Raw genomic sequence first — 576,716 nt, 5'->3', positions numbered from 1 at the left:
TGAGAATTTTTATGAAGGGCCCACTGTGGGGACCTGTAGGAGATGAGAGTCGCTTCTGCTGAGAACCAGGCAGGAAATGGGGGGCTCAGTCCTACAGCTCCAAGCAACCCTGTTCCGCCTACCGCCCCGAGACACGGCCCAGCTCTCTACTCCCCAACACCCCAGTATGGTTGTCTGCTCACTGTAAGAGTTTAATGGGACCAGTTAGGAGGCAGTTGGATGTGTGTCAAATGTATACAGTCAGAGGAAGGCTGTGGAAGCAGGGCCGGATGTGGGAAATACATAGGAACAAAAGTCATGGAGTTGACGAATGACCAGACATTGGGGGTCAAAAACAATGAGGGTGACCTCCAGATTTCTGACTTAGGCAACTGGGGCTCCATAAGCAAGTTCACCACATTGTGGCCCGGATGTGTGTGTTGTTAGGTTAATATAGCAGATGCTGGGTTTGTCCCCCTCCATTAGCTGGTGGTCTAAGGGGGCTGGTAGCTTTCTTTATGCTGAAAGCAACATCATGGCTTCATCTGCTCCAGAGACGCTAATGTAGCTGATTTCAGTTTCTTAAAGCTGCCTTGGCCTTGCTTCTGACTGTGTCTTGATTTATATCGACACACTCAAAGCCTCCTTAATGTCACCCAGAGAAGACTGTCAACTGGAATATGCTCTCTGGCAAGTTTTCTCTCACCTCCTCTCGCTTTTGGGTTCGTCAAACAAGGCACATGTTTCTGTCATTGTCACATTACTGACACGCTCCACAGAAAGTATATTCTCATTAATTACAGGGCCGTGTCGGAAACACCTTGACTTTGGAGATGGGGAGGGCGCCCATTATGCATGCGCTAATAGCACACCTTGTCCCTGCTCCCAGAGCCCTGCTACAAAATGCCAAGTACTTGTCATCAGGAAGCCAAATCATTAGAGAGTATGGGTGGCTTTTGACAAGTGCCTGCCTCCATGTGGGGAACTTCCAGTGAATAGTAAATTAGGGCAGCATAGTTTTGGAGAGAGTGAATGCTTACAATTAAATGTCCATTTTTAATATGCATTGGTAAATAAAGAGAAGTCACTAGCTCTGTACGAGGCTAGAGCCCCTATCCCTTAACAACAACTTTTCTCAGTATACCCTGTTGGTTAACCCCCCAAAAATCAGAGCCAACAGGTCCCGGGATTCTATAGAAACATAAGGAATTTCAACATAAGAAATTCATAAGAAACAGAAAGTCAACAACGTAGGAACCCATATATATTTTACAAAATCCAGATGTGGCAAGAGGAAGGATGGATGTGACGAGTAAAACTTGAAGACACAGTGATCAGTTAGGGGATTATTTCTGGCAAGAAAAGAGGAAAACCCGAGCTAGACCGGTGATGATAGAGATTTGTTTGGATGTCAAGAAAGGTGATCCAAGCACAGTTTATTGCGTTTCTAGAATGCACAGGTATCATTCCCCAACTTAATGTTCCCATTCCTAAAGAATAGAATTTAACTGATATCACAGCCTTATCTTTGCTACAGTAAATCTCCCATCCCCAGAATCATCTCTCTACCCCGTTCATTCTGCTTTGCCTCATAGGACTAAACTTATCCACTAACAATTTTAGGAGTAAACTGTTTCTGCTAATGCATTTTTAAAAGCCATCAAATGTGTATTTATTGAGCACCTACTATATGCCTCGTTTGTTCCTAACGCCCTCTAGTCTAATGACACAACCACTTATGCAGTATTTCTACTACAACATGAATCAGACATCTGAAAATCAGTTAGGGAGGTAAGGCATCCATTTATTGAGCTCCTGCCATGTTCCAGGCAACGTGGTAAGTGCTGAGAATGCAGTAATGGACAAAATCAAGTGAAGGACCCACCAGCAGGGGACTTCCAGTCTAGGCAGTAGGAGCACAGTCAATAAAGAAAACAAATAAAATATTTACGGTGCTCAGTGCATCTCAGCAAAGTAATGGCATGGGGACATGGAGAGGGGGTGGATTAAGAGTGTCATCATGGAGGTGTGGGATTTTAAATTAGATGGTCAGGAAGGAACTTACTGCCAAGCGGTGTTTGGGCAAGGTCATGGAGAAGATTAAGACACACAGATATCTGAGGGGAGAGCATTCCTGGGAGCGTGTTGGGGTATCCCAGGGACAGCAAGGAAAAGCAGGGTGACTAGGCCAGAGTGAACATAGGGAACAGAAATAGAGACAAGGTGACACAGGGCTCAGTGTGCAGACCATTGTCCAGATTTTAGGTCTCAGAGCAAGAATTCTGAGTAGAAGAATAATACAATGAGACCCAGACGTCCAGAAAGCACCAAGATCAAAGCAGGGACACCAGCCAGGGGGCTCTGACTATAATCCTGATGAGAGACAATGTTATTGTGAGCTAAGTGATCATTGTGGAGGGGGAAGAATCAGATTCTGGACAAATTGTACTTTGCTTTCCAGATAAAATGTGGGTATTAGAGAAAGAAAGAAGTCGAGGAGAACTCAAAGTCAAGTTGTCCTTTACGGAGAAGGGGAAGACATTAGGAGAAGCAGATTTCAGGGAATAGTCCAGAAGCTGGATTTTAAACTGCTAAGTCTACCAGCCTTTAGACATCCAAGTAGGGATGCTGAGGAGAAAGTGGGTACACTCTGTGTGAGGAGGGACGACCCAAGCTGGAGGCAGAAATTTAGGAGCCGTCATTTTCACTGCTCAGTATGGTAGTCACTGGGTACATGTGGCCATTTCTGTGTAATTTTTTTCCAGTTTTATTGACAAGTCCTTAACATACATCACTGTGTAAGTTTAACATGATGGTTTGATTTGCGTGTTTTGTGAAATGTTTACCACCCGAGGTTTGACTAACATCCATCTTCTCATGTTGACACATGTACAAGAAAAAGAAAGAAAGGGGGGAAAATTCTGTCTGTGATAACTCTTAAGATTTACTATTTAATTAATTTTTAAAAATCAGGGAGTCCCACGAGCCACAGGGCAAGTACTTAGTGGCCACGATATTAGACAACTTAGGTGAAACGTTTCATAACCTCAGAACGTCCAGTTGAGCAACTGGATCGGTAGAATCTAAAGATGTAAGATGGGAGCGTCAATGAAATCACTATTTTTCAGCTTGGAGAGAGAAGCCTGTGGGGTGGGGATGGGGGTGGTGGTGTTTCGCACAACCCTGCACACAACTGATTGAAAAATTCTTCTGCTCTTGCTCTTGGAAATTTACCTAGTTAATGTCCCCTTCTCCCCACCCCTCCTCCTCCTGCCTTCACCTTGTGTTCCCACCTTCCCTGCCTCTGGCCCGGGTGGCACAGTAGCCTCCTAAGTCAGCCTTCCAGCTCGGATCCGTGTCCCTCATATGCAGAAAGTGAAGAGCCTCTGGACACATTCTCCAGTTCAAAAGCTCCCAGTAACTTCATTACAGCCTATGGAGTAGAGTCCAGGTACAGGACCATTGCCTATGAAGCTTCTAGAAGCCACCTTTTCCCTTTCTCTTCTGCCTCATATCCCATAGTCTCTCCAAATTCAATTTTATGATCTGACAGTAATGAACTCCTCGGAGTCCTCTTTCTAACCCCTGTTTCTTTCTCAACACCTTCTGATATCTTTTTGGGAGATAAATGCTGCCCTTTTGACAGACTTTTACCCCTTTTCTAAAGCGGAGCTCAAATGCCGCCCCTCTGGGTTTGGGTAAGATGTTGCCTGTCCGTGATCTTGGGACACCCTGAGTTCCTCGCTATCCAAATATCCGACACCCATCACTGAAACAATCCATTCATACATCTCCCCTGTGAAGACGGCGCTCAGAGCTTGGTGACTACTTTCTACCTCTTTTTACCTGCAAGGCCAATTTGACCTCTTACCTAGTCCATGGGAGGGAAGCAGTGGCCACTCCACAAAAACAAAAGGAAGGGAAGGAGACCATGGTGTCCTGGCACATCTGGGAATGGTTCTCGTGGCTCTGCTCTTGCCACTCAGGCTCTTTCTCCCTCGCCGAGTTGTCCTGCCTCTTCTCATCCTTCCAGGCTCAACGTACACGCCATTTTCTCCACGTGGCATGCATGTCCTCCTCCGGACAATCCCATCTGTTCTTCAGACAGAAGCCCTTGCCACCTTTTGTATGTCTCCAAGGCAGCACTTTGCACAGTCGTACTCTAGTCTCTTTGGCTCCTCTACGTAAGGTTATGAATGAAGCCAGTGGGCGCGATTCATTTACTACACCTTGAGTCTTGTGTACTGTTGAGCACACAGTACAGACTCAACCAGTTCTCTTAATTATCATATTGATTGACTGAGAGCTCCTAAAATGGACACCATTATATAAACAATTTGCTTCCAAATAAAAAATTGTTGTTAGAAGTACGTATGAATAGAAGTGCTTTTGAAACACAATTAAACCTGGAAGAAGCTTTGAAATTCATCTCAATTTCCAGGTGAAGAAGCTAATGCCAACAGAGTTCAAATCAGTTCTTGAGCCGGACAGAAGGTGTCAAGCAGCTTGGCCGTCACCCAGCCTCTGCCTGGCCCACTCAGCACCCCATCACGTTCATTCCCCCCAATTCTACCACACCTGGCCATTCACCCATCCTCCAGACTGTGCCAGGCTTGCACGGGCATTTGATATGAAGACCAAAGATAAATACACACCTATTTCCTGAGCTAAGCATGACAGCGGCATTTTGATGAGGTCAAGGTTTCTGCCTGAGCAGAAACAAAAGCTAACGCAGTGTTTAATTTAGAAATAACACGAATCACCAGCCCAACCCCTTCCTCTTGCTCAGAGTCTACAGCCGTCCTATACTTATTCAATAAAAAGGAATGGAACGATCAGGTTTCCTTCAATATGTACTTTCAGGCCATAATAAGGCTTACACAAAGCTTGGAGGTGCTCTGTCTCCTGAAAGGTCCATGACCAGCCACTCCCATATGGGGAACTGAGCTTCTGAACATCATTTTCTCACGCGCAAGTTAAGTGCCTGAGAGCTGAGCTTTCTAAGACAAAAACAGTCTGTGGACACAATTTCCACTATTTAATCACACACAGAGTGGACAAGGTACAGAAATAAATTCTAGTAATTTCCCCCTAAGAAACGACCAGAGATTTGTGTGATTATACTGAGAACATTAAGAGGCCTAATAATGGGCATTTAGCATGAGTGAAACTGAGCTAATTACTATTTTCCAATTAAAACCATTTGAACAAATAGCAAAATACTTGTAAATGTAATTGATTCAGAACCTTAACCTTCAAAATATGCATTTGTTCTTTTTCTTGAAAAGCAGTTGGGGGGGGGGAGGAGCACATTTCTAAAGAAATAACCTCTAAAATCAGTAAGGAAATGACACTTGGCCATAATTCTAAATTAAAACTATTAAGACTTTTTCTGGTTTCCAAAGAAACCTAATTATACCCTGTTTGCTTTTTATTTATTTATTTTTTGGCTTTATGATACCTTTGCTCCAAGATATTTGTCTTAAATAACTTGGTTTCAGTACATTTTTTCCTCTTATGAAAAATGTCATTTGAAAATACTTTTCTATTTTTGCCACATGTGGATAATGATCGTGAATACGATATTTACGTGAGCGCGCCCCCAGGTTGGTGCTTCCACTGCACGGGGCAGTGGGAGACAGAGAAGGATCCAAAAAGATAGATATTGAAGTTAGGATTCTACATGGGTACCCAGCCTTGAAATCCAGTGCCCCCAAACAGCACGGAATGGCTACTCCAGATTGACAGGTCAGGAAGTCTGCTCCCACTTCAAAGAACGGGCTCAGTTCAAGGCTGCATTGACTATGTTTACTCCCAGAGCAACTAATGTGTTGTGCTGTGAATTCAAACCAGACAAAGAAGCACTGCTCTCCATGGCCCCTTCGTATTCCCCTTAAGCAAGTCCTCAAGTCCCAAGGTCTCAGAGTCTAAGCGAAGCGGGAGGTCCTTTGGGTCTGAGACTCAGGGAGCAGTGGGGTCTCCGACATCCATACTCAGAGCCAGGTCAGCACAGAACAGCAGCTCCTATCCTTCTACTCGGGAAAGCCCTTCACAAGGCTCAATTCCACACAGTTCTCGCGATTCTCGTTTTACAGGCAGGGGACTCATGTCCCCATCTTTGTGTGTGCCTGACTGCCAACTCCTGCGGGCTTTTTACTTCACTGCAGATGGGGACCTCCCAGAGCAGGGCAACCACAGTTCCACATGCCCCAAGGAGGGAAGTTGTGCTTGCGTCCTAATGGGAAAACGAGTCTGAGCAGCAGAATTATCAGCGCACAGAGGCAAGGCCCTTCATTATTACCCCAGGACTTCTTCCAAGGCTAGATAACAATGGGTGAAAAACACAAGGAATGTAGGCTCAGTGTTCGCAGTGTGAAATGCATACAGGGACCTTCACATAAAGTTCTGCAGTGTTTCTTTGTTGTTTTTTTTTTCCCCAAGCCAGTCTTTGAAGACTACCAAACATTCCAATCAATGCCACATGTTACAACAGTTCTATTTTAAAGCAGAATCTGGTTACAGTAAGTCATTGTGTGTGAAGTGCTTTAAATTATCCAGTGGAAAGAAAACTATGAAAGGGGGAGAATTAATATTCCTGCAAACAATTTGGAAGTCTACCACCATGAATTACTTAAAAACTGGTAAGAGGCTATTTTACATTTCAGAGGAATATTTTACATTAGAAATGAAATATTCTTGTTCCAGAGGCCTTGTTGTAAACAATGGGACAGTTATTTCGACATGTTTTCTCTTGTCAAAAGAAAGGAATTACACAGAAATCTCCTTTAATATCCTCTGTAATGATGCTCTGCCACTTAGGGACTCGATTTATCCAGAAGGACTAACATCAGCATTAAAAGACTGGTGATCTGTCCCAGATTCTCTAAAACCGATCGATCGACCCGGCCATACCACCAAAGGCACAACAATTGTTTAATATAGCCAGGCTTCCCCACCTATAAAGATTGCTTTCCCCATTGTCCCTGAAACACAGCTTGGCCACCGGAACACTGTGCGATCTTTTCAGGGTATTTTATCACCGTTATCCTTGAGGATATTACAGGGGAAAGATGTCATATCAGAGGTGAAAACAGGGTGTAATAGGGAACACACAGGTGATGTTTCCAGCTCAGACTGGCAGAGACATTGAAGGGAGAACAGAATTTAGCCAGGCAAAGAATTGTTGATGAACATTTTAGAAAGAGGATGAGTTACATGGGAAAAAATAAAGAGTGGATATTTTACAGGAGACAAGGTAAGAAATGTTGACCAGGTTTAGGTTCTTGAAGTAGCTGGGAAATTGACTGAGCCTGGACTATATCCAGAACATTGAAATGAGTCAAAGAAGGATTTAAAGAGAGGAGAGAAAATGAACACCATTGTGTTTTAGAAAAAGAACTCCGGAAGCGATGCGGAGAAGAGATTCAGCCAAATTAAGACTAAAAGACTAAACTTAATTTAGAAGGAACTAAAATGTATCCTTTCCTCAGAGAGCAATGAGAAGTAACTAAATTAAGGCCATAGCCATGAAAAGAGAGAAAGGATGAATCCCAGAAAACTCCGCTAGACTGTGGACCAACGAGCTGGGTAAGGTAAATAGGGAGGAAGAAATTCAGAATGATTCTCAAGCAATTGACTGGAAAACTCCATGGATGATGCCACTATTCTGAGAGGCGTGGATGTAAGGAGCTAAACAGCACGGGATTTTGTTTGTGCGCTGGGGTGGGGGCGGTGCAGAGAAGTGAACATGATGAATTTAAGCAGACCAGGGGTTGTGAAATGATAGGGACAGGGTGGAGGAGGAAAACACTGACAGGCAAGAAATCTAGGTAGGTGACAACTATTTTCCCAGCCTCAAAAGCAACTATAGGTGTATACAGGATTGCTGAGATTAGGTTGCATAAATGGGTAAGGAACTCTCTTTTAATAGATTTTTATTGTTTTAGAGCAATTGTATGTTCACAGTAAGAATGAGTGGAAGGTACAGAGATTTCCCATATATCCTGTGCCCATATTGGAGTCTTAACATGTTTAAAAACTGTTTTTTTAGCATCACTCCACAACTATGAGTGGATAATATTTCTGCAAATTAAAGGAAATGAGGAATACAAAGGGCAAGCAATATGATTTCTAAGGGGAATTCCATAGAAAGAAAATTCAGGTTCAAGTCTGGAACGTGGTAGGGTTTGTTTGTTTGACAAGGATCCAAAAGATGTTAGTAGGTTGCTGAAGTGGCGTGTTTCAAAGTTCAAGGGAATTTCAGAGTTTAAGGGGCTGAGGGCCCAGAACATTAGGAAAGTTATTAGTGCAATTGTTGAAGTCACAAAAAGATAATCATGCAGAAGATGCACACAGAGTAGGGCAGAAGTAGGTTTACAGTTGTTTGTACAGAAAAACAATACAATAATTGACAGCACAAGAATAAACTGTGTTTTGTACACTCACAACTGTAAACCTACTTTTCCCCCACCTCTGTCTATCTGCATACTCATGCTTTAGGGAAGTTGAAGTATCACTCTTAGAGGAGGGGTGACGAGAGATTCAAAGGTTGGGGAGGTTGTGAGGCAAAGAATTCAGAATGAGAACAGGTAACTAAACAAAATAAAAGCCCTTTCAAGGAAGCGAGAAGCCTACCAGCCTCTCCTTGCATCCCGGATTCTGGAGGTAACTGCTCTACCCCGACTAGAAAGGCTTTAAAGAGAAATGCATCAGCTGGTTTGTCGTGGTTTAATAAAGGCCGCAATGGCTGAAGCTGTATTTGGAGAATTTCTATTGCCATCTCAATAGATATTTTTCTGAACTGTTTATTTCTAAGTTTCCTAGGTGAGTTGTAATGAATTTTTCCATCCCGTAGATGATAAACTCACTCATGCTCAATCTGCTTATCGTTGTTTCCCTTCAAACCCCAAATTGCATATAAACAGAAAAACTAATCAACTGAAGCAGAGACACAGTATCAATTAGGCCGGTGCCTGGGAGCTGAAAAAAGCGCAAACAAAATTAATTCCAATCAGTTTGGTAATAAAAAAATCAAAAATGTGTTATGACTCAAGATGATTATGCCAGAAAGTAGTTGCGATTTGACGAACGATTTTTATATATGTTGAGAATCCTTCAGATAGAATTCATATATGTATCTTGTTATCATTTTTTAAATTATGCTTGGAATCACTGTTAAGACAGTTAAGACTCCGAGGCAGGAAATTGCACTTTTCAAACATACATCTATTTCCCGTGTGTGGCTGTAGCCACATGTTGAAGACATTTCAAAATTTTAAGAAATTAACAGTAAATGCTCACTGAGCATTTATTATGTGCTTCACACTACCTTTAAAAACTGTGATCATTGTCACTCACAGCACAACAGTTTGTACTGTGTTAAGGGACCTGCTGGTGTCCCAGGGTGGAAGGGGGTCCCCATGTTGCCTTCAGAAGTTTCCTGTGGAAAGAGGGCAGATCCATGCTTAGCAAGCCAAGGGAGTACCAACCTTGGATCATCTGGAGAGCGCCAGGCAAATGAAACTCACCCAGAGCTGCACACCACCTGGTGAGAGGGAGGGGGGAGATGGAAGCTCAGATTCCAGGCAGGGAAGGTGGGTGGAGAATGGCCAGGTCTCCCTGCATCTGGCCGCCCACCTCCCAGCAGGGCCAGGCTCCAGTGTGGAGAAACCTTCAAGTAGAAAATGTGGATTATTTCCTGGCGAATTAATACATTTCACCAGAATGTGTTAGTTAAGAGTATCCAGAAAATGCATTGCGATTGTTCTTAAATCATAGAGTAGGGCCAACAAAGTGTGCTTACCAAGGCATTAAAAATAAAAGTTACAGCTGCCTTTTGGCTTTACCCTGTTTGTCTCTTTAGTGGAACCTCACGGTCACAGCTCTAATAAATCCAGCTCCTGAGCACAGCGTCCAAGGCTGAAAAAGACAACCACACTGCAGACGTTTCCCCAACATTCTTCTCTCCATTGGTGAGGTGCACGAGCGATTCCTAGATGCCAGGCAGTTTGGAGTCTGTTCATCCTCCAAGTGGTCGGTCTGATGAACTCCCTGAGAACATTCATTTGCATCCTACATGGCTACATTATCATTTTTGAAAAGTGAGAAACATGACCGTCATACAGATAGAAAATGAACTCCGGGGAAAAGATATTCTTTAAGTCATTAATAGAGACAGAACCAGTTAAGACATCCGTACCATTGGAAAGGCAACAGCAAGATATTTACATGTGAAATATGAAAAACAAGCACAGGCCCACACGTACACACACTAGTGGGTTAGGAAAGCTGAAATGAACAAGCACATATTCAAGAGGAGTCACTATCCCGTGTCCCACAGGGAATGAAAATGCAGTATTTAGAGTTATCACGTTGTGCTAAAGTTGATTGTATCTTTACTAAAAATGAAGCATGTCATTGCTATGACTACGAGTCCTCTGTGTGACTCAGTTTCCTACAAGTGAACTACTGCCCCTTCAGAGCCACAGCTAGCCCGGCCAGTGAGCAGTCAGCCATGGGTCCGGAGCCCTGGCCCGCTGTGTGTCACTCCACGGTCCCCTGGGAGGATGACAATCAACCTCTTCTGGCCCTTCCCTTGTCTTGGGTAGTTTTTCCAAAACCATTCATTTCCTGGTCAAAACTCTCTCCTCCTTTAAAACTCAGCCCAATGGCCACATTAGCTATGAAAACACTTTGAATGCTTCCAGGGATGCTCTTGGTTCCGTCTGTTATCGGCAATACTTCTGCTATATCACCCACATTACACCTGAGATAGAGAGAGTGGTCAGTTCAGGGGTCTCTTGCTCTCCCCTGTGACTACAAGTTTTCCTGGCATATCGACCCCTCATCAGGGTGGCTCTGTAACCAGCCAGTCCTGGGTTGAAGCCTGGCTCCATCATTTAGTAACTGCCTGACCTCGGGCAAATCATTTAACTGGTCAGAGTTTTAGTGAGCTTATCTTTTCAGTGAAAATAATGTCTGGCAGAAAGTTTTATTGTGCAGAGTAAATGAGGCAAAATATATAAAGACAACTATTACAATTAGCCTCTCGATAAGTAGTACTGCAATGGTAATAAAGATACCAGGAACACCGTGAATCGTAGGAGGAGGAGGAACTCAGACAAACAAGGTTAAATAAACACAGGAGCTCTGAGAACTTCTTGGATGGGGTAGTTTATGTGCAACTCTGTGTGGCTCCTAGACAGAACCTCGGGAAGAGCTTTAAATCAGAATCAAAATGTCAGTTTCAAGTCCTACTGACAGCAGATGGTGAAAAAGAACTAAGCATTTACTTTATTAAATTATGTTCATTGCTTTATCAAATTATGTTCATTATAGTCATTCACGAAGCAATTCAAGTTCCTTAAAAAACTGAGCTCTGCAAGAATTCCCCACACGATCCTGTGCCTTCTTAGTTGAGAAACTACACAAAATAAACTCTTGGAATTGTATCCTTTTCAGACCCTCCTACCCAGATATTATTAACATTTCAAAAGAAAAAAATGCATAAAAAATTTAATAGTTATCTTTAGGAAACCCTGGCTTCATCAGTGAGAACTTTTATTTTAATGATTGTTTTTTAATTCTAGGCATGAGGAATGATGCAGAAGTTAGAGAAGTTTCAGCAGACTACTTAATGCTCATCCGAATATTCCCGCAGTAGAAAGTACTGCACCATCTGATCCAGAAAACCTGCTCAATGGACTTTCTTCCAACTGTCAGCCTTTCCACTTTGGAGGGAGAAGGTTTTCTGGATCATGTGACCCTCCAAAAGTTCAGGGCTTTGCACACCAACCAAATGGAAGCCTGAACCATGAGAAAAAATACTTGAATTCTTCTAGGAGGTTTATCCTCAATCCAACCCTCCAAATAAGTGAAAATAATATATTCACATGTTCTCAGAAGAGGTGTACCGCCTCTGCACAATAGCTCAATTCCAGAAAAAATTTCTCTAAGTGGAGTTTTATAAGTGGAATCATTTTGAAAGCATGGGGAAGACCAGTGACCCTAAGTTATTCATAGTTCGGTCTGTTTTTGTAATACAAACATCCAATGGCGCATTTCTTTCCCCCAACTTATGAAGTTGTATTTTCATAGAACAGAGCGGGAGCTGGCCAATCAGGTCCCTTGTCCCGAACATCCCACATCCGGCTCCCAGGTTCCGGATGCCCGGAAACACCCATGAACTGTGTTATCATGAATACATATCTCTATTCGACTGAGGGCCTTCCTTGTGCCAGACCAAGGGCTTTGCATGGATTCTCACCTGTGAGCCTCATGATACACAAACAGGTACATCTTTTTATTTTCTTGATTTGACAGAATAAAGAAACAGAGATATGGTCATTTGCCCAAATGAAAGGAAGGAGCCTGGGTCAGACACAGTCAGTGTGAGACTATAGTCCTTAACAGACTACCTTAAAGAGCCTGCTAGGGTAGTCACTTTAAAAGATGAAAAAAAAAAAGAATTTGTTTATGAAATATCCAACATAAAATTCCTCATTTTCAGTGGCTTAGATTAAGTCAGTTTAAGAAAAAAGGACTATGTATTTCTCCCCTTAAGAGGAATTTTACATGCCCTTCTTTAGGAGCATGGTGAGAGTAATGCTTCCTTTATTTTTAGTTTTCCATTAAAGGACTTGGGTTGCCCTGACTCTGAATTTGCATAGATAGAAAATGCACTGAGAACATGGTTAAATGTATTATTTTCTCCCACTACTGGAGGGTCCAATGTTCACACATAACAGAGAGCAAATGACATGAATGTGAGCTTTCTCAAGTAAAATTGACAAGGTTCACGCAAGGGTCGGCTGGGTGGGGTCACTGGATGCTTCATCAGGATGGCTCCCGCTTTGGTCTCAATCTCATTTCATTCTCTCGCCACCAAAACTGCACAATTATGCATTATTTATTCAGAGGAATACATTAGACATCCTCAAGTAGTGACTAATTAACATGATGATTATCTCAGTAAACTCCAACCAATAATCAAGAAATTGTGTTGAACCTAAAGGGGTTGGAAGAACGAGGGCAAAGATCAGTGGAGGGAGATGTGGGCGGGAAGTAGCGCTCGGGGTTTATATTCTGGGGCTTCCCGGCCCTGTGTGCAGCTTCTCCTTTTACTAGCCCTCGGGGTGAAAACGCAGGCAGGAGGCATGTGACTGTCAGCATTACTTTGTCACTAGCACCAGGAAATAACAGAAGAAAACACCGTGGGGAACTGTCCAAGGATGGGCTGTCGCTATTGGAGGGATCAATTTGTTGTCTTGCAGAGAAGATCAGCAACCAACCCCAGCTTTCAGAACCCAAACTTTCGGTGTCTTTTTAAAACTGAAAGTTGAAAAGACTCCCTCTGGGCTCCTAAGCATAGAGGTTAAATTTTTAAATTTTGCAGAAAAAAAAAAGTGAAAAGAAAAACGGAACTAGGAAGAGGACCCATTAATAGAACGGGGAAATGGATAACCCGAGGGGTTTCAAAGCTTGCTGAGAAGAGAATAATTAATAACATTAGTTTGTGACCGAGTCTGCCATGTGTGGTGAGGATCAAAGTGTTTCACATTTTGGACGGTTAGCATATGAAACGGGGCTAATCTAGCAGTTTTAATTGCCTTGTCAATGAGCCAATTATTTAAACAAGATCACTTCTAAATCAGACTGAGAACCTGAGTCGCAGATCTGAGTGGCTTGAACCGGGCAGTTCCATTTGGCTGTTCTTACAAATGTGGACTCTTCCACACCCGAAGCTGCTTTTGTTGTTTGATAAAACCACAGGGGAAAGAAGTAGGGATTTGTGACAGCGTAAGAAACCACCCTATTTCTCTCTTCTCCAAAGGAGATGAACACGAAACCATTCCACACCCCTAATTTACTCACTGACAATAATGACATTTTCCGTCTTCTTGCTAAATGTAATTCGCAAGCCCAGCTTCCTTTTTCATGACACAAAAGACCACATCACTTAGAAACCAATCATTAAGAGCAGAGTGGATGCAACCCCAACCCAAGATTGATGAATCACAGTGAAGATGGCTTCCTTGCAATCTATTATCTCCAACTCAGCCTATAACATAACAAAAGCACAAAGGAAAACTTCATGTCCTTTTCATGGATAAAACATTACAAGGGGCATCGTGGTTTTTTCTTTCTCCATTACACATTCCAAAAAGAAAAGGGAAATTGGAGTGCCACTGTCTTCCAAAGTAATGCTAATGTATCTGCAATCAAGAAAGGAAAAAAAAGAAAGAAAGAAACAAGATTTTTAAAATTGTAATTATAACCAGTGCACGTTGGGATTCTCAAGCTGGAATGAGCACTGTGGAATAATAAAACAGAAAGTACTTCCTTTCATCATCACCATCAAAGTACACACAGCTAAGAAATTTGCCAGTAGATAAAAGATGAGCAGTTAGACCGATTTCCATGTTTATGTGATTCAGTGGCCCTGTGTGGTCTAATGTATGTTGGGAGATGCCTCTGTCACTGACGTCGCTGAAGGTCAGACAGCGAGAATGCAAAGTAACAGGGAGAAGATAAAAGCTTGCCTGTGGCAAAAACATTTCATAGACAAAGAAACATCTGGAAGTGACTATTATATTTCTGGGCCCGGAATCTATCTCAAAGTACTTCATGACAACTCATAGACAAAATGCGAGTATTAAAATGAAAAATGGCGTCAAATCTCTACCGAGAACATGTTCTTTACATGATACGAAACAATCGTCCATTTGTACATAACCTCGAAGTAGACGTTATTGATCAGATATAAGAAGGAAAATACACTAATAGGTGGGTAGTTACAGAGGCCCATTGCTTCTGTAACAAATTAGCACACATTTAGTGGCATACAGCGATGCAAATGTATTCTTTAATAGTTCTTGTGGTCCGATGTCTAAAATCAGTGTGTCGTCTGCAAGGTGTTCCTTCTGGAGTCTTCGGAGAGAGAAATATGCCTCCTCGTCTTTCCTGGAGCCTCCTGGAGCTGCCTTTCTTGGCCTGGGGCCCCCTCCTCACGTAATTCCAGCTGCTTTCTTCTTATCAGCCCATCTCCTACCCCCATTCACCCTTCACGCCTCTCTCTTACATTTAGGGCCCACCTCCATAACCCGGAGTAACCTCCCCATCTCCATACCCTCCATTAACCACATTGGCGAAGTCCTCATTGACGTACAAGGAGCAAATTCACAGGTCCCAGGCATGAGGACGCAGTCACCTGGACTGAGGAGAGGAGGTCAGTATTCAGCTACCACAGTCCCCTTGGAAGTTCCGCTCTGTCCTCCCAAGAGTCACATCCCAGCCACATATGAAAGGCATTTGCCCCATCCCAAAGTTCCTAAAAGTGTCCACGCAAGTCCAAAATCACAAGCCTTATCAGTTCAAAAGTCCCAAGTTTCACTGTTTAAATCACCTCAATGAGGAATGAGTGGGAGTCTGGGATCATCCATCCTGGGACAAAATTATTCTCCATCTTCGGGTCTATAGAACCAAAACACAAGTTATCTGCTCCCAAACTACAATGGTGACAGGCATAGGTTAAAGCTAGACATTCTTACTCAAGAGGAAGATGAGAAGGAAAACAGAAGCGGTCAGTCCCAAACAATTTCAGAATCCAGCCAGGCGAATCCCATTATGTTTCAAGGCCTGGGAGTTATCTTTGGCTCCAGCTGGGATGCCAGGCTCCTGACTCCACCCACTGGCCTCCTGACTCCACCCTTCAGACCCCTGACTCCACCCTCTGGGTTCATACCTACACCTTCTGACTCACGGCTCTGTCCTCTGGGCTGCAGCCTCTCTGAACCATCCTGCCTTTTCCCTGAAAGGACAGCACGTGTTTGCAACTGAGTCACCTCATTAGCCTATTTTCTTCCTGTAGAATGTTTGCAAGTCTGATCATCTCCTTTGAAATCATCCTCTCTCTGCCTTGGCCACCCCAGGTGGACAGTGTTTCCTCTGGAGTGACATTCTCAATGATCTGGGGGTCTTTGTGTGTGACTCAGGGATTCATTCATTCTATCAGACAGAGGCTCTTCACAGATCTTTCCCAGATGGCGTGACCTCAATTCCCTGCTTTGCAGTGGTGCCTGAGGGGACCCGTGAGTCCCATGCCTCATCTCTTAGAAGAGCCATTTGTGTCCTGAACTCTGACCTTTCATCCTTTGGAGAAGCGGGAAAGGGTTATCCAGCCAAGCTTTTGACTTTTTCTCCAGGGATTGCTTTCCTGACAGCAGTTCTCCTAATCTTTGCATCTTGTGTGATCTGGATAGGCCGAGGACTTCTCGCATCAGGTCCTGGTTTCTTTTTGCCTAAGAGATCTTCTCTCCATTTTTCTCTTCCCTCTTGAGTCTTACAAGAAGCAGCAACAAGAAGAGGTTGCGGGTGAATGAAAAAGTATTTAACTCAGACCGAGGAACAGGGGCAGGTCAGGAAGGCTCCTTGGAGAAGCCTAGGACTGACCTGTGAAGAAAAAGGTGGAATCGCATTCTAATATTTCAGAGAAAACCAGGAAAAAAGTTGCAACCAATGTTAAACAGCCCTTTCCCTTTTCTCTGTTGATCTGTAATGTTCAGTCTTAAACCAAAATGTGAATCCATTTCTGTCACCACTTGTTTCAAATGAGCCCACGGTTGCACATAGGGACAAGCACACACTTGCGGGCTCATTATTACCAGGTTGTCTTTCCTGTATGTTAAACTAGGAGAAACGTGGGCTGAGCTTGGTCGATGGTTGGCCCTGGACCTGAAATACTATGAGGCGGAGCAGTGGTATATAAGAATCACCGGTACAACTGCCGCAAATAAGGATGTAGGGGTATCCAACCCCCAGCCCCCTACAGGCTGCATGCAGCCCAGAACGGCTCTGAATGGGGCCCAACACAGAACTGTACATGTCCTTAAAACATCACGAGACTTTGTGTGATTGAATATACGTCACGATGTATTTAAGGTGTGGCCCAGAGATGCCGAAAGGTTGGGCCCCCCTGAATTGTACGACTGCGTAGTTTTATAATTGATGACATAGTTTTATATCTTGAGCTCCCACATAGAAATGGATAAAGTCATCATACAACAAAATGAAAATCACACAGACAGCTTTTACAATGAAACTATGGGACAGGATACCCCCAAATATCCACAGGTGGGGACAAAGTGCCATCGACCACCGGGACTGCTTACCACTGATGTGAGGGCCGATAGAAGCGACCTAATATCAACAGGCCCGATAACAGTCTGACCCAGAGTCATGGGGACTGGGGGCCGGCCAGTGAGGACGGCCGTGAACAGGGTCAGGAGCTGGGAGTCAGGGGGTGCAGGGGAAGATCCGCTGAGGCAGTCTGCCCCCTCTGAACTCTCAAGTGGACGCAGCAGAGCTCCTTCCAGAACAGGGATCTGCACTAACTGTGGGATCAAGTCTGATCAGGACAGAATGGCAGAAACAAAAGGCGGAAAGAATCCAGGAATCCAGGGGGGGAACAGACGGTCTCAATCCTGCCAATCATGTTGTGAGTACTTTTAACACTAGACACACACACACAGAGGAGAAAAACTCGGAGGGTAGACATGCCATCTAAAGCAACTCCCCTTCTACAAGCACAGGAAAAATAACTTCACAAAAAGTGAGCAACATATAAGCGCCACACTTAAATGCCATATAACCCTCCACATTTGATAAAAGAATCACATGGGATTGTCAAAAATACAGTTACCTGGTTCCTTTTCCGGGTGGTCCAGGCCATCAATTAGAATATTATCTGCCCCACAATATCCAAATTGTCTTCTTTGTTTTGCAGCTATTTCAGCATTATCTATCTTAATATCAACAATAAGCTTCTAACCACACTCTTTATGTGTGTATTTTGCTAAGTTAACTCTCAGAAGGCAGTATTTTTTTGTACTTTGTTCTTGCAAGTTCATCACATCATATGCATTGACGTGGACCATATTTATTCTCATAAAAAATAGCTTACACTTCCGCATGCGCCTTGGTCTACTTTAATGAGAAAATGTAAAAGGAAAGGAGCCGAGGTTAAATCTGGTCTAGACCACATAGTGAGTGAAATGTATTTCTAGACATATCCGAAGGGGTTAACAAAGAACTTAAATATATATGTATATTAAAGGAGACATGGGAAACCATTGTTTAACAGATATAAGAAAATACATCATGAAAACTGATTAAGCTGACATACTTTGACTATAAAGAACATAACAAAACATAAATAAAGATAATTCTGATATCTGGGGTTCCAAAATTTCTATGACAAATGTCCTGTCAAAGTTACTTTCTAGGTGACAGCTAAAAGCATACCATCACTTGGAAAATATTTTATTACATTTTATAGCTTGCATTTTTGGATTATAGTTCAGCATGGTTTAGGTAGATTGGCCTGAGTTGTATATAAAACCACCAATCTCAATATATTAAAACAAAGCGCCAGGGAAATGGCAGGTTAATATATAACCAAACAAAAAAATTCCATCTCTTCCAGTGTCAAATACATTTGTTACCAGGGAAATACTCAGGGTAGATGTTAAAATCAAATGATGATATGAAATGTTGCTCCCAACACTTAAATTATGCACTGAGGCGGAAGAAACTGAGCGTGACAGACATGCAGAAAAGTATTCGAGAACTTGATGTATAAAGTGGATTTCCTATGATCGTGTTTCTCACATTGCATTCACTTTCATGAATAGTCCCAGAATGTCTACAATTGCCATGAACAAAGGAAAACGCCCCTTTCAGAAGACGCTACCTCGTGTCGGATTTCTCTGTTCAGTCCACAAGGTACACCCGGTTTGTCCCAATCGGGCTTCTTGGAATTGCCAAAAACGGTTTTCTGACAAAGTTGAACTTGGCTCATTATTAAAGAAGATGCTTTGAAGGCTCCTACTAAACTCCTTTCTTTTGAAAAATTAAATTTTGAAGCTTCATAGTGCAAGGGGTAAGTTTTCTATTTATAGACTAATTGTACGACATTTACTGTTTTTTGTCTCTCATTTCCAATTAATTTTAAAGAGCAGAAACTATGCTCATAAATTTCACTTTGCTTAAATTTACCAGTATACCCACAGGTCACAGCAGAACTAGGACCATTTGCTTTGCTTTTCTTCTTTTTAATTGTGTTTGTTAGTCTATTTTGTTCATTCGATTCCACATATGAATGAAATCCTATATTTGTCTGTCTCTGCCTGGCTTATTTCACTTAGCATAATGCTCTCCAGGTCTGTCCATGCTGTCACGAAGGGTCAGAATTTCTTCTTTTTGATGGACGAGTAGTAATCCATTGTGTAAATGTGCCACAGCTTTTTTATCTGCTCATCCACTGGTGGACCCTTGGACTGCTTCCAAAGGCCAGTTGGATTTTCTTAATGATTCTTTCCTGCAACCTGCAGTCTGCGTCTGAAGGTGTGAGGTTCCTTCAAGTTCTGGGCCCAAGGCCCATAGTGTCCAGGGTCCATCAGTCCTCCCAGATGAAGGTCTCAAATACTTTCTCCATAAGTGACTAAGAAAAGCACTTGCTTTTCTTCCATTAAATTGAGGAGGCCTGAGTATTCCAGAAGCGTCCCTGGGAATGTGTTATGCATGGCGGGTTCCTCCAGTGTGAACATCCCTATTAGAGATCTTTGTAGGGTCTGACTTCTCCACTCTGTCTCCAGCTATTCTTTGGGAAGGAGAAAATTCTGGTCCCCTTCTTTGGCTACTGCAGCCCGAGCTGGTAGAAGCAAAGTGGAAGAGCCCATTGCTTGGGGCCGAGGCATAAAGGCCCGCAGTACTTTCTTGACTGTGAGAGGGGAGAAATCAAGCAAAGACGGAGGTGGATTGATGGTCTCTGCATCCCACAGTATATTCATGCCTCAGCTATGAACCTCGTTGGGCATCCGAGCACCGGACATCTGCCCCAGGCTGCAGCTGTCTGCCTGCCATGGCCCGCTGCAGTCTTCCTTCCCGTTCTTTCTCATCACTCATCTCAGGGGTTCATCTTGATTTGCTCACTTGTGCCTGATAGGATGGAACCTCTCACTCACTCCTTGCCATGTCTGCCTGTGTGAAGTGGTCATAAGCCTATAAATCGCCCCAGTGTCTTTCATCACTCCATCTTTATCTAAAAAGTCAGTGTCATGTTCTATAGTAACTTTGGCATAACTCTGAGCAGAATTCGGTGCTGAAGGGACTTTGTACTCTTTCGGGCTAGTATCGCCTGGACTGGGCATAGCGAGGATTTTCTTTGCCTTATGCCTTTGACTTAGTCTAGGGAGAACTTGCTAAAGGGGGAGTGGAGTTGCTGGTAGTGAAGACAAAGCTGAGAAGAAAGACAGGGCCAGGCATATGGAGGAGGCCAGCAAGCTGCTTATGGATAATCTCCCCCACACTGAATGTTTTGTTGGAATTGGTACCTCCAATAACTTTCTGTTTCTGATAATTAAGAAGCTTGTTGTTAACTTTGCTTGAGCAGTCATAAAAACGGAAAAGTTTTGAATAGGCTGATGGTAATAGACCTGTCATTTCGCAGAACTTCGGCATCACTGATTTGTAAGTCGCCGATGCTAGTTTCATCTTGTCTTACCTCTCCCAGTAAAAATCCTTCCTTCAGCAGTCCCCTTACAAAGTCCCCAAATACAGTTATGTTTAGAATGGCACCTTGGCAAAGGGTCAATCTGGCCCTGGCAAAAAGGTGAACCTCGGACCTTGGTGTGGGCCCTGGAACATCCACATAGGTGTGTATATGCAGATTGGTTTTCATAGGTAGATGAATATTTTACATATTTTATTAATTCAATTAAGATCCTTCATCTTTTAGGAGAGATTTTTTAACCAGTTAAATTTATTGTTGTTATTTATATGTCATCTTCGATAATTCTACTTTTGCTCTTATTTTATTGTTTCCTTACTATCATATAAAATTTACCATATGTATATAGTATTACAAGTTTTGAAATACCAGAATAGTCATTATACACATGGTCTTTGAAGAAAGAGATGAACCCTTTTAAAGCTTCTCTCTTGCCTTCAGACACTCTCCCTCTCTCTTGTTCATCTTGAAGGTAGAGTCCATTAATTTTTTTCTTTTTTCTTTTGTATGCTTTTGCCCCACAGTTAAACCAGTTAGTATTTTTTAAGTACCAATTCACCTTTAATTTTGGTGTTCTGTATTCTAATTAGCTTTTATTGGTCTTTTCCCTGTCCTGACGATGTTGCTTCATTAAATCTAATGGTCTCTTTTCAAAAACAACAGCTACATTTAGTGGGCAATCCACTGTTGGCACAACACTGTCCCTACACTTTGATATACCAGGATTATTTACCCTTGCATGCTCACCATTGATCCTATGAGCCTTTTCGAGAAGTCTGTGGGCATAGTGAAATAAAACCTGTAAAATATATATTTATACAAGACCACAGAATGATCATTTTGAATAAGTCAGGAATGTGTGCTAAGGGACCTAGGTTCTAGAAAATGCGAAAAGAAAGAAAAAACATTGTTGAGCTCAAACTGTGGAATTCTACATTTTAAGATTCTGGATTACTTCTCAGAGCGCTTTATTAAGGAAAAGGTATTTGGATAAATTATTTAATCAGTATTTGTTTGATATGTTATTCTGTTGTGTATTGACATTGAATATTATTAAAGTTAAAAATCGTTAATGTCTTTTAGTAGTGGTTTACATTTATACATTTACTTGGAATATACCTCTTCAGTTTCTCTCAGTTCCCAATCTTGGGAATTTGTTTACTTACTATACTTCCACAATGGCCTCTTTTCTCATGCCCTTCCTGACCCAGTCACTTCTCATTCTAGAATCTTCTCTGGGGATTCCTATCCCTTACCCAGTAGATTCTCATTTGCCATTTTCTCTTGCAATTACTTATGTGCACTTTTAAAATTATCCCCGTTCTCTGTGGCTTCACTGATTTGATTTTCCTTCAAGGACAGTTCTACTACACTAACTTAAATGTTTTCAATGCTGATTTTATTTTTTCTGTCAAAGAAATGGCTTTAGTCTTTTCTGGGTTCATCGCTAAAACCTAGTTTCAGTTTACTAAGCATAAGTATGAGTTGTCTTTTAAGTTTCTAGAAATTTGTCCTGGCCAGGTAGCTCAGTTGGCTAGAGGACCATCCCAATGCACCAAGATTATGGGTTCAATCCCTTGTCAGGGCACATACAAGAAGCAACCAATGAATGCACACATAAGTGGAACAACAAATCAGTGTTTCTCTCTCCCTCTCTCTTTCTTTCCCTCCCCAGCCCCTCCTTCCACCTCTCCCTTCCTCTTTCTCTAAAATCAATATTTTAAAATATTTTATTTATTTATCTTTAGAAGGGAAGGAAAGAAGAAAGGGAGAGAAATATCAGTGCATGGTTGCCTCTCATACGTCCCCTGCTGGGAACTGGCCTGCAACCCAGGCATGTGCCCGGACTGGGAATCGAACCGCGATTGTCTGTTTCACAGGCCTACGCTCAATCCACTGAGCTACACCAGCCAGGGCTCTAAAATTAATTTTTAAAAAGGTTTCTAGGAATTTACATGAAAGTTTCTCTTTAGGATTTCATATTACCTTTAAAATTCTTTTATTTCTCTTTTTTTCCTTGATGTTTCAGAAGATTTTGTCTCTTTGTTTTAAAATGAGAACAAATATTCTGTAAACTAATGCTCTCCTTATTAGCTTGCTTACTTCTGGGGAATGGGACTTGAAACAGACTTGAAAGCCTAAACATTCGGAATTGGGAAGGAAGCCATCTTAAGAAGTTTCCTTTTCTTGCTCTCAGAATTCAAATAATTGCAGAACACACCCCTGTGTTTTAAAAATATTAAAATACAGTTCTTGATTTCAGAACTGATTTCATACAGTTCTGGCATTTCTATATCCCAGGAAGCGAAGGAATGAACAGAAATGTGCTCACAGAAGCTGTGTTAGAATGTACAGTACAGCACTTTGCCCAATGTCCCCAAGCTAGTAAACAAATCAGCCAAACAAAAGCAGAAGTTCTACGACAACAGAGTGAATAAGTTGTGACAGAGTCATATGATGGAAAATTAAACAGCAGTACTAATGTACATACTACTAATAACGCATATACTCACATATATAATATTGAGCAAGAAAAATTGCAGACTCGCTGAACCAAACCTCACCCACACTGATGGTGTGACCTTTGGTGAGAGGAGAGTGTTGACAGGCAGGGGCACAGGGAAGCCAGCTGGGGATGGGCACTATGCTATTTATAGCTCCAGAAGGGGGTTAAATGAGTATGTTCACTTTGGGAAAACTTATTGAGAAAATAACTTGAGATTCGTGCACTTTTCTGTCCACATGTTATACCTGAGTGGGGTGCAGGGGCCAGTAGCTACATCACAGCTGTACCTGCTGCACAGGTGAGGCTACTCATCTGCATTTTCTGTGACTAGTATGTTCTCCAAAGATAACGTATCAGATGCCATAAGACAAGGACAAGTGCTGTTCCATAAAGGAAGAGAAGTTCAAACAACTCTGATGAGTAGTCAGAAGTCACTTCCTAAAAGAATGGTGAGTGGTGGGCACAGAGGGGGGAAACTCGAGGAGAGCAGTGAGGACCCCGTCCCAACACTCCAGAGAGACCCCAAGGCCTGGCCACAGTGCCCTGGGCTGTTCGGTGACTGCCATGTGTTTGCTAAGTGTGAGTAACCTCAGACCGGATGTTATCACGGACCAGAAACTGAGGTTATCACATGGGAGAAAGAAAAGTATGGGATTTTTCTTACCATGTAGACTAATTTTTGGAGAAACTATAGAAGTCAGGATAGGTTTTGGGGATTCTGACTTTTACTGAATAAAAATACACCGGGCACAGTTTTGTTTTGTGAAGTCATTAGCGCGTTGGGAATATGAGACAAACATCACCAAAATGGCAAAATACTTGCAAATTGCACGTTAGGGAGATTTCCAAGTCAGTGAACTCCTTACTGATTTATCTGTGCTCGTACACGTTTCTGATAAGAAAGATTAGCAATATTTTAAGCAATGCAGGTGTAAGAAAATACAAAAAGAAGAAAAACTTGTATGCGCCCACGTCTAAGGGGCCTCCTGACCGTGGACTGAACCTGTCCACTCACTCACTCACTGAAACAGCCCCTGCTGTGGGTGGTCTCATTTCACTCTCAGCAGCGTTACTCAGAGAACAAACAGAAATCTCGCCAGTCCACTACATGTGGACTTCGTCCATCAGCCAGCACACACAGCCCTGTCTATAACAAGTCAATGGTGATCGCCATGGGGTCGGGAGGCACAGAATCACACAGAAGGCAGCATTTTGTCAAGAGTAGCAAGGGGTCTGAGGCTCACATCACTTTCTCAGTTTTGGCACATTATACAAATATGCATCTGCTTTGAATACTTTCCCAGATCTCCTCCGCTCTCCAAGGAAGCTGGGAGAGCTTCTTAAAGAGCAATGGTGGCAGAAACAACCTCTGTTCGCTCACCCACAGTGGGCCACCCTGTTAAATAAACTTGTTTTATCACAGTCTCCAACTGCAAGCAGACAGAATCAAATGAGACATATGTGAAAAAAATAGAATGGATTCATGTGGGAAAGATCACTACACACATACTTAGTGGAAATGTTCTCGCCTTATTACAGTTGCATATCAGAACAAAATTAATTTCTAGGTTTTCAAGTCCAACCACCAAATCTCTGGCATTTCATCACCCAGAACAAAGCTCTGACTTGGTGGCATTAATCAGCCAGTGAAGTCTGCAGAGCAGCTAGAAGACCACGGAGCCTCACTTTGCGGCTCACAGTATAAATTTCACGGTAACCCTCCTATACCCACACAAAGCAGAGACTTTGAGCAGAAAGCCTTCAAAGTACTAGGACATTTTTTTGTTGCTGCTGGACTGACTCATTCCCAGGTTCCTATACTCAGCTGGATTAAAAAGGAAAGAAGAAAAAAAGAAAAAAAAAAGCCCCAGGAACAGCGGCTCAGGGAGAGAAATGGCCACATGTTTCATCTTGCGTTGGGTGGAGGGATGTATCTCATATCCTGCCCCCAGCACCTAGAATGGGCTAAGGGAGCTAGTGTACAGGATACATGCTACAAAAGGAAGGCAGTGCATTCAGCAAGGTCACGGTGCCCTTGCTGTGTGACTTTAGATAAATCATTCCCCTTCATCTGAACTCTACAGTGCACCTCTTGTAAAGGGTGGCTGAGAATAATACAGCTTCCTGGGATAATTTCAACACCATACTTAGATAATGCCTATGAAAGCCCTTTGTGAACCCCAAAGAGCTCTGCAAATATAAGGGGTACTGATTGGAAGCTGCCTCTTCCCTAGTGGCTTCTTCTCAGATATGCCCTGATACTAACATTTTAGTGGTTTAAAAAAAAAATAAAAAAGAGTGCTCATGTTTCTCCTGGGTACTTTTCTGCTGCAGAAGTTAAGTAATCTAAGTAGAAGGAATATATTTTTCCTTGACACTCCATAAAGCTATTTTCATTTTAATTGGAAAATAGTAGCACATAAACATTCTTCTTTTCCCTGAATTGACCCTTCAGGAGAAAATAAAGTTAACTGTTAAAATGTTGCTCATCACTTGGGGAAAACTCTGGAAGTCAAACAAACCCTGTCCTGGTCTTGCTGTCCCCTCTCTCTGTGTGACCTTGGACTTGTCACCACCCTTCCCATCAATCAGTTCTGTACAACAGTTATTTGCATAGATAACCACCAGGACACCAAGTTCTGCGATAAGCTCCGCCTGAGGAACGAAGAGCAAAAAAACCTAGTCTTCCACCCCTGAGAAGCTGACAATTTAGTGAACTGTTTCATGCCCCAAACGAAGTGGCAGTCCCCATGCTCCCTACTGTCGAGTGTGCTTTGATGCTGTGAAGACAGCTCAGGACAGTGCCCGCCAAAACTGAAAGGTGACGCATCGGTGCACAGCGGTGTCATTCCCAGCCGTGAAACCATCACCAGCACTTAGATGCTTACGGAATACTTAACAGAACGAGGCAGAGAAGGGATTCATGTTTATGGAGACCCTGCTGGAGACCCTGCTGGAGACAGAAGACCTACATGGATGACTTCATCCACACAACAGACTGTTGAGGGGGATATTAATCACTGCCTTGGACCAACAGGGCGATTGGGACTCATCAGTTGAACGACTTAGCCCACAAGTCAGAGCCACTTCAAGCCAAGGTCCCTCCGACAGCGCACACGCCACAGAATCCGCTGATACAGGTTGTGCGCGCTGCTGCAGAAACCCACGCGTGTTTTCACTGGGAAAAGGAGTCCCCAAAACTTGACAAGCAGCCCTAATCAGCTGTTGACATGGCCGTGAACGTACTTTTCTGAGTTATTTTGAAAAACAAATGCATTTGAAGGACAGGCATACTGAACTAACTTAACAGGGCAATTTAAAGGAACTGAAAAAGGTATTGTTGTCTTAACCCCTAAACACAACTGATGCCTGCAATAAAATTCAGGAGCAAAGCTGATGTTTTCCGAATCCTCGAGTAGTTTGAATGGATTGGACAGCTGCATATTTCGGCGCTCACATGGTTAAAAGAATCATTTCCGAGGGTTTCGTGGAATCAAAATTTCTGCAATGCTTTCCGTGTGGATTAGCGTGCGGAGCCGAATACAAAAGGGAGTTTAATGCCCAGCTATATTAAAGTCAAGAGCTTAACTTTAATATTCTCTCTCCAATCAGGTATGGATTTACAAAACATTTTACCACGGCTGGTATTTTTCCTAGGTAAAACTCACAACTTAATCCGCCAGCTTGAAAGATGGTTGAGTTATATTGGTATGGTTTTCAGAATTTGCTTTGAACCCATGGAGCAGGATGAGAGAGACTGCGGGGTGGTGCAAAAGCTGGCGCCGCTTAGAAGCAGCTACCAGGGGAACATACAAATCAAACAGCCTGGAATTATAAATATGTAATGACTGTTTCGGAAAAAAAAACCCGAAAATGACTGACTATTTTGCTGACCCAAATGGCTATGAATTAACATTTCTCCCTCACAGCAGGAAGAGAACTAATATTTATCTAGCATCTTCTAAATGCCAGACCCTGTGGTACATGCTTTTTATACATGATCTCATTTACTTCCCACAAAAAAAAAAAAAACCCTATGAAGCAAGAAATATTGTGTTTACGTTCCAGCTCCATGTTGGAGATTCCAGATGCTAGAGCTCAGATTTAGAATGCAAATAATGACCCGAAAGCACACGACTGACGGCCAGCAGAGCCTGGATTCATCTGTGCTCCTGCCTATTCCCGGCTCTGTGGTCTGCAGTCCGCTGGCATGGCCGGTGCCTCAGAAGGTCACATCTCCTCCCTGGGTGCCATTTGCAAACACAAAAGCTTTGAGAGGCAGTGCATCCCCGGATAGGTCCTCTCGCTCACTGAACAAAGAATGACTGAGTGCCCACTTTCTGCCAAGTCCAGCAAAGGGCACCACAGTGGGGAAGAGAACACACATGGCTTGCTTCTCATGGGGCCTGAGGTTGTGATTATCTTAGTTTGAAAACCCAAGGCCTCTCGCGATGCTCCAGAATTGAAAGGAGACTAGACCGCACATCATGAACCAGACGTAGCGAGTCTGTCACTCACTGTCTGGTGACTTGGGCTCAATAGGGAGCACCCTGAGCCCAGCTGTGCCATCCATAAAATAGAGATAATAAAAATTGTACAGTTTGCCTCATGGTGGTACTATGAGGAATAAATGACATAATTCATATGAAATTGCTGTGGACATTCAAAGCCAGACAGAGGCCTGCATACAGACAGACATGAGGGGATGGTCATTCTGCTCAGCGCGGAAAAGAATGCATTTTCAGCTTGTGTTTAAAAAGCAATTTTGTGACCCGGTGATAGTTTCTCCCAGACGACAAAGTGTGCTGACTCCTGCTCATGTAGACATGTAGATAGTAAATTGGAAAACAAATTGCGGAAGGGAATAATTCATTCACGATTTCAATTATTTGATATGATAGTGCCGAGGCAACTTGGAGTGTCAGAGAGTATAACTTTGGGTTTTGTACCCTGTGGGTTAGATACAGCCAATCAACCCACATCCTTCTGCAAACACGGCCCGGTAAGAGTGTGGATTAACAGAAAGATTTAACACAAAGAGATGTCTGTGGTCCATTGTTCCCAGTATCCCAGTGGGCAGGCAGTAAGGACGGAATGATGCACAGGAGATGGGCCGTATTCTCAAGGAACCTGGAATCTACTGAGGTATGGAAAGTGGCCAGACACTGCTGGCTGCTGTTGATGGCTAAAATAGGGAGATTCAGGCACCACAGGGGCGTGGTTGGAAGACACTTCCACTCATCCTAGTGACTAAGAAACCCCTAAACCGAAGACAGGGGTGGAGAGGCCGTTACCAGGTAAAGGCCAGTACTTGGTAGTGGGAGACTATCTCAAGCAGAGTGAAAGCCTAATGCAAACCCATGGAAGCGGGAGAAGGCAGGGGGTGCTGGAGACCAGACCAGGTCCTGGTCAGGCTGGCGGGAGTGTCGGGGGCAGCAGGAAAAGCCAGGGACGATTTGCAGCAAAACAGGCGACGGGGCAAGTTAACGAAGGAGAGGTGCCCTGGACACGAAGACTTGAGGATGCATTATGGAGTGTGAAGTTTCTGCTTAGTAATGTAACTGGTGCCAAAGAGGCTTCGAGTCTGAGTTTGGCTCGGGAGCAGGAGGAAGGGCACCATCTGACATGACGCTGTGCTGGTTTCTGGGTGGACAGCGGGCTGCGGGAGTTAAGCCAGGGGGCTGACCGGGGAGATGCTGACATCCCTGAACTGTAGCTGTTGCAGAGTGGCCACGACCCCCACGGACAATGAGTGCCACACGGATACATCATAAGCTGAGTAAATAGTTCGCCAAGGACGCTGAGCGGTAATTGAAAAGCCAGGACGTGGTGTAGAGAGGGAGGCAGGTGGTTCCTTTGGCCTGGGCCCGCAGAGCTTCCAGGTTGGACTGGAATGATCTCCCCCGACCACCACCAAGGCCTCCAGTTATACTTTCCTTTGCAATCCTCACTCAATGATATGTTTATTGCTTTTGGAGCAAGAAGGAGAGAGGAAGAGAGAGAGAGGAAGAAACATTGACACGAGAGAGAAATGGCGATCCATTGCCTTCCGCATGTGCCCTGACTGGGCATCGAACCTGCAGCCTTTTGGTGTATGAGACGATGCTCTAAACCACCAAGCCACCCAGCCAGGCCTCCAGTTATACTGGAGTGGGGGTGGGGTTGGGGGGGAGGCGCAGTGCGGTTGCCTCTGGTGAGTGAAATGCTAGCACCGCCTTGCAGGATGCTGAAGGCCCCCTGGGTGCCGGGCACAGCGTTTACTCAAAGCGGGCAGGGGGCTGCGCAGAGGGGGGTGCGTCCGTGGCTCGCAGCCCGTCTCTGCCTCTCCATCTGCAGCGTTCAGACCGTCTCCGCGCTACACACGCTGCCGCTGCTGCAGAGCAAGGGGCTGCTAGCTCCCCACAGGAAGGCAGATTTATTCGTTTCAGTGGTATCGTAACATTGAACAGCTGGGCGCTGCGTCTCACCATCTCGCCTCTCACACGCTTCTGCTTTGTCAGCCGCAAGTCCCACCGCTCAGCGCCGGCAAAACCGGAGGAAACATGTTGCAGAAGCAGCCGCACTGATCAACAAAACGTATAGGCCCTCTGGATAGAAGTGAAAAACCCATCAATTCATTTTTCTTATCCCTTTTTCCCCCAAAGCAAATTATAAAAACTAGCCAGGCTGATGTCGAGCTTTCTCTCTGCACGATCTCGTGTGTTTTCAGAGTTGCGAGGACCACTGACCGATTCAATGCGTGACTCCTGTTACACAACCAGGAAGTGACTATTCAAAATCCACAGATGCGTTTCATAATGGCCAGCACTCAAAGGCAGGTCGCTTGCTGGGGGGTGAACTGCTGGTTTCTAGAACAGGGCTGAAGGCTCTGATGGGCTGAACTGGAATACGCCCCCCCTCCCGACCTAACCATGTGGGGGGTGCAAAGGCGACCTGTGGTCTGAAGTCAAAGCCCCGCTGTAGGTTCCCCCACCACTTGGTATTGTCTGTGGGCTCTTTGTTGATGTTGGGATGGCGATGATCATAGAACAGTAACGACAAAATCATACGTGAGCAGCAGAGGCATCGTGGTTGGTGTCAAACACCAACAGTGCCTGCAGCAGCCACCGCGAGGTGACAGCTCAAGGCTCCGGGTGGGACTGTCTGGGCGCTGGTTCCCGCACCTGCAGACTCTAGGTGTCAGTCCAGGCGAGTCACCTCCCCTCTCTGTCCCCTGTGCCCTTTTTGTTTTTGTAATAACTCTGTCCTTCATGTATGAGAAAACACCACCATCTGACAGGGATTCGTTGTAAGGATTAAAAGAAGACAGACGTACCGTAATTTGCCGTGTATAATGCGTACTTTCTTTGCCCAAATCACATCCTACTTGGGTGGTGCTAATTCTGTGTCTATAGAAGTGTTTTCGATTCTTTTATTTATGCTTTTGCATTAAAAGTATAACTGCAGAAAGCAATAATGATATCTGTATGCAAAAGAATACCCTGGGATATGGTCATTGGTTTTGTTTCTAAATATAAATAAATAAATAATTGAATTAAAACATTAGAATGATTTTTTTCCCTGAAAGTTTGAGCCAAAAATGTGGGTGCATATTATACATGTTGAAATACGGTATGAAGTGCTCATAAAATTATCCAGCATACAGTGAATGTTCACTAAGTGTTGACTACAATCATTATTTTAAAAACATGTACATGTATCTCTATCATAGTGTTGAAATATTAGGATTATCATTGTCATTATTGTTATTTCTATCATTATGGTGGCGACAGCCCCGTGAGGTGGCTGAGTAAAGCTGTGTAGTGACTCAGCTGGAAAAGCACTGAGTCAGAGTGTGAGCCAGCCACACCCAGGACCTGTGTCCATATGGCCTCGTGCATTCGTTTCCTGTTGCTCCTGCAAACACATCAGCACCGACTCGGCAGCTGAACAGCACTCACTCCCTATCATGCAGCAGCAGAGGGCAGAAGTCTGGCAGGGATCTCACTAGGCTAAATTCCAAGGGTGGGGAGCCCACATCCCTCTCGTCTCTAGGGAGAAGCCATCCTCTTGCTCACTCAGGGTGCCAGCTGAATTCGGTTCCTTGCTGGCTATCAGCCGAGGACTGCTCCCAGCTTGGCCGGGCCCACCCTTCTTTGCCTCATGACTTCCTTCCTTCATCGTCACAGCGAGCGTTGCAGGGTTACGTCTGTCTTGTGCCTCCAAAGTCTCCTGCCTATTTGGTCGTCCCATTTCTCTGATCGGGTCTGCTGCCCTCCCTTTAAGGAGCCTGCATGGTTACATAGTGCCCATGCAGGTAGCCTAGGGGAGTCTCCCTGCCCTGTGGTCCATGACCTTGATCCCAAGTTCTTTCTACCAAGTAGTAGGAAATATTTACATGTTCTGGGGCTAGGGGCCTGGGCCTCTGCTGGGGGCCACTTTTCTGCCTCCCACACCGTGCACCTCTGATTTGTGCTGGGAGCCTGCTAGAGTCAGCAATAAGGCTGCTAGTTACAGAATAAGAGGAAAATGAACACTATGAACAAGAGGGTGAAATGAATCACACTTTCAGAAAGGCAGTTCTAACTGCCCGCCACACCTGAGGCCTCTGGGGAAAGGCCTGTGGGTCCGACAGGTCAGTTTTGTACGAAAGAAATTTAGAATTTATTCAAGTGGTAAAGAGGGAAAAGTGAAAAAAATGAAAGAAATGGTGTTTAAATTTTAATTTGACAGCGCTAAAGAAGTTTTTAGCTTAAGTGAAAGAATTATAAAGAAAAGATTAATAGAGTTGCAGATAAAATGGGTATACAATGAGGGATTAACACCAGAAATTTAGTAATATTGCTTATAAATCAGTAAGATGAAAACTCCAATAACCATGTGGTCACAGGAAGCACCGTCTAAACAGCCAATTCATACATGAAGAAATGTCAGCAGTCAATAAATATATGCAAACTCTTATTTCCAAATTATTCGCATATCAAATTTAGGCAAAGATAAAAATTTGCCTAGATGAGAACATTTTCCTAGTGATGGGCCTTCTAAATGTTTATGTCAAGAAAATAAGCAGAAATATGCACAAAATATGTATAAAGATAATCACCAGAGCATTATTTACTTATAATAGAAGAAATTGAAGCAACGGATACAAGTGACTAAAATTATTCCCTGTGTTCACAGTGAATGTATTAGATAATCATTGTTTAATGTTTGGAGCCAAACATGGGAACAATTTGGGTATTGAAAGTAAACAGGTGAAAAATCTATTCAAAGCATTTTGAAAAGAATAAAAATCAAGCTATTGAAATTCTCCTAAGCACAGGGATTTGAAAAGCAATTTAGGAAAGCCATCCAAGTCATAGTGAACCCAGTAGAAAGCTGCTTTAAACCCTTTGGGAGAGTTCAAGGTACAAATATAAGTAAAAATAAACTGGTATATAGGCTAAGACACAACTATGAAGAGCAAGCATATAAATGCATTTGGTTTCATGAAGATTAGGGCAAATATGAAATTTAGAAAGATGCTATCATAAATCGAGTTAGTTTCAGTCATCAGTTTTCATTTGATGATTCAGAATTAACAATGATTTTTTTATCTGATGAGTAAGATTTATGGTAGTATGAAAGATTAAAAATATTATTAATTAATATAAAAGGCTTGGTAGAGACATATGATCACTCACTCAAAGACCATTCAGAATTGGAAATGGAGCATGATTACTTTACATCCGGCAGAAATTTATAACACTAAGTTGATAGTAACACTTAACTATAGGAAGAGAATGTAAATTTCACTTGAGTTCACACTATGAGTAATGGATAATCAACTGAGGAATAATTGCCATCATAAAACATTATTATTCTTTCACTTTACCTTCCTTTCACTTGGCACCTTTGCACAATATCGAATACGATAAAACTTGATCAGAAATGGAGACATGGTCACTTCTCGCTGGCATCTAAAAGGGTCTCTCATTCAACAGCAAAAAGACGCAAGACCATGAATGATCAATTAATAAAGTGTGGGAGCTATAAGATACATAAATTAAAAGGCGTGTGTTTTTCTTCCTTCAGGATGTTTACCTAGAAAGAGGCTATTATAATTTTCAGACAAATTAAACATGAAGGCAATTTCACATGTAAAAACACAAGTGTTTGATCATTAGCATCTTCTAATGAAGAGAATTTCATTTTCTCTATTATTTCTCTTCTAAAAATTCTACTCTTTAAAAAACAAGTTTTCAGTGCTGTCCAAAAAATAATTACCAGTGATCTGCCGTTTGGATATTGTTCACATGCTGCAACATTAGATGCAATGTGCATACCCCCCATCCTGTGCCAAATTTATGTTTTTTGAGTCTTGAAGAAAGTGCTCTACTGTCTTATGGAAAGAGTACACCAGGAAGAACAAGAGGAATTGATGAGGAGACTTTTGAAATTTATTCTTTTTATCCCCACCTGAGGACATGCTTACTGAATTAGAGAGCTGGGAATGGGGAGAGACAGAGAGAAACGTCCATGCAAGAGAGAAACATTGATCGGTCACCTTCTTGCACTCCTTGCACTTCTTGCACACACCTCCAACAGGGATGCCTCAACCCAGGCATGTGCCCTGCCTGACCAGGAATCAAACCCATGACCTTTCAGTTTATGGGATGATACTCTAATCAACTGAGCCACACTGACCAGGGCTTTGAAATTTCTCCATTAGTCTTTCCGTTTTCTTTGACGTAGTAGTATTCAAGGAGGGGCTCAAAACCCCTGCCTCGGCCAGGTACTGAGGATGCTCAGGGGAGGTTAAAAAAAAAAAGACAGGTTTTCCCCAAAGTCCAGGAATACAGCCTTTGATTATTGGGGATCTTCTGAAGAGACATCATAAGAACATTTTTTAAATCAGCATTTCACTACAAGCTGGGGAGTTCATGTGGATCACCCAGGGGGAACTCTCTTAGGAGCCTCTCCAGGCAAAGTCCTATGGGAACATGCAGTCTGGGTGTAGCGTCATCAGGGAATGTATGACCCAAAGGCCGAAGGACTAAAATGAGAGTGTGACAACCCGCAAACATATGACAATGCATCTTAAATTACACTGGACCCCAAGGATGAGAAGAAGGGACAGACGATTGTTTCGGTGACTGAGAGCATGAATCAAGTGCTTTGCCCGCTTCAGCTCCACTGGCTAAACCCCAGCTGGAGTGGAGCCATTCCTAGGCAGCTCTCAAAGACTTCCGCTCAGGGGTCTGTCACAAGGTTGCACGTCCTAAAAGGTCAGGGGCCGCGAGGAGACGGTGCTAATGACAAAGCATGCTGTCGTGAATTCACACTAATAACTCGAAAACCAGTATAAACCACAGAACTGGTGAAATTAAGGGGAATACGGAAACACACAATAAGCAAATCAGCCCTACCTCATCAAGCAAATGTTCTTCCTTGCACACTAACAAAGATAATTGAAGACTGTGCTGGAATCACGCCTAACAATCTAATAAGTACTTGGCCATGGCTCGCTTGCTAGTCAGAGACATGACAAGTTCTAAAGCAGATGACGCCTGATTTGAAGCATTGGCCTTATTGTTTATTGATTTCAAATTTGCTTTAGAGGGTTATTTGCAAGTGGAAAAAAAAAGAATTTCAAGGGAGGAATCAATCAGCCACTGTGCATTTAACTTAAAGTTCAATCATGCCTTAAATTCTTTGTGGATTGCTCTGGAATCAAAATATTACTTTCTTATGTACATATAACCAAAGGAATACAAATCTAAGCAATCAGAGTGCTGTGGTCTCCAACGCACTGACCAGACACCAACTTTTCTGGGAGGGGAATTTGACTGGCTAGGGACCCCTGAGCTCCAGCTCTCTCAACTTTAGCCCACTCTGCCATAAAACACGGCTCACCTTGCAGGGTTGCCATGAGGACTAATAGAAATGCACGGTGATTTATTCAGCAGCCAATCAAAATCAGACACGTAGGGCCAGGGCTACCTCCCAGCATTCCTTTGCATGAGTCTATCTGAATGGAGAGTTTTACTTTTTGGTTCCTAGAGGAGGGAGAGGAGGGCTCAGGGTGCCCAGAGGCAGTGAAAATCAAGGTGAGAAAGCAAGAATACATTTCATTGCCCAGTCGCCTCAAGTTCTGAGAAAGAGGGGCAAGGCAGAAGATGAGGGGTCCTTCTGACAAAGGTTGGTGGGGGACTGTGCAGTCAGCCACACGGCAGAGCTCAGGGAACAGTGTTACAGAGAGCAACCCCCTGTCCATTTCTTTTCATCCAAAGTGGCAGCGTTGAGCCAGAATGTGGGACAGACTAGAGGCTCCAGCCGTGGCCGCTGTGCCTGGCAGGGAGGCAAGATGCTTCAAGGAAACCATTGAGAGCAGTGCTGTGGATGAAGATACCTCTCTCCACATGCTTCCAGGCAATGAGTGCTTAAAAGGATGCTCACGCAAAAAAAAAAAAAAAAGGAGAAGAATTCCCTTGAGCAGAGAAATGCCTCTTAGAAATTTCCGAGTCTTGGAAGGACTTGGCAGGTAAGACCCGAGGGCTGCCTGGCAGAAGTGGAGATGCTGAAATCTGGACCTTACTGTACTACGTACCAGCTGGGGCATTTGTGTTACCTGCCCTCCCCCATCCTATTCTTGTTTTTTTTTTTCCTTTTTACCCCAACTGTAGACAAGCTCCCAAAGGACAGATGTGTACCTCAAATGCTTCATATTTCCCACATCACCCAGCACTATTCTGGGCACAGGTCACCTGTTTAATACAGTCTATTGATGTTCATGTTGCATAGGGCAGAGGAAGTGATCAAAGACTAAATGAGAGGGGACTTTAGAGAAGACTGACAAACAAGGCATGAATAAATCACCAAGAACAGATGGCATCCAACCAAATGTTTTTAAAGCAGTCAGAGGACACTGGAATCGCTCGGGAGAATGTTCCATCCTTCACTAGCATTGGACACTGCATCCCCCATGGGCACATCACCTCACATCTAGAAAAGACTTGGGGAGTGACTGACCTTGGGTTTGGTTGGTGGCTACAGAGCTAAAAATTATATGATAAATGTATGATATGGTAAAATTGTATGGTAAATTATATGAGAAATAGTAGTGATGAAATAAGCATCTTTCAGTTGTGTTTAAAAAAAAGTGAAATGGGCCAGAAAGTTTCACTCAGTGGTAGTTATATGATCAAGAACAGGGGACAGAAGGGGAGCCCATGGAAATAGTTTATTTCCATACTTTAGTCTTGGGAAAGCTGCAGGCCAATCAAGTCCCCAGAAGGTCAGAGAGCAGCTTACTCAGGAAGAACTGACTTCAGTGATGGCATGGTCTTCTTTCCTTGTGTAAGTGGTGACATTGAGGGATGGTGACAGAAGACAGGTGTATGTAATAGCTTCATACCTGATTTCAAAGAGAAAGCAAATGACCTGCAAGAATAAGTGACCTTTCACCGAAGAGCGAAGACAGGGAGGGTAGATGGGACAACATGTGCCGAGGACGCAGAGACCGGCTGCTTCTTGTATTAGGGACATCGGGGCTCTGGTGGGAAGCAAGGGGCAGAGCTAGGCCAGGTCCCAAAGGCCCTTGGAAGGGTGCCTGTCATTTGGGGAAACAGGGATATACAGCATTTCAAGAGTAGACTGGAGGTGACCTGTTGGTGTGTTTCAGAAAATAATTTTGGAAATATATACGAAGGGAAGTTGGAAGAGGTGAAGAGGCAAACAAACAGAGATGAGCCACAAGGAAAACGTGGAAGTGACGGGCTTCTGATCAGTTTTGAGGCAGTGAGAAGAGAGCCTCCATGTGGACTTGACTGAGGGATGAGGCAGAGATAAGTAAATCATAGGAAGACAGTAGGCAGAGCAAGCGCTAATGAGTTTGACACATGTCCTATTGAAGAGAAAACTCAACTGACAGAAATGTAGTTTCATTAAAAATGAAGGATCTGAACTTATATATGGGATAGTTATGATCTCAAGGGTGCCCATGTTACACTAAAGTGTTCAAGCAGTCCTTATATACCACAGCACCGAGAACTTCCTTCCAATCTCTCCTTCCACCAGTTCTGAGTCAGGGTGTTATCATCTCCCTGCTGGGTTATTTGGATAACCCGTTTACCACTCTCTCTGCTTCCAGTCTGTTCACCTTGCACGTCATCTGCACCATGCAGTCCATGGTTCTCAGGTGGCGCATTCCCCCAGCTGGAGAAACACTGTCTGCTGTCCCCTCTCTGGGACATGTACATGTAACATCAGCACTTTCCGAAGGGCTGGGAGGCCCCACAGCTTGGAAATCTGCTTAGCTTTGTTCAATTCGGCGTTTCTCAAATTTATTTAACTGTGCCACACACTTTACTATTTATTTTTATTTTTCCAAGTCAGGTTCTTAATACTCAAGAAAATGACTTGGGACGACAGTCCACTAAATACAGTAATAAATGTGCCACTTTCTTCCTATCACTCTTGGATGAAAAGGAAGGTTTTCTAGTTTCCTGGGTCTTACAGAGTCAAGGCCCAAATGCACAAGTTGTTCACTCAACACTCTGGAATCAAACACAGATGTATCTTTTAGATAGACTCCCATTCATCTGTCAGCCTTGACCCAGCTCTTCCTGGGAATTAGGCACTTTGAGAGGCTACTCTGATACAGCTGTTAATACTAAAAACATTCCAACATGGCCATTTTAACTGAGAGTTAATGATGTGTTTGTTTGGTGTTTTGGTAATAGACAAGTTAAAAAAAACTTTTGACTATTTCAATTCTGGAAAACATATTTTTACCTCATCTTTCAGCCTCCCCTCATCAATAAACTCTACCACTTTAATGACCAATTCGAGGTCAAGAGTAGAATAACATGGTGGCCAGCCATGTGCAGGGCAAGAAAGAGATTAAGAGTGAAATGCCCATGACAATTGTCACAGGGGTGTCCAACCTACAGCCCACAGGCTGCATGCAGCCCAGGATGACTATGAATGTGTCCCAACACTAAATTACGTGTTTACTTAAAACAGTATGAGATTTTTTTCTGATTACATGTCACAATGTATTTAATATGTGGCACGAGACAACTCTTCTTTTTTCAGTGTGACCCAGAGATGCCAAAAGGTTGGACACCCCTGGTAGAACAACCACATAGAATCAGGAGTCATGTCGACATACTTATTTTTCTCAGGGACAAAAACCCGTTAATCAATATTAGCTCAGGGTTTGCCTTTTCTCCTCCATAGTTTGTATGGTCTGTCCCTCAGTCTTTGGTTTCTCACCTAAAATTTCCAGAAGGGACTAGATGAATCAAATAGCCAAATAACGGTACGTTTTGGTACCTACTTACAGACATGGAAAATTGCTCTTGGTAAGCTTCCTGCCTTTGTCAATGCTGTATTATTGAGAATATTAATTTGAAGGAGGAGGACCTATAGGGCAACAGGACAGAGAGTTGGGTCATAGTATGATTAATCTCAGCATCATTTTGCACAGAAATTTTTCAATAATATTTCTATGATTTCCCTTCCTACTTGATGGCAAATATACATTTTATTTCGTCAAATGTTGAAAAAGCATCGGGTGTTAAATTCTTAAATTGCTAATGTGGCATTGGTGGTTTTCTTGTTAAAAAAAAAGAAAAAAAGGAATGCTTCCTGAGTGGTGGGAATAGGGGTCAGGAAAGAAGTCAGAATCAGAGATGTGTGTCCCAATGTGACTTTCTAATAAAACAAGCACACAGCCCTGCCTGGTGTGAGTCAGTGGATTGAGCGCCAGCCTGCAAACCAAAAAGCCACTGGTTTGATTCCCAGCCAGGGCACATGTCTGGGTTGCAGGCCAGGTCCCCAGTAGGGGACACACGAGAGGGAACCATACGTTGATGTTTCTCTGCTTCTCTCCCTCCCTTCCCCTCGCTCTAAAATAAAGAAATGCAATCTTTAAAACACACACATGGCCCAAATGGGTCTACATTTCAAAATTTCCACCTTAGAGGCTCATCTTGGCCTTGTCCCATCTAGAATAACCCAAGTCCAACTCCAGTAGCCTTGAAAAAAAAATCGTGCAATTCTCTACCAACAGAATTACCTGGAAGAGCTGGGGAAGTAGCAGCAGCCCATCACCCAAAAACACTCCAGACGTCTTATCAGCCCCACTTACCCACCCAACTCCTCAAAAACCCTCTTTGCAAGACAACTGCTCCTCCTCAGTCTTTCTCTCTGAACATCAGCCCCCTTTCCAGATTCCTTGCCCTCCTAATAAGTTCTTTTCTTCCTTCACTTACTATATCACCTTTCTTATATGAACCAACTGAACTTTCCCTCCTTCTGAGATTCTCCCTAGTGGGAGACAGTGCCCACGATCTGATCAGCACAAGATCCAGAAGGTGAACAGAGAGAATGTAGCCTCCTTTTTTGCAGACATCAGAGAAGAAAAGCCAGCGAATACTTGCCATGTGATATTTTTGTCACTGTCTCATCTATTGTACCAGGACCATTCTGATGCAAATTCATCAAAAAGAACCCAAAACCCTACAACATCAAAATGGCCATACCAAGATGTCCTGCTTTGCATCCTGCTGCCCTTAATGCACTTTGTACTCTAGCCAACTACTTTCAAACACTTACTCTGTTACATCTGAGCTTCTGTTCCAGTATTTGACCCTGCCAATCTGCAGGCACTTCAAGCTATACCATGTCCTCACTTACTCATTCAACAGGAGTCTATCAAGGACTAGAGAGGGGAGATGCAACCAACCAGACAGGTACCAGTCTAGCTTTGAGGATATTTTCTATCCCACCGATGTGCAGTGGTCCAATAGCTCATGGGGGGCCTTTTAAGACAGGGTCAGAAGTTTGGATTTTATTTCACATGTAAGGAGAAGCTACTGGAGAGTTCTGAACTGGGAGATTATATAAGCTGGTGTATATGTTTTAAGCACGTTCCTACTAGTTTTCTAAATATAAAAATTACATGTATTCCTCAATGTTCAATTCATGCATTCCACTTCTATCATTAGGCCATTTCTTATAAATCCTAACCCAAATGTTTTCCCTTGTTATGAATTTTGCTACAACATCAGCTTGACAGACAAAATGGACTTGAAGGCCAAGTTCCAAAGCGAGGTAGTGTCTTGGATCCAGATCCAAATTCCAGCACTTAGAACCATATGACATTTAGAAACCTGCCTAAACTTGAGTGATGGCTCAATTATCTCTAAAAGAGACATGGTACTTTCTACCTTACAAAGATGTTAGAGGATCAAATGACATCATTTATGGAAAGTCCCTAGGAGCACAGTGTGTGGAACTTAGTAAGAGAATTTAAAAGATTTGTTTTCTTACTTCCACCCATTCCCACTCATTCAACAGATGCCTACTGAGTTCCCAGTGGAATGCAGCAGACACTGAAAGGTTATGACACTCTTGTCTTCACAGAGTCTTTGATCCCTCATTTAATAAAACAAAGAAGACATGTCGGCAAGGTCTATAATGTTGGGTTGGCCAAAAAGTGCATTTGCTTTTTCCCATAAGGTGGCTCTCATAGTACTCAGTTGTCTTGAACTTCATCCGAAACACTTTTGTTAGATTGTATTGTGACAACTGTCACATCAGCATGCATTAAGAAGAAAAAAACATCAAAATTGGTGAATTTTATACAGCCACTTTAATATTGAAGATGGAAGAAGATAGGCAATGTTTTCAGCATATTATGCTCTAATATTTCAAGAAAGGTAAAAACACCACTGAAACACACACACACAAAAAAAACATTTGTGCAGTGTAGGGAGAAGGTGCTGTGACTGATCAAACGTGTCCAAAGTGGTTTGCAAACTTTCTCAGTACTGCTGACATTTTGACCAAATAACCCTTTGCTGTGGGGCTGTCTTGGGCATTGGAAGGCATTTAGCAGCACCTCTGACCTCCACCCACTAGAAGCCAATAGTGGGAGATAGCAACATACTCAAAATATCCAAATCAATGAAGATAATGGTGAAAAAGAAAAGTGCTTATTTTACTTCACAGGAAAAACTAAACAGACTTTTTGACCAACCCAATACAAGGTATACAGTGGCAAATACTCTAAGTGAGGGACAGACTAACTCTGTTTAAGTCAAAATGAGAAAGTCCTTCTCTTTTCTGCATCTCTACCTTCCACTCTCCCTTCCTGCTGAGGCTGTGCTTCTTCATGTGCCCTCATTGTACTGGAAAGTAAATGGGCATGCTAGCTTCAACTGCCTTCTGCTTACATGAGACTAACAGTAACTTACAGTAGCAGGACACCCCCAAAACCCCAGGAAACATTTGATTGGCCAAGTTAAAATTACAGACCCATTCTATACCTGTTGCTGAGATAGAAAAGATGGAATACTTTCAATAATCTAGGTGTAAAAACACCTATTCATGAGGGGCTATAACATGTGGAAGAAGTCCCACCTAAGCCACTGGGTCCAGGGTGTGCAGTGGGTTGAGCTGTATTCTCCCTAAAATGACCTGCCCAAGTCCTAATCCCTGGTACCCGTGACAGGGATAAGCGATTTTATTTGGAAATAGTCTTTGCAGAGGAAATGTTAAAGATCTCAAGGAGAGATCATCTGAATTTAGGGCAGATGCTAAATCTGAACACTATTGTCCTTCCTGGATAAAGGAGAGGAACAGAGACACAAGGAAGAAGGCCAGGAGAAGACAGGCAAGGATTGAAGTCATGTTGTCACAAGGCAAAGGACACCAAGAACCACTGGAAGCCAGGAAAGGCAAAGAAGGAGCATGGACTTGCTGGCATCTTGATCTTGAATTTCTGGCTCCCAGAACTGCGAGAAAATACATTTCTGTGGTTTCAACCTCTGATGTCAGTGCACCGGTGAGTGTAGTACAAGGTCACAGCAGCCCAGGCAGACACACCAACATATACTACTGATTCTACAACGGCTTCCAACAACCAGTGCCCTTGTCCCCCTACAGTACCAGGCACTGCTCTAAGGACATGAGGGGTATTAATGAGCCTCCTGAATCCCAACAGAGATCTCACAGGTAAGCACTCTCATCCAACCCATTTTACAGTGAAGGCAAACTAAGCAACAAGTAAGGGGCGTGCTCACGCAAATGGAGATTTGAGGGTCTACCTTTGGAGCCAGGCTGCCCCCTGCAGAGTTCTCAGCATCTGTCCACCACAGTCTGTCAAACACAAAGTGCACCTGAGCTGCAGGCTGGCAACTCAAAAACAAGCAGCGTTTGATGTTTTTCAGAGGTTCAGTGCCCTCTCTGCCCTGTTGCTACCTGTCAATAGGCTATTTTTCCCCCCAGACCACGTTCCTTGGGAGGGAAGGCTATTTGCCCTGTTAACCTGCCCCTGTGATTTTGATTCCTTTTGCAAGTCCCAGGATGTAAAAGTTGCTATCTCCCAATAAAAAAAGAGCTTTGGCCATTGTTTCATGGAATAACCCCTAAAACCCAACCCGGTTTGGCATATGTGAGTTTTTCTGCTCTTCCTTATACCCCCCCACCCTCCCCACACATTACTTTCTTGCTAACTTCACAGTGTGGAGGCCAATTTCAATCCTCATTCAAGTTGAGACTGCACCACGGTTTACCATGTTCGTTTATTTATTTATTTATTTATTTTTGCTGATGTTTAGGATTGAAACTGCCGCAAACCCGTGTATTATTAAGCTCCTCCTTGGACTTAAAACTGTGCTGAGCCCTGGATTTTACTGAAGAGACAGCATCGCTGCCCTGTAGGAACCCTAAATATGAGGGGGAGTTCTCTGTCTCTCCAATCTACACACACAAGTACAAGTCAATCCATCTCCGCACCCAAGTTCAGAGGCGCAGTCTATCAAAGCCACGGCACTGTTTGGGGGTCACCATTTCCCATTTAAAATGGAGGCTAAACTCTGCTGGTGCAGTCGTTGCCTTGAAAGGAGAATGTGCCCTTTGCTGTTTATTCCAGAGGCAGCAGTTTTATGAGTTCTGCAGTAACACTATATTTTTGCAAGGGACAATTATGACCATAAAGGGAATTGGGCGGTAAAGACTACAGAATCTGCCGTTAGGCAAGAAGATGACCTTTTTACTCATCTGGCTTGCCAAGTTGGAGCAGGTTCTTAGCATTTAGGAAAGATTTATGGCCACTAAAGGAAGCCTGACTGCTAACCACAAGACCAAAAGTCCTTATTTCTTTAAAAAACAAAACCAAAATTCAAATGATGTGCAAACACTAACAACATGATTCATGTTAGTTCCAAAACTGTGTTCACTGGCCCCTTCTTCTTGGGCATGGAAACTTCTAGTTTCTTCCTGTTCCATGTCTGCCCCTCTGTGCCAGGTGGTTTCCTCTCCTCAACCCTTCAAGAGCACACCCACTTAGTGACTGTCCCCATACACACTCAGAACGGTGAGATTCTCAAGACCAGAATTTCCCAGGCTGGAAGGAATAGGCCTGGAAGTCTCCAAGTCTGCTTTCAAAGAATCTCTTGGGCATGCATTACAAATAACTTAGCCCACACCGATGACCAGAAGACAGAACATCAGGGCACCAGTCCAGGGCATGGAAGGGCCTGGATTACACATTGATTATGTGGGCAATGAACACAGTGCATTTCTTTACTAAGGGAGCACGTTAAAGGGCGTAAAGAATAACAACATCATGAAGCTCCCAATCAAAGTAAATTCTAGAACGATCAAAGTATCAATTCTTTAAATATTAAAAAATATGATGAACTAAAATGAGTGCATTGCAAGCTAATCTTGGGATGATAAATATATTAGTAAATAATATGGTTCTACATTTTAAAACTAAAAAGTACTATTTATGAAAAGTGAAAGGTTCCCAATGATTTTTTTAAGTATGAAGATTACCTTAAAAAATATTCACAAGCATATACAAGTATAGAGTTTACAAAACAACATTGAAAATGAAGACAAAGAGTGTAGTAAAAATAAGAAACTAAGTGTATGACCCAGCACTATGGGTGGAATTGTGCCCCAACCTAAACCAGGGTCTGGTGCCTTTAGGAGAAGGGAAATTTGGGCACACAGACACGCAGGGCAGGTGCTCATTAAATGGGGCCGAGATAAAGCTACTGCCACCACGAGCCAGGAGAGCGTGGAGACACCAGAAGCTCAAAGAGAGAAGAGCAGTTCCCACTCTACAGGTGGTGCCCGGTCACCGCAGCCCGTGGCTTTGTGGGGCATGGCTTTCCCAGCATTCACCTTCAAATTTCCGTCCTCAGAACCAAGGAAGAGCAAATTTCCGTTGTTCTAAGCAGCCCATTTTGGGTGATTTGCTATAGTAGCTCCAGGAGAGGAACACACCGAGCAAATGACATAAAAACAAGTACAAAAGTCGATAACTATGGAAAGTCTTTTGGAGCACTTTTTTCATGATTGCGTTTGCCATGTTTCATGTTGCCCCTATCTTTGCCACCCAATATCCCATTCTCAACAAACCAGCCAGAACATTCTACTTAAAAAGTAAGTGACAGTCAGTCAGACTCCTGCTAAAAACCAACCAAAGCTGCTATGTCAGGATCTGCTTAGTTATAAATAACAACAAACCTGACATCAGAGGCTTAAACAAATAATGTCACTCAACAGGGGACAGCAGTTATGTAGGTCGGGAACTCAACAGTGTCAGGAAGGACTCTCTGTCCTGTGACATCTATTACTGAAAGTCTAAAACCCTTGATCCACAGAGTTTGCCTTGTGTTCTAGTTGTTTAAAGTGGAAGTAAACTCTGGCCTTTGTAACAGATATCCAAGGTCCTGTAAGACAGAGATTTTGTGGTTGTGATACAACATTATGTTATTTTTCTGTAATTTCTGTCTCTCCTGAGATTCACTGTTTGTTCGCTAATGCTATTTTTATTTTTTGCTATAAATCCTTTAACATATTTATTATAATTATAGTCCTTTTCTGCTAATTTCTACATCTGGGACATATGTTAGTAAGCTTTTGTTGATTTTTTTCACGATAATCATAAAAATTATGGTTTACAATTTTCTGCCTCGTTGCATGAGCTAGTAATTTTTATTTGTATCTCATACATTTGAGATGTTTACACTCTGGATTTTGTTACCTCCTGTATATTGAATTTTGCTCTGGCTGGCAGTTAGTCCCCTATCCATTTATTTATCGATTTACTTATTGATTTGTCGGAGTTTGTGACTGACTTAGGGTACAAACCTTTGGTGCTTTTATGTGTTATAAATATCTGTTCCACACTGTGATTTACCTCTTAACAATACCTCCATCAGCTCCACCATGACCAAGTGGACTTTATCCCAGGAAGGCGAGTTTTGGTCAGCATTTGAAAATCAACACAATTCATCATATTAGCAAGTGAAAGAGGAAAAATCATATCTTTTCAATACATACAGAAAAAAAACACTTGATAGAGTTCAGTATTCATCAATGCCATGGACTAAATCTCAGCAGTCTAAGAATTCAAAGGAACTTTGTTCACTTGATTAATCTCCCTATGACCTGGAAGAAGTCAAGGGTGTCTTCTCTCATTCCTCCTACTCAACACTTAAACATTGGGCGAAAGATGCCCGCAAACACTTCGCCAAAGAGAGCATGTGGATGAGAAACATGCATGTGAAAAGATGCTCAGTGCCATGTCATTAGGAGAATGTAAACTAGATCACAATGAAATACCACAACATACACAGGGTCCGGCACAATTAATGCCCCTGTTTTATGTGCTGGTAATCTACAACCAAATCTTTTATTACAAAATCATAAGCACATAATTCTGTAACATATCAATGTCATACTCCAGCACACCATGTGATATTTTAGGTGAAATGTTCAAATTGTTGTCCATCTCGTGTGAGACATTCACGAACCATACTTCACGATGTTAACTTTTGCTGGACCCTGTGTATTAAAAGTGGCTAAAATAAAAAAATAAACCTGACCATTCGAAGTCCTGGTGAGGATACTGAGCCACCCTAGTGGTGGCAAGACAAAGTGCAGTCATTTTTCAAAAACAGTTTAGGTGTTTCTTACGAAGTTAAACCTATACTTAACCATGGGTCCATATGGTCCCCACCCCGTGGTATATAACTCAAAGGGGAAAAAAATGTACATCCGCAAGAAAATGTTCACAAACATTTATAGTGGCTTTACTATAATCACCCCAAACTGAGACTATCTCATCTCAAATGCTGGTCCTCTGGTAACTGATAAGTAACTATGATACATACGTAAAATGAAATATTACTCAGCAATGAAAAGGAGTCAACACAGCTTTGTGAAACAGCTGGGATGGATCCCAAATTCGTCATGCTAAGTGAAAGAAAACAGATACAGAATGCTGCCTACTGCCTCATTCTGTTTATATGACATTCTGGACAAAACAAAATCCTAGGGACAGGAAACAGATCAGAGTTTGCCAAGCACTAGGGAGGGGGGGAGACTGCTTAGAAAGTATCAAGGGGGAACCTTTGGGGGTGGGGGTGGTGGAAATGTCTCCTAAATTAGGGTGATAGCTGCAGAATTATATGCATTTGTCAAGACTCAAAGAAAGATATACCAAAAAGGTAAATTATTTTGTAGGAAAAGTGCTCTGTTTTATCTCTTTCTGCCTAACAATGTAGTCTAAACCTTAGAGACTGAAAACAACCCACTTTTATTATCTCATGATTTCTGCAAGTCAGAAGTCCAAGCTCAGTTTGGCTGGGTACCCCTGGCTCAGAGTCTCCCCAATGCATCACTGTTCACCGAGAGCCCAGTAATTTGCATGCAGTGTTTTATTTAATTTTCACAGCAGTCCCTGTGGGCAAGACATTGTGATCTCCACTGTTACAGAAAGGGAAATTGAGGCATCCAAAGATTAGGATGTGTGCTCAAGGTTACCCAGGTGGTGGTAAACAGTAGAGCTGAAATTAAAATCAGCATCCCGTAAACTCCTTAGTCCAATTCTCTTTTCATTTAGCATATTTATATGCAGTTCCACCATCCAATTTAGTTAGTTATTTAGGCCTTATATTTATGTGATAAATAGAATTTCTTGGTCTGATTTTGCATCTACAAAATTATACTAAGGAGTTAGTCATAAAGATAAACAAAGATTTAGGTAAAAGTGATGTTCCTCATGGTATCACTTAACAACCAACAGAAATATAAGCAGCTTAAGCCTCTAAAGTTGGCAAGTAGTTAAGAATTTTATGAAATACAAGGGCATTCTCAAGCACTAATAACATGAAAAGTGTTCACTACATTTGTGATGTTAAGTGTTTTTAAGTGCTAAGAAATTTACAAAGCAGTACCACGATGCATCATGAGATTCTACTCAACATTTGAATTTTTTAAAATGTCACTGTCAGATTCTAAAGTTTACCTGGTTCCAGGTCTATATAGCAAAGTGTGTTCCTCTTCTTTTCCCAAAGATAATTTCAATAACAGAACAAATACAAATATAAACACGCTCCATAGTTTCAAAGGAAAACAAGAAAGAGACCGCCCACTAAAAGCACTGAGGAATAATAAAAAAAATATAAAGGAGATTGCATTGAATTAAGGACAGAACCATAGAGCACCAAGAATACCATGCAACCCCATCAGGTAAAATCGGACCATTTCTGAGGAGAGGAGAATTGTTGGTAGGGAGCCTGGATCCAAGGTGTGAAATGGAGCAAGACTAAGCCAAGAAGTAGTCAATGTGGTTGTTCATTCAAAACAAGACAAAGGGGCCATGTGTCCAGCTGAGATGTTTCCCAGTGAACAGAGAAATTAACTGTTGAAACAGCGTAGAATATGTTCCTTGATAGACTGAAGCCAGAGAAGGAAATAAGTGAGCTCCTCAGGTAACTGTAGCTGGGAGTATTTATACTTTAAACTTTGTAAGTTCTGTCGGCAGAACTTACAAAGCTAGCTCTTTTCCTTCTAGAGAGCAGATTATTAAACCTTTACCAGAACACTACAAACAGATAGCTGCAAGGGAGGCTGGCAAATGGTTTTCTTTCTATACATTTTTAAAAGCTGAACACACTGCCATCCCATATTCTGCTGGCAAAAACAAAGAGGGGGATGAAATGGTACAAAACTAGCAGCAACTAATGTATGGGTCCGTGTAATTTTAGTTCACAGAAATGAAAAATCTGACTGCTAAAGTACTTTCAAGTCTCTATACAAAGACTGAGTTGAAGAACAAACAATACTTAAGACAGAATGAGTAGTCTATAAAGATATTATTTTCACAGTGTAGTACAAAATAAAAAGTAATATAAAATTATCAAGAAAATGTAAAAGACATGGAAGATAAATCTGAAAAATCCAGTATAAGTGGAAATTCATAAGCAATATAAGTATTCTATAAATAGAGAAGAGAAATAATGGAAGAAATTCTTCATATAGAAAATGTTCCCTTAGAGACACATGTCTTGGATAGATCTTTGTGAAATCCGGGAATTCAAAGGATGATGAGAAATTCCTAGCACATTCAGGATAAGAAAAATAAATTACTTACATTGGACTGAGAATCAGGCTAGACATATTCAACACTTGCTAAATAAAGAGTGGGAAATGGACATGCAGTTAGCTATGAATGGAGTGTCTATTGGGGGAATTTGGCAATTTCCACAGAAGTGTAAAAGTACATATCCTTTCAGTGATCAGTTGAGTAGCCTGGTATCTGTCCTTCACAAACATTGGCACTAATGAGGAAGGACATATGTGAAAAATCCCTGGACCATGTACAGTAGCAACAACTAAAGTCAGCCTAGCATTTTATTGGTTAAGAACAATTAAATTGATTTCAATATTTCCATGTTATAGAAACCTATGTGGGCCTTTAAAATGATAAGTAGTATCATGTCTGCATGTGCTGACTTGGAAGGGCGCTACCAGATACTGTTAAGTGAGACGCAGGTTGCAGAACAGCAGATGGAATGTGTCTCTGTAGAGGAAGGGCAGCAAATACAGGAGAAATTGTTAGTAGCCATCAACCTTAGAGTTGGTAAAGAAGAGAGGAAACTTCCACTCTTTATTTGATACACTTGTTTGATATTTGATTTTCTCACAAGGAGCAAGTCCTTCTCTTGTAACTTCTTAAAAGTTATAGTAGATTACATTCATGAGCAAAGACTTGATTTCCAAGCATTAGAATGTCCAAAGTGCTGTAAAAGTATAATAATAAAAAGCCTACATCCTTATGAGTTATAATTTTTACATTCAGGCATCAATCATGACACTTGATCAATTTGATTATATAAAAACTAAAATTACAAAACACCTCCCCTACACTAAAAAAAAAAGAGAAAAGGTAAAGTATATAGGCAACAAATACCATAAACTAAAAGACAAAAGAAGCTAAGAAGGTAAAAACATGCAACATGTACAAAAAGTATTAATTATATTTACCTGTGCATTTAAAATGTAAAATAGAAAAAAGAAAGTTTAAATAGCTCGTTACAAATTATACAGCTATGAAAGCACAGATATGGATTAAAATAACCATTTTGTATAAATAGATATGGATTTGGATATATAGAGAACTATTCCACACATAGGCATAGAAACTTCTTACATTTGTACATATTTTAAGAGGTGAGAATACAGTATATTTCATATGCTTGCATTTGTGAAAGACATAAGGTATATGTACATAAAAAGATGTCTGAGAATATACTAAACTCCAGCAATATGTATTAAGTAGCTAGCATTGCACAGTAGTTACACACACACTCTGCAGCTTCAGCGATACTGGGTCTGGCCTCTATGGGCTGTGTGGGCCTGGGCAAATCAGGGGTGCCCTCCCCGTGGGAAAGGATGAGAAAGGGGCCAGTGGGAAGGGGTGAGGCAGGGCAGTGTTCACCACGGAATTCATGGGAGCCGGTTTTCCTACCTGCCATGCATTGCTATTGTTTCAATTTTTGTAGTTAGCAGGAAAGTGCTACTACAATGAGTAACAGCAAAAATCTGTACATTTGCAAAAAGAAAAAGAAAATGAGATGTGACTCTCTCCAGTGAGTACTATGAGTGCTCAGTTTCTGGAAAAGATAGCCTCATGCTCTCATAGCCAAATTCAAGGCCATCTGCTTGTCGGGGCCCTCCTGAGAGGGGTCAGCAGTGAGCAGCATGTTCAAGGTTCTGTCTGGGTCGGTGCTGCCTTATAAGTGCTTCACTCAGTATCTTGCCTCCGCCCTCCAACCCCATGAGATTAGAAACCAGTTCCAGCATTAAGTGACTTGTTTCAAATTGGCATTTCCCTCACGTGCCAGAAATAATGAGCGTGGATGTTAAAAGTAGAAAATGAACTTGATAAAATGTTTTCCTTGCCTAGAAATGTTTTCGGTGGTTCATTAACTGCAAAAGAATCCCCTGCTGAATGCCCGAGATCCCGTGCAAGACCATGCCTGTGGGGTGAGATACTATGTGTTCACCTTTTAATCACATTGACAGAGGAGAAATCACTAACATTCAATACACAGTCTTTATGTAATGGAGAAGAACCAAAGCGTGAATAAGTCTAAAGTATCAGATCATTCAAAACATGTGTGCATTAGTTGGGTGAGTATAGCTTTACTCTATAGCTACTTGCAATAATTTGAGCATTCACTCCCACTCACATCATGGAACCAGAGGCCAGAAATCTGATGCAGGAATCAGGAACCTCTCTGATTCCTCTGGTCTGTCTCTCCTGGTCTCCGAGCTAGTGATTGATGGCACCCCTCCCTTCTCAGACTGTATTATAATTTAGGATTTGCCAGCACCTAAAAAAATTATAGCTTTCTTTTTATTTATAATCCTCACTGGAGGATATATTTATCAATTTTAGAGGGAGAGAGAGACAGAGAAAGAGAAACATTCATGAGTTGCCTCATGTACATGCCCCAACTGGGGTGCCACCTTGCAACCCAGGTATGTGCCCTGACTGGGAATCGAACCTGCAACTTTTTAAAGTATGGGATGACATTCCAGTCAACTGAGCTACCCAGCCAGGGCAGCTTCTTTGCGGTCAGGTTCACTCACAACTTGGACATGAGACATAGCTTATTGAACTGCTGTACAAACCTGCACCATAAGCCAGTCGAGGGCAGGAAATGATGTCGTATTTACATTTTTATCTCGAGAGAGTAATACAGAATTCACAGATCATAAATGTCTCTTTGTTGTTGTTGAAATCAACAGACAGTTCTAGGCCACAGTAACTTTACACTTCACATAGTATTCAAAGAGAAATCTACAATTTTATTTCAATGGAGATATCCTTCCTCTCCAATGGGCCAGGTAAGAAGGTCAGCAAGAATACAGTATAATTGCAGAAACTGGTTTCTTTTATTACTGAGTACCATTCAGGTCTGCATTTATATTTTCAGTTTTATATTATATCCTAATGTTTAAAAAAATGTGTTATTTTACGATGAAGCCAAAATTGGTTCCAATAAAAGGTTATTCATTATTCTGAACTAAAATGGGTTTTGTCCATCGGGTGGCTGTGATGCTCTTATGGAACCCTGAACTATTTGGTTCTGTTTGGCTTGAGGGGGGAAACAGTACAGAGAAGAGTAGGAGAGATTCCGTAAGATTAAGTATATTATTCATTCTGTACACCCCTTCCACCCTCAAGTCCACCCCCAATTCTATGGGGATGATTAATTTTTCTACAGAAGCAACACCAGGTGCAGAAAACCAGAGAGCAAAATATTTAGAGCCAGTTATCAGCACTGCCATTAACCCTGTGTGTCCCAGAGCGTTGCAGAGCATGTCTGTGTCCTGCCAACTGCTGTCTCTTTCCTGATCATTGTCCATGAAAACACCTTAGTGTGACATTCAAGTGCACGTCCATGACAATCTTCAGAGGTACCTCTGTCTATCCCTTTCATTCCTTGACATCCCCACCCCTGCAAAAATGTACCAGGCAGAGGCCCAGGCAATAAACCAAGGACATCTGGTGGCTTGATAGAGGAGATTTTTTTTCTTCCCGTACATCCTGCAAAAGTCAAGCCACTAGTCACTGTTGCTAGATGGATCCCTCTCTTTGCGTAGTGGTGTACTTCTTTGCCTTCTTTAACGGGTCATGGTTCTTCCCTGGCTCAAACAGCTATCTTTGGGTTTCACTGCCATGACTGGAAGGTTTTGCCATCCCTGTCCCAGCAGGAACTTCCCTTATGCATGTGAACAACAACCAAAAAAAAATCACCTCCCTCCACACCCGAGTCCCGAGCCTCCCAGTCTTGCCCACGCCGCCAGACCCGGTATCTGGAAGACTGCCCACCCACATCGGAGCAGCTATGCATTCACATCCAGTACAGCAGCCCTGGAAGTCCTTTTTCTCCTCAGACCTGGAACTTCATTCATCAGTGGCAAGCAGTTTAAAATTTTTAAATTACAGTCTATCCTGGTCTTCAGAATGTCTTCCTTCTGAGGCACTATTTTCATTTCACTACAGCTTTGTGGGTGGGTGCACCCTAGTAGGGAACGAAGAGCAACAGTAAGTTCATTAAATAATCATTTTGCACATTATAGGCACCCAAGAAATGCATTGGAAGACTTAAAATATTCCAGGGAGGATGCAGTCAGAGAGCAGTTTGAAATATGATTTGAGCAAGTATAAAAGTATATTTATCAAATGCAGACAGTGAATCTGTGTATGTCAAGGGAAAGCACTTTAAACTTTGACTTTACTTCTCATTCATCATTATCGCCCAAGTTTCAACCTTTCATTTCTACTGCAAATTTACCACCATTACTTTGCTTCTACTGTGTTCTGCTTTCAAAAATGTGTGTGTGTACACACACGCATACACACACACAAATTTTATAGCAAATATTAGGTGAAAATTAAACTGCAAATGCATTAACTAATGAAAGTTAAATGAAACAAGTTATTACACTGCACTATATTTTTGAATTAATTTAACAGCATAACATTATAATAATTATCTTGCCTTCAAACACATATTAACTAGTTTGTCATTTCTTTCTCACCAGTAAAGTTACATATATGCTGAAAGATGTCTGGTAAATTGGCATATTGAATATTTTGTTAGTGGGGTCGGCAAAAACTCGGTATTTAAAGCTGCCAGCCTCTGCAGATCTAATACTAGGAAACAGGTCTCCTAGGTATTTACTGGTTTTGCTTTGGAAAGAATCTTTAACGTGGCCTCTTAGTTAAAGAATTTAAGACAATAAGTTCCCTCTCTATGCAAAAGGCCTAGACTAGCCAAGACCACCCTGGAAAAGGAATAGAGTTGGAAGATTCAATTCACTCCCGTTTAAGATTCCACACAAGCCACTGTAGTCAGGAAACCACAGACAGTATTGGGAGGAGGAAGCCATAGCTCACACAGACCCACGCAAATATGATCAACTGGTTTTGAAAAGGAGCATTGATTCAAAGAAGAAAGAAGAATCTTTTAACAAATGGTGCTGGAACAACTGGATAGTCACAAGTTAAAAAAAATGAACCTAACCCTGGCTGGTGTGGCTCCGTGGTTTGAGTGCTGGCCTGTGAATCAAAGGGTCACCTGCTCAATTCTCAAATCAAGCACATGCCTGGGTTGCCGGTGAGGTCCCCAGTAGGGGGCACAGGAGAGGCAATCACACATGGATGTTGCTCTTCCTCTCTTTCTCCTTCCCTTCTCCTCTCTCTAAAAAATAAATACATATAATCATTTAAAAAATGAACTTAGATACAACTGGATGATACCAAAACCCAAGAATGCTAAAGTCCCTTATACAAAGTGGCATTAGACAATGCATACAGTCGGTGTCCAGGTCCCTGGGTGAACACTGTCTTCTGTTTGATCTACCGTTGGCTGAATGTAGGGATCCGAACCCCAGGAATACAGAGGGCCAACTGTATTTTTACTGAAAATTATCCCTGTTTAAGTGAACCTGCACAGTTCAAACCTGTGTTGTTCAAGGGTTAACCATATATGGCATTTCAAAGAGAAAAACAAAAACCAAAGAAAAAGATGTATTGCCCAGGCGTGTGGGGTGGGAAAGAGTTGAACAGGCGAATCTCAGGACTTTTTGTGCGTGTATGCATTGGCATGATATTGGAACGATCGATACGTGACATTTTGCTTTTGTTAAAACTCGTATAACTTTACAGCACCATGAGTGAACATTATTGTATGCAAGTTAAAGGAATATATTTAGAAGTGTAAAGGATCCTAAAATGGAATGCGAAAAGAAGAATCTGAATGTCTTACAACTATGGGGAATGCAGCCAAAGATGCTAACCTAGCAACTTGGGAGTGAATGGTATCCATAAGAGCCAGAGAAGAAGTGATCAAAAATAGGAGGAAAAAAAAATGATGGCATGGTTTAAAAGAGGCCCCAAAGCCAAAGAAACACTTTCTCCAAGTGGTCAAAGCTGGGATCATTTCAGCAACAAAATCTATGAAGCATGGACTTGAGATAATGTTAATAGTAACAGTAGTAATCATGATGTATTGACATTGGTTCATTCATGGTGACAAGCGTACCTACCACACTAAATAGTCAGTAATAAGAGAAACTGAATATGGAGTATATGGGAATGCTCTTTAGTTGTTTTGCAATAACTCTGTAAATCTGAAACTGTTCTAACACATGAAGAGACACACACCCTCCAGAGCTAAGTGTGTGTTTGCGATGAACTATAGATAAAAAAAAACAAAAGGGCATTCCAAAGGTTTCACTTAACTTCCAAGATGCTCAAAGTGCATCCGTAGCCTAAGCCCACTTTGTGCCAAGAGACAAGCCGCACAATCTTTTCAAAAACAATTTTAAGACAAATTTTTATGCATTAAAACAAAGCTAATGTGCACTTCCTGTCAAATTAAATCTTACTTTGCTTTTTATCTTTATTGCATGTATATGAAACACATTGCAAGTTTCAGAACAAAATTCACTTAGACAAGTAAATGACTTCTGTGCTGTATATATTGCACACATTAATAGCATCATTTGCATGCTAAAGAAGTGAAATTTTTATTCTGCTGTGGCCACCAAGGATTAATTTAATGACTTCAATAGAGTTCGGATTGTCTTCTGAGAGAGAGGAGGTTAAAAGGTACATTTTGCTAAATATTTAAAATCTTTAACCTTTGTGCTATAGGATCTCCATGATTTAAAAAACCAGGTAGGTGCTTAAAACACAGCTGCATTTGGCTTGAATTTTTCTTTTTTAAACTCAGTGGGATTCTATATGATTTTTTAAATTAATGCACAATAGTCCTACAAATGTTATAATTCTGCTATGGAAGAATTTCCAAACCTACTTATCAGATTTCCTATGATTTCTATTTCCTCAAAATGGGCAGCGTGGAGGGGTGACTTTTACATGTTCAACGATGCTGATTGGATGAATCTGCCGATTGGTTGACTAACATCAAATCCCACTGGACATGGAGATCTATTCCTCGCCCACATGGCAGGGCCCACAGAGTGGACAGTACGGAACATCCATGAATCCGTATGAGCTCACCCTGAATCGGGAAAGGGCACTGAGTGGCCAGACATCCACATTTTAAATGAGCAGAAGTTAGGGGCAAACCTCATCTGGGACTAACTCTGATGGTCGGTTTTAGCACCGTTCTATCCCCAACTCACACCTCTATCTAAGTAGAAATGTAGAGAAGGAAGGATGGAAATCTGAAACGGATTCAGAGAGCGGATTGGTGGTTGTCAGAGGGAAAGGAGGCAGAGGAGTGAAGTGGGTGAAGGAGACTGACTGTGTGGCTGTGGATGGTAACCAGACCCGTTGTGGCGATTGGTTTGTAGTTTGTGCAAAGATCAAATTACCGGGTCACACACCCGGAACTTATGTGCTATACCAATTTTACCTCAACTTAAAAAAGAAAAAGATCCCAGACCTCCTCTACCTACCCTATTTCAACAAAGATCACCACTATCAGATTTGGGTGCTCTTAAGATTCCTTAAAATTTTTCATTTAAAGAAACACCCCACAGCAAACGAGCAAAAAGTATATAAGCAATTTTGAATAGTCACATAAATCTCAATGCCAACTGATTTTAGACTCTTTCCTCATTGACCTTACAGCGCATCATCTCTAGTGACCTCAGGGCTTAGCCACCTATGTTCAGTCACAGCAAAGGACCAACCCCATATGGGGCTGAGAAGGTTGCAAAAGGACTTCCTCTTTCATCATTCTACCCCAGGGAACTTAGTGGATTCTTAAGCATATGTGTATCTATTGTGTTATTGAATGAAATCTGGAAGTCAGTAAAACACAATGCCAAACAAACTCAGCGTTACCTTACAACTCTTAATCTGCTTAACAACGCATGATATCTATTTGCCAATACGCCATAGATTTCATTACCCTCTTCTGCCCACCTTGGATGCCGATATGTTAAGAAACTCACAGGGTGATCAGTGATGGGTTAGGCGCCTGCTACTCTGTCCCCAGCACCATTGGCCCGATAAGAAAACAACTTAAGGCCTGTAGGAAACTATTTTTTCCAGTTTAAGTGGCATACAATTCAGCCTCTAACAATAATATAAAACCAGTTGAAAGTCCATTTGTCTCACCCATAATAACTATATTTAAAAGGTTTTGGTTTAATCACTGTTTTACATACTATAAATGTTTTAAGCATCCAGTTTCTGACCTGCCCCTGGGTAGGAGTCAGGGACCTTTGCCTTCTGCTTTTTATTAATTTAGGCATTTCCCTTCCCGTTTATGTGAGAAGGAAAGAGAAAAGGGAATTTTAAATGAGGAGGTTTTGTTACTTGAGTACAATGCCATTGAAAAGTTTGATATGGACTGAGGTGGAGAAATATTACCAAGCACAGTTTTTCTCCTTATCTATGGATTTCAATTATCCAGGGATTCCTCTCCTTTATTAGAATAAATAACTGTGAGTTCATGTAAATCATTTGGATGGAATTTAAATCTCACCATGCTCAACTTCATTATCTGGAACCGGGCTTTCATTTTCAAAAACTGAAGGGAATTTAGGAAATTGCATAATTATTTTCTCCTTTCTTTGAAAAAGCTGACACAGAGTGCTTCATGCATCAAGGAAGCAATAAACCAGAAAGACTGTCAGTTTGCCTCTTTTTAGTAATTTGTTGATTATCAGACTTACATTCTAGCACATTCCTGAAACTGAATAGTTACAATACCCGGGAAACATTTTGAGACATAAGACTATGCATAGATATACTGGTTTCACTTGTGTACCTTACACGCATGTACATAAATTAGCTGTAACATCAAAGTCTTGAAAAAAGTATAAACTAATAATTTGGTATGAAAAGAATCCACTGTTTTCCAGAATGGGGGTCCCACATCAACTCACAGCGTAAAAAGGTCTTGATTGGGTCACTGTGGTCAAGAACATGGGCCGAGGATTTTGATCATGACTTTCAGTGAGTCTTGACTTCTTTGAGCCTCAGCCTGCTTCTGGACAAAATGGATATAATAGCGGATTTGTGAGACATTATTTATGATCTACATATTAGCACAGTGCCTTGCACATAGCTAACTAAAGAGCGGTTGTGCTCCAGTTCTTATTATCATCTTCGACTCCCTTGTTTTCTTCACGCCTTTATCAAAGCAACTGACAAAATCTTCTTTAAAAGATGGTTGCTATAGTGTCTATCCAGTGTGTCCACTCCTTTCTTCCTTCTACTATTTTTACCCCAAACCATAGTACCCCTTCCTGGTAGACCATAATAGTCCCATAACTGTTCTCAACTCCCTGGTCTTTCCTCCTTTCATGTACCCACAGTTCTGCTAGAGAGACATTTTAAGAATTGAGTGGATCAGTTATCACTCCATGGAAGACAAACTTGAATACTTATTCAGACATCACTGAAGTGAGAACCTCGACTGAGCGTTCGAATCCAGTGTGCTCTGACCCACATTCTGGTATCTTCACCCTGTGTCCCACCTTTGACTTTCTCCCTCACCCATCACCCAGGACACCTGCTAAATCATGCTGCTGACCTGACAACAAGCTCTGCATTTCCGCCACTCACAACCCAGCTTGAAGTGCTTTCATTGCCCTTAAAATCCTTCCCTCTGTTTGTAGTGAAGCTGAGAATACCCTGTGGGGACACTTGGTTTTGAAGAATTCCAGAGCTTCCTGAGGTGCCCCCAGGCACTGATTCACATCCATCTCTAGAACTCGGGCATCGCACACTCTTGGCTGGAGGACTGCGTTAAAGCTGGCTTTCACCTCTGGGGACGCCTAGATTGGTACTACTTTATGCCTGCATGTCTGATTTTCCAACACAATTCTGACACTAAACAGAGGCTTTCAGATTCCTTAAAAATGCTCCTGAAAGAGCCTTGTGTCAAAAAGACTCCAGAACACCAGCCTTGACAAAGCATCCGAGTCCAATGTAGGTAAGAGGGGACCTGGGATAGCCTGGCCCTCTCTTCCCCGGCACCCTAAGGGGTCTCTTCCATCCTTCTGCAGAAGTACTGTGCAGCCCCTTTAGTTGGAGTATTCTCTCCTATAATCCCGTTAAACTTTGCATTTTTTCTACAACTCAGTTGACATATACCTTTTTCAGAATTTTTATATGTGTACCTTTTACTTTTACTATGTCACGTGCTCTTAGACAAAAGACTTATTGTACTTCCCATGATACATTCATCAGAATATATCTCAGAAAAAAAATACATGGTGAGTTGGACTGGTATAATAAAAATATCACCTAAGAGTCAAAAAAGACTTTCTGCTTTTTGAAAACATGACTACAGATAAAGGCACATGGTAGAGTAGGTAATAATATCAGTGACCAATCACAGATGAGAACCTTGTGACGCAGAGAGATGTGAATATATTACTTCAAAACAAACAAACAAAAAAACTAGTCCCAACTGCTAGCTCAGTTTTCCCACAATGGAGAAGATCAGCTCTGTAGTCTCAAATACAGCTATGATTCTAATGTAATAATTGTGGAGATAATAAACCACAGAAATCAAGTCATTGCCTTACATAGGCACTCTTCCTCCCCCACGCGGAAATCATATTATTGCTTATTGAGGAGGAAAAGGGCTAAAATAAAGGAAGACATGGCCGTACTGCAGGACACGGTGTAGCATTTGAGAAGGAAGATATAAAACTCAACGCGTGAACACAGAAGTGTCTCTGAGACGTGCGGTTGAGTTAAAAATTGTTTCCAAATGACAGGACAGCATTACCTCACTTAGATAATAAAACTATAAAATGCATGACACTATATATATTCTCTAGGAGTACAAATGTATGTATGTGTGCAGAATATGTGCCTACCTGAGAAGTTGGTACCTTGAAGGAGAGTCAAGGAGCAGTAGACTGAAGCAGGGATGCTGGTCATCAAAAGTAACTTCAGAGGGGTGTTCAAATTTGCATAATGTTTTAATTGTTTAATAACAAAAATGTATGCTACCTCTAAGCCAGACGTCAGAGTGTAAATCCTGTGTCTTTTACTAGTTGAGTGAATTTGAGTCATCTATTGTCTTCGCCTCTGTTTTTCATCATAAAATCTTATAAAACGTCTACATCGCAGGCAAGGCAGCCTCACGGGCATCCAAATACTTTTCAAAATTCAATACTTGGGTTTCAACAGCAGAATCTTTAAATTAAAAAATGCAGCCCCACTCCCCCAAACATATATTTTGCCTCTTGTATTTTCCATATCATTCCCGGGATGTTTATATATGCTGTAGATGAGAATCTGAAAGTGAAAATTAACTATAGCAATTGAGACATGCACATGAACTTTAATTACTGCATTGAATTATGTACAAATAGGTTAGAACATCTTCCAGACAATCCTAAAATATCGCTGAGATCTTCAATTGGAAAATCCACCAAAACTTAATATACTCTCTATCCATGTGAATAATTATGTTGACTCTTCCTTCTCTGTCTGGCGACATCCACTTCCTACTCTTGGCTCTGATTTTTCTTATGAGCAAGTTCCCCTCAAGGGTTGCAAGTTTATTTTCATTATTATTGACTTCTCAAGTATAGAAAGTCCTGACACCTGGTGAAATGATTTCCTAGAGTCTAAATATATATGTAAAGGTGGCAGAATTTGCTCAAATAATTAATACAAAGCAAAGCCTTGGTCGTGCCTACGATGGGTCTTAAAACCTGTCATGCAACATAAGGAAAACAAAGGAATTCCTGCATGAACCCTGTAGCCCTGTTCCTTTATCCTACATTTTTAGTTTAATTACAAATCAGGCAATGCTGGCAGGGATTGTCAAGCCATATTTTGCTCAGACAACTAAATGCCTTAAAAACTTTTATTCCCCATCTTTTTTTGCTTAATATTTAGTCATTGACAAAGCCAATAATTGAAAATATTTTGTTCATGGCGAACACACAGTACGGATGTGTACAGATGATGTGTTGTGGAATTATGCACCTGAAACCTGTATAATTCTGAACCAGGGTCACCCCCATCAATTCAATAAGAAGAAAAAAATATTTTATTCAGCATCAACACCCAACATGTCATGAGCATGTACTATAAGCCAGGATTGTGTTAGGTACTAGAGATATAGATAAAAATAAGTGATAATCCTTTGTAAAACTTGCAATCTAGAAAGAAAAACAGACAGTGATTTTTGTTTTCTTACTTTTAGGATTTATCTGCTAGAACTAAGGCTCATGTTTATATTCACACACATAGCCAATCCTTTAAAAGCAATTACATCAGTCCTTAAATATATTCTTTTGGGAAAAAAATGGCAAATTTAACCAAAATAATACTAATTATGTTATATACTAATTATTCATTATCAATGAGATTTTTAATGTCTGTTTCTCTGGCTGAAGGTCTTCATTTTTGTTAAACTCAATCTGTATTTATAACGATAGCCTGAATATGCTCCCAGAATGCCTTGCAGTGGAAGATATTTCAATGAGAGGATCAATTCACTACATGATTTCCTATTAAGCTCCGGCTGATCGAAGATGAGAAGACTCTGCTAGGTCTTGATTAGCATAACACTTTTTATGGAGGGCACACGGGATACCCCTAGCTCAAAATCTTAGCATTTAGGATGCAGCTGAGGATTTGTGAGGATTACTATCCCGTGGACACCGGTTATAAATCTGGAGTAAGCAATACCTCAGAAGCACCATATTCCAAGTGTTTCTCTTTGATATAATCAGGCCTGACCAGCAGTTTATGCTTCTGCCAGGTCTATTATGTATCATTTTTAGTTAATGTAATTCCCTTAAAGTCAGATCAGAGTGCTGAGTGGTACGTAAAACTCACTGTTCTTCACAGCAGGTGACTGTGTGATTACTCGTCCTAATTTCTTCTACGCCTGCCAAACAGTGCACATTGCCAAGGAGGAGCCTGGGTATGAGAGGCAAAGAATAGAGCATTTATGAACTGTAATGATGTGCATTTTATCAGCCATGGACTTGCACAAGGAGAGAACTGGTAATTGCCTGGTGGTGTGCCAGGTGACCTTTGGGTTTTACATCTAAAAGAATTCATAGGCAATAATGCATAACAAGTAAAAGTAACATTTTCAATATCGCAGCTGGACCAGAGCGACCTACTATTTAGTCAATTTCCAAGTGGACACTGAGTACAAGGGTTGGCTTTTTCATCTTCTTGGGGATTGGACTGCATTATTGGACATTTGAAAAGTTGTAAATAAGCACTGTGGTTGCTAACGTCAAGGAAGTGATTCTGATCTTGGATATTTTTGGTCATTCCATTCTCTAAGCTCCTGTAGTGTCTACAGTCTGAACCACTCAACCCAGCACTTAATTAAGTGTAAGCCTTTAATTGTGTTCTTGGCCATAAAACAGTCTTCATTCCCGTAACACTGACTGATGTACAAAGCATTGAAACATAGTAGGTTTTTGAAGAAACCTCACAATTGGCTCAGTTTTTCAGTTCCTGGCCCATCAGACTCACTATTCAGATGGTCAGAATGTGACGGCAGGAGGGGGCCGTCAGCCTACTTCACAGATGACAAGCAATTTTCAAAGGAAGAGTAGGTTCTTGGCAGAAAAAGAAACAAGCACAAATCTTAAGATCATTTCCTTTCTGCTGCCTAAGGAACACCGTGCATTTTAATGCAAGATTCAGAAGTATTGGGTTGGCCAAAAAGTCTGTAAGGTTTTTTTCTGTAAAATAAAAAAGACATTTTTTATTTGCACCAACAACTTTACTGATTTGGATATTTTGAGTACGTCGATGATCTCCTACGTGGTATAATGTTGATTGTTCTCAATCAGTGCCTCAATTTGATTGCTATTAACTTCAACTGGTCCACCCAACCGTGGAGCATCGTCCATCCCAAAATCTCCAGCAGGAAACTTCACAAACCACCTTTGACACGTTCGATCCTTCACAGCACCTTCTCCACACACTGCACAAATCTTTTTTTTTTTTGCATTTCAGTTGTCTTTTTGCCTTTCTTGAAATGATAAAGCATAATATGCCAAAAATATTCATTTTCTTCCATCTTCAATATTAAAATGGCTACATAGAAATTCACCAATTTTGAAGTTTTGTTAAATGCACGCCGATATAACAGCTGTCACAATACCATCTAACAAAATTGTTTTGAATGAAGTTAGAGGCAGCTAAGGGCTACTACAGCCATCGTACAGAAAAGCCAAATGAACTTTTGAGCCAGCCCAATACTTCCAAGCCTCTCAATGTTTTGCAAGAGTAATAAAAATGTGCTTTCCAACCTCAAGAAAAAAAATCGAAGAAGAAGACCTGGCATTCAAGACCACACTGAAAAAGCTATTGCTTCTGAATTAGAAAACGCCAGTGGCCCATCGCTCTAAAGTTACACAAACAAACATTTAGGAAAGTGTGAAGTAGGATAAATATTAAGAAGGCTATATTGGGGTTTTTTAATTAAATCAAAGTGAATTTAATTTTCAAAAGAAACCTTATTTATTGATTGCCTGTATTGAGCCTGGATAACAGTTTGCCAGAGGTACTCAGGGCCCAGATATCAATTTATTTCCTAATGTACCTCATGTTCTAGCCAACTTAAATATATATGAAGTACAATATGGAATCCCTATTTATCTGTAAAAAGTCACAAGTTCACAGGCAAGGCAAATTGTCCTTATTTGTAATGTGTGCCGAGCTATTCATTAAAACGAGGATATTCCGAAGGCATATGACAAAGTTCTGAAGTATTTAAATATGAATTGGACAGATGTCCAAAACTAAAGGAAAGCAAACCAAAATTTCTACGCTTTCACATAACCTTGTCCAACCCCAAAGGCCCCTGTTCCAACATCATCTCCTCCAGACGGCCCAGGAGGAATCCTTCGCTCTCTTTTCTTTCTTGGCAAATGCCTCTCACCACTAAAACCAGTGTGGTTTCCACTCAGTCCCTCGGGCCACTGAACTTCCACCCTTTAAAAGGTCACTCCAGAAGCCATGGGAACATTTTGACAAGAGATAGTAATTCACCTCCAAGCACCCTTCAAGTCTGTTAAATAAATGAGAGTAAGCCGGGCATTCTGTCGGGCTGCAGTCCAACCACTAACTCCAGCAGTTGTGAAGAGTGAAAGTGGAGAGTCGGCAAGTGGATGGCCCCCTGCTGTTCTCTGTGACAGACGCCACTGCCCCTTGACACGGAAAGGTGTAGCATTGTCACCCAATAAGCAGGCGACTTGGAAGTCTGGGGCTACAGACACAATGCGGTAGACATTGGTGGGCAGAGTTATGCTGTCAGTCTGCTTCCAAGAATAAAAGCTGATAACCTCTGCTTCCAAATGCACGTTTGCAGACCCGTCAGGCTAAGGTGGTTTTTCTGCATTAGTGGAAATAGCTGCCTTTTCCAACATCTGGAGTGTGGCTCATTTCTGTAATTTTAAGTCGAAATTAAAGCACATTCTGATTCTTAGGTTTACACGCATGCAGGAAGGACACTGCAGTTTCTCACTTCCAGGGATATTACGGGTCGTAAACATATTTTTAGGAGTCCTGCCCAACTCCATCATCAAGATCCTCTCTTCTCCAAACACCTAATGATCTATTATTCCAGCCAAAATGGTGTAAGCTTCCTGGTTTGCACTTATTATTCAGACCAACTGTCTCATGACTATGTAACACCCCATAGCTCGTCATTGTCTCCAGCCTGAGAAAAGTTGGCCCGGTTTTTCTCTCTTATTTGAATTGCAAAATTTCCATAAATGTGAACCAAGAGAAGACATTAACCCTTTTATAAAATTAGCTATTATGGCCTGCTGGCTGGCTGGTTAAAAACAGAAACTCTTCAATGAGAAACTATGTTGAAGCGGAAAGCAAATTCGTATGCAGCAGCCTCATTGGAAGTCAATGAGTGTGTAGACACAAACACGAGACATAGTTCCTGTTCCCAGGGGACTCAGCAAAAGGGAAGAACATAAAAGGAAAACTCTCATTCATCGTCAGCCGAAGAACACAATATAGATCCAGTCATGGACCAGAATAGGAAAAAATAATTAGGTTGGAATTGACTTTTATAGTATGGAAATGAAGCTTTCCCTATTTTTAGTTTAGAAAGAAAGAGGATTCTAGTGGGGTGCTAGGGTTGATTCAGCCTGAGCCTTTATCTTTCATGGAAAAGTTCCAAGGAATGAGCTAAAGGACGTTTGTACAAATCGTACCCTAGCATGACTACATGTGGCCCCCGCACCTTTGAGGCCAGCCAGCATTTACAGATAGATATCGGGAACCCTGTGACGCGTTGCGTGAATTCACAAGCCTCTCACTTCAGCAAGTTTCAGAGAGGCCAGGTCTTTCGAGCTGACACGTGGGAGATGGGTGATACATCGCGTTCATTCAGTAAAACCCCTTCCTTTCATTTGAGGTGGACCTTTGTCTCCACTCCAGACACCTCACACCGAGCATTTGATTTGTCAGCTCATTTAGTCAACTACCCCTTGAAACAGGAAGGGCTTAAGGAGGAGAGTCTAGCTCAAGTCTCAGCTGATTTCTGAAATTGGCCACGTGGCTTTCTCCTCCCAGTTTCTTAGAATCCTGCCTCTGTAGTTATTGTTCCCTCTGATCCATCTGGGACTTCAAAGTTCAGAGTATTCTCTGGTTTTTTTTCCTCACTAATGCATCTATCAGTAGTATGAGTTTTCCATATTCTGTTTAGAGCTAAACGTCAGAGTTTTCAGAGTTTGTAATTCACTTCCTCCAATCACATTCTTTTTGCTACGGTGTCTCTGCCTGAGAGTGAAGTTTAAATGTGCTTCCCAAGTTCTTCTGCTACAACAGCCGTGGAATATGAGTTTATTGTGGACAAAGAACAAGGAGAGATCAGGAGAAAATGTTAACTGCACACAAGCCTTGAAACCACCTTTGAAATATTCTGAAATTGGCTGTAAAGCAAATAATATTTGCAGTTTGTATATATAAAAACTTTTCATGTACAGCATTTTGCATCATCCTCATTGAAAGGGAAGTACAGTGATTATCAATCTCAGTATAAACTTACCTATGAAGAAACTGAGATTTTGATGGGTTAAGTAACTTGTCCGAGGTCACCCAGCTGGTAGATAGCAAAGTAGGGAATTTAACCATGTCTAGGGAACCCACATTACTCCCCCAAACCCTCTTTTTCTTGGTGAAAGTGAGAGAAATTGTGATTTAAAATGATAAGATACATTTTGAATTTATTCTTGTGCCTGGTGTAAGAAGGTGGTCTAGTTTCATTTTTCTGCACATAAATGGGACTACACCAAACTAAAAGGATTTTGCACAGCAAAGGAAGACATCAAGGAAATAGTAAGAGAATCCACAGAATGGGAGAACATATTCACCAATACATCTGATAAAGGGTTAATATCCAACATTCATAAAGTACCTACAAAACTCAACACCAAAACACAAACAACTTAATTAAAAAATAGGCAAAGGACCTGAACAGATACTTCTCCAAAGAGGACATACGGATGGTAAATAGACATATGAAAAGATGTTCAAAGTCACCAATCATCAGAGAAATGCACATTAAAACCACAATGAGACACCATCCACACCTGTCAGAATGGCCATCATCAATAAATCAACAAACAACAGGAGCTTGTAAGGATGTAGAGAAAGGGGGACCCTTTGGCACTCTTGGTAGAATGCGGATTGGTGCAGCCACTGTGGAGAGCAGTATGGAAATACCACGAAAAATTAAAAATGGATCTGCCTTTCGACCCAGCAATCCCACTTCTGAGAATATGTCTGAAGGAACTCAAAACACTAATTTGAAAGAACGTAAGCACCCCTATGTTCGCTGCAGCGTTATTTGCAATCGCCAAGCTATGGAAGTAGCCCAAATGCCCATCAGTAGATGAGTGGATAAACCAACTATGGAACATTGGACACAATGCAATTGTACTTGGCCTTAAAAAAGGAGAAAATTTTACCCTTTGCAGGAGTATGGATAGACCTGGTGAACATTACCCTAAGTGAAATAAGCCAGAGAAAGACAAATATCATATGATTTAACTCACATGTGGAATCTAATGAACAAACTGAACTAGCAAGCAAAACAGACAGATTCATAGACGGAGAGCAGACGACAGCTAGTGGGGGTGGTTGAGGGATTAGGGGAATTGAGCAGAAAGGAAAAAGGACTCATGGACCACAGGGTGGGGATTGCTGGGTGAAGGGGGCAAAAGGGGACTAAACAGTAATGAAAAAATACAATAAAGATGAAATTTCAAAAATAAACAATAACACAGTCAGACACAGATTCGCATCAATGAGAATAGGTAACACATGCAGTAGCTGAGGTCTATGGAGCTTGCCCAGCTCAGAAGAACAGGCAGCAAATTACTACAGGAAATGTGTGTGCCATAGCACTCAGAAAAAGGAAGGGTGTGAGCCAAACACGATGTGTAATGCTTCCTACAGCCACCCTTTTGTGACACTCACACGATAAACACATATTCAGTGTTTAGCTTCACCACAAGACTGTAATCTGCACCAAAGGACATACCCTCAATTCCCCTGAGTAGACACCCTGAGATGGAATATAAGGCGTTCTTCTCTTCCTTCCACATCCTGGCCGGTGTCAGCTCTCCAGTTCCCAGGTTGCCCAGGATTATACCCAAAGCCTCTATTTCGCTCCATGCACAACATTCAAGAGCAGGTTTATGTTTTAAACATGTGTTCTCTGAACAGTGTGCGGTATCCAACATAAGCCAACTTCCACTTAGTGAGTACTCTGAAAAGAATCCTTAAAGAGTGGCAAAGAATGGAACTGCTGAGAAATGGTAGGCTGTGTGGGCATGCGGGCATCATGAAAGAATGCTCTATGGAGAGAGCGTGATAAGGCCATGAAGCTATGCATAATTCAGAGTTATGCAAATTAGATGAAAGAAGACGGCAGAGTCTGGGGAGAGACAGGAAAAGTGAGTTGTCCAGGAGATGCCCGGCCGGAAGCAGTATAATGTGCTGGAAAGAGCTCCCCGCAAACCAGCTGCGTAGCTTTCAACACTCCATTTCAACTTCCAAGGCTACCCCCCACATTGTTCAAATGCTATAAAGACTGTCAGATACCACGCACGGGCCCCTTTAAAATGCAAACATGTGAGAAGTAGTGAGGGGTGTGCTGTAAAATGTTCTGGAGAGGCAATCGTATGAAAATCGACTTTGCTACACAGGTGATTTTCACTGGTCCTGATATCAGCATGTTAAGGGGGGTGGTGGGAATTGGCTCTTTGTTGCTATGCTGGAGAACACAATCACCACGTATCAACTTTAAATTTTGAAGTTCAGCAAACTCTCATTTATTCATACTCAGAATGGCCAATAACTAAAATGATGTCCCTCTGGTCAAAGTTGAACCCTCAATAATTTAAATGGTCTTGCAGTTCTAGCCACTGAAAGACCCTTGACAGCCATAGGCTATATCAAGGTGTGTTTGCTTTATTTATTTATTTTTATTTTATTGATTATGCTATTACATAATCTTATTTTTCCCTCTTTGCTCACCTCCACCCAGTACCCCCAACAACCTCAGGCAATCCACCCACCATCGTTCATGTCCATGGGTCATGTGTGTAAGTTCTTTGGTTACTCTATTTCCTGTGCTTTACCCTACATCCCCATGGCTAGTCTGTAACTATCTATTTGTACTTCTTAAGCCCCTCACCTCTTCACCCATTCCCTGACACCCATCTCCCATCTAGCAACCATCAAAATGCTCTCTGTACCCATGATTCCATCTCTGTTCTTCTTGTTAGCTCAGTTTGTTTGTTATATTCAATTGTCAATAAATATGTATTTATTGCCATTTCATTGTTCATAGTTTTTATCTACTTTTTCTTAAATAAGTCCCTTCAACATTTCAAATAATAATGGTGTAGTGATGATGAATTCCTTTAGTTTTTTCTCATCTGGGAAGCTCTTTAACTGCCCTTCAACTCTAAATGATATCCTTGCTGTGTAGAGCAATCTTGGCTGTAGGTCCCTGCTTTTCATGACTTTGACTATTTCTTATCAATCCCTTCTAGCCTGCAAAGTTGCTTTTGAGAAATCAGCTGACAGTTTTATGGGAACTTCTTTGTAGGTAACTAGCTTCTTTTCTCTTGCTGCTTTTAAGATTCTCTCTTTATCTTTAAACTTTGGCATTTTAATTATGTGTCCTGAAGTGGGCCTCTTTGAATCTATCTTGTTTGGGACTCTCTGTGCTTCCTGGACTTTGCATGTCTGTTTTCTTCATCAAATTAGGGAAGTATTCTTTCATTATTTTTTCAAATATATTTTCAATTTCTTGCTCCTTCTCTTCTCCTTCTGGCATCCCTGTGGTGTGAATGTTGGACTTCTTGAAGTTGTCCCAGAAGCTGCTTCTACTATCTTAATTTTTTTGGATTCTTGTTTCTTCTTGTTGTTCTGATTTTTTTTTTTTGGCTTCCTTTCATTCCAAATCATTGATTTGATTCTTGGCTTCACCCATTTTACTGTTGTTTTCCTTTAAATTTTTCTTTATTTCAATTAGAGTATCCTTCATTTCTGACTCAATCTTTTTTATTTTGCTGAGGTCCTCACTAAGTTCCTTGATCATCCTTATAACCAGTGTTTTGAACTCTGCATCTGATTGCTTATGTCCATTTCATTTTGCTCTTTTTCTGAATTTTTTAACTTGTTCTTTCATTTGGGCCATGTTCCTTTGTCTTCTTGTTTTCACAGCCCCCCTGTGTTTATTTCTATGTATTAGGTAGAGCTGCTTTGACTCCGTGTCTTGGTAGTGTGGCCTAATGTAGTAGGTGTCCTATAGGACCCAGTGGCACAGCCTCCCCTACCACCCAAGCTGGGTACTCAAGGTGAGCCCTTTGTGTGGGCTGAGAACACCCTTCTCTTGTAGTTGAGCCTTGATCGCTGTTGGCAGGTCAGTGGGAGGGATTCACCCAGGCCAGTCATCTACAGGGACTGGCTGTGACTGCTGACCACCACCCTCTACCTTCCATGAAGGATCAGCTGTGCTGGGCGGTGGTCCTCCAACAGGGTCTGTAGCTGTCCACTAGGTGTGCAGGCTCCAGGATTTCCCATGCAATACAGGCCAAGGTTAGACCCAACCTGTGTTTTGCCCATGGCCATCATGCCTGAGCTATAAAGCAATCAGAGATGGCTGCTACTTGTACTGGGCTTATAAATTTTCAGGCAATGCCAAACTGTGAATCTAGGCTGGCTGCTGCTAGTACCAGGCCTGGGGCCCACAGAGGCTAGCTGTGTCTTGTTTGAGAGGATTTAGTATGTTGTATAGCATGAGCCAAGACCAGTCAATCATGTGGAAAAGCAGCTTGAGTGGGCCCATAAGTTGGGTGGGGTGGAGTCTTAGGGGATCTCTGGGGTAGGGGTAAATAGTGTTAGCCAGGTTGATAGAGTCTCAGGTATGGTACCAGCTTGCAAGCTCTGTGGCTCTAAGGGGGAAGGGCTCATAAAAAGGACAACGGCCTTTGTTCACCTCGATGCTGGATACTTTAGTTCTTCTCTGTATGCCACTGGTGCCTTTCAAGCTGCTACCCTGGTGCTACAGCTCAGGGGAAGTGAGGCTGAGTAGGTGATTCTGTGTGTGGGTTCCTTAAGAGGAACTGCTTAGGGTTCTAGTAATTTCTTCCACCAACTCAATCCCCACTGGCTTTTGCAGCCAAAAGTTGTGGGACTAATCTTCCTGGCACTGAAACCCTGGGCTGGGAGGCCTGGTCTATGGCTGGGATTCCTTGCTCCTGAGACATCCCTCCCAAATTTCTATCCACCACACATGGATGAGGGACCAGCCCTTTCTGTGTCTGTGCCCCTCCTACCAGTCTGGATGGATGTGGTTTCTTTCATTCAAATGGAATTCTTCCATTCAACTTGATTTCTGAGGGGGTTGCTCTAGATTTTAGTTGCAATTTTCATGTGGTTGTGGGAGGAGGCAAGCCATGTCTGCCTACGCCTCCATCTTGACCAGAAGTCCTGTTTTGCTTTGTTTTGTTTGGTTTAGCGAGGTAAGGCTCCTGCTTTCCTCCCCGCAACAAAGATAAAGAGCCTGCTGTCCTGATTGCCATGGGGGATGTTGGGTCAAAGGAAAATGAGCATTTTAGATAGTGAAGTGATCTATCCACTGAGAACACATGCCCCCGATGAATGGGTTTGAAATGGGAAGTGACCACACTTCCCATCGTTGGGCCTAAGGAAAAATCTCCCTTCAGTGTCTTTACTTAATGTCATAAGGAGTCTTCTTAGAGGGGGACACAGTAGTGGTAAAAGCACAGCTCCGACTATGTCACCATAGGCAGCCTGAAGCCATGAAGTCCAGTGTGCTGAGATGGGGGGAGGCTTATGCCACCTTCGGTCAAGTTTTTATAGCCAAACTGCAGGTGGGGTTACTGAGAATTCTGGAGACCTTACATGCTGTTTTCTCTTAAGAGTCAAATCAAAGGGAAGGTGGATTAAAGCCAACATAATTTCCATTTATTTTTACCATGCAGCACAGTGGAGGTGGGGATATTAAACTTGGCCTCAGGAAACCTGGATTATAGCCCTCACTCTCTCAGTAAACTAAACTATGATCTTGGGAAACATGAATATAGTTTTAAAGGTATTTTAAATCACAATATTGCATTAGTCTTGATTTATCGTCTTGATAACTAAATGAATCCACCATTACTCATCTTTTGTTCAGACCCATGGCTATTTCTATGCTACATCTGTGCAGAAGGTCAAAAGCAGAGTCTAAATTCAGGCACCTCCCAAAGACACACAGCGTGGGGCAGCATCACCATCAGCTTATTCAGGTCATAGCTGAGGCAGGATCTAACGTCTGCCCTCCAGCTGAGCCCTGCATAGAAACTTTAAATCTGTTCTCTATCTTCAGATCTCTTCGTTTAATGTATGAAACCTGGAAACTGTAGAGGAGAGAGACTCACTTTTCGTTGTCAGTCAACACAAAGCCAATAGAATGTGTTGAAATGTGAAATGTTGGCACATCAACAATTGTGTAGTCTACCTGAAGCCAAATAACAACTGGTTGGGTTGATTTGTTTGGTTTTTCTTTGAGGACAGATTTGTTCAATTGTTGAAGCGTATAGATACTGGTCTTCCAGTAATCACACCTTTTCTTTTCTCCACAGAGTACAGACCGATTGTAAACATATTATCTCATTTTTATCCTAATGTTTCCTAACCACCCGGGCTATTTGTACAGCAAGTAGGATCCCGTTTCTTATAGCATAGGCAAAACTATCCCAAATAATTTAGTCTGTTCTTTAAGTGGAACTGTAGAAACTATAGTTTTTATACATCGAATAGTAAAGTATAAATTTTGTCTGGCCCAGATAAAATGTTCAGCAAATAGTACTCAGCACCTTTTATTGTCCGTCATCGACAGCAGAGAGTCCACATTCCTGTTAGATCCACACCTGTACATCCACAGGCAGGTGAGGGGCACCCTCACCGAATAGCCCAGTGGTGGACCAGCACACTCTTTCCCACTTGACACCCAGGTTTCTCTTCCTTTACCTCAAATTAAAATAGTTCTCCCTTCCAACCCATAGTTCCAATGGATGAGTCCAACCAGAATGTCTTAACGAACTTGTAAAGATATGGAAGCTTAAGAAAGTAATTTGGTCAGGCTCATTTGCTAAGTGCTGTATTCAGGAATCCCTGTCTATGTCTTCTCCCTGTCTATGTCTACGAATCCAAAGCCTTCTCTTTCAACCATTTATTAAAATAAGCCAGACAGAGAAAAACAAGTACCATATGATTTCGCTTATAGGTAGAATCTAATGAACAGAACAAACAATCCGAGTAGAAATAGACTCATAGAAACAGCGATCATGGGACGGGGGCGGTTCGAGAGGCTGGGTGGAAAAGGTGAAGGGATTAAGCAAAGGGAAAAAAAACTCACAGACACAGACAACTGTTAGCGTGATTAGCAGAGGGATTGGGGCTGGGAGGTAGGAGAGAGAGAAGGGGGATGAATGGTGATGGAAGGAGACTTGACTTGGGGGTGGTGAACACACAATACAATATACAGATGATGTATTAGAGAATTGTGCACCTGAAACCTATATAATTTTACTAACCAATCCAATCCCAGTAAATCCAGCACAAATATAAAAAGATAAACATAAAATACATTTTCATATTTTATGTCAAATCCTAAAACTCTGATCACTGTGGAGCTTCCCATGCAGGGCACCGTGGTTGTCTATTCCCTGGGGAAGGCCAGAGGCCAAGCAGGTGCTCAGTGTTAACCATCAAACTCAGTCTCGTAATTTACTTCATTTATTCCCTAAACACAGTGTTCTTGAAAGTCACGTATTACTGAACAAGCAAATGATTTTTTAAATTCCTTGGGCTCCCACGAAAACAGCGAGCACTGGTCCTAAATCTTTGGGCTGGATAGAGGGGACCTGCCCTCTGTGTTGGACTCACCACCAGGCTTCGCTGAAAGCCCACCACACAGATAACAACAGACTCAGGGGCCTTCCCCGAACGTGCCATCCAGCGCGTGGCTTGGATATTAACTAAGTAATAAGGAGTGTGATGTGCAGACCTGCGGGGTGCTGTCTGGGACGTTTCCCAGGGAGCCAACGCGGTCTGGGGCCCGGAGAAAGCTATTCATCCACAGTGACAAGGTATTTATCCTGCAACCTGGAGTGAGACTGTGAGTTAGCAGGAGGAGAGCAGAGTCAGGCAGCTGGAAAAACAGATTCAGAGGCTGTGGTTGGTTAGTTTTATGTGTCAGCTCAGCTACACTGTAGTTCCCAGTGATGCAGCTAAATATGAATCCAGGTGATGCTGTCGAAGTATTTTGGAGCTGAGGTTAACATCTCCTATCAGTCGATGTTAAGTACAGGAGATTTTCCTTCCTTATCTGGGTAAGCCTCTTACCATCAGCTGAAAGGCCTTCGGAGCAAAACGGGGGTTTCCCTGAGAAAGAAGAAATTTCATTTGCAAGCCGAAGTTTCAGCTCCGGCCTGAGGGTTTCTGCTGTGCCTGAATCTACAAATGTCAGACTTGCTATACCACAATTATGTAAGATGATTATCTGAAAGAGGTCTCATAGGTATTCACACACACACACACACACACAAATACACACATACTTTTCCCCCCACAAGTATGTGCACAGATGTATACACATGCTGGAACCCTAACTTACACATCTCGGTACCCAAAGTGGGGCACTGCTGTGGCAAACACCTTAAAATAAGGAAGTGGCTTTGGAATCAGATAATGGGCTCAGACTGGAAGAATTTTAAGGCACACAACAGAAAAAGTGTAAAGGATTATCAGTCACGCTCAGTGGTTTAGTTCGAGGTTTTCCTGACCCGTGACATGGGGTTAATCAAGTCCTAATGGTTCAGTGGAACTCGCCTAAGAACCTTTTCCAGAAATTAATAGGTATTGATTGATTATTTGCACTAATAAATGGATGCCTTATTTCTAAGCACACCCAGCTAGGCATATGACTGAATATAATCCTCAGCAAATGAAAACACCAAAAAGGAAGGTTCAAAACTCCACATGTGACTATATTCAGTAAGGAAAAGCCTAATCTAATCCTTGAAAACTCGAGTGCTTTTTGCCAGTTGTTTAATCACGTCTAATTTACAGTTAGGGACCTTCATTTTCAATCTTCATTAACAAGCACAGGGCAATAAAGATGGATTACTATATTAATAAAACAGAATTATTGTGTGTTATTTATACAGGACAGCAATAAAATCAGGCCAAGAAGATTAAGCACTCAGCATGCGGTAATTTATGTCAAAGTAATGTCCTACTTTGAAATCAGATTCTGGCTTAAACAATGAAGTAGGACAAACATTCAAAACAGCAAGCCGGGAGGGTGGAAAAATAAAAAGCCAGCTGCATGGAGAATATTGGAAATCTTTGGGCCGATGTAAAAGAGAGATCACTTGAGGAATATCATCTCAAACAGAGGAAGGTGACCCAGGGCTCACCTTCTCTCTCCTTAATCCTCCATCTTCAGTCAAGGTCACTTCCAGAAGCGACCTTCAGAAGAACAAGTGAGGGGAAGTGTGCCAAATGTCCCCTGGGCAGTCTCTGATGCTCCGTATGGCCCTGACCCTCTGAGTCACTAGCTGGAGAAGCACAGAGAAAGCACTTCAGTGTACTTAGAATATTCAGTTCTTAAAGGAAGAATCTCCACAATGAAAATATGGCTTAAGAAGGAAGCCAATGCCAGGCGCAGGCCGAAACCTTCCCCATCCTGCAGGCATCCTTACTGAACCTGTTAGGTAGGTCTTTGAAATGAAATTTGGAGAACCAGTGAACAGTATGGTGGATCGCAGTGTTCCTGATCTCCAATTAGGCTGGAATTTTTAATCTGGGGCCCCATGAAGAGGTGTGCCACAATATATCAGGAGAAAGTGGGAGCCGGAGGCGGAACTCTATTGCATTTCTCTGGTGAAACAATATCACGAAATAATTTTGGAGAAAAGTTTTTTATTTTATTTTTTACACTAAAGAGGTTTCGTCACACGCACATAATACCAAAATTACTTTCTGGGTGTGAGCCCAGAAAGCAGAACATCTTATGGGCAGTGAGTGACTGGCAGATTTTCTGCTTCACAGCTGCAGGTGAATGAAAAAGGATGAGTTCTCAGAGGCACAGAACAGACAAGGGCCTTGTCCTCGTCTGTAAAGTGGGTGTTTTTTCAGAGCTGGAATTTGCCATTTCGTTCTCCCGAGTCTACTTTTTTCTTACATACACACGCACACACCCACAAGTTATTGCCTCACCAAAAGGACCTCCCTGTCCTTTCACAAATGTGTTCAGATAACTTTGTGTAACATGTATGACCTCCATATTGTCATATTATAAAAGACCTATCTGTAAGAGTATCATGTATGTTACTTGAACAGTCATGCAGAAAACCCAACACTGCAAGGCTAAGTCCATATCTGGTGTCTGAAGGGCACCTATGGGGGTGGGGTGGGCGGAGAAGAGGGAAGGGGCTGGTGAAAAGGGGAGGCAATGCAGCCCCAGTGAGGCCGTGCATGGACTAGTGATGGGAGCAGGCCACACACACACTGAAGAGAAGGGCTTATTTAGTTCTCTGTACATATGTTCTAATCTTTTAATGAAAAAAATACTAGAGAAAGTGATGTATAGACTTTATAGTTTGTGTCATGTATTCTTATAAATTGCTGGTGAAGGAAAAAGTAGGAACCTTTTTGGCAAAAAAAAAAATACCCGTTATCAAGTATTTTCTGACCCTTGAGATGTGGCAAATGCACACTCAGCTACCTAACCGAGACTAGGCCAAGCTGGACATGGGTGCAGTGATGGAGCTGGTGCTGTCCCGCCATCACTATGGGGCAGTCACGGGATGGCCTGGTGACCCCGGCATTTGGGGGCAGGCGACTGAAACTCCTGCATGGATGGTGCACTGGGGTGAGCCCAGAGAGCAACCCAAAACCAGAGATGAGTCTGAACATCAGTATTAAAAATCTAACATTAAAAAGCCAATAACATTAGTCATTGAATAAAACAAATACAATAAACACTGAAAAAGAAGATTCTATAATGAACATGCTTGGAATCGCTCACAAACACTCGATTCTTCACTCACATTTGCTCACTTTGCCTGGAGAGGCATTTTAATTCTTCTATTAAGTCAGATGTGGGTAGGTGACTTACTTTAAAAAAAATCCTCTATGAGTCTCCTGCTTGAATGTTTCTTGCAATATCTGTCTGTCTGTCTGTCTACCTATCGTCTTTCTATCACTTACGTCTATGTAGCTATTTGAACCCAGATCCATTCCCTGTGACTTCTACACAATCATCCTGTCTTTTTCCCTTGAACAGACTCAAAATACAGCTCTTTCGGACACATCATTGCTCTTTGAATACTTTAAAACAAGTATCATGTGTCTTTTTTGTCTTCTGTTCTACCCAACCTCGTAACTTTTATGTGGCATAAATGTCAAAATCCTCACCATTGCTCCTACCTAGCTATTTCTCCAAAGCAGTGAGTATGGAAATCTTAAAATGGAAGAATCAAACTTTACATTGTTGGGGAAAAAGTATGGGAAACAGTTCTCAGCCTGGGACCACAACAAAACCCACACTTGGTACTCACTTTTCTTCATGATCACTTAAAGACACATCACAAGGTAGGTGGTCCTAAAATCAGAACGAAGGAGCCAGAGTAGGGTGGGGGATGGGAATCACTCTTAGTCAAAAGTCCGGATGCAGAGCCCACCTCTGCCCCTCTCGATTTGTTTGTTCCAGGACTAAAGTAACCTGGACCTTCTGAGGATGGGTTCGGCCAGCTCTCGCATGAGTATTCCGAAGACTGGCTTCCATGATACAGTATGGTGGAAGGAATTATGGAAATAAACCCAGAGAGTGCTGCTTCACGATGCTTGAAAATAATGCTAGAATATATTTCCAGAAAGCATTACCAAACTTTGAATCATACATTTTGACAAAATAAATATTTAAGCATAACTCTACCAAAAGTGTGAATTACACTCATCCAGTGGCAGAAATTATTTTTGAAAAGGCATGTCTCAGCGGCAGCTGTGTTAGCTCATTAACCCTCAAGGCCAAAAAAATAAAATAAAATAAAAAACCCTCTCTGCTTCTGTATTATTTTTCTGTGGCATTTTTCCCCCGTTTTTGTATGAACTATTTCACTGAGCAGGTCTTTGTGAAGGAAGGGATGCAATGTTTTGTAAACTTGGTTGACAGTTTGCAATTGATGGGCGGAGAAGGTTTCCCTTAAGAAGAGAACAGGAAGTCAATATAATAAAGACGTGAGATGCCCAAGAACTTCACTCATATAAGAAAGGTGCTGATTTTTATGGGAATTAGAAGAAAAGTTATTATTCTAGGTATAACAGTGCCAGGTGGTGTCTCAATCCATCGCGGTTACCTGAAAGGGGTCTTTTCCCCTTTTTTAACTGGTATGCACACACACCCCTACTATGTGCAGGAAGGCCCAATAGTAGGGCATCAGTGCGCACTGGCACCACGGAATTGTGGGAGGAGGACATTGTTGCCCCAGTGTGACAGCCCACGGTTGAAGGACTTACAGAGTAGTCAGGGTCTAACTTTAGAAATAGGTCGATACCAGCCCACGCAGCAAGGCAGAGAAGGACTTTGGTCAAGTCAAAGGACAACCTCAGGGGCCCAGCTTCTTGAGCCGGCAGAACTCGATCTCTTCCTGAAGAGATAAAGGGAAGAGGTGAGGGGACGGTCTCCCAGCCAGCAGAGCGCCTCTGCAGTCCAGTCCTGTACCCGGCCTTGCAAAGAGCAGCGGCTGCTGCCTGACCTTTCAGTTGGGGAAGAAAAAATAAAAACAAGTGGCCACAGCAGCCATAACTCCTGTTACTGCCAGAGAAGGGGACAGGGAGAATTCAGAATGGGAGAACACCGCGGCACTAAGACAGAGGTGCAGAGAATTGATGAACACCAGGCACATTTCCTGCCGGTCTCCCTCGCCTTTCCTCAAGAGCAACCGAGACTGATTGAACTGAGCCAACTATTTCCATTGACAAATGAAAGGGTGGGACTAGCTATGAATTCTTTTCTCTGTCTGATATGACTCATATTGCATTCATCTACAGAAGGCCACTCGGTAAGCGGTTAACCAGGATACACTTGGCATTGATGAAAGAATTTGTCACGTGGCAATGAAGCTTTTAAAGCCTGACCGCACAGTGTGGGCTCTGGCTTGGACCACGCCCCCACGAAGGCTGTCTGGGGGGAACGGGAAATGTTTTTATCCATCATGTACTTAACCCTGCTGTTCTCAGCACAGAGGCAAAGCAAGAACACCTCGGCCCCATTGCAGATGCAAGTTCCCAGCCCAACTCATCCTCCCATGGAATTCTTTAAAAATATCTCCACCGATTCCGTTGGCTTCAGTATTTAAGGATGACATTCATATTTCATGATCACATTAAGTACCTCGTATTTTTATTACAAATAGTTTCTACAGGTCCTCCCAAGTTTTTACCTGGACTCCGACGTTCTACACCAATGTGCGTCCTGCAGCATACTCTCACGTCACACAGAATGCCACCGACAAGGGCTGGCACAGTAAGGCCCCTCTCTTATCCCAGAATCTTCTCTTGCAAAATCGTGAGCGTGCAATTCTGGGGCTTTATTTATTTATTTTTAGAGAGAGGGGAAGGGAGGGAGGAAGAGGAGGAGAGAAACGTCAATGTGTGGTTGCCTCTCACGTGGCCCCCACTGGGGACCTAGCCTGCGACCCCAACATGTGCCCTGACTGGGGATTGAACTGGTGACCCTTGGGTTCACAGCCCACACTCAATCCTCTGATGGGGCAACACCAGCCAGGGCTAATTCTGTAACATAGCAATATTACACTCGAGCACACCTTATGACGCCTGAGGTGAAATGTTCAAATTAAAACTATGCATGATTACACCCACATTCTGACCCTACCAACCACACTCAAGCAGGCCTTCCTTTCCCCAGACCCTGCACATCACCATGAGAACATTCAGAAACAACCACAAACACCCCCAAATTTTCAAACCCTGGAAGGTTTTATGGTGTCAACCAATGGAACCGTAAGAGTTAAGGCACGCGCTGGCAAAGGAATGTTATTCTTAACAAATGAGTTTGGAGACTAGAGAATAATTCATTTCAACAAGTTGCAATGAGCGCTGTGAGAAAAGCAAGGGAGAGACCATCATGGAATGTGGGTAAGTGCCGTTACCACGAAGACACACACGAGAACCGGTTTCTAAGCAATTCTTGCCTTTAACAACATCACTCTATCTACCAAGACCCCCCCACCTTCAAGGTGAACTCTCTAAATTTGTGTTTGTCATCACGGGTCCTTGACTCATTTAGGAAAGCTAAGGCTGGCCGTTCTAATTAGTCCACAGGGTAATAACTTTTGACACATAAGAAAAATACTCATCTTTTCTTTTCAGCCCAGATAGATGAAAAATTATTTAAATGGAAACTACAGAGTCAATTTACTGTCAAGAAAAAAAAAGCTTAGAAGAAAGAATTCTGATTCATCAAGGCTTGCATTCACATAATTAGGAATAAACCGTTATACCCTGTAGAGAGAGGGGAATACAGCATCCTTAAATATATGTCTCCCGTTACACCATTTGTCGTTTAACACGCTAAAATACAACAGGATTCTGTGTGATAGAATGATACGTACGTCTCCCAGGCCACACCCGTTATTCTAGTCTCAAAACAATGAGCAACAGTAGCATTGGCAGGAAAGAATGGAGTCCGACCCCCTTGCCCCCGTCTGTGTGCCTGGGAGGTCAAGAGAGGCCATCCCCAAAGTCATTGCCAAATTCCTCAGCAGTGTGTCCACTTTCTGTGGGCTTCTAAGCGTTGTCCTAGAGCTTCAGGTTCCTGAGTGCTCCTTCCTATTCTAAATTGAAACAACACAGCTGACCTACTTTCAAGTACAGAGCTTGCATTCATCGGGGCTAAAGAGCCCCATCTCGTCACCTACCTCCTTGACAGCAGCCAGACAGAAACTCCAAGCAGAGCTCGTTATCTACAGGCTCCAGTCCACATATTAGCCATCAGGTAAAGCGATCATTATTTCCCAAGGGCAAGGGTTACTTTTCAAGTGTTTTTTTTTTTCCAAAGCCGCCTTTGAATGTGAGGCTAGAGCTCCCAACACATCGTCCTCTGGCTTGGTTCCTTTTTCTCAGCAAAAGCCGTTGGTGGGAGAGGCAGGCTGATGCCCAAGATAGAGTTTGTTCCTAAGAGTTTTTACATCGGGAGGAATTGTCCAGCAAGCGACTCCACAAAAACGGACAAAATCCATTTCTGATGTGTGCCATTTGTTAAATAAAATTCTAAGATTGCCTGCATTACTAGGTTTATTTTATTTGAATCCTTTTTTTTCGTAGGGATAATTTGCAAATCAAGGGTAAAAATTCTATTTTAAGTGCCCTCATTATACACTATCAACCACAAAATCTCTTTTATCACATAAGAATTAGAAGACACTGTGAACTTTCAAGAAATGTGTTTGTGTATGTACAGAATGTATAATTCATACCAATATATATCAAGTTGTCATTTTACGGCAATTCATTTTTTTGTTTTTGTTTTTATTCATATCAGGAGCTTTGATCCACTTTTTAAAACAAGCTAAATGTATGCATTCTATTTTCTCATCTTTGTTGGTCAAGACGGCACTTTCAATTTCCTTCAATTGATTATCACGATTCAAGTTCATCTATTTACAATTTATAATTATTTCAGGAAGGATTCCCATGAAACTTTGCCAGGGGAAAAAAATTTCAACTTTCAATTACCTTCTTTTATCTTTTACGCTACAAAGCATCTGGATTTTCCCTTTAGCTCTGCCTCGCTGCTTTCCAGAGCGACGGCTGGGACCCCCAGTTTCAGACCTCCACCCCGTGTGCTTTTATAGCTTTCCTCCTGGGTGCACTTTGCAAGAATTACAGAACAAACCAATTTAAGCTCTCATGCCTGACAGCATATTTCACAGGGTTGGTCTCTCTTTATACAATGCTAATATATGTGGATTCATCAGATACAATATTTAGAAATGGTTAGTCTTATAAGAGAAACTTTGATTACACCAATCTATTCCTGCATGCTCCCTCATATCCATATCTCTGTACATCTCTCATTATATTGTAGATCCAGATAGATAGAAAAATAGATCTCTCTCTCTCACACATACACACACACATTCTTAGCTTACTGCATGTAAATAAAATTGCCTGTAGCACAGCTATTTGTTTATCTAACTATCCTTAAGGTAATGGAAGCTACTGTGTGTGTGTGTGTGTGTGTGTGTGTGTGTATATTCTGTTCTTGTAGCTTTATTTCTTTCAGTTTATGGCTCAATAAAACAATCCCATCTATGAAACCAACTTTTAAAATTTGAATCGCCCAGATAAGGATGCAGTGAGGATGTTGTTACCCACTTGGTCAAGCGCAGTTTCTGCGGGAACTAAGTAACAAGTCCTGTGGCATTTGTACCCCTATTCCCTAATATCGTAACTCCTCTTATGCGATAGTTACAGGCAGATATAGGCAATTGACATATATCTGATAAAAAAATCGGAGAAACTGAATACTCCTCAATTTCTAAAACATTACCTTATTTATTCATGTCAGCGCTGAACCGAAATCTTTCATTGTTAGTTCACCCAGAATTATATTCTTGGGGATTTTTTAGAATTAATACAATGCCCATTTTGGTTTTGTATTAATGATTCTTTATGGTATTATTAACCTCATCTAGAGTCCACTTCAGTAATTTGAACTATTGTTTTGAGATTTTTACTCTCACTGATTTTGTCCACTTTGTCTTTCAATAAATTACCATGTTTTCCTTTGACTGTTTAAATTTGGAAACCACTATAAATCACTCATTATTACATGGGCCAAACTCTACAAAATCAGTGACCATTTAACAAGAACAAAGTTAGAAAAGAGCAAGGATGATTTTTTCCTCCATTTCGAAGGCCCTGCTCTGTGTCCCTCTGAGCTGCTGTGCCCCATCTCCCACCCCAGAGCGAGGCAGGCGCCTTCCTGCCTCGGTGGCCGCCACCTCTCCCGCTCCTGCTGGCCACCATGCTCTTCTCCCTTCTAAGGGACTTGACACTCGGTGCAGTTCCTTTGTTCCTTCGTTACCCTCCCCCCTAGTGGTTCCATCCCATTCAGTAGTCATGTTTGATCATTATGTTCCTTAAACTCGTTTATTTCTCTCTGTAGCATCTGACACTAGTATCCAAATGCCTGTAGTTAAAACGTCTGCCTCCCTCCGTTCTCCCCGAACCCTTACTCTCCTCATTCGAGGGCTTCCCATCAGTTTCCTGGCCGGCCATCCATTCTTACAGGTTGGGGATGCTCCTGGGATTCTTTCTGGGGAACCCTTCTCCACACTTCACATTCCCGCCCATGTGTTTCCTCCCAGCCTCACTGGTCCCAGTGCCAAGTTCGGGCTGGCGATTCTGCAGCATCGACCACCAGGCCTTCTCTCCCTCCTGTGCATCAGACCCACGGGTCCAGTTCCCCACCAACCCTCTGACCCAAATGTCCCACACACCTCCCAACTCGTCCTGTCTGCATTCTTCTTCTATCGCTTTTGTAACACACAATCACAAATACTGCACAGTAGCTTAAAACAGCCTCCCTTACAGACCGGGAGGTGGCAAGTCCTGCCATGGTGCCGGCAGGCCTGGGCGCTGTCAGAGACCTCCAGGAGAGGAGTGATTCCCTCGACTTTTCCAGCCTCAGCGTCTCCTCGCATCACTCCAGCCTCTGCTTCTTTCATTCTAGCTCCTCCAACTCCAACCCACCCGCCTCCCTCTTTCCGTGACTGATTTCGCAGGCCCTCCTGGACTGTCCCGCTCCCCTCCTTTTCTTGCGTCCTTAATTTAATTGCCTCTGTAAAGTCCCTTTGGGGGAATCACGACATGGACATCTTCGGGGACCCAGTATTCTGTCTGCCACCATGTACAACACAGAACCACTATCCCTGCTCTGCCCCCCAAACCTGTTCTTCCCCCAGCACCAACTTCCAGTGAACAGCACCATCATAAACTGGTTCAACTCGGAAATCTGCTGGGTGCTCCCGACTGTTCTTTACTGAACCGAGTCACAGAGTCCATCAGCACGTCCTGTGGACTCTGTATCCTGAGTATCTTTGGAACCTATTCGTCTTTCTCCATCTTGACTGTCGCTTACCAACTGTAGGTCACATCACCTGGTGGCCGATTCACAGATGTCCCCACCAGTGGCCTGTTATCACCTGTTCTACGTTCCTCAGCATCATTTGGATTCTGGCAGCTCGCTGCTTGAGATCCGTCCATGATGCTCCATTTCCCTCAATGTCAAAATCAAACACTAAGCTTATATCAGCGATTTCCCACCAGTTCACCGCAAGAATTTGTAAAACACGCAATACCTGACCAGTGAGTCAGGGGCACTGACCTCTTTTCCTTTAGATCCTTGAATTAAAAAGAGACAACAGCCAACAAAATAGTAGCCAGCTCATGTCAATGAATCAAAATTATGCCTAATTTTTAGTCTGATAAGCAAAAAAATATTATACATATTTTCCGTGGGGTGCAGAATTTTAGTGATTAGTTTATGTGCTCCATGAGCTGAAAACGGTTTTAAAAAATCGCTGGCTTAGAGCATCAGCTTCTTTTGTTTCCTTGTTAAACTGCATTTCTCGCTGTTCCAGCCCAGTTTCCTTCCTCACTGGACTCCAGAGGTCCCTGGGCTCTCCCAGCTCCGTGTCACTCATGGTAACAGCTGCCCATCCTGTCTGGGACACTTCATCCTGTCTGCAGCCTCGCACGCTTCACTGCAAGGGCTCCTGCCCATCCCCCAACCCCTGTTACCTGGAAGCCTTTCTTCACCTGTGTGTTTAGGCTGCTGGCCACCTCACCTCTGTTCCCATTGCTCCAAGACTTCACCAGTTTAGCATCAGCAGGTAATAGCAGGTTCCTTATCTGTACCTCCCTTCTTACTGTACTTTTGTTCTGTGGTAACTACAAGGAGGACTAGAGACTTCAGTGGAAAGAATCGCTGGGAGAGAGATTGCAGAATTATAGGCAGTAAATGAGATTTGGTGACTGCCCGTGTTGAGGCTGGGATTTGAAGCCAAGGACGCTGGCCTCCCAAAGCCACACTCCACCCTCTAAGGCAGTGTGTTCAAAACTTCAGATTTCTCACCTAACGTCTTAAAGATTTTTGCTAAGGCCATGGGCACCTCTAGTATTCCTTCATATGTTTCTGTAAATATGCTCCTCATTTTAAATCAGTAATTTTATGTTACAAGGAGAACTCACATCCTGGTCAGTGGTGGAATGTGGGTGTATGGAGTTCCACAAGACTCCCTGCAGATCGGAACTCTCTCCATCCTTCCAGGGGGAAAAATGGAATTCGCACCAGTAACTATCAAGCAATTGACACCGAGATACATGCCTCCATTTCCAAAACACAGATTATACTCAGATTGTAGCCAGGAAGGAAAACACGTACTCTTTCGGGAAACTGCTAAAAGACTCTTTCCTGGTGAGAAATTACACTGTCCAGTTTTTTAACAGTTATATTAGCAAATAGAGAGCAACTCACACCCAGTGAAAACCCTGGACAACATTGTGTCTCTGCTATGGGGAAACCCAACAGGTGTGCCAGGTGCTAGCCCAGCCCCGGACCCGCCTCCAGGGGGTGAAAACAGCTTCTCTGCAGCGAGTGCATGTGCCTGTCGACCCAGGCAGGGCTGTGAACTGAGTACCCAGCCTCCTCTAGTGCAGAAGGTCGCCCCCCTCCGGCAGGAGAACCAGCAGGGTTGCTAGTACAGCCCTGCTGTTCAGTGATGTCTCGGATAGAAAAAACAAAAAGGGTGGGTCAGGTGGGAGAGCAGTTAATCCAAACAAAAACCTGTGACTGCTGTGTGTCTCTCCTCTATGCCCGTCTCATTGAAACTGTGAGAATAAAAGGAGTGTCAAACTCAGAGAGGGTTCCGGGGAATCCTACCATGATTGTGGAAATGAAACAATGCTTCTGAACTCGGGCTCCATTTTATCTGTTCAGGCTTTGGCTCTGGGACCCGCTCATCCTTTTTTCGCAAAAAAGGTGATGATCTATTGTCACACCGATAGGAAATCATCCAAACACCCAAGATGCTGCTTCTCTTAACTGTCATCGGGGATCCTGGTGTTACTGTTTTGAGGGACAGGGAGGAAGGAGATAATTCCGGGAGCAGTATAGACAATCAGTCATGTCAGTGAGTTCACTTTAGAAAACTCGTACAGAAATGCAAGCAGGCAGGTGATAAGACTCTAACTTAAGTTACCAGGGGTTGAAAAACTAGACTGGATCATCCAAAAATGTTTCCGTGGGTGCTGGGGTGGGAGCAAAACAGAGAGGATCGGAGGAGGACCCAGAAGCTCCCAGATCAGAAGCCCTTTAAATAAGGATGTTGTCAACTGGGGTGGGGGCAGGAAGCAGAGATTTCGTGGGGACGGAGGTGTTTAGCGTACGTTTCTGGTACAGGTCAAGCACATGGAGAACATCTTGTTGGAGACATCCAGGAGGTGGCAGAGGTAAATGAGATAGGCCACAGAGGCACAGCTGAGCAAGAAGACGACCCAAGGCAGAGTCCTGGATTAAGTCCGCCACGGCAGGGGACCCCAGGGAAACAAGAAGCAGGCTGGCAAAGAACATAGAGGCAGGAGGACTGACGCGAACAAACCAAACGGCAGGAAAATCGGGAACTCAGAAAAGGAGCAGGAAAGCTTGGTGAGATACTGAGAAGAGAGGGAACAGGCTAAGAGTTAACACCTGCCGCACCTGATTTTTTAACCTGTGGCTCTACAAGCCACTGTGCTTTCTCTTCTCCTTTGTCTTTCTAACCATTCAGTGGTCCAGAGGGAGCACCTTGCCTCCGTGTCTCTCCTGGCTGATTCCTGCTCGCACTCACTGTGACCCTCCTGTAGGTTCATCTGCAGATTTCACCCTCCCATTGCCCTTTAATACAAGCATGCGCCAGCCTCTATCACACACTGGCACTCAGTATGGCCGCTCTCCTTTTCTGCTTCTTCTGCAAGTACACGAGCTCTCAGAAGTAGGGATGCCACATCTCTTCCTGAACAGGGCAACACTTGGCACACTACAGATGCTTCCAGGTCACTTCATAGCCTCTCACTCAGAAATGAGAGAGTTTGGCTGCAGGAAACTCATCTCAAACAGTTTCGATGGTATATTAATTGGAGGTGAAGGAGGACTTAGGCAAATGCTATTAGGAAAAATTATAGCTTATTCGTCAAGTGCGCACAAGTGAAAGTGAGCTTGTAGGCAGAGAGGGGAAAAATGACTAATTGCCTAATTTTCATTTCTGTTGCAATGTTCCCTAGCCGTTGAAACCACCAGCTTTGGAGAACTTCCCGTAATCAGCGTCTCTCTTCTCTGTCCCTGATTTGTGTTTCCTCGTTTGCCCGGCTCTGTCACTCTCGGCTCGCTGCCCTGACGTGGCCCACGGTCGGCACAGAAATGGGTAGCATGTTGGTGCCCCAGGACTGTGGGGACGTCACTCCCCGATGGGCCTCGCAGTGCCCTAGAGGGATCAATGTGTCTCCCTTCCAAGAAAAGGACCTACACTATTTTGTTGCAAAAAAATTTTTACCTATACTATTACTATTTTTTACCTATCCTATTTTCTTGCAAAAAAATTTTTACCTATAGTATTACTATTTTTTACCTATTCTATTTTGTTGCAAAAAATTTTACCTATACTATTACTATTTTTTGCCTATACTATTTTGTTGCAAAAAAAATTTTACCTGTTGTAAAAATTAATTTTGCCGGGCAGAGAGCCTCCTGAGTACTCTCGGTGACAACTGTATTGCAGTCCTTCCAGAACACGAACACATACGTGGGTTACTTCCGCTTTGCTTGAAGGGGACCTAATGCTGCATTTCCATGAATGGAGGGGCCAACACCTCAAGTCACTTCCATACCTCTCAAGAAGTATTTGGACCTTCCTTATGTTCTTCACTGTCTACTAGGGACATCAGATGAAGATTTAATTATAAAATAAATGAATACATAAATAAGTCAATACAAAACGGCAAGGGACAAGAAGTCTCTAACATTAATGTAATGGTTGGATTTACTGGCATTTGGCAGACAGACACACACAGATAGTTTTAAGTTTCCTTACAGACTCCATTAACCCTGAAAATCTCAGTATATGGAGAAGACTTTAAAATGCTCATTCACGGCATTTCTTTCCAGTGGCAAGCACTCCCTTTATGACATGAACAGTGCGGAAAGGATCCTCACAGCCACCTGTCCCTTTCATTCCTGTACCCTCCTCTTTCCATCAGTACAATGACAACTTGTCACGCTACTCCCCAGATTACGCACGGACTAAGCCCAGTTTTTTCACACGACCTGTGGGTTTGTTTGAGTTTTCATTACGCAGGCACTATGGACTTTCAGCCGATTCCTACCAAACCCCTGCCACCTTGATGTATTCACCACACACACATAAGCACTTTATACTTCGTGATATACAACCAGGAGTTTTGGTAACATACCATGACGGCGTACAAACATGACCTTGCATAAGCCATTCCAACTGCCAGAAAGCCTCTCCCTGCCATTTCTGCTCTCTCTCCGCCTTGCTCTCCTAAATCCTTCCTCCTTAGAGATGGAACTTCTCTCCGTTTGCATCCACCCCTCTGTCTCAGCAGGGGCCACCCTGGGTTTATTCATGCGTCTCTTCTGCTTGACTACAAGAGCCTTAAAAACAAAGACTGTTTATTGTGGTGTTTACACATCCCTGGTGCATAAACCAACACCTGGCATATAGTACGTACTCAATACACATTTTCTGAATAATGCATTTACCCACAAGAAATTTGTGCCATTAACAGTAATAAATATTTCACACAAGGCAATGATGCTTGAATAAAAGAGCAAGCAATAAAAGAACATTATTTTAAAACCAATTTGGCAGGGACTGAAATTCTATTTCTATAAAAACTGTCATGTATCAGAAGTTAATCTAGGGCACAGCAGGTGCAGTGCAGGTTCTGATGGAGAATTACAAAGCATAGGTAAGCAGTTGGCGCCTTTATTTCTTAATGGCTATGGAGATAAATTGGTGTGAAATGCTCTGGTTTATGGGGCTGTACATAATGCCAGAGACTACGTTCGGATGGTCCTTTAAGTAATGTCATTTACAAACAGAAGCATGCAAAACACTATGCTGAGAATTGCTAGATCGAGCCGCCTTTACAGCAAACTTAAAGCCTTACAGAATTTTCCTATTTTAATTTAATGTGTTTGTATATACGTCATATAAATATAGATATAGATATACATAGATATATGAAGCCTCCTATATAGATGATGTCAGAAAAAGCCCAGCCATTGTTAATATTACGAGAATGGTTTGTGCAACATCAGTGTAACCTGGCAGCCAAGGAGAGTAGACTGAAATGTACATGTGTGAACAATGGTCACTTCACTGTACTAGTCAGTGGGGACTGTAGACGCCGTTAAGTGAGCACGTGCCCTCTACGGCAGTCACATTCAAAGTGACTGAGCGAGTAGACCAAGGAATCTGCATCAAATTTTGCATTACGCGTGAACATTTCTCCATGGAAACTATTCAGATGGTTCAGAAGGCCGCAGCTGTGGGCAGCTGGTGATGAGCAGCTTCATCCTGACAATGAGCCCGCTCCTACATCACGTCTCATGCAGAGTTTTTGGGTGAAACATCAAATCACCCAGATGACTCAGCGTTGCTACAGCCCAGCTTTGGTGCCCTGTGACTGCTGGCTTTTCCCAAAACTAAAATCACCTCTGAAAGGGAAGAGATTTCAGACTATTGATGAGATTCAGGAAAATATGACAAGATAGTACATGGCAGTTGGGAAAACTGTGGGAGGTGCCAATATGCCTGCTCTGAAGGGGACTGAAGAGTCATTGTCTTGCGCACAGTGTTTCCTGGCTCTTGCATCTTCTTCAATAACTGTCTCTATTATGCATAGTGTGTGGTACTTTCTGGATACTTTTGGACAGACCTCGTATATACACAAGGGTGTGTGTGTATCACAATCATCTTACTGTGGCCTGCACTCAGAGTGTCGCCTATAGTAATACCAGACTTTGATGGCTGGTTTTCTGTGGAGTATCAGATGTACAATGAAGCCTTCAATGTGTGTTTAATGAGAAAGTTTAAATACAGATTACGGAGCTCCTCCGTGCAACACTCTCTGCTTTTTGCCACTGTTCTGGAGGCACTTCATTAGCACGTACCTGTTCTTTCCTCCCAGCCCTCGTTGCTGCAGACAAGCATGTGTTTAACTGAGGAAAAAGCAAGCTGTGACTGACTCAGGTGTACAGGCTACTTCTCTCGGCAAATTAAACCCAGTGAAATGACGGAGCCTTCCTGCCCACACCTTTCTGATAGCTTTAATGCCGCATATTAATTGTTCTCGTTGCCCCTGCTCTGTGGATGTTTTCCCCAGGATTCTGCTGTGGGTGATGGATGTTCAGATAAGTTCGACGGTTTCGCATAGAGAAAGAAAGATTAACGTGTGCATCTCTTGGGACTATGGACACCAGGTTACGAGGTCTTAGATTGGCCTAAATATTAACACAGGGTCTTGCAGGTTCAAAAAGGAACAGTCTGGTCAATAAAATTCAAAGCTGATCATCAGAAAGAGAATGAAACAGCCCCTGGTTTCTTAAGTATAGTTTCTAATACCTTATCTTCGTGACTAATGACTAGACGTGCCTGTCAATTTACCAGTTAAGCCAAATGGAAGGATAATTTTGGGGGCTGTGGCAAAGCTATGCTAACAGAATTGGGGGGGAAATACAGATTTTGAGTTTTCTGTTCCGATCACCATCACCCCGCCCCACTTCAGGGCAGCTTGCTGTTCTAGCTTATACTGCCCAGAGGCTCCTGGTATGTCTTTGAACTTGAACTTCACTGTCATATTTACTAGTTTACTACATATAAACGTAAGGGTGTAATTTTTATAAACCAAGCCTTATTTTCTTTTCCCACTGATCATTTTATGCAGTGTTGCTTATTATTGAGCACTTACTTTTACAACTAGCCTCACAGTCTTTATGAAATCAGGCCCAACATAAAGAAGGGATAGAATAGCTAAAGAAAATTCAACACTTTCACAGAGGAAGAAAGAGTAAAATTGGTAAATTTTCTTCTGTAACCATATTTCTAGTTTACCTTACTTTAGACGAGTATCAACCAAAGGTTTCTGTTTGGGGGCAGCTAGGAGTTTATGTAAAATGTCTTTGCTAATTCAGATTCCTTCCGGTGAAGCAGGGTCTCCTATGAAGTCCAACCACATCTTCATTAACAAAAGGCCATCACGAAGGCCGAACATCTCACAGAAAAAGAAAATTACCTTGGGTATAGACGCTCATCTGAAACCTACCTCATGAATTCGCTTATTTTTCTTGTTCCCTCCAGACATTAACAGCCAAAGCCATCCCACACACATTAATTACCCCAATTAGTCCCAACCGCACAGGCACATGCATTCAAGATTTATTATCTGAGCGGAAAAAAAGTGATGGGCATGGCACAAATAATACAAATGAGCAAAACATTCAAATCCCTTGTACTTTGAACTAATGGACGTGTTATATCTATTTTGGAACAGTGCCGTTAACTTATGCTTTTCTTAATTTAATAATGCAATTACCCTACATTTCCTTATTCCACCTGAGTAATGACAGGGTGGGGGAGGCAGGTCCGGATTTATAGCAGATTTGGGAAAAGCCAACGTACCACGTAAGGATTCTGTTATAGTCTTTTCCTTCCCCTTTATCTTCATATATGTCTTTTTTAATTTGGCTGGACATCCTTCTTACTGTGGCTTCGCTGCTCCGCCATGTCCAACACACGCTTGCAGAAAGATTATCCTCACAGGTGTGGCAGTAAGGGTTCCTACACGCATCTCCTGTGATTAAAGGAAGCTGGCAGGCAGCCAGTCCCAGCGAAGAGTCGTTCCCACTTCCGTTTCCTTGGATTTGGGGCCGCTAATTAGTTTTGTGAGTGAACCTTTATACATGGGGCCGGTGGCGATCGCCCATTGGAGGACAGCACAGGTGAAGTTCTCCAACTTCAGTGTGCACACCCAAGTAATTCGGAGAGCTTGTTAAGACACAGATTGCTAGGACCCCCCTCCCAGGGTTTTTGACTCAGCAGGTGTAGAATGAGGTCCAATAATTTGCATAATTAACAAGTTTTCCGGTGCCACTGGCACTACTGGCCTGGGGAACCTGACTTTGAGAATCGCTGGTGTGATGATTAAGAATGTAGCTCAGTGGGTTTCATCCCAGCTCGACTCGCTGTGTGACCTAGGGCAGTATACTCAACCTCTCGCTTCACTTTTCTCCCGTAACTATAGCAGTCTCTTTCGGAGTTCGAGTTGCTTTGGTGAAGAAGTGAATTACGCATTTAAAATGCTTACGGGGAATTCTGGTGGAGACGACGGTGCAGAAAAATACAGTCATGGAATCCGCACAACCACATCAAGTTCGTACCTGCACCACAGAACCACCGTTGGTCAGAACTGCCGGAAAGCGAGCAGGGTAACAGCCCCACAACTAAAGATGCAAAGAAGCAGCCACACCCAGACTAGGAGGAAAGGCAGAGACAAGGAACAGGCTGGTCCCACGCCCATGGCCCATGTGTGGTGGCTAAAAATAGGGAGCGACCTCTCAGCTGCAGAGGTCCCTCCTGAGGGGTGAGGGGTCCCAGGCCCACACCAGGCCCCCCAACCAAGAGCTCCAGTGCCAGGAAGGGAAGTCCTCATAAATCTGTAAAAACCAGGTGGGACCGTGGTTCAGTGACATGGGGGCTGCTGGAGTGCCAGGGGTTCCTCTTAAAGGGCCAGTGTGTGGACTGACTCGGACTCACCCCCTCCAGGGTGAGACCTGGAGGGGCAGCCTTCTCCCAGGCGGAAGTGCTGGCAGAAGCCACTGTTGCTTTGTTGAGCTGTCTCCGCACACAGCCCACAGGCAGGGCCATAGCTGAGTCTCACGGACCTGGCTCACACTGTTCACCAGCCCTGGTGGTCCCCTGCGGCCCCGCCCCACCCAACCTGCAGCCCACCCAAGCCCTTTCTGGTAGCTTTTGCACACAAACAGTTTTTCTTGGCTTATGCTACAGACTTTCCTACAGCCTCTCAAACAAGTAGCACTGGCCTCGTGTGCCCGGCACCTCTCACTAAGTGGCCCCAGGCTTGGCAATGGTGGCCTCCGGCCTTGCTTTGCAGCTTGGACTCTCCCTGGACCTCAGATTGAAAGACACACACAGACTGAACGGAAAGGAATGGGAATCATGTGTTTTATCCAAACAGAAATTGTTTCAAAAGCTGTGTAGCAATACTTACACCAGACAAAATGGACTTTAATACCAAGCCTGTAACAAGAGACAAAGATGACCCAGCGATTCCACTGCTTGGCCTCTATCCAAAGAAACCCAAAACATTAATTCAGCAAGACATATGCATCCTTACGTTCACTGCAGCATCATCTACAATAACCAAGATAAAGAAGCAACCTAGGTGTCCATCAACAGATGAATGGATAAGGAAGTGGTGTGTGTTCAGGGTTATGTGGGAATAATTGCTGGTATTATCTATTAACTGTTCGAATGAGGTTTCCACTGCTTTTCTTTCTCTGAAGGATAAGGGAAAAAAATTACATGCCCCATCTCCGCAGAGAGTCTCATCGATATAGTACCATTGCGGTTAGAGAATTTTTACCAAAGGTCCAGTAACACAGACCAAATACACTAGGAGCACTGAAAACTAAATACAACTGAAATTACCCGATTAGATTGGTGCCAAAAACAGAGAGAGAGAGGTCTGCCATGATTTAAAAATGTCGTTTGATGATGCTTTACTGGACTTCCCAAATGAAGAAGGTAGAGTAAACTGCACGTATGTCTTGTGAGGAACGCGAGCCGAAAGGTCGGGCTTCCTGGCGCGTGGTGTGGGAGGAAGGTGAGATGATGCAGGGCAATGTATTGCTGTCATTCATCTGCAAGGACAGGACGGTCTTTGAGACCATTGACTGAAGGCCAGTACATAATCATGCATTTCCCTGTGTCAGAAGCCAATCAGGTTGAGAATATACCTGAGCCCTCAGCCCTTTCTGAGCAGCCCATGAGCACCCTCTTTCTTCTCCAAAGCTGTGGGGTGGCTGGGGTGGGGCATGTCATACTGAGGGAGCCTGTGCTCTGCATCCACAGGCTAGACGAGGTACTTTTAAGCTGTGGCCCCTCTGCTAAGGAGCGGCCCCCACTCAGCCTGGACAGAGGTCCCTGTGGCGTTGGGAGTCTGCCGAGCAGCAGTGGAATGGGCCGACCTGGGCACTTGCCCTGCTGGGGCAGCACAGGGTGGAGCAGCCCAGCGTTCTGTCCCAGCCAAAGGCAGCCGTGCAGGTTTCGGAACAGAATATTACACTACTGAAGTACGAGCTGGAGGGGAGACAGGTGCGGAGAGGCCATAGCACCCAGCAACTCCTTTATAGCAAAAGTGGGGCAGGTGAGCCAAGCTGTTAAACCAGGCATCCTGGGCTTGTCCTCTGCCTCTCACAGTCCCACCCGTCTAGGACATGGGGGGAGGCCAGCCCTGGGAGGACTTCTCAGCCCATCTTCTCAAGGAGTACAGAAGCCACGGGGCCCGTAACTCCAGTAGGAGGTGACTGCCAGTGTGGGCATCTGGCATCAGAGAGAGGAGGCGAGGCAGGGCAGTGCCTGCTGTGAGTAGCCCCGCCTGGCATTGCTGACTGTCCTTATTTTTCCCTCCTGTGTCCTTGCAAGCTGTGCCCCAGCTGTTTTCTGTCTTCACTTTCCATCTTGAGCATCTAACATTTTCAAACTGGGGACAGGGGTTGGGGGAGCCACTGTCCATCCACAGTCAGCAGGGAGCAGCTACAGCATTATGACCCTCATCCCTATTCCCTCAAGAAGGAGGAGTGAAAATTTTCTGGGGAGAATGGCTAGATAGCACCAGGGTCTCAAGGTCTGAGCAGCTCTTACCAGAGGCTGCTCTTGCTAACTGTTAACTTGTAGCACAGTACTCTGCAGAGGCAGCTGTAAACAGGACGAGCTGGAGAGGAACGCAAGGGAATCAATGTAGCCAGCTGCAAAGATGAAACCAACATGCACTTGACAAAATAGTCTACACCAGCAACAGCCAACCCTGTCTTCAGGAAACAGAGCTTGGAAGGTGAAGCCCCTCCTTCCTTCCCTTGCCACAACCACATCTCATCCTTCGGTGGGAAACTTCACCCTCCAAGTGGGAAGTTTTCTGACTCTAACATTCTGGCCCCTGGATTACAGCCACAGTGACTTGGTTTGAATTAAATAGATAATGACCTCCTCCTCTTCCTCCTCCAGTCGCCACTGCGATTCAGTTGTGAAGTGTCCTGTGTACTAATGTTTCTCTTTTCTATAGTTTATGATGCTTGGACATCTTGAGGACCCTGCTGGGCAGGGAGACCGTTCATCCCAGGGATAGTTCATTCCTAAAGACCACAGAGGAATCCCCTCTGAGCACAATTTGCATATGCCAGTCAACCAATCAAAACCCCATATTCCCAACCACCTGCAATATCTAACTCTCACTCACCAAGCCCAAGCGCCCCTTTTACCCTTAGCCCCGGGGCCAAGTACCAAACATACAGCTCATAGCCCACTGAAATGACTCAAACCAAACATACAAACCCGAGACCGTGTGCCTTGCCCTCCCCTGCCTTCCCTGCAGAAACCACCATGGTGGCTTGTGCCCTTGCTTTGCCCTCACTCCTTCTGCCCCCCGCCCCACCGGCCTCAGAATGATCCCATGTGGCCCTGGATAGCATGGTGTGCCCCTTCTTTTGAACCCTGTAAGAAGCTCTTCTTTCAAAGGTAATTGTCACTGTGTCTATCACCTTACCCTACTCAATTAACTGTAATCCCAGTGCAAATGAAAACATTCTCGGGGTCGTTTCTGCAGTCGTTAGCATGGGTTCTCCTTCGCTCTTCTTTTGAGTATTTTGTTACACTGTATTGCCTGTATTAAATTTCTCAGTTCGTAAAATACTCATGTCGTTTTCTCTTTCCTCACTGACTTACAAGCAGCTACAGGAGGGAGGCTAAGAAAAAGCGTCACGTTGTTCAAAGATATAACCCACAGTAATGTTAAAAAGTCATGTGCGTAAGACTAGAGAGGTGAAGGGACCTGAGTCCAGCCATAGAGCGCAGGACAGAGATGATCTTACTGGTAGAAAGTCTCCCCAGGTGTGGAATATGAAGAACCACCTCGCCGCGAGGGGAGCCCAGGTCCCAGGGCTCCAGGGAAGGTGTGCCACCCTGAAGGCTTGCCTAGTGCTTTCAAGGGCATCAGAGCTCCTTCATGGGCAGCAGGACAGGAGACTGGGTTAGTTCAGTGAGCCGAGCCATTGCATCCTGAACGTTTTGGATGCGGTCAAATCTACCGTGTCGTGGATATTCCGGCAGATCTACTGGCAACTCTATGGCATTAAAAAATGCTGGGGAAATAGATAATACTGGACTATTCCTTTCCAGATTGAAGAGGTCTTTGACCACGCGATGCCACTGGTAGCCCAAAACGACCTTGGACTATCTTTGGACTCAGGGCATGTGTGAAAAGGGTGGACCTGACCCTTGACCTTGAGTCGAATATCAAAACTAAGAGCATCACCATAATCACTTTCCTTTATCTGCCAGGACTCCTCTACCTGCACCTGGGAGGTGGTTCTTTTGTGGCTACAGACGCTCCTGGGCTCCTTCTCTGAATAAGGTCAGACGATGCCAGGCACAGCTGAGGACTGAGCAAAGTTTCTTTCAAAGGTCGGGGGTCGTTGAGATGATAGTAGAAGTCAGAGGCTGGCGGTTATTTTCTATAGAAGGCTGGACAGTAAACATCCAGGCTTTGTGGGCCATATTGGCTGTTGCAAAGACTCAACTCTGCTCTGAGAGCAGGGGAAACAGCCGTAGACCATACGTAAATAAACCAGTGTGTCTGTGTCCAAATAAGACTTTATTTATGGACACCACAATTTGAGTTGCATGTAATTTCCTGTGTCATGAAATACTGGTTCGTTGGATTTTTTCTAACGCTAAAAATAAGAACAAAATCATTTTGTCCACACAGGTCATTCAATGGGATTAGAGATGTAGTTGTTGGTTTAGGTATCTCCCCGGGATTGTAATACACCCCAAAGCCCTTATAGTTACAAGAACAAGTGGCCGGAACTGTTTTCTCAACAGAGGTGTGAGTGTGTTGCATACAAAGTCAGCGATATCAGGGACGGGGCAGCCACAGACTCCGCAGCACGCAGGGATTCGGAGCTGAGAAGTGTGTCCTTGGAAACTCAGGCCCAGGGAGCTGCCGCCGACCCAGGTGGGCTGAAGTCTGCACGGTCCATTTCCAGTCTAGGAACCAGTTCTCTCTCCTGATGGAGAGCAGCCTCGGAAAAGGGCTGAGCTGCCATTCGAAAGAGCAGTGACACATTTCCACAGAGGGGGACAAGCAGGTGCCTGCCCCCTGGTCCCATTCCACACGACCCTGCTGCTGCCACACTGGGGCATGGCCTTGGCAATGACGGGGGACACAGGCTGTCTCTTTTGGGAGCAACTCATTACTCAAACTAAAGGGAAGAGACTTGAATGCTAAGCAACAGGGGTCCCCGGACCCCAAAGGGGCAGGATGTGCTGTGACCCTGAGTGCAGCAGGACAGCGGGAGCAGAGAGAGCTTCCCCAGCTCGTGACACTCCTCACCTATCAGGGCACACTTGTCATCTTCTCTAGGGGCTTGTGGATGTTTCCTTCACCCTCTGAAGCAAATCCTTCAACGCGACTACATTCTGGTCCTTCCCCCCAAGGACACTGCAGGCTATGCTTCGCTGACACCAGATGTCCAGATCAGTGTGTCTGCTCATTTCCACCAAGAACACTGCAATCACTCATTTGCCCTCCAGCACTCTCAGCTTCCGCGTGTTTAAAGGAAATGCAACTCATGCTGGGTCCGCTCAGCTGACCGGGTTCCATCCATTCCAAGGGGTGATTTTGTTGTTGTTGTTTTTTAAAAGATTTTTATTTATTTTATCTTTAGAGACAGTTAAGGACAGGGAGAAAGAAAAGGGAGAGAAACATCATTGTGTGGTTGCCTCTGGGTCGCCCCATACGGGGGACCTGGCCCACAAGCCAGGCGTGTGTCCTGACTGGGAATCAAACCTGCGACCCTTTGCTTCACAATTGAGCACTCGATCCATGGAGCCACACTGGCCAGGGTGATTTGGTGATACCTTAAATCAGCCTGTCAGCTTCTGATGTTTCAGGGTTTCTTTGTCTTAATGTAGCATTTTAAAGTCGAGAGAGTTCTCTTAAAATGCCATTTCTGCAAAAATGGAGGAAACTTGAAGGGAGATTTCAATACAATTCTCACAATCATTAGTCGGTACAACAGCCAAAAATTAGCATAGATATAAAATATTTGAGCAACAAAATGAAAATATTAACCTAATAGACCTATATCAAATTTGTATCCAAAATTCGAACAGTATAGTTGCACTTCTCATGAGTATTGATGTGTCCTGTTTTACTGTGACTCGGTACTAAATTCACATAAACTTTCCGCATAATTTCTTCTCTGACTAATGAATTCCCTAGAAGTACATTTTTTAAACCAAGCACCTGGAGGCTTAAAGTTTTATTTTTTTTCTGGAGTGGTATGCTTTGATCCCTTTATCTTTTATGTATCCACTATAGGTTTTGTTTTGTAGTTACAAGAGGCTTACATAAAACATCTTACGGTTACACAGTCTGTGCTGAATAGTCCACTCAGAATCTTGTGATAGTTTTCACCTGGGCAATAAATTGCTTTTCTTCTCTTGCTTTTAAGATTCCCTTCTCGTCTTGAACTCTTGACAATTTAAACATAATGTACCTTGATGTGGGTCTAATTGGATGCATCTTCTTTGGAAATATTTTTAGGCTCTCCGTATCTTGATCTCTCTTCTTTTTCTCAGGGAAGTTTTTAGGCATTATTTATTTCTTTGAATGAGGGTTCTGCTGTACTGTCTATCTATTTTCCTTCCGGGGACCCTATAGTGGGTATATTGGTCTATAAAGCATGAATATTGTACATATATTGATGATGTCCCTTAAGTCCCTTAACCTGTCTTCAGTCTTTTCCTATTCTCTTTTCCTTTAGATCTTGTACCATCTTATATATTTTTCCACGTTTTTATTTGCTTATTGCTTTCTGAAAATTGCCAGAAATAGCTTTCTTTCTTCTCAGTCTTCAGCAGGGTCTGATATACAGCTGGACGCACCCATGAAGTTTACACTGATTCTCTTCTAACTAATATGTATCCCCTTCTGACAGGTTCCTGGGATGGGAGTACAGCACAGAAAACTGTACTTGAACAATGAAAATGTAAAAAAATCTTTAAAAAAATGCCACGTAGCTATTGTACACACTTTCTCTGGCAATGACGTCCATTTATTCCCTGGTGATCAACATGGTTTGGTTCTCATCTCTTCCGGCTTAATGGCTTGGTCATCAGGAGTGGAGATCGTGGTTCTTTTAATTCACGGGACTTGCATCAGCCTCCTCTGGCAGACTCTTTCACCAAAACGAATTTGCTTTCGTTCTGACCACTTTAGAGGTTTGGGCTCAGAGTGGGTATTCAAGACTTAGCTTTGCACGTGCTTGCTTAGTTGGGGATCAATACCCTCTGAATCCAGCCGCAGAGCACCTGTGCCCTCCATCTCCCATCCTGCAGCTCCAGGTTGGCTTCCAGACGTGCTTTACCCTGTCTCGCTCTAAAATATAACTGCATTTTCCCCTCTTTCTTTTTTGTTTCACCCAGGAAGAAAGAATTACAAGGAGAATTCGATCAGTTATAGAAAAAAAAATAAAGAGGTTATCATTTTCTTTGAAATGTGGCTAAATTTTAAGCACAACAAACAGTATTTCTACTGAGCTAGGAAAGGATGTCAAAGATTGTTGTTGCCATGGTAACACTCAAAACTAGCTATATTAAACTCGTACTTATATATAAAACCATTGAAAAGAGGTGGATGCGAGAAAACCCCAGAGGGACTGATTTCCAGAGAGAAGAGCCCTTGATACATGACTCTCCAGCAGCGGTAGTTTCCGGAGGAGCAGAGAGCCAGCAAAGGCTGAGACGAGACCAGCTGGCTGCGGTGAGATCGGGCTGGAGCCACCGAAGTTCTGAAGAATCTCCCATGTGGCCATCACTTGCTTGATCGAAAATTTCTTTCCAGCTTCCTACTCCTGTTTCGCTTTCTTTAGAACATGGCGGTGATGGTGTAACAAGTAACGGTAACGCAGCAGAAAGGACTCCCCAGGCTCAGAGTATTCTCCTGGTGACGAGAAACAGCTCGCTGATTCAAAAGGTGAAACTGAGGCCCGACTCCCCCCGACCCCTGGTTCCAGGAGGACACGTGGACAAGATCAAAGAAACTGAACGTGGGCAGGAGCAGCTGTGGCCTTGGGAGGAGCACTAACTAGAGATGAGGGCAATATTTTAAAAAAATTTTTACATTTAGAATAAAGTCATGGTTCTATACCCCGACTTTCCATTTTTTTACACATTATGCTCCCATCTGATACAGCTGTATATATGTGTGTGTGTACGTGCATTTTTTACTTTTTTAATGACATTGATTGGGGTGGCATTAGTGAGGTTATATAGCTGTATCCTTCTCAGGGTCGAGTGTAATGATATTTCCCTGAAGTCAGAGTAGAACCCTACCTAGAACAACCTTCTGTCCCAGCAGGGACAAACTGCTGTTCCCTTTGCTATGGATATGGGCCAGTCAGTCTGCTACCAGCTTTCAGCCTGGGCTCCCCAGGATCTGGTATCGTAAAGGGGCTGAGAAAAAAACTGTGTAGGTTTCCAGTGCACAGCTCTGTGATACATCATCTGAACACTGCACTGTGTGCCCATCACCCAAAGTCAAGTGTCCTCCCATCACTATACATTGGACCCCCTTCCCCATCACTACCTCCCCTGTATCCTTTCCCTCTGGGGACCACGCACTGTTGTCTGTGTCTGTGGGGTTTTGTTTGCTCATTTGTTGCTTTGAGTTACATGACCCACATCCCAGTAAAACTGTACGGTTCTTGCCTTTTCTGTCTGGCTTATTTGGCTGAGCATGAGATTCTCAAAATCCATCCGTGTTGTCACAAATGGTGGCATTTCATCTCTTCCTACAGTACTTTCCTGGGGTCCCTCCTTAGGGCAGGCTGGCGGGCAGAGACGTCTTCTGTGCTGTCATTCACGTTGATGAAACCATTTTCATTTCTTACACTGAACTGTGTTTCTCTTCCCCAAAGCCTTATGGTGACAACCTTTTTGTTCCCGCAGGCAGGTGCCACAGCTGCCCCTGGTGCTGAGCCTGGCTGCTGGGTGGTGGCCTCCTGGCTCATGGCTGGGGTGACAGTAACTGGGGCTGGTGGTGGGACGGGGGTGGAGGGCTGCGGCTCTCCCCTGGGGTGTGGTGGTGACTAGGCTGGCAGCGGTGGTGGGCCCTCGGAGCCCTCGGGGGGTCCAGTCTCTGCTCCTGCTACCAACTGAACTGTGTTCTTAATTATTGGAGGAACCTTTATACTATTTCCCATAGTGGTTGTAACAGTTTGCATTCCCACCAGCAGTGAACAAGGGCTCCTTTATCTCCACAATAAGATCAAGCCAATTTTTTAACGTGCTGCCTAGGCCAAGATCGTGTTGATACTTGGAGGAACCTGAGTAATTACTGCCTCACTTTGGCAGCCGCACCTTGGTAAGAGATTACACACTATTAGAAATAAAAGCAAAGCAGAACAGTTGTATAAGGAAGACTCCGCTGTTATCTCTGTCCAATCATAAAACATTGTGAGGAATGGTAAGGAAATGAGAAACATAAAAAAATCAACAAACCAAAGAAACAGACCCACAGATGACACAGATATCGGAACTGGCAGAAAAGGAGTAGAAAACGAATATCATACATACTTCTAGCACCGCTGTGGGCTGGTTCTGTCCCTCAAGTGGAGCTCACGGCTCCTCTCCAGGAGACTTAGCCTGTACAATTTCGCCTCATCCCCGGTTTCAGTAACTGCTCCCTCGTTTTGGCTGTTAAGGCCCCGCAGTGGTGATAGTTCTGCTGCTGTAGCCCCAAGTTGCTTTGCCTGAGGTTCCCCTACACTGTGTAAATAGGTGTTTTTATGAATTAAACCTCTTTCCAGTTTCAAAAGTTTTGTATAAAGATAGATGGATGCACACAGATACAGACAGATGCAGATATAAATATATCGATAGATAGTGAGTGTAATGGTGACCCTGTGAGGAATCTCATAGAATATATACACATTTTTAAACGTAGGGAAGTCACAGACTGTGGTCTGTGAAACAAAAACATTTCGCACAGCATAATAACCACTGCCGAAGAGAGAATCAGGGATCTTGAAGGAAGGGCAGTAGAAATTATCTAAAATAAAACAATGAGAAAAAGATTGAAAGACTGATGTAACTCACTGAAGAGTGTCTGTAACTTGTGTTATAAACATTGAACTGGGAAACAAAAACAATTTTCTTAAATAGTGACAAAGTTTTTTCTCAAGTTGATAAAAAAATATCAATTCAGAAAGTCAAAAATCTTTCTAAATCCCAAGCAGGATAATTTTAAATGAAACCAGACTGATGTATATCAAAGTCAACATATTGAAAACCAAAGATGAAGGGAAAGTCCCAACAAGCATCCATAAAAAAACACGGAACACACAGAGGATCAGTGGTGAGAATGGTATTGGCCTTCTCGTTAGAAACATAAGCGGGAGGATAATGCAGTGACCTCTCCTCAGTGGGAAAAAAAACACCAACTGAGAATTTTATGGAAGGCTGGATGTGTCCGGAAACGGCATCCTCCAAAGATGCAGGTAAAGATCATTTCTGAAACACGAGAACTCAGAGGATGTGTTGCTCATAGACTCACTAAGAACTCCTACAGGAAGAGCCTTCAGATAAAGAGAAATGATACAAACTGTGAACTCAGACACACAGGAGGGACTGAAGAGATCTGGGGATGGTAAATAAGAGGAATATCTTGTTATGGCAAAATGACGAGTTTGTTAAAAAGGCATAAAAGTCCTGTCAATACAACTAATAAGACAACTACAAAATTCATAATGGAAAGATGAAAGATCAAAGGGAGAAATAAATCGCAATCGTGATTGAAGATTTTAACACACATTTGCTCAGCAATGAATAAAATAAGTGAACAAAAAGCAAGAAGAATATAAGTTTGAACAACACTATAACCAGCAGGACCTAATGCATACTCATTGAACACTGCACCTTATAAACTCTGAATATGTGTTTTTTTCCTGGTGCACGTGAAACATTTATCATCATAGACCATATGCTCAGCCACAGAGATGTCTCAGTGAGTATCAGAGGATTCAAGTCACTCTGAGCATATTCCCTGGTCACATGGAATTGAATTTGGACTCAATAATAGTGCCATCTAGAAAATATCTAAATATTTGAAAAGTAAGCAGCACAGTTGCAAATGAATGATCTTATCTCATGGGTTATTGAAGGGTTCAAGAGAGAGATTACAAAATATTTGAATGCAATGATATTAAAAATGCAGCATATTAAACTATGTGAGATACTTCAAAAATGAGCAAAGAAAATCTTCAGAGTTCAAAGGTTTGTATCCAATAACTCAGGAATGTTTAAAGTCAGTGATCTAAACTCCCACCTAACAGGCAAGAATAAAATAAACAGAGTAAACCCAACATATATACAAAATAATGCTAAAGATAAAGAGGAAATCACTGAAACGGAAATCAAGAGAAAAATCAATAAAGCCAAGTGTTTCTGAAAAGATTGATAAAATTGATAGATACTTAGGAAGAATGATCTCAAAAAAGAGAAAAACAATTATCGGTATTAAGAACAAAGGAGAGATATTACCACAAATCCTATCACTAAAAAGATAAGATGGATTCAGTACAAAAAAACTGTATGCCAATACATTAAAATATATAAGTTAAAGTAAAACGTTTGGTAAAAAAAAAAGCCTTTTACATGAGATAAGGAGATAACATATGACAAGCTGGTATTGATAAAATTTGCAATACCATGAATATTAAATATGAAATATAAAATATAGGGAACTGAAATAAATAACACATATTAAAATAATGTATTATGAAAAACCTCCCACAAAGAAAACTTGTAGTTCAGAAGGCCTGTCGAAGTCAAATGTTTGAAGAGGAAATACCAATCTTACAGTAAAACCTTTCAGAGCACAGAGAAGCCGTTCCTAATTTACTTTATAAGATCAACACATTTCTATCACCAGAAGCTTTCCAAAAGAAAAAAGTAAACTATTCACCAGTATTTCATATAAACATAGATGCAAAATTCTTAACAAAATTCAATAGAATCAGGCATGTATAAAAAGATCAGTATATGATGACTGTGTGGGCTTATCCCAGATAAGGAAGAGTTATTTAAAATGTAAAAGTCTAACTTTAGAGTAACTTCTTCAGTGTCACACTGCTGATGACCTGGAAGAACCGAGGTCATTTTGCACCCCCTCCCTGCACTTGGAGCAAGAGGGCCGCCCCTCCCGAAGAAACGCGAGAGCAGGCCTTCGGCAGCACAGATGCTGACCGTCCCATCCGCACAAATGTGCTGTTTGCGTCACAGAGGAAGCGGAGAACAAAATCAGAAGTTAAGGAAGAAACTCTGTGCCCGCCTCAACCAACAACAAAAGGCACCCGATTGCATTTGGGGGACAATCTTCTGAAATTCCTCTAGAGCATTTGGTGCTGAGACCCATGTCCCTCCAGCGATAAGAGATCATTTCACCTCCCCTCCCACCAAGGGCTTGACGGTGAGTCAGTCCCACTGGAAGGCTGCTTCTCACTGAGCTCAGCCAACTCTCCGTCATGCAGGCTTCGGGCACCAGATACACAGCAGACAGAGGGGCAAAGGGTGGCCATCAGTAGATCTGGGCAGACCGAGCGCTTGGCGGTGGCTGGCACACAGCAGTGGAATTGGAAATTTCACTTAAATGAGTGCACCAGGTTTGGGGTTTTTTTTTTGGGGGGGAGGTTGTTTGCTTTGTTTTGTTTACTTTCCACTACCTGATCTTAATTCTGCAAAGACAAAACTATGAAGAATGGAACAAGTCAAGTGACCCCAAGCAGGTGTGGGGGAATGAGAGGCTTCTTTGCAATGCAAGGACTCGTCTCCAGCAGGGTGCTGTGGAAGCAGGAGATAAAGTCCAAGGTCAGCAGGCAGGCAGCCGCAGGGGTCCTTCCCCAAGGCAGCCAGCCTGGGACAACTTACCCTGACACAGGAAAACTACCTACCTTGTCCCTCAGGCACGGGGACAAAGTAAATCACAGCAATAGTGAGGCGTGGCTGTGTAAGTGTGCTGCACCCCTGTTCTCAGGGGTTCGGGGTTCTCTGGTGATGCATCCGTGTGTAGATTTTGAAAGTAATGCATTACTATTAGAGAAAGGCGGGGACGTGCTACTTAGGGGCAGGGGGCTCTGGAGCAGAGAGGACTGTTTGTTAACATCCTCTGTCTGAGCGCTCCGCCCTCCCAGGAGAATTCCATCTGCTTTCATTACAGTCCAACCTGAACCTTAGTTCTGGGGGTCACCGAATCTGGGGGGGGTCACTGTGCACCGCAAAGTTGTAAAATATTAGCCCACTTTCCTCGGTGAAACTGGAGACCTGTGTCGGCGAGAAACGTTGTTATGAGGCATTAGACTTAATTTTTTATAAGGATTTTGTATCTTGAGAAACTTCAGAAAACAAAGGCAGAGAACCACCTAGGGGCCCATGAGCAAAGAAACCCGCTACAGATATCATGCAATCTCCAGGATCCTGACTCTGCTTCTCATGTCACTGACTTCCGGTCAAACTCTTCCTCCCTGTTGCTCCAGAATCTTCTATATACTAGAAACAAAATAAAACCCACAATATGGAACTATGGGATGTTGGAACCAAAACAGACAACTGGCTGAATCCCGGAGAAAAACACTGCACCTCTGGCTTTTACAAAGTCAGGGGCAGGAGTCCGAGGGTCCACGGGTCTGGATTCCCTGCCTAAGGTACTTCCTGCAGCGCTGCATTGACCCAGGGCCGGCAGTTCACGGGAAATTTACGTTGACAAGCAATAAATCTAGTTGTTTTTTTAAAAAGCACTATTTACTCCATGTTTCTGCACATCCAGTTCCGTCAGTAGAAAATGAGGGGCGTAGAGAGTGACAGTGATGTGGTGAAGTCCTTACAGAAATATTTCTCAGATCCACCGGCCATTCAGAAACTCAAACAAAGCACCGGGAGGTCCAGTGATAGAACGAGCAGATGGCGGTTTATTAATAAAAACAAAAACAAAAAAACAAAACCCGCCACCTCCCCTACCAGCAGCGACCTGTGGGGTTCAGGGCCTGCAGCTGCCTGCTCCCCGAAGGGAAGCCGTGCTGGCTGGTGTCCGCGTCCAGCATTCTGCAGGGATTACTCGGTTGTTGAGCTTCTTCCAGGCCACAGGAGATCTTGGGTAAAGACACCTGTGCATCCTTCCCTCGTACAGCACTCACCAAGCACCCGTGACCAGAACATTGTTTTATTCAGGACATAGTAATATGTTAGATAAATATTCCCCACGGCCCATATTGGGAATCCCTGGGCAAAGGCCTGGTCCAAGAAGACTCCACGAGCCCTTCTCTCCGCCTTTCAACCAGCCCAGGCCCTCCGTTGTGCCCCAACCCCACCTGTCCAACTGGTCCTCCTCAGTTCTCTGACAGTGCTCCCCCTGCCGGTTCAGGGTTGAGGGGCCGGCCCGAACTGGGGTGGGAGGGGTCAGAGGTAGAGAGTAGGGGACAGAGAAGCCCCCGCGCCCAGGGCAGAGGGGCTGCAAATCAGCAGTGACGCCAGTCCAGGGCATAAAGCAGAGCCATCCCTGGGAAAGTGGTGGGTGTCGCCCCATAGGGGGGGCTTCTTCCTGCTCCAGCAGTGACAGAGGCCGCCGCCAGCCCGGGAGACACTCAGGGCAGCTGAGCCCCAGCGCAGCAACTCATTTCAATGCCCGCCTCCCCATCCCCTTCATCTTGACATAAGGCCTCAGGGCTTCTAGGGAGAATTATTGCTCCCTTTTCTAGGCTTCTAGCTCTTTTTCATAGTAGTGTGTTTTTCATATCTATATGATATAGGGGGTCCAGCACAAACGACGCCCCTTACTAGAAAATCTTTCAGTACAGCATCATAAGCATGTAATTCTGTAATATAACACTATCACACTCAAGCAGACCATACAAGTTAGGTGAAATGTTCAATTTCAAACTATAAATTATTACCCCCCTATTAGGACCCTACCAACCACACTCAAGCAGGCGTTCCTTCTGCCAGACCCTGTATATATACATATATTATATGTGTGATACATAAAATATAAATATATAAATGTAGAAAATAAATGCAAAACTACATATTAGTGTATCTTCTATATACATATATGAAATTGTATAAAATACAGGTTTTTACATATCTTCTTGTTTCCTAGCAGTCATTTGCTTGCATGTCTGCCTGCCCAGCCAGAACGAAACTGCTCTAAGGTGGGAAGAACAGCAGGACTATTCACTGTCTAACTGTCAGGACGCTGCGGAGCTCATAAATGGTTACGAACGAACGAATGAATGAGAAATGAGGGGATGGATGAAAGCACAGCTTCCGGATGAACCAGCAGTTGCGACTCCTCAAATCTGTGCTTTCTGCCATTAGGATCCAGGGCCGTGAACTTGGGGACAACCCCTGACCCTCACACTTCAAACCGCTCTTTATTCTCATCCACAGCCTAACCTTCGCTTTGAGCTCCGTGACACTTGGTGTCCCAGGAAACCCCAAGAGATCACTTTAAATGTTTTAAGTGGAAAGATCTGTGTGGAGGGAAGGGCAATGCCTTGGGGACAGACCCTTTCGTGGAAGCAGGATGAGATGTCACAGGAAAACTGACCTCCTAAGGACACCCACAGACAGCCCGACAGCTGAGACACGCCACTCACGGGGGGGGGGGGGGGAGACTCATCTTCCTGCTTTTTCTTTTTTAAACCCTCATCTGAGGGCATTTTTTCACTGCCTTTCTAGAGGGAGAGGGAGAAGCATCGATGTGCAAGAGAAACAGTGACCGGTTGCCTCCTGCAGGTCGGGACCGAGATGGGACGCGCAACCCGGGCATGCGCCCTGGCCGGGAGTGGACCTCACTACCCCTCAGTTCCAGGATGGCGCTCCAACCAACCACACCGCACCGGCCAGAGTGACCCCTCTGCTTTCCGAGGCTGGACACGCCTTGCTTTTTCCCACTAGAGACGGGCAACACACAGAGAGCACCAGCGAGGCCAAGAGGGCTAGGCAATGAGATTCGGGAGGTCCTTAAACCCCATCGGGGCCTGCGGGCTCCAGGGGAGGGCAGAGCTCACAGGAGGCCTCAAGGCAGGAATGTGAAACAGGCGGTCACTGGTCTCCCGTCCACTGCAGGGTCAAAGTGGGTGTGTTGTTTTCTCTCTGAGGACTCAAGGAAGAAAAACAAAACCTGGACCAGTTTTTTGTTCACGCTGTTTCTCTCTATAACCACACCCAGTTCGTTCCAGGCGTGGGGAGGAGGACCTCGGCACTGCCTGCTTCGGGGCGTTTCCTGCTCTCGGCCCACTGGCATTTGATCCTTTATGTGTGACCTTCCCTCCGGGGACTGCGTGACGCTCTTTGGTAACTTGGCTTATAATCACAGGCCCTTGGGTCCACTCATTTTGTTCTTGCCCCTTTAGGGGGACTGCGCATATCTCAGTAAGGAGGGTATTTCCTCAGGATCAGCCGGGGGAGCTTCCTAAATCCCGCCCATCCAGGGTCTAATCCTGGGCTCTTGGCCCAGTCGGCTTCCCCGCCCCCATCTCCATTCTGATCTCTGCCCTGAGGCCAAGGCCACAGCTGCACTGTTAGAAAAAGCCGGTGAGCTGGTTCCTGGCAGCAGAAAGAGAGTAGCGTTGCTCATACAGAAAAGGTAAATCGACCTCACCAAATGCACCGTCCAGTTAATAACAGCCTGTATTCACTGAGCACTAATTATGGGCCAGGCTCTGCAGTGAGTGATTTACAAACATTATTTCATTAAACCGGCACTACAGGTTTATGAAGCAGGTACTTTTTATTAGTCCCCAGCTCACCCATGATGCAACTAAGATTTAGAGAGGTTATGTAACAGGCTCAAGGTCACGAAGCAAGCGGGTGAGCAAAGCTTATAATCCATATCTGTCTGGCTCCCGGAGTTTGTTCTTTAATCAATATTCTGTAATACCTCACATAATAATGCATGAAAATAAAGCTCTAAATAAATGATGGCCCATTTTAAAAACATGAGACACGTACTTGCTAAAAGTACGTGGGGATGGAATGTTTAAAAGAACTCGGAAATATCTCAAGAGCAGAGAACATATTAGCACTGCAGCATCTGGAACCCCGTGGGTCCTTAAGGACCCCCTGCAAGGCATCTTCCCAGGAATAAGGGATAGGGAACAGATCAGTCCGTGAAAGCTCATTGGAAGTAGCTGACATGCTCGTTAGTTAGGAAGTAATAACTCTTGGGCAGAGGAGCTAATGCCCCCGGCACATTTCCCTGTCTCTGCTTGCTCAGCTTCCCGGATCCCACGCTCCCGTGTTCAGCGTGGACTCAGGGTCCCTCCCGCCCCACCAGGCTGGTCAGCACCCCCGCCGTCCATTCCTCTGCTGACCCCTCTGGCGTCCAGAATCCCCCAGTAACTGCCCACGCTGCATCTGTTACCCTCTGTGTCTCTCACCTCTGGGTGGGCGTGTGGGCCTCTCCTCCTTTGCATTCCTCTCTCTCTCCTCCTGTCAGAATTTCTGTTGCCTTGAGTCTCCAGAATTCATGGAGACAGGGACCAGGGTTATAAAATATATATAAAAAACGAAGTTAAATTGCAATTTTCTAGATCAAACGTCGAACAATTTGTTAAGAATTCCACCCTAGACACTCAATTATTCAGTGTCTCTTAAGCGATACCATCCAGCTACTAAGTGAGGTTAAATCGTGAATCCTGTATCATTTATTCAGTCAAACCAAAATTATTATCCATCAGATGACACAGCTGAGAGCCATAATATCGTGGTGTTTTAGGGCGTGAGCTCTGGGGGCAGACCAAGGTCATACCCACGTGCACCCTCTCGTCCTGGGTGGCCTGGAGCCAGTTCCTGCACTGCGCAGTGCCTCGGCTTTCTCAGATGTAAAATGGGGATGATCACACTAGCCGGCCCGTAGGGTTGTTCGGACCATAAAGTGAGATAATGTAAAAATAACATTTTATGGAGAGTAGCTGGTTTCTGGTAAGCACTCAAAGACGGTATAATTATTGTAATTCACCATGTCAACAGACCTACTGTGATCAACAGATTTTTCTTAGGTGACCAAGAAAATGTATGTCTAGATTCATCAATAAACGTGGGCTTAAGATATATCCTCGGTTCATGCAGTCTCCTTGGCCTTACAAAGCAACAGCATAGAGGCACTAGTGCTTGCCCAAGGATAGAAGAGAGAAAAAGAGAATGAGAACCCCTCTATTTTAAGATTTTCTTGTGGTAGAAGGAATATGGGAGTTGAGAGCAGAAGATTTAGCTTCTACCTCTTAATATTCTCATTGATGAGTTTTGAGAACTTGAGACTCTGTTTTTAATTGCAAAAACGATCTTGCTAATCATAGCAATGTCCCACACTTAGGTCTACTAAAATGAAGTGGAACAATGGAGCCATGTTATAAATCGCAAACTGCTACATACTTCCAGTGGGTAGTGTGTTGCTCCTCATAAAGCGTTTTGGAGCATCCATGGGAAGCGACACACTAGTCACACAAGGCTTTGCGCCGGGCGACCTGGTGTGAGCTGGAGGGTTTAGTCCAGGTGCTGTGATTCCCACAGCAGCCGGCCACACGGATTTCATTATCTCTGGTTCACAGGTGGGAAAACCACGGCTCGGAACCATAGCAGAAAGTGCAGCTACACAAGGGTCATGTGACATTGTAACACAATTTTTCAGTTGCCAAAGTCCAGATAATGTTTTCGGGTATTTAAAAGCAGCCTCTTGATTGTATGTATCTCTTTACTGGTAGAACTGTTCACATACAGGCATGGAACACATAGTAACTTCCTTCGGAGAATGTATAGCCTACTCAGAAACAGTAATTAGATTTTTTAATCCTCACTCAGGATATGTTTATTGATTGTGGAGACAGAGAAAGAAACACTGATGTGTGGGAGAGAAACATCAATTGGTTGCCTACTATTCGTGCCTCAGTTGGCGACCAAACCCACAATCTATGTAGGTACTCTGACTGGGAATTGAACCTGTGACCTTCTGGTGCATGGGATGATGCACCAACCAACTGAGCCACCCAGCCAGGGAAGTAATTACATCTTTTTAATAATTGGAAACTATATGCAATCACACAACCGAATATATATTTATCAATGAACATGACTCAAATGACAAAATCAAACCCTAATCAGATGCAGTTCACTCTGAAGAAACTTGTGTCTCACTCATTTAACAACGCAATGGCTGTCTGGGGGCAGTGAGGGGCTTTGCACCCCACAGTCACTCATGGACCCAGGTTCCTTCCACCTTGTGGATCTGCCCTCTCCTTGGGCTGTGGAACCCTGCACTTTCAGCCAGCAGGAGAAGGAAGAAAGAAGCTCCACCTGCTTCTTAAGAAAGTCTCCGCCCAGAAGTGACACTTCTCACCTACCATCATGCCCTATCAGTGCTGGCTAGCCAAGGGATCGCCTCAGCAGCAAGACGGGCTGGAAACCATGATGCAGGGTGGACAGCAACCCCGCACTCCGTGAGCGGCCTCCAGTACCAGCCAGGGCTGCCAGAGGGCGCCATAGAAACTCAGTGATAGAAGCCCATATTATTCCCTACAGGCGAACTCTGGGACCAGCTGGGATTTAGAATTCAGAAACTGTCAGATCTTAGGAAGCTCATCCAGCCCTTCCCTGTGCCACATTACAGGTCACACCCACGCAGGAGTCTAGAGAAGATCCTTATAACCAAACAGTAGTATTTCTGCAGTGAAACAAAGTAATATTCACACTAACGAGTATTACATAAAAATATAAATCATCTCACATTGGTTGGAGTCAAGGTTTCACCGAAGAGGCCTTTCAAAGCCACAGGGGAGATGGACCAATGCTGAGATTTCTGAATTGCAGACCAGGGCCTGCCAGCTTGCATCAGGACTATTGATAGGATTCCCAGAAACAGAAGGGAAGGGTGTGGGTGTGTGTGGGAAGAACTCTCGTTCAAAGGGCAGAGGGTCAGAGGTGACTGGCCATGTACCATGTGCTTCAGCTCCCGGGCAAGTTCAATGCTTTGATCTCTTTGCCTTTCCAAACGCGCAGAGTTGTTGGGTCACGCAATAGATAGAACAGGCACTTGACCATTTGCGATGCACCCCAAGCAGCTGCTGCCCAGCACTTTGCCCCACTCACACCAGGTAGAGGAGCCGACACTCTGAAACCGACCATCAAAATGTCCCGCCCACCACGCACTGGCTCCACCAACAGGCAGCTGAAAATGAGCCAAAAACCTTTCAACTCAGTAGCCAAGCAGCTTACGTTTAGTTTCATAAGATCCCCTGTTGGACGCCTTCCTCAATTAAAAACGAAGAGATAATTTAATGTATGGGTAAGCCCCGAATATTCTCTTTGACCTAGGACGTTTCTCAAGCCAAATTTTTTGAGCCAGGGGCCCGATGCAGAGGACCACGCAGAGATGCACTATTTTTGCTGCAAACGACTCATTATTAGCCTTAATCTTCAGTGATTCAAGTCTGACAGTAGCAAAATCTGGCAATGTGACCTTGATGTTAATTTTTTTAATTATATAATTTTTTTTCCAAATATAGGTCAGTTAACTTTCTCATGACTTTAGCTGTGGTATCCAGTCCCCAGTGTTTTCACAAAGGCAGTAACCTCAGGCGATCTGGAGAGGCTTTGCTGCATGGTAATGAGAAGCCAAGCAGTACATATGAAACCTGACACTCATTTAAATAGCACCATGCATGAATTAAAGAAAAAAAACTGATAGATTGCAATATTCATCTCCTGACAACAAACTGGTGGAAAATGCTGTAAAACCTAAAAATAATGCACTTTAATTTTCCTAACAGCTTGAAGCAAAATTGGATGTTTTAAAATTGAAACCATATAGGGCACTGACTGGTGGGTCTTAATTCAAATAGGGAGGCTGTATGTGATATAGTATTTCATATTAAACCTGAGACTTCAGCTCAAATATTTTTTATACGGCTCCCCTGCCCCGAATGTTACCAAAGTCTTTATCAGATTAGTGATACTGACTTAGGTATATGAGATGTGCTTTTGTGACTAGCCGCCTGGAGATTCTCGAATGAATATATGACGGATATAAAACAGTAGACAGCTCTCTTTTCCCCAGCTGCCACTAAGGTGCTCTGTCCTTCTTAGGAAGCTAAGGCCACGTTGGGGTGAGACCCTCACTTCCTCCGGCGACTGGCACCACTGCCGGCAGCGCTCGCCCAGCCTTCTCCTACACTATGGCCTCCGTATCGGAGCTCGCCTGCATCTACTCGGCCCTTATCCTGCACGACGATGAGGTGAAGGTGACGGAGGATAAGATCAATGCCCTTATTAAAGCAGCTGGTGTAAATGTTGAACCTTTCTGGCCAGGCTTGTTTGCAAAGGCTCTGGCCAATGTCAACACTGGGAGCCTCATCTGTAATGTAGGGGCTGGCGGACCCGCCCCAGCAGCTAGTGCGGCACCAGCAGGAGGTCCTGCTCCCTCAACTGCTACTGCCCCAGCTGAGGAAAAGAAAGTGGAAGCAAAGAAAGAAGAATCTGAGGAGTCTGATGATGACATGGGCTTTGGACTATTTGACTAAACCTCTTTTGTAACACAGCCAATAAAAATCTGAACCTTAAAAAATAAATAAATGAATAAAAATAAAACACTAGACAGCTTTACAATGCCAGCTGGGCCCTATGGGTGACTTTGGGCAGGTGACTGTTTTCTCCTTGGTGAAGTGAAGACATTGGATTTATATCAAGAGTCCATTTCAGCTCTAGCCTCAATGGTTTCCAATACGATTATTTCAGGAGTAGGAATTGATTTTACTAGAAGGGGCGTGTGCAGGATTTTATGGCTGTTGTTCAAGCCACACATGTCACAGGAACTCTTTCTCACCTCATCCTACTTGGCCTGGGTCCTCTGTACTCACTGTACGTGACTCAGAGAGGCATCACATGGGTCAAACAGGCAAGGGAGACTTTATTTAAGGTCCCTGCAATAAAAGAGAGTGGTTGAACGCAACTCCCTTGAAACAAAAGGCAGACAGATTTTTAGGCACTGAGACTAGCTAATGGAAACATGCTGGAGGACTTCAGGAGCAGGCTGATCAAGGTGACTAGACACTCTGCGTTTGTTAGCTGATGCTTATCAAAGTTAGGCTCCTATCTCCCACTGATATTGGGAGTTAGGGTCCCTGGCTTCCTCAAGAGGCACATTTCAAAGGGATGGCTCCCAGGTCCCTGAGAAGGACATTCCCTGGTTGTATCTGATTTACACCTCCAAGGTGCAGAGACAGATTCACAATCTTGAATTTACTACAGTAAGTGTTAGTGAATAGAAAAGTCAGGGGTCCATAGGCAGGAAGTAATCTGCCTGAAATTTAGTCAAACTAAGGGGAATATGAAGGCCCTCATGGTCAAGTGCACCTGTAAAGGGAACATGGCAGGAGGGAGGAGAACAAACAGGAAATCCCAGAGGCCAGCAAGACCTGGGCAGGCCCCACGAACGTTCAGAGGCTCAGCTACGACAGGACACCGGACTTTCATCGCTTCCTGGGTGGCTTGTCCAGCACCTTAGCTCCAGGTCCCAGCAGGTGCCTGGGTGTTGCTAATACATTCATATGAGCACATATATAATTTTTGTATCACTTTATATGGATATAAGGATATATAGACTATAGCTAGCAACAAAGAACTGAGGAAGTCTAGAGAAAGAAGCAATTAATACTCAGTAGGTACTCTGACAGCTTTATGCCACGTTGGATCCTCCAAACCACCATTATTACACCTTATTAAGGAAAAAAAAAGTCACTCAGGATGAAGACATCCAGCAGTCACAGCTCTGTCTTAAGTATCCAGTCCAGAAACGTAATTTAAATTAAAGATCCGGAATTCCCCAAATACTCCCCACTCTGGTTATGAGTTATGTCAAAACTAAAGGCATCCTCTGATATGTCACATTTTTTCCTCTTCATAAGTCTGATCAATTTATTCTTTCAATTTTTTACTCTATCAATTTGTTTAAAATGCAGAACCTGTGTAAAAAACTAGGAAACTTGTCACTCCCTCCTCCGCACGTCTGCAGAATTTTAAATAATTCATCCGGGAAATACCCCTGAAGCATCTGAAAACACTCACTACACAACTAATGATTTTCTTCCTCTTTCAAGAAAAAAAATGGATCTAATACAATAGTTGTTATATACTATTATTAAGAAAGTAACGCCAACCTACATATGTCGACAAAAGAAACCATACATGTTGCAGATAACATTTGCAAATTTCTGAGAACCACTCCCCTTGTTCAGAGAGGGGCCTCTTTTGCTTCTTAATAAACGGAGAAGGGACTCCTGGGTAAAGCTCACTCGGATGCGCTTGTGAAGATGCTGTGAGTTATCGTTCTGGTCTGTTATTTATGCCCCGGAAGAGATCACATCTGCACATCTCTGTGCCCATTCAGAAGTCACGCCCTCACGCACACAGAGCTTGGCTGAGGCTGTGAGCAGACACCTCCCTCCACGTCCCCACTCTGCCTCCAGGTGAGCCCAGCCAGCGAGGGACCTGGGCCTGCTCCGACACATGATGGAAGCCTCCCCTTGGTGCATGGTGCTGAAAATCAAGGGTCGTATCTGAAGTTGCTAGTCCACCAGGCTTTTCACAACAGTCTCCCTTTCGTGTTCGCGTGAGTCCAGTATTTGTTTCTGTTTTTACGAAGAGTCAGAGTGAGGCCTTGTCCAGAGCAGGAAGTGTCCCCCAGTTGGGGAGGTTCTGAAGTGGCCCTGAGAAGACTAACAGAGTTAAAGATGAATTACAAAAATATATCAGGGCTAGACAAGCAGGTGCTGATGCTGACTACTCGAAATGAGCCTCTGTCCAGTCTGGAAGAGTTTGAGCTTGACGTGAGGTTTAAACTTTGAAAAGAAGTAGACTTCCAGGAAATCCAGGAAGCTCAAAGAGTCCCAAAGAAGTTGGACCCAAGAAGGAACACACCAAGGCGTATCATCATTACATTAGCCAAGATTAAAATGAAGGAGAGAATCCTAGAAGCAGCAAGAGATAAGGGGATAGTCACCTACAAAGGAGTTCCCATCAGACTGTCAGCAGATTTCTCAAAAGAGACCTTACAGGCAAGAAGGGGCTGGAAAGAGGTATTCCAAGTCATGAAATCCAAAGACCTACAACCAAGATTGATCTATCCAGCAAAGCTTTCATTTAGAATGGCAGGACAGTTAAAGTGCTTCTTAGATAAGATCAAATTCAAGAAGTTCATCATCACCAAGCCCTTATTATATGAAATGTTCAAGGGACTTACCTAAGAAAAAGAAGATAAAAAAGATGAACAGTGAAAGGACAGCAAACTCACAGTTATTAACAACCACACCTAAAACAAAAGCAAATTAAGAGGACAGCTAGATCAGGAGTGAACCATAGAAATGAAGATCACATGGAGGGTTAGCAACAGGGGAGTGGGAGGAGGAGAAGGGGGGAGAAGGTACAGAAAATAAGTAGCATAGATGGTAGGTAGAAAATAGATGGGGGGAGGGTAAGAATAGTAGGGGAAATAGAGAATCTAAAGAACTTGAGACACATGAACTAAAGGGGGGGAATGGTGGTGGAGGGGTGTGCAGGGTGGAGGGGAATGAAGGGGGGAAATAGAACTGTAATAGCATAATCAATAAAATAAAAATAAAATAAAATAAACACCTTTCTGGGAAGAAAACTTGCTATGGAGAAGGACGTCTTCAAATTTGTTCATCTGATGGAAGATGACACTATGGGTTTATGGCAAAAATTGGCAGAACAGTGAAAGCAAGAGAAACCCAGTGCTCTCAGGCCTGCCACCTCTGTGGAGGCGATGATGTTGGACATAGCCATCCAAGTCCAAAGCCACGGTTCCATGGAGTTCTCAGAAAGGCCAGGCTCTGGTCGAGCTATGCTGAGCCAGTCAGGTGTAACCTGGATCATCACCCTCCCCCACCCTCAGCCGTCCAGTGCCTGTGGCCTCAATGTCTTCACTCAACCTCAGAGTGAACTTACTGTCATAAAAAGGGCTTCACGTCTCCGAACGGGGCAGGTGTACTGCTATGAGTTGGGGTGCAGGGATAGAATGGCAGTGACCAATGTCTAGAAGTATCTGTGTGCTTTCCAGCCATAAAACATTGGAACGTCCATGGAATTTGGGGTGCTGACTTCAAGAACTTCATCACCATCACTGTTACCACCACAGAGCAGAATCGAGATGTCAGTTTGGGAAAACCAGAAAGCCCTTGAGGGGTTCAACCAAGCCCATTGGCTTCGTTCTTACAAGTCCTTCACATCCCTTAGCTCTCAGTCCATTAGATCTGCAAACTGCCGGCCATGCCCACTAGAACAAAACCTCCAATGCTTTGTGATACATTCTGGCTTAACATTTTCAACTTCTCCTAGAATTTGAGTGACAATCAAGCAGATAATTTTTCCCCTAAAATGATAGCAAGCTACCTCAATGCCTAGCTAGAAACTGATTAATCTGCCTCTCACTGGGCTATTAGAGGTGTGCCAACAGCTGACTTCTGGTTGAGGCTAAGGTAAACTTCACCTTGACCAAGGTCAGTGAAAGACCTTTTATTTTTCAGGGGCTTCCTGACCGCTAGACTGCCTGAGTCTCAAGAGACTCAGTTTCTGGCCTCAAAAGACCCCTTTGTCAGGGCGGACTTGCCTTAGAAATATGAGTTGTGAGGATAAATCTGTCTTTAAAACCTCACTGAATGACATAGACACCTTTCACAGGAGATTCGCCTACAAAAATTGTTGCTGAAAGCTTACTTTTCCTTTTATTCTTTTACATTTTATTGTTGTTCAATTACAGTTGTCCCTATTTTTGAAAGCTTATTCTTCAAAGAAGTAAAATAACACAGGACACCAAATGATCCACAGTGTATAGACTCATCAGTGCTTGTCACTCACATTTTTAGACTGGAGTAAAAGAAAACACTAATTTCAGAGGCATTATTCTTAGCTTAGTAACTTTCCTTTTGTTATTCTTTCTATTGTGTTATTTAAGTTATTTTCTAGGGGGAGAAAAGGAAATGTATCTTTGGGCTGTAAACAGAATTTGATGTACTACTAAAATTGAATGGAAGAAGTAAGACAATGCCAGGCCTTTCGACTTAAAACTTTTTTGCTTAATTTGCATCAAAAGGACAGGCATTTATTTTTTTCACAATAACAAAAAAAAAAAAAAAAAGGAGGAGGAGACATAATGTTCAATTTGCTACCCAGTGAGTGATACCCCGGGATGAGGTTTGCTACCGTGATAGACTTGTTTATCTGTGTCATCTCACATGGTGATAAAAAGCCATTTGGGCTTCTGTTTGCTTTTATTTAACTAAGTCCTAAATATGAAAAATCAAATATATTTTTTAATTTTTTTCCAATTAAGTAGGCCTTTAGTAACACATTTTGGAGATGCTTATGCACGAATGGAAGTCATTTAACACTGGCTCATTGAACTGAGTCTCCCAAGTGTCCATGGTAGATGGACACTGTTGGATGCACTGTCCACGGGGAGTGGGTGGGCCCCTTGTACCGCTGCAGGGGGAGGGTGTAGGTCAGCGAAGGGCCCTGAGAGAGAGCTGGGTCTCATCTCTTTTCTGTGCAGAGGGTCGTTGGGTCGTGTGCCAGGATGCACCGTGTTTTCCTTGGTGACTGACCCCGAGGTGCCGTGAGCAGAAGAGTTTGGCTCTCTGTTTCTGGTGGCCAGTCCAGTGGCGATCATTGCTGTCCTCCATGAACTCAGAGCCCACCCCTGGCATGCGTCACCATTGCTGGCACTTTGCTCAGCCCCTCCCTGACCTCCTAGATTTATAATGCCTCACTGTCTCCTGGCAGGGACACCACCACCCTGGGTCGGAGTCCCTTCAAAGTTTCCAGTGAAAGGTCATCCAGATCTGTTTTTCTGCCCCCAGGATAGCACCTTTTTATCTCATCTGTACACTCAAAAAAAAAAAGAAGAATCCTTAAGGGAAAATACCAGACTCTACAGCATGGCTTACAGGCAGGGCCAGGACAAGGGCAAGATCAGAGGGGCAGCTATGGCGCAACATTTATGGAGATACTCATTTTCAGTGTCCTGCAAAGAGGCCTTGCAGGATCTGATCTTGTCTCTTGCCGTCCTTCAGTGTCTAGGCCTTCAACCTGGTACCCCGAGTCCACTGAAACACCTGCTGCTTCCTAGATAAGCCAAGTTCATGAGTGCCTCCCTATCAGAAGCACCCTTCCCTTCCATCCAACTGAGTCCACTCCTCCCACAGCTTCCGAGCACAGGGGAGATTTCTGGGAAACCCTCCATCCGCCCAAAGTTGGATTGAGAGTCCTGACCTTAGTATAATACTTATCATGCTATATGCATAGTTTTCTTTTTAAATCCAATGTTTCCAAGTATAAGTTACATTCAATAAGAGCCTTCTATTTATTTCAATATCTCACTTCTCTGCAGTTTCATGTCATGTGTAGTATAGTTCTTATACATATTTAATTAAATTCATTCTTAGATATTACATGGGGTTTTTACATCAGTTTGAAATGAACACATTTACATAGCACTTTTTAATTTTATTTTTAAACTATTCGCTGCAGGTATAGAGAAATAAAATTGATTTCTCTGTATTGATTTTGTATCCTGTGATCTTGTGAAATTTGTTTTTAGTTCTGCTAGCATTTTTTTTTGCAGATTCTTAGAATTTGCTACGTACACAATTATATCCTCTGTAAATACAGATGCATTTGGCCATCTTTTCTCAATTCCTCTGCCTTTTATTTATTTCTCTGTTATCATGACTGGGACCCCCCAGCAAAAAGCTGAAGAGAAATGTTGAAAGTGGAGATTTGTATTTTTTCCCCAAACTCATAGCCATTAAGTATGATGTTAGATGAAGGGTTTCATTGCTGCTCTCTTTCCGTTTAAGGAAGTTCCTACCTGCTCCTGTGACCTTGAGAGCTTTTATCATTTTTTGGGGGGTTGTTTTGTCAAGTTCTCTTCTTGCGTCCAGTGAGATGATCACATGTTTTTATCCTTTATTTTCTTAATATGATAAAATACAGTAAGTGAGTTTCAAATTAGAAACCAACTTTGTACTCCAGAGATAAATTTCATTTGGTTGTGATGTATTGTATATTCCTGGACTTATTTTTCTTATGTTTTGTAAACATTGTGACATTTATGTTCACGAGAAGTATTCATCTGTAGCTGTGTGTTCTGCAGTGCTGTATTTTTGTAATGTTAACCTCATAAAGTAAGTTTGGAAATGTTCCTTATGTCTGTATTTTGTGAGTTTGTGAATGATGGATATTAATTCTTTCTTAAAGGGTTGTCTAGAATTCACAAGTGAAATTCTCTTAGACTGAGCCAGTTTTTAGTTGCAAATTCAATTCACCTCATACATATTTGTGCTGCTATTCAAATTTTATTTCTTCATGGGCCAACTTTTATAATATGTACCTTTCAAGGAATTGATCTACTATATCTAAAGTGCAAAATTTATTGATATATTATTAATATCAGAATACTCCTCCATTCTTCTGTTGTCTATAGGTTCTGTCAATTCTCCTTTATCATTATTGACATTGGTAATTTTTACCATTTTTTTCCTGTTCAATTTGGCTTGAGTACTTTTTAACTTTATTTTCTCTACTTCTTTTCCATTTTTCTTTCATCACCTTCTATTCTTATTGTTGCCTCCTACTTACTCATTACCTTCTACTGTTATTTTTTTTTACATTTAAGACCCTTTGTTCTTTTTTATTAACTGTTGTTCAGTTACATTGTCCTCATTTTTCTCCCCTTATTGTTTTTATCTCATTTGTTTATATTACTTTTAATAATATCTTCTACTTACTTTAGGTTTAATTTTTTGTAGCATTTGTAAAAGATGGCCAGATAACTTATTTTAGACACATTTTTCTTCTCTAAAATAAGAGCTGAAATTAATTATGTTAAAACTGTGGAGATCAGAACCCCGAGACAAGTTTCACAGGGTTAAAGTCAGGTGTGGCAGGACTGGTTCTCCTGGACACTCTGGAAGAGAGTCCATTCCTCTTCCAGCCTCTAGGGGCGCCCCTCCCCGACTCTCAACCTCAGCTTCCTGTGTCCGTCCCATGGCACATTCCCCCACATGGATCCTCTTACCGCCCTCTTGTAAGGACACTGTTCTTACATTAAACCCACCCGGAAGAGCCAGGATAACCTCTGCCTCTCAAGAATCTTAACCACACCTGCAAGGTCCATTTTGCCATATAAAGCAACATGCCCACATGGTCTGAAGTGTAGGACTTGGGCATCTCTGGGGGCCATCAGTCAGCCTATTACCTTTGGCCTGCCGTGTGCCCATCACAGAGGAATCCACTTACATGAACACTTTGGATTTGGGACTAAGCAGGAAGGAAGAGATTTCAGAACTGTTCATGGGCGTGGGCTAATGGATGGAGAGAGTAACACCCAGAGAGTGCCCTCCAGAAGTACAGGAGATGGCGGGAGGGAAGGACAGACAGGACAGGAGAAGACAAAGGAAAAAACACCCTGAAGAGAATAAGCAGAACCCAGCCTGCTCAGGTTTGCTGTTTTGAAAAGGTCATCCTGGCTGCAATAGGGAGACTCAGTGGGCGGCAGGGGGTGGGAAGGTGTCCAGATGAAGGTAACATACACCCACTGAGAGGCTGCTGTGGTTGTTCTGGGCCAGAAGTGACCTTGACTTGGAAATCGTGGTGAGGAAAGAAGTTTGGGTACCTGAGACATATTTAGAAGCCAAACCAACAAGCTTTTGCTGATAAATTGAACGTCCCCCATAGGACACTGGGCAGATTGATGGCGGTACCATCAGTAAGTGGGGACACCACAGTGACATGTCCCTGGGAACAAAGTGCTACAGACGACATACAGCGTGAATCTTCCTATATGACAAAGAAACAGGTTGCCCATAATGAGAAATGATGCTGCTAATTCTGGGACGAGGCATCAGAGTGTTGCTTGAATTTGACAGCAAAATCCAGAGATTACGGAGCTTGCTCTGCTTGGTTGTAGAGTCTGCAAGCTAGTGACTGATGTCACCGTTTATTCTAGAAGGAATAAGCACCCGACCAAATCAGAGAGCCGAGCGCCAGCTCTCAGTAATATTCTCATCAGGACGCGTTCTGGCATCAGACTGAGTTCCCCAGACAAATTTCCAACTTTTCCACATAAATTTCTCTTCTCCACGGTCCTCCCAGCCAAAGCTTTACCCTAACCTCCTCTAAATGTTTTTCCTGTCTTTCTTCTCTCCCATAAAATAAATGCCGGTACTTTCACCTCAAAGTGCCTCCTCCATTTTATTGCCTGGTTACAAATTCTCCCCAGTCTCCAACAGCATTTGTACTGAGAACAAAGTCAGAATAAAGCATCGTTACAGGTTAAGTTTTTTAGGGGATTTGGTTTATGAATACATAAATATCCCTAACCCCGGTGATGGCACCTGAGACACAGCCAGCATTTAATAAAAACATGTTGAGTAAACAATGCATGCTTGCATGCATGAATTTATTAATTAATTAGCTTAAATATCATTTTCTCGGGTCAGCCTTTTCCAAGCTCTCAGAAGAGGTCCTGTTTGAAGGAAACCAGAATATGTCATCTTCTAATGTGCCATTTTGGCATGTTGATTATTTCAAATCAGATACTTAAGACACAGCAGTGCAAGAACATTCTGACCCTATTGTTCCTTCCTAAAAGCAGAAGATAAAACTCCTTTGAGAAAGGTAACACTCCCTGTAGTGGGGGAAGGAACCAAAGATAAGGAATTTGGGGCTAGGAAATCTATTCGAGCAAACCTTGTTCAGCTCACCCTTGTATTCCAAGTTGGCTCTTCACCATTTACAACTCCTGGCCCAAGTCCCTTGGTCTTGTCAATTCTTCACAAATGTGCTGTTTCTTGGTTTGAAAGGTACATGAGTTTACTGTTCTAGTCACTTCTGCTAGTCTACATTCTCCTGTGAAGGCCCCCAGGTAAAATTTGAATACAATCTGCATGCTTTTCTCTTATCAATCTGTTTTATGCCAGTTTAATTCTTGGGCCCAGCCACAGAGCCAAAGAAGGTGGAGGAGAATTTTTCCTCCCCTGCAGCCCCTCCTGATCGCTCCCATTTTTCTCCTGCAGGGCACTAGTCGTAACTGTAATTAAGCAATGCTAGTGCATTGTAACTGATTGCATGTGATACAATGTAACTTATTACCTTTGATAGAATGCGCTCAGCTCCACGAGAGCAGGGGTCAGGCTGTCTTGTTCACTGTTACCTTCCTGGTGCCTAGTACTGTGCCTGATACACGGTAGGAGCAACAGCTTTATTGAACCAATAGTGTCAGCTCTGGCCTGCGACTCAGCTGATTGGAGCGTCATCCCTGCACCAAAAGGTTCCAGGTTTGATTCCCAGTCAGGGCACATACCTAAGTTGTGGGTTTGATCCCCAGTTGGGGCACATACAGGAGGCAAACAATTGATGTTTCTTTCTCACATCAATGTTTCTCTCGCTCTCTTTCTCTCTCAAATCAATAAATACACTGTCAGGTGAGGATTAAAAAATAATGAAATAATGTCATTATTTGAATATGTGTTGCCAAATGAATAAATGGTAAGTAAAATAGTCAAGGCGTTTGAAAACTCTCAGCTAAGGGAAGGGAGCTGCAGCTTCAGATGTACCCCAATTTTGCAGTTAAGGGGTGAGCTGGCAGACGTGGTGCCCCACAGCGAGCAGGCACCTCAACCCCAGATCTCCCCGGCACCGTGGTCTGCACTTTCAAATGGGGCCACTGTGCCCCACCGCACCGTGTGAGCAGTGATATACTCATTGGAAGCACCTGAGACCGCGTTTTTAGTAAGAAAAAGAATTTGTAGAATCCAAAGAACTTGAGACACATGGTCATAAACTAAAGGGGGGGAATGGTAGTGGTGGGGGGTGCAGGGTGGAGGGGAATGAAGGGGGGAATAGAACAACTGTAATGGCATCATCAATAAAATAAAAATTTAAAATAAATAAATAAATTTTGATCCAATTTAAAAAAAGAAAAGAAAAAGAATTTGTAGTAGGAGATGAATCGATCAGCCATATGGAAGGAAGAAAAAAAGAAAGAAAAGAACAAGCCGAGAGCTTCCTTTCGCTTCGTACGATACGAATTGTCACAGGAATCAAATTTGATACATTCTGTGGAGCAGAAAAAACAAATGATCCCCCACTGGAGGCAAAATGAGACCTGCCTGTTGTCCCTGTTTCTGAAATCCTGAAGAGGATTCCAGAGGGCTTACGGCATTGAGGGCGTGAGTTTTGATCACCGGCGCGTTGGGCACTTATCCCCAGACAGCGGGCTGAGGACCTGAAGAATGAAGGCAGCTGGGACATAAGGAATGTGTGCAACAGCAAAGTGACCAGGCAGTGTCGGGCGGCCTCCTAGAAGCAGAGTGGACGCATCTCAGGGCCTGGAGTCTCTCCAGACAGAGTCAAGGAGATGGCCACCGTGCCATAAAACCTTGACCCACTGACCTCTGTTCTTGGGAAAAACCTTCCATCGTTAAACCAGCATCGTCTGGCCTGGAGCTTCCATTCCTGTGGCCTCCTCTGCTTCCAAGAGTCACATGCATCCTTTAGCTACCTGGGTGCTGGGTTGTAAAAGACACGGCACATGAGAAAGGGCTCTGGAGATGTACAAACTTGGTCTCTGATGCCAGTTCTGGAACTCGGTAATCACCCAGCTTTCCCCAAGTTGCACCTCCTCACTGTGTGATGGAGATAATGCCTCGTGGCTGTGCTGGGAGAAGCCAGAGAGTTCAACGCTGCTTGGTGCCACGGAGTAAAGATCAGTGGTGAAGAGCAGAGACTCAGGAGCCAGCCTGCTGGCTTTGGAACTTGGCCCCACTGCGTAGCAGCTGGATCTCGGCCAGGTTCTTAACCCTGCAGTGGAGTGGTCGCGCTTCCAAATGGAACATGAGACGTCATGGCTATTGTTATCCATGCAACCAGTCAAGGGTTAAACTCTCCAGGCTCCTTCTTTTCACCTGCCTAAGGACAAGAACATGACCTGTGTCCAGGCTGCTTCGATGTAGGAGCATCATCGTTTACTAGGATCTCCGGGCCCTTCACTGGATCCGCTGCATTTGGCCCAGAGGTAACAGCCAAGCAGAAGAGCAGAAAGCTCACAAGGGCCCCTAGCTCTCAGGTCCCAGAGCTGACACCACCTCTTCCACTCACATCCTACCATCTAGAATCCTCCTGTTCCTGGAGAAGAAAGGGTAGCAGTTTTCCAGGAAGAAGAGAAAGTGGGTTTGGTGAGTAAACCATGAGGTCTGTGCCAGGAGCTCTGAGGAGAGTGTCTAATACATACAATCTCCTAAGTGTGGGCCATCATTATTACCAGGCTGCGGGATAATAGCACTAGTGCAATTATGATGATAAGGCCCTTAGTTCTCAGATCATACTCGGCACTAAGCGTTCTTGCTTTCTCCAGTGGTTCTGAACATGTTATGGTTGCAGGTCTTTCCCTGGTTCTTAAACTGCTTCCTGTCCCCATCACTCTGGACCCTGAGCAATGCAGAGCACAGACCCCTCAGCTTGTAGCCTGCCCACAAGGTGGATACACAGCGACTGGTCCCTTTACCTGGGTCTTTATTTCTCTCCCTCCACAGTCTCCCTGAATCTGTGCCTTACATTTAGACTTCACTTCAGAATGTGCCTTGGATCAGGGGTTTCCAAACTGTGGGTTTTGACCCGTATGATGGGACAAGAAAAGTTCAGGCTAAACCTACCTTTTTAGAAAAGAACAGAAAAACGATTAGGTTTAAAGGAGTTTGTACATCTAAAAATACTTAGGGCGTCAACTTTTAAAATGGGGGAGACCCTTGGAAAGCAATACAATTCTCATACAAGCTACAAGTTGGGTGAACCTTGAAGACAGACATTGTATGTGAAATAAGCCAGATGCAAACAACAGACGCCTCATGACTCCACTTTTATAAGGGAAGTGGGGTGGTTGTTGCCAGGGGCCGAAGGGGGTAGGGGAGTAAGGAGCTATTGCTTCATGTGTACGAAGATTCTGTTTGCAAGGCCAAAAAGTGTTCTGGAAATGGAAGATGCTGCTGGTTCCACGGCAGTGTGAACGCACACACTATCACTGATCTGCACACCTAAAATGCTTAGAGGACTACGTTTCCTTACGTATTTTTCTCACAATTGTAAAAAGACGAGAAAGCCTGAGTGCCTCTCCCTTCAGCGAGGCAGGTCTTGTTTTATGAAACGTTCACTTCATACATATGTGTACTCAGTCATGAAGTAAACATCCTTCTTAGTGTGGATCTGGCTTTAAAAAACCACTGCCCCAGAGGACAAGGATCAAAACAACACAACAAAGCATATGCCCTATTTTTCCTGGGCAGAGTTGCCCTTGCTGAGTCCGAGATTCTTACCAAGTCTTGCTTTTGAAGTTGCAGAAATGGTTACAGCATGCCACCTTCTATTATTGAAATAAGTCCATGCTCCGACATCCCTTTCTTTTTTCCTGCTCACTTCTTCCCATCCTTCAAGAGTCAGCTGGAATATCATCCTCCTGGGAGCCCTCCTTGGCCTTGACCCTAACCCTGACCCTGGCTGGGGAAGAACAGACTTCTCTATCGTAGCATGTATTATTCTATTGGCAATGCTTCTTTTGGTTGCTGCCTCCTCCACTGAGTAATAACCTGTCAGAAGAAAGTGTTTGTCTTGCTCACTGCTGAATCTCCAGGATTTAGCACAGTGCCCGGCCCCCTATTAAGTGTTTAATAATTATTAATGACTGATGACTGCATGTGAAGGGACACCACCTCATACCCACCTCAAACTGGAAATGTGGAGCCTGAACTGTTAGCTAGCCTAGAACAAACATCAACCTCTTTTTAATCCTTGTCTTTTTAATTCACCATGGTCTGTCCTCAAGAGAGGGGGGGTGTAATGTAGATATTTATTTCCTAATTCTTGACATGGTTCCTTCTCCCAATGGGAAGGTGAAGAGCTTCGAGTTAGAGGAATGTATGCAATGAGATCTTTCAAGCAAAGAGAATCCACTTTAAAGAAATGAAATGTAAGTGTGCTTATGAGGGCTTATGGACACGGAAAAATGGAGCTTTACTTTGACCTCTGGGTCTCGAGACAACTGAGGTTGCCTGACACCCACAGATGTGCCCAAAAAAGCCCTTGGCTCCTAAAACATCTCTAGCTCCTTTGAAGATGTCTCTTATGCAGGTGCATCTTTCAGGGGTCATGTTTATTTTTTCCAAGACTGTGGACACTCACCCATGGGACCCTGTTGTCATATTGATCTTAGCATCTTGCTATTCCCTTCCCACTCTCTCCTCTTGCCTCCAAGTCTATTGGAAGAGGGAGAGACACTGTTCTGTTTCTACTCACATGCTGGAGGGTTTATAGGGAGGGGGCTGATCTGTGATTTGGGGTCAGGAAGGGGGACTGGAAGCAGGTAGGTGTAAGGTCAGTGGCAGTATATTCTGTCCCCCTACTTTTAATCTGCTGTTACTTTCATTGGATCATCTCAGGGGGACACAAGAGAATAAACTTTAGATCCTTCTCTTTTACTGTCTAATAAACCTCTCTTGGCTATTTGAAGTGCAAGTTGGTTCTCTGATACCATCCTTCACATCACATTTAGAATCTCCTGCTAGTTTTCTTTTCCTTTACTCAAGATATTGATGAATATGTATGAGGACCGGCTCTCGGACCACCCCTGAGGCATCTCATCAATACACAGCCCACTATCGACAAGGCTGCCATGGGAACAAACCTTCTCAGGAGACATGCCCCTCTGGGGAAGTCTGACTTTGGCAACTTAGAGTAGAAATCAGAAGCTAATAGGCACCTTCACGATCAGCAAGTGACTACCATATCCTCTCGTGGGACCCCAGGACCCCCGGACCCTTGGACTCAAATTCATCACCCCAACATTAAACACCATTTTCCATCCAGTCCAGTATATCCATACTCCAGCCTCAAAAGGGTACCACAATTGGATGGGAAAATTTACTCAGTACCTACATTTTCAGGCAGAATGCTCAGGAAAACAGGAAAAAAAAAGTACATTCCTAAGAATCCATAGTTTCGTCTGGCTAGGAAAATGGAAATGTTGTTCAACCAAGGAGTCTCTGGCTTTGAACACAGAAAGAGAACAGAATAAAAATATTCTGCCATACCCATCGGTGCGAGCGGCCATTGCTATTCTGCACCCAGAGAATTCTGGGACATGGTGAGCAGAAGCCGTGCACCGTGGGACCGCCAAAGGGGAGACGGGATGTGCCAGGGACAGGAGGTTAAGGGGGGGGCAAAGAGCTGAATTTTGCACTTTCTCCCCCAGCCTGGAATGTTTTTCCACACCATCACATGACTCTCCTTGACATCCTTCAGCTCTCAGTTGAAATAGTTCTCCCTCGGAAAGGCCTTCTCTGACCCGCCTCTTCCATGTACTCACAGTCCCCCAAACAGTCTTGATTTCATCGTCAGCCTACTTTGCTCATCATTCTCACACATCTTAAGTTATCTTTTTTAGGGTTTTATTTTCATTTGTCACCCCTCGTAGAGAATGTAAGTTTCATAAAAACAGGGATTTTACCTCCCCCACAGCTCAGATGACTGTGCATGGTGGAAGTATTCAGCAAATACTTGTTGAATGAGTGAATGAATAGTGAATGGTGAGATGCATTCATACATGACTCCTCCAGACATTGGCATGAATACTTCAGAGTCTGCTGCCTCTCAGATTTGCATTGAATAGACATACGTTCGCTCCTCATGAGAGACAATACAATACAGCCATTCCTTTCTAAAATATCAAAATCTTTTGCTATATTAAGGATGTCCAATTGCTGCAAAAGGCCTCAGGGAGTCCTCCTAATACTCTGGGAGAGCGCTATTACTGTCCCATCGTAGAGATCGGGAACGTCACGAGCAGGACACACGCCGAGGTTTGGGCTCCAAATCCCTTGCTCTTTCCTTCAAATGAAATTCTGAGCCTTTCAGCGTGTGTGGTGCTAAAATGGGAGGAACGTAAATGTCATTGGTTTCCTAGGCTCCTTTTGGCTTTTTCTTTCTCTTGGTTTTCATGTGAGAGAGAGGGGCATGGCGGGGGGGAGAGACAGGGTCGGGAAGAGAGGAGGGGGGAGAGAGAGAAAGAGAGAAGAGGTTCTGTGCTGGCCTCCACCCAACATCCCCAATATTTTCTGCACCCCCTGAAGTGCATGAACCAACCGTTTCAACTTCTGATCTCTTCCCCTGGGTCGGGGCAGCATGCCAGACAGAATGCTGACTTTGAAGATAGGAAACACAAATGCTAATACTGATATCATTATGTATTAACTTTGGGCTTTGGGCGCATTACTTACCCTTTCTACATCTCGTTTCCCTGACTCTAAATTGAGACAGATATCATCCACCTTATGTGGTTGTTATGAGGCTACTCTGAGTTCCTATCTAAAAATCCTAACACTGTGCTGGGCACACAGATCTCCATGGAGGTCTGTGCCCCTCTTCCTTCTCTAGGTTATGTTTTTCCTTTTTATTATTCCAAATATAGTTCAAAATTCTGCACCCGATTACAATAGGGAGGGGGCAAGGCAGTTCACCACCACCAACAGCCAATTCTCAGGACACCATTGGGTATCCTACAATTCAACTCCACTCTGACATCGTCTACCCAGAGATATTCTCCAAGGGTTTTGGGAGCTGTGAGCCAGGAGCGATGGGTGAAGACCAAATACATCCAAAAATATGTATATTTCTTATTGTAAATCATAATATCACAATTACGCATACAAGAAATTGCTTATTGCTTAGGCATTTCTATATTTACTCCAGTAACACGATGAATATTTTGTTTGTACCCACCCTTTTTATTATTACTTTTTTATCTCATAAACCTAGCTTAGGTTTCTGCTGGTGTTAGGACCCTACTCAGTCTTCAATCCTTTGACCCAGTCCTCCTGATCATCTACAAGTGTAGAAGAAGATGCTATCTGAGATGGTGATTTTTTTCTAGTTAAAACTCTGCCTGAACTTAAAAAGAGTTACAGAGTCTTAAAATTTGGAAAGAGACTTAGAGGTCATTAGTTCCAAAAGCCAGCTGGAAAAAAACTTGTGCGGGGAGCTTGGTGAAAATACAGATATTACAGCCCAGCCTCGTAGATTCCGATGCAGTAGGTATGGAAAAATACCCAGAAATTAGTATTTTTATGAAGCTCTCTCTCCACAGGATTCTGATGCGCAGCCAAGTTTGAGAATCAATGAAATATAGCAGTTCTCAAATGTTAACTCAGTGGAAGTCTTGTTTCACTTCTTTGCTTGGAACTGCAGTGTGCAAAACTAATAAAAGTAGAGCTGTTCTAATTAAATAAGTGGAAGAAAACCTTGTCCAACCCCCAGGTCCTCCTCTCAATGCCTTAGGACCACTGAAGAACTCAATGAGCACAGTTGGAAAACTATTGATCTAGACCAGGTCTTCCAAAATGTTACTGATACATGGTCATTTGGCTCCCGTTTGAGTGCTACCAGTGAGATGTGAATCTTCCTTTTGTAAACTGCCTTCACGATGGTTATTTCTTATTTGCTGGTAATGTATTGCTCCCCTAGACTTCTGCAGGCTTGTTACTTACATAGTTCAATAGCTCAATTAAGCAGAAAACTAAAATTATCCCTGGGGTGAGTGCAATATGAGTACTTTGTCTTCTCATCTCTGCCTCCTGGTAGTCTAGCCACCCTGTGTTCTGTTTCCCCCTTAATTCTTTCCGAAATCTATTTTTTTCTATACAGATAGTCATAATATAACAAAGAAATAGCACAAAAAGGGTAGTTAAAATATTACTTTTAAATTATAAAATGGGAAATCTCTCTTTGACAAAGAGAAAGGAATAAACTAGCTGTTTGTCTCATCTCTTGATGTCGTTTGTAAATATGACAATTTTTTTCAATTCCTACTTATTCTGCAATACAGCTCATCAGAATGTTTTTGAGCACAGGTTCGGGGCCCAGCCACATGCTAGTCCTAGGTACACAGAGAACAACCCGATTTGGTGTCTGCCCCGCCCATGGGCTCGCATCGTAGGAGACAAATGCATAAACAGCTGTCATATAAATAACAAGGAAAGTGCCAAAAAGACAGAACAGAAAAAATAAAAGAGAAACCCCCCCCAATTAAAAAACAAACAAACAAAAAAAGACATAAGTGGAGCCAAAAGAGGAAGCAGACTGATTCCTGGGGCAAGAGATACTTGAATTGGGCCAAGAAGAGGAGTTAATAAAAGAAGCAGAAGAAGAAGGAAAAGAGAATGACTAGATCTGTAAAATTACATGAAATCAGCTTCTCAAGATTAAAAAAGTAAAAAGGAATTAAGTCCTTGGGTTTTTTTCCCCAAAATAATGAAGATGCACAAGATCTCTAAGAAAACTGTGATTTCCAATGGTAAATTCTAATAAACTGTGAATTCTAAATAAACCTGAGCCCTGAAAGAAAAACAATGTGATTTTATCTGTGCCACAACTCAGGAGAGATGCATTAACTTGAGATCAGTAACATAAACTTTACTTTATTAAAGAATCTATGGACCAGGGCTGTGGTCTGACGGGGTAAGAATGACTACTTGCATTGTTAACCTTATAGAACTGTTTGGCTTTTTAAGCTATGTATAAAAAAACAACTACAGAAAGAGCATTCTATCAACAGAAAAGAATTTAAATTCACCTGCGAAAGAAAAGCTGCTTTGGACCAACATGCTTGCATGTGGTTAGGTCCGTATTCCTGCCTCCAAGAGAAGCTGGGATACATCACCCAGCACCCCCTTCCTGCAGGAGTTGAACCCCTGAAGAAAAGCAGAAGCCAACCTCTCTCAGAGGAAGTCACAGGCCATGTGTGGGCCGAAAGCAGACCTGAGTTTACAACAGCTGATCACCGAAGACAGTGCTACAGACTGAGAGTTAGTGGGAGCTCCCCTGAGGTTTTTGGCTTTTGCAGCCGCATCCCGGTGAGCTCTGGAAAACTGCAGGCTCCCACGCTTACAGGCAGACAGAGACGGGCTGGGGCAGCGTCCTCGCCCCTCACCTGAGCTCTGTCTGCCAGCTCTGTCTGCCGTAGCTCTCGCGGACTCCAACTCCTGATGATGAAAGCCCTTCATACTGGGAATACATAGCCTGGCTTTCTTTGCCTGCTGAAATCAGACACACCCCGGTTTAGAAAATTCTTCAAGGACTTGCCCATTATGTCCACTTGGTCATAAACACACCACAGTGATGACGACTGTCAGACCAGCTGGCGGCACCAAAGAGTGAAGAGAGCCGGTCAGAGCCTGCTGGGCAGAGCCCCGCTGCCTGGGCGCTCATCCGCCCGGCTCATCCATTTCCAGGCTGTGTCTTTGAGGGAATATCCTCACCCTCTCTGTGCTTCGTTCTCCTCCCCTGTGAAACAGAGGTCTCAACAGTGCCTTCCCTGCAGGGTCTCGAGTGTGTTCATAGAAGGAAGTTTTCATGCAAATCTTTGGCCCCCCCAAAAACTTGCAATATTTCTCAACTGCCATTATTATTTTTAACCTCTAAAATTTCTCTGATCCTCCCAAGAGCTCTCACATGGTGAACAGTCCCAAGAATCCCTCCTTGGCCCAACTTGAGTCCCCAGTCCTCTGAGCCCCTTTCTTGAGGGGACCCTACCCCCAGCCTGCCAGGCCCAGAGGAGGCAGAGAAATCCTGCTAAGCCAGTTTAATGGAAAAATCCCCCACCTTTAGAATCTAATCAGGTTGTTTTTTTCCCCCACTAAACCTTGATACTTCACCAAATTCCTCTCGGTAATTTTCCATTCACTCCGTCCCGCAGCCTGTCGGCTGTAAATCCCCATGGCTGCCTCATGCTTTCAATGTGGAGTCTGGTCTCGCTCCTGGCAGAGTCTTTAATAAACTCTTTCTTGCCATTCCCGACAAGCGTCCACCGAATATTTTTCTTTAGCAGTAGCAGGAGGGTGGGGGGAAAGTCTAACTTTAGGCAAATCCTTTTATACTTAAACCAACCTAATAATCTTTTTATACAGAATCTAATCTAATTTAAATATTCTCTTCGGTATTCTTTATGGCCTACTCTTACCTTCTTTCTTGCACTCCTGGTTAAAATGTCATCTGGGCCTGCAAGAGGGCCTTATGTGTTGGTCTGAGCCGGTGCCACCTTGAGTCCACTGGCGTATGGATGGCTTTACCCTGTACTTGGCTATGGGGCTTTTCTCTCTGACTGATGGCATGGTGGCCCGTTATTTCTCAGCTTGACCAGGGCGTGGTGGCCCCTCTCTGTAGACTCTGCTGGGCTCTCAGTGGTGCCAGAGATCACTCTGCACCTCCGTGAGACTAACCTGCAGCAGGTTCTGCTTCCCCCTCCCCAGCCCTTCCCCACGGAAGACTGGGCGGTAATGACCCCTGCCTACGTCTGTGGCCCCGTGGCATTCTTCCCAGTGCTCAGACCTGCGTCCATGCCCCGCAGGACCCAAGGGGGGCCCCCAAGTACTGAACAGACTCTGTCTGGGGTTGACCATGGTTCCATGTTGCCACGGGCACAGTGATCTCTTCGTCTCGCTCATGGGAATAGGCTCCTCCCCCATCTAGGATTTCAAAACTGACCAAGTCTCAGGATCCATAGATTTCATTCTATATCCCTCCGACTTCAGTCCCAGCTTCTGTCAGCTGTCTCTACCCATGATCCTCTGGGGACCAAAAAAAGTAAGTTCCCTCTTCATTGTTCTGTGTCATATCTTGAGGTAACTTCCTGTCATTACAGAAAAAAATCTGCAATGTGACATCAAGCCCAGTGATTAATGTTCTGTATAGGAAGTTAAGGGCTTAAAAATATTTCTGTTTTAAAAATATCCAGTTAAATTATTGTAACATTCTACTAACTCTCTATTGTTTCCACAAATTTCTCTAATAACAATCCAAATTTCTCCAAACCCCTCAAATACACAAACAAAAACAGAAAGGAAATTCTCCAGTGACAGCAACTAAGATTAAGCAGAAAGATTAGTAAAGAGGATAAAAACGAGATATAATACAAAAATCAATAGCTTTTTCTATACTGGCAACATTGCCTGAAATTGGAATGGGACAAAATCCTTCATTTTCAATAGCAACAAGAACGTATTTAAATGACGTGGCATTCATTTAACAAGAAAACTCAAGATTTATGTGAGGATCATCATAGAAAACCTTCCTATTAAAAGGTACAAAACCAAGTACAAAAAAATGAAAAGATGCAATCTTTTATCTTTGGGAAGACTTAATATCACTAGAATGTTAATTTCCTCCAAATTAATATGTATTTTCAATCCTAATTCCAAATTTTTTAAGAGATAGAAGGAGTGGATAAAATTATCTTACAGTTAATGTTTCAAAACTATAAGAAATTGTAGAGAAACAGCATAGCGAAGGATAATTTATTCTATATGATATTATAAATTCTCTGTAATTCTATAGTATCATAGGAAGTAAAAATAGATCAATGAAAGAAAATACATAGTCCAGAAATACACTACGGCATATGTGGGGATTCTCTATTTGATGAAGGTGGTTTTCAATTAATCAGCAAAAGTATAGTTCATGTAATAAATGCTGTTGTCACAATTGGCCACCATCAGGCAGAAAATAAAGTTAAACTGGGACCTCACACTGGCCAGATACAAAAATAAGTTCCAGATGGATTAAGAACTTAAATATAAAACAAAGTACAAAGAAAAAAATAGATATGTAGATGTAACTTTGAGTGGGAAAATCTTATTAATTGAAATGGAAATCCAGAATCTCCAATAAATAAGATGTATTTGACCAAGTTGAAATTTACCTTTTTGTGGAAAATGACACTACAAAGTAAAATAAATAAGATTATGAAAAATATTTGCAACATATTGGACAGAAAAAAATCTCTATCTGCACCATACCAAAAAATCTTTAAGAATGGATGAGAAAAAAGCAAAAGACCAAGTAGGGAAATGGTCAAATGATACATACAGGCACATTGGAATGTGACAGATATGTAGTCAGTTGACTTATAACTCCATCAGTAGTTAAGGACACATCAACTAAACTGTCATTAAGGTAGTTTTGGTCACTCTCAGATGGACAAAATCAAAATTAACAGAGAGACTCTCCGGTGAGAATGAAGGTAGAATAAAAGATAGGAAATAAATATTTTGTCATTTGGTAAATCAATATCTTAATATATATATATTAAAAATAAAGTTGCTGATAACCTTTGTGCCAGTCAGTATTTTGGGCTATAATAAGAGATATATGCTTTGCATAATTTAAATAAAAAGGAAATTTATTGGAAGGAGATTAATCAGTGACAGAATTCACAGGAGCACTGGAGGAGGATAGGAAAAGGTGGACAGGAAACGCTAGCATCTGAACAACTGCACCCACGGCCAAGGGCAAGCCCAGGAACAGGCAGGTGAGGGCATCTCTGCCAGGTGAGCTGGGGGCAGCTCAATGTTGAAGAAAAGAAGGACCAAACTCTCAATGAGAAAAACTGGACTTTTTTTCTAACATGAGAAAGCAGTTAAGAAAACAATTATCTCTTTATGTGAAAAGATCCTTTAAAAAGTTTTGCATTCCTTCAGTTTCAGTTCTATTTATTTTTTAGAAAAACAAATTGAGCAATGTTATTAAGTATTAGTATGCCTACATTAATATGCACACAAGTACATGAAAGATGGCTATCAATTTTTAATAATCATTTCTGTGTAGTAGAATTATTCTGGATAATGCTTGCACATCTTAATGATCAGTAATTTTTATCATTAGGACTATCAGCTTTATTAAAACAATAGTGTCATTATTTGATCAAAAGTAGACAGGGTCATTGCCTTATTTTGGAAAAAGAATTCCATGACTTTAAGTACGTTCAACCTGTAAAAAGCGAATTACTTTGTTCCATTATGAGGTGACTGAAGGGAGTCCATTCCAGGTCTGGTATCTGGATTAGATTTTCTATGATTCCCAGGGTTTTCCCATCCCTGTGTCAGGAAGGCTGCAGCAGCCCCAACTACCTTGGGCCACATGACTCCGTTCAAAAGTCCCATAGAAAACACAGGACATAGCCAGTCTCTTCTCAGGAACACGACTCCCCCAAGTTCTCCCTGCATCTCATTTCCGCCCCCTGCATCCTCCATGATTCTCCTGAGTTAAGCGAGAGATCTCTTATGATACCAGAGCAAGACTGGGACTGTCACCCAGGGCAGGGTGGGGAGCAGTTGAGGACTTCGGGAGAATCGACCTGCCTTGTCAACCACACGGTATAGGGGCGGGGGTATAGGAGACACCTCATCAATGGTGCCACATTTCTATTGATTTTTACTTTTATATCAAATATAATTAGAAATTCAAGATCTCAACTAGTCATCCAGGAAGGAAATTGGGCATTTTCACGAGATTGTTATTTCTTTTGCGTTTCATTAATCCTCAAGTACATAGTTCCTATGGTGACTCAGTGTCTCTTTCCAACCTTCAGGAGTGGGCAAAAGTAGGTTTGCAGTTGTAATACAGATAAATCATACAATAAGTAAATAAATAATACTACAAGAATAAACTGTGTTTCATGCAGGCACGACTGTAAACCTACTTTTGCCCGCCCCTTTATCTCCTCATCTTTTGCTGGGAAGCAGCGAGTTTGTGGTAGAGCCAGAGGTTTAAAACGTTGAGCCAATGGATGAGATCGTAATCCAGTGACTGTCCTTGAGTTTGTGAGAATAAGCTATATTGAAATGAGCATTTAATTGGCACCGTATAATGATTTCCATAATCTTTGGGGCATTGATGGCCGATAAATTCAAAACTCGAAGCACTATGATTTTTTTTCTCAAAAAACATCTCACATGTGATTTTATTTCATACAGGCTTGTGTTTTGTAGTTTTGTGATAGATTTGGTTCTGGAATTAAAGAGAGCGCGGTGAGCAGAAACTGGAAGGTGCCCGGCAAAGAGCGTCCCGTAGCAATGACTCCTTTCTTCTTAACTCCCCTTTGAGGAAGGTGTTACCTCAAGGGCTGATAGAGAGTCTTGAGAAGCACGTAGAGGCGTTAATAAAAGAGGCAAGTCAGTCACACAATTCTTATCTCAGGAAACAAAATCAAGAACGTTGGGGGAAGCCGCTTGTAATCTCTCTGCACATTTCTGAGGTCCAGAAGGGCTCCCTCCTTTTGTCCCCATGTTAAGAGAAATTAGTGAAATTTAAATTCGCATTTTCATTGGGGTGGAGAGAGATTGGGTTTGGAATATAAGCAGGTAACAATTACGGGTAATGAAAAGGTATCCAATTGCACCTAGGTGTTTGTCTTCTTCAAAATCTTCATCTCTTCGTATAGAGTGCTCAGGAATCCTGGTTAATGCTTTGCTGTTTTAATCAAACGTTCTATTTTTGTATTAAATGAAAAGCATCGGAGTCTCTTTTAATGAACTCCACATACTCCGTGAAACTCACTGAGCGGAATGCATGTTCCAAATCTTTACTCGCTCAGTGGCAATGCTCTGAGTTTCCAACAAAATAGCCAAGTAGACTCCAGGACTTACAAGCCCAAGAGAAGAATAGCAGCTCTCTGGCACCTTTGCTCCATGAGGAATTGGACAATGACATCTCCGAATACTAACGGCAAGAAAAGCAAAAGAAAGAATAATCCAGATCCCCAACAGTAAACACAGTACAACTAACCAAAAGGTTAAGCCCTGAAATAAGACCAGAATATGAGAGGAGCTATTATTTTGGCCAGTGAACATGCAAACCAGTTCATTCCTTTATTCTTATCCTCCAGGTTTTGGTTGTAGCTTGCAGTGAATATAACATCTGGGGGAAAAGGTTTAGAAACAGATTATTCACACGTGTGCTGCTTAGGCTCCAGCGTGCAAACAACTTCATCTGGCTCAAACACGGCTTGAATTTGAACCAGTTTTTTAGGTGTCTTATTTTTGTAATCTGTGTGTCTTTAATTAAATAACCTTGTTATTTTCTGTTATTTCTGGACTCCTTCCATTTTCAGATGCACAGGCTACAACCTGGGATCTTATTTGATTATTTTCAGCCGGGCATTATATAACTGTCTTGTTTGTGAGGCTGGAAGAGTGGAAATTTGGGCTGTAAGATTTAATTAAGATGAGTCATTTTATAAAAGAATTGGCAATGTTTTCTCCCTGAACGATGCTTCAATAGAACTGTTTCACAAGCAGCGAACATCGCCAACTGATTCGATTATTGAAAAATGAACAAAATATGCATCACATCGCTTCAAACGAATTCTGAATTTGAGTCATTTTGCCAGATCCTCTGGAATTCTAATATTTAAGCTCCAGTGAATTAGAAATTCTTCCTACAGGAATCAAAAATGGGAGGCCCGCATTTAAGATGTTTAAATGGAATTTTCATTGGCGGGGCATTAGAGAAGGAAATAGAAGACATATTGGAGAGTCTTTCCTTCGAAACGTTTGTCACCTTGTTTACTTGAGACGGGGCAGTGAGTGTGCAGAGCAGTGTGACAGGCACGGGGAGGGGACTTTGTACAGCGTCCCCTGCCTTCATGGTGTGTACAAGTCAGGGTGCTTCTACCATCTACCCGCTGGTTTCTCTCTCTCCCCCCTGCCCCCGGCAACCACCCCTCCCACCCCCCATCTCTCACTCAAGGAGCATCTGGACTAAATGTATCTATAAGCAGTAACACAGCTTTCAGAATTCCATTTCCAGCCGCAGCTTTATGCAGAAGCTATAAGCATAAGTAGAAAACAAAATCCAAGTGAGGAATGGCGAGTCAAAGGTTAAAGCAGTCATATTAGTGCCTTTCTTTTTCTTTTTCTTTTTTTAAATTTTTTTTAGTTATTTTTCAAGTACAGTTTTTTTGTTTATTTCTCCCATCCCAGCCTCCCCCGCCCCTTGCTCCCCACCTCCCTCCCATTTCCACCCCCCTTAGTTCTCGTCCCTGTGTCCTTCCTATTTGTTCCTCCAAATCCCTCCCCCTTGTTCCCCTTAAATTCCCTTCCCTCTCCCCTCTGGTCACTGTCCCCTTGTTCTCTATTTCAGTGTCTTTGTTTTTTTTTCTGCTTGCTTGTTTGTTTTGTTGTTTAGCTTCCTGTTAAAGGTGAGATCATATGGTATTTGTCTTTCAGCACCTGGCCTATTTCACTCAGCATAATGCTTTCCAGTTCCATCCATGTTGTTGCAAAGGGTAGGAGCTCCTTCTTTCGCTCTGCTGCATAGAATTCCATTGTGTATATGTACCACAATTTTTTGATCCATTCATTTACTGATGGGCACCTAGGTTGCTTCCAACTCTTGGCTATTGTAAATTGTGCTGCTATGAACATTGTGGTGCATAGGTTCTTCGATATTGATGTTTTAGGATTCTTTATTTATCAATGTTTTAATTCTCACCTGAGGACATTTTCTCATTGCTTTTTTTTATTTGTGAGAGAAAGACATGAATGAGAGAGAGAAACAGATCAGTTGCCTCCCGTAGGCACCCCTACCTTGGATCGAACCTGCAACCCAGGCGTGTGTCCTGACCGTGGATCAAACTCACAGCCTTGCAGAGCACAGGACAAGGCTCCAAACGACGGAGCCACACTGGCCACATTTCCTTTATTTTTTTTTCTCTGCATCTCATATGGGCACACAAAGAGCTCTGCCAATGGGAATTAATTACTTAATCATAGCAAATACTTGAAAGCGGTCAAGTGCCATAACTGTCAAGCACAACACTCGACCAAGTTCCATTGAAGGATGCATTCACCAGCTAGGCTAGAGCCTTGACCTCCTAGGAGACAGAGAGATAGTCAACAAGGATGACTGCACATCCACTAATAAAAGCAGCTGCAAGTTGGTAATCGTTTTAGAAGAATTAAAAATAAAACTTTAAAACCTGACATCCACAAACTCTGTTTTCCTTTGTTTGATTTTAACTCGATTCCCAACAGCCTTCTGCTTTCACTCTCCTGTTAGAGACTTTATTTTTTGCCTGATTGAAACAGTTCCATCTTAGACTAGAAAATGAAAGATGCCCCTTTAAAGGTGAAGCCTTTAAAAATACCTGCATAAAGCCATAGTCTATACATCTCAAAAACAAATGCTGGTCCATTTTCATGGTGTTATGGACTGCATGTTTGTGTACCTCAAAATTCTTGAGTTGAAGCCCCAACCCTCAATGTCATGGTATTTGGAGACATGTCCTTTGGTAGGTAGTCTGGGTTAGGTGATGTCCTGAGAGCGGGACCCCTTTGGTAGGATTAGTGCCCTTATAAGAAGAGGCACCAGAGAACTTGGTGTCTCTCCAACAGGTGAGGACACAGAGACAAGGGGACCATCTGCAAGCCAGGGAGAGAGCTCTGGCCCAGAACCAAATTGGCCAGCACCTTGACCTTGAACTTCCCAGTCTCCAGAACTATAGGAAGATTAATTGATTAATTCCTGTTGTTTAAGCTGCTCAGGCTATGGCATTCTGTCTATGGAGCCCAAGCAGACTAAATACCTGTGGTCTCTAAGAGACTGATATTATGCAAAGCCTTACTTATTTAGGGTGCAGAGGTCAGACAGACCTTATTTTTTGTGGGATCCTGAGCATGTTACAAACATGCCTTCCCCTATTTCTTTATCTAAAAGATGGGAGTGATAACGCTCACCTCATTCAAGAGTGTGCACCTTCAAACAATGGAACAAAAGGCTTCACGAGGTGACTGGGAAGTCACAAACATGAACATGTTTCAAAGTTAGGCCCATCCCCACTGATCTGTAAGAGGCCACAGCCCCTTGTGATAGAAAGCACAGAACTTGACCTGATCTGTCTCCTGCTATTTTTACCAAAACCCTGCAGATTCCATCCTTATTTCTACCAGTCCTTCATCACACATTAATAAGTACTTTGCATTTTTTTTATGAGGCCAGCAAGAGGCATTTCAGCAAATAGAGCTTCTGAAATATATTATCATTTTGTCGGAATATGATGTAACCTTCTCAAACCTGGTTGTTTTCCAGGAGGCTTGAAACAAAATTCTAAACCCATCTGAATAATTTAATAATAATTCAATATAGTAAATATTTCTGGACATTTAATATAGGCTGGAAAAGTTTTCCTAGAGGCTGTGGGGCATACAAGGGCAGCTAAGACAGGGCCTGTCCTGAAAGAGCCCAAAGCAGTAAAGGCATAACATTGAACAATAACAACCAGTTACAACACTCTTACTACCATCAGCACCGTGCTACTATTACTACCAATAGTACTAGTATTACCACTATTGCTACCGTTACTGTTAATACTATTTATTACCTGTTACTACTAGCAAATTGCAACACTGTTACTGCTATTACCACTGTATTACTATTACTCCCAGTAGTACTAGTATTACCACTATTGCTACTGTTACTGTTAATACTATTACCTGTTACTACTAGCAAATTGCAACACGGTTACTGCTATTACCACTGTATGACTATTACTCCCAGTAGTACTAGTATTACTACTATTGCTACTGTTACTGTTAATACTATTACCTGTTACTACTAGCAAATTGCAACACTGTTACTGCTGTTACCACTGTATTATTATTAGTGCTACTATTCCTAATGCTGCTGGGGCTACTACTGCTGATAATATCTAATTTTGCATAGCTCTTTACAAAGTACCTACACATTTCCTTCCAGGCTGCCCTCTCGTTGGTATTCTCAACTTCGTCCCTAGTGAGGAAACTGAGGTTTAGACAAACTCAACAGTTGGCCAAGTTAGTTCTTTTTTTTATTAGGAATAAGCAGGACATATCAACGGTGCTGACATTTCATTCTCAAAAGCAATGAAGCGTCCAAACTCAGGGGGCAATTCTAGACCCTCGAGATGTCTCCCCCAACCAGGGCCCCAGCTCCCGTCACACTCGGTTGCCACCGCTCGAGAAAATTAGTTAACATTCTCTGTGCATCGATTAACATTCTGAGAACTCTAACAAATGCTGTTCATAAGCTGTGTTTAGAGTACAATTTTTCACATTTTTAATTATAAAAGTAAAATATGCTCATTATAGGCAATTGAAAAATATAGACAAATATTAAGGGCAGAAAAAAATTAATCCATAACCCCAAACCCAAAGATAACCACAGTTAATATTTGATGATATATTTCTTTTTAGCCCATTTTCCTTTTTGGTTGTTTGTGTGTTAGTGTGTGTATTTTTATTAAGGAATATACATTATAAACAGATTCATTATGCTGTATTATTCTTTTAATAAACTTTTGGGGGGACTTTAATTCAAAGAGTAGTTGAAAAAATGGTAGAGTTTCTGTAATGTTAAACCATTGGCCGAGCTCTCACCAATATCTGTATTGCCTGTAACTATGGTGCATTTTTTGGGAATGAAGATATCAATGTAATTATTAACTAAACGACATATTTCCTTCAGGTTTCACCAATTCCTTCCGCCCACACCCTCCTGTCTTAGGATGCAACCCACGTTACCACATTGTACGTGGCTTTTGTGTTTTCTCGATACCCGCTGGCCTATGTCAGGTTCTCAGTTTGTCTTTGTTTGTTGTGATCTTGGCACGTTCGACACCACGGGCCAGCTACGCCACAGAGCATCCCTCCAATAGGATTTCTGTGATGTGTTCTCCTGGTTACCGTCCTCTCTCATCCCATCAGGGAACACACAGCATCAGCGTAATTTATCCTTGGGGATGCTAACCTCCATCTTTACTTCACTAAGATGAAAATTACATCAACTGAAGAGCATTAGAGAAATGCGTTTCACTCCAGGCTTTCAAGATTTCAGTTTCACCTAGAATCTATAAACTCTGTCCATGTTAATATTTTCATGGCAATCTCACTGTTTCCAGTAAGTTCTTTGGGAGGGTCAGTGATGTGAAGTTTGGCAAGCCAGTAACTCTGCTTCCGAAATGTCCAGTGTGAGTGAGACTCATTCAGAAACAGTGATTGAGTCTCACTGTTGATTCTTACAGTTGATAACTTTTGGACAAAAGTATTCCTTTGCACGGGCAACACAATTCAGCATGCAACAGCAGAGAGTGGAGTCTGATCCCATTTCTTTACATGAAGCCACAGACAGACAGCCTGGAGCGCCTTTGACTGTGTTAGATTCACCATTTTTGATAACATCCCTCAATGCAGAATTCTGTTCTATAGCCAATGTCTACAGCTGAAAGGCTCACTGTGGAAAAAATGCACTTCCTGAACCTTCAAATGTATCATGTAATCTGTACGTGGCAGCTGTTCAACTTTCTGTCGTTATTCCCTATCAAGGCTGCAAGCATTTATGTAGGTTTTCCATAATGTCTGGTTGTGTCAAAATATACACTTATTAATTAAATATTTTATCTCAGCTAGTTTGAGATAACATACCAAGGAATTTGCTTATAATCAATGATTCCTTTGCTAATATTCTTTGCCAAAAGACATGTGAAGTGAGAAAGGAAGAATTATAGGAACTCCCCAATGCATATTTGAAGAAATTCTCATTATATTGCTTAATGGGAGCTTAATTTTTTTTAATTTTGTATTTATTCATTTTATAGAAAGAGAGAAAAAAGAGAGAGAGAATTGGTCCTATCTTCTTAAAGCTGTATTTTCATAATGAGCACCATTATTTTTAATGCAGATTTTTAAAATTACTTCGGTTTTTGTTTACAGTGCTAATGGGCAGGGGGAGGGGTTATGGTTGGACACCTATTCTCTACCATTGGCTCCAGAGCCACTAAGGCCAGGATGGGGAGAAATGAAAAAAAAAAAAAAAACCACAGTGGAGAAGGAACAACGTCCCTTCATTTCAACTGCTTCCGCTCACACTGATTCCACTTGCTCCTGAATCTCGACAGCACGTTTGCCCACTTAGTCATAGACACTGAATTGCACAGATGTTTAGTGGCTTCGTGCTACATTCTGTGTTCCTGACAAGATTACAGAATCCTGGAGGTGTCCTTTGCACCCCCCTTTTGCACCCTGCCACCTCTTCACCCAGTCTGGGTCTGCGCCACCTTCCCATCGGGAACACCTCCTCCTCCTCTTCTGCTGGAGTCCACACAAGTCACCTGCCACCCCGACCCGACTTCTTCCTCCACCCCCCAACCCTCCGAAATGTACACCCCTGCCTTGGGTTACCTTGCCATGCTCTGCCTTCCAGAACTACCAGCTCTTTAACCCTTTGCTTGGAGCCTAGGGAGCCCACCATCCATGGTCGCTGGGAGTCTGTCTTAGTTTAGATGCTATTAAGAGATACCACCACCAAGGTGACTTAAACAACAGACATTCATTTTTCACAATTCTGGAGCCTGGAAGTCCAAGATCAAGCTGCCGTTCACGGCCAGGTCCTTGGTGAGGGCCCGCTTCTGGGGCATATAGTCACATGGCCTTTTTTTGGAATGTCCAAGTGGACAGGGACATGTGTCTCTTCTTTTCCCAAAGCCATGAGTCCCACCATGGGGACCCCACCCTCAGGAGCTCATCTCAACCTAACTATGTCCCAACAGCCAACACTTCAAACACCATCACATTGGAGACTGGGGCTTCGGTTCATGAATTTTGTGAGGACGTGAACATTCAGTCCACAGCACAGTCCTAGAATACCTAACCCCAAGAAGCAGACAGAGAACATTTAGCTTGAAGAATGATAGGAGGTTACATTGATTGTTCGGCAACCACCAGGACTGGGGTTAGAATAAACCACGTGGCTATCCAAGCCTGCCTCAGAAAAGGAAAACAACAATGTTTTATGTCCCATTATAAACATGCGTTCTACAGACTCTCCCATTGCCACTCTGTGTTCATCAAAAGTCACACACCAGCGTAGCGGGATTTCTCTCGTAAATGTGAGAACACTGAACGTGAGAGACAGCAGGAAGTGGAGAGTTAGGGAGTCAAGGATTCCCAGTTAGAGGGTGGGCAACGTGGAAGAAGCAGACAGCTGTTGGCTTATCCTGGTTCCTCATGAACATTAACTTTGTGTGTTACCATCGTTGAACTTCCCCTGGTTCATTTACTTGTCCATACCAATCCTCGAGTACTTGAAAAAATAACATTTAAGCTCGGACTTGAAAATCAAATACTAAGCAGATTCCCCAATGAAGTGCATAGAAGAGATGGAGGGAAAGGAGAGAACAGGGATACAAGAAGAACATTCTGGACTGAAAGGGTAAAGCAGCTTTAAAGGTCCTGTGGTAAGACAGAGGCTGGCTTTGAGGAAAATTAAAAATAGTGCAAGGTCATACTGTGCTAACAGGTCAGAGAAGATGAACCTGAGAATGGATGGTCGGATGTGAGATGGGAAGGAATACAGCAAAGTGGTAGGATATTTAAGAATCGCAGTGAAAGCGGATACCCGAATTCATCACCCTCTGTAGTCAGCACATTTGACAGCAAACTTTGACCAGACTCTCCAAAGAACAGATGCAAAGTAAGAGACGTTTTCATAGTCGAGTGGCCTTTGCTATAGAGCATCTGGTTTACATCACACCGATGTAATTGGAAAGCAAAAGTAATGCCTCTGTGCTATCTCCCAGGGTTTTTTATTATTATTATTGTTCAATGTGTTTTCATGTCTTTGCCCAAGAAGAAAAATCACCTGTAAGTTGTGTCACAGAAGGCTCATCACTTCAAGTGGGATGTGACCCTACCTGGCAGAAAGAAGAGGAAAGGTGTAGGAATGATTGAGGGGTATGAGGCGTCTGGGGGAAAGAGGCGCAAGGAAATGCAGCTTCCAGAACTTGGAGACGCCCTGGACATGTGACTCATTTAACCAAAGTGATATGTCAGTCATTAGGGTTCCCAGAAAGTCATTTGCATCCCCATTTCTGTAATTCCTCTTCTGGTAGCTAGGGGCCCCTATCCCATGACTTTGATGAGGGTTAGTACAGGTGAGGCAGAAAAAGGCAACAATTATTCAATCATCAATCACAAGGGACTGTTAAAATATCCTGAACAATATTTTAAACACTGTAATGGGTGGGTCGAAAGGTAGAAGGGACTTGCGTGGAGTACCGTGAAATGTCTTTCATCAGAGACAAGACGTAAATGCCTCGTGGATGGAAGTTAAAACCTGTCCACACTGTACGGCTGCAGGAGAAAATTTATGCCAGTTTTAGGTTTCTGTTGTCCCGCTTCCTCCTTAATCATGAGTAACTTCACCTAAAGGACAAATGCTCTCACAGAAACTCATGCAGCAACCCGGAGCCCCATCCTGATGTGTATTAAACCACATTTGAAGAGGGAAACTTTTACCACCCTTCCACTCATGAGTTTTTTAAAAATATCTTTATGTTAATCAGCTGTTTCACTAACTTAATCGTGCTAGAGTCTTGGTCAATGTGCAACGAAATAGGCCAATATTGAAATTTGAAGTCACTGTTTAGCCAGGGTGTTATTTGTATGACAGAGCCCATAGCTGCGCCATATTGTATTTTGGGGGATACCGTCTTGGGGTCTACCGAGCATAAAAGATGATGGATTTGCTTAATACCCATCATCACCCCAAAGTGCCTTAAATAAAGAGATGTTGCATTAGCCGTTTCCCAAGTTTCAGCTCAAACAAACATTTACTAAGGGCCTTCAAGGAATAAGTGTTTGTACAATGTACAGGGTAATGCAAAGGTGAGTGAGATTCTTTCTGCCCTAATATCACGTTCCAGAAGGGGCGCTAAGACACGTATACAAGGACCATTAAGTAGAATGCAAGAATTGCCAAAAGAGTAAAAGGGACCTGAATAATTGTTAAGCAAGCATGGAAGGAAGAGAGAGTATTGGCTGCTAAATCCGGAAAAAGGCAATGTTCATCCCACTTGAAGAAGGCAAGGACTCAGGAAGGCTTCATGGAAAATGATGGATTTAGATTACGAGGGTGCATTGTCAAAGTCATCAATCGTTCCTCTTTAAATATAGTAGTTTTGTGACTTCATTTAATATGTATCTCATAGGCTTGGGGGTTTATAGAATCTGAGTCATTACACAGCTGTAGTACAATGATTATTGCAGCATTATTATTGCTGGGTCCACAGCCATCGGCCAAGCGTTATGAAGAAGGGGCTGTGCATGCTGCCTGAAGGCCATGGCATTGGGTACCTGTGGATAGCACATACCCCAGGTGTACCGGCAGACCATGCAAGGCTACGTATAATGGATTGCTGGTGGTGATTTTCTGTGCCACCCTGAGACTGGCCAACGGCCAGGGCCTCAGCTCCCGCCTCCCGCCTCCTGCATCGGAAGACCCAGGACACCTCTGCTTGTCCTCTGGCTCTAGGTAGAAACCACAAATATCAAGAGTGAGACTGTTATTTGTCCCAGAACTTATCAAATAGCTTCAAGGTTTCTTGTGAGCTGTTGTAAGAAGCAGGAGTCCAAGATGCTGCAAAGGAGGCTGGGAAAACAAGGATGAGATCCCAAGTTGACTCTTGGTTCATTCGACACCCTCTAGTGACTTCACAGGCTTCTGCTAACCTAATTCTTGTCAAACAACACATTTGTCTTCCATGAAAAATGATGGCACCTGAGGGGGTGACCTTCTCCCACACTAGCTGTGCAAGTTCACAAATGTGTGATGCACTCACGTCATGTGCCAGCTTACTGACTGGGTTAGATCTTCTCTTGAAAGAGCCGAACTATTCATTCAATCATTTCAACCCATTAAGGAGCTCACTGACTTTTTTAAAACAGATCCTGAGAAGTTTGGTGACCACTCCCCAGAGCAGACTGTTTTGCCGCAGGACTAACAGAGTGTTGGGGGGCGGTGGAGGTGGGAGGGGGTGTGACCGGAGTGAATACACCCAAATCATCAGCCCCGGTTGCTTCATGGGCCTATGTCCCTTCTGGTAACTGAGATCTCACAGCCTATGCACAAACGAACAAAAATAGAGTGCTCAAGTCCAAGTCTACTTCGAGGAGATCTGCAGGGTTTGCTCCACGACACTTGCCTACCTGCTTCCTCAGAGGAAGTAGAATGATCCAGGATGCTGCCGTCAACTCTCAGGTGGCCAAGGTCCCTTTCGGAGCATCAGAATAGGCAATTCCAATGGGGTAGCTGAAGGGCCAGACAGAGTCAATGCAGCGTCCCAAAGCGCCAAGCTTTTCCAAGAGACCATCTCGCCTGTCTGGCACACTGGGCCCAATGTGCGGGAATAGGTTTATAAAGCAACATGGGGAAAAAAATTAGAGAAAAGAGACAGAGAAAGACAAAACCAAAAGATACCCCTGTGTAGAAGACTGTTTAACCAAATAAATAATGCACATCATAAAGTATGTATCTATTTAGTAAACACCAGGTCTGCCACATCAGTCACAAAATCACCCTGGTTTTGCAACTGAATAATGAATACAGTGCCTTAAAATATCTGACTGCCAAGATGGATAAAAGAGAGAAGCAGCCAGCACCCACTGACCTCAAACTCCACAGCCTTCCACTGCCCTGGGCGAGAAGCCACAGCAGGTGCCAGTGACGAGACCATGGGGATGGCAGTGGACCAGGCCCTGAATAACACACACCCGTGGGGACCCTCGGTGGAGGCTGCGGGGTGCGTGGGAGGAGGGGGGACTGGTCAAGAACCCCAAGGGTCTTGCAGCAAGCAGGCGGGAAGCCAGACAGGGTGCGATGGGCTGTGTGTGAATCTTTCAATGCCCAAGAAGACAGGCCAGCAGAGAAAGGATTTTATCCCCTTCTCGCGGAGGAGCGTTTACTGTCCTGCAGGACTAGGCACCATGTGAAACAAACACATTCATGCTCTTAGATCCAGTCTGGCACCCAGTGGACCAATGCTGCACCTTTGAACCCTCAGGTTGCTGAACCCTGGCTTGCAGATGAGCACGAATTCATCCACAGGTCCCGCTTGGCCAGGGATTTTTAGAACACTTTCCAAAGGATTCCATGGAGACACTAGACGGATGAGAAACACGGAATCTGAGAAGGCAGCGCTGTCTTCGACAGGCAGTTCACGGCCACCGGGGTCCCCTCCCCGATCAAGCCTTCAGCCCGAGCTCACTGCGCAGCCGTCACCCACCAGTGGTGACACACGGAACCAAACACTCTCACTCTGCCACAGTCGGAGCAATGCACAACAATTTGATTACAGTGTCCTGTTGGCTCACACATGGAATAGTTCCGGGAGCTTTCAGCAGCTGCACAATATTTTGATTTTCAAATGATAGTGATCTATGAAAAAATGTTCCCCAAATATTAATTTCTGATGAGGAACAAAGATCTGCATGAAAGGAAATGGGCTTTCAGGGTCTGTGAGTGGGGTGTGCCCAGGGAGGGGAAGAGGGCGGAGGCTGTGGTGACGTGGAGACCAGAAGGAGCTGGGCCGTGGAAACATCTGAAGGAGGCAGAGATGGTGACAAGGGAGCCCCCTCAGTGCTCGGTGGCCTGTCACCTGCCACCTGGCTCAGAAGACAGCGCATGTTTGTCAATGTCCTTTCTTTCAAAAACCTTCTTCCCGAGCAGTATCTGATCGTGTATACATGTGCCTCCTCTTTATCCAATCACCTATCGAAGGACACTCTGGTGGCTTCCCTGTCTTGACCACTGTGAATAATGCTGCAGTGAACACAGGGGTGCGTATACCTTTCTGATGGTATAGGAAAAACGTGAGATATGGTTAACATTTTAGCCATAAGTGAGCTCTTAAGAACCCAGTTACGAAGACACGAATAATCCACGGGAACTGGAAAAAAGAAAATGATCTCATTCAAATGGCAATTAAGAATTAAGACTATGACGACTGTGCTGAACAATGACGGAAGAATGACTTCTCTGACCATATCTCATGCATTGCAAATGTAATATCATGTTTTTTGGGTTTTTTACTGTGCTATTTTATTTTTTGTTTGTAAGCAAGTTGTGTATTGAAATATAATCATTCTGTTTTTAAAAAAAAAAAGAAAAAGAAAAACATGGAAAAAAGTTTTCACATTTTTCGGGTAGAGACCCAGAAGAGGAGCTACTGGGTCCGCTACCATTCAGCCATGAGAAGAGATGAAATGTCACTGTTTGTGACAACATGGAAGGACCTCGAGAAGTCCATGCTAAGGGAGTCTGTCTCATGGAAAAAGTTAAGAACCATATTATTTCACTCACAGGACAGATGTAAAACTGAAAGCAACAAATGAATGAAGACGAGTAAACAAAAACTCATAGACACAGGTAACAGCGTGGTGGTTTCCAGAGGGAGGAAGAGTGGGGGTAGTGCAGGGCACAGGGTCTCCGATGCACGGTGACCGACGGGGTCTGGACTTGGGGCGGTGGGCACACGGGGCAACAGGCTGATGATGTAGCACAGCAATGGACCCCTGAAACCTATAAAGTTAAATCAACCAACATCAGCCCAGGAAATTTAATTTAAAACAAACACAACCAGCTCTCTTCCTCCTGCAAACAAGTACAACTTGTTGGCCACATACATTGGTGGATATCTTATAGGAATGGGAAATGAAGAATAAATCTTTGTCACATAGAAGGCAAAATGTCTCTCGGTTTCATATATAACTTGCGTGTGCATATGTGTGCAAATGACCTAATTTCAAATGTTAAAGGTCACACCTATATGTGAGAATTTCTGTCCCATGCCATGAAGTTCGAGGCCTAGACACCATGTGAGTGAGACTGGCTCTGTGACCCCTGATGGAGACAAGAAATGGGATTCATCGTGAATCTTCGACCTTCCCCCTTGTGCCAAGAAAGACTCTGTGTTCTTTTTGATCCCTCAGAAATCAGCTGTCCGAAAATACCGCAGTTACTATCAGCATTTTCGGCACTTTCCTAAGCAACGGTAGTTTTCTGCAGAATAAGACAAAACTGAAATTATTTCCACAAATGAACAAGATAGGAATGGGCATAGGATCGGACTGGAAAAAAAATCATGGAGTTTTAAATGGAGGAAAATGCTCTGAAATAAAAACCTATTAGCGGAGCCTTGGAGCCGAAGGTCATTCACAGGTGGACCAGCAAACCGTGTGCTGCTGATAACGCAGTCATCTACCTGGACTCCAGCCCCTCAGTGATGCAGGGCTCCAGCGGGAACCTAGATTTCGTTAGGCCGCTACAAGTCAAACAGCTTTGAGTGCCTTCTACTTTTAGACAACAGTTAGGGCGATTGCAACCTATAATTTGTCGAACATTTCTCCTTAAACAGACACGCAGAGGCACATGCCGATGTCACTTATATTCGGGACAGGGAAAGAGGTTGGGACTCATGGGCTTGGAAAGCACAAATTATTTGGCTAAAAAAGTTTCTGCCACAGACATTGCTTTTCACTTGTGTTATAAGGTATAATTTACACACAGGGAAATGTATCCATTTTAGTATACCACCCGGTGAGTTTTCACAAATGCAAACATCCAGATAACCACCATCGGAATGAACCTAAAGAAGAGATCAATAATTCCCCTCCCGCCTTCTCTCCTGCACCTTTTGTAATCAGCCCTTCCCAAACCCTCGGCTCCTGGCAACTACGGATCTCCTACTCATCACTAGAGTTCTCGTTTCCAGAATGTCTCATCGATGGAATCAGACAGTCTGTAGCCTCTTACGTCTGGTGCCTTTCACACAGAACAATGTGACCGAGATCCATCCCTGTGGTGTGTGCCAGGAATACGTCCTTTTGACTGCTGAGTAGCATCTCACCGTAGGACTGCCCCTCAGTTTGAGTCGACTCCAGTTTTTAGGGATTACTAATAAAACCACCATCGATATGAACATGCAAGTTTTTGTGTGAGAGTAAAATTTTGTTTTGCTCGTGTAAAATACCTAGGATTCGGGTGGCTGGCTGGTGCAGTGAGTACATGCCTGACCTCACAAAAACTGCCCAACTGCTCTTAAAAGCAGCTGTATCCTTTTGCAGGCCCACAGGCAGCGTGTTGGAGGTTCAGTGTGTTGGACAGCCCATGGCCTTGCCCAGGCAGGGAGCCAGGTCAGCAGCCCTGCCCATTTGCAGAACGTGGCCTGAGACCCCTCCTGAGCAAGATACCAGGGCAGTGACTTTGCTCAGCTGGAGGGCACAGTCACTTTTAACAACAGGCAGATCATTGCTCTGCATCCTTATCAGCACTCGGCATCGTCAGTTATTCTGTGTCTTTGTTGTGGCTGTTCTAGTAGGTGTGCTGTGGTGCCACATTATGGCTTTTAGTTTTTGTTTTCCTAATAACTAATATGCTAAGCATTGTCACCTGCGCTTATTTGACATTCTTGTATTTTCTTTGATGAAGTCTCCGTATGAAATAGTTTGCTCACTTTTTGGTGTTCTGATTACTGCTTTTTAAAAAGATTTTATTTATTTATTTTTAGAGAGAGGGAACAGGAGGGAGAAAGAGAGGGAGAGAAACATCAGTGTGTGGTTGCCTCTTGTGCGCCTCCTACTGGGGACCTGGCCTGCAACCCAGGCATGTGCCCTGTCTGGGAATTGAACCTGTGACCCTTTGGTCCACAGACCAGCACTCAATCCACTGAGCCACACCAAACAGGGCTGATTATTGCTTCTTAAGAGTTTTTATGTAAGCTGGATGCAAGTCCTTTATCAGACACGAGATTTCAAATATTTCTCCCAGTCCGAGTCTTTTAATTCTCTTAATGGTGGCATATACATGGCAAAAGTCTTCATTTCAATGAGATCCAACCTGTCAACCTTTTCCTTTTTTATGGATTGTGCTTTTTATATTATATCTAAGAATCTTGGTTTAATCCAAGATTGCTATGATTTTCTCCAATATTTTCTTCTAATCTGTGGGTTATTCACAACATAGTTTAAAATGCAACTAGTATTTATGAAATCTCAGTGAGATCTTTGAGTTAAAAGAATAGACAGGTAATTTTTTTTAACTGGAAAAAATACAAACACCTCCCATATTTGGAAATTCTGCAGGCATGATCTGTTCCCGAACACATAATAAATCACACCGATACTGGAGTCAATCACTAATTTACTCATTTATCAAGTGTTTATTCATGGCTCTACTCTTTTCCAATTAACTCTGGTAGATGGTATGGTAAGAGATTATGAAATGTAGCTGGTCTCTTCCCTCAAGTTCACACCAAATGCAAATACATAAATAGCGATTTAATTACCAATGTTCTAAATGCCATGAAAGAAAGTTGTGGGAAGTAAAGAGAATATGTAAGAAGATATAATTCGGTCTGGGAGCCTAAAGGGAGATACCCTTAGAAGAAAAGGAACGTGCAAATGGAAAGCTGAGCATAATTAGAAATTAACCTTGGAACAAGAGTGGGAAATTCACATTCCAGACAGAGGAAAATGCACATGGAAAGACTCTAAAATAGGAAATGAGTGAACATACGTGAAGAACAGAGCAAAGGCCGGGCCAAGAGGGAGCTATGCAGTCGTTTCTACTTCTCGTTTGTATGGGAATCACCCAGGAAGCTTGCTTAAAATCAAGATGACCGGGCCTCACATAGAAAAGTGTTTACTTAGTAGGTCTGAAATAGCGAGGTGATTACGATGTGATGTGTCAACCAGCCTGCATCAGTAAATTCCGAACTACGGGGGCAGAGAGTGGTAGGTAAAGAGACAGCACATAGGAGCCGGGCCATTCACAGGAAGGAAAGGAGAGCCACGCGTTAGCCTAGAACTGCACGCAGCCTCTGAAGGGCGTAAAGTGGGGAGGAGACGCCGTCCAGTTTGCATGAAAATGAACACAGGAGAGAGGACACAGGAAAGCGGTTGTACCTGGCTCAGACCCCCAGGCACAGGGCTGCACTGGGGGGTCGGCATGTGCTGCAGCCCCTCCCTGGCAGGGGTGCAAACTCACAGCCCCACCCAGCTACCGAACGTTGGATTGAATGTGCTCAGAGAAGCGGGACCACAGTATCCCGCAGCCCAAGGGCACACCCTGCAGCCTGCCTCCAGGGTGGGGGGAGGAGCCAAGTCAGCTGTCCTGCTCGGCTGTTCCGCGTTGCCTCATGACCCAAACAGACAGAGAGCTTGCCCACTGACCTGAGGAGCCCTGGAGCCCAGCCACCCCACCGTTCCAGTAGCAGAGCTCAGCACAGGGCCCTGCCTTATTGTCGGACACCCCATGGCCTTGCCCAGGCAGGGAGCCAGGTCCGCAGCCCTGCCTATTTGTGGAACACGGCCTGAGACCCCTCCTGAACAAGAAACCAGGGCAGTGACGGTGCTCGGCTGAAAGGCACAGTCACTTTAACAACGGGTAGATCATCCACACAGGGAACCGAGGAAAGAGTGGATGGAAACAACAATACAGACAATATGGACGTAATAGATACACAAAAAACATGCTATTCCCCAACAACAGAATACACGTTTTCTTACAGCGTATGCAGAACATTTTCTACGACAGATCATATCTTTGACCACAGAGCAAGTCTCAACAAATTGAAGAAGATAGGAATTATATAAACGATCATTTCTTACTTAAAACAGCGGTGTGAAACCAGCCATCAGTAACAGGAGGAAAGCCGGGACATTCACACATATGTGGAAATTAAACAGCACACTCCTGAATAACCACTGGATCAGAGATGAAATTATAAGTCACATAAAAAATATGTTGAGAGAAAAAGGGAAACACACCATAACAGAACTCATTGGATGCAGCAAAAGCAGTTCTAAGAGGAAAGTTGATAGCTATAAAAACACTTACTAACGAAAAGAGAAAGATCTCAGACAATCTAACAATGTACATCAAGGAATTAAAAAAAAAAAGAACAAACTAAGCCCAAAGTTAGCAGAAGGAAGGAAACACAGATTCGGGCGGAAACAGAAAATCTGAATGGACCGATAATGAGTACGGAGATTCGATCGCTAATCTAAAACCTCTGGATAGAGAGAAGGCGGGGACTTAGTTATCATGTTGTACAAACTTACACAAGGTTAGAGTGAATTATATCTCAGTAAAGCTGAAAAGCGCCTCAACAAAAATCACTTTGACTGCCAGGCAGATAAGAGGGACTGCAAAAGAGATCGGAAAATCCCCGGGGAGCTATTCCACAGACCTACGTGAGTTCCTAGGCAAGGGTAGGGTGTAAAGACAGAAAATCCATATGAGATAACTAGTCATTAATTCATCTCGGATACTCCATACTGCTCGTCTTGTCACTAACGATGGCATCAATCAAAAGAGAGCCAATGGCAAACACGAAACTTCTACGTGGTCAGTGTGCTCTCAGATCTCTGGGTGTTGCCTGGGCACTTCTGTCAGACCGGGGTGTGGCTAATGAAACATCTTCCAAATGCTCCCCCACCTCTTCTCTATAGTTCAATTTCAAATTTTTAAAAAATGGGTTGGATATGCTTAAAAACAGTCGCCTTAAGAAACTTTAATTTCAGAGAAAGAGCTTGCAAATCCTCTGAACTGTTTCACAAAGTAATCCCACTAAAATTTATGTTAAAGCTCCTCTATATAGATATATAAGTACCAGTCCTTATAATCCAGTCCTGGGATTTTTTTTTCCCTACAATGCGTGTCCTCTGCCACCGCCCGCACACTCAAATCCTTGGCTGGTGACATTGCCTGAGGGCCACCAAAAAACGTAAGAAAATGAATTAATGTTGTTATTTCCTGTTCCCAGATATACAATGTTCTATGTAAAGCTGGCTGGGAAGCAAAGCCATAATTGTGAAACCGTTTACTCAGTAAATGTATTTCCTCGTTTCTCCGAAGACAACTTAACCTGAATACCCCATGTCCATGACCTCAGCACTTCCTGCTCAACTCGTAGTGGCGGTTGCTAAGTTTTGAATTTCCTGTATCCTTTGGACCCCTGCCCCTTGGAGACAAAGGAAGAACTGAAGAGAAAACAGACAGGAACCCTCGGTTGGCTCCTATCTTTCTTCTAATACTTTGAACATTACACCTGTGTTTTCATTAGTGTCCTGGCATAGAATTGGAGTGTTCTCTCTGTTCTGGTTACTTCTCCAAATCATCCATTTATTTCTCAGGTCTAACTCAAATCTGACAACATCCCTACAGCCTTCCCTGAGTAGGACATCCCACTATCTTCACGCATTCATTAAGTCAGTCAATCAGCAGGTGTTTAGGGAATACCTACTGTATGAATTGGAACCCCTAAATCCTCTCCTTTCCATATCTAAAAGCCTCACCTACATGACTCATCAGACTCTTAACTTTCACTTGTCTTGTTGAATTGATTAACTGTCCAAATGCCGGTTCCATATCTTCACATCTAAGTTGGTGGTTTCCTGCTGATGTTTCGTTGGCAAGAGATTTGAGGCAGGAGTGATTTTCTTAAAGCTATTCAATGTGAAGAACCATGTTTTATTACGTTATCTCTTTCTTGTTTCAAGTCAAAATGCATTTCCCTTTTAAATGCTCTCAAAGGCCAAAATAAACAGTGTCCAACTCTCTGTCAGATTTCCAAACTTTCTTAAACTTAGAGGCTGTAAATATATGAGACTTTAAAACACTGATAAGATAGGTTAAAACTCTCTTCATCTTCAGCATCTCCTATTAGAATAACTCACAGAGGAAGCTCGCTAAATGTCTTCATTGGTTTCAGCATTTTTCTTTCTGTGAATTGTTTTGGTTAGAAATGAAATCCCCCCTTTTCACTGCCTTGACATTGCATTTGCTAAGCAAATGCCCCAGAGCGAGCCTGAGATGGAAAACGGGACTGGGCCTTTTCCTCTGTTGGGTTCATCTTGCAGCATTTTTGAGTAGTCTAGCTTTAACGATGTGCACTACCTATAAACAGACTCCCAAATTCAGTGCAGTTACTTCCTCTGGTGCCTGACCAGAAATGGAAAAGACTCTATTTGTTCCAAAGTGATAGGGAAAATGGGCTGTGTGGGACTGACTGAGAGATGGCATCCCGGTTTCCAACTTGGCACTTCCCAAAGGGATTCTCAAGGGCAAGTTTGCTGAAACTCAACTTTTGCCTTCCCTGCTGACTCCAGACATCGTTCCCACTTAAGATGCCTCTCAAGCTGCATGGCATTCCACACCTCCACTTTCCAACTGTGATGTTTAGTGTATTCATAACCAACGATTCAAACCATCCAAATCACTTGCCATTTTGATAGATAACGAACAAGTGTAGAAGGAACATCACACACACACACACAAAGGAAAGCTTTAAGATGAAGGTCACAAAACACGTGCCAGAAGACTGAGTACAAGGTGAGGGGGGTGTGGAGAGCCAGACAGCAGGGGTCACTCTGCTCTCGCCTGCTGTTTTGGGGCCGGAACACGAGTCCGGTGTGGCCTTTCTTTCCTAAGAGAAACTGAAAATTTAGATTTATGTATGAAAGGCTCCCAAGAAATTTTAAAATAAGATAGAATTCCCTGGGTCAGGACCACAAGAGCCCAAGAAATAAGACCTGAAGGTCTGACCTGACCCAATGAGGATCCCTCAGCCATCCCTGTGTGACCCTACTTCCTCACACACAGGAGGCTTCTTTGAAAAGTAAAAATATTGCCATCTGAACAAACCCAGTGCTTAATTAACATTCTGCAAATTGCATGGTGTGTGCTTTTTCTTCTGTTGGGCAATTAGGGCTTTTTGCTGAATCGGGGGGAAAATGCCATTTATAGTCTGCCTGAGAGAAGGTACACAGTACCTTTCAACATATGAGGACCTTGTAGCGTGATGCCAAGTCTGCCTGGAGTTCTTCCTCTTGAATAAGAAAAAAAAACTCCCAGTTACCTGCTTACCTAGGAAATCAAATTATTAAAATAGCTCCCCATACCTGGAGGACAACTTGGATTTATTCTCTATGGGATCACAGAATTAGATTACCATCATACACACCTGTAAACACAATTTAGTGGTTGCTCTATACCAAAAAAAATTACAAAGCCTCCAAATCCAGCCTTCCATAGGACTCGGGAAATTCTTATCCCAGGTTGCCTTGCTGCCAGCATGGCTGTTGGCAGAGAGGGGTCTGAAGCTCCTGTGCGCAGCAGCTGAAGCCACAGCTTGGAGGCCGAGCCCTCCAATCACCATTCTGTACCTACCAAGCCTATTTGCTCATTTCTGTCATCATCCTGGAGCACAGAAGCCATCAGGGGAAAGTAAGTCCAGGAAGGTAAATTGTGCTTCTTATGGCTATGAGGGATGTAGGGCTCAGTGAAGTAGAATTACTTTTCTGGCAAAATCAACCAGAGGGCTTTCCAAATTTTTTTAAACCTCAAGTCCTGAGTGATGTTGACACTTCTCGTTGGTCTCTAGTTTTGCATCTCACATATGGTGAGTGAGAAATATCCAAACCCATCCCAGATACGAAAGGCAGAAGCTGCTTCACAATTCAGTGGGCCCCGAACAGCCCTGGTACCAGAGATTATAAATCTGCCTTCTGTTGTATGTCTTTCTGATGGACCGTGTTGTAAAACTACATGTGAAATAGTTCAATGCAAACTGTTGCTTCTGTAACTATCACCTTGCCTCGTGTAGAATAAATGTGAAAACTAACATAAGTGTAAATATAGGAAACCTCTCACAGATCTGGCGTGAACACTCATGGAGGGATACTTACTGGGCATCAGTTAAGATGGGGTGACTCCGCGGGTGGCAGCAAATATCTCCCTGTCACTGTTCTGCCTAAACAACACAGCGTAAATGGGCAATTTTTGCTTATAGGAAATACAGGGGGATGAATCGGTATTGACTGACCTTGGGGTTTGAGATCCTTGTTACTCTGTTTGTGTCAAGTTCATGGGAAAAGAAGGCACACATACCTGCCTGAAACCTTTAGAGGGAACACTCCCTATATCTCTCACAAAGAAATGTGTAGCTTCTGCTCTATATTTACTCCTATTTTACTCTTTAAAGAATTTTCAAATGATTATCGATAGCTCATATGCAAGAGCTATTTGAGTAAATGCTGGCATTTTCATCACACTAGTTCAGGGGTCTAGGTTGTATTTTTTTTAAATCTTCAGAGCCATGGGATGCTGGTGGGTTTCAAAGGTACAAAATAATCCACACAGTTGGGCTGCTAAGAGCCAGCCAAATACCATGAAATCAATGAGGTCAACTTTTAAGGGGCCAAACTTCCGTGCCCACTTCAGTAGCCCATAGATGGAAGGGGGCCAAATTTTCAACTCATTTGAATTGAGCAAAAGGGATTCGTTTTCATGTAGGGTTCTTAAAGCATTTTTATTAGACCTATTTAATTTTATGACACTGGTCCAAAGACTTTGCTGAAAGTGAGGAAAATCTAGATCTCTCTCTCGCTCGCTCATTCTCTCTCCCCTCCCTTTGCCCCCTTCTTCCATTCTCTTTATATTGAAATATAGTGTGTGATTTATTTTATGATTTAGCATCACATATAATTCTTCATCTCCTAGAGTACCCGGGTTGACAGGGTATTTCTAGATTTGGGATGAATTTTGACCTTGAACTCAACATCAACACCAATGGAAACGTTGTGTACACCTCTGCATGTTCACCAGTTTTCAAAGTTTATTTCACAAGCTCCTACTAAGTGCACAGGAAGTTTCCACCTCTCCCAATATTAGGCAACAACAACAAAAATAAACTTATTATTTCTAACTCAGGCAGGAAAAGAGAGGGGTTTCAAATTCACTTCCATGAATTGGAAGCGGTGGTGGTTTTAGTTCTTTTACATTAATGTTGAATATTTCAGTTCTCTAGTATTAACAAGCCCCAATGGATGTCTGATGAAATGGTTAATTAGAAAGCCATTTACAGCACTATAAAGACATATACATTTGTTTCAACGATTTCTATTACTACTAATGATTATAATTCAAACATTCACCGCCATAACCATGGCCTTTCCCATGCCTCTGTTCTTCGCCTGTCATTATTCTACTGCTAAAATCAACATAAACTGTTTAGGCGTCTACTGTAACTGTGGCCCTGGAAGATAAGTAGACAACATTGTGTGTGTGGTACTCTGGTGGCGGCCACTGGCGCGGAGGGGTCGGGGGGTGCACCCAGGAAGAGGAACGGTGGCACTAACGGTGCTAGATTTTGTGAGGACAGACAGTTATGAGGACAATGAGGAGATAGCCTGACTTTTTCAGGGAGTATTGAGCTACAGCCCAGCTAAGACATGTGGATTTTTATTTGGTCATTAGTTAGAAATGTTAGGTCTCTTTTGCCTTTTCTATCAGCCTAATGATTACTATTTCTGTACCTTTGCCATTTTTTACCCAATTTTGTTTGTTTTCTCCATTGTACTCATTGTATCTCCATGGTTTCAGTCAGTATTATATTTTAAATTTCTTTAAAATATAGCTTAAGTTTCAATATGTTTTCTTCATCTCCTACATTTCTTTGTTGATAAATAACCACTGTTTTTAATTTCCTTCTATTACACAGATTGTCTTATTAGGCCCTTACATCTTTTTTTTGACTTGAGAAGGGAAATCATCTAAATTCTTCTCGTGTATTTTTAGGTAGGAATTTTCGTGATGGATTTACTTTGCCGCCATTTGCCGATGTTTACTTCTTCCTTTGTTTTCTTGGTTTCGAAGTTTTACACAAGTTTGAATGAGGCTGGCTAGCTACCTGTTGGAAGGAACGAAGGGGAGGATTGGGGAGAATGTGCTGGAAGGCAGGGAATTCCAGATCCTCAGCTGAAATCTGTGGACTCACACACTCTTGCACCAAATCAGTGGTTTCCTTTGTCGTAGGTGCGAGACTCCCCTCTGTGCCAGCTGTCACTGTGACTCCCCCAGGATCCGTGGGTCTGGTGTTTCCCTTGTTGCCGCCTCACCACCCAGACTCACCTGCACACCAAGGACACCAGCTGGGCTGCCATCAGGAGTAACCCTGCATGTCTGTTCAGTTCCCAGTTCTGGGCCACCTCCCCTGCCACCCCATGCTATTCAACTTAGATTCTACAGGGAGCGCCTGTATTTTTCTGAAGCCACTATCTCCCCCCTGGATCTTGTCATCTTTAATCAGAGAATCACTGGCTATGCCTTTCTGGCTCATAACATTGACTTGTAGAAAAATCCATATCTATCAATGTTCCCGAAAGCATGTGTTGGATTTTACGATCCTGCCCCGTTTGGGGCCCAGATTTGGCATCATTTTGAGAGCGAGCAAATAGTTTCTAGTTTCAGATTTTAGCCATATCTTGTTCATTTTAGCTAGAAGTGGTTTTTTTTTAAATCAGTAGTCGCTGTTTTTAATGGACTTGAAGAAGACAATAAAATTGCCTCCACCCACCACCTTAAACAGGAAGCTCCTGTGCATCCATTTAAAAGTACCGAGACAATGGGGCACTTGGATAGCCAGGCAACGCGATGATGTGTTGTTGTGCTTCTTTCGAGAGCTTAAGAGTGGGGAAAAAAACTGCAATCCTAGAACAGGAAACCCTCTGAAATCTGGATGTTTAGGGTGTACATAGAAAAGTGAAGAGAGAGACTGGCCTGGACAGAGAGGGATAACGTTATCCCGGTATCCTTGAAAGCAAGAGATTTCAGAAGGCTTATTTCCACCACCATACCTGCAAACATTTAAAGCTGTGCACCCGTTCACCTGCTTGATTTTAAGTCCTCATCCTAATGCTCTCTAGTTCTTGTTACAAGGAGAGAAAACAGTTTCCACCTGAGCAATTTCCTCCCTTATCATCCATTTTCTCTCCCCCACCTGGCCCTGCAGTGAAGTCAAAAATGACAAATTTGTGACATCATAATAATTTTTTTCCCCGGGAACAAACTGTGAAGCCATTAACACGGGACGATGACTTCACTGCAGGATCCAGCAGAGTCGCTGGCTGGAGAGGAGAGAGGAGCATACCTATTCAAACACACATAGATCTTCAATAATAACCAGGGAAATTCAGACAATTACTGTCAAAGTAAATTGCATTGGGTATAAATGCCATCTCCTTTTGAGTTAGCCACAGCGTGATCATCCTTCTTTATTCAGGGGGGTTGCCCTTTACTCCCCAGAGACCTTTAACAAAATCTCCTTTTCTATTTCATGTATCATTAAAATGACTTAAATAAGTAGCAATGGGGCATGCCTGACATTTACATTTAATTATTTACATAAATAAGTGGTGTTCTTATTTTGTACCTACTGCAGTTCTGAATATACACTTATCACCAAGTGGATTTAATGCTCATGTTAGTAGAAAGCCCTGGACAGGTAGGATCTATTCAGCTCTTAAGTCACCAGGCCAAACGTGTACATTCTGACCCAAGAGAAATTCTACTAGGTGGTCATGAGACTCCAATTATTGTGGGTGTTTCTATTCAGATCTACAAATGGTGAGGGAGCCAAGGTTAATACCTATGACCGACTCAATAGTCATGCAAGGAAATGTGAATAACACCCAATGAGCCATACTGGCCACACATGCCAGTTCCAAGGGGACAGTGACAGTCATGCCGGCCCAGGCCCTGGGACTGAGAGGCGGGGCTCTTGAGTTGGAGAGTTCAAGGCTCAATCTCACCTCTGCAATTTCACTGCTATGTGAGTTCACGTCTCAAAGCGGTGATGTCCTCAGTCATAAAATAGGAGGAGATTCCTGCCTCACAGGGTAGCTGGGAAATGCCAGGGGTAACCTATGGGAGGTAACTAGCCAAGTCCCTGGATGGTGAAAAGCCTTTGATCAACGTACGAAGTAAATTTGAGCTGTGGATTTCAAATCCAAATCAAGTCCCTGATGGGATTAACGAAGGAAGGCAGACTCCAGAACTGAACGTCAAAACAAGATTTAGAAGGTAGAAATCTAGGAAAAGAAAATCATTTTGAGAATTCTCAAAAGGGAGTTATTGAAGGGGTGTACGCGATATATTTGGAGAGAAAGGAGTAGGTTAGCCCATGTGGGACTCGGGATTCACAGAAAGGGGCATAGAAGGACATGTGTAAAATAGATTAGGGTCCAATTGTACAAAACATTGAATTCAGGCTACTTTTAGAGTGGATTATTCATTATTCATTCAACAATGTTATTGAAAACCTACTGTTTGCCGGAAAGTCACCTAATAACCGAGGGTATAATAATAAATGACATAAAGTCCTTATCTTTATGGAGCTTACAGTGAGGAAAGGGAAGAAGATATTGATGGCTCTGAACAAGGACATAATGTGATCCCGTTTATATTTTGGAAACAGTAATTGGATGGGCGTAATCAGAAGCAATGAAAGCAGGGAGGGATGAAAGTTTCCTGGCGGAATGAACGCTGCTGCCATGACTCAGGCATGATGGGAAGACATTCAGGGTTAGACTAGAGCCAGTGAAACGAGAGAGAAAGACCACAAGTGCAAAGAAAAGTATTATAAAAAACAGAGACTAATTTCAAATGTGAAAATGCTGAATTTCAGAGGAAATACTGTTCCCGCATTAAATGCGTTCAAATATTCAAGAGAAAATCCAGCAGATAAATTGCACAGAAGGTTGGTAAGTGTCTTTCCTTCTCTCTTTCTTTTCTGAGTACTGTTTTCTTAGCAATGATGTATGAAGAATCAAATGGATAAAATCTTTGAAGGCCAGTGTTTAAAATATGGAGAAAATGATCACCTCCTTAGATCTCCTAGAGAAGGAAGAAAATAAAGCAGAAGAGGAAACAGACAAGAAGAATGCATACTTTGAAATATTGTATTGGTGTAAATGCCAGGGGGAGAGTTTTGTGATAGAGGAAGGGGTCAAATGTGGTCAATGTACCAAAACATCAAGAAAAATGAGGACCATGAAAGGACTGTTGACTTTGATAAGTGAAGACGCCGTCTAATGCCATTTCAGAGAGCAATCACACTGTGGTAGTGAAAGAAATCATCAGATAGCAGGAAATGGGGGCAATAAATAGACCCCACTCGTTCAGTGCCTTTGGTGTTCAAAGACAGTCTCAAGTGCCAAGCAGGTGACTCAGTCACTCCTCCCCTTTCCCGTTCCAGATGTTGTCTGTGATTCCAAACAGCCATTTCAGAAGTGCCTGCTTTTCATTAGTGGGAAAACAAAGCAAACCTGCCATAAGTGGGCTTGCTGCAGATTCACCAAATTGCACGAGAAGAAAACATTGTGATGATGCCAAGTAATTGCATGCTCTTTGTGGTCACAGCATGCAATGAATTCTTTTGATACTACACAAAACTCTGGAGCCCTTAAGAGACAGGAACTATATTTAAGAGGAAAAGTCAGAAGAACTTTGGCTTGCTATGTTCAGAAATGTTCCCATCTGTATTGAATCCCCACCATAGGCAGATTTACAGATGACTTCATTACCAGACACCTCTCCTTCTTGAAGATGACAGAAACATACAGCTGTCAATCGCTAATGAGTGTCGTTTTCTGGCATGACAATCCACTCGACCATGCTTTTTCCCTGTAAAGTCTCAAGGGTAGAAAAAAGAGATGCATCTGCAGCTGGCTGTGGTGAAGCTGTCAAACATCTAAGCTGATTTGTCTGTCTGGCTCACATCTGAACTAGCACAGACTGTGCTGGGGCGGTTATGTCTCCCAAGGTGAAGGTGAGAAAACATGAAGCCCTTATCATCCCTTTCCTCTCCTATTATCACAAGGCACAGCAGTCTGGCTCCTTCGGATCTGTATTTCTTGATTAGGTACTACCTGCAGTAGCACCTCTTCTGAAAAGGCCTTCGTTCAGCCCCAGTGATGGAGGATTAGAGACCCAGAGAGATGATCCATCCATCAAATCAGTGAACACTCAGTCCCAGTAATGTTTCAGCTTATCAATATTTTATGCATATTGTGAGTCTCACTCACAGAGAGGGACAAGCTGACATCTCTATTTCTTCTCAACTTTTGTATTATGACAATGGAACACCTTCCTTTTTTCTCACATTCAGTGGCTCTACCAGAAGCATTTCTTCTCTAACAAATTTCCCCCAACTTTTTTATCACTTGAGTACAGAGTCCAATTGGCTGTACTGGTACCAAAAAAAAAGTCATTGCCCACAGTGGTCGGTGGCCTTTTAAGAAAAGAAGTCATGGCAAGTGTTCATATTGTCATGATTTTTTAAAAGGAAATGTTGAAAGTGTACCTATGATATTTTTCAAATAAAATATTTCTCCTGCAGTTCAAATTCACTCATGAAAAAAAATAATACCCTGTAGAAAATATATGGAAAAAACCCATATCTAAGACATGGGGCTTACAGTTCTAAGAAGATACAAACTACTTATATACATGAAGCAACTAGATAATGACAAAGCCATGTATTCCTTTAAGCAATAAATTTTTCTTAAGAGTTACTAACTTAACGTCTGCAGGAGCCAAGCGGTGGACTATGGCTGAAGGGGATGGCACAGCTTATTCAGCTGTAATTATTTGCCTGATTGTTTTTGCTTGTTCTTATGCTAATAGTATTTGTTGAAGCATGAGGCATGAATGGTAAAATACACCTGTCAGAAGTATATTAATATTGGCAAATGCATATAGCCATCACCAAGATCAAAATGAATATTTCCATCAGCCCACACATTTCCCTTCCCTGTCAATTCTTCTGCCACACTCCCCAGGGACAAGTCCTACTCTGATTTCCAGCATCATAAGCTATTTCTTTTTTTATGCTTGAACTTCATTATATATGAAATCATACAAGATGTACTTTTGTTGCTTGGCTTTTTCTGCTCCATAGAGTTGTCCCGGGTTTCACATATGTTGTTGTGTATCACTGATTTGTTCTTGTGTTTAATGCTGTGAAGGAACTTTCTACTGTATGGCTGTCCCACAGCTGGTTAAAACAGTTTCTGGTGGCAGGCATTTGGGTGGTTTCTGGTCTGAGGACTGAAGTTGCTGTGACCATTCTTGTGTAAGTCTTTTTTTGCGGAAACTTACTTTTAATTCCCTTGCCTAAATTAGGAGTAGAATTTCAGGGTCATGTTTTAGATCTATGACAAGGTTTGTCCAGAAAGTATTCAACCATGTGTTATGAAAAAGACATTTATTAAAGAAGATACGAGATAGAAGAAACACTGTACACAGGACAATGACGCCACAGTCCCCTTTAAAATAGGCACCTTGGGACCTCACACACTTCTCCCAGCATCTCTTCCACGATTCACAACACTCTGAGAAATCCTTTGTTAGAATCACCATCAGCTGCCCCACTGTATTTTCCTGAATCTCATTGACTGTCTGAAACCCGTAGGTTTTCAAAGGTGATTTTAGTTTTGGGAAAAGCCAAAAGCAGCCCATACACGTTCAACAGTCTCAGGCGTTCTGCTTGTTGCAGGCCTTCCAGAACATGGATCACTGACAACAGATACTCGACCATCTCTGAAGAGTTTGTGCCGCACTTCTATCCGCACTGCCCTCATTGCATGGTCCCCAAAAGCCTTGAGGCATCCTAATAGTTTCCAAGAGGAATGTTCAAGCTTAACACAAAATCTGATGCAGATTCATTGGTCTCCTCACTCAGTCATTTTGAATGCATTGGCCACACAGTGCTCACACTCACTTGAGGGCACCTGCAACCCCACTGACTAGTACAGTGAAGTCGTCATTGTTCACACATGTGCATTCCAGCCCACTCCCCTGGCTGCCAGTTACATTTATGTGACACCAACGGTTCTTGTTATCTTAACAATGGCTGGACTTTTTCCAGGCAGCCTTCATGTTATTCGCTTTATGAAAACTTCCAGCATTCCAAAGTGGGACTGTGTGCTTAACCCTATAGGCAATATATGAGAGTTCCTATACAGTTGGTTGTTGACAAGAGAAAATGTGGGTTCAGGATCACCATTTGTAACTTTTTAAAGTGGTGGGAGCAAAAACTGAACTCAGAAAATGTTCCTACAGAGCCCATACTGTTATACACAATGTTAAATATTTCTGTGTCTACATCTTTTTCTCCTCTAGGTTGAAATTTTAAGAAAATCATTGAGTTAATTAATGTCACATTTGCAATTACTTTACTAACTTGCAATGCATCATTGTCATAGATTCCTACCTTCTACTGTAAGCTATTAGAAATCACTACTGAATGAGCAGCATACTCTAAATAGGCTAACTTTGAACAAGCCTCTGTATTAAAGGACAAAAGTGCTAAGCCAAAATGCTCACCTACCTAGTAAATGCCTTTGAGGTATTATAAGGAAGTCTATAAATGGTCCACTCCATCTATTTCCACAGTTGTTTTTACATTATATTCACAAGTAGGCACTGACTAGATGAGTTAGGTTGACACACCACTTAGAAATCAAGGGATTTGTATCCAAGGTATTTTAAAAGAACAATTAGCTTTCTATTAGAAAGAAAAGAATCTGGAAAATTGTGTGTAGACACAGTACTCTCTGCATAGTGTTTCCTTGTGCTAAATAATTACACATCTCTAAAAAATGTTCTACTTTACTGATTTACTAGGAAGGCTTTGTGTTTGCTAGCTGGTTCACCAAGCCTGGCCACTCTGACAGCTATAATTAGGAATGAGTAGGATTTTGAGTTTGAAATAGTATTTGCTTGGCAATTAACACAACTTTTAATATAAATGTGTGAGTGGGTTTGAATGTGTTCTTTAAAAACAGCTCCTATAAGAACATAATAGGGAACCTCTGAACGCAGACATTGCCTACCTGTAACTACCGAACCTGGCCGCTCTCCCAATACGGATTGGAAGGGTCAGCCTGAGGGTGCTCCTCATTGGCAAGGCAGCCTCTGCTGATGGAATGTCCAGCCTCAGCTGAAGTTCAACCAGACGTTGACAAGGAAGGAGCCTTACCGCGGGGCAGCTGGGCTCTTATTACTCATTCAGCTCTTCACTGGGTCCCTGCAAAGTGCTCTGCAGTGTATATTGTAGCTTCATCCAGGGCAAACATGAGGAAAGAACATGTCCACTTGTCCCTCATGACTTAGCAACCTCCTCACCCATCAGGAATCTTTGTTCTCTCCCAGTTTGCAGAAAATACTAAGAATTCATTTTTAATTTGAAAAAAATACAAATAATAATGCAAGTCGGGGCTTTGGGTTCAAATATAACCTCTAAATGCTCTTGTTTAACAGAGTATGGATTAAAACGCATCCTGATATCTGGAAATAATGTTCCTTTTTATTTCATTGTCGAAGCTGTCACATTTCTGTTAGAGGTAAAAGAATGATGGGGCTACAAGATTTTGGCAAATCATGCCACGGTCATTTAACAGAGAAGCCAGCTTTGCATGGAGGTAAAATATTTAATGGCAGATGATGTGGGCTGTGAGGCCCGTCAACTCACAAAAACCAAAATTTATTTTCTGAAAAGCTTTGTCCTTACCAATCGGGACACGCACAGGGAATGCAGAAAGCATGACAATGTCAGGCCATTCATTATCCAAAGCAATTGCCATGACTGGGAAGTCTTTGAGGCTGTTTGCTATGTGGCATTGTGCTTCAACTAAGTGTTCAGTGTTTAGGATGATGAGACAAATTTAAGCATACCAAAAGCTTTCCACCTACCAGGAGTTCCTTTCGTGGCTTAAAGACACCCCGCTGAGAGAGAACAGGGCCCTTCTCTTGGCCTCAAATGGTGTTCCTTCAAATCCCCAGGCAAAAACCCTGAGAAACACTGTGTGTGAGGGATGTTATCAGAATATTTTGGTGCCCTTTCCCTGGGAGATTAATAAACCCTCTGTGGGTTGGCTCAAGTTTTTAAAGGCATTGCATTTTTATGCAGAAAACAGATGACAGTCCATTGTCCTTCTCCTTAAGGACAAAACAGAAAAAAATGGGATAAGAATTAACCCTATGGTTTTATAACATCTAAAACATATAACTTCCTTAGAGAAGCGACTGATAATAAGTACTGGGATGTATTATGGCAATTTGTGTCTCTGAGGGGCACACTGGTGGCCTGTGGACTGAATCTGGCCATTAGACACATTCCTCTTGGCTCACACTGTGTTTTAAAATGCGGAGAGACACCACGTGAAAATTCAGCAGTAGTCCAGCACCCTGGCCTGCCATTAGCAGGAGCTGGGCGGTGGCTGTCTCCTACACATGGGACCCACTCTCTCCTGTTCACCCGCCCCCCTCCACCTTCTGCTGCCTGCTTCACATGTCAGGTTTACCTGTCTGACCCTCAGGTGGCTGTCTTTTCAACCCCTGTCTCATTCACCATCCTAGCCAGTCAGGGCAAACTATAGTTCTGCTTCTAAAGTCTCAGAAATGGGTTCATTTCCTTTCCTCTCCTATCTTGATGAACTGCAGAGAATGGAGTAGCAATGCATTCGAAGGTTCCAAGCTCCAAAAGAAAATGAAGAGTCCATTCAAAGCCAATAGTCCCTAAAGCCCAAAATATCTGGAAAACCCTAAATGTTTAAACATTCAGCTTCAGAGCGTTCAGTCAGTATCTTCTGAGAACCCTATATGGTTAAGAGAATATTTTAGCCACTCCACCCTCCTGGTAAGTGCTGGATGCCAATTAAATCAGGGTGAAATCGAGGAATCCCTCAAGGTCAAATCTTCTTCCTAAATCCAATGTCGCCCTTCAGACATAATGAGATAAGGTCTAGTGTGAAAACGCAAAGAAATTAAATACTGTACTTTCAATAAAGAAGTCTTTCCAGGAATGATAATTCTGCACCTGCTAAATCCTAGGTCATTGTAGAGTTCAAGTTCAGAGAATGAAAATGAACAGAGACCACACACACACACACACACACACACCCAGCACTGAGCCAAAGCTCCTTCTGGCAGAGGTCTCTAGTGATAGTGGTAGACCTAGTGCATCTGACATCAGGAGTGGATTATTCCTCAACAGCCCCTCCTCTGCAGAACAAAATTATACCAATTTGATAAGGGCCAGGAGAGAAATACAATGAGAATTTTCTTTTATCCAACTTTGTATATAAAATCACGCCAGTTACAATTTAAAAATGAAAAAAATAAATGTCGCAGTATGACAAAGTAATAGATTAATACTTTTTGAATGACACTAGTTTTTTTAAAGGAAAAAAAGCATACTTACTAGGTATTACTCATATACTTAATATATATATTACTGTACCAGTAATAGATAATAATACAGCAAGGTCTGTCCAGAAAGTATCCAGCCATGCGCTATGGAAAATAGAGGCATATACTGAAGGAGGTACAAGATACGATGTTTCAAAGCAGGCACCCACAATTCATCTCCGGTTATGACCTCCTTGAAGACATCGTGTTCATTGGTAGCGGTCAGGACTGCAGCGCCGTGTTACCTTGTTCAGAAAAGGCTTGTTGGCTGTTTGTGATTGGTTGTCCTTAGATTTTTGGTTCTGAACCTGGAGGCACTCACAGGCTTGGGTTTCAGTTTGCTTAGGTAGGCTGCTAAGGTATCGGAACCACCTCCGTCTAGTGGGCTCTTTGTTACACTAATTTCACAGCTTTTGGACCGTGACTGACCCCATCTTGTCTGCTCTGTTGGCTGATTTGGCTCTGGAGGGACAGAGGGCAAACCCATGTGACTTGTCCTTCATTCTAGGTGCTAGGAAATTGAATGAGCGACAGGACTGAAACTGGAAGGACATTCTCCCGTGTGATAAGAAGGGGCATTCTAGACCCCAACCCAAAGCACTTCTAACTCGAGATGACCAAGCTAAGGTCAGGAATGGAAAGATACCGGTGCCAACTCCACTACGGAAGTATCTGTGGCAACTCCTGAAAGAGTGGTTTTCAAGCTTTAGTCTGCACGTGAGTTAGGTGGGGATTCTAACTCGCCAGGTTCAGGAGGGGCCTCGGAATTGCCGGGGACCAAACTAACTCTCAGCTCATCCTAATATTCTGGTTCCAGGACTCCCTCTGACCTCCTCTAACCTCTGACCTTTTCCACAGTTCATTCACTGGCTCCCAGGGGGCCTGGAACATATGCTGTCTTAATCAGTTCAGGTAGCTATGACAAAATGCCATACCTGAGTGGCTTATGAAGAATAGAAACTCATTTCTTACAGTTCTGGAGGCTGGGGATCTAAGATCAGGGGGCCAGCATGGCTGGAGTTTGGTGAAGGCCCTCCGCCAGGGTGCAGACTGCCTGCCGGCTTCTCCCCATGCCTTCAGCTGGTGGGGGGCACCGGGGAGCCCTGGGGGTCTCTCTATAAAATCACTAATGTCATTCACGAGGACTCCGCTCTCCTGCCCTACACACCTGCCCAAACTCCAACTCCAGACGGTATCACACTGGGGCATTAGGGTTCCAACTCAGGAATTTTGATGAGACATACACACACACTAAGGCCATATCACGTACATAACTTGAAAGCAGAGGTTAAGGGTGTAGAGAGAGACAGAGAGGGAGAGGGGGGCATGCGTAAATGGATGGTAAGTTAAACATAAGCCTGAAAAACCATTCATGTAATGTCACAAATTGTTTAGACTGAACTTCCAAACACTGTAGTAGTTGATCTGTTCAGTATGGTTATCAGTATTTAGTACAACATGTGATAGCTTCAAATATATGTGCCTTTCGATTAAAGATCATTTGGTGTAATTTCTAGTCAATTTTCTAAATGAAAACCAAAAGATGCTAATGATTTCATAGTCTACCCCTTGTAATTCTGACTATGGATTCATTTCCACTGATTGTTAGTAGGTCACCCCCAGGCAATTGCTCATGTAAGACCCCCCCCCCGAGTGCTATAAAAGGGCAAATTGATTTGTTGTTGATCAGCATTTATGTGTTAATAAAAATACTAAAATGTTGTGAGCTTTCGACATAGCACTTGAATGGATTCTTGGCAGTCCTCTGAGAAAACGGGTCCCGACAACTGATCAGTTCTAGACCTTTTTGGTGATACATTCCATCTGGCCAGTGCAATGGAGAGGTTTCAAAGTCATTTCTTTGGTCCAGGTTCCAGAATCAACCCCTTAGTATTCCTATGTCTGCCTTCTCTCCGAGGTAACCAATTTAAGTGAAATAAAGCAATTTTTAATGGAATAGACTGCTCAAATGACCCTATTTCCTGAAGAGGGCATTTTCATGAATATTTATTTAATCTCTCTTACTTTTCTCAGGTTTTATTTTAAATTATGTTCACCAGTATAACCTCAGGAGTTGAAAAATCTATTTTTTCATGAAGGCATTGAATAATAAACATGTACCTGTTGCTTAAGTTTCTAAGAGATTTCTATAACTTGCTTTTAAAATATTCATCTAATGCCACCCTGCCACAAATAACAGATACACCCCCACTTTCCTTTAGGTTCTGTGAAATCAGGGTAAAAAAAAGGCACAGAGAACTGATACAACTGAAAGATAAAACCAAATAATTACATTATTCACAAAGCTATCACAAATATGAAATATTGATATGTTCCTGATGAAATGGTAAAATATGCAAATATACTGAATGCAAAATTTTAATCTCTCTGGAATATATTTTCAAAAGTTTGATAAAAAGTATGAAGACTATTCATCTCATAGAAAGAGTGTGTTAACTTTTTATACTAGCTTGGGCAAGAAGAACTCATGGTGTTCTGCATGCCTGTTTTAATCAGAATCATTAAAGTCTTTATTGAATTCTAATGTGCATTTTGAATAACTGAAAGTAATCACTGAGCAAATTTTGTCTACAATGATTCTTTTCCCACATGATCACCACTCTTTGAGTTCATGAGAAGAAAAAACATTTTTTTCCAAAAAGAAATTCTATTATGCTCTCTCCAAGTCCTAACCAAAAATAGAAAACACATAGCCACATATTGTGGTCAATAGATTTTTTAAATGACCATTAGTACAAACGGCTCTGGCTGAGGCCATCCTGTCTTGCCCCTAAAACTTCTGCCAGAGAACTCCCTGCCCAGACATCCTAGGAATAAAATCATAATGAGCCCACCTTACAGAGAATGAATGTTTAGAATGATATTTATTAACAGGCTGGGTGTGAACCGTGCTTGAGAACTTTGAACTATGGCAAGTGCTTGATTAAGGTCATTTTGTTCAAGGTCATTTCCTTAGCACTTTGATGAGGAACGAAAAATGGATTCCTGGCAAGGTGGCTCTGTGTGTGGAGTTGGCCCATCCTCCTCATTTCTGCGTGGGTTTTCTGGTGTCCTCTCACATCCCAATGGAGTGTGCCCTCGGTGACTCAGTGTGTCGACACTGTCCCTGTCTCAGCCGATATGGTGTGGGTATGAGTGGCCCTGTGAGAAAAGAGGGTGTCCTATCCAGGGTGGGTGCCCACCTTGCTCCCCGAGCTGCTGGGAGAAGCTCTCACCACCAGTGACCCTGCACTAGAATAAGCTGGTTGGAAATCATTATCTTAGCTATTTGTATTAATCTTTCTTAAATGTACGTAGAGCTCATGTTTATTTCAATATTAATACCATAAGTGTTTTGAGCCTTTATTGAGAAGTTAGGTGATGTTTTTGTGACCAGAAATGTGCCGTAGAAACTTAACTCTTTATGTCAATTAGACTAGTGTACAATTGGTTTCCTTGTACCATTTGGCTTAAAGTTGCATTTTCCAAGAACCTATCAATGATGTTAAGTGAACACTTAAGTGTCCTTTTAACCATCATTTTGAGCACTTTTAACATTAAAGGCATCTGAAGCTTTAAACAAACTTATGCCAATGAACGCACAGAGTTTGGGGCCCACTAAGTTAGGCAGCAGAACCAGAAAAGCTAAGGGTCATTCATGTCTGACTTGTATTGCAGACAGGGAGTTTCTGTTGGGACAGAATGTGCAGAGGCACAAAGGTTTCCAGTAGGCAAAGGCATCGAACAAGGGTGCATTTCCTCTCCCTATTTGTCCTGCCCGTACACAGATCATATACAAAAACCCTGGGCAAGACTCAGGAGGGAGGGGTGAAAACTGGCAAAAGAAATATCAATCATTTAAGAGCCACCGATAATACCATTTTACTGGCAGAAAGTAGCCATGATTTGAAATGACTTCTGAGGAAAGTGAAGGAAGAAAGTTCCAAAGCAAGACTGAGTTTGAACATCAAAAAGACAAAAATCACCCTGGCTGGTGTAGCTCAGTGGATTGAGCGCAGGCCTGCGAACTAAGGGATCATGGTTTGATTCTCAGTCAGGGCACATGCCTGGGTTGCAGGCCAGTTCCCAGCAGGGGACACATGAAAGACAACCATACATTGATATTTCTCTCCCTCTCTCCCTTTAAAGATAAATGAATAAAATCTTTAAAAAAAAAAGACAAAAACCACCTTGGCCAGGTAGTTCAGTAGGTTACTGCATTGTCCTAATACACCAAGGTTGTGGGGTTGATCCCTGGTGAGGGACCAAACAAGAATCAGCCGATGGATGCATCAATAGTCTCTCTCTCCTTCTCCCTCTCTAAAAATAATTAATTTTTTTAAAAAGAAGACAATCATAACTACAGAAGAAATACACAACTTTAACATAAACAATGAAGACATTGAAGATGTCAAGGGTTTGGCTTATCTTAGTTTATTCATCAATTCAAATGGGAAGCTAGAGGCTGAGACTCAGAAGGCCAGCAGTGGGAGGATTAGGAAAGCTGAGCAAGAGCAATCAATGTGTGTCATTAGAGACCAAGGCTGAGACCATCCACACTCTTGTATTTCCAATCGCTGTGTACAGATGTGGAAAGTTGGATGGTGAAGAAGGCTGATAGAAGGGGGGAAAGACTCAATTAAAACACAGAGCTAGAGGAGAGCTCTGCTGATACTCTGGGCTGCCAGGAAGATGAACAAGTGGGCCCCAGAGCAAATTAAGCCTGAAACATGTAGTGACAGAAATGACAAAACTGGAGCTGTCCTGCTTGGACACATCCTGAGAAGGCAGGGTTCTTTGGAAAAGACAGTGATGCTGGGAAAATAGGAGGCAGCAAGAAAGAGGAAGACCAAGCGTGAGGTGGACGGACCCCATGACAGTCCTGAGTCTCTAGGAGCTGAGCAGCCTGTTGAGGACAAGACACTGTGGACACTGCTCATCCACAGGGTCACCAGAAGTTGGTTCCAACTCAACAGCAGGTAACGTACATGCACAGTTATTGAAATTCTCTTTTACTCGGTTGCTGTACCTCCTACAGGTAGGATTCCATGCATGACTAATGAATAGTGTGTAACGCTGTGGCTGGTCTATAGCAACTGGCCCATAAAGTAGAGGTGTCCTCTCTTCCTTTCTCTTTGTTCTCCCCCAAAACCTGATTCTAAAAATCCCAGCAACAGATGGCTGCTTCAAGTCATCATCCTGTTAAACAGCTCACCTGTCAACCCTAGATTTTAGAGCCAGAAAACCCAAACAGGAATCTCAGAACTGGCACTAACTGGGTGAGTCACAAAGCTCAGTTTCCTCAAAAGAAAACTAATAATTCCTCTTGCATGGGGCTACTGTGAACATTCAAATGAGCTAATACATGTGCAAGGGCTTTGTGAGCAGTGAAGGTAACAATGATGAAACCGGGCAGAATGCTAATTCTAAATTCAAAGACGGATGGCTTCCCTAGAACATCCAGTAGTGTGCAAAAATAAAAACGATAAGAATTTAAAAACTAGTCCCCCCTCCAAATCCCTTTCTCCACACATTTTCAGAAAACCAAATGGTAAGCAGAAGGGCAGTTCCACCACTATCTATAAAGCAACCAGTGCCGGATGCATTTCAATGCAAAACCTAGATCCAAATTGCTATTTCTCTTTGTCTTTGTATCCCTTCCTCATTGCTGTGGGTAAGATCACGAGCATCAAGTCTGGTCTACCGTGGAATTTCCCATCAACCTTCAGAAGAAACCAAAGCAGAGCAAGGGCTGAGCTTATGTTGTTCGTTGGTGTGAGATCGCAAAGGAGCCAACCCAGCAGCTCCTCACGTGGAAAGGTCCTAAGACTTTCAGTTGACTGGAAATTCAACATAATCTTACTCTGTGAAACCTCTGAAAATAATACTAATAACAGAAAGACAATCATAATAATATTTCTTGAGCATTTACAATATTCCAATCATTGTTCAGAGATCTTTTCTGCTCTGATTTATTTAATCCTCCTTGTGATACTCTGAGATAGGTATTACTATCCCCATTTTCTAGATAAGTAACTGACAATAAGAGCTGCCATTGATTGCAAGCTTATTTTGCAAACTAACCTACATGCTTTATGCACTTTAGTTCATCAAATTCTTGATATAACTGTGTGCAAAAAAAAGGAAATCCATGAATAGGACTATGGTACAGCAAAGCTCAAACCCTGTGTTGTTCAGCAGAGGTGGGCAGAGACTGTTCAGAGAGCTCCAGGAAACCGAGTGCTCCTGGCTCTAACCACTAAATGCCAGCAGTGACCTTTCCCTGGATGTCAACAACCAAAACATTTGTCCTTGGCTCCTAGTCCCCCATAGAGGACCGTCACAGCCCTTTTCTGAGAATGAAATTACACAGAGAATGGCAAACAGTTTCTTGGATTTAGCCAGGAATGCATTTTGGATATTTGTTAATTAATGCATTCAATAAATGTTTAATAGGCATATTCTCTTTGGAAGGCTAGGTACATGTCACTGTGTTAGAAAGCAGAAACACACAATTTATGGCTCATTGACAGTGTATAAAGAGAGGTAAACCATTACTAGGAATAACCACTTAAAACAAAGAAGGTGTTGTATATCCTAAGACCTGTGTGAATTAAAGTGTTCTTGGTGCTTAGAATAGAGTAATCTTTGCCACTTGAATAAATACCCAGAAGTTTTGTGGAGAAGATAGGGTCTAGGCCTGGGCTTTGAGGGAAAGTGCACTTTGGACAGGTAGCATCTGAAATGAAGGGAATTCCAACCAAAAGATCAGCATGTGTCAAGATACATAAACAAAAAACAGTAACCAAGGAAAGGGGGTAGATTCAGGAAATGCTGTGAAGATAGGCTCAACTCTTTGTCTCGGACTTGACGTCAGTGGGTCCAACCTTCTTCTGAAGTGAGGTGTTGAGCTTAGGGGAATTCATGGACTTATCTGTTTGGCCAAAAAGGTTTGACTTGGCAAAGTACTGTGCCAGGCACTGGAGGTACAGAGGCAAATGATTCCCAGCCTTGGGTGAATGGAAAGGGATTAATGCCAGGTCTAGGGAAAGAAAAATGTCAAGATGAGGAGTAGATTTCAAGGGCACGTAGATGCACTTGGATAGGTAGCATATGGAAATGGATATACTGAGTTTGAAGACCTGGCTGAAAATCCAAGATGTGTTTAATAAATAGACAAGGCCTGTTACAATGCAGCCCTGTCTTCTGTGTGAAGTACTTTTCTGACTCATGGAACAAACATTGTAGGGGTACCATCTGTGTGCCCATCACTACACCAGTGTCAGGACATAAATATCTATCTAAGGGCTATCATCTCTGCTTGATTCATACCTCTCAGACCTTCTTAACTCTCTTTACACGCCCCCCACAATTACCCTAATTCAGGCCTCACTCTCCCCTCAACCCCACTCATGTATCAGTCTACCCGTCCCCTCACCTACAGTGTTAACTGTCTATGAATCAATAAGTCCATTCCCCATACTGGAGTCAGAGTGGTTTTCTAAAGCATGAATCTGATCACATCTGTCTCTTGCCAAACACCCTTCAGTGGTTTCTCAGGGCTTGAAGGATAAAGTCCAGATGGTTCATCAAGACCCAGGACTCCTGACTCCTACTCACTTACCTCGCCAGCATTTACTGTCAATACCACTTTCCCCCCATGCTAGGCTTCAGTCACATCGGCTCCGCCCCCCATCCTCTCCCTCCCTGCCAGGTCTTCTAGGACGGTGCTCCTGCTGGAGGGAACCCCTTCCCTCGTCCTGGGGCTGGCCCCTTTTATCTTTCAGTGATTGATGGAGACATCTCTCCTCCTGCCCCAAAGTGTGGATCTGACATCCTCATAATGTGCTTTTGGAACACACCACGTGCCTGCAATCATACTACATTCTCATTTCCTGTTAATTCTGGAGGGCCTGTCACTTATTAGACTGTAATTGCCATACGCATGGGGTTATCTTTATCTAATTCACAATTGGATGCCTAAGCCTAACAGCACCTCAGACATAGCAAGTGTTTAGTAAGTGTTTTTTGAATTGACGGCCCTGGCTGGTGTGGCTCAGTCGTTTGGAGCCTTGACTCACACACCAAAAGGTTGGGGATTTGATTCCTGATCAGGGGACATACCTAGGGTGTGGGTTTGACTTCCAGTTGGGCTGCCTATGAAAGGCAACTAATCGATGTTTCTCCCTCGCATTGACTTTTTTCCCTCTCTCTCTCTCCTCCTTCCCCTCTCTTTCTAAAAATTAATAAACATTTCAATTTTTAAATAAGTATTACTGAATTCCTGAAAGGGCTTATTTTTTAATGCAATTGAACACTGCTTACCCCACCAAGGAACACTATCATGTGTAGTATTATTATCCTCATCTGCATATAATTGCAGTTATTTGTTGTGTATTTGTCTAATGCACCATAAACACCTTGAAGTCAGGGATTGCATTTTACAATCTCTGCAGGCCTTGTATCTTCCAAGCTGACTTGAACACGCTGGGAACGCTTCACTCAGTGAATAAACATCCGTGCATTACATATACCATTGCATCTAATTTCCCCAGCAACCCAGGGCTATATTTATAGATGAGGCATCTGATAATTTTGCAACTTATCTGCAAAGTCTATTTTCTAAGATTTTAGATCGACTTAATGAATTCACAATAGCTCCTGTTGTAAACTTCCCCAAGACATTCACTCAAATCAATTCTCTTCCATGTTATTCTGATAGGCTGAAACAGAATTCCCTTTGGGCAGGATATGGACTGACTCCCTCAGAATTCGCTGGGATGCTAGTGAAACCCACGGGTCCCAGGGCACCGCCCACAACTCTTGAATCAAAATCTTATGACTAATGAAGTTCCAGAAGTCCTAGAATAAAAGAGTCTAAAAACTGTCACTCACACTGACCTGAAAGATGCATTTCCTGTAATGTGACAAAATCCAGACTGTTGTCCTGGATGGAATGATCATCACATCCGCTCTCAGGAATCTCTATTTTAGGATCCAGGCATATTTCAATTACCAGTCAAAGAACAGAACCTCGAAAAGAAAAGAGCTCCGTCCCTTGTGAGAGCACTTCTTGCAACACACGTCGTTCTGTCTTTGTTCTCGAAGGCGGTCACATCCTTGACATTATTTAGTAATGCACTGCCCCTGTGCAACAGCATAATTGATCCTTTGATAGGACACAAAGCTTGTGCTGGGAAGAGGATGTATTTACTGACTAAGTACATCCATATTTAGAAGGATGCCTCTGATGAGGGAAACGCTGCCCAGATTAATAGGTCACCGAAAAAATGAGAAAACCGAGCTCTTCAAAGTTCTCTTAAGAAAGACCTTTGGATTTTTATTGTAAAGTCCATCCTTTAAAATGTATTTAGTGCTACGGAATGATCGAAGTGTCATGTTTGATCATTGTTATTAGTGTATATATTTGTAGCCAATGTAACTATGGGACTGGCTGAGAAGTATATATATCTATCAGTAACAGAACCTTTATGGGGTGAGAATATATCATTTGGTTCTTTGTTCATTTGAATAGGTCGTGAAGGAAACACATTGGTGGTTGGAACTCGGTAGATGACAAGGGCTTGCTTGCATGACTATTTTGTGAACCGTGATCCTGAAAACATCATCTCGTCATTTAGTTTTCTCATCTACTGTGTTAGTGAAGGTTCTTGTAACTGTCAGCCATGAAAAGCAAGCGGACTTCAGAAGAGAGAGAGAGAGGTTACTGAAAGGATATTTGGCTATTCCACGGATCTAGGTAAGGGATGGGAACAAGTCAGGATATTTCAGCAGCGGCTCATGTTGCCATCGGTGTATCTCAGAAATCATCTCAGCCTTATTGTCTCTAAGTTCAAAATATTAAATTCTAGAGAATTCCTTTCCCAACACGACTGCATTGAAATGAAAGATTTCCATCCAATATGAAATTTATACACAAAGTAAAGAAGGAGGTGATAGATTGGGAAAATATATTTGCAATGCCCAAGGTATTTATGAAAGAATGCACCAGGAAATCCTGCAAATTACCTAGAATTTGCAAAAAGAAAAAAAAGGAGAAGGGGAACCCCAGGGCGGAAATGAATGCAAGTAGTGCAGAAGAGAAAAATCCAAAAATTCATTAAGCCTGTGAAGAGATGCTAGAAGGTTTTAGTATCGAAGACATGCAGATTAAAGCCACAGTCGGAAGTCAACCAAAACTTATTTGTTCAGCAAAAGTTAGAAAGGTGGTAAAGCCAGGTGTTGCTAGAAATGTGGGGCGGTTGGAACCTTCAGGCCCTATTACCCAGGGTGTGAACTAGGGCAGCTGTTCTGGAGAACAACCTGGCCCTGCCCAGCGAGAAGAGTACATATACAACCAAGCACCTCCAGCTCGGTTTTGGATACATATCCCAAAGGGGACATGTGCAAGGATATTCCCTGCAGTGTTATTTGTGGAGGCAAACTGTGCATTCATCACTGGAAGAGCGACAGGTAACATGTTTTGAATGCACGCCCCGGAGTTCAATACACAGATAAAGTGGCCGCGTAGGTGTAATCCTAGCCACATGGATGGATTCAAAGGCATTGCTCAGAGTGAAAAATGGAGGTGGAACCAGATCTATTACACAGAGCCTTTGACAGCTGTGTAAAAATTACATGCCAACAAAAGAAGCACACACATTTTGCAGGAGGGCATGCAAACAGAAAGGTATGTGCTGTGTGCATTTGAAAATTTGCCTAGGGTGGAGGAGGAACAGGGGATGGGTGCTGGGAGAGGGGGTGTAGTGAGTGGGTCATTAAACAAATGAAACAAGGGGTGGGAGGGACTTGTAAGGACCAAAGACAGCAACGTACCAAAGTAGCATTGGCCCTGGGACTCGCCACGCGCCTACGTATTTACAAGTGTCTAATTCAAATATAAAAGTAGAAGTCCATTTAAATGCATTATCTTGATGATCTGAAGAAGAACCCAGGTTGAGGATTAAGGAAGCTAGAAATGGACATGGATTAAAAGTGTCCACTCTCAGCTTTTAAAAAAATGTTATGACCCATCATTCTTTTTACTATGCCCAAGCATTTTACAATATTCTGCTTTTATTACCAGTGTCCTAAAACCCCATAGTATCTAATTATAATTATACAACTGCATACAAATGTTCTCTCCAGCCTGATACTTCCTTTCATTCCTTTTAAATCCTCACTTGAGGATTTGCTTATTGATTTTAGGGAGAGAGGAAGGGTAGGAGAGAGGGAGGGGAAGGGGGGAAAGGGAGAGAGACAGAGAGACAGACAGTGAACTGTTGCCTCCTGTGCGAACCCCAACCAGGGATCAAACCCGCAAACATTTTGGTGTATGGGATGATTCTCCAACCAGCTGAGCCACCCAGCCAAGGTACCTTTCATTCTCATTGACTTCTACATCCTCATCATAACCCATTCAACTTTCTACCTCAGTTTATGGCCCCTTTACATATCAGCCAAGAGCTCCTTCTACCCTGTGCATCCATGCACGACCTTGGCCGTGTAGGAGACCTCACTCTTTTACTCTTTACAGGCCTCTAATGATGTCCCCAATCTTCTCACACTCACTATACCTACTGCTTCCCACAGCCATGGAGGCCATTTCTTCCCTCGCATAGCTCAGGCAGAAGAAATTAAGAAAGTTGATTATAATTGACCCCTGGATACCAGAGTTATCTAATTCTTTAACATCTAAGACATCACCACTTCTCTCTTAGCGGATGGCCTCATTTCAGGCTTTATTATGGCACGGAGCTCCCTGACCACGCTGCCCTGTGATTCTCCAAATGCTGATCATCATCCCGGTGTTCTCATCCTTTTTCACCTTCACAGGCACAGAGATCTTTCTTCTTTCTCTTTCCTCTGCCTCAGTCGTAAATCCCAACTCTTTTCAATTCCTGAGGACCTTTGCTCCCATTGCTATCTCATTTTCCCTAGTAGCTCCAGTGTCTCCCTCTTTGTTGGGTCCTCTGTCTTTCTCCGAGGGCGCCCGAGTCTTCCCTCTTCTGGAAACCAGCCTCTGCACTGGAACTGCCCCTTTCATCTGAACCCTCCATTCCAGTTTCATGGAAACATGGCCAATATTTCTTATTTCTTAAACAAGGCATTTACACACATCCTCTCTTGCCTTGTGGCTGAATACTTTTTCACTGGGGGTGATTGGTTCACCATGCCAAACCCTGCCCCCATTCCACCGCACACAAATAGGGACACCCAGAGTTGATTTCTTAGAGTGCAAACCCTTTGTTACAACGTGAGGAACAGCTTTGTTCACTCTGTGGATGTAGCCTTTCAATAGCAAAGCCCTAGAAATATGCATTATTCCCAACTCTGGCCTCCGTAATTCCCACTGCTTCCTAAATGGCTTCTCTGTCTCTTGTTTCTCTCCACTCTGAGCTGCCCTTTTTCTACAACACAAATACCTGTATTGAGTAGAAAATAAAGTTCAGCTCTTCAGTGTGGCAGGCAATTCTTTAGCACAGAACATCATCCTCGTCAAAAGTGAACTCCCCACCCTGGTCGGTGTAGCTCCGTTCACTAGAGCATCGTCCCATAAACCAGAAGGCTGTAGGTTCAACTCCAAGTCAGGGCACATGCTTACATTTGTCCCCAGGTGGGCACATGTGAGAGGCAACCAATCAATGTTTCTCTCCCACGTTGATCTCTCTCGCCTACACCTCTTCCTCTCTCCCTAAAATCAGTAAGCACACCCTCAGGTGAGAGTAAAAAAATGTACCCCAATCCTTCTTTTCTATGTGTTCCATGTCCTGGCTATATCATTCTATTTCCATTTCCTGAAAACAACCTGTTACCTTCTGGGTTTTGTTTTATGTTCATGCTTTCTACTCTCTGGTCCATCTACCTGAAAGGACTGTTCTCATCTCTACCTAATAAACTCTGACTCAGCCTGTAGGACTCCTTCCAAATATCATTTCCCTTGTGATTTTCATGGGCATGGGGGTGAAAAGCCCCTTTCCATCTGTGCCCATGACTCTCCATCAGCCCCTGTAGCGCTGCCACTGTATCTGCTGTCACATGGTAGAGTCACCGCCTACTGAGTGTCTGCCTTCACTAGCAGCGTGCAAGCAGGGACAGCCTTCAGCCTAGCTTGTGTATTAACCAGTGTGTCACCAGCACCTAAGTCATTGCCGATTATACGTAGACTCTCATAGCAGAGAGTCTATAAAGACTTGCTGTTTGAATAGAAGAAGGAATGAATGAACTAGTTGTATTCAACTTTATATGTCTTCCACTTCATCTGCTACCCACAGAATTGTTCCAGAGCGATAGTCTGTGCTGAAAACAAGCTTACTGAGTGGACAAAGTGGGTAAATTAATGAACAAAATCTTCCATTTTCCTACATGCAGCCTTTACCAAACCATCCCTACTCACACACACACTTAAATTTGTTCTTAACCATTAACGTTGGTAAGAGACTTGAAAAGTCCCCAGTGGATTAAAAAAATTGTGAAATATCATTTAAAATATATTTACAAATCTATTTTTAGGATAGTCTACACTTTATTATTACTACATCAGGGGCATAGGAATACATTAATTATAATCTATGGTTCAGAAATGTTTTTGTAATTGGTTATTAATACTTTTTTACTTTATGTTTATTGTTTACTTTTTTACTGAAAGGGAGCCCATCCAATGACCTAAGAATAGAATATGACCAGAGACACACCCATTTCCATATTCTTTATTCACATATACTCACATGTTCCTATATATTGATAGTAATCCCCCTTATCTGAAGGGGATACGTTCCGACACCCCCAGCAGATGCCTGAAATTGTGGAGCGTACCAATCCCTACATTACACTATGCTTTTTCCTACATGAACGTATCTTTTCATTAAAGGATCATTTTACAGCTTCTCTTTGGCACATCAGGATTGCCAGCAACACTACTCTTGCATGTTGGGGCCATTATTAAGTCAAACAGGGTCCCTCAAACACAGCCCTATGAGACCTTGACGGCAGGTCTGATAACCCAGACGGCCACCCAGTGGCTCACAGAGGGGGAGGGGAGTGTATACAGCAAGGAGATGCTGGACAAAGGGAGGATTCACCCCTCCGGGTGGGACAGAATGGGACAGCATGAGCCATCATCATGCTATTCCAAACCTGCAATTTAACACCTCTGGACTGTTTATTGCTGGAATTTTCCATTTAATATTTTTGGACCAAGGTTGACCATGGATAACCGTGGTTAAGGGGTAACTACTCTAGCTGTAATTTTGGCTTTGGGAACAGTTAAAATCCACTGCGTTATCAGTTGCAGGAGAGCAATGCTCCCTCTGTGAAAAATCTGGCTCCTCTCAGACACAGTCTCCAAACACGTCTGTTGCAATAAAATTAGTGTATTTTCAGATTGAGACTTAAGTAAGGTTATAGCCGAACCCTACGCACATTGCCTAATGCTTTTTTTTTAATAAGGCATAAAGTTTCAGGCATATGCGTCTGCAGCAAACTATCTAAATACACCCGGGATTACTCTACAGCTCGCTAATCAGAACACAATCTCTTCTTGTCTAATTTGTTCATTCGGGAAGCATTTTTTCAGCCTGCTTACTGTGCACCTGGCACTGATTATAATGCCAGGTACTCCTTTTGTTTGGTAATTTTCCTGACTTCTCTTTGCCAACCAATCACATAAGGGAGGAACGGTGCTTATCAGAAGCCCCTTGTGCAGCGGTGGGTACATAACATGCACCGGCCAATAGAAAATGATTTTAGTGACAGGAGTTGGGGAAGCAACAGCAGAACTTGACTCGGTGCAGTGAGGCTGATTTGCAAGAGGGAGAAGGCGACGGAGTGCAAAGGGGAAGGATGCGTGCTTCAGTCGCGGCGCCCTGAGTGTCCCTGAGGACGTGACAACCTCTGTGCACCTCAGTTTGTTCATCTGTGTGATCAGACTAACAGCAGCACTGGCCTCACAGGGTTCTTATAAAGACAACACGATTTACTGTTTAGGTCACCTAAGCCAACACAAGTATTTGATAAGTAAATAAATGATTTTACTGATATCTTCTACTTGCTTGTTTCTAACCTTAGCTGCATTTTCATCATTTCTAAAAAAAAAATAATAATGATAGTAGCGTGTTGGCGTTTTTCTCTGAGAATCTTTTCATTGGAAACCATATCTTATCCAACATGGCATCTCTGGTTTAATAAGACCTTGTTCTTCGTGGCCAGGGAGCTCAGCTGGTTAGAGCACCATCCCCGTTCGCCAAGGGCATGGGTTTGAGCCTCGGTCAGGGCACGTACAAGAATCAATCAATGGACGCGTAAACAAGTGGAACCACAAATAGATGTTGTTGTTCTTCCGCTCTCTCCCTCCTCCCCTCCCTCCCTCTCTAAAATCAACTTAAAAAATAAATAAATAAGACTTTGGTTCTTGATCGTTACACATTGGAATTTCCTTTTGCGTCTGCTGTGCAGATTTCAGGTGAGGATATTGGGTCGACCCGATTCATTCATGCCGTCACATGCTGAATGTCTAAGAAGCACTTGCCCTCCACACAGGCTGTGCACACGCTCCGGGGACTACACAGTGTTCCCAGTCTTCTGAGTTCTCCAGTAACAATGACAATGATAATAACTCGTAAAGCGAAACTGTTACCAGCAGACTCAGTTTATTCTCCCAAGAATTATTCTGTATAAGCACAAGTAATTTTAAGATGGCTTTCTCTAGCATTGAAATAATTGAGTGGAAACTATATAGACATCGGCGCCACAGGGTTAATGAGTCAGACAAGGTTCGCAGCATCAAAGGAAGTCCTCCAAGGCTGCAGTTTTGAACGAAAGTGTTATTTTTCCCCAAGTACACTTTTTCCAAAGTGTTCTTTCTTTGTGACGCCCTAAGAAGTGAGCGATAAAGTCCAAGTCTTTTACTTAAAGTTGTCACTTTTCAAAACCTAAGACATTGAAGGTGTCTTCTGGTACTGTTATTAAATAAGTCATTTTAAAAAATAACTTTGCATATTTGCATAGCTCACTTCTCTAAAGGACTCTAACCAAAACTCTGACTGTAATAAGTTCCCTGCAAAACAGAACTGAAAATGTAACGTGACCAAGTATTTCAATTTAGAATTTCATCTGCAAGTAAAACACCAGCAACTTCCCAGGCAGGGGGGCGTCTGCAGTGCCAAGAGAAGAGAAACGGCAAGGAGTACTAGACAGCAATCATGGAGAACGGCGGTGATTTTCACCCTTGTTCATCTCAGGGCACATAAACTAATTACTAAATTCTGTGGCACACCAAAAAAAAAATACATTCTATTCCTTTCCGATCTGATGCACACACAAAAAAAGAAGTATAATTTTGATTCGTTTGCCCCAGACAGCTATGGCTGTGTCGGCTGTAACTGTTTTTTTATTTGATGATCTAAAGGAAGAAGGTCAGTGCCCCTGACTAAATAAATGGTCAGCAGCGGCATCAACATGCCCGGAGCTCGCCCTTGGAAAACCCTCAACGCAGCAGCAAGGTGCTAGGGCCCTGCTTGTTTGGAAGACCTTTGGGCCACACGGACCGATGCCTGCCAGCCTCTAGGACTCCGCACAGAACGGCTCCAGGTAGTTTTGTGGCTGCAACTTCAATGATGGACAGCATTGTACAGGGTGAAGTTGAATGATAGAAAGAATGGTTTGTGTCAGGAAATAGAGCACTAATCAACAAAAGCCTGGGAACGTGAGGGGCAGTTGAGGGTCCTGAGGCGCGAATCAGAACAGCCTGGAAACAGGAGCACCCTCACCTCCTGCCCACGAGGACCCTGAATCTCAGAGATCAGGCACCTTCCCCCGAGTTGTGGGGCTAACGGCTGAGCCGAGGTGCCGCTCAGGGCAACCCAGCTTTCTGGGCGGGTTCGCTTTCCATTACCCCACCGCTGGGGACAGATAACGGATGAAACTGAATGCCCAACCCAGGCTCTCAGTTTTGCTCCTAAAGAAGTGATTTGACTCTGAAAAACCTGGAGCAGCAGATTCATCAGGAAGCAAACCTGTTTCTGAAGCAGCCCTGGGAGGGGGGGGGCGGGGGGCAGGCCTATGGAAGAGGCTGAGGCAGGGCACCAGCAAAACACTTCCGTGGCTGCAGGGCTGACCGGGGTGGTGGCGCAGGGAAGGCCTGGATGGGACCCCTAGCAGAGTTTCTGTGAGAGAGGAAACCACCAGAGGGGAAGCAGGGGAGGAAAAGGAGAGAGAATGTCAAGCCAGCTGTGCAACTGGTGGCAACTCGTCTAAGGGCCGGGTGCCCCCTTTTAATGACGTCCTTGAGGGCACCCAGTCTGCCCTTGCTCTCTGCATTACCACATTGCTCCAGACCTAGTACGTCACATTTCTGGACAGAGAAGATACAGAGTAGAGGAGAAAGGACTCTGAGCTCTGCCCCAGCTCTTGCTCCTGGCAGATTCCTTCTCAGCCCTCACTGTCCCCTTCTGTGAGACCAGCATGGCCTGGGTGATGTCTGACACCCCTTCTGACTGTCATGAGAGTGCTCCTAAAGCTCCAGAGTGAGAAGGAGCACAGGGGGCCCAGGGCAGCCAGCTAGCAAGATGTTCCTGCCTGGCCCATCTCTGAAGGTGGAGGGGCGCCTCTGGGATGGCCAAGGTGCCCTCCCTCCCATCTGAGCTCAAGGAGAACTTCGCCTGGTGGTTGTCACCCTCCCTGAGGAAGTGGCAGACGAGGCCCTGGGGAGATGTAGCTGAGCATCTTGTCCCTCTGCAGCAAGGCCCAGAAATAGCACACCCCGAGCAGGAGGCTGCCCGGTGCCAGCCCTCTCCACCAGTTCCCGCTGTAAGTCTCTGAGGATCACCTGCCCTGGCGGGGCATCAGTCTTGAAGGTGCCCTCAGCCCTCAGGGAAAGGGCATCACCCAGCAGAAGGCTCTCAGGGTTTGCGGGGAAGACCTTCTACTCTCCACTCCAATGCGCATAACTTGATGTCAGGAACCTGGGGCTTTTACACAGGTGTCCTCTGGATCCACCGAGCTCAGCCCCCAGCCAGCGCCCCAAACCCAGCTTCTTCTCGGTGGCGTTTCTGCTCCTGAGCCAGTGCAAGCACCCACTGGCGAATTTGACGGATGCGTCTTTCACTCTCAAATAATCAATTATGCAGGATGCTTCATTAACAATAACCACTAGAGCCAATGGCCAGGGTCCTGGCCAGCCTGCTCGTCTGGGTTTGAATCCGCTGACCCCTCCCCTCTCCTTGTCAAGCGATATCAGAGAACAGATTCATCAGGGGCAACGGCCAGATGTTCGCTTGTTAATGATCCTTCCGTAATCAGAAACGTGATGACCACAAGACATTTCATCTTGTCAGTTTTTGTGATAGAAAACATGCCTAATTTATCACCAGCTTAGTGGAAAGCAGACCTCTTGCTCGTCCAAACCAAGGCAGAAAAGAGAACAATTAGAATTGAGTCTTCTTTGCCATAGAAACCCAACCTAAGCTCTTTTTGCATAGTTTGGCCACAGTGCTTCTGCTTCTGGAACATTCTATAAACTTAGCGCTGCCGACTTGAACGAGCAGCTCCCAGGCCCCACCCGAGGCACGGAGCCGAGCTGAGGGCTGCGCCCCAGTGAGGTGGGAGGGGATCTAGGCCACTTCTTCGATCAAGCCCATGGTCTCCGTGGGGGGCCCATCTCACCTGCACAGCGTGGGCACACCCCCCCCGGGTTCTGCCACCCACTGAGTGTGGTCACCTCGGCCTTGAATCATCCCTCCCCTCCCTTCTCGGGCATCCAAGCGAACCATGGACTCCAGAGCTCCAGCCAAGGTGTGCCCCATCCATCCCCGTTCACTAGGATTTGTCCAGGGAAGGTGTAACCTCTTGGTCTCATTCTTCCTTCTCCCAAACAGTAGACAGAATGATCTCTAGAAAATGCAAGTTTGCTTTTGACACGTATTATGCTCAGATCTGTTTAATTGCTCCTTGGTATTGTTTAGGGGGGAAAAATGTCAAAATGGTTAAGAACTTGGGTGTTTCTTCATGACCTGGCCACCCCTTGCTTTTGCAACTTCTTTCCCCTGCCCCTCCCCCTCTGTCTGCTGCTTCTCACCTCCGCTCTCTTCCCCCAAATGTGCCCAGCGCAGCCCTGCCTCAGCTCTTGCATACATGCTGTTCCCACCCCCAGTCCCTTGACCTGGCTGACTCCTACCGATCCTTCACAGTCTGGCTTGAATGCCACCTTCTCAGGGGGGCCCTTCCTGACCCTGGAGTCTAGTTTAGGGTCCCTGTCCTATTCTCTTAGGGCATGAATCATATTTTCCTCAAGGCGTGTAGTATAATTACAGATAACTCTTTGCGTGATTACTGACTTGTTGGGCACTGCTCTGCCTGGTTTCAGGAGTTGTAACTACCCCCATGGCTAAGACTGAGTAAGTGACCTCCAGAATGCGAGCCACAAGGAGATAAAGCTGGTCTCTGATAGCAAATGCTGCCTCAGTTTCCTCTCCCTGCCCCCAAAGCATGGTCTATGTTGATGATGGGTAAGTCTCCTCACAGCGAGGAGTAACCTAAGCCAGACATCATCACTTGGGAGGCCTTCATGGAAGGACTCAGGGGGCTGCAACAAAGAGGGAGTGATGGACCCTCACCCCCGGGCTATTCTGACATCGCCTGAGTCCCCGTGTCCTCTGGGAGAAGCGCTTCCTGGCTCTAATCCGCTTAAGCCTGAAAACCTGTGATGGGCAGGGGTGCAGCTCCTTGCCTTGCTACAGCAGTATCGGGGTAAATCTGGCATCAGAAAGAATTCCTAAAAGTCCTCTGAGGCCTGCTCTGCTAAGAGTGCTTTCATTCATATGTTAAGGGTCCGAGCAGGAAATCAGTATGTCTCCCAGTTTCTGCAACCCCCTTTCCTGACAGACTGACTCAGATTAAGCCCTGAGATTTCTTTGAAATGTTATCTACTGTTTGATCCTTGCCGCCCTGTATTCCTGTGTATTACAACCCAATAAAAGGAAGGGGTTCCTGGCCTTTTTCCTCTGAGAAACTGGCCACCTCTCCTCCCCAAGCAGATCATGTCTTGGTACTGTTACTTTCACCCCAGCGGATGGGGGGACTTGTGGGCAAAGTCCACAAGGAGGGCAGAGCCTAGCTTTGTTTGCCCTTAAATCCCCAAGCCTGTGGTGGCATCTGTACGTGGTACCCGTGCTTTGTCAAGTTAACTCATCAGGACAGTCCATTTGCTTCTCCTTAATCAAGTAGCCACACTCCCACAGAGCTAGCCTCTGTCCTACCCAATGGCTACATTTTTTGAGCACTTACCAGGCACCAGGCACTACGCTAAGCATGTCCCACATCTTCTGTTCACAGCAGCCTCTAAAGTGATGCCGTTCCACCCCCATCTTAGCCATAAGACACAGAACCGCCCAAGTACAACGCAATCAAAACAAAGCCTGTCAGGCTCCCCGGGCCCAAATTCTTCAACAGGCCCCTATGCTGCCCCTTGCAAGAGATCAGGCAAACCCTGACATTGCTATGGCTTCTCACTGACCCAAGGATATCGTTTTTCTCTGTATTTGTCATCGTCACTGGCGGTTACTCTTCCACACCATGCTGCAGGGATCGGGGAGGAGGGGGCACGTGTCTCTGGTTCCTGGAGGATATTAACCCCCCAGACAGGAATGGACTGCGTTCTATATCTTCCAGCAGTTTGGGCTGCTTTGTGTTAAGCAGGAATGCATAACATTTCTCCTTCCCCTGCTTGGCATCAGTGCTGGCCAAAGATTGTAGGTGACAGAGCTGTGTGCCTGTGGCAGGATTCACGCTAGGGAAAAGGAAATCAGGGTATTTCCAAGGAAAATGAAATACCCCCTAGTTTGGCTTTCATCAACATGGTGAATGATGTTCATCATTCAGTTCCTTTTTTTGAAGGGCAAGCAACTCTGGCTGTAGGATCATCTGAACCTGCCAACTTCGCCATTAAAAATCTTGGAAGTAGCCAGCTCCTCTCTCTTATAAATATACCTTCAGGTCTCTGCCCCTCTAAAACTGTTCCCTTGGTGACAAGTCTGTTCCCCAGGTGACAACTGATGGATTCCTTGCTGATGTCACACAGACAGGCACTTGAATCTGAAGAAAGGCTTCGGCGCCTTCTGAGGCATTAACGACAAGATTCAGCCAGGGCTCTCCAGAGGGTGGAAAAATGGGATTTCATTGAGAGCAGGGAAAAGCCCCATTCTGTGCTAAAACGCAGAGAAAATGCCAGCAGGAGAAATATTTCCGTGTTCTTGTCCATTTGGGCTGGCTGTGCCCCGTGTCTGGAGTCGGAGCAGAAGTGTCACCCCTGGGTATGATTTCCTGAGCTTCCTCTCATCACAGAAGTGACAGTATTTCACAGTCCTGGAAGGGACCTTAAGACAGCTCACCCCACTAAGCCAATGCATGGGAGGGAACCTCAGTTTTTCTTCTCATCTATTTTTGTGGGAAGCTTCGACTGCAGTCAATAATGCTTTTGGTGTTTATTGTTTATAAAAGGGTTTGTTCTTTATGTACTTTTTTCTTCCTATTAAATACTGGGTGTTTCAAGGAGGGGGGGAAGGGGCAATTAAACTTTGAAGCGAGCCAAAATCTCTTTAATAACGAATTTTTTTTCTCTGATTGCCTGCAGATGATAAAACAGCCTAGTCTGAAGGGGCAGAAAAACAGTACTGAGGCCCACCTACAACTACGTCATGTTTCACAGGAATCATTAGGAGGCAAACAAAATATCCTAATGCCAAATGTTCATTTGGGCCACTGTTCTGAGAAGCCGGCATTATCTGATGGAGTGTTTTCCGCAGGAGCGCACCTGGCACAGGTGTTAGCTTTTCTAAATTAAGCCTTCCCGATTCCAGTGGCGGGTTTCACAGCCACTTTTGGATGACCTCACTTTAATCGCGGCTGCCGTTAAAAACAGGACTGTGAGCGTTCACGTGCAGCATATTAAAATGCTAAATTTTGGTTATTACGAAACCGATCACGTTAGAGCCGCAGATGAGAATCTACCTAGATAGGCCACCTGATAGAGCTCTGAATAGCCCCCGTCCTGCCTGCATTTCCCCCCGCCGGCTGCTCCGGCTCCCTCTGAAAACCCTGCAGTCAGAAATGGCTTGGTAGCTCTCTCTCTTAGGGACTTCTAAGGACAGAGACACCGCCACCCTGATGGCAGGGGAAGGAGCACTGGGACTCCAGAGTGAAAAGGGGAAGAAACGAAATCCTAACCCAGATTCTGTGTCTTATTTCTTTGGCCTTCACACCTTTAGCACACAGGACTTGGATGCCGCAGATTATGCTGTGATGTCTTTTTTTTTTTACTTTCTTCCTACCTGGAATATCAGTGCTAAGACAGTCATTTGGCGCTCTGAGTGTGTCGGCAAGGACTTAGAAGCATTGTTTGAATGACTGCACATCATGAGGAGAAAATTTATTTTATCCCAGTTTTCACTCTGTCTCTGTTCGCTAAAGTCTCAACAGTTATTCACAGGCTAGAAGGACAACATGGACTGAGCTAAGCAGTTGGGGAATGCAGACTTCCTCAGCACTTGTGATTACCGTGACCGGGCACACAGCAGGTGCTTCGTAAGACCTTAATGAGTGAGCGTGTAATGCGGGGAGGAGGGAGAAGGTGATTTGAACCTGTCACTGACCGAGGCAGCTTCCGCCTCCTGAGAGAGCAGCCTGAATTCTCTCTGGAACGTAACAAGACACTTGGATGAGCCATTTGGTTCTGGGGGGGAAAGACCCCGAGAGGACAAAGGAGGGCCGAATTGTTATTTCTCTGCCTAATCAGGCACAAACTGGTGTTTCCAGAGGACTGGGCAAGTGGACTAAGTTGGCAGAGAGGAAGAGAGATGCTCAGAAGGCCCGTGAGCAGCAAAGCAACCCATTGTTCACAGACTTTGGTACATGACCACTTATCACACAGTCCTGGGTCACCGATGCCTGGGCAGGAAGGACTGAAAAGGGATCCAGTTGTGAGGGGCCATTGGCAAACAGCTAGACATGTTTACGATGTTGAGATAACCCACAGCGACTTGAATTCAATGGTAGTGAAAACACAGGTAAGAGGGACGAAGAGAAATGGACATTGGTCAAGTCACTGGTTCCTAGAAACAGAGAAAGACACGTTGAAAGCCAGGGCATTCCCGCCTCTATCTGGGTTCCCGGCAGTGCAGACATCACTAGCATCCCATTTAAATCTGTTGCCAGATACCGGTAACACAAACGGTGTGTGAACGGTCAGCAGGAGAGGGAGCCTGTGCTACATACCATTTTGTGGGCTCTGTTTAGCAGTGGAGTTTGGGGTGGCCGTCCAAGGGTTTTTGATCGGCTGGTGCTCTATTTATTTTGAACAGCATAAAAATAGTTCTGTGACCTCAGTTAGTTCTCACCGCGAGTCTGTGTACTAGGGATCAGGGTCTCCGTACAACAGAAAAGAAAATTTAGGTTTAAAAGTTAGGTAACTTGTTCAGGGGTCACACACATAATAAGAGAGAGAGTCAGGGATTGAACCCACGCCTACCTCCCTCCAAGGCCAGTAGTTATCCTGTGTTTTGAAGTAAGCTTTAAAAAGGGGAGGGTGCCGTTCTGCAAAGAAAAACAGTGATATTTTCTCGTCAACATGAACCTCTGGTCCTGAGAGGGAGCTGCTCTGCGCACACCTGTCCTGCAGGGAAAACTCTGAGTCCCGCCGGGCTGGTGGATGAAGACGAGAACTCCAGACCGTTGCCGTAACCCCCGGGACACCCCACACAGGCTGGAGTAGCCCTGCGGCATGCGGGGCAGGAAGGAATTCAGCCATGTGGTTAAGGTCACCCCGTGGCCCAGCTCATGGTGCAGAGTGCAGACCTCAGTTCAGAACCGACTGTGATGGACACTTCTCTGTGCATCTGTTTCCTCATCTGAGAAATGGGTGTTTAAGAATGCCTGCCTCCCAGAGCGGTTTGTGAGGATAAAATGAGGGAATGTGGCTCGGTTACCTGACACATCGATGTCACATAAAGCTATCGGATGAAGGTGGTGATATTATAGCATCACCAATGACGGTGACAGTGTAGAACATGGCCACTCCCACTGAGGTGAACAGAAGTGTCCTGAATACTTGTACGTGGGTATTGCTTCCTTTGAATTGAAATGCGTCCTCATGTTTGGTTCAGGAGTCTTGGTAAGAGGGTAGCAAAAGTATTTGCAATAAGGCTTTGATCTCATTATTTTTGGTGAAGGCTGAAGTCAAGAAAAGCTGATGAAGATAAAAGTCACCCGCGTTATGCAGAGAATGATGGCAGAGGAGCAGGTTACTATTAGCTGTTTTTATCACACCTGATTGCTTTAAACTGTGCAACTGCTTAAGGAAAAGTGACGGTAAATACTGTAGCCTCCCGAAGGACCCAGGATAAAGGCGAGGAATATTTTCTGAGTGAGTCACATTGCTTTTGACACTCCTCCTTTGCCAACCTGGGAACCCATAGCAAAATCCAAGCTAATTGATGTAAAATAAATAAATGAATCTCCCTATGTAGGTCATGAAGAGGATGAGAAAAATGACACCTGTTTTCCAGCTCACTGACAATGACACACACACACGCAAGCAGACACTCTGCTGGCTTCTAGGTGTGTGGAACTAATTGGAAAAACACTGAATTTTGAACAGATCTCTCCGTCTGCCAAAGGCCTCATTTGGCTACCTTGGAATACAGCTGCTATGTGAACGCAAGCAATGCACTCAGAACAATTTCGGGACCTTGCAGAAGTCACAGGACATGGGACAATGACATGGTCTGTCTTCTTGACAGATAGACATCTGTTTAGCCATCCCAGCCCCAAAGGATTAAACCACAGTGACATGTTAAAGCGATCAGGGGAGTGCCTAGGAAATAATCAATCTTCACTGCTGTACGCTACCTCGAAAAGGCTGCTACCTTAATAAAATTAGGGTGTCACTTGATTATTGCACTGGAAGTAATCTTATTTACTTTTTCAGGGGACACACACACACACACACACAGAGCGGTGAGAGCAATCAGTGGCCACACTTGTTAGCGCACTGATTAAATATGTTGTCACCTACCTCTGAACTAATTAAAGGAAATTGGAGCTGTTTGTGCATTAGCCAATATAGCATCAGCTTTAACTGGGGTTTCGGAGCTGGTGCCCTCTTTCCTCGGACACATTTTTTTAGGTCACTTTTCCTTTTCGCTAGTCATTTCACCCCCGAGTTACCAAAGCCTGTCCGAGCTGTCTTGGAATCTTTGGGATTATTTATAATAGCTACTCACATCTCTTCCCATCTGCTTGTGTGCAAGAAACTGAAAATACAGAGTGCTAGAACCCTATAGAAGCCAGAAATAGAAAATTAATTAATTTAAGTTTTCCTAGGATGCCTATTTGTAAGAGGATCTATGAATTGTTAAATGGAACTTCCCGTAGTGACATTGGTTAAGATTACCTAAGTTTCAAGTGTACAAGTCTATGATACATCATCTATACACTGTGTTGTGCTCACCACCCCAAGTCTAATCTCCATCTATAAGCATATATTTGACCCCTTTAACTTCTTCACTCTCTCTCCACCCCTCCTTTCCCTCCAGTAACCACCAAATCGTTTGTGCCTGTGGGTTTGTTTTGTTTGTTCATTTGTTGCTTTCTGTTTAATATCCTACATATGAGTGAAATCATGATTCTTGTCCTTTTCTGTCTGACTTACTTTGTGGAGCATGAACTTGACCCCAAAGGCAAGGGGAGTAAAAGCAAAAATGAATTTCAATCAAAGTGAACCTACGGATGGGCTTCAGGAATCGCATCATGCGGCTGACCCTGGGAGCCCACAGGCACCCTGAGGACTCTGTGACTTTGCCCCCTTGGCCCCTCTCAGCTGTCAGGAGGTATCCTGGCTGACGGTATGGCCGCCGTGTACGCCCCAGATTCAATAACTCCCTGACCCAGCTGTCTCGGTACCCTAAAGTTCATCTGTCTATTTCCAAAAGCAGGTGGCTGTCAGTAGGTTGCTTTTCCCCAAATGCTAACTCTGAGACATTATCGGTTGCTTTGTTTATTCCTTATGCTTGTAAAAGAGTGACCTTGGGGCATCAGGAATCCAAAATAGAAAGCCCTTGGGGTGCTCCAAAGGAACAGAAGAAAAAAGAAAGCTCTAGAACAAAAGTTGAACTACCCAGCTGTCCCAAACCAACTTCACCAAGGTTACATTCCCACAGGAGAGAATACCAGTACTGTATATTTCTGTGATGTGTTTCACTTTCCCAAAGCACTTGACCTAGATTATCCAATGGCATCCAGGAGCTGGCTTTTATGAAACGGTAAGGGCCTGAGTGCTCCTAGGGTGCTTGCTTCCTGAGGTTCCACACCAAAAAAGCTGCCGAGGTTAATTATAGCAAAAGCACCCAGAAGGGAATTCAGCCATTGCTAATCAAGCAACATGCAGGTTATCAGGGGAAGACCAAACCTGTCATGTAAACGGTTGGGAATCCAGCAGCCTGAGTCAGGGGCCAGCAGTTCTGAGTGGGACTAAATGCACTGGGATCAGCTGGAACCCTTTTTAGCCACGATCGATCGATTCCGTTTTCACGCCGCCAGTCAGCCAAACCGGTGAGCAAAAGTTTTTCAACTCCAACTGGTTATATTGACTTTAAACTCAATGTCTGTATTTTCTCTGGTTTTAAAAATTATAAACCCAGGAGACAGGCAATCTGGGACCAAAACTGGGGACAGGTGGAGTTGATGCCTATGGATTTTAAAATACAAACAAAAAAAGGGGGTTACATACACAGCATGGAATGGGAAGTAGAAAATAAAATTAGGATAATGAGCAATACACCCATTCTATAAGGTTTTTTTAATTACTAGTCTATGGAATAGTAAAGAAGTACTTTGGGCAAGTTACTGAATGAGGTGTTTCTCTAAGATCCCTTGCAATTTTAATAGGTTACAATTCTATGAAAACTACCCAGAATATGAGATTTATTGGCATCTCCGTCTATGGTACTATGTAGTCATTTATTCTGTCAGTCACTCACAGAAAACAGAATAACCAGTTTATAACAATAGGAAGGAAGGAAAGGAGGGAGGGAGGGAGGGAGGGAGGGAGGGAGGAAGGAAGGTCATTCTCCAAACTTCTCCAAGGTCATTCTGTACTTTGACTGAATATAGAAACTTTCAGAATTTTCCATGAGCTTCCAGACACAGTCCCAGTTCCCTCTGTGGCCAGCCCTTGTGAGCTGCCAACTTAATCCATCAAGAGCTTTAACAGGAAGCTCTGGGGAGCTGAGGCAGCCAGAGCTCTTGGCCTCTCCCAGTCCAGCTGAGGAGACATTCCTTCAATAGCGATGGAGACATGGCCCAGGATTGCTTTTTCACTAAAAGGATGTAATTGCTAATGTAGTTATTGACTTGATGGATCTGTCCCGGCCTAGCTTATTTCATTAGGGCTGTTTCCTGGGCCATTTTAGGATGAAATCTCCTACATATACCTTACGACCAAAAAAAAGTCTTCCTTTTCAAGTTTTATTCAACGTGTCATTAAAATTGACTCATTTTTTTAAGTCACGGAATAGCTCTAAGTGGTATGTAGCACATGGCTGCAATCCCTGGACAATTTATATTGTAAATATGCCTCCTGGTGAATGGAAAAGCAAGCTCCATACTTGGTCCCTGAGATGCTTCTGAAAAGCTATGCTGCTTTTATGAGTCAGTTATTTCAGTCCACTGATGGTTCATCGATCCTCTTAAACAGTTGCTTGAGCATTTCCTTGTTTGTCCGAATACAGGCAATGTCGCCAAAGAACGGTTATGTAGTCAAAAGCCTTGGATTTTCCTCTTGCAAGGTATGAGTTTTGAAATCATTTCTCACTTGCAAATCAGGAGACCAAACCCATTCTTATTCATCTGTTAGTTAAAAGAAAAAACCACCAGTGATAATAGCGAAAGCACTTCTGAAGTTCAAGTCTGAAGTAAGTTTGCTACAACCGCCTAGGAAGGTCAGTTTCTTGAGAGATGGAAGAGTGATTCGATCAAGCTTTAGAAATGAAACAGTTCATTATAACTCTAAAGATAGTATTTCTTTCTAGAAAGGGGCAAAGAAACAGAAATAAAGCAGAACCCATGTACAAACTTGATGACTTTGAAAGACACAGTTTCTCGATTGAATGGCAGTACCCACTGGCCCGTGAAAGAGTCTGAGTGAAGGTCATAGGCACCCACTCTCCCAACCCCTGCTGCATGGTGATTAAAGGGGTGTGAGTCCTCCACAGGACACTAGTGGAATGGTTTCCCGAGGTCCCTGACTCACCCGTGAAGACTCACTCTCGGCCGAACACTGGCACAGAGCAGTGTCTCTGGAGAGTGCAATTTTTGTACAGAAAATCATTTCTGCTCTTGTAAAGTTACAGAAACTTTCTTTCCTAGTTCTCATGCTCCCATAATACAAATAAATTCTGCTTCACATACAAATTTTGTAGGAGCTTGTTGAGTTTCAATAATCTATGATGTTTAAAGCTCTAAAATGTTTTTATACCTCTTCCTACCCCTCAGTAGGAGCTTTGGAGGTAAGCAAGTTCTGGGGCTTTGCAGAATTCAAGCTGGAAGCGAGCACAGGGCATCAGCCAGATTTGGTCCTTATTTTCCATGCAGCTTCCCGGCTGGCTCTTCCTTTCCCCCCCCTTACCTCCTTCTGTACATGATTCATCAGTTAAGACTAATTTGTCAAGAATTCCTTTTAAAAATCTGCATCACTTCCAGCCAGAGGGCAATATCTGTTTGAGTTGGAAATACAAGAGAATTCTACAATTCTGTAGAAACTGGTTCTGTGTTCAGAGGGGTAATGTGGTTTGTACCTCAAAGGCCATTGCTCTAAGAAGTCGGTTGGGCCATTGTGGATGGTAAACACATCTTCTCCCTTTGGGAGAGAAGCTGCCATCCTGAGCCACAGAATCAGGATGCATTTTTCAGGTATAGGATTTCTTGCTTCAGAGAAGCTGTCACTTTAAGAAGAATGACGAGCCATTAATGAACTCAATAACTCCTTCCTTGAAACAGCAAACAAATGTCATGAACAACCAAAAAGATGGATTTATTCTTTAAGACATCTCTTTCTTCACCCTTGTAAAAACTGTAAACAAAGAAAGCCAGTCCCAGATCTGTTTGCTGATGAAGTCTACATCTTCCTGTCTCAAACATGTCATTTTAATTCCATTGATTTTTTTTAAAAATTGGGGGGTAAAGAATACTTCAGGAAACTCCTTCAGAGAGAACTTGTGTTAATTATTTTAATGGTTATTTTACCATTTAAACAGCATCTCTTGATTGTGTTTAAGGAGCCAAAAAAAAAAATCCGGTTGAAGCTGATGCTTTCTCTGAGGGGTTAACAGAGCCCAAAGCTTCAGGGAGGAGGGCAGGGCAATGAATGGAAGTGGCAGAGCAGGGTCCAGTGCCCCGTTGCCAGTGAGGAATGCCCTTTCCAGCCTCCCTGTGAGTGTACATAACACATGCACCCAGCCCACAGGCAGGAGGCATAGACTGTCCTTGGGAAACACATGGAAAAAATGAACCCCCACGCCAAGTGATCAAGCCACAGGCTTAGAGTGATTTATACCCTCCCCATAAGTGTCAGGACAAGGAAGGAAAAGTGCTCTTATGGCCTGGCTCCCTGTATAAAAGCTGACTACCAGCTCCACATGGCAGAGTTCCACCTTGACTCATAGTTTTTAAAAAGTTGAGCTTCGTCTCCCAAGAGGAGAATGGAATATTCCAGGCGATCAGGAGAATAACTGGAGGAAATGGAAGGCGTTTTGGCTTGTGTGCAGCAGGCAAGAAAAATGTCTCCGATGACCCAGTTTGAAGGACTGTCACCTTGTAGGGTACAGAGAAGACACAACAGCCTGCAGGACAAGGAGGAGTTCCACGATCAGAGGTGAAACAATTCAGTTTGACATCGCTCCGACTTTGAAGCCAAGACCACCAACAGAGCACACTTGGCAAGCTGCTCTCAAAATCCTTGCTCTAAGGACAGGCTGGACTGAAAACCAGAGTGAGCAAAAACTGCTGATTGCCCTCCGGGGCTTTTCAGCCACATCAGCACACGGAGAAGAGGGAACACTGTCACCGTGGCCCTCTCAAAATGTAACGGTCAGGGACGGAAAAGGAAGGCAGCTTTAAAAACTAGGGGAAAGTCCTGCCCAGGCAAGAGTTTCGAAAGAGCAAAAATAATTTTCTCCCAGAATGGGCACAGGTCTTTGTTTGGTGGTGGTTGCTTTTGTTTTGTTTTTAATGTGTTCGTAATAATTTGTAGCCCTGACTGGTGTAGCTCAGTGGATTGAGCACGGGCCTGTGAACCAGACAATCGCGGTTCAATTCCCAGTCAGGGCACATGCCTGGGTTGCAGACCAGTTCCCTGCAGGCCAATTCCCAGCAGGGGACGCATGAAAGGCAACCATACATTGATGTTTCTCTCCCTCTCTCCTTCCCTTCCCCTCTAAAGATAAATAAATAAAATCTTTTAAAAAAATAATAATTTGCAGAGTAAGAATGTGGGCTTCACATTTCTCCTTCAATATTATTTTTCTGAATGAGACAGGTACTTGATCACAAGCTGTATTTTTGAGCACTGTCTACTTTTATTTCAGTCTGAAAGTCTGGGAAAGGAGAATTAGGGTAGATAGGGCCTCCTTACATTCTGAATTTTCTCATCATCCCTGAACTGATACAACATTTTTCAAGTAAATGATTTGAGCTAATTATGCACAAATATATTTTAAAAATACTTTTATATGTTTAAGGTCTTTATATTCATGAATCAATTTAGATTTGGGATCACGATTTATATTTTGATGTTCAGACCATAATTAGGGCAGTTGTAGACTTGTAGACGAGCTCTTAATAGATCTTCGACGTTGCATGAAAACCAGCAAAGGGAAATTATCATTTAATTATCTGTGCCTTAAACTGCTCAGTTTATCTTGATTGAAAAAAAAAAGCTGCCACAAGTGCTAAACTATTGGGTTGGCCAAAAAGTTTGTTTAGCTTTTTAATGTGAAATAAAAGACACGTTTTTTCATTTGCACCAATAACTTTATTGATGTGGATATTTTGAGTATGTCAGCTATCTTCCGCTATTGGCTTCTGGTGGGTAGAGGCCATGGGTGTTGCTTAACACCTTCCGACGCATAAGACAGCCCACAGCACAGAATTATTTGGCCAAAATGTCAATAGTGGCAAACCGCTTTGGACATCTTCAATCAGTCACAGCACCTTCTCCATACACTGCACAAATCTTTTCACGTGTTTTTAGTTGCATTTTTACCTTTCTTGAAATAATACGATGCAAGACACTGAAAATGTTGCATTTCTCCCATCTTCAATATTAACATGGCTGCACAAAAATTCACCGATTTTGATGTTTTTTTAATGCACACTGATAGGACAGCTGTCACAATACAATCTGACAAAATGTTTTTGAATGAAGTTAAAGACAACTAGGCACTACTAGAGCCATCGTACAGAGCAAACTGTGATGGACTTGTTGGCCAACCTAATACCTACTCACCCGACTTCGCTGAGTCTCATCCGTCCTCCCCACTCATGCTCATGATGACTCTGGGCCTGGAGAGCCACTGTGTGTGGTGACAGGCAGCACTCTGCCTGCTGTGGTGTCTACACTGTGCGTGGTCTGTGCTGAGCATTGAACTTGCAGGCTCCTTCTTCCCCATCCTGCACCACATGCCCCTCACCTCACTGCTCTGGGCCCCTGGCATTGGACTTCTCACCTCAGGCCAGGTTCCATTTCTTGGTCCTTCTTTCCAGGATTTACCCAAACTTATTGTCTGCTAGCCGTCACCTTGGAAATAGCAACTTGAGGAAGTTGCCACGGAGCACCACTCCAACTCAATTCCATTCCCAAAGCCTTCCCAAGAGCTGCAGATGAGGTGAGCTCCTCCTATCATACACTTAACTCTTCATCATTTGCGGTCAAAAAATGACAGCATAGGTTGTATGTATCCAAGAGATATATACCTGTACAAGACACGTGCTATAACCAAACCGATGGCTTAAATGGCACAGCTTAAGAGCTTTGTCCTTGGAGGGATTCATCGAAATTAGGGCCATATAACTATTTGTGGGATCATTTGTTTACTGTCTGTCTTTCCTACTGTACCATCGGATGCCCAGGAAAGAGGACATGCTCTGTTGCATTTCCTCTGTGCCTGGCAGACACTAAGCCCTCAGGAGACACTTGTCATTGCTGTGAAGTCAACAGTCACACCAGGCTAAATGTGCAGCCCTTCACGTGGAGCAACTGTCTTTTGAAGGGAGAGAAGGGAGGCATGTTGGTTGGGCTTCTTCGTGTTTCAAGAGGATGCAAAGCTTCACCTCATTGGCTCTCCGTGGAGAAATGGATTGTCACTTTCAGAAGAGTTCCGTGTTTGGGGTACGGTACCTAGGCTAGGGTGTAAACCCTGCCTAACTCCTGAGTATTTTCATATGTCTCACCTCCTTTGTCCCCCCCCAAATAATTCTTAGGATAGGATGTACAACATTTTTTTCTGACCCTTCACTCACACAACAGAGGAGACCGTGTATGTAATTGACAAGCTTTTCACCGGTTCCACCCCTCACTTCCCCAGCTGTCTACACAAAACCAGAGCGATCTTAGACCACAAATCCAGCATGCCACACTCCTGCCTGGGATCCTCCAGGTTTTGCTATACACCCAGAATCAAGTGCAAATTCAGACCTGGCATTCATATGGTTGCCTCCTTCCTCTGACTCAAGTTTTTCCTCCTTGGGGAAACTGCTCTGACTCCCCACGCAAAGGTAGTGCCTCGACCTTGATCCCTATCACCCCTACCCCATGACCCGGAGTCATGTTCTCCTCTAGCCGAGCCGTGCCCTCGCCCAGCTAACTCCTCCTGGCCAGGCTGGGCTGTCACCCCCTGAAGAAAGCTGTCCCCAAGCCTTCAGAGTGGGGAGGTCTCCCAGCTATAGATTCCCCACCCCCTCAAAAAAACTTCCATTTCTCTTTGCTAAAATTATAACCAATTAAATATTGGTGTTAACCCTTTTAACCAGTGACTATATTTACTTATTTGTGTGATTCGAAAACATAAATATGCAAGCTCTGTAGGCGGAGGGATCTTATGTCTCTGTTTTTATTATCACTCAGAGATAAGTAAGTGACTCTTTTTTGTGGCATTTAGAGTGTAGGGAGCATTTTAAAGTTATTTAAAGTAATTATTATCTTAAGTAATTATTTGAGTAATCTGTTGTATATAATATATATTATTATGGGTATAATTATTTTAAGAAAATATTTCATTATTTAAAATAATTATTTTATTACTATCCAAATACTTTAAATGAGTCAAGTGTGATGAGTATTATAAAAGAGAAAGCAGAGAAGCGGGGGACATGAGAATGGAGAGGCGGCTCATCAAGTGTGGATGGGGTCCACAAAGCCTTCCGAGTAAGTGATGATGATGCGAAGACCCGGAACGCAAGTGGGGGCTAGCCAGGCACGGGGGGAACCTGGGTGGGATGAAGGGAAGAAGGGAAGATGAAGGGAAGAAGGTGAGACTGTTTCCGACATCTGTGAACTCGTGCATGTCCTACACTCCATGCCAGAGACCCATCCACTCTCTTCAAAGAACTCACCACATCTGAAACTACATTATGTTCTTGGGTCATGGTCTGTCCCTATAAGCCATTAAAAGGAAGTTCCATGAGAGCAGGGACTTTGCCAGTCCTGCTTACTACCGTCCTCAAGTGCTTAGGGCAGGGCTGTCCCTTAGGAGGTGACTGACGAATGGCTTGTAAATGAACCTGTACAGACCTGCAAGTCGTCCAGGTGAAAGTAAGGCACTAAGAGACAAGCACTGTGGCTGTGACCGGAGAGGAAAGGAGATAACAGCAGAAGGTAAATTGGGGTTGGGGCCAGGCGGGTGAGCAAGGAGCAGAAGTGGGAAGCATGTTACGGAAGGGTGGGCTTTACGCCAAAGGAAGGAAAAGAAATCGGTCTTAAGCAGCTGTGGGACATGATTAAACCTGTGATTTTAAAACACCGCTCTGGCTGAAGTGCAGACCATGGACTGAACAGGATGGAAACTGGAAGGAGGGCAGCCAGTAGGGAAGGATTTTACAGTGGTCCACATGAGAAGTGGCAGTCTCTGGGACCAGGGCGGAAACTGTGGCAATAGAGAAGAGCAATTGGATGTAAAAAGTATTTGAGCCATAGCACTGTGCTGATGTAATGGATAATTGGATGTAGCAAGCAAAGAGAGAGAAAACAGTGTTGATTCCCAGCCTCAAGTTGTAGGTCAATGATGGAGCCATCACCTATGCAGGAAAATGGCTATGTAGGAAGAGAGCATGTTCACTGCACAGGCTGAGGCCAGGGACTGTGTGGACTGGCGGGGACTCGGAGTCCATCCAGCCAAGAAGTCTGCTGGGCAGGTGGACAGTTGTGTCTACAGCCCAGGTGGCTTGGCTAAAGATGAACACATTTACAAGCAATCTGCATTATTGCTTAATTATTGGTTAGTTGGTGGGTTTGGTCGTCACTGTATATGGATGAGACTCTGGAATCAAACTGACTGAATTTGAATCCAGGCCCCTCCGCTTCTGTTGAGTGATCTTGGCCCAGTTACTGATTATCTGCAACCCTCCATTTTCTCACCTGCAAAATAAAGTTGACCAAAGGCCCCACCTCTCAGGACTGGCCTGAACGAGAAATGAGATGTAAGAGGCAATATACATAAAACATAGCCTTGTAGAGAGCAAACTCTCAGTAAACGGAAACAGTCCTTAGCCATTCTTAGCCACTTTGGCATTTTTATAAAGGCTACCAAATTCTTGGATTTTCGGTAAACATAGAGATCGTGCAAAGCCAGCAGACTCTCACAGGTCACACTTTTGCCCTGTGTCCATTCACATGGAGGTCACACTATTCAAATCTTCAACAGCAGCCACCCCTAAGTTCTCATGCACAGGGTGAGGCTATCAGGGGCGGAGCAAGTACTGACACCACTTTTGATACATTCTGTTCCACGTTGATCCTATTCTTCCGACCGTCCTTCTGTTGCCTCTGCTAAGTAGTTACTGGAACACAGCAGATACGCATCACACTAGTTAGGAAGCATTGATAGGAATGAAAGCTCCTTGTCCTAAACTCTGTCATAATTCTGCTTCCTGACGGATCAATGAGAGAGCATTCAGACTGTAAGATTATGCTTCCCGGAGGCCTGTGCTAGACCCTGCCACTGAGTAAGAGGCTCCCTTTGTACCTGTAATAGATCATGTAAGTCGAGAAGCAGAGGTAACTTGATCAGCTGTCATTATCTTGCTCCTCTCCTTCCTCAAAAGACACTGTGGAACGGGACTGAAAGGCCAAGAAAGACTGGTATGTGTGTGTGTGCACATTCTCATCGGCATCCCTCTGTGCGCATGCACAGAGAAAATTATAATAGAATGTGACTAGTATACACAGAATAGTTTCTGAAATGGGGCGAATCTTCACCCTGGAAGGGACCCAACAATCACCCAGTGGCCCCCATCGCACAGATGCAGCGACTGAAGTCGAAACAGATGGGATGAGTCGCCTGAGAACACGCCGTGACACCTGCAGGACCGTGACCGAGCGCTGGCCTGCCAATGCACAGCCCAGTGTTTTTCCCTCCACGTGACTGACAGCTTTGCGCCTGCCCCTTCCGTACTGTGAGCGGGCTCTGCTGGGGTCACGGATGTGCCTGTTGCGATCACAATTCCAGGTTAGTAACGAAGCAGACTCACACTCAAGGTAAACGGATGATCTACCTCTCCGTTACTTAAGCATACACTGCAGCATTAAAAAACAAATAACCCGGAGACAGACCATTAAAACATTCCTGCGGCAAGTCACTTCCACAAAAGATTTGAAAATAAGGCTGACATCTGTTAGGAAGAAGGATTAATTAGGTATTACTTTACATGATGAATTCTGGCTCTATTTCCCAGGAGAACAGTTGGTAAATGTACTGTTCTAATTAGGGACTTGGATGAAAATATCATTTTATTCTAATCATGAAGTCTATTAAGATTTTTATTAATACTATCAGTTTTACTAACTATGTACATCACACATGTTTATATGACAACCACAAATACTTTCCCCCCGGTGGAAAAAAAAACAAGCTTGTAAATGGCATTAACATTTATAATTACTGGTTATTAATTTAGGTCTGAACCGCATTCTAATCCTCTCGCATCAGAGCGTGCTCTCTCTTCGGGACATGTTGCTATTATGTCGTTAAAATCTCATGAGGTCCTGCAGAAGGAGTGACAGAAAAAGCAAGGTTCATGCCAGGGGGGTTGCAGATGAGGCTTAACCACCGGGCTTGAATTTGGTGTAGAGAACGTGTTTCTCCAAACGTCATTTTCCAAAGAAAGCGCATGCCATGAGGCGCCCACAGCTCTCCAGAGCTATCTCCCTCTTTCCCCCTGAATCCAGTCCTTGTCTTGCCCCAGTCCCTGCAGCAAGGCCTTCAGAAAAACAGTCCAGATCATAAAAGAGCCCAGGAATCAGACTGTAGGGTACTGTTTGTGTTGCTTCCTTCCTCGGTCACTGCAGACTGAGTGCTTAGGCCCCTAAACTCTTCCTACCTTCCCGTTGTCCTGGATATTTTAAGAATAAGTTATAGTGCTGAAATACCCATTCCTCAAGGGTTGCTATGAGAATTATACGAGATAACTTAAAGATGTGACATACAGCTTTTCTTGAAGAATCACTTATCCAATGCTTATCAAGTATCTTGCCTACAATCTGTGACTAGCCGTTATACATGTTTCAGAAATGAACTTAGCCACTAGCAGGTGGGGGAGGGGAGAATGAGGGATGTTAAAATGAAAACATACATATGTGTTTAAGGAATAGTTGATCGCTTGCAGATTTATATTGATGACATGCTTATTTTTCAATGAATATTTGATTGTTTATTGACGGAAAAGAATTATCTTCATCATAGCACAACCACAGAAAGCTACCTCTCTTTTTGAAAATTTCATTACAATGGGCCAGTGGGTAAAACACTAAATCATCCTATTAAGCAATAGACATTTGGAAATGCTCTGTCACCCTCACTGCCACCACTGCATGCTGTCACCTGAGCAGGCAAGAAGGGGACGGTGGCTGTGGGGGATGTCACAGGACTGTGATGGATGGGTTTTCATGGACAAGGAGGAGGGTCCCTGCACGGGGAATAGTTGTGTGTGTAATGAGTTCATCTTTAAAGGAAAAATCTATTGACTGTACATCGTATGGGAGAGTCTGTTATAAACAGGGAAAATATCCAAAAATGTAAAAAAATTCCTTTCTCTACATGTGTGCTCAAATCTAACTGATATTCACATTTATACTCAGTATTTTTTAATTTTCAAAGCAAATTTGGAATATCATTCACCCAGTAGGGCAAGCAAATGGCCACGCTACCCAATGACAAGGACGTTTCTGGAAGCAGCAGGACTCACTTGGCCTTTCCTTTTAGAAGCATGTTACAGGTGAACGCAGCTACCCCAAAGCCATTGCCCACTCGTCCTCTGAGCCTGTGATTGTTCTTAACATCCACCCCCTCCTCAGTCTGGGCCTCAGTAGTGAGATAAATGTTTGCATGAGGTCTGACTTGGAATAAAATATTTAGAAGATGTTTACAAGACCCATACGTAGAATTTGATAGGAAAGTGACTTTTATTGTGATTCATGAAACCATTTATTCTTACAACTTTGAATACTTTATTGAAAAGCAGAAAGCCAATGGAAAAAACTGGCACTATCTTTTTAGCTCCTGAAATTGTTCGTATCTAGACATGTTCTGGAAGTAGCAATAAAGAAACAGATATTAGCAGCCTCCAAACTGAATATAGATTGCAGGGTACACCTCCACGGTAGTTAGAGCACAGACAGCTTCCTGCTTCAAATGCAAAGCCTACCCAAGTCTATTATCCCAAATCCCAAGCTCAAGGAGCTGTAATCGCTCCCTTGTGAACGCTCTTGTTGGCTCCTCACTGGCTTACACTGTTCAGGCCAAACTCTAAGCTGGATAAACCCGGTTATCTTCCCCGAGGCTGTGTCCTTGAAGCTGAACATCAGTGAAGAGATTTACACAACTGAGTAAATTTGTACCACATTTGTATGACCATTAACCTCTTCTCCTGACAAAAAGTCCTGCTTCTTTTCTGAATCCCAGGCTGTCTTGCCTTCTCAAGGAATTTACTTCTTTGGCTATTCTTTTTCTCACCTCAACCTGTCCACTCAAGTGGATTATTCCTGGCAACATATAAGCATATTCTACTATTTCTGATCTAAAAAAAAAAACGAAAGCAACCTCTGCTTCCAATAGTTATTGCTCTACATTTCTCTTTCTGTTTGCATCCAAAACATTTCAAGAAATTTCTACCGGCTCTGGCTTTCCTTTCGCACTTCCTGTTGACCCTCAAACTCACTTGAACCTGTCACCTGCCTGCAACACTCCCCCTAAGTCACTCTTGCTCAGGTTGATACTGACCTCCATAATGGGTGTTTAAGCATTATGATGCAACTGGACACTACTTCTCAAAATACGTGCTCCATCGACTCCTCAACATTTCACTTCCTCCGACTTCTTTGCTAATTCTCTCTAAATACCCTTAATTAGCTACTCTTTGCAGCCTCTCAGTGTTTGAGTTCCTTGGGTCCAGAGACATAGGACTCCTTTTCTCAGACTCTCTCCCTGAGCGATCTCATCCATTTCCAGATTATAAATACTGTCTCATCCAGATTATAAATGCTGTCTGTGCTAACGACGCCCAAATTGGTTGTGCCGGTCCCGACCCCCATCATGACAGACTCATATCCAATTAAGGACAGCAGCTCCTCACATAACATCATTTCGTTCGATGTCATTTCGTTATAACGTTGATGACATGTCATGGGAACTTCACTCTTGTTTATATCAATTAGCCTGTGGTCAAATCGGTTTTGTACAACGCCATTTCACGAGGTTGCGGAACCTACTGAAGATGTTAAGGATTTACTGCACTAGGCTTGTTTCCAAGCCTCAGGAGGGTCGCTGCAAACCAGCTTGTCCCACATGGCACCCCTTTCTTCTCTCCACTATTCCACTCAGTGGCTCCGCATTTCACTTAGGATAAAAATCGGTCTCTTTAGCACGGGCCCCAAGATTCAGCATGACCTGGCTTTTGTCCAGATCTTCAGACCTTCTGCATGGCAACCTCACTGACCAATTTCAGTCTCAAGCTCCTGCCTGCCTGCCTCAGGTGGCGGATGTGTCATTTCTTGTCTCAAAAGCTCCTTCACTTCTTCCCACCCATCAGTAAATGGTCTTAACTTGGCTAAAATCAACTTGTCTATCAGGTTTCAATTCAAATATTCTGTCCACCCACTCTGCAAGCTCAGTGAGCACCCACTCCACGGCTGTTACTCCCTCTCCAAGGCTCCAGTTAATGTACTTCATAGAAGCCATCACAGTGTTTAATTATATAATTATGCCTATTTCGGTCTAACTCATCTAGTAGATGGTAAACTCCATGGAGCAGGGAAGTTTCTGTCTTATGTACACACTGTCTGGTCTGCGGCCAGGGCTCAACATGCACAAGACCCTGAACTAGATGAGTAAAAGTCTATTGCTAACTACTTAAACAGATCAGGCTACTTAATCTTGGTAATAATGCCACATACAATAGTGTCCATGTGTATTAGAAATAGAAAACGTTTAGCCTTGGTGTCTTATATAACATCTGAATTTACATAAGGTTTGTGAACGTTCTCCCATTTACAGAGTGTCCCCATTTTGCATGGTTACATTAGAATCCCAAACCCCACTTCCGTTAGCAGGCAAAGCAGCTGTGGCTAAGAAAGATAAGAGACTCAATAAATGTCGCACTTCCAGGAAGATGGCAGATTGTTAGACTCTCGTGTTCGATGTCCTTTACATTATATTGCTCCAAGACCACATTGTAAACCCTTGTTAAAACACAGCAGAAGCACAACTTTGTGTCCTTTATTCTCTGACAATTATAAGACACATAAACCTTGATGCCATGAATCAGAGTCCATTGCCAAATTCACTTCCCATGCCAAGCAAGAATAATACTAAATAACTTTGGCACCAAAATGAAAACATTTAAGCAGATCCTGTCTAGGAACAAACTATACCATCTTGGCTTTCTGGTTCCATCCACTGATTAATGTAGAATAATGTGGTAGGGGAGGAATCCCCCTAATTTGGAGGAGAGGAAAATTATAGAAATTAGAGCCGGCTAGGCCCGTCAATTCCAAACCCTGTCTTCCGCAAACCTATTCACTCGTCAGGTAAGTCACATTTTTATCTTGGCCGTTATTTTCCCAGTTTAAACACACAGGCAGCAACATCCTATTCATTCAGCAAAGCCCACAACCTCTGTGAGATCAGCAAACTGAGGATCCCATGAAGCCATTTATCGAAGAACTACTGCTCCCCTTTAGTAGTGGTAAGAACAGCAATCATAATAGACAACACTCCCTGCCTCACTGCGACGGTCAAAGCATCACACTAGACTTTTCAAAGCGCTACTTTATTCTCCAACCACGCTTTCGGGTAGACATTATGGGTGCCATTTTGTTAATAAAGATGCAGAAACTCATGGATCATAAAAAATGGGTTTCCACATGGCTCAGCTGGTAGGTTGCGGGTCTGGGATGTTAACTCGCTACCTGATGCCTGTTTTCTTTACATGCTGGCCATGCAGACTGGCCTTTTCAGCCAGCAGACCTCGGTTTCCTTATCTTCAAGGTGATGACTATTTTTCCTTGTCTGAGAGCCCAAAGGTTTGCTAGGACTCTTCCAAGACCTCCATTAAAAACAGGTGTGAACTGGAAGACATGCTAACTAACTGTATTGTGATAAGACACGTGCACACACACATTATCAAATCAGCATACCGTGCACCCTGAGCTTAACACAATGTGACATGACAATTATATCTCGGTAAGGCCAGAAAAGAACGGGTGGAGTCAGAAGCCCGACACCCCATTTTCACTTACCAGCTGCAGCTCATGGGCCTGGCCTCTCACTTCAGTTCCTTTGTCTGTAAAGGAAGAATAAAAATAATGACAAGCTACTTCATAGGATTCCCATGAGGAATGAATAATGCACATCATGTACCAAATATGTGTCCAGTAGGTAATAGTTCTTACGACCTTTTTTAAAAGATTGTTGAATATTACTGCAGCGCTTCCTGGTTGCGTGACTTTGAGAAGCTGACTTAATCTCCCAGCTTCATTTCTTTTCATCTAAAACGGGGATTATGATATTACTCCTGCCTAGTCATTTTATCCAACTCAATTTTTGTTCAAACTGGGGTAGCATGAATAAAAGCAGCATTAAAATAATTTGAGTAATATAAATGTTTAAGTATGCACTAAAATTGGTTTAATTTATATTTAGTATGCCTAGGTAATAATAGTGTCATGCAACGTAATTATAAAAATATAATTATTTCTAAAAATAAATAACACACGTTATGTACTTCAAAAAAATAAAACACTCATGTTGAATACGTAAGCATCATTCTTGCTATATATTCACAGTCAGCAGTTCCCAATCTCACGGCACGTCATTCTTACTATTTTAAAATAGTATTTTGCAACATTGATGTAATTTTATTTTCTCATAATATTGCCTAGAGTCAACCCTAAAATTACATTTTTGTGGTCCATAAATTTAAAATCCCTGGTACCTCCAATTGACATTTCTATGCAAAACATATTTCAGAAAATATTCTGCCATGGCTGCTGAGAAATATTACACATTCAGAGCAACTTCTGTGAAATGCAGGGTAGTCTGAATTTTATGGAAATAGTTCAGCTTAAATATTTTCACAGATACTATCTTTTGTGCCTACTTAAAGTAACAACATTCAACAAATATTTTCACAATTACAACTTGTCAGTATGTTGACGCTTTTTAATCTTTTGAATGTCTTACCAAATTTGGAGTCTCCAAAATTATAGATTTCATTTTATTATGATGTGGGGCATAACTTTACACAAGGAAAACCAGAAGCTACGACACATTCAATTTCACGTATGTGTAAGCCTATAAGGAACAATTTTGTAACTCGTTCTAATCGTCCCACAATTTTATTGATCTTGGTTAATAATTAAGTTCTCTAATGTTTCATGGTGTTTAAGAAAATCGGAAGCATTTCATCGCAGTGTAAGAGTGGGTGGGACCTCAAGTTCTGAAGTTCAAGAGGGAATTTCAATTACAAAACAGAAGGTGCACAGTGGGAAGACACTGTTCTTTATCCCTACAAACAAACCATGCAACAGATTGAGAGGTGAGGATGTGACTGTTGTGCATGACTTAGGTTTCAAAACCCTGTTATTAGATTTTGTTGCATCTCATTTGGTGAGGGGCCCTACAACGAGGGAACATATGTTACCATGACAACATATGTCTACATTCAATACCGGCTCTTTCACAAAAATTTTGCACTTTAGATCCCTGTGTATGGATAGGATATTTGTAAATTTGGATAATCACAGCTTGCATTTCAAAAAATAGAATACTATAGTTTGTTTGGGTTATCCATGATGCATGTACCATGTCAAATTTCTTGTACATGTCTGCTTAGTTTAATTTATGTGGAAACTATTTTTTACCATGTATTATATGGCAGTGCAATATTTTTAGTCATATTGTCATCAGGAAAACAATGCATCTTCAGTGTTCGCCTTTATGAATGAGTTAACGAAGATGTTCAAAATAATGTTAGATGTTCCGCTTTAAACAAATGTTTAAAGTTTACTAAAATTCTGTGAATGGATTTAAAAGCAATCAAACCGTTACTGGGATGTAAATACTTTTTCTTTTTGCAATTTGAGGACTGACATAAGTGAGTATGAACTCATTCTGCTACGTAGAAGTGACATATGATTGTGTTTGAATGTGAATGAAGCTCTTCAACTGTGAAAGCCACATGTGACCAGCTTTCACATCACTTTCCCTAGATGTGCAGGAAGGCCTCGAATCGTCCACAGCAAAATTCATTTACAATGATCATTCATTCTCGTCCGCTTTGTCCCCTGGGATGCTTCTTCCTCAGCCCCAGGTTCTGCGGTTTCGCAGTGGAGTCTTTGGGCTTCTGGTTGGGGGAACTGTCATTAGGAGCCACCTTTGTCGTCATTTTGATGATGTCACCTCCTTCTTCAAATTATTGTTCTTAGACTGAAAAGTTTAAGTATGCAAAGTGTTCATTCCTTAATCTTTGCCTCATAGAAAACCTTCCAGACATAGAAGACCTTTCGCTTGAGGTTTTTCTTAATTGAATTTTTATGAGTGGCTCCAGAAGCCCCTTTGGGGTGGGCATCCGCGTGTATGTTGTGTTACAGAAACTCATTTTCTTCTCTAAAGATGGCTATATTTTTGCTCCTTGCTCAGATTTTGGGTTTGCTGTTGAAATCAATATTGCTTTATCTAATTCAGATTTTAAATTAATTTCTGATTTCATTTAGTGTATCCTACATATCATTTGCATCTCTTCCTCTTTTTATGTCCTCTGTTCAAGTATCTAAAGAGACTGTGGCTGATACAGAACCTTCAAGCACTGGTAACTGACGGCAAACATCCCTGAGTTACATTAGAATACCGTATCACTCAGACAACTTACAAACGCAGCAACTCGACCTAGAACCACATGTCAAACTAGCCAATTCAATGACTTCTTTTGTTTTTAGAACTTGTTGTTTCTTAGAATGTCACTTACATGTTTTGGAACACCATTCGTAAGTTTTGTGTGACACAGTTTACAAGGACAAACTTGTAACTCCTGTGTAGAATGACTCACCATTAGCAGCAGAAAGGACCAGCAACATATACTTATAAAACGACTACAACCGCAAGAACAAAAGACTGATGAGACCATGGCTGTTTCGTTCTGCCATATCCCTGTCCCTCTCCCTCCGGGCTGGATGCCTGCCTTTCAAGTGCCCAGAAGAGATGATCTCTACTGTCCCCCATCCTCAGAACCTAAGATTGTCCTGTGCCCCCGGCCAGTGGGTGCCCTGCACAAAGACACAGAAGCATTAACTAACCTGCCAGCCTCCCCGGAACGAAGGACAAGATTATACATTTGATTATATATTTATTCCATGTTCAGGGTAGTTAAACTTCATTAAAGTTTACCCGGGGAAGCTGCTTACTAATCTATTTTGGAGCTTTGAAAGACTGAATTGGGCCACCATTTGAACACAGGATATCACATCAGGAAGCAAAATCAGAGGATCTAGAAGCCACTTAGAGCCTTCAAATAATGGCAGGGGTTAATGAACCCATTAAGCCGTCACCACTGACTGAGCACTGGGGCACACCAAGGCTGTCGTAACTCCCTGCACTGCTAGGGTTCAGGTATTGTGGGGGAAAACTAAAAGTCAGATGAAGCTGTCATCCCAAAGAAATGAACATATGCATCGAACTGACATAGGTTTTCTCCTTATTATTATTTGTACAATTACAATGTGCATCTATAGAAAATATGGCCATTATTTGTAAATGACTATTTCAGGAAAGCAACTTATCAATATTAAGACTGTGGCAGAAGGAAGGGAAATTCACAAAACGTACAGAAATTACAGCTAAATCCAAAATGGGCATATCAGCACATAAGTAGGAACACATTTTCAAGTTCCTGATATGCTTGGCCTCTATCCCATACCACTAATTACTTCCCAGCTCCAATGGGTAAAATCGTTAGCAATTTGCTTGGTAATAGGTAAAAAGATATGTCTCTTTTTTTTTCCCTTCTGGAAAATTGTCTGCATTGTGCCGCAGCACCGAGCTGGTTATTCTTAGCAACATGTCTCCGACGACATTTTATGGCAGCTTGGGGAATATTAAATGTAAGATTAATAAATAATTACAGCTGTGTCCAACCTTCGACTCAGATTCAGAAAGAGTTTTGACTGGCTGAGGCATTTGAGAGGTGCTCTGAAAAAAACAATACACGTACACATTTCAATTCAGATGCGTTCCAGCATCAAAGTACAAATGTTTGCATGTTCCGCGCCTACATCACACACAGAATTATTTGATCTATTATCCGTGTACAGTGACCTCGGGGGGGAAGGGTGCAGTAAAGAATTCAGAGGCAGGGAAACACAGGAAAGGACAATTTAGGACAGAAGGTGAAGAGCGCTGTCAACATGAGGAACCTGAAATCAGTGACAGAATTTTTAATTCGGTAAAATGTAATTACTCAACTGGAATTGGTCTATGTTACCAGAGCAAGTGTGCTCTGTTATGGTTCTGGAAAGTGCTTTCAGGTATTTGATTAACAGACCAAGCAGAAAACCCCATTTCGGTCCTACTCACATCTCTCTTGCTCTCTACCTGAGACCACAATGCAATGTGAGCTTAGCTTATCTCCCCTGCGCAGTGATATGATCCTGGGATGAGTGTTGCATTTGCAGCCTGGGGTAGTCACGGTGAGCCTGGGTCCTGGGTTTTCTGGAAAAGAACCCACATGCCTACCCGATCCTATTCTATCTGTTAGCTTTAGGCTCCCGCATGAGGATCGCTGTGACAATGAAACCAAGAGCTGTGGCTGGAGAAGAGAACACGTCCACTTCCCCAGCATTTTTCTTCGGCCACCTTGGTCACAGTCCTATGTCATTCCTATGCAAAGGCATGGGTGCTCAATGCCCAGCGGCCTCTCCTTCCACAGCCTCACTATTATTGAGCAGCATGGCGTCACGGTTAAAAGACACAGGCTGGCACAAGCTGCTTGGATTTGCATCTCAGCTCTGTGCATTCCAGCTTTGTGTGACCCTGGGCAGCCCATTTAACCTCTCTGTGCCTCAGCTTCTCCATCTGTAGAACGGACTTGGTGACCATTTCTCATGAAGTTGTTATACCAGGCTTTGCGGCGCAGATAGGCATCAAGCAAGCATCTATAAGAGCACAGAACTAGTCATTGTGAGATGTGTGTGGATTGCACAAACACATGTGAGAAAGGGCAGCACTAGAGCTCAAATTCACTGCTCACTCAGTTCTTCAGCTACTGGTCCTTCTTTGTACCCTGGCTCATAGCATCCCCAGAAATGGGTCTCCTTCTGTATAACCACAGCTCAAGAAAACAGATTAGCAGTGAGGTGCAACCAGTCTACAGTCCCGTCTAGTAAATGACGCCCGATGTGCACATTGTTATCGCTCCAATTTCACACCTGTGTTCCCTAACCCTGTTTCCCCAGCATCTTCAAAGAGTTGCCAGCTGATTATGACTCTGTTATTGCATGTGTCGGTCCCAAGTTCATGGCCCCCCAAAAATATGTAACACGCATCACTGTTGGATGTAGAGTGACTGAACAGGAATGCTGGTTTACCTTCCCACAAGAAAGAATAACTGTTAAAGGAGCAGATTCTGTGGCGAGGCTGCCTGTGGTCATGATATCAGCTCTACCACTGTCCCAGTGACCTTGGGCTTAACCTGTTGGTGACTCAGACTCCTCTCCTGCCAAGTAGGCATAACAGCACCTAATTCAGAGGGCTTTTTACATGTTCATTAATAAAGCATTAGAATAATTCCTGGCACATAGGAGGTGCTGTAGAAATGCTTCTTGTTAATATAATTATCACTCCCACTGCTACTATGACTTGGGAGGGTGGGGGGCATGTTAGAGAAGAGATATTCAACAGTACTATACATGGTCCTGCAGAAATAGGCAAGCGTGTTTCCAGCCCTCATTCAAACGGCAAGTCAGCCTTCCTGGGAAAAGGGATGGAATCCTTCTTCCTCACCAACCGTCACTGTGGTGGGAGAAGAACACTGATGCTCAAAGACAAGACCCTGAGAATGCTCAGTTGAGAAATATGAACAGCAGAGAACCACAAAGGACCAAATAGCAATCGACAAGAATGTCGGAAGCCATCACAGCCTTCCACGGAAACTAGCCATTAGAGGGTCAGGTCGGGTATCTAGTCTTTGAGTAAGTACAGAAGCAGAAAACTGAAACTTAGTGGCTGGGTCCAGCGGACCTGGATGAATGAGAACAATATCATGCACAAAAGGAGGTGAGAACTGCTACAGACGCACCGCCTGGGCTGCACCTGTTCCAAGCCTTCAGTAATGAGTGAGCGAAGAGTAACTGACTGCAGGAATCTCAGAGAACCCGGACAGTTTGTTGCATTGTGTAAACAGGATACAGCCCTTAGTACACAAGGTAGCCTTGGCTGTTCTTCCCTATTCACAGAATCCTGATGAAAAAGTTCTTGCAGGTCTTATAAAGGGAGTTGCCTGAACTGGTTGGGCCTCACTTCAGCTGTCAGATTTGAGATTCTGGTGATCAGAGTGGACAGAATAAGTAGCACGGCCCTGACCAGTGTGGCTCGGTTGGTTGGGTGTCTTCCGCAAACCCGAAGGTCGCTGGTTCAATGCCTGGTCAGAGCACATGCCTGAGTTGCAGGCTAGGTCCTCAGTTGGGGCACATTTGAGAGGCAACCCGTCAGTGTTTCTCTCTCACATTGATGTTTCTCTCCCTTTCTCCCTCTCTTCTCCTCTAAAAATAAATAGCTTTTAAAACAAACCAAGTAGCGCTTGCACTGTTCCCTTATACTAAGGCTTATTTCTGAGTGGGCTCTTCTTCGATGTGTTTGGTGGGGTTTTTCAGCTTCCCGTTTGATTTTTCCTTTGTTTTCAGTGGAGGGAATAACAACCAGATTTGCTGAAAGACCCAGTGAATGGGTCACTAAAAGGATTGTAGATTTTAATAGACTCTTTTCTCCTCTTGCCAGGCAGCGGGCTCTTCCCTAAAACCCAAAGTTTGAAGGATTTGAAATAGAACTTTAAACATCACAGAGCTGACTCATCAAAGGATTTTAAACCTGACACTGAGAAAGGACGGACACAATGCGCCATCTGATCTAACGCCAAGAATTCTTAGCGGTGAGGCTGGTTCCCCTGCAGCTGAGCAGAGCAAGCAGGATCGGCGGTGCTTAATTGAACCAAAATGGGCTGCTGGACATACAGGGAAATCAAAGCTTTAAGATGGCAAATTAAAAGAAAGAGTAAAGAAAGCAAAGGTGGTGTTCGCTCTCTTTCCTGGAGGCTGTTAACTTATCTAGGGCAACAGCTCTTGGATTCTAGAAAAAGCGCTGACCCATAAGGCCACTTGCAATGGCCCCTACAAAGTGAAGACAAGTGGTGAGCGCTATCATTATGTGTAATTTACTTATTGTAAAGGATTATTTCTTACTCCAAGAGTGCATTCTACCTACATTTCTGTATTAAAAATGCCTTTTGTTGGGGGAGAGATGGTGATAACATATTAGTTCCCTCCACCCCCTGATTTCAGTGCCCATACTAATCAAAATTATAGGTTGAAACACTACATCCCCACCCCCAATTTAAAAAAAAAAGGTTCAGATTTGTTGAGACCCAATGACCTAAGTCTGTTCTCCCTGGGAGGGTAGATCAGAATGACATGTTTTCAAAGCAGACACCTCTCTCATGAGCCCTCAGAAGTCAAGAGGAAGGAGAGGGAAGGAAGGTACCTTCATATATATATGAGTGACTCTGATACAAGTGCCGATTGACATCCAGCAGGTCTCCAGGACAACAGTCAACTGTCACCCCTGGAAGGCCCACATCTTCTTTGCTTTTGCATTTTTCTTTTGAATGTATTCGCCTCTGGGGCAGGTGACAGATAGTTTACAATAGATCTTCCCAAGTAAGACGAATAATAGTTCAGGAAACAAGTCTTTATGCTCCATGTAAAAGAGATCTTTGAAGAAGCAGCTCTGAGCAAAAGACAATTCTTTTCATAAAGAATCATAATACGTGAGCCTCTAGGGGTATAGCCAATATGCCTTGACTCTGGTGCCGAGCTAAACAAACTCCTTGAGCTAATTTTAATGGATAAAGTTTCTCTCTAAAAACTAAGTAAATAGACATCCTTGACAAATATATATTTATTGAGCTCTAAAAAAACCATATGGAGGAATGCTAAAACAAATATTCAAACTGTGTGAGAGGAGTGAAAATATGAAAGTAAATCCGGATGCCTGTAACCCTCCAAGGCAGAAGAGAGGGTTACAGTCCTTAAGGAGATCCGTCTAGTGGTATCGTTTTGTTCCAGTCCAACACATTTCCTCACTGGACCATGTAGGTAATATGGACGACTTTAGCAACTGATTTCCATGAAAGGCTACGTTTCCTTACCCTGCTATTACAACAATCTCCCCTGTACATGCCTCCCCCACCTAATGCCAACATAAATGTGCCTCAGCTCTTCCTGTGCAAACCCCACTTGTTCTCTAAGGCCTGTTCTGTTTGTACAAACACAGACCCTTTAGCACGTACCAGGCATTTGCAGGGCAATTGGAGGTTTTAAGCTGATTGGTGTTTTCACTGTGGAGTATGGCTTGGAGCACACCTTGAATACAAACAGGAAGACTCGTGAGGAGGCGATGGTCATACTCTGAGACAATGATCATCCAAGTACGGTCTCCAGATCAGAAAAATCCCAATCACATGGCAGTTTGTTAGTGGCAGGTGCATGTTGTCACATCCCCTTCTGGACTGAACACGTCACAAATACGGGTCCCTACCCCAGCAGTCTGTGTCACAGCAAGTCTTCCAGGTCACACAGTAGACCATGGGTCTGGGGACCACTGACTTGGGGAGAAGAGCCATGGGGGACAAGATTAGGGGCGGTGGGCCTGGGGAGCAGCACGCTTTCCCGGTGTTACTGAACTGAAGGACATGGTGACCAGTTAGATGACAGTCAAGAAGTGAGACACAATGTTGAGGCTTATGATTCGTGTGACTGACGCCTTGTAGAGACAGAGAAATACAAGACCATATCAGGTTTAGGGTGCTCAGTGCAGAAAATAGATGCTCATTTCATGTCGGGATGTGTCAAATCTGAAATATTGGACATTCAAATGGAGACAGCCAGAATGGTGGTTTAATAGATCTGAACATAGGTAAAAAGATCAAAAAAAGGCGGTCTCTTAGGAGCGATTAAAATGAAAATCTAAGGGGGGAAAACACAAAAACAAGAGATCAGGGAAGTCACGGGCAGAGTATAAGAAGTACTGCAGGAAACCAAAGACAGAATCTGGAAAGCATTAACATTTTTAAAGAGGTGATAATAACAGAACCTAGAGGGAGGCGAAATATATTTGTGGTATTTTAGAAATTCAGCAAGGCAAGATGTTCAGAAGGAGGAATTAATCAATAGTTTTTAAATGTCACAGAGAGATTAAGGTAAGGAGAGAAATATATCCATTACATTTTGAAATGAAGACAGTTGTGACTTTGCTGAGAGAAGTCTCAATAGTGAAGAAGTTGGGTTATGGGAGGAAAGAAATGGAATGAATTAGGACTTCTGGTTTCAGTCCCCATGTGTCAAAAGCTTGGAATTCATCGCTCATACCACAGGAAAACATTAGATGGACTGAAGATAAATTATGGCCCTCAGACCTACTAGAAAGCTGAGCTTTTGGGGCAAACCATCACCCCAAAAACTGGAGAGAAGGATCGTCCAGGAAGAAAGAGGCCAGATACGGTCGCCTGAAGCAGACGCCGTTAGAGCCATAAACAGACAACGACACTTACAGGGTAACCTCGGCAAATGTGTAGGGGGTGCGTGGGGACTGGCCTGCATGGGAGAAACTCCTGGGCACCGGCGTCATCACACAGACACCTCTCCAGGTAACAATCCGATAAAGGGCCCTCCCGGAATTCGTCACAGACAGCATCTTGTCACTCCCTCTTCACCGCATTGGTGAGGAAGGGATCCCACCCTGGCTTATGTGGTTGGGCAAACACACAACAGCCAACACTAGAACCCATGAGCTGGACAGCCCACAGACTCGCACAGACTCGCAGTCCATCAGAGGACACCACACATGGAGCAGGGGCTCCTGTTCCCGGGATTATGGGCAGAGACATATACAGAGTAGTGAAAACTCAAAAGTGTCCAGATGCCCCCATGGAAGGTTAACACTTATATGGAGAATTGTGGATTTCTACATACATTTTCATCTTGTATTGAAAAATCACGTTTTCAAAAACAGTTCATGTTTTTCAAAAAATTCTCATTACATAACATTGGGAAAAAGGATCCCAATATATGCAAAAATAATATTTATTATTGCTTCACTTCAATATTTTGTGTCTATTTGCATTTTTTAAAATAAATATAGCTAGATTTTTTAAATGCCAAGTCTGACCATTTCTTTTTAAGTGGCAGTTTAATCCATTCATATTTATTGTGATTATAGATATTTTGGGATATGTCTCATTTTGTTCTTTACATTTGTCTTATAGCTTTGCTTTGGTATCTTTTATTTCCTTCCTTCTCTGGGATTGATAAACTTCATTTATTATAATGACAGTTATATTATTCCTTCTCCCCACTTGTTTGGAAGTTGTTTCCTTCATTTGTATTATTTCACAATCCACGTTAAGTAGTTTGATACGTGTAAGTAATTATTAAAATGGACTTATTCTCTCCTAGAGTTTCAGGTAAAACCCCCAAATCGCAACCAATAGATGCAAGTAACCTCCGCGTTCAAACACAATTGTGTTAGGACATTTATAAGGAATTTTCAAAGTTGGTGACCAAAAACTTGTTCTCCCTCCTAGGCTACCCCCAGGCCATAGGAGAGAAGGCACAGGATTCCCTGGAGGCAGATCAGGGTTGAAAGTTCACCAGAAGGAATTGTCTTTGCCCCATCTCCCCCAGGCCGGGTGAGACAGAACTGGGGCGCACTCAGGGGAACACTTGGAAAACTGACTTGTACTCCTTAGAGTTTGGGGATCACGTGCTGCTGGAACCGGACTCCCTCCTGGAGAAGTTTGAAGACAGGTGCACAAATCTACCCCAACGGGAAGGCAGACAGAGAGGGCCCAGGGGGTCTCGAGCTGCCACTTGGCCTCAGGCACCTGTGGGGGGATTCGGATCTGCGCTGTTTTTAAGCAAACCCCTCCCCCCCAAGGCCCGAGAAAGGAATGCAACAGAGAAACATCTGTGCAGGCTGAACTACCAGAGAAGCCAGAGCCTGAAGGGAGAGAGGTCACCCTGGACTGAGCATTCCACGTGCCAGGCCATGTCACAGGAAGAGCCGTGTTTGTGCTTCTGCTAAACTGAAGGCTGGACACACGATGGTCACACCCTGGAGCCTCAAAAACACTGGAACCAAAACCTAAAAGGTGCTACATTTTTCATTATAATAAGAGCAGCAGCTTGAGGTAGCCAACTCAAAAAAACGTGGTAAAATCCGTTAGAATCTCATCCTCCAACTATTTCTTGCATCTTACGTTGTCTTAGAAACCTCTTGGGGGGTGTACTTCAAGAGCTACAAACCACCAATATTTGAGAGGATAAGCAGCATACTGTTTGCCAGTGTGTTCGTCAAGGTTCGGCCGAGACACAGGCGTTAGGCTGCAAGGGGGTCCTCCCTCTGGCAAACGGGGACCCCTCCCTCGGCACAAGACCTGCTGGTCAGCTTGCACCTCGTTCTGCCTGCCCCTGCTCTCTGATCTCTTCTTGTATTTAACACCTCTGGCTCACCGCCCAGGAACAAATCCTTTCCTGGCCATTGTCACCCTATTATAGTAAAGCTGTAATAAGGAAAATTAACGATAGCCAACGGCCAAGAGCTGATGCATCTTTCGTTATTTGTGTGAGTGTGCACAGCAAGGTATTGAATAAAATAAACAGATGACGAAAACAGATGCTTTTTTAAAAGCTTTCGATTCCCTCTATATTTCTGAACTTGCTAATGGGTTCTTCTTTCCAACACGAAGAAGAACATCCAAAGAGCTAAGAACACATGGTGCTCTCTGCTGCTACAAACTTCCACAAATTACCCCTGTGCCCCTGCGTGATTGGACCGAGCCAGCGATGGGAGCAGCACGGTGCTGTTTGTGTGGCCACCCCTCGCAGCAGCCATTACCAGCCAGCCACCGTCGTTGCCAAGGCTCCGTTGCTTCTTTTAGGCTCTCGTCTGAAATCTGAAACTCCATTGACATTTGCTGAAGTGTAAAGCTTCCACTGAGCCTTGGCTCAGTGTTGGTGTGAAACTGAGCTCTCCAGCTCGTGTGTGGATCTAGGCTCCATTCCAGCTTCTTGTCCCCTCCCTCTCTACCCACGCGCAAGGATCCTCCTGCCACCGCTCTGTCCTTCCGGGGAACACCCCTTGGCTTGACTTCTTCCTTTTTGTCTAACGGGCAAGAGCCAAATGGCCTTCTTCCCAGACCGAATTCATTTCTCTGTTCTTTCTGTCATCTTTCAAGGAGGACAACACAGGAAACTCCTTTCTTCTTAATAACATTGGCAATGGGAAATACCGTTTGTTTCTTTGAAGAAGATTAAAATGAAGTGATCTGGCATCTCTAAACTCTCTACCAATCTTCTAATCATTGCTCTAAGTGTTGGAATCAAGTGCTACAACAGCAAAGAATTCACTGGGGCGGGGACCTTAAAATAAAAACTTAAAAATTTAGCTATTCAGCTTTAATTACATTAAAAATATAACATTACAGTTGAAAAAGAAGAGCCTCAACTGAGTGTAAATTAAAAAGTGCCAATACTGTTTTTGATGTCTTAACTTGTGTGATTTGTAATAAGAGTGAAGATTAATTTGTTTGTAAAACTAGCAAGAAAAAATAATTGTTTTAAGTTGTACCTAACCCGTGAGAAGTGTTAAAACAGACACAAAAGGTCATCATTGTTATGAAATTGTGGTTCTATTTGCTGAATTTGTCAGACAGGTATGTTAACCCCCCCAAAAAATATTTTAATTCTAAAAAATTTTTCAATAGAAGAGAGAAATTCTATCTGTCAGAAAGAAGACAGACAGCCCTGGCTGGTGTAGCTCAGTGGATTGAGCACCAGCCTACAAACCAAAGGATGGCCAGTTCGATTCCAAGTCAGGGCACATTCCTGGGTTGTAGGCCAAATCCCCAGTACGAGGCACACAAGAGACAACCACACATTGATGTTTCTCTCCCTCTCTCCTTCTCTTCCCCTCTCTCTAAAAATGAATAAATAAAATCTTTTTTTTAAAGTAGACAGACAAGTTTCTATTATGTGACCTTCCATTTCCAATGAATTTGTGCTATTCTCTACTGTTACAGCTACTCCCCCCACTTCTCAGAATTGCACTGTTGTCTGAAAGTGAATTCCCTGCTCATCGTTCCAATAGTAAGCCTGCCATGTGGGAAGGATTCAGGCGTGAGATGTTGACTGACCTGACCGAGAATTGAGAGCAACAATTCTTCATTATCCCAAACCATCCTGAATGTCCTAGCTATCTATGATCTCTGCCCCCACACCCACTAAATTCCAGTACGGCCCTTTCCACTCCGCCATGTCATAGTGAAAAATGTCCAAACACATTTCCAAAGTCCCCTTAGAGGGGCTACAAGCAACCCTGGCTGAGAACCACTTCAATGGATGCTTTCTTCCGATCTTTTGTACTTTGGTCTCCCATATACTGATAAAAAACCTTTCTCAATTATTTTATTTCAATAAGACATGTTCTTCAAAGTCAGACATTGAGGTTCCCAGACTTCTCAGGCTGCACAAATGTCATCTTATAGACATACTTGGGGTTCAATAAATTTAACCAAAGTCGATTCAAGAGACAGAATAGATGACGACAAAGTTCTAAGTGGAACTGAGTATTTATTAAAAACTGTTGACTTAGTGTGCTTGGTCAGAAGAGTTTCATAAATTGCACATTCCTCTCTACTGTTCCTGTCTAGAATTTCTTCCTGGTTGCCTCCAATTTCCAAGTTCTAAGGTAATTCCTAGAAATAGCCAAGACAGCCTGATCTCCATAGCATATTTTCATATATCTGGTCAAGTGCATTAATTGTCAGAAGAGTTACTTTTGGCCGTACTGCCAGCAGACATCCTAACTAAAATTCTGCACTACCCTGAGTAGAATACATCTAAGACAGATTCTATGTTTCAAAAATGCACACTTTACAAAATACTAAAACCCATCTCTCATCCATGAGAATATATTTCCTTAGACAAATTGTAATTATGTAGACATTTAGTACCTCAAATTTATTTTATTCAGGGACAGTAGAATCCTTTTCAAGCCCATCTTTGCCTCCTGGCAGCTGACGTGCATGGGAAGCCATAAAAGTCAAAAGGAAATGTGGGCACCTAACCTGAGGTACTAGAGGTATAGTGGGCGGAGATGGGGGGAGCCATGTTAAACCAGAGTTGCAAGCAGAAGACAAAAGGAACTGAAAAGTGCTCCTTAAAAGATGTACTGGTAAACAATTAAGCAGCCACTTCAGCCAATGGCAGCAGCACGCTAGAATACTGGGAAGTTAATTTGATTTTAATGCAAAAACACATGATGTTGTGACCGCAGTCCACAGCTTTCCTGGAGGCATAATTAAAATTCTTTTGAATATATAATATACGTGACAGAACACTATGTAAAATGTAAGGAAAAAAACAACTATTTGACTCTTGGATTTAGAAATCATTTTACTCAGGGCTGTACAATATCCTTTCTTAAAATAACTTTTTAGGGTGGGAAATTTCAAATATCTGCAATAGTAGGGAGTAAGCACAATGAACCCACATGTATGTACTATTATCATAGAGTTGATCTTGCTCTTTGAATAGGCTTTAATTTTGACTATTGCTAGTTCACTGGGTGAATTTAGCAGCAGCCATAGGAAGCCCAAACACAGCCTGGATAATCTCCAGTTTTCCATCTTCCATTTCTAAAGAATAACTTTAGGAAGAGTAGAATGTCAAATAGAAATAGTCAAGTTTCCCATGCCCACCCACTTTTTATTTCTTCAAAAACTCCACCACCACAGCAGTGAGTGGACTTTGTTCTCAGCATCCCCCAGGACCAGGAGCACAGGCCAGAGGACAATAGCCATGCGGCAGGAAACTGGAAGCAGATGGCAGCCAGATCTGAGGTGAGAAGTGGGCAGGGCTCAGAGCGACCCCACTGACCTCGGAGTCTCTGATGAAGACATGAAGCGAAACCTCCAACCCCCAGAAGGCTAACAGCCATTCATTACCACACAGGGGACTGGAGGGTCCTTCTCTGTAGAGTCTGCCCAACCTGAGATAGCCCTCAAGATGGACATACAGGGTCTTCATCTCTAACAACTGAGCCAGGTCATCCTCCAGCCGAGCTCAGATGGCGAACTCCCTTCAGAGTCTCACAGCTCCCACTCTGGGTTCTTAGCCCCCCAGTTTTGAATCTGAGACCACTGAGCAGTACCAGACATCCAAGGAAAACATCTCACATAAGAAATTAAGATGAAATTAAGATAAAATTTCTCAAACAGGAAATGCAATTTGGAGGAAAAATGGACTACAGAGTGGAGAGAACTGTTAAAAAACAAAACGACAACAAAAAATGATCATTAATATCCTCAGAGAGACAAGAGAAGGTATTACAACCAAAAAGCAAGAACAGAATGCTATATTTTTTAAGTTCTTGGAAATAAAAATATAGCAGATATGCAAACTCAAGAGATAACATTGAGTCATGTTGCACAGCCCTGCTCTCGTGCACATGCTGATGAGAAGCACATACCCCAACCCTGCCCGGCTCTGCTGTTCAATTCCTCTACCTGATTTTTGAAGTTACCACCATGTTACTGAGAGCCCTGACCACCTCCGTGGGCACCGAGACCCATGCTGACCTTGGCCATGGCCACCACCCCTGCTGGGAAATACATGTCACAAATGGAAGCAAAAAAGGAGGGTGAATAACTGGGAAATAGGAGAAAAAAGAAAAGAAGAGTATTGATCTAGAGCAGGGGCATCAAACTCATTTTCACCAGGGGCCACATCAGTCTCCCAGTTGCCTTCAAAGGGCTGAGTGTAATGTTAGGACTGGATACATGTAACTGCTCCTTAACTAGGGGCAAGGAGCTCGGGGCTGCTGCCGGGTAGAAACAAGGTGCCGGGCCGGATAAAACAAGGTGGAGGGCCAGATTCGGCCTGCGGGCCTTGTGTCTGCCTCCTGTGACCTAGGTGATCCAAACTCCAAGTGATAGAAAGAACAGAGAACTCTAAGATAAAAAATCATCCAAGAAATATTAAAAGAAAAATTTCCAAAGCTGACAGAGAAGCAAAAATGGTGAAAATATGGCAATACCACAGAACGTCACCATGAAATTTCTAAACACCAAAGACAAAAATCCCAAAAGCTTCCAGAGAGCGGGGAGAGAAAGAGTCCACACACAGTAGAAAGGAATCAGGCAGCCCTGGGTTCTCGACAGAGCGTTCCAGGATCTCACAGTCTATTATACAGTGTGGCTCTGGATAAGTATCCCTTGTCTTAATAATGTCAGCACGGAAACCTGCTCCATCCAAAATTACAATACCACTACACACACAGACAGGAGGAGGGGGGAGGGGGAGGGAGATGGGAGCAGAGAAGGAATCAACAGATAACACCTAAAACTGAAAGAGCAAAAGGTAACAATAGAAGCATTTGTTTTAGACACAGGAGGTGAATGCCGCACACTCCATAAATAGACAGATGAACAGACGGACAGATAGATGGGTGGGCTAGATAGATACATAGACAGATGAGGTAGATAGACAGCTACTTAAAAGATGTAAAAGTAATTTCTCCAATGAGGGGAAAATGGACAAGAAGACTTTTTTTTTCCTATCAAATCTTACTTACTGAATTCATGTATTTGATTCTTAAAGTTAATTATTTGATTATTCACATTTCAAACACCTATGATTGTTCATTCAAATTTTAAAATAGCAACAGTGGCTTAAAAAAAGAAGGCCATTGTTCGATGTCTTTGTTTGGCTTGTAACTTGATATGCATCTTAAGTTCATTTGGAGAGACTCCTCATTCATCAAAACACCTGTTTGCTAACACCTGCGACCAGCCAGCCGAACTCCGCGGTGTGTGGCTGGAAGCCACTACCCAGGTTGATCTGCAAATGAGCTTTGACAAAGGTTATGAGAGTTCGAGAGAAAACAACTGACTCACACAGTACTTAATTTGTCTCCGGGGCACACACACGTTTAATTAGCTGCAACGCGTTGACTACCTAAGACCTTCCGGATGGCTCAACAATTTTGTTGAGGGGCACACAGCCATGTTCTACCGTCTGCATTCACACCGTCTCAGGAGGAGCTTACAGAGCTGTGCGGGGCTTTACAGCACACCTGTGGGCATTCGAGAGCTCATTTTCAGCCTCCCGTGACTTAACGTGAAAGAACAGCACTGATGTGGACACAGCCCTGCTCTCGTGCACATGCTGATGAGAAGCACACACCCCAACCCTGTCTGGCTTTGCTGTTCAATTCCTCTACCTGATTTTTGAAGTTACCACCATGTTACTGAGAGCCCTGACCACCTCCGTGGGCACTGAGACCCATGCTGTCCTTGGCCATGGCCACCGCCCCCGCTGGGAAATACCAAAACCAGAGACACAGGGAGATGAGGCACCTGTGGTGTCGTGGGGGAAACGATTGATAGGAAACATGGCCGATTTCACTCGCTGGATTCCCTAGTTTGGAAGAGGTCTGAGCAGATGCAGAAACAGTGTGAAATTTTAAATAGATTAATACTTTACTATTTACAGAGAGCTCATACTGAACCTTCAATACGGCGGCAGAAACTTCCTTCCACTCAGTTCAGAAGAAATGCAAAGACGTCTGAACCAAATGAGTTACAAAGCTGAGCACAAAAACAACTCTACACGTACAGAACCGTATGGTTTCACGTGCATGTGGAATGTATTGGGTTGGCCCAAACGTTTGTTGAGTTTTTCCATATGATGGCCCTAGTAGAGTGCTTATTTGTCTTTTTTAAAAGATTTTATTTATTTATTTTTAGAGAGAGGGGAAGGGTGGGAGAAAAGGAGAGAAATGTTTGTCTTTCATTCAGAACAATTGTGTTAGATTATATTTTGACTGCTGTCATATCAGCGTGCATTTAAAAAAAGGTTGGAAAGAATGAAAAGGGACTAGGCAAGGAACATGTATGAATGGCCCATGAACATGGACGACAGGGTGAGGCATGACTGTGGGAGGGGGGGTGGGCTCGGCAGAGGAGGGTCAAGGTGGGAAAATTGGGACAGTTGTCATAGAATAGCCATAAACTATTTAACAAAAAATAAAAATAAAATCTTATCAAAATTGGTGAATTTTATGCAACCATTTTAATATAGAAGATGGAAGAAAATGTACATTTTCGGCATATTATACTTTACTATTTCAAGAAAGGTAAAAACGTCACTGAAATGCAAAAAATGATTTGTGCAGTGTAGGGAGAAGGTGCTGTGACTGATCGAACGTGTCAGAAAAGCTTTGCAAAGTTTCTTGGTCCTGTTGACATTTGGGCCAGATAATTCTCTCCTGTGGAATTGTCTTAAATATCCAAATCAATGAAGTTACTGGTGAAAATGAAAAGCATTTCCTTTACTTCACGATAAAAACTAAACTACCTCCTTGGCCAACCCCATAAAATGGAAATGGGTAGACCCAGACTGCCCTCGGTGCAGGGGGTTCCCAGAGGGAAGGGGCCTAGTGACAAAGGTCTGCCTCCAGGTGGTGGGTACACAGCTCAGTGCACAGGTCGTGTGTCATAGAAATGGCACATCTGAAACCTAACTAAACATGTTGACCAACGTCACCCCATGTTTTTTTAAAGTAACGATAGAATACCTTTATTTCATACTGCTGTCTCCAGGATTCCAGTGATTAATGTTGTTCTGGAAAACATTCATCATCATTTTAAATTGTATCTGTACGTTCATATTTAAGTTAATTCCATGAGAATCACTTCAAATAGGTTATTTTATCATTTACATAGTTCTCTTGCTGCTGCTTTAATATCCTTTGATATTTGAGGTGATAGCAAGCTCTGGGCAAATCACAGGGAAAAAATGAAATCAGGTTGTTTTAAAATGCATTCCTTTTAGTTACTTGGAGGCTTGCTTTTTAAAAGGTAGCAGGTGCATTTGGATAAGACTCCTCGTGCTACCATTTTTTGTGAGATGAAGACAGGTCTGAGGTTTAATATATATTTGCAATTTTTTTCATCACTGAAAAACTGTAACAGTCAGGATCACAATTGTTGGAAGCAAATTGTCTGACTCCAGGCGGGAGAGATCCTGGGTCTCAGACATTCAGGGACGCCAAGAACCCGCACGGGCTGCAGACAATGACGGTTTCATCTGCTCAGTGCTCACGACGTATGCTTTTCATAATTCATTTTACAATCCTGTCCGGGGGCATTAGGGGAAATACCGTAGTTGCTTAATCAAATACCTTTGCTCTAACTGAAAATACAGAGTCTGTCTATCCTGACATCTTTATCATGATTCTTCTAAGATTCCTGACAAGTTCATAGCGTGTTCATCAGGTTCCCTGCAGTATACTTTGTTTGAATTCAAGGTATTTAAACGGTTTGGACTACGGAAGACCTCAGAGACTGCAGAGAGGACATTTCAGAGAGGGTAGGAGGTGAGGTCAATAGACAGAAACTTGCCCACCATTAGTTAAAGGCTCTGCCCAAAGAGATCGATGCACAACATTGTCTGGCCTGCCCCTTGCAGACTGAGACGTCACCACCTCTCCAAGGAGTTTGGGTTTCGATTTCCTTTCCCTGACATTTGTTCTACTCCTTTCATTAAAGGTAAAGATAAGTTTTCTTAACGGAGAAGATAGAAGCAGTTTTGGTTCTGTGTTTTTGACTTGGAAACACACGTACAAACCTGCATCATTCTCGAGTCCCTAAGACGGCCACCTAGGGTCTCTGCAGCAATTTTCGTGAGTCTTCACTGACTCGGTGTCCGCAGTTCGTCCGGTGACTCACATCCACCCTGACCTGGCTGTCCCTCCCGTCCTGCTTCTCAATGTTCTTTCAAAATATAACCAATTTGGCTTCTGGTAAAGACGGCAACTAGGTAAACCCTCCTCCTCCCACAACTACATCAAAATTATAACTAAGGGACAAAACAACTGCCCCTCGGAACCACCTGAAATCTAACCAAATGAAAGCCCTACCACTGAGGGCACAAGCAGAAGCCACATGGCAATGGGAAGGAAGGGCTGAGACGTGGGACGGGCTTCTGAGGACCCGGAGGAGTGAGAGGTCCCAGCCTGGGGTTCCAGTGCAGAGAAGTCCCCATAACATCTGGCTGTGCAAACCAGCAGGGACCACGGCTAAGTCCCAGGTGTTCCTCTTAAAGGGCCCACACATGGACTTACATGGTCTCACAGCAGCTCAAACGATGCCCAGGGACCCCAGGGAGGTGCTTGGAGAGGCCACTGTTCCTCTGCTGAGTCGTCACCCCAAATACCCTGCAGGCAGGTGCCAGGTATAAGTCTCCATCAGCCTGGCTAGTGATTCCCCGAGACCCCGCCCCAGCCAACGTGCAGGCCCAACCCAATCAGATTCCAGTGACTTTTCCAGATAAACAGCCTGTCTTGTCTCACGCCGTGGACTTTCCTAAAATTTCTCAAACAAGCAGCATCTGGCCTCCACGTGTCCCACACCTCTCATTAAGTGGTCCTGGGCCCAGCGCTCGCTGCAGCTAGCCTTGGTGCACAGCTTTGCCTCACCTGGTCATCTCCAAGCCCAGCACGAGTAGCAGCCACCTACTGAGCACAGTGGCCCCGGGCAGGGCACAGGTGGTGGCTGAAGCCAGCACCTCCTGGAAGGCCCCAGAGCCAGTGCACCTGGTGGATAGTTTCAGGCCGTGCTGAAGCACCGCCCAATCACCTCTCCAAGGGGTGGGCTCAGCAGGCTCCAGAGCCCTGCTGAAGCCAGTCCTGCTCCGTGGGGTGCGCCCCTGCACAGCTGATCCTCCACCGTGGTTGTGACCCCTCCTCACAGCCAATTGGCCTGGATTTAAATCCCTCCCATTGAGGTGCCAATGGCAATCAAGGCTCAGCTACCACAGGAGGGTCACAGGGCCCACGCGGGGGGGTGGGGGCACTTGGAGCACCACTGGGGTGAACGAGGAGGCCATGCCACTGAACCCTACAGAACACACACCACGTAAGGCCGCGCCACCAAGCCCAGGACACATAACAGCTCTACCTGATACACAGAAACAAACACAGGGAGGCTGCCAAAATGAGGAGCCAAAGAAACATGGCCCAAATGAAAGAACAGAACAGAACAACACTCCAGAAAAAGAAGTAAACCAAAGAGAGACAAGTCATCTAGATAGATGTGGAGTTCAAAACCCCAGTTATGTGAGTGCTCAATGATCTCAGTGGGAACCTCAACAAAGAGATGGAAAACACAAAAATGGAGACAGAAAACACACAGAACCTGTCGGAAATAAAGGATACACTAACCAAAGTGGAGAACAGATTATAGGGAATCAATAGTGCGGTAGATGAAGCAGAGGATCAGATCGGCAAATTGGCAATAAGGAAGCAAAACACACCTAATCAGTACAGCAAAAAGAAAAAAGAATCCAAAAAAAATAAATAAAGCTGGAGTGAGGAGCCTCTGGGACAACTTCAAGTTCACCAACGTTCGCATCACGAGGGAGTGCCAGAAGACCAGAGAGAGCAAGGAACTGAAAACCTCCTTCACAGGAGGCTGGGCATGTCCAGGGGGGCCTGGTCGTAATCCAACCGCGTTCTTGCCATTGACCTCTGCGAGCTACCCCTGTACCTCCAAAATCAACTCCTTTTCCTTAAACTCCTTCAAGTTTCTGCATCTTTGAATATTTTACACCATGTTTCTTATCCTTAATTTTAGGATCGAATGAGTTAAAGTTTTGTGTTTCACATACACAAAAGAACCCCTACACACACACACACACACACACACACACAGCTTTTCTCTCATCGTCAGTCCTTGATGATATTTACCTGTCATGGAACAGTTCAATAATAACAATGAGGAATGTGCCGAGTGCTTACAATGTCCCTGGCACTGTCCTCAGCGGCTCAACATGCCTTTCATTCAGTCTTCATAACAGCCTTTAAGGTAGGTAGCGCTCTTCCCCCCATTTGACAGCTGAGGAAGCTGAGGCAGAGAGACATCACTTTTCCAAAGTTACAGAGCTAGTGAGTGGTGGAACTGGGACTTGAACTCAGGCAGTTGTGACTCCAAAATCCAGGCCTCAACCCACCATGCTACATACTTTATAAACCCTGAGCTACAAACCCAACCTGGAAAAAAAAAAAAGACCCTCCAGCAAGTCTGTAACACCTGGAAATAGTTCCTGGCTTTCCCCCTCGTTCCAGTGAACAGCTAACACAGTGACATAGCTGCCTTCGGAGAGAAACAGGAGGATTTGAAGAGAGAAAACTCGCCAGAGCAAAATACCATGTACCCTGAGTGGCTGACGCAACAAAACTTTATTGTCTCACTGTTCTGGAGGCCAGAGGTCGGAGACCAAAGAGTGGGATCCTTCCGAGAGCTGCGAGGCAGGGGTCCGCCCCAAGCCCCTTTCCTAGCACCCGGTGGCTTGCCGGCACTCTGGCAGACCTTGGCTTCAGCTACATCACATCCATCTCTGTCTTCACCTTCATGGGGCATTCTCCTGTGTGTCCCTATTTCCAAGTAAGGACACAACACATTCTGAGGGACTTGGAGCTAGGACTTCAACCTGTGAATTGAGAGGAGGCTACAGTTCAACCCATGACACCAGGTTTTCTTTCTCTCCTGCGGCGATGTGCGATATTATGACATCATCTAGCCGCCAGGTTCATGATCAGGCCTCTGTCCTCCTTTTCCTCCCACAGTCTATACCTTCTATGGAGAAGGGGGAGCCCAAGGCTTCAGAGACCCCACAGAGGCTCTCTAGATCTCTTTCAGATGTTGTATTTACTCATGAAAAATAGTGTGTTTACCCACTAAAAATAATCGCTCCAAAGAGGAAGTCCTCTTCCCAATCAGCGAGGTCAGGACAATACACGGACAGCTACCTCTCAATCAGTAACTTGACTATTGATCGGCTATAAAGTTGCTGGTTTGTGCACCGTTTACTCAACACCTGTGGTGTGATTAAGTCAGAGCAATAAAAAGATGGAAGAGAAAGTTTCTGTTCTCGATAAATTCTTCACCTGTAATGGCAACTTGGTAAAAAAAAAAAAAGGCCTCACGTGGCTAATGCGTTTTAAGTTCACGAGCTCTGGGAACAGGTCACCTGAAAACAGACGGAGAAGTGAACTGCTCCATCTGCAGATTAGTTTACACAATTAGTCAATTTATTTCACGCCGTTATTCATCTGCACCTTGTTGGAAGAAAATGGAAGCTGTTGGGTTTAATAAGCTCTCCGTGAAGACATGGCCGCTCTCGTGCATCCGGCACGCCACTGTGCCTTCCCACTAGAGGTGAACGGGAGCGTGGGTTTCTCCACGTCTCCCCCAGTGTGCGGTGCGGCCGGTGTCTGGGATGTTAGCCGTTCTTCTAGGTGTGCAGTGGTATCACACTGCAGTTTGAATTTGCAGTCCCCTAGAGACCCAAGATGCTGAACGTCTCTCATAGACTGACTCGCCATCCATGCATCTTCTTTGGGGAGGTGTCTGTTCACTTTTCAATCATGTCATTTCCTTATCGTTGAATTTTTTAGAGTTCTTTGTGTATTTTGAATCCAAGTCCCCTTCACATAGATGTTTTGCACATATCTTCTTCCTTCGGTGGCTTGCGTTTTGACTCTCTTATCACGGAGTAGTTTTCAAGTGAAGTCCAACTTCTGTTACTTTCCATAAGATTTAGAGGGCTTTTTTTAAGGTTTTATTTATTTATTTTTAGAGAGAGAGGGCAAGGGAGGGAGAAAGAGTGGGAAGGAAACATCAGTTTGTGGCTGCCTTCTCATGGGCCCCCAACCATGGCCTTGACCGGCAACCCAGGCATGTGCCCTGACCAGGAATCAAACCAGCAACTCTTTGGTTCGCAGGTCAGTGCTCAATCCACTGAGCCACACCAGCCACCAGGGTGAGATTCAGAGTTTTATGTTTTACTTTCATAACTATGATTTTGATGTCTAGGGCTTTTTGGTTGCTGTTAATTTCTAAATATAAGAACATTTTGATATTTATTTTAATTATTGATTTTTAATTTCAATAAATTATAGCACTGAATAAAAGGGAAAAAAGAGATACCCACTCTTAAGGAGCATGTGCAGTGGGAACTGAGTAAAACAAAATTAATTGTCTTTGCAAGTGGGATTCCCGCACCCAGGATCCTCCAGGGTTAAAAGGGGCGGTTCATAGGTGCGGTTACGGCTCATCTTCCCACACAACTCCATTCCACTGTGGGGTTTATACTAATTAAAATGTATACACGCTGTTTGTATGAACACATGAAACGGAAATGACCATCACAAATGTAAAAACAAACAACCAATGTGTTCTGTCGGGATTAGCCCCGGAGGGGGACCCTGTGGGATGCAGGGCCTGCAGCTCGGCCCGCCCGCTGCAGGCTGCCGTTCTGGCCGGGACTGCGGAGGACGCCTCTCACCGGGCCCACATCTGCACACTTGCTGTCGGCTGTCTCCCCTTCAGGCGTAGGCTGCCCTCGCGGACTCTGCCCATCTGCCCTACTTCTGTGAATAATAACAAACACACTTTGCAATGCGTGATGCCGCCAGGCACAAACCACTGAAAATGCAGCAGGCGGCTGAGAATCGGGACGGGATCACGTGGCCTCGGGGTCACCCTCACCTTAGACGCCCCTGCGGGGGCCAGGGGTGAGGAAAGCTGGGTCCTGATTGAATATTTCCCCTCCCCCACCCTGCAGGGGTCTTAGGGAAATTCCTTAACGTTTTTTTTCTTGTTTTTGTTTTTGGTGCCTCATTCATTTGGAGAGTGGGGATAATTGTATGGTTCAGTTGCTTGAGAGGAAGTATAAACACTAACACAGGTTATTTTTTAAGTATGTAGAAAACTCGCAAGCCTGTAAACAGGTTTTCTTTAAGGTTTTATTGACCACATAATCTTTTTTACATACATTTTTGTTTTATTATAAAAAGTTACAACACAGAAGAACATTAAATGAATGTCACTCCCCCCAACCCTGAGATAATTCATTGCTAGTAATTTTGTAACTAGTGGCTCACTGGATAACTACCATGTAACTTGGATGCTTCCGTGTTATTATCAGACTTTTTTCAAGAAGCTATTCTCACGACAGAAAACCAAGCCAGACCCTCTGTTCCCTTTGGTCCCCTGGGTCGGGGTTCAGAACAAGCCACCCCAAGATGTGCCCTGACCCATATTCTTTCCAGGAAGATGGTTTTCCATCTCAATACACAACACTCAAGCGCCTTCCAGGGAACCGGCTGGGAATTCCTCTAACCAGTTTACCAGCGGGAAGTCGTCTTTGGAAACAGAAGTCATAATGCTTGATTGCCCATCGAAAGACATTAAGGCAAAGGCAGCAATTAACAATCTTCTCCAAGTTCATCCTACTCAGGGGTTTGGCTGCAGCTGAAGACCACACACTGTTTTAGGAAACTTTTTCTGTTTCTCTCTTGTCAAGAGAGGCTTGTACTTTCCCTCCATCACTAAGGCGTTCCCCTGACAAATAGCTTTATTACCATCTGGCCATGAAACTAAAGTCTTCTACTGTTAGTCTGTGCCCACGGAGATATTTTCTGCTGTTGCCTTATTGCAAATCAACTCAATGGTGCTGAAATTAATCACCCAGACTCGTTATCTCTATTTAGAAAAATAAGGACTCTTTGGCTTTTTGCCATTGGTATCATGAGGAGCTCAACATAAATTCTGCATCATTTATAGCACTCTGTAATTGCCTTAAGAGCACTAATTAGGACACTGGATGTTGGTTTCCAAGAACTTGCCTATTTTTAATGGGTTTGCTCTCTTGTCAAACCGGTCTATGGGATTTCCCATGAAGCCACCACCAAACACAGGCAGACTGCATGTCAAGGAAAAGACCAATGATCTCAGACATTTTCCCCATGATTTTAAGATCCGATATGTAGTGTCCAGTCTTCCCCAGTCACAAGCAAACTGCATTAACAGTGAAGTTTCAAATCTTTTAAAGGACACGCTTTGCACAATTTTAAATATTTAGAAGCGAACTTTCAGCAATCGAAGTAAATGTGCTCTGTTAAAAATAAAGATTAAATGTCTAATGTTGCTTTAAGAGATAGTTTCCAAAAAATGTTAAACAATAATGTACCTGAAAAGCACTTCAAAGTGTTTTCACAAGGGGTATCCATACTAAAGAATATTACATGTTTCAATAACCAGTGGGATACAGATGCATTAGAGATCTTTCTGTAGAGATAACTATTCTCTTTATGTGTCCTTTTTATGAATATTTGTACAACTTTGTATGCATTGGGTAGAGTACAAAGATTGGTGGAAATTATGACAATGTACTTAAAGGAAGTCATTTGTTTCCTTATATTTGCACAAGAGAAAATGATTATGGAAGATAATCTCTGGGACAGAAGATACAATATATGCTTCATTTAGAGAAAGAAAGACATCAAAAGTGTAGCCCCATAGATGAGATATTCTGAGAAATGGAGGTGAGGGAAGAGAACCCGCAGGACATGAACGAAAATTCCACGCGGTGACAGAGTGCTCAGCATATGCCAGGCCTCGGAGTGGGGTGCCCGCAGCTAGGCCACAATGGCACAAGCCGCCTTTCATTAGAGTTCTCGTTACGGTGACTTAGACTGCTCCACGCTGGTTCAAATGCCACTGTCCAGCGCAAGGCAACAAGGGGAAACCCTCCGAACAAAATGCATAAACATGCTGTGCAAAATCAATACTGTGATCGATATGTAGACCACGTTGACGTGAGGGGGGAAAACTCGGGACTGTGATGTCTAAAACAGAAACAAAGGCACTGCGCTTTCACTTCTGGTGCCTTGGAAAATGGTTTAATTGCATTTCTCTGAAAAATTAAAACCTGAGTTCCATTCAATGTGTGGCAAAAACGCTTGACAATTCACTCACTCCTTCTGGGAAGTGACAAGAGGGACCTCAGAACTGGATAAAACTGAACTTTCATTGTTAAACTCCCTAAGCTTGTTAATAAGAAGCTCTCTCTTGAGGCTCAATGTTCCAACATAACCAGGTAAAAGTCACTTAAATATATATTTTTGAAGTTAGGATTTCCATATTGAAGCAAACTACTTTGTAAACCTTTAAAAAGTATTTCACTTGAGCTAACGTCAGCTCTCTTCATAATCGTTTACACAAATTTATTCTGCCATAGACGGTTGATGGATGGATGGGTAGATAGATAAATGCGTGTATGCATCGATTTTATCAACACTTTAATTGGGAATGATCACTGCTCACGCAGAACCGAAATAATGAAGGTGCTCTTATATCACTTGCTCTAAAGGTTCATCTTGCATGAGATTTTGTCTATCACATCAGTAATCTAAATGGGATTTCAGCAGCACAGTCAGAAGAGAACTGACACATTTTCTTTTCTTTTTTTTTTAAGATTTTTATTTATTTATCTTTAGAGGGGAAGGGAAGGAGAGAGGGAGAGAAATATCAGTGTATGGTTGCCTCTCATGCATCCCCTGCTGGGAACTAGCCTGCAACCCAGGCATGTGCCTTGACTGGGAATCGAATTGCGATCCTTTGGTTCACAGGCCTGCACGCAATCCACTGAGCTACAGCAGCCGGGGCAGGTTATTCTTAAGAACACGGACATGGTACCGTTCTGGCTCTGGCTCTTCCTAGCTGTGCAACGTAAGCAAGCTCTTCAGACTCCCTCAGCCTGAGGACCCTCTTCTGTGAAGCCAAAATAATAATCTCTTCCTGTTTTAGACATACACTATTAAAATCCATGGCACAGTACCAGATCCATTAAGGGGCTCAGAAATTGGCACCTAGTTACTCTAGCACAGAACGGACAGCCACCGAAACCTGCACAATTGTAGGCACATTGAAGGAACATAATGAAGAAAGTTGCTCTCACAACATTTTGGTAGAAGAATTCTTTTATAATAATAAGAAAAAGTAACGGCTTAATACCTTCCCCCACCCCTGAAAAATAATAGCTATGTATTTGGCTGACCTACCTCTTGAGAAAAACACATTAACAAGAGTTTCTGTAAGTTCCGGAACACTTCTTAAAGAACATGTATTTGGGTCATCACGACAGTGTTGGTGGTTGGTGACTCCAGTCTTCCAGCTTCTTGGGAGAGTGACCCAGCCAGCTTCATATGCTTTCTCTCCCGCATATCCAGTGCGTCAGAAAATTCTGCTGGTAAAGGCAGCAGAACAAAGCCGAGTGAGAACATCTTCCCATCTCGGCTGCCTCCACCCAGCTGCCCAGCTATGTCATATCTTTCCTGGAATTGTGCACCAGCATCCAAACTGGTCTCTTCATTTCTTGATTTTCCATCATCTTGATTTCCTATAGTCCATTCCCAACACAGCAGCCAGTGTGATCCTTTAAAAACACGTCCTCTACATCCCTCCTTTGCTCAAAACTCAGCAATGATCCCTCATTTTGTTCAAAGTAAAAGCCTAATTCTTTACAAGGGTCTAAAAGCTCTAAACGATCTGACCCAGGTGGCGTCCTGGTCTCCTGTTCAGCTGTTCTCTTCCTCCCCCATCGCTCCCCAGTCCCACCGTGTTCTTGCTCTTTCTCTGACAGGCCCCAACCTGGAGCTTTCTTCTTCCAGAGCTTTGCACAGAAGTCCCTTTTTTCCTTCCTGACTTTGCTCAGATGTCACCTCCTCAATGCCGTCTGCATTGATCACCTTATTTAAAACTGCAATTGAGCCCTGGTTGGTGTGGCTCAGTGGAATGAGCTCTAGCCTGCGAATCAAAGGGTCCCTGGCTGGTTCCCAGACTAGGGCACATGCCTGGGTTGCAAGCCAGGTCCCCGGTAGGGGGCACTCGAGAGGCAACCACACATTGATGTTTCTCTCCCTTCCCCTCTGTCTAAAAATAAATAAATAAAATCATTTAAAAAAAAAAAGTAAAACTGCAGTTTGTAGCAGCCACTTGGTATTCCAGCTCCGCTTAACTGATTTTTTCTGTTTTAATTTTAATAGCACTCATTATTTTCTGTCATAACATATAGTTTACTTATTTTGGTGGCATTGCTGTTTTAATCTATCCCCTTCCACTAGAATGTAAACTCCAAAAAGGGCAGGATATTCATCAGTCTTGATCACTGATAGAGCCCACCTACTTAAAATAGTTCCTAGTACCTGAAAGACAGTCAATAAATATTTGTTCAGTGAATGGAAGAATAAATCAAACAAAAATTTAAATTTCAAAAAGATGAAGTTAGAAAGTGCTGGAAGAAAATTTTCTGTCAGGTGGGGGTGGGGAGTAGGAAAGGTGCTTATATTATATCTCAAAACCCTAAATCCATAAAAAGAGAGACGTTTACATGAATTTAAAATTTTTAAATTTTTGTACAGAAAACACCACAAACCAAGACAAATCCCAAATCACAATAAATTATTCGACTCTCCTAGCACCAATAAAGATTAACCTTACCACATACAAAGAGCTTCTAGAAATGAATGAGAAAAAATTCTAACAACTCAGCAGAAAAATGGGTAAAGCTATGAAACTATGACTCATACATAAACAGAAATAATAACGGCTTTTAACCATACAAAACAATGTCCAGCTGCTCTCCTGGTACAGATTAAATCTGTTCTGAGACACTGCTATATTTACCCATTGGACAGATAAAACCCAATGGCCTCATGAAGGTTTCTGAAGCTCGATAATGTTCCCTCTCACATGTTGCAGGTGAAAGTAGAAACCAGCCAACTCCTGTGGACAGTGACTTACGAGTATCTGACGAAAGGTCAAATGCATAGACCTTCTGACCTAGCACCACCCCTCCCAGGCATGTATTCTATATAAATCTATTTGCATGTGGGCGACATGAAGTCTGTAGGAGGTTATTTGTTGGAGTATGGAGTATCCTAGTGAAATACTAGAAGCAAACACATCTTCATCAGTAAGACCAGGTTAAATTAATGATGGAGCCACCATCAAATGAAATGTCGTTCTACTGTAAAAAAAAATGCAGTACCCGATATTTTGATATGGCAGAAGCTCAAGGATATAATGTTAAGCGAAAGCTAAAAGAAGTGGAATGATGATATCTTGTGTGTTTAAAAAATGGATAAATAATATAAAGAAACAGAGGAAGAGTACATTAAAAATGAATAAAAGCAGTTAACCTATGGAGTTACAAAGTCAGGACTGAGCGAGAGACCAAAGAACGAGAAATACTTTTCATTGCATTTCTTCTTTTTTTTTTGCATTTTTATATTATTTTTGAACTGTGAAAATGTGTTTCTATCCTAAAAATCAAATGATGAAAAAGAGTTGCTGAAAAGTAACTCATAAGAAAGTTTCATTAGTACTACATTATTGAAATGCCAACGAACTTCATTGTATAAACACCTCCATCGAACACTCTCTATACACCAAACATGAAACCAGAGAACAAGGACATTTTTCCATTTTGACTCCAGGAAGATTGTGGTGAGGGAGGAACAGGAACTGGTGAAGAATTCATTACTGTTATTTATTAGACCCTGGAGGCCTGCGAGCATGTCTGGAATCCAAACAAAACAAGTCAAGAAACAGTCTTAGCATCAGAAACAACCAGACAGTGAGCAATGCCACTTGCGGAATGAATAAATAGGTGTACAGCCACTTAAATATTAATTTCCACATAATAGGGACGAATTGATAAATGAAAGAGACGCTTTCCCACTGAGACCAAGAGAAACTGAACCACAGAGCAGTAACAGCACTATTGCTGAAAAGGCGATTAAGAGAGTGGCTAATGAAAACAGAAGGGAAACAGAGAAGCCGGAGGAAACCCTCCTTATGTTTTGCCTCTGTCAATTCCTTTCTATGTAGAGTTCAAGGTCCTCAGTTGAAAGAGGGCCTTGGACTAATGTTCTTACCTCTGGGTCCAAAAGTAAGTAGTTACAAAGTGGTGAATAGAGACAAGTAGGTTTCTCCCAGGATGGCTTCTCACAAGAGTCTTGACCAAAATCTGAGACAGCCAAGGAGTGCGACTAAGTGACCTAAAAATAGAATTGAAGAAAAATGGAAGAATGAACATAGTGGGGAATATTTTACCTAAAGAAGAGAAGCGTCAGAAAGAGCAAGTAGAATTAGCATCAACGAGAACACATATTGTTGGATTAGTACCCATTTCGGACCTTGGGAATCAGAGAATAAAAATAAGACACCCACAGTCTCTTCAAAGATCTCAGAAGATAGGACGTACACACAAAAACTCATGCAGACTTGTGACTTGTGAGTAGATCCAACATGGAACTGTGTTATGTAGAGAATGGCATGTCAATATTAGGCAGATTAGGAAATTCCATATAAAAATCTAGATTTCCAGCTTCTTTTCAAAAACTAGAGTATTGGCAAATGTTGAGAGTAGGAAGTTTTTCAGGTACCCTAGGATGTAGGTTACACTCAGAACACAGGACGTTTTGAATAAGACAAAATACAATGTTGAGATGTATATGAGTCAGCTTGGGCAGCCATACCAAAACCTATGGACTGGTGGCTTAAGCCACAGACATTTATTTTCTTACAGCGCTGGAGGCTGGAAGTCTAAGAGGAGGGTGCCGGCCTGGCCAGGTTCTGGGGAACCCTCTTTAGTCTTGCAGACCAAGTCACATGGGGGAGAGACTGCAATCTCTTCCTCTCTTCCCCTTCGTATAAGCCTCCTCATGCCATCGTGAGGGCCCCACTCGTGACCTCATCTAACCCGAGGTCTCTGCTCCAAAAGCCCCCACTCCAAATACCACCACATCAAGGGTTGGGGCTCCAACATGCAAATTTGGGAGGATACAAATACTCTGTCCATTAAAGGGGCCAAGGTAAACTGCTTGCTGGGGAAGAAATTGGCATGTTATAGAAGACTTGTTGGTGGTGATATGATTTTTCGGTGATCTCTTTTTACTCTTATATTTTAAATTTGGTATACTTTTGAAGATGTTTTTCCACTCCAGACTTTACCCTCTAAAGCACAAATATCACACCCCAAAATGTAACTCTTCTTATTCCTAGCATCACGTCTAGAATATGCAATGTATATTCCACTGCATACCAGTCATGTACATAAGATCCTGGGGTTAATTTCACAAACTCGCGAACATGAGAACATTGTTCTTGTTCACTTACATTCATCTTCCATGAAGAAAAGTCAATATTTTTAGTAAGCAGAGATTTAGAATCCAGTCAATAATCTGATAGACAAAATGAGCTAATTAATTAATTTTGTGATGCTAAATACAGTCAATTGAGGTCACAAGTTTTAGTTTAAAATTAATAGCCTGTGCATATGCTTTAATGATATGAAAGCATTGGCTTGTTTTCCAAAACAACTGTGAAATATTTAATTTTTAAGGCCATGCTGCTAAAAATCTGCTCTTGCCCATAAAAACCACCATACTTAAATCTCTATTATTTATTCTCCAATTCCAGCTTCTTCCTCTTGAAAGCAGGTGGCCTGCATTTCATAATTAGCAAAATACTAAAATAGATCATTGAAATGCAACTTTGTCAGGCTCTTGAAAGAAAGAGTCGATACCGCAGTGCAGTTGGGTCCATCTCGGTGCTAGAACTGGTAAAAGTCAGGTCTGCACAGAACAGGGGCTGTCTCGTTCTCTGCCCAGCCTTCCCTTCATGGGTCTTTATTGCCATGGTCCCGAAGCTGGGTCTGGAATCAGGGTTCCCCACCCCCTCCCTGTCCCAATCAATGCAGAAGGACAAGCTTGACTTGGACACCATTAGCCCAAGAGACCTCGTGGCCTGAAAGAAACAGTGCCAATCTGAGAGCCATGGTTACCCACAGCTCTCCCCTCACTAGCTCGTTGGCTATTTAATCTCTCCAAAATTCAGTTCCCTGATCTGCAAAAGTGATGCAAGAATAATGCCTGCTGCCTGGAATTATTACACAATAAATTCTCAGCCCAGTGTCCTGCAGAGAGGAGCCACTTACATGCAGGGCCAGGAGCAGACAGAATGCATGTGTTAATTCCTCTCCTTCCGGAAACCAGACCCTAACAGAGTTGTTTTATTTTGTCTTAAGGCACAAAGCCACAGGGACAAAGAGAACAGAAGAATCAGAAAAAAGGAAGAAACGTTTTGAAGCCAGAAAGTAAATCAGGGACTAATGGTAACTGGGAGCAGACCACGAAAGCAAAATACTAAGCCGGTGTAGGTCAAATTAAAGCCCAAATGCAATGACTGGTGAAAAGTCCTTTGTAGAACCAGCCATCCCGCCAACAGAAACTGGGGTCATTGGAGCGATTGTCCAGAGGTGAACAGTTCCATAGGGAATGCTCTAGCCCCGCCCCCTTCTACCTGTGGGTTCCACAGAGGTTCACCACCAGGTCTACATTCAGCCAACCCGCCAGGCAGGAGACCAGAAGAGCTTTCTCGGAGGAATCTGACCTCCAGCTTGATAGAAAGGGACAAAAACAAACAAAAATGGCCAAGCTTTTCAGAAGAAGCAGGAGCTATGCAGGGAGAAGAAACTTTTCAAAATATTATTAAGACTCTCGGCAACATTACAGATGATAATGTACCTGTGGAAAAGAGAACAGGACATTATTTATACAAAAGGAATGTCAGAGAACAAAGAGGAGCTTCCTGGTCTCCTTTTCAGGCAGTAAGTGAAGACTCGGTGCGCTCCTTGGTCAAGAATTCCAAAATCGTCACCCTGGCCAGTGTGGCTCAGTCCGTTAGAGTGTCACCCACAGACTGAAGAAGGGTCATGGGTTCTATTCTCAGTCAGGGCACATACTCAGGTTGTGGGTTCCATCCTGTCAGGGCACAGACTCAAAGGCAACCAGTTGATGACGTTTCTCTCTCTCTCTCTCTCAAAACAATGAAAAAAAGAAGTCCTCAGGTGAAGAAAAAGCAAAAAGATTTCCAAAATCAGCACGGGCCATGTACGATATAGAACTGACGCCATGCTTTGGCATCCGTTCTTTACGTTCTTCTCCCCTCGCTGCTTTAGGTATCTTTACCTGTGCACTCAAAACACCCCGTGCGTACGATTTTGATGGCACATATTCAATACACATCATTTGTGCTTGTCTGTCTCCCAAACAGTGTGCAGTTTCTCCGGGGAAGAACGTGGTATCACCAACACGTCCAGCAGGTTAGCGGGTGGTCACTAAATGTTTGTTGAATGGATCAGCGAATCAGAGGAGTGAACTGCAGCCCCACCCACTGGCTATGTCCCCAGGACTGATAATTCTACAAATCCATGACTGACTTTGCTGAACCCCCATGTTAACCTCAGATATGCACTTCCTTGAGGGAAAGAACCAGAAAAATGTTTCTGGGAGAGGAAGAAGGGATGGATTCCCACTCCCTGCCCCGTTCAGGAAAGAATGGCTATGGATTTTTGCCTTCAACTGCAAAGGCAAATAGTCTCTTACTATAGTGAAACTATAGATGTCCATATTTCAAAATAGTGGCCATATTTGAAGTTGCTTTCTTCTTTTTGCTTCTGCATTTTCTGATGTTTCAACAATGCACAGGTATCACTTGGATAATAAAAATTAATTTTACGTGTATAAAATATTTAAATAATATAAATTTAAATCGGTGCTAAAATACACTAAATTTAACATTTTTTCACATCTCTATGAAGCATACTTTGAACCAGCAATGCTACAGAGTTTTCAATTCTGTGTGTGCATCATAAACTACACCTGCCCTGCTCCTCCCAGACCCAGAGAACCGAAATCTAAGAGAGACAGATGCCACCAGGAATAAGTCTCACAGGCTCCACAGGTGAGTCTGAAGCCCAGGCAGGTCTGAGAAGCAGCATTTACAGAACACCCATAGACTCGTTAGCGATCCACAATCTTAATCCAAGAACTAGGACTCCACCCAATGATTGCATTTAATGACTTCATCCATCACTCGTGGTTGGGAAAGCAATCATTAGTTCAACAAAAGAGAGGTGGGAGGGGATGCAGAAAGGAAAGGATTTCTCAGGGTGACTGCTGAGCACAGCTTAGTCCAGACCCAAAGTGCCTATTAAGTGAAGACAGTGGGTAAGACAGGATTTATCCGGCTTAGCTTACGTTTGTCTCGCTTTTCTATATTTCTCACTGCTAAGGAGCAATTTCTTAGAGGATTACCTCCGTTTAAACCTGCCCTTTTATTCTTTTTTGCTAGCAGTTCTTTCCAAAGTATATAAAAGCCTATTTCAGGTTTTTTTGTTAGGGATTACACGGATTTTTATTACTTTTACTAAGCCATTTGATCTTCCCCACACTCCATGCAAAGAAATAAAACAATACGAACAAATATGCCCCTGTTACTACCACAATAAAAGGGTCTGCTGTGTCCTTCGGGCCTGGCCATATTGTACAAGAGGGAGCACTTGCTGGCTCAGGTGGGTCAAAGCCCGAGCCGATTCTGCCCCACTGAAGAGCATCTGGTGCAGCTCTGGGGGCCGGACTCGCTCCATCGGAGCTGGGACAGACGGAACCATTTCCGCAGTGTCCCCGGATCTCAGGAAGTAAGACCTACACGAGAAAAGATAACCATCAATCTGTCCGCAAATTGTACCTATAGACTCTCTCTGTAGTGCAAGGTAGAAAGGGGGCCCTTTCTCGCACACATGGATACAAGGATTGTGGTCTAAAGATCGCTGGATTGATAGAGTGTCTGTTATAAAGAAGATAAGATAGACCTCAAAACCACGGTCAGATTAAGAAACTTCTATAACTCGTCTCCATTCTTCAAATAATGGAGCCAGTTCCCTTTCTAGGCTAACAATTAGTTCTGTTTCGGCTGCTGCCTATGAAACTCACCAGCAAAGGTAAACGATTAGATCTGACCACCCAGTAGGTATTATAATAGTAACAGATAGAACTTTTATTTTCCCAAAGTCCCAGTCTGCTCCCTCGGTCCCGCCACAAGGGCAAAAGTAGATAAGAAACTAGGTCTCAAAGCACGGCCACTTGGATGACAGGCTCTCCATCTCTGTCACAACAGCAGCACGGAGCCCTTGAACACTCGGAGTCGCTGTAGGTCATCTGCCTGGGTGACGCTCTTTCATCCGATGGTTCCATTCGCACCCAGCTTTCCGGGCTGCCTGGTTCTCTGGGCGGTGGGTTCAGAGCTGCCTGCTGCCACTTCTGGGACAACTTCAAAGACTGGCTCCTCAGACGTATTTCAGTCTCTAAGAAGCTGGTGAATCAAAAGGAAATTCAAGTTCACTAGCTCAGTGTCCTCTGCTAAGTGCTGACACTGAAATTAGTATATGCATTTGGGCTGTTAACCACGCCTGCTAACCATTGAATCTGCCCCCTTTTTTCTAAACTCAAAGGCTGGAATTCTGTCAGCCTGCCAGTTTATCTTTATTCACCATATTGTACTTGACCAGCCTCACCATGATATTAATGCAATAGATCATCTCCATAATTGAGTGTGAATACTATCACTTTCTACCCATCTGGAGTTATTAATTTCAGTAAGTTCATTGTATTTTTAAAGGTAGCTGCACAGTACATAATGCAACACACAGAGGCTTTAACCTATTCTGAAAGCCTACAAGACAATTATAAAGACAGTTGTGTATTAACAAAAAAAATCAATCTTATCTTGTAAAAAGAAGGTAAAAGGTAGTTCTATCAGCAAAGACAACCACGCTCGAATTGGTAAACTGTACTTGAGAGTATAAAGAGAAGCTGGAAAGCATGTGTTAAATTTTGCTTCCTGCCCCTGAAGAAAGTCTCCAATGCCATGGACATTTATAAAATAAAATTAAAAAAACAATTCAGTCACCCAGGTATTTCCTTGTGTTGACTGCTCAGAAGAACACAAACCCATAGCCACGATAATTATAATGTCATTTCATAGCACTTTACAAAGGGCTTTCATATACATGAAGGTGACGATGAATTGAATTCTTAAGTATGGTTGTTTCATTATCCAATGACATTCTAAGGCGTAAGTACAGAACCTAACAGTATCCATCAGAAGTAACATGAGTTCCTCAAACCAGCAACAGAAATTCAGTGCAGACTAAATATCCAGAGAGCCACGTGGACAGATACTAGGATAGCACAAGAATGAGCCTTGGGTTTTTAAGAAAGGCACTCAGCACATTTGCAAAGCACAGACACACCTGGATTATAAGACTGGCAGGTGGATGTGAGCCCTTTGTGTTCTTGGTTCACACCCTCAGGAACTTCCTGGATGAAATCCGAAACAGGCAAAGAGATGGAAGAAAATGGTTCACCACTGCAGGTGGTTTAGGTGGCAGTTTTCACAAGGGAACTTACAAAGGAGGCTTGTTGAGGGTGTCATCGGACAGTTCGCTCTGAACCCACCAGAATCTTATCCAGAGGCCCTAATGGGGCACAGTCACATGCAGGTGCATGGGAACAGTGGGCAGCAGAAGATGTACTCCATGGTCAGGGTCTGGGGCTAGGAGCCTCCAACTGGCCAGGTCCAGCTCCAAGGTCAACCAGCAGTCACGGGCTCTCCATAACCTCCTCCAACACTGTGAAGCTGCTTTTCTTCCTTCCTAAAGCCCAGTGAAGGGCTAGGGGTATAGAAGGCTTGATACTATTGACTACACCAACCAAGCTTCTAAATGCAGTCTACTGCAGCATAACTAACGACTCTAGTACAAGCTCTTCTTTTACATGTAAAAGATTAGATAAAAACACAATGTCTAATGTGCTATTTTCCCCTTTTCAGTATAGAACAGAGATGGGGGGAGTCAGGAGCTCAGCTACCTTCTCTGTGCAAGGTCATGCACGGGTTTAGCATAGTGTAAGCCGTAGTGGCTTTGAAAGTAGCTGAATGTCCTGCGGCAAGATCCATGAGGGAACTACGGTGATACACAACCACAGGCATTATCTTCTACATCAGTAACGTACAGCAAAAGAATCTGAACCAAAGACAAGTCACTTGGCCTCTTTTTGTCAATTTTCTGATCTCTAAATGGGGTTAATGATAGCTAACCACATAGGTATGTGACACTGAGTTGTCTCTGGGGTATAGAATGCATGAAATAAAGGTCAATTAGCAAAATAGTGTGTGTTATGAGCATACGCATGGTACTACACTAGACAATGTGGAGAGAAAGACAACTGGTTCCTGCCTAAAAGGGGTTTGCATCTGTTAGAGAAGATGAGGAAATGAGCAATGTAACTGCTGTGTGCCTTGGTTCTCCAAACTGTGAAAACAGGGATAATAATATCCACCTCAGATACTTTGAGAATAGAGGTAATTCCCTAAAATATAAACTCTACAAAAGTAGGGATTTTTTAAAAATAGGTTTTATTGATTATGTTATTACAGTTGTCCCACTTTTTCCCCTTTCCCCCTGTCACCCGGCACCCCCATTCTCTCCAATCCCCACCCTTAGTTTATGTCCATGGGTCTGCATATAAGTTCTTTGGCTTGTTCACTAACTATATGTTCTTAACATGCCCCTGTCTATTTAGAACCTACCAATTTGTACTTCTTAATCCCTTCACCTTTCCACCTTTCTCCTCCTTCACCCTCCCAGCTGATAACCCTCCAAATGATCTCCATACCTGTGATTATGTTCCTGTTCTGCTTGTTTGCTTAGTTTGTTATTTGGATGCAAATATTAACAGTTGTGAATTTACTGACATTTAATGTTCATTGTTTTAATCTTCCCCTTTTTCTTATACAAGTCCCTTTAACATTTCATGTAATAATGGCTTGGTGATGATGAACTCCTTTGGTTATACCTGTTTGGGAAGCACTTTATCTGCCCTCCCATTCTGAATGATAACTTTGCTGAATAGAGCAATCTAGGTTGTAAGTCCTTGCTTTTTATTACTTTGAATACTTTTTGCCAGTCCCTTCTAGCCTACAAAGTTTCTTTTGAGAAATCAACTGACAGTCTTATGGAAACCCCTTTGTAGATAACTAACTGCTTTCCCCCTTGCTGTTTTTAAGGTTCTCTCTTTATCTTTAACCTTTGGAGTTTTAATTATGAAGTCTCTTGGTGTGGTTCTCTTTGGGTCTATCTTGTTTGGGACTCTGTGATTCCCAGACTTGCATGTCTATTTCCTTTACCAAATTAGAGTTTCTCTTTCATCATTTTTTCAAATACGTTTTCAATTTCTTGCTCTTTCTCTTCTCCTTCTGGCACCCCTATGGTTCAGATGTTGGTACATTTAAAGATGTCCCAAATGTTCCTCATTTTTTTAAATTCTTTTTTCTTCCTGCCATTCTGATTGAATGCCTTATTCTTCCTTGTGTTCCAACTCATTGATTTGATTCTCAGCTTCATCCTCTCCCCTGTTGGTTCCTGTGGATTTTTCTTTATTTCACTTAATGCAACCTTCATTTCTACCTAGGTCTTTTTTATGCCATTTAAACATATTTAAGTACCTACTGAGTTCCTTGAGCATCCTGAAAACCAGTGTTTTGAACTCAGCATCTGATAGATTGTTTATCTCCATTTCATTTAGTTCTTTTCCTGGAGTTTTGTTCTGTTTTTTTTTTCATCTGAGCCATATTTCTTTGTCTCTTTATCTTGGCAGCCTCCCTGTGTTTGTTTCTATGTATTAGGTAGAGTTGTTTTGACTCAGTGTCTTAGTGTGTAGCATACTGTAGAGAAGCACACCTGTGAAGTTGCATGGGACCGAGTCTGAGGTCATCATCAGAGTGAGGCAACTGGTGTCATCACTCTGTTGCTCTGTGTAGGGGGGTTGGCTTGCAGACAGGACATGCCACTGCCTGGCCTCTGGAGTTTTGCCCAGGAAGAAGCTGCCTCCCAGGGCTTGCACTTTACTTTCTCTCCATATGCCACTGGTACCCTTCAGCTGTTGCCATGTTGCTGAATCCCAGAGTGTGTGGGTCTGCGTGAGTCCTAAGTCCATTGTGGGCCATTTAAAGGGAGTCTCTTAAGAACCCCACAGTTTCTTCCACTGCCTCAACCCCACTGGTTTTTACAGCCAGAAGCTATGGGAACTTATGTCCCTGGTGCTAAAACCCTGGGCTGGGTGGTCTGGACTGGGGCTGGGATCCCTTGCTCCCAAGGTATCCCTCCCATTTTTTAACCACCACATGTGGATATGGGACCACCCACTGCTGTGTCCATACCTCTCTACACCTCTCTGCTTCTCTGCACCCCCCACCCATTTGGATGAGTGTGGCTTCTTTAAATCCTTGGTTTAAAGGATTGTCCCATAAGGGGACACACACTGTAGAAGGTCTGCCCAGAAAAAGTCCAGCCATTGTTAATGTAACAAGAATGGTTTGTTTGACATCAGTGTAACCGGGCAGCGAAGGAGAGAGGACTGGAATGTGCATGTGTGAACAATGATGACTTCACTGTGCTGGTGAATGGGGGGCGGTAGACACTGTTGAGTGGGCATGTATACAGTGTGGCTGTCTCATTCAAAAGGACAGCAAGTAGAGCAATGAATCTGCATCAGGTTTTGCATTGAACTTGAACATTCCTCCGCAGAAACTATTTGGATGATTCAGAAAGCCACAGCTATGGGCAACTGGTGATTGGCAGCTTCATCAGGACAACACACTGTTCATGCATCACTATCTCCTGCAGAGTTTTTTGATGAAATGTCAGATCGCCCAGGTGACTCTGCAACACCACAGCCCAGATTTGGCACCCTCGACTTCTGACTTTTCCCAAAACTAAAATCACCTTTGAAAGGGAAGAGATTTCAGACCATTGATGAGATTCAGGGAAATACAACAGACAGCTGATGGCGACTGGGAGAACTGTGTGAGGTCCCAAGGTGCGTACACTGAAGGGGACTGAGGTACCATTGTCCTATGTACAATGTGTCTTGTACCTTGTATCTTCTTCAACAAACATCTCTATTTTCATATTACATGGTTAGACACTTTCTGGACAGAACTTGTATGATTAGATGTATATGAAGTTCGAAAACCAGGTCACTCAATCTTTTATGGAATTATCAGGGAAAGAGCCAAAGAACAGGGAAGGGAGAATGCAGACAATTCTGGCACTGGTAGTGTTTTATGTCTTGACCTTGGTGCTGGCTCTATTGTATAATGACTGTTTATTATGTACACATTATCATATTAGTAAGCTTTGACTTTTTAAGTACTTTTTATTTTTCAATTAGAGCTCATTTACAATATATTAGTTTCAGGTGTATTACACCACGATTAGATAGCTTTATTTTTGATACAGTAATAAATTACCTCTATATCTCAGTGGCTCAAAATGACAAGTTTTTATTCTTGGCTTTCATGACTCGGCTCAGCCTGTCTTAAAATTCAGGAGTCTTCCCTTTTCAGATCTAGACTAGAAAAGTAGCCGCAATCTGGGGTATGCCTTTTCACATGGCAGGCTGGGTTCAGAAATTCATGGGCAGGGGAATAATCTGGACTAGGGCCTTCCCTGAGGTCAGAAGTAAACTGTCCCATCAGGAGAGGGCCTGGGAGAGGGTCATATGACAAGCAGCTACTAGCAGCCTCCAGGAGCTACAATCAGGGAGAAGAGGGAAACCTTGGCCCACAAATGCACAGATTCTGCCAACAACCACATGAGCTTGGAGGAGACTCCAAAGCGCCATAAAGGTGTGTAGTCTGGTTCACACCTCAAGTGCAGCCTTGCAGAGATACCAGTGAGGCAGAGCCTCAACTTCTGACCATGGACACTATGGGATATAAAGTGTTTGTTGTTTTTCAGCTGCTAAGTGTATAGCAGTTTGTTACACAGCAGTAGAAAAAAGAACAGACCCTCCATCCCATCAACTGTGCCTGCCCTCACATTGGTCCTCTTCAAATTGTCTGGTGCAATAAAATTTCAGTGGGCCCGAGACCACCAGAGAGCCATTAGAACAAGAGCCATGGAGCCCCGACCCAGGTTCTAATTCATTAGATGCAGGTGGATTCTTCTATATTAGATATGGAGGGATTCATGCTTGTATAATCCTAACAGTTTCCCAGGGAAGGCTGACGCTGTTGGTCTACAAGTCACATTTTCAGAACCACAGAACTACCATGACTATATTTACTTCTATGCACTTCAAATGCTCCCAATCGCAGAATACTATAAGACATGAAGTGACTGATTTAAGAAAATGATTACCCTCCTTTCATATTATAGGTTTCCACAAAAGAAGAGAGAAAGAAAAGATCTTATTGAGTTATATTTATAAGGCTTAAAACCTGATTTTGATTAAGCTGCCTGACTCATATTACTCCTGGGGCCCATGAGCAAAGGCCTATTTCCACAGATGCACCAATACATGACTTTCTCCCAGATTACAGTTTACATTCTTTTTTTTTTTTCCTGTACTGTTTTCATGATAGCAGCCTGACTTATAGTGGAAGTTGTTAAAATGTCTTAGCCTATATTAATATTTGAAATTGTTAAAATGCCATATTCAATATTCCAAGAGGGCTCAATAAGTTTAGACTGAGTTGATAAGTATGGACTAAGTTCATAGTGCTCCTGTTGTCCCTATGAAAACAACTCAATACAAACATATTTAAAAGAATTACAACTACTCAGAATAATACCATAAAGGAACTACAAATTTGCCATTCACCTATTTTAATATTAGGCTTAATAGCTGTGCTATACACCATGAATCTAAAAAACACTACCGCCGTGGCCAGGTAGCTCAGTTGGTTAGAGCATCATCCTGATATGCCAAGGTTGTGGGTTCAATACCCGGTCAGGACACATGCAAGAATCAACCAATGAATGCATGAATAAGCAGAACAACAAATTAATGTTTCTCTCTCTCCCTTCCTCTCTCTCTCTAAAACCAATAAATAAAAAAATTTTAAATACAATAAATAAATAATACACATCAAGAGAATGACATACACCTAGGCTTTTTATGTTTGATGTTCCAAAAAAAATCACTTTTTATCTTTTTTTTCTGTAGAGGGTTTCTTTCCACAGAACTGCCTCTTTCTATGCTGACAACTTTCAGTAAACTGCAGAATGGTAAGAACTACATTTTTAAATGTGTATTCATATCAAACAGGGCTTTATAACATTTTTATATCATTGCTGTTTTGCCATTCCTCAATACACACTTTAGAATTACAGTGAATTCCTGAAATCCTGAAGGTACAACCCTCTTATCCAAGGCTTTAAAATACTTTCTTAAACAATAAAACTTCAAATTAGAAACAAACAAAAAAAGAATTAGAAATAAGTATTTGTGAGAGGACATCACACCAGTTAATCCAAGCTAAAATAACACAGAAAAGAAATTGGAGAGTTCAAAGTGGTATGATATTTTGCTTAAGTGTAATAATTTGCTTATAGATAACATAACATGAACACAAAAATAAAAGCTCCTGGAAACATGAATTTTTGTCTTTCCACTTCTTGGTGTGTCCCCTAGTTCTAGACTCTTCAGCACAGATGAGAAGTCCTGAATGTTCACTGACTAAATGAAAGATTGAATAAACACAGGTAGATAAACACAATCACGGCCCCCTAGCCACAGAAAATACAGCTGTGATCCTGTGTGTCCTCAGCACCTGCGATTTGGCACATGGCAATGACTCCGGTTCCAGCCCAACATATTAGATTCCCTATATAAAGGTGAAAAATATAAAGTCTTGGTGTTCTAATCCCCACCAACTGACATGGAGAAACCAGCTATATATATGTATAGTTCTGGAACAATGGGATAAATGGAAAAGAAGTTATATATAAGTATTATCAGGCCACAGACTGGTTGAAAGAGCTCCAAATAAATGGTAACAGTTGAGCACCATCTAAAAGGATGAGAGAGAAGACAAAGGAGCAAAGGCACGAAAATGTCCAAGTTCACAGCACTTTTGAAGAAGAGTAGACTGTGGTTTTCAAAGTTTTCACTGTAACCTGTAGCAAGAAATACATACCTACTGTACTTAACTGAAGCAAGTTTTGTGAAATAATACTCATCTCTACTTGTTTTATGAATTTAGTATTTTCTATTCTATTTTTTTAATGTTGACAAAGATGTACTAAATCAAGTTCAAGGCCCATTTGTTTGAAAATATGAGGTCTGGGCATTGACTAGATATGGCGAGCAGACCACCAAATCGCAAACATATGGCAAAGGTTCTGCCAGCACAGCTCTGCATCTCCTCCCATGGTGGAGGGACTAGGGGTAAGGGGGTTGTCCCTGAGCCCCATGGTTAGAAAACAGCTATAACTTAGGTCCCCTTCCTACTTAAAACAATTCGGTGTAGTAGAAAAGATGAGTAAAGAAATCTCTCCCTACATCAACCCAAAGTGCAGAAAGGGACCATGCCATGATATCTGGAAATATAATATTTAGGGCTTACCATTATTCTACCTGAAAAGGTTATTAGGACTGTTTGCAAATGAAACAGCTCTTCCACCTGGGAGCATCTGTATCTGGATTTGGAGTTTACTGGAGTTAAATTGTCACACAGAACCACAAAAAGCCAGTCTCCTCTCCTTCTCCTGCAGGTAACAACTTGTTTCCACAATAGTCTTCCCTGAAGTCTACTGGGCACTTTCTGTGTGCTGGGCTCTCGCAGCTTTTCTTTTACAGAAAACAAGCAAGTAAGCATACTCAGATAATAGTAAAGCTATGATTAAAAAGTATCTTGGATTAGAAAATAGTATTTAAAGGTGCCAGGGAAGGAGTTTCTTAGGACGTTAATATTTCAGTTGAGTCCTGATGGATGAGAAGGAGCTGCTGAAGTGAGGTGCTAGGGAGAAAAACAATGTCCCAGGCCCTGAGAGAGTGTCAGTGAGGACCTGAGACAGGGAAGGGGGGCTGTTAGGGAAGGCCAGTCTGTCTCGAGACCAGGGAGGAGCTGGAAATAATAGTATGAGACAGAAAGTTACTTGAAGCTTCAGCACCGTGGGTATAACTGGAATGGGAAGTTACTGAAGAACGGCATGGTTTGGATGTTTACAAGTTCATTCTCATAACCGCGTGGAGAGTGATCAGACAGGGGTATGATTCGAAGCCCAAATCGATGGTTAGACTTGGGCGTTGGCAGTGGAGATGGAGAAAAGATGACTCAGATGTACTGGAGGTAGAATCAACAAAACTTATATTCAGAATTTTCTATAAAGAGACCCTGAGTAAGTGAATTGAAAATTGGGTAGGAGAATGAAGATTTAAAAGGGAAGGAAAAGATTTTGAAGAAGGAAACAATGGAAAAAGTACAGACTAAGGAAGGGCCTAGAAGGAGTACGTTGAAGTGGCCATGTTTACAGTGGGAACCTCATGTCCTACTCTGAGCCTCTGTTTTCTTCAAACAGGACATGAACCCAGGCAGAAAGAAAGAGGAACCGCTCTGAAGAGGTTTGGCCTTAATTAGTTGAGCCCAGGCCATGAAGAAAAAAAAAAAAGATAATTTACCCAGTGAAAATAAGGAAGCAAAATTTAACTACAGTCATGTTAATATAAAACAGTTGTCTCTCTGGATGCACATGCCAATCTTTAGAAGCTTTAAAAACCTACGTGTCTCCTCCCCCTTCTACCAGAGTGGTTCTGATTTAGTTTCAGGTGGGACATAGGTGCAGGGTTTTTGTTTTTTTTTAAAACTCCACAAAGAGTTGTAACGAGCAGCCAGAAGCGAGAGCCCTTAGAAGTACGGCTGAGGATGCCCGGTCAATAAAACTATTCCATTAAATAACGGATTAATCGTGAGAATGAGGGAAAGGAACTTTGCCCCCAGATAATGAATGCAGGCCCTCTGGCTGAACACACATAGTTCTTGACTAGGAAAATAACAGTCAATTTTCTTCTATGTGATTATTCTAGCAGCTGAAACTGTTATTTTCACCTCCTTAAGAACAGACACTCAGACATCACACATATTTTAAAATATACTTTACTTCTATAATGAACAACAAAGATGTGAGAAATTAACAGCTGATGGTAACTGGAAGAAAAAGAGGAAGCGGGTAGTCACAACCTTGTCCAGACACAAGAAAAACTGAGGAGTAGCAGTAGAAGGTGGTCACAAGGCACTATTATTGGGGGGCCCGGGGTTAACTTGCAACCAGACTACAGCTGGCGATGGGTTTCAAGGCACAACACTGGACCCTTCCAAGCTTTTAACTCTTTTTTTTCTAGATTTATTTAATTATTGTTCAAGTACAGTTTTCTGTCTTATACTCCCAACCCTCCCCACCTCCCTCCCATTCCACGCCCCCCCAATCTTAGTTTTTGTCTATGTGTCCTTTATACTTGTTCCTGTGAATCCTTCCCTTTTTCCCCTGTGATTCTCTCCCCTCTCCCCTCTGGTCCCTGTCAGCCTGTTCTGTATTTCAGTGTCTTTGGTCATACTTTGCTTGTTTGTTTTGTTGTTTAGGTTCCTGTTAAAGGTGAGATCATATGGTATTTTAACTCTTGAATGAACCACAGAATTAACAGGGCAGGACTCAGCGCCAAGTAACTAGACTTCTAAAAAAGAGACCAAAGAACACAATTCTTGCAAGGCAAAGATTTCCTTGTTGCTGCAGTGGGGGGGGGAGGGGGGGAATGGGTTATTGAAAACAGAAGTCATATCACCGGCCCTAATCATTCAATTAATTTGCGCTCTCCTCCTAATGAGAACCAGGGTTTAACCTTGTTAGGTTTTTGTCTTGTTCCACTTACACCTGCCTTGCGCCCTAACCCCACGCCCTAAAAAAAGAAAAACGTGTGTTGCAATTTCTAAATCTCGCTCCTGGAGACTTGCAAGAGTTCCAACAGCCCAGGTAAAAGTGCAAAAGGGGAAAGGGCGCCGCCCAGGTGATTAAACTTGGGTTTGAGTGGGCGTGTCCACTTGGGGAAGGAAGTAAAAGCGAAAGAGATTTGAGGGCTAAGGAAGGTAGGGGAATGTAAAGAACCCGCGACTGTGGCTACTCCGGGTGCGAACGTTTTCCGAGACGCTAAAGGCCCGAGAGGGTAGAGCCGAAGTCGGAGGCAGCCCACGGGCACTGGCGAGCGAGACCGCAGGAAGCGAGAAGAGCGAGCGCGCACTACAAATCCCAGAAGACCCCGCTTCCTGGCGCTCGCCCCGCGCCGCGCAACGTCTGCCGGGAGTCCGCCGGAGCCGCCAAGATGTCGCTCAAGAGGAGAAAGCTTGAGTCGGGGGGCGGCGGCGGCGAAGGAGGGGGGGCAACTGAGAGAGAAGATGGCGGACAGCGGGAGACGGCCCTGCTGCGACCCCGGAGGACTAGGCGGGAGCGGGACCAGTTATACTACGAGTGCTACTCGGACATATCGGTGCACGAGGAAATGATTTCGGACCGCGTCCGCACGGATGCCTACCGCCTGGGCATCATGCGGAACTGGGCAGCGCTGCAGGACAAGACGGTGCTGGACGTGGGTGCGGGCACCGGCATTCTCAGCATCTTCTGTGCCCAGGCCGGGGCCCGGCGCGTGTACGCGGTGGAGGCCAGCTCCATCTGGCAACAGGCCCAGGAGGTGGTGCGGCTCAACCGCCTGGAGGACCGCGTGCACATCCTACCCGGGCCGGTGGAAACGGTGGAGCTGCCCGAGCAGGTGGATGTCATCGTGAGCGAGTGGATGGGCTACGGGCTCCTGCACGAGTCCATGCTGAGTTCCGTGCTCCACGCGAGGACTAAGTGGCTGAAGGAGGGCGGGCTTCTCCTGCCGTCTTCCGCCGAGCTTTTTGTGGCGCCCATCAACGACCATACTGTGGACCTGCGTGTGAGCTTCTGGAGCCAGGTGAAGCAGGTGTACGGTGTGGACATGAGTTGCCTGGAGGGCTTCGCCACGCGCTGCATCATGGGCCACTCGGACATCCTGGTGCAGGACCTGTGTGGCGAAGATGTGCTGGCCCGACCTCAGTGCTTCGCTCAGCTGGAACTGGCCCGCGCCGGCCTAGAGCAGGAGCTGGAGGCCGGGGTTGGTGGGGGCTTCCGCTTCAGCTGCTACGGCTCGGCGCCCCTGCACGGCTTTGCCATCTGGTTTCAGGTGACCTTCCCCAGAGGAGACTCGGAGAAACCCCTGGTGCTGTCCACCTCCCCCTTTCAGCCGGCCACGCACTGGAAGCAAGCCGTGCTGTACCTGAACGAGCCCGTGCAAGTAGAGCAAGATACGGACATTTCCGGGGAGATCAAGCTGCTGCCCGCCCAGGACAACCACCGGCTCCTACGCGCGCAGCTGCGCTACAAAGTGGGCGACCAGGAGGAGAAGACCAAAGACTATACCATGGAGGATGGGCATTTCCTTCTCGGCCAGCGACTGCCCCCGGCGGCCAGAGCTGCGAGCTAGAGGCGGAGGGGGGTCACAGGAGACACAGGGAGACCCGGCCAGCAAGTAGGGGGCATTATCTTCTGTGTGCCTTTTCACTCAGGGCTCTTGGGGAGGGAGAGTGACTTCACTTTCACTTGGAGAAGATTCTTCTGGCGACAGTTATTTAAACTATGCCCCCAGCAATGCAAAGTGTTTATTAATAGGCTTTGAAGCCTCAGAAGCATGTGGTACCAAGCACTTGTATTTCTTTTTTAGTTTCACGGAAAAAAATGACCATTTATGAAGCTTCCATGCACAGCCCTGACACTTTACACCTTATCTAAGCTTGAAGCCAGGGAGAAGGGTAAAAGTTTAGTTAGACACCATACATCTCCAGTACGACTTGAAGCTCTCCAGAGCCCTGTTCTTTCTTTCTCTGAACTCCCTTCCCAGTTGCCTCTCTGCTATAGCACTTCCTCCTCATAATTCAACTAAACTTTCCTACAAGCCTTGAGAGGGAGGAAATAGTTTACATTCCTAACTGTTCTCATTACACTTACTACTTCCATAGGGTGCTAAAGTTGAACACACCATTACGTAAAATAAACCATACCTAATTGTACAGCCTACCTAAGACATGTAGAGGGTACGTCTGGGAGAAAAATACCCGAAAGTGAAGTGATATACATTAGTTTTATTCTTGTCTTTACTATTAACCTTTAACCAAGAAACTGTTTTCTGTACAGTCCATACTACATTTTGGTGAAATTTTATGGTACAGGCAGAGAATGTTTTAGAATCTGGCTCAAGGGCTTATTCATCACTATGGGTAAATTATTTAAGCTCACTAAATTAAAGGAAATATTTTCCCATCTGCAAAAATTCCCTCAGTCTCTTGAACTCTCTCATTTGAGTGGATTGTGTGACTTGGCCTACTTACTTCAATTAAAGTGCCTTTCTTTTTTAGCTCAGCCAAATGTGAGAGTTGTGAATTTAGGGAAGAAGTGTGAGTCATGTTATCAAATTTATTTCACTGATGTTTCCCTCTTCACCCCTGTGGCAAATAAAACATTGGCCTTCTGTCTTTGCAGATGAAGTAAGAAGTCTTGTGTAGTTGCCTGAGTGATAATGTGTTTTCCTTTTTAATATGGTCACTTCTTAAGGGAACTGTTAAAGCCCCTTCAGAATATAGCTTCAGGGTAATTCAAACTGCTGAGTATGGTTTTTCATACCATTAGCCTTTGTATGCTAATGTAAGACAGGTGCGAAAACTGAAGTCATCTCAACAGTTCTGTTATTATAATGAGTTTTCTGCTCCTTGATTCAACACATAGTAAAATACTTAAGTAGTATAACCAATTTGCTAACATTTGGTGAACATATGAAGATCTGCCATTAAGAATAGAAACATAAATGTACAAAATCATGGACTTTACAAGATTCCCGAGTAGCTGTGACCTTCAGTGTCACAAGAGCTAACAGCCTACATTTACAGCGCAGTCCTATAAGCTAGGTATGGTTCAAGCTAGAGGAATAAAATAGCTTTTTTTGGGAGGGTCAGCTATAGTTAATGTCAAAAGTTTATTTAGAATTTTAGTGTATGATTTTGAGTAGATTTCTGGTGTTTTTTGGTTTGGGTTTGTTTTTTTTTTTAAGTTGCTATAGTAATCCCTTTGCTCTATGGGTAAATGGAAGCATCTTCCAAATTCCATTTTTAACATGTTTTCTAAATATATGAGTACTATACAGTTCATATTAGCCAAAGGGAAGACTAGTTAAACTCTTAGATAACTATGGACATAAAAGGTATCTTATGATTAGGCAAAAGCACGCTTTAAAATTCGTCTAGTTGCTGTTTCCCAGAAGACAAACCCAATTATCCTAAGAATACAGCTACTGAAGAAATGAGCCCAGGGGCAGCATCATGCAGTAGTTACAGCTCAGATGCTGGAGCCAGGCAGCTGCTGATGGACCCCGTGCCCCAGGACACCAGCCTGTTCTGCTGCAAATTGGGGGTAACGATGGGAATGAAATGAGGAGGTAGCACATGTAAGCACACAGTGCCCGGAATGTGAGGTCTCAGTGTCTCCTAGCCGCGGTGATTAGGGAGAGGTGATATGCAAATCTGGAGCAGGTGGGCACAGATAAAATGGGCCACAGAATAAATACTCAACATTTTGGTGGTTTTACAGGCATTATTTGACAGCGTCAGCATGGCCGTATAGGACAAACCATGTGTGATACCACAATCCAAAGGCAGCCCCAGCCCTTTGGTGTGAGGACAATTGTAGAAGGATGAGCCTGTGAGATGCATCCACCCCCAGGCGCTGTCCAATCTCTGGAACTGGGACTGACTGCTTAGGGCCCTTTGGGAAGGAGCCCCCAGCCCTCAGGACAGGCACATGGTGAAGTTCAACCTGCTTTCCTCAGTGCGTATGTTTATTCTGCACTGTGAATCTGTACCTCACTGGGCCAATGAACATTTTACTGAGTGCACAACTGTAACAGTCACTGTGATAAGCACTTAATATACAAGCCTGTGAAACATAGTTCCTGCCTCCAAGTAGGTTTGTTAAGGGGATAAACCAGGGAGTAAAATAAATGAACGATAATGTGATAGATACTGGAATGACAGACGTAGGTTGTTAGGGAGGGCGGGGAATTATCTTCACTGCACGTACTAGGAAAAAGCCACACAGATACTGAATTAAGCTCTGGTTACCTAGCTAGTTCTTGACAACTGAACACAAGTTTTTCAGTTCCTTACCAAACAAATTTTTAGCCCTTGTGTGCTTTAATTTCTAAAAAAAGTAAGTGCCCACCTCTGGAATAGGCTCTTTATCTTGTCATGAATGAAAAGGGAAAAGTCCGTAGTGGAAGCAAATCCCATCAGAGATCTGTCTCCTAGACCTCAATGATCATGTGCAGTGTGCGCATTCCCAAGACTCACATGGGGTAAGTGCTCATTGAAGCCTGTACCTGCTTTCTGCCAGAGCTCATGAAACGGGACCCTCAACACAGGAGCAAAAGCAGATGAACTCTGCCCAGCTGGTGGCACCTACATGCTGTCCGAGAGCACAGCCTTCCTGTGGCGCTCATTCAGTGGCTTCCTGAATAAGCACCAACTACCTAACAATTAAGTTCTGCAATACATAAGCAAACCCTAACCTCAAAGACCTGGGATATGGTAAGGGAATAATATTGCCTACATCAGTAATTTGTATACATTCTGTAGCCTGCAAAGACCTCATTCTCACTAAGTCTTACATCTGCTGAAGCAGGGTTGGAAAGCCAGCCCTCATAACAATTCCATCCTTAAAATTTCTCCCAGGTTTATTGCAAAACAATATTACCTATCATTACCTGGATTGTGAGATCTCAGAGAGAAACTCCTCTATGGTGTTAGTTCCAAAAATAAATCTATGTTCTCTGAATAACTGGTTTATTTCAGCTAATGGACACAGTATATTGGGTAGATGGTTCTTCCCACTTTGGCTGTTAGAAAGCGGAGCCAAGTTTATGACTCACTTGTTCTCTTTTTTTTTTTTTAGCTTTATATCTGGCTCCATTTCCATACCCCCTTTTTTCCCTTGATTTATTATCCCTCTCACAATAAATATTGCATGTTTACTGGAATTTATGTATCTTGGTTCTCTTCTGATACTTTTTGGCGTTAAAATATGTTCCTACTTTCTGGACTCCTTGCAGAAGTTCTAAGGGCAAGAAGGTTAGAGAAAGTGCTAGAGGATCCTGAGATCTGCCCCTTCCTTTCCTATGAAATTTGGTATCCTGAGTTGTTTGTGGGGATGGGCAACTGGATCCCATCCTTTCAGCCAACCTACAGGATTTTACATTTTGTAGGAGCAAGATTTCCAAATATGTGGAGAATTCTGAGACATGTAGATAAACTTGAGGGAACTTCGAATGTTCTGCAGCTCCTTTGAAGCCCAGAATAGGCCCCGATTGAATCTGAAACACAACAGTGAGAAAAATGGAAGACTGCCAAACCTGTTCCAAAAATATGTCACACCAGATTAAAGCAATGATAAGGAGGAAGATGATACAAGGAGACTATTTCTCAAACTAGCGTACATGTTTGTAGGAAAAGATGTTTGAAACAAAGAATCCTAGACCTAGCAAAATGCAAAGAGAATTTTAATCACAGTTAAGACATGACCATTGTATACATATCCTTCCTTCTATTCTTATTCTTTCCCTAGGCAACCTGGTCCAGTCCCCTTACTTTGGAGTGCCGTCTGTATGCTAATGACTCCCTGAAGGCACGACAGCCACAGATCACTGACATCAGATCATGGTCATCGGTGAGCATTTACTGACTGCTCGTTCCTGTGAGCGCTGTCTCGGCTTTGGGTGTATCAAGAAACACAGGACTAGGTCCCTGCCCTGAAGAAGCTGAGTCTTAAGTGGAAAGTAAGCATCTCAGCTTTCCAAAGCTAACTGTTAGTTATAATGTGACGTGCGTTCAATGCCAAATTGACAAGTGCTGTTAGGAGTTTAATCACCGCTACATGGACGATCAGAGCTTCTCACTGAAAGCGGAGGAGTGGAACTGGATCTTGCCAGTTCTCAGTCATGCCAAGCTCCCGCCTTAGGTACTATCCACCCGGAGCAGTCTTTCCTTAGACTGCATGTTAGTTACACTCTATGTCCTTTTTTGTCCTCTGTTCAAATGACACCTCTGAGCAGCTTGCCTTGACTGCCCATGGCATCTACCATAGACTCGGCTTTTCTCTTGTCACCTGAAATCCAGCTGTTTGCTTGTTTGCCTTTCTTACAAGATGAGACAATGAGAGCAGGAATCTTGCCTCTCGTTCACCATCATCTACCCATTGCCTAAAACATTATCTCACACAAGGTACATAGTCAGTACATGTTTGTTGAGCAAACGAGCCTTGTATACCAAATGGAACTTCCATCAGAAGGCAGAGTGTGGCCATTCCGGCAAGGACGATGGCTTAAAAACAAGTGTTCCTTAGAGAGTTCACGCCACCGTGGTGTGATGGTTGGCTTTCTACTCTGCACAGAAATTTCGGTAATACTTGGGATACCGACAGAATTGCCCATAGGGCAGATGCCTGGGTTCGCGCCCACCACCTGGTCCCTAGTCAGTGTGTAACCAATGAGTCTTCCCCAGGACCTATCAGTTTTCCCTGAGCACACAGAGCACAGCTTGTCAAAGAGGGCTTCGTTGAATCTCTAGAAACAAATTTCACAAGGCATAAGACAAATAAAACTGTTGATAAGACTTTCAGAATGATTGGCTTAGTTTTCAGGATTTCCATGAGCAAAAGAGAAACTAAAAATTGTGACCAAGCATGAAAAGAAAACCAATAACTCAAACCAGGTTGAGTTAAAACCTGGTTTGAAACCAGGTTTGAAACCATTTTTTCAAAGCTGTATTTCAACAAAAAAGAAATTTCTTTTTAAAAAATTTTATTTATTTGTTTTTAGAGAGAGGGGAAGGGAGAGAGAAAGAGGGAGAGGAACATCAATATGTGGTTGCCTCTCACATGATGCCTACTGGGGACCTGACCTGCAACCCAGGCACGAGCCCTAGACTGGGAACCAAACCAGCAACCCTTTGGTTCACAGGCCGGCACTCAGTCCACTGAGCCACACCAGCCAGGGCTATCTTTTGGGGTTTTTTTTAATTTAATTTTTAAATTTAGTTATTTAACCCCTACATAGTTTCTGTTATGCTTGCTTGTTTTTTACAATGTGAGGTAAGGATTCTTTGTTATCAGTGTAAAAGCACAGAATTAGCACCACCACATTGCACTTTTTGAGCATAAGCTGGTTCCTGGGGACTGGCTGCCTGGTTTCTGTGCTGACCTTGGCTGCAACGGCTCCTGTGGCTGTGATCAGGTCATAGGTCAAAGCTGACTGGACTAGCACGTGGGCTGTAGCATTGGATTGGTTTTATTCTATACCCTGTCTCTGTTTTCTCCTATTCCTCGTAAGGGAGGAGGGTGTTTTAGGTGTTTCAGGTAGAATTTCTAGCGGAACTGACTTTACAAAAGGCCTTAGATGAACTTGGCATCCATATATTAGGAAATTCTGTTACTAGAAAAAAATCAAAATACTGTGTTCCAAACAGAAAGTGGTATATAGTGCATACCACTTTTCCTCCTTTATGTGTTATATTTATTGGAGAGACATTGGTTAATAAGATCATATAGGTTTCAAGTATATTGATATGATACGTGGTAACATTTCTATGATACATGCTAAATTTTTAATTGAATAATAACCTTGAGACTATGTTCTGCCTGGCAAAATAATAATAAATAAAATCTAACATGTTATTATTCCTCAAAAAAAATTTACAAGTTTTGTTGGCAAAAGGTTTATTTAAAATGGCAATGCATACGCCAAATTTGGCTACAATGTGTACAATTGCTCCAGTATAATGTTTGTGGTCCATCCACATCTAATCTATATATAGGAAATGTGACATTATTATAAACTGTAATTACTTCCAGAAACTTCAAAATAAAAAGTGTTCTCAATTAAACATTTGTCTCATGATATATATTAACTGTAGGTAACTTTATTTCAGAAAAATAGGCAATATTTTAACTAGATCTTGACCAAAATGCATTAAATCTATTTTTTAAAATGTTTTATTCCTAATAAGTTTCAGCCTGCTGTGACTTTAAAGCAGCCAAGTTATTAACCCCTGAAAACTGGAGTTCATAATGGAAGTGCAGACAGGCCCTTGACCTTGAGGAGGACGAGTGTGCGGCTGAAATGGCATCTGCTGGTGCTGCCTCAGACGGTGCAGAACCATGACGACGCTGCTAGACGGAGCATTTCCAATATAACACCAGTTGGACACTGGCAGAAATATTTTCCCGTGTTTCCAGAATTTTAGAACGCTCATCTCTTGTTTTGGAAACTCATTTTCTGTCAAATACTTTTATAACAAACAGATCTGAAGGCCCTCTATTTCCTCTTTCCGTAATGCTGCCTTAGGTCTCTCTTTGTCTCCTGGGGTTGGATTCCACAACGCCTTCCTGTCTCAGTGGGTTCCACCTCCGTCCACCAGTTGCTTATTCAAGCAAGAAAATTAGAGGTCACTCATAATCCCCCATATTTCTTCTCCCCACATCTGATTGGCTGCAAATCCTTGGGGTTTTATGCCAGAATATATTTTGAAACCACTTACTCTTTATCATCGCTGTTGTCACCTTAGTCACTGACACCAAACCCCTGGCCAGGACAATCCCGTGGCCTCCTGGCGTGTATGGCAGGATAACCAATAGCCGGTGAAGGCCTGCCCATATGTATAGACTTCCAGCAAAGAAAGCAGTAAAGATGACAGAATTAGAAAATCGCCACTTTGTACTTCATGAAGAAATAATGGGTCTCAGCAATGATCATCCATAGTTGCTACAACCAGGAGGGGAGTGGCTAATGGAGAATTTTTTAATGCAGGGATCAGTTGGCATGCTCAGAACCCACCAATTGCATTAACTGCAAAAAGGGAGAGGTCAGAAGAGAAAGCTGAGAGGCTAGATTTGGGAGTTATTGGTATACAGATGTGATTTGAAAGCAAGTAAGGGTTGAGCGTGAGAAACTCCAAATTTGGAGGATGGGCAACCCGGGTGATCCCTGGGGTTCAGGAAGCCAGGCAAGCACTGAGTCTGAAAAGGCAAGAGAGCAGCCTGTTCGTGCAGCTCGGACAAGTGCAATGAATGTGGCAGAGAAGTCAGGCAGGAGGAAAAGTGTTCATTGCATTCGGCATCATGAAGAATGTTTGTAATTTTTTAAATCTATTTTATTGATGATGTTATTACAGCTGTCCCACTTTTCCCCCTGTTGTCCCTCTCTACCCAATGCCTCTCATTCTCTCTGGCAATTCACCCCATGACTTCATGTCAATGGGTCATGCACGTAAATTCTTTGGCTACCCACTTCCTGTATTGTTCTTAGCATCCCCCCATCTATTCTCTACCTACCAATTTGTACTTCTTAATCCCCTCACCTTTCCCCCCATTCTTCCTCTTCACCCTCCCAACTGATACCCCTCCAAATGCTCTCCATATCTATGATTCTGTTTCTGTTCTGCTTGTTTGCTTAGTTCCTTTCTTAGATTCAATTTTTGATAGTTGTGAATTTATTGGCATTTTGGTGTTCATTGTTTTGATCTTCTATAATTCCCTTCAGCATGTCATATAATAATGTCTTGGTGATGATGAACTCCTTTAGCTTTACTTTGTCTGGGAAACACTTTATCTGCCCATTTATCATTCTAAATGATAGCTTGCTGGATAGAGTCATCTAGGTTGTAGGTCCTTGCTTTTCACCACTTTGATGACTTCTTGCCAGTCCCTTCTTGCCTGCAAAGTTTCTTTGGAGAAATCAGCTGACAGTTTTATGGGAACTCCTTTGTAGGTAACTGCTTTTCTCTTGCTGTTTTTAAGGTTCCCTCTTTATCTTTAACCTTTGGCATTTTAATTGTGATGTGTCTTGGTGTGGTCCTCTTTGGGTTCATCTTGTTTGAGACTCTGTGCTTCCTGAATTTGCATGTCTATTTCCTTCACCAAATGAGGGAAGTTTCCTTTCATCATTTTATTCAGATATGTTTTTAATTTCTTACTCTTTCTCTTCTCCTTCTGGCACCCCTGTGATCTGAATGTTGGTACGTTCAAAGTTGCCGTAGAGGCTTCTTAGCCTATTCTGGGGTTTGGGTGTTTTTTTTTTTCAATTCTTTTTCTTGTTGCTGGTCTAATGGAATATTGTTTTTCTTCCTTATGTTCCCACTTATTGATTTGATTCTCAGCTCCATCCTCTCCACTGTTGGTTCCCTGTTGATTTTTCTTTATTTTACTTAGTGTAACCTTCATTTCTGCCTGGATCTTTTCTATGCTGTTGAAGTATCCAGTGAGTTTCTTGAGCATCCTAATAACCAGTGTTTTGGACTCTGCACCTGATAAATTGCTTATCTCCATTTCATTTAACTCTTTTCCTGGAGTTTTGTTCTGTTCTTTCATTTGGGCCATATTTCTTTGTCTCCTCAATTTGGCAGCCTCCCTGTGTTTATTTCTATGTATCAGATAAAGCTGTTTTGACTCCCTGTCTTAGTAGCACGGCACCAGTAAGTTGTTGTATGGGGAGGAGCCTTAGGTAATCACCAGGGTGGCAACCCATGTGAACCAGGTTGATGGAGAGGATTTGGTGTCACTGCTCTGTTGCTCTGTATGGTGGAGGGCTCAGAAAGGGCACAGTGCTGTTGCCTGGCCTTGGGGGTTTTGTCCAGGAGGAAGCTGTCCCCCAGCACTCACCCTCATACCAGACATTTCAGTTTTTCCCTGTATGCCACCGGTGCCCTCCGCTGCTGCCCTGGTACAGGAGCCCAGAGGAAGTGAGTCTGCCTAAGTCCTATGTTTGTTGTGGGCCCTTTAAAAGGAGATGCCTGGGAATGAGTCGGTTTCTTCTTCTGCCCCAACCACCACTGGTTTTTGTAGCCAAAATTTATGGTGGCTTATCTTCCTGGCACTGGAATCCTGAGCTGGGTGGTCTGATGTGGGGCTGGGATCCCTCACTCCCGAGGTGCCCATTCCAATTTTAATCTACCTCATGTATCTGTGGGACTACAGGGTCCATGTCTCTGCATCTTCACCTCTCTTACCCATCTGGGTGAATGTGATTTATTTAATTCCTTATTGTCAGACTTCCTTACAGCTGTTTACTGACAATTCTGGTTGATAGTTGTTTAGTAGTTGACTTGTAATTTTTGCTTTGGTTGCATGAGGAGACAAACCATGTTTACTACACCTCCATCTTGTCCATAAGTATAAAGTTCATAATTTTTACAAGAGCAGCTCCAGTCTAGTTAAAGTGAGTTTCGGATGAAATGGGTGCAGTTGAAGGAAGGCAGAGCGTCCCTGGGAGGAGCAGTGGCTACACATGTAACAGCCAAAGAAGATGTGGCCTCAGGAAGAACCGTTTTCCTTTTCCTAAGAGACAAGAGAATATGCTTTGCTGGTGGAAACAATCGAGGAGAAAAAGAAAGATTTCTAATAAAGGAGGATGGGGGATGAAGGAGGTGGGGAACCCCTTAGCAAGGTGACAGAGAGAGTCTGAAGCAAAAGAAAAAGACGTGGGTGGGACCAGAGCACATCTCTGGATGTAGAGGAGGGAAGGCAGGTTGGTTTGCAGACAGGAGGACACTCTGTTTTCACCTGTTTCCTCGATTAAGAGACTTGCAAGTGGAGTCAGTTGCTGGGGGAAGGTTGGCAAATTATTCTAGCAGGAAATGCTATAAAACTCCTTTCAAAGGGCCAATTTGCCCTCGGTTAAAAAAAAAAGGCAGGGGGTGGAGTTAGGGTGGGAGAAAGCCTTCCCCTACTGAAGAGATAAATTTGGGAGGCCAGTTAAGTCTGACATTTATGAACACATTATTCTGGAACAACAATCAAATTATAGTCAAATATGATAAACTGAGAGATGAGAAGAAGAGACTCTTTTGTGGTCATGCAAAAAGGTGTATGTTGGCTGCTTGCAGCTCACTGTGCAGAAAGGATTTCAGTGTTCAACATCTTGTAATGAGTTGCAAAGAAGTAGCCTTAAAAATATGTAAAAATGATAGACTCTCTCTGTAGCCTCAGGTGATCGTTCGCCCCCAAGCACTGATAGGAGTTCATACCCCAGAGCCCCATAATAGTAAGAGTAGCTGTTTCACCCCAATTAAAATAGGACAGTCATTTTGACAGTCTTGCCTTGCAGCCAGAATAACATTCTGCTGGTCCTCTCCCAAGTTATAAGCAGATGATACCCTAATGGCTCCATTTCTAAGTCACTGATTTACAGTGCACCAGACAGAATAGTTCAAAATTCTTGTTTCATTCTAAAAAAGACAAAACCGTAGCTACACGTTTCATGTTTAACTTTATATTGGGTAGTCAGGAGCCATTATCTCCCTGGCAGGGGCCTCCCCACTGTGGTACTTGATACAGCTGGTTCTGTGTGGATGAATGTTCAACTGCATAGCTGCTCATTGAGGGCTGATGCTTATTCTTATGATATTTCGATATATGTCCCTAATTACTTAACACAGTCTCTTAGATGTACTAGGTACTCAATAAATATTGATTAATTTTAAGTTACTTATTTCTAGCATTTCTGAGTGACAGGAATGTTCTGTTGAGAGAGCTGAGTTTGGATAAGTGAGTAGGCAATGAAGTCATTTAAGGACTCCACAGAGATTGGAAGTGATTTCTGAACAAGACCTTTGAAGAGGGGAAACAGAAAAGAAAACAAGCCTTGGCTGGTGTAGCTCAGTGGATTGAGTGTGGGCCTGCGAACCAAACAACCACTGTTCGATTCCCAGTCAGGGCACATGCCTGGGTTGCAGGCCAGTTCCCAGCAGGGGACACATGAAAGGCAACCATACATTGATATTTCTCTCCCTCTCTCCTTCCCTTCCCCTCTAAAGATAAATAAATAAAATCTTAAAAAATTAAAAAGTAAAATAAAATACATTTAAGAAAAGAAAACAGTATGATCACTGTAAGAGAAAACGGTTGGATTACGTGTCCTCTAGCAATATCAGAGGGTTGTGCTTTTGGCAGACAACAGGCCTACAAGGTAACCTTTACTGTGCCAAGGGATGCTCTCCAGAATCCAGAACATCAAGGTCATTGGCTGAGTCACCTGAAAGTGACGCTGGAGAGGAAACATGACAATTCAAGAGGGGACAGACCATAGAGACACCACCTGGCCACCTCGGTGATTCAGTGAATCAGCAGAGTCCCAGAAAATGTCTCAGACTGAGCGAGGCAATGCCACCCATGGGGAAAATAACACAGTGTCAAAGGGTGGGCTCTCTGCACTATGGCTGCATCAGTATTCTGAGTCTGTGAGATACCTAATGAATAATGTCTAGTGGAGATATGTTTACTGTTTTGAGTTTCAGAGATGAGTGCTTGGGGGCTAAGAATAAAACTTGAACAAAACAGACAATTAATAAATACAGTATTATGTGTTTTTGTTTTGTTTTAAAAGGACTCTACCCTGGCTGGCGTGGCTCAGTGGATTGAGTGCCGGCCTGTGAACCAAAGGATCACTGGTTCGATTCCCAGTCAGGGCACATGCCTGGGTTGCGGGCTGGGTTTCTGGTAGGAGACATGTGAGAGACAACCACACAATGATGTTTATCTCACTCTCTCTCCTTCCCTTCCCCTCGCTCTAAAAATAAACAAATGAAATCTTTAAAAACACACACACAAAACCAGACACCTCTCCCCCACTGTTAACATCAGTGACCAAAGTGGTACCTTTGTTGTAGTTGAGGAACCTACATGGAGAAAGCACAGACCATGACAGTTCACTCTTGGTGTTGCACATTCTGTGAGTTTGGACGAATGGATAAGGACACGTGTCCTCCATTACAATGTCATGCGAACTATTTTAACTCTCCTAAAAATCCTCTGTGCTTTGCCTGTTCATTCTCTCCCCTCCACCAACAATTGATCTTCACGGTTTCACCTTTTCCAGAACATCATATAGTTGGAATCATACCGTAGGCAGCCATCTCAGAACGGCCTCCTTCACTTAGCAACATGCAGCTCAGCTTCCTGTATAGGCCTTTCCATGGCTCAATAGTGCATTTCTTCTGAGCACTGACTGACATTCCGTGGTCTGGATATGCCAAAGCTTATTCATCCCTTCACCTACCCAAGGACTTCCCAGTTGCTCCTAAGCTTCAGCAGCAATGAATAAAGTTTCTATAAACATCATGTACAGGATTTTGTGAGCCTATGTGTTTAATTTCTCGGGTAAATGCTAAGGAGCACAATTGCTGGATTCTATGGAAAGAGTGTGTTTAGTTTTGTAAGAAAACACCAAAGTGTCTTTCAAGGTGGCTGCACCCTGTGTCCACCCTGCACAGCAACCGTGGCACTCATTGCTGCCAGGGGTCCAGGTTCCGACCTTTCTGATAGGCCAGTCAAAGCATCTCCTCGTTGTTTTCATTTGCATTTCCCTAATGACATGTGATATGGAGCATCTTTTCATATTCTCATTCGCCATCTGTGTATCTTCTTTGATGAGGTCTCTGTGAAGATCTTTGGCCCATGTTTAAATCAGATTTTTCTAAAGAACTTTCTGTATATTTTCTGTATATTTTGGATAACCATCTCTTATCCGATGTCTCTCTTGCAAATATTTTCCTCTGCCCATAGCTTGCCTTCTCGTTCTTTGATAATGCCTTTTGCAGAGCAGAAGTTTTAAATTTTAATGAAGTCTAGTTTATCAATTATTTCTTTCATGGATTGTGCCTTTGGTGTATCTGAAAAGTCATCTGGATTTTCTCCTGTTAGTTTCTAGGAGTTGTATAGTTTCTTGTTTTACATTTAGGTCTCTGATACCTCTTAAGTTAATTTTGTGAAGGGTGTAAAGTGTGTGTCTAGATTAATTTTTTACTTTCTTTCATGTGGGCATTCAGGTGTTCTAGCACAAGTTCTTGAAGATATCTTTGCTCTATGGCATTGTCTTTGCTCCTTTGTGAAAGGTTAGTTGACTATATGTGTGTCTATTTGTAAGCACTCTATCTTCTCTTCCATTGATCTACTTCTGTTCTGTTAGTATTGGGTGGAGTTTTATTTGTTTGTTTGTTTCATTGGGTTTTTGTGTTTTGTTTTTTTTTTTGCCAATGCCATGCTGTCTTCATTACTGTAGCTTCATAGTAAGCATTGAAGTTGGGTATTGTCAGCCTTTCAACTTTGTTCTACAATATCGTGTTGGCTATTATGGGTCTTTTGCCTCCCTTTCATATAAACTCTAGAATCAGTTTGTTGACATCCACAAAATAGCGTGCTGAGATTTCCATTGGGATCACGTTGAACCTATAGATCAGTCTGCAGATCCGATGACTGTCAGGGTTCACTGAGGCTCAGCTGAGGGCCTTTTCCCGTCTTCTACTCTAGAGTGTTCAAATGAATGGCCCTTGTGCTTCCTTTTTTAAATTCCGTCTTAACTTCAAATAGTTAAGGATCAAGCAATTTTACTTAAAAATCTGGACTTTTTTACTTGGATGGTCTGGCAGCACTGGTCTAGATTTCCCCTTGACAGCAACCAGGGGACACTGAATGGCATGTATTTCTGTTTCCAGGCCAGACCTCTTCTGCAAGTGATAGGCCTCGTATCCAGCTGTTTAGTGACATTTCTGTATCCATAGAAATTGCTCTTCCATTATCCTCTTATTGCTAAGGAAAAGTCAGAACGAACTATTTTTTCAGACTTTCAAGTAATCTGCTTGTTTTCCCTCAATGCTTGGACAAATTTTTCTTGATGAAAAATACATGTTGAGCACTAAATCCTGGGACACGCAACTCATAATGAAAAAATGTATTTGTCATCTTCAAATCTAGCCCTTACCTCCAGACCTCCTTCCCGAATGGCAAATGTTATTAGGAATTTTTCAGATTGGCTTTACTTACTCCCTAAAACACCAAATCACTCCCATTGGAAGAATTATTTAATGTCAGTTTATAGTGTCTGCTTTCAATTTTGTTCAGTTTATGCTGTTTCTGAAAGATATTTCATGAAGTTTATAGCATATGTTTGAAACTAATCTCCAGTTTCAAGTTTCTTGCCTATTTTGTTCATTTTGGTACATTTCAATGTGGGCTGAGCTGTATAAGCCTTATTTTATTCCTACACATTTCCTGAAAATGTCTTCACTTAATGTTTGATCTGCAAGTTACATAGTATGTGGTTCATTAAACATCTTAATATAACTTTATGCTAAGAGGGCCTGCTTTATTTCCCTCAGATATTCCCTTTTCAAGTAGGATATATGCCACCTGTATGCATTCAATGAAACTAATTACATAGGGGAAGTTATGAACAATGTAGCCCCTGAATTATTATGTAAACAAATGCTTGGCTGGTGTTCCTGGTTATTCAACATAGTATGTCACCCCTTTCTTTTACCTTAATCTGCCAGTCAACAAGCAAGTTAATTTTAATCTTGAATTTGCTCTGAACATTGCAGAATTCTGTCCTCCTGGGGGAAGGTCAGTCTTTGTCCTGTTAAGACTTTCAACTGATTGGATGAAACCCATCCACATAATGGAAGTTAATCTACTTTGCTCAAAGTCCACCAATTTAAAAGTCAATCTCATCTAAAGCCTTCACAGGAAATATCCAGAAGCACACTGAACCACACATCTGGCCACTGTGGTCCAGCCAAAGTTGACACACATAATAAACCATCACAAAAGATGATAATTTTCTGAGGTGTTCGTATTTCTACAGGTAGGTTATATGGCACATTCGGGTTGTTGCAAAAGAAGATCCGTCCTTCAGTGAGCTGTCTGTTTACTGTTAGTGTGAACTGACTGGAATCATAGCTATTTTAAACCAGCCTTATCAGAACACATTACAGGAACTGCATATGCTGGAAAAAAACTGGGTAGTAAAACATATTGATGAGTAGTTATTGACAGCTTTTATCTAGACATGCATTTGCAGCAACAATGAATCCATATTTCTCTTCAGGCAAATTCTCTTCACAAGCCTGCTTAGGCCACAGCACGCAGGTGCTCCAAGCTCTGAAAAAGCAGGAGCTGAACGAGGGGGAGCTGTTCCTGTGCTCACAGGTAGCGTCTGGCAAATTAGATCCATATGATGATATAACTGTGTAGAAAGGGGTGTGTGTATACTCTTGTTAAAAGCATTTGCTTGGAACCCTGTAATGTTATCTGTTAAAATACTTACTTTGTACATAACTTCCTAAAAAAATAGAGAAAAAATATTGTATTTCTCCTAGAAATATTTAACAACTCCATATTCCTGCTTTATTATTTTTTTCAGTTTTGTTTTCGATTGGGGGCATAACTCCACAGTTATGGAATGTTTGTTAACCTAACATCCAGCGTGTAGCGGCAAAGCCTTGAAATATGCTGAATTTCTTTCATCCTTATGGGATACCCGAAGCCAAAACCTGGCTCTGCAGAAGTTAAATCACCAATTTCCCTTCTAAGTAATATAATTATCCCCTAATTGATTTAAATCATTTTTAGTTGCTACTGTAAGAGTCACTAGAGGTTCAAGTTACTCAACAACTTTTGCAAAATAACCGCCATTAAAAAAATTTGTGTTAGTGCCGATGCCACGCTTTGGCCTCTAAATTTTAAAATATTCCTCTTTCAAAAGCAAATATTGAAGTGATTCTGCCTCCCAGGTCCAGCTCTGGAGCCGTCCCTACGGCCTTTGCAGACATTCCGTGGCATCGTGTGTGTGCAGTGGTGTGCAGAGGAATGAATGACCGTACTCTTGCTGGGCATTCAGAGTGAAGGGGGGTGTGTCGTGATAGAAAGATTCTCTTTAGGGGAGTCACTAATGAGTCCCCAGCGCTAGCTCTGAGATGCTGTTGCTCGGCCGAAAGACGAGCATTTAGGCGATGGACCAACACTCAGTCTCTGGGAGGTCTTTCAGTATCTCGGGCCATGGTTCTTCCTGATGTCCACCCATCGGGTTCTTCCTTCTCTTCTTAATTGTTTGAAATTTTACTGGAGTAGTTCGGACCCTTGAGGCATCTGCTGTGTTGACTCCTCCCCCAAAATCACAACCGTGTTTGTCAGCTCCCACGTTCTTCCTGTGTTCGGGCCTCAGTGATTCTGCACTGCCCCTCCCCCCAGGACAAAGAGAAATACAGGCTTGTCTCAAACAGCCCCAGGAAAGGAAAGAAAACGGAAGTGTCAGCTTCCCTTGTGAAAAGAGATCAAATATTCTTCCTCTGCTATGATGATGTCTATGTGGGGAAATCAAAACATTCATTTTGAGTGACATTTTCTGCCAAACCCTCATAAACAAACCCTTCCTTTCAAATAGTTTCAAATAATGCTCCTTGCGGTACTGCACTTGGCTCTGACCGGCCTCCTCTGTGTCCTCATAAGTAGAGGCAGCTTGTCTTCTCTTCTCCGACTGTTACGCAGCCAGGCCACCAGAGTCTGGCCTGTCCCGAGCTCTCGATGGGACAGCTTTTTGGAGAACACCGTTTGGTCCGTGGGAGAGGAGGCATCTTCTCTCTCTTCTAAGGGACTTGTCTGCTCTTACAAAAGAAAAATAGGTGGGGGGAGAGGGGAAGGGATGGGAGGCATAAAAGAAAGGAAGGGAAGGAGGGAGGGAGAGAAAAGGGAAAAGAAAAGAAAAGAACTGGAATAAACAGGAAAGAAAACAAGCTTCCTATATCCCAGGTTCGTGTCCTTAACACCTCTCCCCTGGCTGTTAAAATCCTCCTGGTACCCCATCACTCCACACTGCTCTCCACACTCCCATTGCACAACTCAACTCTGTTGCCTATGAAATATTTCTTAAGCGTCTATGTCACACAGTGGTGTTTGCATTCCGGCCCCCCACCTGCCTTACCGTCCTGTATTTTCTCTCCTCTAATTGCACTCATTTGTCTCACTTCTCGTGCTGCAGTATAAACCCCTCAATTTCAGGGACTCATTTATTTGTCTTTGATTCTGCTGAGAACACAGTAGGCACTGCATGAAACTAGGTAAGTATTTGTGGAGAGTCTACTATGTACAAAGTTGTATGTATATATGCTTTTGATTTCTGGTATATATATATATATGTATTCATTCCACTTACATTTCAGGATAAAATTTTAGATAAACTGAATACAATTTTAGACCAACTATTTCACTGAAACAGTAAAACCTTCCATGGAAGAGGTCATCTATTTTTTAATAATTCCCCTTGCCAAAGGGGACATTTTATGACTAATGTATACCAGCCATTTTTACCAGCAAACCGGTTCTCTCTATATATGGGTTTGTTACCATTGTTTAATTTACAGCAGGTTTTCCCAAACTTGGCACTAGTCACATACCCTTGCTGGGGTGATTTTTTTGTTGTGGGGATGCGCTTTGCACTGTAGAATGTTTCTCTGCATTTCTGGTTTCTACCCACCAGGTCCCGGCAGTACTACTCTGATCTGGTTGTGATGACCAAAACTATCTCCAGACATTGCCAAATGTCACCGGGGTCTAGAATCTCCCCAGTCTGAGGGTCACAGATTTAGAGCCACCACTTGGCCCTTTTTAGCTCTCTAAAAAGAATTCAGTTTGATTCCCAGTCAGGGCACATGCCTGGGTTGCAGGCCAGTTCCCAGCAGGGGATGCACAAGAGGCAGCCATACATCGATACTTCTCTCCCTCTCTCCTTCCCTTCCCCTCTAAAGATAAATAAATAAAATCTTAAAAAAAAACAATTTTTAAAAGAATTCAAACTGAGGGAAGGTTGTGGACACATTTCTGTAAAACCAATATTTAAGAGTTATTAGAAAAATACATTCCAGCCAGAAAAGGGCGCACTGTAAAAATGGAATAGGACAGCTCACAGAATATACATACTAATGAAAGAGGTATTTACTGCGCAGAACAAAAGCAGTGAAGAGTATTGTGCTCCTAGAAACTTGACTTGAAACCACTTGAACCACAGTCACTCAAGGACTATCCTTCTCAAGCCCCGGGAAGAGATTTATACCTCTCCTTTCTACAGAACAATCCAGCTATAGATTCAGAGTGTTTTTCTTCTTGGCTATTAAAATTCTTGTGGCATTTTTTATTGCCATGGGCAGTGTTTATGTATTGTGATGCTAATAAACGTTAGTGGGTTTTGCTGATCTTTTCCAGCAGGATAGTTCAAGAACAACTTGTACAGTTGAAGTTTGCGAAGAGATTGTCATCCGATTGTCTAATTTTCCTTGGTATTTTGAATAAACGTCTTTCAAATTGCTGCGATATTATGCCCTAGAAAATGACTTGAGAGTTCTGCAGTAACAACTTTCCATCTGAGTTATGAGCCTTAATATTCCCTTACAGCATCATCTCTAGTAGTTTCAAATGCGCCGTTATGAGCCATTTGGAATTTTAAAGGCATTCATAAATAAGTGCATACTAGAATAGTTCCAATTGGTTGGATAAGTAATGTACACTTAAAAAATTAAAATAAAATAATATCAAAATGCATACACGCTTTGGTTAAATAGAGTAAGTGTCTTTTGAGTCATTAAAATAAATTCATCATACTGAGTGAGCCTTTCAGAAATATTGTTTCTTCATTTTATACCAAATAGCACACAGCACATGAGGCCCAGTAAATGCCAGGAATAGGAGTAAAGATTTCAAATAAGAAGAGAGTATCGCTTTATTATTTTGAGAAAGAGTAAAAATTCACAACATGTTGCCATTTCATTTTCAAAGAGCCTTTTTTTATTAAGGACATTGAAGCAAAAAATATATACGAAAGAATCAGAAATTTTTATTACTTTCTTCAGCATGCACAGTGTTTGGAAAGGACCAAATTGAATCCCATAGACTGAAAATTAACTGAGTAATAGCTACTACTTTTTTTCAGTTTCTTATATATTCTGAGACTTTAGAACAGAAGAAATATCAAACACCTTTATTTGCCAGAATCATGCATTTTCCACCCACCTCCCCTTCTCCCACGACTGAAGGGGTCTATGGGAGCCACTCTGCCACTGGTCCTTGCCTGGATCTTTGTGGTCCTCTTCAGGGCTTGTACCTGCTCTACTTCTGAGCCAGAATCGACTATGGAGGTCTGTGTCAGGCGTCCCAGCCTGCCTTGGCACACGTGTGGCCATCACTATTTGACTGGTCCGGCAAGACCTGGGTCCCCATGGACTCAGGGTTCAACCACCTCCATTATCTTGGATGCTCACTTCCATTTCTTCCCCTTCCTGAGCCGCACCTGTTCCTCCAACAGAAGTTTCAAGATGGCTTCAAACAGGTCTTTCAAGTAGCTACTAAATACCACTGGTGCAAAAGATGCAAGAACCAAAAGTCCAGCTCCTCTTTCATTCTTTCTATTCTCTTCTAACAGTGAGAATAAATCAATATTTTAATAGGCCTATCAATTATATATATTGCCTCTATCCATATTTCTTTACTTCTCACAAAGCTCTTGAAATGCGCATTGCCATTTCACAGGCTCGGAATGACCCTGAGAATGTCTAGCTGTCTTGCCCAAGGTCACAAACAAAACTAGAAGAAGCAGAGCTGAGACTGAAGCCCAGCTCAGGGTGGACACTTCAAGCCCCTCCATCTCTGTAATAGTTTCATTGAATGCATGAGTTAATGACGGGCAATGAGCTACTACTGAATTTCACCTGTGCTGATTACAGAACAATGAGTTCCATCCCAGTGTCGGGTGTCTGTGGTTGGTAGAAGAGCAGCCCCGCAAAGATTTCCACAACTGAACCCCCTGAACTTGTCGATGTGTTAGGTGACAACAAAAAGAAAGGTTGCAGCTGGAGTTGAGGTTGCAGATAGAATTAAGGTCGCTAATCAGATGACCTTCAGATGGAGAGCTTACGCTGGTTGACCCAGGCAAGCCCACTGAAATGACAAGAGTCCTTAACTGCGGCGAAGGGATGCAGAGGAATGAATTCGGAGCCATGTGACAAGACAAGGTCTCCGCTGGCCATTGCTCAGGGGGCGGCAAACTAAGGAATGCAGGCAGCGTTTAGGACCCAGAAAGGACGACAAAACCAGAGCCCCCTCCGGAGTTTCTAGATGGCACACAGCTCTGCTGACGCCTTTATTCTGGCCCAGTGAAACTTATTTTATACTTCTGAGCCCCAGAATTGTACAATAGTATATCCGTGTCGTTTTTGTCTCTGGTATTTTGTTAAAGCAGCCGTAGAAAACTGTCAGTCTTTATATCGATTTTACGTTTTTATAACATTATAATCACATCAAAAAACATTTAAAAAAGCAAAGGAATACTCAATTATCATTAAGAAATTCTCAGTCTAAGACTCCATGAAAAAGCTACACATTTTGAGTGTCCAAGGATCTTCTTTACATTTATTCAGGTGTATATCTATTTAATCAACAATTATTTGTGGAGTCCTATTATTGGTGTTGAGGAAACCATGGGAGGCAAAATAGACAAAGTTTCTGTTCTTCATAGACTTGTGGTCAGAATGTCTCAAAATGTAATGCAGTGGGTGCTCGCTTTATATGCAAGTAGAATGGGAGTTGCACAAGGAGTTCATGGTCAAGTCAACGCTGGGTCAGAAGATGAGATGGTGCAGAGGCACTCTGCTGGTGCGTCCCATCAGGAAGGACCTGTTCATCGAAGGTGCCTTGGGGACTGCGTCAGTGAAAGAAGAGCCTCAGAGGCCTTGCCTGTAAAGAGGATCTTGTCCATGAACTAGATGGTGTCAAATGACCTCATTTCCTGTTTGGTCCCCTAGAAACAGTGAGTTCAATGGTGATTTAAAAAAAGAGCCATTATAATTTCCTTAAATAACATCCCCTTCTCTTCCCACCTTTGTCTGAGCTGCAAGTAATGAACTTCTAAATTGTCAAAAATCAAATCATATTGCAGAATCAAAACTTCTCATATAATCTGTATAGGAACCAAAGCTGGGAAGTTTCAAACATTCTTTTTTGAAAAAAACATCTCAATAGGTGTATTGCATCAAATGGAGAATACTTTGAAGGCGACTAAAATTTAAGCATAAGAATAAGAATTTAAAGAATAAATTACACAATTTTTATAAATAAATTTAGGTTTTTTGAGGTCCCCCCTTATATATATATATATATATATATATATATATATATATATAATATACAGCACAATAAAATTGCTTATAATTACCTGTCTCCCTTCCCCCCACCACATGAGCAACTAAAGTTTAATGACTCATCTTTATAACTTGACTCTCAGAATAATGGTTTTACCTTAGGGAGTTCTGGGCACATGGTAGGAGGTCAGCGGTGTTTGCTGAACTCAGTCAAATTAATGCATTCGTGAGTTAATGAGTAGTTCTTTATATCTTAATGATAAAATGGAGACTCTGGCAAAACTAAAGAACTACTAAAAAAGAAAGAGAGAGAGAGAGGAAGGAAGGAAGGAAGGAAGGAAGGAAGGAAGGAAGGAAGGAAGGAAGGAAGGAAGGAAGGAAGGAAGGGGAATGACTATTAGGTTTTTGAGACCAAACCAATACCCATTGCTCTTCAGATTTAATAAGGAGTATTCAGATAGACACTAGCTATTTGATGTTTGTCCCTAGGCAGGAGGGCAGATGGGGGTTCCATGCATATGCCAAGCTTGGGGGAAAGTTTAACAAAACACTTAGTAGAAATAGTTATTTCTCCAACCACAATGGCGTAGTCAATAGTTCTACTAAACAGTACCTGTTTAGGTTGTCTCCGAATCTATTTCTTCTGAAGTTACGTCCACTGGGTAAATTTTGAGGCCCCAGTAATGTTTGCCTACATCTCACTCAAAACTAATTATCTCTTTTGCTATTGTTTGAATACATCTCATGCAGGGATTGTTGCACTCATCTATATTTAAATGCAACTAGGTACAGTCACAAGAGAGGTCAAGCACATGTATCTTCACCGGTGTTTAGTTTAAATAATAAATGCAAAGATGAAGCAACAAAAGCAATGACTAACCAAAACACATCACTATATTTCAACGGCTGAATGGGTTTGCTTCCCCCTCCGTTAGCTGGAGTAGATGTTAAGGAAGTAAAATGATCTGTGCCCCTTGGTTTCGGCCAAATCCCAGCAGTCCACAGTCACAGCAAATCAATGTGTATTCTTCCTCTGAGTCCCTTAGGTGCTGTTGAATCGTAATAAATGCGACTCTCCACTTCAGCAAGCTGGGCTGAGACCCAGGAAAAAGGAAAAATCTCGAATTTAGAGTCCTGGCTTTTATCTGCAGCCCAGCAAGACATCCCCGATTTTAAAGAAGATGCACCTACCAAGACATGTAAATAATGAAACTGGGGCTTGTTTTCATGGGGCATGTGACACCACGCTCAGTTTGGGGAGGAATTCTTTTCGTCTAGTTAGATTTCAGCTTGCTGTGCGGTTGCCTTGACATGCGCTTTATCACGTACTGGGTGTCCTTGCTGTTGGGATTTTTAAACATTTTAACTTTATATTCAATAATATGCTGTGTAATAACTAGGAACTTGGAAAATATAATATACTCTCTGGTAGTGTCATTGTTTGTTGTAATTCCATCAGAAAGATTTACCTGGGCACTTGGGCAGGTGAGTCCACGAATGGGCACGTTTTTTGTTTTTTGTTGTTTGGGGTTTTTTTGCATCAACAATGTGATCAGTGGCTTCTAGATCCATTGATTTTCATATTTAATTCACTTAAAAATAATTTTTGGCTCTGAAACCTTTTATGATTCTTAGTTTAATTATTATCTTAAAATTGTAGTTCATATTTATAGAGCTAATGAAAGAGTACATGCTTTACCATAAAAACTCCCTCTAATTCCCCCTATAAGAGAAAAAGACTTTATCTCTTTGCGTTGAACTAGCGAGGTAACAAACACACAACTTCATAAATTTTTAAAGCGTGGTGGATGTGGGGGAGGGGGCGGGGCGCTGGGGGAAAGGTGAGCAGCTGGGTATCAGTCCATGAAAACAAACTTGTTTCATTTCCAGTTTCAAAGCACTGTACACTGAGATTCATTTTAGAAGAGAAAGAGGAAAACAAGGGGACCTATTTCTTCCGTTTCACGGGACCCCGGACGGTGATGGATGGTCTCTGATTCTCAGGAGCTATGAGGACAGAGCTAAAATATCCCCAAGGGCCGGGTTCTACTTCTTTGCTTCCCAAAGAATCTCTCCTTCATTTGTGCCCTGAGTGCTGACGGTCTGGGACTGGGCTACCCGTGGATCGTACTGGGTGTGCTGTGTTTTGCAAAGACAGCGGAGTATTGATTGAATGGTCCCCTCGCTAAGCACCGTTGACACTGGAACATCCCGCGCTCCCATCCCACGTGCTTCTCTGCGCTAGGACCTGGCTACTGCTCTGTCCAGAGGTGGATGGAGTCTGATTCCCTCCCCTTTCAGTTGGGCTAGCTCAGAACTTGCTCATAACCAGGACAATGTGGTGGCAATGACCGCACATAAATCTCGGGGCCAGTCACAGGAGGTCACGTACCTTCTGCCTGGTTCTCTTGAGATGCTCGCCCTTGGCAGGGGGCGGGCAGCAGCCAACATGTGAGAAGCCTGAGTAGCCGAGACGACTCTCCAGTCGGCAGATTTGCTGAGCTCAGTCTCCACCCACCCCTCCCACCCCTGACCCCCGTCTCACCCGAACATCCGATACTGCATGAAGCTATCTGGGACCCACTGAGGAGGAATTTCCTACCGAGTTAGCAATTAAAACTGAACACGATGGCATTAGAGAGAGAATTGTAAGGAGAAGGAAAACGGCGTTTTGCTGAGAAGGGGCAGCACAGAGCTAAGAATGAAGTGTTGGATTTGGCCACCTAGGGGGACATTCGTTTCTGTGGAGTGTAAAGGATTGGCCCCAGGAGGAAGGGGACACAGCTCTGAAGACCTTTGGCAATGAGAAATACAAGACAGTGACCAGGGTGAGACAAGGAATCAAGGAAGGCGGTTTATTTTTCATTGTTTGTCTTCCTCTTCCTCTTCCTTTTGTTTTGCTTCCCAGTGGAAGATTCCGGTCAGTGTTGGAATGTTTCAGCCTGTGTCCACCAAGCAGAGACAGGTGAGTGCTTCAGCAGGGGCCCTTCCACCGGGGAGAAGGAGTCATTTCAAAGTAACAGATCAGAGAGAAGACAGGGATTACAAAGATCAAAATTGGCTGGGAAGGTGAGAGCGTGGCCAGGAAAAATATTGCTCCTGCACTGATTTTGAGAAATCTTTCCCAGAGTCATTTTTTTTCCTCATTACATTAAATAAGTCTGGTCATTTGTTCAGTCGCTAATTCTTCCCTGTGAGGGTTGAGGTTCTTAATGTCGATAAGAGCCTGTTTATCGAGAGTAGCAATCAGGTCGGCATCATGCACGTGAAACATGCCCAGTGAAAGTACATTTTCAAGTCTGTGTCTCCCAAACATGTGAACTCATCTCAACACTACAAACAAGGGTCTGTCTTCCAAAAATAACTATAGATTCCTGATTTCTAAAAACGGTGAGAACACACAGGCTGCAAGCTCCCTTTATTGAAATCCAAGATCCAAAACAATAGTCCACAAGGATAAGACATACAAATGGTCATAGCTTTCACAAAACAGACGAAGTGTCTTTGGTGAGAGAAGGGGGTCAGGTGTGAGTCCAGGGACTTTGAAGAAAGCGATAATTAACTACAATAAAATGAGGGCCAACCATGACCTGGGATTAAAGCAAGTCTGCGTACTGCCAACCAAAACATATTAAAGACAGTATAACCAAAAACCAGTGTAAAACATTGTGTGATGAATATGCAAGTAGGTTTATGGTTAATGAGATCTGCGGGAGATTGAAAGCTTCCCAAATGTAAATTTAGCCAGAGGTAAGTTTTCTTCTCCTGAGCCATTTCAGATCAGGAAAGAATTCAGCAGCCATTCCCTCCACCCACCCCCCCCACCCACCCCCCCTCATCCAACTGGATGGTTCATCCAACTCTCCAGTGGTTTCCAAAATGGAATACATAGAGAAAAGGGTCAGAGAGGGTCAGAAATAAGATTTTGAATGAGGAGACCTTCTGGTGAAAGAACAGGAAATGTGAGAAAAGGGTTAAAGAAATCTCAGTAGACTGGTAAAAACCTCAAGAGATTGATCGTTTTTGTCAAGCTGGTCTTGAGACTGCTTTCATATGTCATAAAATATTTTTGAGAGTCAAAGACCCAAAGACATTGCCAATTAATAAATACAGAAAAATCTATGTACCGGAAAATTCTATGAAATTAATATTGAATGTCAATCGGGACCTGAACAATGTCGTGACTCTGAGTCAAACAAAAGAAGGTTAAGAATGCCCTTCCCATGAAAGTTTTATATTCTGACAGCACAAAGGGATGAAATACTTTCTCATCCGAAGTAGCAGTTGTCTGGGAGGTTCTTTTATTCCTTCATCGGCACCAAGGAAATTGAGTCTTTTCACCAGAAATGCGTTGGGGAACTTGAAAGAGAATTAAGAAACGTAAAGTATGTCAGTCTCCTCAAACGTAGTTGGAATATGCATCCTAACCTCTCCTTTAAGGACACTAGTGTGAGTTTAAGCCTATACTCATCATTTTTTAAAAAATGTATCATTTAAATATTTCCTGAGAAAAATGTCGAATAGCTGCGTACAGAAACATAAAAAGCGTTTTTGTAAATAGTAAGAGTTGTACTTGAGATACATTGCCGATACATGAGCAAAAATATTCCTGAAATTTGTTCATGTAATGTAGCAAAAAGAATGAGAGAGGAGAAAGGAAATCCTGTAATAAAAAATTGGGATTGCTGACTGCCTGTGGCATATGTGTTGGGATTTTGTTATCCACAGAGGTCACGGGCAACGTAGAATAAAGTGTGTCTATGTGTCCACTTCTTGCAATTCCAGCAATGACCTTGACCTCAATGCTGCCCAGGACTAATTGACCGCAGTGCCAAAACCTACACCACAGCCTTGTGGTAATCTCTGGTCTCCAGGAGGTGTCCGAGAGTCCTATCCAGGTGACAGAACTTGAGAAAGAACCTCGTGGCCACCGCCAGCCGCTTGGGAGTAGCGGCCGTCCACCTCGCCTCCAGTCCACGAGGGAAACTCTGTGAGAGTCCACACGGGCTGCCTGTACTCTGCCGCCGCGTCTCCTTAACGACCTGCTGTCTCAAGTGCACCTTTCTGGTCTCCTCTGATCTGCATCCACATCCCACAGTATTAACGCCAGTTGTCCAGGCAGATGTTACTCCCAATTCAGAAGTGTTGATTCTCAGGAGAACACATTTATTTCCCCCTGGAGCATTCTTGTTACATTAAAGACATAGGCCTTCAAGTAACCAATACTGAACAGGCACCCCCTGCGCCAAATGGGCCCCCCTCTGGTTAACAGGGTGACAGTGATTTTCTTCTCAATGTCCCTCATTGTCATACAAGTCGACACTGAGACTTGCTGGGTACTATATAGCACAGATGGAAATAAAACAGGTTCCCAGCTGCAGCTACACCCCAAGCACAAAGAACAGTATGCAGTGGTCTAAAATAAAATACAGAATCTCACCAAGAAGGCTGATCAAACCTGTGAAACAGGTTTGCAACATCCAAAACAGACCCATAACTACCATTTCAATATTTTATTTTTAAATGCCGCCAACATAGACACATGGTTTGTTTTTTGTATGCCAGTTTTAGTATTTCAAAGACAAAATGGAGCCCTGGCTGGTGTGGCTCAGTGGACTGAGTGCCGGCCTGTGAACAGAAGGGTCACTGGTTCAATTCCCAGTCAAGCCACATTCCTGGGTTGAGGGCCAGGTCCCCAGTAGGGGGCGTGCAAGAGGCAACCACACATTGATGCTTCTCTCTCTCTCTCTTTCTCCCTCCCTCTGCCTCTGTCTAGAAATAAATGAATAAAATCTTTAAAAGAAAAAAATACAAAATGGAGAGTATGCCATTAGATGACACACGCTCAGAGTCACATTCACCCTTCAGGGCTGCAAAGCCAAAGAAGACAACGTCACTCAGTGAGATGTCGGGGGCGGGGCGACAGCTTCTGCCCTGGGATCATCTCTGGGGCATGAGGAGGGAGCTCTCTGCTCTTCAAGCAGGAATGCACCCTGCGAGGGGTAGTTTGAACTGACACCTTGGAGTTACCGACCTAGTGTAGCCGAACAGGAGGCTTTGTTTTCGTTCTAATTTGGCAAATAATTACTTATGTGAGGTTGGTGGGGGGTGGGGGGGCAACTCTGTAGACCTCAGTGCGAAAGTTTATAAACTGAGAAGTTTATGTTAGATTATTTTTAAGGTTCTTCAGACATCTCTTTTTAGCTGTTTCTTTATCCTAAATTAAATGTAATGATTTTACTTATAAAATGAAAGGATCTTAAGTATCCAGAGAATGCTCAGTAAAAGCTAACTATCGTAAGACAATGCCCAAAACCTAAAACATACATTTTCACACCCATCTGCACACCCACACAGTGTAATGGCTGCTGGAGTAGAATCTCACCCCCAGCACCTCTGCTCCCCAGCCCGGCAGAGCGCCCCTGGCCACCTCACCTGTGATCCACTTTATTTATTTATGTTGGTTTCGTGTGCATCTTTCTCCCGCTAGAACACAAGCTCCATGGGGGTAAGGGGTGTTGTCTTTATTTAGTGCTGTATGTCCGGTGTCTAGGGCATAGCCCCACATAAATAAATAAGTAGCCAGTAAATATTTGTTGAATGAATGAACAAATAGAAACTGAGAAACGCTTCAGAGTTCCATCTCTCTCTCTCTCTGACTATAATGCATTTTCCTCCTAACTCATCTGGCTCCTGGCACATAGTAGGTGAATGAATAAATGGACTCACCATCTTTTTATTCCTTCTTCCTGGATGTGGCTCAGCTGATGTGGTCCATCAGCTAGTCCTTTGGTCCATTTCCAGCATGTTTTCATTCCTCAACTCTGCTGGATGATTCCCCTTCCAGGCTTTTGATTCCAGTTTAATGCCCATGGCCCCACGTAGCATCCCTCCTTGTCACATGCCCTTGAACATTCTGCACTTGTCGTTCACCTGTGCTCCGTTCCAGCCTCTCCAATTCCTTGCCTACTCGTGAGAGGAAGGCTGGCCTAGACAGTCTTCAACCTGCCCTGGTGTCAGGCTGTTCACTTACCAGCTGATTATCATTACACCCTGTTCCTCTCCTTGGGAGCTTCAAGGGAACATGTACCCATTCGGCCCAATCTGAAATTCCTTTACCTAGTCCTACCACATCTAAAACTGTGGGTTCTTGCTCCATCGAAAGACCAGCCCATTATGGAACTAAATCCTATAAGCACGCTAAGAATGATGCAAGGTTATATAAGCTTGCAACTTTAAAAATAGCAAATATTTATTGAGCTTTCATTATGCGCCAGGCACAGTGCTAAGCATTTTCTATATATTTCTTTATTTTATTCTTTTATAACTTTATGAATAGAAACCATGACTTTAGCCCCATTTTACAGGTAAGAAAAGCTAAGACCCAGAGAGACTAAGAATGTACCCAAGACCACACTGTGTATGAGTAGCAGATCTGAAGTTCAGCGTCCACTGTGTTTGACATCTAGGATTGTGTTCTGAAGGACCACGCTAAATAGTCTTCGTTCTCCGCAGCTGCTAAAGAGGAATTTAACCACAATTCATTCGTCACATAAGTGACCCCTGTAAGTTCAGAACCAAGCTTTCTCTGAATTTACAACAGAAAAGGACATGTATGTCACTCACACATACCTTATGATTCCGGAAAATTCCCAAGTGAAGACTGAGATCATAAACAAACAAATGGATTTCAATGAGACAAAATATCTCTTTGCTCCTTTTATGCCAATACCATCTATCTTTTACTCACTTTTGAATACGACATTGCCTCCGTAGCCTGCTGACTAGAAAAGACAACAGGCAACCGTTTCTCTAACATTTCTTCTTCTACCGCTTTTTACAAAGATTTCTGCTATTGGGCCATCATCCTGATAGACTAAGGTTGGGGGTTCGATCCCAAGTCAGGGCATTATACAAGAAACGGCCAATGAGTACACACATTAAGTGGAACAACAAATGGATCTCTCCCTCTCTCAAAAAAAAATCAGTAAATAAATTTTTTAAAATATTTTTAAAAAACAGCTCAGCTATTAAGCCACCAGGCTGTATGTATTTTATGGGGCAATAGTTACCATTCTAATTAGTAGCTCAAGTAAATGCAAAGGCAACTGACAGATAATAAGATGCTAGATCCCAGAGAGCTTGCAGCTTGCTCTCAAGTTCTGTGCTAATCCTCCTAATACTCTAAGTACCAGCGTGGTCTGGGGCAAATGCCTTTTGGTTGTCGTTTCTTTCCCTCTTTTACCTGGCGCAGCATGAATAAGCTGTGGAGTGTTATTAGAAAACAGTGCTCCTGATGATTTCTATCTCAAAACATGTTTCAGACTTTGCATGCTGAGGAAGTCACCCTGTGAATTTGCAAACTGCTGAGATGACCTGGATGCTTAGAATTCCGCAGTAATCGCTCCTGATGTCTTGCAAGGGAGGGCGGACCTCCCAACCGGCACTGCCGGGTGACTGAAGCCCCGCCCGCCCTTCGCGTTTGCTCGGAGGAGGCGGCGCGCACCCGAGTCCTTCCTTCCAGCCGATAGGAGGGGTTTTCATGCCTCTTTCTGGGCAGCCGCTCACCGCTGAGAAAAATATCTTGGAGTCAAAAATCAACCCACCAGATAAAATAGTGTGTCCCTCAGAACCAAAGCAGAAAGAAAGATACCCGGGGATGTTCTATACCAAGGAATAGGGTAAGGGGAGGCTCCAAGACTAATTCCAGATGCCTTGGTGGAAATGCAATCCAGGAGTTTGAAATTCCTCCTTGGACAACGAGCACTCGAGTCATAGAAACTTCCAGGCGCTGCTGAGCTTTGATAGTTCGGACGATTCAAGAACAGAGGAAGGTAGAAGGGGGCTGGATGCTTTATTTTGTGGTCCTGCGTGTGACTGTTTTCCAAGCGAGAGCCCCGCCCGGCAGTCGGTGATTGTAACCACAGTTAGACCAGGATGGAGTGAACCGAGTAAGGGACCTGTTGCTGCAAAGAGGGGCTGAAGGGGGACACCCGTGCTCCTGGTCTGAGGACAGAACCTTCTAGCAACCCATCAAGTGTCTGAAATGTCAGCTTCTCCAGTGTTCAAGGACAACAACAAGTTGCGTTCCTGACTGTGGAGCTAACGTTAGCACACTTGGGAGGCGACTGTGGGGCTGATACGAGGACAGGCAGCCTCGTTTATTTCCTGTCATCACAGGTCAAGGCCGTGTCAAAAACAGGCTTTGTCCTCTGCCCTGCACTGCCCTCCGTAGGGCCCCTGCTGGGCCAGCTCTGCGCGTCTCACTCTTCCCTGCCCCTGAAAAATGTCGGTGAATATTTACTATCTTAGTGAGACTTTGAGGATACCGTTCACCTCACCACGGTGCTCCCACGATATGGCAAAGTCACATCTCCATCATGGTTTACAGGTCTGAAGATTGGGCTTTCGACACGCAGGTCTGGGAAAGTCGGCTCTCCAAACCGCTCCTCCGAGGCGGAGGAATCGCACGTTCATTCTCAACGGGGGACACTCCCTCCAAATGCCATTTCGATTTTTCCCTTCTAGCAGATGACCACTTTTTTTCGTTGTTCCTTCCATAGATTTTTCTCCCATACCTCCCACCGTGAGCCCCAGTATAAAATCAGTGACCCCAGAGGTCCCACGAGAGCCCTTCTTGACCTTCGACTGCAGACAAGTTACCAGGGCTGTGTTGGTTCTCTGCAGAAAAGAGTTATTTTCAAAAAGCTCTTCCAGGAAGCTAGGGGTCCCCTCACAAATTTACTTCTCCTACCGTGGTGGAAGGAATATCCTCTGAACCCCTCGGAACTGGGGTTGGGGGTGGGGAGCAGGTCTTCAATTAAACAAAACAAAACATTTGAATATTTAAACGCCCCTATGCTTTTGGGTGCCTTCCCTGAACATGCCAAGAAAGTTGTAGCATTTTGACTTCTCTGGTGTAGCCAATTTCTGATCCATGTTTCCACCAACCCTCCCCCCTTCCGGCCCCTCCCCCCCCACACACACAAAGTTAGGGCCATTTCTTTCTAGTTCTTCCACTTAAAACGTTAAATCTCAAATCTTCCCTTCGGGCACCTAGAGCGATATTTTAGGCCTGGTTCGACTTTATATTCCCTGTGCTTGGATCCTACACCTGTAAGAGCTATGCCTGCTCATGTCAAACTCAACCAGCAGATGCTGTGACTCTCTTGGTGACTATTACACCTTCTCTCTGGTCATGATATGTCCCTTGCCCTCTGGTGCCTGTTGACACTTGAGTCTGGCTATAAACCTGGAACGGGTCCCAAGGATGATACTAATGATGCCTTGCCAGGCAGCTGTGTCCAGAGGGGCCGTTACTGGTTCTTCAGGAGAAGGAAGACCAACCTGCCCGGGCAGAAGAGGAAGGGCTGCTCCCCGGGGCGAAGAAGGCTCAGAAGATGTTAAGTCATCGGGTCGTTGGAATCTGTCCCTGGGTCCCATCCCAGGTATCAGGGTCTCATTCCGTCCCAGTCGATGTCATAACTCAAAGAGACTCTTGGATGTTGGGAATTGAATTTTCCTTATGGTTCAGCCACATACAAGATTGGGCTTTGGTTTTGCTTTTCGGAAATCTTGGTCCCGCTATGATGGGAAATCAGTTTTTCTCGGGGTGGCCCTAGAGTTTTCACATCCTCTCAGCAGATCTTGAGGTGGGAATTTAAAGCATGTGAGCTCTTGCTTTAATTTCTCCAGCATGGTTCAAAGCAACCAGCCCACCCTGTGGTATTCTGGATTTTTACTATAATTTTTACTATAATTTTAAGTCTGCAAATATTTGGTCACCCAGAAGCAGGCCTAGATGCTGCCTCGTGCTGACAGAGTGGGTGGTAAATGGCAGAAAGGTGCCTTTTCAATTCAGTCCCCCTGGTCTTGCAAAAGAATAGCTTTCTTGGGCCCACTGTCACAGGAAACATCTAGGAAAGAGAATTATGGGAAATGTAGTTCAGCTTCACCAACATGACCCGTGGTAAAGCCTTCATTCACCCTGAGGACTGTTCCGTCAGAAATTTTCTGGAAATGTTGACAGTAGGTAGGAAGTAAAGGGTGTGAAGCAGTGGTGGGTGATTAAGAAAATATAACAGCAAAGAAGAAAGAAAAGGAAATAGCCTGAGGTTCCTGAGAATCATAGCAAAGATTTATCAGCCTTTTTATACGACATTGGCTTCTGATTTCCTTTATTGATATCTCATCTAAATGCTGCTATTTGCTTATTTCCCTTGGATTCCAGTAAAGATTTCTTTTTCTCGTGGAAAGCAGAGGTAGGTGGGCTGTGTGACCCCTGTGGTGAAGTATTCAGACTTTGACTCTTTTTCACACCTTTGAGCTAGTCCTACAGAACTATTTTTTATTTGCAAAAACCAGAATCAGCTTTTGTATATATCATAGAATTGATGAGCTCATAAAACATACAATGGTTGAAGGTGTTATCTCAATGCTTGGGAGGTGAATCAGCCATTCAGGATAACTAAATAATAATTGGAAAATAAATTAACAATAATCATGGCCAGATTATTATGTTCGTACAGTATTATTTATGGTTTTCATTTCCATGGTAGATTATAGAGTTGAAATGTTTTTATGCTGCTAATATCTCTACTAATGACATTAGGATATGAAATTTGTTTAAAAAGATTAAATGTTCTAAATCCTTTGCATTTTTCTTGGAGAACATAACCATGATAAAACTCTCCACTTAGAAATTGCCAGCTGCCCATTACATTTCCTTCCCCCTCACTCCCCCAAACTGTTTTTCTCTCTAACTCCAACTGTGATAATAACTACCACTTACTGAATCATTTTTACGTGGCTTATTGATGTAACCTTCCCACATTTGCAAGTAGGGAGTTCTACTGAGTACCTATGGCTTTCATGTGACTGCGTTTCCAAATGCCATGCCCACCTCGGAGGAGGGTGGAGAGTAAGGGAAAGAAAGGAAAGAGGTGGTAAATGTTGTAGGCAACAGATGAGTCAATGCACGCTCTCGGAGATGAAGATAGGTTTCAAAGATCTCTAATTTTATTGATTACAAAATAATAGTCTAATTATAAATTTGGTGGCCAAGCTTTACCTGCGCAGGGGCGAACTCTCGGGGTGTCCAGAGACACGGTGCCCAAAAGGGCTGCAGATGAGAGTCGCGCCTGGCTCATAGACTACGGGGTTCTTATAGGGCAGAGCAAGCGAATGCGGGGTTACAGAAGCAGATGTGGCAGTTAGCTATTAGCCAGGTTGCTAAGTTAAAAAAACGGCGAAAGTCTCTAATTGGAGCTGGGGGTCTTATCTGGCGGGCCTTGGTCAGTTACCTTATTTGGCTAGGAATTTTAACCCAGCCGTTCCCTGACATTTATTTATTACCCAGTCTCAGGAACTGCAGATGCCTAACGGCTGTTTGTATGCTTCTACTACTAATGGCTATTACAGTAAACGGCCCCAAAGTCAGGGAAGTCACAGGGAGCCGGGGAGGCACCGAATAGGGCCACCTAACCTGTCTCGATGGGTCAGAAAAGGTCACTGGAGGAAGTGAGCCTGAATTGTGCACCTAAGCAAGTCTGCTATGCCAAGTTGACGACATTGACTGGGACAGAATGGGATCCTGAAATAGAGGGTGCACTTGAAAATCTTCCGTCGCCAGGTACTGGGAAATCCCTGGATTTCCTGCTGGGGACCCCTGGCCCGCTCCAACCTCAACCGGCTAGAAAAGTGCTAGATCTCAGCACTGAGGGAGGAGAGGGGTCTGAAAGGTGGGGCAGGGCCCAGTCAACAGGTTCGAGAAGGAAGAGGATGTCTGGAAGCAGGTATCAAGGGTGCTGGATCAAGGGAGGCCGAATTCAAGGTTACACACCTGAGAATGTTGGTGTGGGACCACCCCCAGAGATAGAGGACAGAGCGACAGGAGAAAATGGGAACCGGCTTGCAGGAAACCATGGCCCCATTAAGTGAGGTAGCAAGGCGAGAGCAGCCACAGCGGTTGGCAGAAGAAGGAGGGAAACCAGGACTCCGAGACGAGAGCCCACGAGAGTGGATATATTATGCCAAGTCTAAGCCCCCGTCTATGTTCTGAGATACTCCGCGCACCAAAGCAGTCAGGAGAGGGCTGTCAGAATGGAGCGGTGTTTGGGGTGGCGGGGGCTTCCCTCGATAAACCAGGGAGGGCTAGGCCCGCTGTCGGAGAACTAGGCTCTCAGCACAAATGTGGCAGCTGAGAGCAATGGGAGCAGCCAGTTCCCCAGGCTCCGGGCTTACTAGGTGACCACGCTCCAAGGTCAGGACTCGGGTAAGCAGGCGTGAACCATTCCAGACCCTGGGTGAGTGAGTTAAAACCCTGAAACCCACCTGTGCTGGCTGCAGTCAGCGCTCCGTGCCTGCCTCCTGCCAATGCACCCTCTCCCGTGACCACAGGCTGAATGGTCCGCACAACATTCAACAGACGCTGGTTTCGCCGGTGCCTGGAAGGGCCCTGGGCCATAGTGGCTGTTCAGCGTTTTGATACTTTCAAGGGTATTAAGCTCATTATGAAGATTTGAAGAAAATGCTTCAATATTCATTCCTTTTATCACATATGTTGATATGTATCAATTCTATTTAAAAACCCATGTAACATCTTTTTTTTGGTATTATGATACGTTTCCAATATTCATCTGAGGGAAGGCCAGGTTGGTACAGGTGCCACAGTGTTCTAGAAAAGCTAGGGCAGGGGATGGAATGGAAAAAGTGGATGGCATGTTCTCTGGTTACAGTCAACGTTGAGAATATCAATAGTTAATTATCCACCTCACTTGCATTAATTCACAACTAATAAACAATTCTGCTTTTGCAAAGCCTTATAGGTTTATGTTAGCGTGTCTCTTTGAATCCAAGATATTTTTAAGCTTTCAATAAAACATATATTTAAATCCCTCGATTTGCTGACCTGTTATTGAAAATCATTGCCGGCAATGCAAACATTTTCTAATAATCCTCCCAAATCAAAGAGGCTCCAGCCAAATATTCCCCAAAGTGTGAAACAACAGAGTCAGGAGATGAAAATGAATCAGGGATGCTGTCTGGAATTTCAGCTTAATTTTTTCGCAGTTGCTCAAATATTAATAACTCGCGAGCTGATCTTCTTCAACACGCAGAATCTGCGTGAGCCTTTAAAAAACAAGGAGCTACACAGAGACGGGGCCACACACCGCAGGGAGCAGCCCCACTCTGGTAGACGCAGGAACTAGACAAGTTCAAGGCGTTTGGGGCTGTGGCGTTGATGCACGCCCTTGGAGAGGCTGCGTCCTGAGCGGGGTCGCGGTGAGGGAGCCTACGGTGCCCGCCGTAGCCCAAGACTGTGGGCTTCTCAGGTCATCAGACGCTAAGAGAAGCGGCTGAATGGGCGGGTCGGGGTATGGGTCGCTTACCCTAAGTTTGCACAGACAGAAGCGAAATGTCAATCAACCGAATGCGGAACCTGCTGCATTGTCCGAGTTACGGGAGAATTTGCAAAGGCTGAGAAACAAGCATTGAATTCTCAATTAGGAAATGATTGTGTGTGTGTATGTATGTGTGTGTGTATATTCACACACACACATACACACACATATATATGTATTTTGTTTTTCAAAGAAATAGGGAGTAAAAAAATCTCTTGAAAATCACCCTTGGGCCCTGACTGCTGTGGTCCAGTTGGTTGGGCGTCGTCTGGTAAAGGGAAGGGTCGCTGGTTCAATTCCCGGTCAGAGCACATGCCTGGGCTGTGGGTTCAGGCTCCGGTCCAGGTGTGCATGAGAGGTATCTAATCCCTGTTTCTCTTTCACACCGATGTTTCCCCCTCTCTCTCTATCCCTCCCTTCCCCGCTCTCTTACTAATGTGAAGAGTACAAGCAGGAGACCCAGGAATCTGATTTCTGGGGGGGAGAAGGAACCCACAGTGTTCACCGGCTCCACCATCCCAACCAAAAGCTGTCAGAACACGATTTTTCTTATAAAAACGATCATTGTAGTTTACTGCGGCTTGAGTTTTTTCCTAGCTTGTATCTGCTGTGTGTCTTATGTCCTTCGCCTGTACGGTGGGGATTATAATAGTGCCCACGCCGCACATCGTGGGGAGAAACCACCGTATACCCGTGTGGAACGCCTCACCACGTGTGTTGCACGTGCTCACTGAACACGGCTGTTCTGTTGAAGGGAGGGCCGTAGCACTTTTAGCCACGTCGCTTTGCTGTCCTGTAGGCCAAGGAGGCTTGTAGAGCCTTGGAACTTAACTGACTTTGGTGGCCGTGACTTTGTGGGAACATGTCCTCTCTGTCCCAAGCAACCTGTTTACAATGGTCGGGCACCCGCGCCCATTTCGGTTGGGGACAGCGTGAGAGGCAGTGTGTAAGGAGTGCCCAGGGAGAAATGGCCGCCGTGTCTCCTGTTGTCCACACTGGGCGTTGTCCTCGAAAGGCGGGTGGGACGGTGAAAGCCTCCCTCTCTGGCCTTTCTTGACTGGACTGGAGAGTCAGAGGCGGAGTGTCGAGGGGTCAGTCTGGCCGAGCAGGCAGACTGTGGATCAGAGCTTCCGCTACACGTCCTGATAAGGGTTTTATTTTCATCCCCAGAGCAATGGAAAAGCCATTAAAGTTGTTAAGAACAAGACAGATGATGAGACACGTCTCTAAGACCACCGGCTGCCTGGTAGCGAACGAGCCGGTCGGAGGCTGGGAGTTGGCGCAGACGTGAATGCCCGCAGGCCCGCAGAGACCCGGGCCTGAGTCTGGCGAGAACGCCTGTTCGGACCAGCTGCGTTTGCCGTGGAGTTCGGAGAGCAGACCGGGCCACGGGAGATTTCCTCTCGGAGGGTCGGATCCGGGTCCGGGCCGCTGTTCTAACGCCTTTGACTCTGCTTGCACATTAGTGAGGTAGGGAAGTTGCAGTTAATGGTGGCCGTGGAAGGCACAGTGTAGCTCAAGGGAACCCCGACACCGAGAGGCCCCTTGGCCGCACAGCTGGGAGATGATGGCGACCACACTTAGAACGGGGTAGTTTTAAAGTTCAGGTTGCGATGAGTCGACTGTGCCTTTCCAGAGAGAGGGCAGGCGGACAGCAGCCTGTCCGGCCGGGATTTTCCTCTGCAGACGATGGCGTGTGTGCCCCTCGCTGGATGCTCCTATGGTTTGGACAGCAGATGTCAGGAGGGAGGGAACTGGGTGTCAACGCCCTTCCCTGAACCAACGAGCTGTGCACGGCGCAGCCGTGTGTGGGAGTGAGTCCTCCATCTCTGCTCACCCGCCGAGAAGGGAACAGCTCCCCATGTTCACCTTGCAGCGCTCTCGTCCAGGGCTTAGCCGAAGCAGAGGAGCCCAGAGCTGAGCCCTGCTCTGGGCTGGAGCTGCGGGGGAAGGGCGGGGGCGGGGCACGTGCGTCTTGGTCCAGGTCTTGCTCTGAGATCCAAACCTACGTCTTGTGACTTTATTTAAAAAATAAAAGTAAACAAAGCACATGGATGTGGGAGCTCAGCGCCAGAGTTAGGGATGAGAGAGAGAGAGAGGTCATGACCCCACGTGATTTGCTCCCAGGTCCACCTGGGACGCACCAGTGCCAGGCGCTAGGCTCCTCCCGCATTGGCCACAGGAATGGCCGATGAGGAGAGTGGTGGCTGCCTTTCCCACCCTGTCCTTTCTGTTCACACGCTCTTTGAATGAGCCTTCCTTTTTTAAGCACCAGGTGTTGGAGTGTTTATTTAGGTCAGCACTTGTGGGGTGGGGGGGGGGGTGAGGTGGCTGCGGGGAAATCAAATTCCCCCAGAAGCATCAGCAGGAGTTGAGAGCCCTTGCCCATCGTCCGCTCCCCAAACATGTTTGCAGAGCTGATTAATTGCAACATTTGGAAGGGGTGGAAGGGGACCCCAATTTCATTTCCAGGGGAGAGTTGAGTCATTTGTTCTTGCCCAGAATTCACAATGTACCTGACAGGAACATCATGTACCGGGGAGGTTCAGGAGGCCATAAAACCTGGAATGCAGAATCGCAATGTGAATTTTCCATCTGCAAAAAAAAAAAAAATGGTCCATAAAGTGAGTCAGCAAGAATGTGTCGTAAATAGTGCCATGAAAGCAGCTGCAGGGAAAGGCCCAGTGGTATTTTCACAGAGCGTCTGCCCCTGAAGCCCTCACCAGCACCCACACCCCTGTCACCTCATCCGAGCGCCCATTCCACGTGGACCCGCCTCCCCCGAATGTGGGGTAACTGAGGAAGTGGGCTCGGTCTCGCTTTTCAATACCATTAGTTCCCAGCAGCTTGCAACATTACCATACCATGAACTCAAGCAAAATGCAAATTCTAGTGGGTTTCACAAAAGCACACACCGGGTCATAATAGAAGAAAAGATAAGAGTAGCCGCCTCCTATTGTTCCCAGAGACACCGCACAAAGAGACGCAAAGAACACAAACAGTAAGTCCCCACCAGATGCTGCCTTCCTCAGTGACTCTGAAGGAGGCTTCCTGATCCGGTCTAAGGCAGAGGTTCCCGTTAAATATAAAACTCGAAGGGTATTCTGGTCAAGTTCAGCCTAGCCCTGCAAAATCTCCCCGGAACTGGCCTTGCTATTCAGGAGAGAAAAGAAATAAAGCATCATGATACTGAAGAAAGTAAGAAAAAAAATGTTTAACTCAGGGTGAGACTCACATCTTTAAAAAAAAAACGTGTGTGGTGGCAGGTGAAGGAAGGGAAGTGTTAGAGAGTCGCTGTGCGGCTGCGTCGTCACCAACCCAGGGGACTGTGCCGGCGAGAAGCTCCCCACCGGGGGCTTTCATCACGCTCCCCTGTGCTCCGGCTCCTTCAGCCAGAACATGTCTCGAACGCCATCCCCCGTGGGGTTTGAGGCGAGGGTTGCATCTCTCTTTTCAACACAGCATGGATTCTGACTTGTTTCATCTGTGCTCTGTTGTATAATCAGAATTTTGACAAATAAAACGGTAAGAATATTTAGAACTTAAATAGCTGTCCACTGCAAGATGATACCTCCCTGCGCGAGAGGAGGGCCTCGCTCTCCATTCTTGAGCCCTGGCTGCTGCTGGCATTGACTCCTTCTGTGTCCTCCCCATTTACAAGTCAAACGGGGGGAACTGTTATTGCAGGAAGTCTTCTCACGTCCATGAAAAGACCAGTGAGCTTTATTTCTATTCCTGCTCTTAGAGAAAAGAGGAGCAAAATTACAGCGTAGGATTTGAGAGTATGGAGACACTTAGAGGGTGTCCATTTTGCAGAAGAGAGAAAGGCTCAGTTACATCACAGAGGCAGCCTCCCGTGTCAGCAGAGGTGGGGCTTTGAGGCCAGAGGGTGCCGGGCTCCACTTGGGAGGCTGTCTATGAGCAGGTGACTTAGGGCAGAGAAGCCTTGGTTTCTTCCCTGAGAAAAGGTGCAAGAATGCTTCACGGGCCTCTTGTAAGGATGCAGTTAAGTAATGACACCAAGTCTAGCCCATAACAAGGCGCATGAGAAGCATGCCATATATATTCTTTGTCCCTCCTCCCTAGCCTTGGGCCACAGCCCTAGTCAGTGGCAGGATGGAAGTGATGAGACAGGTTTCTGACTCTTACGCAAGGTCTTTGCTCAGTTGGGTTAAGCTGTGGGCGACACCCTCAGAGATGCCCTCATCATGGAAGCCCAAGCAGCCAAGGAAATGTGTCTCCAGTCCACCAGGAGGTGACAGGGTAGGTGGCAGAGGGCGAGGAGCCCAGCACAGGTGTAGTCCACAGTGCAGAGTAGCTCCTTCCCTGTTCTCCATGGATTCCATTCTCCGTGACCCCCAACCAACAAAAGGAAGTAAGTTCCGCGGCTGCTGACCGATCTGCTGGGCGGGGCCAGTCACGTAGGTCCCTTAGCACCAGACATAGTAAATGCTGCGGGTAATTCCTAAGAAGCAGGGGTCAAAACGTTCACACTCACCATGGTCATTTCATCAGAACAGTGTCTCGGGGGACAGAGGATAACATCTATCCAGAGAGCGCCTTCCAGGGAGGAAGCCCTGCTTTCAGCCACACTGTGAGGAAGGCGTCATTGCCCCCTGTGCACACCTGGGCTCAGGTGTCAAGGAGATACACCCAGGGGAAATAGGGTAGCCAGTGTCAAGGCCAGGGTTAGAGCCAGGCACTCCTGACTTCAAAGCTCCAGCTCCTCCACGGTGCTCACAGATTCCCGAGACAGTTCACTCGAATACATATTAGCTAAGCATGCTCAGATGAAGCTTCAGGTATGAGCAGCGGGGTTAGGGCAACCTGATCATAATTCAGCGAGACTGGGCAACTGTCTTTAAAGACGCGCTGCTCAGACCGTATTCCATAACCATCACAGAGGCTCAGCACTAACTGGAAGGAACCTTCAACCAGGCAGGGACAAAATAGTTCTGGCTGGTGTGGCTCAGTGGATTGAGTGCCAGCCTGTGAACCAAAGGGCCACCAGTTTGATTCCCAGTCAGGGCACATGACTGGGTTTCAAGCCCAGTTCCCAGTAGGGGGTGCATGAGAGGCAACCACACACTGATGTTTCTCTTCCTCTTTCTCCTTCTCTTCTCCTTTCTCTAAAAATAAATATATATTTTAAAAAGGACAAAATAACAAGTCAGTGAGTAAGGAAGCATTTTCTAATTATGTTTCCCTAGTGCCTTTACATCTCTGAGCCAATCACGTTTATTTACAACCTGACATGACAATGAGCATTGCGAAGCGCCAGGCACTGGCTGCCCTTTACCAGTTGGCAGTGGTGCCACATGTCACAAGTGCCAGTCAGCGGTCAGAAGGTGAAGCTCTCCGCATCACTCCGCACAACCCAGACCTGTGACCCGAGGTCAGAGGACCGTCTCTTCCGCCCCCAGGGGGCGTCCTATTTGTTACGTGTTTCCTGCCCCCACCGGAAGTCAGGCTCTTTAGCGCGTCCCGTTTGTTCTTTCACTATTACCTCACACGTGCCACGGGGTCATGGGTGGCCTCAAGGTCCAGGAGAAGAGATTGGCACATAAATCTAACCCAAGATGTGATGATTGGAAGATGAGAGAGCAGCCAAGGCAGATCCTGGTGAGTGGGTAGCGAGCATCGTGTCAAAGACACACCCGCTCACCTTCGGAGCATTTTTACTTATCTCAAAACAACTTTTAAGAGCACTGTCAGTGGGTGGGAGGGTCTTAAGTTGTGATTTTTATCATAATGCTGTCTTGAATTCTGGTTATTCTGATTATTCTGGTGGGTTAATGTGCTGTTCCTTTCTAGCCAATACAAGGATGGTACTTAGTACTTTACACGACCCCCAATTCAGGAAATTTGGTAAAACTGGACAATGGGACAACCAAGCCCCCCAGCGTGACGCTGGTGCTGGTGTTCTCCATGCTTCCAGGGTCCGTGCTGGTCAGACTCAGAGGCTTGACCGCCCCGGACAAAATGTCCCGGTCTCTTGTGCTCCAGAATTCTTACAAAGATGTGCAACGAAACCACGAATGTCGTCTAAGACTCCCTGGTTTGAATTCAGTATTTTACTATAGGGCTAGGGACAGAGATGGAATTGGTAGAGTGTGTAAACATGCAGTTACATGGCATCCTAAGTGAGAAAAATGAGGTCCTTTTTTGCTGAAACAGGCCTGACTTTATGTGTGTCTGGTGCCCTTCCCAGACGTGCTCGAGGTAATCAGGTGAAGTTCGAGTTCAACTGCCTCTCCTCTGAAACTCTTGTTCCCTGTTTATTCACATCTTGGGGAAGAATGCTGTAAAAAAGGTTACTTCATTACGTCATATTCTCTTGTGAGAGCCCCGCCCCCCGGAAAAATGCATGTCTGGTCTTATTACAAGAACAGTTATACATCTTCTGTACACCTGGCTTTTAACAAATCTCATAGACACTGTCAATTAAGTTATGAACTTTGTTCTTTTGGATGATCCACTAGCCAGCCCAGGGGAAAACCTGGACGTAGAAAGTACATTTTAAGTCTCATTTCTTGCTGCAATTTGGTTTTGCCTCTTTGGTGGTGGTGGGTGGGTTTGTCATATTTTATGTTCTCTTGTGAGTACCCTGAAATCCTTTCTGCAATATGGGGGTAGTACAAATTTAAAAATGAGCCAGGGAGTTTTAGGAAAACTTCCCAGAACAGCACAGAAATGAAATCTGTATACAAAAATCAATGATATTAATAAAATATTAATAATAATAATGCTTGCATCATGTGCAAGCTGACCTCAGCTGTGAAAAGTACTGTTCTATGTGCTTTATATCCCTGTCTATATCTATATTCACGTCTGTACCTGTATATTATTATTCCCCCAAGGATCAACACTGCCTTGGAGAGCACCATGCGATACCCAGGCAACACAGCTAGGGTTACGCATCAAACAGTTGCATAAACATGCATGACCCTGATTTGCTGTAAGCTTCAGTCAGACGTTAAAAGCAAAATTCGAAATCTCCAGCCATGGTGACCACACCCCACATGCCTGAGAGGCGAGAGCCTTTGCATTAGTCATTCCTTCTTTCTGGAATACTCTCCCCCCCCCCCCCAATGTCTGTGGGATTCCTTCTCTTTCCTTCTCATCTATCTCTTGGCTCAGTGTCACCTTCTCTGTGAGGTCTACACTGTCCAGTCTGACTTACAGAACAAGTAGCCCTCAGTGCCCTGTCCTTCCCTTTACTTGTCCACATGTGTTTGTTCTCTTTCAGACATAGTAGACAATTTACTTATTAATTAGGTTTGCTGTTTTATATACTTCGTCCTCCAACTGGAATGTAAGTTTTGTGTGTTCAATCTTTGTTGTTCACCACGGAATCCCAGACTGCTCAAACATTCCCTGTATTATGCATTTGACAAATATTTGGTTGAGTCAAGAATAGGTATGTCCCTTCTGAGCATTTGAAGAAAAATGAAAATGTCAGAGCTGTATAAGACGTTTTAGTCTCATCTAATTTAAGAGAAGTGTTTAGTTTGAAATTATGTTTTTAAGTAAGTCTGTCAAGAATCTCATAGGGTCTCACTTTTTTGGGTTTTTTTTTTTTTTTTGCTTTTCTATTTCAACATCTATCATTTTAGTGTGAATCACGTCTACCTGGCTTCCTACGGTAGACTCCTGATTACTCTGCCTACATCTCATGTTTCTGTACTCTGGTTCATTATGACCAGTATCTCCAGATAAATCTATAAAAAAATACCACATTATTCATGGTCCAGTTAGAGTTCTGAGCAGGTACTATGTCAGAAGTAAAAATAATAGGCAGTAAAAAGATCCTTGTTTATTAAGCAGATAAAGACATAAATGTAAGAATTATTCCTGGCATAATTATGAAAATTTCAATGTTATAATACGGAAAGCAAATAATAATATGTTCAGTAGTTTTTAAACCAAATATCACATTTATTCTTCAGGATAATCTGACATGATACTCAACATGATCCTTATTACTTCCAATTTACGGCTGAGGAGAGAGAAGCTCAGAATGATTGTCAGGTACCGAGCGCCATGTACCTGTTAAGCAAAGTATGAAGGACTTGTGAACTGTGGTCATTACACATGTCATAGCGACTTTAACTTGAATACACAGAAAATACATGCATGTGTATAACATATACACACATACTGATATCTAGTTTGCTTAGTAAATTTTTAGCCTGAAATGTTTTGGAAGTTCTGACCCTTATGGAAGCTCGATGGTAAAATTGACACATGCATTTTGCACAGATATCTTAGCTCGTGTGTTTATGGGGGCTCAACACTCACTGACTGATTTTAAATAAAATGCTCAAGTGCTTTTAACACCCCAGGACTGCGTGCTAGGTTTCAGAGAGCTGGTGTTTCCAAGTTGATTAATACAGCTCTAGAGAGACTTATGGCAGCTTATGGCTAATGCATGTTTTCCAGAAATGGAGCCTTGGTGAGCATGGTTACAATTTCACTGTATCCTGTAACAAATGCTTGATTTCTCCTTTTTCTTAAAAATATGACTTCAAAGCCCTTGGCCTTCATTCTAGCTAATCTTTCAGGGAATCACACATATATTCCCTAATTCTAATGTATAGACATTGGCACATGACCCTTACAAATCAGAGACCCTATTCTATTATCCAAGAACTTGAAGGATACATTTATTTTGGTCTCAACTTCCATTTCAATTAATTCCAACCTCAAAGCGAGACTTCAAATGCAAAAACTGGAAGAAATCATAATCTAGGGAATCCTCAGAATTTAATGCGCTTAGAGAAGAGGTGCTCACTGGGATGCTGAGTCAAATACCCACTTCCTAGCAAGCCCCCGAGGCCACTCCAAGGTAGGAGGTCCAAGAACCCCACTTGGAGAAGTACTCCTGGATTCATGGAACTCAATTTCCTTGTTTTACGAATGAGGTAGTTAAGGCAGACAGAAGTGAAATAAATGACTTAATGCAAATTCACACAGCAAGGAAGTGTCTTAGCAAGGTCTGGGGCTCTTGGCTCCCAGCCCAGCTCTACGGAAACTCTAGTATCTCCCTGGATTTTCTTCAAAAATTCCTTTGAAGGATCTAAACATATAATGGTCTCAGATTTGTCGTTACCGTTGTTGTTGCTGAAAGACTGGACTTCTGCCTCTCCTTGAACGAGCTCTGAGCACTCAGCTTCCCTTGTCTATCCACAAATTCCTACCAGGAGGCCAACTGGAACATCTTGGTAATATACCTGCCATGGTACACACTAACCGAGACTGTGGCTCTGTTCCTTGATTGCAAACTTGGCCTTCAGACTTGTGGGGGCAGGTAGAGTTTCAGGGAAGTGACTGAGGAGAGAGGTGGTTGTCTAAGGCTGGTTTTACAGAGATATGGAGCACACGGCAGTGTACAAATGCAGAAGGCAAATGTGGAAGGCAATTGGTGTACAAACACAGAAGGCAATTGGGAAGGTGTGGAGAGGGCAAATGAAAAACGAGACCAGATTATTCACTTTTTCCCTTGTCACCAATCCACCTCCTGACTTTTTGATCGTAAACAGCTACAGAGCTTGATTGATTGTCCCATCTGCACCAACAAAGGAAAAAAACATCCGAATTCCACGTTGACTTAGAGAAGTACTGATTGCTGTAAACAGCCCGTCTGTTGCTATCTCCTTCCAAATTATTCATCATAATTTCTAAATTTCTTGAGTTTTTGTATTTCCATCTTCTTTTATTCACCCCCCCTTTTCTTTTTTGACAGATATTTTCCAACAGGAGTTGGAAGCACACTTATTTAGAAAAGCACACATGTAGGCCATGGTAGAGTGATGGGGGACTCATTCCCCAGCCAAGGCCTACGTGGTGTCTGTAGTTACTAATTTCTCAGCTCTCGGTTGTGCATGTGTGGCTTGTTCCTGGCTAAATGTTTGGAGCCTGGGTTTCCTGGTCACCAGTGGGCTCTGCAGCCTCGTTCCTGTGCACACCAAGGGAGGGCCAACAAATCTAAATACTGCTCCAAGTACCAAACCTCATTAGGGAAGTGATTCTGCCAAAAGAAGGTGTATGATGTATTCCAAACAAAATACAGAAGTTTTAAAATTATTTGTTCTTTGGCTTCTCCATTTCCTGTACTGTACTTGACATCCACATGGCTATTCGGCAGCAAACTATTTGTACTTCTTAATCCCCCACCTCTTCACCCATTCCCTCATCATCTGGCAACCATCAAAATGCTCTCCATATCCATGAGTCTGTCTCTGTTCTATTTGTTTGCTTAGGGGTTTTTTTTCAGATTCAATGATTTATAGATTTGTATTTATTGCCATTTTATTGTTCATAGTTTTGATCTTCTTTTTCTTAAGTAAGTCCCTTTAAAATTTCACATAATAACAATTTGGTGATGACACATTTCTTTAGTTTTCTCTTGTCTGGAAAGCTCTTGATCTGCCCTTCGATTCTAAATGATAGCTTTGCTGGGTAGAGCAGTCTTGGCTGTGGGTCTCTGCTTTTCATGACTTCAAATATTTCTTCCCAATCCCTTCTAGTGTTAGCAATCCCTTCTAGTCTTAGCAAAGTTTCTTTTGAGAACTCAACTGACAGTCTTATGGGAACTCCCTTGTAGGTAACTAACTTCTTTTCTCTTGCTGCTTTTAAGATTCTCTCTTCATCTTTAACCTTTGGCATTTTAATTATAATGTGCCTTTGAGTGGGCTGCTTTGGATCCATCTTGTTTGGGATTCTCTGTGCTTCCTGTACTTTCATGTCTATTTCCTTTACCAAATTAGGGAAGTTTTCTTTCATTATTTTTTCAAATAGATTTCCAATTTCTTGCTTTTTCTCTTCTCCTTCCGGTACCCCTGGGATGCAAATATTTGACTGCTTGAAGTTGTCCCTGAGGCTGTTTATACTATTCTCTTTCTTTTGGATTCCCTTTTCTTTTTATTGTTCTGATTGGTTGTTTTTTGCTTCCCTATGTTCCATATCATGGATCTGATTCTCAGCTTCATCCACTCTACTGTTATTTCCCCTTAAATTGTTCTTTATTTCAATTAGTGTATCCTTTGTTTTTTACTAGATCTCTTCTATGCTGCTGAGGTCTTCACTGAGTTCCTTGAGCATCCTTATAACTACTGTTCTGAACTCGCATCTGATAGATTGATTATCTCCATTTTGTTTAACTCTTTTTCTGGAGTTTTGATCTGGGTTTTTTGTTGTTGTTTTTTTCATTTGGGCCGTGTTTCTTTGTCTCCTCATTTTGGCAGCCTACCTGTGTTTGTTTCTATGTATTAGGTAGAGATGCTTTGACTCTGTGTCTTGGTAGAGTGGCCTAATATAAGTAGGTGTCTTGTAGGGTCCAGTGGCACAGCCTCCCCCTATCACTGAAGCTGAATACTTGAGGTGTACCCTTTGTGTAGGCTGAGTACACCCTCCTCTTGTAGTTAAGGCTTGATTGCTGTTGGCAGATAAATGGAAGAAATTTACCCAGGCCATCCAGCTGCAAGGACTGGCCGTGACCACCGACCACCAACCTTTACCCTCTGTGGAGGATCAGCTGTGCAGGGGCAGGGTGGTGATGCTCTGACGTGGTCTGTAGCTGTGCACTGGGTGCACTGGCCCTGGGGTTTCCCAGGTGGTACAGGCCAAGGTCACCCACCACCTGTGTTTTGCCTGGGGCACCCTGCCTGAGCTATAAAGCAATCTGAGATGGCTGCTACTTGTGCTGCACTTGGAAATTCCCAGAGGAAGCCAAGCTGTGAATCTAAGCTAGCCACTGCTACTGCTGGACCTGGGACCACTTAGCAAGAGGTATGGGAGCTGGGGGCTCACTGAAGCCATGTGTTGCTAGTTTGATAGGATTTAGGAAGTTGCGAAGCATGAGTGAAGACCAGCCAACCATCTGGAAAAGAAGCGTGGGTGGGCCCATAAGTTGGGTGGGGCAGAGTCTCTGGGGATCTCCAATTGGGTCAAACAACGTTAGCCAGGTTGATGGAGTCTCAGACAGGGCACCAGCTCGCTGGCTCAGTCTGGACGGATGTGGTTTCTTTAATTCCATCCTTGTCAGACTTCTATTCCACTTGATTTCTGACAGTTCTGAGTGATGGTTGTTCTATATTTTAGCTATAATTTTGATGTGGTTGTGGGAAGAGGTGAGCCATGTCTGCCTACATTTGCCATTTTCAATCACTTACTTCTCTTAACACAAATTACTTGGAACTGAATGGGCGGGATTTGATCCCATTTGGTTAAGACATAAATTTGCCTTTGTTTGTAGGTCAATAATGATAAAACATTGGCCTGTTCATGGTCTTAACCTAAATAACATAGGATACTTCCTGTTTTTAAATTTTATCTCCTATTGCTCTCAACTCTTGTTAGAGATTTTCAGTGTCAAAGGCTGATAAACATTCACAACAAAGACTTTGTATGGGGCCGAGAACTGACGTCACAGCCAAGAACCTAGAGGTGCTAAAGATATGCCCAATGGTTTAGGCCACCTGACTTCATCCTCATTGCTCCTCGGTTGGAAGGCCTGTGCTCTTGTCTGCTGGATGAACATGTACTCATCTTCGGAGGTGTAGGTCATTTATCACTCCATCTACTCTGGGGCAGGGTTGATTTTTTAAATTTTTTTATTGAATTTATTGGGGTGACATGGATTCATAAAAGTACGTAGGTTTTGAGTGTACAATTCTATAATCCAGTCAAACCTTGGTTCTTAAACATCTTCCATCTCAAACAATGCTGTTCTTGACCAAGCTGTTCTAGGAAAATATGTCTAACAAAACTTCAGTTTTCAGTTGGCAACCTAATAGTCCTTTCCTGCTGAAACCTGTGTGACCAGTCACGTGTCTCTCAGGAGATGAAGGACATTCAGTTTTCGAACAAATAGCTTCTCAAACAGCGTTTAGGAGCAAATTAAGTTCAAGGACTGAGGTTCCACTGTACATTATCTGTATATTGTACTGTGGGTTCACCACCCAAGGTCAAATCTCCTGTCACCATTCATCCTACTTTTACCCTCTTCTCCCTCCCCCCACGCCCTTTCCCTCTGTCTGCTCTTTTTCTTTTCTTATTCTCAGCTTTTTTCAGAACCTCCAGGGAGAATTGTACCTGTGAGTTCCCAGATCAGTCCCTTAGGCCTTCATTTATTTACAGGTTTGTCTTCTCTAACAGATTGCAAGTTACGGGAAGGACAGTCTTATTCATCTTGTGATTTCTAACGCAGTCCCTGGCAGTCAGGAGGTGATAAATTCATGCTTGAGAAAGAGGAAAAGGGAAGGAAGAAGAAGAGAACAGAAACAATTCCTATACTATCATAGAGATCTTCCAATCACCTGTGGGATGTCAACATTTGGAGCTTCCCCCCCAGCACATTGAATAGGAAGAGAATTCATAATGCCTCTAACTTCATTCTTCTCCATTACAAACCGAGGCTTTAAGAGAATCTGTCACTTTCTGTAGGGCAGGATTCTTCCTGCCGAGGGAGACAGCAGCCCACCAGGACCTAAGGGTCACTCAGCAGAAAGCCATTTGCTCACTGGAAGCCAACAGCAGCTTATTGGTGCTGCTTCATTCAGTCCAGAAGCCAAGGGCTGGAGGAGTCACAGCACTGTCTAAAACAGCGGTCCCCACGATGCTTTCAGAACAGGACACCTCGACCTGAACCCAGAAGCAGGGAGTCCAGACAGAGAGAGAAACCTGGGGAGAGGACAGGTCACACCAGTGGCACCACCGTGACCTTAGAGTGCTCCTCCCTGTCCGCTGGTTTTCTAGTCTCAGAATATTCTTCATCACAGGTATTCTTGTTGCAGCGGCTCACTGAATTTTAGCTGGCTTATTGCACTGTGCCCACGTTTATCAGACCAGAAAAAGGACCTTTCTCAGAGGCTGCTAAGCCACAGGGGCTGCACTTAATTGTAGTGGGACCGATGGCCTGACGAAGACCTTTGGAACCCTGGACAATCATGTCAGTCATGTGCCTCTTTGCCCCATCTTGGGCACAAAAGGACAGTCCAGACTTGACCATGGCAACTGTGTGTCCCTTGAGTAATCTCTAGAACAGCATTGAAAATGTGCATTACATTTGTCCAATTCTCTTCCAGCATGGCCTACACACTCTGACACAAGAGTTGCACGATGCTCCCAGCTCCTTGTAGGATCCCAGGCAGACGGTGAGGCTTCCGTCAGTATTTGTTGGATTGAATTGACCATCAGTATTTGTTGGATTGAACTGAAGAACCATTGGGAGGGAACTGATGGAAGGATTTTGAAATTAGGCAAGGGGTATTAGTCTTCTTGCATAGTCTGAACAAGCTACTAATCAGTCTGAAAAAGCTTTTACCGATTTTGTTGTTGGAGAGGAATTGAAAGTACGAAAATTACACGTGAGGAAATCGACCAAGCTGTTGATTTGGGAAGACCGAACTTCTCCTGCAGGAACACGAAATTAATTACGAGACTCTCTCTCTCTCTTTTCCCCCCCAGGAATAAGTGAATGATCTTAGACAAATGAAGTGCAACAAAGTTCATAAGCTTACTGAATTAATTGTGCTCTTCATCTTAAAAACACTAAAATAGGTTTAAAAACAGTTCAGGGTGTCATCATTTTGACATTTCACTGACTGGATGAAAATGTCTAAAACATAAAAGTGGCACCTGCTCGGGAAGCATAAAAACTAAGAAGTGGTCTCTTCTGGAGAAGATAAACAAACAAACAAACAAACAAACAAACACGTCGAGGGTTATAAAGTTGGAATAGTAAAGACATGACATATTTGACTAAAATAGGTTATCTTTTAGGGTAGCATGTTTTCTCCTAAAAATGATACCAAAACCCATATTTGGGGGTTTGTAATACATTATTTTAATCAAGCAGCCAATTTTATTATTTCCAAACCATTTTGCACAGTGTTATGTATTAGCACACGGGTTCCCTTCATCAGTCATCTGCTATCGGTGGCTCATACCATCTGCTGTTCTTTATGCTCTAGAACCAGTGACACAGGAAATGTATGTATTTTCTTATATTAAACGACGCGTCCTTCGGTCTGCTATTGGCCCTCAGAAGAGCTAAATGAGATTGTGCATATCCCTGAGTTGGGCGTGCTCGACACTTGGATAATTTGGGCTTGGAAATGAAAATTTCCAGGTAAGTGTGCTTGGTAGGCTAGTGATAAAGCCCAGACCAGATGCTTAGGGCTTGTAAGACATTTAAATGTCCAAATATTGAAGCATTAAAAAACCCTGTTGGGGAAGAGCTTCAAAACCTGTCAAAACCACACTGCTAATGGGTCTGCAATAAGACATCTCCCCAAGCACAGAGTGGAGGCAAGGAGGAGAGAAAAGTCTCACAACTGTTTGGAGGGACGTTTCTCCTGGGACATGGGCAGCGGTTATAAAAAGCACCTATCACGTTGCAGATTATTGGCCAAAGAGAACTTGTCCCCGATTTGCGTATTTCAAACATCTGAGTTTTAATTTAATATAACAAGAGTTAGTTCCTGTTACCAAGGAGACCATAAACTGTATCCTAGGAATGGACACAAATTATTCACACCTGCAAGGAACAGTTATCTTATACCTACTTTACGTCAAGTACCTTACAGTATTTATAAGAAGACAGCTTTTGGGGGCAAGATATATTGCAAATACAGGACCACTAACAGGTGGGCAGATTGACAGTACGAGTACTTAAAACAACCCTGCCAAGTCTCTACAAAGAAGGTTTTTTAGGCAGCTAATAACCCAGAAAAATGGACAATAAAGGAGACCTGTTAGGATTACAAATACATGAACATCTGTGTTGAAGAAGAATGAACAGCGCACGGAAACCACCTGGAGATCTGAAGCCAGAGATCTAAAAGATCAAACCATTCTTCTCTAAAAGGAGAAAGAGAAAAAAGTAAAGTGGAAAGGTTAAGTAAAAACAGACACATTGTTCTTTCCAAAGAGAATCAAATATATATATATATATATATATATATATATATATATATATATATATATACAGAGAAAGCAAAGGATGATGGGAAAAGTGAGTTTGCCCTCAGTTATTGTCCTTGATGCTCAGAGAACAACTGAGGTAAATCCCTGATTTGGTGTGTATGATATCAACAAATATGCCAAGGTATATTCTGGAAAGCTGGTTTAATATATAAATGTCAGTCCACAGGTTCTTGGTTTAAAAGAGAATATTAGCTCCACCCGAAGTGCTTTTTGAGAGAAAGGCCCTGCCACCCCAGCCCCACTGGCTGCCACCCCAGCCCCACTGGCTGCCACCCCAGCCCGGCCGGCGGAGGGGTCAGGATCTGCAGGGGAAGGTGACTTCTCGTGGAACACTTTCTTCTGCAGACTCTGACTTCCTGCCCAGAGTCCAGAGCCCCGTCTTTAGCTGGTGGTTCACTGAGTCTGTGAAGAGACCAGAGCAGATGAGATGGGGCCACCTAATCGGAGCAGGACCCCACTCAGGGAGGGCCAGCGTCTGTCCCCTAGTCCAAGGAACCCTGGAATGGGAACAGGGTTAGCACAGGAAGAGAGGGTGGCAGGGGGTCAGCTCCAGGACGTGGGCGATGAAAGGGAACGTTTCTCCAGGTTGGGAGCCAGTATCACAAAGATCTTGGTATATCCCAGAACGGAGCTCCTATGTCTGCCTAGAATTCTCCTTTCTTTTTACTACTGGAAAAGCACCTAAAAAGATCAGAGAAAACTGAGAATGAAAATTCAGAAGGGGCTTCCTCGGCTGGAGCAAAAAGGGCAGGAGGGAGCGGTCAGGCCGAGAGCTGTGTGGTTTGGGCCAGGGCCAACTGAAAGGGGACAGGGCACTTGGGTGTTGCTCCCCCAGCCCTACTGGTTCCGAAGAAGGGACTGAGGCTGCGGAGGGCGGAAGGGGGTGGGCGGGGCTGTAAGGCAGGGCTTGGTGGTGAGTGGCCTCTCCATTTAACCTGGCAACTTCAACCCCGGAGGAGGATGGGTGGAGACGGTGAAGAGCCACTGCCACTGTCAACGGATGGCCTTCCAGGCGTCTCACCCCTGCACGGAACTCACCGTAACGTGGGTGCTTGCTTAAGAAGGGCAGAGGCAGCGGGGAAGGCAGCAGGGAAATCCCAGCGTCCTGCCCTGGAGGCGGTCAAGGGAGGAAGGACCCAGGAGCCCCGAATCCCGGCCTCCATCCTGGCCTCTCAGAGCCAGGGAGCGTCTGGTTATAAGCTCAGTCCAAAGGCCGCCTCCCCGGGGCCCCCTGCTGTTCTCACCACCCACAGTCCCCGAGGAGAAACGTCCCACTGCTCTCGCTTAGCTCTGGGCCTTCCCACAGCTGCCCATTGCTTGGCCGAACCTGAGTCAGGCTTCCCTCCCGCCCACTGGATCCTGACCTGGGGGCTGGCTCCCAGATCTAAGCCCGCACTAAAATGCAGAGCCGCTCCCCCTCAGCTAAGTCCCCAGATCCCTGGGCCACGGGGGCACACTTCTCGTCATACCTTGGTTTTCCCTCCCTCTCATCTGCCCTGTTTCCCTGTACTGTCCCCTCCAGTCACAGTCTAAACAGCACAAAACCTACTTCTGCTTTGTGTCGAGACGCTCACAGACGCCTAAGGCCAAAGTGTTCCCCTGTGGCAATTGCCTTTCTTTCTAATTCAAGTCTCTTCCCAAGTCTTGACTTGGGCATCGCTGGTAGCTCAGCGATCCCGGGGAGATCTGAGCCCCCGCGCAGGTGGGGACGAAGTCTCGGGAGCATTTGTCTGTCTCTTGGGAAAGGCAACGAGGCCTGAAATGCACCACCCTCTCTTAAACTACAACTTTTCCCAGGGAGCGTGGATTTCTGAACGCGAGGTTCTAGGCTTGGGCTGGAGGCACCGCAGGCTGGGCAGGGGAATTGATGTTTGAAAACCACCGCGGCCATCCCCGCTGGGGCGAGGGGTAGGCTCAGAGGCGGTTTGGGTTAAAACCAGGAGTGAGGGATGGGGCGCGCGAGGGCGTGAGTGCCAGGTACGCGGAGAGCCCCGGGAACCCGCGTCTCCGTGGGCGAGCGCGGGCGGGGGAGGCGCAGGTGGTCTCCCACCCTCCGCAGCCTCGGCCCGGGTGCTTCCCGTTGCAGCTGAAGCAGCAGCCGCCGCCGCCGCCGCCGCAGCGAGCGGGACGGAGTTAGGACCGCTCGGAGCGCTCAGGTCCCGGGTAGTATAAGGTTTGCAATCCTTCCACTCGCTGCCAGTTGCAGAAGAAGATCCGCTTTTAAGTGAAACGTACGCGCCACCCCTCCGCAGGCTGCGGCTTCCCCGGGCTCGCCGCCTCGTCGCCGGCGCCCCCCGCCCCCGCGCTCACTCCCGCGTTTGCACGCGCCCCTAAGTTTGCCCGGAGCTCGCCTGGCCACTCGGAGCCGGTCCGGCCGGGCGCGGCGGGCGGGGCGCAGCCGGGCACCGCAGTCCAGAGGCGTCGTGGGCCATGAATGTTTCATCAAACGGACTCGGGGTGCGTCGCGTCGCGCAGCCATCGGCGCCCTGTGCGGTGACATTTCTGACTTGAGTGGAGGAATGCGCACGGGGAGCCTGGCGGGACCTGGTCTTGGAGGATGTTCCGGGCGCCCAGGCTGATTGCCCTGACTGATGTCCCTTCGGACCCAGCGCAACGTCTTCATCTGAAATAAAATGAAAGCTGTGCCGAGCGGGGTAGAACCTCCGGGCTGCTGGTTCTGATCCCCGGGAATGAGGGAATCATCCTGCGGTTTGATTTGAAAGGAAAAAAAAAATTAGAGAAAAAAATTAGGAATAGGAAAAAAAATCCCTCCGTAAAAGTTTAAGGCGAGAAGTGTCAGAGGCAGCGGCGCGAGGAGGCGCGGGGGAGAAGCGGGCAGGCGGGGACTGGGCTGCGAGACCTCCCGGCGGCTGCGATTCCATTATTAATATCAGTGGATTTTTGGAGGGAGAGGCACCTTTCCCGTCCTCGCTTCCTCTCCGCCCACCCCTGCTCCCTCCTCCTCATCTACCTGTCAAAGTCACCGATCTTTTGCATTTCGGAAGAGGACGTCAACGGGAAGGAATCCCCCCCTCTCCGCCGGGGCTCCGAGAGGGGGCGACGCGCGGGAGGCTCCCCCCAGGAGCCCGGAGGCGAAGGTAATTAAGCGGCGGGAGTGGCGGGCTGGCGCGGGGCTCCCGGCGCGCGGAGTCCCCTCCCGCGGCGGGCCCGGCGCGATCGGGACCCCGGGGCTGCGACGGCGCCGGGTACACACCCCGCCCTTCTTGCTGCCCCATCGGTCCTCCTGGAGGCTCGGCGGGGGCCGCCACCGCCCACCCAGCTCCACCCGCGGGCTCCGCCGCTGCGGCCGCCGCCCGGGGTGCACCAGCCTAGGCTGGGCCGCCGCCCCGCGCCGTCCGCTGGGCTGCCCTGGGCGCCAGGGCCATCGGGCCCCACGGTGAGTGCCGCCACGTCCCCGCTTCCAGCCCATCCCGCAGCGCCTGTTCCCCACCCCCCACCCCGGGCCGCCCCTCCCTCCGGCCCCCCAGTGCCAGCCTCGGGCGGGTGGCCAGGCTCCCGGTGGGCGCGGAAGTTTGCGGAGCGCGGGGAGGAGGCAGCGCGCGGAGCCCCTGCGCGAACCCCACCCCCACCCCGCGCACTCCCACCCCCACCCCGGGCTCCCCGGTGTGCGTCCCGCGGGGGGCGCGGGTGGGCTCCGGAGCCCGGACCCTGGGTCGTGCCTCCGCGGACCGGCGCGCAGCCGGCGCGCTCTTCCCGCACACACCTGACCACACACCGCGCGCCCAAGGGTCCTTCCTTTTTTCCTTTCTTTCACCAATTGTCTTTGTTTTGGGGGGAAAAAAACTTGCCCTCTTGCCGGCCCAGTGCAGCCGGTGTTCACACGTTGAGCTTTTGAAGTTCCCTTCATTTAATCCCCTGTCTTGGTGCGAGATTAAAGCCTGACTATCCCGTGCTGTGCGGCTGGGGAGACCGGGAGAGTCAAAGAGGGAAGGACTCGGTGCGTGGGGAGGCTGTTTGGAACGTTTTCCCAGCGTCTCCGCTGGCAGAACCCTAATCGGTTGATGGATCGGCTAGGGAAAATGAACTGCCCTCGCGTACGGATCTGTGGATATCTATATATAATACAAATAATTCTGAATATTATTGGGCCCAAAATAACCGATTAAAGGATTCATACACCGAAAAACTTGGATACAAAAAGAAACTGCGCCCTCTGCTGTTTATTTTAGTCATCTTACCTGGGGACCCTTTTTTTTCTTTCTTTTCTTCTCCCCTTTTCCAGAAATCCACTTCAGAGATTGTTTTCTGGGCCAGGGAGGAAAATTTTTAGTGGGGGTTTTAAAAGCAACGTTATTTGGAAAAGTCAGACATGTGTTCTGCATCCTATAGACCTCCAGAGAGCAGAGGCTTTTGCCCCCCAACCCCTTCCCCATTCTTCCCTTGACCCCGGGACAGGGGCTGGAATCTCTCCTTTGCACAGTTTGCCAGTTTTCGGAACGGGAAATTCTGAGCAGGATTCAACATTCCGCTAAACTAAACATATGGTGTATCTGGCAGTAGCTTTGCTCTAGAAATAAGGCTCTATTTTATGACCGAAAATACTAAAGTTTTCTTATCTTACAGAAATGAGGGGGGAAAAAGACTAAAAAGCTCTTCCAGCAAAAAATCGTTTCTTTAAACATACTTAACGGTTAAGCTTCTCAGGACAAGTTTTTCAGACATGCTCTCCAAGGAGAGGGAGGTTTGGGGGGGACTTGTCCAGCCCTGCAAGAGCATCCATCCCCCCTGGGGTATCAGCAACCCCCAGTTTCCTGAAGTACTTTGGAACTCTGTCACTTTTGAATGTGACACAGTCCCTTTAATGGGCCTCCAGCCCCTATTCTTTGGGGGAAAATGAACAGCTTCCTAACTGCCCAAGACTTTGGGGGAAGACAAACAACTTTCAGTTTTCCGTTAAGACAAAAGGTGGATGTTCACCTGCGCATCACAGAACAAAGAAAAAAACGCACCATGTTCCCCGTGCGGTGCCGTTCCAGCCTGCGTGTGTGAGGGGTGTATTTCCTTTCCCGAGTGTCATGAAATGAGACCTGTTTCACCACTAAAGACCAGCATGAGCCATGCAGAATCTCACAGATCTGTCTAGTACCTTGATGATACTTCCTGTGGTGAAATTTAAGTGGGACCATCTTAACATGTTATAAGAAAACATTTTCTTTGCATGGAAAGATGCTTTTCTGCTTGAGGTTTTTGTTTTGTCAGTGTTCACTGGACACGTGTGTAAAAGTGATGCGAGTCACCTTTTTCGGGGGAGGCTGGCCATGTGTTTCACAGTGTCCATTTGCACGCTTGTAATTGGAGCAAATACCTGTCTTTGCTTCCATTGTTATTCTGGGGGGGGGGAATCAGATAATATGCTTTAAAAGATGAAACTGCTACACCTTTAATCGGTATGTTTTCTAAAAGTTGTAAGATTTTGAGAGAAAGTTTTAGTTACAAAAACCCCAAGTTGCTCGAAAAGAAATAAAATAGCATTTAACTCCAAAAGTTAGTTGCATGTTCACAGAAAAATGTGTGTGTGTATGAATTGTATTTCAGGTCAGTAAGAGATCTAGCATACTTTAAAAAATAACTTTATCTTCAGAACCCAGAGTTGTGTTTCAAAACTTCAGGTGGGCGTCGATTTTCTCACCTGCATCCTTCAAGCCTTGCAGGAGGAAAGGTTTATTCATGAAAGGGCAGATTTCTTGGAGGCTGAATTGATTCTGAAATGATTTTATGTATTGTCCCTATCTTTGCACGTCCTGCCGAAAGTATACGGTCTAATTTCTCCCATCAGTCTTCTCTCAGTGAAAACAGATCTTTCTAATACCAAGGTGTGCTCCATGGTTTTATTAAAAATCTCATGGAAGGCAGTTGCTCATAAGATCCAATCAAGTATGAGTAAAAACAAAAAAAAAAAGTCAGTTGTCTTGCAGAACATGGTAAATGCTGTATGTTTTGAGAGACAGTTAACAAAAGGAGAGAAGCAAGTGTTCCCCAGGAAGATGGAAAGAAACATTCAGAATCTGTTAGTTACCTCGTCTAGTCCAGCTCATCGGCACTGTGTTGGAAGCTGCTAAGTTTGATAGGTTCTTGGATTTGTATATATTGTTCTCCCTTTATATTTTCCACTCAATTGACTATATGATGATAGCCTTTTGGTTCCTTCCCATTCAGAAACACGTGTATTTATAAAAGCCTCCATGTCTACGAGGGATGAGTCAGTAGCTGTCTATTTCAGGTGCCCCTGAAGAGCCAAGTATTTATGGAACAAATAGGCTGCTGGCACCACCCCCACCTCGGAACAAGATTATATAATAGAACGAAGGTGGAAAGCCAGCTAGAGTTTGTGGATTCACTCTCAGTGTTTTCCTCTCAGTTGACGAAAATGGCGATTGGTTTCGGAATATAATTGTCCATGATTTTGATCATTATAACTTCCGTGAAATATTTCGGGAAGACTCCCTCTCTGCCGAAAGAAAGGGCCCTCGAAATACCTCATGCAGAGTTAATCCAAGGAGGAAGGGAAGTAGCTACAGAGCCCTGGAGAAAGATAATGTTCCATGTGTGCAGAGTCACTTGATAGCCCATTTTAGTCCAGATCAATAGCATCCATCAACTCGAGAGCATGGCATGATATTACCTTTTTGCATTGGCTCTGCAAATTTATCCAGCAGGTCTAAGGGGTTCTCTCGGCATATTCGCGGGCATTTTTATCCGAGGGGGACTCCTCGATGCTTCAGTGCACAGGTAGAGATGGCGAAATGTTTGAGTCATAGTCAGTTCCCAAGGTTTGCAAAGTAAAGACCTGGAATCGGAGCTGCGAACAGTTAAGTGATACGCATGCCTGAGACAAATTCAAAGCCCACGTCACTTGGCAATTCGTTCCATCCCGGGCCAGAAGGGATTAGTTTAGTGCGTTAGATCCCCGAACGTGTCATTGACAGGCCTTCCTGTAATCGGTGTGCCTAGCTCTTGGCTGTGATGACCCACCTTTGAAGAAACTATTGTTAATTTAACCTGGTTGAAAGCACAGCCAGATGAGGACCAGTGCCATGTGGTAATAACGGACGTTCAAAAACAACGTCTTTACATCCTTTTATCTCCTTTGAAAGCACCATCATTCTCCTTTAGGAGAAAACCTCTGGTTTTGACAGAGGCTTCTTTTTTTACAGCATGCCACAAAAGTTCCCAGTTTAAATTTCCTGTTAATTTTACGTGAAGAGGATATTCTTGGACACGTGCGTAGCACCACACAGCAAGGCAAGCCTGACGCACAGGAAGCAGAGTAGGCAACGCTCACGACAGATCTCAAAAATGAGACGGAATGGGATCCTCGTGCTAACAGCAGCTCGGCGACCCCCCGCTCCTGACGTCTGCGTGCGGTGGTCAATATCTTTCCTGTGTCAATGGGAGCTCGTTAAATGTAAATTCCGGAGGCCGACTGAGCCACACCGCATTAGCGCTTGCCAAGGCTTGACATTTTTAATACATTAATAGTATGTCTGTAATGTAATGGAAAACTATTAATCACAACTGGTTATGTGCCAGAAGTGTAGGCTGTAATTGGGCTGCCTCTTGTCAAGAAGGTCTGTCGTGCGGGCCTGCGGATGCCCAGGATTTGAGTATCTCTGCTCTGCATTTCCCCCTGTCAGTTCTGTAACTTCAGTCAGCGGTGCGGTCCATAATTCTGCGTAATGGCCATCGTTATAGTTCTGCTATAGTCTAATGAGAATCCGTTACAGTGGCTTTGCTGTCAGGGCAGGAGGCAGTGACAGGTCCCCATCCATTTCCTTTGTGCCCAGTGTTTTTCATGAGGATATACAGTCGCCTCATAGTTTGTGGTGGTGGGAAGGCCACAGGTGGGTAAAGACTGCAGCCAGGAATAACTGGGAAAAGCTGATAACATCCGCTGGTTAAAAAAAAAAATGGAGATTAATCTCAGGGAGGCTTCAAATATATACCTGGGGTCCGGTTTTAAAAATAATATTGAGGATTATCACCTGGTGCTTAATCAGTTCAGAGTCATTGCCTCCCACCCACAATTTCAGGCCTTCGAGAATATATTGTCCTTCATAAATAAGTTGCTCTGAATTAGGAACTAAGAGTTGAAGTTCATGATTTCTGGTCTAGTGGAGTTCATACTGTGTCCGCTACAACCTCGCCCCCCCCCAACACATACACCCTGAAAGCGTTTGTTCTAACACTGTTGTTGTTCGACAACAAAGTGGTCGTATAACAAAGTAGGAAGCGCCGTTGAATCACGCATCTAGAAAATGTCCGTTTGTACTATTTTAACACTATTTTTTGGAGTATCACTTGTCAAATTGTTGGACGTTCCTGAAAATATCAGCTTACATATACTGATGAATCTGAACCCAACCCAGAAGGCACTAGTGGCCACCACACATGTCCCTGCTGTGTTTTTCTTTTCAGCTTAAGATTTCAGATTGTGCTCCACACAGTATAGTCCTTATGTTACAAGGAAGAGGCAGATTCACACCGGCAGCCCGTCCATGTTTAGACAAACTGCTAATTACCACTTGGTAGGAACTCAAACACTCGACTTTTCCTAATAGGAAATATCCCAGTTTGCAGCTGTATGATAACATTTTATGAATGGGATGTAATGAAAATTGTACTTGCATCCATAAAGCAATTATTATAAATTACTTTGCTATGGAAACACAATTCAACCATCTGCTGGCATTTTATGGTTTCTGTGGCTTAGTTCACTTGAAGATGGTGTATTATTTAAGTACAGTGGGTTTCTTTTATGAGATTGTTTGAAGGTAGGGAACATCCATGCTTAAACTGCTTCATGGGAATTGAAGGATCTCTCATGGTATTTTCTAGAACTCTGGGCTTTTTGTCCTTCTTCAGTGGCTTAAAAATAATTATGGGGACTATGACAACTAATGAAGCAAATACATGTTCGAAACCTGGGATCTGAATTCCATCATTTGTTTAGATGGGGACAGCACTCGCCAATGAGAAAAGTGGCCGGTCAAACTCACCGATAACACATACCCACAGCTATGGAAGCTGTGTTACGAGTTAACCAAAAGTGTCATTAAATAGTCATTTTCATTTTCTCTTAGAATTAGTGCCATATCATTCTGCTTCATGGCCTGTTAACTCACCCTCCGCTGTTTTCAGATGTGCATTTTAAATTGTGTGTTTTACTACAGAGCTTTTCATTTTAAAGCGGCATATAATATTCACCTTTGGGACAGATTCTCCTCTTCTGTTACAGAAAGTAACTACCAGAGCAGATGTCGTGTCCATAAAAAGATGTAAGAGAATGGAGAATTCTTAGAGAAGGAAAATTTGCGGCTTTGGTTTTATCTTGAATCTTTTTTTTTGTTGCAGAAGCCACATCATTGTGATGACTAAATGCCACCAAACGAAAGATGCTAAGTTCTTCCAATACACAATGGGCCTCTTCGGGGACCGAGCTGACAATGCCAGTGTTCACCACAGCTAACAAAAGCTAAGAAATGGACGAGGAGTTTGGAGATTTTTAGGGTTTCTTTGCCAGGAGACAAAAGGCGTGCAAGTGGCTGTCACTTCTGTGTCATTGTTATGAAAACAGTCATTTCCGCCCTCGTTCTGGAAGACTGTCTAGCACCCCCAGCTGGGAGCCTTGTTTAAGTCCGGCTGCTTGCTCCCAGTGTGGTCCAGGTGGAAATGTAATTTTCGAAGTGAAAACCTGTGATTCCCCTGAAACACACACACACACACACACACACACAAACACACATACACGTCTTGGTTTCATGCAAGAGTTCAATCCTTCCTAGTGAAATTCTCCCCCGTGGGAATGATGTCTGTAGCCTGCTCCTTCCAGCACAGCAGCGAGGAAAGGTTACATCCAACCTCCCCCCCACCACCACCGTGTCTGCCTCTCCTACATGTGGTCATGTATTGATTCTGGGACAGTAACTCTTGTTCTTCTTGTTTCTGAAAGGGCGTTGGTGCCAGACGGAAGGAGGATGGTTGGCGGGAAACAGACGCCAGGCTGAAGACGCGCACCCTTGTGCTCCAAGTACTGACATCCGAGGGCGAGAAGCCCTTGGGAGCCGGCCGCACACCCCCAGGATCTACCTCCCAGGGCTATTGGATGTACAGCCAGAGAGCCATCCCTTTGCCGAGTCGTGATCTGCGACCAGACATCTTTTCCAAACGGCAAACTAGACCCCGGTCTAATGGACAGCAAAAAACCTGCCAGCAGCTGTTAACGCCGAACGCCCAAGTATGTTAACGGGTCACCAAAGTCCCTGATGTCCCCGAACACGCACAGTCTCTCAACCCTTCACGTGCACTTTTGGAATCGACGTTGAGGTCTCATCCTCTTTTTTTTTCCTTTAAATATAACGCTCCCTACATCTACACATTGATCTGTATGTAAAATAGACACAGCCCACAGAGAAGCAAACCGGCGCTAGTTCCTGCCAGGGCTGCTGAGAACTTAGAGATGTATTTGTCAAGGTTCCTGTCCATTCACGCCCTCTGGGTGACGGTGTCGTCGGTGATGCAGCCCTACCCGCTGGTGTGGGGACATTATGACGTGTGTAAGACTCAGATTTACACGGAGGAAGGGAAGGTTTGGGATTACATGGCCTGCCAGCCGGAGTCCACGGACATGACCAAATACCTGAAAGTGAGGCTGGACCCGCCGGACATCACCTGCGGAGACCCTCCCGAGACGTTCTGTGCAATGGTGAGGCAGCGCGTTCGAGTAGACTGGTTGTGCGTGGGGGCTTTGGTGCACGCGTGCAAACCAGGCGAGGTGAAGACTCAGCCCGGGCATGGTGATGGTTCTGTGGGGGCCGGGGGGAGGCTGGGGGCCGGTGGGGCGGCTGCGTTCGGTGTGGAGGCTCGTACCATCCGGAGTCACAGTTTTCAGTGCAGTGGGGGCTCTGGGTTCTGTGACTTTAATCGAAACACCGGGTCACGAAAACCAGTTGTACCAGAGGCTAATCAGGAGTTCAGTTCCTTCCTCCGGCATCTGATCAGCATGAGAAGGAGACTCCACGGAATAGAACCGTGAGCTGCGAGGCCCCGCTGTACCACCGGTTGGATGGGCCGAGTTATAGAGTCTGCCGTTTTTGCTGTGTGTGAGAGTCTATTTCTGGGTGGAAGGGTAAACACCATGGGAAAAGGTCACGTTGGAGTGCCACATTGTGGTTTCACCAGGGATATTACTGAAAAGATTCCTGTGAGGTATTAATGTAAGAGTTCGGTGATTAAAATGACGGAAATCGATGGGCTGAGCAATGCATACAGTGTGTGCATTGGGTGTATGTCACTGATTTCTGTTTTTGTTTTTTTGGTTAGAGGTGGTTTTCATGTGTTTCGCGTAGCAGATATAAGCGTATGGCAGATTTTCAGAGTATTCTTACCTGACTTTTATTATCTTGAACCTGGCCCAGGCGTTTTCAGGAGAGTGAAACTGTCCCTCAAAGCGGCATCTGTTCTCAGTCCCCAGTGAGTTACATTAGCATAAGATCATCCTAGGCCCAGCACTGGAGAGAAGGTTTTGTAACAGGAAACAATTTTGAGCAATAAAGAGTGTTTTCACCTAAAAGCTGAGGGCCTGCTATTTTTTAGGAGCGCCTTTTGGGACTGGTTTGAATTATAGTCTGAACCTGGTTGCGTGCGCAGGGAGAGAAGGCGAGGGGGTGATTAGGTGTCACTATGACGAAAGGGCACTGGAGGACTGAATATTTCAGAGAGGGGACCGGCTCTCTGGCAGGCAGGCAGGCAGGTGTGCCCTCTGCAAAGGATAGGCACTTTGGAAACTGGAGACTTCCAGCAGAGGAATTTGTTCCAACACATTTGCAGAATGACAAGAAGTCTGTAGAAAGAGCAAGGGCATTTGTTGGCTTCTACAGGCCTTTCATCGTCTCTCATCAAAGGTCAGGTTTAAGGTCTGGGGGCAGATGGCTGTGCAGGTGAGCGGTGGTGGGCTCTTGCACTCCACGCCGTGGAGAACGTGTTCTGGGCCTGCTCTTCCTGCTGCTCAGAATACTCCAGCTCCGGGATTCGGTTTTCAACCATATGCCACTCCTGGGCTTGTTTAGTGGTTCACACAGGTAAGGACAATAGCAAACCCCTTGTTCAGAGGACTGTTGCCACTTGCACAGATCCCCATGGGTGTGTGTTCAAGGGGTGCTTTCCATGTGTGGCGCCCGGCCTTGGCCTCTGGGGAGAGAATGTTGCTCAGCCCCGTACCCGCCCATCCTGCTCCAAGGTGTGCTTGGCGTCCTCAGCACTCCCCTTTCTCCCGTCATGAGTGGGCAAGGGGATGTCCTAGAACTTCTCCGGCCTGCCTTTCACAGGGACGGGGCCTTAGGGCCTTCAAAGAGTGGGTTCCCACCGGCCCACTGGCTAAGGGATGTTAGAGACCCAAAGAGAGAATAGCATTCAAGTAATTCCTCTCAACTTCATCCCCTGTGGTCACCTGTGTGCTTCTTACGTTCCTGCAAAACCCCTCAGGACAGTCTTTCGGAAAGGCTGCATTTCGCTGGGATGTCAGTGTGTGAAAGCTTCCGTGGATTTAAGATTGTCCTGTAGCCGAAGCCTCTCGCATGCGTGTGACATGCCAACTCACCAACAATGACCCAGTCTAGAAGCACGTTCTCTGGGCAGGTGCGGACGTCCCTTAAAGCGCTTCCATGTGCAGTTCCTGACCTCAGTGTGGGGCTGCGGAGGGACAGGGGATGCTGGCACATCAGGCCTGTCGTGGGGCTCCATGGCCCAGGGTCTAACGGGAATCCATAAAATTATCTGCGTTAGGATTTGCACGCCCTCTTCCTTGCTGTCTCGGAGTCGCTGTGGCCCATTACAGCAGGGAAGCAGTGCCTTCGGAGCACCGGCACCACCCACTCGAGAACCATCCCCACCCATGCCGGCACTGTCACCGCTTAGTCCTGGTATGTAAATGTTTGCTGCAAAATAGTCTCAGCTGTCCCCTGCGCAACTGGTTGACATCCTTGTTAGCTGTGACGATAGCAGTTCTGAGCACCACGGGGATGTTTGGCCAGAGGAGGACCCTATGATTCCCACAGCCTATTTATTGTATGGAAGGTTGAAGTTCATTGGCAATGCACTAAGAGCCTGTGTTGCTGCTTTTTGCATGGGTTTCACCGTTCTGTGCCATCTACCAATGCTGGACTCACTTTCGGGTGAACATTTAGGAGAAAAGGACCACGTGATTCCACTTAACAGTGGATCTCTGCTTGTTAACCTGAGCGCCCTGCTTTATAACGCTTTTGTGTCTGGCGATTTAAAATGGTCTGCCTATTCATGGGACCAGCATTTTGAACGGGAGTTTTATGGGAGAATTCTGCCATTTCTACTCAGGATAGTAGAGTAGGGGAATATGTCGTGTCTATACATGAGTTGTATGTATTGAGATCACACATTTTCTTTTTAATTTAATGTACTTCTTTAAAGTTGTTGGTGGCTAAAAAGTAGCTCTGCTTTAGCTCAGAGGAAGGACCCTGCAGGGGAGAAGAGGGCTGAGCCCTGCTGTCTCCAACGGTGTTTCCACGTCAGGACGGGCGCTCACCTTCCCTGAATCATGTAGAAGCTCTGGGTAGCCCAGCCTGGTCAGTGAACACAGACCACCTGGCAACTAGGATTTGTCCTATTCGCATACAGAGCAAGCGGGGTGACACGGGCCTGTGTGTCCAGCTGAGTGACAACACTGTGCCTCGTTCTTTGTGTTTGGACCAGCGTAACTATCACATTGCCACGCCACGCCCCTGTGGCTTAACAATGGCCAAATTATCTGCCATTCTCTGAGGCCCGTTGCTGATTCTGCTGGATCAGTTCAGCAGGAGCCTGGAAAATAAGCGTACAGTCGAAAGGAGTCGTGTGTGTTGATACAATTTATGGCCCAGAAGTGCTGGTGACCCCAGAAGTGTGAGCCCTTGCGCGCGGCTGTGGGTTTCAGAGCCAGTCCAAACTAAATTAGGAAACAAAGGTTATTAAAAAGTCTTCTGCGCGTGTAATTTTGGCATAATATTATGAGGTGGACATTAACTGTTCCACTTGGAGACTGGAGGCATCATTAACGCAGCATTGCCTTTAATTACAAGTAGGCTCATATTACTAAAAACAGGGAGAAAATCAAATACTCTGAGGGGTAGTTAGCAATACCCTCATTATGTTTACTGGAATAATGAAAAGAAGGGGCATAATTTTTCCAAATAAAATGTCAGAATTTGAAATGGAAATGGATTTTCTTTAGGAAAGTTTCTAATGGGCGCCCGCAACTCTCGACGGGCATCTATTCAGGCACCATAGCGGGTCTGTTAATGATCATTTGATATGGTGCTATTTGCAGATAGACTCTTATTAGGAAGAAGGAAAAAAGACTTTAATTACTGCGAGCATTGTGGGTAGAGCGTAACTCATTACGTCCCGATGGAGTCTGTGAAGGCAGTGGCAAGGCTTCCCGCCTGCTGGTCGGAGGGGCACCCGGTGGGCTGCGCGTGGTCCCGGGCCAGTCGTAACTCACATTTCTGATTTGACCTTGGCTCCGGAAAGCCATCTGGTGGCTATCAGGTGGCCTTGGAGGAGTAAATTTGATAAACTCAGTTGCGTGTTCAACGGCAAGGCATTAATATCAATTTTCCTGAAATGGGAAATGACATTGACTTATACAATAATCGAATAATCTTAAAAAATACACTCTGTTCACATAGAACATAATTCAATAAATGAAGTTTTAATAACAGTGACATATTTCATTTGAACTGATTTATCCCTTAATTATGCCAGAATGGAATTTTTAAAAACCTTCCGTTCCTTCATTATTAACACTTCGTTGCTACGAGTTCATTATTTCGACTTATTTCTTAGAGAAGTTTAATTCATGTTTGCAGTGAATTAAGTTCCACGGAGATCAATCTTTCTGATGTATCCTCAGATCCAGCATTTCCTTGTCGAGGAGCCTACGGTAGCTCCTTACGATCTACTGCGTCAAGCATAAAGCTCGCTACCGGATCCTAAATCCAGTGTGTTCAGCCTCACCTCCCGCGACCGCCTATCGGGACCCAGGGCGTGTCCAGGGCCCTCGGGGCTGGTGGTCTGACGGGATGGGAAGCTCTGTGTTTGGCTGGAAGCTTGGCGGAGCAGCGTGTGGTTTCTGGGAAAGGCCCTGGGAGGGGGCTGATAAAGATTATATGGCTGTGCTAACAAAAGCTATAACCATCCCGCGCCACACCCTGCTCCCAGACAGTGGACTCTGCTGCACTGGTCTCCTCATCTCTCTCTGTCCCGCTCATGTGTCCCGATGACTGTGAGCAGAGTGAACCAACAGAGCACAGAGCACAGGCAGTAGCTGCTGGTGCTGAGAACCTGCCGGGCAGGTTTGGCCCCGCCTCCAGTGGAAGTCCCCCAAGAGCCTTAAGCAAAATGAATGGAAAACAGCATGTCCCTGGGGAAGGGAGGAGGAGTAAGACCAGCACTCAGACTTCGAAGGTGCAACATTATTTTGCTGCATGTCCAAGGGCCACCTGGAAGATCCTCTCTGGTAGCCAAGCACCTAATGTTCAAACGTGTCTGAGAAAGACGAGAGACAAGGGGTGGGTGGGGCACAGCATTTAAATGACAGTGTGGTGGCCTGTTTAATGCTACAATGGCTTCTTGTATCTGGTAGGGTGGAGAGGACCAAAAAACCATAGAACCTGATGAGTTTAGACTGGGATATATATATACTTTGTTCTTAACTTAGTGGGCACTGGAGCATACTGAGTAGGTTAGCCATGGCTCATGTACCTGGAGCTCCGATTGCACACTAGGGTTAAGGGAAGCATTTAACCGAATGCACACACACAAGATGCTTCAAGGTGAAACATGAGGCTTCAGAATCGAAACTGCCTTGTAGTAGGCCCCTTCGACTTACCTCCTCCAGTCCCCACCGGTAGCCTTGCCTACTCTCATTGTAGAGGAATATCACTTGAGAAGTGCGAGAAGATGTATCCTAGAACCATCATAGCATGTCTGGTCACTTTCGGGGTCCCTCGGGCATATCCTCTTCTTCAGAGGTGGGGGCTTCCTCCGCTTTGCTTTGGAACTCGGCATGGGTCTTAGACTGACTTTGAGGACTAGAACCATCCCCTCATGTCATGTGTTTACCTGGACAAGCGCAGGACATTCATTCCTCTTGCTCAGTACACTTGGCTGTTCTCCACCACCCCAGTCCCACCCACCCTTCAAGGTCTAGCCCAGATTGATTTCTCTCTGCACTTCCTGCCAATTTCAGCTCTTACTCTTCTGACCTTTGAACTCTTCTCTTTCTCTCTGCACATATAAATATGTAGTATTATAAGGCATATGTGTGTATGTATGCACACACCATTGTGTGTGTGTGTATATATATATATATATATATATATATATATACACACGGAGGCATTGTGGTACCTGTGTACTCTGTCTATGGACTCTGCTACACCCTGCCACTCAGCACTTCAGCACATTTCATTTAGCGCACGCACAGTGTTTCCTATGCCCTGACTCTTTAACGAGATCACTACTCTTTGAGATCATCTGTGACTAAGCCTATGGTGTACCTTCCTGAGTAACTTCCTGTTTTCGTTTCAACATTATGTTCTTGAGATGTATTGCTATGTTATTCTCTGATGCACAGAACTCAACAGAGACTAAACCCGATGTTGCTTTTCTACCTCAGAGCATTTATCACCCTCCCAGGCAACAAGTAAATAGTGACATGGTTTCAGTTGATCAATGGGTTGACTACAGTATCGGTTTTCCAGAATGTTTTTTCCTCTGTGAGCACTTTGATCAGGAATCTAAGGTTTGTTCTCTGTAAAACAGGGGTCATCTAGAAAGTTTAGCTGTTGCTCCTGGACAGTTCATGACACTGCTCTCTCCAAAAACAGATGGGAGAGGTGGGTACTCTGAGCTCTGACACTGAGTGTATATGTGAGTGATTTTTTTCCATGTCTGATTGAATCCTTTAAAAATACTTATTCATTTGCAACAGCATGGATGGATCTTGAGGATATCATGCTAAGCAAAATAGATAAAGTCAAGGACCGTGTGATTTCACTCATGTGTGGGATATACGATGGAAAGCAACAAACGAACAAACGAGACAAATAAAAACTCATAGACACAGAAAGCAGTATGGTGGCCAACAGAGGGGAGAGGAGAGTAAACGGTAAAGGTGGTCAAGTGTACGGTGACAGAGGGTCTGATACAGACGGGGGACCACAGAGTTGCACACTTGAAACCTACGCAATCTTGCTAACCAGTATCACCCCAGTAAACTTGGTTGTCAAAATATTTATCCAAATAGAAAATTGGGAGAAGATAGAAAAGCTTCACGCACAGCACCAAAATCATTCTGCCATGATTTCTTACAAACCTCTCTCCCTGACCATACCATGTATTTTGTTTCCTAGAATTGAAATCACATCAGATGCAGTTTTTCATCTTTTTCCTTTAGCATTCCTTTTAGTATTTAGGTATGTCATTGTATATTAGAAAACATGATTTTGAAAGCTATCAATATCTTAGGTGGATAACAGTATTTCATTTAATTATCCTTCCACTTCAATGATGTGATGTTATTTCCATCGTTTCAATCTGTTTCAGTCTTTATGAAAGGTACCCTTCTTCTATATGCTAAATCTCCCGTATTAAATGCTCATACTAGGGCATGCTGAGCTCCTTACCCTGTATTTAGCTGAGGCTCACGGAGAGGGCTGTATTCCTGCCTTCTCAAGCATGGAGTCAGCGCTGAATGGGATCAACATGAGGAAGGAGACTCTGGTCTGCAATCAGCATGTGCAACTCCGGCCCCTCTCTCTGGGCCTTGCTGTCTTCGGCCTGGATCTGTGAGAGGTTCGGGGGTGGAAGGGAGGCAGCTTCTGCCACGCAGTAGAGAGCAACGTCAGGAGCAGCTCTTTGGGAGCAGCAAGCGGAAGACAAGCAAATTACACCTTGTAAACTATACCTGTAGCTTTAAAACTTGCTTTAAATTGATCCACGCTGAGACATACATTTTTATATGGGAACTCACATAGCCACACACTCAACCAAAGCAAGAGCTTCACAGAACAGTACTTACCCTTTCTATGGGCTGTGCCCTGGGATGTATTTTTCTCTTCTTTAGCAAATAATGGAAAATAATAGATTGATTGCTATCTACAATGGGTATGCAACATGGTTTTTGAAACTTGCATAAAGGAGAAAACACTGTATAATCATTGTGTAACTTCCTTTTTTAATGCAACATTATGTTTTTGAGACTCAGGGTTATGTCATATTCCGCTATACAGATAGTTCTTTATTCAATCTTCTATTTATAGACATTTAGGTTGTTCGGTTTTTTTTCATGTTCTGTGGGGGCGACTTTCCTCGAAATTCCCCCCATGTGCCACGGATGAGAGTAAACATGACTGAGACATGATGTGATGATCTGCTTGGGGAGGAGAAGTGGCCAGTTTCCCGGAGGAAAAAGGTGGTGAGCAGTGGCCAGTTTCTCTGAGGAGAAAAAGGCCTCAAGCCCCCTCCTCCAGGACCTTTTATTGGGTTGTAATACACAGGAACACAGGGTGGCAAGGATCAAGCAGTAGATAACATTTCAAAGAAATCTGAGGGCTTAGTCTGAGTCTGAGTCTGTCAGGAACGGAGTTTTAGGGTTTCCTGCTCAAACCCTTAACATATGAATGAAAGCACTCTTAGCAAAGCAGGTTTCACAGGTTTATCAGCAAATCTTTGTGATGCCAGATTTTCCCCCAGGACACACTCTAGCAAGGCAAGGAGCTACACCTCTCCCCATCAGGTTTTCAGGCTTAAGAGGATTAGAGCCAGGAAGGGCTTCTCCCAGACGACATGGGAACTCGGGCTTTGTCAAAGCCAGGGGGTGGGGGTGAGAGTCCATCGCTCTTTGTTGCAGCCCCCTGAGTCCTTCCATGAAGGCCTCCCAAGTGATTAAGTCTGGCTTAGGTTGCCCCCCGCTGTGAGGGGTCTTACCCGTCATTGATTTCCAACCAAGCTTTGGGGGCAGGGAGAGGAAACTGAGGCAGCGTTTGCTACCAGAGACAGGCTTTGTCTCCTGCAGCTTGTATTCCAGAGGTTGTCCCTGGCCCTTAGCCACAAGGGGTCAAGTTACAATTCTTAGAACCAGGCAGAGCCGTCTACAACATTCAGGTTCCAACCAGGGTCAAATGGTCCTCCAGAAAGATAGTTATTGAGTCCTGCTCACACCCACATTTCACAGGGATCTTCCAGTCACTAGATCCTTATCAACACTAGGCATTACATTCTAGAAGTTTCCTCCAATATAGGGCCGTAGCCAATAAGTTAAAATAGGTAAAAAGGATAATAAAATTATCCTTATTCCCACTCCTTTTTCTGCTAAGGTAGTCATTTTTAAAATTTGGCGTAGGTGTAGGGACATACCAGAAGGTGAAAATGACATTTTATTTTTAAGATGTGTTTATTTGCTTATGGAACAGTTAGATCTTTAATGTTCTTGGCCGTTTACATTCCCTTTTTCCTGACTGGAGCAGTTTCCATGTGCTTTTAGCCCCTTTTCTAACTTTTCTGTGGAAGCCCATTATGTAAATATGTACATATACTATATTTTTAATTTAATATTTGAGCCTTTTACACAGACGCCATTTATTTTAGTTGATGGAGTTAAAAAATGTGAATGTCCTTTCTCACAGGAAAAGAGGTCTTGTCTCAGAGTCTTCCTCACACTCTGTTTTGTGGGCAGTTTCCATATTCTTGCCCTGGTCTTTGCTGGTGGGGCGCCCTGACCTCACAGCCAGGAGGGGCCACCGACTGCTCCTTGTGTCTTTTGTACCGAATAGATGCGCTCTGAGAAGCTGTCATTTGCCCTAAGCAAGGTGTCCCTTTTCCCTGTGAACTGTCATCTGTGTCTAAAGCAGCTGCTGTGAAGCCTGCCGGAGTGGGTTCTAACGTGCCACACCAGTGGTCAGACTCACCTTCACGAGCCATTTTTTAGGTTTCAGAGTTCCTTTCCTCACCGGAGGGGGCAGTGACGAGAGTCGTCTCCCGTGCACGGTGTCGGGAAAGAGCTTGCTGAGGTGGTCGGCAGAGTGTTTCTTCTCGTCTCTCTGGGAACAAATAGGTCCACAGTGTCGGTTCCATGAAAATTAAAGACGTGGGTTGAGGAAGAAACCAGAATTGCTTTTCCCTCTTGGACCTACTTTGAAACTGGCTCCTAAACCACGAAATGGAGATGTGGGTTGGATGTGGCTGCAGGGCTGCAGTGCCCTGGGACCAGGGCGTTGACGTCCGTCCACAGGTCCGGCGGCCGTCATTGTCATCCCGTGATGTGCAGACAGCGGGTTTTCGCCCTCACCCCTAACTCTCTGTCTCTTCTGTTGCTCCCTCTCCTTCTTGGATGTGGTAACATGAGGAAATCCCCTACACTTCCCGGCAACTCTCCAAGGGACAGGAGAGCCCAGTATGGGGTCAGCAGGACTTGCAGCAAAAGGTTGTGCGAGAGGTAGCGACTGAGCTGGCCACCGAGGTGTTGGCCTGGGCTGGTGGCGCTGGGAACACTCCTGTGGGTCCTCCCAGTGCAGAGAGACATACTCTCCCTGCTGGGTTGAGGAGCACACTCATTGTTCACCAGTGCTCCAGCTCAGAACAGTGCCCCAGTCCCCATCACCGAGGTCATGGCTTCAGCAGTGCCCGGCCTGATGTGGACCTCACTGCCCACTTGTTGCGTTGAACACGCACTGTATTTCTACAAAGACTATTTGTAGCCGATATTTAGCAAGCGCTTTACGTGGTACCCTGCACTTCACTACACGCTTTGTTGGTTGACCTAATCCTCAGTCCTAGCACTGTCCTTATCTAACGAATGGGTGAAGTCACCGAGGCATGAGATTAAGTAACTTTTCCACCTAACTCGGGGGCACAGGATATAAACTGTCCGATGCGTGAGTCCTCCTCTCCAACTCTGCAGTAAACTCTCTCCTAATTTGATTTGTCGTATGTGGGATAAAACCATTGCAAAAACCTTCTTTAAAAAAAAAATCACATTTATAGTTGGGGACGATGAGCTACAATGCTGTGATTTGGTTCTTTAAAAAGCCTCTTATCTGAAATAACTTCGGAAAATTGGGTTCTGTAAACAGAGTGCAGGGAACGTTGGAAACGCAAATTACGTGATGAGGGCTTCATTCAGGGGAAGGCGAGCCAATCAGCAGCGTTTGTTCCCACTCCTGCTTTCTTTCCCATGAACGTGTCCGTATGAATGGAAATGAGCTCTTAGAAACCAGAGAGGCCGGAATGTGTGTTGTGTTCTACATCTCGAGCCAGAAGAAGAAGTCAGCAACTGTTGGCTAGTTTAAAAAAAAAAATCATGCTCCTGTGGATGAGGTGTTGAGAAAAGTAATTAGCAGGGTCCTTTTGATCTCTAATTTTTACAGTACCAATAACAACTGTTAATCATAGCCAATTGCCTCTCTGCTGTCTCCCCTTGGAGGCTTATTGGGCATTTTCAGCTTAACATGTTTATTTGAAAACCCTTGGTTTCTTTGTCTCAAATCCGTCTTTAGTCTTTCCCATTTTTATAAACATTGGCTTATATTTATTTACCTAGTCGCTCAAGATGAAAAATCTAGGAATTCTCCCTGACTCTTTTAGGTCCCTCACAACACACATCAACAAGTCCTGTTTGCTCAACTTTCCAAAGACATTCCAATCAGACCACTTCTGGTTGTCCTCACTGCAAACAGCTGGCTCCCAAACGGCTTCATCTCCAGGCTAGGCTCCTATTAGTTCCCCTGTCTTCCCAGCTTCCCAGTTCTACTGTATTATCAAATGCATATATGGTTTATAGTATTATATCGTCATTGCATCCTATAATCGTAGGCTAGATAGAATTGCATCCTATAATTGTAGGCTAGATTCTGTAAAATTTAAAGAATCTGAGGGAGTCAGGTCCTTCCTTTATTCAGCTTCCTCCCATAACTTTGGGTCCCATGGAGAACGATGTCCAAACCTTTCCACTGCCCGGAAGCCCCCCCCCCCCAGAATCTGCTCCCCACATATTTTTCTGCCCTCCACTCTGATCTCTCCCACTGTGTTCATTTCTCTCCACCTGCTACTTCTGGGAGTTCTTCATAAAACTGAGCTGATTCTTGACTTGACATTTGGACTCACATTCTCAATATCTTCTCATACCTTGCTTCTACCTTTTACTTAGGTCTCTGCTTAAAAACCCATCTCCAAGGGTCCCATCTTCTCAAGGGGACACTGTCTAAAATAACATGTCTTCTATCTTTTAATCCATCCCTGAGCCTGCTTAATTGTTCTTCAGTGAACTTATTACAAGGATGATGTTTCAGTCACTCACCAAGGGAAATGGCACCAACACCGACCAATCGGAAAGATGTTAATGGTAACACTTCACTGGAGATCAGTTATAACCGCCTGGTGTTTACTATATTATACATGCCTCATTTCTTTGTATCTCTTTCCCCCTCCACAATGCAAGCTCCAAAGAGCAGGGATTTTGTCTTGTGTCTGCTCAGAGTAGAGCTCACTAAATATTTGTTGAATGATGAATAAACTGTTAAAATAGAGATACGTTCATTTGACTATAATATTCATATCAAACACCATCACTCGGATCCATACCTGGTCTTTAGGATATATAGGCTGCATTGGAGGTCCTTAATCTTGCACGAATCATAAACATTTAATTCTTTCAATTAAAGAATTAAAAAGCACATAAATCATATAATAAATACATGTACAAGCACCACTTAGATGAACAGTAATAATGCTGTATTGTTTCTGTGAGGGTTAGAATCATCTGTACCTCCATCCCCTGATCCACTCCTCACCTCCCTCTCCCAGAGGGAACAAGTCTTGTAAATTTGGTGTATTTCCTTCTAGTCCCTGTTTGTGTATTTTATACGAAGCTCATAGGTTCATAAATAACATACTCGTGTAATTTTGACTTGTTTTTTAAAAGATTTTATTTATTTTTATTTATTTTTAGAAAGAGGGGAGGAGAGGGAGAGAAACACCAATGTGTGAAAGAAACATCATCGATCAGTTGCCTCTTGCACACGCCCCTACTAGGGAGCTGACTCACAACCCAGGCACATGCCCTGCCTGGGACTCGAACCAGCAACCTTTCGATCTGCAGGATGACACCCAACCCTCTCCACTGGGCCACACAAGTCAGGGCTTGACTTTTTTTTTTATCATCTTGGAAAACTATTCTATAACTTGCTTTTTCATTGAATGTTATTTTTGCTTTCATCTGTATCATCTAGTGAGTCATATTGAAATTACGTATATATTTCATTGTATAAGTACATTCGTTATTAGTGAGAATTTAGAAAGTGAATTTTGGGGGTTTCTTGTTTCCGTTTTTGTTTTTTTAGTTTTTGTCTTTACCAGCCACTCCACGAGAAAACATCCTATATCTGGGACTCTGTGAGCAAGAGTTTTATTTGTTTTGTTCGCACCCAAAAGCCAACCTGTTAGATTATAGAGTGAATACAAGTGCAATTGTACCATTTTACATTCTCACCAACAGGTTAGAAGGATTCTCTTGTCTGGTTTGTTTTGTCTTACTTACTGATATGCTTCCTCCTGAAAGTGATGAAAATATTTAAGAAACCGTGTTTCTCTTCTTGCCTTAGCCATGAGGACACACTCATAGTGAGAGTATAGGCTCTATCATAGCCGCCATAAGTAACTAAAGATTTTTTATAAAACTCTCCATGCCATGAGTCTTAATCACTCAACTTTTGTTTTAATTATTTAAACAAATAATTAACTTCACCGAGAAGTTGTATGAGCTTCACTAATAAAAATTCATAATGATGAATCAATAGGAAGAAATGTGACATTTGGAGAAATAATTACCCTGCTAGACCATAAGCAAACTTCTTTGACTCGATCTTTGGATGGAGAGCAACATATTTTAAGAGAAGCATCTAGCATCTGGCCCCCTGCATTGAAAGGTATGCTCTGACCTGTACAACGTACACAAAATTCATGGCTTTAAAAATTGTTCCCACCATTTAGTTGTGTATCACTTCTCCCCCCAAATCACTGTCTTTATTACCGGACTCTAACAATAGCCAGAGAGTGCTTATAAACTGGAAGTCTCCTTGCTTACTTTGCAAGATGAGAGAGAAATATTGGCCCATCCATCACCAGAATGACTCGTCTCCTCCACGGGAACCCGAGGGTGATATGTAACTGGAATAAATTTGGACAGCAAGGGATTTGTCCCCTTTCCAGTGAAAACCACAGCTGGGAACTATCCATTTAGACTGAGAGGGGAGGTAGGTCAGTGCCCATTTTGTACATTTGCTTGCTTGTTTGGGGCAAATCGAGGCTGTTTTGAGCATTAGCGACAATAAAGTATATACATACCTGTTTATACCCTCCTAAGAAAGGGCCACTTAGTTGCCCCTTCTAGAAAGTTTTCTGGATCACTGGGTCTTGGACATTCAGAAGTGGATTTACCTACCTTGGAGAAGAGCATGCCTTTAAGGATATTTTGTTTGGATTCCAACAGAGTGGAAGGTTCAAGTTGCAACTTAAGTTATTTCGTTTCTTTGCTCGCAGTCATGATAAGGTAATGATAGGCCTAACACAGCGCCCAGCACGTGGGACGTGTGCCGTAGGTATCGGCCACCTTTATCGTTGAGGTCACCATCTGTGTCACTAAGAAGGTGTAGTCGTTCTGCTTCTCTTTCTGTGGGCTGCCTGGCCTTCGCCGGTGTTACTGGCGGCATCTGATAACTAACTGCTTCCAAGGCTCTGGCTCCAAGCCAGGTATTTAAAAATCAAGCTGATTTCACAACTGTGGTTTTAAAGTGAATGAAACGTGTTCTGAGTAACACCGTTGAAATCATCACTCGTGGATGCAGCGGCATTTGCAGAGACGGCAAAGGGTCAGTGTTTTAACAAGTGCACTGGCCATGCCTGACAGCAACGTCATGGCTGCAAAGGAAGTCTTAACCAAATCCATAACTGTGCGAAACTAAATAAAAGCTCGGTTTATTAATAAAGTATCGTAATGGGCTTAGTGTCTTGGCGCTCAGGGAGGCTTAGGGTTGAAAGAGAAATTCAAGTAGAAGAAAAGGAAGTGTTGGATCCTCAGTCTATCTTTTCTGGCTGCTGTGTTATCCCCTCAAAAGCACCCAGTGTATTGCAGGTGAACCCTTTGAGCCACAACTCTTACTTCTCCCATCAGATTGTTTTGTTTTCTTTTAAAGATTTTAATTTTAGAGAGGAAATGAGTGAGAAAGAGAGGGAAAGAAACATCAATGTGTGGTTGCCTCTTGTATGCCCCCTACTGGGGACCTGGCCTCGAAACCCAGGCATGCGCCCTCACTGGGAATCGAACTGGAGACCCTTTGGTTCACAGGCCAGCACTCAATCCACTGAGCCACACCAGCCAGGGCCCATTGCATTGTTTAGTTCACCTGATATTTGGATGCAGTGTGTTCAATGAAAGCAAAGAACAAATTACATTCTCAAGGTGACTATGGAATTCAGAAGAGGTTCTGTTTCCTTCCAAGCAGTGTAGTCTTGCATCATAGCTTGGGGAGGAGGCAGCGGGTTGGAGCTCAGCCCCCACATACCGCTTGGCTTGACTTCTTCATGACGGGAACACCTGCCCACCCGTGCTTGCTGGTTCTCTTTTGCAGACTTTCATTATTACGACCTGATCCTGTGCAGGACTCTCAGTGCCTTCTGGAATGAGGCCACACAAGGCGTTGCTGGTGGGTGGGGGAACTGTTACAGGCCACACAGAAACTTTGTTTTCATGGTATCAGATAAGACAACCCACAAATGGCTGCCAGTTAATTTAGCAACTACTTCTCCAGCACCTTCTAGGTACAAGGTACTGAGCTAGAGATGTAAGGGTGAGCAAGACAGATACATTGTTGAACCTGGCAGAGTTTGCGATCAAAGCAGAAAGAAACATGTTAAGCAAGTATTGTGGGGGACGACTTTCCTCACAAGTCCCCCCATGTGCCACGGATGAGAGTAAACATGACTGAGACATGATGTGATCTGCTTGGGGAGGAGAAGTGGCCATTTTCCCAGAGGAAAAGGGCCCTGAGCAATGGGGGAAAAGGGCATTGAGTCCCCTCCTCCAGGGCCTCTTATTGGGTTGTAATATACAGGAATACAGGGTGGCAAAGATCAAACAGTAGATAACATTACAAAGAAATCTGAGGGCCTAGTTTGAGTCAGAGTCTGTTAGGAACAGAGTTTTAGGGTTTCCTGTTCAAAACCTTAACATATGAATGAAAGCACTCTTAGCAGAGCAGATTTCACAGGTTTATCAGGAAGTCTTTGTGATGCCAGATTTCCCCTCAGGACATGCTCTAGCAAGGCAAGGAGCTGCATTCCTCCCCATCAGGTTTTCAGGCTTAAGGAGATTACGGCCAGGAAGCCATTCTTCCAGAGGGCATGGGGACTCAGGCTATGTCAAAGCCGGGGGGCAAGAGTCCATTGCTCTTTGTTGCAGCCCCCCTGAGTCCTTCCATGAAGGCCTCCCAAGTGGTCAGGTCTGGCCTAGGTTGCCCCCCCGCTGTGAGGGGTCTTACCTGTCATTGACTTCCAACCAAGCTTTGGGGGCAGGGAGAGGAAACTGAGGCAACATTTGCTACCAGACAAGCTTTGTCTCCTGCAGCTCGAATTCCAAAGGTCGTGGCTAGCCCTAAGCCACAGGGGGTCGAGTTACAATTCCTAGAACCAGGCAGAAAGGTCCACAACAAAGTATACCAGCAATGACCACTGTGGTACATCCTGCAATGAAGAAATTAAAGTCTCTATGAGAATGTGTCACCATAATGCTGGTGGGGAGAGGAAAGTGAAGACCAATCTTCTCGAGGAAAGTCTGGGTGCTGTCAAACGTTAGGCGTGTTCAGCGATGTTATGGTTTATTTACACATTCGTGGACTGGCAGGCCCACAACCTTATTATTAAAACTCTCACAGCACAGGAACTTCGTTATCACAAGACTGAAAATTGAACCCCAGCCCCCTTTCCTCACTGAAATTACTTTTTCAAATTTTATTTTCCAATTACAATTTCATGTTCATTTTAAGTGTACAGCCTAGTGGTTAGACAATCCTACACTTTGCAGGGTAATTTCCCCCATATTTCCAGCCCCACCTGGCACAGTTATTGTACAGTTCTGTAGTTACTGTACACAGTTACTATATTATTGACCATATTCCCTGTTCTGCGCTTTACACCCCTGTGACTACTTTGTAACTGCCAGTCTGCCCTTCTTAATCCCTTCCTTTTTTCACCCAGCCCCCCACCCCTCCCCAATGGGAGCCATCGATGTGTTCTTTGTGTCTATGAGTCTGTTTCTGTTCTGTGGGTTCTTTCATTTTGTTCTTCAGATTCCACATACACGTAAGATCACACAGGATGCGTCTTTCTCTGCCAAACTTATTTCACTTAGCATAATGTCCTCTAGGTCCATCTCTGCTGTTGCAAAGGGTAAGATTCCATTGCCTTTTTATGGCTGAGTAATATTCCATTGTATATATACCCCACAGCTTTTAAATGCAATTTAAAAGCAAGGTTTCTTAGACATGCAGCTGCCCCATGATGGTGGAGGGCCGTCCTTAACGACACACTTGGCACTTCGTGGGTAATGACCAGTCACTTGTCTGCCTCCCCCGCCGGGCGAGGAGCTCCTGAGCCACAGGGACACGCCTCCTTCACTTGTTACATCCTCAGCAGTTAGTTTAGGGCCCTCAGCAATGACCGTGGACTGAAGGGTCCTTCCAGCAGGCTCCTTTTTATATCTCCACTCTCTCCACTCTTGCTCCTCTTTGCCCGTCACTAATCTTTTCTGCCACCTGAGTTCTTTGCACCATCTTTGCCCTCAATTTGATACCAGAGTAACCTTGGGCCGCAGCTGACAGCAGGAGGCCCCTGGGAGTGTTTCATGGAAGTAACTCCCCCTCTAACTTCCCGGTGGTTCCTCCAGTTAGTTCCGGTCTGCGGGTGTGTCTCGCAGTGTCTCGCGAGAGTATCTACTTCCTGCCTCCGCAAAGCCCTGGTGCTGGGGGCGTGGTGGGGAAAAAAAAATACAGGCCGGACCCTGCCTTCCAGAAGCCTTATAAAGGAGACCGTTTTCAAAGTAGAAGAAAATAAACATGACAATAGCGCTCCCCAGGAAGAGCGATGGGAGCACAGAGGGAGACGACTCACTGCAGACTCTGAGCATCAGTAGTAGCTTCTCAAGGAGCCGGCCTTTGAGCTGAGTTTCAGGGGAAGCAGGAGCCGCTCTGAGTTGGGAGAGTAAAGACAAGGGCGTCCCAGCCCAGGGAACGAGCAAAGCCTTGTCTTTGGCTTTTCCCTTGAAAGTGGCTTCCTTTAGCGGGTCTGGCTGAGCAGCACAAATGTTACGATGCAGCCATGCATGGGCTAACCAGAGTCCTGCTCCGCCATCCTTGTGTTCTCTCTGCCTTAGTATCTTCTCTTATCCGAGGCGTGCTCTTCCACTCTCTGACCCGGCGATCCTTAAACACAGTCCTGTGGCTGAAGGTCCGTAACACGAGGCCGAGCTCTATAGAAATGAGGGACGTGCTTCATGAAGGTACTGTAACTCTTACTACCCATTTATGTGCAAGCTGAGTGACCACAAGTCCTAGGTACTCAACAGATGGCATAGAGACTCACTGCAATTCATGTCTATCAAGTCCCAACCAAATAGTTTGGGGCATGCTACTTATTTCAGATCTTCTGTGTTCCAGTTTCTTCTGCGTGGTTTTTTGGTGAAGATTGGCTGAAATAATTAACTTTGAAACCTACGAAGCACAACAGAAGAAAAAGTCATCCCGTATATACCAGGCCCTTGGTTCGACCCAGGCCTTTGCCTGCCAAGAGTTTTGCTAGCGAGGCGAGAGTTACGAACCAGTAATTGAGGTTTATGACAATCCACAACGACGGATGAATGGGTATCGACGTCACTGCCACTGCCATTAATGTTCCGAGATGGCAAGAGTCAGAAAGGTTTCAAGGGACACAGAACTGGAATACAAGCCACTTAACCCGAGTTGTGTCTATAAGCTCCAGTAGTCAGAGGGTCCTCTGTAACCCTCCTCCAAACCTCAGTTTTCCCCTCTTCTCCCAAAATACTGATTCAAGACTGCATGACATTTTTACTGGCACCCTGGGCTATCGGTTTTGCCATTGTTTTCCACCGAGAAACATTTATAGAACTGCTTAAATGCCTTCTTATTTTATTTGCGCCGCAGTGTTCCAGGACAAATGATCATAACCCCACGAGCCTGCGGCCCTTCCCAGACTGGCATGGATTTATGCATCATCACTGGGAGGAACTTCATCCGAAGACACTCTGCCCATGAAAGGCAGAGCGCTGGGGTTATGCTTCACCCAGCTCATTAAATAGCTGGGATACATAACTACATATATTTCATTGTTACCCATGTTCCCGAAGTGTCTGCAGTTCAAGTCCCAGATTTATTATACTAATAATTTACACTTGTATAAAAATAACTTCAAAATGGTTTCACCCATTTTGAGTCACATCAGTCCTGCTGTGTAGGTAGCAAACCCCACTTTGTCAATGAGGAAGCAGAAACTTGAAAAGGTCACATGATTTACTGTCATTCACAATAACTAACAAATGGTAGGTAGTGGATTATCACATTTTTGTCAATTTATATGAATGAACTTTTATTGAGTATACCAGGCACTAAGTGGATAACATGGATTAATTTAATCTCTGAATGAAAGCTTGAGTCGATTTAAGAAGCATTTAAAGACATCGTCTTGCACTTTCCGGTTTTTCCCAAAGCTGTACTTTTTTCTTTTCATGCCGATACTTTCTGTTAGTTAAGAACATTGTAGTCATTATTGACGCCCTTAGCTTGAGTTGTCACAAGGCTTATGAAAGGCTTCCACCGAATTAACGGTGGAATAAAATCCTCGTGGCCCCATAGGATCAGAGGCCTGGGGCTATTGACAAATTGATACCAGAAAAGAACTTCTTGGAGGTCTCCGGGGGAGAAGAGCTGCGATTTATGAGCGTCACTAATGGGAGCATTGCTGTGAAACCAGAAGATTATTCCTGTCCCTGTGGTCTGAACTGAGCCAGACAGCTCTGAAGTGGCGCTTCACCAACTTTTCTTCCCTTCTCTTCTGTAAGCCTCGGCCACAATTATCAGAGGAAGTCATCACTGACATTCTCATGTCCATTTCAGAATAATCTCACAGAAGAAGGGCTTCAGCGCTAGATTATAATGCACATGATTTCCAGAAGCTATAAATTAATGTTTAGGATTACATTGTTACTAATCTGTGAAATAAGACACCTTGTCTAGGAGAGTATTTTTCTGATATGCAGATTATATTTCTTTTTCATATTCTGGGTATTATTTTCTCTGCCTCACTAGAAACGTGCAATGTCTTGAACTTGACTGCATGCTTCTTTCTGTTTTCACCTGTTCACAGGCATCTCTGCTCCCTTATGGAGCATAGAAGTGGAATGACGTTGGGGTATCATTTGCCAAGGTCAATAAAATAAACCCTGTAGTAAATCTATTTTAAAATAATCATCTTTTGAATTGCATCCTAGGTGACTACAGAAACAAATACCCAGTATAATTTTTTTCATATCTATAGCAGTACCTTTGACCTCTCTACTATTTGGCTGAACCCTCCGATCTCAGGGCAGGCCCGTCACTCCCAGACCGCAGAGGGCTGACTCATAGAAACCACCACTGACAAAATCTACAACAATATCTTGGGGTTACTGATATTTTTCTGCGATCTCATGACATTCTGAAAAAAGAAATTGATCCAATGCATCCACTTCAAATCTGCACCATGTTTTTTGACAGACCAAAATTTGCCAAAACCATCAAAATGTCCTCAAAAACCATCTGGCCTACTTTTCCTACCAAAACTGTACCCACATTTATTGGTATATCGACAATAAACCTTGCCTTTGCAAACAGTCACTCTACACATGAGCTACTTGACGCTGCAGCCTATGTCTCAAACTCTGTTTTCTTGAGTGTGCAGAGTTTATAAGGAGTGGCAAGAAATGTTTTTAAAAGAGTGGCAAGAAAGAGGATTTCAGAGCTTCTTGATATATGGTGTGAACTGTCCTTTTGTCAGTGAAATCCTATGGGGTGGACATCGCAAGGGAGAAGACAGGCTTATAACTGAGTAGGGTTCCGAGGAGATTTGGGTGGAGAAGTACTAGTTCTGCCAGGATGGACCTTCCGTTTGCTGCCTGCTCTTCCCTGGGTCTTTGCAGCGCCCTTTCCTGGCTCCCCCCACTCACCCCGCCTCCCACCGTGGCTCAGGCAGCAGTAAGGGGTCTCTAATGGTGAAGGCCTAACAGGAATCATTTGTGCTGTAACCTATTCTAGAACCATCTGCATTTGTATAGGATCTCATGAAGAACTGAATGGCTGGCTGATAATGAAAGTTTAAATGGTGAGTTACCTCTTTCAGGGAAAGGTGTACTTTCTACTTTCGGTTCTCTCTGATGCAACCTCCAAGCTGCCTTGCACCAGCCTGTTGTATTCGAGGGCAACCAGAGAAGCAGCAGTAATAGGAGCTATAGATTAAGCGATGTATTTCAAGGAATGGGCTTCTGCGATCATGGAGTCTGGCGAGGCACGTCTAAGGCAGGCTGTCAAGAAGGGCAGACTGGGCTTTCCAGCAGAATCTGAAGCTGCTGTCCAAGGAGAGCATTCCTTCTTCTGGAATCCTTGGCTCTGTTCTTAAGGCCTTTCAACTGATTAAATCAGGCCCTCCCAGATTGTCCAGGAGAATCTCTCTTATTAGAGTCAACTGATTATGGATTTCAGTCACATCTGTAAGATACCTACACAGCAACACCTACACTAGCTGAGTGTCCAAATCACTAATGGCTGTAGCCAAGTGAGCAATACATCAGAAAGGCCACTGTATCTGTTCCTTAGGATTTCTAAGAGGACCATTTGCAAGAAGGGTTCACTCTTTAGGTTTCTTATGCAAAGACTTAGTTGAAGACCCAAAGGAAGGGACTCACAAAGTCTGCTAGAGTCTAAGGAAGATGGTGCTTTTCCCCTTGGGCCCTATGTCATGCTTCAGAGTTAAAGTGGTTGACAAGTTTTGGTACCCAGGCAGTATTTTATTTATCTTCGTGATCAGCTTGTGGATCATGATGTAATAGGATATTATTAGCAGTGTTAATGAATGGCACATCAACTGATTATAAGCAAAAATTATTGTTCCTGAAGATTCTGGCAAAAAAACCTCCACAATTGTTTAAATGGCAGATATAGTATCCATTAGGATTAAAATCCAGATGCAAACTGAACATAATTATTGATGCCGATTATTAAAATTAGCTGCAAATTAGTTAATTGGATATACTATTTGATATCATTTATGCTTTGTTTTAAAAGCAGCTATTATAGGTCAGGTTTAGAAAACATTATAATTTACCACGTTGCCATTGCTGACCCCCAAATCAAGTACAGGCATATTCTTTCACATTAAAGGATATATTTGGGTTTATAATTCCCATTTCTATTTTTTGGAATTCTTTCATAAGAATAAGAGATTAATAATGGAACCCTCATTGCTTATTATAATATACAAATATTTAGTGACCCAACCACTCTTTTAATAAGACAAAATTTCATGGTGTTGAAATGCAGTCCTTAGTATGTGATGAAATCAGATGCATGGGTCTTAGTTTGTGAGTTCAAAACCAGTTACGCGCTTTTTTTTTGGCATGACTTTTTCTGTATTTCATTCAGATCAATACCCTACTCTGTGTCCTTTTTAATACTTAAAACTATCAACGGCTCAGGTATTGATGTTAAGGATGCTCAGCAAATGCTTTTTTATTTTATTTTTTCCTTATCGTATACATGCTTCACTACGACGTGTCCTCATTTTCTCCATGCATTCTGCTCCAGCTCTGAGCTTGGGACTTAGATTCCTTCCATCTCCCAGCAAACAGCCTCCCCGCTCCCAACCCTCCTTCCTGGTCTCTTCCCCTCATCTCAAGGCCAAAGGCAGAGGCCCTGAAAGCGCTTGGAGACTTGGGGTTAAGGATATTCTTCCCTCAAGGTGTCTGGCTGCCTCAAAGACACTGGGATCTTTTTTGGTCTCCATAGCTTGTGCTGATGGGTCACGCTGAGAGTCACTGGCCCAGGCTCAGAGGCTCCTGCCTGTGCTGTGCCCAGCCTCCGTGGGGCTCTGTGAGTGCCATCCTCAGCATCAGTCACTACACCCCTCCTGCATTTATCACCCCTAACTGCATCCCTGGAGCCCTCACGGACGTAATTGCCCATCAACCCTCCAAAGACCCAGAGTGTTTCCGCAGACTCTGAAATGACAGTGATTAACCTTGTCCGAGTCGGTGTGGTCGCCCAAGGCTGAGGGCACTGCAGATTTCTAGCCTCACATTCACATGGGGACCTAGAAATACTTTTACCAACAGCCGGGCTGGCTTGTTTGTTGGTTTGTTTGTTTGGGGTGGGGGTGGGGGTGCTGGTGGGGTGTGAGAGATCCGGGAGTCTCTTTAACTAAATGTTGACTCACCCTTCAGTCCTGTTTCCCAACTTGACGATCTGATATACAGAGTCCGACACAAATAACGCCCCTGTTTTATTATAAAATCATAAGTTCTGTAACACAACAGTATCACACTCCAGCACACCCTAGGACATTTTAGGTGAAATGTTCAAATTAAAACTATACGTTAGTACGCCCGTATGATTACCCTACTAACCACACTCAAGCAGGCGTTACTTCTGCTGGACCCTGTGCATGCTGTGTATCTGCTTTAGTTGTTATATGCAACTTAGATAACCACGTGACTCCGCAGCAAGCATTTTGCTTGGTGCCCATTTAATTCTCGAACAAACAGGAGTTAGGAGTCATTGTCCCTGTTTTACCCTTGAGAACTGAGACTCCGAGAGGTCAGATAGTTGTGTCTATCGTCACAGAGTCATGGAAAACCATCGTGGGATCCAGTCCTAATTTCCAAAATCGTGCTCTGCCAAGAGAATTTTCGAAGCCCCCCGTGATAATATGTTAATAGATAACCTCTGTTGAGCCCCTGTTATGGGGCAGGCACTGCTGTAAGAACTTTTAAATGTGCTAACTCCCCCAGTCATTAGGTACTATTATTGTCCCATATTCCTAATGAGGAAGGTGGGCGCAGAAAAGTTATAGAATTGCCCAAAGTCATACAACCAGCCAAAAACCTTGGCAGTCTCATTTTAGAGTTTGTATTTTTAACCCATATGCCATAATCTATGAAGTCAGAATTTCAGAGTCCAAGATGTAAAATCATCTAATTGTACTATTACTAGGGGGAAAAAAGTGACCATTTTTAGTTAAGGCATTTTTTGGAATGTGGAGATAATTAGCTTTGCTTTTAAAAAGCTGTTTTGAGAGGAAATCGAATTGTTATAGAATCAATCTGCCTAAGGCTTGGCCTTAAATTACAGACAGCTTGTACTCACATGCTCTCAGTAGGGACTCTCATAAATATAAATGCACTAATTTATACTTGAAAATACAATTCTGGCATTTTTAAAGCAATAGGTACTGGACAGAGCAGTAATGGCATATGAAAGTCGTTTTTCTTGGCAAACTCTTAAGTAGAGGATTTGGTAGCGTCCTTCTGCTGTCCATGTGCTGTGAACTTGACCCTTGAGAACAGCTGCTCTTCTAGAGAAATCGTCTCATCGAGAACAGGGGACTTTTCTGTTTCCAGGTTGGCGCGAGAATGGGACCGGAGAGCTCCTTGATGAATTAACCAGCCCACGGGAACATCAGGATGGGCCCTGGAGGAGGAATGGCAATCGTACTTCACTTCTAAGCCATTACGTGATACTTGTCAAAGAATCAAGTAATAACGCTTCAAAGATTTAGTGAGATATTCCTAGCCAGGATGCTGGTTTTTTTTCCCAGTGTCCCATAAAACATCCTCACTGTTCACTGTTCTAAAATATAACTCTTTTCCATTTCATGCTTGATTCTCTTTTGCTTTTATATTCTTATTTACTTTTAGGGTTGGGAGACAGGTTAGTCCAAGACCCGGGAAGACTTACGATTCTTTAGAAATACGTTTCCAAGGCCTGGTGGAAAGGGGTCACCATCTGTCTTTTTCAGTAATAGATAAGTTGAATAACCTGGGATGATTTTTTGCTTGGGGCAGGAAAGAAGGTAAGAATCAGGCCAAAGTTTCTTTGACAACAAAATATGACCCACAACACCTTGCTTTGCCTGAAGCATGATTTGCCCAAACCAGCATCCTTCCTGAACACCCTGGTCCGCCTGATCCCTGGGAAGTGAAGCTTTTCCGGCTCTTTGGATCTTAAGGAAACCCAGGCCCATTCATTGGGTAAAAGTAGTGAGAGATGTTTAAGAAGCTCTTATTTACAGCTGTGAAAGACAGTGAGGAAAAAATGATAGCTCTTTATTCTCACCCACCCCTCTTGGCAAATCTCAGGCATCAGAATATTTCCTAAAGAAAAAAGTTCAGTGCCTCCTTGAGTGTTTGTTTGTAGCCCTGGAATTGAGATTTGAGTTTTAGAACACCGTTTCTATGTGGAATTTGAATCCCATTCTAATTCCTTCAGAATTTCCTGGTCTTAATTAACCAGTGTATGACACCAGTCAGCGCTGCTATTGGGGGAAAAAAGGGTCATGTTCAGGATGAACATGCATGAAAAGTTACAGGTGCTATATCCCACAGTAGAAAGACATGTCAGAACTTTTTATTCAATCTCAAGATTTCATTCTTCCAAACAAACAGAAATTGTAACTTAATCCGATGATGAAAACAGAACTTAAATAGCATCTGGATTTGAACCCCCTACACCTACTCAGTGATGATGTTTAGTGAGTGTTTCATGCCACATTTTAGTTCTGCTCTTCACATAATAACCCTGTGAGCCCTCTGTTATTACCCCCAACTTATAGATAAGGAAATCAAAGAAGTTCAGGGGCACCCCACTGACATCTGAGCGGAATTCTCTGAATTTCCATGCTGGAATCCCGCAGTTTGACTCAGTACTAGCTCATTAATTTCTTGTGCTAAAACATGCACGTCTTCTTGCTTGCTTTCTTAGTTTTTTTCTTTCTTGGCTCCCTCCTTTTTGTCTGATCTTTTAAAGAAGGTCTTTTGTCCTTCTCTAGAAACTCTCAGGCTTTTTACGGATAAGCTTTCCCTGACTGTGACCCCTCCCTCCAGGACGATTCGTGTGACTTTCCCAGTTACGCCCCTAACGGCCATCGGATGTCCCCCCCTGGGCTGGCCCTGGCCACACTGCCCCTGATCTGACTGTCCCTGTAGCTCACCTCCCAGAACAAGGGGCTCACCTCTGCTCTGTGTTAGAACCGCCTTGGGGGCTTTTACAAAGTAACGATGGCTTGGGCCTACCTTCGGGCGTGATATTCCCGGATTCATAAAAAACAATATTGCCCAGGTAATTTTAATGCAAGTTTAGGTTTGGGAAGTATACGTTAGCCTATCAATTCTTCAGGGGCAAGGATGACTGAACTGTATTTTTAGAAGTTAGTATGGTGGCTGGAATGTAACAAGTTACTAAATAATGTGGTTGGTTGGCTGGTCGGTCGGTTGGTTGGTTGAATAAATTTATAATGCTGACTTACCATGGTTTTTACAATAGAAGTGTCTTATTTATTTGTCATGGATTGTTGATGAGTGCATGCATGCTAGGATCCCATTAAGTATTCAAGAGCAGTTATAATACTAGCTTCAACTTGGGCTAGTGCTTTCTGATGTTCCCACCTAAGCCGCTCTTACCTAGCAGACCTCTGCCCAGAGGTTACTCTCTGGTGTCTCTTAAGGACAGCAAGCTCAAGAAAAAAGCAGTTTATTGGGATGAATGATTGCAACAATAGTGCAATCAGAGCTCGGGGGTTCTTTGCAACTCTGTCCTGAGATTTGAAGAGCTCACTGCTATGTTATATCCTGCTCAAATTTAGTGTCAGGGAAGCAAGAGGCATTTCAGAATTCAACAGCCTGCAAAGGGGTTTGGCAGCAGCACTCAGCAGGCTATCGCCTTGGGCAACCGAATAGGAGAAATTGATTGTTACCCTAGGTAGCCATCAGGATACAAGTCGATTTCTTAGAGCCATAAGAACCTCAAGTGGGGTTTTCAGGACCATAATATATCCTTCAGGTCTCATTTCAATGGTAATCAACGTTCATAGTCCTCCTTTCAAAGCATTGGAAAAACACTGGTATAATTAATGGTATAATTAATGTCCCAGAGGTATTGTTTTCCCCTTTGCTTTCTGTTTTCTTTTTGTTTGTTTGTTTGTTTCCTTTTCCTGAGAAAGGCAGCTTATAAGACAGATGCCTTCTATGAAAAGCTATTTCACAATTGGAAACAAAACGCCAGTCTCTGACCATAGGGGGGCCATGGGGGACCACGAATAAATCTTTGGGAATGAGATCAATCACAGAAGCCCTGCGGCACCGTGGTTGAACTTGGCATGCAAATTCCAGATGCATTTCCAGGGTGCATGGCAAGGACCACAGGTAGTTCTAAGGCCTGTTTTGTAAAGATTCATAACTTTGTCAGGTGGTTATGTCTCTGCCTAGGATCGTAAGTAATGTTAGTGTTGACAAGTGCAGATTCTTGCTGGGGGCTGGTTGAAATTAAATTCAGCAATTCAGTACAAATCGATAGCTACTTATCAAGGGCCCACTCTTCAAGGCTGGGAACTTAAAGGGAAAGCAAGTTGAGTAAAACAAGGTTCCTACCCTCAAGGAACTTTCTTTTAGGTAGGAAAACTGAGGTTTTTGATTATAAAATAAAGTCTTATTGCAAAGCTATGGATGGTGCATGGAGGAGCCAGTGGTCGGAGAGATTGATTTAGAGATAGTTAACTGGGTAGCCTTTTCTTCCATTCCACTGCCCTCAGCAACGCATTTTGGGAAAGTATATGTTTATATACATTATTTGTTTCTGAAATTAAACTAAGACTTACTCCACATTTTCATAGACATGAAAAGCATACTTTTTAAGTATCTGAATCCAAGGTGCTCTGGGGAAAGAATTTCACTGAATTAACCTTCATAAATAACTCAGTTGTGTTGATCCCCAGCTAAGAAATTCAAGGATTGCCTCCACTTGTTTGTTTAACAAGTTACAAACCTTAGCACCGTCAGGAAGTGTGTGAGTGGACAGGAATGAACTGCACATGCTCTTGTGGTAAGACAGCCAGGGAGCCCATCTGAACTGGAGTGCATCAGAAATTTGCCAGCGAGATACAATGCTGTAGCACATTAGGGAATTTGCTGGAATGGATCAACAGAAGATAGTTTTTCACCATCCACATTTGCAAAGGCTTCTGAGGTTCATTTACCGCATCCAGGTTGCCCAAGATGCTACCATTTTTAATTTTTTTTTCATTCAGTTCTTCTTGTTTTTTGTCCAGTTTGGTGCCCTTGCACCTGTCATTTGAACAAATGTACATGGTCTAAAGTGGAATTTTTCAGGCTGGGCACCACTGATGTTTGGGGCTGGATAATTCCTTGTTGCAGGCGGCTGCCCCATGCTTTGTGGAATGTTGAGCCACATTCCTAGAATCTACCCAACAGGTACTGGTTATCAGCATGCCCCAAGTTGTGACAGACAAATATTTCCACATTGCCACATGTCCCCCAGGGGTCAAAGTTGCTCTGATTGAGAACCATTTGTCTACAGTGACTTCCTAAATACTCTTCCTCTGTCTCACCTCTGTCCACAGTCACTCCAAACTTTCAATGACTTTTTACCATAGTATTTGGGGCTTTCTCATCCTCATTTCTGTCTTTTGTAAGTTTCTTTTCTTCTACTTTGTTTTTTAGCAAAGTATTACATGCACAGGGGAGCCTGGAACAGCAGGTGTCTTTCTCTGTGCCTTCCTCTCTCATACCTAAGAGGAAACTTTAACTAACAGTTTCCCATTTGCTTCTAGCTGTTTTCTGATAGATGGCTGCAGATATGTACTTGTGTTTACCGGACTTAACCATTTTACACAGTACCTACTGTGTTTTAAAGATGGAGGGTACAACTCAGTTATGTGATTTGCCATTTTCCTTCCCTTCTTTTTATTTTTCTTTGACGTTTAGGTGGTCGTTTGTAGTCATATATAGCAACCTTTAAATAGTAATATATTATTGGTCAGTCGACTTTCAGGACCACAATGGCGCACCTCTGAAGTTGGGTGAGACCAGAGACCCAGCTGACGACTTCTCAACCCCGCCCCCACTTCGTAAGAAGGGGCAGGCACTGCTTTTGCCTTCTCTTTCTCTTCCATAGCCCACCTTCTGTCAGCTATGCTTTTATCTGCATTGCTATTTGTAATGCTGACGTTTTCATTCCGTCTTGCAAATGCAGCCAAGTCTTCTAAGCTCCCTTCTTTCTTCTTGACATTCTTGAGCCCATCAACCAAATTTACATTATTAGGACCATGCAGAAAGACACGTTTTTCAATACCAGGTCAAGGATAGAGCTACAGTTTTATTTTCTTCCCTTCAACATCATGATTCTTGCATCACTGGAAGGGGAATGATAAGTGTCAGATAAATTCTTCCTCCGACTCTCGCCAGCTATGAAAATGCATGCCATAATTTACACTGATTCATAAACAGCTCATATCATTCTTGTGAGTTTTATGAAGTCTAGTTACCATCCATCACTGCACCCCATTATAATGGTTTTCCTGTAATCCGAAATTTTAAGATCTACTTTTTCAGCACTTTTCTAATATTAGGTACAGTATAGTTAACCCTAGTCACCATACTGCAAGTTGCTTCACGTGAATTTGTATTTCATTCATGTCTTGTGCTATTTTCTTCATCATAGCCTCACATTTATCACGTTCATACTTTTCCCCATATGCCCAACCCCATGCGTGGGCTTCCTGCCATTGTTTTCCCAGCAGGTTGGACCCCCAGTTTCCTGGATCCCATATCTTTCCCATTTTTTAATTTTAATTTTTTAATTTTTTACTGTTGTTCAATTACAGTTGTCCCCACTTCCCCCCCTTTACTCTCCCCTGTCCTACCCACCCCCCACCTTCACTCCTCCCCTCCCCCACCCCGTTGTCTTTGTCTGTGGGTCTTTGGTACATGTTCCTTGACTTGCCCCTCCTCTCCTTTCCCGTTTATCAACCTCCCCTCTCCCCACCCTCTCTGGCCACTGTCAGTTTGTCCTTTATTTCCATGCCTCTGGTCCTGTTTTGCTTGCTTGTTTGTTTTGTTGATTAGATTCTACTCACAAATGAGATCATATAGTGTTTGTCTCCCCGCTGCTGGCTTATTTCACTTAGTATAAAACTCTCTAGTTCTATTCATGCTGCCACAAAGGGTAGGAGCTCCTTCATTCTTTCTGCTGTGCAGGATTCCATTGTGTAAATGTGCTATAGTGTTTTGATCCATTCATTTACTGATGGGCACTTAGGCTGTTTCCGGCACTTGGCTATTGCAAAAAAAACACTGCTATGAACATTGGGGTGCATAGGTTCTTCTGAATTGGTGTTTCAGGGTTCTTAGGGTATAATCCCAGCAGTGGAAATGCTGGGTCAAACAGCAGCTCCATTTTTACTTTTTTTTAAACAATTTAAATTCTATTTTTATTTATATTTAGAGAGAAAGGAAGGGAAGGAGAGAAACATCAATGTGTGGTTGCTTCTTGTGTGCCCCCAAGCGGGGACTTGGCCTGCAACCCAGGCATGTGCCCTGACTGGGAATCAAACCAGCGACACCTTAGTTTGCAGCCCAAGCTCAATCCACTGAGCTATGCCAGCCAGGGCTAATGATTTTATTTATTTATCTTTAGAGGTGAAGGGAAGGAGAGAAATATCAATGTATGGTTGCCTCTCGTGTGTCCCTTGCTGGGAACTGGCCTGCAACCCAGGTATGTGCCCTGACTGGGAATCGAACCACGATCTTTTGGTTCGCAGGCCTGTGCTCAATCCACTAAGCTACAGCAGCCAGGGCCATTTTCACTTTTTTGAGGAAACTCCATACTGTTTTCTACAGTGGCTGGCACCGGTCTGCATTCCCACCAACAGTGCACTAGGGGTTCGGTTTCCTCACATCCTCGCCCGCACGTGTTACTTATTGATTTGTTTAGGGTGATCATTCTGATTGACGTAAAGTGGTATCTCATAGTGGTTTTAATTTGCATCAGGGGGTGCAAGAGGGAACTGTTTCTCACACACTGATGTTTCCCTCTCTCCTTCCCTTTCCCTCTCTCTAAAGATAAATAGATAAAATCTTTTAAAATTTATTATTTTTTCATCTTCATTTTGTTAGGGCATAGGTTCATTTTGTTAGGGTATAGGTGTAAGTAACTTACAAATAAAATGTGTATAGGAAGTAAACTTTGCAAGGGTCCTTGAGTGATAAACAATTTCTCTATTCTAGCCTCTCTTTGATTGGTAGGTTGGACAAAAAATTCGGAGTTAAAGCATTTTTGTTTACAATTCTGAAGATCCAGTTACACCCTGTGCTTTGGAAAGGCAAATCGCCCAAGGACTGAGCTTCCAGCCCCTCTCTAGCATGTGGCTGCTCGTGCCTGAAGCTCTTCTAAATGTTTTTTTCCTTAATGATCTATTTTTATTCTCTTGTATCTGGTATCACTAAGGCCAGGGGAACCTACCACCCCCAAATCTCAGTGGCTTGACAGATGTTAGCTCTGGGTAGCTGTAGCTTAGCCCCCGAGTCTTCTTAAGTATAGGATCTAGACTAAAGTAGTAGCCCCTTTTAGGGAATACTTAACTCTTGAGAAGAAAAGGAACTATGATAGAAGCGAACTTGAATTTGACACTCAAAGCTTATGCTTACGTTATTTCCATTTATACTGCAGGCGGGTCACATGTCCAAACCTGATACCAGTGGAGCCAGAAACATTCCTTCTAAGCTTCCTCTTCCTCCAGCCCCACCCTCCCCAGAGGGAGGAGCCCAAGTGAGGGCCCCCCCCCCCACCAATGGGCTCTAGAGGCAGGAAATGAGTAAGAAGGAACATAATACAATGTGTCACACTCGAGATGGGCTTTAGGACATGGTATATATATTCTTGTGTTCTGAAAGTTTACGATGACCTAGCCAGATGGTCCTTTTACTCATCTATTATGTTGGGTACTGGGTGGATCTTTCCAATTCAAAAGACTCATGCCCTGCTTGGAGGAAAGATTTCTCGGTGATTTCTTGAATAACTTCTCTTTCCTGTCTTCACTCACTCTTCCTGCAAGGTGGAAGACCTTGCTTATATATGCATCACTTTTTCTTTTTAGAACATATTTTATTATTTTACCTTTTTGCCTGATGATATTTTTCCAGGCATTTGTTTTCAACTGACTTAGAAAAAACTGACAACAATACATTATTGTTCTGATTGGGTTTTTTTGCCCCAAATATGCTATTCTTGTTTTATGAATACAAAACATTCTTGAATCCCTGAGTAGATGAATCAGAGCACTTTAATGTTCTTTTCTGTTCCCTGAATTATCTCCCATTTTCTCGGGGTTTCCCTTTTGGCTTGTTCATCATGGCTCTCTTTTCCAGGGTTTCTAGGGAGAGGCACTCTGAGGGGGACAAGTCTCATCTGACTGTAGGAAGAAGATGTCAGGCAATGGCAGACCAATATTCCAGATACGAAGGCTCTACTCTGAGACCCCAGCACCCACACAGGAGCCTCGCCTCTGCCCAGACCTCTAACTCAACATCCTCTGTCATTCTTACCATCTACGCTGCAAGGACTGCCTTACATGAAATGTCCCACCTACCACCATGAACACAGATTGAAAGCCACCCTTAGCTATGACACAGGGCTCATTAAAATGCATACTTCTCTTTGAAGAGCCCATTATTAGGTAATGAAAATGCATTTGCTTTCTCTATGGTTGTGAATGTCACAAAACTTGTATTTTGTACTGGCGTGAACGACTCCGTCAGTCCCTTTACTTACTACTGATTCTAATTCAGCTGGTCCACGTTCTCTGCTCTTCCCAATGTCAGTGTTACATGATTTGATGAAAGGCCTAGAGCACAAGATTTCAGTCTTTTACAACCTAAAATTAAGCGTGATGCATTTCATACCAAGACTCAGTAAACACATATAAGGGTGTGCAAAGGAGGCCCTACAGTTGCTTCGTGAAATTCTTCTGCATTAATAAAGCTCTTCCCTGTGTTTCCTTTTCCTTGCAAAAACAGTGATAAACCTACTGTGGCCCACCCCTATGTAAACACAAATATGCATTTAACTGAAATTAAAGCTTCACAAAAATGCCGTTTGATATAGAAAGCAATTTTGTACTTCCTTTTCTATTTCAGGTTTTAAAATTCTGATCAAGACTTACTGAACATGTGTTGCGACTCATCATTTCGTAGTGTGAAAACAGTGGTCTAGAACGAGGTCCTGAACGTGTTCTGGGCTTTCTAATGTCACAAAACCCCTAAAGTTACTTCCTCTATTTCTTCACCCTGGTTTGAAATGCACAGTCTTCTTATGTGTATTTCACATACTACTTCTTAGCAAGCTTTGTTTCCTGGATATTTTCTCCACAAAACTAAAATGCAGAAGGGACCCACCCAGTGGTGGCCTCGCCTGATAATAGATGCCTGTGGTCGTTGTCTTAATTAGGATATTGTGTGGTTAGTGTCGCCTGGTTTTTCATGGCGTGGAATTGACAACATATTCCAATGGTCATCAGAAAGATTTAAGCGTTGTTTCTTAACTTCAGTCCACTTTTGTATTCAGAGATTCCCCCCCCCCAAGGATGGCTAGAAACACAATCTGGCCTGAGGACTGTACTTCAGATCCCCCTGTGGCAGGTGGCTGGTCGTGCCTGAAGCTCTCCTAAATATTTTGTCGGGAAATTGTGTATCACCCATGCACAAAATTAATGGACCCCTCTGTAAGATTGATTACAATCTGGGACTAGCAGAGAAAGGAGTTCCACAAAAGACGTGAGGTGGGCACAGCTGTGTTACTCAAGAAAAAGAATTTTTTGTTCAGAACTGCTTTCTTAGAAAACCAGAGACAATAGCAGTGAATTCTAAATGGAAAACCCATTTCGGTGCAACAGGACTGAAAACTAGCTGCAAGCACACCCAGAGTTAGCACCAGCTGATTATGCACTGAGGAAGCGAGGGTCTGTTTTCAGTGGTTGTGCAGGGGATTGAGAACTTTTCAAGCAGCCAGAGAGTTGCATAAAGTGCAGTTTTAAGTGGATTCTGTCATGCTACTGAAAAATCTTAAGTCTTGGGTCACTTGGATGGAAGAGAAAGTAAACCAGTCTGAGGTAGCTTTGCTTTTTTTTTTCTCTCTCCAGTGGGGAATGGGAGGAGGGTGACTCTTTCAAATTTTCTAGAACCCTTTCCAAACCCTTCCAAAAAAGTGTTGTTAAAGATTCCTTTAAGTAAGAGCAACCCAAATAATTAGAGATTAAGGTCATGCAACTAAATGAACTAGGTGAAGGCAAAACAACATTTTCATGGTAATGAGGTGTAAGGACCCTCCCTTACTGTATCTGGTGTCTTCATGTCCTTGCTATCTGTGCTGACTTGGGGTGTTAAGGCTCTGTCATTACTTGGCAATTTTTCCCTCTAATTTCTTGTGACACAGGCTGCTTCAATCCACAAGAAATGTGAGGTGAGGCAGAGAGAATTCCTGCAGACTGACTTGCTATATGCAGAACATTCATTTGCATTATTCATTAGATAAGAGCCCTGATTTGCATCTCATTCCAGTTGTCTCCTTTAGGTGAAAAAAATCCTGGAGGATTCTCCATGTTCCCCCATTTTTTATATTAATAACAATTATTAAGGGAATTAGACTTGATCGCTGGCCTAGATTTTGTTCTGCACTATTTGCGATTTCTCTTAAAAAATACCATAAGCACTCCCAGGCCCCCAAACCAATGTGGTTTCCCCCCTCTATGTTTAAAATATTTAAAACTTTCACATTTGATGAAAGATCTGAATACATAAATATATTTTGTTGAAATGCAAACCAAGACATTCATTTATGATCCATAGCTAACATTAGGCAAGGCAAGGAGGAGGGGATGGAAAATAAAAAAGCGTGTAGGCACAGGCTTAGCATTTAAGTCTCCTTAAATCTCATTTGAGAGACATTTCCCAGCAACAGACCCATGTCACCAATCAGAAGATACTGCTGGCAATAAATTCTTCCCCTCTGGATGGTCACATCCAAGTGATGGAATTTCGCTTTGCCTTTTCCAAAGCAATGGCCAATGAAGATTATAATTTATTATCAGCTTTAGCCCCATTGTTATCAAAATGTACACACATGCATGTGTGTGCACGTATGTATATATATGTACATGTATGTACATACACTCATCAATGTCATATTACGGGTAGAGCTCTGTATTGACCTCTGGAGTTCCTGTAATAAGAAAAATAATAAAATTTCTAATGTCCTTGGCCTGCAGTCTCAACTCGCCACGGTCACGGTGGACTTCCAAGCCCTCTTGGTGCCCTTGGTGTAGGCCATGTAGGCTTTGTGCATTAACGTGCTCTCCAGGGATTCTCTGCGAGTCTAAGTTGCAAGCTGCATGGGGGACTCTGATCCCTGTCTGCACGTCCCATTGGAACCCCTCGTGCAAGTACAATGGAGAGGCGGGACATCCTGTGGGCGGGGCCTGCGTCGTGCTTCAGGGGAGAACAGGGAGTGGAGGAGTCTGAGACGCAGTCTTCCTCCTGCTGATTCGCTGCGGTTCCGCCGCCCCTTGAGTCAACGAGTGCGTTCTGTCAAACGTCGCAGCTAATCCAGTGTCCTGCGTCCATCACAACGTTCGGAACTGGGATGGGATTCCCATGGTGGCAAGTAGACAGTTGTAACCAAAAACGTGGTGTCTGGCAGGCAGGCTGGGATGTCTTTTTTTTTTTTTTTTTAAATCTTCACTTGAGGGTATGTTCATTGATTTTAGAGGGAGGGAAAGGAGAAGAGGGGGCAGGCAGACATCAGTTGGTGCCTCCTGAATGCACCCTGACTGGGGATCAAGACTGCACCCTAGGTATGTGCCCTGACTGGGAATCGGACCTGTGACCCTTCTGTGTGCAGGACGTCACTCCAGCCACCTGAGCCACCGGGCCGGGGAAGCTTGTTTTGAGTAGAGTTTTCCAACACATCGTTCATTGTTTCATCAGCACAGGATCCACGATCAAATCTGTTCTTACGTTCTACTTTTCACGTTTAATTTGCCGGTGGGAGATGTCATCACAGACATTTATTGTCCTCGTGTGTGGACATGAAACTGGCCTGTGTCCTAGGCTGGTCCCCACGATGGATGCTGTGATGCAGAGCAACCTCTTCCGGTTGTTAAGGCTGTGTCTGGTACCTGAGGACATTGAAGGGTTTTTGGCAGCCCCAGGAGGAACTCCATTTGGAAATAGCCCTTGTTTGCAGCAGCCTGAAACTGGCATCCTGGCTAAGATTTCTGGCAAGCGAGCAGTTAGGTTAAGGTCAAATTGTGTTTTTCTTGCAAGAGTGATTGTTGAACAAGATAGTTTTCCTCTAATAAAGTGCCTTTCGCTTATTTAATTCGGGCCAAGTGGTGACCTTTCAAAGTAACAGGCATGGATATTAAAAATTGGGGTCAGGTTATATTTCGTGATCTTAGTTTTGGAGGATCATCCGGTTTGGAGGACATGGGTCTTTTGTTTTTGTTAATGTCAAGGTGGACTCAGAGAGTCCTGCTTCCTAAAAATGTCACTGGTGAGCTGTTCCTACTGCAGACGTCTTATTGTGCTTTCAGAATCCTGAATGAATTTAAGAGATTACATTCGAATGTCTCATATGCATTTCAAAAATAACATGGCCAAAGACAGCTGTGATTGGCTGTCCTGCCCCCTGCCCCCCAGAACAATTCCTGAGCACCTCAGTAAGTGGTGGTGAACCATCCCTGTTCGCCAGAACCCTGGGAGTCATCCTCAATTTTCTGTTTCCCTCTCATTCTTATGAGCTGGTGACTATCGTTATACAAGAAACCATGTCAAAACGCAGTGGCGCCCAGTAGAGACAGGTGTGTGTGATGAACGATTTTCTCATGCTCACCTTTGGTAAATACTGTCTGTCCGGCACTATCCCATTAGCTTCCTTCCACACGTCCAACACGCAGCAGGGTCAGGCATAGGATGACCATTACACACATTCCCGTTTTAAAAAAGGAAAGAGGAGGGCCCTGGCTGGTGTAGCTCAGGGGACTGAGTGTGGGCCTGCGAACCAAAGGATCGCGGTTTGATTCCCAGTCAGGGCACATGCCTGGGTTGCAGGCCAGTTCCCAGCAGGGGACACATGAGAGGCACAACCATAGGTTGATATTTCCCTCTCTCCTTCCCTTCCCCTCTAAAAACTTTTTAAAAAAAAAGAAAAGAGGAGGCACAGGAGGAGCCTGGGCCAGCTCGGCTGTCCGAGGACAGTTCTAAGTCGGCGGGGCAGAGGTCGGCGGGGCAAACCTCGCCAGTCCCTTCCTAAGGACTCACGTCTCCTCTCTAGAACGTGTTTCATCCCAGGTGTGGCTCCTCCTTCTCAGGTGCCCGGTCTCCCTCCCTGAGTTGTTCTGTAAGAAGTGGCCCACGAGTGCATGGCACATAGTAGATACATAACAAGCATTTGATGACCAAGTATAACGGTGTGTTGGTTACTGAATAACCAGCAGTCCGGGGCAGGGTGGGGCTGACTGGCCGCTGGTTTGAATCTCCCTACCGCCACCACAGGGCTGATTTCCTGCTGCGACCAGTTCACCAAGTAACTGGCAAGATTCCTGAAAACGAGGCTTCAGAGCACTGAATGAATGAGGGAATGTTGCAAAGAACAGAGTAGCTCCCCCAAGGGTGCAGGGGGTTCCTTTCCTCCACAGTCCCTGCGGTTTCCGCTCCAAACAGATCACACGGGTGAGGATTCAGAGCATAGCTCTCATTAAAGCGCAGGCGGGAGAGAAAGGGTTAACGCCGTATCTGAGATACTGAATCCCTACCGCAAAGTGGTGAGGACCACTGAGGCCAGAGCCTGTCATTTCTTCACATTTTTTCAGTGCCTCAGGTGTTGGCGGGGACGCGCAGGATTCAGAAGCAAAGGCAGGATGACTTTGTCCTATCCTTTGCAGGGAGAGAGTGGCAGGGATTTGAGCAGGAAGCAGAGAAAAGGCAAGAAGAAGGGGGGAAAGCCATTAATATTTCATATTAGATGTAAAAATGCTCAGTTACAGCTTTGCCTCAGATGAGAAACTTCCTTGAGAATATCGGTTAGAATTTTATGCTGAATGATGGTACGAAAGACTGATTTGGGATAAGCCCAGTCGTTCACCTCTGTGTGCAAATGACAGAGGCACTAGTATTTTTTAAATTACTATCTGCCACTCGGCATCAATGACAATATCTTGACAGTTCTTAATTACAAAACGTACCCTTTGATTTTGTGTGTGTGTGCAGCATCCCCACCCATGCTGGTGTGAATCTGGCAACAGAGTGGAATGGATTGGTGAGATTCGGTGGGATTGTATTCATCACAGCAGGTAGCGTGTCGGCTGGTGGCAACACCTGGGGAGCAGGGCAAGGGGTGACGCTTAGAAATCTTGTCTCAGCCATGGCCAAGGTCTGGTGTGTCTCTTTCTTAACTGGCCCGTCTGTACCCGTGGCCCCACACACTGGGGTCTTTTCACACTCTGCATAAGTAATACCTCCTGTTATACTCCTTTACTCTGGGGTTCCAGATGAATAAATTCTAAAATGCTCTTTTGGCTGGTGTCGGGAATCCAGAGTTTCAAAAGTGCATGTTTAATTCATTTTGCGTTAATTTTTTTTGGATGAATACCAAGAACAACGCCTTGTGCTTTATTAACTGCCAGGTGTGACTCTAAAGAAAACCCAGTCACCCCTTCTGCACACCCATAAACGATGTGGAAACGAGACTGCCCGGGTTGAGGGTAAAAACATTGCCAGGGCGTCTCCCGGTAATCTACCTGTCGGCTGACAGACCGGAACCCTCTGGACACTTCTCCAATCCACATAACAGAGCAGATTTTTGTTGCATGCGAATTCCTGACTTAGCTGAAAAAGTGTGAGAAATCAGATGCAGCTGAAGGGCCCTATTGATTACACATGTGAGGATGGAGAGTAAGTCATTCCATTGGAGACAGCATTCATTTACATTTAAAGTGGTCCCTCCCGGTGACCCCGGGGTGGCTAGTGGCGTACAGATCGATGGCATTTCTAGAGTGTTCATTCCGCCCCACTCGAGGGCTTCCTATGACAAACTAGACATTGATGATGTGCAGTCAGGTTTGGGGGTCTCTGAGAGTTTGAGTGAATTTTGAAATGCAAATGAAACTTGGGGAAAAATCTGTGACACGCTTCTGAGTTTTATTGTTTTAAAGAACACCTAGTAGGGTCTAAAGGTAAAAATGGAGGTTTAAATTCTCGTTACCATCAGAATTACTCTTTGCTGCTCCAGTAGCCTTGACTCGGTGAATGTTTCCTCGGTCACGTGGGCATCGCACTAACAGCGAGGGAGGCTTCACGGAATATTCCAGTAGCCTCGTCTCTTAAAAAGGACTTCATAGTCTGGAATCCTTCAGTGGTGCAGCGTGGTGTCTGGTGCGAGAATCCCCCACACATCACCCTGGTCAGACGGAGAGTTCTAGTTTGAACACAGCTAAACATGGAAGTTCTTAGACACCTATGTCCTAACACCTTAATGTGAGTCAAAAGAATCTCTTTAAAAAGCCTCATTGGAACACCTGTCTCTATGCCCATGTTCATAGCAGCATTATTCACCATCGTCGAGAGGTGGAAAACCTCAACCGGCCACCAACATAAAAGATAGCTCAACAAAATGGGCACCTAACACACAATGGAATCTTACTCAGACTTAAAAACATGTGAAATGCTGGTACCTGGCACCACAGGGATGCACCTTGAAGATGCTGTGCTAAGCAAAGTGCCCCAGACTCAGAAGGACAATGATTGCATCGTTCCGCTAGCGGCCGGTGTCTAGAAGAGCCGGCCTCGCAGATACAGAAAGTAAAGTGTGGGAGCTGGGCCTGGGCAAAGGGGGAGCAAGGAGCCCTTGTTGATTGGGCACAGACTCTCCATGTGGGAAGATAAAAATGTGTTGGAGGTGGACAGGGGAGATGGTTGCACAGCCAGGTGAATGTACTTGATGCCACTGAGCTGTGCACTTGAACATGGTGAAGATGACAAGTTTTGGACGGTGTGTGTTTTGCCACCATGGGAAGCAGCAGCAATGGTAACATGGAAAACATGGCGTCTTGGAAGCAGCCAGGAGTCTGGGAGCATCTGTTCCTGCCTCCTCACTCTGTCCTGCCCCTCTGACGACCCCTGCTTTGTGCCACTAGCCGTCTGCTCTGCACAGAGCCCTGCTGGGTGAGTGAGTGAGCTCAGTGTTTCCCAGGGGGAAGGCGGATGAACTTGGCTCAAAAGCCTTACCCCAGGGGATGGCTTCACTTCCCATGGGTTTCAGTGCATTTTCCCCTCCCTACCCTACGACTCCTCTCAGAGCCTCCAGGCCTCAGATTCCAACTGTTAGCCCCCAAATCCAGCATCTGGAGGTTGGCCCCTGCCTTCCTCCTTCCAACTCACAGGAGCCCTGGATTCACGTACTGTATTATTTGCCTGGAATCTCCCTCTCTTTTTCTGTTATTTGCTGTCTTGGGGGCATATCTTCCCTGATCTTATTTTTCTTATATTACCAAAAACGTGCATTTAGCTTTAAAAGTTAAGATGCGGTCGCTGTGCTCGGGCGGGTGAAATGGCCTGTCTTACAGCTGCTCCGCCCCATGAGTGGGCACGTTACACGTGCGTGTTAATTGCCAGCAATGCCATGGGACTGGATCCTGATGTTCACTGTCATTCAGTCGGCTCACGTTAGACAAGGAAACCTGACTAATTGTGAATAATGGGATTTAGACGACCGTCATTTCCTGTCCAATGAGAACCACTGACTCTTCTTGTTTAAAGAGTTGAATCTTCCTTCTTTTAAATTCCAGGTGTATCATCCACAAAGCGAACAGAGGCTGATGGGTGACCTGAGATGAGATACAGGGGGATTGTGGTTCAATATACACTGGCATCATAATGTGTAACAAACGCCCTTAAATATATACTAAAATTGGTAGATTCAGAAACAAACCCCTCGGGTAGCCACGTTGCCTTCACCTTTGGGTGGGAGGGCAGCTGTCTCCCCCGAGAGGCAGGAGGCTGTTCTGACCTGGCAACCTCAGCTCTCCGAGGACTGACGCTATGGCTTCGCCGTTGCTGTGTCTGACATTCTATCTTCTGCCCACTGGTCTCCTCCTTTCCTAGCCTGCCCTACACCATCTCAAGTTCAACCTCATTGGTGCCGTTTCTTCCATGTCCACCTGTTTGTGCTTCTCAAGCCTGGACTCTCAGGGGCCCGCTGACCATGTCCATGTCGCAGAATAAATTGAAATTCTAGATACTCGAAATCGACCTCGATCTCTTCCTCCTGGTTGCCCAATTTTTCTTTTCTTTCTTTCTTTCTTTCTTTCTTTCTTTCTTTCTTTCTTTCTTTCTTTCTTTCTTTCTTTCTTTCTTTTCTTCCTTCCTTCCTTCCTTCCTTCCTTCCTTCCTTCCTTCCTTCCTTCCTTCCTCTTTTCTTTTCTTTTCTTTTTCTTTCTTTTCTTTTCTTTTCTTTTCTTTCTTTTCTTTTCTTTTTTTTCTTTTCTTTTCTTTTCTTTTCTTTTCTTTTCTTTTCTTTTCTTTTCTTTTCTTTTCTTTTCTTTTCTTTTCTTTTCTTTTCTTTTCTTTTCTTTTCTTTCTCTCTTTTCTTTGGTATTCCCTGTTTTTCTCTGGCCAGAACTGTCTCCTACTCTCCCAAGTAATAGCAAGCAGTAACTAGCATATCAGGAGCATTTACTACAATATCTCTCAGGTACTTTCGCACAGAGCAGCCCTTGGAAGTGTATTTAATTATACCTTCAGTCTGCTCGTGAGGAAACAGCATCTGAGTGAAGGAACTTGCCCACAAGCTCCAAGTGAAGGTTCTGGCGTTAGGACAGCTGGGTCGTACCTTCCACGCTGCGCCTTGCCGACTCATCCTCGAGTCCCACAACCTCTAAATGTCTCTTGAACTTATCCCTTCTGTATTTCTTTAATCGCTACCTTAGTTCAGTCAACATAATTTCACCTGGAATATTCCAAGGCTTAATTTGCCTCCCTCAGATTCATCCCTTTTCTGCTGCCAGACACACAGACTGCCCTTCCTTCCTCCTTTCCTCTTTTTTGAGCAACTAAAAAAGAAGACTGATTATGTCTCTCTCCTGCTTCAACTCTCAAAGGGTCCATCTTTGTTTTCACTATATTTTAATTTAAACTACCTATGGTGATTTAGCGAGGGGTGTCCAACCCGAGGCCCACGGGCCGTGTATGGCCCAGCATGACTGTGAATGCAGCCCAACACAAAATAGTCCATGGACTTAAAACCTTTTTCTTGGTCATCAGTTTTTGTGAGTGTTTGCGTATTTAATGTGTGTCCCGAGACAACTCTTCTTCTTCCAGTGTGGCCCCAAGACACCAAGAGGTTGGACGCCCCTGGCCGGCTTTTGTAAATTGCCCTGGAGTTTCTGTAGGAAAAATGCGTTTCAGATTCTAAATAGCTGCCTCAGAGCGTCTGAGACACAGGAGCGTGGCCCTCTTACGTTTGAATGTGTTGGAGTTCCTTTGCATATTTAAAGAAAACCTACATCGCTTTCTATGTGTGTTCAGGGAACAATAAAAGCGTGGTGAAAACGTATATATTTTACAGTGAGGCAGATCTGTGTCTGAATTCCACTGCCGCCATGCCTTTTCCTGTGTTGATGGATAGTGTGTTCAATCCTCAGTTCCCTCATTGGAAATATGAAAATAAATCCATCCATGTTTGGGTCTCAGGGGGGTTAGGGTTGCCGGCTAAAGCACAGAACATCCAGTTCAATTTGGATTCCATGTAAACAATGAAAAATGACTAGGGCATAAAATTTTGGTGTGAAGTTATTCCTTGTGGAGCTGAAACTCCCATTCTACTGAGGGTGCTGTAGTTTTCCTCTCTTAATCTGGCGGACCTACAGGGGGCGCTGGCATATCTCCGTGGGATACCCGCTGGATGCGTGAGGCAGAAGGAATGTCCTGGACTGTTATCAGGTGGTTTAATAATCTAATGAGAAGGCAGAGTAGTCGCCACTTCGGGATTTTTCTTCTTCAGAAACTGTGATAGATGAAGTGGTTTTTCACCGTTCAATTGAATAATACCATGATAGCTTTTAAGTTCTACACAAGTAATGAGAATGGATGGGCAGTATTTAAAGTCACCGGCTATTCCATATGGAAGGGACTTAAGAAGCCTCCTTGGTGACTCCTTTTTATACAGAGAAGGAGAGACCAGCAGATTTGCACGCAACCTCACAGGCCCACAGTGGGTTTTCCCCTGCAGAGTTCCCCTGGCCACTCCATGCCATGACAGGGTGGGATCCACTCCGTGTTTTCTGTGTGACACCTTGCCCGGGGCCATCGGGTTGTATGGATGCAACTGAGGATTTGGGGGGGCACCACAGCATGTCAACACTGCAGTGACTTTGACCACTGCGTTTTCTATCATAAATTCACCTTTATTGCAATACTCTTCTCCGCGTTAAACTGGGTCACGTATGGTGATTCTACAGAAATAACGATCTTATTTCCAACCCCCTGGAATAATACACATCTTCCCCATTCTTCAAAGTGCAGTGATGTACTGTTGTTATCAAAGGCAGGTTCTAGTATGTCCTGCATCATTAGAGTTCATTTGGTTATTTTTAAATACCTAAGTAACTTTTAAGTTATTTGGGGTCAGAACAAATTCTGTGACACCTACGGAAAACTGAAAATCCAAACATTGGCTTTAAGGTGGTGTTAAAGAATTACTAGGGATTCTTCAGGCGGACGATGGTGCCACAGTTACATTTAGGGACACATTGCCGATCTACTCTGGGGTGTGTCCTCTGATTGGCTTTGAACCTGTGCTTGAGAAGAGGCAGGACTGGATGGGGAATGGATAAAACAAGGTTGGCCGGGAGATCGTTCTGAAGGGGGATGAAGGGTACTGTTCTGTCTGCCCACCTGCTTGCAGCGTTTCGTAAGGAAACGTTGCAACTCTACTCCCGCTTCCCAAACGCTAGTCTGGAATACACTGAGCTTAAGTACACAATGTCTAAGATTTTAATGCTCCTACTTAGGGGACAGAAATAACATTTGCCTTAAAATCTAATACGGATTTGCTCCTTTTCTTTTTTTCACCCTTGCTGTTCCCTAGGGGAGCCACGTAAAAGAGAAGGAATTTACCGCTGGGGACTCAGAGTCCGATTTCGGCAGGTCTCTCTGCCTCTTGTTCGTTTTTAGACCTTGGGCAACGCACTCATGCTCTTTGGGCCCCAGTTTTCTCTGTATGTAAAATGAGAGTGTGGTGCTGCGGTCTCCTGGGGGTTCAGCTCTGAGATTGTTCGACTTGTGGTACCACCCACAGGCTTTGCAGATACACCATTCAGCTGGCTCAGGGTGGATTTCTTCTCTGCTCTGTCTCTATTGGCGGGGCAGTGGGCTTATATTCTGGGAAGAACTGACGTTCACATAAAGACCTTAAGAGTGTGACCTCCATATACTGGATGCTGCCTGTGGCTCTCCTGAACACGAACTTATTATTTAAGCCCTTCTGAAGTTAGTGGATATCTGTATCGCTATTACCTAATCAGTGAGTTACAGAAATCCGTTCCCACCGTGAAAAGGTGAACAATGTTCTTCGTGGGGCACTAAAATAAACTTGTGCAAGATTGAATAAGTGCACCCTCATTTTAGGACTCCCACGCTTTCTTAAATAATAGCTTACTTACTCTATATCATTTTAAGATTTTATTACATTCAGTTATAGCCCCAGCGTTCTTAGTGAAATCATTTACATATTCTCCTGTTACAGGACAGTGTCCTCTTCACCAATCTTATTGTCTTTTTTAAAAAAACTGTCCTCTGTTCCATAGTGTGACCTCCATGTGTTGTGTGTATGCCTTTTTTTTTTTAACAATGGCGAGACTTGAATTTGTGAAGTGCAGCCACAGCTTAGTGTGGGCCTGAGTGCGTGTGACTCCCCCCCCCCCCAGGATTTGGTCCCATTTGTAGACATTGCAGAACATCCGCTCGTGAAAACCAGGCATCGGGTACCGCTTCATGGTATTGCTACACATGTGATCTCAACATCACATCAAAATGCATTCGTTCAACAGACAGGTAATGGATGTCTTCTGGGTGTGTTTCTCCTGAAAAGAGAGAGCCCAGGAGAAGAGGCTTTGAACAAATTACCAGAGGACACGGATTTCCAATTTTAAACTAATTTACTCATCAGGAAAATGTTACGAAGAGACACTTACTCACACGCAGCTCCCCTCCCACGCAGATGCAGCGGACTGGCCCCAGTGAATGCGGAGCCCTCACTCCGGCTCTCGTAAAACGAAGTGACTGTTTTAGTCACTATTTGGCGGAAAGTACGGTGGAATGTCGCTATGAAATCCACGATCTCCGCTTTTACAAACAAGTTCTGCCTGCTTAGTCACTCAAGATCTTTGCGATCGTCCAGTTTATCGGCCAGTCCCCTTCTGGACCCGGGTCTGTCTGTTTGATCTCTGATGTGTCCCCAATCTAGTTCCTAAAAGCCTTCACCCTGTGGACTCTGGTGTGTGTGCGCGTGTGTTGTTGTTGTTTTCCTATTGGGTGAGCTTGGGGGTCAGAGGGTGTTGGAGTGGGCGGTGTCCCTCCCTCCAGCTGGGGTGATGCTCCAACCATCTTTCCCAGAACATTAAGTCTTTTATGGGGGAGGCTCTGAGCACACAGCACAAAGATGATCTTTCCTTCCCCCCACCCCACCCCCAAAGTGAGAACCCAGTGGGATTTCCGGAGATAAACCCCATGGAAGTGTGACGTGTGGGGGCCCCATGAAGATGCTGGTTCCCAGCGTGTCTCACTCACGTTAGTCCGCACTCAGTATCCAGCACTTCATCACCAGGCCTTTGTAAGTGCCCCCAGGGGCTATGGCTTCAGAGGGTTCTGCTCTGCATGGCAGATCTAAGCTGTGCCCCTGCGTGTGCCTGTCTCTCGATTTCAGGCAGGGGCGTGCCACGCAGACTCAGTTCTCCAGTGGACCCCCAAACAGGCAGTGTTTTTCATGATTTACCCTCCCCTGGAGGGAGGTGCTGTTCCCCTGCGATGGGGAAGCAGAGGCGGGGACTGGCTGCCTGTGGGGAAGACAGGTGCTGCCCTGGCCAACCGGGAGCCAGGCTTCCCAGCGTCAGTGCCAGGTGACTCCCAGTAAAATACTGTGTGCATCACACTTCTTCCCCTGAGCAAAGGTGGTGTGGGGAGGGAAGGTAGGTTTAGATTAGTTGATCTTTAAGATTTCTTCAAGTGATTTTTTTAAAACACAGAATCGATTATCTGTCACTGCCAAGGAATCTACACAAAAGGTTCCAATTCTAATCTCTCTCCCTGGCTTTCAAGCACTCCGTTTTAATTCGGGCCCCTTGCGCCTTTGTGCTCTTGTTTATGCTGCTTTCTCCCCTCCACTCTGGGGAGAGCTGTACCTTCCCCGGCCCCTGCACCCACTCCTGTTTTGGCCCATGGGCCCAGCGGGGCTCCTCCCACCTTCCTTGGGGGTGCCTGCCTGCCACACTGTCCTCTGTTCTGTGTCCCTCGCCAGAGCTCAACTCCTACTTTGTGATGCAGAGAGTTCCACTTCTCCTCTCCATTGTTCAGAGCCCTGAGGGCTTCCCCTGTGTTCCTTTGCTTTGCTGACTAACCCAGCTCTCCTCCAGGCTGCTGGTGTCCAGAGCAGTGCTGGGGGAGATGCAGAGGCCTGCTGTGGACAGTCTGCTGGTCACACAGCGTCTCTGCCTCGGCTGGAAGCCCTCCCACTCCGGCGGCGTCTGTGCAAATCCAAGTGCCATTCGTACTTTCTCCAAGATGCAGGCTGAATTTCCTCTCTTCTGAGCCCCAGACTAAACTGCTGCCTCTGTTCTCTCTCTCTCCCCCTGTCTCCCTGTCTCCCTGTCTCTCTCTCTCTATATATATATATGTATATGGTATGTGCGTGTGCACATGTATACATACACAATTTCAACAAGTATATGCAAATGTTTATAGATTCGAGCAGATCTCAGTCACACTATTTCTTCTTATAAACCAGCATCTCCAATAATACATACAAGAGGCACACGGGTTTAATATCCTCAAACTACCAGGCCCAGGGCCATTACTGGTTGGCCCTTGGAAGTGTTGCCGAACAACAAGAGGTCCGAGGGAGGGGCAATACAATATTTGGCCCACCTAGGGATGCCCAAAACTGCTATACAACAGGGGCCCCTCCCCAAAACAAAATACTAAAATCTACTGGGCCCTTCTGTCCGCCGCCAATTGGAAAGACATCTCTTAATGCCAGAGATTTGTGAAAAGGAAACAAAATGTTTATTTAATGCTATTCAGGCCTAATGCCACCACTAAAATATCAAAGTCCTTTATGTATACACCTACACCCACACAGCGCTCCCTTCTCCCACTGTCCCAACTCTGGGTACCGTAAATCAGGAAAAGAGCACACGTCTGTATTGCAGGCTGCTGGCACCGTCAGCTGTGTCACTGTGCAGGATTTCGAGTTAATCCAAAGTACTGTGGTACCCTCTCATGGTCCACTGGCAAGAGTCCTTTGTACCCAGTTCCAGTCAAAGTCTTTGTTGCTTTTCAGGCCCCGCGGCCAAAGGGGGCACCCCAAAGCCGCGTGGGCCTCTTCTACCAAAGCTGCAGGAGTCCGCACTCCACCAAAAGCATGTGGCTTTCTTCTTCACCTGGCTGCAGGGATCTGGCAAAGCTGCGTGGTTCTTCCCTTTCAGCTGGGAAAGAGGGGATCCGCACCCTGCCAAAACCACGTGGCTCCCTCTTTCACCTCACCAAGAGGAGGTCCTCACTCTGCTGAAACCGCGTGGCTCTCTCTCCATCTGGCCAAGCGGGGACCCTTCATGTCTCGGAGCCAGTCTTTTCCAAGCTCCCACCCAGGCCATCTCACTCAGGAGCGCAGCCCCTAGTTCCCATCTTGAGTCCCTGCCACAACCTTCTCCCTGGCTCCAAACTTGGCCACTGCTATTTAACATATCTATGAAACCAGTTAAAGGTTATAGATATGTTAAATAACCATTCCTCCAGAGGTTAGCTCCAAAACTGTTGCTATGCAAAATAGCTCTCAATGGCCCTGGCTCTATTCATCCCTTCCCCCTGGGGGGCGGGGGGGCCGGTGAGGACATCTTAATATGTCTCTCCAATATTCCTATACACTTTGAATTCTGGACACCATTCCAAATCTGTTTTTTGCCCCCCCCCTCGCTGCACCCTGTATCAGAAGGATGTTTGCACACGAGAGGACCTCCCGTTCGCATCCGTGGTGGCTCCTCAGCACATTGCGGAAGGAGGGGAAGGCTGAGCTCGTCCAGGGAACGAGCCCATCAGCAGACAGAAGGCAGGTGATGAGATCGCTCAGCAGATTACAAAGGGACGGGCAGCAGCTCATTAGGAAATACAGGGATGTCTGCTTAATTACTTGAAAAATGTCTGAGCCAGTGCATTTTATGACACCTGGAGGGGGTAGACAGGCCCCTAAATTTAATTAATTTTCTTTCTTCTTTCATTGCACCTGTACGGCCTAAAGGCAAAGAAGACTAATGCAAATACAATCAGGCACTTCTGCTGGACGGTCCACCATTCATCCGGGCCACATTCAGGAAGTGAACTGCTGAATTTCCCATCAGTTTATGGGGAGAAGTGTGTTTGGGAAAATGCAGCCTAGCAGGGAAATTATTCCCGCGTCAAAATCTGATCAATGGCTCCCTCAGTCTTATTTCCAAAAAGAGCTTCAATCTCTTTATGGATCTATTAAAATATACTTAACGCTCATAAATCTCAAAGATATTATTGTTTTCCTGGAGGGAAGTGTTCTGAGAAAATTAGAAGGCTCAGGGGCTGGTCAGACCCTTAGAGCAAGTAACCCAATTTGCTCTCTATTGCAATGACACAGCCACACATTTCTGCTGGAAAATTTTAAATCTATAATATTACTGTTTTATTAATTGCAACCTTCATAATAATGAGTTCGCCTGAATACCTATTATAATGATACTACATCACTTAGTAAGTGCTCTTTGCTGGAGAGAAACAAGTACTTTGCCTATTTCATCTGGAATTCTCCTAACATGACTGCAAGGAAAAGATCATCCCTTCCGAATGACTCCCAGAGAGAGTGAGGGACTTACTCAAGGTCACGTAGCTCGTAAGTGCTGAAACTTGTCTTTAAACCCCAGCTTCTTTGGGTCCAAAATCTGCGCTCATTTAATTTGGTTACATGAACCGCAATGCCCAGCCATTTTTCTGCTTGTTAATTCAGTGCCACCGAATATATGACAAGTCCATCGACATAGCCTGTTTCGCTAAAAGAATCTTGACATTATTGAACCTCGAGTAGTGAATTATTCATTGGAGCCTCTGGACTTAGCCCAAACCATCTGCCTCCCCCAGAATTTGTAGAAGAAAATGCCAGCGGTTTCTGAATCCCTTTCACCTGACATCCAGGGCGGAACCAAAGTAGGTGTCCAGTTGTGGGTACTCCCAACAGTTTGCTTTTGTGTTATCATGTGTTAATTATCGTGTTATTTTCCATAGGAACAACTGCGCACCTGCTTCCGTTCTGTCCCACCCTGCCCTGTCTGTTTGTCTGTGCCCACTTGCCCCTGCAACAGACAGAAAAGGACTCCTTGGCTTCTGTGCTATAGGGGAAGGGGAAAGAAAACGATGCTTACGATGCACCTACTGTGTGCTCAGCATCTTGCATGTGTTGACTCTCTAGGGTGTCACTCGGGTGATGGAGGTGACCAGAGTCAGTGCCCACGGGGAACAGCCCGAGGCAGATTCCTCCTCCTTTGGAACTCTGCCTGTAAAAGACACAGTGGTAAATACCAAGCTTCAGAGCCTGCTGGGGTGACTTGAAAATTGCTTCTCGATTAAAGTGAAGTATTTTCATTCCAGCTGTTGCAATTCCTTATCCTGCCGTGGACTGCTATAGTTAGTCCTGTTCTCTGTCTTCCTCTCTTGTAAACTCATTGGCTGCTCATGTTTAGCTCACATACCGATTCAGACCCATCAGATTTTGCACAATCCAGCCCATTGCACTTGTTTCAATTTTTTGCATCACGGCTCTAACATCTGGAAGCCTGTCTAAAGAGACAGCCCCCAGAAATCATGTTCAAGGGCCTATGATGAAGACTTGGCTGTCGGTACGGACGCTCCAGCTTCTGTCCCTCTTCCATTATCCTTTCCCGCATCTGTTATTCTAATCTCAGGGGTGCAGGCCCAGGGACAGAGCATGTGGGGACCGCAGCCCCCAAGGCCCGACCTGCAAGCTGTTCTTTCCAGGAGAGATTTTCTCCAGGTACCAACTGAACCTTCCCCACCTCCTTGCCGCCCCCAACTCCGGGCTTATTCTCCAAGGCCTGTTGTTAAGTTAGTGATGACTAGTTCCTCCGTGACATTGTGGACCTGGTTAGATCTGGCTGACAATTCTTGGGCAGAGTCAGAAATAACTTTAGTGCCCGACTCCCCACCTTCACACGTGCCTCAGCCTGACTTTCCGCCTTGGTGGTTTTTCTCTTCCTCATTCTTTGAAGAAGCTAGCAGACAAGTAATGCTGCCTTTGAACATGGAACATTTTTTAAAAAGCCAGCCTGTGGCCCTGGCTGGGTAGCTCAGTTGGTTAGAGCGTGAGTCATCCTGGTATGCTGAGGTTGCAGGTTTGATCCCCGGTCAGGGCACATAACAAGAATCAATCAGTGAGTACATCAGTAAGTAGAGCAACAAATCAATGTTTCTCCCTCTAAAAGACAAAAGAAAATAAAAAGCGACTGTAATTTTATGCCAGCTGTAAAAAGGGGGAATGAAGGTACTAAACTCATTCACTAGTTTGCTTGCATATAAAGACCCTGATATAGATTAGCATATGTTTTCCTTTCTGGCCATTTAAAACACATCCTTTATCTCTGGTGTCTGTTGGCTTCTGTGCACCTGCTTGGCACAACGGTGGAGAGGCCCGTCTTTGCGGCTAAGTGCCTGGATATTCATTCAGACTGATCTCACCCTGTCGACACTGTCACCTAGCAGAGAACTCATCAGGAGGCCAGTGGAAGTGCTGTCCCCTGAGGAGCAGCTGTCTGGGCAGCTTCTGTGGTCAGACATTTGTTGATCCCTGCAGGTTTTGCTAAATAGGATTTGATTCCGTTTTCCTGCCTAGAATACTGCAGATTTTTCCCCCTAATGCTCCCTACCGGATTTCTGTTCACTGTTTCTTCAGAGCTATAGCGTGATATTTATCAGAAGCTGCAGGGTTGCCGTGTGTTCATTTAATTATGCGGGGATGATGAGAAGTTAACCAGCTCCCTAGTTCACATCAGACAGCAGAGGCCGAATCTGTAACGCTTTAACATAGGGATCCAGTTTGGGGCCTTCCTCTGCAGAGAGTTAGCTCTCAGACCCTCAGTCTCAGTGTTTGGTCTGCTGGGTAATAGCCACTTCCTGTGTGAGGTTAGAGTGAGCAGTAAATGAGATAATGCGCGTTTGTCAATTAGTACAGTACCTAGTTTATTGTTAATGTGCAATGAATGTTAGCGATGACTGCTTCTGCTGTGGCTGTTCCTCTCAGTCCATACTCCCAGAGACTATCTCTGAATAAATGAGGGAAGACTGCCCCAAGGGAAAATACTGATTTGCCATTTAACCAGAGCATACGTTGTAGATGGGCAGCATTGAAAGAATTAGCAATCTTCCTTGGGTGGTCAGAGATTCTGGATAAGACCTTGACCTTGGAAATTGGCGGTTGGGGGTACTTCTGGGATTGGCAGACGTCGCAGCCAAAGGTATTTACAGCCATCTGATAGGCCAAAGGTGGGTAAGAAGCGCAAGTTCATAGGGCAAAGAAAGGTGGAGTGCAAATTTCAAAAAAAGCCAACAGTTTGTCTGTGTCCGGCGACAGAGTCTGTGTGAACGTGTGCAAATACGCCTGTGCGAGCTTTTTGGAGAGTTACGGTCCTGTGGATTAAGGGTTCGAGCATGACTCTGGAATTAGACAGGTCTGGTTTTGAATCCCAGTGAAATCACTTTACGGTGAGCCGATGCGCGAGTTACGGACCCTTTGTAAAACCCTATCTTCCTCCTTTAGTGAGAATTAGTTCTGATGCCCAAAGCCAATCAGCAGCGAGCCTGGCCGGAGGTGAGCCACCCCTGCCCGTGTGGTATGGGGAGAGTGTGACATCAGTGTGTGCTCAGGCAGACAATCTCCCCACACCACGGAAGTGCTCGTGTGTGCCAACATAAAATGCAGAATTTGTTTCGTAATCCTCAGTCACTCTACTGACGCAGAAATTTGAATAATCCAGAGACTTTTTTTAATAGAAGCCTTTCCAAATAATTAACACTTTAATGACTCAAATAGCCCCTAGGGACAGCCACAGACCAAGTAGGGGCAGGAGACATGCTTTGTGGGCTTGGATCTGTCTCGGTGCCGACCTCACCTCAGGTCAATGTCATCTTCATTTTTTTTCTTAAATCCTCAGCTGGGGATATGCTCATTGATTTCAGAGAGAGAGAGAGAAAGAGACAGAAAGAGAGAAACATCGGTGTGGGAGAGAAACATCGATCAGATGCCCTGAACCTGCGACCTCTTGGTGCACCGGACGATGTTCCAACCAGCTGAGCCAGACGGCCAGGGCTCGCCTTTGTTTTACAGACAAATAAAATGAGACTGAAGAGACGTTAAGTAGCTTGTCCTACCTTACACAGTTTGTGAGAGGAGGCAGGATTTGAACGGGGGTCTGCTGTCTTTCAAGCCACCGTCTACCCAGTGTCTATTCTGTGGTATATACAAATGCCACATGCAGTGACTACACTGTCGAATGGCCCCGGAACCTCCCCCCCATGTCCTGGTAAACTCACTGAATCTCCTACATTGGACCAAATGGGTCCCAGATGCTCAAGGTTAACCATAACACACTGTTCTAGGCCTTTTCCCACCTGCTAGTCAAACACAGAGCCAAATGTTGCACTTGAGAGAAATGCCATGTTCATGTTCCTCCCTCCCCTGTTTCATTGGGTAAGAGAAGTTTGTCATCACCGTGACACAGGAATAACACACATAGATTCCCAAGCCCCCAAGGCAAGTGCACAGCCGAGCGGCTCGGCACCCAGGACACGTGGCACTTTCCCCACACCTGTATTTCCGGTGACCTTGTCCTTGCACTTGGTTACTTCAGCCACGCCAGCCTAGTGGTGGAAGAAGTGTCAGGACACTAGTAACAAACCGCATTTCTTTGGCCCTTCACCCACCCGTCGCCAGGTGCCCTCCATCCCCAGGTTAAGATTGGCTCAGTCGTTCCAAGATTAGCTCAGTCTTCTGTGTCCACTGGCTTCCTCCTGACATGTCCCAGTTTCCCGAAGGGATGGCGCCCTGGGGTCAGGGGTGTCTCTAAGCTGCTTTCGTTCTTGGGGTCTTCAGAGCACTGACTGGCCCAGGAACTGGGGAGCACCAAGGTCTGCTGGGTTCTCTAGAGTTCCTGAATGCTCAAAATGACTTCTGTCTGCTTCAGATGATGGGGGACCCCATTCCCCACCTGGAGTCCTGGCTCTGTAAACGGTGGCTGATCAGAGTAGGGATGAGGGGCCAGATTCCCTCCTCCTCCTGGGTCTGAGTTTCAGCCTTCTGCCTGGTTGTGGGCAATTACTGGGCTGGCCAAAAAGTCCTTCTGGGTTTTTTTCCATAAAATAAAAATAAATTTTTTTAGCAATAACTTTGCTGATTTGGATATTTTGATTCTGTTGGCTGTCTCCTGCATGGTATGATGTTGTTCTCAATTAATGTCTCAGTTTGATCACTGTCGATTTCAACTGGTCCACCCAACAGTGGAGCACTGTCCAGCGAGAAATCTCCAGCACGAAACTTCACAAACCACTTTTGACACATTCGATCAGTCACAGCACCTTCTCCATATGCTGCACAGACTTTTTTTTTTTGCATTTCAGTTGCATTTTTACCTTTCTCGAAGTAAGAAAGCACAGTATACCAGAGGTGTTGCATATTTTCTTCCATCTTCAACATTAAAACGACTACACAAAAATTCACCAATTTTGATTTTTTTAAATGTACGCTGATAAGACAGCTGTCACAATGCATTTTCACAAAATTATTTCAAATGACATTAAAGATAACTAAGTGCACCTAGAGCCATCTTTTGAAAGAAACCAAACCAAATGTTGGCCAACCCTATACTGCACCTCTGTCTGCCTGGGCTCCTTCTGCTGCCAATTAAGTAGCACTCACTTACCTCCTACGGTTATGGAGTCCAGTGAGGGCTCCGTAAATGTTAAACGTCGGCTGCTGTTACTCGTGGATTCAAACTGGCTCAGGCTGCCAGGATCCTACAGAGACTTTCACTTGCTCTGTTACTGGTACTTTATAGCCTTGTCTCCCTAGGATTCAGCCAGGAGCTAGAGGGTGACAGGCCACTGGGGGGCAGGGGACGGGGCTAGTAAGTCCTTGACTTTAACCAAAAACGTCCTGCTCTCTGACTCTGGGGCGCTAACCTTAACTTACATTTGAGCACGCTTTATTATTCCTTCCTTGTTGCCTGGCTAGCTAGCTACCTTGAGCAAATCAATCCTGCTGGAACCCTTCTGGCAGACACCAAAATAGACCAAGATGTGTCTGTTACTTTGAATTCTTGGCTAAAGTTGCTTTTGGCTCTCGTTGGAAAACAAGCATTCTCTCTCTCTCTTTCGTACAAACAAGGACTCACATTGTTTCAGCAGCAGAAATCTTCCATTGTAATTTACTTATACAACTGACTTTTGTGCCCTCGAAATCTCTTTCAAAGACACCTTGTCACTGGAGTTGCAATGAAACGTCACAACAAGACGGCCATGTCTTAACCCGAAACCTCCCAATCTTTCAATGTCATCTTTCAGTGAAATGAGTCAGTTCTTCCTGAAGCCAGAGTCCAAGACTAATCAGAACGTCTTGTTTAGTAGTTGGTTAAACAACACCCAGTTCTACGACTTCCGGATAGCAGGTCCTCTTTGGTCCTCCCTCAAATATGCACAAGTATTATGTCATCACCAAAAGCTCTTCTTCCATCAACTTTAAAACACTAGAACTTACTTTTGCTGGCCGAGACTGAATCACAGGGATTCTTCCCTAAAGGCAGAGTTGAAACAGTCTTCCCAGTGCACGAACAGAACTCACCTCTCACCAAGCGCTTGCTGGGACTTAGGTATTCATCACATTTCCTTGTCTCTTTCTCACTCGGTGGATCTCCGCTGTCCAGCACTCGCTTTGCGCATGCCCGGAAATTCTGAATCGATGAGCTCAGACTCCACGGTGGCTGTGGGAACTGCAAAATCCATTTCTACCATCGCTTTGGTCCTAACATGTCCGTGACCATTGCCGTCTTCGTTTACGGAAAGCCAGCCATTCACGGGCCAGGAAGCACAGCTCTGATTTCCACGTTGGGTTGTCCCTGACTCCTGGAGTCTCCCGTCTTCTGAAAAGCTGAGCAACAGCAACTGTTACCATTGACTGAGGGACTAGTACGTGCCGTCCACCGAGCAAAGTATCTAACGTTTATAGGAATCCCACCACAAACTCACAAGACGGGCAGTAGTATCATTTTAGGTTTTTCTAAGACTTTTATTTCTTTATCTTTAGAGAGAGGGCAAGGGAGGGAGAAATAAAGGGAGAGGAACATCGAGGTGAAACAGAAACATCAATCTGTTGCCTCCTGTGTGTGCCCCATCTGGGAACTGAACCTGTAACCCAGGCATGTGCCTGGCGGGGAATCAAACCGGCAACCAATGGAGCCACAGCAGTCAGGGCTATTATTCTTGTTTTAGAGATAAGAAAATTAAAGCTCAGAGAAGTTCATTAGGGTACTGACATGGATTTGTGTCTAGATATCAATAGTGATTTCTAATTCCCATCAGGCCCTGAGCCTGAATCAACCACAAACACCCCCGTTAGCCAGTGAGGAGCCCCATTCGGTGTCATGGGTGAGTGAACACAGTGGCCACACTAGACTGTAAAGAATAAAGTCCAGGGTCACGGTCAGCCCACCAGAGGGGGAAGCACCCCCCGCCCCCAAGTGCCTCTCTGCCGCACTGACCGGGACTCCTGACATCAGGTAACTGCTCTCAGTAGGGTGAGGACCACTTCCCGAGCAGGAGACACGTGAAAATGGCTGGAGGATGGATGCAGTGAGACACAGCCTAGGGCCGCCTCCATGCCGATCTTCTTGTGCGAGGTCAGACAGCTGCGCCACTGGACGCGCAAGGTTCTTCTGTACAGACTGGAGCTGCGCCCCGCCGGCAGCGGGTCCCAAACAGCGGACGCGTCAGACTGGTGGAGGAGGGCTGTTTGGCTGGTGGCGCCACTTGCTAATTGATTGAAGGACAATCAGTTCTGTGCTTAAGATGTGCGTGTCCTCGGTTGACCTGGTTTTGGCCTTTCAGCCGCATCTGTGCACCGTTCGTGCCATTTTCTCACCAAGGATGCCCACCTCCTCCAAAAATCCACGGCGGCAGCACCACGCTGCAAGGCTGGGATGCTCTGCCGCTCTCTGGGGCCTTCCATCGTCCTGCCTGTCCGGAACGACTTATTACGCTGTGAGAATTTATGACAGGTTTGGTACGCTTCAAAGTTGTTTTCATTTCGTTTTCAGTGGGAGCCGCTGCAGAGGATTCTGCTCTGAAAGCAGACACAGTTGGGCCAAGGCTGCAAGGTCAAGGTGCCCGTGCGTCTGCTGCCCTGTGGGGGGCGCAGCGGATTGTCGGCCCTCTCCGCTCTAAATAGTTTGCCACGCTGTGACAGTTTGCAGGAACTTTTCAAGATTTTTTTTGCTTAAAAATATTCTTTTCAGCATCCCCAGCGATTCTTTCACAGAAGTCACATTGCAGGGTGCTTCGGCACTTCCTGTGAGTTCTATTGCAAATGACAATGGTTGTCTAAGAAGGAGGCTGGAAAATGCAGTGGTTTCCCTCCTAGAGGAAGGAAATGCATTTTCCTTCCGAGTTGCTGGGCTCTGTGGACCCTTGGGAATATGCTAATGACCCCAAGAGTGAATTCGTTTTTAAAGAAACAGCGTTCTTTGGGCTTGGGAAATTTGGTTTACTTGTCAAGATGGCCCAGATCAGTCCTAGAATTCTTTGCTAGGACAGAGTGTGGAATGCACATTGGGGAAACTGAGTCAAAAACTGTGAGGATGCCGGCACCGACCCTAAAACATGGAGTTTCATTTCTTTCTTATTGGTTGGATTCTTTGATCTGCTTGTCGCACTCATTTCACAGGCACTTCCACCAGAGCCGTGGAAGCTCAAGTCCTGAAGAAAGGGTGACGTCACAAGGCATCTGTACTCTCTGGGCCTCCCTGGGACTCCCTGGGACTCCCTGGGCCTAACGTGATGTCATGATGCCACAATGCAGGGGCCCAGTGTTGTGAAGGAAAGACAAGACAACCACGGTGCCCTTGACCTCAGGCTCCAGTCCATCCACCAATGGCCTGTCCGTGTCAGGCAGACTCCTGGGACATCGCAGACCTTGCAAGACCTGTTTCCTGGGGAAGAGCACAGAGGCCTCTGGGAAAGCGCTGGATGGTGGGGTGAAGGCAGCTGAGACCAGACGTGTTTAGGGTTCTGGGAAGGCTGAGCCCATAGAGTAGACCCTGAATACTGACTCCATGTGTTAGCCAAACAAATGCTCCAAAATTCTGTTTCCTCGCCTTTTTTCCTTTCTATTTATTTATAATCCTCACTCAAAGATATGTGCATCGATTTGAGAGGAAAGTGGGGCAGAAGAGAAGAGACAGAGAGAGAGAGAGAGATGTTGATGTGAGAGAAAAACATCAATCAGCTGCCTCCTGCAGGTGCCTGGACTGAGAATCAAACCCAAGACCTTTTGGTCCATCGGATGACACGCCAACCAAGTGAGCCACCTGGCCAGGGCTCCTTTTCGGCTTTGCCCTTAGGCCTGTTTCCTTAAATTTAAGTGAGAAACATTAATGATAATATGCTTGGTGGAGAATTGTGATCTTTGAGTTGAATGGTTTGTAAGCTGTATCAGAAGAGTGTTATTACTTTTACGTCTGATCAAAACTTGGAACACACATTAGATTAATTCTCAAAACCTGGAAATGCAGGGGAGATGGCATTTGACTCTCCACTTGGCCTTGGTAGATAACTCAGCACCCTGGTACGGTCGCTAATGGATTTCAAAGATGAGTGAGTTTTCTTGTATATCATGGAGTGTGTCCCAGAATGGGTCATTCTTAATGTGCCGATCATAGTTGGCTGAGTGGGAATGAACTTGGACTGTGGGGTCAGGGAAAGATGATCCGGAGCCAGATTCTGGCAACGAGTAAATGTATAACGAAGTACGTGACTTTCAGAGCCTCAGTCTCCTTACCCGTGGAACACAGGCAAACAGCCCTGTCTTCTAGAGTTTTTAACCTACCTGAACCGTGAAACACAAATCAATGGCCGTGATGGCTTTGAGGACGATCATCGAAGTTCATTCAACTTGGCAAGCTCATATGCTGGTCTCACAGCCAGAGGTGTCCACCACTGCTCCCACTTCTTGCCTCCTGGTCCTGGTTTCAGACTTTTGGGCCATCTTGGAGTGCAAAGGTCAAGTGACTAGGCTTTGCAGTTAAGCAACCCGACTTCAGCTGGCTGCCATTTACTGTAGGTAGATAGATGGTGGTTAATTCGGATGAGTGATAGATGCCTAATGTATTTCTGCATGCATTTCCAACAGATTGCATGCTTTTTTCTAGGACTCGGTTGTGTTTTGTGGTTCATTCATCTCATGCAGCTAATCACTTCCTCCTGATAATATTAGGTCATTGTTATCCTACGTTACCCAATTAATTAGAGTTCTGAGAACTCTACCACTTGTTACCTTGCAGTGCCTTATGGAGAAGGTGGGTGAATAAACAGATTAACCCTGGGTGGCACCTGTCTCGTCCAGGCCAGTGAGGTGCACAGACTGAAGGTGGACAAACTCCCTGTGTCTATTCATTGGTGCTCAGTGTCACCTGTTCCTTCTTCACCACCCTGGGTGTCACTAAACCGTGGAAGGCATCCTGTCGCCAGAAAAGGAGGAAATGGAATTAATATACGGCTATAACGGAAGAAACACATTTAGTCCGTAGATTGACCCCTGCATTCGGGAGCCTCAAATGAAATCAGTCTGGAGACTTACCAGGCGTCTCCCCATATATCTTTGGGAAATTTGTATTATACTTTGAGCAGCTTTTCTACAGAGAGAAAGAACAATACAGTCCTCTTGATTCAGAAACTCTGGATAGCCCCTGGTGCTGTGTGATCATTCAAGAGACCACCATTCAAGGTGAATGGAACAAAAGGCTCCTCTGTGTAACCTTCTCTGTTTCCTAGCTACTAAAGCATTTCAAGATCAGCTCCTTTTTACTGTAATAATATCTTTTCAAGGGAAGGCACATGTAGATCCGGAAGAACAACATGTCAAGGGCATGCAGTGCAGAATGGAGTTCTTCATAGGTGAAAAGGGGGATGGAGCACTGCCTTAGCCCGTGCTCAGAGAGACGCCCAGATGACCGCGTAAACCAGCTCTTGTCCGCAGAGCCTTTCCCATTTCCACGGGAACCAAGAGCTCTGGCTCTCTCGCCTTCCCTGGTTTTCTCCCTTCGCCTTTAATCCATGTTCCTCGAATTGTCTCTCCCACTAATTATTGTCACCGTGTGCCTATATTGCTAACAGTTTAAAGAGAGCAGTCCCTTTGAAAATATAATTTCCTTTTAAATGCATCGGCGTTTTGAAGTGGTCTCATAAATTTTGTTGCTGATTTGGGACTTAAACGATGTATTTATTTATATTAAAGTCAGCCTGCTGTTCATCTTGAAGATATTAGCTGTGTATAGTTAACAGAAGTGATGAGCCAAATTTGGTTTTCTTTCCACTCTGGAATGTTTTGCCTCTTGTAATCACCGTTGACTGCCTACTTACTAGTCAGAATCAACAGAAGGATGTAAAATTGCCCAATCTCGTGTTTTATAATGTAACAGTCGAGTCAGGATGGAGGGTCCTAGTATCATTCACCTGCAGGGACATTATCTGGTAATGACCATGCATATAGCCCAGACCACAGAGGAGCCAATGAAAGTCCAAGGCTACAACGCTGAACTTTGTTTTAGGTAGGATGAAATTGGTACAGATTTGATCAGAATGTGTGTTTTTTAATGCCATTAATTCCAATATTTATTTACAGCCTTCATTTTCCTATCTGTGCAGCCTTAACTCCCACCATTGTCATTTGGGTTCTAAGATGTACAATTTCTTCCACATAAATACCTGTGAAATTGGGATCCTATTGACCCCAAATCAATATTGTGACATAGTTCTCTGCAAACCTCCTTTAGACACCTTCTCTCAAATAAGTGGGTGCCAATGGCATAGCATCAACCAAACAGAAGCTCAAGTTCAGAACGGCTCACGTTCAAAAGGTCAAGTTGCAGCTCAAGTTTATGCTGCAACCAGGAGCTGTGCGCCTCACCGTGAGTGTCCACAGAACTGAAAACGGTGCTGCTCTGCACGAGTGATATACCTGGAGAATATGCGTTTTGATTGTTTCATGGACAACCTAACCGGTGTTAGTTTTTTATCCTTTTCATTGCATTACCTCTCAGGAACACGCAACACTGTTTTACCTTTGTCCCAAGACTCTCTCTGATAGGCTGGATGCATTTGCCTAAAATCCATCCCTAGGAGATTAGGGAAACTTGAAAGCACATCAGCCTGTGCTGAGAATAACAGCTTTCAGTTTCAAGTTTCTAGAAATCAGCAAAACCCTGAAGATAAAAGATGAGAAGCATTCCTAGGCACTTGGAGACTCGGGCAACTTCTCTGGTGTGCCTGTTGGGTCTCAGAAAGTCATTTCCCTGAGCTTCAGTTGTTCTAAAATGAGTGTTGTCTCATGAAGTCTGTGAAATGCTGGCACCCCACTGGGAATAGGCAGCCTTTGGGTCATTCATTGGTATTCAAAATCGGAGGTCCTTCAGCCAGCATCTTTGATGAGGGTGTTAAAAAAAAATGTGAAGTGTACCATTTCAGAGCCGACTCAGAAAGGAGCTGTGCTGAGAAAATCAATCTGAACAATTGATAAATTACATCCTCTATTGGGAAAGAAATGTGTGCATGGCATTTTGGAAAACATGCAGCGGGGTAGTCAGGTTCTTTTAGTGAGTTTTCTGACAATCACCGTACGGTCTTTTCCTTTCCCTGCACCTGGAAGCCAGAGTCCTTCCCCAGACAGCTTTCCGATACAGTGATTAGGGGGTGTCGGCGGAATGGGAGATCCATTTGTAGATTTTGATTATGGATTAATTACTTCATTGCCTGTTGCCTGCTCAGGATGGCTGATGGATCTGAGCACCTGCCTTTGGACATTTCTCCCCCTTTCTTCTCCTCCCTTGTGTATTAAGTTGTCACTGGAAGCCACGTGGTAAGAATTGCCTTTCCCGGTCCTGTCCGTCATCCGTGGCTTCTCTTCCAGAGCAGCACAGGATTTTTCTTTCAGAGCAAGAGGCGCATGTGGTCGAAGGCAAAGAACTATCTGTGCTAATCTCGTCTGTCTTGTTCTGTCACTCCAGACTCCGGAGATAGGCCTTTCGGTCATTGATCTTTGCCTTTACGTGGGGTAAAAATTTGTGATAGAGCAGGAATAGCTTCTGAATTTGAGAACATAATGAAATAATAGTGTAGGGATGTTGAGATGCTGATGAAAGTTTTCTCAGTTTTCCCTCCGGGCATATATGGTCAGTGAAAATCATATTTAATGTTTGAGCGCTTACTCTATGGTGAGCACTGTCCTAAATGCTGGATGTTACCTTTTAAAAAATTTATTAATTTTAGAGAGGGAGGAAAGAGAGAGAAAGATTGATTTGTACTGTTGTGTTTACTTATTGGTTGATTGGTGTGTGTACCCTGGGGATCAAACTCACAACCTTGGTGTATCGGGATGATGCTCTAACCAACTGAGCTACTTGGCCAAGGCCTGGATGTTACATTTTTTGATCCACACAGTTGTCCCATGAAGTGGGTTCTACTTCCTCCTTGTTGTCCAGATGAGAAAACGGGTGCAGAGAGAGACATGAAGTCAGGTGTGCAAAGTGACACAGCTGAAAAATGACAGAGCCCCTATGTAACCCTCTTCGCCTGGACCCACCATAAATGATGCTCTAATTCCTGGGGAAGCCCACGGCCCACTGGTCCCAGGCATAAAACACCAATAGTCGGGAACCATGTCGTTGGATGAAGGCCAATGATTAATATGTGGCTGCCACCAAACCACAGCTTTCCAGTTTGGTAGGACTGGCACCGCTCACACAGCAGCAGGTGTCCCAGGTGTGGGACAAGGAGGCAGGACACAGACAGGTGGCAGGACCTCCAGCAGGGGATCGCAGATAAGCACAAATGAACACTCCCCTTGGGAAATAACAGCCGCTAACCCCCCTTGAGCACTTTCTGTGTGCTACCTAGGCCCAATGTGATGTAATGCCTTATTTAATTTTAGCTCCTTAAAATTATGCCAGTGATATCAAGGCAGCAGCTGGGGTTTTCAAAGGTTAGGCAATTGTCCCAGGGTCGCCTAGGTGCGGAACAGCAACGGCAGGACTCCGACTCCGTTCGTCCAAGTTCAGAAGGCTAGGACTTCCGGTTCAGCCCCGAAATGGAAAGAGTTGGGAAGTCATCAGTCCTGGATGCACCGATCTGCACGGAGGTTCCAGGGCAGACGGTCACTCCAAAACCTGGAGAAGCAGGCTCGGTCAGAGAGGAGCGGCCAAGATCTGCAAAGCCGCAGCCAAAGCCTCCAGAGCCGTGAACTGGTGGGAACAATGACACAATAACTTTGGTGAATTGCTGGTCTACAGCAAGGTCCATCTTGTTGTTGCAAATGGCAGTATTTCATCATTTCTGAGGGCTGAGTAGTAGGCTGTCTTCTCTACGAGCCACATGTTCTTTATCCAGTCACCTCTCAAAGGACACTTTGGTCATTTCCATGTCTTCCGTGAACGATGCTGCCACAAACACAGGGGTGCATATCTCTTTCCAAATAAATGTTTTCAAAGTTGTCAGACAGATATGCAGAAGGAGGATTGCTGGGTCATATGGTGACTCTAGTCTTAATTTTTGGAGGAACTTCCGTACTGATTTCCGGTGGCTGTACCAGTTCACATTCCCACCAGCAGAGGGTTCCTTTTATGCCACCACCTTCCCAACAGGTGCTACTTGTCTTGTCAGTGATGGCCATTCTAACAAGTATGAGGTGGTAGCTCATTGCAGTTTCGACTTGCGTTGCCCTGATAGCTAGTGACGTTGAGCAGCTTTACCTGTATCTGTTGGCCATGAGTATGGCTTCTTGGAAGAAGTGTCTGTTCAGGTCCTCTGCCTATTTTTTCACTGGGTCGTTCATTCACTGTTGAGTTGTATGAGTTCTTTATGTATTTTGGATGTTAACCCCTTCTCAGAGCTGTTCTTTGCAAATATCTTCTCCCAGTTGGCTGGTTTCCTTTCTGTTCCACTGGTGGTTTCTTTTGCTGTGGTAGAAGCTTTTAAATTTAATGTGATCCCATTCATTTATTTTTGCCTTTACTTCCCTAGCCCTTGGGGTCAAATTCATAAAATCTTCTCTACAACCAAGGTCCCTAGTGTCATACCTGTGTTTTCTTCTATGTAACTTATTGTTCCAGGTTTTAGATTTAGGCCTTAGATTTAGTTCCTGAAGGCCACCTCCAGGACCAGAAGGTCACCACTGGGCATCGCTGTGGACACCTCTGGCTATACACAGCAGGTTTTAGATATTTCATAAGAACACATTTGCCAAAAAATGTGCACAGTCATGTACTCGTTGGACCTTGCAAAAAGTTACATACATTTAGCACTTTTTAGTAACACCCAGCTAACCATTTGGTTCCTGAGTCCAACTACTGTTTGGCTGATGAAAAGTTTAAAAAAAGTAAATTCACTACCCCAAATTCACTACTAGAAAAATTCCTCACTTTCTCAGTTATTTTTAAATTATGTGAAACACCTTCATTTTGCCAACCCTCTGTGTTTTCAGTTTTGTCTTCGGGGAGAGGAGAAGTTCAAAATAATTATCTTTAAAGTTACAGTGGGTTTTGACATTTTTTTAAAAAGAGCTGAGTTCTTTTTCTTATTTTGCTCTTAGTTTACATCAGTGACTTTTTGGAAATAACTATTGAGATTTCTTCATTAAAATGTTTTTCTTCCTTTGGATTCAGTGGATAAAACAGCTCCTTACCAAATCTTTTGGCAGCTGGGGGATTTCAGTTCAAGTTTAATGGATTTCAGGCTGTGAGCCGGACCTTGGACTCTCGGGCACTTCACTATTTTGGAAAGCCTTGGATCATCCGTGATTGACAGTTCAAAACTAGGATGATCTGTTGTGTCTGGCCCGTGTCATGCTGGAGAAACACTAAATCAATAGTAATGCTATCAGAACGAGAAATCAAATGCAAAATAGTTCCCTTGGCTTCCAGCATAACGACCTTTGCTCTTCTGATAAATTACTAATGGGATCTTGGACAGGAGATCAGCAACAGGCAAGCCTGGGGATAAGTGGAAAGGGGGAAGCAGTGATGTTCACAGGCCAGAAAAAAATTGATAGGGTATCAGGAAAGGCAGGCATGAACAAACCATAAAGCACCATCTTCAAACCCTGCTAAACGTTGTCTGGAGACCCCCACCCTAAGCAGACCCTCCATTCCGTAACCACAGTGGCTCCCACAGGACAGAGCTCTGCAGTGAGAAGAGCAACAAAGTATGGATTGTTGCCCAAGGGTCCCAGGTACCCACTGCATCTCCCCGAGACACCGCAGTCCTTCGCTCATGGTCATCACCTATACTACACCACATCTTGACAATGGGACTGATTGCTTGAGTTGATTCAGGGGATTGTTTGATGTCATGAACATATTTTAGGGCATAAAAAGGAGGAGGAGGTTTATATAATTTGCCTTAAAAGCTTGACTTTAAAAGCTTTGACCACGGGCCTCAGAGCGCCCATGGTGTATATATGTGTATATGATGTAAAGGAAAAAATACTACGAAGACCATCCAAACACCACTTAATTCACAGGCTTCGGAACTTCATGCAAAGAGAGAGTCTCGCCCCCGCACAGGTGCGTTGGACAGTAGGACAGATGCAGGCCAGAGCCTGAGCTTCGCAGAATGCAGATCGCATCCTGCAGGACCTGAAACAGCCAACAGACAGGCCCCCGTGGCTCTCATCTGTGGTCTACACGACGAGCCTATGGCAAGCTTCGGGTTCGTGCTGACCCTGACCTTGCCCTATACTTTATAAGGTTGTCAGTGTAATTTTTGGACTGAGAATGAATAAAAGTAGGATGTGGTTGCCATGGCAAACAAAAGACCTTTTGCCTTCAGCCAGACTTGACCCCGTTGTCTGCTTCGTGTGGTGTCTGGGTCTCACCGAGTTGCCCAGGACTTGTGCTTCAGAAATACCTTTGTTGTCTTGAATTTCCCCATCTGCAAAGGGAACATGTTTTCACACGGAAGGATTAAACGCAACTGGGGAACACAATAATGAAAAGCCTTCTTTGAGAAGAAATGAGGCTTTGGAATACCAGGTGACTGACTGTGTCAGTATGTGATATGCAGGGGAAGGGAGCTTTTGATTACTTGGAGGTGAGGTTGCCAGAGGGTGTCTGATTAAAACTTCCAACGCTTGATCAGAGCATCCAGGGGTTTGTTGGAAATCTTCATAACTTATGCGTTTGACTTTTATTCCTTTGAAAAAATTATGCAAAGTGTTTTTGCTCACGTTTCTGTTCGACGTGGTGTGTTTCTCCTCACCATTCTGCAGCTACCCCGACGCCGGTCTTCTCCTTGTCGTGACAGCAGAAGCAGATCTGAGCATGTCTAGGGAAAAAAAAGAGTCAGTTTTGGAAATGGAAAAGTGACCCCCAAAGTTGGCTCTAAAAAAAGGCTCAAAAAACCCCAACAACTGGGAATAACCCAAATGAACAAGAATTGGGATACCCTGAGCGGATGATGGTGTGTGTGTCCATCGAAGGGATTCTGTTCACCAGTTAAAGATCAGAACAGTCTCGAAGGCCCACTGAAGGAAGGCAAAGTGTCCCCACTGTTAAGCACTTTGGGTTTTCTCTCGGTGTTTTCATGAGCACAGGCACAGAATCGCTCTGGAAGATGTGCGTGATGACTTAGGAATAGTGCTTTGGAGCTCGGCTCGGGCTCACAAGTTTGGGCAAAGAGACTGGTTTCTCACCGACTAGTCCTGTGTACCTGAATCACTTTAGTGTAAAGATGGATAGTCACAATGAAAGAAAGAACAATTTGGTTCCTTACGCCTTCTCTCTTTACATATATTACTCATAGACTAAATTTCATCAGAACTTGTAGTGTTATCTGGTAAAGTGGGAGGGCAGACATGGAGCGTTGATTTTTAGTCAAAATTAGGATGGTTTTATTTTGAAATGAAAAGCGAAATTACCAACTTCCACTTTGGAAATATTTTGGAGGTGCGTGAAGCATTCAGCAGTGAAGCCCTTTCAACCCAGGACAGTGATGACTATAAGATGACACATGTTCTCACAATATGTACATCGGAAATCGAACCCTATCATTACAGCTAACGTATAGCCCCGATACCTTTGTATATGAGATCACCTGTTTTTCACAGGTGGACTTTATGTAGATACAAGCCTATACGTAAGAGCGTCGGCATTATCTACGGGTAGTTGTTCTGTGGGGATAAAAGCTCTAGTTAAACAGATAAAACTTGAGCATTTTGAAGTGTTTCTTTGTCCTGCATGTTGCCCGTAACTTTGGAAACTCACACGTCTGAAAACTTCCAGTGTTGACGCCTTGGTTTCTGCTCCCCCCCCCATCGTGTTCACTTGTTCCGCAGGGGGGGCCACGGGAGGTGTCTGATATTATTGTGTCTTCCCATCTGCTGCTCCATCTCCCCCAGCGCCACCTTCTACAAACAATAGGCCCCTTTCATTCCCTAATAGGGACACTGCCATTATCCAAGCTCCTATTAGCGCTTAAATGTTTCCTCTCCGAATTTCTGTGTTCTCTTGTGGAACAAGCGACCCATTATTCCAGTAATTTTGGATATTGTGACAGTTTGGAGGATCCCTCCTCCTGGATGTCTCTCTTCCCCTTTCTCTTTCTTCTTCTGTCTCCTGCTCGCCGGCTCTGTCTGTCTTTCTCTGACACCCAGGTTCACACACACGCACAGACCCCCTGACGCGGTGGAAGATGAGGAGTGGGCAGCAGGGGCCACTGGAGACTGTCCTGTCACTTGGGAGCCCGCTGTGACTAGCGTGGGACTCACACGCCCCAGTCCCTGAAAGGGAAATGGCATCTGGTGTCGGAGCAGTTTGCTGATAAGATTTTATCTTTCCTCCTGCTGCTCACCACAGCCCTGGAGCCAGGTGGGCTGTAAATAACAGAGATTGATCGTGGGCTGGATTTGTTAGCTCACAGCCCTTTCCCAGAGCCGTATCAAAACAGACCCAGACGTGTTCATCTTCCCCACCCGTGGGGTGCCGTGAGCAGTCCTGTGGTGGGGAGAAACTTACCTGTGCCATTAGTTTCCAGTGGTGAGCTTTTCTTACACAAGCGGCTTGATCTGAATAGATGACCCCAAATCCAAGGGTCGGTGAATTACCGTCGTGGTACCTACAGCTGATGCCTCTAGAACCTTAGGCAAACCGAGGGCTGTGCTTTCTGGATTAAGTGAGCGTGCATAATTTACCGCCCCAGTTTACATAAGTGTAAGTGTTTTTCTCATTCTGGAAAATAGGTACTTGCAGCTTCAGGAGAAAAATCAGGATATTGCTACATGGTGAAATGAGCCATCCGCTTATTCAGCCATTAGAAGAAAAAAAAACCCATCTCTGCTCTGACTGCCTAGTTCTTCTATTGAAGAGATTTTTCAGGTTGAATTTGCTTTTTCTTATTTATATACACATTCTTCTTCATCCGCATTTATTGTGTGGATTTTTAGCCATGCTTGTAAGCAATGCTGTTTTCTTGTTCTGCTTTGATGCTACTGTCTTTGCATTATTGAGGACATGTTCATCCAGGAAAATATTTTCAGGACAGGTAGTTCTTTGGGGTAGACAAGGGCGGGAAGCACACCAGGAGGGGATGATACTTCCACAGACAGACAGGCATGTCAACGGCTCCCCGAGTTACAGACATGGGCTTCTAGGTCAATTAGCGGATAACACTAAGTCGCTATTTTTCATTTATAAAACAGGAATGATAATTCCTCTCCCACAATGGCTGTGTGCAACGTTATAATAAATGTAGTAAACAGCTTGATTTAGGACTTGGGTATGTGTTAGGTGCTCCAGAAATGATACTTACTTTTGTTATTATCTCATTAAAACAAAATTTATTTTACATCCCTAACAGTGAAGTCTGGATCTCTAACTTAGGAGTTTGAAGAATGATTTCCATGTGAGAACTTATTTAATCTCTAATAGGAGGCTGTAAAGTGTTTAGCGATACAGTTGATACAATGGTAAGTCGACCCTTTATGGCTTTCTGGCACATTTATGTGAGTTTCGGTGCAGGAAGGTAACCTAGGGGCATGTTAGGTGTGTTCAACTTGCTTGTATCCTAAAGGTAACATTACAGTTTTAGTCCGTTTTGTTTAAGCCAAAGGGCCCTTGTGAGAAATAAAAGCTTAAATACACTATAGTTAGAAAGCGTTACTCTTTATTCATAAAGAGTTACAATAGTTCATAAAGGAATACAATTATGAATTTATTAATCCCTATTTTACAATAACAAAAATATATCTTAAACCTCAGCTCATTTGGTAGGCATCATCTTGAGAAGCTAAGTTTAAATTTGACTTTCTCATCTACCCTGTTTCTTATAATATACACATTATCATTTTCACAGTATTATTTTTATTTATGCTAAAAATTGTATTGCAGTAGCTGCTAATGCTGAAACTTTAAATTCTGCTAAGTCAGAGCCTCTGTGTATTAAGTTACAAAAAACACGTGTAAGTATAATGTGGAGAAACTGGCTACTTAAAGGAGCTTGTCAATGGATCTTACAAGCGCCACAGTCCCTTTTATGAAGGCAGTGAGTGCATTTGTGTAGTAAGTTAATTTCTCGTAACACACAACGCCCACTCGTGAATTGTGAAATTCCTCGTCTCCTTCTCTCCCGGTGAGAATTCCAGCCTTCAGCCAGGCACTGATTGGGTTATTCCTAGAGAGCTATGTCACGTCTTTGCCACTTCTTCATGGCTTATTGATGCAGCTGTCACCCTAGAAACTCGGTGAGCTCAGAGATGAGACCACCCTTCTGCCTGGTTTTCCACTGAGGTCATTTCAGGAGGCTGCTGCCAGTCCGTGCTGGATGAAGCCGGAGGGGTAATTGGCCATAAGAATAAGCTCAGATCTCAGACGCTGTCTGTCCCCACACACCCTACTGGTCGCTGCTCCTTTAGCCCCGTGCCAATAGCACCCTCTGTGCTCCAGGCAAACATCAATGCTTAAGTAGCTGGCTGTTTTTTTGTTCTTCTCTTTCTCTCCCAGTGCTGGGTTAAGCAGGAGGTCACAGAGCCATGGGCGGGAGGAGAGCCAGCCAGGGGACCACTGATTGCCAGCCCAGGGCTTAGAGTCAGAAAAGGGACTACCTCAGACTCAGTCTCTCCTTCTGCAGAGTGGGGGTAAGCCGATATTCCCCACCGCACCTGAGGTTGGGAAGATTGAATGAGATGATGCCTAGAGTTACCAGCCTTTCCACGAGTGTCGGTGACTTCTAGATAGATCCACACGCAGAAGCAGGGACCTTCTCTTCTAATTTCTGCCCGGGTGACATGGGATTGAGTCCCAGTCTTAGATCTCGATCTTTCCCTGTCCCTGTAAAGCACGTGGTCACCATTTCTTTCCTGGCTTCCTGAACGTCAGTCAGCACTACCCTGTCAACCCTTGCCCCTGAAACAGGAGGGTCTTCACTTCTCCCAGCTGTGAACTTTCTCTCGTGAGCCCCCGTCCCAGTGTCCAGTGATGTGAGGGGCCCAGCCTTGGACTTCTAAGAGGCTTCGAGGAGCTCCGCTCTTCTCTGCCCCGTGAATGCCTATCTGGTAACCCACTTCCCCACTGCAGCCGAAATAAGGACGTCACAGGCTGGAGCTGCACAGGGGAGGTTGAAGACAGTTATAGAAGCCCAGCTGCACCGATCACACTGTTCTTTTAGGTCCATGTTATAGGTTCCTGCAGAACTTGGGGTTGTCACTCGGAATGGTCTGTGGCCACTGCAGTGGACTTTGGTCATTTTTTTAGCTCTCTTATTGCCAGTGTGTGTTTCTAGTTGAAGGGAAAATCCTGCTGTGTCTAATATCACTAGAATATAGTGCCCCTTCTCTGAATACAGAAGTCAGGGGGGACGGGTGGGGGGCTGAGTGAGAAGGATGAAGGAATTAAACAAGGAAAAAGAGAAGAAAGGTCTTGGTAGTCATGGACACAGGGATCATAAAGGTCATAGACAGGGCCAGCAGTATGGTGATTGCCAAAGGGAAAAGGAGGTGGGAGAAGGTGCAGTAGGGAATAAATGGTGATAAATGGAGACTTCACTTCGGGTAGTGAACACACTACGCGGTGTACAGATGACGTGTTGTAGAACACCGGAAATGTATCTCATTTTATTAACCAAAGTCACCCCAGGAAATTTAATTTTTTTAAAAAAGAAGGGGAAATAAACATTTCCAAGGCCTTTCGGCATCCGGGACTCAGTCAGATGACCCTGACTGGGCCACTCGGATGCTTCTGCTTCAGGCCTTTGGTGAGAATTCATCAAGGTCACCTCAGGGGCAACATCAGATGTTAATACTTACTCAGTGGCCGCTTATGGACTAGGATGTCATCTTCAGCTGCCAGGAGGGAGTAGCAGGTGGTGAGGCTAGTTTGGGGGTTGAGGAAGTCTGGGGTTTTCTAGATTCCATGGACAACTCAGTGCTACCACAGATGGGGGTGGGGAAGGAACAAGGAGTCAGTCTCACCTGGGAACCGAGATTATATATGCACATTTGCTATCCACTGGTCCTCAAGTCCTGTGTGACTTAAACATTTTCCATTGCTCATGGCCATCAAATTGAGTTCCCTGGATCTATAATGACCATCACAATATAAGCGATTTTATTAACCTGTCAATTATTATTGAGCCTTCTTATTCCAGTCACATCCCAAGTCTAGGAGGGTATTAAAAATGGAAGGCAGTTGCCCTTCCCATCCAAAGGGCTGGATTTCATATTTTCCTCTCATAAATGAGAATGGGAGTGGCCCTGCATTAATCTAGCTGCTCATAAAATGTTAAGAGTACTCTTTGTTTACTTTGTCAGAAGGGCTTAGACAGTATAGTGATTGAAATCAGGAAGTAAGTTTTGCAGAGCTATGCATGTGTTTGGACTTTATCTTATAAGAATTACTGCTTTAATTATTCTCTGAAATAGAAGTGCCCCAAATGTGTTATTTTAGTGAGACCACCTTATAAAAGGGTTCAAGTTGGGAGAAAATTACATAAAATATCTTTTTGAAAATCTGCATTTTATATATATATAAATTCATATATATTATCAGATTATATGTAAATAATATGAAATTATATAATATATACTTATTTTATATATATGTGTATATATATATGAACTCATTTTACATTGTCTGACCCAGCGTTTTTCAAATTGATCTGACTACCAAGGCCTTTCTGGTAGAATAGCTATGAGCACCCCCTAGAATAAAGAGTTACACTTTGTAACTATAGTGTATTAAGAGATACCCTTTGGGAAATGTTGCCATAATATGTCTCTATATTGTGTTTTTGCATTGCCTGCTTTTAACAACAGATGCCGTGGGCCTGAATGCCTCCGTGGTTCACTTTTGCCTACTTTCTAGTTCTGAGATTTTGAGCATGTTATTTAAGTTCTCTCTGCATCATTTTCTTGTCTGGGAATTGGGGATAATAGCACCCATGTCAGAGAACATTATGAAAATCAAGTGATTTTCATAAAATCAAATGAGTCCTATTTGTAAATGTTTTGAAGAGTGCCTGGCTGATAGTAAGCATTTTATAAATGTTGGCTTTTTTATTGTCTTTCTTCCAGGCTAAGTTGAAGTCTTCACTGACATCTCCTTCTGTATGGCATCTCTTATCAAAGCTCCGTAACACGTAGTTCTCTTTGAACCCAGTAACTGATTTGCTCCTTGCTGATTGTGTGCCTGGGCCCAGATTTTTCTGTTTGGTGATTCTTTCTGGTTGTAGTTTAAGGCGCCTTCTATCGATTCACAGACCGGCACTCAATCCACCAAGCAACACCAGCCAGGGCAAGGGTGTTATACTGAAAGACAGAAACCAATGCATGTAGACACAGTGCTTACGGAATAGACCCAACAAGCAGTCTCACCGACATCCGAGAACAGGAAGTTTTACTGGTAGTAAGGCCATATAGGGGTTGGGCTGAGACGAGAAACCTTCCACTTCTCGTCAGCTACTGCCCTGCAATAAAGCTTTGTCTGGTCTTCAGGACGCAAAGCGAAGTTCATGACACACAGGGAAGTAGCTGACATCTGAAACTCTTAAACTCAAGATCCAAAAAAAGGAAGCAGCTAAGGAGGGATTTATATTTACCCGCTGGGTCTAAGTTAGCAGAATTCTCTCCCATGCAAACCATTTCCCCCAGAAAATCAACCAGTAACTTTCCCCCGTCACTGTGTCCAGCGCTCAGGGCAGGCTGCTGTTTCGGTGCTTGCTATCTGTCATTCAGTCCCCTCTCCTCCTCACTCACTGGGGCATTGATAATTGGGTTTCCCTGCCCCGCCCAGGAGGCAGTGATTGGTCCGGGTCGTGCTATAATCCCACGGGGCTTTGATGGTGGCGCACCTGTTCCCGCCTTTTTTTAAAGTATTTGTTCTTTTTATCTAAGCCTGACAGTGACAGGTGTTCTTCCTCTCTGCAAACAAAGGAACAAACACCCCACGCCACACAAACATTTGTGCCACCCTTCACTCTCAAAATTTGTGTTCTTTTAAACGGGTTAGCCCACCTCCGCCGCCTCCGACACCTCGCACTGGGCCGACTAGGAACCCAAACCGTGTCCAGGGAGCCAACGCATCACTGGGAGCCGACGAGATTAATTACTCTTCGGGGCAGCGCTCGGATGAATTATTTTGTTTGCGTAGTGTGTTCACTAACTGGCGGCCTGATCGCTGCTCAGGAGATTGATTACCCGTTCCATTTACCGTGTGGTTTCTGTCGGGGAAACATCTTTCAGGATCCATCACTTCAGAAAGCCCAGGGGGCCTGGCTGACATGAGAAAACTCCAGAAACGCTGTAGAATGGAGGCCGGGCTGTGAAGAACGTGTCCTTTAAATGAACACCTACGGCCATGGTGGGAGTCACCGTCAGGCCTGCTTACCATCAGGAGAAACAGTTGATGACCAAATTCCGTTAATACAAACCTCGCCATCCAAAAAGGCAGCGCACCTGTCGGACGGTTGCCTTGAGGTCAGTAAGCACCTCCCAAGATTCTCCTGGTCTCCAGGAAGCTAAAATCACAAATAGCGACGAGGCTGTCATTGCACCTGCTGACTGTGGATACCCCGCTCCCTTGTGGCGACACGTGGGGACAGTGCTGCTCCTGCTGTTGGAGTCTGTCCTCACTGTGGGGCTCGAGAGCCCCCCGGTTTCTTAGAGGTGCTCCCCCCCTTTGGAAGCCACCCAGGATGATGCGATGCCCAAGAACATGTGTTATGCACGGTGTCCAGCGGGTGACCACCAGCACCAGGGAGGGACTTGCGATACCAGGAGTGTGTTGCCTGCGATGGGAGATCCTACCAAATTTAAATAGAAAAGTGCTTTTGAAAGAAGCAAATGAGCTCAGATGAAAAGTAGAACAGCCTTTTGTGTAGTGAAAGGCTGGACTCATCTCCTCCCTTGGTTCCACAGATATGCTGCTTGAACATGGGTGAAGACGATCTCTCCCTGTGACTTTGGGTGCTTATATCATTGTATCAGAGGAACAGCGTTAGGACTCAGAGAGACTTTGTCCGTCCCTGCCAAACACACTGTCCCTCTGCCCAGCAGGAACGGCTGAAGATTGTTTCTCTTTCCTGCCATTTTGACCTCATTATTGAGGTCTATTAATCTTTATCATACACAACCACAACAATAATAGTCAGCACTTAGAGGTGGGCCACGGAGAACACTTAGCCCTTGTCACCTCATGGATTAAAATTAAGCAGACATTTCAGCAAGGATACCTACCTCCCTGTAAGGGGGATGAAAATAACCAAAAAGGTAAAATCATGAAAATGAAGTAAAACGGGCCTCGAGATGGAGTCAGGGTTTCCCTGGTACAGCTCGAAATTTCCAAAGACAAGCCGTTCATGACAAAGACGAGTTTTTCAGCATTTCGGGCCATTTTGAATTTAAGTTGATGCAACGTCACAACCACTGTGTCAACATGGCCAAAGGAGAGAACGGCCTAGAGTATGGGTGCGGGGACGTTGACAAAGGAGAAGAGACCTGGGCAGTTGTGGAGTTGGTTGGCTTTCTGCAGTGGGTCAAAGACTAGCAGTAAAGGAAGCAAACTAAGACGCAGACTCATAGATAGAGAGCAGGCTGCCAGCTATGGTGGGGCGGGGAGAGGTGGGGGTGGCGGGATCCAGCAAAAAGGAAAAAGGACTCCTGGACAACAGTGCGGTGATTGCCAGAGGGGAGAGGGGATCATAAGGAGGATAAATAACGAGGAAAAAAAGGAAATGCATTCACCCGGCTGAAAACATATGCAGGGCCTTCTTGATTAAATCCTTCTTTTTCTGTGTGACTTGAAAGCTGGAACTAGACGGGAATTAATTCTCCACACGTTTTCCTTTCTCATTGGCTCCCTCGTCATTCCTGTGTGGGCACCTACATTCGAGTCCAGAAGGAAATTCTAGTAATTCAAGTTTTTTCAGCTGCCTCCCCCCCACAAGTCCCTCCATTCTGACTGGCTGAGTTTGTTATCTTGGGAAGTGGGACTGAGACTATCGTGGGAATAAAGTTGCCTATAAAACAAGTTTTCCCCGGTTTGAAAACTCTATGTGCAGCACATACAGAAATAGCCTGGAATCCTGGAAAACAGGGTCTGTTTTTTCACAGCTTCCCTGATAACCCCCTCTATGCATTGTATCTCTCATGTATCCTGTCTCTCACGGCTAAGGCCTGTCCTAATACATAAGACGCTTGCATTGTTGAGCTCTTCAGCTCTTTGAGAGAACTGGGAATGTGTACTGGGAACCTCACCGGTGGTTGATAGCTGTTGTCTTGATTGTACAAACAGCACGTTTAATGCTTCGGTAAGAGTGTGACTCAAAGCGAATGAAACTGGCTATGTGTACTGTTTCCTGAAGTGGCTTCATGACTTTATGGTCATGCCTCCAACACGGAAAGGTCCCTGTAATTATTTGATGGCTGCATGGGGCTGTCCTTTCAACACAAAAATGACACTATTGATCTGCTGTTACTCCTGACCCGAAGTTTACTTTGATCGCCTTTTCCGCCGACCTTCTACCAATGCCCTCATGTCACCAAAGACACCTCTCGGGAGACACTAACCAAGGGAAGGAGCATGGGTGTCTTCTGGAGCAGATTCGTTCATTCATCCATCCATGAGCCACCCAGTCAGCAAACAAAGGTACTGAATACTTACAAGAGGTCAGACCCTGTGCTTTTATTTTCTGTGTGAATGAAAGTCACAACCCCACCTTCAGCCTTCAGAGAAGAGAGCTGAGGGTTTGTGAGAGCAAGCCAGTAACCTAAGGAGCCCAGCAGGACAGGCTGGGGAGGTTCCCTAGAGCATCCTGTGGGGGCCGTCATGAGCGCTCCCAGAAGGTGGTCCAGGCAGGGGCAGCCTCGCCCCTGGAGCTGCAGAGAGAAGCCCACTCAGGAGGTCGCCTAAGCCTGAAGGAGGAGGAGACGGGGATGGGGTGGGGTGGGGCAGGAGAGGAAGGTCAGGCAAGACTAGGAAGGTCTTTGTAAGTCTGCATTTGGCTTTTACTCCACGGAAACTGACGAGCAAACAGAGGATTTAATTGAGAGAATGTCTTCTGTCCAATTAGTATCATATTCAAGCTGAATTAATCAGGCCATACTTTATACCTTTTCTTTACCTGTCAAAATGTCCAAACTGGTTTTGTTTCTCATTTTTTGTTATTGCCCAAATTGAGCTGGTTTCCATTTCTGACAAATTCGACTTTGAAATGTTTTTGCTTACCTGAGAGATAGGGAGGGCTTTTTTTTTTTCCTGGTCAGAATTTCTAACTTCTGTCTTCCTTCCTCAGCTACCTGTTTGAGCTCTTTTCCCAGGCTAAATTAGAAAGGCAAATCTACCTAAAAATATATAGGACTTTTTTAAAAAAGATGATACGCTATTTATGTGAAGTTAACTACCTGCCTTTATAATGAGTGGGACTGAATGAACCCGTTTAGAGACCAGTGTGGGTCATAATTTATGAAGCTGAAAATAGAAGGTATTTTAGTTGCTGTGAGAATATCATTGAAATTCGCTTTCGTTAAAAAATTTCTCAAGACCAGAGAACAATCCAGTCTGGGGAAATATTTGAGAAAAGTCTTCCTTGTGATATGTGTTCATTTCAAATATTTATGTTGCAGTTTAAATATAAACGGGGAAATAAGAATATGTCTTATAGAATGCATGCCATCTCTTTCCTGGTTTTTCTCGATGTTCTAATCAGCTCTTCAGAAATAGAGAATTTGCCCTTTTTTTTTTTACTTAAGAAAATGAAAGGATCAAAACCCCTCGACAGAGTCATTTCAGACATCTTCATGAATCAATTGAGTTGCTACACAGCCGTCCAAGTCACTCCCTTTGGGTCTGATTGTGACTAAATCCAAAATCACCACCCTCCCTCTGCACAGCCAGTGTGAGCTGCAGATAACCACACTGTAAGGATGGTGGGATGTCAGGTGGGGGAGGGTTAGGGCCGGGCTGAAAGGACCCTCCCCACGTGGGTCCTGGAGATGCAGACTAAGGGTGGGGCGGGGCGGAGGCAAAGCTCCGTGACCCCTGTCTCCCCAGAGCCAGGCCGAGAGCGAAGGTAGTGATGCACCTGCCAGCATTCCGCAGAACCAGGGTATCGTATTCTCCCCATGACCTCAGCCAGGAGAGAGTAGCCTCCTCCTCGTTTCAGTGGGCTGTCCTCTCTGGTCACCCACGGGACCCTTTTCCCCGAGAATACGTTGTTATTTAGGCCATCGTGGGTAATGGGAGGGCCTCCATTTGGGCTTTCCAATTTCAGGCAAGTGGGATTAAAGCTGTAGGTGAAAGACGCTGCCTGGTTAATCCCCGGCTCTCGAAGGGCCCTGTATAGATAGGATCATCTGTGTTTGGGTTTATAGAATGAATTTCATTAAATTGAATGCTCTTGCTGGGATTATGCGCTTTTTTATTTAATGTTTTGCCCAGGGCTGCTCTTAATAAGTATCTTAATGGCCCTAAGAAGTTCTTCGTGGGGATTTTTTTTAGCTTAAATAGTAGCTGGGAAAAAAATCCCCATGATGTTGCTAGAAAAATTGCCACTGTCTCTACTTTACAATAAGGCAGGTTCATCTCTTTCAATTAAACCCGATGACTTCATCTACTCCCTGAAATGATTTTAAAAATATGGAATAAAACAGAAACAGAAACAATTCTACAATAGACTGTCTATATTGTATTTTATTTTTAAAAAGAAAATCCCAGCTGGTGTAGCTCAATGGATTGAGCACAGGCCTGTGAACCAAAAGGTCACTGGTTTGATTCCCAGTTGGGGCACGTGCCTGGGTTGCAGGCCAGGTTCCCCAGTAGGGGGCGCACAGAAGGCAACCACACGTGGATGTTTCTCTTACTCCCTCTCTTTCTTCCTCTTTCTCTAAAAATAAAGTATTTAAAAAATAAAATTAAAAAAGAAAAGCTGTTGGAGTGCCAACGTAGGTGTTTTTTCAAGGCCCGTGCAGAACCAGAGACAGTTTATAATAACAGAAACAGTGGCCTGGCCAGTTTAATATGCCACAATCTCATCTAAGCACTTACTTCCCCAATAAAAGCCCTATGTGAAGCGGCTATTATTACCTTCTTAGTTTCCAAACGAGGAAACAGAGGCACAGAAATTAAGGAAGTCACTTGAGTTCATAAATCAGGAAGTGGCGGAGCAGGACTGGAACTCTGGGACACATCTCCACGGGGTACGAAAGGCCACCTGTCACCCAGAGAAAAAGTCAGGTTTCCTTCCATGAGTTTGACAAACCCCGCCTCCAGAGCTTTCGTCTGAAGCATGACCATCTTCAGTTCCCACAGAATAAAGCCGTTTTGTTGCTGCCGCTGTTACTGTTTATTCATTTGTTTTATCCTTGGGAAGAAGGATGGAAAAAAACGCATAAAAAGCATTACAAGGGCCCTGGCTGGCGTAGTTCAGTGGACTGAGTGCGGGCCTGCGAACCAGAGTATCGCGGTTCGATTCCCAGTCGGGACACATGCCTGGATTGCAGGCCAGTTCCTAGCAGGGGACTCATGAGAGGCAAGCACACCTGGATGTTTCTCTCCCACTCTTTCTCCTTCCCTTCCCCTCTCTCTAAAAATAAATAAATAAAATATTTTTTTAAAAAAAGCATTACAAGGAAGACAAAATGTTTCTCATGAAAGACCCAAAGTGAAAATGGTGAGCCCACTAAGTAAAAGGGTACGACAAGAAAGCCCTAGAATTAATCAGCTCCCTGATAGCAGAGACCAAAATTTGATTGGAATTAGGGACAAGAAATAAAAACCTTTTAGGAAAAGCTGGTCTTAAAAAGGCACTGTAAAGTGATTGGGTTTTAAAAGCCAGAAAGCCATTAAAACTATGAGCATGAGTTCCTGAAATACCAATATTTTTATGCTAGTCTTATTGTTTCCATTTTCTACGTTTATTTTTTGCTTTTCTGTGTCTTGCTGGTATATTTCTATTCAACCAAAACTCCAAAGCAATTCGTAATTTTAAAATTCCCAGTTGTTTCCATCTGCCTTATGGGTCCTTTCTCCCAAAGGTCTTCACTAGGTCAAGGTAGCCAGCATGCTAATTGGAGAAAAAACTCTGAGAGACATATCATAGGAATAAACTGATAAGGTTCCTTAGGAGGATGGACAGTAATAGGGATCATATACCGTAAGGCATAAAATGTAAGGCAGTTCACCCCGGCTGGTGTAGCTCAGTGGATTGAGTGTGGGCCTGTGAAGCAAAGGGTTGCCTGTTCGATTCCCAGTCAGAGCACATGCCTGGGTTGTGGGGCAGGTCCCCAGTGGGGGACGCATGGGAGGCAACCACACATTGATGTTTCTCTCCCACTCTTTCTCCTTCCCTTCCCCTCTCTCTAAAAATAAATAAATAAAATATTTGTTTAAATATAAGGCAGTTATCATCAAAAATAGGCACAGGAAAGACCTTAAAAGTCACTTAGTTTAACTTGGAACTCATTGTATTGGATGCTTTTCATAGATATGAATCCAGAAGCTTCTAGAACCCATGTTTAGGCCTTTTTCTCAAGCTCTGTAGTATACTTTCTTTCCTAAAATAATATTCTGCTGGTAATGAATAATTTACACTTTTTCCTTCTGTTTTACCCTCCTGATGTGTGTGGGGGCGACTTTCTCGTGGGTCCCCCCCCAGTTGCCACAGATGAGGGTGAATATGACCAAGACATGATGTGATCTGCTTGGGGAGAAGTGAGCAGTGGCCAGTTTCTCCAAGGAGAAAAAGGCCTCAAGCCCCCTCCTCCAGGGCCTTTTATTGGGTTGTAATACACAGGAATACAGGGCAGCAAGGATCAAACAGTAGATACCATTTCAAAGAAATCTGAGGGCATCAGAGTCTGAGTCAGTGTCTGTCAGGAACAGAGTTTTAGGGTTTCCTGCTCAAACCCTTAACATATGAATGAAAGCACTCTCAGCAGAGCAGATTTCACAGGTTTATCAGGAAGTCTTTGTGATGCCGGGTTTTTCCCCAGGACCCGCTCTAGCAAGGCAAGGAGCTGCACCCCTCCCCATCAGGTATTCAGGCTTAAGAGGGTTAGAGCCAGGAAGTGCTTCTCCCAGAGAACATGGGGACTCAGGCTATGTCAAAGCCGGGAGGCGAGAGTCCATTGCTCTTTGTTGCAGCCCCCAAGTCCTTCAATGAGGGCCTCCCAAGTGAGGGGTCTTACCCGTTATTGACTTCTGACCAAGCTTTGGGGGCAGGGAGAGGAAACTGAGGCAGCCTTTGCTACCAGAGACAGGCTTTGTCTCCCGCGGCTCACATTCCAAAGGCTGTCCCTTGCCCTTAGCCACAAGGGATCCAGATACAATTCGTAAAACCAGGCAGAGTGGTCTACAACAGATGTGTTCTCCCCCACAAGATAAAAACCTCAGCTTCACTATTGGCTTCATTCAAATGTCAATCAACAGCTTCCCTCTGGCGTGTAAAGTGTGTGTGTTCTACAAGCTGGAGATGTGTATAGAAGCCTGATTTCTTTTTATTAGGAATATTTTTTCTCTTTAAATGATTACTCAAATCTTCACAGTCTTCTTTCTATCTGATGTCAGAAAAGTCATTTTAAGTTCTGTTATTTAAATATAATGCTGTTGATTCAAACTCCAGAGTCAAGACAGTTTGTTGCTGGGGTCAGAAACGTGTTATAAATACTGAGCCAGGTGAGAGGGGCACCACCATGGAACTGCAGCTGTGCAAACACTTCGTTCTGTCCTTTTCATGCAAATGATAGTCTATCTACAAATGACGCTGGGATGCCCAAGAACACGCACATTGAAAGTCAGGACTTGGGCCATGTCCCCATGAGAGGAAATGGTGGGTGAACAAGGAAACACACTCAGTGGGTCATCTCACCATAGTAGTTGTCTGTGATAACATCATACAAAAATGGTAGGGCTTTTTTTTGTGTGATTTCCAGCTTTCTAGAGTGACTTCTAATAAGCTGGTAAATTCTGGGGAGAGGTCCTTCCCACCTGAGACTTCTGGGGGCTGCTTTGGGACCTCTCACACTCATTTCAGAAGCAAAGTATGGGGGCAATGGGTCCCCATTTCTCCCTGGAGTTTGTCAGTGGGGAGTGGGTGTATACCTTGCCTCTCCAATGGCTGCAGGGGCAACAGCCACCTTCACAGCATGGAGGTCAGTTGTAGCATCAGCAGTAAGACAAAAAGTAACCACAGCTAGGAATGGACCCATAGAAGCAGCTGGCTTTTGACCAGGGTCACTGCTGCAGCAGTCACTCCCATTATGGCTGCGTAACTTCTGAGAAGGTCAGGGCTCAGTGGAGCCCCTGTTTTGACATCCCGCTTCTCTAGGCTGCTGACTAACAGCATCTTCACCATCGTCACCAGGCAATGCCGATGTCAGGATGCTGACGTTAAGAGATCCCCAGCACTCGGTCAGTGGAATATCACCCTTCCAAGCCACACATGTATTGCTTTAGCTGCTGGAGGCATTTCTGCTGCTGTGTTGCCTGGTGAACTTGGGACCTGAAAGCCACTGCGTCAAAGCCATTGTTTTCCACAGAGAAACAAAGTCCCAGCTGGGACTGCTCACTGAGTTTGGATGTGGGCAGGGGTACACAGGTCGAGGGGTCTGGGGGCCCTGATGAACCAGAGCTCTAGGTGAGTGAGTACATCTGCAGAGCTGTAGCTGCGAGGAGTCAGAGCCCAAAGAATAGGAATGCTGGTTGTATTAGTTGTTCGTTAATTTATTGATTTTTTCCAATTATTCATTTCTTAATTCATCGACCCAACAAATACTTCCAGAGAGCATGCCGGAAGTGCGCCAGGCACTGTTCCAGGGACTGGAGATGCGGAGATGAACAAGGTACCCTCAGTCCTTGCCATCATGAAATGGACAGTCTAGTGGTGGATTTCATCACACATGTGATAAATATCATGTAAGCATCTCACATTGTCTTCAAACACTGGGCAACTTGCAGTGGCCAGTGTGTCAACAATAAGTTGATGTGTCAACATCCTGTGAGAACTTTTGACAGTTAAACGTTTTTCTTCCTTGGCATGTTTCATGGAATTTTTAAAAATCTCTTCATAAAAATGCAAAGAAATGTTACAATTTGATATTGTATTTCCAAGTCTGTTGTTGATCACAGATGACAAATTCATAATTTGAAAAGGTAACTGTGTTACAGTATCCCTTTGTTGATCCAACACTGACTACGTACGGGAAACAAGATTTGTATCAAGTACTCCAGCTGAGCACGTGGAGTATAGAAAAACCACATTCCAGGAGAAACAAGATACAGTTTGTGGCTACAGTGCGGCAGCCACAAAACAAGAATATCAGGTCAGATGAGGTCCATGAACGTTCATATACGTAAGTGCTGTTTATATATGTTGATATGAAAAATGAACAAGGAACGCCATAAAGACTTTTGCCCTGATTTATACATTTACATACAACATTTTACTATGGTGCTTTTCAAAAGTTCTCGTACACACAGTAATACAAGAAGTAAATTCCGTGAAGTCAGAATGATTCTGGAAAGTGAGGGGTGCGTGAGTGGACATGGGGAGGGTGGCCAGACATGGTCAGGGTGGCCGGCGGAAGCATCGTGGGGAGGGCGAGTGTTGAGGGCAGACAGCCCATGGGCAAGGAGCAGTGGAGGTGTCTTATAAAAATTCCAGCTATTCCCGGACACTTATTACGTATGGGAATATCCATACGTAAGTAATAGGCCAATTGGTTAAAATGGAAACTTGTTTTATCCCTAAAGAAAAGCCTGTAAAGGTGGGTTGAGATGTAACCATGGTGAACGTCGAATGCCCAGCTAAGGAGTTGAGACTCTAGCTGATGGCTAATGCCCAGGAGGGTTTGGGGGCACGGACCGTTGTGATCGAAGCAGAAAAGTTGATCTGGCTGCAGCACAGGTGATAAGGGTGACCTAGTGCATTTTCATCACTGAGGGCTGTAGCCGGGGGGTCAGAAACAAACACACGAACTAGAAGATCTTACTCTCCTAGGTTGACTGCCACGTATGGGATCCACATTTTCCAGAAACCTACGCATGTGTGTTCGGTTAAAACAAATGAACATAAAATCTCCCTTTGCCCTTCAGAGGGAGGTGGTAAAAGACACAATAAAGAGGTGTTTTTAGGTCCATCTGCTGGGAGGGGACGCGGGTGAAACACTTTTGCTCTGGAGCACAACTTTGTTCATGGACAGGAGCGTCCCTGACCCGGGGAAGCGGGGTGGCAGTGACGCAGTGGGAAGTGGCCCCTTAGAGTGGCTGAGGGCGAAGGGCGGGAAACCATTCTCTTGCACAAGTACGGTGTTTACTCAGGTGTGAGCTACTGATGTAAACAATTCTGATCAAAGAGCAGAGGCAGCCAGCTGGCTGTGACGTCAGTGCCTTTGTGGTGAAGGGGAATAAGCACAGAACCCAAAGCTTTGAGACTGGCAAATCCCCTTTTGTGTCCCCCAGTCTGAGACCTGGTGGCCGCAGTTCCTGGGTGAATGGACACGTGGGTGAGAGGGAGGCAAAGGGGCCAGGCTATGAGAAAGTTAACACTTCCGAATTGGCAGCTTTCTTCCTTTATTAATTTTCCTAAAACTTGTGAGATAGGCAGGCTTACACCTTGGAGGCCCATACTGATTTGTGAGTCCCGTTCCGCTCTCTTCCCATTTAAGAATTAATTGGGAAGCAGATCTTTACAAAGTGCGCATCATGAATAGTGAATACGAAACGTTTTACGAATGTAGTAGGAAAGGTAGGTAAGTGCTTTGGGGACATCTGCTTAGTGGAGTGAGGTCGCTAATGAGCACTCTGTGTTGCCCAGCCCTTGTCATCTGTGGTAATTAGCTTTAACAAGGCAAGGAAAGGACTGCTTCCCCGAGCCTTGTACAGTGTGAGTTGCCATTCAGCATTTGCCTGCTTGCAAGCCCATAACCTGGGGCAATCCCAGATACACCCCATGGGAAAGATGTATTTCAGAGCAAAGCTTACAGCACTTGCCTTTATTAATTTTATGAGGGGAAAATCCATTTTTACATTCATTTTAATGTTTGAGTAGTCATGGATTTGGGGGTTGCATTGATAAGCATTGTTATTGTAAAAAAAAAAAAGAAAAGAGAAAGAAGGCATAATGACAATAAATCATGACCCAAATACATCTTCATGACATGTTCTAAAACTTCATATCCTTTTTGAAAATGTATTATGCTATGTCTCTTAGGGGTCTTCTCATCACAGTTTGTGAAAACCTCAGGAATTCTGGATACTGAGCAATCCCCGTGGAGAGATGTCAACAGATGATGGGAGATTAATCCAGAATCCTGGCTCTCTAGTTATTTGACTGAACAGATCTATGCCAGCTTCCTTCCACTTTGTCTGTAGAATGCACACCCTTCCAGCACACACGCACACACACACACACACACTCCCACACTTCTGTTTTCCGGAATTCTTAACCACACCCCCGCCACCATCCTGCCACCCTGTTGCTCCACAGGTAACAGTGGGAGGGACTTTTTACTGATCATCTTACCTCCCGCACAGTTTATGGGAGGTTGACATATTCCCTGCCATCTTTTTCTCTGTGAAGGCTGAAGGTGCCATTCATTATAGAGAGGTATCCTTTAAAAAAAAAAACCCCAAAGCTCCAGTGGATTAAGCCATGTAGCTACAGAGTAAAATCCTTTGTGCTAGCACAGAGTAGTACTCCTGTTCATGTCTTGTCTCATGCCTTTAAAATACTTAGCAGCTTCTCTGAGCTCTTTGTAGAGAGTTTTTTTCTTGCCTTGTTCAAACGTCTGCTGTGCAGTATCATGAATTTATCTAAGCAGGGAGACATCAGCAGCTTTGAGGCAGTTTTGTATTGACATCTTCACAATGGTGGTCTGTGCGATTGTGTTGCTTTTAGGGTAGCTGGCTCTGTCATTTCTATTCATGCTCCAGTGCCATTGACTATCACACAATGTATGCCAGTATGAAAAATATCATTCAGCTGTCGTTTCGTTCCAAGCTGGGCTTCTGAACAATACGCCATTCCGAATGTGGTAAGAACCCAATTCCAGGCACCTTAAGCAGAAAGACAGATGTAAAAACAGTGCATAACTTTTTGAATCAGAAAACAAGCTTAATGTGTTTGCCCAATTAGGCCCACGTATTACTGTATTTTCTGAAACGTTTTCTGACCTGTCACTTACATTGAGTTTTTTATGCTTTCATCAAAATTGCTCTTTATCACTTCTGCAAATAGTTTTGTAAGATGAAAATCCCGTCACAGGTTACTATGGTTGGCTTATTTGCTCATTTATTATTGGGCTTTCAGAGATCAAGCTTAGTAACCAGGCGGCTTTGAATTCTCTCAGAGAATTCAAAGAGTAACAAAGCTCTTTGAATTCTCAGCTCAGCAAACTCGTAAAATGCTGTCACACTTCTAAGACTCAGTTTCCTTATTTATAAAATGGGAAGAATAAGTTCATTATGGTGATTGAAGTAAATAATACATAGCACTCAGTGTGCTTGCACTAGTATTTCTTTTATTAATTATTCTGTCAAAAGGACTATTTATGAAAAGCTCATGACTCAGAGCTGCATTTGCCTGCAAAATGTAAACTTTCTGCTCACTTTCTAAATGAAACGTTAGTGTCCGAATGCACTGACTGGACTCCCTGGAGTGAAGCACCGACTCCTTTGTCCTTGTCAGGACCTGAAATGTGTCTGTGCACTTAAAAATTGTTTTTCAGGGGAAGTTATGTCCTGGAAGGAAGACAGGTTAGCGCGGTTCTGTGCTTGCTTTACTGGCATAATGTCTGATTTATTTTAAGAGAAGGCCCTCCTATAGTTAAAGCACCTTTTATCCATCACACTACACAGGGCATAGGAGGATGATTCCAATAATGAGGACGTTAAGCACACACCAAGCGAGTTCGTGTCAAGAATTGAGGAGCCTGCAAAGCAACAGAAAGTGCCTTACAGGTCAGCCGCAGGGTGTGAAAGGCAAATTGCTTACCCTAAGGGGTTGGCACCAATATTTAGACATAAATCAAAAAATGTAAGTAGTGATCATGACTTTGTTTACAGAGATGTAGATTATGATTTTGATCTCCAGGAAATATGTCAATTCAAAATATATTTTGATGGAGATTGTAAGCATGGTCGTCAGACAAAACCAGTTGGAACTCCACAAGCCTGATCTAAACAAGTTTATCCTCTTTATGCATTTATTAGATTTGCTTATAATTTCCAAATTTTCCTTTTCTCCTTCATTAGAGATTCAGCATATGAGTGATTAATATCCTATACTCAGTAGATTCTATTTAAAACAACAAAGACAGCCCTTGCTGGTGTGGCTCAGTGGATTGAGTGCCACTCTGTGAACCAAAGGGTCTCCAGTTTGATTCCCAGTCAGGACACATGCCTGGGATTTGGGCCAGGTCCCCAGTAGGGGGCGCACGAGAGGCAACCACACATTGATGCTTCTCTCCCTCTCTTTCTCCCTCCCTTTTTCTCTCTAAAAATAAATAAAAACAATCTTAAAAAAAAAATGTTGGTAACTAACAGACACCAAAAACCTCAACAAGCCTTCGTGAATAACAGTCCCAAATACCTTACTTATAATATTAAAATGATATATTCCATTGCTACAGTTATTTTGGTATGGATTAATATATAATTAAAAATAGCTAATTAGAGGTATGCAAACCGAAAGTGAAAAATAAAATTTTAACAAGGGAAGCAGTAGACAGAAAAAAAATTTTACCACTTCTGTGTCGTTGGCTCTCCTGGTCTGGTTAAATAGACATTTCCCCATTTTGGGGTCAAAAAAGTGCTACTCATCTGAGACAAGAACGTGAGAAGGTAATAGGGCTTTGCAGAGGAAGACTCCAATCGCACTTGGCTCATGAATACAGATTAGTAACTTCAAAATCTAGGCCCAGCACTGCCTTTTAAATGCATTGGGAAAAAAAAATGGACGTTAATGAAAACAGGGAGTTATGGGGAGGTTAAGACCCTGTTCTGTCAAGTTCAGTGACTGTTCTAAAAACAATGATTTAGAGTTTTAAGCTAAAACCTTCTCTTCTAGTTAAAATTCCCTTCTGACCAAGTAGTGATGCAGAGAACTTTTAAAAGTCAAATGGAAATCAGCTTCGGTGAAATGGCCTTGGTGGTTTATAGTGACCCTGCGACACATACTTATTTTTTTTAATTTTTTTATTGGTTATGCTGTTACAGTTGTTCTATTCCCCCCCTTCATTCCCCTCCACCCTACCCCCCGTCCCCACCATTACCCCCCCTTTAGTTTATGACCATGTGTCTCAAGTCCTTTAGATTCTATATTTCCCATGCTATTCTTGCCCCCCCCATCTATTTTCTGCCTACTGTCTATGCTACTTATTTTCTGTACCTTCTGCCCCCTTCTCCTCCTCCCACTCCCCTGTTGCTAACCCTCCTTGAGATCTTCATTTCTATGTTTCCACTCCTGATCTAGCTGTCCTCTTAGTTTGCTTTTGTTTTAGGTGTGGTTGTTAATAACTGTGAGTTTGTTGTCCTTTCACTGTTCATGTTTCTTTAACTTTTTTATCTTAGATAAGTCCCTTTAACATTTCATATAATAAGGGCTTGGTGATGATGAACTCCTTGAATTTGATCTTATCTGAGAAGCACTTTATCTGTCCTTCCATTCTAAATGAAAGTTTTGCTGGATAGAGCAATCTTGGTTGTAGGTCTTTGGATTTCATGACTTGGAATACCTCTTTCCAGCCCCTTCTTGCCTGTAAGGTCTCTTTTGAGAAATCCGCTGACAGTCTGATGTGGACACATACTTATTGAATGTCCCCTCCTATCGCCACCGAATGGCCCAGCTCCTTATTACCACCAATAATAGTATCATTTAGCTTTTTTATTCATAACATTATTAAATACTATTAAGAATATCCTTAAAGGGACCAAAATAGGTTACTCCATATCTTTTTCTCTCAAATAATTTTTTTCCATGGGGCCAAGTGTTTCCTTCTCCACAGCTGCTTTCGGAACAAAGAATAATAGGCAGCATGTCTTCCCCGAAGAGTTTATATTCTAAACTAATGACCGTCTGCATTTGCTGCACAAGTTTTTAACTGTCTGCTGGGCTGATCTCAGCCCCAGAGTTCTTGGTGGCTAATCAATGAGCATTTTACCCAGAATTCCACTGGGAGTGAGGTATTCAAATGAGCCCTCCAGGGCATTTGCCGCAGTGAATTCCCACAGGTACTCGGAGCTGGAGGGGGGCAGGTTCACCCTGGGGGAGGCTGGCTCAGGGCTTCAGCCTGGCCTGTGGGACAGCCAAAACCAGTAGAGGTGGCCACAAACACCCAGGGGAACCCTGTCCCCTGTACGTACACAGTCGAGCCGGTGAAAAGTGATCTGTATTCCAGGCAGAGTTGATGAGGGATGACATCATGTTCACTAAGTCACTTGAGAAGCCTCCCTTGAAGAGCGATGCGAATGTATGAATTTGGCTTCACTGCCATTGTATTAAGAGAGGAGGCATTTTTGTCATGGCACCATTAAGGAGAAATGCTTAAGCAGTTGAAAGCACTGACGTCGGAAGCACTTAAAAGTTCTAGTAAAATTGTCTGTAGGACACGAGGAATCCAAAGCATCATAAATACTTAACGATCGCTCAGCATATTCCTCACTATCGTTGTTTCCAGCCGCTTGCTTTTTGCGTGATGGTAAGAAGCGACGATCAATAATTTCCCATTTCTTAGTGAAGGAATGGAATGTTTCTGTTTTTCCCTTCTGTGAAGGTTATTGCTTTATATGCGCACTCTCTCTCTCTCTCTCTCAATTTGAATAGTATCATGCCATGGTAAATGGGGTGGGTGACCCAGAAGCTGACAGATGTCAAGATAGAGGGGTCCTGAGAAGAGTAGCCGGGTGTCAGAGCAATTGGGAAGGGACAGCCATGGCCGTGGAAGATGAGGTTGAGAGCTATGACCAAGAACATTAGGATGTTTGAGTCCTGGAGGAGGAAGAAGATCTTGGCTTGTACAGTAGGGCCGGTTATAAACTCTCTACAGTGTTAAAAACACACCCACCTCTAAAGATGATGAAGGGATTATATGAGATGTGCCTTAGAAAGTGCAAAATGTAAAGCAGTGTGGTTAGTTTGGTGGCAGTGGGGTTTGTGTGTCTGTGTGTATAATGTGTTTGTTTTGTTTGTTTTGGTGGCAGAGGGGACTGGTTTGCTCTGATTTTTGTGTGCTTTTTGTTGTCATTGTTGTTGTAGTTTAATACAAGGAACAGGAAACTGTAACAGCAGCCATTTTCCCCCCACACCCTCTTTCCTTTGCTTCTTCCCGTAAGGCCTTCCTCTGGTGAGCCTGGCGTGCCTTATACGGAATCGGTGATAAATGAATATTTGAGAAATGACTGAAGTCCTTTCGTCCTCACAATCTGGTTGTTTTTTCAATTTGGAACATGAAGTACCTGCAGCCTTGCCATGTTTTCATGTTTGCAGACGTCAGATCATCGGCGAGTCTGTGGGGCACTGACCACTCCCAGGCCTGTAGCCCGTAGCACCCAGTCAGCGGGGTCTGAACCTCCACTGAGTGCACCTGGCCCTCGGGAGGGGGACCCCCACCACGCTGTGTCCCCTCACTTCTCAGTGAGCACTTTCTTCTGACAGCACGTTCTCCCTCTTCTGATGGTTACCATTGTAACGATTTTATCCTGCATCTGGGCCAGGTCCCGGGGATCTGAGAACGAAGGCACAGCTCCGTATGCTCAGAATTCAGTGTATGGAAGCCCCTATGTGCCATCCTCACTTTATACAGGCGTAGCCCCTGGGTTTGGACGAGAACCCACGGAGGTGGGTAGCTGATTTCTCACAATTCACAAATGAGGGTGTTGAGGCTGAAGAATAACTCCCCCGCAGCCACGGGAGGGAGCACTGGCATTCTAGCCCAGGCAGGCTGCCCCAGGGCCCGTGCAGGGGGACAAGGAACATTGGGGAACCCAACAGCCAGGCCCTTGGTCAGTCATACTCCTTGCAGCTGGGGCTACGAGAAGCCGCTTTTTCATGGTGAGCTCAATGGCTTCAAAGCCCGGAGGTGGTAGAAGCCGTCTTTTATCACTTCTCTAGAATTGCACCTCAGTGTATTTTAAATACAGGAAACATGCTTTAAATGATGAAACAATAGACGATGCTCCTGGAATCTCATATCCATTTGAGGTTCCTTAATCTTAGGTGAGCTTCCCTTGTTAAGGAACTCTGACATGTTAGAGAAAACTAAGTTCACTAAATAAACTTAAAATACTTTAGGAGATTTGGGGCAGAAAGAAGTTTCAGAGAAAAATGAAAGGAGTGGTTTGTTAGTTTTTACATGCAATTGATGAGGAGTAGATATTTAAGTAAGGTCATAGTTTTCTGGATCTTAGAGGTTAAAGTCAAAAGACTTCCTCAAAAGAATCATGTTGAACAAACTTGGTACTGCTGCGTAGGTTGTGAGAAAGAACACATAAAAAGTTCTGTTGTGTAGAAGTGAGCATATCTAATTTATAGGGGTTTTAAAATGACAGGCCTTTTCTAAATTGAGGAGACTTTTAAAATTTGCATTCTTATAAATAAACCAGTGTCTCCTAGAAGCAACCTTAAGTCTAGTAAATAAATAAAACCCAACTGTTACTTTTCATGACGTCTTTTCATGCCAGAAAGATAGGATTCAAGGTAAAATATGGTGTGATTTATAGAAAGCAGGGCTGTGAAAACTACATGATGTGGATTCTCCACTCAGTATCGATTTTATTACCACCTCCCGCCCTCGACCACCTGTTCGCCCCTTTTTCTTACGTCTGGATATTTTCTCAGGGGTGTCTTCTTGTTGCGAATGCCTTTGCATTCTGTCCTCAGCCATGGGAATCCATGACGTCCTTGCGGATACCTTGAACTGGTAAAGTTCCAAAAAGTCTCCCTGAAAAAAACTGCACTCCCCGTTTTTTTTAGAAGCTATAAAAAATGAGACGAAACACTGTCGCTTGATACGTATCTTCCTCCAGCTCCTGTATAATAATAATAAATGAATTGTTCCTGTCCCCAGCGAGCACTGGCTACGTGTTGCCTTTTTCTTGAATTTCCATGTCTTATTTCCCTATTAGATCGGAAAGTCTTCAAGGAAGTAGACTATTCATTTGTTCCTTTAACATTCCCATTCATACAGTAGATCCTCAACAAATGCTTTTTGTGCTTGTTTTGTTAACTTTTAACAAACCAGAGTAAGTGTTTATGATCAGAAAACCCAAGATCAAGGGTTCTTAATTCACTCAGTCTCACTGCCCACAGCCAGCTGTTTTTTTCTATTTTAATTTAATCTTTATTGTATTTTTCCTATTATTATTTAGTTCCATTATGCCTCCTCCCCTGGCAGTCACCCCACTGTTGTCCTCTGGATGCCCCTAAACTTCCTTCTCCTTTTACTTAATTATTAAAGCTTTTAATTACAAGTGTTACTTACATGCTCACAGTAAAGCAGTGAACAGTTATAAGGGTAGAAAGTGAATTTCTCCTTTTCTTTTTTTTAAGTGTACTTTATTGATTACACTATTACAGTTTTCCCAATTTTCTCCCCATTATGCCCCCTCCACCCTGCACCCCCCAACCCTCCAGCATTCCCCCTCCCTTAGTTCATGTCTATGGGTCGTACATACAAGTTCTTTGACTTCTTTGTTTCCTATGCTATTCTTAACATCCCCCATCTATTTTATTCCTACCAAATATGCTTCTTCTTCCCTGTACTTCCCCCCCATTCTTCCCCTCCCCTCTCCCACTGATAACCCCCCACATGATGTCCATTTCTCTGATTCTGTTCCTGTTCTATTGTTTGCTTAGCTTTTGTTTTGTTTTCTTTCTTTTTTTTTAGGTTGGGTTGTTGATAGTTGGGAGTTTGTCATCATTTTACTGTTCATAGTTTTTGATCTTCCTCTATTAGATAAGTCCCTTTAACATTTTGGCCTGCCCATCAGACTGTCAGCTGATTTCTTAAAAGAAGCCTTACAGGCAAGAAAGGGCTGGAAAGAAGTATTTGAAGTCATGAAAGGCAAGGGCCTACATCCAAGAATGCTCTATCCAGCAAAGCTATCATTTAGAATGGAAGGGCAGATAAAGTGCTTCCCAAATAAGGTCAAGTTAAAGGCATTCGTCATCATCAAGCCCTTTAACTTTCTTTCACTTTTCCTTCTCCCATTCCTTCGGTCACCTGCTCAAGTGCCCTTATTTCTATGTTGTCAGAATCCTCAAAATTTACATTTTGTGCTTCCACCATGACTGAGGCCTTCATGCTTGATCCCCAAATTGTTCTGAGAAGTTAAAATTCAAGTAGACTGAGGTTACTGTGGCTGTGTTGACGTTGGTCATGGATGAACTGAGTACTAAGATTGCATTTTCCTCTCTACAGCACCAATGGGAAGTACACTTCTAGCCCAAGGTCAATAGAGGCTTTGAAAATTACCTCCCGTTGCTTAAAATCATGCCACATTATTTTTTGGTTCATATCTGCTTCCTATTAAATCTCCACGCTTTCTTTCCCAGCTTTTTCTTTAGCTCCTTGTTTTCTTGTTGACAATGGAATGCATGTTTATCATAGTCTGAATATTTTCACCTTCTCGATGATAGAATCTATGGCATATCTTCAACTTTGTTCCTATTGACCTTGGATTCACCCTAGAGTTGAATTACTTGACAACATGACATCACCACGGACCAATCAGGGAAGAGGCCATTTACAAATGGCCTTGGAAACTTTAGTCTGAGTGATTGGTTTCTATGGCAGCAGCCCAGCCGACCCACTGCGCTTCCTCATTTCTGTTCTTCTGGGTTGACTTAATTATTTGTTGATGCTCCTGAATTCTTCTGGTTCTTTTTCACTTTTTTAGAATATATCGTCAGCTTCTTTAGAAGAGAAATTTGGAGAATTAACTTTACATGAATGAACAGTCTTCATTTTACCTTCATTCTGGGTTGAACCCTTGGTTAGTAATGAAATTCTGGGTTGAAAATAATGTTCTCCTAGAATTTGGAAAGTGTTATTCCATTGGGTTTTGGCCTCTCCTTTTGCTGATGAAAGAGTCCGTCTGGTGTTTTGTGAACTCCTTCTACTTTGTATGTGTGTGTGTGTTTCTTTCTTATTCTGAGTGTTTATGGATTATCTTTTTAGCCTTGATGTTCTAGACTTTCTAAAGATGTGTAGGAGTATCATGGTACCAGATGTTTTTTTTAAAGTCATCATTTTAGTAATTCTATAAGACATCTCAGTCTGAAGGTTAATTTGCTCCTTTAGTCATAAAAATGTTCTTTTTTATTTCTGATTATTCCTTATGTTCTGAGAATTTCTGCAAGTTTTCTGCCCTCTCCTTTGCAACTCTGTTAGGCAAACTGTGAATGTCCTGGATTGGATATCTGCGTCACTTACCTCTTCTTGTGTGTGTGTGTGTGTGTGTGTGTGTGTGTGTGTGTGTTGGGGGGATGTGTGTTGGGTATGTGTGTGTTTGTTCCCTTTTACTCTGAACTACTTTATCACCTTTATTTCTAACCCTTCACAAATGTTTTAAGAGCTGTTACATTTTAATGTCATTGGTATAGGGCTGAGGAAATGGGCCAGTTATAAAATTTTTTAAAATTGCCCTACACTTTCCTCAATTAGGTTTGACTCATTCACTTGGTTAATGAGATATTGTCTATAAATCAAGCCTACCCAAATTGTGGTTTGTGGCTTGCTGCATGTCCATGAGTTGTTTTTTACCTGCCCATGAAGGATGAACTTGCACCAGAATGTGAATTAGCTAAGTTTCTAAGCACACTGTGTACTTAGCTGACATTTTTTCTCCTAGCAAGACTTTTTCCAATGGAAAAAAAAAAGTAGCACATTGATTAACCCTTTTGGCAAACACTTCTTACCCTATCACAAACAGAAATCAGTTTGCTGGGCAGCACCAGCCCTTGGACCACACTCTCGGAAGATGGTAGAAAGCGCTTAGAACCGTGCCTGGCAGAGAAGGCATTGAATAAATGTCAGTCGAGTTTGACATATGCTTTCCTTGGAATGAAATTTGCAAACCGCCATGATCGTTCAGTTAGGATGCTTAGCTCTTTCTATCTTTGAATAAAACAATAAAGGGAACTCTGCTAATTTCTCACAGTTAAAGTTTTGTTATTTTTTAATTTGGCAAAATCCTGGAAACCCCTTTGGTTTATTCAAGAGAAAACATTCATTTATGTTGGCAATGAGTCAGTCAGTCGCCATAATGGTGCAGAGCTCTGCCTGTCGCCAGTGATGCCTGCCTGTCCTGGCTCTCTCGCTGGGAGGCCCCATCCTGAGACTTCGCGCCAGCTGATCCTAATTAATACTCCAGAATCTGAAAACTGCTGTGTGTATTTTGCTAGTGAGATGGGTAGTGAGTTAATATATCAACATCTGTCTTTAATCATAAGATCCCCCCAGAATTTAGAAATGATCTCTCTATCTCAGCTCACTGATGAAAAGCAAGACATGTCTGCCATGCTTTTGAGCAAGTACTAGCTCCTGAATGGGCGTTATGTCAAGCCAGGCACTGGTCAGCCCCCTCCTGTGGGCTTCTCTTCCTGAGCACTTTTCCCTACACCCAACCCGAGCTCACTGTCTGGTGCTAGTCCACCTTGGTGTCCCAGCCAGCTCCATCCCAAATGGCCTGCGACGGCCCTGTCCTCCGGTCTCATTTCAGATCAAACTGGAATGGCCTGTTTCTGAGTTTGCACCCCACTCTGAGAACAGCACGCAGTCCCTCTGATTTCTACCACTCAGGTCACACTAGATTAAACAGGCTGCACCCCAGTCCAGCTTTGGGAGAGTCTCCGTGACCTTCCTCAGGCACCACCCCCCTGCTCCCTGCTAGGACCTACCTTCTCTTCTTCCCCGGGATGCCACGTGGGTTCGGGGCGCTGCTTGGGACAACTATTCACGGAGCTCACTCCTGCCCTGCTAAAGGCCAACCGCAGGCTCCACCCTGTGCCCTAGCCCTGAGATAACGAGTGCCCTACACGGACGGGTCGTGTTTGTGCGGATAACCCTGTTAGCTGGTATCTTACTCTCTTTCAGTTTTGTAAATACGTATGGTAACACTATTCCTTTGGATTGCATCATTGTCTGGGAATGAGCAAGTCAGATCGATGGCTGTCTTGCCATTTCCAGTGATTTAGCCCCATCGGGCCTAGGCCATTCCAACAGATCTGATCCAGGGGCCTTGTTACTCTTTCCCCGCTCAGTGCAGTTCTCACACCACTGCCGTTTTGCTGTCTCCACCGCTGCCCGAGCTCTCACATCTGTGCCGCAGACCTAGTGACTCCCAACGGCATGACGGATGCAGTCCAAGCACCACGGCCTGATGATTAAGCCACGTCATTCGCTCAGCCACCAACTCCTACACTCTAGGCTGTCTTTCAATTATTCAGTCACATGCCCTTAATTATTGAGTCTAATTTTGCTCATATTATTATATCTGTCTTCTCCCTTGCTGCTGGTTCGATTTTTATGCCTCCTCGTAAAGCTCAGATCAAAGGCTCTCCCTGCAGGACAGCCCTACTCAGGTGTCTCAGCCACGTGTCATTTGTCCTTCTTTGGAACTCCTCGTGTATTTACGGGCATTTTATTCATTGCTGTACTTATCTTCTCTCTCTTTGGTGTTGGCTCTCTGAGGGCCAGTGCTGCTCCTTCAGGGCCCGGTGCTCACCCACGGGAGCTAACACTGTCCTTCACATGGAGGACAGTAAATGGACAGTGAGTGGGTGACTTACTGGTTGTTATAAACGAAGGAAGAATGAAGAGAATAACCATGGGATACTCACTCAATGAAGAAGGGTTGTGGAAGTTCGGACAGAGGCAAAAAGAAATGGGGCCACTCTGGATGAACAGAACCAGCTAATTCTTAGGATACTGAACAGCAGACTTGAGCATGCGCCCTCCCAAGAATTTATCTTAAAGTGTCGATTTACAGATCCCGTTGAGAAACCTCCACTCTGTGTACGCAAATAGCGGTATGTGGACTGACGGAGGAGAGAAACACCCAATATAGCTTTGAATCGTTAGCAAATCTCTACTTTAAAAAATTATCTCAATAATATACTCACTTCGTGGAAAAATTTTAACCATTCAAAATTAAACTTCATCATTTGCAATAACATGGAAAATATTTGTATGATGCAACTTAAAAAAGCAGGGAAAATTATATATGCTATAATTTCTTATTGTAGAAATGCACGAGAAAAGATTCGAGGTCAGGCAAAACATCTCTGAAATGTTCATGATTAAATGGGATTGATTGTCAGTCTTTTTCTTATGGTTCACCTGGGTTGCTTCTTGCTCTTTTATAGTATTTTGCAGATTCTAGGTTTTAATTAATGAAGATACTAGACTTTACTATGATAAAGGGTGATGGATTAAAAAAGGAAGGGAAAATACTTAACGGAAGGAAGTCCAGTTCCTTGATAGCTGTTGTGAAGTTCGTTGGTCTGCTGACGTAGACTAGAGAATGGAGGACTCCGTCCCTCGGGGAATGGTACTCTGCCCGAAATCCGTATTTCATCAGATGAGTCATGGGTACATCTCAATGGATAATTTGTATCTCCTTGATTGCCACTCATATATAAATAATATTTTGACGTGTGTTAAGTTTTTGTGGGGTAGTCGGGAAATCCTGAGATCTCCCCCAAATTGGGTTTATACTACTTGATGCTGTAGAAAAATATGGATGAAATTCAGAAATAATTTTTGCATAACTATCCAGAATAATTTGAAGTAGGGTGGATAATGAATGTTACATCTTCCTAAAGAATTCTGCAGTGTAATTTGAAAATACAGGAAAGCCTACCTCCAACTGTGCTGAGGACATGAACTTGACTCTGTTAAGGTCCAGCTTTCAAATGTGCTCTTCTGTGAGTTTTGGTTTACATGCTTATGGATGATGAATCCCGGGGAGAATGAACAGCTAAATAATCAATGTACCCTTTTAGAAAAGTGAAAGGAAATAGGTTCCACTTACTGTTGTCATTTTTATTTATGTTAACGTTCTCCCATTCAAAGGCCCTGTACTCACACAGGGGTTATTGAGAGCTAAAGAGTGCGTGTAACAATGATCAAATAAGTGAGCAGTTGAGTGCTGAATTTTATGGCAAGACTGAGGAGGGTTTTTTAATGTATGAAAATAGTGTTCCTGCATACCATCATCAATTCTAATTGTGGTGCTTGACATTCACTGTTAATCCACCAGCTGTAAAGCTTATTAAAAATGGCAGCAGACCCGTGGGCTGCGCAGAAGCAGGTCAGAAATTGTCGAAAACAATGAGAGCTTTATGATCAGCGGGGAAATTGGGGTTATTTTAGCCACCCGACTTTGCGTGGAATCCACAGGCGCAGCATCAATAGCCCAGGGATTGTGCTGGCCTCGGCAGATAATCCCAGCGGTCCGCCTCCGAGATCCCAAGTGGCGGCAAAGAACCTTTGTTGGTTGCTTTTGCCTTTGTTCTCTTCTTCATCAGCTGTGTGGCTCTCCTCATCCCAACCCAGTGGAATTAGGAATATAATTAACAATAAAGAATAAATGTCAGCTTTTCCTCCTAGAAGGACGCACATTAAGGAAGACAGGAGACCTGCAGTCTGCGCCGTCATCCCCCAGAGCCGGTGTGTAAGGCCGTGGGAGCCATTTCTGGCTTAGCTTCTGCATCTAGACTAATGTAGAATCCCCCTTCCAACCATAGTTCCTCACTTATTCAGGTGCTTGTGGAAAAACCAGGGCTACTCAATGGCGCATAAGGGGCTGGGGGCGAAAAGCGGGTCATCTAGTTTTCTTCTCCTGCTTGTCGAATGAGGGAGCCCTGAGGGCCCCATCGGCTGCCTCTGTCACAAGACTTTGTGACAAGTCTTTCGAGCTCACTTGACACATGCTGCCCTAGTGAGGCCTCCGCCTTGTGCTGAGGACACAGGAAGCGTCCGTGGGAAAATGAGCAAACCGGAACGGACAGTGCCCTGTCCCCGCCCCATTAGCGGACACTTCGGAGGGTCACGCGCCATGCTTGTCATTCTGTAACTGAGACCCGATTCCCCACAGATGCTGCAGGCGCGTTGTGTGAATATTTGCTGTGGCTGCGCAGTGTGAGGAGCAAACAGGATTTTGTCAGAAGTGGGTGGCAGTCAGAAGAGAGAAATGTGCTATAAAGTCTGTCCCTTTGGGTGACTGTTTCAGCAGAGCCTCTGGAAGTGTGCGTCCTCATGTCCGCTGACCGTGGGTTTCTCTGTGTAGAAGGACTTATGGATAAATGTTAAGTATTAGTTATTGATGTGATTCATCATGACATCCGTGATCTCTCTTATTCCAGCTCCAAAGATTTTTGCCAAGAAAAGTATAAATCTCATCATCCAAAGTTATGCAAAATATTAAGACACTTCTCAGGCCCACAAAGATATGGGCTATTCAAAGGACGCTAAACACCATATCCTTCACTCATAGGGACTATGATGATTCTACGTTTATAAAAACTTTTTCAATGTGCGTAGAGTTGTATAGCTACTTAGAGAAGCTTTTGTTTTCTGTTTTGTTTGGTTTTGAGGCATTTTGTAGACTCCTTCCTCCTGCACATATAGAACTCTTTTGGACACAAAGGAATAATAGGTACATTTATTTATAAAAGGGAGAATAATTGCCACCAGCTGTGGACATAGAAACTCAACAAAATGTGCGTGGTGCATACGGGGCTTTATATAAACCATTATAATAAATGTCCATCTTTTAAAATATCTCTTCTCCCCCCAAATAGAAAGAGTAGAGATAATATAGTATTCAAAAAATTCGGCCTAGGCTGTACCCAGTTCATCAATACATCCTTAATAAGATACAGCACGGAATACTTACAGTTTGTGGCCCTGGCTTCATTACTGCCTATTCTTTGGAGAATTAGCGCCTCAGAGATTTTCCACAGCGTGGCAGCTTTCCAGAGATGGGGTTCAACTCATTTAAATTGGGAGGAGCCTGGTGGGACCAAAAGGGGAAGATGTATATTTAAGACACATCCCAAAGGCCTTGGGTGTGAGGCTGGGGCATGTGACCTTTCTTTGTTCTCTTGGTAGGAGGTCAAGGTTAGGAGCAGAGGTTAGAGTTCACCAGATCCTTTCTTAGAATTCTGGCTTTACCCTCAGTTGAGCCCTGTGACCTGCAGCGCCCTCCCCTGTGAAGTGGATGGTCCTCCTCTCTCAGGTGATGGGGGGACACAAATGCTGTAGGGTCATAGGAGACAAGGTCTGGGCACTGCCTGGGACTTCAGCAGAGGTCCATTTGTGACAGCTGTCCCTGATGAGAAGCCGTGGGGGGGATGCTGAGTGTGGACGTAACTCGACTCCACCTGTAATTCAGGAAGGCCGCTCAGGTGTCCCTTGGTAAAAAATGTACCATCTCAGGGAGTGATGCTGATAATGGGAAGCTTATGGGTGACTGGGGCCAAGGGGTTGATGGGGCATCTCTCTGCCTCCCTTTCAATTTTGGTATAAACCTAAGACTTTTCTAAGCAACAAAACTTTGTTTTAAAAAAGTCAGTCGGGGCATTCAGGGTGGCAGGAGAGAAGGGAGTTCCGAGCAGGTACAGTTTTGATGACCGGTGATAATGGGATGAAGCCAAAGAATTTGCAACACAATCATCCGGATCTTTGAGAACCTCAGTCGCCCTTGTGAGGGTTTGAGGAATGAGTAGGGGATGGGGGGTGGTGAATAAAAGGAATAAATGTAAAATATTGTTTGAAGAAGTTTGGTAGTGAGTGAAAGTCAAGGAATGTTTACATTTTGAGGAGGTTTGATTCCTGTGTTTTATTGAAAGGTTATACATTCACTCTCATTGGATTGATCGTTTCGAAGTTTTTTTTTGAACCGGGACTCAATGATTTTCTTTCCTTTCTCCCTTATTTCTTCGATGACTTCATAGACAGAAAGTCCGGATAAGCTGTGTCTCATACAGGCATCCGCACAAGAGGTCTCACTTCATCAAAGCCCGAGTTTCTCTAGTCACCTGTCCGTCCCTTTGACCCCAGAGAGGATTCCAGAATCCTAGCCTTCCTCCAAACTCCCCATCCTCCTCTTCAGTCCCGTGGGACAGTCTGCCTCAGGGAGAAGACAGAGCCATCAGAGACACGTTCTGCCTTCCACCATCAAATCTCAACACTGAGGTGCCTCTGAATCTCCTGGTTTTTCCTCTGTCACCACGGAGCAGGCCGACCCCTCCAGCTGCTTTGCTGGGCGGCTCCCCTCCCCCCACCAAGAACCTGTGCTGTGAGTCACTTCCTCACTCACACCTCTGCGGCTGCACATGGACCATGTTATCCCAGTCTTCAAACAGGCTCATTCACAGCCAAGCACCCAACCCACGAATGTGCTTACTGATTTTAGAGAGAGAGGAAGGGAGGGAAAGAAACATCAGTGTGAGAGAGAAACACTGGCTGGTTTCCTCTTGCATGCGCCCTACTGGGGACTGAACCCCACAACCTAGGCATGCAGCCTGAAGGAGAATCGAACCCTCGACCTTTTGGTGTGCAGGATGACACCCTACCAACTAAGCCACACCGGCCAGGGCGCAGGCAAACATTTTTAAAGCCCTCCCTTTCCGCCTTACCTCCTTCTGGCCCCTTTTATAAAAAGGTTGATATAAATTCTATAGCTTCATAAACTTTGGCCAGCTTTTCACATATAACTCTCCTCTTTGCCTTGAAATGTGCTTTCCTGTTCCACAACTCCCCTCTCCCTCCCCAAGATTCTTCAGACCCATCTTTTGAGTCTCCACTTAAATATCACTTCTGTAGAATTAGCCTTTGCTCAGCCCTAGCCTACCAGCTTTTCTTTGTTATTCCTACTACATTTGTAGTCAAGTCTTGTCATTCCTCCCCAAGAGATTGTAAATGCCACAAGAATAGGACAATGTCTCCTGTGCATTCTTATGTGAGGAGCACTGCATATGGCCTGGCATAGAGAAAGCACTCCGAAAAAAATGTTGTTGAATATTCATCGCAGATTTTCATTAACAGATTCCCTAGTACATATATTAGAATGTAATCTATCAAAAATGCATTTAGATTCCATTGATTTTTATCCATTGATTTGGGGAGTAAAGCAAGGAATATTTTCACATAGAGTTATATTTTTTCACTAAGCACATTATAATTTCAAATATGGTTCCACTGCAAAAGTGTTGACCTGAACATATGATCTAGCCATCTTTAATGTTTCCCTGCTTACTTCAGCAAGTGCTATCTCTTTGCCCTATGTATTTAATGTTTCAGTTTAGGTACTTAGTGCTCCTACAGCACTAATAACTGAGTCAAGGGGACATAGGATGTTTATTTGTATGCATTAACATATAGCACAGAGTGACTCTATAATCCGTGAACGTTTCCTCATGATTTGGTAACACACTCGTAGCTAGGTGACCCCACCCACCCTGCCTTCCCGCCAAGATTTCTAACAGAGCAGACCAGCCGCAAGGGCCAGCAATGTGCTACAGGAAAAAAAAAAAAAGAGTGTGCTGATAGAAAGTCCCCTGAAATGACAGCTAAGAGACCTGGGCCCTGACCTTAACGTGGTCACTGATGAGTTGTGTGATCTTGGACAAGTCTCTTGAACTTCTTGAATCTGCTTCATTTGCAAAATTAGTGTTTGCTTAATTACTGTTAATTAAGTGAGTAAATAATTGATCTCAAATGTGTATCGTGCACACAAGCATACATTCCCAAAGGCTCGGGAGGGCCACTCAGGAGCCAGGCACTGTCTTTGTCCCCAGATAGCTTATCTCGTTCATGTGGACTCAAGCCCAAACAGTCTAAAATTAAATAGAAACGTGCCATTTTACTTGAGATGATTAAGTGTCTAATGAACAAAAGAGACCATTTGTGCCATATAGTTTAGAGAAAAAGAACTTCTCATTAAATAGCAAGGCCTCTTCCCTACCAATACAATAATAAGATTGAGTATAAATTATCTAATTATGTGCTTGCATATAGGGCCTACTTGTGAATGGGCAATGGATAAATGAATGAAGGGTATGGATGAATCAGTGAGTTACAATACTTAGAATACCAATCATGCCTGCAGGGATATTTTAAAGCATTTTGTACAAATACATACAAATGTATGTGTACGTACATGGAGGCACATGTGTGCACATGTGTTGTCTGTGTGTGTACATGTGCATATACATGTGTACACAATATGCGTCTGTGTCTGTGTGTGTATGAGTCTTTTTCACAAATGTAAAGGTATCATTTTACATGAAGGGGGTATGAGTTTTTCAAGAAATATCGTGGATTTAATTTATTCACTACTTGAAATATATTAGAGTTTCTGTATTATACTCACACCAAACATGTTCCAAGCGATTTAAAAATTAAATAATGCCCTAAGAAGGAAAATATATGTGAATATTTATGGTTAGTGGCGTGAAAATCTGTTTTTCTAACTCATAAAGGACAACACTGATAGACACGGCCACATTAAAACATACACTCTCCTACATCAAAGACATGTATTAGGAATACGCAAATGACAAGCGAGAGACATTCTGCAAGGGATTTGGCAGGGCTAATAGTCTTAACATAAAGGACTCTTTCAGATGAGTAATAAAAAAGAGATTCACAGCCTAAAGATTTTTTTAAGCAAGAGCAAAGGACACAAATGAAAATAAAAGCTTACAAGAAAGGAAGGAAAATAATGAGTCAGTGTGTGAAAAGCCATTCTACTTCATTAGTTCTTACAAATTCAGCTGGAAACAAAATGTTTGGTGTGGACGAGGGTGTGGAGAAACTCTCAGCCGCATTTCCTGCCGACAGGATTCTAATTGTGATCTTTCTGGCAGACAGTTTAGTAATAACGTAATTGTTAGCAGCTTTAAAATATGTGTACCCACTAACACAGCCATTCCATCTCTAGAAATTCAACTTAAAGAAATAATCAGAAATTTAGGCCAAGGTAAATATACGGATATGGTCACCTGGGATGTATTTATAACCAGGAAAAGTGAGAAATGGCTACCTCAGCATTTTGGCCCCAGCAGATGAAAAACATGTGCAGAAGATTTTATAATCTTTTGTTAAGCACAACTTAGCAGTGTTCATGAGGAATTATACTTTTGGATATTCATACTCTTCGGTGTATTGACTCATTTGCTAGGAATTTCTCCTTCGGAAATCACTGGAAACAGGAAAAAACCAGATCCATGAAGATAGTCATTACAACAATATGACAATTTATAATCCGTTTTTGGATTAAGAGCATCGGGTACACAAATGGTAGACTCCAAAAAGAGAAGACTAGGTGGCCATCAGCCATGTTATCTATAAAATGTAACCAGGGTCTCAGAAATACACATACAGCAAAAACTTCAATAGAAAAGAGACTGCGCTCCCGGGTTCCAGCCTGCGCTTTGCCACTCTTTGCTAGGACTTCTCTTGGGCTTCAACTTCCACATCTGTAAAATGGGTGGGGGCACACTTGTGCATTCCTTCTAGGGATGCTGTGAGCATGACCTGAAAGGATGAGCAAAGGTGCACCCCACTCCGTGAAAACGGTCATTTTTCGGCAGGGCACACGATTTCCTCAGAGGAGGGTTGTGACTTTCTGAATACACCATAACTCATAGCAGCAGGGACGGTGGTTGTCTTGGAATGGTGTGAAGAAACGTCCTCTTTTTCCTTCTACATATTTTCCAGACTTTTCCTACTGTCTTAATTTTGAAAGTGTGTTATTTTCTTTGTTTGTTTTGTTTGGACTCCAAGCAGTGTGGAGCAGACAAAGGATTCTGAAAAGAGAGAGTGAATCAGACAGGCGGCAGCAGCCACCGGGACCTGGGCCACCAGGCCAGAGCTGCAGACAGCCAGCACCATCTGCCGCCCAGGGAGCAGTTCGAGTCCTGGCCGCAGGGCCGAGGCCCAGGGCCCAGAGCAGTGGCTCCGCAGCTGTGGAGGCCATCTGAGTCAGCGTGGAGCCCGAGGACAGCAGAGACGCCAGGGTCCCACCTCCAGAGATTGTCATTTGGGAGGACTGAAGTGGGGTCCAGGCACTTGTGGTTTTAGTCATTACATCACCTGCAGCTCGAACTCACACAGCATTTGAGAACCTTTGGGCTACAGCGCAGCATCTATGAGGCCAAAGTCCCAGACGGCGTCCCCAAGGGACTCTCCACAGTTAGCTGTTCCCAGTGCCTGCGGGCCGGTTTGCGGCCGTATGTGCAGCCCAGGCTGGGCCAGCTCAGAGCACGGACGGGACGGAGCCGGTTATCGCCACTGCTCTCCACTAGACCCCTTCGGCCGGGACAAGCAGTGAGATCTTGCCGCTTGACAACACAGGAGGCCCTGGAGGGCATTATGGCAAATGAAATAAATCGGACAGAGAAAGACGAATGCCTTATGATTTCACTTCTACGCAGAATCTAAAAAACAAAGGAAACGAACAAACAGAACACGAACATTCTCATAAACACTGAGAACAGACTGAGGGGTTCCAGAGGGGAGGGGGGTGGGGGGGATGGGGAGCAGGGGGAAGGGAGTAAGATGTACAAATTGCCAGTGAGGGAAACAGTCATAGGAAGGCGAAGTATGGTCAGTTGTGTTGCAACACCTTTGCAAGGTGCCAAGTGGGTACAAGACTTATGGGGGTGATCACTTCATAAGTTATGTGAATGTCTAACCACTGCGTTGTACACTGGGACTAATATACTATTCTATATTAACTATAATTGAAAATTGAAAAGAAAAAATAGATAACCCAGACATACATCCTGTTATGGGTGAGTCAGTAATCGAGGACATAATTTAAAAAGTAATGAGACCTTGACCGTTGTATCTGGTGGCTGACGCAGATCCGGCGAAGCAGGTGATCGAAGAAATCATCGGGTTAATGGATTCCACCTCTAAGAGGGCGGTCTCTTTGCTTTTCCGGTAGAGTGCTAGAGATTATGGTGTTCACAGTTCTTTAGTGTTCTTGGGGAATGCGCCCACATTTTCCCTGAGCTTTGGCTGCCGTCACTTATTTAACCACGACCGTGGAACATTGCCTTAAACCATGATGTGCTGGGGGCCTGAGTTCATCTCAGGTTCAGGGTGTTCCAACACACAAGACAAGTGAACCCAATGGGAGTCAGAAGTCTTTTTTCCGTCCCCAATCCTATCAACCTAAGTGCACCCGATGAGTGAAATCTTTGCAGCACTCAGATGTCTGATTTTTACTTGCCCGTGTGCAGAATCCATTGTTACTTGCTTTTGAAAATAACTTTTAATTAAAGGCATCCTGTGGATTTTACACTGTGTTCGGGCCTCCGTGTCAGAAAGGGGCTGTGTAATTATGTGAGGGCCGGCCGGGCATGCCAGAGGAAGCTTGGTGCTCTTGCCTTTCTACGGTGGAGCCGGGTGGATCGACTTCTGTCGCTTTGATTTTCTTTTTCTCTGGTTCCCTTTCGACCTGATTATTTTAAGCTTCATTACCTAAACCTTTGGTCCATTCTTTTCTTTCCTTCATTGTAGGTATACCCATCTTCGCTTTGGCTCGTATGAGCAGATCCTCCTGCCTCCAAAGAGGATTAACTAATCCAGGCTCTCCCACAGACTTGGAACCATCTCCTACCCTGGCTGCCTGTCATTAGTTTTCTTGTGTCTCAATAAAGACGCCTGTGCTAGCATTGAGCTCAGGCAGTTGAAACCTGAAGGGAACGATGGGTTTGCGGTGGAAGTACAGAGAGACTGACCTTGACCTCTGCCCCGTTTAGCTCCACTTCCCAATTCTTGGAATCAGTTAAGGAACCCTGTGTTTCTCCGTGTTTAACATGGAGATAGATGAAAATATGGATTTTACAGGGTTGCTTGTAAAATGAGTGATGCTCTTTCTAAAGAACCAGAGAACCAGAGCGGATATTTAGTAAATTATATCCATTACTAGGACCGAACATAAAGCACATATAAGATGTATAAAGTGTATGAATGACACTATTATAGAAGACAGAAGGGTGATTCAAAATTGTCTCAACAATTGTTATGTTGAACAAATATAAAGATATAGCATTCAATTTAGCTTCCAAAACTGGGCTACTCTTCAGGAGCTTTTTAAGCCTGTTTCACTGTATTTTATTGCAGTATTTGTCCCACTTTCACCTCCTGAAACACTCCATTCTCTTCACGCACTCACTCTTCTTATTTTCTTCTCGTGCCTTTGGCTCATCCCCCTTCTGCCTACTTCACGTTCTTGTCTGGCTCAGTTCATTCTCTCCAGGCAGGAATTACCCAGGTTCCTTGTTCAACCTTCTGCTCTTTCCATTTGATGTAATCTCCCTTGGGTTCGACCACCAAACCCCAGATTCACGTGGCCAGCTGCTGACCAAGTCTCCCCCTGGAATCCTCCACCGACACCCCGAGAGGAAACCCATGGACATTTCATCAAGCTTCTGCCTTCCCCACATCGCGCTGGTGAATGGTGTCGCCATGTACTCAGACACGGAAACCAGAAATATCCCCGGGGACCATGAACAGCTGGAAACAGCTGGAACAGCATATCCTCTCCTCTGTGTTCACACCATCTGACCCTAACACCGTGCCTGGAGCCCACGCAGTGTTGTGTATTGCCCGAGGCAGTCCACCTCTCTCACCCCTCTGCCCCTGCTGGTCCCTAGTGAAACACTGATAAGGAAAGATGTTCCAGCAGAAAATGCAGACCTTAATGAGGATCGAGTTGGGTGTGTGTCCCGCCGGAAACAGCAACAGGACAGGTGTGGACTCCACAGTGAAGATCCGCGTGGCTCGGCTTGTCCCCGCTGGCCCTGTCCCCCATGTCTCCACATCTCCACGCAGCTCTCTCTCCTGCCTTTGTCCTCTGTCACCTGCCTTTCGACTCCGCACTAAATCACAAACGACATCTAGGTGTTAACCAGCTTTTCCCGTTGCTCTGCGTTATGCACCAGGCCTCCGAACTCTAGTCCGTGTGTCCCACTAAAGAAGGAACAGCCCGGGAAGGAACTGAGAGCTCGCTGAGGGCGGGGTCGCTCTTAGCGGGGTTCGAACGCCGGAGGGTGTCATTGTGCGCGTCCTTTGTATTGCAGACACTTCTTGCGTGGCGGGCCCCTTCTCCAACCGGCCCTGCACTTTGTCTCCAGATTCACACCTTTCGCTGATCTACACCTCTCTCCGTCTGTCTTCCCGGTCACCTGGTGTTCTGACCCGAGCCATTTCCCTTCTGGGAGGGATGCCATGCCAACTCCTTCTCCGGGCCCTGGGGGACAAGTTGTCAGAGCAGCTGCTCTTAAAAGCATATACTTTGTATAGAGTCATAAACAGCATAACAACCAAATGCAGTCTGTGGGACCTGATGCAATGAACAGTGAAAGACATTTTTTTTTTATTACAAGGGGAGTTTGCCTATGATCACGCAGTGTGGGATATTAAGGAATCATTATTAGTTTGGTTAGGTGTGGCAATGCCAAGGCAGTTGTGTGGAGTTTGTTCTTAAAGTTCTCATCAGTTAATGATGCATTCGGCAGATCTAAGGGGAAAGTCCCACTGTTTGTACTATGCTCTAAAACAGTCCAGCGAAAATTATTTTAAATTAAAAAAAAATAAAATGAGGTTCTGTGATAGGAAAAAGGCACAAGCTGAGGACCCTGTTGACGAGTGTGGAAGTTGGGTGACGGGTACAGAATGGCTCCCTCTGTTGCCCTTGTATCTTAGTGTATGTTCGACAACCTCATAGCAGACATGTAACAGATGATGGTTCCTGGTGCACCGCACCCGCCGTGCTGGGTCAAGTTCACTGGAAGCAGAGCCCTGGAATCTGCATTCATGGAAAGCTCCGCAGGTGACTCTGATGGGTTCTGGAGCCTGCGTGCCGCCGGCTGAGATTTAAAGTGACAGGATCCCATTCCTCCCGGCCCCGAATAGTTGCTGCTGTTCAAGACGTCCAAGCAGAGCCTCACCTTCAAGGATGAAGACATCAGCATGTCCATCGCCAAGACAAACAGCCAGACCCTCCCTTCGGCCACAGACAGAGCCACGTTATAAGGATTCAGAAATAAATCTGATGTATTTCATGAAATAGAAGATATGGTTTTCGAAATTACCTACTTTTTATTTCTAATGAAATTAAGGAGGACATTGTCCCTTTTGAGCAAAAGCAGGCCCCGGTAAGAAGAGCATGCTACATAATGAAAATGACAATAACCGAAATAAAAATCTTATTTGAAAGTAGTAAAAAGCAGACCTGACATTGCAGATAATCAAATCAGCTCTATCCAGAATACTGAGAAAATGAAATCATGGGTTGAAAAAAAATGAGCCAGAATATAATGGGCAGAGAGGTCAGTGACGAAGACAAAACCTATACACTCGACAAATGGATCCAAAGGCATCGTTGAAGATATAATAATCCGTATGTCAGAATTCTGGGGAGAAAAAGACCCCAAAATAGCAGTTAGCAGAGCTTATCATGGCCCAGGAATCTTAGTAATCAGGGTAATGACACAACCGCTCTCCTGTTGCAGTTTTTAAATTATAGAAGATGGCGATGGTGAATTTGGTAAGGCTCAGAGCGGCAGCGTTAGGTTCCTTCGGCGGGAGTTGACATTAGCTTTCATCGTCGTCTTCATCTGCATTGTCGTAGAGCTGGGGACGATGGAGCGTCTCTCGTATTCCTGGGGGGAGTCCTGCACGCAGCACAGCGGGAAGTATGTCACCCAAGAAGCCGTTGCGCCAAAGTTACAAAGTCACTGCTGAGGAATAAAGAAGTGTCTAATATCCCCTGGCACATATGTCGTGATGACCTTCTATTGCACCAATCCTAAACTGCACTTTTCCCATCACTTTAACGCCACTGAAGTCAGGATGCACGCTCCCATCAGTGGTCTCTGATGGATGGCCGCGGAGACGACGTCGTCCTTTCCTGCGCATGCGCAGGCCTGGCCAGGTCTCCCGTGGACGTGATGGGACAAGAGCAGCCCCTTGACGTCTCAAAACGCAAGCCATTTCAGTGCGAAAAGGGGAAGGACCTTTGCTTGGCGCCTTCTAGTAAGATCAAGAAAATGTAAGCATCAAAACTTGCAGAATCAGCATCGAGACCTTGGTGGGGGGAGTGGGGAATCCTGCAGATGGTCAAAGCGCTTTATTAGAAGGGTCGCTCTGGGTCTGGGTACACGGGGCGCCTTTAGACTATGCTCCCTAGTGATAGACATCTTGGGGAAATTTTGCAGTTATGAATTTTTAGAAATCAGACGGAAGGAGAAGGAGCAGGAAGAGGGGAAGGAGATGAGGCACCCCCAGTGCCCCAGGGGCCCCAAAGACTGGGTAGGAACCCGCTGATGGGGATAGCGCCGTGTTCCAGGGTGACTCAGCCAGTCAGCCTGACCACTTAATTGTGTACACTTTTCTTTCCATATGTGCCCAGCAGTACTGTGGGATGCAGATGTGTACCTGGGTCCAGAGACCTTTTTACCGATATAAATAAAAGTTCTAACGAGGAACCATTGCGTCACCGTTTAATTTGAAGTCATTTCCTTCCCTCGACGTATTATATATACAATGGCGCACACTTTTTAAAGTCAACGGTGTCTGAGCTTCTTAATAAATAACTATTATTTATTAAGCGCTCGCTATGTTCTGGGACCTGTTTTAAGTGCTTTCCGGGTCCTATTTACTTATTCACAGTGAGGTGTTCTTTCATTATCCTCACTTTACCGGCGGTGGGGGACGAAAACCTGGGAAGTTCAGTAGGAGTTCGGTGTTTCACAGCCAGTCAGTGGCAGAACCAACATTCAAATCCAGGTCGCCTGCCTCCAGGGGCCAGGTCCACACCATCTCCTCGCTGCATCCCAGTGACTTGACCTCAAGATGAAGGGCATGGGGTGCTCACTGACAAACACACAAGAATGCAAATAGATTGGCGAGAAGCAGGCAATGGGTAAGTGATCGAGTACGGTCTGATCTGGGTCTGTGTCCTTTCCACAGTGTGTGGCCTCCGTAAAATACCACTGTGAGTATTCAAACGCTCCCCACACCCAACAAAACTGCAGGAGTTTCCATTCTTTCCACCATTGGCAGCACCGGGAAAGTAAAAGGATGCAGTGAATTTTGAAGGCGAGGCAGGCTGTCGAGGGTATTTCATCTTCACGACCGTGGACCAAGTTAGCATCTCCCTCTGTGTGATGGCCAGAGAACTGATGTATTGGAGAGGACAGGTAACCGGAGTCAAGTTCCAGGACTGTTCGGTAGCAAAATAAGAATGCAAACCGAGACATCTGCCTCCAAAGCCAGTCTTTGCTTTTCCGAAGCTAGTGAAATGCAGTTGCTCATTGCCTGGAGGAAGCTCATTGATTGCTACAGCAGAGTTTGCGGACCCGTGGCTTGCATTCCCTCTTCACCTGTGGAGGTGGTTGGTCCGCCACGGGTGATGTTTTCTTAAAAACTGCGGCAACGTTAGTGCTGAGAGATCTCTTCCTATCTGGATTTTTGTAGCCTCTCCGGAAAATTGAGAGACAAACTTTGGCAGAACTGGCTCCCAATTCCCACGTGGCAGCTGGCTGTTGGAGTGACTGGCAACTGCTCCCCTAATCCTGTGGCCGAGTCCCCCAGTCCCCCAGACCCTGGCACACAGTTCCTTTTGGGTTGACTCTGCCTGGCTGGTCCCTGTGGGCTCTGAGTCTGTGACCTCAAACCTGTCTAATTATTGCAATTCAGGCAGTGGTTTACTTGAAAACATAAAACGGAGGCAGTTGCAGGCGACCCTAAGACTTTCTAAAGTTAGAAGCAGCAGTCAGATGGGCTGCATGATACTCAGAATTCTATTGGTTGTCTGTTTAAAGGGGATCCAGATCCACCCAGCAACTAACTCCATCTCGTCTTTTCATTGTGCTTGTTTGTTTTTCAGGGTGACATTGTTGAATGAAATCGCAGGTTTCAGGAGTACAATTCTATAATACCTCGTCTGTGTGTTGTATTGTGTGTTCACCCCCCCAGGTCACATCTCCTTCCATCACCATTTGTCCCCCTTCACCCTCTTCTGCCTGCCCCACCCCCTTCCCCTCTGGCAGTCACCATATTATTGTCTGTGTATGAGTCTGTCTCTCTCTCCTTTTTAAATCTGGGAATTACAATCGTGTCTCCCAAATGAACAACTTTTACATTCTACTTTTACATTCTGTTGACACCCTGCAGTCAGACCATGGTTAAAAATGTTACGACTTAGTAACCAGTTACAAGTGATATTTCAGGGTTAACAGTATCCCGGAGAATCCAGGTTGTATCCTTAGAATGAGTGTTGGCAAACTTAGAATCGTAAAGGCTTTGGGAGAAAGGATTTTTATAAATCCACAGAACTGTAGTGGCTACATGGATTTTCTTTTCTTTTTCATTTTTCTACCTACAAGCTGGGGCTTTTAATACTCTTTTCTTTTTTTGGCTAATAAAAATTCTGTGTTAGACCCTAAGTAGATAACGGTGCTGTTGATTCCAGTTGGAAGACCCCTGTTTGAACTAACTATAGGTATATTTATTTCTTTCAAAAAGTAAAATGGCAATGAAAGACCATATAGTGTTTGGACTTTTTAATTCGTATTTACTCTAAGGGAGCAAGAATTCTTATTATCTTTGAAAGTGCTCCCACACCATCGTTGAAGGCGATGTTGTTCGAACCCTGGACAGCCTTTAGTGGCTGAGAGGGATGCCGCGGGGCTAGAATTCACCTGGACAAAGACCGAAGGGACAGGAAGGAGAGAAGGAATGGGGAGTAGCCCCCATCCCTTTGTGCAGATTAGGGTGCAGATTAGGGTGCGTTCTGGTAGAAAACGTCCACCTGAAAAGTAGTCTCCTTCCTCTCCTTGTTGTCCCAGAGCCCGTCCATGTACCTGTTCGGTGATACAAAACGGGACCCGTGTTCTATTGCACTAACACATTGGTACAAGATAAATGGATCTAAGTAAGGAATTTTGAAGGATGAGACCACACAAGATGAAATAGATGGCCCAATACATTCTTCAACTGCTCATCTCTTCCCGGCAGTGTTCGCCCCATTGTCTCCCCAAGTCTCTTCCATGAAATACCAGCTCAATGCCATTATAATAAGATCGAGACAGGGTGTAATTGTGGAGAAAAGCTGGGAGATGCTAGGTTGAGGTGAGACAGGTTTCCTTGCCATTTTTCATTTCTTATTTCTTACTTTTGTTTATGTACTCTAATTTTTGGTGCTGAAACTGGAGATGGAACCAGGGACCCAACCTCATGTTTTGAATATGGAATCCCATGGTGAATCCTTATGAGCTGCGTTCCTCCTGGGTCCCTTAGGGAAATGCTGCTTTGTGCAGACTTCCTGAGGGTTGTCTTGGCTTGCGGTTGCCAGCTCTTTCCACTAAGTCCCAGTACGATCCCAGGAAGATCCTGGTCGCCCATTCCCAGTCTCTTTGTATTTACAAACCTTTTATCCCACCGACTCTTCCCTTTCTTCCTAGAGCTATAGCCTCTCCTTTGCACCAAGAATCTAACAAATAATTTTTAAATCCTCACCCAAAGATATGTTGATTGATTTTAGAGAGAGGGAGAGGAAAGGAAACATCAATGTAAGAGAGAATCACTGATCATCTATTGGTTGCCTCTCTCATGTACTCTGACTGGGAATTGAACCCACAGCCTTTTGGTGTAGGGAACAATGATCCAAGCAACTGAGCCACCTGGCCAGAGCTCTAATAAATTTTTAAATAAGCCTTGTTTGGGTCTTAGCCTCAGCTCTCCTCTGATCCGTGCAATTGGTGCTTGACTTTAGACAAAACTTACCAGCCTAGTTTCACTCTAGGTTTTAGGATGAATCCTGGTCTTAGGTAAAAGGGTTTTAAAATTGGCCCTGGGTGGGTAGCTCAGTTGGTTAAAGGGTCATCCCGATATGCCAAGGCTGCGGTTTCAATCCCCCCTCAGGGCACATATAATAAGCAACAAATGAATGCCTAAATAAGTGGAACGACACATGGGTATTCCTCTCTCTCTTTCTCTCAAATCAATAAAATAAAAATGATGTTTTAAATAGGGGATTTAAAATAGCTCTACTCCACAATTTGGGATTTGCTACAAATTCTCCCCTGCTTGGTCTTGGTCATGTACAGGACCACCTGTTCCGATAAACTCCTCTTCCTAGAACCCAGTCCCCAACTGGTGCTCCATCAAGGACAGTCTCCTGATAGCCAACCTGCCTGGCGCTTGACCATTTTAAGAAAAATATTCTGAACTTGTACTACACAGAGAATGTGCTTATCAGGGAGCTGAACAAAGTCAAATTACCAAGCAGGTGTTGTTCAGGAATTACGGTAGTATACCAAAATGTCGGTCATTTAAAACACTTAGGTTGGGTTCTAGTCCTTTTCGGCCAGGCCACTTAAGTCCCAGTGTCCTCGTAAGCAAAGGGAGGATAGAAACAGTACATGTGCCAGAGGTTTGGTTTTCGAGCTTATTTGTTTTGAGAGTCCAGTGACTGAATTCATGTAAAGAACTCGGAAGAGAGGTCTTAGAACAGCCCTAGAACATAACAGGGCCACAGCAAACAGTGGTGTCCTTTTAAACAAATTCATCAGTTATTTTTCTGAAGACCGTGGGCCTTTTCACAGTCCCATAAAAATCGAATTGTTACGTTTCATTTGAGGGTTGGACATTGCACAGTTTGTGTCTGGTTTTCATGTTTTTTAAAAGTGCTTCTCAGCCCTGGCTGGCGTAGCTCAGTGGATTGAGCGCGGGCCTGCGAACCAGAGTATCGTGATTTGATTCCCAGTCAGGGCACATGCCAGGGTTGCAGGCCAGTTCCCAGCAGGGGACACACGAGAGGCAACCATAGATTGATATTCCTCTCCCTCTCTCCTTCCCTTCCCCTCTGAAGATAAATAAATAAAATCTTTTTAAAAAAAGTGTTTCTCAGTCCTGATGACTCTTATCATATGTCAGAACAGTGCCAAGTGCCGTCGAAAAGCCACGTTGAGGCACTTTGGCCGCATGCGTTTGGATCCTCAGCATTAGCTTCTCCTCTTGCTTTTATTTACTACCCTTTACATGGTGTTCACGCACCGGACTGTACAGAGGGTCGTCAGAATGTCTCTTGTAAAGGCAACAGCACAAACTCAAACATTGTCATCACTTCTCGAGGTGAGCTTGGTCTCCTGTCTGCTGTTTCTTTGTTACAACAGTCCAATATGATTTGGCCATCCTGTGTTGATAAATTATTGCTTTTAAAGTTTGGTAACATTCTTTTAAAGCTCGGGCTGTCCACCCCTTCAGTGAGCAGTGTAAATATTTTCCCTCAGCCTGTCGGCTCCTGCGCCCTTAAATATTGTGCTAAAATAATACCAATCCTGCAGCAAGATGGGAAAGAAGGCTAGCAATAAGGACAATGTGATTTTACACTTTAATATCGAATATTAGATCCAAAGTCCAATATAAAATAATCTAATATTTAAAATTTAATATCTTCTGACTTCCCAGTTCTGAAATCACTTGAGCAGACCAGTGCAATCCATTCAGGACAAATAGATTTTCCACTCATTCAGGCCTGAACTAATATTGAGGAAGATCTGAAATTGCCTCAAATCAATCCTTGTATTAGTTCCTGTTAGTGAGAGTTAACCACAGCAGATTAATGAAATTAGAAGGTGAGGAACGAAGGAGACATTTATCCAATGACTTTAGTCTTAGAGCATCCAGGCTACCAACTAAAAAGATTTCGCCAATAAAAGAGACCCTTTTTGCATTGGGAATGCGTTTTTTTCTTTGTATAATTACAGCATAGATACTAGCAGCTCATTAGCAGACTTCACCCTTCTTTCCTAGGTTTAATTTTTCTTCTCCCACCGCGTTTCTGTGCTCCGTCATCAAAGACTGATCATTCTTCAAAGTTCATTATGTGATCTCTTCCCCATGAAACTATATCCCATTTTCCTTCTTATTGTCACATGTCTCCAATGAGGATTTTGAATCCCTGCTTCACTCCCCTTCTTTATGTTTTTGGTTGGTTGTTTAGTTATTTGTTTTATCATTCCACCATTCTCTAATAAAATGGCTTCCGCCTCAACACCGCATTAGAATAAGTATCTCCAAGGTCATTGACAACCACTTTTTGATAAATCAGAAAGATTTTTCTTACTCCTTATCTTCTCTCAAGTATCTGACATTATTGGTCACATACTTTATTTTTCTCCTTCCAGGATTTAAAAAGAATATGTATTTGTTCTTTAGGATATGACTTGCATTTTCATTTTCTTGGAGGTCAGATGATATTTTCATTTCTCCCCTTGTATACACATTCAGATATCTAGACTTCTCTATGTCGTATGCATGAACTCAAATAAAGGCTGTAAGCTGCCGGTATAACCAGCTCTAACTAAGTGGTACTTTTTACTGTACAGCCACGTCTGTGGATTCTGTCTTCTTTGAGGGTAGTTGACCAGTTCTCTGTGAGGCTGGTCCAGAAGAGTTCACTCCAGAAACACTCTATCCTCTACCCTAAATTCTGGAATAACTTAATAATGGGGTTGAGGACTTTCTAATCACCTTCCTGGAGGCCCATAAGTGCATTGTTGTAGATGGATTTTTGGCCATCCATTTCACATTCCTTTAAATGTAATTTCTGAAGAATTTGTTGGTCCTCTGCCCTTGGCCTTTCCAACCATAGAAAGCAGAAGGCTCAAGCAGCTCCAAGACCCCTTATCACTCCGTTTCTCATTTTAGGCTATAGTTTGAGTAGCTGGTCAGGCTGTGTTTTTCATGCCTTCTGTACTCATGTGGCTTGATGATGGTGATGGTGATAATGACGATGTAGGGGGTGCTTATCCCCTTTCTTAGACTTCTGCCCAAGGCAAACATGTCACAGACCTCAAGTACCTATTGGCATTGGTGGATGGCAAAGGTCATTTTGATCCAGGCTCTGAGAGGTAGAAAGGACCACTGTGAATGTCCACTCGCCCAAATGTTATTTCCTTAATTACAGCTCCTTGCTTATTTAAACCCATATTGTCCTCTGGACATATGCTGTATCCACATACATAATTTTAAATTTAATAAATGTAAAACGAAACAGGATTTATAACAAAATACACAGACAGGGACTAAAAGAAGATAAAGAGAGGAAGCGGGAGAAAGCATGGGAGGGAAGGAAGCCTGTGCTGGCCAAGTTCAAGACAAATTCATGGGAGCTTACCGTGAGATGGGGGAGATTTTGAGATCAAACACAAGAAATAGCCTGTGGGATATTTAGACAGACACGAGAGTGCAGAACTGGACAATGTTTTGTTGCACATTATGAATCCAATCTCTGGCACTTTCTCGATTCTTTCACTTACGTTGGACAGTGGGACTCCGCTGGAAGGAGGCAGTGAACGAGTCCCCATCTCATACTGGTTTCAGACAGAAACCTCATCACCACCATGTTCACTGTCTTCCAGGCATTAAACTCAGCATCACCGTTGATTCTTTCTTGTCCTTTGTTGTCCACTTCCAACCGATCTACATCCTGCCGCGTCTCCCAACATCTTACCATCCTCTTCAGTCCAGTTCCTGTTTCCACACCTGGAGTATTGGAGGTTCCCCCAAGTCTGCTTTCCTATATCCAGTCTCTCCCCCTTTCACTCTGGTATGTCCTGCTCTGTAGTTACAAAATTCCACTATTTCTAAGGTTGTCTCAGTGCCTGTCCTAGACTTCAATGGCAATAGTGACTGGGCTCTGGGCCACGTCTAGACCCTATCTGGCTTCACAATGAGATCTCTTGATGCCTAAGTGCAATAGGAACTAATGTTTGCGATTTGGTCTGTGTCTCCCTAAAAAAAGAGAAAATTCAAAAAATCATACTTCTTTGCTTTATATCGCTAAAGCAATTCATGCTGCAGATAAAGAGTTGAAGATATTAGAAGACATATAATCGCTTCTTCAACTGTTGAGAATATTTGTACTTTGTTAAATAGAAAGCTGATCACAGAAATAAATTGCTTTGCATTTCGTTGTTTGCCCCTCATTTATTGACTATCTACCGTGTGCCAGGGACTGTTTAGAAAGATGGTAAGCTGTGTCCAGGATTATTTGGGCTCCCACACGAGAATTCTGACTGAATCTTGCCTTTGGATTCTTCTCCGTGACCGACTGAGGTGACTTCTAATACTGGACTCAGCGTGAACCTTTGTTTTATCAGGAAAAGAATCTGGAAAACTGATGAAGAAAGCGTGGGAAATATCTCCTAATAAAACCACCAATGGCTTTCTGTTCTCCAGTTAACCAGACTCAAACCCTTCCACCCAGCTTTCCGTGTTCTCCAGAATCAATTTCGCCTCCTCCATTAAAACTTGGCTCCCACCACCCAACCCCCGGGCTTCTAAAAAGTCAGGCTCATTTTCATCTTTGCAGACACTTGTCTTGAGTAGGTTCCATGACATACCAGAGGAACCCCAGTCTCTTCTCTGAAACTACAACAATACTGGCTCTTAGGGAACCGTGAGGATCCAATGAGATGAGAAACACAAAACCTGCTCACAACTCCTGACCATAGAAGTTGTTCAGTGACCACTGACCCCTCCTTCTCCACTCCAAGAAAAGAGAATGTTTCCTTCACCTTTGCAAACCTGAGACATCTTCCAAAACCAAGATGCCGCCTCCTTGAAATCTTTTATGGTGACTGACTTTCCAACATTTATACCCCTCTAATACATTTTTACAAATATTGTCTGAAAATTAGACAATTCATTTACATATAACTTACCCAAAATAGCCTGTAATACATTTTCTTATTTTCAAAATGATACATCTCTTTCTCTTTTGTCTTGTTACAGCATTGCAGCTGATAAGGAAGATTCAGCCTTAAAAAAAGATTTTATGCATTTTTGGGGAGGGGTGGAGAGGGGCAGAGAAACATCAATCAGTTGCCTCTCGCGTACACCCCGACCGGGGACCGAAACCCACAACACAGATACGTGCCCTGACTGGGAATCCAACCTGTTACCTTTCACTTTGTGGGACAACACCCAACCCATCAGCTTTATTATAAATTAATCTGTAACATGTAACTGCTTAATTGGCACATAAAAGTTCCTTAATATTTTTTGTCAATTTACTTTGATACACTAGCAGCCTCTCTAGCCTTACAGATAAGTGAAGATGATATTTATTGTTGCTAATCCACCAGGAGAAATATGTATCTATTGACCTGAATAAAATAATTCACATTTCAAAGAAATGTTGGTATATTACAAATATAATAAATATTGGTATAGTATATCAATATTATATATGTAACTCAGACATGAACTTGGGCAAGAAAATTGGATTTTGAGAAAATGCATTTCAACACAGTAATGCTGAGACAGAACCTTTGAGGGGGAAAGGGAATTCAATTCACTGAGAAGAAGGAATAGGAAGCAAGAGGGAAGGGCTGCTTTAGTTCAGCAGGCTCTAGAAGACACCATCTATGGCCCAGACAGGACCGAGACCAGATTTGAGGAGCCTGTGCAGCCCCAGGAGGGTCCTCTTTGTAAAACGAGAAATGTAGTAATTGCACACACAGACACACACACACACACACACACACACACACACACACACACACAATGAGGTGCCAGGCCTGAGACGCAGCTTGCGAAACTAAGTGGCTCTGTGGGGTAAGCTTCATTAGCTTCCTAATGAATCAGCCTGTGGACCCAGGGAGAAGTTTCAGGATCCCTGTAATTAGGAGAGCCATTTAAGCTACAACACAGTCGGCAAAGACCACTCCCTTCTTCCCAGCAAAATGTGCACGCTTCCTTTTTTCTCTTCCACCCATTGCCACGTTATCACATCCTACCCTTTTTCAAGGATTTGCACCAAGGAGGCCTGCGCATGCCCGGGCCTTGTGAAATTACAGCCAACGGACTCTCTGCTTCTTTCCTCGGTTCCATTTCATTCTCCGTGAATGCCCAAGAACCAGTGAAACTCTGAGTGTTCAGCCAGCCACTCCTGTAAACTCAGAAAGATGCTGTGGTTGGATACTTAAGGCAGGACGAGGTGAGGAAAAGAGAGCTTTAGCTCTCAAGCCACCAGAGAAGTACTGCTGTGATGGTTGGAGAAAAACAGAGATAGAATGAACCCCTGGAAAGAATGGGGGCTCTGTTGCTGCTCACACCGTTCATCTTTGTCCTCCAACCCCAGTGCAAGTCCCAGGGGCTCCATCCATCACTCACACGGCCACTCTGCACTTGGAGTTGGACCTTCTGGGGTTTGCTGGGTTCTCGTTTTGTGTTGTTCTACCGTGTATTGCATCATACCAGTTCTATGTACAGTTTTGGGGACTGAGTGGATCATGAGGCTTGGTGATCCGCTCGATCCCCAATCCCTGACCTGTGGGCAGATCCCTTCTGGCCCGCCCATACTTCCAGATCTACTTAATCTACCCTGTGTATCCTCTTTCCTCCCTGCCTTCCTGCCTTCCTGCTTTCCTTACTTTCTTTATATCCATAAATGTTTGTTGCACACTTACTATGTGCCCATTCTCTGTCTCCTCATAGAACTCAGGTGGAGAAGACATAGAAATAAACAATTAGAAATTAATATGATGAGCTGCATGACAATGTATGTGGTCCAATGTATGGTATGTGTGTATACTTACATATAAACATACGTGAGTGTGTGTGTGTATACACATATATATGCACACATATGTATGATTACTCATTAGGCACGAACATGAATGGGTGAAAAATTTAAAAAATACAGAGGCCAGCTCTTGAAAGATCTTATAAGCTCTGCTAAGAAGTTTGAATTGTACTCCTGAAGATAATGAGAAACCCCTTAAAGAGCTTTGAGAGGGGGCATGATTCAGTTAGATTTGGATTTTGGAAAGATCATTATAGCAGCTCTGTAGAAAATAGCCTGTAAGAGGATGATATAATGTGGAGAGAGATCATTTAAGAGGCTATTACGGTAATTCTGGAGAAAATGTTTTTAATGCTAGGGAAGCGTCAGCAGCGTGAACGAAGCTATGGAGATGAGTTGCGTCTAGAGAGCTCGGTTGGCGAACAGACTGGGGAGAAAGAAGGAATACACAGTGATTCCCAGGTTTCCTGCCCGGAAAATGGAAGCATGTGCTGTCATTCTCAAATCAAGAAATACAGGCGGAACATATTTAATGCTGACTACTCATCATTGAGCACTTACTGCATGCCTAGGAGATGCTAAGCACTTAACATGCATCATGCGGTTTTATTTCAAGTTAACATCATGAAGTATGTATCATTACACTGAATTCAATGAAGAAGAAAAAAACGGCTCAACAAAAGCAGCGTGTCCAAAATGACGTCACAGCTAAGTGCTGGAGTGGAGACCCTACCACTGGGCCAGTCTGACCCAGAGCCTTGGTTCCTATGAAATAATACACCAGTGCTCGTCGGACTGTGGTCCAGAAGGCGTCCGCGACAGAGTCAGGCAGGCTCCAGGGTCCGACCCAGTCTGTTGAGCCAGGCCTCCTGATGGGCGGGGACTGGACCCAGTAGGCATTTCTTATGCACACGCCACTCTGTACCTATCACACGTCACAGTGTGGTGGAAGGAGGATGACAGATTCACGTCGGTTTTTTTTTAAAGATGAGCAGATGTTAGTGTATGGAAGACGCCACAGGGGCAGAGCAGTGCACGTACGTTCCAGCTGAACTGGATGCTGGGACGGTTTAAACCACCGTCTCAGTCTTGGTGGGCGGGCGTAGCTACAGCCACTCCAGGGGAGTCCGGGTGACGTCTCCCATGCGGGAAGGGGGTGGAATGGAGCAACTGTCACCGAGCTGAGCCCTCCTGACGCCTGCATCTTCGCACCCTGTCTGCAGGTTTTGAACCATACCTGCTAATGCGTCCCAAGCATGAAATATCTTTGTGATTTTTCCTAAAAATGCTTACAAATCCTACTTTGCATGGTACTCCATAGAATGTCTGTCTGTTTCTACTATAAAAATAGGTTTCTTTAATTGCGTGCCGAGGGGTGGACTGGGTCCTCGAAGGGGTCGCGTGGTGTTGGTGGTGACCCTGTTTACCCTCAAGAACACCCAGCCCCTTCCCTCCAGAAGCACAAGTGCCTGGTTAGAGAAACACGGGAGCATTGCCTGTGTTGGTTGCTCCCCACTACTAAATCATGAACATTCCGTTGTGTTATATCTGTTCTGCACAGTGTTGTTGACTTTGTAGAGGCCCGGTAGGCAGCTGCTGAATTCGGAAGAGAGGAGTCTGACGGGAGTACGGAGTGTGAAAAGCCAGGGAGGCAGGCGTTTTAGAAAGGGCCACATTCGGAAGTTGTCTTCCTGCTCCTAGTGAAGGCACCTGTGGCCAGGGATGCATTTGTGCTTCTAGATCCTCTTGAAGCTGGTGGCTTTCAGAAAAGGGACTTCGGGTGGGCCCCAGACTTGCTTTCTCGTGTGAGGAAAGAAGGGAACAGGCTTGGAGACGCTAGTCAGAACTTTCAGAATTCAAATGCTTAATCTAATTACCCTGCGTGGGGTCGTCAGAACTCCCAGCATTTCCACTGTTGTGATATTTTAACTCCCCTCAAGTTACTTCAACCTAAAATGCAGGCAGCTTGCTTCAGCTTTGTATTATTAAGAGTTGTTTGTTTTCTCATCTATTTTGAGACTACCCAGAAGACAAAATATTTTTTCATTGTTTTTCTTTTTTCAGTGAGAGAGGGAGGGAGAAAGAGAAACATGGATGTTAAAGAGATGCATCAAGTGGCTGCCTCCCTTCCGCAACTGGACCGGGGATGGAACCTGCAACCTTTTGGTTACGGGATGAGGCTCCAATTGACTGAGCCACACCGGCCTGGGCAAGACAAAATATTGTACCAAAGATTTTTCAGTGCTATTTTTTAAGACGTTACATTTTAAAAAGCATTTTTTTTTACCAATTACTATAGTGTCATTTTACTACCGTCAACATTCACTTCCAAATCCCCCTTGATTCCATTAATGTTTATATTTTCTTCAGTATATGCAGAGTAATGATTTAGATTGTTACAGAGGATCCATTTTTGTGGCTTGAGAATGCATTTGGCTTTTCTTAGAAGTTTGGTCTACCTTGACCTTTGAAGCCTTGACCAGTCTGAGAATCCTAACCAAAATCCTCTGCGGGGCTTTACACAGATGATTCTCCCGGCCTATAATCTGAGATGAGGCTCCCAGTGTTCCCACCGCGGAAAGGTTACCTCCGCCTGTCTTTATCCCCAAGTTAGAAAGCCCATGTGGCGTTAGTCCCGACCAGGAGCAGGTTCAGGTCTTGAGCCCGTGTTGATGCCGAAAAGGAATCTTTGGGACGAGCGAGGGGTCTCGTTAGAAAACAGAGCCATCGGTGTCTGACTCCAGAGTCCAAAACAACAAACTCTTTATCCTCTCTCATTCTCACCGTGGCTGTATCTCCCAGGTGAAAATTTGGGATTCGTGCTGGGACCAATCTGTAAGTAGTTGTCTCAGCAGTTTCAGAATAGCTAAACTTGGGACCGTCCCATAACATTCAGTGTAAATCATTGCCCCACATTGGCACCCAGTGTGCCAGCAAACGGAGCAGGTCATGAGTCAGGCTGCGCCACCATCTGTAGGGACTGCTGCCTTCTATGTCCACGGAACCTGCCACCTTGTGGGCCTTTCCTGTCTCAGGGAGCGCAGGGTTGTCCCCATCGCTCTGGTCATCCAGGCCTGTCAGTATTCACCGTGAGGACAGTTACCTCTTAGATTTCTGGAATGGCTGTCCCCCATCTGGGATTGTACTTCCTTCCAGCTCCTCCCTAACACCGGTCACGAAGCTCTGAGGCCCAGAGCGGGCACCCCAGCGTGACCACAGGCATCAGCTCCCAGACTCAGCGCAGTGTCTTTAGACAAGGCACGACAGAGACGCCTTCTGACCCTGGGGTCAAGCAAGGATCCAGGAGCAGACAGGACTTGGGGTAGGGAGGAGGGACTGAGGAGGCCCAAGGAGGGACTGGAATAAGGGTTACTCCCACCCAAAACCACACCTCTGATGAGACCAGTCAGCATCCTCCCAGAAACTGCCCTGCTCATTTTGGGTCCCAGTGAGCTTTGGTGAAAGAGGAGAAAAGGAGGCAGTCCGGCCCCGATGACGCGGCGATCAGAGCGAGGTGCTAGCATTTCGTTGGCTGGCACGTGCTCCAGCCGTGGGGAGCCTTGCATTGGCCAAGCCATGATGAGGTCAGCTTCAAAGTCACAGTGAGCACAGGTCGGGGCTGCCATCCCAGATGCTGTTTCTACTCCTTCCTGTCTTCCTATTACCATCACCAATGAAACAGGCAAGGACTAGTCGGATGCAAATGAGTGTGAGCTCGCTTTGCCTGTTTTGTACCATCGGGGTGTGACCCCAAATGCTTCTCACCAACACTGGTACGTACACACATGCTTGCTTGGCACGCACCTTGCAGTGTGGTAGCGAAACCCCTGCATTTCCAGCTGCCATTCCAATAGTTCACCAGGGAAGAGCAAGTTCAAAGTGGCAGAACCGCCAGTATCACATTGACACTGCTTATGTAGGATTTTCTTTTTCTTTTTTAAACTATGAAGGGTCTAGCAGATCTTAGATGAACAGATGTTTTTTTTTCCTTTTTTTCCAAAGTGTCACTTGTCAAAAGGAAGGCGCTTCCATCAATAGAAACAATGAAAGCATGTCTCAAAAACATATTTATCCCTCTAAGTTCTGAAAGCACAGGAGGGAAGAATAACAACATATTCCACTTTGGCTACAAAGTGCTAATTAAACACTAACTTCCAGTCTCCTGGAGGTAAAATATTAAGGTTATTTTTTAAATGACATGAGACATCACGACCTTCTTCTTCTTTCCATTGTTATAAACACTATTTAGCAGCCATAGCTGTTTAGTTATATGGGCATCTCAATGGTGTAAATATTATCAGCACAGTCATAAATATTTTCTGCCTGGTCCACAGACAGTGGGTTAAGGATCTGCTGCTTGTAGGGGTTGAGATCTACTTTAGGCTGCCTGCTGGCTACAAAATAATTACTTACACTCGCTAATGCCCAAGTCTGTTGGATTTAGCAGCAAGAAGTTCTTTGCTTTCACAAGTAGGGGGGAGTTGTTTTCTTATATGAATTTCTTTGTTGATGGTATTAGAGAGGATTAGGGTGGGGCTAAAGTAGTTGAAAATGTAATTAATCTAATCCCTAGAACAGCAATTATTTTTATATTGATAATTCTCTGTAACAACAGTGTTACAGATCACAGCCCTGTGAAATATTTACTCTCAATATTTCAACAGAAAGATTTCTCCTCAGGCTTTCTTCTTCTAGGACAACAACATTTTCGGCTCCTTTGTCCTTTTCTTTCTCTTTCACCTGAAATGCAGGCTTCCTTCTCGGGAGACCAGAGTAATATTTTCTTTATCCTGCTGACGTTCTCTCCATGCCATTGTCCCTCAGTAACTTATGTTAATGGCCATCAAATCATTAATCTCTTCAAAGAGCATGAGTAAGAAATAAGAAGTATCATTGATTTCTCTCTCTTTCTTTTTCGTATCTGTAGTCAATTGGTTCAGATGCTCGTGAAACGATTTATTTACTCATCAATTTCAATAAATTGTTATGCTGTTAAAATTACCACTAAGAAGGAGAAAGTCAGATGAAGGCCAAAACTGTCCTTCTGGTCAACCTCCGATCATCTCCGGTGCAAACTGGGAATTGTCCTGAATCTGCTCAAGTGTCACGTTATGGAGGCGAGGCTCTCTTCCATCTCCCAATAGAACGTGGCAACCAAAGTCCCTCCTCCAATGCTATTCTTCCCTTTAATGGGCTTTACTTTTCTCCATAGCCTGTAACATTATCAAATATTATACGTTTGTTTACTTGGTGCCTCTCCTCCAACTAAGACAGATGCTCTGTTGAAAGCAAGGACTTGGATGTGTTTACTGCTGGATCTTGGGAGCCCAGACCAGGGCCTTAACTATAGTGATGGAGCAGGCAATCAGGAATTATCGAGTATGGTAGGCAATTATCGAAGGCGTGAACTTTTCCTCTTATTGTTTCAGGCGCCTAAAGTGCCAGATCAGTGCAAAGCCACACAACTTTCTCCTTGTCCCCAACACAACTTTCTCCCTGTCTTGGCATGCATTTCGACAGCTGAGACCGTGACGTCAGCGTCAGCGTTCACCCCACGCTGGCTGTCCTGCTCAGCCCCAGCGGAAGTGTGTCCCCGAGATAAAAAGTGGGGCCTGGGTGTTTTACATGAGCATGTCTTCATCCAAGAGCTAAGAGTTTGGGTTTTGCAGAGCTGTATGGCACTCACATACTTACCATTTTAAGAGCAGTGCAGAGCAGAAGATTTGCAAGGATGCTCTTCGGAACTGGCTATGTGCCATAGGAGTAGGACTTCCCATGACGAAAAGGGGTCCTGCGGTCAGAGAAGCTCTTGAAACTAGGTGTTGCACGAGCTCGGGGAAGTTTCACTTTATGGCACCTTAGATGCATGGTCATGGGCTCTCTAACACAGAACCTTAGGCTGCGCTTCCCAAACTCTTTTGGTCTAAGGCCCTTCCTTTGGTACCAGCCAGGCCTGCTCTCGGGCTGGGTTGCATCATGGGGAGGCCATTGCCTTGGGAGTGGGACAGGCCAGGCCAGGACAGGGGCAGGAGGAGAGTGTCCTGGCTCTGCCCCTTACTGACTCTGTCATGTGACCTTGGGCAAGTGACTTGACACTTCTCTGTATCTCAGCTTCCTCATCAGTAAGGTAGGGACAATAAGGATTCCCCAGGATAAGGCAGCCAAGTGCCTGACCTGTGCACACTATGTAAACAGTGCCGACTGTCAACACCTTTGATGGGCTGTGGGAACAAATGCTTTCTAGGCAGACATCTCCAAGCCTATTCTCTAAGACGGACTTGCCAGTAGTGACTATTCCCAGAACCGGGCTGCTGTGTTTCCCCCTTTCTCTCTGCACCCTCTTCCCTCTGAGAAGTGCTGAGCATCTTTGCTGAAGTCAAAGAAACACTATCTTTCTACACGACTCGCCAAAGATGTCTGATAGCTCACGCACGCGATCCCGCAGGGTTGCTATCCCGGGTTTTGATGCCCTTGACCTCAGATGAAGATGCTTTTGTCAAGAGGAAGGTGAAAGCGACCAATCTAACAGTCATGCAGATGGCTACGGGCTGATAGATGTCGAAGGGAACTATGTTTTTTGGTGTGTTTTTTTTCCAGTAAATGGCGAATGAAGGTGTGATTTGAGTAAATCTGACCCCTTCCAGTAAAATGTGCACTTACATATATTTAGAATGTATAAATGCCGACAGATTCCACAATATTTATAGCTCTCCATAAAAAGCCTTTGCCTGTTTGCCGAGCTTTGCTTTTGGCTCTCTGCTCTGCTTAAAAGAGTTTAAATAATAATACATTTGGTGCTTTATTCCACCTGGAACAGAAACTTATTTTCCCCTCTCCGCTCGTTTTGAAAGGGTTACTATAAATAGTGCCACAGTCGCTGGGACCAGGAATAGGGAATTGAAATTCGAGAGCAAAGTACAGCAACATTTCCATTATCACTGATGCTTTGGATGTATTTCTGAAACAGTTCTGTTCCTCAGATAACGGACCTTCTCTTCTTTCTCTAGCCCCCTTCTCAGTTCTCCGTGAGTCCCCCAAACCTGTTGCGGGCATCGGGGTCCGGTTGCATTAATGGGGAAGACGGAGTGAAAGTATTAGCTGACTGGGGAGGTGACAGTTACCCCTGGGGAGGCCAGAGCAGCTCTCCGACATCCGTCTCCCATTTCACACGCGTCAGCTGGTGACTGAGCGTCCATGTCTAAAGTGTGAAACCATCATGTGAGACCCAGCTCAAGCATCCTGCAGGTCTGGAGGCAAAGCCAGCTCCTAGTGGATGAAAAAGGGGGAGGAGGGAATCTTAATGTAATTACAAGAGAAAAACTAAAGGTAGCATCAGAGGGTTAAGTCTTGTAATCACACAGGACAGGATTGGCCAGAAACATCTGCAAAGTAGGCTCCAAAGGACACCACTTGTTTCCTTAAATGCAAAATAAACAGAACTCGGGAGCCGGGTCCTTTGCCACAGAAGCTCCTGATGAAAGCTGAAAGCAGCTATAGGGTGTGGTCACTAGTTGTGGGGTAGCAAGGAGACAGACGTCCAGCTTCCTGTTGGATCAGACTGTGAAGGAAGTAGCCTTCGTGAGAGGGAAAACGATAATATCAGTCAACTTCTGTGGACCGCTGACTATGGCCAACACAGAGTGACAAGTCAGTGGCTCCTTGGCTCTTTGCCACACCCTCCAAATTTTATGCTGAAACATCCTGTTCTGCTATGTGGGAGCACATGCCCACGCCCACGTCCTCCCTAAGCCATCCCCGTACCTCTAGCTCACCAGAGCCAGTAGCACACCGCATCCTAATGATTTGTGGTCAACCAAGTACATGCTTTCAAAGCAGGCTTGATGAAGCAGGGACCCAGTTAAGTGTGATGGATTTGAGGCAAAGCCAAAAAGAGCCGCAATGTGGCATGGGGGTGTCGTTTCCCAAAACAGGACACGGGTATCTATGGTTCATTGCTGATCCTAAAGCTTTGCTAGAAAAACGGCTTTTTTAAAGAACCGTGCTCTTGAGGAACGTCCTTGAGGTGTGCAGAATTTCCTTGCTTTTCCGGAAGCATCGTTCTGAGAGGACACAGCCGTATCGAGCTGTGAGACAGTCACTCGGTGCCTTTGTGCTGCTGGGACCAGATTATGGGTCTAGCAGACACGGGATAAATAAACTATTTTCCTTTCTTAAAAAGCGTGTGGAAGGCAACAAGACCAGAAAATTAGCATACCTCTTCTTCCTCATTTTTTAAAGCAGTTATACAGGAGATTCCAGTTGGGGCAAATAAAAATGATTAGTGCAAACAGGTTTTTTTTTCCCTTTTTTCCCCTAGCTGCTTCCTCAGCAACAGCAATATGGCGGGCCTTGGGTGGAGCCCGTGTTTTGACGCACCCTCTTTTCTTCTTCTCCCATAGGGCAACCCCTACATGTGCAATAACGAGTGTGATGCAAGCACCCCCGAGCTGGCACACCCGCCTGAGCTGATGTTTGATTTTGAAGGAAGGCACCCCTCCACCTTCTGGCAGTCTGCCACCTGGAAGGACTACCCCAAGCCTCTCCAGGTGAACATCACTCTGTCTTGGAGCAAAACCATCGAGCTCACAGACAACATCGTCATCACCTTCGAGTCCGGGCGTCCAGACCAGATGATCCTGGAGAAATCGCTCGATTACGGGCGCACATGGCAGCCCTATCAGTATTACGCCACAGACTGCCTGGATGCCTTTCACATGGACCCGAAGTCCGTGAAGGATTTATCCCAGCACACGGTCTTGGAAATCATTTGCACCGAAGAGTACTCCACGGGGTATATGACAAACAGCAAAATAATCCACTTTGAGATCAAAGACAGGTTCGCGTTTTTTGCTGGGCCGTGGCTACGCAATATGGCTTCTCTGTACGGGCAGCTGGATACAACCAAGAAACTCCGAGATTTCTTTACGGTCACAGACCTGAGGATCCGGCTTTTGAGACCAGCCGTCGGGGAAATATACGTGGACGAGCTCCACCTGGCACGTTACTTTTACGCAATCTCAGACATCAAGGTGCACGGGAGGTAAGAGAGCGTCTGTCCCGGGGGATGAGGATGGGGGATTCACAGACAGTGCCAGGGTGGGGGGCCGGCAGCAGTAGAGGGCTGTTTGTCTTTTTCTGCTGCCACAAATTCTCGAGAACACCTGCCTGTGGGTGGGCCCTGAGGCACGTGGGACCCTTGTGACTCAGCAGCCACTTGTGACCCCAGACTTGCTGTCGTTAGACCTACCCTGGTGGGATTTCTTAGAATTGGAACAACAGATGGGCAGGGCAGGGTGGGGGAAGCATCTTAGAAGAGGAGCTGGAAAACAAGAAAGGCATCTTTCTGTTGTTTTCAAATGCAAGAGAGGGTTTCAACATGGTACAGCTCTCTCTGTTTTGCTACATCGTACAGAAAAGCTCTGGAAATGAAAGCTGCGTCTCTTGGTGGGAAAAAAACGCACTTGGTGGAAAAAAGGGAGGTCGTATTTTTCAGGGTTTTGGATGCTATTGTCTTAAAAAGACATGCTGCCATTTGAGATAGGGATCTGAGTGAGGTTCCCTTCATTCTGTGGGTCAGTTACAGATGGCCCACTGTTCAAATGCTGTGGGTCACTGTCGGGCATGTCCTTGGTTTTGACAATGTACTAGAGACACGCTGAGCCTGTTTCCAAGTGTTTGGAAGATGTTTAAATGAAAAACTTCAATAACAAGAACCAGAACCACCAAAGTAGAGGTTGTCCACCCAGTTTTTAGGTGTGGTGTGTCATCAAAAAAACCAGCTGGTAGAGGTTGGATCTTGAGATAATTAGAGTTGGGAAAACCAAAGGTAAGTGGAATAACAGCAAAATGGAAAAAAGCGAGAGCAAAGCCAAGTGGTAATCATCCTAAAAATGCCAGGGTAGCTATAAATCAGAATATATGAAGATAAGGATATGAACAGTACATAAACCAAACAGGTTTAATTACATATGAAATTTAAACAAATAAGGCAGGGTTACAAACCAGCATTCCTGAGGGTAGCCCAGGCCTCAGATGCTGGACCTTGAGATCTTGAGGCTCCCGGCCTTTCGGAGAGCTGTCTCAACTCATCTTTGATCATAGTGCTGTTACTGTGTTTGTGTGCTGGAGGGAAGAAGGGGTGGCAGCTATGAGGGGGTGGGCCAGCGTGGACACACAGGACGGTGTGGCGGGCATGACCTCAGTAGGGAGGTCAAGGTCCCAGACAGTGTCTGGACTCTGGGAAGTGGCAAGAGTGGGTGGCCACCTGCTCTCCAGCTTTGGTCCAGCTTCCTGTTTCTCCCGGAAGAATCGAGAATCTTTAGCAATGGAACCTCTTTAAAAAGTCTTAACCAAGGTCTCGGTCATGGAGGACAAGGATATCTTTAAAGCGAAGTAACGTTTCTGAGAGAAATAGGCTCTGGTGCAGTTGTGAGTTTATGGGTTCCAGACCATAGAGGACAGTCCCCGTGTGAGCAGAACACCTCAAGGGTACAGTAGGAAGCGTAGCCTTACACAGGCGTTTGCTGTCTATGGTGAAATGCAGCCATTATGGTCATGACTATCTTACCAGAGGCTGATCAGTTTCCGGGATCTTATTTGGGGGGGTCTGTAATTATACAAATAATTGATGCTGGTATTATTAACAGTAGCATTCCACAGCAAAGCAACTCGTGTTCTGCACAGCCACAAGAATAAATGTCAAACTTCATACGCGGAGGTTTGAGTTCACTAGATCCTCGTGGGATCTCCATTGTTAGGCAGAGTTCTCTAGGTCAGTTAACCTGAAGTTCGAGAGCCCCTCAACCTGAGCCAAAGTCCCTGCAGCCGACTCCCCACCCTCACTTTCCACGTGCACAGAAGGCAGTCTTGTGAAGGGTTTGGCTGGGAAATAACCATGGTCAGGGCATATTTCTCCTATTGCATATTCACTTTTGTGCCTTCTGATTATTTTTAAAAGAGTGGAAATACACTCAAAAGCTACATGTTTGTATACATTCTCTCCTGGGGTCAGACACATTATCTCCTGCAGACAGGATGTCAGAAATGTAAAATCCCACCAGATGCAACGCTTCCCTTTTATACTGAACCCTGGTGGTGTCCACCAACTGTATTTCCTTGGCTCCAAGGAGTTCAGAGGGGCCCTCCCACTCTCCCTGGGACTCACCTCCACTGTCTTTTCCTGGCCACCAGTCAGCGATCACTGGAGAGCCAGCAGCCAGGCAAGAGACAAAGGTGCAGGAGAGGTGAGCCCCTTCCTTAAGGTCCCCTTCTGTCACCTCCAAATTCTGTCCAAATTCCTCAGGGCAAAACCGACGTTGGCATGCACAGTGCGAGGCACCAGATGGCTGGGGTATTTTTAGTCTTAGGGGAGGGACTAAGAAGCAAGGCTTGAAGGCTCAGGCGTGTCTCCAGCTTCTCAGTTATATAAGGATCTCGGAACCACTGAAGGGAACTGCTGCCTATCTCACAGATCTCTCCGTACAGGAGCTGGTAGACGTTTTACCCTTGAACACTCCAGCCTGGTTTGTCTTCTTGTTACACGGCACAGCACCTATGGGAGCATTCCTGGATGATCTCTAAAAGGAAGTCCCAAAGGTTCCTTTTCAAGAATATCACAAATAGAAACTTTCCGAAAGAGCGGCTTTCGTCAATGCCTCCCTTCTCCATGCGTGGAATTTACTTGCAACACCCAGCGAACCGCCTTTCCCATGCCTGCATGGGACCGTTGCAATGATGTTTTTCTGCCAGTCACTCCACTAGAATGTGGGACCTGGCATGAGTGACGTGGGGAAGGGAGGGAAATCGCCACAGACTTGTGGACAGAGAATCAATCCAAGCTTTTTCACCTTGAAATACGAAGTTGTGAAACTAAAGCCCTCTGAGTTGACCGTGAATTCCAGTTCTTTCTTTTTTGCGTACCAGTGTTTGTGCTCACACCTGCTACTACTGTGTGGTGTAAAACTAACGTTGTGATTGTCATAAGATGAACGTCACATTTAGGTTCTTGTTAGCAGGTGACAGCACCCATATTCCCGTTGTAAACATCGTAGCCTCTCTGGCTCTGTGTTTATTGTGTCCCCACTTCCTTCCTCTCGTCCTGTGCTCGTTAAGGTCCTGGAGGAGAAGGTGGCTGTGAGCGATCGGGGTTGGGGGAGGGGACCCCGGCAGTCCTGGCACCATCCAATTGGCCTGATAATCTGTGCGGACTAATTCAGACTTACGGATGTCCTCCTTCAGTAAATCAGGCTGATTTTCCCTAATGAATAATAGACGAGTCAAGTGTTCCAGTGCCTTAATTAGAGAGTGGCTCTTTCAGTCTTGATCTCATTTTAATTTACAGGGTAATACTACAATAATATCACTAATGGAAGGTACATTAAAGGACCTCAAGTAGCATTAACTGTATTAAATGACAGTAGTTGTGTTAATTAACTGCTGAAGCAAGATGGTTTTAATGGCCAAAAAGGTCCGTCTAATGCATAAATAAAATCTACCCAAATGAGAGGTGAGGGGAGGAATGGACAGGAGATGTTTGTTCTGAGCATCTTTCCATGCTGACAGCGAGTCTAAACTCATGGGCTGTTAAATATAAGGTCTGAAACATTTTCTCAGTTACACATGGAAAGTTTTTATTTTTACGTGTTTTGTTTTCTTCTGAGCATTTCATAGTTCAATGGAAAAGCTGACCCTTGTATTTGTCAGAGGCATTGATTTTATAGACTGTAATAAACTCAACCTTATTTATTGCTTCTTTGAAGTGACCAGTTTCAAGGAAGTGATGAGGTTTATTGTGATTGTAATAAGTGTGAAATCTGAAAGACACATGAGCGTATGAAAATATTGCTCATTTATGGGTAAGGTGTGCTGTTGGCAATGAGTGAGGATACTGGTTCCAACAGCAGATCATAGGAATTCTTTTTTAACCTTAAGAACTTGTAGGACAGAACTGTAAGCACTTTTCTCTGTAGCCTGGAGAACTCACACCCACATCCCCCCTCCCCGCCTTGTTCCACAATATCCCCAAACAGATGCACTGGTAATTTTCCTCAGTGGTGTTTACCCAGGTCTTACCCTGCACGGCGCCTACCCATGCTCTTTACAGGCCGTTAGCGCACGGTTACTGTTTGTGGAGTTGACTTTGACTCTGTTGTTCATCCCTGGGAAGGAAGCCACAGAGCACTAGTGCAGAAGCTCCACTTCCACAAGCTTTCTGGTACTGCCCCAGCTCAGAGCCACACTGTCCCTGTCCAATCCCAGGGCCTGGAAAGGGCCAGGGACAGAGCCACTGGGGGTCAGGGGTAAGGCTGGCCCCTTCGCTGTCACTCCCAGTGGGAATCAGCGATGTCTGTAAACCCTCGCTGTCTGAATGTCGCCACCTTGGTATTTGTTGTGATTAGCACAAAAGGAGGTTGAACTTGACTTTCCTGAATCAAGGCTTCCAAGTGGTGACTAGAGAAATATGTGACATTAAGCAAGCAAGAATGCCGCGGGGGAGTTTAGAGGTGCAAAAGCAGCAGGGCGTTCTTCGTGTTTTCTCAGATACTTTGGGAAAATATCATGTAACACAGGAGGGATCTGTGGATGACAAAAGGCTTCCCAGTCATCCCGCAGGTTCGCTGAGTGTGTTTCCCGCCCACGGCTTGAATACATCCCGCAGAATATTTACTCCTCACCTCTCGTGTGAGAGGCGCCAAAGCATCAGGTCTGGCATGCGTTCCCTCTTCCCATTGAGTCCTAATTATTGAAGTTGAGTGTTACCACTGCTTAACAGATTCTGCTTTTGTAACACCTTTCCATCAGCGGTAAATACTCACCCTGCACCCTGGGCCAGGCGCTGGGTGAGACGGTGGACATATGGAGATGCACAGGTGTCGCCAGTGCTCGAGGAAAGCGGATGTCCAGGGGGGCACAGACACGCAGGCAGAATAGGATGGCAACGGGGGAGGGGGGTGGGTGCTTTTGCCACGTGAGCGTGGAAAGTGCGCTGGCAACAGAGAGCGTGCTAATTTAATCCAGAAAGCCCAGCAAAGTCTTTGATGAGGATGTGGCATGTTCATGGTGACTCAAAATACGTGCTTTAGAATGCGCAGGAGCTGGGGCAGAATGCATTTTTAGGTGGCCAATAACGCTTAGCAAGGGCACATGATGGCAAGGAACTCCAAACAGTGGGAAAGTGGTGGAGTGGACAACTCCTTGGATATGGTCTTCTATCTTCTCCCTTCTGTCTTCAGCATCTCCAAGAATCTTTGAAGGATTCTTACGTTTGGGCCTCCGAGTCCCCCATGCTGTAAGAACTGTAAAATTATACAGGTTCTCATGTATCAGCTAAGCGCAGGGGTGGGGTTGCAAGATATTTCAGCAGGGTTGTGTTTCTCAACCCTGCACGGAGAGGCCAGAGGGACCAGGCCATTGCTCAGTCGTGGGACACCTGTAACTCCAAGTCCTGATGCTCAGATGGGGAGTCCAGAAAAGCTCCCCAGGTGCCCCAAGAGCCACCGTAACACCAGGGTGTGAGATTTGCTTACCCCGCCCATAGGATGTGGAGAGCCAATCAGATTTTAAGGAAAGAAGACGGAAGTCAAGATGTTAGCAGGAATTCCAGTGGAGAGTCCAGTTAAGGATTGGAAAACACTTCTCTAGTGTTGCAGAAAGAGTCTGAGTTGGAAATATAGGCGTTTGGATATTATCACTTTGCAGGTGGTGGTTGAGGGTTAGGGATTGGATGGCATCAATATGATGGGGTTTTGCCCCTATAATTATAGATGACTGTGGTCATTTACAGGATGTTTGCAGAACTGTGGAATACTGTCATTTAAGAGATTATTTCTGAAGGAAATTGAGAAACAATCTGAGAAAGAGGAGGAAATCAGAAGAAGGGAATGAGTTAAGGAAATCCTGATAGCTCCCATTGGTATTTAAGTAATGATCTTCCACACCTGGATAGCACTCTGGTTACACGGGTCTTGTCAGGCAGCTTCTTCCCAGTAATCCTCCCTGGAGACCTGTGAGGTAGGTAGGGTTTAACCTCATTTCACAGGTGAGGAAACTGAGGACCCAAGCAGTGCCATGATTTTTAAAAAATCCCACACATCCTAAAGTGACAAAATCAGACTAATTACAAAACCTTATGCTTTCTCATTATGCTTTTATAGCTACATCAGCCAGAAGTGAACGCAGTCCATACTGCAGACCCAGAAAATTCCCAATAAGCCTTGAAGCTCTGTTCATCTCAGAATATTCTGGACGTGGCCCTCTCTGCAACTTTTGACTTGGTATTTCACGACACCGAGTTACTGTGCATTTATCTGAACTCCCTGCCTCATTTTCATCACTGTGTAATGTGTGATTGAGCTAGTTTGTCGTATTGTGTTAGGGTTGGGTGTTTGACGGTAAAATAAAATTGTGCTCATAGTTTCTCACTTCACAAGGGGAGAAAAAGTAAGTAAATGAACTGAATTTTCTCAATATTAATTTTTTTCTTGTACTTTCCCATAAACCTTCAATGCCAGCAACTACTTTTGCTTCATGGCCATTATCCACCATAAAACAAGCCACAAATATTCATGGGTAAATTGGGAAATGGCCAACAACCTTAGCTTCTTTTAAGAAAGTTAATCTTTTAATTGAAGACAATGTCTTGTTTTTAAATATCCACATATCATCAGGTCACATCCTTTCTTCTAGGACTGTATTGGACGTAAGTGTCTACCTGTTTCACATAACAAAACTTCTTAAATCTGAAGCTCATGATCCTATCCTCCAAGTTTTTTTTCCAAGTGAAATGGATACTTAACTGTTCTACCATCCAAAGTTTTTACATTGGATTTGCTCTTCTTTTAAAAGGAGAACGAAGTTCAGTAAATAAGAATGTTCAAATGAAAAGCTCAGTAACCACAATTAAACATAAAAAAGCAACACAACACAAGTGTTGCTCTTTAACTCCAGTGGAAACACTCAGAACCAGGATTTATGGTGTGAACTGGTTTGAAGTGGACAGCTGAGTGCCATTCGGATTCAGAGCAAATTTTCTCACATCCTTGAGGATTTCTCGAATTAAAAGGGAATATATGCATAAGCAGCTCATTTTCCTCGGAGGTTTGCACCATTATAAGGACAGAATGTATCTAATAATTCCTCCAATTAAATTATGAACTTCGTTAGTGTGCAGAAAAACAACTCAGTTTTAAGGGCTTGTCTCTTTATCCTTGATTCCCTGGCGCCATCGATTTTTTTAAGCTAGTGGGTCATTAAAGGGAAGCTGTCTCCTTCTTAAGAAACATAAGGATGCTTAGGCAAAAATACCCCATCATGAAACCGTGAAATGATTTCCTTCCTTGCTTCACTTTCCATTCTCCTGGGAAGCTGCAGTCCAGCTCCATCTATAGGACCAAACAGTGGGGACAAGGGTGTGTTCAGCTCCTCCAACTTCTGGAGCCACGTTTTTTGTTTTTTTTAATATATTTTTTATATTTATTTTTAGAGAGAGGGGAAGGAAGAGAGAGAGGGAGAGAATCATCAGTGTGTAATTGCCTCTCCTGCGCCCCCTACTGGGGACCTAGTCTGCAACCCAGGTGTGTACCCTGACTGGGAGTTGAACCGGCAACCCTTTGGTTTGCAGGAAAGTGCTCAATCCACTGGGCCACACCAGCCAGAGCTGAAGCCTTGTTTTTTTAATCAGAATTTGGTGGTCAGCATCTTTAGAAGGTCTTGCTCTTTCTTGTCCCTCAGCCCAGAGGTATTTCCTCACACAGCAATGGAGGTCATGCCATTGGTTGATGTTTAGTGTACGAGTTTCTGTGGATCTGTTTGACTGCTGGTGCTGGTTCAGTAGAGACACCACATCTGTTCATTGTGCGAACACCAGACCAAATGTGTTGAGATCGAGGGCTTTATTGCAATAATTGGATTGCGTAGTGAGAGAGGCTGATTTCATTGCAACGTAGGTCTGTGTTCCAATATGGTGGGCCGCCGTTAGAACTAAATAGGGTTTAACCGGAACGAACTGCGTGTACACTCATGATTGCTCTTCTACTTCCTCTCTGTGAGTAACAAAGTTGTATCCCGACAAGGTCATTCAGTGGCAAAGGGATAATGGAAAGTTTTCCAATTACTTATGCTTAGTGCTGGCCAGCGGCTCCATTGGCCGGAGTGCCATCCCATGCACGTTCGATTCCTGGTCAGGGTTTGTAAGGGAGGCAACTGATGGATGTTTCTCTCTCTTTCAAATCAATAAACATGTCTTAGGATGAAGATTAAAAATAATAATAATAATAATAATAAATAAAATTACTTACATTCTGATAAATGAATGTTTCCAAACTTCCTCTTGAAAAACACTGAATGAATGGATAGAGGCTTTAAATGTGGGGCCCAGGAGCCTTACCATCCCGCTGGTGCACAGATCCCAATCCAGAATATTCTACAGTTAGGACAGCTGCTCTGCCAGCTCTCTGTGGCTGGTGGGTGCCTAGGACAATGGATACCATACTAGGAGTGTATGGAGAAGACAGAGAACAAAACGTTAGGATCTCGAAATCATTATTGCCCTCATTGTAGAAGGAAGTGTTGGCTACAAGTCAAGGGAAATGGGTTCTAGCTCCCACTGTGCTGCTGACCCCTTGGGCCCCATCCCCACCACGGCAAGCACCGTGTGCTCATCTTTGAAATGGGAGGGCTTGTCTGGTGTCCTGTTTCCCAGGGTCACTCTCCCCAGGAAGGCCACGGTGCCCGGATACATCTGGGAAATGTTTACAATATTTTCTAGGAGAGCCGCCATGAACAGACTAGCACATGAGATGTCCTACAGTAAAGAAATACTTCCATGTTATTTAACCAGAGCCTCCCAAACTTGCATACCCAAAAACATCTATTTATACAGTCGGAGAATTAGTGTTCACAGAACTCTTCTGGGGTAGCAAGATTCCTTCAATCTGCAATATCACTGGAGTCCACATGATGAAGGGAAATAAATGAAGGCATCTTGTGTGTGTGTGTGTGTGTGTGTGCATGCACGTGTGTGTGAATCACTCACACTGCTCAGAACAGATTGATATTTTGGAGCAAGGTCTAATTTTAGCTATCATCCTTCCTATATGGTTACTACATTAGGTCAAAAGAATGAATGAGGCTCTCTTGGGGAAATGCTCGCCTTGAGAGGGAACAACTTTCTTTTTTTATTGTTGCTCTTATTTTCTGAACCCTGGGGAGTGCTGTGCATTTAGGTATTATAGGAAATTAAGCCCTGTATTGGAATAGAGAGGGATATTTTTGTTTTGTTTTTAATCTGGAGAAATGGTGATGGAAGAGTCAGCAAAGATGTAAAAAATGAAATGCCAGCCGATGCAATCTGGTGCGTTTTAGAGAGAAATAGAGATGCCAGAGGAAGCTTCTCCCATCGAATGTGAGTGCTTCCAACTCTAATTACACCAATAAACCAAAATCATGTATTTAAAGGAAAACAAGATGAACTAGTCCTTAATGTGTTCTCTTTTATTTTTTCCCCCCTGGCGTTGCCACCACAGGCTGACTTCAGTTAGATGTGTGTTGCCTTTTCTCCTGCTCCTTGGGAGTGTCAGGGAGGAACTCGTGAGCACCCCACGGTGCTCACCCTACCTACCGCCATGGGGGCTGCCCCACGTGGGCACTGTGAGGCTGCCCTGGCTGCTCTTCCGCTTTGTCTTACCAGAATATCAGGGAAGCGAAGCTGTTCCAACATATGGGTGACATGCGTGGGTAATTATAGACCCTCTGGCACTGCTGGGAGCAGGGAACAGATGGAGAGAGGGTGGGCCAAGAGACGATGGGAGGGGGCGCCTAAGGGGTCAGCGATTTGGCAGGCTGGGGGTCAATCGCACGGTGGACTCCTGTATCAGGATTACAGGCGCGGGGTCTGTGCCCCGTATCTCAGCCCCTGCATTTACAGAGTTGCCTCTTTTAGAACAGAAGCAACCGTGGAATAATTTCATCTCCTTTCCTCTTTTGCAGATGTGACACAGAATGGTTAAATAAATTAGCCGAGGATGCTACTGTTGCATGAGCAGAATTTAGACCCAGATGGCACGTGTGTTTTATACTTGTCGATCTGCCCTCCATGCCTAGAAGTGGGCCTGGCTCTTAGTGGGGCTCACACACGTGGGCTGAGGGAATGGGTGCGTGGCTGCGGAAAGCCCTGGGCTGAGCACCACATAAACCAGCTCTGTGGGTATCTGTCTACGCTCTGTCCACTTGCCTCCTATGGCCACTTTTGTGTCCTCCTTACATAAGGCTGCAAGGGAGTTGGCGCTAAGTCCAGTATTTTTGGTAATGCTTTAGCTAATGTACCAGAATGGCAAAACTTCAAGCTTCAACCAGTCGTCCAAAGTTAGAGGAAATTTATCAGAGCAATATGTATACGTATACAGGATAAATACATACCACCCTGCTTAGACAAGCATGGCTTCTTTTATCCTTTGTCTGACTGGTGCTTTTAAGACCGGAAATTCTGATTCATGGTGTTTTTCCCCTGGGTAAGGACCAGCCCAGTGGAAAGAAATGGGTCCCTCTCATCCTCAAGATACACATTTAGCGAAGTTGCAATATCACCGTCTCTCTCAATGTTGTCTCCAAATGATGTTTGTCTCTTGGATTCAGCAACCAAGGAGTTAAAAGTATATGGGAGCCATCCAAGCCCCTGACTGGCCAGTGTTTCTCCCGGAACCCCATAGCCCACTCCCCATTGAATGGCTACCAGGACCCTCACCTCACTGCAGCCCAGCATTGACACGGGTCTGCCAGAGGAAGGCAGACACCGGGCCACCAGCCCCACAGGTGTTGACCGGGTCTGCCCGGACTTGGGATAGACACTTGCCCAGGCCAGTGACTAAGAGGCCCGGTCAGAGGGCTCTCCAAGTCCATACCCTACGTCACTGCAGCATTTCCGGCTGATTCTAACCACCTCCCAAAGCTACAGCCAGGGCCCTCCTTCAGGTATTGCCCAAGCATCTCCTACCACGCTACCCCGCCTGCAGATAACAATACAAACTCTGGACTCCATGTGGCTGCAGTTGTTTGAAGGCCCTGGAGAGTGACCAGATACTGGGCAGAGAGGCAAGCCATTCGGTGAGGTTCCTTTCGTTCCTCTGCTTTTCTATGAAAAAGTAGAAAACAAAATGGAGAGGCTGGGATCTGTCTCCCCATCTCCCTGTGCCCACACCCACAACACTCACCTGGGCGCTCGGAGCCCTGCGTCCCCCGGAAGGACAATAGTGAGATCCAGCTCAGCTTCCGGGCCCCCTCCCATAACTCCATAACTAGTTGCTTAATCTCTTACCAAACTTGCAAAAACCTTTAAGAGAACAAAGAAGGGGGGGGAACGTGTTCCCGTATTTGTGATGTGTAAGAACCCTTAAAGTCACAGAGCAGAGCAGTGACCCACGTTGGGGGGTCAGGGGGTATCTGGGGCAGCAAGAGTGGGCGGTAGAGGAGAGAGATATGGGTACCCACAAAAGATATGTGGCCTACAAGATGTGGGAGCCAGAATTGTGACGGTGTGGTTGATATTTTAGAACTTGAGAGAGGTACTGCTCTAAGACGGTAATGAGCTCCGATTTTAGCTTGAATGTGGTAATGGCCTCTGGGAAATTACAATTATGAGACTAATACCACGGAAGGTCTGAGAGAAGAAGCTTAGGATAAGTACTTGTCAGTGCACGTAGGAGTCAATTGGCCTCTCGATGATCCACAAATCAAGTACATTACTATTTTTCATTTTTAAAGTTTCTGCCCAAGTACAAATATTTCTTTAGAAATCAGCAGATGGCAATAATTACCTTTCCTGGTGGCAACGCCGATGTTTCTGAGTGACACCAGAATACCTAGGAAGTATTTTTCCCATACAAACACACACACATAATCTTGAGTGCATTCCGGTCATTACTACCTGGTATTGTAGGACAACGCTTCGACCCTTCAGTCAGCTTCCCAGAAGAACTGGAAAATCTGCCCACATCTACCTGTAGAGAGGAAGATGCTGGATAGAGAGTCTATTACAAAAATATCTTGCGAACGTCTTATTTCCTTTCAGACACACTTTTTTTAAAAAAAGAAAGGAAAAATATTGTGCTTCTCAGGAAATCTTGAAGATGCAAGCAGAATCTTGAACAATGTTTTGCCTGCTTTTGCAATCCTAGCCGGGGCGAGCGGAGCAGTTGAGAAATCTCATCTACATTCACTTCGGAAGCACTTTTTTGCTGCTCCCCTCCCCCCCACCCCAAGCCTCGGCTGAGTACAGAGGAGAGGGAACAGAGGGTGGAAACCACGCCTTCCTTGGTTCTGAGGAGCATCTCCAACTCCCTGGAGCCTCACAATGCCCTCTGGTTGTGAAAGCCCCGCCCACTTCGCTAGCTGCAGTCAGCGGAGCGCCCTGTAAGTATAAGGACCGGGTCTTTTCTGGGCTTCGGAATGACCCGTACAGAGGAAGGGATCAAGTACACTGTACCGTTTGCAGCATTACCCTCAAAGGGGACCCCGCCCACCACCCTCTCAGCTTCAGCGGCACGGAGACTGTGGAATGCGGTCATGTGTAACAGAAACTCAAACTAGGCCAGAGGGTGTTGGAAACACGCTATAATTAAAAGAGAGGAACGGAGTTCATTTTGGAACTCGCAGTCACCAGTTGATTAAATTCGTTAATGCAGTGCAACATTTTGCCACTTTAAAAATAAGTTGTTGGTGGCTTAAGAAAGAAAAGAATAACCAGTCAGGTTTATTTAAATAGAAATGATGTTATAAGCTTTGTGAGAACATGGCAACTGGTAATAAAAAAAAAAAAGAGGGAGTAAAAGCATCATTTAACTGGAAATCAGATCATATTGGATTCCAATCTCAAACTGTAACACGGGAAATAATACAGCCTCCCCCCTTATCCATGGGGAATAAATTCCACGACACCCAGCAGATGCCTGAATCCACAGATGGTACCAGTCCTGCACACACTGTTTATTCCTATACATCCATACCTGCAATAAAGTTTACTTTATAAATTAGGCACTGTTACAGATTAACACTAACTAATAATGAAATAGAACAATTATAACTATACTGGGATGCAAGTTACGTGATTGCTGTCTCTTAAAATATCTTATTGTACTGAACTCGCCTTTCTTGTGACAATGTAAGAGGATACAATGTTTCCAGTAGAGAACTTTCACCTTTTCTATTAAAGGAGCGCTTTACAGCTTCTTTTTGGCGTCTCTGAATCACCAACGTCACTGCTCTTGTGCTTGGAGGCCATTATTAAGTAAGATAAGGGTGGTGGCTTGAACATAAGCCCTGCGGTAATGCCACACAGTGTGATTATTGAAAGGGCTACTAAGTGCCCAGGGGGTGGGGAGCAGTGACAGGGCGGGGACCCCGGACCAAGAGATGATTCGTGTTTGGGCTGGCGCACGGTTTCATCCCGCTACTCAAAATGGCACGCCATTTACAACTCATGAATTGTTTATTTGTGGAGTTTTCCATTTAATATTTCCAGACCACGGTCGATCACATGAAAAGAGAAACTGTGTGTCGGGGGTGGGGGAGGAGGGCTACTGTACCTGCCTCACCTCCCCTTCAAGAATTTTGAAAAGTGCAAAAAATACTGTACCAACAAATGTAAGCCCTTAAGCATCTCATGCTTAACTAATTCCTGGCAGGGCACCAGTTACGAGAGATACAAAGATGGAAAGCCACCGTCCCTGCCCTCAAGTTGCTACCATCTGGACGGGTTGACAGACATTTTGCAATCAGAAAGCAATGTGCTCTGTAGTGATTGGGACATGCACACAGTTGCTATGGTAACAGCAGGGCGGGGAGAAGCAGGAAGACCTCTGGGATGCAGGATGCTTGCTAGAGGACCTTCTGATACTCTCTCCTTCATGAAGGTTATTTCTAAACAATTACTTCCATATGTTGCGTTGAACCACATGGAACTGTTTTTATTAAGCAGTTCAAATTGTTGAATAGTATCGAATGATTGAAAATATCAAATGCCCTATTTTAATACTTGTGCTTACTTAGCAAGGCACCTTTTTCTTCTCCCTTCCCAAATCTAGATAAATCCAGAAAATGTATTCACCATCAAGTCAGTTCCAGACACACAGAAGTACTGAGTAAAATGTGGGTTTGCAAGGCAGCGTGTTGTTTAATCAGACTGAATGACAGGCTCAATTTTCAATCCAAAGTTAATCCTGTTTTCATTAAACATAAATGTTATTTATGGAAAACAGGAGCACTGCAGAGACAAAGGGGTATCTCTCAGGGTTACACGTTTAATATTTGCTTAGCATTGATGAGTTTAAACCAAGAGGCTTCTTTGCAATTTGATTATTTGCCCTTTTCCCTGATATTGATCGTTCCATTAGATTTTGCTGCTAACAACAGCAGATGTAAAGATTCCAGTGTTATTTCCTAACCACAGTCAGACACCAGAGGAGATCACGTACCACAACAGAGTTTTTGATACATACAAACATAAGAAAATATTCAGTTGAGGTAGGTGCTTGTTAACCAGCCCAGTCTTCTATGGGGAGGCAACGCAGGGTGGCTTGAAGCAGATAAACCTTGGTTCAAATCCCAGCTCCTCCACTTGCTACTTGATAGACTTAAAAAGTCCATCACTTAGAACTATCTCAGAGTCTCAGTCCCCTCAGCTATAGAATCAACAAATGTGCCCATGCTGATGAGTTATTGTAAATAGTATTAATGTAGGCAACATTTAAGTACATGTTAAATGAATAGTGGTCATTATTATGATCCCAGTAATGGTACTTGCAATAGAATATTATGACTTAAAAGCAGTTTTGCTCTGTTCTCAATGATTGTTTATAAGTCTCACTACCACATATTGGCCGTATCGGTTTTAACCATTAATATTTTCTCTCCTTCTATAAACTCCTCTTTTCTATGCTGCTGGACTGCGTTTTGTGTATATTAATCCATAATTCACACGCTAGCATAGCTTCATTAATACACTTCTGTCATCTGAGTTGTTTCCTTTCCCTTTAAAGACTTCAGCAGGTTCAGTTTGTCGTGACCATTATTTCCAGGGTTCTTTGTGGGTAGAAATCCCCATGAACAGGAGAACTGAGCATTACAAAAGAATCAGAGCCCGTGCAGATTTTCTGAGTATGGCTCCTTGATTTCTGGAGAAATGCAGACATATTTCTTCTGGGCGACAGAAGGGTGGTTACCCCACCAGTGGTGGGTGGCCAGCTCTGACATTTTGCGTGGTGGGCTCTTGAGAAAGGCAGCCGTAGTTGTGAGAGATTCAGTGTTTCATCCCGCAATCCTAACACTGTCCGCTGGACACACAGGGACAGAGTGGTAATGTTTGCTGACTCTGTTGGTCAGCGACACAGAGAAGAAACTGTCCCAGGATCATCTGAGATGGAAAAGGAGTCCGGGATTTCTCTCCTGCAGCGTGAGATGATGAAAGTCATTTTCAGTTCAGCCTTTCCTCTAGTTTTGGGGAGTTCTGCCTTGGGAAGGCAGAACTCATGCTCTGTGCAGGGGAAGTTCAGGGTCATGGACATGAAAAAGCACCTTCAGTTCAGAGACCAATCCATGGGCCGTGAGGGGATGAGAGCAGAGGGCTAGCAGCTGAAGGGAAAAATTACATGGGCTCGTTAGAACGGGCCACTGGTGAGGAAGATACATACCAAAGGAAGAAATTACTTTCTTTTTTATTTCACTTCTAAAATTTTTTATTTACCAATTGGAGAAGGAGAAAGAATGATTTGCTGTTTCACTTATACATTCATTGGTTGATTCTTACATGTGTCCTGATGGGGGATTGAGCCCTTAACCTTGGCGTATTGGGACACTGCTCTAACCAACTGAGCTACCCACTCAGGACTAAGAAATAACTTTCAAAACTCAATTAAAATTAGTCATTCTTTGTAAAACACCATGTTTTTGTCAGTAGTCTTATTTCATCTCTATTATATATTACGTTATATTTTCAAGGCAGAGTAGACTTCTTAAAATAAACAGCTTGGTGGGTTTGGAAGTAACATACAAGCATTCTAACATTTAAAAACAAAATATGGTTGACTTATCAAGGAAATTCTGGCACACAAATGATAACCTCTCGGATAATAATAGCAATAATAATAATGTGGCCAAAGAATGAACAGAAACGTCATTTTAGCGTTACCATAATTGTCGGACTGGTGTCACAGTTCAGACTTAAGCTCTTTGAGCAAGTAAAACAGTGAACTATAAAAAACATCAAATGGAGTTAGAGGAGGGCTGTGTACTTGGAGATACGTGTCTTTACACTTAATTAGTCACTCCTGAATGTTTCTGCTTTGCTCTGTGGCATGGGCTACACACCTCACCACAATATGTTAAGTGCAAACGGTTGTTAATGGATAAACCATCTGCTCCGTGCCGGAGAGTTCGTTAAGAAGAATGTGGTGAACCAACTTCGGATAATGTTGAAACACTCAAATACCAGACTTCTAAAACGAGCCGCCTCGGTTACCCCCACCTTTACCAACCCTCCCCTGGCCGTGTGAATTCTGCACACTCATCGCTGAAGCACTCGTAAGGCCGTCTGTGCGGCCTGTGACCTGCCCACTGGCCACCTCTCAGATGCAGAGGCCGGCACCTCTGTAGACCCGTCCCTGTGCATGGGGAGCTGCAGTGCCTACGGTTGTGTTCAGGGGTTGACAACAGCCGACCCACAATCAGATGGTCATCTCTAGAACATCTGAGCTAACACGAGTAAGGCAGACTCCCCATCCCTGCCCCTCCTGGAGGCTGTTCCTTTCTAGGGGCAGGTCACTGGCACGGTGCAGGCTGGTGATGAATCGGCCTGGGAGGCATCAGCATTTGCAGCTTCCACTTCCCGTAACCCGCGGTACCGTATTTCTCCAGGAGATCGTCAGTGCAAAGGGGAGCCATGAGTTCTCGCCCGACATTCTTTATTAGATGCTGTCACCGAGCTTCCTAATAATGTCTGCCGGACTCACCGGTGACAGTGTAAAACATGGGGAAATTAGTCATAGGACAGGAATCAGAGCCTCCAGGTTTCCAGGGTCAAGTTCTGCTTTCTGGCAAGAAAGGAGTGCTCCTTAATCCTGGCCTTTCTAATCAGTTCTCGGTCAAGGTTGCTATCCGTACATTTAAGAGCCATCTGCCATGGTGATCTATTACATTAATATCCACTGGAGGTGGGCTCAAGTGATGCGGTGCTCAGAATAGAACCTTGGCCGCGAAAGAACAAGCTTAGAAATGAACTGTGTGGATGAAAACCGTCAGGCACACAACTTCACCAAAGCTAGTTGTGATATATGATTATTGGCCTACCGCTAACTTGGCTTTCTCGACCCTACCTTTTTTCCCCCCTTCCTTCCCTCCATTCCTCTCTTTTGGTTTTAACAGTCTCTGATTTAAGACTTTTCTTTGGGGGATTCGCCTGCGGGAGAAGAGACTGCAGGAGAGCTCATTAGCCCAGCAGACGATCCATCCCTGGATGAATTAGACAATGAGATGCTCGCTTCTGCCCGGCCGCTGAAAAGAGCCAGGGCTTTGTGGCGGGGGCGCAGCCTGTCCTGCGTACGAGCTTTTTATTTGTTGAAAAGGGATTTTGTATTAAAAACCATTTCCCTTGGTTTGTTCTCCTGAAAAGAGGAGCCCCCCGAAGGCTGCAGGCATTTGATAACTTCATTTCAGAACGAACCCTCATTGGTTTCCAAACAGGCTGCTGCACTTGAAAGTGTGCAGAACCACTCGGAGATGGGAGAGTGGCTGGATCATCAACCATCCGATACCTTCAAGGTAGCGTGTGCTGGCTGTGACTTTGAGAAGCTCGAACATGGTCTTGGGTTCCAACAATGATCTCGAGCCTTTGCAAAGCCCATGCTGCTGATTTGGAGCCCAGGAAAAAATTCTTAGGTTGTCTAATTGCATTAGTTTATTGAGCTGTAGTACCTCTTGGGTTCCCAGACCAGCACTTTAATTTAATTCTGATTTTGTTACTTCTTTCCCTCCAAAAGGTAACCTTCGCCATGGAGGTATAGTTATTGTTTTTAATGCTAACACTTGGAAACATCACTAATTCATTTTCCTACTTAGTTACAGGGAACAGGAGGGTTGGTTCTTTAAGACCACAGAGGATATTTACCAAGGTTTTTATGGAAATATAAATGGGTCGTTTCTTTGACCCGAGATTATGGTCTGGTCTGATTTTTTTTTTAGAGGAAAGGGCACCTAGGGAAATAGGAAGAGGAGATAAAAGCCAGCTGCAGAGACATGGCATCCATCAACCTTGAGTCTGTGTGTGTGTGTGTGTGTGTGCATGCGCGCGCGTGCACCAGCAGTGTCCTCAGTTCCAAAACACTTATCTCACGTCTGTTCTGAAAACTCTCTGGACCATAAAGCTGACCCTACTAGTTAGACAAAAGCAGGCATTTATTTATCCTCAACGACCAGGATAAGTTTTTGAAACTTGCCTTCACCTTTACCATCTGATGTTCTGCTTTAAAACAGTAGACAAGGTTGATTTGTGGGTAAAATGTCTCATTTGTTGAAAAATGGATCAAAGCACTATCTTTCTGTCAAGGAAAACAGTCCCACTATTTCCGTGGGATATTTGAGGGGCAGTTCCAAAGTGTCGCTGACTGTAGCCCTGTCCTCCTGAGAAGGGTAAGACTCAGAGATTCTCGGACAGACTGGGGATCACGGTCTGATCTGATCACGAAAATCTCTCCAAATGTTTGAGTTAGTCTCATTACATTATCAAAGTCCAGTGTTCAAACGCTGTGTGGAAAATCTGGGTAGTATCCAGTGTCTCCCCGCTGTCCGCTGCTCGCTGCCAGGGTTCGTTATCAAAATACAGGAGAGCTGACATTTTCAAACAGATAATGAGCTGGAACAACTTCTTGTTACATAATGCTCGGAACAGCCAACTCTCATGCTTGTGTGACCCCGAAGAGCCCAGAGGGTGGCTTTCGTAGGCGGTGCTTGAAGGCATGTGCTCAGCTGCCCATGGATAGCCGTGAGCCACTGTGGCACAGAAGTCACTGCCACAGCCACCGCGGAGGCAGGTTCCTGTGGCTTTCTCTATAGAAATGGCATTTTCTGGGATGATGGCATGAGACAGCATTTCATTGTGTTCAGCACAGAGCCACCGACCTAGGAAACCCACCTGCAGACTGTTAACTGGCCTGGTGGCCAACAGTCCAAATGTAGCCTCTCACATGCACCCGATGAGGCACCAAACCCACAGCGCAGGCCCAGGCCTTGGCCTTGGAATTGCCCGAGCGACTTTTAGCTCTGCAGGTGGACATCCACTTGGAGAGAAACTCTTCCCCGCCCTCCACCCCAAGAAAACCCCATAGGAAAGGCACTCCTCCCTCCTTTCCTTTTAAAGACCTTCCAGACTGAAGCCTTTTTAGTCCTAGACCATGCACCTGACATGGAAGGCGGGACCCTCTCATTCCCAGACTGAAGAGTGTTCTCAGAACCGAGAATGTTCCTTATTCACCTGGCGTCGATGGCGTACTTCACTGCTCTCTTTCCCAAGAGGGTGTTTCCTGGGGATCCTCCCACCTTGGGGTATCAGAGAAAGTACAGTTGGAACAACCCGGCACCAACCAAGAGGGCAGGCCTGGATTTGGGTTGCGGTCTGGAGTCTCCTGTGTGGCTAAGGGGCTGCCCTGTGACTTGCTCAGGTTTTGCCATTTCCGTAGGTTTCCAAAAGGAGGCGAGTCTGAGGCCAGGAAACCCTGGACCACAGCCAACCTGTGGCGGCTGCAGGCTCCCTCCCTCAGCGATGCAGCCCTGGGAGATGATCGCTCCCAGGACACTGGCTGCAGGAGGAAACCTCATTTTTTGGCTCTGACTTTAGCATAGTTGGCAGCCAGAAGCAAAATGGGGCTTTAGTAAGTCATTTGGGGGATGTAAACTGGAGTAAAAAAAAAACCCTCATTAGAGAGCAGCCCAGATGCAGGGGGGAGCCTTCCCCCCGAAAGTATGTCCCCAACAGCCACAGGCCCTACCTGTGCATGTCCCCCTCCTTGTACAACAGTTCCCTACATGGGCTGGGACGGCTATTCTAGATCGAGAATGCATTTCTCTCAAGGTTCACTTACAAATGTGTTATATATTTAGATTATTCTTTTTGGCAAATTTTGAGAAACCCTTCAGAGATGTCAAAACAAGTAAAAAATTTTTATCCCAGATAAAATGTTCAGTCCCTGGTTTAGAAAGACACATTGATCGGGCTTAGGGGACGGGAATAGTATTTGGAAGCCATTGCCAGGCAATCTCTATTTAACACGTCCTCCCAAATTGCTTCATGAGGTCCTTAGTCTCGCACAGTCGGGACTTCCTTAGCTTGTACTTGCATTTGTAAAGAACCCTGGAGTAGTACGAGTTCAAAACACAGTGCTTCAGTCTTGGTTCCCCCACCATCTCTTTGTAATCCTTGAAAAAAAAAGTTGCATTTCTTTAGGGGTGGCCTAACCCTAGGAAAGAGTGTAGCTGCACTTGTTAGTGAAAGGAGGGAGAGGAAAAGAGAAAAGAGCAAGGCAGGGCAAGTGGGCAAAGCTCCACATGACCCAGTGGTCATCTTTGTAGTCCAGCAGACTGGGTTCGAGTTCGTTTCTCCATCAGCTGCCCTCTCTGTGCTTTGGCCAAATGCCTTGTCTCGAAGCTTATTTTCCACCTCACATGGGCATCACTGGCTTCCTGGGGTTCTCAGGAAAGCTAGTGTCCAGCGCCCACCCTTTCCTTTTGATGTGCAGTGCTGCTTCTGTGTTTTATTGGGTCTCTCTTGCCCTAAAATCCTCACTGAATTCTTTTTTATTTCAACAAGTACAGTTTTATTTCTACAGTCATGTTTAGATTTTTTAAAGATATTATCTATTTATTTTTAGAGAGAGGAGAAGGGAGAGAGAAAAAGAGGGGGAGCAACATTGATGTGAGAGAGAAACATTGATTGGTTGCCTCTGGAACCAGCGACCTTTTGCTCTGTTCCAAACAACTGAGCCACACCGGTCAGGGCTAGTTTCTTTCTTTCTTTTTTTTCCCCAAATCTACCTGATTACTTTTAATACTCTCTTGTGCCCCATGTATTTCACTTTTCTCCCCTCTTAAGGCTATTAAACAGACTTATTTTGTATTTGCTCTGATTATAACAACTTCTGAAGAATTTGCACTTCTGGGTCTTTTTACTTCTTCCATTGATTCTCTATGGGGCTGTTTGTTTACTGAAAGCTTTGTGATTTCTTTTTTTTTATTCTTATAATTGATAGTCCTCTATCTACTGCAATTCTTTAAATAATAAAAAGGATTATGATTTTCCCTTCAGTCACCTGCCAAGTCTATTTAAAGTTATAATTTATACCTTATCATTTGTAGGACCATGCAAATCAGGTATATTCAAACCCCATGGTCCTGAGGACTGGACAGCAACCAAAAACGTATTTGTTGGCTTAACTGCTATGTAGAGCCACACCGAGAAAAAGAACTTTCTTTGCTGATTCTGGAGCATCAACAGAGTGTGAACTTGGGTGGGAATGTCTACCTATGTGCGCACGCACCTCAGTTTACTTTTTCCCACAAAACCCTGACCCTTTCTGGCTTCCATCTTTATCAGGTTGGTCTTTGATGTGCTGGGCTTATGGTCTTGTCCTGGTTCCGGTCTACACTACCCCCCTGACCACCACCCTCAAGCTTTAAGACCCCAGGAATCTAACAACCCAGTGGCTTCAATGTCACCTGCTTCCCTGGTTGGATCGTTTGTTTCTGACATCAGTGAATTTTCTACGTAAACTCTTTTGCAGCCTCCAAAGTATTTATCAAGTATTTTTAGCTGTGGTGTTGTAAGAAGCTTCGAGTGTGTTCTAGACTGCCACAATGGTAGAAACAAAAGTCTTCATGAATATGTTGGGTCATTTCCTTCTCACAAATACCAGTTCCAGGAGAGCAAGGATCGAGTCCATTCTGTTCGCCTTTGTCATCTCAGTGCCTGGAAAACATTCCCCAGTCCTGGTTCTGCTTCCTTTCACACCCAGGGCCCATATACCTGACGTGGGGACTAACGTCAGCATATTTCACAAACCCGTCAGGAAATTTAAAGGAGCAGCCAAGACTGAGAAATATCGACCTAGACTGTACCTAGGAGAGATGATGTTCTCAACAAAGGCTGATTGAATGAATGAATAAATTGTTAAGAAACTTCCACCACCAAGAGTTGGGCTGGGTTTTGAAGGAAGTCAAGTCACTAGAAAATATATGTTGGGCTTTTGAGAGGAGGCAGGAAAGGCTAATTCTGGAAGGGTTTTGCCTGGATTCCGTCCGTCTGGGCCAATATCAAACAGCACTTCTCAAGCAAACAGTCACAATATGTAACTATCTTCCCTGGTCAGAACTGGAGCCAGCAGTTGTATATGTGGATTCCTCCCCCAGGTTGCAGAGCCCTCACCTACAGCATGCAAGAGCTACAGGGAGGGCCTTCCTTCCTGCTGGCCAGATCTACTAGAGTAGGTTGACCTCACTGAGCCCCAATGTCAAGGAACACGGATCCCTAAATTGATGCTTCAGTGGGTTAGAGGGCATGAGCAGACCAGCAGTGAGCACAAGACAGGAAAGAAAAGCTGGCAGTGATTCAAGTTCATATCTTTTCTGGAGACTATAGTCCTAATAGCTGCTTGCCAAAGTCCTGGGCTGCAGAATCTCCGCACAGGTCTGTAAGCTCAGCCAGGTTTTAATCTTAACCACATTATTCCTCTCCCAGGCATTTCATACTTCCTTGAAAACTCAGGTGATTTCATCCTTTACTTAACAGATCTGATAGAAATACTTGAGAAATGACCAGGAAGTCTGGCTCACCAAGTTACTGAAAGAAAGCAAAGGGGCCCACCTTGAAAAGCTAACAGAGAAGGAAAAAAACTAACTGGGAAAAAAGTGCATTTTTTAACATAAAAATATAAACATATTGCTTTTGTCAGCAGTATTTAACAATTTGTTTTTCGCAGTGACAACTGTGAATTATATTTAACAGGGTAGCTGGTCCTTAGCTTCTGAGTTACATGTAGTTATAATAGTGAGTTGGTAAAGAATAAAGGAGAATATTGATTGGAAACATTTGAAATATAGATGAAGTCATTTAGTTAGATAGAATATTGAAGTTGCTCTTTCTTTCATACATCTAAGGAACATTTAGAAACTGCAACCGCAGAATTTATAGCATTATATCCTACTCTGTTTTGTTAGTCAAATAACTTCTTTCAAATTTATGACTACTCTAAAATAATGAGTTCTCCCATTCAAATACCTGATGAAGATTTTGAATATAGAAAATTTTAAATGAACTATTATTGGGAACTCCATTTTAAGCACTGTGAGAAAATGTTTACATGTCCTAAGAAGGCAATAGAGAGAGATTTTAGATACAATAATATGAACAATTTGAAAGTAAGTATCAGTGCTATGGATTTTTTTATCTTTGTGGGGGAAAAAGTAATTGGGAGAAAAATTACTGTATTGACTCACGCAGCCCCTGAGTATGAGTTACAGGCAGACCTCAGAGATGGCACAGGTTCAGTGCCAAACCACAATATAGTGAATATCACAACGCAAGTCACGCAGTGTTTTTATTTCTCAGTGCGTATAAAAGATATGTTTACACTATACTGTAGTCTGTTAAGCGTGCAGTAGCATAATGTCTAAAAAAACAATGTATATACCTTAACTTAAAAATGCCAACCATCATCTGAGCCTTCAGCCACTCGTCACCTTTCTTCTCGTGGAGGTCCTTGCCTGGCTATTGATGGCCGCTGACCAGTTGGGTTGGTGACAGCTGAAGGTTGGGACGGCTGTGGCAATTTCTTAAAATAAGACAGCAGTGAAGTTTGCCACATCGTGTGACCCTGACTTTCATGAGAGATGTCTCTGTAGCACGCAATGCTGTTTGATAGTATTTTACCCGCAACAGAGCTTCTTTCAAAGCTGGTTCAGTTTCCTCAAATCTCACTGCTGCTTCATCAAGTAAGTTTATGTCATAGTCTAAGTCCTGTGCTGTCATTTCAACAACCTGCACAGCATCTTCGCCAGGAGCAGATCCCATCTCCCTTTGCGTCTCCATAGGAAGAGACTCCTCACGAGTTCACGTTCTATTGTGAGAGGTCAGCAGTTCAGTCACATCTTCGGGCTCCACTTCTAGTTCTCTTACTATTTCTACCACATCTGCAGTCACTGCCTCCACTCAAGGCTTGACCTTCTCAAAGTCACCCATTAGGGTTAGAATCAACTTCTTCCAAACTCCTGTGAATGTTGGAGTTTCGACCTCTTCCCATAAATCATGAATGTTCTCAGTGGCGTTTAGAATGGTTTTCAGTGGACTTTGCCCAGATCCATCAAAGGAACCACTACCTATGGCAGCTAAACACTACTTATAACCTTACAAAATGTGTCTCTTAAATACTGAGGCTTGAAAGTCAAAGTTACTCCTTGATCCATGGGCTGCAGAATGGATGTTGTGTTAGCAGAAATGAACACAACATTAATCTCATTATCCAGCTCCACCAGAGCTCTTGGATGAACAGGTGCATTGTCACTGAGCAGTAAACTTTGAAAAGAATATTTTTTTTGTCTGAGTGGCAGGTCTCAACAGTGAGCTTAAAATATACAGTAAACCATGTTGAGAACAGATGTGCTCTTGTCCTATTTATAAAGTACAGACAGAATAGATCTAGCATAATTCGTATGTGCCCTAATAAGACTTTTGGGGATGGCAAATGAGTGCTGGCTGAAAGTCACCAGCCGCATTAGCCCCTAACGAGGGAGTCAGCCTATCCCTTGAAGCTTTGAAGCCAGATAATAACCTCTTTCTAGCCCTGAAACTCCTAGATGGCATCTTCTTCCGATATCAGCCTGTTTTATCTGCACTGAAACCTGTTGTTTAATACAGCCACCCCCATTAATTCTCTTAGCCAGGTCTCCTGGATAACTTGCTGCTTCACCTGGCACTTTTATGTCGGGGGCCTGGCTTCTCGCCTTAAACCTACGAACCAACCTCTGCTAGCTTCAAGCTTTGCTTCTGCAGCCTCCTCCACCTTCACAGAAATGAAGCAAGTCAGGGCCTTGCTACAGATTAGGTTTTGGTTTATGGGGATGCTGTGGCATCTATCCAGACCACTAAAATGTTCTCCATGCCACTCATAAGGCTGTTTTGCTTTCTTATCTTTCATGTGCGCACTGGGTGGCACTTTTAATTGACTTCAAGAACTTTTCCTTTGCACTCACTGCTAGGCTGTTTTGTGCAAGCAGCCCAGCTTTCTGTCTATGTTGGCTTTCTAAATACCTTCCTCATGAAGCTTAATAATTCTAGCTTTTCACTTTAAGTCAGAGGTGTCTGACTCTCCTCGCACTTGAACATTGAGAGGCTATGGCAGGGTTATTGATTGTCCTAATGTTGATATTATTTGTCTCAGGGAATAGGAAAGCCCAGAGGAGAGGGAGAAAGACAGGAGACTGGCAGGTGCATGAAGCAGCCGGGAGACACACAACATTACCCTCTGAGTTCACTGTCATGGGGACGTGGTTCTTGGCACTCCAAAGCAATTACAGTGGTAGATCAGATCACCATAACATAATAATGATGAAAATTTTTGAACCATTTCAAGAGTTACCAAAACGTGGCAGAGAGACAGGAAGTGAGCACATTCTGTTGGAAAAGCGGGATCCTCTGGGCTGGCTTAACGCAGGGTTGCCACAAAGCTTCAATTTGTAAAAAAAAAAAAAAAGCGGTATCTGCAAAGCACAGTTGAGGGAAGCACAATAAAATGAGGTTTGTCTATATTTTTTAAAGTTTATTACATCAAATCTTCTTAATACAGATGATACTCTAGAGTTGAACAATAAAAAATAGATGGCATGAAGAGGTAGTATGTAATTTTTTCGACAGCTGCATTTCCCTGTGATTAATTAGCATTAATCAATAGCAAGTGTCCCTTTGCACACAGGTTTAGTCACAAGCGGGGGCTTTCTGTTCCTTTGTTCTAGGTGAGTCCGTCAGCGGTAACATATTTCTTTATCCCTAATTTATTAGCTGCATTCTTAGTGTTGATTTAGCCCGCTGAAAATTTGATGATCTTTTCCCAAAGTAATGAAAAAAGCTTAAATTAGAATATGTTGTGAACGTAATGAATTCTAAAGGGCACCTTACAATGATAGTCAAATCCTTACAGAAAAAAAAAAAAAAAAGAAACGGCAGAATTTACCAATACCCACATGCTGATTTTGCTTGAAAACACACAATGTGAGCTGAAATTTGGACATATTTCCACACGTTAGACATTATAAACACTCCCTGACCCTACCATAGGGACACCTTTGTGCCCCAGAAGTAAGAGAGTTCAGCTGTGACCGAAGCATTGAGGTCTGGGCTTTGAACTGACAGATTCGTTTTTGCTGGGTTTCCCCTGTTAATTTGAGGCTGACCAGCCTCCCCATGAATTAACATACTGATGACAGATTCTTACACAGCTGATCAATGTCTTGCTAAAAAGCATAGAGGACTCCTGACAGTTCTCTCTATTGCAAAGTGCTGCTCTGATTTGGGAGAAGCATGACCAAGGCAACCAAACACAGAGGAAACTGCAGCTTGACGCCAGGAGCCATGGAGACCTGGGCACGTAAACTGAGCTCACGGACATGACGCGCAGGCCTTGGGTGGCCACTGCCGTGAGCCTCCCTGTTTGTCTCCGAGCAGCTCATGACAACGTAATTGCATCCTGCCTGCCCCATAGTTCTCATAACCGGAGCTGATAAACACAAACCACAGTTGATGATTCTGAATCACAGCCTGGAGCGATGTGGCGTGTGACATTGATCGCAGAGGAATATAAACAGCCAATGACAGTTGATTGATTGACTCTGGTTCTCCGACAGTAGGACATCGGAGAACCAGAACCGCCTAATCTTGGATAGAGTGGACAGGGCAAGTTATCAAATAAGGGCTTTATAGCCTCGGCAGCCTTATTCACATTACAAGGTGATTGATTATCGCTCCGGGGATTACCCCTTTCTACAGACTTGAGAGTAGGCACCAGGAGGGAGGGGTGACGTTTTCTATTATCCGTCAGACTTTGGCAAGCCCCTCCCCCGTCCCCGCTTCAAAACTATGTTCTCGAGTGTGGAACTTCCTGTTTATGTGATTGGGAAACGTACAGATGTTTTTACCTGTAGTAACTGTTCCTATCAGGAGGTCACTGAGTAGGTGAGAATCAGACAGAGAGGCTGTGCTAATTCATCCCCAGATCTTAAGGGAAAATATTTAAGAAGAGAAGACAAAAGAAAGGAAGAGGGCAAAGTGGGGATAGACACAGGGTGGGGCAAAAGACAAGCTCCAGGTGTTGGTGCGGACACAGACATGTGGGCTATGACTATAACAGTAGCTTTACTAATTTTGTGTTTTGCATTCTCGCAAACCATGCTTTTCCCCCATTTTGTGTATATTGGAAATTAGAGTTTTCCCTAAAACAACTAGCATTAGGTGATCACGTTCTCTATATGGAACCTGGCATGAGAAAAACAATACATTTTATAACTTTAGGCAGTGATACAAAGTAAATTAGGGCAAGGGGAAGAGAATGAGAAGATGCTTTTGGAGTGGCCGAAGAAGCTTCTCCAAAGGAAGGATGTCAGAGCAAAAGTTAGGTGATAGGATGGAGAGGCAGCTAAAATTCTGGAAGCAGAATGTTCCAAAAGAAACGAGGCCTGTAAAGGCCTCAGAGAAAAACAGAAACAGAGTAGCACAGAGCACCGCAGGGGGAAAGTGAGAGAAACGAAGGCAGGAGGCCTGGGCAACTGCCAGATTGTTGAGGTCTCTCTCATAGGTCGTGGAAAACCACTGGAAGGTTTTCGGCAGGAAAAGCAAGTAATTTAGCTTATGGGGTAATGAATAGATAATATCCAACTCATAAGTGGTGCATAAATATTTTAACTTATTATCATTTCTTAAAATACTTACAAAATTAAATAATGCTCTTGAAATTATATCTGTATTCTTAATCTGCTCAGCTCACCAATATGGCAGAAAACATTCATTGAGCACCTACTATGTGCACAGTCCTATGCTAAGCTCTGTGTGCAGCATAAAGATCAGTTAATACAAGGCCCCTGTGGCCCAAATTGCTTAAGACACTGCTCTCTGATGTGTATTCGCCAGTCACTGAGTACTTTCTGCTGTGCCTCCGAAATGCATTTGTTACATTTTGCTTCCTATGGTCATTAGAAAGTGCATTTAAGAACCTTAGTTTTGTTATTGATCAACATATGTGACATATAAGTAAGTCTGCTTGTAATGGAACTTCTAGGCCACCCCTTCAGCTCACTGGTGACATCACTTTAAAGGGAGGCATATTGCCCTATGCAAGTTCACAGCTTCACACACACACACACAAAAGGCAAAAGATCTTCGAACTGGGTTTGAGAAAACACATGTGTACTCCCTGCCAGGACCTTCTCTCCCTGCGGAGAGTGGGTGCCGTCTTGGACACCCAGGAAACGACTTCTGTGTGGGAGAAACGGTACACGGGGGCCAGATCCTCCTCCGGCGACCCCGTGAGAGACAGGCTCGCTGCTTCAGCTCCGAGGATCACTTCGCGATCTCCGAGCCTTAGCAGAAGAGCTCCTTGCTTCTGCTGCTCGATTCTGCCGCATCTTGTGTGTGATGGACAGGATCCATGAACCGCGCATCAAGCCCAGGCTGCTGTAGAATAACAAAGACAAGGACAGGGCCAGGGAGCGCCCCGAACAAAGTTAGGGGAAGGGTCATCTCCCGCTCCTCCCCAACACACCACCTGGGGAACTCGGTGGGCACCCCCAAGGCTTCCATCCCTAACACCCCCCCACCCCTGCCAGAACTGCTCTGACCTCCCTCGTCGTCCCACAGCGCCCTCTCTCCGACGGTTTCCCAAGCCTGCGTTCCATGGTATTTCCATCTCAGCCACCCCCTTTGCAGGGGTGGCTATATCTCACCCAGAGGAATGACTGGAGTGGTGGAAATTCCAGGTGCATCAGCAGGCAACCTAGGAGAGGTACGGGCAAGAGCCCTTTTGTTCCCCGTGGAACGCCACCGTTTGATGGTCAGGGACGCAGACCAGGTTACCGCCTACAACCCTGGCTGGATATGGTAAGCGTTCCCGCAGTTGTACTACTATCGTCACTGTAAGGCGTTCACCCGTTTGGCCACCGCCCTAGTGATGCAGGATCTAAGTAGGAGAATGAACGCGCCTGCGCATTATCCCAGCACTTGGGAGGCCAAAGCTGACAGGCAGGCGGTGCAGAGGCCAGGGGAGAACTAGGGAGTCGAAGGCCGCGGTGCGCAGGTGTGCGCTCCACCCCCACGGCTCCGGGAAGGACAGGTGTGGACCGGCGCCTGAGACTCCTACGTCATCTGTAAAATCCCAGAGCTGTTCGGAAACTTATAAACACAGGATATACGTTAAAACACTTTGTAAACTGTAAAACACAAGGCAAACGTTGCTATTTTCGTTTTAAACAAAAATAGAATAAGGGCAGATGAAGCTTTCAAGATCTTTTGGATTATTTTAAAAGCTCTTCTGCCTTAACAGTGTTTCTGTTATGGTAAATTACTTGAATGGTTACTTGTTATCACATCATACTTTCAATGAAATAAATAAAATCATTTCATTACAGAAATACTTAAACAGGCTTCTTAGTCAGTCCAACACAAATGTTTATTTAGCATCCACTCTGTGTTCTTCCCTTCAATGTTCACAGTGGGGTGATAAAAAGAGGCAGCCCTCCAACCCATGGAAGGCTACAAGGAACAGCAACACAATAGGAATTGTTTGGGGGACTGTCCCCGCCAAAAAGATGTGTGGCGATAAATATTGCCAAAGGGCCACCAGTGATGAATGGTGTACATTCCTCTTTCTTGAGCCTCCAGGGCCCATAAGAAATAACTGGGTTCCAGCCCCGCTTCTGAGAAGTGACATATTTAAATATTTTTAAAATTACATGCATGAATATATTTACTGATTTGCATATAGGTAAACCAGTATCATTTTTACATATGCATATTTTATGTTCACTTACCATATGTGATGCAATGATATCTATAAATATAAAAATTCAAATTCAGCCATAATACAGAATACACAGAATCTTCAATGAAACATCATCATATTTTTGCATATTTTTTCTATATGCCATTTGGCACGAGATATGATTTGTAAGAACTACTTAACATAATCCCTTGGGATCTGAATTCATAAGAATTTAAAATCCATTTTAAAGGTCTTAAACCTACATCGAGTTTGTTTTGCTTGGGGGAGGGCAGATTCTTAGCACGCCGCTCGGATGCCCAGACATTATTTTATTTCACATTCTTGCAAAGCTTCATGAAACAGTATGAAATTAACCTCTTTTGTTTTCTCCAGCAGCAGTCAACAACCCAACAGAGTCAGTTCTGTTTCATTTCGTAAATGTTATACACCCCCCACCGTGTCAAAGTACCTCCTCCACTTTGCCTCTCCCCGTAAGCTGACAACAGATAAACCTGCAACCTGTGTCTGCTGCCCGCAACACCAGCAGTCGGCAGAGACTTGGAAGAACTCAGCCGTGGAGCTCTGTTAGTGTGGGGAGGAGAAAGATGTGGCCTAGAGTTAAGTAATGTTTTTGAATGGTATTGTAACCACGTCCACTCAGATGGCGATTTAATCTCCTCAACGGTAGACCTCCCACACAACACATTGTTCCCTTTCCGTGGCCCAGTGGGGGGAAGAAGGCAGGACACCAGCTGGCAGCTCCCGCCGCAGAGCGGTCCCTGCAAATATAGATCCAAAGTGGTGGGTCACCACTCTCGTCTCAGATGGACTTTTTTAGGATGGCGGCTGAGCAGATGTCAGGGCACTTTTAATTAAATATAGACCCAAAAATCTGTCTCCTCGTGAAGTTCGTTATGACACAGTCTCTCCAGAGACCTGGAATGCAGAGCTAAAATTAACTTCAGAACAAAAGGGGTTAGAGTCCAGGATGACATTCCAAAGAGTCACAAAATGCCAACCTGAGCAAGTCACAGGCTCCCACGTCTATAATTGTGTGCGCGTGTTTATATTTAAAGGCGTTCAAAATGAAAGGATAAAGTCAGACTTCAAATCCCTTTCAAGTCATTAACATACAAGCTATGGGGATAGTATGAACTCTTCCACATTCCCTGTCTAGATTGCAGTGGCACAGAATTAATTCATCTTGTCTGTCGGGGATGTGAGAAGTTCTCTGATCTTTAATCCTTTTCTGAGAAATTGTATGGAATAATTTTGAAATATTCCTTTCAGGATTTTTTTTAATTCGTTTGTCCACAAAAGCTGTAGACCTTTAAATTTTTATTAGAATCCTATTTTAGCAATCAAAGCAGCTTAGCTTTCTCTGTCAGAGTTACTGTACAGCATCTCGATTAAATATTTATAAATTTCTTAAAATGTATATTGCTTGCTTGATCTATTGAATACGCAGATATTCATTAGTCTTCTTTTACAAAGGGCTGCTAAGCAGGAACAATGTCTTGTATCTGATTTCTTTGTGTCTAGCACACTCTGGGCGCTTAATAAATGTTTCATGACATTAAACCGTATGATAAATCACTACTGTCCTCCAGATATAATTGGAAAATGGGGCTGCATCCCGCGTGGAGACGTGGGCATTCTGAATGTGTGTCTCCCGCACAAGAAGTGTAGATCTTAATACTTGCCCAAAATAGTTTTTTGGTTCATACAGGATTCTAAGAAATGGAGATAGAAAATAGAAACACGCAAGTTGAAAACTCTTGAAAGGTCGCATACCAGCCCACCTCGTTCATATCAGATACCCAGCGAACAGTTGTTGAGTGAATGGTCATGGACTTGGCCGAGCAGACTTCATCAGTGGCTGTGGTCAGGCTCATTCTCAGGACAACATCGTCCTGCGTGATTCTAAAGCCCTAGACTGTCTTTGTGTCTGGAGACTTTGTGTAGCATCAGGGTCGAGAATGGAATGGCAACAGTGCTCTTAGAGAAGGACAGCTTTTCTCATCTTTGTAAATCAGGCAATTCTGCCACAAAATTATCCATCTGTGTGTGTGTGCATTACCAATATATGAACCACCTAGATTTCACCAATCCCTACCCTGTACTCAAGATCTTTAAATAAAAATGGCTGAAACATTCACCCAACACTGTGCAGGGAACTCTGCATTCTGTCGCCGTACCCCCATGATTTCCAGGGTTCTTGGAGGATTTATCTATCCCCTCATTGCTTTTTGTCCCCCCTTCCTGCTTCTACTGTCTTCATCCCGTCTCCCCCATCTTGCTGCTCCCCGCGTTTCTCTCTACCACATGGACATAGTTTGGGCAACAGTCATGAAGCTCAGCCCATAATCTCAGGTGTGCAAAATACCATACTTCCTGGTGCAGGTTGCTCATTTCCATCCCAACAACCCTTGTGTGTTAAGTTGCTCTCCATTTTACCAACAGGGAAGCTGGGGCTGAGAGAAGTTAAGTAACTTATCTAAAGTTGCACAGCCAGTCAATAAAGTGCTAGCAGCTGAACTGAAGACTCCTGGTCTACCCCCACACTTGACTTTGAGGTCTGCTGTGATTCACTGCCTCCTTCATTAGACTCTCCCTTCCCATAAAAGCAATTGAGTAACAGTGAGCCCTCGCTGAACACTGCCTACATAATAGTGTTCTTCCGAATCCCTCACGTATGTTTATTTGTCTGATATTAATGCTTCCGCTCCAGTAGTGTTAACACGCTGTATCTTTTTCCATCTTTTTGTAGGCAACATATAGTTGTTCTTGCTTTTTTTATCTCTGTCTTTATGGAGTGCTTAGATTTAGATTTAACGTGACTATTGATGTGGTTAGATTTAAGTGTAACTGGTTTTTTTTTTTTTTTCAAATCCTCACCTGAGGATATGCTCATTGAGTTGAGAGAGAAGGAAGGAGGAGAGAAAAAGAGAGAGGCACATTGATTGGTTGCTTCCCATATGTACCCTGACTGGGGATTGAACCCCCAATTTTTTGGTGTACATGACAACACTCCCACACACTGGGCAACCCAGCCAGGGCTAAGTCTAACACCTTAATATTTATTTACCATCAGCCCCATTTTTCTTGTTCACTTTCCCTTTTTTTTTTTGCATTTGTTTGGATTAATGTAACGTTATGATTACGCTGTCAGTTTATTGGCTATACCTCTGTGTGTATGTGCGTGTGTGTGTGTGTGTGTATGTGTGTGTGTTTTAATTTTAGGATTGTCTTAGAGTTTATAATATGTAACTGGAAGTTATCATCGTCTAACTTTGTAATTTACACCTGCCCGGAATTCTTTCCTCTTTCATGTGTTTCCCACCTGCTTTACTCTGACTTCGAGTCTGTATAATGCAGGAGTTTCTGACCTAGTGGATGACATAGGACCTAGAGTGAACTTTATGAGGTAATTTCTTGTCTTTTTCTGGGTCCCAGCCTGCAGCCTCCTTCTGCTCACCGGCCACCAACCCAGACGCACGGAAGTGCCTGCTCTTCAGACTCACAGCTCTGTCCCCTCGGAACCAGGGAGTGGTCCCTCTTTTTAAGTAGTACCGCCTTCACCCGCTTGTTTATGGGTCTCACGGCACAGCCTCAGTTGGAACACCAGTGAGGCAGGAGGAGCAAAGGGTGCAGCTCTGCCGAGGGGGGAGCTTCAAGGGCCCCGAGCCTGAGACCCCCATCTTGCCTTGTGTAACGAGCAGGTTTGGGCCCAAGTTTTTGAGGGAATAATAACAATGCGCATTATTACATGGGTATAAAGATTACCGTATGTTGCCGTATATAATGAGTACCCACATTTGTGGCTCAAAATTTCAGGAGAAAAAATATTGTGTTTTAATTTTTTAATTCAGTGGTTTACTCATTTGTGTTTAGATACTTGCTTTTTATATTATAAAGGAATTCGAGCATTTATTTTTTAACGTATTATGGTACAAGAAATTTTATGTAACAAATAATTAAAAAATACCAGGGCAGATACAAGGTATTTCAGATACTACCTATGTCTAATGTGCATCCTTATTTTTCCCTCGAACCTTTGGGCAAAAAAAAATGTGCATTATACATGGCAAAATATGGCACATACCATGGGTATAGTAATGGGCACAATAATCCCGTGTATGATGCACACAAATACATGGGTGCTCATATACACAGCAAAATACGGTATGTGGCCCCCTGACCCCTCTCCCCTCCTTATCTGGAGCTGATCAGGCCACTGGCCACACACCCGTTTTCCCCAGTTGTGGACACCTGCTTTCTTAAAACAAGGTTCTTGAATTTAACAACCCCAGCAGAAGGTTTGGGGAGCATTAAAATCCTACATCAGGAGTGATGAGGGACTAGTTTCACGGGCTCACGCTCCATCTAGAGTGGCTCCCGGCTCCCAGAAGGTGTCACCTGTGTGATGCAGTGGCCAGGCAGGAAGAAGCCACTCCATCACCACCAGCTGGGACCTCCAGCCCCACCCCCACAACACCCCTGGTCCAGGTCCCCCACCCCCTGGCTCCTGGGACAAAGACCTCAGGAGAGCTGGCTGGAAGTGTCCTGTCCCTCCAGGGGAGACTCTCAGCCCTCCCCAGAGGGCAGGGCCGGGCCCCAGGCCCAGGTGAGAGCAACTGCAGGCCCTCAGCTCGTCTTCACGTCCATCTGAGCCTCCATGATGTCACCGCTGAGGCATGAAAACCCGGCCCATGTAGTGTGTGCCCAGCCCACTCTGCTTCCAGTGTTTTCTCTATACAGAGACGAGACAGATCAGACCATTGCACTCCTGCAGGTGTCAAGCACCCTCCTGGTTTCCTGGGAGCCGAGGCTCAGACAAAAAAGATGCACGCGTTTCTTGGGAGCAGATGAGTTTGCGGGGACCAGCGCATAGGGCAGCCTAAGTTGTGATGGAGTGGAGAGTCTCCCCAGAGACTTGCCTCTGTGAAGGACGCACCAAATTCACATCACTCACCAGAAAGTTTATTATCATCTTGAGCAGAAGCACCTGCATGTCGGTTATTTCTGGGGATCCAGGCTGACCAGAGAAGAGGCGGTGGGTCTCTGCACGGATGAAAAGCTCTGTTAGAGCTTCCAGAACTAAGGAAGATTTTGCCACACAAATGTAACCCACTTCAGGTGTTTCCAAAAGAGCCCCTGGTGACAGTTTTGCCACTTTAATAAATATGAAGGTACATTCTCAAAATATCCCCATTTAATGTAAGTGCTTGTTTTTAAAAAAAATAAATGATTTTGAATGCTTGTGATGGGAAGACTGATGCTCAGAGGAATTAAACAACATTCCTAACATCAGATAGCTTCTTAAGTGGTGGCCAGTAAACAGTATTTCCCCAGGCGAAATAATGCCAGGTCCCCCCGAGAGCACTGGTGTCAGCTGCAGAAGCACGGCCCCGCCCAGTCTGGACACATCGCCTGCGACCTTTCGGGATGTTTCTGATGAGGTGAAGAACTGAGGGCATTGCTCAGAGAGAAGATACATCCAGAGGCATAGCCAAGCAATTGCTTTAGGAGAAAGAGCTCCTCCCACAGAACCGATGTGTTGGAAGTGATCAGAATGAAATAATCAGGGTCAGACACTCCAAATCAAGCCGTCAGCAAAGGCAGAAGCCACGTGGCTGCACTTTAATCCTGGTTAAAAGCAGAGACCAGAATCTGAAGTGCAAGCAGCAGGCGAACAGCCTCGGTATAAAGCGTCACAGCCCCAGAAATTAGGAATGAGGCCGGAACACCCAATGCACAATACAGGAGAGCAGCGCTGGGTGCCGAGCCAAGGCCAAGGTCAAGACCAGGGTGGAACATCGGGGAAGGAGAAAAGCCAAAGGTACGGGTTCTAGGACTGGGCAGACTAGAGAGAGGAAGGCTCGTCTGGCGTAGCTGCGGGCATCCTGACAGCCTCAAATCCCCAGGGCCGCCCACAGAAGCACCTGTTTCCCCTGCTCTGTCTGGCAGGTGGTGGGCCAGCCTGCTGGCTTCCAGGCGGGGTCCTGACACCAATCAGCGGTGACCGTACAGACCCACACAGACTCCTCCATAGCGCAGAGGACACCCTGTCGGGCAGATGCACCGTCAGCCTGGTGTCTTACTCGTTGTCAGAAAACACTGTGCCTACCAGTGCATTAAATAGAACCCCGCAATAGAAAGCCCTCATTCTCATGCTTGAAATATGTTATCTAACGGCAGATCTATTTGACTTTTACTACACGCCTTTCATTCCTCTAAGTGAGGTAATTGACCTTTACTTTGCTACCCTGTGGATTAAAAGGCTACACCAGCATCAGCATTTGATATTTCCAGCCCTGCCTGCCAAGAGGCGATTTCCATGTGCCATTGTCACGGGGCTGCTCTTCGGGCGGGCCCGCCGAGGGAGGGAACCCTCCAGCCCAAGACAGCGCTGTGGCAGTCACTGTCCCCAACTCCGGGCTTTTGTTTAAAAAAGCACAGGTCACTTCATCTCTATGGCATTGGACCATGGGCCCCAAGACGTTCCGGGTGACATTTCCTCACTCCCTGCCTCCCTCCCCTGGCAGTAGCTGGGGGTCAACAGCGTTTTTCAAGTTTGGTTTAAAATCTGAGAGTTTAAAATCAAGTGCAAGCGACGCCATGTTTGGGAGAGAAAAAGATATTAGTGCTGTCAGTGAGAGATTAAGCTTGTGGTCAACCAGCTGTCCCCAGAAACACGCGTGTGATAACTCGGCACGAGTGCAGAATTCTACGTGTCCGGGATCTGGGAGCCTTGGCTTTGCCTCCTTAGCTTTGCCTCCCACGGCCAAAACCATGACAAGAATAATGAAGATGTTGGTCATGATGGGCGGATAATAAGGACAGCAAACATTGTCACTCAGTGCCAGGCACTGTTTTTTGAATGCTTTGAAGATAATAATTCTTTATTTTGCATAACAACTCCATGAGTTTTGATATTCAATTATCCGGTTATTCAACCGAGGAAACTGAGTCATGTAAAGGGGAAGCGACGTCTTCGAGGTCACACTGCAAACAAATAGCAGAACCAGAATCCAACTGGAGACATTTTGGACTTGAGGGGCAGGTGACCTGGTACAAGTTGGGGTCCTGACGCGTTTGGACCTAGTAAAAACCTTAGCCACAGGGTTTTATACAGTGTGTTTAACAAGTATTTCATACTTGACGATGACCATCAAGTGAGAACTAAATTGTCTCATGTCACCCATTGACGAGTTGGTGATGGTGGAGCTTGGCGGGCTCCTCGTTCAAACGTCGAAACAAAGCAAAGCCGTTCACCATCCTCTCTGTTTGCAGAGGAGGAACTAGACGTGGACGAGCAAAGTCACCAGCCCAAGGTCAAACAGTACCCAAGGTCAAACAGCAGAAAAGGAATTGTGGGGATATTCCAGCTTCAAAGTTATAGCACTTTTCACCTTAATTTTAAGTCAGTTCCTTTTACCAAAAAAAAAAACCCACAAATTTTTATAAGAATTAGATAAGGTTAAACTGCAATGGACTCTGAAATTATCAGGCATATCCTAACCCTAATCTCCATTTCCCAGAAAAATCTGCCTGGGCCAGCTCAGTCTTTCCAAGCCAGCCCGTCCGTTCTGTGTTGTTGACTCCTTTGTGTAATGTTTGCTTTTGGGTCCCGCGTCCGGTCTGGTTCCCTCAGCTTGGGCGGTGGTGGAGTGTGGAGAAGGTACACGGCGCGTTGTGTTAGGATCTTGTGGCTGCTGGTGACTGGAAGACAGTTCCAACCAGTTCAGACAAAATAGAGGGCGTTCCGGCTCACACAACCAGGACACAGCACACAGTGACCGTGTGGCCGTGCAGTGCACACAGAGCCACCAGGGTGTTGCTTCCATCTCCTGCTCTGACTCCTTTGTCTCAGCTTTATTCCAAGCTGAGAGTCTCCGTGTTTCAGCCAGAAAGGCCATGAGTAGTCCCACGCTGCCCACTTCCAGTTTAGCAAAACTATAAGCAAGAGAAGGGACGTCTCACTCCCATACTCTCAGCAAAGACCCCAGGGCCAGATTTGATAGGGCTTGGGTCATTTTCCATCCCTGAATTCGCCGTGGTGACCAAGAAGATAAAGTGCATAGATGGGCTGAGCCTGGCCTGTTGGTTCACCCTAAGAGCTGCAAGCCAGGATCCCCAACCCGAACCTCAGCCCGGGAAGGAGAAAGGTTGGTCCCCCAGGGTTGTTACGGAAGGAAGAAGGAAGGCCTTGGGGTGTGCAAAACTGCAGCGTGGATACACACTAAAATTACGTCTACCCAACGCAATTGAGAACGTGGGGACCGTGAGGCGGCCAATGCAGGGCGTTTTTCCAACACAGACCAGACCCTTCCCATTTCAAAGAAATTAGCCCTTGGAAGCTAGGGTCACCCACCCAAAGAAAGTGAGCCAGTGAGTGACTGAACCCAGGTTCCAGGATTGGGCGTTATCGGACTCCAGAATAGGACTGTGGTCCGTATTACATGATTTTAAATTTTACTTCTCGTTAAGATCTTCTCACACATCTGGTGCAGACCCCACCTTGAATGACGTAGCCACACGGATGGAAAAACTGACTGAGCTTATGACAGTATGGACAAATCCAGTAGCTACTCTCTACGTAGTTATATTTTCCTGACCACATCCGATCTGTTGGAACTTTTTAGAAATCATTGCTGTTCTTCATTTCTAGTCTTGGGGTTCTTCATGTTTTCCTTTAGAGCCCTTGTTTCTGATCTTGACCTTAAGTGACACAGTTCATGTCATTGGTCACAGCAAGTAAGATCGGGCTCCTTGGGTGGGTCCTTTCTCTCTCTCTCTCTCATCTTTAATCTTCAACTTTTCCAAGGCTTGTTAACAAAAGTAGGCTACCACATAAGGGGGAAAAAAACAAAAGCTTTGCTAGGTCGCTCTTCTCTATTGGATATTATTTTATTTCTCAGAAAAGAGAGAATTAGGAGAAAGCTATTTCCTCCAATTTTCCATACCACCTAGGGGAATCTAATTCAATTTTTCTCTCAAAATTTGTAGTGAAAAGTCAAAATACAGAATGAGGTTGCTTAGTATGTCCTTTTGCACAGATTCGACTTTTATTCCCAGCCATAAAGCTATTTATTCAGCCTGATTCATTTTTAATCAGACTCTAATAGAACCATTTGAAGAAATAAGACCTTTTTTAAAGTGGACAGGGATACATATTTATGAGATCTCAACAAGGTGCCTGACAACCCGAGCTCATAAAGGAATCCTGCAATGTCAGATGCTCTCTGGGCCGGAGTCAGAGCCTTCCTGGACTCTGGCTTTGCAGAGCACAGGAGACCTTCAGGTTTATTCCCGCCCTGTTTTTCTTTTGTCCCAGTTTCTCGTAGAATAAACAAGGAGAATTATGTTTTTTAATCCAAGGAAGTATCTTAGAAATTACCATGGTTCTATAGTTTACATCAAATTGGAATAAAAAATAGTTGAAATATTTCTTTTGCGTGGGTTTTTTTCCCCCTGTAAAGAGGGGAAAAAAACAGAAAAGAAATCTAACCTAGCCATTGATTGCCGTAAACCACAGAATGGATGAGTATGTGTGAAAATAACATTAACAGTCTTTGGAATGGCATCTAACGTCAGGAATATATTTATAGTTTTCACAAACAGGGAAGCTAACTGTCTTAACGGGTTGGAGCTTGTGTTCTCCACGTGAGCACGCGTGGAAGACCCGCAGGCTGGGGGCTCTGGCAGTGAGCACGCCACCGGGCCTCGGTCTCCTTCTAGCAGCCCGCCTACCCGTCACTCAACGGAGCTTCTGTTCTCATGGCTACAACGCCAGAAGTCCCTCTAGCATTTCAGTCTGGACCTGAGACAAGAAAACATAGGAAGGAAGAAGAGAAGGGGCACAAAGCCAAGGCAATGATTTCGTTGAAGCTGCCCTGTTTCAAAAGTGTTCCTGAACACTGCTCCTTGTAACTTCCGGTCGCATCTCATCGGTCAGAAAGACATAACGTGGCCAGTCCTGGAGGCAGGGATGCCTGGGAGAGTGAGCATTATAGTTTTCCCACCCAGAGCAAGGCAAGAAAGAAGGTGATGAGTGAAACACTTTTAAGTAGCCAAGCCATGAATTTGCTGTATCTCCCCATTGGCTTCACTACCATTTATTGAATACTTCCTATTCACCGACGTCTGTGATACGTCCTTCACATGGGCTGTTTCACTTCACTTTGTAACAATCCCTTATTATAGGTACTAATAGCAGATCATATGACAGGTGAGGAAACTGTGACTCAGACAAGGCCACCCAGCAGGTTCATGGTAGACCTAGGCCTTGAACTTGGGCCCCTTGGCTCCACAGTCCAAGCTCCTAACTCCGTGTTACCCCATCTCTCTTGTAGATTCTGGTATCATGAACAACGGTTGTTGGTATTTCTGGGACTGGAGGCGCCTCCATTTCCTGTCTCCGCAAAAAGAATCAGAATATAAAAGTCCGCCATGCCTGTATGGAGCATCTAGGGTCACCTAGTAATTGCTAATTGGGCCTGCATCAGTTTGGTTTTAATTGAACAAGCTCTTCACATCCCGGTCCTCAGATTGATCGGTTGGGCAGAAAACAGCAGCCGTCTGGAGTGTGATAATTACCTTGTTAAATCTGTCTTCTCTCCTTGGCACCTCTCACCTACGCAGATTCCCCATGACTGTAGTAAATGGGTCACAGAGCGCAGTCCCATACATGCTTCAATCTCGGACAACACGTCACCTCAAATGTATAAGCTCCCGGTTCTGTTTTATAGTTGTGGTACTCTTGTCTCCCTGGCGAGACTTAGGACTAGAAAAGGAGCTATGTTTAATATCATCTGAAAGAACCAGCAGTTTAGTGAATCATAAAATCTTATGCGTCAGTATGGATAAGTTTAGGATTTCAAGTAAAGTTTAAATGGAACTTTCGTAGGGTTTTTTAAATGCCATAAGTATCTCCAAGCCATGTATTGCTTAAATGTATAAGAAGGCTTCCTGGTCCTCATTCCATCAATTTTGGGAGCTAACCAATTGCCTTATATACTTTAAAAAAAAAAAAAAAGATCATAAGATCCCAGTGTCCGCAAAGAACTGATCAGCAGCCCAGATTTTATTTTTATACTCCCAGAGAAAACTGTTTAACCGTGCATTTCTCTGCTTCAAAAAAATAGGCCTATATCAGTTTTCACAAATAATCCTTCCGATAACAGAGCTCGGGAGAGCAAAGCCCCACCAACCAGGGTCCTTATTAGATTCTCAATATATTGTGAGAGAATGAGTTCAAGAGCTGGAGGGAAACCTGCGCGGTAGATTCAGGGGGTAGCCCTCCGGAGCCCCAAGCCCCTTCTTCCCTGAGGGCTTCTCCTGGGAGACAGGAAGCCAAACACCAGTGGGATGCCAGCCCTCTGTCGGTCTGTGAGTATGGGGCTGCTTGCCCAAAAGTACATGATAGGCAGATGTCTGTTTGACATTGAACTTTGGCCATGGCAGAGTTGATAAACATACACCTTCTGAGAACATGTTTGCTCAGCAGCGACACTGCCGCTGTTGGAGTCTGGGACCTGTGAGTGCAGGGGACAGTGGCCGGACTCTGGAGAGGCTGAGCCCACCTTCCCCGAGGCAGCAGGCCCAGGTCAGGTCCCTCCCATAACTGAATCTTACACCTCTCGCTCTCAGATTAAGGTGGCTGATAGTAATAGCTGCTATTTAGTCAGTGTTACATTCTGGGTGCCGTGTGCAGACGTAAGCTCAGATGGGTGTCAGGGGACTCGCCTTAGCAAGACCTTGAGCAAAGGAGACGTTTGTTTCTCTTTGCTTGCACTTGGGAGGTAGGTGTCCCAGGGCTGGGACGGTGGCTTCACCCCACACACTTGCCTGGACCCACCTTCTCTGCCTGCGGTGGAGAAAGACCCAGACTCCACTCTTGCCAGGTGGCCAAGGTGGTTCAACACCACGCTCAGGTTCTGGGAAGTAAATAAGGAACAGACGGGGATGGTTAGGCCTAGCGTTGGCGTCACAGACTCCACCCCTGCGAATGTCCCATTGGCCGGAACACAGTCCCATGGCCACACCCCGCTCCAGGAGGTCCTGGGGTATGCGGTCTCTGCACTTGCAACCCCGTGCCCACCTCTGGTGTGGAAATAGGAAGAACACGTCCATTAGCGGTCTTGCCCCACTGTATTGCACCACGCTACACCCGCGGCTACCCTAAGGGGGTACTGAGCTCACGAACTCACCTAAGGTACCCGCTGCAGCCAGACGGCGGAGCCCACAGCCCACTCTCACCCACTGCTTTCTGTGCTCTCTTTTGGATAAATCCCATATTTATTTCTGCTTATTTTTATTTACTTAATGTACAATTCCATGGGTTCGAGGCCATCCTAAAGCCATGCAGCCACCGGCACTGAATTCTGAGGGACACTGTCGTCATCCCAAACAAAGCCCCCTCCTCACCCTGCCCGCCGCCCCACGCCCCGCCCCGCCCCACGCCCCGCCCCCAGACGTCACTCACGGATCCGCTGGCTGGCTGCGGAGATCCGCCTTCTCCGGGTATTTCACACACATGAATACATACCGTGTCGCCTTTTGTCCCTGGCTTCTTTGACTTGGCCTGTTGGCACGGTTCATCCATGCTGTAGCATGTGTCGGCACCTCATTATTTTTGTCCAGATAATGTCCCCTTGGATGCAAATACTACATTTTGTTATTCGTGGGTTGGTAAATATCTGTGTCGTTCCCAATTTGGGGCCATTATGAACATTCGTGTCTTGCGTGTTCATGAGGACATGGCTTTTGTTCTCTCGGGTAAAATACTAGGAGTACAATTGTTGGACCCCGCAGTGACTGGCCATTGTGGTGGCCCCAGTAGTAACTGCAGAAGTAATAGTCGGTGGAACAGGCATTGATTAAGAACTTTGTGTCAGGTACTCCCCGAGGGGCGCCTATGTGTTACCTCATGGGATTCCCCCAAAACCGCTCTTTGAAATACACCCAGTGGCTGTCCCTGTTTTACAGCCAAGGCCGCTGAGACCAGGCCACACTTAGGAGGACAGCGTGCCCCGTGCAGTGGTCAGAGCGGAGTTCTGGAGGTCGGCTGCCCACAGTCAGCATCCTGACTCACTCTTGTACTAGCTGGGAGACAAGGGCTTCGATATTCAAATGTGTCATCTAGAATGATCAGTGCTGAACCCACAGGACTACCGTGGGGCCGTACAGAATGACTGTGAACCAGGCAAAACGCACTTAGCGCGACGCCAGGGCCTTGGACCCAGGACCAAGGGTCTCGGTGCCATTTATGGGATTAAGTCAGGGGCAGAGGCTGAACTTGAACCCAGGCTGTCTGGGTCCAGCGTCAGGACTCGAAATCTATAAACGATATTGATGCAAGTCTCCCATTTCAAATAACGTGTTGAGGCGGAAAGCACATTTTCAAGTGTTAAAGCTCAAAGAGAACGCTCGAGGGATGCAAAGGCAGAAAAAGTACGTAGAGGCATTTTATAACTGACCGCTTTTTTAAAGGCCCCTACAAAGGTCTGATCTTTATGCTGACTTGTTTTCTAAAAGCATTCGTGTACCTAGTACCAACCCAACACGGGGGGCAACTGCACGTTGGCCCAGGTTCTCAAGTGCCTGAAATTTACATCCTGGGTGATAGGGCTCATGAAAGAAAAACCTTCATTCATCAAAAATATATCATCGTATCTCATTTGTGAAAATGATACGAGAGCATGTGACCCCACGAACCACTCAGTCAGGGTCCTCCGCAAGGTCTGGAAGGACCGTGGCGCCCCAACTTCGTTCCCAGCATCGGCCTCAAAAAGCAGCCCAAACCTTGGCCTCCAAGGCAGCCAGCCTGACTCCCCTTCCAATTTTGCTTCGGAAAAAGCCAATTTCAAGCCTCTTTGTCTCTGTACCTCTGAAACGCTGCTAATAGTCTATATATACACACGGACCTCTAACTCCCAGGAAATTCTGGCGAATAACATGCTCCCCCGGAATAAATATATTAAATTATGTAATTTAAAAAGAAAGCAGGCAGACTGTCTGGGCTTTTTCATACCTACTGGCAGGTGGCACAGACCTAAATGTTGGAGCCTTTTTATAAGCAAGATTAAATTGACGCGTGACAGCTGGTCGCTAAAACACAGGAAGTGCGGGCCTGGCTGGCAGCGAGAACTCCCCGCAGTTCACCGTTTGCATCACAGATGAGAGCCCGCTTCTTTCTTTACGTCCATCTTAGCGATGCCCTTCGCGGCACGCCGAACGGCGGTGTGTGCCGTTTGCCGTTGACACACAAGTGGACCTTTGAGGGACAAGCAAGTCCACAGTTCTCTCTGCAGCACAGTGACTCACTCGGTGTGAGTTTCCATGTGTGTCAATAGAATTGGTGAATAGGCTTAGCTCTCCTGGACGTCAGGTGTTTATTTCCCCGTTGGCAGAGCGTGTTACGGCTCCCCTTGCTAAGTCCCTCCCCAGCCTAGCGTGCTGGGCGGTCGTGGGAGCCGGGTGGCCATGGGAATGGATGAGGAACCTGTCAGAGACAGGCGCCTGTCTCGGAAATCACAAGGCCAGAGGTCACAGCACTGAGAATTGGGAGCAGTCTCCCAGCACTGTGAAATCCACTCCCACCCCCACACCAGTGCAGGAAAAGCCACTCCAGCAGGGGCTCTGAATGCAGGATTCTCGTGTCTGATTGGAATGGCCGTTGAGAATAAACTGAGCTATAGAAAATGGCAGGGAGTCGTTTCCAAATCTGGACCAACATGGGGCACCTCAGTGTCCCCCTTCTCGTGCGCAGCCTGGCACAGCGCCCCCCGTGGCAGTGACTGAGGAGAGACAGCCGGGCGCTGAGCGAGGCCAGCGGGTTTCCTGCTGGAGCCTGTCCAGCTCTCACCCGTGCCCACAGAGCGCCCTCCAGACGTCAGCTGGACCCGGGCGAGCCATCCTTGCATAAGGAGTTGAAGCTAAAGTACCCGCGTTCCCGAGTAGTTTCACTGCACAAACAGCTCGTTCCTCCTCTGCTCCAAGCTATGCTCTCTGGAGTCTCTGTAGCATTTTTTGTTGTTAGGACAGCTACCCGAGGTGGGCCTGTGCTGGTGCCAGCTGGTGGTGCCAGCACCTGTGCCAGGCCGTCGGGCACGGTGGCAGATGGCACGAGAAGGCACCTGTACGACCCCAGGAGCCATATCCTGCCACCCATGCGCCACTCAACCATCAGCCTGCGATTGGGTGTGCCAACAGGTGGGCATGATGGCTCCCGGGACCCGGTGGCACATCTGTGACACTAAGCTGGGGACCGACAGGTGTGACAACCCCTCCACGTTTCTGCAGGTTGACTGCACTCGGGGCACCAACCAGAGTGGCCAGGTCTGTGGCCTGGGCTGGAAGGTACACGACCCCAAGTACTGCCCACAAGGCCCAGTGGCCGAGGGAGTTCCAGGGTCAGCTGGCCACTGTGCAAGCCAAGGGAAGGCCCCAGAGTACCGCCCCCTACTAACAAGAGGAGGCAGGCTACTGAGGCCTCCCTTGCGGGGTGTCTCCCAACATCATCTCCCAATCTGGGATTTCGGGATTTCCTGTGTTTTCGTCTTGTTTTTCTATGTGTTCAAGTGCTTCCAGCTGAGGGTCTGTGAAGGCCAAACCCAGCTGCTGTGGAGTGGGGTCCCTGCAAGGGCACATCCGGGTAGCAGATTCCCCAGCAGGTTTTGGCCAAGCTGTGGAGGGGAATCTGTGCAAGAAGGGGAACTGGCCCCAAGTGGCTTCTGGTTGCTTCTGTACCTGCTGATCAGGTTTTGGTTTCTTTACCCACTAATGTCTCAGGCAGGGTTTTTTTTTTTTAAGATTTTATTTATTTATCTTTAGAGGGAAAGGGAAAGACAAAGGGAGAGAAATATCAACCTATGGTTGCCTCTCGTGTGTCCCCTGCTGGGAACTGGCCTGCAACCCAGGCATGTGCCCTGACTGGGAATCGAACCTCGATTGTTTGGTTCACAGGCCCACGCTCAATCCACTGAGCTACACCAGCCAGGGCTCTCAGGCAGTTTTAACAAAACAAAAGTAATTTGCAGGTGGATGGGGTGGAGGTGGCAGAGGGAGTACTGGGAAGAAAGCCCCCAGGGAGAGGGCCAGGCCACGGTCCCCAGCATTTTAGGCACCATGAGGGACTGCATTTCCCCAGGACCCTCCCGGGGCCCAGTGACGAAACTGAGGCCCAGGCAGGACAATGGGTTCTGAGTAGGGGGGGGGGGGGCTCCACCAGGCAACCCCTGCCGTACTTGTCCCCTCTCCCTGGCCAAGTACCGCCCAGGGACCCCCACCAGGAGGCCCACCCTGGACCCAAGAGCCAATGTGAAGTTCCAGCTGAGGACCAAAGGCCACAGAGACCTCTTCTTAGGGGGGAAACTGGGTTTACGAGCTCTCACTAACTTTATGGAGTCCCTTCTGCCCACTGTAAGGTTGGTTATAGAAACCAATGACAAGGGCATAGGTCACTCTCGGCAACACGTCGTGCGGGCTCTGATTCAGTGCAGTGACTCTGAAGTCTCCACGTTCGGTCCATCGCCATTGCCATTGCCACTGATGCACATGGTAGAGCAGGCTCGTGATGTTCCTGATTTCTGGCAGTTACCTTGTTTATTCGTGATTCATTTGGCGTCGAAAAATTTTGAGCACTCATTATGTGCCAAGCACATGCTAGGGATGTTTCAATAAATAAGGCAGACTGTTTCCTTTATGACTGCTGATCCCAGGACCTCACACCCTGGGAAGTGGATGGGAGAATAAGCAGTCACAGTGCAGCCCATGACTGTCGCAGAGATGGTGTGGCCTTCATCTGTGGTTGACATGCCCCTGTCCGTGGAGCACAAGGGAAAGGCACCCTGTTGGGAGGAGACGTAGGTTTCTAAGGAACTTGTAAACCATGTTATACAGCATGGACTCCATTTTGAGAACAATGGGATATCTTTCAGTGGTTCTAGAACAGGGTGACCCAAATATTTGTGTGTACGCGATTGCTTTGGCTATTGTGTTTGAGACTGGGGGGTGGAAGGAGCGGCAGAGCTGATGATGCCTGGGGCCAGTGAGTTCTGCTTAGAAGCCACGGTGATGAACCAGATCAGAGATGATGACCTCAGCCCTCCATGAGCAAAGTGGTGGTGGCCGGAACGATGCGTGTGTGAGAGTTGCCAGGGGCAGAATCTCAGCACCTGGTACAGGCTGAGCAGTGACACATGACATGTGATAGGAAAAGGAGAGGAAGGAGCTGTGGTTGGCTGGTTGACTGGAAGGGATGCATTTTACTGAGACAGAACTCGCAGAAGATGGAGTAGGTGGAAAAGAAGTCAGGGTCGGATCTGTCAATCTGGAGATGGGCAGGAGGGAGGGCGGTGATGGAGACCTCAGATTTCTTGACACACTGGTCATCTTCACCTGGTGATAATGGAGGGACAGAGTCCCGTGGATCTGTACGAGTAACACGGAGTCTCTGAATCCCTGTTTTCAAGGAGATTTTTTGCATACGTTTATTTTTTTTTCTGGGAACAAAAACATGATGCCAATTTGCTTGAAACTGGCCATAACTCAAAGGCAGTGAAGGGCCACAGAGGAAGTTGAAAGGACAACTTGGAGAACAGGACCCAAGGGAAGTCACTCAGGCTGCCCACACTGGGTCAGAACCCAAAGATGGCGCATGATGATATTGTACAGAGGACCAGGGTTCTGAAAATAACGTCAAGAGTACAGCAGGGGGAGTGTCAGGGGGAAGGGAGTGGCCTGCAGAGTCAGAGGCCTCTGATTGGTCAACGCAGGCAAAGAAAATAGCCATTGGGTTTTCAACAAAGAGGTGGTGGTTGATCTTGGCCAGAAAAGCTGTGGTTAGTTGGAAAGAGTGAGTAAGTGGGAGGTGAGAAGGTGAGAAAACAGAGATGGAAAGTGTAGGAAACTCAAGAAGGGAGAAGTAACTGGAAAGAAGACTAGGGTACAAGGTAGATACATCCCCCACTTAAGATGGAAGAGAGAGATTCATGCCGATGAGTAAACATTTTAAAAGCACCAAAAGTCTTAGGTAGAAACCAACCAAACCAAGCATACAGAAAGAAGCATTTAAGGAAACCAGGTGGGTAGAGGTCAGGGTGTCCGTAGCAGGCAGAAGAGACATCAGGGAAGGGTTATCAGTTGAGTGGAGATTTCCATGATTAATAAGCCTGGGCAGGTGAAGACAAACCATTAACTGGAAGAAATCAGAGAAAAAATAAGACTAAACATTCTTCAAAGAATATTTTCTCAGCAAATATGAAGTCCTTAGAGTGGAAATTGCCTGTAACTCAGAGAGTGACTACAAGTATGAAAGTATTAACAGTTCCAAGATACACAGGCCAATTTACAATGACTGCTTGCATTCATGGTCTTCACACGCAAAGCCAACACATCCTTCAGAGTCACACTGTCTGTCTCCTGGTTTGGAACCTTAGCACCACAGAGGCTGCTAAGTCAGTAACTGTGGGTGCTTTGATCACTTAGGTTTCTAACATTATCTATATAAACACACCCATAAATAAGCGTGTTCGTGTTGGAAAGAAACACATTTTTAAGTAGGCAGCTCAGCGCAAGGGACTCCCTGCATAGAGAAGACCGTTGCCAGACCTACCTCATAATTAACCACACTCCATTTCACTCCACTGAATGGTTCTTCCCTCATCTTTTTACAAGATTGTGTTAAGTTCATGTGTAAAGGGTCTGTGGATGTGTCTACCTTGAGAAGTTATTGTTGAAATAGTAGCCTTTCGGTCTACTGCCATTTATAATGACAGAGAGAGCAGGGGGCAGCTGCAAGTACCACAGGTCGTAGCAGACTTCAGAGGAAGCTGAGGCTCAATGTTACCCAGGGAGGGTTGAGGGGGTGCCCTTTGCCTTAGGGGGCTCCTCCTTTTAGGTAGAAGAGAGGCCAGCAGCTCTCAGGAGTAGCCTCAGCCATGCCTTTGCTTCTTGGCCACAGTTTTGGGCCGGTGCTCCAAATGGATCCTCCGTGCGCAAGAGAGAAACCTGGACCTTACGATACAGACATTATAGACACCCACACCCGTTGTGCAAGAATCTTATTTTCCCCCAAGAAAGAGTATTGTTCCTTTCCCCAATTCCCAACATCTGCTGCAAAAGAAAACAAATGGAAAACACTACCATATTTCTTTGTCTTCGCGAAACTTGGCTTTCCACATTCTTGTCCTAGATCCTGGAAGAGACCAGACTAGTTTATAAATGCGCACACACACACAGAGAAACATTTTCGTGTTCTGGCTGTGACAGAGCTTGGTCCTTGATCCCCGCCCCCGGCCCAGGTGTCCTGGTGCTCTGCTTTGCGTGACACATTTCTTCCCACACACATTGTTCTGCCCTCCAGCCACAGTCATTCTGTCCGCCCAGGTTTCCCTTCTCCGGAGGAGGAGGGCCGTGCTGGGAATATTACAGTTCATAACCTGGCACCTCCACAGATACCGAGGAGGCCTTTGCAATTTTCCAGCTGCAGACTCGATGCGGGGATGCATGTCTGTGGAAATTTCATGTTCGGTCCTTGCCACTCACATATCACAGCTTTGTGCGTGGGCACCACAGGCCAGGCCTTGGCTATGACCTCAAACCACTGCCTCTCGGAGGCTTCTGTTCTCTAGGATCCTGAACACCTCTCATCTGAGCCCTGTGACCCCGTTCTGAGGCACCTTTGTGACGACCTTATTTGCCACGTGTGGGGGACCTGAGGGCTGCTCCGGCTGGTCAGAGACCTTGCTGGAAAAAGTGCTTCTGACCAAGCTTTCGTTTTAGGGATGAGAACAGCTGATTGTAACCTCCTGGGGGGCCCATGAAATAACTCTGAATAACAAGTTGTCTTCACGGTTCTCTTTCTTTTTAAACAAGTAAGACTTGTCCTCTGGTCTAAAGGAGCACAGGACTGACCCCTGTTCTTCCAGCCCACCCGAAATGGCCGTAGATAGGATTATATCACAGGAAACCCATCAGTGGTGGCTGTATCTTGGATACCTGCCGGGAAACCCTCGATTCAGGAACACCATTGTCTTACGGGAGCTTTCAGGCCCCCAGTGGATGGACCCACGGGTGGTAGGATTCCTCGGAGTGTGCTGTGGGGACAGGCTGCGTGGGAACCCACCCCAATCCCCAGGGACAGGTGCTGGAAAGGTTCCGAGGGTGGGGCCGCCGACCTCCCCTTTACCCAGAGCCTCCCTGCAGCCCTCGGGCCCGGGAGACTCGGGGGTAGAGCCCCGCTCCACTGACCACGCGCTCTTGTCTGTCCCTGCCCAGGTGCAAGTGCAACCTCCATGCCACCGTGTGCGTGTACGACAACAGCAAGCTGACCTGTGAGTGTGAGCACAACACGACGGGCCCGGACTGCGGCAAATGCAAGAAGAACTATCAGGGCCGCCCTTGGAGCCCGGGCTCCTACCTCCCCATCCCCAAGGGCACCGCCAACACCTGTGAGTAACCCCGCCCCGGCCCCGTGTCTCGAGTGCGCAGGCCCGGCCGCTCCTTCCTCTCCGTCTCACCTGCCCTTGGCTCAGCCTCCTCTGGCCAGTCCTCCTGTTCCTCCTCAACACAGTCTGAGCTCTCGGCCCCGATTTCACCACTTTTAAGCACATTTTAGCACTCGGGTCACCTATTAAACTCCGTCTTCTGTGTTCACAGCAAATGGGTTGGGAGGCAGACAGGAAGCCCGGCTGTTTCAGCTGCCTGGGAAATGACGGAACTTACAGGAGAAATTTCTTGTCTAACTGGATGAAACAGGCGCCTGCTCTCCTTCCCAAAAAGAGCTGCCTATTAAAATGACAAAGACGTCCAACACCCCCAACTGTAACTCAGTGTGAACCACTAACAACTTCTGGAAAGTCTCTCAATGTTCACGATCCCATTTCTCAGCCTGGGTGACCCAAGAGAAGCTTTGTCCGGAAAGGCTTCCCTCTCTGATCTGAGTTGCAGCCGGACTTTGAACAGTGAGAGAATGGGCTTTTCCTAAACCCCAGTGCTTGGGAAGTCATGCAGGCCCGGACCCTGGGGGCAGAGGCCTTCTTGAGACAGACAGCATGGCTGTAGGCGTGAGGGGCCACACTATGTCCGTGTGAAGAGGGCGCAGCATTGTGTGTTTACAGGAACCATGAGACACGCCGCCCCATCACCATGGGTGGGTGCCCGCCAAAATCCCGAGCCTCCACAGGGAAACATGCTGGGACCTGCTCAAGGAGAGAAGGCATTACTTCCAGACAATTTGCCCAGTTCCGTGGATGGGCCGATCAGCCACTCGCAGAAGCCCGAGAGTTGCCCTCTTTCAAAAGGAGAGACGGTCTGAGGTTGTGAATGTACCCACCCAAGGGAGAAGAAACAGAAAGAGCGTGAAAACTTGAAAAGCCACCAGCCCCGTACCGGGCAGGAAATGTCATCGGAAGCTGCAAAGAGAAACCAAAACTTTTAACAACCAGTATCATGGGCACCAGGACCTTATCAAGTTAAATGTAAGAGTCACAAACCGAGCAACAAGCTGTTGTGGGGGCATGAAACTGTGGGAAAACGTCTATAAAGCAGAGAAAGAGTCCCTTCCCTCTAAGGGTATTCAGTTCCTTTTTGGGTTAAAAAAAAAACAACAACAGTCTAGCTCCTAAAAATAATACATACAGCTCTGTCGAGCAGAAATGTTGGCTTTTCAAGATTTTATTAACAGACACCCTCCTGGGCTTTCTCAATTGTTGCAGCCATAACTTGTGGATTCAGAAGGACTCTCCCGAGGTCATCTGTCGTGCTGCCCTGTGGCCGGCCACCTAGGGGTCCCCATCGCCACAGTCGTCACATGGAGTTTAAGTGTTTCCCTTCCTGGAGGTGGCCCCCGGTTCATTCTCAGTGTCCTCATGGGACAGGACAGAGGGAAGCGGGGTTCACCAGCGCCAGCTGGCATCCGGCTGGTCCTCAGGCAGGCACAGTGTCGGGGTTACTGGCCAGGCCGCTGAGGTGGACTGCTCTCGACTGCTTCTTTTGTAATCCTCACCAGAGGATATGTTTATTGATTTTAGAGAGAGAGAGAAATATCAAGGCACGTGTGTGTGAGAGAGAGAAACGTCCATATGAGAGGGAAGCATCAGTTGGTTGCCTCTTTTACACGCCCCAACTGGGGATCGGACCCAGAACCTTTTCTGTGTACGGGGCGGTGCTCCAGACAACTGAGCCACCCAGTCAGGGCCACTTCTGTCGACTTCCTGTCCAGCATGACACTCTTCTTCTACCCGTAACCGTACTGCGAAGTCTCATTAATTTTAAGATGTCTGCCCTGGGAAAACCTTGTGCCAGCCAAGCTGTGTCAATGGAATGAATTTCTTCTTATAGTCTCCATGGAAGTGATTTGCATACCCCTAATCTTCCGATTCTGGTAGAATGCGCTTCACTCCCTGGTCAAAGGAATGCGGCCTCTTTCATTTGCCTTGTGGATTCTGTCGTTCATCCGTCCCTTAGTTTTTACCATCCTTGTTTAGACAGTTAGACTTTTCCCCATAACTGTTGAGTAGGAACTGGCCAGTGTGGCTCAGTTGGTTGGGGTGTGATCTCATAACCAAGAGGTTGAAGGTTCTATTCCTGGCCAGGGCACAAAGCTGGGTTATGGGTTCAATTCCCAGTTCAGGCACATATGAGAGGCAAACCAACTGATGTTTTTCTCTCTCCCTTCCTCTCTCTCTAAAAGCAAAGAAAAAAAATGGTCCTCGGGTGAAGATTAAAAAAGAGAAAAATAGAAAGGTGACAGATGGACACAGTGACCAAGGACATTCAAGTCAATGTTTTAATTCTCAATATGGCAGGAATTGGATTAAAAGCTGTAGAGATTATCTATAGTGGTCTGGTCTTGCAATAGATAAGTCTTACAATGAAAGGAGCGCATTAAACCAAAGCTCTGGCATATCAGACTGTGCCTTAAAATGTCCAAGAATGAGAGTGAACACTTTGGGGGTCTGGTGCCTGGGCTCGTCCATTCCCTGGCTGTGTGACCTTAGAAAAGGGGACTAACCTCTCCAGCACTCGGCGTTGCCATCTGCAACATGAGGATAATAGCCGTTCTCACCTCACAGCCATTTTGAGAGAATTGAATAAGCTAATGTATGCAATGCGGTGGGCATAACACCTGTCACAAAATAACTCCTTCCAAAATAAATTCATCTTTTGGATTCTTTTCATAAGGCAGACCTGTTTCTTATTGGATGACAGTTGTGATTTAGCTCTAAGTCTGACTTCTTCACATCAGTATTGACTGTCTCTTGACTTCCAACCACGCTTCCTGTGTAAGGAGGGAAAGAACTATGTCGACCCTGATTTCTTTCCCTGTCCAGGACAACATCGTTAGCTCCTTTTATCACGCGATGAGATTTTTGTGTCTCCTACCTGGTTGCTCGCCCAGGAAGTCCCCTGATTTTTTAGTTTGGAAATTTAAGTGAAGGACAGGACTTGTAACACTGTTATGATTCTCACTTGGATCGGCTTTTTCTCCTGTACTTGCAAACATGTGCTCGTGTGCACACACACACACACACACACACACAGGACTCCATTCTGTGCATTACAAGTCAGTTCTTTAAGAAGGACCCGTAGGATATGCTATACGCTAATTCAAAAATGGAAAATCTAAGAAGTAAGAAAGAAGTGGCTGCAGCCTCTGATCCCTCAACCCCAACTCCTCAGTGGCTTAGAAAAGACACCCGTCCTGGATCACCCCTGGAGTTAGCGGAATGATATCAAGCAGTCAGGATAAGTTTTGAATGGAAAGACCCTGTTCCTGCTTCCTCTTAGCAAAATAACTAAGGAGGCTTTGTTCAACCAGGAAATGATAAGATTTCTCTTTAAAGACCCTCAACCCTTTACCCAGGAGGACCCTAAGCTGGGACCTCCCTGAGAATTCTATAGCTTGGGAAGTCCTGAATTCCCCAGCAGCTCCAAGGCCACTTCCGTCGGGGGCACGCAGGGCCAGGAGAGAAGCGTTCAGAGCCCCGTCACTCTAAACCAAGCCACCCCATCACCCCAGTCTGTGAGGCACATCCCAGTTCCCTGTGCGTTTCCCTGCAGTAAACTCTGCAGAAGCAGGACTCACTCTTGCAATGACATTTGTATTCATTGCGCTTTTTATTCAAAACCCAGCGAGTCTTCGACTCTTGGTCTTTAAAGCCATATACCTGTGTATCTCAATCTTTACCTTATGTCTTTTCAAAATATGTAGAGATTATGTTTTGTCTGTGAGACATCTTTTTCCTGTTTCTTGACGCTGTTTCTGAGTGAATTCTATCATGAATGTCTTGTGAATGTTACTTCTGTCTTACAACTATATAGCCACTCCAGCCAGCTTCATGCTTAGCCACGACTCTCTTGGGTCTCATTGTTCATCTCACAGGTAAAAGTATGAAGTAGCACCTCTTTCAATTCTGATTCCTGTGTGTTATTACACACAGTATTTTTCTACATATCAGTGCTAAAAGCTTAATAATCCACCTTTAGGAAATATCCCTCTAGGAAAGATAATATCACATTACCTCTTCCTCACCTATACCTCTGCTTTCCAAATTGTGTTCTCGGACCCTTAAAAAATTTTTGTGGCCAAGAAAATTTGAAAGATGCTGTCCACTCTGCTAACTCTTAGTCATGTTACTTTATTTTAAAAATCGGAGAGTCCTGTAGTCTAGTCACCTGTTTCACCCAGTGTTTCCCAAACTTCATTCTCTGTGCAACACATAATAACTTTCTGTGAAACGCTGTCTGGGGGACACGCTGTCCTGAGCAATTTCTTCAGCCTGGTGATGGGAACGTCTAGGAGGCAGACCGAAAGCCCGGCTGCCTCAGCTGCCTCCCATCTTTCATTCTCCTTCCATCCGCACGGTCCAGTGTTCTTCAAAGAAAGAAAATTAAATTGGTCTGACGTTGACATTCTCCGTTTGCTCGGAGATCCAACTTGGATTGTTCACACAATAGCCAGGGCCCCTCCGTGTGCAGTAGAGGAATTCCAGGGTTGTTCAGTTATTTTCTCTGGTACTGCATTTGTGTGGATCACTTCATCGTTTCCCAGGTGGACACGTGGGCATTGTTATCCAGAAAATCTTCCAAGTGCCTTTAAGTGCGTATTAGTTCATTCTCAATTTGCAACAGTCTTGTTGGGAAGATGCTGCTGCTTCCATGCTACAAATGTGGAATCTGATGACTCGGAGGGGTTTACAGAGCTAGTCAGGGAGAGAAGGAGGGTTGGAACCCAGATGTGCCAGCTCTAAGGACTGCACATTGTGCTATTTTGCTTCTCAAGTGACTTCGGTGACTTGCTCGGTCCTGCACTGGGGAACGGGCTTCGTTCCGCCACCTGTTTGAATGGGTCAGCCTTCTCTGAGCCTGCTTACTCCTGCCTCTCTTCCCGGGTCTCTGCTTGTTGTTTCTTTGCCTTTGAGGACTTGCCTTCTGCATTGGCTGGGCATTCTCTGGCTCCCCACCCCGCCTCCTCTCAGCCTATATCTTTTCCTTGACATCTCAATTTGTACCTGGGTTTTTAGGTCTTCGTTTTATTGGTTTAATAGTAATCCACCAATTGCAGCCTGAATTTTTCTAATGAATCCAGACAATTTTTCCAGCTATGAAGATCTCAAAGTCAACATGCTCACTACTGAATTCATTCCTTTTTCTTGGCTCTCTATTGAAATTCTGCTCCTTTTCAAGGCTGCTCCTCACTGTCAGCTTCTCAGGGCAGCCTACCTAGATTCCCCCGTGCAAAATCAATGGCCCTTTTCTCTCTTGATTCTTGGCAATGTGTACACTTACAAATGATTGTCCATAAACGAAATTCTAATGATGCTGATGATAATGATAGTTACTATTGATTAGATGGGCCAAAGGCTTTCATACTTTGTGAAGTGCTTCATGCTCTTTCTTGCATTAAAGCCTTATACAACATCCCCAGGGAAGACATGCTATTTTTCCCCCACTTTGCAAATATGGAGACAGGAGCACATAGAGGTTAATAAGTTGCCCCAAGGTCCCGCCGCGAATACCTGATGGAGCAAGAACGAAACTCAGGTCTATTTGACTTCAGGGGCTAAAATATTAGCAATTTAAGAATGGGACTCTAGATTCTCCCTGTCCTTTGTAAGTGTTTGTGGACTTAATTATTTGGTGAATGAACAAGTAAACCAAAATACCCCTGTAATGTATATGGGAGTATGTTGACCTGCCATTGCCTTCCTGGTGTCTCCCAGAAAATGCCGCCCCGCAGCTCATTGGCCGTTACCACAAGGCCTTCAGTATCCTACAGAAGAGACCCACCGAGACCTTGGAGGAGAGGAGATAGGAAAAAGACTCCCTTTGTTTCCGTGGGTGCTCACAGCCCACACAGCCATCAAGAGACAGCACACTGACTGGCTGGTGTTCACAGCTCCCCACCCCCACTGGGTGGCATCATGGCCGTGGTGACTGGACCACCAGCCTCTCAGGCTCAGAACCTGTCAGCCCGGTGAGAGCAGGCCTTCCTTGCAGGGCATTGGATGTACAAACCAAACCACAGACCCGGTCTTTGACACCAGAATGCCAACCCATTCCTGTGTAACCAGCAGCCTGCAGTCTCTTACCCGAAGCTCATGGGGCCAGGTGGGATTTGGAATTCAAAATTTCTAGCATTTTCAAGGGAAATGCAATGTACATATATTACATGGCAGCAGCACCCACAGTGGAGTGTCAGGTAGCACCCCTTCCTTTGAACCCCGGTGTCTTCCCCAGCTCACTGAGATGACCTTGGGCAAGCTCTTTGTGTCTGGGTTTCCCCCACCTGTGAAATGAACCTGGGTGTTGACCTCATAGCATTGTCATACAAATGAAACAAATTCACGCATGTGAGGAGTAGGGAACCGTGGCAGGCACATGGTCAGCACAGGTGACGTCAGCTGCTGTCGTCACTGTCATTTCACTGAGATCCCATCCCAGTCTGATCAGCAAATTCTCCTTTGGGAGACAGCAGCTCTGTGGGGAGATCAACTGTGTGCAAATGCCAGTCACTCACCCACCATAAGCGATAACTGTTACAGTGTTCAGAACATTCAAGTCCGCATGGCCAGTGTACTCTCTTCCCTGTAACTAAGCCTCCTTGAGAAAAGCCAGATAATCAGCAGAAGGTTGCTTGGTAAGCACGGGATCAGGAAATTTAAATGACTTGGACGCTAAGACCATCAGGCTGAAGCATCCTGACACTTGCATCTGGCCATAGGGCCAGCCTCCTTAACTCAACCGAACAGTGAAGGTCAAGTTTCCAGGTTACCCACCCCTCCTCCCGAGACACTGCTGGGCCACCCTGCCGCCAGATGCCTCAGGATGCTCCTCTTTCTTCCATTCTTCACATATGTCTAGGTTTTCATAAGACGACTTCAGCCATCTCTGATTGGATTGTCTATATGACGCTTTCCCTGTATAATTCTGTGAAAGCCGGCTTCTCTCCTTCACCTTCAAGTTCCTGGAAGGGTCTGTGCCTCCCGTCCACGGCCCTTTGGACCAGGGAGCAGGGCTGGAAGGACGTTGGAGATAGAGGCACCAGGGTGCGTTCCTTTTCCTTCTCAACCCCTGCATCTTCTTCAGCTGGGCTTTTTGGAGTTACAGCTCCAGGGCCAGAAGAACATCTGGTCACTTATCCGATGGGCTTTCATTCAAACCATCTGTCAGGACAGGGGTAATGTTTCCTCCGGGTTTGAAGCAGGCAGAGCCCTTGTCCCTCCCACTGCTCTCTCGATGATTCTCGCTGATTCTCGCTGATTCTCCCAAAGGAGCTGTGGTCGCGAGCCCTACTTTCTTCTTCTGAACACGGCGGTTACTTTTGAGATCTCCACCACTTTGATGTCCTTTAGTCTAACTGCATGCCCTTTAGCTATTTATTTGGTGGGAGGGTTAGTAAAATTGAGGGGAAAAGGAAGAAAAAAAAAGATAGAATTCCTCTAGGTTCTCATCCTCCTAATTGCCACAGAATTCCTTTAAAACAAACATTACCTGACTTGTGAAAACAGATGAGTTCTTATTTGGAAATAAAAGCAGTTGTGTAAAAAAAAATTAAAATAAATTTGGGCATGGGGAGGGCTGGTTGAGGAGGGAAGCACTCCCAGGTGCCTGGGCACACAGACCCTTTTAGGGTCACCTCCTATTCTAAGGTACCTCACCGAGTGCTCCCACAAAGTCTGCATGTGCCCCTGGATGGCTTCGGAAGAATGCAAATCAGGGTATTCCAGTAGGAACTGAAAAGGAAGATGTGAGAAAAAGAACAGAAACGACATAAGCCCAACGTGAAATGAGTTTTGCCCAAGGGAGCGAGTTGAGCTCCGAGCCTGCGTTTCTTGAAAGGCCTTGTGGTGAGGCCATCACTGTGTACATAGTGTCACTCTTGCTATCAGGACAGAGGAAAGATTCACCAAGAACAAAAACATTCACTGATTCTGACCTCTGAGCAATATCTCAGGGGAGCGTTTTTGAGGGGACAAGACCCTACTCTGACCAAAGGAGAATTTTCACTGATAAGACACCTTCTTGGAAACAAGTGATTTTTTTTCCCCTGCAACATACATCAAGTGACCTGGGGAAATACTAGAGACACAGAGGAACGAGACTGGCACTTGTCCCCTCTTCTCTCTCGGGCAAACACGGTCACAGAGTAAGTGAAACAAGCAGCCCGGGGAGGCCTGGCCAGAGGCGTGCGATCAGGGGACCACTGACTCGCACCAGGGAGGTGAAGGAGGGAGAGAGGTGCTCCTGAGTTCTATCTTCATTACATAATCGTTGTCACTTCAGAAGGGATGTTAAAATAAAAAAAGCAGCCAACACATGTCTCATCGGTTTTCCTGACTCATTTCCGTGGCTGTCGGGCGCTGTGACTGTAGGTAGACAGACTCTGGGTCACTGTGCTTGGCCCTCACAGGCCCCCACAGGCCCCAGAGAAACCCACTCTCAAGATAGGAGTGCAAGCCTTCCTATCTTCTTTCCTTACACATTTGAAGGATGTTTCATGGCTGACTCGTAGCTTTTTTCATTAATGGAATGGGGTTATTCGGTTCCGTAGCTGTCAGGTGCTTGGACCTTAAATGAGAAACGTTAGGAAAAACACTTGAAAATATACCAGTGGCCATCCCTTGGCATTCCGCGATTCTCAAACTTAAAAATCTTTATTCCAACGGGCAGTTTTTAAAAATCTTCTCGAAGCAATTCCTCTCTGACAGTGGTGGATTTGCAGGTGGATTTCCTGGTAGCACCTCCAAAAATTCCCACGTAAGTGAGGATGAACCTGAATTTTAAGCACCCAAAATGTCAAGTGATAGAGAACAGCTTCATAAGGAAAATGGGATCTCATCACAGCCTTGTCAATGGAGGTTTATCTAGCCGCGGTGAGGGCGGGGCCCCTGCACCAGCCCCCCCCAAGCAGCGGGAACACTGCCCGTTTCCGAAGATTTCACTTGCGGCAGGCATTTCATCACGGGGTTGGCTCCCCGCGGCAGGGAGTCCAGCACCCTGAGAACTTGGCGTTGCATTATGCATAGCCTTCTAGTTCCCCGTGAGTTGGAAAACACATGAAAAAGCTTCTTCCTGCCACCCTAACTTCCATTCTCTTTGACGGATTACAAAAGGCAAGCCATTTCTGCCCGTGGAGCGGGCTTTTCAATCACGGGGAAATTTGGAGCCTCTGCCATTAATACTAAAATTACGATGCCGCCATCATTTCTTACTCAACAGGAGATTTGCAAAGGCAAAAAAAGAGAGAAAAGATTCAGTACCAAGTTACTGTTGTGCTGCAGCAGAGGAAGCTGCGAAGTGCCGGGTCAGGAAGTTCACAGCCCTTTGTAACCTTGGCAATCAGCTTGAACTTCAGCTCACAGGACAGAGCTAACACATGGCCATGAAACTTTTAGGTTTCCGTTCTGGGTTGATCAGTGATGGATAATTAAGCTGAAGCACCTCAGACCCTGTGCATTGACAGTTGAGAGATTTGAATGTATCTACTAACTGAAAATAGGATTTCATTCCTATTTTTTTTAAACCACTAGAAGCTTTAATTTCTCTTTCTCTGCACCTTCCTAGGAAATAGGAAAAAGGCTCTTGGTTTTAAAGCATCACAAAGCTAGAAATCTCTGAGTGAGCTACAGGGATCAGTTAAAATGAGCAGAGGGCAGTTGTTCAAAACTAATGACAAAAATAGGAGTTCAACGATTCCCACAGTTACCACCTGTTAGAATGTGTCGGTGATGTGACCAGCACATCTGAATAGCTCATTAACAGCAATCGCTTATTGACTGGGCGCCATGTGTCAGACGTGTTTATGGGTTATCTCACTGTCCTCACAGCAGCTCCTTTGCAGCCCTTGTTCAGACGACCAAACGGGCACAGAGAAGCCGGGAACTTCCCGGAAGTCCCCCGGCTGTCCGGTGGCACAGCAGTCTGTCAGTCCTTCCAATTTCCATCTCGTACTCTCAACCCAAATTAGCAGAGAAGCCAGACATCTCTGACTGTTAATGAGCAGTCTTTGTCACGGGTTGCTTGCTTGATGCACCAACTACATCGAGAGCGGTCATCATAGCAAAGACGGATCTGGCACGTACTACCTGCCTTAGCCAAGCGCCGAGCACTTTCCATGTGCCAATTTCTGTAATCTCTGCAACCACACCGACAGGCAGGAAACTGAGCCCCTGAGGACCTCAGCAACTCGCCCCCAGGTCGCACAGGCTGTGAGTGCAAGAGCGAAGCTCCCAACGCAGACAGCCAGGTGCCCCTGCTCCTGGCCCGGAGTGTTCATCTGGATGCACACAAAGTCCACGCCCACAGCCTTACCAAGTCCAGCGCGCTCGGAAATGGCCCCGCCACCTTAGCACCACTAAGAAATTAAGCGGAAACTGGAAAATCAATGAAGTGCATGATCAATAGGAACAACTTAATGTATTCTTGAATTATTCTGCTCAATTAAGTTTCTATTACAGAGTTTAATCCACATATGTGACAAGTAAAAGAGGAGTAAAAAAATGATGCTTATGTGAGATTCATCAAATTACATGCCAAATGACTTTCGTCAGCCCACACAAGCTTCTCACAGCGCATTTAAAGGGCTCTGTTGCGTTACGGGGGTATTTTGCAGAGGTCCATGTTGTGTCTGTTTGGTTCTCTGTGCCCAGAACGTGAGCCTAGTTGAATGTCTCTTTTGCAGTGTTTAATAACCTTATGGGCGAACACAAAATGTGCAATGTCATGAAGCAGTCCTGAGCCGGGTGTTGAAGTCAAACTTTCACGTCCTAACTCTGAGGAGCTCTGGGCTTTTACACCAAAAGCAAAATGGTTTCCATGGGTGGGTGTAAATGTTATTTTCTCTGTGATTATCTCCAGGTGACCTGAATGTTAGCAAATGTTACGTCTCTGAGATTTTTTACACTGAGTCCAAGACGTCATGTCCTAATAAATTGTCTAACAGCTTTTTTTTCTTTTTTTTTTCTTTTTCTCTAGGTATCCCCAGTATTTCCAGTATTGGTAGTAAGTAAAAAAACAAAACAAAAAAAGAAACGCCAGTCACCCAATCCAGTCTAGCCTAGCTTTGCTTTGTTGTTCAGCCCCTCGGATCTGTTTTCCAATATCCATTTCTGATACGAGTGTTTCCTTGGTGGATCAGGTCCTTGTGACCTCTGCACAGATGTGATGAGGTCAGGCACAATGACTATCCACATAGAATTCTTGTTTAGACAAGGCGCGGAAGAGATTTTCCCGACTCCTCTGGATCCATGAAAGCTACCTTCACAGAGGTGCCATTATTCAGGGCACCTCAGCTCATTGAGCAAAAATAAAAATAATCCTATCGTGCCCACACTGAGTAACCAACAGGCATATTGAACTCTGTCCCCGGGACTGGGTATGGGTTTCTACCATAATTTAGAAAAGCAGAAACCAGATGCCAGTGAATGCTCCAGGCGTATTCATTAGAATCCAAGGAAAATACCACGAAACCGGGGTGCTGGGAGGGAATTTTATTAATACGTGAACTTCAGTCTTTGTGAAGGCCTGAAAGAAGCAGGTTTGTGATCATTAGTCTTTCCAGAGAAAGGAAGGAGAAAACTGATCAGTCTGTTTGTCCCTCCTGAAGTACAGGGGTCCATGTTCTTCTGATGACTTAGGTTTACGTTTGCTAGAGAAGGAAGATAACAAAAAATACGTGCAGAATTTAAGTCAGCCTCCTAGAAATTTCTGCGAGAAACCTTCTGGTGGAAATGGAAAAGGAAAGTGTCCTTTCTACCCTCTTTGGAATGCTAGCCCAGCACTGTCTCAAAGAGAGCTGTTTCCAGCCATTAGGAGAGAATCAGACTGGGGCTTCTTCCTCTTTGCCTATCAAACGGGGATGCCCCAACATTAGCCTGAACAGCTCCTTAAGGAAATGCCCCAGAACTTCTCAGAGCAGAATCTCACGCATTTTTACGCACTGCACCCTTTCCAATGGCAAACACCGTTGTGTGGCTGCTGAATAACTGATTGGAAAGAACATCCTGAGGCAGCCAAGATACTGTCAGCAAAGAGGAGAACTTACACCGTGCAGCCCACCGCCCCGTTACAGGCTTGTCGCCTGGGCTGTGCCACACCGCACACATGGGACTGCAGGGTAGCAGCCGGAGCGTGACCCTCCCCAATATCCAGCTCAGTATCATCTGGATAAAAAACTTCCCAAGTCTTATAGATGCACCGTCAAGCATTCCAATTTATAAATCAGCCCAGTCTGCTTCAGCTTGTGAGCAGGCCAGGCCGCAGATTGGTTAAGCGCTGGAGGGGTTAAGTGCGGTGAACGTCAGCGGCTTTATAAACAGAAGTACCTCCGTAGCATTTCCTCCCACTAGAGATAGCCCCATGCTCCCGCAACCCTTTTCCATCTGTACTACAAACAGCACGTGAAAACCTTCAGCTTGAGGAGTCTGATTTTCTGCTTCAGTGTCTCCCTTGGCCTTGACCTAACTGGAGAGACATCCCCACAACATGCTCCTTTCAGGCCTTGCAGGCACATTTGCAGGGGCGTCTTAGAGCAAGAGGGAGCTGGAGGAAGCCAGCCGAGGCAGGTTACCGAGGCTGCGCGGGCGATCAGCCGGCTGCCCAAAGTTTCAGAAATGGATGGGTGGAAAGTGGTTCTCTGGCGGCTTCGTGTGTCTCCGTTGGGCGTGTCGGTCTAGTGCTGCATGGATCCCTAACTGTACTGCTCACCCGACATCTCATCCGGCCGCCTCCACCTCATGCCTCATCTCTGAGCATCAGCAGATGTTGACCTTTTACACACTGAGTCGGGAAATTCCAGTGTCATTGTGCTCTGTTTTATTTTGAAGTCATTGGTGACCTAAAAGGATGCTCTGTTGCGCCTTTGGAAAACGTATTAACCTTTATTATCAGAAACCTGGGGAAACTGAGTTCCTTCATACCTAACCAAAACCTTTTAACAAACAACGTGATAGCTCGCACCCCACCTCCCTGACACCTCCGGCTGTCTGCTTGGAGGAAGTGGGTGTGGCTTAGATTTCTCCAGCAAACGGGATATAAGGGCTTCTGGGGGTCACCCAACATCACACAGGATGAGCTAGCCCACTGCCTGGCTTTCAGGTCAAGAGATTTATGATAAAGCCATCCACCACGATGGTGTGTCTCCAGGTTGCTTTTGTGGCATTCACACACTCCTTCTTTGTGGGCTCCCGAGATGCCCTGGGGGGCGACTTTCCTCTCAAAGAGTAAGAATTCATGCATCTATGCCTCATTGCCCATTCTGTGATGCACAGGAAGGGCGTGTCCAAGGTGCACAGCTTGGCCAAGACTTTTCCCTTATCCCACAGAAGGAATCAATGAACATAGTTCCACCAAGTACTTAGAAAGATGCTGTTACAACAGACACAACCCTCAGGAGAGCCCGTCCAAGCGCATCACAGGGGAAATGAAGGATGTCTATCATCAACGTAAATGACTGATGTATGTAACCGTAAGTTCGCATACATACAGTGACTAATGATTTTGGAGCCCTAATAGGTTTCAGTATAGATCTCGAACCGTCAATGTCTGTATTAAGTAAGGTTCAAGTGTAGGGACAGAGTGGTCATCCTTTCCCATCATCCGCTCAAAGTTTTTGAAGCAGATTTCTCATTGAGGTCCTTTGGACCTGCTGACGTCTATCTATTAGGAACTGGGCTTTCCGGTCATGCCAAAGGCTGTGGATTTAAAACTGAATCCCCTCAAAGTGCATTGGCTGTGGCTGAGAAAACACTGATGATACAGTCAGCCCCAAATTAGTGAATCCCCAAATGGATATGTAGAGTCTCAGTCTTATGACCTCTCGTTATCTGATGTAGTAGTAATTCACTTGGGTTTCTTCCTCTTCTTCTTCTTCTTTTTTTTCTTTTTTTTTTTTAAATAAAATGCATCATGCACTTAGAAGTAAACATTCTCCATTTTATCCAAGTAAACATTTGTCGATGCTGATGATCCAAACTAATAGCTGGTTTGGTGTGGGTGTCTTTGTTAAAGTGATCGACTAATTATTACCTTCTAACCTATATTCTGATCCTTCGTCCTGAAAAGCAAGTGATTCCGCTAATTGTGTTAGACAGTATAAGATAAAGAACATAAACAGAGCCATGAGAACTGGCCTGATGTGCCGACAGGTTTGTGCCGATGCAGATGAGTCGACAGCTAAAGGCAGACCACTCATTTCCAGGAAAGATCACAGCAGAAAACTCCATTTCAAAAAACTTGGAATTTTGTAATGCATCACAGTCTCTCTTTAAAGAGCCATGAAAGAAGAGAGAGAGAAACATTTTGTGAACCAAGCATGCATGACTTCCTTGAATCACTGCCCGACGCCCATCGTGCATGCAAAGCAGGGGCAGGGACAGGGGCGTTTGCTCTCCCCTCCTCTCCAACTTACTCGGTTGGAAGCAATAGCCCACACTTCCTTGTTTTCTCTTATAATGAGCATTGCCTTCCCCACAGAGTTGAACATTCATCTCTGCTTTGATTTAATTCGCAGACCATGGAACCAGCCCAGTGTCCCCTGCAGGGACCCGTCAGCCCTCAGGGAACGTGCACACATGTTTTCATCCTGGGAAACATTAGATGCGAATCGGAGACCTTGTCAAAGCTGCTCCCCACGCAGCACCCAGGTGTTTCTGTCCGGCTCCGATCCACCGTGGAAACGCAGATTGTGAGGGAAATAACCAGACCGTTCTCCCCCTCCCCCACCCGCACCCCGGGTCCCCCTGCCACCCAGAGAGCTGCAGGGTTTGCGTCTTTCCCTTTGCTTTAATACTTCTAAATCTTCCCAATAAAAGTTTCCTTTGAATTGCCCTTTAACTAATTAGATTTTATAGAATGAGCGGGGGAAGAGGATGAGCCTTGTGTAGCTCCAAGACAAATTGCACGGTGAGCTGCGTTAATTTTGAACTGTTTGCTGATGTTCTAGAAGGCAAGCGAAGGCCCCAGGTGCAATGCCATAGGGGCTTTGTTCTATCGTGTACCCGGCATCCTCATCTCAGACCCATTTCATATTTGTGTAACTAGCATCTCACGTCCATGAAACTTTGTGGTGATCCTAAAACTGAATGAGCATTAGGACATAGCTGCTTCCTGAATCCTGGAGAATAAACCAAGTATTTCAGTGAAGGAGGGGAAAGTATCCCCTCCGTTTACAAAAAGAATCCGAGAGGTTTGGCGATCTTTATTGCTGACAATTGCCCGCCTTGAACAGCTGGACCTTTTCCATGTACCAATGTTTTCCCAGGTGAATTTAGAACCTTGAGCCACTTTTTAAGTGTGAGCTGATATCTGAGGCTCTGCTGTTATTTTTGTGGAGTGGGGGGAACTGGAAATTCCTAGCTGAAGCCAAGATTTGCCAAGACCTTTCTGAAAGATCCTAGAATGGGTCTTCAAATGCGTGACTAGGAACCGCACCCTAAGAGTGTGGGTATCCCTGCCTTGGGGTATCAGTGGTGAGCTGGCCAATGAACCGCCTCACCTCCTGGGGAGAGTTAGAGCTTCTCCTTAGACCCACGGGGAGATATTCCCACTCGTCTACAGAATTCCACTTACAAGTATTGAATGGGAGGCTCAGAATCAACCAAGTAAGTTGTCCAGTGTAATCCAAAAGCTCAGCTCAAGGCATTGGACCAAGCAGAAGAGGGTAGAAGGAAAACTCTAGAATTTGGGACTCTGCCCCAACCCAGTGCACTGTGCCTTAGGCCTGTTGGTCCCTGAATTGACCTATTTCTGTGCAGGGGACTTGAGTGTCCCGGAGTAAAAACAGCAGACCATTTTCTGGTCCCTCACAATGTCATCAACAGAAGCTATAAGCACCAGGTCTGAGGAGAGGGAGTGGGGACTGTCAGCCCCCAGCACCAGACGTCCCCAGCATGCTGCTGACGGGGAGGGAGAGGCATGGAAGTCAAACATATCGTAGGTCACGGGTGCTTTGTGAAATAAAGCTATGCAAATCATAAAACACCCATGTCCGTACTCTAGGACAGTAGAAATCCTTATTTTAAAAGAAATCAAGACAGTTGCTTACAGCAGAGTGAAATGTTGTGGGACATCCCAAGGACAGACCTACCATGGTCACCCCAACTGTGTCCCCCCAACCAGGGGAGTGACGCTGTGTTTCTGAGAGTAGGCAGAAACACAGGGATTTCTTCCGGAAAGCTTCAGGGGTCTGAAGGTTCCTTTGCAGGCTTAAGGAATGTTTCTGCGTCCCCAAAGAAGCAGCAACAGTCCCTGTGTAAACTCAAGGGACCCTGTGACTTGGCCTCCAGCTGGGCGTCCCCCCCCACGCACTTCAGGGAGATGTGTGTGGAGTGAGGGCCCACTGATGTCCCCTCAGCCATGGCTTTCCATATACACGCCTGCTCCCTCTTTCCCTCCACATTTTAGGGCTAAATAATTATGTAAAAGCTAGGGTTTCTAGGGAACTTAAAGAGCCCTGTTCCAACATCATTTTGCAGATAAGGCCACCAAGGCTTAAGTGAGCTAAGTCACCTGGGTAGTAGCCGGGACAGACAGGCCACTTAACGTCTGGTGTCTGAACTAGGACTCCTTGCATTCGACCATGACATTCGATGTTGCCTTCTCCTGTAGTTAATTACTACAGTATGAAAAACTGCATAGTAGACTATTCTAGAAAAAAACTGATCAGAAAGCCCGTCACAATTTACTCTGCTTTTCGAGGGCGTCCTCAGAGTCAGTCGAAAGCAGCCCACGATTTGTGCTAGGCAAACGCTGTGGATGACGGAAGACAACCTAATACTCTGAAACAGCCCTACCTGCGAATCTTTCTGGATATCAAGTGTGTCTTGAGCCCATCTCCCTCAAGCTCGCTTTTCAGCTCAATTCGAGGCAGTTGTGGAATGTGCCACGGCGGTTCCCATGCTCCCAGGGTCAGCGGTCCATTCCATTCTCCCGGATATGGGGGCCACGGTCCTTAAGGAGAGACTGGCCATCTACAATCCTATTGGTCGCATATGGTGACCCCTCCCCTCACCCCACTAATAATTTCTCAACTCCAGTCTGGGTTTCACTCTGATAGTCAGGGGGGTCCAAAGCCCCCATTCATAAAGGGGACAGATACAGCAACATCAACAGAGCCTCTTAGCTGCTACGGCAACAGGGTATCAGCTTTCTAACAAACATTAAAAACCCAAAGCGACGGTAAAGTTTCCATGTCTTACAAGAATGTTATTCGCCGTCATCTAATTATGGAGGAAACAATCCAATAATACCCGTTTGCGGTTGCCCCGCCGCATGGTATCAATCACTCGATTACTGGATATGTACTGAGGCCTTCTGCAAGGCTTTGCCCTTCCTCAAAGAGACCAAATCCGATTACGGAGATGAGACATAGACCCGTGAAATGCAAACCGGCAATACGAAAGCCCACGTTTATCCACAGGGCAGTAAGGAGTCAGGGGCCTGGGCAGTGGTACTCCGCTGCCGGAGTCTACCTTTCCTCTGGACTCCGGCCAGTCCCAAAGGACCGCTCGGGAGTGGTTTTGAGCTGACCTCAGCAGATGGTGGTTTTGAGTCATAAAGTGAGTGCTTTATTAGATATGGCCTGTGCACCTTAGCAGAGAGCATTCTAGATAGCATCCGATTCTAATGCTGGCTGCTCTGTTTTTCCGGAGTTACTGTTTTCTACACCAGTGACTCTAAACAAGAAATAACATCAATTCTCAAACTACCAGTGCTTATAATTATGTCCGAATTGGAACCAACAGCTCTGGAAATGGATGTCAAATTTTAAAAAAACATCGTGAACACATACACGCGCCCAGGCAGACAAACCTTAAAGGTGATCAGAAGCTCCTGGGACTCTTCTGCTTCAGCTGCAACCACTGGTCACCCCTCTCTCCCTCCCTCTGGGAAATTGCATAAATAAAAACAGGAAATCAATCCACTTCTTTGCAGAGATAATGGCTCACACTTAAAATATACTCCAAAGAATCTCTCAGGAAAGACGAATGCGGCCAGTTCATATCTGTAAATATAAATTGCGGAGACTGGACTGGGATCCTCAAGTGAGAAATGATTTCTTCTGCGTTATCTTCTGGCTTCAGGCCCCAGCGTCACAGGAGGCTGGAAGTGCTGCCGTCCCTGTTTGGTCAGGTGTCCGAAGACTCTTGCACCGAATGACTGCAAAAAGTGAATGCGGGTAGCTTGGTCAGGGAAGGGGCTCTGTATTTAATGTCCATTCAGTGTTTTGGGAGTCATCAGTTGCTTGCTCTCGTTTGGTGCCGGGCTCACGTTTTGTTCAGTGCATCACAGCCAAGTTGAAGAGCAGGTGTGTGGTTTGTGTCTCTGTCCATATAACTTTCTGTGTCCATTGACTGCCACGATAGCCGAAAATAACATGCCCTGATTTTTCCTGGTGCGTGCAGATCCTTCAAAGCTTAATAGGATATGGCCGAATATTTCTTCCCTTGAGGTTACTAACCCAAAACAAGGTAGGAGCATGTAAAATTCCTACTGATATTAAAAAAAACACCTATGAAGGGGAAAAATCCCATATACTATCTTTTTAGCACTAAGAGCATTATGATACATGTCCTGTCTTTAAAAGAGTCATACTTTGAGTATTTCCTTTCTAATATAAAGAGTGCCCCCCAGACACTCCCGTCAAAGATCTAGGAGGGGGGGGAATGAGATAGTGTAGGACTTACAAGCCTTGATTCAATTTACAGGGAGCATAACACGTCCTACAGACAGTGCCACACGTGTCCCTCCACTGTCTATCTCCCTTTTATTTTTGTTAAGAAAACTGCTGCATGGGTTGCGTTGAGGTTTGGGGAAAATAAACGTAAAGCCAGCGCTGCAACCCCGCAGGAGACCCGTTCTCTTGTACTGTTGTTCTGTACCGACTTACAGAGATCTCTCTCTCTCTCTCTGTTTCCCCCTCCCACCCCCGCTCCAAAATCAATCACAGTGTATTTTCTCTGTCGGGCTTTTCCTTCTTGTGCCTTTTAGGGATTTACAGTCACTTCCACTTGCACTAAAGGAAGCCCATGCTCTGTGCATTCTTGGGGTCGTCCCTATTTTCGGTATTTTAACCTCAGAACTAAACAAGTGCATACCTAAAAGAGACTGCCAGACAGCACTGTGTTGACACAAGAAGGAATAGAACTTTTAAAACCCAGGCGATGAAATTCATAAGATCCAGCGTGATGTTCAATTCCCACTAACACCTAGCCTATAGCTAGACATAGACATGTATAAATAGGAGTTTATGTTGATAGAAAATTGTATCCTTTTACCTTCTTCCTTCTTGGAAAAAAGGCACGTCTCTGGCTTCACCTGCCTTCATTACATACAGGATGTTCCTTTTAAATTCTAATGAATACAGATGAAGGAGGAAATGGGCGAAGGGACAAAGCCGAACGCAGCTGCTAAGCAAAACAAAATGTATTAGCGATGTGTTGAGGAGTCAATTTGGAAGGCCTGCCTTTTCAGTCCTCCATCAGAGCGACAAAATCGAGCCTGCCCTAGATCCATACATTACTAGTAAATAGAATTATCTTAATCATCTGCTTCAAACGAGTTTTTCAAGTTTCCGCATGTATATGTGGGAGAAATACAGATCGAACCCACCCGCATTAGTGGAACTCTGGGAGGGTTCAGACGAGGTTTAGTGGCTTTATTCCTTGGCACGTTCTGGGAGACCATTGTCAAATGTCCCTGGGCAGTTCCCACTGAATTTCAGAGCTCCACAAATTACCCAAGATGGGACCTAATGCTTAGCCCTTCTTCCCTGTGAATCTTGAGATGAACAAAATCATGTGCTGTTCAAAACCCAAAACAGACCCATTAAATTATTTTGCTGTGTTTTCAGTGAGTGTCACAGGACTACAAGCATTCAGAAATGTCTTTAGTTAACTCCAGCCGCACTGTTGCTGAATGTGGAGAATGAGTTCTGATGCATTTATTTGGGAAGCAGCACCATTGAGTAAAGTACTTGGACTTGAAATTGTAGCTTCAGGTGCCCTTTCCAACAGAGGCCAGTTCTGAGCAGTTGTAATTTATCTTGTCAACATCTGCAAAGAACATCCAGCTCCGTTCTATTTGGCTATCTTCACAAGCAACTCTTCATGAGTAATTGGAAAAGAAATAACAGGCAAACTTAAAGAAACAACCCTGCCGATAACAAACTGGCATCGTGACAAAGGTCATACATGTTGAGACAAAGTCCACATTTCTGAAAGGCAGACAGAGTTGAGGTGACTCTGAGACCGAGGGTCCAGAGGCCACTGAGTGGTCGACTATGCTGGTGATTTTCTGACAAGCCTGACCAGTTCTACAGAAACAGGCTTAACTGGTTTATGTGTAGATGAGCTTGCGGTCACACAGCGGGAATAGCCTGGTGACCTGAGGCAGTGACGCAGCTGATGAACCCAGCGACACAAACTAGTTTTCGGAGAGGGACAGGAGGGACTCCTAGGATGCATATATCATTATTCAAGTCATCTCCTCACACCTGGATTCTTCACTGAAGTGGTCATTATTCTTGCCCCTGAAAACAAAGCTTCCAAACTTCATTTCCGACCACGTTAAACCCCTTCCAGCCAAATGGAAGGAGGAATCCCTTTGTGACTGAAACAAACTCTCAGCAAGAACAGACACAAACAGTCTCTTGATTTAGGGCTACTTTTCAAGTGGGTTGATGATGAGTTATTGCAGTGCGAACCTGTCATCATTGTTTCTAATGTGCTGTTCGTTTTTTTAAACCTATCCAGTTGCTCCCAAAGTAGCTTTGTCAACAGTTTCTTCTGTTCAAGTTGCAAACCACAAGAGAGGTAGGAATTCTTGGATTCATACAGTGATTTCATGGTGTTATGTGTTGTAAAACATTGCACTGTATGAATCTGGACTATCTGTGAAGTGTGCCCATAAGCTTCTTGGTGAGGCATGTTGACTGGTACTGACCAATGCATCTGATAATACCGGAAATGTCATCTGTGAGAGAAAGACAAAAAATGGAGAAAGTGGCTGCGAATTAACAATGCTGCACCATTTGTTTTCTGAAAGATTCATGTGTGGGTAAGAGTTATAACCGTTCAGGTTCCTGTTGAACCCAAATGCTAGAGTATTAACGCAGGGATTCCTTTGCACTGAAAATATGGAAACTCACTTTGAGTTTCCAGGAAGCTTGTCACGCAACCAGAATGGCAGGTTCTGGATGCGGTGCCCTGTGACATTGGAACAAACAAAGTCCCTTGGAATTTCTACTTCCAAACATTATTTGAAGTGAATTGGGACAAATACTAGTGGAGATCGGTAGTGGGTTAAGCACTGATCATGACCCAGAAATAATAATTATGTTACGTTCTTTACATGAAAGCCAGCGTGTCTCATCTTTGACTCACGACTGGCCCATTCCAGCTCACAGCTGTCATTCACAGAATGAAGATTTTTCAGGAAGCTGAACGAACTCTGTTTTTGTTTCACCTTTTTCTTTTAAACATCCTTCCTATGTGACCGATGCATCTTGTTTTCCACCCAGGACAAGTGGGCAGATATTATGGGGTTTTTTTTCTTTTTTTGTAAGGAAACACCTCTTACCAGTTAATTACTAACAAAGTCTGAATTTAGTTTGAACTACTTGGTGAACACGATCACCATGGCTTCCCTATTCTTTGTCGAATACAGTCGAACTAGTTTCCAGATCTTATTTAACGTTGAATTGGTCCTTCTGTGGCATATAGAGAAAAGGAGGAAATGGGTCAGAACATGGGACAGGCGAAAACGATAGTATCGACACCACATCTTCCTCCCCCCTCCTGATGCAAGCTTACATACCGACCACACCCTTCGAGGGGTTTCCGAACGGATCTGAACTGTAGGAACCAAAGTTCCTTCAGAGCGGAGCAGCCCCCGGCCAGGCTATGAAGCCTAACGGGGCGTGGGCACAGGTCAGAAGGCAGCCACAGGGCCACAGGGGGACATCTCTCCTCACCCACCGTGTGTGGGTCTACAAAGCCAGGGAGGTAACAGAGAAAAGAAGCGGCGGAGACCGTCACATAACCCCTCTCTTTCATGCCATGCCAAACACACTGGAAAAACCAGAGGCCCCTTGACCTGAAATTAGACCCTCCCTCATTGAGCCTCTGGTTTCTGGGTGTCACAGCCATGGTAAGGCTCAAACACATCTCTGGAGACAGGAAGAAGCCACCCAGCGAGGTAGAATTATCGCACCTGGTCACCCAGTGATGCATTTGGAAGAGCTTCGCAGCCCACGACAAGTAGCAAGGTGGGGTTGGGATTGGGTTAAAGGACCAGGCCCACGGGAAGGGCCCTTTGGAGGCAGGGCGACTCTGCTAACTCGGCGACGGGAATGTATCTCTAGAGTGATGATTCATTCACCCTCTATCTACCTAAAGTCATTTTCCTAAACCCTTTCTTTCGGAGCATCTACAGTGAATTTTCTCCAGTGCTAACGTTAAATAAGCTTTCCTCATTAGGCAAAAAAATTTCTCTGGGCCACGTTGCGAGCACTTTGTCTTACATTGACACAGGTGACATAATAATGTCATTGAAAGCCACGTGGGGACCAGTAAGAAGGAAGGCACCAAGGGGACATTGAACCCCTTCCTCTTCCTAGCATCCTTTTTCCTCAGTACTCTCTCTCTCCAACCTTTTGTTTTCCTGGGACTCCTGCCTGCCCAGGGCCTTCCCCACTCAATCTCAGAGCTTCTAAGCCTTCGGAGAGGTTAGCCAACTTTGAACAAGCGCTCTTCCGACACCTTCCGGCTTTCATTGCCAAGACCAGCCAGTCATTAAGTACCGATTAGCATAACTGCCTTATACGATCTCACATATGTCTTATGGAGGATTTTGTCCCCCAAGGAGGTTTTGGTTGTCACAGCTTGGGGGTAGAGGCCAGAGATGCTTCTGAAATATCCTGTAATAAACAGGACAACAAGGAATTGTTTGGCCCCAAATGTCAGTAGTGCCAAGGCTGAGACACCCCGTCTGGGACTTGGAGGGACGGGGCGTCCTTCACGTTGTCCTCTAGCAGATGGTGCTTCTCAGCAAAGGGGGTAACGGTATCTTCTGTGGCATGCCACGCCGGTGTGTTTGTGAAGCCATAGCAAGGGGTGTGTGCACAACAGTAATTCAAATATACCTGCAAAAAAATATGTATAGTCTACCATGCAATTTGAGATAAAAAATTACATTTTAAAAAACCACAGCAATTTTCAGAAACCGGCTTTTTCCTGCCCAAATTGACCTGCGTAGACATACAGTCAACTCCCTGCTAAAATAATCACTAATTCAGTTCTATCTTGTCTGGCTGTGGTTTTTCTAAACCCTTTACTACGTAGGATGTAGGTGGACTCTTACAGAATCGGAATGGTAGAGAAATGAAAGGAAACGTAATTTTCCTCTGTCTCCCAAAGCAGAGTGCCTCAGCACCATCACTGATTCACTGATTCACCCACCTGGCAACCTTTGATTGTTTAATCTGCGCCAGGTGATGGTCTGAGCGTGTGGCTTGAACCGTGCGCAAAACAGACGCGGTCTGCGCGCATGTGTTTACAATCAGGGTATGGGGAAGGTCTCTTCCTAAATGTAATTTTTGGGTAGTATAATTCTATGGAAAAAATTAAACAGGCCTGGGCAGTTGGGGGCTTAGTGTGTTTGGGATTGGGGTTGTTACTTCAGATAGAGCAGTCACAGAGTTGTCTTTGAGCAGAGCACGGAAAACAGTGAGGAAGCAGGTCATAGGGAGGGGTGTTCTGGACAGAGGTAACAGCGAGGTGAGAGGTGCCGGGCAAATGCTGGGTGTGTCGGCCGAGCAGCACAGAGGCTCTCTGTCCATGAGCTAGCTCTCCGGTACCTGAATCCATGTCCTCCTGATGGGTAGCAGCAGGTTAATTTTTTAAAAAAGCAGAATATAAGGCCAGTCTCCCTTCCTTGTTCATGTTTGGTGATGCTTATTCTTTTTTACTCAGGGCATTAAGTGCAGTACTTCCAAAATTTTATCTAGGCCAAAAGGGTAACTCAGCACCTTGCAAGGTACCTGGTACCGGGTAGACCGACCCAATAAAGTATCTACTGAATATATGAAGGCATGTGTGCATGAGTGGATAAAGGTATGCATGCATGAGTGGGATGGAGGCATGTATGCATGAGTGGATGAATGAGTAGACTCAGACTGTGACTGTGTGTGGCTTCCTAGCGAGCTAAAATAAACACTGGAGATAAAAAGAGTATTTTTAGATAAACAAGGTTTGCAGTATCATGGTTGACCTTCCCCTAACATGCCTAGCTAAGTCTACTCCCATATTTTGAGAAGACAAGTTAGATTCCCCACCTTGTTATCCTCACTTTTTGGTGGGGGGGTATGATTTGATATTGCTACCCACAAAGGTTTTGTCTTTACCAGTTCTTTTAAAAGATGGAACTAGATTAACAACTTCTTGCTTTGGTTGAGATGCAACAGAGAAAAAAGATCCAGTCACTCCATACCCTTCCCCTGCTGTCATCCTCTCTTCTCCATCTCCTTGTCCAGTTCTTATCATTGTCACCCCTAAGCTTCAGAGGCACTTCCAACATTTTAAGGAGACAAAGGGGAAAAAATATGGGGACAGAGTAGCCGCCTGATCTTCCTTTCGTAGCTGACTTAGCTTGAAACTCGGGGTGGGGGAAAGAAATCTGAAGAGCCCCTTTTACACACATAACCTCCCTACCTTTTATGTTTTCTCTCACACAGAAACAAACATGCAGATGTAGCCTCGTGAGAAAGGCTTTCCAAGGCCATCCTTCCTCTTAGCATTTGGGACCACAGCACAAATAAAGAATGTGCCGTTGTCTAGACGCCTATTAAATTGGCCATGGTTTCTGTGAAGCCCTGGCCGGGTTACCCCCTTGGCATAATTGATGGCGAGACCCTAAACCAGGGGGCCGTGGGCAGTGGCAGGCTCAGGTCTTAAGCCTCACACACCTCCCAGCCTCTTTTGTAAGATGCTCATTAGAAGAGAAAACGGGGGAAGGGATGCAGGGACAGCAAAGTTCTCAGTGTGCAAAAATTAGATTTTTGCATTAATGGGAACCAGTCCTTCCCAAACATGAAAAGGTGTGCACCTGCAAATGCTTCTGTTCATCTCGTCTGCCAAGAATCCTCACTCTCCAGTCCTGTTCTGAATGTTCGACCTTTCTGTCCTGCTTGAAACGGATGCTACCTCCATGCCAATCACAGCCACCTGCGCCCGCCATGTGTCCTGTGGAGTCGCGCGTACATGTGATGCCGGTCCGCCATCTTTCTTCCACTCCTCATGTGACCCAAGCATGTAGTGTGCTTATTACTCTGCTGCCGTATACACTCTGTATACATTTCTGTTCTTCCTTGCAAGACTGTGAATGCTTCGGCCACTCCAATCGGTGCAGTTATATCGATCTGCTAAACACAGTCATTTGCGTGAGCTGTAAACACAACACTAGAGGGCAGCACTGTGAGTTGTGCAGGCTGGGCTACTTCAGAAATGCTTCCGCACAGCTGGACGATGAGAATGTGTGCATAGGTCAGTCCCATTATAATTTCAGCTCTTGTTCTGTGCCTTTCGCGCGGTGGGGAGCTATTTACAGTGGAGAGGCTGGTGATCTGCACCACGACTGAGCCAGAAAGAACTTTCTCGACGGGGAAACGTCCTTGTGGTAGATTCATCCTTCGCTTGTGCTGGTTGAGATCGTTCATAGTTGGGGGATATATTTTGAATTGTTATGTTACTGTTGCTTTAAAGATAGTGAGCTGAAAATGTTTTGGTGATAAAGAATTTTCCATCTTTCTTTCTTTTGCATGAATTCTTAAAACCCGGTCATTTCAACCTAATCTTCAAATCAAGTTATGCATTCAGCATTCAAAATGGAAACTCATTTTGTGGGATTTAATTATAGATGTGAGAAATTAGGATATGAACGCTTGCATATAATTGGTAATCAAGAAATATTGATTGATTAAAAATATTACTGTTTGCAATTAATTGGTAATGTAGACATCTGCCTGACTTTTTCATCCATTGTAAAGAAATTCCATTTATTGAATTTTTTACAGTCCCCAAAAGGAGAAGCAATTTGTCAAAATTATTCTAGGTGATTAATTCTCTTAACTTCGTGAGCCCTGAAAACTCGAATCCATAGGGCTGAGTCCCTGGACCATGAGTACCGAACATAGTGACCAGAAAGAATCAGGTGGCCTTCCCATCCAAAGTACGTTCTCCTACCCTGGGCATAGTGGGAACTGTCTTGCGAGAGAGAGCTGATGGAAAAGTAAGAAACAATAAATGGAATTTCGCTTCCTAATTTACTTGGAAGAGATGCATGTATTTAACATGGTGAAGGGTGTGTATCTGTTACCACACCAGTAGGTAACCATGTGGACAACCAACTTTAAAGGTAGAATTTTTCACAGAGAGACCACTGGCAAGAAAATATAGGAGCTGAAAAGTGACAGATGGTCTTCTCATCGAAGAAACGGATCCAATCAACCTGTAATTATCCTTCTCTGATTGGATCGTCAAGGTTATGTAGGTACTTGCCAAGTGTCTCATTAAAATAGCTGTAGAAGTTGTTTTGAATTCAGTTGGGCCAAGTTTATGTATACTGTGTATGTCTGCAGTATTTCCTATTTTTCAAAGCCTTTCTTACTTATTATTTGTGAATTAGTGGAGAAATCACTGGACTTAGAGGCCAGAGAACTGGGTTCAAGTCCCGGTGTGCTATTTAATAGCTTTGTGTTTTAGGTAAGTCATCTGAGTACTCCTGGCCACAGGGGGACCATTTGAGGATGCACAGGAAACCCTTGGGGACCTGTGGACTGACAAATACGTTTGTAAATACGTTTTTTCACTTGATTCTCACTAACAAAACCATGGGGGATAGTGAGTGTTCCACTGATGATTGCCCCTATTTTCTAGTTGAAAAAAGTAAGGCCAATTGACCCAAATCATACAGTGTTAGCAAAGAGTTAGTTTTCTGACTTCTAAGCTTGAGTACTTTCGCCCAGTCACCCTGACACAAGTTTAGCAAAGCTAAGCTTTGAGACTTTTATTTACCAAATGTTTTTTGAGCGACAGCCACGATTCCATTCTGAGCATGTGAGCAGAAGTTCAGTTCCCTTTATAACACCAAGTTACAAAGACTTGAGGATATTAATAAAAACCAAAAGACAGGGAGCTGTCTGAATTTTGAATGCAGAGCCACCCTGCACTGAATGTCACTTGTAAAAATACATAAATGTCGTATGATAAATATGGAAACAAGCGAAAAGGTAAACCAAATAGGAACGCAGAAATGAAACCTAATCACGTCTACAAATCATGCAAGTTTAAAGCGTTTTATAATTTACTTCCATATTATTTGAAATAAATCGAAGAAAAGGGCTTTAAGAGAAAAGAGTTTATTCCATAGGATTCCTCATGGCAGGTAACTGAACAACACTCCACTATGTTCACCCAGAGTGTGCTATTCTGGTGAGGTTTTGCCTTTTTCGAGCCTGGATGGTCATCTGTGAATGATAACATCTGCACTGACTTCTGACCCAGTTCTCAGAAGTACAGTTTTGTTTTAAATCCCCGTTTGATTATCCAAGACAAGAGGACAGCCTGGTCCACTGTTGTCTGTTAAGTCACATAAACTTCAGACGAAATATGGAAGGCTTAATATACATCTTTGTGTTTATATCTACTTTTAAAAAAATCAAGAGCAATTGGTTTCTTTTTCGCTCCCAGAAAGTTTGTTAACTAAAATGATCAACCTTTGGGGAGTTTTATAAATTATAAATATGTGGGGAGCATTTATTTCATACTCTTGAAACCAAGAAAAGGAATCGGGATGCACAAAGATGAACATGTTTAGGTTGCATTAAAAGTAGCTACCATATCCCCCTACAGACCAAAATTCCTTAAGTTGGTGCCCTTTTCCTAAGGGGTAAAATCATTTTTAAAGGATGAACTGGAAGATTTGGCTGGCTGATGCATGCTTTGGTCTACCTTTGGACTTTAGTTTATGTAGTTGACTGCATAGACTAAACAGTGAGTCCATACAATGAGTCCATAACAATTGGGCTCCAGTTTTTTCACCTTGGCTGCCAAAGGCAAAGACCTTGGTGCTGCCTGTGTACAAGCCAAGGCTGGGGTTCACTCTCAAGTCCATAGGATGCTTGCAGCTGCATTGCCCAGGTTTGCCCTGAGGGTCAGCATGAACTAGTCACTATTCTTCACTTGTAAGCTCCCCAAAGGGCTTGGGGCAGGACTGAGAATTCAACTGGAAGGGTCACCCACAGGTAATTGAGAGTTCACTTTTATGCCATTTTTTAATAGAAAACACTGATGAAAATGAGTGGGTATTTACCCAAGTCATTATCACAGAATTAGGCAATAATCTCAAAAAATTACAACTTCATCAATGTCTTCTCTAAAATAAAAATTTTTTTAAATAGGCCCTTCCCCACGTCTTAACAACTGGCAATCACATCCACTGGAGACCAGCCCACACCTTTGACAAAATGTAGACTCTGTTGAAATAGATGTCTTAACCACTTGCATCATTTTATATTATGGCAAATATAAAACGTGGCTTATATCCCACATTGCCACAGTGACTGCTGCTTTGTGATGACTGGTGGACCCGCCCACTGTCATGCACACTCCAAGCACGACCATGCCTCCAAAGATGCATGGACACACCCCATGGGATGCAGCGGTGACATCTCTGCATGATTCTGCGGCACAGAAACTCCAGCATTAAGCAGGCAGCTGGCAGGTTACTGACGTGTGACCTTGGGTAATCACTGCTGCGAATTCCTGGACACAAACTTGACCTCAGGGAAACACGGGGCAGTTGCCATGAAACATACGTCAATGATAATGTGTTATTTTTTTATTCCCCTGGAAACCCAAGATCAGGTCGTCAGCAGTACCTTCTACAGAACAAAGCAAACATAAGACACTTTGAACCCATGCATTAATTGCAGTATTATAACTTCCTAATCAAACCTCCACAATGGCTCATGTTGTTTTTTAGTCTAGGAATCTTGCATATTCTTCCTAGTTTCATGAAATAAAATATAACTCTCCAAGGTTATCCGCATCTCCCCACTCCTACCATTAACCATAGTTGCATGAATGATATTTGTTCAAAAAACACAGTAGTTGCATGTAACAATGGGTGTAGACCACACCCCTTCTTGTCACTTATTTGCATGACTTGTTTGAGTGACATTAATTACACTTTCCACCTTTGCCTGTGACAGCCACTGGGATGTATCGTGGTTTAGATATCTTACGTTAAAAACACTTTGTTTATATATATATACTGCACCTAAAACCTTACATTAATCCATTTTTATGGGTCAATTGGCAAAGGTAGTACGCAACTTCATGTGAGTCAGAAAAAAAATTCTACCTGGTTTACAAAATGTTGGAGATTTATTGTCAATGTGGACACTTTCAACAGTAAAACACATATTACAGTTTGGGGATAGGTACATACTTATTATATACATATGAACAGGAAAACGTCTTAAAGCCACAACAAAATACTATTTAAAACATTTTTTTCAACACCCCCACACAAACATTAAAATAGAAAATGCCAACTTAAAATAAAACTACCAAAGTTTTCGGACTGTAAGACGCACTGGACCATAAGACGCACCTAGGTTTTAGAGGAGGAAAGTAGGAAAAAAATTTTGAAGCAAAAAGTATGGTAAAATATCTAATAACATAAATAACATAGGCTGCTGCACCCCCCCACAGTGGGCCAGGTAAGCTACGTTCACACTTAAGATGCACCCCCATTTTCCTCCCAAAACTGGGGGGAAAGGTGCATCTTATCGTCCAAAAAATACGGCAGTTATTAAGGACAAACCAAGCCAGTCAAGGAGAGAGCATTGTACAGTTAATTTAGTTTTATTTTCTGTGTCACTATTAGTCTTATAAATGTTTGTATCAGAAGAATGCTGAGCCAAAAAGAAAAAAGACAATCAACATGAAATAAATCACCATTAAAGGTACTCCACATTCTCTGCAAAAATCATCTAATTAGTTCCCATGACAAAAACAGTTAGAGCCCAGCCTCTGGCTCTCTCTGTAATGTTAACCCTCGCGTCTCCACTGCTAATAGATGTTAAATTTAATGATATTAAAATGAAATTCTCAGGAGGCTTTTCATGGTTGCTCGTTTGGTTGTTTGCTTGGTATGATTTTATTTGTTTCTTGTTTCTTTGTTTTAACAAAAAAAACCCTCTTCATAGGGTCATTTTTAAATAAGGAAAGTGAGAGACAGAGAGGCAGGAGAACTTGCCCCTGATTCCCCAGTGGGACAAGAAGGAAAAAAACTTCCCTGAAAATTCCACACACTGCAAACTAGCTGTTTTCCCCTCTCTGGTTCAGCCTTTCAGTGAAACAGTACTTGGGAAGTAAAAATATCTTATATAAGAGTGAGCGAGCAATCACAGAGAAAATATTTCATTGGCTTTTTATCACGCAAACGTATGTTGTCCTGCCAGCTGACGTTTTAATGAAAAATATGTCTCAAACGATGCTCCGGTTGGAAGTTACTTGGGGTTGCAAAATTTATTTTTCTTTCATGATTGTTCGTCTACGCTGCATAAAAGCTACACTAGCAGGCCTCATAGATGCAATTTCTAAAAGCTGTCCCAAATCGTAAAGTTAAAACTGTCTCCGAATGAACAAAGTGCATTCATATTGCATGTTAGAAACATTCAGCAGTTCTCAGATATTGAGGGTAACAGATAAGCCCATTTGAATAATTTAAAACGGATTGTACACTGATGGCGTATTGATTTATCCTTGATATACATCAGTGCCACAGTGTTCATAAGACCATCAAAACATGCCCGGACAAACGGGGCATCCGTTATGTATGATCTGTTAGCGGTGGAGAACACGATGTCGTATTTCCTCGGAAGGTTGCCGTTGATGGCTTTGCCATGTCATAAAAATGATACCAGGCAAGGCCGGGCAAATAAATAAATGGGCCGGCAAGAGCCGTATTTGCCAAAGCATTTCATTAGCGGGCATCACTCTCTGAGTGAGCGATGCGTCGCGGGCGCTGGCGTGCGCGTGTGGGTAATCTCCGGGCGGTGTGGACTTGTTTCCAGCCTTGTTGTCTTGTTTCTACAGAGTGTTATTGTAACCCTCTGGGCTCGGTCCATGAACGTTGTAATGGCTCAGGATTTTGTGAGTGTAAGACGGGAACGACAGGGCCTAAGTGTGATGAGTGCCTGCCGGGAAATTCCTGGCACGCCGGCTGTCAACGTAAGTAACCGTGGGCGCTGCCCCCTGCCTGCCGCAGCATGGCTCGTTCCGCGCGTCCTGGCCGTGCGCGCAGCGGTGGCCGGCCCAGAGCAGAAAAAGACCCAACCGCTGGCGGGCTCAAAAAGCCTTTGCCACACCGTCTAGTTAAGTTTAAGGTTGCCGCTAACACGAGAGAGAAGTTCAAGAGGGTCTTGGCTGCCGATCCAAATGCCATTTTCCTAACAGGTTCTGGACATAGCTCTCCATCCGTTTTTAAAATCGAGATATTTTTCAAAGCTTGCTTGAGAAGAGATTTGGGCTTTTTCTTCCTCCCTCTGTTTTTCCTTTTCCCACTTTCTTTTCTTTCTTCCTCTTCATCTTAATGCATCACGGCAAAAAATGAAAGCATGTTTATATCACCTTAGGTTCACCGAATAGACTCTTCTTTCTTTGGTTTCGTTTAGAAGCATTAACTATCCATATTTATCCTTAAAAAAAAAGAATCAAGTAGCTACTCAAGGCCCCAGCCTATGGATAGAAGAGAGAGCCATCCATCTGCTGCCTGGAACAACTGACATTGAAATACTGTTCGAATATCCGTGTATGGGGCCAGACCATAAATTTAATGCACGTTAGGGACCCAGCTCGAAAACCCCTCACTGCAAAATGAAGGCTACCGAGTATGTGCTTAATATATTTCTTGAACTATAAGGTACCCCGGAGCTTTGGAGTGCATAAATTAAATGATATTCTGCACAACTCATCACTGCCTTTGCTTCCATACCCATCACTGAGTCTTCACCTGAAACCAAAAGGTAATAAATCTAAGGGATCTTTAAATGCCAGGGGAAAAAATAAATGGCAAAAATCAACGCGGGTGTCAAGCCTCCGAGGTTTGGCACCCTTCACCCAGCCTCAGACAGATGTCAGGCTGCGTGGTTCAGCCTGACATCACTGAGGATGATCAGACCTTCTTAAAAATTTCCCAGGGCAGGTGGCATGTCGGCGTGTTCAGGGAACATCAATTTAAAAGCCTGAGCAGAAGCTCCCTTCTGTCATTCATAACCTCTTCTGCTTTTTTGATTCTGTACCACCTTCGCATTCTAGCTGTTCGTAGTCGGCTTACACACATTAAAGGGCCACCAGGAATGTTCTCTAGGGCAGCTGCTGTCTAGTAGAGACTCGTGCAAGCCAGATACGTAACCTTCAGCGTTTTGTTATCCACGTTAACAGAAATAGAAATGGAGGTGAGCAACTAACTGTATCCAAAATATCTAAAATAGTGTCATTTCGGCATATAACTAACCTGAACATGATCGCGGATATGGTGTCCATGTTTTCCCGACAGCCTTTGAAGTCGGATATATGCTTTGTACCTAAACAGAACAGCGCAGTTAGGACCAGCCATGTTGCAAGGCTCAATGGCCCTCATACGTCTACCATAGTGGACAGCACAGCCCTAGAGGTTTCTTTGCTTTTTTTTTATTTGAAAAAAATGTCAGTGGCAGGAACTGTTGAAAGCCTGTTTCTACCAGGGCTACACAGAATATTTTGCTAGCTATTTGTGGCATTTATAGTGACCTGTAAGTTTCCAAAGTGAAATGCCCTGATATCTGTGACTAAGGTCATGGACGTCAGTGAGTCATGTGGTGGGTTGAGAATGTTCTCATTGAGTTGGCCAAGGTTGGGATAGGATCAGGGAGCTGGAGGGTGAGCATCTCTAGCATGGCACCGAGAGACCGTCCAGTGGTCAGAAGTCAGGCAGCGCACCTGAAGGTGAGCTCTGGATAAGGTCCTGGTTTGAGAGTCCAACATGCCATGGGTTTCCAGAAAGCACCATGGGGGTCGGAGTAAGTTGGCAGGTCCTAGGGGCCTTGGGAGGAGCCAGGACTCAGAGAAGTCATCAGTCTGGGGCAAGGCCTGCAGTCAGCAGGAGAAAAGAAGGGGCAGGTGGAGAACAGTCCAAAACCATGTAAGGTGACTTTTCACCTTCTCGAAAAGCAAGTCCTGTTAGCTTCCAGAAGCATCGGGATCCAAGGAATGGGAAAGACATTGGGGAAGAAAATAGATTGATCTGGCCTTAGATGAAATGTATTCCCAAAGAAGCTGAACCCAACTTTTCTGTATTAATTAGCTGGAGTGTTGTAAAATGATTTAACATCACCAAATTTTCTTCTTGGGAATTGGAAGGTTGGATTTAAGCGTGGCCCCACCAGGTGAAGTGTGGGGGCGACTTTGCCCTCAAGTCCTCCCATCTACCACAGATGAAAGTAACACTACCAAGACATGATCTGCTTAGGGAGAAGAGGTGGCCAGTTTCTCAGAGGAAAAAGGCCAGGAGCCCCTTCCTCCAGGGGCTTTTATTGGGTTATAATACATAGGAATACAGGCAGCAAGGATCAAACAGTAGATAACATTTCAAAGAAATCTGAGGGCTCAGTCTGAGTCAGAGTCTGTCAGAAAAGGGGGTTGCAGAAACTTTGGGAGACGTACTCATTTCCTGCTCAGACCCTTAACATATGAAAGTACTCTTAGCAAAGCAGGTTTCACAGGATTTGTAGGAATTCTTTCTTATGCCAGATTTCTCCCCGAATGTGCTCTAGCAAGGCAAGGAGCTGCACCCCTCCCCATCAGATTTTCAGGCTTAAGGGGATTAGAGCCAGGAAGCACTTTTCCCAGAGAACATGGGGACTCGGGCTTTGATAAAGCGGGGGGGGGGGGCAAGAGTACATTGCTCTTTGTTGTAGCCCCCCAAGTCCTTCCATGATGGCCTCCTAAGTGATCGAGTTTGGCTTAGGTTACCCCTCTCTCTCTGTAGGGAGTCTTACCCATCATTGACTTCTGACCAAGCTTTGGGGGCAGGGGAGGAAACTGAGGCAGCATTTGCTACCAGAGACAAGCTTTGTCTCCTGTGGCTCACATTCCAGAGGTTGCTCGCTCATCCTTAGCCATGGGGGCTAGTTACAATTCCTGAAACCAGGTAGAGTGATCCCCAACAGTGAGGACTGTGTGATATATAAGACCCTTTAAGCCTCGGCTCCAGCACCTCACGTTCCTGGTATGCAGGTCAGGGAGATTATGGGGGTGACTGCTTTGTCTTCTTGAGTACCACTTGAGTACCTGCTATGAATCAGGCATTGACCTACCTGCAGAGGCTGCAGGACATGCCACCCAGCCAGTTTGACAGGTGATCAGAAGAAAGGAAGAGCTGTGTTCTGAGTCAGGCCCAGATGGGAAGCCGGGGTTCCAGAGGGGCGATGCTTGGTGGGGTCCTGAAGGATCGGTGTGAGTTTTCCAGGGTGGAATGGAACGACCTGAGCAAAGGTGCATGAGCTGCCACACTGTGTTCTTGCAGAAATGTCATATGATTTGGATAGGAATGGGGGCGTGCTTGACTGTGTGTGTGCACTAGGAAGGCAGGAAAGACATTGAAAAAACAATGAGAGAACTGATCACGTGGTTTCCTGAGGCATTTCACCTCATCAGGGAGGAGATGCGGGAACTGTCCAGCAGAGGAGGTACGGGGTCCATCACAGTTTTAAGCAGAAGAATGGACGGATCGGACTTCATTTTGGGAAGATTATTCTGGCTGCTCTGTAAAGAAAGTTCTGGAACAGGAGGAGTGTGGATTTGCTATATAAATCTAACATATTTCAAATGCATATTTGAGCACACAACAGTTTTGTCTCACCCTGAAATCTTCTCTTCTTCCCTCAGACCCACCCACGCAGGACAGACATTCCGTGTGAAAATACAGACATTCTTCCATCAGCTGGTGAACGGCCTCCTCTATGAAGATCCCTTGGGCCTATCCCTGGGATCTCCGAGACCGCTCCCAAGATGCAGCAAGTGATAGGGTAACAGTAGGGTACATCCAGGTTCAAGTCAAGATTTGGTGACATCATTAAATGTTGGGATTTTGCAGGACCACAGCGTGCACGGGAAACCAAAAGCGCAGCAGCCATAGCGAGGGCAAGCCTGGAGCCAGTTGCTGCACCACGGCCAGCCGAATCAGAGCGTGGGTCTTGTGAGGGATCAGTACACGTATTACCCCAAACAGGACAATGCGCTTGGTAGGAGCCCCATTGGTCTGATCACACAGGGTTTTGTTGCATTTGAGTGGAATATAGGCAGGATGCCCTCATACAATTGTAAGATCAGAAACTGTGGCAAACCACAGAGTGAGAAAAAAATGACAACAGTTATTCTCAGGAGAAGAATAAGAGAAAGTTTGGGGAACAAAACTTCATGGCGTCGACGTGTCCCTTCCCAGAGAATGCACAACTATATTAATTTTCTATGGCTACTGTCAAAAAGTACCATAAATCACCACAAACTTGGGAGCTCAAAACAGCAATGGACTGTGTCACAGTTCCAGTTAGAAGCCCAACAAGGGTCTCACTGGTCTAAGATCAAGGTCAAGGACAGGGCTGCATTCCCTTCTGGAGACTCTGGGAGAGAAACTTTTTCCTGGCTTTTTCTAACTTCTGGAGGCCACCTGCATTCTTTTGCTTGTGCCCCCCCCACCCTTCTCCCAAAACCAGGGACTTTCCAGGGGTCTGCACCTTTCTCCTTTTCTTAGAGACCCTTGTGATCAGTTCAGGCACACCCCAGTGATCCAAGATCATCTCTCCATCTCAAAGTCTTTCTTGCATTTAATCACATCTGGAAATTCCCTTTTGTCCTGTCAGGAAACGGGTTCTAGAGATCAGGGTGTAGACATCTTTGAAGAGGCGCTTGTGTACTGCCTACCAGGATCATCAAAAAGGTCCACGTTTAATGTCAAGGCTGAATATGCAGGTATCACGGAGACAGGATGTAAGGCATACTTAGAATAAAGTCCTACAGGGTAAAACGTATGGGAAAGAAATATGTAGTAGAATTGGAGAAGACTGGCATAGATCCAGAAGCTATAGACTCAGACCATGAGTTGGAAGGTAGCAACAGTGAATGTAATTTTCAGACAAGACCAAAGATCTTGTCGAAAAGGTATTGAGACTATATGATAGACCACGCAACCATGTAGAGGATATCTTATTAGGGTCTACACCCAAATTAGAAAATCCAGATGCTCCATAATCTTCCAAAAATAGGAGTATTTCTAGATCTCAAGATATCTACTTTTTAAAAAACATGTTCTACTAATTGTTGACTTGCGTGGATAAGAATGTCTTCACCCAAAAGAGAAGATAAAGCAGTCAGGAGCTACTAATGCCCCTTCTTGGTAGTTTGCAGATGACAGGGTCACACAACAGAGCAAATGTCCTTAAAAACATTTGAGGGGTATAGTGCCAGACCTTAAGAAAACTTCAAAATACTCTTGGGAGAAATAGGTAAGACCTTCAACCCACTTTAAACACACACACACACTCTGATTTTTTACAGCAGAACTACACATTTCCCTTCTTAGACTACCCGGAGAAAAATGGAAGACTCTAAAATAACCCACAGGGCTATGCAGGGTGTCTAATGAGGTTCTGAGGAGCATTTATTCAGCCTCTACTACATCCTAGACGCTGTGCTGCAGATGAAGGCTAACAAATTAACAGTAGCAAAGATGCAGAGTGGTATAGAGTTGGGTTCACAGTGGTTGAAGTAACAAAGACAGAGACCTGAGCTTGCCGTCCAGCTCAGTTCTAGGCAGTGCTGTGTCGTGTGCGGCCAACCTAACACGGTTTCAGGCTGAACCATGTCGGGGGCTATGAGACCAAAGGAGCTTACAGCCCCCCCCCCCAGGCATATGCCCTGAGCAGCCCACAGCGAGAGTCCAGTCCTTGGGAACAGCAGACAGAGATGTGGGCGAGTCCCATCTTCGGTGAGGGCTTTTCACAGAGAGACTTGAAACAGGCTGGCTGGTAAGCACACAATTTCACATGGTACAGACGTCAACCAGTGTTTGGAGGGCTCTTATGTGACAGGTAGGACTTGCTGGTTCAGGAAGACACGGGGTGGGGGGGCCTGTGGGTTTCAGCTTAGCATTTTCCAGCACATTCTCCCCCGCTGTCTGAGAATAGCAGTAAGGTGCCTTGGGCAGTGGGAAATCCCCAAACTCTGCACAAGTTCAAAAGCAAGCTGAGCGGGCTCCTTTGAGTGATGCTTTCTGGAGAATCTGCTTAGGTGAAAAGTCAGGTAAAAAGGCCCGAGGGCCTCTCTCAACTTTCTGGCTCTGGCCTTCAGATGGTCAGGGAGAGGGGAGGTACCGTGAGATGCCCAGCTCCATCTGTAATATTAAGAACCACGGCGGGGCCCTCAGCTGTCTCCCGTCCTCTCAGCTCTCTGGACCACCAGGGGAACATCCATACCTCTCACCAGCCAGGTGCTCAGTTTCCCAGAGTCAGACCTCAGATTCCTACTCCTTCCCTTCCAGAGATTAGTTCCCGTCAAAGCGTTTCTGCTCCGACAGTTCAGGAGGCTTTCTTTTTTTTCTGTTTATTTTTTTTTTACTGGTATGAGATTAACTTCTACACGCCTGACATGTGATCATGAAGATGATGCTTTGAGTCTCTTCTCTGAGGTGGAGAGCACCTTGGACAGCGGCCTTGAACCTAACTTGTCATTTTTCCAAGTGGCCTCTCACTGCCGTCTCGGCTGTTTGCCATGTTCCCTGAACCCATCCAGTTCTTGTGTCGCCTGTTGACCTCATGTGGTGAATTCACTGACAGGCAACATGTCACCTAAACGAGGACGCCTGCAATGCCTCAGAGCAGGCACAGCCCTGGACGGATCGTTTCTCTCATGCAGCACTTAGCTCACTGTTGCTAAAAAGCAAGAGCACCACTGAACCCAAGTTTTCAATTTCCCCACTCGCAACTTCACCACCAGCCTCCTTCCCCTTGTCAAGTGCCGCATCTGCAGCAGTGATGGAAAGCAAATACTGGGAAGGGTACTTGAGCTACTGTTGTTCAGCTCCTAAGGGTGAGAAGGAAATGCTCTTTAAACAGACCCAGCGGGAGGCTCCCAGAGGTAATTTAAAAAGGAAAATACTAGGAAGACAGACGGCAGAGAGCAGTAATTTGTGGGCATTACAAATAGGCTGGGTAGTCCTCACGGGGGGAGTGTGGTTTTGTCAGCTAGAAGAGCGAACCCCAGGGTGGCTCCCAGTTGTGAGATTTCTCCTGACTCAGCAGGATGATGCCACACGGCTCTGTCATGCTAACGGCCGTCACTTTCCAGCTTCAGCTCCTGCTTTCCCTCCTTTCTTAATATGATTTTGATCTGGGATGGAAAGAAAAAGCCTGCACCAACTTCTTAAACATCAGGGGCCTGATGCCACCGTGAGACACACAGGTCAGGGCTGACACATAGGCTGTGGAAAGGCTCTCTCGGGCTTCACGTCACCAAAGACCCATTTTTGGAGGAACCGCAGGAAGCAAAGACCTATGGGGCAGCTTGCAAGGAGTGAGTCGTTCAGACGGCCCTGCTCGGGAGGACCAGACCTCAGTACACTCAGAACCTGAGGCTCCTGAGCTGCTGGAGCTCTGAATAGGACCAATGCGGGCAGCGGACATAGGACCGGTAATCCCGAGGGTCAATCCCAGGCTCTCTCCTGCCATTGGATGGTTACCTACTACCGTATTTTGCCGTGTATAGCGTGCACCCACATTTTTGGCCCAAACGTTCAGGAAAAAAATCTTTTGTTTTAATTTTCTATTTAATTTTTTATTTACATATAAAACCAATTAACTGTATTCTGAGGTATTATTTTGTATACTGATATCATTATTGCTTTCTAGAGTTACATTTTTAATACATAAACGTAAGAACTAAAACATTTACATGGATACAGAATTTGTACTACCCGTGTGTAATGTACATCCTTGTTTTACTCTTAAAAATTTAGTCAAAAAAGTGCACATTATACACAGCAAAATACGGTAATCACCTGTCCTGTGCTCTGCTCAGAGAGGGGCCTCAGCTCCTACCTGGGTGGGCAACTCTCCTTATTTATTTGGCAATCCAAGCTCATTTTCCCACTTATTTACAGAGAATATTCAGGGCAACTGTGCCCGGATTCTACCATTTCACACATAGGACAGTCCCAGTTCAACAGGGAAAGGTGTGCGAAAGGCCAAAGCTCGTGCAGGAATGCGGGTGTGATTTTACCTACGAATAGCCCAGAATCCAAGCACAGCATGGACCTGTCCAAGAGTAAGGCAACCAGGAGGCCAAGTGAAGAGGCAACACAGGGGGGGTTCCCCCTTCCTTCCACAGTACAGTAGCAGCATTTCACCTTGAGCCGTTCTTTACCCGCCGGTGAGAGTGTGAGTGCCTGTGTGTGTGTGTGTGTGTGTGTGTGTGTGTGTGTGTGTCTATGAGAGAGAATCTCAGGATTTTCCAACTGCCTATGTAACGTCTCAGTACAGAAATCAGCCCAAATGATAAAGGGCCACCCACTTGAAACTTGTAGGAGGAAAATTCTCAGTTAAGTGAAGGGCTCGTCCTCAGCCGCCATCACAGTGGGAGTCTGGGGTAGAGCAGCCCCAGGCAGAACAGGATGGGAGGATCGCCGATAACTAAGTTCCAGCGAAGTCAGGGCTCTCATTCTTGGGGGTGACTGCCGCCACCTCCCAAGGAAAGTCCACTCCCCCACCATGGCCCACCTTCTGAGCGTCTCCTCCTATAAAGTCTGAGGCCGTGGCTGGACGTCCTAGGGCCCCCGGTGGGTCTGCAATTCCGTGATCCCGAAATCCCACCGGTGCTCCAACCTGTCTGCATGTGGACCAGTTGCTCAGCAATCGCTTTGAAACAATAAGAATAGTTATCAATTGTGCATTTCCCATGTGGCAAGAATATACATGCATTATCTTATTTTACAAGAGAGGTAAAATTATTTTCTTCAATTTATCGAGGGCAAAACTGCACCTTAAATTGGGTAATTTCTCCCACTCAAATCTGGGAGAAATGGCAAACCGACTATTAGTGAGTATTTATTGGTTCTTGAGTTTGCTGTGGCATTTTGTAGGGTTTTGGCATTTTTACTGTACAGATGGAGACAGGGGCTTTGGTGACTTATTCCAGGGGGTCGGCAGACTTTTTCTGTAGAGGGTCAGGTAGCAATTCTCTTAGTCTTCACAGGGCCATGAAGCCTCTGCTTCAGCTACTTGCCTCCACAGCTGTTGCCTGAAATCAGCCATAGACAGCACGTTGACGAGTGAGTGCAGTCTGCGTTCCAATAAAGTTTCATTTGCAGGCACTGAAACTTGAGTTTCGTGTCATTTTCACATGTCGTGAAACATTATTCCTCTTCCGATTTTATTTCAATCACTTACGAATGTAAAAAAGCCATTCTTAGTTCACAGGCCGTAGTCAACAAGGAGGAAGGCTGGGCTTGGCCTGCAGGTCATAGTTCGATTGCTCACAGACTCAACACAGCTGTTAGAAATGAACAATCAGAGGACCTTTTCAATTAAGTGGGCAAGACGAGAAGTAGGAGGCAGAAGAGAACACTTCTGGAAAAAAAAAAAACGAAAGCCATCCATTTCATTGAAGTGTGTCCTCTGTCTTGGCCTGGGTATCGCGGGGCATGGACCTAACTGAGTCATATTTACCGGGCTCTAATTCCCATTAAGACCACTGTTAGGATTCCTGGAAACACGAAGGCTTTGACCAAGTAATTTCCAGGACAAGATCACAGTCGGTGCCAACCACTGAAAGGCTTCCGAGCCAGCCAAGTCAATTCAGCATCAATTTCGTACAATCAGCAGCTAATGAAAGAGAAGCCAGGGTGGCCATAATGCAATCAGGGTTGCTCCTGTCCGTGTGAGGAATCATTTTGTCCCAATGTGCAGGGACAACCTGTCACCTTGAATGTCAGCCGGAAGCTCCACAAAGACAGAATTACAGTAATAATATCAGGCTATGTGACCAAGGGCATGGGGGAAAAGATACATACAGATCCTGTAGAGGATGTGTTTTTTTAGCGTCACTTCAATAACGAAGGTCATTATGCTGAATAAAGTGCATGCCCGTACTTTGACCCCATGCCTCTTCTGCCTCGGTGCTCTTTTGAGTGTGACTGAGGCCCCACAAACCCAGGAAATTCTGGATCGTGCGTCTCTGCCTGCAGAATAGAATAATGCCACAACCCAGCTCTGTGTACGTGCTAGCTGCTTTTTGTCCCATCTTTGTCAAGATCTCTCTTTTATTTATTTCACTTATTTTAAATCCTTACCCAAGAATGCTTATTGATTTGAGAGAGAGAGAGAGAGAGACATTGATTTGTTGCCTGCTGTATGTACCCCAATAGGGGATGGAACCCAGAACCTAGGCGTGTGCCCTGACCGGGGACCAAACCCACAACCCTTTGGTGTATAGGATGATGCTCCGACCCCCTGAGCCACCTGGCCAGGGCAAGTTCTCTATTTTTAAAAAGTACAGTCAACCTTCAGTTATCCATGGCTGCAGGCTGGAGAGAAAAGGCCATCATACATAAATTGATGTGAATTGGATAAAGTTGGATTCCATCTGAAACAGGCATAAACACAGGCATTCAGACCCATCTAATACTTCATCTGCTCTGCATGGCACCTCCATCTCTGACTCGTCACTGTAGTTAGCAGTCAAGGTCATAGCTGGGTATTGCAGAACAGAAATAATTGCTAAGATGTAATTTTTAACATTATTCCTTCCTGTAGTCTGCACAAGTGTAGGATTAATATTATATGTTGTGGTTAATGCTTCCAAGCTACATACAACTCTTCAGGGAAAATGGGCATATGTTTCAGAGACAAAACGCTACAAATGATGAAATATCGATGTAATTATTTTCAGAAATCATGGTTAGACCTCTTTTTAATTAGCATCATTGACCCCATGGACTTAGTCTTAGGTTAATCTGTATTCTTTATCATGAAAATCTATAATATGGACAACTCCATTGTTCACATGGATTTTAAGTGCAAAAAGACAAACTTTGGGACTTTACAGCAGGGCCTGTTACTAAGATCAGCTGGCAGTTTCTTGGTGACATTTTGACAAGTGACAGTCATAGCATTTCCGATGACTTTGCTGAGCCAGCTTCTGCTGGTGCCCACTTAGAAGGTATTTGGGTGTGCTGTGAGACCTCCTCCGAGATGTGGCACCCCTGTTCTCTCTAATTAAAATAAAAATTAGAGTTGCTGATTTTGCACCCGGGATGCTAACCTGCTTATAGACGTGACGTGTGAATTCTGTCTGATTATATCAGGTCTAGATACTTCCAGAGTCGTGAAGACTGTTCAGAGTCTTGGGAGGGAGGGATTTGTGCTCCATGGGTCGAGAAGCCCATCTGATCAAACAGAAGTGAATCAGTCGTGTTCACATGTTCCTTCACGTGCAACATGTGAGATCAGATCGCACCACACTCTGCAGGAAAACCCTGCGCTTGTTTCACTTTTGGTCACTAAATTTGATTCGGTCAAGGTGCTCAAAGGGCCTCTTAACAGTCTTGCTAAATCTTTTGAATTCTCCTCCCCAGCAAACTAAGCTGTAGGATTTCTCAATTCATTCATCCGTTCATGACATCATTCACTCACTCATTTACTCATTCATGAATTTATATGCTATCGTTCGCTGACAAAATATTAAAGTCCGACTGTGTGCCAGGAGTTGTGATCAAGTTCAGCATTGATGGACAGATAAAATGCCGCCCCTGCCCACTAAGAGCCGACAAGTCAAGACGGGTCTCAGACCTGACAGTGCCTCACGCTCGCTGGAATCTGAGACCCATTTTCAGTGCCACCTCCCTGGCTCCACTTTCCAACCACAGGTCTCTCGGCTTTGACTTCTGGCATTAGAATTGTGTATCCGAGATGGTCTAGTCTAGTTTAGCACTCACTGTAAGACACAGTTGAGCCCTCTTTGTTGCATTTAATAATAAAGACAATGCCCCATTTACTAAATGCAGTGTGCCAGCAACGATGGGTTGCAATTTACAAAGCCTTGTTGAACCTGCACTTGACTCATAAGTGAACCGAGGCTGTGAGAGGCTAAGTCACCTGCACATCCTCATCCACATCCCTACAACTTAGGGGTGGGATCCCCAGTCAGCATCACTTGGACACTTGTCTGAAATGCAGAGTCCTAGGCCCCACTCTGGACTGGCCTGCGTGTGAACAAGACCTCCAGGTGATGGTGATTTGTATCACAGTAATGTGCGTGCGTCAGAGGGTGACGTGACGCATGAGGACTTTGACCTCGGGTAGGCTGATGGGAAGCTCAGGTGTGCTGCTTCTTTCTGTCACAGTGCTGAGATTATCCCAGCACTGTGGTGGGGAAGCCATGAGGCTTGCAAAAATTTAAATAAGGGGCAGGAGCTCCTATAGTTTCACACATCATCAGTTTTTGCCAGCATGTATTCTACAAATCCAAATTATATTAAACTAAGGAGAATCATGAAAACTTAAACAAGTAGCCTATTTGTTTTCTTTCATCCATATAATTTTAAAGTGGTTAATATTTGATAGGTTAATAATAAATATTTTAATATAGCATATTGCATTTGGTTATGAATACATCAAAAGGAAATACAAAAGTGCGTTCCAGAAGATAAACTTTTATTGGGCACACGAAATGGAACATAAAATTTGATGGCAATTACCATTTAATCTATTCGTGTTTGGAAACGTACTGAAAGGGAAACTCATAACTCAGTTAATTGTTATGAATTATTAATTCCTTATTTGAAAAAGTGATGAGCAGCAGACACTGCACTGGGAGGACTCTCTCCCTCCATGGCTTTAGCCATTGTGTCATTGGTCGTGCAAGGTCAAAAGGGAGAGGAGGACAGCCAGGTTCTGATCTCCCAACAACGACAAGACTGTGAACACCCCGGTGACTGTATAAAGGTTAGTTGACACTGAAACGTAATAGTTATCGGTGACCCTGCTCCAGCATGCTTAGGTCAGTTCTCTGAGCTCAGGCCCCGGTATTGGTGTTGGACAAAACTCCCTGGGCCATCGGCCAGGATTGAGGACCACACTTCCAGGGCTCGTGCATCATCAGAGAGATTTCATCCAGCCATGAGTTTGACTTCAGGGTATTCTGAACCCCAAGTGAGACTCCAGCTGAACTCTGCTTTGGCACCCATAGAGTTTAAGGGTGGAGAGTCCCCAACTAAGACCAGGGGCATTGTGGACCAGGGGCACCTGTATAAAGACACGTTCCTTGGAGGACACATGGTTTCTGATCCAAGCAGGCTAAGATCAGGAATACATCTGGATTTCAAGATACCTGGTGGAAATAGCCCTTACTTTCTCAAAAATGGACTTTATCAGTTTCTTCTGTTGGACGAATAAAACAAACCTTCAAAAAGTAGAAGCATTTCTTATTAACTAAATCTGGGGATTTATTGTTTAGTGTCAGTGGCGTAACTGCTTTGTAATTGATTTTTCTGAAGAGCACTGAAAACTTAAGCCACCTTAATTTCCTTTATCTTGACACACGTGATCAGCATTACTGCAAAATATATTTTACCAGGTTTCCAATTACCATATTTTAAAATGCACTTCCTTGTTGTATACTTGTCTTGATGAAATATTTCCCAGAGAGGAGGAAGGCAAATGCATCAAGGTACAAATAAGACTGCTTTCTTCCTGTTGATAATTTTATCCTCTTTCTTTAAAAAAAAACCACAATGTTTATGTTCACTTATAATTTTAAAAATGAACGGAATTATTAAAATACATGAACATCTGCTCCTTTTTTAAAATCTTGGGATTGAAAAGTGAGAACATTATGGGCAATAACAGAAAATTAAGGATAATATGAAGCAAAATATAATATTTGTAACCTACGTAATGTACCTCAATCATATAGATTTAAATATTTAGTGTGCAGCAATTGCAGTCCTGTGCTGTAGTTACCCTTCCTTAGCCTTATTTTGCTAGTGTCAAATGAAAATAAGAATTGGGCCCACCTCATTTGATCTGTGAGAATTAAATAATTTAATGTTACTGGACCCAGTTCCTGTCACACCGTAAGAGCAGGAAGTGAGATAAAACTCTAAGTGACAATTCCTGCCTTCTAAGTTTCAGTGAAAATGGTGGCTAACGTGTCAGCGAATTTAAGAAGGCAATCAAGTTACAAACACGTGACATGATACATGAAATTGATGAAAGGTATAGTTGCTTCCTGAAAGAGAGCTAAAAAAAAAATGAATGGGAGATGAAACTCATTGTGTTGCTTTTCTGGTTATTTCAAGTCATGATTGCAGTCTGTAAATGCAAAATTTCCTTCATGATTCTGTCTCTTAAATCGGTGCCTTTTAGTTTTATCAGCGTCTCTCAAATCGCAGCTTCCAAATAGGAAAAGAAAGCCCTGACGATTAACTGCCACCTGTTAAATCCACCCTGCCCTTAGCAGCCATTCTTCATCAATTTTAGGGTCACCTTACATCTTGGAAATTACCCTGTAATAGTACAACACCTGCCGGCTGCTGGCTCTTGAATTACGAGCTAGCCCCTTCACAAACCAAAAGGTAGCCTGGGATCTGCATTTGGACATGAACCAGTTTCCCAGGGGTGATGATAAGACAGTTGCAATGCTCTGAGTCACCGTCAGTCCTACTGGATACATGACTATTTTTAGCTTGGTGACCCTTGCCACCCTCAGGGATTTGTATGTCAGAAATGCATGCAGCTCCCCCCATTTGTATTTTACTTTATTCCTTTGTAACCCAGGACACTCCACTGGGTCGTTTGGCTATTCTTAGCAAGTTCATGCTATGTGCTATTTTTCAGCAAAAAAAGATTTCTTATATCAAAAAGATCCTCAAATTGAGACTCTTACTTTGAAGGGTAGAAGGTTGTTTATTCCGACTAGAAGATTAAAAAAATATGAGCAATGATTTAAGCATGTGTCCTACTGCCCTTGAAGAAGTAAGGCTGAGTTACATAATGAACCAGCCACACCGAGGAGTAGGGGACAAATTAATGCTTCTGTGGCCCTAACACTGTCTCTGCCAAACGTGAACACGAGGAGAAACCCTACCCTCCAAAAAGGAAGGAGAGTGTGAGGGAAGTGTGACTGTTACTAGCAGCAGACTGGCCCGGGTTCATGGCCACGGTCAGCCAGCCTCGGTTCCGTCTGCGTGTTTGAAATGTGCTCTCTCTCTACACTCTGCCGGCATGCTGTTTTCTGCTGTGACATGACTGTACCAGTCATTGTAACTGTGTGTGGAACAGGGAGCCATCAGAGGAGAGAGAGACACGGGGTAGGGAGCCCCCCTCTGCAGGAGTCGGGTGGAATGGCAGACCGCGGGTCGAGGGACTCACGAATAAATAAGCAAATATTTAGTGACCGTTGGCTATGAATCATGTGTCGAGAGAGGTGCAATGTAGGATGGAAAGCTGGTTTAGAGCCTGGGCCCTCAGGGGGTTCCTGAACTTGAAGAGATGAGATTACAGCGTGTAACCTCAAGTCTGCTGAGTGCCCCTCTCATGGAGTTCAGTGGTCGTGGTCCTGGCTTTGCTTCTTCCTTTGTGTCCCGTCGAGCGAGTTCTAGAACCTCTCCAACCCTGAGATGTTACTTCCCTATAGAAAATGATTCCATCTCACAGAGCCGTGTGGCAATTAAGGGGAGAGCTTGTGAACGACAGAGCACAGGTCCTGGGGTACGGTGAACTCCGCAAATGATAGCTGTTATCAGCGTTGCTCCGCTGTGAGCAAAGCCTAGAAAGTAGCAGAGACCTGGATGCAGAACTGAGAAGGCTGTGCCGCTGTTCTCCCACCTGGGATCGCAGTCGCAAATGCTGGTGTTCAAGCAGCATTTGACGAGCAGTTAATCACGTGCCCAGAAGGCACCCGGGGAAAGGGGGCAGTCTCTGGGGGTGGACGAAGACTTTACTATGGATTTCTTGATGTTCTGAATTCAGTGGAGGATGGTCGCTTAGGAAAGGAAAGAAACTGAAAGTCTTCCACCTGCTTAGAAGGTGTCTGGCCTTCCAGGCTGCTCCCCGGCCCCAGGGAGGTGCCCAAGAGCAGCCGGAGTGCCCCTACTTGGCTCAGGAGTTCTGAATACCCCCTTCTGGTTCTCTGAGTGGGAGGGTGGGGCTCCTGCTCGTGGTGACTCTTCTCCCTGACATCTGTTTACTGTCACAAAACAGTGGTCGGCGTCCGCCATTTGTAAGAGAGAGTTCTCTTGTGTCTAATTTCAAATCGGGATTTTATTGTGTTCTGAAACAGCGGGGTCAGCTTCCAGGTTTGTCAATACTGAAGGGAAAGGTAGCCTTTTATTTCTCTGTAACCAAGAAGGCGAGGCACCACCTGCTCCTGGCTCCACATTTAACATGAATACAGAAAGTAATGTTTCTTGAAGGCATTGATTTCTGACAAAAACCTTATCCATAAACCGAGGGTCCAAAAGGGCACTGAAAACACATTTCTTTTTGAAAGAAGACAGGAGTTTACTGGGGATCTTTTCTTTCCTGCAGCAGGTGCCTAGTTTCCAGCTATAACAGTAAACATCACTCACTGAAAAGCAAGTGTGTTTGAAAACGCGCTGGAGATCAGAACTGAAACCCCCACATGGTCCCCTCAGGCCGGGAGAAGCCCGATTCTTCTCCTCCAATGGACTTAAGCTTTTCTTGCTGTGTCTTTCTTTCCAAATGGCCGTGACTGTAATAAGCAGGAAAGATAAATGCCATAGAAAGAAATATGCTAGTGTCTTACCAATATATATACCCACATTATAAATACTTCATAAGTTAAATTGCATTCAAAAGATATTTTAGTAGTTAAATGCTCAGGTGCCCTAAGATTGCTTGGACATTTCATCTATATTGTTACATTGATTCTTCCCAATAACCCAGCACAAAAGCACTGCTGTACCCATTTTATGGATGAGAGACCTGGGGCTCAGAGACCTTCGTGTGTTCTGAGTGAACAACGAGCAGGCGATAGAGCTGTTATAAAACCACGATACAGATCTGGCTCTTCGTCCCACGTGCCACACACTGGTGGCGATGGGTCCAGAACAGACCCCCTACAGCTCAGTCCTCCCTGCAGCGGGAGGGCAGGGAGAGCTGGCAGCGTCCTCAGATGCTGCACAGCCCAGCTGCAGGGAGACGGAAGTGAGACTGCACCCTCGTTCGTTGGGGTGTTCGTGAACACAGACACCACTGTGCACCAGAGACAGTGCCTCCTGGATGAAAACGAGCATCGATGGACCAGGGCTACCGACACTCGCTCACGGCCACTCCATCCTCTGACAACAGGAGCGGATGCTTCTTCGCTGCCCTGCAGAAACTGGATCCTAGAGAAGGAAGGGCCCCAGCTTCTCTGACTCACCGGCTTGTTCTAGAGCTCGTGGAATTCCGAGGGCTCTACTGGGACCCTCAGATGGGTGGGGCAGCTCTTCAGGGAAATTCAGAGTGACTGCTGTGACTCTGCAGCCATGCCTGGGAAATGAGGGGACAGCATTGGGCAGCACAGCAGGGACAATACGTGGGCCTGCCTTTGTGACAGCGGCAGCTCCTATGAGGTCATGTCAGTATGACGTGTCAGGTTCCCTGGTTGCCCTGGAAATGGAATGTGAGAATTCTCTTCTGCACAGAGTCATGAGCTTCTGGTAGCAGACCAGAAGAAAGGAGGGCAGTGCGGGCTCACTGGGGGCTCTTGCTGGGGTGAATGACAGGTGGCTGACAGATGGCAGAGGACAATGGAGTGGCCCCCAGGGAACGGGGACCCCTCCTCAGACTAGGCTGATAGGGCTCAGGCTCTCTTGGCTCTGAGCTGAAGACCCCTTGGGCACCAAGCAGGTGTCTGTGTTCCTGCTTTCAGACTTCTGGGGACAGAACAGAACTTGGACACTGTGGGCACAAGCAAGTGCTCTCTCGCCCAGAGACGCTCCGAAGTCTGTTGTGAGTCCAGAGCTAACCCTGGAGACTCTGGTGACCCTTGTGTCACAGGATTGGTCAAGCCTCTCCAAGAGCTTGTAGACCCACCAAGTGGCCCAGCCTGCTCACTGATGGGACTTCTAGTGGATTTTAGAATAGCCCTTGATGGGGCTATGGAGACTCCCTGCACTTCCTCTAACCCTTACTCCCAAAGTAGATTGGGGTACCTGGCACCAACCAAGAAACCCTGTGCCCCAGGTCAGACACCCCATGTGTTTTCACACTGGTCTGCACAACCGCTGTCTGGCTACACTTCAAGGTACTGTTCCTCACGCGACATGATGCAAGATTGTGGTCCCCCGGTTGTATGACATTTGTGTCTTGATGTACTATTAGCTCTCAAAGCCTCCACCCTGAATCCATTCTCTGCAAGACTGTACTAGAATGTTAGACCGTGAGACCACAGCCTTGCACACTTGGAGTGTCGTATGCCAGGCGATAAACTAGACAGATAAATGAGCGATTTTCCTGCAGAAATGCCACACACGCAGCACCATCCAGACATCTAAGGAGTGGCTTTCTTTTTGTCGCTTCATGAATCTGATTACTGGCATATTTCAGTTGTATTACGGAAAGGAAATAAAAACGCCAGGCCTTTTTGTGTTGCTGTGGAGGTCTACACATGGAACTATTCCAGTCTGTTCTCCTTCATTGGAAAAGCATTTTGGGAGAGGGAAAAAACGGCCACTGGGCAGCACCCACATGGGAAGGGAACACCCTCTGCCTGACATGCAGTGTATTCTCCAGGATGGATTTCTGGTCCTTTTGGTACCAAACCCCCAAGCCAGTACTTCAAGTACAAAGAGCAGCAGGTATTCGGAAAGGTCTGGAAGCGGCGAGTCCCAGTTGCTGGCACCTTACATGCTACATCCATAGGGACAGTTGTGCAGTGTGGTTACGCCGAATGTGTTCAGCTCAATGAACACAAGTTTGGGCATATTGTGTAATAATGGGCCTGATCGTGATGTGCGTGTGTGTGTCAGATATTTGCGTAAGTGTTCTAAGAGGCAAATAGATATTTTGCTCGGTGGCTTATCTAACAATCGTTTATTTTTATTACCATTTTTTGGTAACAGGATAATTGCAACATTCCTTCATAAATATTACAGTTTGAATCAGACCTAAGCTGCCAGAATAAATTATATCAGTGGACTTACGAGTTTGTAGTATGGGGATGGGTTCCCCTCCTGTAGTATTAGAAAAGGATGACTCTGCTACTTTGCCATAATATCGAAGAAGCAGACCTTCAATTTCTTAGCATTTTGTGTTATGAGTAGTACCAGGAAATTTGAGGACTTTTTTCTTCATCTCTGTATCCCAGACGCCTTAGTTCGAGATGCTAGAAAAGGGACCCGTCCTCAGATGCCCGCCCATGGTGTCTTTTTTATCCACACCATTCGAGGAAAAGGCTCTCTGTCCCATCAATAGTCCGCATGCAGATGTATCCAGTTCTGACACCTTCTCGAGTCTGCGAGGGTGATTCGCCATATGTCTAATGTCAAATCTTACAAAACTCAGCGCAACAAAGAGCTCATTCAAAATCCCGTGACTTTCAGTCTATCAGCCACACCAGTGGGGATGGTACCTTAGTCCCACGGTTAGCCCACTCCAGTGACAGTCTTCTAAAATTAGGAGCTGCCAGGCTGGGGCAAGCAGAACGCGATCATTTTAAATTTAACTTCAGCCTCCTTGGAAGCCATCAGGGCTCATTAAGAGAGATCTCCAGCCACCCTATTCAGCCCAGGAGTCTTTTAGTTCAAAAGGCAAAAAGCATTTTTTTTGCCACCAATAAACTAAGAGGCAAAATTATTTTCAATGAAGTTTCAATTTCGGGGAAAATAAAGTAGGTCATTACACCGGCTATTACTGAAGGCGCCGCTACCCTGGCCATCTGGCTTGAAACTGAAAAAATAGGTGTCATTTGCGACAGGGGCAGACACAAGGAAGGTGTCTGCAGCTTCCTTTTCAAAGACCCACAAATGAGGTTAATGCACGTGCTCACGGACTTTATAAAAATAACCAGTTTTAATAACAGGTTATTAAAAAACTGGACTGATGGCCCTTTTGAAGTTGGATAACTCGGGAGAACAATGAGAAACGTGTAACATCTCACCATTACCATTACTGTGGTTACCAGCTCCCATCTGATAGGTCCTTGAATAACATTGTGGCGCCCCAGAAACTGGTGGGCCAAATCATCCTTCCGGCCCCTCTGGTTTTCCTCTATATGGAGCCCTGATGACGGGATGTCAACTTCATTTTCTAAGCTGCAGGTGTTTTTCCTTGGTGAGGACTATCATTTCATTTCTGCCTGACTTTGTTCTCCTTTAAATCTCAGAAGGCGTCGTAACACTTTAGGACATTGGGCAGATTGCTGTTTTTAAAGCCACTTCCAATGCATAGGATTTGTTTTATTTACTTCTATTAATCTTTTTCCCCCTGGGGGAAAAAAACCAGCATTATTGGATTTTCATATAGCATCGCTTCTCACTATCTATTGTTACCTGACTTGTATCAAAGAGAAACAAAAACTGAGAGCCGTTCGTTGCTGTTTTTCCTTTGGCAACGTTGCAAAGACTTAAAAGACATGTTGCTGAAGAAGAGATAGAAATTGCATTAATTTGGTTTGCATCTGTAGGAACGCAGATAACTTCGTGCCTACATCCTTTGTAAAACTCAGGTTCCCCAGCACGGAACTTTGTTTTCCTAACACAGAGGCGACTGGCTTCAGGTTGTGCCATTCATTCAGCCTCAAAATAGAATATATATTGTGCTTTCTGAAGGCGCCACGCTCTGTATTCATCGCTCTTCGAGAGGCTTTGAAAACCCCCTCGCCAGTATACATCGATGTCAGCGTTGGGGGACGGGAGCAAGGCAGGGGGAAAAAATAAGAAGTCGCACAGAGGAAGGAAAAAACCTGTATTTTCCATTTGAGGTTATTCCTATCCAGTTGAGTCTTCCGAAATTATTCACAGGAAAGAGTAATGGTTCCTTACAGGTGGGGAGATGCCTCAGCATCCCCACCAGTGAGTTCCTACCAACAAAGTCCATTATGCAGGGAGGCCGGCAGGAAGCCGGTGTGGGGAATATGTTGAGACAGCAGCGGAAGTGGGCAGTCTAGCCCAGAACCCGGTGCAAATGAGCCCCTGCAGCCCTGGTGTGGGACATCGAAGAAGGGGGGCATTTTCAGACACAGCCAAGAGGGTACGTCCGGAGCAAATTATTGGCTGTGGGTGTACCAGGGGGAGATTTTAAATCTCAGATCGTCCCCCGCCTCCCTGGGAAGTCAGATGCAGATGGAGGGACAGCAAAGGAACGGTCGAGTTAAAGTGAAATTGTGGCCGGTCCTTTTCCGATTTCTTTCTCTGCCAGAGAAAACATTGCGACTCAGGAACAGTGTGGCTTATTGGGAGAGAAAATCCTCCGAGCACTTCCTTGCAGGCTGAGACCCATGTCAGAAGTCACAGATGGCCGGTCCTTTTTCACTGTGACACATGTCTCCTGCCCTGACGCCACGCACTAAGCTGGGGCCCTGTGCGGTGACATCCTGACAGCTCCCGGTGAGCACACCCTGCGGTCATTAGCAGCCCCACTTAGGTGACATCGCTCCCCTCCCCCTTCACACTGAAAGGTGAGCTGACGATACTTCCTGATCAGGCTGGGCAGACTTTACAGCCTGGAATGACTTTGGCAATTAAATCTCACAGAGAAATCCAATAGTTCCTATTCAGGATAGGAAATTATTTCCTCTATGGCCCGTGGTTGAGTATTGACTTATCACGAATATTTATATTCCTAGCGTCCTGGCTGCACTGCCAGGGGAAAAAGTTCTGTTGAAATAATAGCTGTAATTATTTCATAGGCTCTTTTTTGGACAGCAGCACAGCCTCTCGCTTTCTCTTCTCTACCAAACTCGAAAAGAGGAGGTAGCCAAGCTGCGGAATCCGATGCTGGAAGCTGTCCCTCCGTCAGGAGAAATGATCTGTTCTCGGAGGGAGATTAGTCTGCTGGTTGCCAAGTGCAGAATATCCCCTGGAGCAAAGCTGTGAAGAACGACCCTGCTGGGACACGTGCCCAGTGACATTTAGCTCTGGAGGGTCTGGCAGCCCCATGCACCAGGGCGCTAATTTTGTCCAGTAGTTAACTTCGAGTTTTAGAGCGAGGAAGGTCCAAAGAGCTTATCTAATCCTGGGATAGGAGGGCAATTAAACTCCATCTCAGCCAAGTGAGTTTCCACAGATTCTATTACCATTGCCCAGTTTCAGGCCCCTAAAGAAAGGGTCCTGGGTGAAAGGAGCCCCAGAAGGCTTTCATTTATTCAAGAAGCATGCCTGCTGTGTGAATTCTGGGCCCGGGGCTGTTTCGGGGGGGACGGAGGATGCGCTGCTAAGAAACCCCACGGAGACCTGTTCTGGGAGCTCACACGCTGGTTGGAGGGAAGCAGGAACCAAGCACGAGTGGACGCCACTCCACACTGGTAGCCAGCCAGCGTGACCAGGGCCCCCCCAGGCACGTTCTGGTGGAAGGGCGTTCCAGCAGAGGAGACACCTGCAAAAGCCCGAAGGCAGGAAGGAGCTGCGGGCTCGGAAAGTGGAAAGAGCAAGCGCAGTTGGAGCATGTGATCTCAAGGGAGGTGGCCGACGATGAGGTAGGAGAGGGAGGTACTGGGGACCAGATCACAGGTTCCTGAGGGCCAGGACAGGCGGTAGGGGTTTTATTCTAAGTGCAGTGGACATTAAGCAGGATACTGGCATAACATGGGTTAATAAAAGTAGAAATTCTGGCTACGGTGTGGGCAATGGATTGCAGAGGGGGCCAGGGGTGAGGCAGGATTGGAGTTAACAAGGCTGCTGGTGCAGGTAAGAGGTGTTAGTGGCTTGGACCAGGTTGGGTGCAAAGCAGGTGATGAAAATGCATGGATTGAGGACCTGTAGCAGTCTGGGCTGCCTTTCCTGGGAAACTCAGTCTTAAATCCGAATTTCGAGGTGGTCTGCAAGCAGAGACGAGCTTTGTCTGTTTTCTCTTGCTCTTGCCCATCCGGCATGGACAATGGATAATCGATCAGTGCTTGGTTCTGTTTGGTAGAGAAGGAACTGGAAGGAGAAAGCAGTGGCAGTCACAGCAATCCAGCGCGGGGACCAGAGTAAAGCCAGTGGACAAAATGATAAAGTGATTAATCCCGCAGGAGTGGGTGGGACCCCAGGCTCTGCCACCTGTGCAACCAAAGACAGGTTATTTACCTCCCCTGAGTCTTGGTTGCTTTACCTGTAAAACTGTTAGGACAAGGGTGCCTACCTTGTAAGATTGCTAGGAGGACTGAACAGCCCTGGCCAGCATGGCTCAGTTGGTTGGACATCACCCTGCAAAGCAAAAGGTCACTGGCTCCATTCCCAGTCACCTGCCTGGCTTTCGGGGCCATGCGAGAAGCAACTGATCGATGTATCTCTCCCTCTCTTTCTCCCTCCCTTCCCCTCTCTCTAAAAATAAATAAATAAAATGTTTTTTAAAAAACAAAGAGGATTAAACAAATCAGTGCATGAAAATCACATAGAAAAATGCCTAGCACAGACTGAGTAATCACTAGAGAAATGGCAGCTTTTGTTATTATTATTCCAGCTTAACTGAACAGCTTCCCCCCATTGTTATATCTGCAATGACATCTCAACATGCGCTTTTCCTGTAGCTACCACACAGGAAGGGGACTCTGCAGAGAATTATTGTTTTTTAATCCCTTATAAGGAGAAGAGGAATCAGCATTCAAGAAGCTCTCGTTACTTGCCAGGTATTCCTAGACCATCGTACCTCATTTAACCCTCTCTGCAGTCAAACTAGGTACCATTTCTCAGTAAGCTTTTTTATATTCAGTGTCTCTTTGCATCTCCAGAAGTGCCCCCCCCCAGAAAAGCACGTGCCTGTCTCACAGATGTGGCCGCTGCAGTTGGGGGGGGGGGGGGTCCTTGCCAGGCCAGTGTCAACAGCTGGTGGGTGGAGGAGCCAAGAGCTGACCCGACTCTGAATACACCTGGCCTCTGCCGGTCCTCCTGGAACTTGGGTGAGAGACCAGCGGCACCAAGTTACTTCCAGTTGCCACTTGCAGCCGTCCTCACCCAAACCAGGGAATTCCTTTCTCTCCACTCCCCCCACGGCACCCCCAATCCTCATCTGTCCCTTGCTGGGTTTCTACTCAATGATGTCCTCAGCTAGATCCCTAGTCCACTTAGCGTGTATTGATCATGAATTTTGATGTCATTGGGCAAGTACCTATTGTCACGGTGAATTCATTATGTAGTTATTAGGAAACAAACTGATGAAGGCTGGAAATCACTGAAAATCCTTTACGATTTCGTGTGGTCATTCACTTACTTCCCATTATTCTCCCATTGCGGCCGTTGGCAGTATAGGTAAGGATCTAATGGCATTAACAGTACTAAATAAATCTGTATCCTGTAGCTTAGAACTTGGTCAGGCAGATTTATCGGTCTTGAAATTTCGACCTGATTCTTCTTTACTGACTGGAGTTTTTCCATGCACTTTCATTGTGTTTGTTGTGGAATACTAGAAAAAAGAATATGCCATTTCAGTTTTGTGGGAATCTTTGTCTCTTGGGTGTTTTTACACTGATTCCCAGAAAATAACGATTGATGAATTTAAAATGGCAAGAGAATATACTCCATAATATTAAAACATTGTTTATGTATTTAAGCATTCTATCAAAAGAAACCCTAAGACTTATCAGAAAATTGTCAGGAATTAAGATGGACCGTGTTACGCAAGATTTTTTTCCAAACACTTTGCTGCCTGGCGTATGGAAGGGCCCCGGTAATGTCCTGACGAGTCATTTCCATGAGTTTGTTAAACGATACCTCTTAATCACTTTAGCCCTAAAAATTAATAACTATTAGTAACCCTAAAAATGGCCAAATGTCCACAATATACTAAAAATGCAGCGTATTTGTTTTTAAGTAAATTCCCATTTGATGGATTGGGGAGATTTGTGGTTATTTTGAAATTATATACTTGCTTCCTAGACTAAAGAAAAAAGGGTTCTAATCATTATTTTGGAAATATGAAAGCAGGGCGAAGGCTTTGATTTTGACTTTGAAGTAAGAGCCTAACCCCCGCCCCTTCAGGGTTGAATTGCGTGCCTCTTCCCCTCACTTAACATAAGCAGGGCGCCATCCTTACACCCCGCACTCCCCACCCCCTTGAGCCTTTTCTTTCTTTGCAATCTGTGAATACGGGGCCTGCTTTGTCTCGTTAAAGCCCTGCGGGCCACAGGCTAGCTTTGAGACTAATGCCTTCCAACACTGGAGGGAGCTTTGACAAGCAGAGAGATTTATAACCAGCAACATCATTAGCACAAAGAAATTGCCTGAGCCATCGGGTGGCAGACCTGCTGGAACCGACCCTAATGGCCTGGAGTGATACTCAGAAGATTTGACTAGTTAGGGGCACCACAGGCAAACCAGTGACTTGGACCCAGATAAAAGGTTTGACGTACCTGTGACAGGTAGCAGGCACCCCTGGGGGAAAGAGGAGTGAGTGGGAGCAAAGAACTTAAGATCAACCAAGGGGACTTCTGTGGGGCAACTGGTCCCAAATGATCAGAACTTTGGAGGACACTCCAGATCACATGGCCCAGGGAGGGAATCACACAGCAAGCAAGCAGGTGCCCAGCGAAGCAACCTGTCCGGTTGAGGTGGGGCTGGGCTTCGCTGGGCCTCGGGACAGGTCTGCATGAGCACGTGAGGAGTGCAAAATCCTGTTCCCCTGCTGTGCTTTCTTAAGGGGACTCCATGTGATTCATTCATCATCCTGACCCTTGGAATGACAGAGCCTGGCTTGAAGCTCGATTTAAGATAGAGTTGTGGTTTAAGAGCTTGAAGGTTTTAAACTTTAAGTGCGACCTACACCCCCAAACACAGAGCTGGAGGCAGCCCTCGGGAAGACAGGCGTGTCTGCCTGGGCAGGTCGGGGTGGGGGGCTTACCGCCCCCCAGGCACCCCAACCCCATACCTCCCTGCCTTCCAGGTCTTCCTTCCCTTCTCTCCCTGCTGTTCTCTTTCCACAACAACAAAAGGAACTACCAAAAAAATACTAAGTTAAGGGAACTTCTGAATACTTGGAATTACTAATGAAATTCCGATTGTTTCAATTATATTCTCAGGGATGACTTGACTGCTCCATGATTGCAGAGCGGAGGAATCACTTGAAAAACCATCAAGGGGACTCTCCCGTTATGAGCCAGAAAAAGAGACTAAGATGCTCAGCACGCAGGGATAATAGAGCTGTGGGAAGACACAAAGACGAGACAGCTGCTGTCCTCAAGGAGCCAAGTTCACGGGCTGTTCATGGTGCTCAAGGCACCACGCTGCCCAGTGTGGACGGTGGTGAGGGGCAGGAGACGGCGCCCTGCCCTCAGACCATCGCTCACACACATGACAAATAAGTGGCCAGTGTAGGTTTGGAAGAACCAAAGGCAGCAACATTTCCTGAGGGACTTTCTGGCAGGTACCATTCTGATTGCCTTATATGGATTAACTCATTTAATCTGCATAACCACCCTGTGAGGCATAAATTACCTCCATTTTATGAATGACACAAAGACAGGTTGAGTGATTTGCCTGAGATCAAGCAGCTAGTTTTGGGTGGATTTGCAACCAAGACTGAAATTCGGCTGCCCCCAAATTATATCACCATTTACATGTATCCCTGAGTCTAGATCACTGGCCACAAGGCTTCAAAGGCAGGATGAGTGTTGCAGGCTGCAAAGGTTGGAGAAATCTTCCCGGTGGGGGTCGTCCACGGGCTGGACCTTTAAGGCTGGGTGGGGACACACCAGGAGCAGAGGCACCTACTCAGGGGCCAGCATGCACCAATCAACAGACAGGAGGGCAGCAAGGACCCATGGTGCTTTGGAGCCAGAGGTGCCTAAATTCTAATCCTGTTGCCCCATCACTGGGGGAGGCTTGGACGTGATCGACAGGGTTCCCATAAAATGGAAATAATAGTAATAATAAAAATGTATGTCCTGTGAGATTAGTGGAAATACTCAGCAAGATGACATGTGAAAGTGTGCAGCCTCTTAATTATAATTTGAAGTGTGTGTGTGTGTGTATGTGGGTGTATGTGCAAAACAGTGAGTAGATTAGCCAGGAGTAGAAAGTCTACGTTGGGGAGTAAAAGCAAACCAGACAACAGGGAGAAGCTGACCCCACTGTAGGGGCTCCCGACTGCAGAATCACCCAGGGGGCAGCGGGGAGCCAGAGGCGTCCCCTGTGAGCGCTCTGGGAGGGGCTCGCACTGGTCTCCGCATCTCCGTGCAGTTTTGTCTAGGGGAGGGGCACACGCAGTGGGGAGGCACTTCAGAAGTGGAAAGGAAGCAAGGGGGTTGTATTTTTTAAATGAAATTCACGTGTTCATTCACTCAGAAACACTCAGGTGCTCATCGAATGCGATTTCAGACACTGCTCTCAGCAGTGCTCATGCCACCGGGCGCAGAGCAGGCCAAGTCCGGATTCCCATGGAACCTGCGTTTTAGAATGACTCTGTATTGACGCACTGGTGTGCATAGTCCAAAAATAAGAGGTGTCGAGAGGAAGGAAATGGGTTAGAGCAAGGGTTTCAACACACGTCCCGTGTTTTCTCTCTAACTTAGCACGGTTTGCCCTGCCCACTGTAACCGTGGCCTTAGTTTCCTTCAGAGGGAAGCATGAACATCTTCCTACTGGGTTTTAAGGAATGTTCTCAGGCTCCCAGTTCTATGTCGAAACCAGTTTGTTTTTTTTTTTTTCTTTCTGCTGCTGAATCGGGAAGTCTGAGACAACACAATGTGCACACACTGCTTGTCCTGCTGGTGTCCTATTAGGGTGTCACAGCTCAGCTCTCCTGTGAGACACAGCAGCCCTGCTCTGCACCTGCAGGAACTCCATTGCTCCTTTCGGTTCACCCGCTCTGTGGATTTGCTCTAAAACCGATGCCTTTTTCTTCACCAGTTAGGAAAGGGTTCCCTTGGATGTGGAGAAAGGATTCTGAGTAGCTCTTCCTTCTGCCGTGAGCGTGAAGTTAGTGTTAGTAAAAGTCACATTGCATAGAATCTCCTAATGTTGTTCCTGACTTGGTCTCACGTCCCTGTCTATACTCAAATGTTTTCTTCAATAAGAGCTTTTGTCTGTTTTTCTCAGCATTGAAGAAAAACAGGCCAGCAGGTCTTTTCAAAAGGTAAGCAGTTGTTTCGGCATGTAAGGAACTGTAGTGAAACAGGAAAAGATCCTGGCATTCGGGCTGCCTGTCACTACCAAACCCAATAAGCAGAGACACGATGGAATCTTTATGGCACTTTATTCATGATCTGAGAAGATGGCAGGTTCCTACCCTAACAGACCATCTTCATCTTCTCTTTCCCGGCCAGATTTTTTATACCAGGGAATGAACAAGGTGTGGTGAGGGCTCTGAGATTCAGGGAGGATTCAGGTGAAAGACGCTGCAACATTCCTGTCCTGGGCAGTTAGCTCTTCCCGGGGCGGGTGGTCCTCTGTCTCTCCCTGGAACACAAAGGCCGGATGCCTCCACTTGTCCCCAGGCGGTAGGTGATCTCTAGCAGGGCCCCAGGAGGCCAGCTGTTTTCCCAGGAGCCGGGATGGGCCTTAGCTGCAGTTTCTGAAACAAAAGCTTTAACATACACATTACTTGCTAGACTTAGAACTTTTTACCTCAAGCTAAAATTTTCCAGCTCTTGAGTTCCCTACTGGTAGGAGTGAAATATGATTTTTTTCCAAATCAGTGAGTATTAATTAAGCACCAAAGGAGCTCAAAATCCTTAATGATGAAAGTGAACTAGAAGACACAGGACCACACTCGATGTGAAGTTACATCATCTACAGAGATGGAAATACATGAACCTATAAAAACAAGGGCCCCTTCAGCGGCTCTTCTAGCCTGCATTTCCCCCGTAGGACGTACAGAGCACTTAATAATAACTGCGAGTTAAATCTCTCAAAGTCACAGCAGCCACGGGAAGTGACCTGTGTTACGGATGAAGAAACGGAGACTCAGAAACCCAGATCAGGGAGCCCGGAGTGGCGATGCCCGTATTCGAGCCCAGGCTTGTGGGCAGCACCACAGCAGAAAAGAAACCCTCAACTCTGCCGTGTGTACGGTGGGTGGCTCAGGAATTCCTCAGCGGGAAAGGACCAGGCGAGTTCCGGTGGCCAGCAATGACTGTATGAAAAAGGTACCCTCACGACTTGTCCGTAATCACCGCCTCTCTGTCCTTCCTTAACCTCGCTAATAGATTTTAGATCCCTTGAACGTTCGGTCTCTGGGAACAAATGACATTTTTGAAAATTAGCAGTCATTTTTACTTGGGAGTGCGGCCTCGCTAAATGACTCCTGTCATTGTTGTTGTCCTCGCCTCAAATTTATGGGCACCAATTCATTTGGCCTCGACATGGGCATTAACAAGGAAATGGCTTTGTTTCATTCTGCTGTTCTACAGTCGCCTCTCGGGATGTGGTTTGACATTGTCAAGAGGTGGTTATGGGGACAGCAAGACCACAGCAGCCAGGAGTGACTCTTGGAGGGAAAAAAATCATTCAGAAAAGTTACTGCTGTTTGATTTCAGTAGCTATTTTTCATCCTTAAATATCCCTGCTGTTTAAAAATCCTGAGAGGGCTCAGCCCATATTTAGGACACCCCTGCCAAGCACACACAGGAAAAATTGGGTCTCTAAGGAGACATTTGGCTATAGCTCAACAAACAGGAACCTTAGATTATATTTAGCTTTATGAAGTGCTCAAAAACATTCTGTCTCAAAAAAACAATCATCATCACACATGTGAATTAATGACACAATTATCTCTTTTTAGCCTAGAGACTCGGATTGGCTGATGGCAACCACCAGAGGCCTGTGGCATTGCTCTGTCCCCGCCCCCACTCAGAATGTGGGCATTTTACACATCAGCTGCCCTTCCCAATTCCCACACCAGTGCAAAGAATGCCAAATCCTCCTACCTGCGTTCTTCTGCGTCCCCGTGGCGGCTTCTTACCTCCATCCCAGTCACAGGTCCCTAGTCACCTTTCAACTAAACCTACAAAGTTTCTGATTCGGGGCTGAGTCTGTCCTGCCTTCGTTTTAACCACAGTGCTCCTATCAAGGTCAGTGCTGATACATTTTCCCTGATGATGAAGGGCAGGCGTCTGAGCTCCAGCTCACCTGGCCACATGGCTGTTCCCCTCTCCCACACCACCCCCCGCCCACCCCCTTGGTCTGTAAAGTATCAGGGCTCTAAGGAAGAAGCCCCAGACTAGTCACCATTCTTGTCCTGCCAGTGTTCTCCACTGCGAGGTCACGTACGGGAAGCCCTAAACGACCACGGTGTACAGTTGTGACACGGGTCCCTGGGTTACTTCCTCTCCCATTCCTTAAAAAATATCCCGCCCTCCCTTCCAGACCCCACTTTACTCCTGCCTTTTCATGCTTACCTCCGACTACTTCCAGAAGTTAAGGTGAGGCCATCAGGGGACACTTCCTTTCACTTCCCACTCTCCAGCCTATAATAGAAGCTTTATATCATTCTGTATCAATAACTATCTATCTACCAATAAGAGGTCAAAAGATGATGTTTATTTGTTTAATATCTATTGGGCTTCTATTTAGTGCCAGGGACAATGCTAATACTCAGGACGTAGCCACAGTGGGCAGGTCACAGACTCGGGCAGGTGTGTCACGTGGGGCAGGTGTGAGTCTCCCACGCAACCACGCTGCAGGTAATACATTCTATTTAAGTTAAATCTGCTCGTGGGCCGCTAGGCTGGGAGGGCCATGGGAAAGTCAGTCACCGTCATCGCTGTGTCTTGATGCTCAAGTGTAAAAATGTCCCCTTGGTTTGCATCCATCTGCACCAGGCAACACGGCCTTGGGTTGCGGGTCCCTTTAGCTCAGGAGGCTGTGCAGTCCCAGGCGTGGCAAGGAATCCCAGTGTATAGGGTTCTCTCATGATTATGGGGTCGGGTAGCAACCCCTCTTCTGGGGGTGTCTAACCTACGGCCCGTGGGCCAAATGCAGCCCAGGATGACTAGGAATGTGGCCCAACACAAAGCTGTAAATATACTTAAAACGTTATGAAACTTTTTTGTGATTACACGTCACAGTGTATTTACTGCGTGGCCCAAGACAACACTGCTTCTTCCGATGTGGCCCAGAGGTGCCAAAAGTTTGGACACCCCTGTCTGCCTTTTCCAGGTTAATTACTATAGACATTTAAGATAATTGGTAGTTTGACAAGAAATATATGTTAAGAACATGAGTAGTGAAATATGGTAAAATCTGGTCCCATGATTTCATTTCTTAAACAAATTACTTTTATCCTGTCAGTAAAAGATAGTTATTTTCTCAAGGAACAACAATTCTTTTCATGGACATTTTAATGTCATCGGAGAACTATATCTTTATTGTAGGCCATTGGGAAAGAGTGAAAAGGATAAAGATGAAGCCTAAAGTCACTAAAATCTCCTGCCCTCCTGCCAGCCAGAGAGAAGCACCCGCCACGTTTTGGTGTGACTCGTCGCGGCGAGGTTGCCGTTACACAGGTGTCTGCCAGGACTGATGTCACTGTTCGTGGGGATCACACTGGGTAAACGTCTGCACAGCTTTCCCTCCTGACATAGTGTCATGCCCTTGGAAGTGATGGCTTCCCCGCTGCTGTGCGTGGCCATCGTGTGGGACTGTGCCTTCCAGGGGACCCCATCTTCCACCTCAGGCACAAGAGTAGAGGTGGCACCTTTTTCATTAAACCTGCCCAGTGCGCTTTCTGATACCAGGTGGGGAAGGCGGCGATTCCTCCGCAGCGTTTTGGGGAGCGTCTTGCCTCTGCCCCCGTCTGAAGGTGTTGACCCGAATAGGATTTCAACACATCCCTCATGATCACTTTGCGAAAGGTGCCCAGCCTGCGGCCTGTGGGCGTCTCGGGAAATGAATTTTCTCAACGTCAGCAGAGGCTTTTTTCCGGTTGCAAACGCTGGAAACCTTGGAGAGCTTGGGGCGACGTCTCGAGCGCCCCTGCTGGCGTCACCAGGCATCTCCTGGAGCTGGGTGGCTGCGTACTGCAGATGTGGCCTCCTTCACAATGCACTTGGCTTTGTCATGAGGTTCTGGTCGGTGCTGCCTTTGATTTGACCAGAGCAGACATCATTCCCATAATCGGCTCTCATGTTCCATGAGGAAGAATGCAGCGGCCGTTCTCAGATGTCAGAGCCTGCCGTCCTGTGGATCCAGACCTGCCTCACCACCCAGCTGACAGCTGCTACCTTTGCCACACAGCCCTGCACTCTGTCCCTCAGCCTTATCGCACTGACACCACGTGGGCTGGGTGCTGTCACACGGGATCGTGCCGCCAGCCCCGCTGTCCCCAGATGGATACAGACACAGACAGAAGTGGGGACAGGGATCAGGAAGGCATGGGGGCTCCCGCTTCCTGTTCCCGGGTTTCAGTCCGGATACCGGTTGCCTCTCACTGTCCCCAGCCCCATTGTGCAGGCCTCTGCGGCGTACGCAGTGCTTGAGACAAGTACTCGGGAGCTGCACGCTGTCCCCTGCTGTCTCTATTTCATGCCCGCAGGGGACACATGCATACACATGCTGTCTTTGAGGGAGGGCACTTGCTTCCTTTTTCAGTTCGGGCACCTTGAACTGGAGAGGGAGTGGCGAACTCATTACTCTGACCGAGAAAGGAACAAGCCCCTCACCCTTCCAGCACGAGGGACAGTGGGGGAGGCATCGGACCCTTAGGTCGTGCTTTGGGATTTTTAAAGCTCCTCCTCATAAGGCATCTCGAGGCTCCCAACAGCTGGGCGGTGGGTGGATGGGACCGAGTTATTATCCTTGCTTCAGAAGTGGAGGAAGAGAGGCACACTGAGGTGAAACAATTTTCCCGAGTTCACCCAGCCCATTAACCGCCAAGACCAGACTCGAATCACAAGTCCTTCGCCTGACTCTCTCCCTACTCCTCCTGCTTTTAGGGCAAAAAAACAAAAAGCAAACAAACCAGAAAACCTCTCCCTGTTCCATGGGGCACCAGAGAAGACGGACAGGCCACACCGATCCAGCCAAAACAGCCCCTGGCATCCCCACCAAGACTCCTACTATTGGGCCAGGGATCCAGCAGTCATCACGGATTCCATCACGAAGAATTCCCCACTCATCGCTCTGTACCATGCTAGGCTTTCCTAGCATGGTAGGAAATGCAAAATGTTTATGCAAGTCGTTAAACTCAAGACAACTTCACAAACACCCGCTTCAAAACTCCTTTCCCACTCCCGAGCTGTTCCTGGAATAGTGCAGATTCCCCAGAAGACGGTGGCTTGTTCATCGGCTAACACTCTCATCTAGAACAGGGCCCTGGCAGGTGGAGCAGCGTTGGATGGACCATCGTCACTGAGCGGCTTCCTGGCGTGTCTGGGGCCTCACAGCAAAGCGAGGGCTATTCAGGACTGGAACTCAGGTCCCGTGTCTCCCCATCTGTGTACCTTCCGCTGCACCGTGTCACCCACCAGGGCCAGGCAGAAGTGAGAAAAGACAGGGGAAAATGCAATTGGTGTACCTGCAATTCCACCCACAAGGCTGTTTGACAGCAGTCTATAAAGTTTGCTCCGTTCCCCGGGAGCCAACCTGTGGGCTCGGTTTTATATGTCTCATCTCACAGCTCAGCGAAACGGCTGCCGAGGCTGAATAAGTGGGTCATAATCCCAGCCCTTTATCTGCCTGCCACACGCTCTCACACGCCAAAATCAGGACCGAGTGCTGTGCACATGCTTTTGTTATTAGCCAGTTGGGCGGAGGTTATTCATTCTTTGACGTTTCCTTGAAAAGGATGGGAACAATTTAGAACATCGTTCCCTCAGCAATCCCAGGCTTGTTTCGGGTGGTGAAGGTAGAGGTCACTTTATTAATACAGCCATCAAGGAAGGTTGTCACGGTAACACAGTGCATCAATTCCTTGAAGTGCGGGAGACAAAGCCAAAAAGAGAAACTTTCAAGTCTATAAATACAGACCCAGCATTGCTCAAGCGAACGGCTCCCTGGCAGGGTGGCCTTAAATGTGTAGCTTTGAGCGAGACCCAAACAGAAAAAAGGAAAACTTGCCTTTGGTAGTGTAATGGGTCATTATGACCATAATGGGAATAAGTGACCCCTCAGGTCACAGAGGGGGAAAAAAAAGAATACAACAGCCAGCAATACACAGTCCCTGCTGGTGCCCTCGGAGCACATGAAACCCCCCATCTAGGTCTGCTTTTCAAGACCTTCCAGAAAGGACTAACAGAGGGGAAAAGGAAACAAAGTCCCGTAATTCACATCTTGACAATAGACTGAGGTTTGGGAAAAAAGAAATGGGTACAGCAGTCAAGAAACCCACCAAAATCCAGTTGAAGAATTGAGGAATTTAACCACGTCCTGGTCACCCTTGTTATCCACGCCACGGGAAAAGTACAAAGACATGACAAAGGGAGGAAGGGATGCTTGTTGTTTTCGTTATTTCATGGTGAAAATTCTGGGCATTTTCATCAACTCACCGCCATGGTGGGAGCTTATTTATCTACTGCTCGTTGCAGCTGACTTACTGAAGCTGCGATCAGAATTAGTATAACCCCTTGCTGGCTTCAGCCTCCCCACCAGAGGGACCACCACGCTTCGTCTCTTAGCCCCGCAACTGTGTTTGAGTCTACCAATAACACTACACCCTTACCTGTTAGAGGCCGCAGACTATCATGGCCATTGCCTTTGAAAGCCTTCCTGACATTGAAACATCAGGGGGTTATAGGTCCTATGGCCTGGTATTGGACACGCCATAAATGAATTATTTTTATCAAGAGTGAAATGATCCTTTAGAATGTAGTCCAGCTATGATCAAAGTAGTACTACAGTAGCTTTTCATATCTGAGAGGTCGCCGTTTATCACAATAAAAGGAATTCATTGTGCCTAGCAAATAACACTGTGCACCCAGTACCAAATCAAGTGTCGTGGGAGGCATTTGGACGTGAACCTTCTGTGTTGACTGGGATGGTGCCTCTTAGGCTGTGAAGAGAGAGTCAGGACATGCTTAAGGTCAGCACTTCCCAAAATCGGTGCAGCATTGGCAGTGTAAGGCCTGTCCACACAGACAGGTGCCAGGTGAAGGGGGTGCCTGCCAGGTGCCCTGTTGGATAGAAATCCTTCCCTAGTTGAATGTTCAACCTGCGGAGGATTTTTAAAACAGAGGTGATGCCAGGGTTCCAGGTGAGTGCTGCCGGCTCTGTCAGCTGGTGGCAGATGCCCGGAACCTTGGGCTGAGAGGGGCCCTGGGGAAGAGAAAACGAGAGCGGTACACAATGTGTTTGCCATTCCCAGCCTGGACCTTCCGTCCTTGGGGTGCTGTTTGATGTCCGAGCCGATCTGTATTCGGAGCACTGCCAGAACATGGTAGAACTTAGAAGATGTGACACTGAGTGCTACTCACAAGGAGCTCACCTGGTCACTGTGTGGAGTGAACGCGAGCAGAATAGCTGGTCAGTGCAACTGAAAACCCACCGAGGGTGGACAGTGATTCCCGCTGTCTCGGGCAGTGCCGCATACAGCTCTGTACGGCAGCCTTTCTCCAAACTGGGGGACCTGGGCTAGGTTTCCACCCCAGACTGCTTTCAGCTTCCTGAGCTAGAGTCCCTGAGTTGCCCTCAAGCTCTAATTTCACCCCTTGTGTCAGAGCAAAGCACAACAAAAACCAGAGTGTGCTTGGGGTTCCACTTGTCCTTTAACTGTGAGCAGCCCTAAAGGGTGTGTCTCCGAACCCAATCTTCTGCATTTACACCCCCAGGAAGATAACCCGGTCTTTCGTTTCCACTTCTAGCATTTACTCTCACCTCGGATTCCCCTGGCTCCTCACCTGCAAAACTCACGGTCTCTGATCTAGAATCGCTAAGGTGTCTTTGTTCTCCTTTCCCCGGGATTCGTAAGGGCGCCTGTTTGTCTTCCTTGCTCTGGCCGGCTCCCTGAGCCAGGCCTTCTTCATTTAACTCCAACGTTAACAGAGAAGTGACCTTTCCAGCGGGGGCCGTCCTGTGCGTTGCAGGATGTTTAGCAGCATCTCTGGCTTCTACGTACTCACGTGTCTTTTCCGGGGCTGTGACGACCAAATAGCATCTCCAGACATTGCCACGTGTCCCCTGGGAGGCAGAGCCAGCCACCCACTTTTGAAAACCACTACTTCGGATAGACAGCCAAAGACCTCTAGGAAACGTTAATTCCTCGCATTTCTTCAGCCCATTTTCTAGTTATTCCACAATTCTTTCTTTCAGAGTGAGTAGGAGCATGCGATGCTATTTTTACATGTGTCCCTGCCCCAGCTCAAAGTGCCGTTCCTCTCAGACACGCCCAGTCTGTCTCTTTGTTTCTGGACCCCCTCCCTTCGGCTTTGGTAACATCTTTTGCTCTCAGCATCCTTCATGGTCACTGTGTCTCTCCCTATGGCTGAAACGCTAACATTCTCCGGTGTTCTACCCCCCAGTTCTCATTTCTACCTCATCTATGTTCTCCCAGGATGAGGTCGTCTCCTCCTGCTGCTTCACCCTTCGTCACGATGACCCATCAGCTCTGTCCCAAATCCGTACCTCCTGAACCCTTAATCAGCTTTTCCTGCTTGTAACAAGACCCCCTGCAAGAGAGCCTACACCCTCAAGGTCGATAGGTCCAAATCAAGGTTGGCGCAGGACCCTCCCTGGCGGAGATGGAGCTGATTCCGAAAACACTGAGCCCTGGATTCAAATGCAGCTGCTGGAAGAGGGGCCATTGCTGAGGCTCTGCTGTTAGGAAGACCCAGGCAATGGGGGAGAGAGGGGTGAATCTCTTCTTCCTCCCTCTTGCCTCCTCTGCTCCCTCTAGCGCCCCCCTGTGAGTGGAAGCCAACAGACAACTTGCAGGGTTCCAGCCTCAACATCAGAACACTGGACGGATTTAGAATTGGGAGACAATTGCTTAATAACCAGCACGATGCTCCTTCTCGCCTCTGTGCCTTTACTTCCAGTTTCCCATCCCTAATGCTGCCTGGTGCACATCTCTGCTCAAATACCATCTTCTGTCTTTAATCTACTCTAATCTCCCCCCAAATAATTATTCACACCAGCCTCTGAGTTCCCCTAGCCGTTTGCAAATGCTCCCTTTATTGTCTTTCTTATATCGCATCATAATTATTTCTGTATACGCTCATTTTGTTTGTTTTCTGCCAAACGGTGAGCTCCCTTAGGGCAGGTAGAATAACAGCTATGAAATCTAGCAGGACCCCTGGCACACCGCAGGTATGCTGCTGATTCAGGTGGATGGAACCAATGAGGGCACTTTCATGAAATTAATATGACATCGTTTCTTGCATATATTTTATCTTCCCCACCAGACTTGAACTCCGTAAGAGCTGGGCTTTATATTTCTTTTCTGCCCTCGCGGTGTTGAGTACAAAGTGTCATATGCTGGGGAAGAGCTCAGTGATATTTGTTAACCACCCGGTTACTCAGTGAGCACCACGATTTTGGTTCAGAGACACACAAAGATGGAGCGTAAGTTTATGAGCATCAGGCAAGGTCTGCAAGTTAGGGTTCGATGTGTTTCCAGCACAGGATTCCAACAGAGCGGCCAGGTTCTGTCTTTGTCCAAAGGCCAACCCGCTCACGAGACCAAATGTAGTATGTCTTACAGTGAGTTCTAAAGTAGTGAGATGGATTCTAGGTTTCTTACCCCCACCACCACAGTTTGTCTTACAAAAAATACATTCCTCCAATTCATGAGGTTACATCTGTTCCTTGTCTGTTTATTAAATTTCTCACAATCACCCATATCAACCAGTGGATTATTTAAATGTAGAAAAGGCATTGAATTTTAACTTAATCACCAACTTCTTGAAAAAAAAAAAAAGAAACCTCAGTTCCTGATTTACATTCAGGCCCAGGAAGAGGCAAAAAAAAAAGCTTTTTTTTTTTTAAGGGGAGCAATATTTAATTAACTATTGATTTCTTCTCAATTACTCAAGGCAAGCAATTATCGATATTGATGGAACAGATATTTCCTTAGCTGCAGCACCTAAATGAAAGGAAATATTCTATTCAGCAATCTGCTCCCTGTAATCAAAATGCTGAGAATCTTTAACTTTAAATGCAAACAGTTATTTGGATCTGTTTTTTCCATGTGGCCCCAATTAAACAGATATCTCCCGAAGTGTAAGTGAAACAAAATCCTAAAAACCTATGCATGCTTTCCAAATTAACAACCACCAAAAAAAAGGAAGACTTTTGTCAGTTTTGACCATGATCTAATCTCCCTCTACTTGTAGACTTGACCTCCTGACTACAGCTCTTGACATTTTAAACCCTGACTCCTAAACTATTGCAATATGGGCCTACCACTCACCTTTTCTGCGCCGCCCAGTGAGAGCCAGCGAGTACAACCACCCACTGTACCCTTATAGCCGGAACACCACCTTGCCTATCAAGATTTTGAGCTGCAGGGTTTAGCGGGCCTCTGTCATCACTTTCGGACATTTACAGATAGCAAGTGCGAGTCCCTTTGAAAATCACACCAACACATTACGTGACTGCCACCAGGAAGTCACCAAGGAATTTTGGAAGGTGGTCACGCAGGGCCCTGTCTAGGCCACTTGGTCACCAACCCTCTGAGCTCCCTCCGCCATCTTGTTCTCGGTCCAGCTGCACACACACCGTTAATTAGCACGTCTGGAAGAAGCTACTTCTGAAGGCGGCATGACCGTGGAACTGGAGTAATAACAAGACAACACTATTGAATTATTGCTTGGGAGATGGGGGTTATTTTTTTAAATACTTTGCAATTGATAGAAATATTCAGTGGGTGTATGTGTGTGGTTAAGTCACGTGGTACCCCTGGGGCAACTGAACCATGGCATTAAAAAAAAAGAAAGGAAAAAATGTTATAATTTATTTTTTAACAAACTCCTTTTTCTGCTCTGCCCCCACCGCCCATTCCGGAGCGTTTCTGCGTGCGGAGTGCTTTGGCAGCATTTGTTGCTGGGCAGGGCTCTTAGCTCTTCACTGTGCTGTTCCTTTCATGTCCCTGGGTCCTCTCGAACATTCTGCTAAACCAGTGAAACCTTGATTATCTAAAAGAATCAGAAACCTGGCATTAATGAGGGTAAATGAGGGTAACCAGAATTTTGAAGAACTAAGAAATTATGAGAGGTGAAAGTTACATGACAGGGACCGCACATGAATTTTAGTCTCTGGAATTGCTTGTCTTGACTTATTCAAAGGAAGGTGATCGATCGGTGAACAGAGTGAAATTTGGGTAATCAGGGTTTCACCGCTGCATTTCTTATCATCCCCGGGAAACCAAGGTAACCTTGGACGCTACTCCCCAGGTGTACAAGAGGATAAAAATCCTAATAGGCTGTCAGGAGCAGAAGTGACTGCTCCTCTTCACACCTCTCCGAAAAACAGCTTTCTCTCTTCCCATGTGGCTGCCGCCTGAAGCATGCTGCCTGCCCCCTGTCCCATCTTGTCCCTTTCAGTTGGCTTCTGTCATCATGCATGCGACACTGGGATCACCTGCAGGGAGAATGTCACATCCCTTCGAGGCTCTGGGTCATTTTAGCAGTCCTGCTTTGCATTTTAATTACCATCGTCTGGCTTCAAAAGCACTGCATTCTTGCATGAGGTACTTGTCCTTTGAAAACCCGGGAGGTCACCGCAGGTGTCCGGTGAGAAGCCAGGGCCAAAAGCAGGTGTATTCCGTTATCTTGTACTCTACAGCCTGAAAGGCACAATGGTACCGTCTCAGGTTGCAGCCAAAATCCGTAGGAAAAGAACGGATGGTGCAAACAAAGGCAGCAAACCACCTGTGTCTGGAAATTGGAGTCACGTGCTTCGTTTGCGGCGGGGGGGGGGGGCGCGGAATCGATAGAGATTTTCTTTTAAGCTGAAAACATGATGTACCAGATGAACTTAAATTGATTCTGCTTCTCCTCCCCGCGCCCCGCGCCCCTCCCCCCTCGTTCTGCAGCCAACGTCTGCGACAACGAGCTTCTGCACTGCCAGAACGGAGGGACCTGCCACAACAACGTGCGCTGCCTGTGCCCCGCCGCCTACACGGGCGTCCTGTGCGAGAAGCTGCGGTGCGAGGAGGCCGGCGGCTGCGGCTCGGGCTCGGGCTCCGGCCCGGGGGCGTCCGCGCTCCGCCGCCCGGCGCTGCTGGTGACCGCGCTGCTGGCCACCGCCGGGCCCCTGGTGATCTAGGCGGCGCTGTAGCCACCGGCCGGGCCTGTGCCCTGGGGAAGCGAACGCGGCCCAAGCCTTTGCCACTGACCCAGAAACCCACACGCAGACACCCCCACTCAGACGCAGGGAACGAACTCAAGAGGCCCGACTGAACTAAGCCATATTTGTCAGCCGCGGGCGCACCTGCGAGTCCGTTCCCTTCTGACTCCGGAGCGGGCGGCGGCTGGTTCAGGTCACTGAAGATCGCGCGGCCCGCGCAGAGCCGACTGCCGGTGGGAAAGGCTGGGACACCGCCCCGCTGCGCCCCGCAGCGGGAAAGACTGCAACGCAAACCAACCGACCTAATAAATTCTGGTACTCTCACGCGGCGCGTCCCAGGACCACTCGGCCCCAGAGCGGGGCCGGCGAGGCGGAGCGCCCTCCGCGCGCTCCCCGGTGCGCGGGTGCGCGCCCATCTGTGCCGCCCGCCGGGCCCGTCTCGGCCCCTGACTCCCTTCCAACCTGTGCTTTAGTGAACGTTGCTCTGTAACCCTCGTTGGTTGAAAGGTTTCTTTGTCTGATGTCGGTGATGCACATGTGTACCAGCCCCTCCAGAAGCTCAAGCCAGGCGCCCGTCCACGACGCAATGAGTCAGCGCCTGGTGCCCGCGCCGCGCCCACTGTCCACTGTCTGAGAGTGGCCGTAGGGAAAAGAGAAAGTGTATCTATCCTTTTGTATTCAAATGAAGTTATTTTTCTTGAAATACTGTAATATGTAGATTTTTTTGTATTCTTGCCAGTTTGTGTTACCAGACAATCTGTTCGTGTATCTCATTCGAATCAGCACAGACTGACATCTTACTTTTGTTCCCTTCCGTTCAGTTTTGTTTCATTGTGCAGAGATTTCTCTGTGAGGGCAACGAACGTGCTGGCATCAAAGAATATCAGTTTACATATATAACAAGTGTTAATACGATTCCACCAAAGGACATTCTAAGTGTTTTCTTGTTGCTTTACCACTGGAAGATTTAAAGAATAAAAATTCCTGCAGAAATGATTTCAGGAATCCGTATTGCAATTTCTTAAGATGAAAGGAGAAGCCACCAAGCCGTTTCACACTCACTTTACTGATTTCTATGTGGACTGAATACACTCAGCTGGCGAATTCAGTTCACCCAGGAAGATGGAATGATGCTCCCTAGCTTGGACAGCTTCTGCAAAACATGAGACTATTTCCACTTGGGAAAATGATAACAGGAAAAAAATCTAAGTGATTGCCAAGATTATGCCAAAGCCTGTTGGCAGAGTACTAAGAGACTTTTATTTTTCAGTCATGCTATTTTCACAGATTGATGGGACCATGTGACTCCAGGGACGCTGAGCTATGTATCTTCCCAAATACAGTGTTTACACAAGTGTCATAAGGGGTAACCCGGGGAACCAGGGAAGTCGCAGGGAAACCGAGTAATTAGCAATTGGACTTTGAATATATTCAGATGAACTATTTAGAGCAAATATCAAATATACAGCAGCACGTAGACATAACTGCTGTTCCTGAGAATAAAGTTTGTTTTAAGTACCGCCCAAGGTGTAATACATTCTCGTTTCTGCCTTTTATGAGGCCAATTACCGTGCAAGACGGCGAGGGGAGGCAGGTGGGGGGAAGCATCGCCAGGTTTCAGGGGGGCTGGCACAGTGTGAATCACTTCCCAGCACACGCGTCCTGCAGGTGACAAATGGGATCGCAGCCGCCTCTCCTCCTGGACCCAGAAACGATGCTCAGCCCAAACCGGAAGTGAGGTCGTACATGGCCGGGTAGCACAGTGAGCTCTGGGAGAGGTAGGTCGGGAGCCTGCTTCCTGTCTGAAAACTTTGCCCCGGATTTTTTGCCACTCCTTGCTGAAACAGGGTGGGGTGGGACTGAGGGTGGGGGAGCATAATGCCTTCTGATAAATAACCTGCTAAAAACTAGATAAAGGGACAGTATGTCTTATTGGTTTTGTTCCCAGAAAAGCCAATTCAAAGAAGGCAATAAAAGGTAAACAGGTAACGCCTGCCCTGCCTGCCACCCCACGTCTAAGTCGATTGAATGTTTGCTATTCTAACCCACAGTCTCTTTCGAAGTAAGAAATAAGGAAAGATGGAAATAAATTAGAGCTCTGGCTGAGTGCCCGAGTGCCAACCAGAAACTGGAGATTTACATGAGAAATACAAACAGCAGATTACCCATTAAGCTCACCAAAGGTTACACGTGAAAATGCCAAGAGCACACGGAGTCTGAGATTCCTTATGATGAGGCAGATTCCCCCATGTTAGAATTGGGATTTGCTTTGTCTTAGCGTTTATGAGCACAGACCAAAGGCAGACTGTGTTCCTTCCAGCCACGGGGCACTTTTTGTAACCGTGCTCAGGACTCACACTGCACGTTTCATTTCAATACCTGGGATTCCAGAAGCTAATTCTAAAATTTAATGAAGGCCTGATCTAAACCACTTCATCTGCATTTTTATCTTTATGAGGCTCGAGGAATCTAAATTGAGGAGGAATATATTGCGTTCGGTATCTTCAGATATAGTTTTATGAATTTCCTAAAGTGATGTGATCTGCTTTTAATAAAAATTCACTTTTAGGTATCTAACCCCTGGGAATGAAATGTTCTTTTGAATCTGGATTCTCAGATTCCGCTGAAGGGTGTGTTTCTTTGAAGAAACCGCAACTTGGGGGATTTTTGTTTGTTTCTTTGCTTGCTTGCTTTTTTGGCGTTCTTGCAAAGCAGGTTCCATGTGTAAGATTAGGTTAGGAACATGATTGGGTTGAAAAGTGGGCCCTGAATTGTTCACACACTTAAGGTCCTAGTTCTTGTTCGGCCTGTATTTGGATTAACCTTTAAGGTGCGTTAGTACAGTCTTGTGTGTGAGCTCATCCGTTGATTTCACCGCAAAGTAAATTGTGGTTCTTTCCCTCAACGCCATCGATGAGCCTAAGACTTCAAAGACGTCTTGGTCCAAAGGTTCAGCTCCGTGGGAAGTGTTGATCTTTATAGGAAAGGGGCCAGACCACCCTGCTGTCCTGTGACAGTGCTTTGTTTCCAACCCGTCCGCAGCCTGGAGGAGGCGCTGCCGTCCCAGCAAAGAGAGGCCCTTGCTTAGAGGGTCCATTCCGATCCTCCTCCCCCTTCACCTCAGTAGCCAGGAACCTAGAAGTCCCTACCCAATGTCCTCCACATTTCCGGTGTGTGCGCACCTCCTCTGGGAGTCCAGACTCCTGAAGGCAGGCCTCCCCAGGAGTGCATGACACGGAGCACAAGAGGTTAACCCAGAGGAAGCGCTTGTGGGGAGGTGAGCGGCCGGGGCCTGGGAGTGCACACTGGGGAATTCACACAGGAGCGAGCAGCGGCTCTTTGCAGTGAACACTAGAGCTCAGGGGTGGAAAGGAAGGAGCTAAGGGGGAAGGGAACAGCCTGCAGCTGCCTCACAGCCGGCCTGGACGGAACTCCGAGTAGTCTAACAACTCCGCATCTACACCCAAGTTCCCAACTGCTACAAAAGCATTCGCGTCAAGGTAGCAGACAGAACATTGTTACTTAACACTGGGTCAGCGTGATGTGTGACGCTTCAGTGTTTAGAAATATGTCATATGGGTTTCACCAGTCCTTGTGTCCTGGCCCCTGCTTAGTGGACCTCCCTGGACAGGCCCTGGAGGTGCCCTTGAGTCCAATCGCTAAGTTGGCACAAATCACTCACTCAGGAAACAGAAAGAAAGGTGCAGGTTTGGAGAAGGCCTGGGGGCCACTGTTGGTGGTTAGTGCTGTGCCCCACCTTTTTCCAGGCCTGTGGCCTCACCAGATAGAAAACGAGAACTTGGGGAGGGACTGGGACACGATGAGGAAACTGTGAAATCATGTCTTTCGTCCCATCCCCCTCAGTCCCCACCAACAGGAACCCAGGATTGCGGGGATGTAATGTCCCTGTAGTCAGAAAGGGGATGCCCTGTGCTGAATGGAAAAGGGGCTGCTGTCGGCCCCGCCCCGCTGTTAAATACTAAACAAAACACCTGTTTGACAGCTTCCCTGCTCACAGAATTATGCAGACTCTGTTGGAACTTTGAACTACACATTCTATGCATTTACCTATGGGATGCTGTGTATTTATGATCTGGTATGATTCAAAGCTTCGTCTTCCGAAATCCGAACTAGAATTCTTTACCCACCGTCTGTAGTCCCAGTCTTTATCAACAAGGACGGCAAGACTGGTAGAAACTAACCTGATACTTAAACATATGAATAACCATATAACACCCTAGGATTTATTCTGAGAACACCCAATTGGACCACCTTAATGCTATACGGGAGTGAAAAATACAGACAAGGAACACCCCCACGGTTTTGATCCCCAGTGTCTGGTCGTGAACAACTCTTTCTTTGCCTCAGGAAATCAGGGCTCTGTGCTGACCAATTCTCTTCCTCAGAAATATGCAGGGTTCATCTGGCACCAAGACTGGGACAGTTCTGAGCATTTCCATGTACGAGAATTTTTCACTTTTAACTGTATTTTAACCTTTCTGACACTTTTAGTTGCCTAAAAGGATTCCAACACTAAAGGGATTCCAACAAATGCCAGTAGAAGCTGCCCATAAACATAATATGGCGTGAGGGAGAATTAGCAATGCCGCCTCTCAGAATATTCTGAATTTTCACCAACAATCTTGGGGGAAAAAGAGAGAAGTCTTTGCAACACCTGGAAAGGTGTGACTCACCCATTACCATCCCATCTTTATTTTGCATCTGAAGAGCCAAATCACTAAGAAACAGAAATGTGTCTTTTACAAATCATCACTGCATTTCACTAAAAATGAGAAACTAACATCGACGAAAAACTTGTATTAACACTGAAAAGTGCAGTTATTTGCGATCTATCATGGCAGAAAAAATCCTGCCCCTAACACACTTTTTAGCGTGGGCTGGAGAACAAGTCTACCAAGAAGACTTAAGTGACTTTAGGGTGCATTGTTTAGATTTCTACACGGTCTGTCCAGGAAGTATCCATCCGGGTTAAAAGAAAAATGGAGGCATTTATTGAAGAAGATATGAGATACGAGAAGTATTGCAGATAGGACAAGGACACCTCAGTCCCCTTGAAAGTAGGCACTTTGGGACCTCACGCAGTTCTCCCAATCGCCATCAGCTTCCCCATTGTATTTTCCTGAATCTCATCAACAGTTAGAAATCTCTTCCCTTTCAGAGGTTTTGGGACAAGTCAGAACTCCCAGGGCACCAAATCTGGGCTGTAGAGGGCAGTGCTGAGTACCTGGGTGATTTGATGTTTCACCGAAAAATGTTCTCTGCACAAGATGGGGTGCGTGAGCAGGTGTGTCATGGTGACTCAG

The 576,716-nt window shown here is 44.7% G+C and overlaps 3 protein-coding genes and 1 long non-coding RNA gene across 5 annotated transcripts; 3 read left to right on the top strand and 1 right to left on the bottom strand.

Moving 5' to 3' along the window:
• The first annotated feature begins 112,559 nt into the window (after positions 1 to 112,559).
• On the top strand, positions 112,560 to 112,999 carry LOC119054551 (60S acidic ribosomal protein P1-like). Its single transcript, XM_037152469.2, has one exon. The coding sequence runs from the start codon at positions 112,619 to 112,621 to the stop codon at positions 112,961 to 112,963; it is 345 nt and encodes a 114-aa protein (XP_037008364.2). The 5' UTR covers positions 112,560 to 112,618; the 3' UTR covers positions 112,964 to 112,999.
• Positions 113,000 to 257,040: 144,041 nt separating this feature from the next.
• PRMT6 (protein arginine methyltransferase 6) lies at positions 257,041 to 264,906 on the top strand. The gene is made up of 2 exons (XM_037152518.2): positions 257,041 to 258,505; positions 262,642 to 264,906. Exon 1 carries the CDS (start codon positions 257,282 to 257,284, stop codon positions 258,458 to 258,460), a length of 1,179 nt encoding a protein of 392 aa, XP_037008413.2. The 5' UTR covers positions 257,041 to 257,281; the 3' UTR covers positions 258,461 to 258,505; positions 262,642 to 264,906.
• A 47,722-nt stretch (positions 264,907 to 312,628) lies between these two features.
• Positions 312,629 to 572,388, top strand: NTNG1 (netrin G1). Of its 2 annotated transcripts, XM_037152523.2 has the most exons (8): positions 312,629 to 313,515; positions 320,388 to 321,140; positions 448,780 to 449,420; positions 499,714 to 499,886; positions 510,916 to 510,942; positions 518,343 to 518,408; positions 520,692 to 520,751; positions 571,139 to 572,388. In XM_037152523.2, the coding sequence occupies exons 2-8, from the start codon at positions 320,895 to 320,897 to the stop codon at positions 571,369 to 571,371; spliced, it is 1,446 nt and encodes a 481-aa protein (XP_037008418.1). In that variant the 5' UTR covers positions 312,629 to 313,515; positions 320,388 to 320,894; the 3' UTR covers positions 571,372 to 572,388. The 2 variants fall into 2 exon arrangements, with proteins under 2 accessions (XP_037008418.1, XP_037008419.1); XM_037152524.2 differs by lacking the exons at positions 518,343 to 518,408; positions 520,692 to 520,751.
• LOC119054583 (uncharacterized) lies at positions 570,037 to 571,619 on the bottom strand. The gene is made up of 3 exons (XR_005083536.2): positions 571,537 to 571,619; positions 570,756 to 570,889; positions 570,037 to 570,239 (listed from the first exon to the last, which is right to left on the bottom strand). It is a non-coding gene; the product is annotated as an uncharacterized LOC119054583 (long non-coding RNA).
• Positions 572,389 to 576,716: the final 4,328 nt, after the last annotated feature.

Source organism: Artibeus jamaicensis, unplaced genomic scaffold, assembly GCF_021234435.1.
Source record: "Artibeus jamaicensis isolate MK-2021 breed Jamaican fruit bat unplaced genomic scaffold, CSHL_Jam_final scaffold_1689, whole genome shotgun sequence".
Taxonomy (NCBI): domain Eukaryota; kingdom Metazoa; phylum Chordata; class Mammalia; order Chiroptera; family Phyllostomidae; genus Artibeus; species Artibeus jamaicensis.
This window is presented reverse-complemented; position numbering and strand designations above follow the sequence as displayed.

Bases quoted from the DNA above. Each gene is read 5' to 3' on its own strand.
- PRMT6 (XM_037152518.2), top strand. From the start codon at position 257,282: ATGTCGCTCAAGAGGAGAAAGCTTGAGTCGGGGGGCGGCGGCGGCGAA.
- NTNG1 (XM_037152523.2), top strand. From the start codon at position 320,895: ATGTATTTGTCAAGGTTCCTGTCCATTCACGCCCTCTGGGTGACGGTG. The intron at 499,887-510,915 runs GTGAGTAACCCC...CTTTTTCTCTAG, and splicing joins CAAGGGCACCGCCAACACCT to GTATCCCCAGTATTTCCAGT. The intron at 510,943-518,342 runs GTAAGTAAAAAA...TGGTGCGTGCAG, and splicing joins CAGTATTTCCAGTATTGGTA to ATCCTTCAAAGCTTAATAGG.
- LOC119054551 (XM_037152469.2), top strand. From the start codon at position 112,619: ATGGCCTCCGTATCGGAGCTCGCCTGCATCTACTCGGCCCTTATCCTG.